At 40.6% G+C, this 559,658-nt stretch overlaps 5 protein-coding genes and 5 long non-coding RNA genes across 57 annotated transcripts; 7 read left to right on the forward strand and 3 right to left on the reverse strand.

Annotated features, from left to right (window-relative positions):
- The first annotated feature begins 18,992 nt into the window (after window positions 1-18,992).
- Window positions 18,993-52,828, forward strand: KIF5B (kinesin family member 5B). 3 transcript variants are annotated; one of them, XM_021542972.3, is made up of 26 exons: window positions 18,993-19,348; window positions 26,582-26,669; window positions 28,232-28,305; window positions 28,746-28,850; window positions 29,258-29,306; window positions 29,588-29,643; window positions 29,755-29,842; window positions 31,240-31,364; window positions 32,832-32,936; window positions 33,331-33,476; window positions 35,233-35,381; window positions 36,703-36,896; window positions 37,830-37,898; window positions 39,006-39,212; window positions 40,971-41,114; window positions 41,766-41,954; window positions 42,755-42,872; window positions 43,262-43,323; window positions 43,437-43,546; window positions 43,723-43,824; window positions 45,808-45,868; window positions 45,979-46,050; window positions 46,224-46,328; window positions 46,828-47,044; window positions 48,739-48,868; window positions 50,269-52,828. In XM_021542972.3, the coding sequence occupies exons 1-26, from the start codon at window positions 19,223-19,225 to the stop codon at window positions 50,273-50,275; spliced, it is 2,898 nt and encodes a 965-aa protein (XP_021398647.1). In that variant the 5' UTR covers window positions 18,993-19,222; the 3' UTR covers window positions 50,276-52,828. The 3 variants fall into 3 exon arrangements, 2 of the variants coding, with proteins under 2 accessions (XP_021398647.1, XP_031359666.1); XM_031503806.3 differs by having other exon boundaries at window positions 41,769-41,954; XR_014950640.1 differs by lacking the exon at window positions 45,808-45,868 and having other exon boundaries at window positions 50,269-51,318.
- Window positions 52,829-71,837: 19,009 nt separating this feature from the next.
- On the reverse strand, window positions 71,838-79,515 carry LOC146768121 (uncharacterized). The gene is made up of 3 exons (XR_014950659.1): window positions 79,159-79,515; window positions 72,716-72,901; window positions 71,838-72,362 (listed from the first exon to the last, which is right to left on the reverse strand). It is a non-coding gene; the product is annotated as an uncharacterized LOC146768121 (long non-coding RNA).
- A 97-nt stretch (window positions 79,516-79,612) lies between these two features.
- ARHGAP12 (Rho GTPase activating protein 12) lies at window positions 79,613-155,036 on the forward strand. 33 transcript variants are annotated; one of them, XM_085572979.1, is made up of 20 exons: window positions 79,614-79,727; window positions 80,664-80,764; window positions 85,747-86,498; window positions 112,135-112,398; window positions 117,503-117,643; window positions 119,221-119,301; window positions 127,538-127,663; window positions 130,886-130,960; window positions 133,731-133,792; window positions 135,401-135,482; window positions 137,483-137,605; window positions 141,663-141,767; window positions 142,100-142,198; window positions 144,702-144,810; window positions 145,552-145,671; window positions 148,519-148,617; window positions 150,676-150,753; window positions 151,537-151,671; window positions 151,919-152,021; window positions 152,442-155,036. In XM_085572979.1, exons 3-20 carry the CDS (start codon window positions 85,830-85,832, stop codon window positions 152,614-152,616), a joined length of 2,646 nt encoding a protein of 881 aa, XP_085429105.1. In that variant the 5' UTR covers window positions 79,614-79,727; window positions 80,664-80,764; window positions 85,747-85,829; the 3' UTR covers window positions 152,617-155,036. The 33 variants fall into 33 exon arrangements, 32 of the variants coding, with proteins under 32 accessions (XP_085429104.1, XP_085429108.1, XP_085429111.1 ...); XM_085572980.1 differs by lacking the exon at window positions 79,614-79,727 and adding an exon at window positions 80,198-80,217; XM_085572978.1 differs by lacking the exon at window positions 80,664-80,764 and having other exon boundaries at window positions 79,613-79,727.
- Window positions 155,037-162,602: 7,566 nt separating this feature from the next.
- Window positions 162,603-211,260, forward strand: LOC144247590 (uncharacterized). The gene is made up of 3 exons (XR_013341221.2): window positions 162,603-163,504; window positions 205,546-205,708; window positions 210,732-211,260. It is a non-coding gene; the product is annotated as an uncharacterized LOC144247590 (long non-coding RNA).
- LOC146768122 (uncharacterized) lies at window positions 171,056-190,433 on the forward strand. 2 transcript variants are annotated; one of them, XR_014953214.1, is made up of 3 exons: window positions 171,056-178,629; window positions 180,447-180,539; window positions 181,515-190,433. It is a non-coding gene; the product is annotated as an uncharacterized LOC146768122 (long non-coding RNA). The 2 variants fall into 2 exon arrangements; XR_014953213.1 differs by lacking the exon at window positions 181,515-190,433 and adding an exon at window positions 181,224-181,359 and having other exon boundaries at window positions 178,424-178,629.
- Window positions 211,261-222,572: 11,312 nt separating the features above from the next.
- Window positions 222,573-344,758, reverse strand: ZEB1 (zinc finger E-box binding homeobox 1). 6 transcript variants are annotated; one of them, XM_021542983.4, is made up of 9 exons: window positions 344,682-344,758; window positions 247,772-247,972; window positions 242,672-242,734; window positions 240,879-241,040; window positions 237,768-237,970; window positions 232,692-232,797; window positions 230,093-231,900; window positions 228,486-228,666; window positions 222,573-226,430 (listed from the first exon to the last, which is right to left on the reverse strand). In XM_021542983.4, exons 1-9 carry the CDS (start codon window positions 344,737-344,739, stop codon window positions 225,865-225,867), a joined length of 3,348 nt encoding a protein of 1,115 aa, XP_021398658.2. In that variant the 5' UTR covers window positions 344,740-344,758; the 3' UTR covers window positions 222,573-225,864. The 6 variants fall into 6 exon arrangements, with proteins under 6 accessions (XP_021398658.2, XP_085429102.1, XP_085429101.1 ...); XM_085572976.1 differs by lacking the exon at window positions 344,682-344,758 and adding an exon at window positions 343,279-343,783; XM_085572975.1 differs by lacking the exon at window positions 344,682-344,758 and adding an exon at window positions 343,642-343,769.
- On the forward strand, window positions 344,353-345,530 carry LOC146768123 (uncharacterized). The gene is made up of 2 exons (XR_014953215.1): window positions 344,353-344,507; window positions 344,872-345,530. It is a non-coding gene; the product is annotated as an uncharacterized LOC146768123 (long non-coding RNA).
- A 99,796-nt stretch (window positions 345,531-445,326) lies between these two features.
- LOC146768124 (uncharacterized) lies at window positions 445,327-451,273 on the reverse strand. Its single transcript, XR_014950681.1, has 2 exons — window positions 449,389-451,273; window positions 445,327-449,303 (listed from the first exon to the last, which is right to left on the reverse strand). It is a non-coding gene; the product is annotated as an uncharacterized LOC146768124 (long non-coding RNA).
- On the forward strand, window positions 451,201-503,356 carry ZNF438 (zinc finger protein 438). Of its 8 annotated transcripts, XM_085564215.1 has the most exons (8): window positions 451,201-451,257; window positions 453,539-453,620; window positions 454,107-454,156; window positions 474,341-474,465; window positions 483,360-483,416; window positions 493,793-493,897; window positions 498,194-500,036; window positions 501,558-503,356. In XM_085564215.1, exons 5-8 carry the CDS (start codon window positions 483,389-483,391, stop codon window positions 502,168-502,170), a joined length of 2,589 nt encoding a protein of 862 aa, XP_085420341.1. In that variant the 5' UTR covers window positions 451,201-451,257; window positions 453,539-453,620; window positions 454,107-454,156; window positions 474,341-474,465; window positions 483,360-483,388; the 3' UTR covers window positions 502,171-503,356. The 8 variants fall into 8 exon arrangements, with proteins under 8 accessions (XP_085420341.1, XP_085420374.1, XP_021398662.2 ...); XM_085564248.1 differs by lacking the exon at window positions 493,793-493,897; XM_021542987.3 differs by lacking the exon at window positions 474,341-474,465.
- Window positions 503,357-537,361: 34,005 nt separating this feature from the next.
- On the forward strand, window positions 537,362-547,852 carry LOC144245892 (uncharacterized). The gene is made up of 3 exons (XM_085564269.1): window positions 537,362-537,615; window positions 539,124-539,290; window positions 546,986-547,852. Exons 1-3 carry the CDS (start codon window positions 537,484-537,486, stop codon window positions 547,041-547,043), a joined length of 357 nt encoding a protein of 118 aa, XP_085420395.1. The 5' UTR covers window positions 537,362-537,483; the 3' UTR covers window positions 547,044-547,852.
- The last annotated feature ends 11,806 nt before the right edge of the window (window positions 547,853-559,658 follow it).

Here is a 559,658-nt window from a genome sequence, read left to right on the forward strand (position 1 = left end):
ATTGCATTTAGATGAATCAGACTGTGAGCACTTGCTTAGGGAGTCTTGAATTAGAATACTAAACAATTTTCTATCTTCAAATCCTGTATCTTGAATGATGTTGGATTCATTATTTTCACTTATAACTCAGCAGTGAAAACATCCTCTTACTGGGAAAAAGGAACTTGAAAAGACTGCAGAAATTTAAAAAATATTTATATTGCCCCTCTATTTAAATTTAATTTTGATTGCATATGCTAAGAACTTTATTATTTTGTTCTAAATTATTGAAATACTTTTAATTATAGTAAGGACCATTTTATAAGCCCAATTTTATTAAAATGAACTGTGTATTTAAAGACCGAAAACAGCAAAAATACCCTCTAACATAAGATGTGGTAGCTTACTTTTCATGCAATTATCTTTATTATCCCTTCCAAAAAAGCTATTCACTTTGATAATAACAGTACATAAACTAAAAGGAAAAGTGCATGCTGTGCTCTGCCAATTGAATGTCTGATTTTGATCATTGCAAAGTATCAATTAAATACTTATAATACACTGGCAGATCCATTTTTTTAAATGCTGTGTGGGTAGATAACTTCACCACACTATTCTGTCCTTAGGGTTTGTTTCACTCAATCTGACATGCATTCATTGATATTGATGTTTCTGTTCCCACCTGGTGGGGAAAGCACAGAGAAGCCCATTACTGGCAGGCTGCTTAGTCAATCTTTAAAGGATTCCATTATGAATCTGATTGCTCCTTACTTTCCTTTCAAATATACCACAGGCACCTGGCAAATTTGTCTCTTTGACATAAAAGTAGAAGGTCTCTTTAAAATATTTTAAAATCTAGTTTCAGTTGGACTTTTTTTTTTTTTTTTTTTTTTTTTTGGTAGAGAAAATGCAATAATAGGGTGGGCAAAGCAATTGAGAACTCAGGCATGGGCAAGAGGGGATGTACATGAACGCCAGAAATGCAGTTATCCCAGAATCATGGAATAGCTGAGGCTGGAAGTGAGCTCTGGAGAGGATCTAGTCCTGCCCCCTGCTAATGCCCAGTGCCTTTCACTATGCACACTAATATCATTTGGTAGCTTCTGTCTGCTCATAACTCATGTCAGAGTCTAATCAGCCCTTTCAAAGGGCTAATGGCAGAGCTCTCACAGACAGCACTTCAGCACAAAGTTTGAATCAATAATGTTTTAATGGATTCTATTTGATCTTTGCAAGATACAGAGAACCAATCTGGTTCTACGTCATTTGAATGCTTTCCTTCAGTGAGTACAAAATACAGCCTCTGCTTTGGAAAAAACTGATCTGAGGAGTGTACTAAATGTGTGCAGCACATCTGAGACTCTCATGTGATTAGAAATGTGTTGCTGTTATCAATATATTGCACATTGCTGCACATATATTAACTGCAGTTTTTTGGAAGTCTACTTAAGGTGGGTCCAAATTTACATTTAAGGGTTCTTTGGGTAAACTTAAGCACCTGACTAAAATTACCCCACTTAGGAGTCCAGCTCAGTTTTCATCCTATCTAAGCTTTAGGCCTCTAGTACTTGGATATCCAAAGCCAAGTTGGATTACTTGGATTCTTATACAGTAAATAGAAAGTACATGGGTGTTGTGGCGCGGCATGCGCTCCTCTCGCCACGGCACTCCGAGCCGTGCCGGGCTGGGCGGTGAGGGAAGAGAACGGGCAGCCGCTTCCCCCTGCAAGCTCTGCAGTTCAGTTCATGGCGCGCGGGGTCAGACGAAGGCGACACGGGACTTGGGGGTGAACGGGATGGTTTTATTCAGTGAGCCCCAAGACCCCCTCGGGGGCGGGAGCAGAGGTTTTATACAGAACTCAGGAGGACGGGTGTAGGAACAGTAACCAATAAGGGAATAGCAGGGGAGGAGTTTAGGGCAGAACTAACATGACAGGGAAGGTTCCAGGGAAAGGGGCAGGGAAAGGGAGGATTGACCACTTGGAGATGAGGCGGGGGGGAAACAGATATTAAACAAATATTAAATGAAAGAAAAACACACCACCGCATCTCCCTCTTTTCTTTTACAAAAGGAAGGAGAATTCTGTGGTTTAAGCAAATTAATACAACATAAAATTATATGATAACTTTGTAAATTACTTAAAGGACATGAAAGACACATTATTGCATTTATAGGGCAGGAAGAGTAGTAACATCCTAAATCAGACATAAGACTGTACAAAACTTGCTGTTTTGCTGCTCTGAGTAACAATCTAGAATAATGCAAATAATTGAAATAATTGAAATAGAATTGAAATCAGATAAAGACTAGGTGATTGAAATAGAATGAAATAATTGACAGAAATTAAACTAAAAAATTTAATTAGAATGATTAAAATTACAACTATCTAATTTAAATAAAATAATTGAATGGAATTATTGGAATTAAATATAATAAAAGATCAACTAAATATAACTAATAAATTTTTAAACTTCGCAGCAATGCAGCAAGCCTGAAGTGATACACTAGCTACGTGATTCCTGTAGCAATAATGGTTAAAAACACAGCCTTTAAGTCAAAAAATATTAGAAAAGACTGAATTAATTATAATTATAATAAAACAGCTTAATATAAAATCAAATTGTAACATTACATATTATTAAAAAAAAACATAAGTTGAAAGACATCAAAAAATGATAAACTAATTGTGATTACAACACATGAAACATATAAAAACTTCATCTGGAATATATAAAATTGTCCTAAACGAAAGTCCAAATTAAGGGTACAAAGCACAGCAGGATTTGTGACTTCATCTGATTTAGAATTTGCTTCGTTACGGCGCTTGCGATGTTCAGCTTCTTAAATTCTTAAAGCAGAGTCAGCGGATAACGGCGCTTGTCTTAAAGCAGAGTCAGCGGATAGCAGCGCTTGTAATGTTCAGCTTCTTAAAATTTCTAGAGCAGAGTCAGGTCAGCGAAGTGGTTTGTCCAATTTGAATGTTTGTTTGCGAGGTGGGCCTAATATCTTGAGTATTAATTAAATGGGATGATATTTCTTTCTATAAAATATAACTCAACAAATAGATTATTCAAAAAATAATTAAAAGCAAAAAGAGGAATTTGTAGTTAAATAAAAAGGAGTATTGGGTAGGGTACATTAAGGAATAGGATAGGGGAATCAGACAATCACTTAATTAGTGATTGCCATGATTAACAAGGGGTATTGGTAAGGGGTGGACCGGGGCGCCGCCATTTTAGGGGGAAGACAAAATGACGGATCCTCAGTCCCGGGTTTCGGCTCCATTTCCTCGGAAGAAGATCCCTCCCGACCTTCCCCCCGGAGGACGAGCCCGAAGAAGGATGGGGGAATATCCAACCCCGCCTCCCCCAACAGGGACTAGCCTCGTGCAGGGACGGTGCAGGGCTATTGGGGGAGAAATGGGACTGGCGGGAAACCAGGGGCGGAAAAGAAGGGTCAAGGCGGGAAATGGGTCCCGAGCGGCGTGGCCAGCGCCATCTTGGGAGGGGTGCCAGATACACTGCACTTGGCCTGAGCAGTGTCCGGCAGGGCACTTGGGGCGGCTCGGCCACAGCCATCCCCAAGGGAGGATAGGAAAGGGTTTTAGGAAAGTCCGAGGGGATGGGAACATAGGGAGCTTCACAGAAGCAAAAAGGGGAAATTTATAGGGGCGGGGGGGGGGGGCCGCCCGACGCAGCTGGATGTTGGCGCAATGCGTGGGTGTAAAGGGCCCCTTTCAACAACTCTCCTATAGCTAACGTGTCGCCCTCTTAGCTGTTCCCTACTGGTGTCTTTTCTACCCCCTCCGTCCAGCCCAGAATGGGGAGGGGAGGATAGAGAAGACAACATTTTCGAGGAGAAGAAAAAGCGATCCAATCTAGGTCCCCACAGAAGACTAGGCGAAGAATAGCACTCAGTGCTAGCTTCCCCCAGAAAAGGAAAACCCACTCGCCTGCCAGGGACATGCAAGGCTACAGCCCCAGTCTGGGCGCAGACGGGGGTTAAAACGCAAAAAAAGAAAGTGGCAGACCCAGCCGCCCTTCGGGGCGATCCCCACCCCGTGTAGCCTACCTTACCTTGCAGGCTCGGATGGAGATGGCTTGGATCTTCTCCTCGACTCGATGGAAAAGTCGCGCTGAAAACTGGGGATGTTCCTTCCCGGTTTTGGCCCTTCCGGAAGCCTGGGTGTTCCCGTTAAACCAAGACTCGTCCCCGAAGCCTTGGTTTCGGCCACTATCAGCCTCCGTTGGTCTCACTGCAGATGCTGACCGAGGAACGAACCTCTTCTCGGTAGCCTTTCTTCAGGCTCCCCCGAGCCGCTGCCAAAACCGCCCTCTGTGTCCTCGGGTAAGTCTGCCCGCCAAAAAGCTCTGCAGCCCGGCTGCCCGTGCAGCGCGGCTGCTCCAGGGCGGGTAGATGGCAAGAACAAAGAGGGTCCCGGAGCCTCAATCTTTTTCGCTCAGCGCTCAGATCCTCATAGCATGCGGCAGAGCTTTTATGGCCGTAGATTTTCCTCTTCCCTCCTTCTTCTTCTGTGAGGCGGGCGCCCCCACGAATTTGCCCGTTTTTTCTACAAGACGAAGGAGGGAACCATCCTCTTGCTACCATATGTTGTGGCGCGGCATGCGCTCCTCGCCGCGGCACTCCGAGCCGTGCCGGGCTGGGCGGTGAGGGAAGAGAAACGGGCGGCCGCTTTCCCCTGCAAGCTCTGCAGTTCAGTTCATGGCGCGCGGGGACAGACAAAGGCGACACGGGACTTGGGGGTGAACGGGATGGTTTTATTCAGTGAGCCCCAAGACCCCCTCGGGGGCGGGAGCAGAGGTTTTATACAGAACTCAGGAGGACGGGTGTAGGAACAACAACCAATGAGGGAATAGCAGGGGAGGAGTTTAGGGCAGAACTAACATGACAGGGAAGGTTCCAGGGAAAGGGGCAGGGAAAGGGAAGATTGACCACTTGGAGATGGGGGGGGGGGGGAAACAGGTATTAAACAAATATTAAATGAAAGAAAAACACACCACCGCACATGGGCCTCTCCAGAAGATAATTGATTTGACCTACCTTGCAGTGACATAAACCACCTTCTGGGATATTTAATTTTGTTCATAGACTACAAGAGGAGACTAAGAACACTAGACTATGTGCTAGCTTATAGATGCTTAAACAGGTTAGGTGAACTCTGCTCTACGTTTTAGCTGTTCTGTTAAACACTCTAGAAATCATCCTGCCCAATGCAAGGTCAAAAAAAAAAAAAAAAAAAGAACTTAACACCTCTCTGGCAGACAGAACTTCAGCTTTACTTGGTCAGAATGCTGAAGAGACTTTCCTGGACACAACCAGACTACAGAACATGAATACCAAGATTCCTATATACTGTGGTATATAATGTTTCCTTAGACAATCTGCTTTCCCTTGCTATTTCTTCAAGACAAATTTATTGTCAGAAGAACAGTGTTTCCACAGATAAAAGGTTATTATTTTGGCTGTTTTATCTTTGCAGGAGCACAGTAATCTCAAAAAATTACTAATCAATTAACCAGTTGACAGCAACTTTAAAGTCTTGTTTATATGATTGCCTCTTTTAATGTTGAAACTCGAGGAAAGATCAAAGCAATAAATATTGGTAATCTCATGGGAACCCTGTCTGAATCATACCAAAACTTTGCTCCTTTTTCTGTGTTCTCATTAAGTTACATAAATATCCTTGCTAGCAATGCAGTAAATTCTGTTGGCCATGTATAATAAGGAACAGAATTCAGCTTATTACCTAAGACATAATTACCCTGTCTAGCAGGAATAAAAAACAAAGAAGAATTTATTTTGTTGCTTGTGTGTGCAGATAAAATCCTTACAGAACAAAGAAATGGATTTGCTAAGTGAAAATCTGTCAGGTTCATATAACTTTTTCTCAGAGCAGAAATGCTCTTTAAAGTAAAAATCTTCTACACATCAGAATGCACTGGTGTGAGCACTCTGCTGCGCTACACTGTGGCATGAAATAACTCACAGAAGCAGGTTAGATGTAAAAGGAAAGAAAAATAACTCAAAAAAGGCAAACTTTATTTTCTGACTCCATGATATATACAATAGCAAAAATGACAGTGGATTGGAGGGTGAAACTGCCACCTCTCCAACTACACTGGTCAAACTAACAGTCCATCAATTCTCTCTAGCCACAAAGAAGAATGCAAAACAATCATTATTTATATGAACATGTGTGAGAAAACTCAGTTGAAATATGTAAATATCAGAAGGCATAGGAACTTTTAGAAGAACTTTAAAACTCTCAAAAGAACAGGGTGACACTGCTGTACTTTCATTAACACACTTGAGATTTTCTGAAAGGGTTTCCTCTACAATCCTGTATATCTCATAAAACCTTCTGTGATCTTAATGAAGATTTATACCATATTGGACTTTTTAGTTAATTCTAATGTGATGTGACCAACATGCCAGTACTTGTCTTTTTTAATGTCAAGTCATACTGTTGAGCTGGGAAGTACAAAAAAGGAAATGCCTGTCTCTCTGGGAAAGAGCTGCACCTACATCTAGATACAAAGAGAAAGGAAAAATGTACTTTGCACTCAAAGCCAAAACCAGTTCTTGTGACATACTCAGCATCCACAAAATGCTCAGTAGGGATTTCTATAGAAATCTTTAATTTAGCCAAGAAAAAGAGCCCTAAGCAGGTCAGAGGCACAACTAAGATCTTCCAAGATTACAAGCATTCCTTGCTTTTCTCTGGGTTCTAGCACAATCTAGAACATAGTAATAGAGGATTAAAAAAGACTACTTGGGTCACTGAACAATGTCCCAGGCAATCCAAGAACAACTGCAACAGATATTTGGTCTTGAAAGATCCACAGAACTCCATGAACAGCCCCATACTTCAGTTTGCATGCTATTCCTGATTCCCTGTGGGCCTGAGACACAAAGAAAAAGGAGTAAAGCTGTTCATCTGGGGAACCATGAGAAGAGAGCAGGAGTGGTCATTTCCAAACACCCTTACAGCAGAAAGAATCAGAAGCAAATTGACCAAAAGATCCTAAGATGCTCCAAGAGCTCCTCACACCAGAAACAGCAGCAGTGCCTCTCACTGAGCACTCAGCCCAGGACCCACTTGACTGCCAGAGCTAAGAAGAGAAGTGCTGTAATAGGAGGCTAAAGCATTGCAAACACACAGAATCTCCTCTCTAACAAGCATTTGGCTACCAGCCCTACCAATAAATTGATACAAAAGAACAGTGAACTCAAGCTTTAATTCTAACTCCACAGTCATTCTTACCTTGTTTTGGGATCCACATCCATAAACTTATCAACCTCCATCTTAAAACACTTTGAGTTTCTTATAACAATGTACCATTGTTGTCTACCTTTTCCCAGGGAAAGCTAGCCTTGGGGAATACAGCAGGAATGTGATGCATTTTTTTTTATTTAAACATCATGAACTTCTGTGTTAACCCTTACATCAATCTGCTAAATATTGTATATCTAAAATAATAGTGACCACTGCTGTTTTCTGTAGACCAGGCTGCACCTTTGTGCAATGGAAGTAGGGCTGATGTATTTGTAATCAGTGTGATCTGTAATCCTTACACAGAAAGGACAGCTGCTCCAGATAATCAATTCATGTATAAAACACTGCTACAATTCATAAGTTCTAGATTAAATGCAGAACACATACAAGCATATTTTTTTTCAAGACATGCTAGGTATCCATGTAAGCCACTGTGACCATGGGATTATGATAATGTTCAAGAGGGAGGATTTTCAGAAATAGTAATACGATTAAAGAGGTATCCCTTCCTCTTCCATTTTTAAATGAATTATATCTGCTCTGGATACTTGATCATCAATTATATTAACAGTAAGAAATTTATATATGATTTTAATATCACACCAAAAATAATGATAGTATATTTACAATGTAAATAAATACAAATTATTTTCTTTTCAATAATCACAAAAAACCATAACAATAGAAGTGGAAATATTCTGCATTAAAATTACTTCAGCATATTGTTAATGTGGTCAGTGATACCTCCAAAAACAGGAGGAGTTAAACTGTTGAAAATGGAAAACACCAATATTATTGACTTGTAAGTAGAAAGGGAGATTATGTTGATGAGGTTTAGAATTACCAGGTAAACAAAAATAGAATTGTATAACAGAAACATAGGCCTATTCCAAGGAAGACACTTGAAAAAGGACTCTGATATCCATGAAGGCAGTTGTTCCAAGGCTGCTGACTCTGACAAGTACAATGTGAACTGGGCCACAGCATACAAGGACCATTGATGCTTCACACCACAAGTTTGACATTACTAAATTACTTTCAAATGCATTTTCACTTTAGAAAATATTCTGGACAATGTCCAAGTCTATGTATAAACTTATTTTCCAAGTTATTCTAAAAGCCCTTCAGTGATTATGAGGTCCATGAGCAGTAACCATTCTGTAGAGCTGTGACTGGGTAGAGGGCTGGTGGATCAGGGAAGGGGAACTAAAGGGCACTCAAGGCTTCAAATCTACAGCTATTTTACAACCTTCTACAAGCTGATTGACCAATGAACTACATGCTAAAGCTTCAGCTGCGTCACTCTAAACTCCCAGCCCTCTTCTGACATCCTAACCCTCACACACTGCAAGGTAAACCTTTAATGCCACATCATTGAACTGGATTCAGAGGAATGCAATAATCTATCACCCTTGTGTGCTGCCTGTAAAATGCTTGACCGGAGCAAAGGGCACAAAGAAAATTTTCATTTTAATCACACTGTGCTATGTAAGTTTCAGCTATTGCGAGGGGTGCTGTCTTCCATTTTAATGGACATAAACCTTACTGAAAAGTGCATTATGAATTCTTCATTTTTAGCAGGTGACAAGTCTAAGGCTTTTGGGGGGCTCCAAAAATGAAGACTACACCAACTGAGGAATCCATTTCCTTATTTTTCTATCCAAGTACAAGACCTCTCTTCAGAGCTGTAGCCAAGGAAGGAAATATTCTTTGCCAGGAATGATGAGACTATTGTTTCTGAAAGAGATGCATATGGACAAATCAGAATACAATTATTCAAGAGGCGTGGGAATCACAAAGGCAATTTCAGTTTCACTATTCAATTTTTTCTCTGTATTTCTGGCAATGCCTTAAAATTTTCTACAAACAATTAAGAAAACAACAAGGTCGTTGATGTCTATGGAAAAAGAAGAAATCAGAGTACCACAGTCAAAAGGCTTTTGAGATAAATCCATGTTTTCTTAATATCAGAAATAAAGGGGTTTCATAAATTTTTCTCACAGTTCTTTTGTCTTTTTTCTGCCCATATTATTCACCATTATGGTAGGCATCATGACATAAGTAATTCTTCCAGGTTATTTAATAGCTAGGGTGATGCAGTAGAAAGCATTGCTGCAACTCTGGAAGAGAAACTGTACTCTATGCTCAATATCAAAGAAAAGAGAACAGGAAATCATGAGTAGACACAAGGACAGATTAAAAAAGAGCAGCAAAGTCAGACAAATCATGAAACACAAAACCAATGTTCTTTAATGTCATGAAGGTACTTGAGAAAGAAAGAATTAAATACGTGGGGGCAAGAAAGGTTTCATTAGTAGCTATACTTCTTTAAAATAGTTTGAGATGCCTGATGGACATTGGGAAAGGAACAAATATATCACAGAAAACCATTACAGGGCTGGATAGACAGGGTAGAGCTGTATTAAAGCTGAAAAGTGACCACCTTCATGAATGAAATAGGGATGAGACAGAAGTTTGCTTAGGATGACAAAAGCTCTTTAGATGTTGCCAAAAAAAGTGATTAGTACCTGTCTCATCCCTTACCTGATTTTCTTTTCTTTACTCAGCCACTCCTTAGTGTGCTAAATCAGCACTTTAGCACCAAAGCTCCAGAACAACCACTCAGAACTGCTGTTTTCCCACATACTAAATCCATGTTGTAAGAGCTGGCTAACATCCAGAGTAGAAAGAAAAAAAAAAAGGAGGAGATTTTTACTAAACAGCTTGAAAATCTGGTGTAATCTCTCTACTGTTTCCTGTGGATAGCATGGTAAATGAGCTTGATAAAAATGTGACTGAGATGGAGAAAACAGTATGAATTGCACTCTGACACATACATGTGCATGCAAGCACACAGTCCCCCACACCCCCTCACTCCCTCCACCTAGGGCAGCACACATCCATTTATGGGAGCAGGGGAAATCAGGATGGTGAGTCTGTGTAAGGTCAGCAGGAACTTCACAAGAATGGTTGATTTTTGAGGTGTAGCTGTCCCACCCTCTCACCCTTCATGAATGGTGTGTTTACCATTGCCAGAGAAGCTTCTTCAGCATGCAACTTGAAAAAGAACTTTCACCCTCACAGTTTTACACTGAATTCTGAAAGTCAGCTCTGTTCTGCCTATCAGATGTACCGTCACTAATGATAAATGTCAGAATTGAGAATTTTCTGTTGATAAAAGAACTAGAAAAAAGGTTAGATTCTTCTCTTCCAACATCATTTCTGCAAAGCTTTAGAGATTCACAAAACATAATTTTGCCAAGAGATTTTAAACATGAATTTGAGTATAAGCATATTTCAGACTTTCTGAGTAAAAAGCAGTTATCTTTTAAACAGAATTAGCCCTACAAAATACATTTGTATTTTACAGTCACTTTGTGTGTGTGTGTGTGGTGTGTGTGTGTGTGTGTGTGTGTGTGTGTGTGTGTGTGTGTTTGCATGTATAATGACTGTGAAAAACACACTTTACTTCAACAGTCACAGCCTCTGTTTGGTGTTTTTTGATGCATGAATTGGACAAAAAGATCTAGCCAGGTATAATTTTTCAGAACAATATCAGTGGGAGGCAAACCTCACTTATCTTAAACTGATTTTGACTTTAATTTTCACTGGCTAATAGAAGCATGACAAGCTTGGCTGGGTAGTGCAAGAATTAAGAAACAAGAAGAAGGGCAAGATGGGATGTCTTCTCAAGCAGGCTTTTTAGGTCCTTCCCTAAGAAATCAAAAAGTATTTCCCAAATATTACTGTCTTTTGAGCTTTAGATTTTAAAGAAACTTATAAAGAGATGGGGCTTTAATTGCTACATTTAGGAGCCTTTTATTCCTTTGATACTTCTAAATTCAAATTCAAAAACCATATGATTGAATATATGAAAATTTAGATGTTTTTTCTTGCAAGTGCCCAATGAAATACCCTTAATAACAGTGAAGGAAAAAGTGTCAGAGAAAACTCCTTAAAGTCCATCAAAAGCCTTTTTTCAATCACTGAAAATAAGGTCTCACTGAATTACATGCACAATCTCAAGACAAAAGCTTAAATAAAAAAAAAATGCAAAAAAAAACCGACCTAGGGGCCTTGGGGGATTTTTTTTCTACACTCAGTATGGGACATTACATATTATTTCTGACACCCTTATAGCCAGCTATATAAGACCACTGGACAGATTCTGATGTGCTTGGAACTACCCAGGATATATGACTAATGTATTTTGATAGATAATACATGTCATATATATTTATGGTCATAAAAATACATAGCTTGACATCTCCTTCTCATTCAGCCTACTTTTTGTACTCTTCTTTCTCCAAGTTTGGGGTCTAGAGGACTACAAATTAGCTATGACCCAACACAAATTATATTAGAGTGGCAGGGTTTTTTTGGCACATAAAAGCACTTACATTAATAAAGCAATAAAGCAATAAAGCATTTGTATGGTCTATAGACCATACCGATGAGGAGCTGTGGTTGGCACTTTACAATCAAGAATAGATCCAAAGATTGTGCATCCTTTAAAGTTCACAGTGTAACTTGTGATCCCTATATTTTTGTGTGCCATTTAAAAGTTGAGGAAAAAAAACCAAGACTACATTTTGAGGAAATAAGCAAAGCTTCAGTTTCAAATGTAGACCTTTTATTCATATTTTTGTTGCTTCCAGGCAAGATTATCAAGATATGCTACTTCAGAAGAAAAGTGCTGCCATGAAGAGAAGGAGAAAGTAAAATTGAGAACAAATAGTGGGAAATAAAGAAGACCAATTCCAAAACTGAGTCAAAGAAAAGTGTTGCATTCAGATTACACTGGTGTTACACAGTTAAGGCTGACTTACATTTCACATTTCAGGCTGCTTCCTGTGAAATGATAGTTTCCCCACCAGCTAAGTATGTAACAGAATGATCATCTCAGTGGGATTTCTTGCCATTTCTGCATGCAACCTGAGGTGCAAAGCAATGATGTTCATAGCCACCAGTGATTTGAAATCAGGTTATAGTGAGACCACCTTTCCTGTCAATACCAGATCTTTACAGGTGGATCAGCCAAGAGCAATTTTATACTCTTTTGAACCCTTCAGATGTTAATTTTACAAAGCTTGTTCAATGCATAATTTCTTTGTCTTCAAGAACTTGGAAATTTCTCTCTATTTCTATATATTGCTATATTATAGTACTGGCATGAATTTTGTTCTGCAGCACCCCAGCCAGCTCTTTTCTGGAGTACCTCAATAAACCACACAGACACTCTCATGATCACACTTTGCCCCTGCCCCTCCCACTAACAAAGCCCGTGGCAGCTATAGGATGGTGTCACTCTGAGCGTGCCAAGCTTCATGTGCTCGTTCCATGTGTCTTTGCTCACGGTAGAAAATGAGGGATCATAAATCCCATTCCTGATGCTGAAAGAGCTCTTGCAGAAATCACAGGTTTTTGCATGGTTCTTCTGTGTTCCCAAACTTCTGGTTTCTGCTTTGCCTCTTGTACCCCAACTACTTTTCTTGTTTCCTTCTGTAAATTCAAAACAGTCCCGCTCCTTGCCTTCAGCTCTGGCTCTCAGATCAAACAGACTGAAAAAGCAAAGGCTGCTAAACCCCCTTGCCAAAACACGGAGCAAGATCATTTGTTCACTGATTCACACACAAGAACAGACAGCAGTGGGCATGAGCTGGGACATTTTAATTTCAATAAAAGATTCTGAAGGACTCTAAAAAATATGTTCATATTATGTTTTTCCTAAGTGTCAGCTTTGGTGTTTTGACAATCAAAATCGGAGCCCTACAAAAGTCTCCCCACCAGATTTCAGTCTTTAGGTTCTCTTTTATAATTCCCACATTAAAGGATTCTACATTTTCCTTTTGCAACAATGTAAAACAATTTCTAAATTAATTTAAAAAAAAATAAATTATCAATTTTTGCACAACTATAAAAAACTATAGCTTCAGGCAGGCACCCAGAAAGCTAAGATTCAGTGGTCCGTTTAGTAAGGGTTATAAACAATGAAAGCAACTAAGAATAGAGATTTATGATAGGATGTTCTACACAACATATGCTGAATGCTTTTAATGGTTAAGAATATAAACAAGGTCCACAAGTGTGTTTCTTCTTCAAAGAGAATTGGAGTTAATGCTTTAGGTAGTGAGCAGACAGAAATTTTTGCATTAATTTGCACAAATTAGCTGAAATAAACATCTAAAATGTGACATTATTCCCAGAGTTTTCTTTTACTTTTAATTAGTCTATCGCTATCAGAATATTAAATATGATCTTGCTGATTAGGAACAAATTAGAGGGTTTTCGGGTTTTATGCATTTCCAGCTAAAAAGTGGAATAAAACTGATTTTTTAAATTAATTACATTTTTCCCAAGAAGAAGTTACCACATATCAGCAGGAACACTCTCAACATATTTCACACTAGCTCACCTAAAATCCATAACTTGATTTAGACAGGAGATCCATTCCATATCGTATTATTTGCTGGAATGAAAAAAAGCTTTTTTGCAACCAGATAAGAGCTTAAAATGATCTAGTTGGACTCCAACAGTTTCTAAGGCCATTGAACTTCATTCACCAACCTTCTAATCTCAATAAACCAGTTAGTGAATTTCTCAAGCTGAGCTGACCAGACACATTCTCTTGGTAAAGAGACTTAAAATATATTTATATTATTTAAGATATATTTGCACAAGCTGCTTGAGCCATAACACTTTGTTCATTTTAATTACACAGTTTCAGTGTCAGGTGATGTTGCTAGACTTCATAAGTCATCTTAATAACCTTTATTTACAGAGTGTGCTGCAAACAACCAAGAATTTTGTTTGAGGTACACTGTATCTGGCAGATTAATCTCTCTTTTGTCCTGCAAATCCACTTGCAAATTTGGAAGAAATTTGACCCAAAATGCACCTCAAATTCTCAGAAGTAATGTAATATATTTTCCCAGCACACTGCAAATTAAAATGAGAAGAGTACTTGTGTTTGCATAAAGCACTCTGAATGTCAGCAAGTGCTGTCAACCGATGAATCTCAGAATTTAATCCTTTAAAGGGGCATGAGGAAGCAGCTTTAATTTGCTTCTCCACAAACACCCGGTTTAAAGATTTATTCAAATATGTAATGTTCTTTTAAAACCAAATCAAGATCACTTTTGCTCTGCTAGAACAATTTCGATGGTTAATTACATAATTATCCCGATATAGCTTCCCTGTAAGGCTTAGGTTTGCCAATTTGCTTTGCTTTGCAGGTTTTTATTGCTGGGAAAGACTGAAGATCTGAAAGAGCCATAAGTCATAAAAGAATTTGCAGAGGTTTATTGCACAGTTCATAAATGGAAAGAAACATGGTTAGTGAACTAACAACACAAATTCCTCACATAAATTGCTTTAATAAAACATGTTAGTCTTTACTAAGAAATTTTACTAAACTTATTGTCAGCTACAACTGAGATATAGATTTTTTTTCTCATTATATTACTTTTAAAGATAGTCTCTTATCCTAAGTGTCAAAAAATGTATGCTATAGACATTACATAACAACATAGAAGACAGCAAATATATTCTTAATTGGCAAAGAAAGTGCATTCTGTTATTACCACAAAATGGGAAACTTTCCAGGATGCTTGGTCTCTGCCATGTTCTCAGGAGACCACATCTTTAAACACAAGTCCTCAAGGCTGCTCTTCTGACACATCTTGGCGCCAGTAGAGATAACACAGTGCCCTCTTTGAGCACACGGCTTTGTTGTGTCAGCCTTTAAGTAGGTCATGCCAAGGAGCAGTTGCTATTTTGAACAGATCAGAGAAGAGAAACTTCATGGCAGTCCCTGACAGGGATCTGAGAGCACACGAGTGGTTCAGCAGAGCACCTTCACCAAGAGCTCCCACAGCTGGGATGGGACACCATCAGCCTCTTCTCCTATGGGCTCACACAGGACAGCTTCAGAGTGGCCAGTTCCTACTACAGAGTTCACACATGCTGACATCTTTTGTTTCAACATAGTTAAAACGAATCATTATCTACTCATGTGTCTGTGTTGTCCTTGTGGAATGTCTGCTCTGTCAAACATTCAACAGGTAGGTAAGCAAGGCCAAGCACCTATTTTCTTGACAATCATGTAATCACGAGGTTTCTTTTTTGACTGAGATGTTCTAACATCGGGCACTACATGTCAGTAAATGCAGATAAAGGTACATTCCTTCTGCTTACGGATAACAAGAACTAGAAGTTTCTTCAATACATTAGGGGAAATGATATTCAGCAGGTGAAATGTACTTCTGTGAGTAATAATCACAAAGTTGTTTATTATGCAGCTAATATTGCTTTTTCCTGATGTACAGAAGTAAATTAATTTAAAAAGTAGTAAATATTCAGGTTCCTTTCATAAAAATAATAACCTTCTGTCACAGGAAATCTTTGATGATTCAAATCCTACAGCTGCATAAGAATATTGCTAGCCATAAGCTTGTGAATAATCCCAGAAATAGATGAGATAGAAGCATTAATACATCTTGCTGCTTGAGATACAATGTAATAATATCTAACATAGCAACCAACTAAAACAGGTTTTCTGACATGTAAAACCTAGTAACAATTATGTTTAAAGCATTTTATTGAAATCTGTAGACAGATGTCTGTGTATATCTCATATGCTAGATGTTGTGGACTAGCACTGCACCTTCTACAGACTGAGCTTATATCTTGCTTTTTCCAGACAACTATTTCCACATGTGCTCATAGGTGTGGACACATCATTGTTGCTGCCCTGAATAAGACAGCACAGTCCCGCTGCATTTTTAATCACAGTGGAAAAATAAACTTGTTACAACATGAACTCAGTTTAGAAGACATAGCTTACCTCATAAGATAAACTAAGCACAGAAATATTTTTTGCATTACTCTGTGAAAAGAACCTATAAGTGCAACTAGATTATTAGGTTATTTTTCTGTCATGTGGAGCAGTTTTGAAGTGTTTGCCTTGCACACCTATCCTAAGTAAAAACACATCACTAAAATCCCTAAACTGAACATCACTAAAATCCCTAAACTGAGAAGTCTTAAAAATGGGGGATGGCTGATTACAGATGGTCCCTGTTAAAATTTACAGTAGTTTCTCCTTTTTTATAATGAAAAATGAGTATTTTTAAGTACACTTAAAACTGCTCTTCTGAGTAATTCTGGCTTACTAAAATACACTAACTTAAGAGAAAGGCTCCCTATTCTTTTTCCATTTTTAAAAATTAACTTCAAGGCTATTTGAAAAATTACCAGTACAAATTATGATTTCTGTCAAGAAACTGGCTGAACTCAGCCAAGCTGTGAGTTTGTACTCTGTTCCAATCTGAAAGTTCATGCTTGGATGAAAGAGGCACAGTTGTAAAAGTGTGAGATTTTTGGGGCTCTCTGTTAGAATTGTTTACCTGATGCTTTTGTCTAGATACAGTCCCTAAGTTTTGGTCAACTACATTTAGAGCCCCTATAATAAATATGTAAACAAAACTTGCAATAAATTAAGCTTAAAAAAATTCCTGTCCAGATTTTCTTTTTTTTTTTCATTTGGGGTGAAAAAGTGGTGAGAGTCTCCATCCTGGGGGCGACATAATGAGCTGTGAGCTGTGTGTGTTCTGATCCCACTCGCTGGGTTCCTGCTCCAGGATGCACACAGGCAACGAAGCTCATGGGCACACTGGCATCTGTGAACACCTCATGGGTGGGAATTTTCTCTCTTTTAGCTAAAAGAGGAAAAGAAATGTAAACAAACAAACTAAAAAACCCCAAATATCATAGGTTCCTATCTCAACCACCTGCTTTAAGCCTTTACCTCACACTCAGCCCCTAAGGTTTATCACACATACACTGCTGTCCCCAGCAGTGCCATGCCCTGCTGGGGTATGTCTGACCTGTCCAACACCAGCTGCCAGCGGAGCTGAGGTGGCAATGCAGATCGGTGTCTGACATGGCCATGTCACCTGTCCAACACCAGCCACCAGCGGAGCTGACGGAGCTGAGGTGGCAATGCAGATCGGTGTCCGACATGGCCATGTCACCTGTCTGACACCAGCTGCCAGCAGAGCTGAGGTGGCAATGCAGATCAGTGTCCGACATGGCCATGTCACCTGTCCGACACCAGCTGCCAGCGGAGCTGAGGTGGCAATGCAGATCAGTGTCCGACATGGCCATGTCACCTGTCCGACACCAGCTGCCAGCAGAGCTGAGGTGGCAGCACAGATTGGTGTCCAGCATGGCCATGTCACCTGTCCGACACCAGCCGCCAGCGGAGCTGAGGTGGCAATGCAGATCAGTGTCCGACATGGCCATGTCACCTGTCCGACACCAGCTGCCAGCAGAGCTGAGGTGGCAATGCAGATCAGTGTCCGACATGGCCATGTCACCTGTCCGACACCAGCTGCCAGCAGAGCTGAGGTGGCAATGCGGATCTGTGCCCCACATGGCCATGTCACCTGTCCGACACCAGCCACCAGCGGAGCTGAGGTGGCAATGCGGATCTGTGCCCCACATGGCCATGTCACCTGTCCGACACCAGCTGCCAGCGGAGCTGAGGTGGCAATGCGGATCTGTGCCCCACATGGCCATGTCACCTGTCCAACACCAGCCACCAGCGAAGCTGAGGTGGCAATGCAGATCAGTGTCCGACATGGCCATGTCACCTGTCCGACACCAGCTGCCAGCGGAGCTGAGGTGGCAATGCGGATCTGTGCCCCACATGGCCATGTCACCTGTCCGACACCAGCCACCAGCGGAGCTGAGGTGGCAATGCGGATCTGTGCCCCACATGGCCATGTCACCTGTCTGACACCAGCTGCCAGCGGAGCTGAGGTGGCAGTGCAGATCGGTGCCCGACATGGCCATGTCACCTGTCTGACACCAGCTGCCAGCGGAGCTGAGGTGGCAGTGCAGATCGGTGCCCGACACTCCTCACTAGGGCGGCAGCGGCCTCATCCCTGCAGCCCTCTGCCCATCACCTGCCTGAGGGAGCTGGGGGTGATTAGCCTTCAGAAAAGGAGGCTCAGGCGTGATGTTTTTGCTCTCTAAAACTGCCTGAAAGGAGGCTGCAGCCAGGTGGGGGTCAGCCTCTTTTCCCAGGCAACCAGCAACAGGGCCACAGGACTTAGCCTTAAGATGGCCCAAGGGAGGTTCAGGTTACACAAAAATAATTGTTAGACATTTGAATGGGCTGCTCAAGGAGGCTGTGGTGGCTGTCCCTGGATGTATTTAAGACTGGATGTGGCATTTAGTTGATATACATTGTACTGGATGACCTCAGGGCTTTTCCAGCCTGATTCTGTGTGGATGATGCCAGGCTGTGCAGGAACGTGGAGGAGTCACCATTCCTGGAGGAGTTTAAGAGGCATCTGGACTGGCGCTGGGTGATATGGTTTGGTGCTTTAGGGGCCACAGGTAGTGCTGTGTTGACAGTTGGACTTGATGACCTTAAGTGTCTCTTCCAACCTTGATGGTTCCATGATTCCATGATTCTATAATTCTATGATCCGATGAGTTTACGGCCCCATGACCCCAGCGGCACCGCGACTCCAGGCGCTGCCATGGCGCCCCGCCCGCCTGAGGCAACCCCGCCCCTGCCCGCGCCCTCGGCGGCCCCGCGGGCACCGCCCCGCCCGGGGGCGGAGCCGCGCCTGCGCACAGGGCGGGGCTGGGGCGGGGCTGGTGCTGCGGTGGGTGACGTCACCGCCCGCCCCTCCGGCGGGGCGGGGCGGGAGCCGCGGCCGCAGCCGCCATGGCCGGTGCCATGTTGGGGAGGAAGTGAGAGCGGGAGGCGGCGGCGGCGGCCAGGAAGGAGCCCTTCCCTTTTCCCTCCTGCCGGGGCGGGCGCGGCTTTCCCGGCCACGGCGGCTTGCGAGACCCCCCCGGTGCGGGCGGTGCGGCGGCGGCAGCTGGCGGCGGCGGAGCTGAGCGCCCCGGAGGCGGCGGCGGCCTAAGATGGCGGACCCGGCGGAGTGTAACATCAAAGTGATGTGTCGCTTCAGGCCCCTCAACGAGTCCGAAGTGGCCCGAGGCGACAAGTACATCGCTAAGTTCCAGGGCGAGGACACCGTCGTCATCGCGGTGAGGGCCCGCCCGGGCGGGAGAGGCGGGAAGCGCCGGGGGAGGGAGGGAGGGAGGGAGGGGGCGGCCGGGGTCGGCGGGGTCACGCCGCGGGGATGGGCGCGCTGTGGGGCGGGAGGGCTCGGAGCGCCCGCGGGCGGGGACCCTCGGGGCGGGGAGCGGCCTCCTTGGAGACCGAGGCGAAGGGGAAAGGGGGCAGGGACGGCTGCGGGCGGGGTGAGCCGGTCCGGGTATGGGGGGCGGTGGGGCAGGTCGGGAGACCTTTGACAAAGGCGCAAGTGCCGAGGTGCGGAGTGAGGGCGAGTCCCGCAGTGTCCGCCGGCCGGGCGCTGCCCGGGCCGGCCGGCCGTGCTGTGAGATGCTAAATGCACGCGTGGGGGCTGCCGCCCGATCGCTGTCTGCGGAGAGTTTGGGCAAGAAATGCGGAACGGCAGTGCAGGCTCCAGAGCTGTACATCGGTCTTCAGCTGATAGCTTCTTTTTTGTTGTTGTTAAATCAGAATAAACAGACCATTTGCCTTACTGCATGTTCCTAAGTGTATTTTAAGTGGAGTCTCCTTGCAAGGTCTCCTGTTAAAAACATTATGGATGTTGTAGGGGAAAAGATAATCCTTTCCTTTTTCTCCAGTGAATCATAGCTAGCTACAAAGTGGAGCTAGAATATAAAAATAAAGTGCAGTTGTTTGTTGCCTGGTTTGGTTGATGTTGTACAAACACACTTTAGCCCCAATGTTTGTTTTGTTTTTGTTAACTTTTAATTTGTGTTTTCGTGTAAATATATTTCATGAGAAACTGCTGATTCTTGCTGAAAGTAACTTAGAGACCAGTTATCTGTCTAAAAATTTTAGGGGTTTATGTTTTGTTTTTTGAGGCTACCAATAATAGCTTTTTTTGCACAGTATCTGAAGCTGCAGGAAGCAATAGAGGCAATTTAATAAAATACTTTTTTTGTAATAGGATTTACTAAATACTAGTGCTTTAGTCTGATAATATTCAGCTGAATTTGCCAATAAAATATGGAATTCCATGAGTCTGGAGTGACAAGAACAATAGCATTCTTGTGAAATGAGGTAATTTGGGTTTATTTCAGCTGGCAACTTACTATCTTGGAGTACATCACTTCTTCCTGAGGTTGTACAGGTAAACTCAGAGGAAGGAAGCAATCCTGGAAAATGGAAAATATAACTTGAGTGAATAATCTCACTTTCATCAGTAAATACCCATTCATTGTGACACTGCATAGTCTGTTTATAATCCACAGTTCATTGTAGAAACCCTAATGTGTTCTAACTTAAAAATAAATTTTCTTCAGTAGCCCTCGTATAAATGAAAGCTTATATTTCTAAAATATTCTTTAGGTGCATTTTTAAAATATCTAAAATGTAGAGGTAAATAAATATCTGAATATCTAAAATGTGCAGAGGTAGTTCTGTATCTGAGTAGAACAATTTGACATTATGTTCCTGAGGGATCAGGTGGGCTTTCTGTTCAGAATTGATGTTTAGTGTTGCCAGCTGTACCTTGGTGATTTCACCTTGGAAAAAATCACAACAGATTTCCTAGTTGTCCTGGATCCAGGACTTGCCATGTCTAACTTGGGGGAAGATGCCCCCAAAATTATTAAATGGGGTAGCAGTGACAGTATTTGTGTCTTGTTTCACAAAATTTGAATAAAGGTTTGATAATCTCTGATTTTGTATTTGTATAATGATGGCTATAGGACAAGATTGATATACTCAAAATTTTGACTTGAATCTCTAAAACTGTTGACAATAACTTGTGTTTGGTGCTTTTGTTTTCAATAGCTTGAGTGAGTTTTTACAAATTTAGAGAGCCTCTAACCTGGGCCTGTAGTCAGGCACCACTTCTTTCTGTGTGTTGCAGAATTGCCCAAGGGAGGATAACAGAAGCAGTGCTCCTGAAACAGTGTCTGAAAGGCTTCCTCCATAAGCTGTGTGTGTGGTTACCTCAGCTCTTTGGTTTCTGCCCTTGTTGCTGCCTGTTGAGCAGTAATTGAGCCACTTTTGGTTTTTTATAGCTGCTTCCCTCAGCTGCCTGAAGGACTTGCACCTCCCGTGGGTGCCTGGCTCGGGGCTGGAGCAGTGGAGGCTGCCTTAATAATCCTGGGAGTTGCCTGTGATGGTCGATGGGAGGGGAAGACTGGGAGGCAGCAGAGCTGATCCCAGGCTGCAGGTTTGACTCCTCTGGAGGAGGGTGGGGAGGAAAATCAGTGACTATAGCCAAACCCTCCTCCTTCCTTGATTCCCCTGTCATCTCTGAGCTAGCTGTCTTCCCTTCTTTTCCTAGCTCCTGCAAAATTAATGTCATCTTTGTCTTTCTGGACAAGTGAGTCATTTTGATCTGTGTTAGATAAAATAAAAGTTTTAACTGTAGCTAGTGTGTAACAGCAGTTTTAGGGGACATAATGGTGTTGGTCTGCTTTAAAGAGCAGATTCTGAAACACAGTATTTTCTTTCCACAGGATGAAACTTTTTAACTAGTAAAGGGCTTTTAATTTTTTAATTGCAGGTGACTTCTTTCTATCTCAATAGTATATTAATTATTTTTTCCTAATGGCTTCTTCTGTTAATTAAATACAAGGATTTTGTTAAAACAGATTACTCATTATATGACTTTTATGTTAAACATTAGAAATGTACCTGTATGTGAAAATTGATAGCAATTTGCTAGTGGATTTCAGGCTTTTGAGTAAGATACAACAAGGAGGAAGAGCAGTTTAATATGGGATTATGTCCTTTGTTTTATCAAACATAAAGCTGCTTGCAACTGAGTAGCTTTAGAATTCTGCATAATGTATCTGAACATCTTTAAATAACTTTCTATATCTAGTCTTGTTAATCTTAAAACTACCCAAAAGATACATTACTGAATACAGTGACACTCTGGGGTTTGGAACTGAAGCCTGAACCAAAAGCAGCACTCCCCAGTGGCTGCAGTGATGAGGCCTTGTGGATGTGCACAGAAATGGGTAGTGTGCCATTGTTGTCCAAAAGGATTTTGGTAATGATAATTGTCCGTTCCTCATTTGTATGGCTTTCAGGAAAGAATCATGCCTACTTATCTATTTTCATATTTAAGATGTACCTCTGTAATCCTGGGAAGAGCTTGAGACATTTGGCTTTCTTTTTTCATTGTCTTTTAAACTAGTGTTGGATTGTAAATGACACAAGGCTAGGTTAGAAAGTTGTTAGAATCAGGTAATGAAAGTCACTTGGTACGACTGCAGCTTTTAGTAGTATGTTTTCCAAAAGAAAAATGCTGAAGACTGTACTGGACTGTATAAATTCAAGAAATTAATTACCTTATTTAAAGAAAGCAGTGTTTAATTAGAGGAAAAAAAGGCATCAGGTCTATAGTGGAACTTTAAATATGAATCAGGAATTGCAATCTGTAGCTGAAACAATACTATTCTTCCAATGTTTCTCTCTATTTCTTTTTCTTAATTTATTCCATTAAATGTTGAGTAACAAAGGTGCTTTTCAGGTGACAGTGGTGTGATGATTTAACAGGAATATTCCGATGTCCAGGAATCTGTAAAGGCAGAGCTTTTCTCCCTGGCTGCAGAGCCACTTGCGTAGAAACACCTTGCTCATATTTGCCTAAGTTTTCTGTCCTGAATTTCACTGAAATTCAGTGACTGTTTTTATAAACAGCAGTACTTGCTTTTCTCTTCAGAAGACACTTTCTACTAAAGAAAAATTTTGGCTGAAACTTTTATTCAAAAAATATTCTGTTTCTGTTCTGGAAATTGAGTTTCTAGTCACAGTGTTAAATCACATGTTTTAGTCATTCTAGAGCAATAAATAACTGCTGAAAGAGTTAATACTTGAGTTGCAGTATTTCCACAGAAATAAGAAAAAGAGGATAAAAAGCTGAGATTCACTGACTGTTCTGTATCAGCTGCACTTTTGTATGCATGAGGCTAATGCAAGAAGAAAATCCTCTTTCTTTATCCTAAAATTAAAATACTCATTAGTAATTGTGCCTTTTCACCCCTTGACAGTGTTAGACTTGATTAGGTGTGTCAAAGCATCAATACCTTAGCTTAGTAATAGGAAGAAGTGAGTCAGGTATCTGACATAATACTTTCCAGAAATTATTCCATTTTCAATAAATCTTGTAACACATTTTGTGCTGATGGGAAGAACATTCTTTAATATAGATGGAGATCTTAAAGGCAAAGTAAGCCCATTATGTACTACTTTAACCTTTCACCAAGAATAGGCTAAGCGTGGGTAGGTATTGTAGCACTATTTTATCTGTCCATTCTAGTAAAAAACATTAAAGAGCTTCTGCCTGTGTTCTGGTAGAAAAATATGCTACTGATTTTTCAAGTGAGTTTTTTACTAATGATTTAGCTTCAGATATCAGTGCATAAGAAGTAAGGTAAACTCAGGTGATCTTATGAAAAACCAAGTCTGTACTTTATGGAAAGTTGCAATAATAATAAGGGATTTTTAAAATTACATTTATGGAGATAACTTTTAGTATTTCTCAGACTTTTGATGTAAGTTTTCAGTGTAGTTGTGACTGCAGATTTTTCTGTAGTCTTCATTGGATATGTTGACAAAAACCTTTTCCACATAAGTTCACGTGTACTCTAAATTTTGTATAATTTAGATTGGCTGAGCATCCTATTATATAGTGGGTAACTAGTCTTTAAGTTAGCTATGGAACTGTACTTCAGCATCATCCCTTTATTAAGACTCAGTTTAACTACTGCTAAATCATGTTGGCAGCTGCACCTTTCTGAAGGCTGTGAGGGCACTTGGAAAGTTTTGCTGTGAGACCACGTCCCTTCAAGTGCAAGGCAACTGCAGGAGCTGCAGTTGTCTTGTGGTTGACTACAGACAAAAGAAATGCTGGGCAAGGAACTAAAAGAGCCTGAGAGAGGAAGTTAAAAGTGCTGCTTGTTTGCTTGCTATTTTATGTCTCACTTATAAGGCCATGTGTATTAAATTTCTAACAGAATTTGAGCACCGGTTTCTGAAAATTTCAGGAGTGTGTCAAAGCAGCCTCATACTGTGTTGGTGACACTGCTACTACCCTGTTAGGGACACCACACAGTAGTGCTTGGGCCCTTTGTGTCTTCGGCTCATTGTTAGATCTGATTGTTTACTGCTTGGGGAAGAAAAGGCATCTGGTGCAGAAAAAATATCTGACACTTTAATCTTTCTTGATTAATCTCTTAAAGGTAATGAGGAGACTTTCTGGGCATGGTAATCCGTATAATACTGTTTTAGCTTTGTTTACTGCAGAAAGTAGACTGTGAAGAGAAGTGATAAGACATAGTATAGTGTATGTCAAAGATGTGAAACCATACTGAGTGGGAGTAATTTGCATTCTTAAAACATAATTATCTTGCAACCTGCTTGTCTAAACTTACTTGATTAGATACTGACTCAGTGATGATGAAGCAGGGACATGCCACTAATAGGGATTTTCACAGGTGTGATAAAAAATGAGGATGTGTGAGGAAATACTCCACTTTCCACATGCAAAGGATGAAGAATTGACAAGTGACAACAGGACCCCTTGTGAGGATTCTCTTGGCCAAAATTATTAAGTTTTGTATATTGGCAGCAATTGTTAACTTGAGGGAAATTGAAATTGGTCATGTGCTTCACAGCTTTCACCATATAAATAATCAAGATCAATTAAAGGCAAAACTGCCCAAGTGAAGGCCTTGCAGCTTAATTTTCTATTCCACAATGGAATTATTTCAGTGCATATAAATATGCACTAGAGTACGAAACAGAGCTGATTAATGTTTTGTGGTGTAACTGACTTGCAGTGTGTAGTGTAGTTGATTGATATCTGTGAAATTGGAGACTTTTTGAAACTACAACTGCTACTGAGAAAGATGGTGTCATCTTTTCTACAGGATCTTCCTTTTTTGTGTAATGTGTTCTCAGTCTTCATTTTCTTACCTCAAGGGGTACTTGTTAGTTGGCTCCCTCCTGGTGTATCTAATGGCCTCAATTCTACCTGTAGAGCATAGGGATTTGAGGTGTCTTTGGAGCTGAAGTGAGTAATGGAGAAGGGTGGTGTTTTCCCTGCTGTGAAACAAGTGTTCTGACAAACTTCAGCCCCTTAGGGACAGCTTCTGCCTACCGAGTCTTGTGGTTTCTTAAACATATTTATTCAGTGAACACTGTAATTACTTTTCCAAGAGACTGCTCATCCACCTGATTTCAAGGCCTCAGATAAATGTGTTTAGTCTGAAAAAACTTTGTTTCATACGGTGCCAGATATTATTAAAAGACAAATGGAAGGCCAGGCTAGGGAAGGCAGATGGGTGTGGGTAAAAGATGGAAGCCATACTTGTTCCTTTGCTGGAAGGGCAATTCCAGAATATCCTTGTGAGAGGATGATAATAAATTAAATTTAGGCAGAATGGAACACTTAACAGTTGCAGGGAGTTTAACAGTGTTAACTGACCTAGGTTTTTGTAAACTTTGTCCATCTGCTTGGCTACCTACAAAATCAAGCTCTGAAAGTGCTACAAAAATTGAGCTTTGTAAGATGAGTGTAATGATTTATAGCCTAATGGATTGTCAGCTGCTTAGAACTGTTGGGTTAGAGCTTCTTAGAACTCTGAAACAAAGCAATATCCAGCATTCCTCTCAAAATTTTGTCAGATCTTCCTCATGTAGTCTTTTCCAAAATGAGTCTTGTGAAAGGTTTGCTTCCCCAGTATCGCCTTTTCCTCTGCTTGGGGAACTTTATTTTAAGTATATCTTATATGGCGCAATAGTTTATGTTGAATGTTTCTTTTTGGTTTGATTGTTTTCAAGAAATACTACCAAGACAGATACTTTGTCATGGAGTATGTTTTTAATAATTTGAGTTTGCCAGAGTAAACCTACTACCAAGGAAGGTGAGAAATAAGGGGTTCTCAGATGTACAGACCAGGCAGTGGCTTACTTTGTAAATCAAGTGACTTGAGGTCATGTGGCAGAGTAGTTTTGCAGAACTATGTAGATAATACTTTGAAACCAAATATATTTAATTCAAGGCCTTCCTTGTAAGTAAGCGTGTGAAGATTTAGGCAGCACTATTTAAGCTGATTTCCGCACTACAGTCTTCAAGTGCTTAAAATAGAAGATTGGGCTGAGACAGTGTAGAGTACTTCTAAATTATTAACAAACACCTTCCAGTTCCACTTCCAGCATTTTTTGATAAGTATTTTGTTTTGTTTTTGTTTTTACAGTCCAAGCCGTATATATTTGACCGTGTATTCCAGTCGAACACATCACAAGAACAAGTATACAATGACTGTGCTAAGAAGATTGTCAAAGGTAAGGTGGAAGAGCAAATTTACCATAAGAAAATCTCATATTCGTATGGATTTCAGTGTTGGAAACGAATACTTCTATTCCTGCCTTTTATCTTTGGAATGTGTGATAAGTGCCAACATGATTGTAGCACCATACAGTCATCCTGTAGTTGAGCTAATAAATTATGTCAGTGCTTAACCTGCTGTTTCATTTGATTGCAACATTTGATAACATTTACCTGTTATGTTTTAGGGTTTTTTTACAGTTCTCTGCAATGATAATTTAAAACAATTTGTCAGAAATTAAACATAATGACTATTACTAATAAGTTTGAGATGTCATCTACTATCCACATGTCCCCCCAAATTTACTGGTGAGAAGCATGATACAGAAATTCATTTGGAGGAATGCAAGAGGAAATTAAAATTGTGAAATATAAGTTATTGCTGTGGATGCTAGGGTGTCCAATTTCTCCAAAACTGAATTCTCAGATTTGGCCTAGTACCTTCAGAAAATCAAGTCTTGTCACAAAGAAGGATATGCACAGTAAGTTTTTGTAGTAAACAACTAGCTAGTTCCCTGAAAATAAAATTGATTAATTTCTTGAGGACATCAGTAAGTTCTAATTGATGCGCTTTCAAAACAGCTATACAAAGCCTTGTCAGAAATCCCTGAAATACCAACTATTAATTAATACCAACAGAATATTGCGTAAGCATACTGTGTTTTTCATCATTAGAAAAGTAAATTGCTGTGGGAAGTTCATGCTGCTGCAAGTATTTAACCCTTTAATGAGTTAAACAATAATCAGGCTCAGATCAGAAAATTGAAAACTGAATTTAGCTAAGAATTGTAATACTGCCCCTCTTCTCCATGTAAGACTCTAAGCTCTGTGTGACATTTCTCAACTGTGCTGCATCAAGTGGCAAATGAGCTCTAGTGGCAAGACAAATGGATTTAAGAGTATGGTGGAGTGGCAAATACCTCCCCATTTGGAGTATCTCCTTGTGCTTGTTTTTGGAAAATAAAAGTTTGCTTGCAGGATGTAGTTCTAGAGTAACTTACACTTAAACAACCCAACCCACAAGCCCCTCCCCCCTTAATGTAAAACTTTGCTTGGTTCATTCATAATTTGAAATAAAAGCTTATGGCCTAAGAGTAAGATACTTGACACTTAGGGCATTACTCATTGTCATCACAACTGGACAATTAAACTTCCCTGAAGGCAGAAAATATGATGGAGTTCTCCTTTTTGGTTTCTTCTGAGATATCAAAGACCACCTCTTCAGCGTGGCAATTGTATCAATTTCCTTTTTTTCCTAAATGTGAAGTCTTGATTTCTCTGGTTGAAGAAACAGGTGCTTTAATCAGCCAACTTCTAAGACACTGTCAGTGATGGCAAAATGCATTAAAAGATATAGGGATGAACACCCTCCCTTCCCTTAACTCTAGCACAAGGTTCCCAAACATTGAGTGATTTAATTTGCTGGGCATTTTAGGACCTGCTTGCTTGCATTCTATTTAATTCAACTTATTTTTAGAAGAAGGAAATCAACACTAATGAAAATACTCTTTCCCTTTAGATGTGCTTGAGGGATACAATGGTACAATATTTGCTTATGGGCAAACATCATCTGGAAAGACACACACTATGGAAGTAAGAAATGTTAAAATATTTTTCTGTTTCTGTCACTGTCATGTCTTTTCATCATAATAGTCTTTGCTTTGTAGAAATAAAATGTCAGCTTGTTTTCTTCTTGCAACATTTTGATATCCCATTATTTTTTTTAGGACTGAGAACGGCAATTAGAGTGGGGTTTTTTCATGCTCAGTAACAGGATGAGAAACAGAGGAGTAATATCACTAGCATAGTTTCACTTGTAGTTTGGGAGAGTTCTGAGGCTGTTCTTTTAACTTTTGGGGAACTGTGGAACTTTTCACTTTGGGGGAACAGTGGGGCTCACTTCATGGAGTAAAAGCATCATACTCGTCAGCATTTTGTCTGTTAAACTGAACCAGATGTTTTGTGTTTGAATACTGTTTGTAGTGCTGGATTGAGTATGAATTTTTTGTTACATTCTATCTTTTTCTGTTAAGGGGAAGCTTCATGACCCAGATGGAATGGGCATTATTCCAAGAATAGTGCAAGATATTTTTAATTATATTTACTCCATGGATGAGAATCTTGAGTTTCATATTAAGGTAAACTTTTCTTCATTTTTACTTTAATTTGTATTCAAACTCAAAGGTATTCGGTGTTTCAATGGATATTCTATATCTGTTTAAAATATCTGTAACTTGGAAACCTGATAACTCGAGTTATTACTTAAGTAACTGATTTTTCCTAAAGAAGAATTATGTTAAAACTTTCATTTTGTTCTGGTAAACATTGATGGAAGCTATGCTGATAACCTGTGGCAGTGCTGATAGTGATTGAAACTTCTGATCAAAACAGTTTCTTCTTAAAGATGTGTTTTAATTCAGCCTTAAGAACTTGAGCTGGATGTAGTGTTGTGTGGGAGGTCATAGTAATCATACTGAATTCTCGTGATCAAGAAGCAAAGCATTTTTGCCTTCTGATGTATCTCTTTTCCTCTTCTTACTTCTAGGTATCATATTTTGAAATATACTTGGATAAAATAAGGGACCTTTTGGACGGTAAGACTTTTATTTGTATGAACTATAAAATAAGTTATTCTGGAGGGACATGAAAAACCCTTTATGTTACTTAGATATTCATTGTGCTAATAACTTTGCATGATAAAGGTACGTCATAATGGGAAAGCATGGAGGTCCTCTGTAAGATATTACTAAAGCTGCAGTGGTGGTGCTTTCTCACACATTAAGTTTTTGTCAGGTGCTGCTGAGAGGTACCATTTATGACTCGGGCATGCATTGTATTCAGTTTTGCCTTAACTTTGGAATGCTTTCTCTTCCAGTTTCAAAGACCAATCTTTCTGTTCATGAGGACAAAAATAGAGTTCCCTATGTAAAGGTGAGCATCAGTCTGATGTATTTTCATCTTTCACTCCTCTAGTGTGCACCACTTACTTGTGTCTTGTTTACGTGGTGTTATTTTTCACAATCCTTCCTTTTTCTTTCAAAGGGTTGCACAGAGCGTTTTGTATGTAGTCCAGAAGAAGTAATGGATACTATAGATGAAGGAAAATCAAACCGACACGTAGCAGTTACAAGTAAGTGTCATCTTCTGTTTCCTTTTAGCAATTTATTAATTTGCTTCTGGTATTGCCTTTAAAAAGTAGGTGAGGCACAGATAGCAAGCTAAACAATTCAGGTGTTTGAAAGGGTCTGGCATAAGCAGTTTCACTTCAGAAACAAGTATTTGAGTTCATTTCTGATTAGATCAGGTTGCTCTTAGACTGGGATTGAAAAGAGAAAGTAAGTAGTCAGTGAGGAACTATGCATCACTGGAGAAAAAGGTGTAGTTCTGCTTTAGGAATAGTGCAAAATCCCAGTTTGTGGAATTTATTTCAATTAACCTAGAAATCTGTAAGTGTGGCTTGTCTACAATTTGATCATTCTGTGGCATATTCTAAGAGCAGCTGATCAGAATTCAGACCTGCTGCAGATTTAAGCAGCATCCCAAGATTTTTTGCTGTAGCATGCAACTGAGTTGCAAGGAGCCATGCTGTAGGTGTGCAAATTCCCACAGTCGGCAGGATGTGGAAATGACAGAGGGGGTTAGAGAAGACAAGGGAAGATGTAGGTGCGTGCAAAGTAAGATTTGAGCTCTTAGCAACTGAGGTGACTGTCAGAAGTTTCAGAGCGAATTTGAGGATGTTTCACAATCTTTCTGTGTTTATTTAGTTCTTCAGGAAGAAGGATTATACAGTCATTAAGAAAATACAAACATTTTCTTCTCATTTCTTAGGTTAAGGATAAAAATAAAGAAATATGTTCCTTTTAAGGAATTTCGGTCTTGTGGTTTTGCTTCATTGCTCCTAAGTAAAAAGGTTCAAGTGGAGACTGCACAAAGAAAATTTGGATAGAATATTATTTTGTGTTCTGTGCTTCTTTAACATCAGTAAGCTGGTACTTTTAGAATTGTGAGAGATGTATACTTAAAAGGAAGAAGAAATGGCCAGATGTTCTCATTCAGATTAAATTTTTTACTGGATTAAAATAAAACTTTAAATTCAACAAGCCTTGTTTTCTCTTAGTGTTTCACAGCAGAGGAGGCAGTACAAGACCAGAATGAAAGGCTGTGGCCAGTTAAAATTTTCAGAGAAGGATTAAATAGGTTACCCTGGAAGTCTACAAAAGACTCTCCTATGAAGACCTAAATATACTTTCTCTTCTAATAAAGTAAATTAATGTGTGAAATCCATGGTTGAGAAGCTAGCAAACCTGATGAGTGAATTTATGTGATATTAAAAGGAGCCCAAGGGAAAACTGGATCTTTCTTACCCAGTTAGATTATACCATTGGTTTTGCTGCCTCTAGGTCTGCTGCTATTGAGAGATTTATACAGCTTTGTTAGCTTTGGATCTCTTGCTGCACTGTGGGGAGGTATTGTTTTAAAGGAGACTGGTTGTACAAATCTTTTTGACGTGTTTATTTTGAATTACAGATATGAATGAACACAGCTCCCGAAGTCATAGTATTTTTCTTATTAATGTAAAACAAGAGAATACTCAAACAGAACAGAAACTAAGTGGAAAACTTTACCTTGTGGACTTGGCAGGTAGTGAGAAGGTAATTATAAGTTTCTCTTTCTGCTCTGAAACAGTGTTTTTCTTTACAGTCAAGTATTTTACATTACTATAATACTGATGGTTCAGTTGTCATCTCTGAGGTATGTTAATTTTGATGTTTAAACATGGTTTCTGAATCCTAGGCTGACTTGGCTGTTAGACACTTTAACCTGATCCACATTTCTACAGGTGAGAGTTTGTAAACCTGGACTAGGGTGGGGAAAGAGGACAAAGTTCAGTTTCAGTATCTGAGAGTGCAAAAAAAAAAAAGTGTTACAGATGTATGAGTTAACCAGGTACAGGAATAAAGTTTTATGGCTGTGGAATATCTGGATTTTCCTATGTAGTGATGCCAAGTTTCTTAATTTGAAAATCTGATTAACACTGGTTGACAGCTTGCTTTCCTATATCAGTAGCTTAAAGCAGGGAAGGAAATACATACTGTAATTAGTCTTGTAAGAAGAGCTGGATTTCTGACATTCTTTTCATCTTAGATTCTGGGTTTATCCCTATCTTTGCCTCCAGTTTTTTCAGACATTTCTGCTTGCTGTTGTTTTTCCTTACATCATTGTTCTATGACCTGCTTGTTGTGTCTGATGCTATATTTATTCTGAAATGTGTTTCTTTAGTCAGTGTCTTCTTTTCTTTTAAAGAAGAGGACTGGGTTGCAGGTCTCCTTTTTCTGTAGTTCCTTTGTGTTTCAAACTTAACTTTTGTGCATTTCCCCAGTCCCTTTGAAATACTTGGGGTTTTCTAACGCCTTGTATCAGTTTATAGACAGGAAAGAAGAATTATTTAATTGTAGTCATGGTCACAGCTTGGTGGAAACAGTAAAGGAGATTTATAGAACTGTAAGTCAAATTCAGCCCTTGAGGCAAAAGAGGCAAGGTAAATATAATGGTATCAGGTCAGATTTTTTCATGTCTGTGCTACTTACTTAAGTTCCTAGAGCACTCATGTAGGTCAGATTCTGCCTCTAAAATGTGTTCTCACAGATTTATGCATGTGAGGATTTTCTGGTGTATTTTCCAGGGGTAGTAGTGGTATGTGGTTTGGGTTTTAGGGTTTGTTTTGTTAGGGTTTTTAAAGGGGAGAGGTAGTTTGGTTTTAAGGATGATTTATGGACAAACTATTTTTAATGCTTATTTACTTTTAAGGAAAAAATCTTTTTTACAGACTCTAAAAAACTTGAAGTTGTTAATTTGACAGAAATTATTAACTATGCATTTTTCTGCTACTAAAAGGTGCACTTTGCAGGGAGAATATTCACTTTAGTTAAAAACATGAGAAATATCTTCAGACACTGAGTTTTTAATGAGAAATTGATAATGAATTGGGAAAATAGTATTAAGAGTTTGCTTATGTGTACCTCATAAAGTTAGGAAGACTGAAATTACATAAGTTTTCTCTTAAATGTTGAAGGTATTTTTTGATGATGCATTTAGTAATGTCCTGAAATGTTGTATAGGTTAGTAAAACTGGAGCAGAAGGTGCTGTGCTGGATGAGGCCAAGAACATCAACAAGTCTTTGTCTGCTCTTGGAAATGTCATCTCAGCCCTGGCTGAAAGCAGTGTAAGTGTTCTCTTTTGTCTTTTTTTACTTAAAGGTTAAAAGTTTGCATCTCTGAACATACTGTGCAGAAATTCTTACCAGTCTCAGTGATATGAGCCAGTGCATTGCAGGTGGCCATTACTTTTGTACTGTATTGACAGTAAAGATTAATGAGTTGCATTTAATGCTGAGGGATCTGAGCATCATACTGAAAATTTCTTTGTGCTCTAAAGGTTACCAAACATAGGAATACAATTTTGTCATCTAATGGAACTTCAGTCTTATGATTAATTAATTAAAGTAGAATTTAATGTATTTCTAATGAGGTCATACCTAGCAAAAGTGTAGTTCATATTTCAGCAAATTAAATGTGTCTGAAAATACATGACTGATCATTTAACTTCTTCCTTGGTAGACATATGTTCCATATCGTGATAGCAAAATGACCAGAATCCTTCAAGATTCACTAGGGGGTAATTGCAGAACCACTATTGTTATTTGCTGTTCTCCATCTTCTTACAATGAATCTGAAACTAAATCTACTCTTCTGTTTGGCCAAAGGTGAGTACATGACTTAAGAGGAATAAATGCACACTGAGAAATAAATAAGTTGCTCTAAGATTCCTGAACCAAATTAATGAGAATGTTTACTTTCTTTGTGTAATTCTTCAGTGTATACATGGCTAAGTGTTGTGATCGATCTTGTCCCGTAATACATAAAAATCCTTAAACCAGCCAGGATCCTGAAGACTGTATTTTCAGGAGAAGCATATAATTTTGTTCAAATTGTGGTTTAACGTAAAATCTTGGAGGGCTACAAATACTTTCCTATCCTCTGCCCTCCCTGAAGTGAAAGAAGGTAGGAAGGGGCTCTTCCCTGGTAAGTTGAATCCTTTATTTGCCAGGAGAGCCTGTTCTCTGGTCTGTATGTAACAGTCCAGTAAACTTTGAAGTTATACTTGTGAATTCCTGTGTCGTTTTTAACTGAATTTATACATAGTTATTTCCAGTTAGGTACTTTGTTGGTAGTTTTTCTTTACCATTGTATTATTGTTGCTGCTCTGTTATACTCCAGTTCCTGACCCCTAGATTGAATCACACCATTTAGCAGAGCACATTAGAAAACCAGTCAATGTTTTGCTAGTCCATCTGGTCTTTGATGTTAGTGTACCTCTTCCACCTCAGTCCAACAAGATAGTTTCCTTCTGGTGTTCTCTGAGAAGTTCTGTATTATGGAAAATAGACCAGATTAGAAATCTGACAGAATATAAATATTGAGTGTGGAGTAATGACTGCATTCTGCACTAGTGGAGATTTTTGGTTTCCTTTTAGAAGGTAGGAGGTCTTTTCCTTTTATTATTTAGTGAATGAGCTACTGGAAAATGTCTTCCAGCTGCAGCTATGTAGTTTCACTGCCTTGTGCTCTTGATGTCTTCAGGAGTTAACAGAGTGCATTCCTGTCTCAGCCACTACAGTTAGTCCAGCATAATAATTCAACTTCCTAGGGATATCAAATTTATGCTGAAGCTCTCAGCTGTAGGAACTGAAGGCTATGTAATATTCATATAATACAAGAGAAAATCATATCTCTTTTCGTAGGAATGTCTCTCTAAGATTTTGCAGAAGGGTACTTACAGGAGTCAGTGCAGGGCAAGGGAGATGTTTAACTGCCATTAAGCTTTTTTTGGAGTGGGATATTCAGTAGTAGAAGATCAAACAGGGAAACTACTGAAATAAGTGAAGTATGGCACTATAGTGTAAACCATATGTTACTTTATGAATATGTTATCAGTGTCTGTTGTTTTGTCTCCAAACCTAATTTAATGGAATTCACCTGAAGATAGAGACTCACACTTGCCATTACCTAAGTAACTTGTAACACCTTTTTGGTTAGTGGAGATCCAGTAATGGGACTTCTGGTTGAAATGAGCTTGTTTCTTAGATAAGACAGATGGTTTGCATGCTAGAAGTGTCCTCTCCATTGAACAGTGTTTGCTAGATGTGGAATACTATGCTTTTGTTCAAAACTGTGTACAGCTGTCCTGACCTCAGTTCTTTCAGATGAAGGTATGCAGCTTAATTTTTCCAACTCAATCAGCTTGAGATTTCTCAGCTTTTTAAAAGTTGTGTTGCTCTGTCCTTTGACAGTTTTATCAATCCAATTGAAAGAATAGTAACTTGACAGGGAATAGAAATAAGGTTTTGGAAGAGATGGGAATGTTTGTTTTCACTTGTGAAATGTGAACATGTTATTTAGTAGCCTTTAATTCCTTTATTTGAAAATGAAGTTTCAGAGCTTTTTGCTTTCTCTGTGTAGAGCAAAGACCATTAAAAATACGGTCTGCGTCAATGTGGAGCTCACTGCAGAACAGTGGAAGAAAAAGTATGAGAAGGAAAAAGAGAAAAACAAGACTCTGCGTAACACCATACAGTGGCTGGAAAATGAGCTCAACAGATGGAGGAATGGTGAGAAGCAGTTATATTATTATTCTGCAAACTTTAGACAAGCCAACACACACTGAAATAGGCTTCAGGCTACCAGATATAGCTAAGAGCACTATGCAAGGCAGTAATAAGGATGTTAAAGCTACAGTAGTAAGTCAGCTTTGGAACATGATATTTTTTTGCTTTATTGCAGCTGAAATAACTTCTGATAATCAGGTTATGACCAAAATGTCTGAAGGTGTATTCCTTTTACATTGTTCAACACTTGGTTTTCTAGCAGGACTAGAGTTACTTACATTCAAAAAAATTTATTTTGGGGGATAAACTGATATTATTTGTAAGTGCAGAAACTAAGTAAAATGTTTCCTCTCTTTTGGTTTTCTGATTCAAAACAATATCACAAGATCTTGCCCTCATTTAAAACTCAAACATGTGAATAGACAAAAAACTCACTCGAACCCCAAAGTTGCTGACAGTGCCAAATACGTGCTTGTTAATTCTTCCTGAATTATTAACTTCTTATCAGTTCAAGTTGCTGGCAAAATGCAAGTTAATAGTGAAGCCATAAATTCAGGATAAGAGAACATAGGTCATACAGATATACTCTGGAGTTTCACAACTGTAAAAGATGATTTTGCAATCTGACAACTGCACCACATCCTGATACAAATCTAATAAAAAATGGGTTTGCTGAAATATGTTTGGTAGGATGTGGGGTTATTTTGATTTTTGTTGGGGTTTTTTTATTGTTTCATAGAGCTGATATGAGGCCACACCTGAAATGTCAACTTTCTGAATGAACTATACCTAACATGAGATACTGGAGTGTTGAAAAGAGCCTATACTTTGCAAGGACTGCATAAAATGTTTTGAATAAAGCACTAAGGAATTTAGTTTAATTTACCAGAGAAGTGCCTTGGCATGTTCTGTCCTCTGTGAAGTTAGTGTTCTCATCAGAATAATCTTCATGAAAATAAAAGGATAAAAGTGTAACTGAAAATATTTTAGATTAGAAGCAGAGCAATGTAAAAGTAAATGTGGCTACCTTGTAAAACAGTGCCAAGGGAGAGAGAGAGTGTTATGTCTCCTGGGAAAGTTAGGTGACTTTCTAGAAGACAATATTTGATGAGTAATTTGGAGCTCATAGCAGAGTAACTGGGTGAAATACAATGTTTTGTGGTAAGCAGGAAATAGTTTGAATGATCTAATGGTCTTTTTTTTTTTGCCAAGTAATCAGTTGAACTCATTAATTACTGTTAGTAGGAAATATGCAATAACTTTTAAGGGTAATTTTGTGGGAAGTATGTCATGGCTAACTACTAAAATTAAACTTACTTTTAAGGGGAGACTGTACCAGTTGATGAACAGTTTGACAAGGAGAAGGCAAACTTAGAAGCTTTTGCAGTGGACAAGGATATTACTGTTATTAATGATAAACCAGCTACCACAATTGGAGTAACTGGCAATTTCACTGATGCTGAGAGAAGGAAATGTGAGGAAGAAATTGCCAAACTTTACAAACAACTGGATGACAAGGTATGCCATTCTTACTTAATGTAAGATCTCTTGAAAATGTCTTGAATTATATTATTGTATAATATATCTTCAGCATTCTCAAGAGGAGAAGCGAAGGGGCAGGTACAGATTTCTTCTCTCTTGTGACCTGAGGGGGAGTGGCCGGAAGTTGTGTCAGGGGATGTTTAGTTTGGATATTAGAAAAGGTCCTTCATGCAGAGGGAGGTTGAGCACTGAAACAGGCTCCCCAGGGAAGTGTTCACAGCACCAAACCTGACAGAGTTCCAGAAGCTTTTGGGTAATGCTCTTGGGCACAGGGTGTGACTCTCAGGGTGTCCTGCACAGGGCTGAGAGTTGGACTTGATGAGCCTGATGGGTCCCTTCCAACTCATCTTATTCTGTGATTCTGTGTTTAATTTGTCAATATTGTTTTGTTAGCTTAGCTTAAGTATTTGCTGAGAGTGCTTCCTCTTAATTCTGATTAAGAGAAATCAAAGTTGCCTTATCTGGTGCTAAGGGATTGTTGTTTGTTAGCTGGAAAACAATAAATGTGGGAAAATTACTCATTTGAAGACAAAATTTTTCTCTCCATGTTTTGGATATTTTAATTGAAATAAATAATCTCAAATTTAAGCAGTAGTCCTGTATTTGAATAGAAAAATATTTTAATTAAATATTAATTATTCCTAGGAAGTTAGAACATCTTAGAAAAGACTTGCACAGGTATAAGACTTTTATCTCTGAGGCATGGGGTATTACACATACATGCCAGTTAGGAGCCTAATGAATCAACCACTGAAAAGAACTGGTTTTTACTTTTATTGCTTTGTTGTGTGATTACCTTGTAATAGGGAAAGGTTAGATACCTAATGTCTGCTGTCTGCAGTCTCATAGATTACTTTTTTCTGACTGGTATTTGTCAGTTTAATGAACACAGTCTTATCTCAACTACAGGATGAAGAAATTAATCAGCAGAGTCAACTAGTAGAAAAACTGAAGACCCAGATGTTGGATCAGGAAGAGGTGGGTTTTGCTCTTGCATCTCTATTTTATTTTCATTTGTCTTTCTTTTAATGAAATTGGTGGTGTTTGGAATAGGTCTCAGTTTATGACCAGGGAGGAGAATGACAGCTTACTACTGCACAATAGTTCTCTTCTGTGCCTTATCTAAATGCTCTGCCTGTTCATTCCTCCCACCTACACTGTGCTGATGGCCAAACTTAAACCAGCTTTACTTGGATCTTAAGTACCCATTAAGATTGAAAGAATTGAAGTATTTTATGCAAAGACAGCCACAGTCTTCCCTATGCAAAGTTAGCAGGTTGTCAGAGCTGAAGGTAACTTGATTTAATGTAAGAAATCTGTTCTAAGGTTTGCTTCTGGTCAGTTGCTGTACAGAGAGAGAAGGAAGAGGAGGAAAATGTATTGGCTCATAATGAAAGAGGAAATATCTATGTGTTAATTCAGACCATACTTGCTGGCATATTCAAATTATTTGTATGCATATGTTGCCAAGGATGTAAATTAATGAGGGTAAATTTCTATTAACAATGAAAATTTAATTTAGTAAAAATATAGGAAATTATTTCTCTATAACACAAAAGTTTTAAAAAATGGTAATCCTTGTGTACATACTCAGAGGGAAATGGGCCAAGGAGTAGGGAAGTTGGAGCTACTGTTGAATCTAATTTAAATAAATAAATCTGTTTTTCTAGCAATTGTACCCTTTGTCTAGTTACTCTTCAGCAGCTAACAGTGTTAAAATGCTGGAAGTTTAGTCCCTAGACTGTTGATAATTTCAGACTCATGAGTAGTGTTCAGTGGCTTGAGAATTTGCAATGTTCTGTGTGCATTTCTAGTTGCTACTCCTATACGTCTTCATTTGTAATCAATTCCATTTTTAAGATGTTTAAAAACTTAAAGAACTGTGAATATAGATTGTGAATTTAGTTGTTCATTATATTATGTTATTATGTTCTTGGAATCCTTACTGCATGAAGCTAGTCACTTGGAATATAGATACAAGCTATTGTAGCAGCTAAAAACACTAATAAAGTTCAATATATATGTGGAATTTTCTTAATGATTATTTATTGTTGTATTTTTATTAAACCTCTGTCAATATTGCAGCTTTTGGCATCAACCAGACGGGACCAAGACAACCTGCAAGCGGAGTTGAATCGCCTTCAGGCTGAAAATGATGCTTCTAAAGAGGAAGTGAAAGAGGTGTTACAAGCCCTTGAAGAATTAGCTGTCAACTATGATCAGAAGTCTCAGGAAGTAGAAGATAAAGCAAAGGAATATGAACTGCTTAGTGATGAACTCAATCAAAAATCGGTATGAAATTGGGATAAGAAATTACTGACAATCTTCAGTGTGACTTTCTTGCCTTACCTGTACTTTTAAAGTCATTTGAAAGTATATCACAAGGGAAAATGAGATCCTAAGTCTAAAACTTACTTGGTTTTTGCAGCAATCTGTAAGCTTAAGAAAAAATGTATGGTGATTATTGACCTTGATAGTGCTTGTCTTTTTAATGCCTGTGGCATTTTACTACCTGAAGAGTGTTCAGAAATGTCCTAGGTGTCAAAACTTAACACTTTCCTTTCATGCTGGTTTTGTTTTTCTTTCTGGTGCAGTTGGAGAAATCCCAGCTTAAGAATCTGCTTCTTCCAATCTTGAAGTTGCAGTGATCATGCTGCAGTTTTTCTTGAAAGGAATATGTATTTGCCTGCTGTGTGTTTGGAGTGTGAGATGACTTACCTTGATGCCTTGAAAAATAAGCAGTTTGGTTTACTTTCTGAAAGGAATAGTTGGGGAGATATCCCACAAGATAACCCTTGTTAAAATACAGATGCAGTATCAGTCTCACAGGCTACTGTGCACCTCCTTACATACATGCAAAGTTTCTGAATGGACAGTTTTGGTAGCCAGTTATTTGGCATCCTCAATCAGTTTTAAGCAGTCAGTACTCTACCTGTGGTCCTAAAATTCTAAGTAGTGGAAAGGATCAGATATTTGCTGGCATTGCAGACAATATTAATGTCACAAGTCTCATTCTTCTCTGTTCTTGAAGATGATAATAAGAGGGTCTGGGTCTTCTAGTGGCTGTGGCTTTCAACTTTCAGTTAGTAAGTTTTGACTTGGTAGAACACTAGTGATGTAATTGAAGTTCACAAGATCATGAAACTTCTCTTTAAACTTCTGAATATTCTAAGCTGAATAATCTTTACTGATAACTTACATTGCTTGAAGATTGGCCGAAAGTCAGAGAATTATGAAAGTCAGAGTCTTAGGAGCAGCATTTAAAATCTGTTGGAGTAGGCTTGCTTTGTGTGTGTGTATGATTCTGAAGTGTATGGGGTTTTTTTGCTGGTTTTTCTTATTTGCTTTATTGATGTAATTTTGCTTATAGGTACTAAAAGGTGTAGGTACTAAAAGTTATTAATGACATCCATTGAATGTCATTAATAACTCAATCTGCAAGAAAGCATCTGCTCAGAGGTGTCATAAAATTAAGACATCCCAATCTGGCACTGCTAACCCATGCAGTAACCATCCTTTGACATCTCTGCCTGAAACTTTTCTGCTGTAAAACTTCTAGTGTTTTTTAAAACTCGACAGCAAACAGCAGACTCTTGAGCATACAAGCTGCTGAGCTGCAGATACTGTAACCACAGCAGCTCAGACCAGCTGAAAAAGTGCTCAAGAATAAGAGTTATGATTATGAAATATCAGTACTGGAAGAGTATTCTCATTTTTTGATTTGCAAGTAGGGTTAAGAGCTCTGCAGATAGAGCTGAAATTGTTTTCATTTATCAAAATAGGGTGTAAAGTGTTTGACTTGCTGTCCATTTACCTTTTTTCTATATATGTGATTCCCTGCAATATTTAATTGTATGTAACTCTAAATGCTGTTTTACAGTGTTAGCACTAATTTTGCTGCAGAATTTTAAGATCTTGAGTTGAAGATCTCTGTCCCCAGTACTTTTTAGCTCTTTCAGAAAAAATACTGGTTCTTTGTAAATAGTATGAAGCTAGTTCCAAGAAAAAGAGTGTGTTTTGTTTAATCAAGGGTAACTTGTTTTACTGTAGGTCACTTTAGCCAGTATAGATGCAGAACTTCAGAAACTGAAAGAAATGACCAACCATCAGAAGAAACGAGCAACAGAAATGATGGCCTCCTTACTAAAAGATCTTGCAGAGATTGGAATTGCAGTAGGAAATAATGATGTCAAGGTAAGAGTTAATCACTGCTGTCTTCAGTGCCATGTATTAAATGCATTGTGGATAGGTGGGGGAATTTTCTTAGTATGGTAAAAATTGCCACTATAGGAAGTTTCATCTATATTAATAATTTGGACATAAGCTTCTCCATTGCTTATATTGTGACTTAATCAGGTCCCAGACAAAATTAGATTATGCATAGATGAGGAAGAGCATGCATGATTTTTTTCTGAAGCAATGTTCTCATTCATGTTATCAAACTGCTGTATGAAGTGGTCTTAATCAACAGTATTATCTTGGAAATCTAATATTGACCTGCAGTCATGATCAGGGTGATATTTGTATTAAAAATAGCATGAGGACATGAAATAAAAGACAAGTCTAGAAGATGGCTATAGGGCAAGAATATAAGCAGTATTAGAAATCAATAGTGAATTGTATTTCCTTGTTCAAGCAACTCATTGTCCTTGTACAAACTTCTAAATCATCCATCAGAAAACTTAAATACCAAAATGTAAGGTTTTTTTTGGTTTTTTTTTTTTTCCCCTTCTGTAGTTATCAGTTGTGGCTGGGGATGTGTCTTGGGCATTAAGACGCTCCAGTGTGCTGTTAGTTCACTTTTGTTATGTGAGCTTGCTAAATGTGCTATTTCACCCTTTCCAGCAGCCTGAGGGAACTGGCATGATAGATGAAGAATTCACAGTCGCAAGACTGTACATTAGCAAAATGAAATCAGAAGTGAAAACAATGGTAAAACGTTGCAAACAGTTAGAAGGCACACAAGCTGAAAGCAATAAGAAGATGGAAGAAAATGAAAAGGAGTTGGCTGCCTGCCAGCTCCGGATCTCACAGGTAAATATTTCTCTTCAGTGCACAGTGTTCTTTATAAATTAAATTCATTAACCTGTTGGGGAAAAAAAAATTGCAGAGTTTTTTTGGCACCTAACATAAGACTCAGCTGTTTCCTTAGTACTCTCATCAGATTGGATGCTTCTAAGTAATTCAGCATGGCAGGATGTCAGAATTCCTGCCATTTATCTGTAGCCTGCTAATGCATTTGTAGCACTTGTATTAAATACTGGAGCCTGTGTGTTCTCCATCACAGGTGGCTAGTGGTCACTCTGCCTGCTAATGCCCCAAGCTGGAAGTGGGAGAGGTAATAGCAGAGTAAAATTCCAGGAGGTTTGCATAGCAGATTCAATTTATTTCTAATGTGGGAAAGGCTGTTTTAATGTGATTGTTAGAAAAGATAAGTAATGTGACTTCTAACATTAGATCTAGATACACAGTTTAATATTTCTATATGTTGTTTTTTATACAGATAATCATTTCTTTTAAAATCAAGAGATGCACATTTCAGAGCCATCTTCTAAATACAGTGGGCCTCTCTTGCCTCTGTTAGTATTTAGCATGCAAAACGTCTCTTCTCCCAGCCAAAAATGTATTTCATTCCAACCCAGAATAAAGACACTGTGTTAAAAGCTGCATTACAGATCTACTTGAGTAGTCATATTCTTCTAAGAGTCTAGCTGGGACAATTTTTGTTTTGAGACAAGGTTACTTGTTGTGTGAAAAATAAGTATGAACCGTTTATGCAGATGTAATTCCATGGTACCTAGTTCCAAAGCAAATGAATCTTTTCATTCCACAAGCATGAAGCCAAGATCAAGTCACTGACTGAATATCTTCAGAATGTGGAACAGAAAAAGAGGCAGCTGGAAGAATCTGTGGATTCTCTTAATGAAGAATTAGTTCAACTCCGAGCACAGGGTAGGACTTGCCTCCCTACACCCCACTCACCACCACCATTTGAACACTACAGTGATAAATATAAAGTGGAAAATAAATAAATTATAAATAAATATATAATAAATTATAAATATATAAATTGGTCAGTTCTGTTTAGGTTGAAAGGTAGAGCTATAGAAAGGCTTTTTGCTACTGAACGTGTAGAATTAATCCATGGTAAAACATGTTTGCTGCTTCAAAGAACTGTTATTGATAGGAGTAAAGATGTTATTAATTCAGTTAATTTTTGTGGTGGGAGGGAACTTTTTCCAAATTGTAAGGTGTTGGCAAGGGAAGGGAAACAAATATCATCATCCATGTGATTATGTAGGTACCTGGCTGAATTGTGGTTTTTGTTCTGTCCCTTCTAGAAAAGGTTCATGAGATGGAGAAAGAGCACTTAAATAAGGTTCAAACTGCAAATGAAGTCAAAGTAAGTTAATTTCATTGCTTGAAAAAGAAGAAAACCTTAACAACCCGAATTCCCACAGAGTGAAGCCTGGTGGTAACTCAGAATATTTAATACGTTCTGGTTTTTTCTAATAGCAAGCTGTGGAGCAGCAAATTCAGAGCCATCGTGAGACACATCAGAAACAAATCAGTAGCCTGAGAGATGAAGTTGATGCAAAGGAAAAGCTCATCACTGAGCTTCAAGAGTAAGTACTTGACTTTGTTTTAGTGGTGCCAAATGTCTCTGGGCTGGGCAAGTACAGAAGCACAGTACAGGGGAAGGAAGTGGTGAGAGTTTCCTGCAGAACTGTCCTTCTGTCTTCCATTATGTTACTGAATGGGCTGAGAGTTTCAGCTGATTAAATATTTACTTTGTGTTCAGCCAAAACCAGAAGATGATGCTTGAACAGGAACGGCTGAGAGTTGAGCATGAGAAGCTGAAAGCAACTGATCAGGAGAAAAGCAGAAAACTTCATGAGCTTACGTAAGTTATAATGATTCATAAAACAAATGTGTGTGTAGGGATGCTTACTCTATAAGCTAATGATCTAATATTCACTTTATAATATGCTTGTTAAAGAGGCCTTCCTGAACCTTTTTTGAAACCCTTGCATTGCATGAATACTGAAAATAAGAAGTAAAATTATGGAAGATAATAAGGCTATGACTGTGTTATGGATTGGAGTAAATAACTTTTCAATTTGCAGCTAAGTATTTATTGCATTCTTTAAGATTGCAAGAATTTTCTAACAATTCCCCTTACTCTTTTTCTAGTTCTTGTGTTCCCTTAATTTTTTTATGGTTCTTATGTGATTTAACTTCTTAGGTGGCTCTAATTGGTTTATTCTTAAAATTAAACAGTTGCATGTTTCAATGATTAACTAAATACAATGTGTTAGTGAATTAGAGACTCGAAAGTTGGTGGAAAAAATGGAATTATATTCCGCTTGCAGGTAAGTATCCAAGTTCAAGCTCAACAAGAGTTCTCAGCTTCTAGAAATCTGACCTTAACCTCCTGGAAATCTTTCTAAGTGTATCAGTTATAACCCCTTCCTGGTGCATACAAATTATCTTTACAGAAGCTAAAAATACATTCTACTTAAAAGTACTTTTTGAAAAGTTCTTTTTGGTTATGTTTAAAACACACAGTGATTTTCAGGGATTTTTATCATGAGATTTGAAGTAATCAGAGGGACCTGACTGATCTGTGCTGGTAACCAAGAAGCAATGCTTGCTATTTTTTTTTTACCTTTTTGTTTGTTTGTCCTGTTTAACTGACTGAAATTTTAACAGTGCTCTGGTATTGTGATTCCATTTTATTTTGATTTATTTATCTGCCACAATTATTACAAAACCTACAGTAACTACAGGAGGTTTTCTTGTCTTGTAAGACTTGCTATACATACCACATTATTGCTTTCTATTTCAGATTGTAGGCTCAACTACATCTAACACTGACCACTTTAAAGCACCTGCTGTATAGGAACATTTCTCTTCAAAAGATTTGCAAAGACTTCTAAAAATTGTGTTGTGTCCTCCCCCAGACTTTTTAAATCCAGTTATTTTCCATTGAATATCATAAATGTGTATGGCAAATGACAGACCAGGAACAATGCATATTATTCACTTTAATTTTTTCAATTTGAAGTTGCAGAAGATGCTGGGAACTATTTATCCAGAGACACCGGGAAAATGGATAGGATAGTGACATTTAAAATATTTTAATAGGTCAAATATTTACTCATTTAACTGTGAACAAGTAGTGAAACTGACTGAGTAAGGAGAAATTCCAAGAGGAAAAGAAGCTTTTTAAACTACTTAACAGGAGCACTACACATTTTTGGCCTTTCTATTCTAATCTCAGGTCATAAAAAGGAAAGTCCACATATGTTTCCTGTATTCTATTATCTTGGTAACTGCAGTGACGTACAGTTCTGAGTTTCCTGTGCAGAAAATGCTTTCACATTAACTGGCAAGACAGCAGCTCTGTACACTGATAATCATCAGGTTCTATTCCGGTACACTGACATTGTTGTTTACAATGCTGGTTTTGCCAATGTGTTGAGGGTGAGGTGTTAAAAAGAAGAGAAAATTTTTAATCTGGCACATGATATTTATCATCTCAGCTAGTCACAGCTAAGAACATTTGTAGGATAAGATCTCTCCAAATGTTCACTCCAAAGCTAACTCTGAGAGTCTTGTCTTTTACTATTCTAGAAGCTTATATAATTTATGCATCTGAATGTACTTGTTTGTATTCTGTATTAAAAGTACATCCCTCTTTTTCTTTTGCAACTCCCCAAGTCCCATCACCCCCATGCCATACAGATTTCTGTTGCTTACGTCTTTAAGACTTCAACCATAAGATTTTTTTCATTTGTACCATAGAGTGCTAATTACTCTAGTCCTCTAAAAAAAATTTTCTGATTTTTCTAGGATATTTCAGGAACAATTTATTCTCTTTTAGGGTTATGCAGGACAGACGGGAACAAGCGAGGCAAGATTTAAAGGGTTTGGAAGAGACTGTGGTAAGATAGTCAGAATATATTCCAAAGGAAATGTCAATATTTGTCTTTTTTTTTTTTCTTTCAGCGTTTGTTTGGGTTGGTTTTTTTTAATTTCTTGTCTTTAATTGTAGGCAAAAGAACTTCAGACTCTTCACAATCTTCGGAAGCTGTTTGTTCAAGATCTGGCTACTAGAGTGAAAAAGGTAATGTGGTGCTGTAGTTAAACCTGTTTCTGAAGATGCTGCATGAATTTCAGTTTTGAACTAAATTAGGAACTGAAGTTTATTTGGTTTAATTTTTAAGACTTGATCTTAAGTATAGAAGTTCAGGTGTGTACTCAGACTCCTGTCTCACTCCCCTGCCTTTGTTACTGCAGAGTGCTGAGATCGATTCAGATGACACAGGAGGCAGTGCTGCACAGAAACAGAAGATTTCCTTCCTTGAGAATAATCTTGAACAGCTTACAAAGGTTCACAAGCAGGTACAGTGTGACTTCATTTCAAATTTTAATGAAACTACTCCAGATCCATTATTACAGAAACAACTGTCTATTGGTCATAAAGTAACTTTTATAAGTTAATACCCATACATCTTAAGTGTGTCTCTTGATACAGGAAAACTTTAGTCTATTATTTTGTAACATAAATTAATTAGCTGTTTTAAGTGCATGTGAGCGTATAACAAAATAGCTGCACTTAGACAGGGATCCAAGCTGGTGTTAAGACTACATATATGAGTCTAAAAGCTGCTGGCCTGTCTCAGATGGAAGAGGTCTCTCTGTTGGATAGCAGATTCTTCCACAGTGACTGATTTTTCAAATTACATTCTCAATGTCACTGACCTCTGTAGATTTAGTAAAAGCTTAAGCAAAGTTAATATGGTAACCCTACTGCTTTACCTCTTTAGGGGTGAGGGGGGGTTTTCGTTAGCTCCCCCTATGAAGAGGGATACTAAGAAAATAATCGCTTCTGGTTTTGTAGCTGGTACGTGATAATGCTGATCTTCGCTGCGAACTTCCTAAACTGGAGAAGCGACTTAGAGCTACAGCTGAAAGAGTTAAAGCTTTGGAGTCTGCACTGAAGGAAGCCAAAGAGAACGCTTCTCGTGATCGCAAGCGGTACCAGCAAGAAGTAGATCGTATAAAGGAAGCTGTAAGATCCAAGAATATGGCCAGAAGAGGACATTCAGCACAAATTGGTGAGTAAAGAATCCCCTGCCTCCTAAAGCTTCATCTGTGTCCTGCTTTTTTTGTTTTGTTTTTGTGTATATGTGCATCTTTCAGTCCTCATTGAAACTGCACATATCAATATGATCTATTTTCTACTGTGAGTTATATTTTGGTTAACAGACTGTGTGTGGAGGTGGTATTTATTGTTGTTTGGTTTATTATTTTTTAAAATGGCTTTCGAAAAGGCTTACCAACCTAGAATTCTAGCCTGAATATGTTACATTTCCTAGAAGAAACAATACACCGCATGTGAGTCTTAATCGCTTAGGTGATTCCAATTCCATTCCAATTTCTAAGACTAAATAGGTATTTCAAGGAAACAAGAAAAATTAAGCCATCACCTTCAACAACAACGACGAAATTGACCTGATCTTATGAGGCAGAGGAGCAGACAGAAACCCACAATATCCGAAGATCTTTAATTACCTTTTTGGTTCTTTGTTCCAAAACATACAGTATCCACAGCCCTCTCTAGGGGAAAATAACACAGGTAGGAAGGTGGAGGCAAAATAGTCATATTCCTTTGCTCCTCCCCCTGCTATTACTCTGTCGAGTGCTGAGGACCAAGAAGGTGTGTGACCTGTGGAGAGCTTAACTGTGCACATTACACTAAAGCTGAAGAACTGAAGGACTTAAGTCATCAATACACTTCTCTTAAATGTTAATGTGACTAAAATGAGCATTGCAGTTAAATTTTGCTCATATTCCGCAGATCTGCAAAGAGCTGTTGCAAAATAGTTTTTTGGTCACACGAAGTGGCAGCTTGCAGACAGGTGCTTTTTTGTCTTAATTTTCTCTCAAGTGGTCTCCAAGAAGACAAACAATTCTGTGGTGGCCTCACCTGAGGTGTACAGCCTCTTGTGATTAAATGTCTAGATGAACTAGTCATGTCTTCCTGAAGGTCAATTTCCTATAAGGCAGTAATTGAGAAGTGTTTCTCTGCTGCAACTGCTACCTGTAGGTTCTTTTTTGCCTGCTGAAATTTTAAGTGCTTCCATTTAATATTACAGAATTTTGTGAAGTCCTATGCATACATTATGTGTGTTCTGTTAAGAGCTAAGTGCAAAACTGATTGAAAATACAATTTACTAAGTGTATGCAGCTTATGAATGACCTGTCAAAACTACTGGATTTTTACTTTGGCTATTGAGCAAGTTTTATTTTTATGTGGTGGTAAGTTGATGAAGTAGTGTTATCTATGGAGTATTGGTACACAGAACCACCTACAGAGTGACTAGTAACTAGTGACTTTATCAATAAAGTAGATGTGGGAAGGACAGCAATTGTAATGATTCCTTACTGATACATAACTCTCAGGAATCTGTCTAGTGTTGTGTCTTATTTGAGTTCTTATTGCCCAAAAAAAAAGGATTCATAGAAGGTAATACATTAGGTGGAACAGATAATTCTTGTGAAGGTAATCTTTGTCAGAAGCTTTGCAAGCCTTAACAGGGATCAGTAATGCAAATTTTGTCTATTTTCCATAGTTTGTTGTAGTTGACACTAATCTGTTACGTTCTCAGAATGCCATCCTCTAAATTTGTTTTCTTATTCAAAGTGCATTCAATTGTGACTATTACATTTGGCTAATGATATCAGTAAATTTGAATAATCCAAGGTCTTCCTGTATATTTATTTGTAAGTCACATTTCTTGTCGTGCAGCTAAGCCTATCCGCCCTGGCCAGCATCCAGCAGCTTCTCCAACTCATCCAAGTGCAATTCGTGGTGGAGGTGCGTTCACTCAGAACAGCCAGCCAGTCGTGCTGCGCGGAGGGGGACGGCAAGACAAAGTGTAAGTTTGTCTTGTGGCATTCTGTAAAATGTGGGATCAAACTACTTTGTATTAAGTTTATTGTGGTTCATTTTGTGGCATAAAGTCACTTGAATAGTCAGATAAACTTCTTTTTACAGAGTTTTATAGCCAGTGGAATGGTATAATGTTCCCTGACTAAAGATGCTGCTGCTTTTCTTCTGAAACATGTTTGCTGTAAAATGGTAATTCTGGTGGTGTTCTGCAGGAGTAGAACAAAATGTGGAAACAATCAGCTGGGAGATGGTTACCAGTCAAAAGCGGTAGTTACTGTTTGGGAAAGGAGAGGATATTTTAAATTCTTTTGGCTTGCTAGTATCTTTTTAAATATGGTTTTCTTCAGGAAAACATTCAGCGATGAAATAAAATTTACCATATTTTCACATGTTATTTATTTGCTTTTCTTACTGTGTTTGCACACTGCTTCATGTGTCAGTGATTTGGAATTATTTAACAGAAGAATTCATGTCCTCATCCAGTAAACTTAAAATGTTAGCCTAGCTAAAATACCGTTACAGTAATTGATATTAAATGTGCACTTACTTTAAAACATCTCTAATCTCCAAAGTAATTACATGTTGCATGGTATTTAATATGTTTAAGTTGCTTTATAGAATCATGTCTCTTTTTAATTAATATCTGCTTTATGGTTGATTGATCTGTTGTTCACCTAACAGTAATGCTGTACTTAATATTCTCTGTTGTCATCTTCACTTTTGAATGTGTCTATAAATGTCTTGTAGACATTCCCTTAGTTAATTATCTGCATCTTCAGTTTGAAATAGTTGTAAAATGGGGTGGGGTGCTTGAAATCTGAGTGCTCTTCTTCTGAAGGGCTCCAGAACAGCTTATGTGAATCTTATTTCTATTTATTTCTTTTCATTAGCTGACTGACTTTTCCAACCTTTCTCTCCAATTCAGAGAAAACTGGGCGGTAGTACTAGTCAAGGTGCCTGGTTCTGTTCAGTAATGTTTCTTAGTAAATAAGAGATTGAACTGATAGGTACATTAACCTTGAATAATATTTGCCTTGAATGAGCAAAGAGTTGCCACTAGCCAGGAATAGCAGCAAAAGTCATGGGAAATGGAACTGGACTCTTAAGTGGTTTCTGTCTGTAATGTTGGCTCCATTATTGCAGTCAAGATTGCATACCCAGTCAGTTTGTGGTTCTGTGAAATCATTGGTAGCACACAGCATTGCTTAAATTCTTTGTATGTTCTGTAATTTCTTATTTTAAAGTGGGTTTTTTATTAGCACTTATCTGAGTGGTTTAAGAACCAGGCTCTTAAGGGCCATGTAAATAGTGATATGGTCTACTGTAAATGTGAATAACTTTGCTTTTTTGTCTTAACTATGATTTTTTTTTTTTTTTCATTTGCAGTTGCTGAAAAGTAAATGCAGCATGAGGAAGATCAGATATTGTGTAGAGGGAGTCATTCCATGACAATAATCTCTCCTTTTGGGGACTGTAGGATTATTTTTTGAAAATTGTATAAATTATACCTGGCCTGTACAGCTCTTTCCCCTTCTACAAATTCTGCTAACTGATTCCCAAAAAAAAACCAACTAGAGTGCAATTTTGGCGTCTTGAAAAATGACATGTTACTTAAAGTGTAGCTCTGCTTATTACACAGTTTGTCTTTCATGTCTTAAATTTAGTCCGCACTGTGCCAAGCTGAATGTACGTTGAGAAAAATCTTAGTTCAAATTTTCTAGCTTAATTTGTGTACATCTTATTGTCTTAGGGAACGTGCAACAGTGTTTAAATATACTTTCATTTTTATCACTTCACATAACACTACATGTCCCACTGAGTTAGGGCGGCACTGTACCTTACAGTTTTCTTTTGGAATGCTGCATAGAGCATTGGAAGTAACTGTGTGTGTATGGTGTGAGGATCCTGAAGTGCTGCCACAGCTGCCTGAGGCACCGCGACACCGCCGGCCTAAAGAGTTGGGAATGAACAAGGCTCTGTAACTGTTATCTCCTCCCGTGCCCGGCCACCGGGTGACTTAGAATTAAATACTGTACAGTAATAAGAGTAAACCCGAGTTTACAGAAAAGACTTTGGCAATGGATTATCCCATCTGTCCTGTTCCTGGTTCTGCACACAGTACAGTCTGGTGGAGTGAAAACATTCTGCTTCATTCTGATGAGCCTTTCTGTCCATTTGTCTATATCCGTGATAGTTCACTTTCACTATTTTGTAATAGTGAAATGAGGGCAATCTGAACTGTAAAGTTATATTCCACTACATAGAGTACTGGAATTTTTGACTAAAATTTTAATTTTAGGTTTAAAAAGCCTTTTTCAGCAACAGGCCAGTGAATTCAGACACATAAATAAAGGACACAACTTTTTAAAACTGATGTATCCTGAAATGCCAGAGGCATGTGTTTAAAATAACAATAAAATAAAGTGCTACCCTGAATTGTATTTGTAATTCATTTGTAAGTAGGTATATGAAATGTCCAAAGTAGTAGTTGTTGAATATTTTTCTTCTCTTTGCAATAAAGTCCTGTAAAGTGGCTAACAAAGTGAAACGTGGGGGTTTGACTTTTTTTTTTTTATTTGTTTGTTTAGAGCCCCAGTACTCTCACTGAGCTGAATATGGGGTTTAAAGTTTTATAGTATAATTTACTTAACTTATTCATAGGGTTTAGCCACTATAATTTTTAGGACGGCCTTCTCCTGTATAGAAACTAGTTAGTTACCAGGTCTTTAAGAAAGAAGAAATTTACTATTGCTGGAAGAATGCAATGAGTTTTTCAGACCTGGTTGATACAACTTTTTGTTCTGGCTTGAGTTGTTTGCTGGGTATTCAGTTATTGTGGAAACCGTAGAAACTCTGTTCAGACAGCAAATCACTTTGAATTTTTTTATTTTAAAATAGGCAAAATATTTATATTATGATGGATTATAGTCAAATTTTAGACCTTGAACCACTTTTTTTCTATATCTACAGTAGTCTGAATTTTAGTAGTTTGATTTTTAAAGGTTGAGTGTATCAGTTGGAAATCCCACTATTTTGGAGTTTTCAGCTTTTAAGACAGTTTTTTTCACTAAGGCCGCCAAGCACTCCAAACTTGCAGTTGTTTTAGAGCACAGTTGAAGGCAGGATGCTGAGGGAAAAAAATAAAGAAACAACAAAATATTTTGAGTTAAATCTCTCATCATGGAATAAGCACTGTCCATTATCTTTCTCTGTGTGAACTACAGGTTTTCAGGCCTTCATTTGTCAATGTGCAATCATAAAAACAAAGCAACACACTCAAATGAAGCAGGATTTTTTTTCTCATGCCTGTGAATGGGGGTTTCATTCCTGTAGGTAATTGTCATGGGTTTTGGTGCTGAAAATTGCTGTGTTTAAAAAATTAGATTAAATAGTAACTAGTGTGTAGCTCCGTGTACATCACCTTTTTATATTTAAACTTTTTTTTTATTTTAAACCTTTTATGAAGTTTACCAAGAACTGCCTCTTAAAATGTAAAAAAAAGAAAAACACACAACTTTCTTTGCTTTCTGGTTTGGCTGTCATAGGTCAGCCAGACAGGACAATTACTGTATTTTGTAAATGAAAGTATTCAGTCTATACAGGGAATGTTCAACACTGCTATTTCAACTTGCAGTCTTTGAGTGGTTCTTATTCTTATGTTCCTCTAGATCATATTTTTAAAAGATGGTTTAGGATAGGAACTTGGTGAAATAATATTTATTTCTGGTGAACAACTAAATTATTTACATAACTTAAATGCTGACTCACTACTGTGTGTAACTCTAAATTTGACATGAGGACAAGTCTACCTGTGGAATCTGATTTAACTTCAGTACACTTAAGATGCATTAAAACAATTGGTTTGGGGAAGACGCCATATAGTTTTAACTTACCTGCATGCTGTAAATGTATTTGTGTTTAAATAAAGAGGAGAAAAATCTTTGAACTTCTTTGTGCATTTATTCCATTTATTATCTCTACATGTGGTCAAATGTGGTGATGCAACAATCTTGTCCAGGTGTGTTGTGTTGTGCTTGGGGCTCTCCTGAGTGTGCTGTCAGTTGTCTGTATGGTGGTGCTCAAAGCTTCGTTACCCACATTCTTGGACAGTTGTTTCCAGAATCCATGTAAACGTGGTTGGAAAGGAGTTACCATGAGTTATCACTGGCTGTGTGAACCTCTCTTTTCTTAAACTTGGGTGTCTGCTGATTTGGTGACCCTTCATTCTGGTTGAGACAGATTAATCCATTTCCAGTGTTTCTGTGCCATCTAGACTTCTGTAGGCTTCTCCTTTCAAGGGACTCATTTTCCTTTACCAATTATCTGTAATAGTTGATTCTATTTTTCTTAGTGCTATTGAACTGATGTTTATTATGGAGCAGTGTAGTTATGCAAGGCTGCAATCAACTTCTGGATAATTTCCACAGAAAAAGATTTAGCCAGATATATAGCTTTGATACATATATATATACATATATATATATAAAGCATAAAAGAGGTCATTATTTAAGTCTGCCAATACAGTTACTGTAAAAGCAAAGATCTCAGGAGGGAGAAATTGCATCTGTAAAGCTGTTCAGCAGTGAGCTGGTCTATACTGTAAAATATTTCATAGTGTACCCTGTTAACAGAAGATGGTCAACTCAGACCTCTTTAATTGCAGACAACCACTAAGGGATGCTCAGAAACGAAAGGAAATCTTTCACTCTGAAGTTTCCTATGGGCAATGGAATGGTCCAAAATCACTTTCGAAAGTAAGCAAAACATATTACTGCATCTCTGCCAGGGAAAAGCTGTGGTTACCTGCACTGTCAGACTGGTAAGGAATTCATTGGCTGGCCTAGGTGCCTTCCCCCTTGAATGCACCGAGGAGTTGTAACACCCGCTTAGGAAGTGTCAAAATGAATCACTATTTAACACGTGCTATGTGCAAAACTGCCACTGAAGTACTCATTAAAGACATAATAAAACCTCACTAAATTACGGAGGAAACACATCTGGAAGATGATCACTGAAGTCTGATGGGTACGTCAGAATTTTCGCCTGGGGAGTTTTGAGCTCACGAGTCTCGATGAAGTCCGCACGGGGCTGTTCATTGTTTGATCTTGAGCCAGCCCTTGCTGGGGGCAGTGCGGGGAGAGCACTTGGAGCCGCGGACTCCTCCGAGTGTTTCACTGCCACAGCTGGAGGGGCAGAGGGTATCAGCCAGTCAGCTGCGCTGTCCAGGGCAATGGGCAGAGGAAATGAGGTGAAGAAGGAAAATGCTGTACAAAATAAAAGAGCCTGTTTAGCCTGTTTGCATTTGAAAAGAAAAGTAAGAGGCTAATGATTATAAAGGGAAAGCTGAGGCATTGCATAGCATGGTGTGGTATATCTGCACCCTGGGATGTCCTGCAGGCTCTGCTCTGCCTGGTGTGGGCAGGGCGGTAGAACAGAGCTAAATCCATCGACAGTCTCACCTCCAGTACCGAGGGAAGTGTTGATATGTACCTGCAGCAAGGAGGGCAGCATAACCCACATTCTCCGCGTTCCTGAATCCACAAAACTGGGTGTGGAAATAACTCGGAGGTGCCCCCGGGTGTGTGTTAAAGAGATTTATTTCCACAGCTCCTGTTGTGAGGAACAGATGCCTGGAAGCCCCTGTCCTGTAAGTCAGCTAAATTGTCTCCTACACTTGGACAAATGGACACTTCACAGTTTATAGTATTGAAGATACCTGTGAAGCCTCTTGCTGTTTCAGTGGGTTCTTGATTTTGCTTTTGTCAGGAGCAGCATTAAAAAGTAAAGGTAAATTAGCTCAGCAAAGTGTAAACGTCGGGCGTTATCCTGTTTGCTTATCACCTTCATCAACAGGCCCAGTTCCATCAGTCAGGGCGTGTTGTGCTGCCGGGACAGGTGTTTTAAGTGATCACTCATCATCCGATAAGCGAGTATTCGGAGGATATTTTGTAATGATCTTCCCTGGGAGGGTGTAAATGATTCTTTAAATGCTTTTACTGCAGGAAATACGCTTCAGCAGAAGCCAGGACAGAGTTTAGTTTGCTGCCCAGGAAAGCTCGTTTCAGGCACAGCTCACTGCGAGCCTTCCTGTGCGTGCACTAGCCTGGTTTGCAGGGGCGGCAGCAGGGTGAGCCTCTGCTGCTGCGGAGGGAATTAGGAAGCTGCTGTAGGAGAGGATATCCTCTCACACCTGGTAGGGGGTTGTCTAGCAGAGGCAGCGCAGCCCCTGCTGCTCACACACATCAAGAGAGAGTCCTGGTCCTGTCACCACCAGGCTCAGCCCCTGCCACCCTTCCCCTTCAGACTGCAGAGCTCCCCTTTGGCCACCTCGGGTGTGAGTGACTTGTCCCTGTGCTGGGGGAAGGGACGAGCTGCCTGCTTTTCCTGAAAGATACTGGTATTGCTGCTCCTACAGGTCTGCTTCCCACTCAGGCACGAGGCCAGGTGCTCAGGGTTGCACAACAGAGAGGAGCTGAGCCAGGCTGTGGTGGAGTAATAGAGGTTTTGAATTTGGTCTGTGACACTTTCTAGGTCTGAGGTTCAGCTTGACTTCAGGCCAAATGATGAGCTCCTTCACTGCCAGGGCTGTCATCCTCCCTGCCCAGCAAAGGACTGTTTGTTGATGAGCCTGCAAGGTCGTGATGAAGTGTAAGCCGCTCTTGTTATCTCACTGCTGGGAGCACTAAACCCAGAACTGTCCACCCGGGGCTGCAGTTCCAGCGGTGCCGAGCTAGGGAGGGACAGCAGCACTAACCCGGCCGTGCAGGAATCTGCCCGGGACCGCCCGGCCGCGAGAGAGCCCGGGGGCAATGGGGGCTCGTCCGCCGGGCCAGCGATCCAAGGATCCGCTGCTCCCTCCCTGGGCCCGGGCCTCTGCCCTGCCCCGTCCGTTCTCCCGGCGCCGGCCGGGCCCCGGACCGCTCGGGACCGCGGCGCGGCGCCCGTCCGGCGCCAGGGGGCGCGCGGGGCTCCCGGAGAATCCCGGACCGCCGCCGCTCGGCCCGGGGCTCCCGGAGAATCCCGGATCGCCGCCGCTCGGCCCGGAGAATCCCGGAGAATCTCGGACCGCCGCCGCTCCCGGCCCGGCCCCGCTCGGCCCGGGGCTCCCGGAGATTCCCGGCCCGGCCCCGCTCGGCCCGGGGCTCCCGGAGATTCCCGGCCCGGCCCCGCTCGGCCCGGGGCTCCCGGAGATTCCCGGATCGCCGCCGCTCCCGGCCCGGGGCTCCCGGAGATTCCCGGATCGCCGCCGCTCGGCCCGGGGCTCCCGGAGAATCCCGGATCGCCGCCGCTCCCGGCGCGGCCCCGCTCGGCCCGGGGCTCCCGGAGATTCCCGGCGCGGTTCCGCTCGGCCCGGGGCTCCCGGAGATTCCCGGCGCGGCCCCGCTCGGCCCGGGGCTCCCGGAGATTCCCGGCCCGGTTCCGCTCGGCCCGGGGCTCCCGGAGATTCCCGGCGCGGCCCCGCTCGGCCCGGGGCTCCCGGCGCCGCCGCGCACCCGCCGGGTCCCTCTTGTCCTGCCGGGGGCCGCGGCCGTGCTGCTCCTTCCCCCCGAGCCGCACAGGAGTGAATCCTGGCAGCTCTTTTCCCAGTTAAAACACACAATATGTTTCTGAATAAGTACCAGAGTACCGTGCTAGGCATTTTCCACTCTTTGTTTAAATCACAGTTTTTTACAGGAAGATACTTGGAAATGTCGCAAAAATTTGGTTTCTTTATTTGAATTGCAAAATAAATTGTATGAATTAATGACAGGAAGTCAGACCTGTGCAGTGGGTGAATCAAGTCCACTCATAGGTGAAGCTTGAGACATTTTTGTATTTTTCTCTCATTTCCAGCTGACTTGTCTCCATTCATCCACACACTTGAGCAGCACAAAAGAGGTGGGAAGAGTCATTCCTGATGAGAAATGGATTTTTTCCTCCTGCGCTCATTATTGTAGAGGACTGTCAGTTTCCCTTGGCAGCTTGTACAATGGGCTTGCTCTCTAATAAATGCAGATAGCATTAAATTAACATTTCATTCCCACAGCGACAAACAGTGGCATCCAATTCCAGCACAGGATAATTCAATGACAGTATGGCAGCAGACATGTACCTTGCCTGTTATGGGCTAATCAGCGATGCAGTGTTCAAACTGGACTCAAAGCATCCACAAAGCTTGGAGTGAGTTTATCAACCTTTATTAGCTGGTGAAAATGAGCTGGGAAGTGCAAATTGAGAGAATATGAATAATATTTTTTTTTAAGAGCCAAAATGCATAAAAATAAGCATAAAAGCATGAGTCAAATTGAATAAAATTTTTATTTCTACTCTTCATCTAATTCTAACTGGAACCTATGCAGGAGCTGTCAGGGGAGGAGAACTGTTTCCACAACTGACTGCAGGGCCGTAAGCATATGTGGACATGAAAAAAAGGATCCTTGGTTCATATGCTGGGCTGATAAAGCTGGTAGAAATTGCACTGCTAGCCTAGGAAAGGATGGAGTTTGGTTTTGTTGTGTTCTTGGTCGGAGTTTGGCAACCTAGGACAAAGCAAGGCTGTGGAGAAGGAGGCCCAGAGGTGTCTGGAAGCTGTTACACCAAAGATCTCCAGTAGAGAAGAGCAGATATCCACTGCAGGAGACTCCAGGGGCCAGTGAAGGGTGAGCAGAGCCCGCACACCCTGCCGTGGTGCTGGGAAGGGAGCTGCTGGCCCTCAGGCAAGAGCTGACTCAGAGGTTCCTCTCTGCTCCTGCTCTGCTGCCTTTGTTCCTTCCTGCTGCAGCTTCCTTGGGCCCGACCCTGAGTTCTTCTTTATTTTCTTTTGGAGTTACAGCACACGTGGGAAAACACTCCAGAGGGAAATGGATACTGAGCTTTTTCAGACAACTTGCAAAGAAGAAGAAGAGGTTTTGCAAGGACAGGAAATTCAGCCTTCACTTTTACAACATGCCCCGGGGTTTTGTTCTGCACATCAGCAGATCTGCAGGAGGGAAAGGACCAATGTCAGCCTTGGAAAACACAGGGTTCCCCTTTCGCTTGTGCTCAGCTTTCTGGGCTGTGTGGTTCTGAAAGGCTATTTTGGTGCATGCTTCTCAGTGAGAGCAATGCTTCAGTTAGTGCTTGGCATAAAATCTTACCGGTGCTAGTTGCTTTTTACTTTTCATCAGCTGAGATATTTAAAAGCATCTCATTCGTGTCCCCTAGAATTAGTCTGAAGATTCTCATCACACTTGGTATTTTATTAATGGAAGCTCTTGGAGACACATCTGGCATATTTTATTGATCATAATCTCATGGCTGGAAGATCATCTTGGTAGCTATAGCAACAGAACTTGTGGTTTTTGGTTTGTTTTTTTTTCAATCGTCAACAGAGCTCCACAAAAAGTGAAGTAAGGAGGAGTAGATAATTTAAATTACTAGACAGCTAATAACTCCTTCTTCTGTAATAACACCTTCTTCTGTAACCAGTTCTGAGATTTCTGGTTTGATACAATAAATAATGATAGGAACTAAATCTTTCAATGACTACCTCTGATATGGAGGCTTGTGAAATGGATGGATGTGCTGTCTCAGGAGTCTTTTTTTGCTGATTGCCCATAGCTCCCATCCTCTGCTGGGCTGCAGGGATCATGAGCGGGCTGTGGGCACAGACCATGGAGGATCAAGAGTACAAAGTATGCATTTGCAGCCCTCCCCCTACTACCCAGTCAGGCAGGGGTCCCAAACACTGCCCACAGCAGCAGGGCTTGCTCCTGCTCTTGGAGGCAAGAAGCACTCCCAAAACGTACCAGGGAGTTAAGATGAAATTATAACCTGTAAGTGTGCTCTGATGCCTAAAGACCCCTATGAGGTTGGCACCACTAAGTTTTCTTATCAGAGATTTTCTCAGGTGTGTCTACTCAGGCACAAGTGGGACCTGCAGATAACTTGGCCTGCACTGTGGGATGGCTTTCCTCTGCTTCCAGCTCAGTGTTTGGCTCTGAGAGCACTCCCAGCAGTGTTTCTTCATCCTGCCTTACAGCAGCATCCTGCTAGCACTTGAAAATGGTGATGCTGGGACAGCCAAATAGAGCAGTGGGTGGGTGCTGTTGCCTCCCTTGCTTTCCTTCAGGGCTTTCCAGCAAGGCAAGTGGAGAACCACCCTCAGCCTCCAGCCAGAGCAGAAAGTCACATCCAGGTCTGCAAGAAGATGCATATGGGTATAACCAGTACTCCCAAAAGATTCCTAGACATTCAAGCCTTCACAACAGCTTCTCAGCAATTTAAAAAAAAAAAAATAGTCATTTGGAAGTGCTGGAGAGCACAACCCTGAGAAAATTGCAGAGGGTGAAGGGCAGACTCCTTCCCTGGGGGCTGCAAACTCTGCCGGGTCGGGGCTGGAAAATGTTCTCACCAGCTCCATGGCTGGTGAACATGGCAAAACACTTTGGTGTCCTTAACTTGTTCCCCCAATTGGTGATTACATTCCCCAGATCCGCTCGGGTGGGGGGAGTTTCCCTGGGCCACACAGCCTCAGGCAGGGCTGAGGTTCTTAGCAGCACCCTACAGAGGGCCTAGGTGATGATGGCAATGATGATGATGATGGAAGCCAAAGTCACAGCAGTCAGGCAAGTCATTCAGGGGCTCTGCTGCTCTAAATGTCACCTCTTTGACCCCCACTTCTGTGCAGTCCTGTCCTCAGCCCCACAAACAACACAGCATGAGGCTGTCCCTGCAGATGCCTTTCCACCCAAGGAACCGCATAGATCAGCCTCTCAAAACCCACGGTGGGTTGAGTTTGGTTGGGTTGCTTGGTTTGTTGGTTTTTTCTTTTCCCCATCGTCTCTCCCGGGCTGCGTTAGCTCCATCTCCTCGCCGCGGAGCTGCGGCCGATCCTGCCCGGTCACCGGGCGGGAACAAGCGGGGATTGTTCCCGGGGCTGGGGAGTGCAGCATCGCTGGCGCGGAGAGGGCAGCGAAAGCCACGCCGCCCCATCCTGCCTTCCCTTCCGTGAGTGCCGAGGGCTGGGTGCTGAAGGGATGCTGGAATCGGTGCCGAGACCTCGCTCCTAACGAACACCACGGTGGCTTGGCTCGGGTTGGCACTGGCTTGGTGAAACACGTTTCCCCTGAGCTGCACCCTGGGAGAGGAGATAAGCATCGGGAAAATATGCAGCGATAGCGCTGCCAGGGGTTTGACACAGCAGAATGAGTGCTTGTGCCATTATGGGTTCCTGCTGGCTGGAGTGCACCTCCCTGCCAGGACAGGTCCCTCACTCCTTTAACACTTCGAAACTGGGGGAGGTGAGGCCGGAGGAAAGAACCAATCTGCCACATGGGTAAGTGTGGGCCCCGTGGGCTTTGCTTGCTGTTAGTCCAGTGCATCACTGTGAGGAGTCTGCGCTTTCATATGGTGAGAGCGAACATGGAAGTATTCTTTATTAAGTAGGTCCGTAAGAGCAGACAAAACCAATGTGCCTGAAGAGATCTTCAAAGACAAAATGGCTCATGTGACTGGGGAAAGTCGAGGGGACTTCTTCAGAAAATGAGTGTGGTGTTGTACTTGAAAGGAATAAAGAGGTACAGAGTATTTCTTTGCTCAATTTAATTTCTTCCCCTGCCTTTACAATTCCTGAATGCTATCCCAGGAAAAGTCTTTCGCCTTAAGCAGAGCTTTTGCTTCATTAGCATAGCTGAGGGCAGATCAGTGCTGGAGGAGTTTGCCTTGTGCTGCTGCTAGCAGTGGGCAGCATCACTGACAGGATCATCAACAGAGAACTGAGCAACCACTGGGAAGTGTTGAACTCATATAGACCTCAGATATTTTAGAAAAAATTAATGAAGCCACCTTTTGTTTTAATTCCCATTGTGTCTTTATAGCCATGCAGATTGCATACCACCCGCATCTAAGAGGAGCTTCAGACAAAATCATAACCCAAAATTTAGGTGCACCACAGTAACCTGCTCTGACCCAGGACGGTTCCAGTTCTGTTACCTCCTCCTGTTCCACACTCACAGACATCAAAGTCCCTGGATGTATGTCACCTTCTGGGACACCACAGCTGGGGAGAGGGGAGGTGCTGACCCCTCACACTCAGATTAGGGCTCAGTGTCCCAGATTGTCCTGCAGGCAACATTACAGGTTACATTATTTGGTATTCAGCATTTTCAGGTGTGAGGATGGGAACCTCTGCTGATGAGTGGTGACCTCTAGGCCAGGGACTCACACTGACTTGACCCAAGAAATATTTATGGACTCCATGAAGAAGTGGAGAACTTCCACCAGTGGAGCTGAGAGGTCAATAAGAGCTTGCCACTGCCCTTGGGCAGAGGAAGGGCTAGACCGGGAGTTCCCATGTCTTGGCTGTTTTAACCACAAAAAACTCCTAAACCAGAGGGTGAATGTAGCAGCAATGAACACCAAACCCAGGAGCTAAATGAACTGAAACAGAAAGTCATGACTCATGTATGGTGTATGGGTCTGCACAGAATTTCTTACTCCTACTTCCCATATACCTTCAAAGAGCTGCAAAAACCCTCCCCTCTCCCCCACTCTTTTTTTTAAAGCTGAGTTTAGAAAGAATATTTGCAAAAAACTATTGCTTAAGCTGTCATAAGGAGCAGGGATGGGCTCTACCCTCCTCAGCAGCTATTTCAGCTCCTGCCTGGGGCATACTGCACTCCCTGCACTGCTTTTTGCCTTGTGGGTACTTACCTACCTCTTCTGCATACCCTGAGTAGTTGTGATATTATGAATGCTACTCAAAAATGAAATATCACAGGGTGCTATTCCAGCCTAAATCATCCCTGTGACTCTGGTCTGTGCTCGTAGCTAGTTTTGTGTGATTATTGTAGCAGAATTGTTTTCTAGGCTTGGAGCTTGTAAATGCCAGCTAGAGAAGGAGAGCAGGGAAATGAATTTGGCTGAGGAGTTAGGTTTATCTTCTGTACAAGTTACTGATATGATCATTTGTATTTGACTCAGTCAGCAGTCATTTGTTACACGCATTAACAAACACTTATTAAAGTCATGTAGAAGCTGACTGCTACTTAGTACACTAAATACCTCAGGCTTCTCCCAGCACTACAAAATTATTGTACTATTTATTCATGTATATATATATATATATATATATATATATATACACACCATGTGTATATACAGAAAGATGTGTGTAGATGCATGCATGTGCATGCATGTTTGGAGACTGTTATGTTCTGCTGATCCTTCAATACAGAGCCATCCCTGTGGATGCTCTCCAGTTGAAATTACCTCACTCAGTTTACACCACGAGAGTGGGTGAGGCAGGGCTGCTCTCACTGTCAGTGCAGCCCCAGCCCACACAGCCTGAAGTCAGCAGCAGCCCCACCAGTGCCTGGGTGGCCGTGGCCAGAGTTCCTCCCACTCCAGGGAGCAGAGCAGCTGTGGATGAGCATCCCTCTGGAAGGTGGGAAAGGAGCAGCTACTCTGTCCCAGCAGGGCATTGGCTGCATAAACCAGCTTGGTGCAGACTGGGCCTGGTCCCAAGTGTCAGAAGAGGTCACATTTTATTTAGTGTGTCTGTTTTCAAGGCAAGAGCCCGAGGTGGCTTCAGTCCTGCACTGAGAGCTCTTTGCTGCCCACTCCATGGGGCACAGTGAGCGTTCACCAAGGAGCAAAACTGCCCTGGAATTGCAGTGTGTCTCTTAAAACTGGTCACACCATGGTGCTGGTGGCAGCAGCCCACCAGCTGCTCCTGCCAGGGCAGACCAAGGGGGCACCTTGTTGTCAGGGACCAGGGGTGGCTGCTGCACTTGGGCACCAGGGCATGGGGGTAGGCAGCTGTTTTGTGCCACCTCTCTTCTGCACAAGCACCCCCAGAGCATCAGTAAAGTGGAAGATCTTGTCCTGCACTCTGATTTACTTGGAAAAAGATATGTCACTAAATATTGCCTCATTCTGCAATGAGACTAATACTTTCCAAACAGCTGCAGGTCTCTCCTACCCTCTGAAGTATTCTTGTGGGGGAGTGACGTGGAATATGTTCCTCTCTGAAATATTATTTTCATTTGATGTGTGTTCTAATGTGTGCGCAATACTGTCAGTGAGATTACCCCAAACTGTCACGTGTTGAAGACTCTGTGCAATTTGTTCCTATAATGGCACTTCTTACTGCTGAACATTTTAAACTTTTTTATAAGCAGACAAATAAGTATTGGGAAAGTCTCACTTGAAATAGGGAAAACAGCTCCTGGGGGAAAACAATTTTTATTGTTCTTGGTTTATGAAACACTTAACAGAGGTCAGACTTCTTTTCTGTGTAAAGATTGCACATGTGGGTACAGAATGATTTTTTGAGTCTCACAGTATGTCAGTAGCAGCAGTAGAATGCCATTATTAAGCATTAAATAATTAATGTTAATAACTAAGATGCTGATGGAAGGGCTGAGGTGGTAGGGCTGCATTCAGACGAAAGCTCCTTGCTCCTGGTCTGCCTCTCACACTGCTCCAAAGCAGGTGCACACAGCGTCTTTGCTCTGCCTGTGCACTTCAGCTGCCTGACTGAGCTCTGCCCTGACCTTCCCTTGCAAAGAAGGGCAGGCTTTTGCCCACAGGGAAAGGCAGATTAAATGAAAACCAAACCAAAAGCAGCCTGCAGAGCTCAGGCCAGGGCAGTGTGTTTGAAGGGAAGCAGCTCCCAGTGCCCGGTGAATCAGCCTGTGAGCAGCAGCCAGGGCACGGCCGGAGCAGGATGTTGCTGGATGCCAGGGCAGCCCTGGGCACGTTCAGAGGAATGGGAGGTTCAGGAGCAGGGGGTGGCACACGTGGCCCTTCCTGTCACACACAGGCACAGCCCAGGCTCAGCACAGGCACGGGCAGTGTCACCTGTGCTGGAGCCATGCCCTCAGTGACTCCAAGGTCCGCAGGTGCAGGAGGGGCTCAGCAGGGAGGACCCAGGTGCCCCATGGCACAGTGACTCCATGCTGGGTCCTGCTGGCTCCCCGCTGCCCTGGAGCTGCCCCAGGCAGGTGTGGGCACCCCAGCTGCTGTGGTCCTCCCCTCTGCTGCTGCTCCTCCTTAAAAATTAGGAGATTAGTTGGTGTGAAGAAGTATTATTTATAGTCATATTTCACTACATACACCTCCAAGCTGGCTGTGATGCCAGGAAAGATATGAGGTTAACAAATCAGGGAGTCAAAATCTGCTCTTCCCACTTGATGAAAGAATGTATGAATTTCACCCTCAGACTGTGACTTGGGGATGTACCTCCAGCTAGCCCCCAGCTTTTGCTGCCACTATTTACCTAAGATTCCTTGCAATTTTATAGCTGTCGAATGTCTGGCTTAGGTAGAGCAAAACCCTGAAGTATTCCTACCAACCCTGTGTGTGTGAACAAGATGAAGTATAGAAGCACTCACCAGGACAACAGTAATTAGCTGCAACTTGTAAATCAAAATGCATAATTAATGCTGTGTCACATACTGAGTATAAGTCATGCAATGAGAGGGTTGTGATGGCAATTAGAAATTCCTGAGCTTTAAGACCATTGCTGTGTCAAAAATCCTGCTCCACTTATACAAGTTGTCTGGGTAGTATCAGGCCTTTGTGCAGCATCAGGCTGAGGGACTGCTTGCACCTCCCAGGGACCCTCTTGCAGCTCCCTCTCTGAAGAAACAACAATTCCTCTGTCCTGGAGCACACCTCTGAGTGATAGAGTAATCCTGAGCCCAGGTGAGAGCCAGCTCTCCCCCTGCAAAAGGGGAGTATTGAAGGTCCTCCTACTCACTTTTCTTTCCTTTTCTTTCCTCGTCCTACACAAACACCAAGTGCTCCCTCCCTCTCATATGAGTTTCTCCCATTCCATGGAGCGTGGGGAATGGTCATGCCATGGCCCAGGGCTTCAATCTGATCAGTGAAGAAAGCTGATCTGTGCCTGTCCCATGCCCATGGCACAGCAGTGCTGGGCTCTGAACCAGGGGGTGATGCAGCTTGTCCTACCTCCAGTGCTCCACATCCAAAATACCTGTCCAGGAGCTGAGACACCTTTGCAATGACTCAGAGCACGTGTTGCCTGTCAATAACATTTGCTGTTTCAAAGGACATCCAAACAGGGTGCCACCCTGTTTGTCCTCTGGTCCTGTCAAATGCTTCCAGCATCACAGAATGATCACATCAGACGTGTTTGGTTTGGGGGCCCAACCTAGTATTTCCCAGTATTTCCCTAGTATTTGCCACTGAGACTGAAATTTAAAATCATGCTGCTTGTAATATGCTAAGGCTCTTATTAAAAGAGGGAGGTGCAGACAGCGCAGTGTCCCGTGCCTGGCAGAGGGAGGAGGGGAAGGGTGATCTCCCCAGCTTCCCCCTTAGCACCACTCCCACTCTTTCTCACTGATTTTTAGGAAGAAAATTTCATTCTGCATCAAACACCTCCCACCTCTATACCCCACACTCTTCATGGCCTGTAAGTGTATTTCTACAAGCATTTTGAACTAAATGCTGCTTTCGAACATGTCCCCAAACCCTCCTGGTACTCCTGGATCATCTTTTTGAGCCTTCCACCATTTAATGGCCCTCTTACAATATTAATGGTTTAATGTTCTTACAATATGAGATTAATCTAACTCTGCATTTTTTTACATAATAATTGTTATTAAATCTCTGTGTCCTGACGAAATATTATGAAGAGGTTTCTACCAGCTGCTACAGTGGTAAGGCTGGATGCACAGACCACTGATTTCTTTTGTTTTGTAGAAGCTGTACAGGACTGAAGAAGGACCACATATTATTTTTACTGCAGACTTTCCACAGGTCACTAAACTGACACCTACAGTAAGCAGATCACCATTATTATTCTGAACAGGGAGGCAGCCCCATCCCAGCATTATGAACTAGTTTGAGAAAATTACTGATTTTTTTTCAGTTCAGCAGCTGAACCAAAATGTTAATAAAAGAAACAAAGAAGCAATTACCAAAATGAGCAGTATTTAAAATTTGCAGGTGTTTCTTTTAGCTAAAAAAAGCCTTGCCCACAAAACCCATTCCATCTAACCCACGTTAAAACGTTTTATTTCTTTGCATTTGTAAAAAAAAAAAAAAAAAAAAAAGAAAAAAGAAGAAAAGGAGAAAAGGAGAAAAGGAGAAAAGGAGAAAAGGAGAGGCTCCATGCACATATCTGCTCCTACACATTCATGATGCCAGCCAGCATCAGCTGAGAAATCCTCCCTCAGAGAGCAGCTGTGCCCCCCTGCACTGGGTGAATGACAAGGATCTCACACTGCCCCAAAACGCTGCTGCTGTGACCAATTGACCAATAAATAATGTCTTGTTCAAGGATGATCTCCTGAAGAGCCAGGCAATCGCTGTTCCTTGCCTAAATGCTCCTTGATGGGTGGGGATCCATTAGGAGGGATGCTTTATGGGTGAGGGTTTTTTTGTGCAAACTGAAAGTCTGCAAGGGCATGGGGCCAGGAGCATCCTGCAGTGTCCTCTCTCTTTAGTGGGGTAAATTGTCACCAACAATTAATCACATCTTTGTTTGCTTGTTAGTTATTTTTCCCCACAAATTTGGGTCAAATTGATGAGCAGTTTTGGGATAACTGAATTACTTTTTAAGGATAATTTGTATTTTCCTTCTAAGAAACTGCTGAGATCTACCTCAGCAGATTATTACTATTAGCAGCTCTGAGAATCCTCTGGGCAGCTGGAGACCATGTAGAAGAGACAGAAGTGAGGCAAAACATTTTCCAAGCAAAGATATAATTAGGGATTAGAGAGACTGATCCCACTGCATAGTGTAATTAGGAGATTATGGCGGGGCATTGACTGGGATTAGATTTGACAGAAAAATCTGTGCCCTACTATATAAAACCTTCCAGGTTTTGAAATGGAAACCTATTAACAAAAAAATCTTCACTGTCTTAAATCCATGTTCTGCAGCAGCCTGGCTGCATGTTGAGGAGTGAAGGGAAGCCTGTGTGAAGTAAAGAAACCCCTGACAGGAGCTGACCACAGCTCTGCCTGCTGCTGCCCCTTCCCTGCACAGAAACTGGTCCCAGCTGAGCTCCTCTGGTGCCCCCACCAACCCCTGAGCCAAGCCTTTCCTTGAGCATCTCCTGGGTGGCAGCACCATGGGGCAGTGACTCGAGGACCCCCTGCTTCTCCTCTGGCTTCTGGGCTGCTGGGATCTCCCCTTGGGTTTGGGAAGAGGCTTGAAGTGCTCCTGCCACCTCCCTGGCCCTGGGCATTGCATGGGAGGACAGAACCACTCTTTTACTCAGTGAGTGGGGCCAGTGCAGGCACCCTGTGGGCTGGAGGGCAGGGAGAGAGGGAGAAACTCAGCTGAGCACAGGCCTGGTGTCACAGTGCTGTGCATCAGCCAAGCCAGCCCCTAAATCCAACTACCACCAAGAAAATTGTGAGATCCACCTACATGGATCACATTTCCTTATCTCCCACCCTAAAGCAGTTCTAAAATCAATAACTCAAAAAAATCCCTAAATTATACCTCTAGATGAACCTCCAGCAGGACAGGCTTGGTGTGCTCTCAGTAAATTAATTATTTTAAAAGTCAATAAAATACCCCAGTGAAGCACCTCCCAAAACAAGCAGTAAGACCAATTCTGCCATTCTGCTGCAGTATTTTTTGTGTTGCCCAGAAACATAGATTCCCTGGGGAGAAGAGGAAAATTGGGAACTGTGGTGCTCCCCTGCAACTCCCAGAACTTTGCCATGGGTTTCTTTGTCACACACTACAGTTGCACCAAGCCTGTCCAGTTTCCACAGCATTTTCTTCTCTCTTTTTTTGCAGTATTAATTCTTCATCACAGAGCCACCTTTTTACTGTGTTATATCTATTACTGGCTATTCCTGGCAGAGTCGATTGTAAATGTGAACAACTGTGACTACTTCACTTGTCTCATTGTATTCCCCAGCGCAGGAGTTGGATAATAAAATAACAACTCCATCCTATGGTCAATTAAGAGGAATAAATCTGGGGATGAAATACATGTGACAAACCCCCAGCGTGAGAAGGAACTGCAGCCTCTGCAGATATATTTTTTAGTTTACCAAAAATCAGTGTATTGCAAAGTTTCAACAACCTTCACAAGAAGATCTTGACCAAATCAAAGGCTTCTTTTACTTTGGGGAACATTGATTTTAGCAAGGTCAGTTACCTTTCTCTTGCTGTGCAATCACATAATGAAAAAATTGCAGAATTTACAGAAAATGGAGAGTCATCAGCACATCATTTGTCAGAGCCTGATTTGTCTGGAGACAAGTGACTGTCAGATTTCCTCAGCCTAGGAAGTTAATCTGGGTACTATCTGTCATCTAGTAATTGTGCTAAACTTCCCAGCACTCACATCAAGCCAAACATTCGGGATACTAAAATGCGGATTAAACATGTGATTTTAAATAAAAATTATTCCAGAGCAAGTGCTTGGATTTTCAAATCTTAAATTACTGTTTTGAATTGTTTTGCAATTTTATCTCTCATATGAACTAGATCTTCCTATACACTGTAGGCTTGTGTAGCAAATATCGTTGTTTCTCCTCTACATTCTATTTTCCTTGGTTGGAATTATTACCCACTGGAGTACCTTACTTCGCCTTTTTTCTATCTGACAAACTAATTAAAAAGTTACTTGAAGTTGCACATACAGAAGTAAAAGATTTAGAACTATAAAAAGTAATCTGTATGCTTCTATAAAAGCATGTCTCTGGGGGATATAAAATGACTGCGACATACAGTCAGGAATAAATGGTAACCCAGCAAATCAGAGCTGCAATTTCATCTCCCATTAAGAGATTAAATAATTTTCCTTTGACAGTGATTGCAGTTGAGCTTCACCATAGCTGAAGTTGAGCTTCACACCTGAAGGATGGGATGCCACACAGAGGGACCCGGACAGGCTCAAGCAGTGGGGCCATGGGAACACCATGAGGTTTAGTGAGACCAAGCACCAGGTGCTGCCCTGGGCTGGGGCAAGCCCAGGTATCAGCATGGGCTGGAGAGATTGAGAGCAGCCCTGCTGAGGAGAGCTTGGGGTGAACAAGAGGCTGGACATGCCCCAGCCATGGCACTCACAGCCCAGAGAGCCCAACGTGTCCTGGGCTGCATCCAAAGCAGGGTGGGCAGCAGGGCAGGGATTCTGTCCCTCTGCCCTGCTCTGCCCTGCTCTGCCCTGCTCTGCCCTGCTCTGCCCTGCTCTGGTGGGACCCACCTCGAGCCCTGCATCAGCTCTGGGTTTCCAGCACAGGAAGGACATTCTTGGAGCAAGTCCAGAGGAGGCCACCAAGATGATTAGAGGGATGGAGCACCTCTCCTGTGAGCAAAGGCTGGGAGAATTTGATTTGTTCAGTCTGGAAAAGTGAAGGCTTTGGGGTGACCTAATTTCAGCTTTTCAGTATCTGAAGAGAACCCACAAGAAAGATGGAGAGAGACTTTTTACAAGAGTATGTAGTGACAGAACAAGGGGAAATTGATTCAAACTGAAAGAGAATAGGTTTAGATTACATACTAGGAAGAAATTATTTACTATGAGAGTGGCCAGGCACTGGCACAGGTTGCCCAGAGAAGCTGTGGATGCCCCATCCCTGGAAGAGTTCCAGGCAAGGCTGGAGGGAGCTCTGAGCAACCTGGTTTAGTGGAAAGTATCTCTGCCCATGGCAGAGGGTTGGAACTAGATGATCTTTAAGGTCCCTTATAAGGACATATAATATAAAAGCATGAGAACTTGTTTTAAAAGTGTGTGTTGACAAAGTACAGTAGATTTTCCTCCCACATTTGGCCCAGCAGGACCATTAGGTCATTTGTCAGAAGCTGCAGAAATGGTCAGGATCTTCTGAAATGGGAATTTCATTCCTTTTTTTCCAGAGAAGGATATTTTGTCTTTAGTAAGATCTTGGAGATCTTACTGTTCTTAAAATACCTGCTTGCTTAGGGAAATTTAAAATGTGAGTCTTCTCACTTGTGTTTATTTATTGAACCCTTGGGAGAAAGAAGTCTTCTTGTATATCCAGCAAAGTACCCTGAAAAGATCTCTATTTAAAGCAAGCCTACTCACCTGCCTGACAGCCCAGTTCTGTGGAATAATCCCATTGCTTGGGGCTGATCCAGAGCCCTGGGAGAAACTCAACACCCCCAAAGTGCCACTTGCACTGCAGTGAGCCCCGGGTCACCCCCCAGCCAGGGCCCTGGCCTCACCTGTGGAGCAGGGCTGGGTTCCCTGGCAGTGCCCGCTGGTTTTCCAGCAGTTGGCAATAAATAACCCACAGTGGGTGAGGCAGGATCTGAGCAGGGGGGCAGGAGTCCCCAGCAGCCCTGCACATCCCTGCGGTGTGGGGAGAGGCAAAAGCAGGCAAGAGAGAGCAAGGCAATGAATAATAGATTACTAAAATCTATCCAGCGAGAAAGTGCATACACAGGAGAGGGATAGAGTGCATAATTCATCTGTGCTTGGGTGGGGGGGTTAAACAAAGAAGAGAGCTGGGTTTTGTTTCCCTTTGTTTCTCTTTCGAGTTTTCCAGCAGTGTAAATGTGTTTTTATTCACCTGTCTTGGCCTTAGGGCTCAAAGATGACCCAGCTAGCATCCTGCCATCTGTCAGGTGATGGGGCTGGTCACACATGAGATGCCAAGGTGTGACTGATGACCTAAAAATTACTGTAGCCTATAATACTGCAGGCCCAAAGTGGTGAGCGTTGAGGATACACCTTTAAAAAGACCGGGACAAAATGCCGATACCATCTTGTCAATGGCTATTTCACAGCTCCTGAAAATACCCTGAAGGAATTTCTATCCTGTGATTCATGGTTAATCATCCTGCTCACTTTGCAAGCCATAAAATGTAGTGAGGTTGACTTTTGTCACAGCAAATGAAAACCTGTTTAACTTTCTTCTGTTCCTGTAGAATGAACAAGGGAGCAGAGGTTGGCTAACTTGGAGTCTGTAAAGGATGTTTCCTTGGGAATTGAGTATGTTTGTGTCTAAAAGTGACGATTCTACGTGATAACTTACACCCTGCAGTTGTAAAGATTAAACACCACTAATTCTTTTTTCATTACAGAAAGTCACATAAATATAGGCCCATAGTCTCAACTCAAGCGTTCTGCTTGTGCCAATATCCTGTCTCTGAAAGTCAAAAAAATTAAGCTCTTCTGGAGGAATAGCAAGTGAGACAACATGCCCTGGTTTCCTAATCACCGGGGGGGAGGGATAAAAAGCTGGTCTCTGCTGTAAAACCTGAGCATTTGTGACTGCCGCTGTTCCAGGGCTACCTGTGTGAAGTGCCTTTTGTTTTCTCATCTTGCTACACTCTTGGCCTTGGTGAAATATTTTATTTCAGGGTTTCCTGGTACTGATCTCTTCCAAAGATTAATGGTTTTAACATCTTAAAAAAAAAAAAGAAAAAAAGAAAAGGCACAATAAAATGGGAAGAATGGATAATGCCCACTCAGAAATCATGCAGAAAACTAGAGCTGCTCACATAAGATAAAGCAATACTTCAGTTTCTGTGTCTCCCCTGTCCTATTCTGAGAAGCAAATGCAAAAGTAATTGTTTTGTGGGGGTACCTGATTGCAGGAGCAATAGCTGAAGACCTATGACTTAGAAATTAGTATCTGCTTATTATTTCCTCATTGCTGTATCAGCAGATGTGTTTTAACTTCTGCTGTCATGGCAGCTTCTCAGCCTCCACAACAATAACTTGTCTCATGCTTATTGCTGAATTATGGTGTGTCCAGCACCTAACAAAACACTCAATTTGTGGCATGCACAGACCACCAGCTCTGCGCTTCTGTTGCTATTCTGTTAAGATGGAGCTGATGCAGTGAGTGCCAGAGATCATTTAGTGTCACACAGACTGACACAGAAAACTGCACTTTGAAACACTTGCTCAGAAGTAACTGTCCTGCCCTTCATTTTCTGACCAAGAGATGATTGTCGATACTGTGGTTCTTTTGAAGATAACTTGTGGTTATCAATGCACAAAACAATTTCCAGTAAACAGGACTAGAAATGGGTAATATATTTCCCAATGAATAGTAAATTAACAAGAAATTTACAGTAATTCAAAAAATTCAGATTTGATCTGAATTCATTTGAACGATGCTGCCTAGGGAGAGCAAAGGAAAAGCGATGTCATTGTATTCCTATCACAGAGCTGGGGGAGGGGGATGCCTCTTTTGAACACTCAGGCTTGGCATGAAAAATGCAGGTTCAGTATCTGCTTGAGGAGATTTAATCCCCCTCTACCACCTATTTCTCAGTCCTTCATCACTAGCAGCCACGCCATTTAGTATTCTGGGATGCCTGCAATCCTGTTGCTGCTGTTCCACTTAGCATTAATAATTAAATCTTCCCTGCAGAGGAACTGGGCTTGAGATATCTTCCATCCTCGAGAAGTGCTCCAGGCTGAGAAGCATTCACACCCTTTGTTTAAATGACTGCTCATATATTTTCCATGCGCCAAAACTGTGGCAGTCAGAGGGACCAAAGGTGGCCCATTTAGTGTGACTCTTGTGGTTAGCAGGCTAATCTGGAAGAGATTATAGACATTATTTTAAAGCCAGTTTCTGCTTCATTTGAACTAAACTACAAGGTCATTGTTTGGTATAAAAACTCTAACATTTAAATTTGTTTTGACCCCGGTCAGGACCTGTTTTTAATTTTGTTCCCTCCCCCGCCCTCCTTGCTTTTATTTTTTGTGTCGGCAGGAAGCCGAGAACTCTCCCTCCCTTTTCATTAATTGCAAACATAATGCTAACAAAACTCTGAGCCAGTGAACACCTCTCACTTGGCTTTGGAGTTCATTCATCCCTAAGGTAGAGCTATTATTTCATAATTGGAAGCACCTTCAAGGGACTCTTTTATCAGTAGTTTAATAGACACAGCTCTGCCACCGCTTCCTTGTGGATCTGCCTTGGTGTTAACAGCTTTTATCTTGGCTCAGCTGTTTGCAACTGCTCTGGGGCTCCCCCCTTCCAGGACATAGTTTCATCCTGACCGAAACCAGCATCCCACACAGCTTCACTCTGTCATTGCTGCAGACAGGTGCTCACCATATTTCTTCCCATGCTGCAGGAAGAGATCATGACCTCAGTTAGGTAAAACAGTGGATGGAGAGAACATATTATGTACTGGTAAAGTCATGACCTGGTATGCACAAGGCCTCTAGACTTTCTAATTAGGAACTGGTCTAATTAGAACTGTCTAAAATGCCCATGTAGTGCACACATTTTTATTTCATGGAATTCAAAAGAGATATAAGCCTCTAAAAAGGTTTAGCATTTATTAAATTGAAACATGACTTTTCAAAGGAAGTCTGTGATTACATGAATCAAGAATTTTAATGAGAGTTTGGGAATTGCTTTAATGACTTTGATAAGGGTAAGGCATTTTCACAAACATTTTAGGGAGTGCCAGCTCAGTGAATGGCTGAGGCTGGGGAAAAAGACATTAGACCACAGCTATGGCAAAGAGTTGCAGTGCAGTGTCACAGCCAACACAACTTCTGATTTCTCCTTTTCTTTATTGCAGAGCAATTGTAATAGTCAAACCATGTACATGAAACATTCCAGGAGATCCTTCACATCAGCTTGGGATGTAAAACTGCGATGGTTGAGCCAAAATACAAAAAATTTCCATTCTTTATAATGAAGCTTCTATTTTACTATTTAAAAACCACATGAAAATAACAAAGACACAGCCAATTCCCTTTTATCACTTTGTCCCATGGTTTCCTCTCTAGTGAAAAGCTGGAATGACTCATTTCTGGCTAGAAGTAGGTGAGACAGCAGCAGCATTGACTGTGTCACCTATGGCGTTATTCCTAGGCCAGCCCTCGAGCAATGAAATTCTTTATAAGGGTTTCTGTTCACTTTTTGGTGGAAAGAGGAAGGAAAACCAGCAGAGAAACTTTCAAGAAAGCAAACAAAATACAAAATGTGGACTTGGATTCCTTAAGATATCTCTGTTTGAAGGAGTGATGGATTAGAAAGGGTTTTGGCCCTGAACTCCAGTGACTCCTTGGGAATGGCTATGATATACTGAAATTACTAAGAACTCTGAGCCAGCACATAGTTTCCTTCATACCAGCCCACTCAGGGACTTGAAATAACTTTTTTTTTTTTTTTTTTTTCAGAAGCAAAACTCAGAAATGAAAGATAGAAACACAGCTTGCCATGGAAAAGACACAACCTTCTACCTGACTTTTTCTGCAATAGCTATTGGCACAGGAGGATTGTTTTTTTCTTTTATGAAGCAGGATAAAATTCAGAAGAGTTGGTGCAGGGGCTATGATGGAACAGAGGAACTGGAGAAGGAAGACTAAAAGATGGCATCTGTACTAGTCAATTAAACACAGTCACAGGTGCTGGAACTTGATCATACATACTGTGAAATTGTGAAAGCAGTCCTCCCCATGGCTTTGGTGAGAGGCTAGCTTGCCATCTCCCACACATGTTCTGCAATAGGACCATTCCCAGCCAAGCTTTAGGCTGTGATTTGCAAGAATGTTGACTCAGCTGAATATTGCAGTTAGCAGATTAAGTATTTTTCTGAGTCACTGGGATGCATAGAGTAAAACCTCTTCCACCAGGATTGCTCTCTAATTCAATTTTCTTCAAGAACAGCCCCATGGTGACCAGGCAATACCTTTAAGAAAGAAAATTCATGCTTATATACCAAAAGAATTTGGAGAACATCTGAAATAAAATATGTGTGTCCATTTTTCATATGATTTGAGGCAGCTGAAAATTAAAACTTATGTCACTCATTTTTCTCTCATGAATTTGTCTAATTCTTTATGACAGTGATTTCCAGTAAGTACATGAACAGACTCTAGAGTGCAATTGATCTGAACACATATGGGTGTCTACCCTAAGAAGAGATTAATTAATCCCCAGACTCCTTTGGTTGTGATAAATAGAAGTCCACTGAGTGTGAAGGGAGTTTTGTCATCCATCTTTGATGTAGGTATACAATAATATATACCCAAAAAAACTTGGGCAGTATGAACCTCTCCTCTGACTTTTAACTATGTTTGTTAAGCTGAGGGGAAACCAATCCAGATTGTTAGTTTCTGCTGTTCCTCAGAAAAACCACCCAGCATTGACCAGACAACCTCACATAACTTCACTTTGACTCCACTGGGAGCTTTGCTGGACCTTGAGAAGCCTCTGTGGTTGCATGGGACCAGCAATGGGCAGTATGAGTTGGAGCTTCCAGTTTCAGAGCACCCACCAGTGACTGGGTTGTTTACCAAGCCACACCAGAACCTTGCACTGAAGGAAATACTGAACTTCTGTGATTTGAGGAACCAGAAACTCCTCTGTGAATCCTCTCTAAGACTGAACTTGGTGCAGGATAATAAAATTAACTTCAACATGAGTAAAACATTTATCACACTAGGGTTTATTTAATTCTTTTTGTAAAGCTATGTATTATTTAGATTCTGCTTATCAGTTGTTGCTAAACAACCCTTCTTTTTCATTAGAAAATATACAAAATATATAAAACTTAAAGTCACTTATGCAGGGCTATCCTTAGTTCTCAAAGGTATAAATGGACATTTATGTTGTGCCTTTGAATATGAGCACTTTTTATTATAGGTTTATCGAAATAGATATTACTATTTAAAGGATAAATTGCCTGTTAGCTCAAACTGTGGTGAGATGAAGACATGACTAGCTGTGCAAAGACTACTAAGATTTAGCTTAGGAAAAGGTCTTAGGTCAAGGTAGCACAAAGAAGTGTCCGCCTTCATCTACTGTAGGCTTTAGCTATTCAGTCAGAAAATTATTCATTACTTTTCTCAATTTTTAATTCTGTGCTGTGACTCAGAGGTATATTTTAGTGCTCCACACAGAAGTGATACAGTTTGGAATTGATAAGAGAAAACAATAAACAGTTTAACTATACAGGTGAGTAGGGAACCAGCTCTTGGCAAGAGCAGAATCAAAAGATCAGTTCGACCAAAACAAATCTCACTTTGTTCTTTAGTAAGGCTAACAGTCAGATAGCTGCAAAAAAATGTCCTTCAGTTGCAAACTGAGACTGCAAATACAAACAATAGGTATGTTTGAATTTTTGTTAACAGCTTCCACTGGACACTCTGAGAGAGATGTGAATCCTGAAGATCACAATGGTGATGTGGCTAACAAACAGCAAAGTGAAAAACCATTTGTTGGCCACTGTCCATTCTGCCTAATACAATTTGCAAAAATAATCTTCTGGCAAAATGTAAAAAATTTACAAATTCCTTGCTGATTTTTCACAGTACAACAAATCATCTTCTCTGAACTGTGGATAAAAGTTCCTCCTTAAGGCAGAAAATTCCTTTGTAGTGTCATGGTGAAGGAAGTTCTTTACTGAACTCATGAGAAATCTGGGTTCCTTTTTCTGTAGTCTTTACTTTAGTTGTTCCCTCGTCAATTGATTTTCCTTATAATGCACAGTTATATAAATAAAAATGGCTCATCTATTAGTTGAGTCAGGAGATAGGGAGTAAATTGACAAGTTCATGCAAAAAGCCCACAGCATCTGCACTTTGTGAAAAAGTGTTTTTGTAGTACAGAGAAAGAACAGAAAGAAGGAATTGATTGTATGTCTACGTGTAGGTGGTAAGAGTATTTTTAGATAGAGGTGAGAGGCTGGAAGCTGTCAAAAAACTGAGAGTAGGAGCAAAGTACACAGGAGATGTCCCAGGTAATGTGTTTTATATCAGGCAAGCTTAGCCATTATATAAAATACATTTGTAAGTAGGATTAAAAGTAAAATAAAAATATATTCTAGTTATATAAAAAATATTTGCTGAAATAAGTGCATTTGTCTAAATTCAGAATGGTTTCTCTACAGCATATCACTGCTAAGATTATAAGACCAAAAAGAGAAAAGGTCACTAAAAAGGAGTGAAAACTTGAGGAAACAGCACAATGAGCAAGGTGGATATTTGCAGTATATGCCTGTTAGATGTGACAAAGCTTTTTGTATTTGCCTTCTTGGTCATTTCCGAAAGAAAGAATCAACACAGTTCATAATGAGATTATGTTTGGTAAGGAGGGGTGGCAAACAATGAATAAACAACCCAGATTTAATACCAATCACGTTTTCAGCAGCACATTTCTGCTGGTTACCTAACACCAGTTCTGGCACTATGAGTAACAGGATGGCAGCAGCCACTCTCAGATACGCATTTCTAATTAATTAAAACATGACACACATCTAGAATTACTGTGACTGAGGCATAAAATAATGGACAGCTGAACTTGCAGAGATTTGATATAGACTCAGAACTAAAAAAAAAAAAAAAAAAGGCAATTTCACCTTCAAAATTAATAGGCTCAGCTTTTTATACATCTAACACTAGTACTTGAGAACTTTTGAATCTGAGAAGTGAAAGCAACATTTCTATGCCTAATTCAAACACCAGAAATTGATTTTTTCAAGACTGGATTTTCAGAATTGTGAAGCTTGTTTTCTATGGACTTGTGTTTCATCATAGATAGTAACTGTCCTCTTTTCCTCCACAATTGCAGCATTTATAATGTCACTTTCTTATGTGGATTCTTCTCCACCTCTATATGGCTGACTGCTTCCACAGACCTTGTGGGAGCTTAACTACCTTTAAGGGAACTCCCTTTTGGCAAACACAGTTAAATTTGGACAAAGGCTTTGAAGGCTTGGTGTAATAGAACAGCTAGACACTTCAAACATTGATGTTTCATAGGGAATCAGTTTACAAAGAGAGAGACTGATGTTGCTGTGTGCAAGGTATGATACAGAACAGTCAGAACATAATAGATACATGAATTGAGTCCTGTACTCTCTATCATAGCTCGCATGTACTACATAAAGCAATTATTGTTGGCAGTTCTTTCAGTCTGGGATTTGTGAGGTCAGTACATGTACTGGATGTTTCCAACTAATATATATATGTAGTCCCATCTGAGGTATGAGTATGGCAGCATTCCTACATCTCCAGGAAAAACAAGTCATGGTGAGTAAAGGTGATGAACTTTAGCTCTTTCTAAATGGCAGAGAAATCCTTCATAGGCAGAATACGCAACAGCTACTAAAATTGGAACTTGGGCTGGACAGTTTATTTGTAATGTGGAATCTTTCATGACTGCACTTGGGCAGGGACTCAAAATTACATATCTTCTGGCACCTTCAGCTCTATTATGCTTGTTGATCTTATGTGGGACCATTGGTTCAACCCTGACTCAGAGGGAAGAGTGCCTCAGACTGAATCACCAATGCTGTATCCTGCAGCACTCTAGTGAAGCCTTGGCAGTAAGGAAGGATAATTACTATGTGGTTACCACAACTGATTTTTGGGATGCTTTTATATACACCTCAGGCATGTCAGCAAGTAAAATGCAGTCAGCTTGTTCAGAAGTACCCAAGTGTTCCAAGTACATTATTTTTTACCACAAAACTGGGCATACAGATAGAATCCTACTAGACAGAAACATCCAAGAATTACTCTATATCTTTTTCATGTATGTGTAATTCACAAAAGAGTGAACATGGATAAGCAACTACTGTCCTTTTACATGTTTCTTTTGCCTTTTAAGGATAAATAATGGACATCTATATACAAGATGTTCTTTCTTTCCCTTACAAGAGAAATGCTGGTGTCTAGTCTGTTTTTTCCAGACCCTGTGAATAACTGCTGAATGAATGGGTGTGACAGTGTTATCAGTCTTACAACACCAACAGAATTTTAGTAATTATGTTTTGTGAACAGACAGCCCGAAGTCAAATGGTCCTTGGTGTCAAGGGGACATTCTCACAAGTACTCAGGCTTGAGAAGAAGAAGCTTTAAGGTATATGCAGTGTTTTCTACTTATCTTGCATGTTTGTTGCATTATACACGTGAGATTTCAAGGAACTATCAATATTGAAATTTCAAGATGGATTGCAATTCCATATGAAAATATGTGCACGTGTTCAATTAAACCTATAGATGCTGTTTTCATCTTTTCTTCAGTTAAAGTCTGTTTTTCTCTGCTACTGGCACTTCTCAGGCATTTTTCCATTGCTTGTCCTTCCCTCAGCAAACCTGTTCTTTCCACCTTTTGATGGATTTACTGTCTCCTTCCTCCTTCCGTGCATTAAAATAGTCAAAGCAGAAGTTAGACCAGCATTATCCTTCATTAGATTAATAGAGTGCAGAGAGTTTACACATCTCCATGCCATTGTTTCAGGCTGTTTGCAGATGCATTCAGATACCACAGTATCAGTTACAGTCAGTTCATGCTTTCAAGGTTATCTTTGCAACCAAGAGAACTAGATACTGCCATTTCAAAGAGAAAGATAAGATTACTTACAATTTGAAAACGCGATGAAGGCCACCTAAATATTTTCAAACAATGTTTGAAAACTTTCTTTAGTATAGTACGAGATACCAAGCGAGTTAACTGGAAATAAATGTCAAGGACTATTTCTTATTATTTCTCTTCGGGCAACTATTTAAAAAATGTGGTTTCTTCGGGTATCGTCTGTTAGACAGTCAGACCGACCCCTGTTTGCAGCGAGGAAGGTGCGTGGTTTTTGTTTTCCCTCTGCTCGTTTCGGCAGGGACGGAAGGGCCTGGGTGTTCCACGCCCGTTCAGTTGTGAGCTGCTGGCGCGGCTCCGGCAGCCGCACCGGAGCGCTCCGGCGGCCCGCGGCGGGGCGGGCGGGGGACGGACGGCCGGACGGACGGACGGACGGGCGGCCCCGCCGCCGCTCGCCGGGGGCCGGGCGGTCCCGGGCACCGCCCCCGCCGCGCCCCCGCCCGGGCCCGCCCCGGCACGTGACCCGCGGTGACGCCGCCGTGCCCCGGAGCCGCCGCTCGCCGGGGCCGCGGCGGGAGCGCAGCGGGAGCCGCGGAGCCGGAGCGGGGCCCGGGCGGCAGGTGGGTGGCCGCGCCGCGCCCCTCGGCCCGCCGGGGAGGGCGCGGACGGCGCGGGGACGAGCGCGGCGCGGCCGCCGCCGGGACGGCCGGGCAGGGCAGGCTGGCCCCGCGGGGGCACGTCCGCGCCCGGGCCGGCTCGCGGGGCCGAGCCCCGGCGCCGCCCGCCCCTCCCGGGGCGCCGCGCGGAGCGCCCCCCGCGCCCGCCGGCGCTCCGGGCGGCGCCGCCCCGCGCTGCCCCCGGCGGCGGCGGCTCCGCTCCGCGGGCGGCGCCGGGAGCGCCGAGCTGGCGGCGCCGGGAGGCAGCTCCGCACCTGGGCGCCGCCGCGGGCCGCGCTGCCGGGCGGCGGGGCCGGGCCGGCCGCGCTGCCGTGTGCGAGCGGCGCCCGCTCACCTGCGGGAGACAAAGGGAGGCAGCGGCCGCCCCGCCGCCCTTCCCGGGCGCCCCCGCCGGGCCGGGGGGATCCGCCGCCCTTGTGCCAACTTGAGCGCGGTAACTTGGGGTGCCTGGGCCGGGCTGGTCGGGCCGGCCGTGCCCGCTATTTAGCCAGTCCTCGCCGTCAGCAACTTAACAAAAGCCGCACCGGGAGCGAGCGGGACTGGCGGGGAGGGAGCGGGGGGAGGGGGGCGCGGGCTGCAGCGGCGCTGAAAAGTTGTCCTGACACTTGTTTAAAATGCATCGCTTATTCAGTGGTCTGAGTCACGGGCAGTTATTAAATGGTTGCTTATTATGCCTCTAGCGTTTAAAGACGTGTGAGCTCCGGGTAGGTAGTTTGCTTGCAAGCAGTGCTCCATTTCGAACTGTGTTTGAGGAAAGAGCGAAGGGCTAAGCTTGTTTTCGTACAGCTTGTAAATTGTCCGTGTTTTGTTTGTATCTCTCGTTTCCATTTGCCTCTATTTGTATGCAACTTTTGCATGCTGTCCATGCATGCTTTGCAGAGGGTGGCTCTTGCAGGCGTTGGTGAGGACTGGTCTGCAGGAAGATACTGGCTGAGGAGTCACGTGTGCTGGACAAGCAGTGGTGTCCCTTGGGAAGAAAGGTATGAATGGGGCTGAAGTCTGACAAGGGTCCAGTCTCCCAGGCAGTGGTCCTGCAGATACAGCCTGAACCCCTAAGAGAACTGCCCAGGGAGAAGCAGAATCATGGAATCTATTGAGGTGTAGCCAGAGTATCTCATCTGGCCTGAACTGTTAAGAATTTGTCTTAATTTAGCCTTCATAATTGAGTTTATTTCTGTATCAGCACTGCGGAAGGGTCCATTTCAGTAGTGGGTGAAGTTTGATGCTGAAAATGGAAAAAGATTGCACAAGTCAACTGCTGCTACTTTGTAGGACACTGCGAACAAGGTCACGCAAATAAATTTAAGGCGATCCGTTTGTACTCAGTAGCATTTTTTACAATTTATCAACTGCTTGTATTGGAAAGTAAGTAACAATTCCCTGTCCCCAGTAAGGCTTTTTTTTTTTTTTTTTTTCCCTAGAGGAAAATTAAAGAAATAGCAAATAGTATTTTAGGTTATTTCCCAAGACTCAGTTACCTGGTTCTGGAAGATGAGAAGTAAATGCTCTGTCCCTGATAATTTCAAAAGAGAGGGTGGGGATGAGATTTGAATTCTAGGATAATGCTGAAGGTAGGGGTGATCATCTCTCATATGATACATGAGCTTTTATATATGGATCATACATGGTCATATTTATGATTCTGTGTCTTAGAACCGTGCTTCTTTCAAGCATTTGCATGGACTTCAGGATCAACCCAGAGAGCATCATTCTGTAGTTGGGACTGGGTGCTCTGAGGAGATGAGGGTGCAGCTGCAGGGTTTAGGTTGCTCCAGGAGAGGCTGAGCTCTGAGCAGACCTACAGCTCTCCGAACCCTTTCTGAGGGTGATGGGAGCTGTCACATCGGGTCTAGACAAAAACGGTCTCGTTTTGTGGGGACGCATATAAAGATGTAGCTAGAGGCGAGTGTTGGCATGCCGAACCCCTGCTGCTGCGTGTGCACCCGCTTGTGGGGAGAGTTCCCCGGAGCCCCGAGTGCGGAGCGGGCGGTGCGGGGAGGCTGCGATGGGGCAGGACCGGCCCGGTACCGGGAGCCTCCGATGGGGCAGGACCGGCCCGGTACCGGGAGGCTGCGATGGGGCAGGACCGGCCCGGTGCGGGGAGGCTCCGATGGGGCAGGACCGGCCCGGTACCGGGAGGCTGCGATGGGGCAGGACTGGCCCGGTGCCGGGAGAGTCCGATGGGGCAGGACCGGCCCGGTGCCGGGAGAGTCCGATGGGGCAGGACCGGCCCGGTGCCGGGAGGCTGCGATGGGGCAGGACCGGCCCGGTACCGGGAGGCTCCGATGGGGCAGGACCGGCCCGGTGCCGGGAGAGTCCGATGGGGCAGGACCGGCCCGGTACCGGGAGAGTCCGATGGGGCAGGACCGGCCCGGTGCCGGGAGAGTCCGATGGGGCAGGACCGGCCCGGTACCGGGAGGCTGCGATGGGGCAGGACCGGCCCGGTGCCGGGAGGCTCCGATGGGGCAGGACCGGCCCGGTACCGGGAGAGTCCGATGGGGCAGGACCGGCCCGGTGCAGGGAGGCTCCGATGGGGCAAGACCGGCCCGGTACCGGGAGGCTGCGATGGGGCAGGACCGGCCCGGTGCCGGGAGAGTCCGATGGGGCAGGACCGGCCCGGTGCAGGGAGGCTCCGATGGGGCAGGACCGGCCCGGTGCCGGGAGGCTGCGATGGGGCAGGACCGGCCCGGTGCCGGGAGCAGCGGGGCCGGCCCGGGCAGGGGCGCGCCCGCGGGCGGAGGGATGGGGGAAGGGAGGAGCTGACCTCTGCGAACACCCAGGGTTGCCAGCCTTACTCAGCCTTAGCTGAGTAAGAGATGGGAACGGTTCCACGGGCAGCCGGAGTCCGAAGGGATCTCTGCCCCGGTGCCGAGTGAAAGCCCTGCCTGCCCCTCTCTGCCGCACCCGTGCCGTGCCTGCCATCGCCAGGCTCCGCTCCCGTGGGACAGCGGGAATGCTCCGTGAAATGGTGCTTTGTGTTTCCACGTGGGGATGCACCCACCTTAGATCATTTGCCAGTAGCGATTGGGGTTTTCTTTTCCAGGAGAAAAGCGAGGTCCGAGTCTCTTTTTTGGTGTTCATGATCATAGGTTTTCTTAGTGAGACCATTTGTTATTAATCTCTCAGTCAGATACAGAGACTTTATTTAACGTATGAAAGCTTACAGATGTTCTCTGTGGAAGTAAATGATTTTCCATACTTATCATTCTCTAATTAGAGGAGCTTAATGTTCTTTAGCAATGTGGATGCCATCGAGCATGACAGGTAAATGGTAAGGAATAAAAAATACTGTGAGGTTACAAGGGCTGACCAGCCGTGTCACTTCAGCTGTTGACTAGTAGCACAGTGAAGTCAGAAGTCCAAGTGTCCATATTGTCCATTCACACCTGCATTGTTGTGAGCTCCTTACAGCAGGGGTTTGTCCAAGGCTCCTGTGGCTCTTTAGGCTGTGTTCTATGAGACAGCTTCATGAAAGGGCATTACAATTAGCTGTCCCCTGGGCTGTACAGAGAGTGTGGGCGGTCTATCTTTTGTGACACAAGAGCTGCATTAAAAGAATTAAAGCAAAACAAAAATTAATGCGTTTGAATCTGTGAAATCAAGGCCTTGATAGTTGTTTGCTGATCTACAGGGTTAATTTCCCACCTATACCATACATATTTCTTGCTTTTTTGGGTTGAGGAGGAGAATTAGAGCTTTGCTTGATCCTGTTGATATGATGTGTTCGTAAAACTGTTTTAGTATTCTGGCTGAACACAGCCTGTCTCTCTTTAATCATATGTTCAACATTACCAAATGTTTGCTTTCGACTTGATTATTTTACAGCTTGGATGAAGGACCAAAACCTGTGCTGCTTATTTTTGTTATTTCTTCTTTGTTGTTATTTTTTTGGAAGGGGATTAGGCTGCAAAACTGACTTCAAAAGTGGATAGAGCTATTTTTGTAGTGGTTCTTGTATTTAACTTGTATTATTCAAAATTTAGGTTTTTTTTAAACATAACATGCAACTTATTGAACCTTTCTGTCTTAAGAAAATGTTAAGCATGCATTCTCAATAAATAGTCATACAGAACCAGCAAAAAGGGAGTGAAAAATCCAAGCTTTTAAACACTCAGTAGTCCTGTGGGAAACTAGAGGCTTATGTCCTCTCTTTGGTTTCTGTGTGGGAGAAAGAGATTTTGAATGGATCCTTATCCTATGGTTCAGCTTTTTGAGGTAACAGAGCTTTGAAGTAGACTGCAGCTTGGTAAGACTTGCATTTTTCTGATGTCTGACCTGGAAGCCATTAAAGGGGTTGGTAGCAGCTTTGAGGAAGTGTTGGAAGGGGTCAGGTTTGCTAAGAAGAAAAAAATAGCATTTTCATGGCAGAGCTTCCAAAACCAGGAAGAGAGTGGGAATGACTGCAATTTATTCATGTTTACCTTCTGCTACTGTTGCTAAACAACTGCAGAGCTGCACTTAAAAACACCTATTTATGTAGAATAGCAGGTAAGCAAGTTGTTTTGTACTGAGGCTGTAAATAGACTTTGAATGTCAACACACCATTTTATGGTAGAGAGTAAACACCAGAATACTGGTATTCTTTTCTACTGCTTTGTGTTCCTATTGTCAGCTTTGTTGAATTTGGTACCATCATTCCTTCTGTTAAGTCTTTGATAAAATTGTAAATCTGACTTAGTGATTCTGTTTCGAGCCTGGAAAATGGCGGTGGCTTCCTAGTTACCTGTAGGAAATGCTTCTTGGAAGTAAAAGAAGATGGTCTGTGGAAGAGTGTCACAGATTAAGGATGGGCACTTCTGTCTTGGTGTAATAGTTTAGCTTTTTACCTTCTACTTTGAGTTATGAGGCAAAAGTATTTTATCAAGGCTCAGATCAAATAACAAAAATGGCAAAAGAAAATAGAATGATCCTTAGTGGTTTCTACTTTAGATCTCCCCAGAAGTCCTTTTCTGTTGTTATTTCTGTCCTTAGTCCCATTTAGCAGCTGAGTTTGCTCTGCGTGTGTGTGCCTGCATGGAATTGCATTAGTTCCGCTCTGTGGCAGGGTGAAGACTGCAAATCTCTTCTCAAAGTCTTAACTTGCAGAGCTGCAAGTTTCTACATAACTTTTCTCATTCGTGAAACGTGCATTTAAAAATAAAAAGCTGTGTTTGTTAATCTTCGTGAGATTAAATATGGCAGCATTTTACTTGAATTCTCCTGTTTTCTCTGTGAATGATGGAGATCTTACATGCTTTGATTTTCAAAGTTAAAACCCCTACCTTTCATATTAATTTACTATATTGTGTTCAGAGCAAGTTGGCAAGACTAATGCTTACCCATCCATGAATTTGGACATTGATGCTACATGATTAAATGGAGAGAATTTGTTTGTGGGTGTGGACACAGTGGCAGTTGTCTGAATTATAAAGATGCTGAAGAGTACTTTTCAGAATTTTTGTGTATTATTAATTATTTCATTACCCATTTTGATTCTGTTTTGTCACTGTTTTGTCACTGTGGAGGTTTTTGTTTGCATTTTAAGATCTAGCCCTTAAACATTTGGTTAGATCAGGTTTTCTGTGAGGTAAATAAGCCTTCTCTGAAATATTTTGATTAAAACTAGTATATTAATAATTTGTTTAAGAAATTAAGCCTATATGCAAGCAAAAGATTGATCAGTCATTGGGGGTTTGGTGAGGGGGTTGATCTGAGTCAATGTTAATCAGTAATAGAAATAATAACTAATTAATTAATGAAACTAATGAGCCACTTGATAGCAGGAAGCTTGTGTGAATAGGACAGTTCAATCAGTGAGCCAAGTTGTTCTACTGATTTTCTATTTCAACATGCAGAAGGATATCTGAAAATACTGCATTTTTCCATCAATTAATCTAAGTAGGCAGGATTTTTTAAAAATAATTTTTATCCAAAGTGCTCTTTAACAGCCACTTGATTACATAAACTCTTTTTTCCCTTACAGCTCTGAACATTAACAGGAAAATAACACTGAAACAGAATGTCGCTTACCTTTTGTCTGAAAAGGTGAAATCTTTTCAAATAGAAATGGCTGATAAGGGTGGGAAGATGCTTCCAGGACAATTTTACATTCAAGTGGAGTATGACTATGAGTATGAGGCCAAGGATAAGAAAATTGTGATCAAGCAAGGGGAGAAGTACATCTTAGTGAAAAAGACTAATGATGATTGGTGGCAAGTCAAAAGAGATGAAAATTCCAAACCCTTTTATGTGCCAGCTCAATATGTGAAGGAAATACCCCGGAAAGCACTGATGCCACCTGTGAAGCAGGCAAGCATGTTGCCAAATAACACCTTGAAGTTGACACATGGATTACAGAGATCAACAGAAAATGTGAATAAGTCACCAGAGCTTTCTAGTTTTGGAAAATCTTCTCCAGTTCAAGTGTCTTGCTTAGTTCGAGATGCCAATCAAAATCTGGGACCGAACAATAGCCCCTGTCAAACTTTTGGTTTGAGTCTGGACCTTACCCAGAACAATGGAAAACTTAACAATGAGTTGCAATCTCCCAAGGTTTCCAATCAGTTTAGAACCATTTCCATGGGTCATTTCCCATGCCCGGAGTTCTTGGAAATAGAGAAGACCAGCTTTTTGCATGAACAATCTTGTGATTCAGCAGGAGAAGGCTCAGAAAAAATTCACCAAGATTCGGAGTCTGGAGATGAACTCAGTAGTAGTTCCACAGAACAAGTGCAGGTAAGCTAAAAAAAAATGGCCCTCACATCTGGTTTGTTTTCTTTTGTTATCACCAAAATTGTCTGCTACTGTTTTGAGACTTATTCACAAAAATTTCCAATTGTTCAAATAAAAATGTCTTCTCTCAGCATGAAATTGTTACTAAAATTGAAACATTTTTTGTTTATTTCTTGCAGAATTTCTGTGCTACAGGAATTGATTCCATTTACACTATTCTGTGATTTAAAGTTAAAGAAAGAACAATAGTGTTTCCATATTAAGATTGTTTTAAGATGACACAGAATTTGGGTTATATTTTCTTTCAGAGGAAGGCAGCCTACTGCTTTAACTTCTCATGACTTGGCCTGTTGAAATAATAGTGCAAGTTACTGTCAGTTTTCCCTAAGTGTGTATAGATAACATAAGAACTGTAAATTAATTTCTTAGTGGGTTTAATTACACTTAAGACTTACATGGAGTTGAATTTCTGGCTTGATCATATTATTTGTAGACTATTTTAATGAGTCAGCCTTGCCAATTCTGCTTCTCACAACTTTACTCTGGATTAAAACTCAAAACATGTGAGTTTGTTAATTAGTATGGAAGAATCTCAGGAATGATGTACTCCTACTTCAGGCTAAAACTGAGCATTGACGGCCTTTGTCCTTGGTAAAGCAGTTTCTCTCTTTTTTTTTTTTTTTTTTTTTTAAACAGACATCCCCCTCCCCCATCAAAAGATTAGAACTGTGACTTAATCGGGTCACTTCTGGTACGGGTAACCATGTTAATTAGTCTTTTGTAATCCAGGTTTGCTCTTAAACCAGTGATGTATGTGTGCATACACATAGTTATATATTTATATATGTGTGTATATACATAATTCCTCCACCTCACACTTGCCTTCCATGTCGTTCTGTAGGGACATATTCAATTATTTTAAATTCTGTTCAAAGCTCCCTACTCTTGAACTTAATCTGTAGTGTAAAACTGTTTTTGCTTGGATAAAAACTGATTGTTACAGTAAATCCCACTTGGCAGTATGTGTTCAGAGTACCAGAGTATCTCAAATCGAACTTGATGCTAACTTTAAACATGAAAAGTTTTATCATGGAGGGCTGTGAATCAGTACTTTGCTAACAAGAGACCATGAAGACAAAGCTGCTTCTATCTTTTAAGATGTTCCCATACTGAACAAGTCAGTACATCTTTAAGATAGAAGATTGCTTAGGTGAATTATAGAGTCTTGATCTGTGTGTATATGTATTTATTGAAATACTCGGTATCTATAGTTTTTCAATATCCTACTATATTCTTGGCCTCATTCTTGATATTCAGAGTTTCTATAGTTATGGGACATCATGTCTCTTATATGTGTATATTTTATGCTAGTTTTAACTTCACTGCCCCTCCCACAAATGTTATGGAATGAATAGGATTACTGGATTTATTTTGTTCAGTGATGTGTTTCTTATGCAGTGTGAGAATCCATGAGCTTTCTTGCACTTTCTTCATAGCACTGCCCTAGCTTAGTGTAGTTGATATGAACCACTTAGAACTTGGCACGATAAAGTGATTACTAGATATTTATTTTAGAAGTGTGTGTTGGCGTGTTACTGCCATATTAATCAATTGCCAAACAAATTATGAAAATACCAAGTAATGATTAGAAAGTATATCCTACTTTAAATAGTTTACCACATTAAAATTTATATTACATGGTAGGACAGTTCCTTCTTCTGTGTTGACTATAATTTGATGCATTTCCTTCTTTAAAGCAGATGGAATTAATATTACATGGGTGTCTTTTGTCAATAATAAATATATGGCCTGCAGCTCAGTTTCCACTGGAATTTGTGCCTCTTGATGCAGTGACACTTAATCTTTTCACCATTCTCTCCCTTCCCCACTATACTTTATTCAATGATACAACTGATTCATAAATTTATATTTGAGCGGGGCAGCAATGCATGTATTGTAGACACTGTTATGGGAGGTCTGAAAGGGGGAGTTTTCACAGTGTTTAAGAATAACAAATGCTAAAAATGCCACATTTTGGCTGTGGAAAATGCTTGGCAGTTTCATTTGCCATTATGAGAATCTTGGGCAGCAAGAGTGCGGATGCTTGCTATGCCTTGCAGTTTGCTTTATTTTGTAACTTAATCTCATGGTGTGTAATTGTGAGCTCTTTAAATGCAGTGAAAATGCTTGACATTTAGTAGCCGTGGGGATTAAAGCAGTGGTAGAACTGATGTCACCGTTAGCTCAGTCTAGATGTTCAGAGTGCCAGCCTTCTCACTGGAACAGCTTGGCAGTTTTTTTAGAAGTCTTTCAATAATGAGCATTGTTTAGTAGAAATCAGCTGTGTAGAAATTAATGGCTCAGAAAGCTGTTTTTATTACTCTTAGTCTGTAGTGAGAACATCAAGTTCCTGGCTTTCATGCACAAACAGGATTTCACTTCACAAGACTGACTGCTTCTCCCTCCCCTGCCTGCTGTGGAGGTCAGTTTTATGTGGTCTGCATTATAATAAACTCTAAGCTACAGGTGTTTTCTCTTAAATTTGTAAGATTAGAAGCTAGAATTGCCTTAATAATGTGTTCATGTAAGTAATTTTTTGGTGGTGTTGGGGGGATAGCATTCAGCTTTAGCCTGACCTTCAGTGTGTTTTCGCTGCCCTTGAGTGCAAATATGTGAGACACAGAGGAATGCTTCTCTTGTGAGATCTTTCTAAGAAGTGGTTACATTATTTGCTGAAGATTATCCTCCTCCTTCTTTCCAGTAATGAAGTTCAGGTTCTGCAACTGTACAGTCCTGAAGTCATTGGCTTGCTGGCTGTAGAAATACTGGAAGATCCAGAGCCTCCAAAGTAATGCATAAAGGAAGGATTTTTTAGCAGATAAAATATGTGAAGTGAAGGACAGGGAGGTGGCAGTCTGAGCAGAAGTATTTGCTAATGAAGATGTAGCAAGGTGTTGGGTCAGAGAAACATCAGGACTGGATAATGAACATTCTTGACATTTTACACAAAGAAATGACAACTGTTTGTTGCCACTCTGGTGGATAAGGCGTTGTGAGAACCCTGTGTTAGTTTGTGGACTTGAACTGTAGGAAGCTGGAGGTAATTAGAGGAAATAGGGCTTGAGAGGAAACAAGCTTCAGTTTAACCAGATTTAATTCTCTGGTGTTGACAGTAACTGCAGGTCGAATTGGAGATGAATGAAATGGTTTGAGTGAATGCACAACTGGGTGCGAGAATCACTGAGACAATGGCGGCACTCAAAGCTGTGACAATCAATGAAGTTAATAAAATTTTAGGAGAATGGTGTCAGGTGTCATGTCCTGATCCCAAGGAAAGGGCAAAAATATTCCTCAGGGAGGCCAAGGATGGGGGGAAGAAGGAAAGTTCTGAAAGAGTGATTCTTTAGCAGATATGGACAGTACTTGAAAGAAGCAGATGGGATGTCTGAGCAGTATGCAGTAGAAGCAGAGACCTGGGTAATTGTTCTGAAATAAAAAAAAAAAAAAAAGGACTTACACGTTCAGGCATGCCTAAACAGGCAGGAAAAGCTGAGGCAAAAGAAGAAGACATTAAAAGTGGTCTTTAGAAAGCACCCTGGGCAATGCTTGCTTTCCTATCAAGTTTTGAGAGGGAAGGTGTGCAGACAGGGAAAGAACTGCCTAAGTTCAGAGATCATGTCAAGAATGTTTAGGTGATACCTTTGAGGATGATACTTTGGAATTACAGACAGAAATTAAAATCTGCTTTTGGCAATGCTAATGAGTAACCTATGGGAAATAACTATGTTTCTGATGCATGTTACCTCCTCTTTTGTCACAGGAGACATAGAACATACTTAAGAATAAATACATGGCTCTGTGTAAATGTTACTATTTATGCTTATTAAAAGTTACTTTTAGCAGCAGGTTGGTTTTAATCATTATAAATATAGACAGTGACCTATTTGCAAAGATTGTTCTGTCTTTCATCCTCTTTAGTAATTGACTATTGCATAAACTGTGAAGCACTAAAGGGGATTATCACTAGGATGGCTGTTTAGCTTTGATTAATTCTGAGTAGTAAAGATCTTAAAGAGTTCTTTCTGTCTTGAAAGAGACAAGATGCAATTTCTGCAAATTCTGTGGTATTACAGTAACTTTTTAGTCAGGAGAACAAAACATTTTCTGTGGGTGTCACAGCATATCTTCTGGAGGTCTTGGCATTCTTGACTTCATCACTTAGTTGAAAGACTGGTGGCAAATCATTAGTGCTGGTGAAACATTAAACATCTGAAATAAATGGCTAGCACTGCTTTGCAGGGCACAGAATCAGTTTGCTTCTATGATAAGAAATTTCTTGCTGCTTTTTTTATTTCATTCATTTGTCCAAGAGAGGAGTAATTTGACAGTATGAAGGAAGCATGCAATAATTTTTTTTCTTAATAAAACTGAACATGTTTGCAGATTCATGGTGATATGTATAATGTAATAGTTTGAATTATGTTTTAAATGCCATCCTTTAGTCTCTTACCTTCTTAAAAACAGCATTTGTTATTCTAATTATGTTAAATGCTGAAATATGCACATTATAATGAGGTGAGGAATAATTTTCAATGACAAGGAACTAAAAGCTTTATAATTTAAGGACTTTTATAAAACATTAATATATATTTTTTTCTGTGATTTTGGTAGCTGCTGCTAGACTTTGTAAGCAGCTTGAAAAATTTGCTAAATTAGATTAATAACTCAGAGGTTCTGGACAGATAATATTAGGAAATAATTTTCCTCTCTGTTTTTTTGTATATTTTTTTTCTACACAGTGTCAACATGTTTGGATAGTTTCACTTTACAGTGCTGCTGTTTGTGATCAGCTTGGCCTCAGTAGTTTTAATATGTAATTCAGGTTGCTGATAGCTCTCCCTCTCGTTCCAGGTGAGTAAATCTGGGTTTAGGTGCCCTAAAATGAGCAGCCCTTGTGTGCCACTAACACTGCATGCAGTCCATATCCCATATGCTCCTCTACACATCCCTGCTGCAAATCAGATTGACCTTCCTTAAAAAAATAAACAGCAAGCACCAGTGTTATCAGTGTGAGGCAGTTGTCAGAAAATCATGACCTGTGAGACAAGTTGGATTTAGTTGACTGGTTTGTTCTAATACTGGTGTTGGAATGCTCAGCTGAGTAAGCTACAGATCTACTTGGTACATGCAGCTTTGTGTTGTGCTTTCAGACTTGAAACAAACATCCAGTGCACTGTCAAAATTCTGCAAGTGCCAACACAGTCTTTTGATTCTTGCACCCCTGTTTACCCTATTTTCATGTAGAAAATGATGAAGTGGAGCTTGGAAGGCACTGATTTAGATGAATAAACCTGTGGCTTTTTATCATGGTAGAATTATTTCCTAGCTCAAATGAAGCTCAAGCTGTGCTGCGTAAGGAATAATAGTCATCACATGGAATTGATTTTTCTGTTTTTATCTAGTAAAGTGTAATTTCTAGTGTGCAAAGTGTGAGTTTTGGTGCATGGTGTCTCACCTGCCTTTTCTTTTGAATTTGTGACAAGTGCCAGCCTCAGCAGGGTGATGACAGAGACTTTAAGGGATGGTGGAGTAAATGCTTAAACAGCAAAGCAGCCCTAGGTAAAGGAATGGGTGTTTTGTCTCAGTGCTGCCTAAGTTGAAAGCAGCTGGAGATACTGGGGACCTGCTTTTTCTCGTTGGCAGTGCTTCTGTCATTTGAAGTAGGGAAGGCACAGAAAGGACTGTAGTAGGTAAAACTGCTTGTGACTGTTTTGAGAATATTTGATCATATCTTGTTCTCTCCCATAACTCTGGGTACAAACAATGGCTTTTGCTGTGTCTTCACCTGGTTATGATCTAGGCAGTTGTTGAATATTGCAGTGCTTGCCTATAGAACAAAGGTGCTGTTATTCTGTGGAATCCTAAAGAAAGTATCATTTGTTTCACAGCAGTGTGACAAAACATCAGGGAACATATGACTCTGTAGAATAAAACGCAAAACACTTTTTTCCTTTTTTTAGGCAGCTCTCTGGAATAGTAGACATTTGTGCTTAAAAAAAACCACAAAGCAAAATCTGTGCATATCTAGTACCCAAAGAGCTGATATGTCTCTGATGTGCCTTGCCAGGTATGTTTGATTTAAAAATGGTAGGGACAAATGACAAATAGTTTTGCTTTTATGTGGAATTTGTTGTAAAACTAAGGACAATACATTTGGGCAAAGCTGTCTTTCAGGATATTAAGAACTAAGGATTTTCAAATTACTTCCATGATCATGAGTAACTGGACAACATACTGCTAGAATATTTGTATCCATTTTTAATTTAGCTTATCTTAAAAGGACTTCTGACCTAGTTCTTGGGAAATACAGTAGATTTCTAGTAGATTATAGTTCTATTCTGGTAGATATGAAACTGCTTGGTTAGTGCAGAGAGGCATTCAAACAAACAGAGAATGCCAGTAGTAGGAAATGGTGCAGAACAAAAATACAGAATGCAAATTTCATGGTGTTCCTGTGTTCTAAATAACATGCAGTTGCTGGCCTCTCTCATCTTGAAAAGGAGGTAATTGTGGTATATTTTTCCCCCATCTTTTGATAGTTTGTCCTATCTTCGTAAACTCTTTTTACAGAGGTTTGGAGCTTGTGTCAGTGATGCTATGAAGACTGGCATAAGGTGTTTGGAGTCTGTATTTTAATTCATTCTAGTTTTCCATCTGATAAGTTTTGTAAATGAAAGCTAGAAGTTGAGGAGCTGTCTGAATGAATTTAGGTTATTGCTTATGTTGAGTTTTGATGTTAAATTATCTGGCTTCACCTTCTGCTTATAATCAAAATCATGATTAGAAACTTGGACTCTTATTTTAAATCTGAAATTATGTATTATATTTTGAATTTAAATAGTATAGTTTTAATTATTCCCTTTTAAAATAGTTTACCTAAGGCTTCTGGATGATCTTCAGATCATCTAGTTAAATTAAGTAACTTCCCTGTATTTTGTTTAAATGCAGTGCTGAAGAGCAGAGTTCTGTCTGTTTTCTGCTGGTGTGTAGTGAACACAGTTCCTGTCTTTTGCTTTTGTGGATTGCTCAGCTGAGTCACTTTGCTGCTCTAGTCCCCACCTGGCTCTACAAATATTTATTTCCAGTGCTGCAGGGAGGTGGTAATGCTGGCCTGGGCAGTGTTGTGACGAGTGTGTCACTAGCCTGTAAGGAACTCCTTTATGGCAGCCTGGATAGTCTCAGTCTAGTGCAGAGCCAGCAGATCTGAAGGACTCGAGGGCACACTTGCCTTTTTACTGTCACTGATGTGATGGGACTCAGGCAACAAGTGTGCTTACGCAATACTGTAATAAAATGTTATGTCTGATAAAAACAAAAATATAGTTAGCAAACTTTCTGGACTCTCAGCTGGGTGTTCAACATGTCTAGTAATATTGCATGCTCAGTTATTTTCTAGAGAGCTTGAAGGATCACTGGGATATTTGGAAAGGATTCATGGTACAACAGAAATGTTGCCCTGTTGCACATAACTATTGGATTTTTTTTTAAAGTATTTAGAAGAAGTTTTATCCTGCACTAAAGTGTTGCAACACTAAACGAGGTTATTGAGTGACTTTAATTTGACTGCTTTTCCTACTGAAATTGAATACAGGGTCTTCCCTCCTCCCCCCAGACCCCACCACTGAAGATTTATCAACATGCTTGGCACTATCCATATCGATTTTTGGGTATCTATCTTCATCCAGCTGGAAAAACTAATAGGTATCTGTTATGCATAACTGCATTGTGCTTTAGGCACAGGGGACTCTGTATGTGTGTGGGTATATATATCTGTATACCTATGTTCTCTGTATGTATGAGGTATAAAAAAAACAGGGGCAGCTGTTCTGTTTGATAGCACTTTGATCTTGATTTGCACCTCATATAGTGTTACTACCAACTTTAAACTTTCTCACAACAACTTTATGAGATGTACTCATCAGTACTGTCCTTTTTCTGTCATCCGGATAAGTCTGTTTGTCCTGGCTGTGCCTTTGTTCTGTTCACCCTCCCGGGTGCTGCACTCTAACTTGTAATGGCATTTTCATGCTTCCCTGAGGCTGTGTGCTTTTCCTGCTGCACTGTGTGTTACCCCATGGTGCTGGTGCCCACCAGCTGTGCCAGGGCACTGCAATGCTTCCTCCTGGGAGAGCTTTCACAGCCAGGCTCTGCGGCTGCCTTGCCTTAGGCAGGGAGCAGGAGCGTGGGAAGAGGCAGTGTGGCCCTGCCAGGAGCCCAGTGGTCACACACACATGGCTGTCCCTCTGTCCCTCTGTCCCTCTGTCCCTCTGTCCCTCTGTCCCTCTGTCCCTCTGTCCCTCTGTCCCTCTCTCACTGAGCTCATCTGCTCGCCTGTGCCCATGGAAGTTCCTCATCAGTCTCCCACTGCAGCCTCCTCAGTAAAAGCTGGAGCCTCCATCTTCCCTTGCTTTCATTCTTCTTGCCTTTGTCAGCCTGAAGTGTTGTTCTTATGTTGACTGCCTGACACACAGGGTGAGGGATGCTCAACTTGAGATAGGTTTTCTTTTTATTCTTCCATGATTCAGTCTCAAAGAGCGACCTGTCTTGGTGTTTCACAAGGTTGTGGGTTGTGCTCCACCAAGGTGTAAATTTTACTTTTAAGTTTTGTTTACTTTTCAGTTAACTATATATAAAAACTGTATTGTGTCCATTTTTGCATTTTGCTAGTTCATAAGTTGCTACTGTAACTATCAGTTGAACAAAACTTACATATGTACTTGGGCTTGTGTTTTGTTTTTTTTTTCCTATGGAAAAATAGAAAAATCCAACTCCTGAGTGTTATGCTAAAAATCTAGCTCTAAACTCTTCTTATTTTCTTCTTTTGTAAATAAAGGCTCAGCAGATTATGTCCAAACTTAAGGTGTGATGATTCCCTGTACAGAATTTGAGAGGGCTGTAAAGCAGCTCTTTCCAGCTGCTGCAGGTCTTTGGTGTGCTGTTGATTAAAACAATTGAAGTGAACATTGTGCTGAGATGGTAATACATTGACAAATTCTTTCTTTGCAATTAATTTTCTGAGGAAAGTAGCTTGAAGGGCTGTATTTAAATTCTGTGCCCATAGATGGTCTCAGGAATTGTGTGTGCTTGTCCTGCTCTCATGTCATTACTGTCTATCCATAAACTGCTGTTTTGCTTCTCAAAGTATTATGTTAAATGGTGATTTGAGCCCTGAGCCAGCATTCTGTGTTGTCCTTGGTATGGTTGGGTCTGCTTGAGTGCAGCCTCAGAATTATAAACTAAATAAAATTCCACAAATACTGAATCTTTTTATATCTTCTTAACTGCCATCTGAAATAAAAATTGCTGGCTTAATATTCATTGAAGTAAAGTCGAAGTAGCAGGGTTACTTTAATATTTTCATGTTGAAACACAAAATTCAGTGAAAAAGGTATACTTCTTTTTCTAGAAACTGATTTGCAGAAATAGCCGTTATTGGAAATGAAAGACATTCTTGCTAATGTAAGGAAAATAAAGGGGAAGAAAAACTGCAGAAATGCATGGCTGAGAGTTTCATGCTTTTTGTCCTTACACTGGGTGCCAACAAACTGTCTGCAAGTAGAGAGAAACAGACTAAGAAATACAGTCAAAGAACAAATACTTCTATTTTCAGTAGTTGTAGAGAGAAAAAAAGATGCAACCTCGTTGAGATTCCCATGAGAATTTCATTGTTTTGCTTAGTTCCGCTATAAGCAGTACATATAATCTATTGCTGAGTATTTCTAGGATTTTGAGAAGAGTCTGTACAATTGTGTATTTGGCTTTAGCATTTTCAAAAGCCCTCAAAAGTGATCTTAAAAAATGTCTAACTTGTGTAAGTTAGGCACCATGGGTTGGATATATTTCTAAAATTGTTCCTCCTGCTATTCAGTATACTTTTGGAAAACAGAATCTCAGTGTTAAAACTGGAGTGATCATAGCCTGTTGTAGCTCAGTTAAATTTGAAAATTAAAAATATCTTAGAAGCACCACGGTATAATTATGTACAAGCTTCCTTTTGTGTGGTCTTAAATAGCTGCGGAGGGAAATATTCCTGCTCTGCTCAAAATTTGAAACAGCTCATATAAATATGTTAACTGATATTATTTTGCTCATCCTGTTATGTCTTTTAAGGCAAAATTTTAAACTAAGTCTTGACCTAATGGCCTCTGTATGTCTTCTCTGGCATGAGACGTGGCTTTCTACTTTATCCTTCATTACCAGAAAGAAATGTTATAGGTGATGTAATAGGAGGCATTCTTTGTCCTAAGTCATTAAAATACATGAGATTGAGGGGGTTCAAGCAGCCCCAACAAAACCTCAGAGTTTTGCTTGTGTGCTGTAGCACATACATTGTCTTGAGAATAGAAGCAGTGTCTTGGCAATTTAGAAGGCCTTGTGATATTTTGTCTTAATTCTTTTTATCTCTCTCCCCTCCAGTATAAATGCCAATATATGTGGAAATTTTATGGTTTACTTAGAAACTTCACCATGCTGAGTATTTATGTATACTGGAGGTGACAATATATAAAGAGCCTGTTAAGAGCCCAAATTATAATGGGAATTTAATTTAAAAATTCTTCTCTAGTGGAGCTGTGAACTTCATTTCCATAATGCCAAAATCAGAGGTATTTTTCCTAGTCAGAGGAATTTTAAACACAAAACACATGTAAAGTATTGGAAAAACCAGAAATATATTCATTTTAATGTAAAGTATTTTTCCCATCTATTGCTTTTTGCCTTAAGGTTTGTTTGTTTCAGGCAGGCTGGTGAATGTCCCATTCTGATATATTGGGTGATGGGGAGGATTCCAAAGAAATGTAGTGTCCTAAAACACCAGGGTCTCCTTTAAAAATGGAATTGTAATCTCCTCTCTCAGTCCTTATACAGTGACTTTGTCTTGCACCTTGTATAAAAAAGTCTTGCTGTCTGTCATAGAACCCACTAATCATATTCAGTGTTGCACAGTAAACATGTGAGAGAATACTGGATCTGAATACAGATTTAATAAGGGATAATCTAATACAGGGACTAGTGTGTTTTAAAGACAGGGAAGTCTAATATGGTGACTATTCTTTGAAATCTGCTAGGTGAAAACGAATTTTGATTTTTAAAATAATGAAATTTAATTTATCTATTTTAATAATAAGATAAATGAGAAAGGACATGATGTCTTAATTTTAATATCACCATTTAAAGGATTACTTGTTAGCTGAAATTGTTTAAATATGTTAAAAATTTTGAATAGTGTGGGGCAAATGGCTTTTTGTGTAATTTCTAAGCTTCAGTCTTTATTGAGGGCAGGTTTAGGTGGAGAAAGAAGCCCATGAAAAGCCATCAAAACCATATCAAACAGCTTCTTGGTCTGAATCTTCTTCACGCTGCAGGATCTTCTCATATTAATGCATAATGCTAAGCATATCAATAAAGGCATGACTTGCGACAAGTGACTTTTAAAAAAATTGGTAATTGTAACGTCTTGATGCTACCAGATGGATTTTGGTATGCCAGCCAGCATCGCCCAAAGCGCGGCAAAAGGGGGTATAAAACTTCAGTTTCTGCTCAAAATAGATGAATCTACATGCTAAAATGGAAAGTATGTGTTCTTAGCAATTTAACATCTCCCTGTGTTCCTCTGAGGGGATTTATGGCTGCAGGGCTCATCTTGAAGCTGGAGGCTTCACTGGAGGTTTTGTTCTGATTGCTGTACTGTTGCTGTGCCAGGTAGTTTGCCTGTCCTCTAATCCCCAATTCAGTGGCAATCTGAAATGTACAGCTAATGCTTCCAGTAAGTGTTATTTAGGAGATAGAGCTAATCACCCTCCATACTCAATTACTGCTCTTGTGAAGACAAAAGCATTTGGAGCAATGTTAGCCTAAAGCCTATTCAGGCACTTAAATTTTCCCAATAAGCTTTTTATCTTTAATATAGCTGTTGTACTAAATCTGGTTGAACAGTGAAATCTTAACAGTCATGCAGCAGAATAAGCTCTGCCACTGCCAGCAGTGTTGCAGAAAGCTCTCTGGGCAGGGGACTGACCAGCTTCAGTCCTGTTACTCTACAGACCCTCGTGGGACCTGGCATCCAGAGCTCCTACAATGCTGCAGTTGCATAATTCACCTTTATATGTGAGTTCAATGGAAATCTCGCTGTAAAACAACATAGAAATAAACAGCAAAATATTAGTGTGTCCAGTAATTCAAAATACATTAATGTTTCTCTTGAGACTCCCAGGAAGTTCAACTTCCATTCCACCTGTGCTTTCTGCTGATGAGCACCAGCTTTCTGTCAGCGTGCAAGAACAGCTTCATAGGAGCATGACTGTATACTCAAGCAAACATACATGTCCTTTAAAGCATTTTTTTCCCCCAACAGCTTGGCAGACAGTGCTGCCATACTTTATTATACTTGCAGTTTCAATGAGAACCTTCTCTAAAGGATGGTGGCTCCAGCTGATCCGCTGAATGCTGAGCACGGAATTGTAATTCAGCAGCACGGGGGAGGGCTGTGCTCGCTGTGCTGGGCACAGGGCACTGCTCACTGCCTGTTGCTTAATCAGCATGAAACCATTAGCAAATTCTTGCCATCTCAGCTATAATGTACTGCTAATAGGTTTGCTTTATTGCACAGGACAGTCAAAAAAGCCTGGAATGTTTTAGTAATTTTGAATAAGCATAACATTCCTCTTAATGAAGTTTGACAGCATTTTCAGAACTCCCTCACATTGTATAACAAGAGTACCATTACACATTCCTGTGTACTATGTGCTGGTAATTTATTTGTGTCTTTTGCAACACATCTCTTCTTACATGAAAGCTTTTACATTAGAATTTAAAATTATGTTATTTTACAAAGTAGATTCCTTGCAACAAAAGCATCTGTGTGTTTTTAGTCCATTTAAACATACCCTCTAAATTTAGTCATGGTTTTACTTGTCAGAAGACTTTGTAAATCCTACTTCAGTGAAAAGCAAAATCACAGAAATTATTTGGGGTTTTAAAAATTAATTTAGATTATGTCTCACCCCCCAGTATTTTGCAACATGCTTTGCAATCTGGAGCACACAGTGTGCTAGTGTGGCCTCTTTCACTTGGATCACCAGAAGTAAGTTTCAGAGAGAGTTAGTGCCACATATCTGAATCTGTTTCTTTTCCCTCTCCATCTTTTGTTTAGGGGCAGGGTTTTTTTTTTGGTTTTTTTTTTTTGTTTTGTTTGGGTTTTTTTTTAGGGCCATTTAATAAATCCTTCATTTTACTGATAAATTGGAATGAATCTCTGATACCTAGGGCTTGGATGATTTTCAGTTTTTCTTGTCAGCAGTGAAAAATGGTGTTGCACGGCAGAAAGAATTCAATTATGTCAGTTCATTTTACTTTTAGTAAGTTGTGAATTTGTCTTACAATCATGGGAGAGGTGAGAAGGGTCACTGTGTTTCCCCACTCCCCAGTGTGGTACCAGACAGACAGCCCATGCAGTCTGCATGTTAGGCAGGGATGTACAAAGAACTCTGCTTCCTATTTTTATTGCAGGGTCTGGTTCTCTTACTTCTGAGAGTCTTATCTCATTCCTGGAGCCCAGAATTCAAAAAAAGATTTTTATGGTCTTAATCCAGCAGTGCTGCTAATGGTCAGAATGGCTCTACTTTGAATGCAGTGCATCCCTGGGAGGACCAGGTGCAGTTTTTGTGATCAGTACATCTTTAGCAGACCCTCTCTGGATTGGTATAACCGTAACAGCAGGCTTTGGGAGAAGGAGTCTACTTCAAATATCAAAATACTTGACCCCCTTCCCACACACACCTCCTTCTCCTTTCTGGCAGACCATACCTCTTTGTTTCAGCTTTTCATAGGAGGTCTTTCAACCTCAAACTTTGTTTGAGAAGGACCTGCAAACAAGCAGGGGGATTTCTGTTAAACATTTATTACAGTAGATGTTCATACTTGTCTGAGTGAATGAAATCCATACAGAAAACTAGAGTAAGACTTTTTGTGTTTTTGACAGTTGGCATGTACAGCAAACACTGCATTTTATCTTGCATACATAGTACCAAGCCTTTTAATTGCTCAGCAGTCCATGTAGAACATAAGGGACCATTAAAACATGTTCTGACACCTGTTTTGCAACACATATCAATGGACATAATGCGGTAATTTTCTGTGTGAAGCATGTAACTGGGTTATGTTTAAGGGGTATTGTTGGAAGAGGACAGATACTCAGATTTAGTTTTGGCTTTGGAGGGTGGATAACTGCTGAGCTTCTGGGGCAATTGTTGATGTGCCCATTCATTATTCTTTTTTGGGTCTTGTGACATATGGTCTTTCTCTCCCCCCCTATTTTTAAAAAAAAACAAGTTTCTAGACCATGTTACACACTGCTTTAGTCCCTTCACCAATTGTTTTATGTAAGATAGAATAAACATGCTATAGGCACTATGCATTGATGCTATTTTGTGGTTCTTTCTTGGTTACTGTAGCATACAATCAACGGAATTTCTTTTATCCTCATGGCCATGTAGAAGTTATGTTTGTACTGTGAAAATCATAATTAACTGCTTCTGAATGGATGAATACTGGATTTTAGACTGTACTGCATTTACTCAGAAGCATAAAGAAGTTAAGCAAAAGCCCCAAAGCCCAGTTCATTTCATTTGCAGGACCTCTATTTTGTGTTGCAAAATGCAGCATGTTTCATCACTTGTGTATTTGCAACTTCTCAGGGAAGAAAAATGACTTTAAGTTTCCTGTCAGTGTTGCAGCTGTGAAAGTGAACCAGGGGGACATGGCCACAGGTCCAATAAAACTACTTTTAATTAAACATGTGTGGTTTGCCAGGTCATAACATTTTAGGGTTGTTTTTGCAAATTGTACCTGGGAATCGACTTAACAGCTGCAGTTCTGAGGATGGTGATGTTGATAATTCACAGTCAGGAGAGAAGTACAGTTGAAGCACAAGTATTGCCACTTGTTGGCACATTTCGGGGTGTTGCCTTGGGTGACTTAAATTCTGTGCCGTACAACTTTTCCGTGTCGAGATGATTTTACTGCCTTTTTGATCATCTCTGGACATGGAAGTAGGTTTGTCCATTCTTGAACTTGCTTGCTCTGAAAAAAATACTTATTAATCCCACAAAGTACAGCACTGTGTATATTTTCTTGTCTGGTTTGTTTTGCATCTTATTAATTTTTAGGAGTTAACCACCTCAGTGAACTGAAAGTGGGGGCATGTCATTTTTTTTTCTGAAATCTGGAAAGCTTGTTTGTCCATAACTCATTCCTCACATTTGTGGGAATGTCTGAAATTGGAAGGATGACTAGACCCAGTGGTAGTCTCTTGTTTTATCCCTGCTAGTTTTGCTACAGGTTGAAGAAAATTGTCCTTAAATGTTTCTTTTTTGGGAAGGTGTGCAGAGGGAGGTGAGAGAAAATGTCCTCTTTCCATACTGGTATGATTTTATAACACTTCTGGATTTTAACTTATTTTGAGTATTGAGATACCCTAGTGGTTTGCAGAGGAGAGGAGAATATAACATCTTCCCTGGCATAAATTGATTAAAGATATTCCCAACATTCCTGACCCAGGTTTTCCTACTAAAAATTAATATTAGTAATATTTTTAATTTTCAAGATGGTGTGAGGGAAATGTTTTATTTTTTACTTCATATGTAAAGTATGAAATGTGTTAGATTTAATGTCAAAACAGTTTTTCCACAAAATTCTGACGAAAACCATGTTCTTCAGAATTCATTTTTTTTCATTCTAAGTGTGGGACTTCAGGTAGTAAGCAAAATATCTTTCTCTATTCACTCTTAGCTTTCATCCTACTGCTGCATTCTGTACTCTGAGGTGACAGGAAGAGCTGTCATTAGTCAGCTTAAAAATATTTTTTTATTTTCTGCCTGAGCTACTTGGGGTACTTAATTCCTTCTTTGATGGCATGACGTCTCTTCAGCTTCAGTTTTTGAATGTTCTGATCACCATGGTCCTGTATTGCTCTTTCTAACAGGCTGCTGATTTTTCTTAAGAAAAAACAAGGACTTAAACCCAGCATTGCAGTTGTGCATACTTGTACAATAAATCAGCTTCTTACTATACGCTTTTATTAGCTTCTTCATTTGTTTCAAACTTCAGATATAAATGTGCTGTTTTTCAGGATGAGGGTTAGAGATGTGTAGTGTAACCTTGTTTACAAAGCCTTGTGGGAGTAAGGAAAATACAGAACAACCCCATTGTGGTTCTTTCTCACTGCATAGGGACAGAAGCAAGAATACCAAAAGTGCTATTGAAGGTTGTGGACTAAACTGCACTTAAGCTTTCAAGGAAAGTTCCTTATTTTGCTGATCAGGCTGTTGCAAAATTTGGTTCCTTGTTTGCTCCATATGTAAGTAACTTTTCCACCCCTTCAACCTAGCAAGTTTTTTTTTACCTGTCTCTGGGAGAAATAGTTCTTTACTTATTATTGTTTCTGTAACTGATTCTGTTTTAGATACTTGAAGATAATTCCTTCTCTCAGCCACCTTTGGCATTTAATTAGGCAGCTAAACCTCCTTAAGAACTAACACAGAGGTTTTGAAAGAGAAGGTCCTGCTCTCCTGTCACCTTAGGCAGACACTTCAGAGGTGTCTCTGCCTGACCTTGCAGTGACCTGCAAACACCTAATGAGTCCAAATATAGGAGGGCTTTTTGTTTGTTTGTGGGGGTTTTGTTTGTTTTGTTTTCGAAGTCTCAATGGGGTTAATTTATTGCCATTCTGGTTTTTTCCATTCCTTTGCTGCAGGCTCACATCAGCATCAGGGTTGCAGAGGGCAAGGGAGATGGGGTTGCTCCTTCTGGTAGCTGGTGGCGTAGACCAGCATAGCTAGGTCTTAAAAATGTATCATGAATCTTTGATTTTCTGAAACAAATAAATTTGTGGTTTTTCTTGTTTTCTAAACTTTGAGTTGTTGCCCGAGTCTGTTGAACTATGTGCTTTATTGATTTGGTTACCTGAACTGAATTAGCAAAAGCATTTGCTGAACTTCTGATTTTGCAGAAGTGTAAGTGTAGCTTCTGCCTTTCTGCACAAAGGAATTTCTTTGTGTGCATGGGTAGTTAGGGTAACTAACTCATTTAAAGTTACTTTATACATACAAGTATAAAAATACAAAAGTAACATACAAGTTACTTTTTTCTTGGCTTCCCTTTCTTCTAAGGTTAGCAAATAATTTTTTTCAAAAGGAAAAATATAAAAAATGTTTGTTTTTTTTTAATAGTAGACATTCTGATGTGTTAGAAAGGATAGCTCTTGTGTGTAGAGACTTAAGAACATTCTGAGATTCTTACTTCCCTAATCCAAGTTTGTTTTATATTAGAGTATGAATACATTATTTGATTAATAGATTTTATGGTAATTTCTCTAGACTTTGAGTGTATAATTTATGTTTTGGTTGGTAACGGTATAGAGTTAATATGTAAAATGTGGTTCTTCAAATTGTATATTTTGAAATTGTTTAGTCAGTCGTGATACCTAGAACATGCTTTTTCAGGTATTCCTGTGTATAAGTTGAGCACTCTTGAAACTTGTTTCTCAAGAACTTAATACAATGTTTATGGAAGCCAATGTGAATAGCTACAGCTACATCAGCTGTTTCTGAGGTTTATTCCCAAGTGGGCAGTGTAATCAAGGAAATTATTCTCTGGAGTTTTGGGGCACATGAGAGGTGTAGTTGCTTGTGAGTGGTAATTGCAGGTAATAAACTCAGGGAATGCTTGGAGAGGCAGATGTGGAGGATAACAGGGTAAAAATTGACTAGAGCCTACCAGTTACTGAACAGAATGTATTACTGTTAATATATTAGTAAGGCAAACTGGCAGATGCCATTATAATATCTGATTTGATACTTTGCTTCCTAGGCCAGTTAACTGTGTTCTTCACTGGGGTTTGCCACCTTAATTAATTCCATAAGATAGTTCCAGTATCCCAGTAAGTGTGCTCATACATCAGCTTTGCTCATATGTTTGAATACTGGTGATGTTCTGCAGCTGTATGTGTTATTAAAAACTTTTAAGTGTTGCAGTTCATAAGCTCAAGAAAATATTTTGAAATTATTCTAACACCTAACAAAGAAATAGTACCATAATAAATTCTTGCTGGATTTGCTGCCATGAGCAACATTTGCTGGAGCAGAGTTTCACACAAGTGAAATGTGCTTTTGCAGCAGAGTAAAAGGACAGCAGCTGTAAACTGAGTGGGAGTTCTGCATTTTCTTGTCAAGTGTTTGGAATGAAATACCCTTTCTAACAGAACATCTTTTTGATGACTGCTCTGTTTTAGAACTATTGCTTGCAAATTGTTATTTTCCCTATTTTTTTAAAGAATTCCCAAATGTCTATTGTGAATGTGAACCATTATATTACACATATAGAATTTCTTAATTCTTCTGGGTTTTTCCTTCTCCTTCTAATAGGAGAATATTACAGTTTTTGTTCTACTGAATGATGGGGTTTTGGTAACTTGTGTGGTAGTATTTAGATTTCATTCTGTTCATTCAAGTGGTTCTCAAGCTATTTTTTAGTTTTTGAGCTTGCTCTGTATAACTTCAGTAACTTGGGAATTTTATCAGAGGTGGTGTTTACTTTCCCATCTGCAGTTTCATGGGCTCCTGGCTTTACACTACTTTGTGTAAGCACTGGACCCTCAAAAGTACACTTAAAGGCTGTGGGATTTGTACTTTTGAAAACGTAAAGTGTAGAAAAAATTGCTATTCAGTTTGAAGTGACTGTAATGGAAACTTTTCCATGACCTTTAGGCTATTATGAGTTCAAATAATACTATTCTACACTATTCCCATGATAATATTTCATAGGAGCTAACTTCTTAGATGTGCTGTGTTTCTGTAATGGATACAGCATACAAGTGTTCCATTAAGGTCTTAATAATCTGCCTTTATTAAGTATTTTTCACCTCTCTGAGGCAAATGAGATGCATAGCTATACATTAAACTAGTTAAAACAGTAAATGCTTTCATAAGTGAGGAGTCTCCTACTTCTGAAACTTCAAGAGATTTTTCTGCTATAACAGTTCTAGAACTATTGAACTGCTTGTTGTGCTCTTGTGATACTTGCCATCTGAAAAGCAGTACCTATTGGCCTATTACAGGATAATTTTCCACTGGACAAAGCAAGCTAGGCTTTTCTTGTGTTTTCTTAGTGTACTATTTTAGTTTTTATTGAATATATCCTTGAGAGAGAGATCACAAATTATTCGCAACAACTTTATTATTCACAAATCTGCATTCAGACATGTCCTGTGAGTTTCACAGATCTCAAGAACTGACAGTAGTTGAGCTAAAATGGAGAAACAACTTGAAACTAACTTCCCTAAAAGTGTAGGAAAAATAAATGTGTACATCTCCTTCTGTATGGCATATCCAGGTTGTTCAAGATGTGGGCTAAATTTCTGAATTAAGTTGCAGATAACTTTATTATGTGTGTTGAAAGTATCAGCATTTGATTTGGTGAACAGGGGGAAAAGGAGTGAAGGACATTTTACTGTCTGACTTTTGAACATTGTCAAATTTGTCTCCTTTCTAACTGGGATAAGCTTGCTGTGTAAGCATGTATGATGTAAAGTGTTTCATATGGTATTGAAATTTTCTGCTATAGGAAAAGCAGCTTTGTCTATATCCTTGGACAAAAGCTTTTTTATGGAAGGCAGAAGCTAGATTGTGCAAGTGGCAAAGTACAAGTACGGTAAACACTGTCATCTTTGTGCATGTTTGACAAAGGATCCCATTGTAAGATCTTATTTCCGTTTTTTAAAATATTTGACATCACTGTTGCTGTCCTTCAGTATACTTTCTTTTACTGCTGTAAACTTCCTATGTTCATATATAATAGTTTGCTCATGCAGTGAGCAACTGCAGGAATGTGAATGGGAAGTTTGCAGAGCATGCAGGAAAAAAATGGTTTTCCATCCATTTTCTTTGATGGGTCACTTATGATGGATGATCTGGGAGTGGTCTCTGGTACTCCAAGAGCCAGCCAAGTGCTCCCTGCTGTCACAGGCTGTGTCCTGCTGCTGCAGCCAGTTTCCATTCCTGTTCCTGGGTGCTTGTCAGTGCAGCAGGAGCAGCCACCTTTAGCTTTCTGTGCTGCAGGATTTTGCAATACAATTAAATGAATTATTTATTTTTTTTTTATTATGAGAGAGCTAAAACAGAAGGGAACTTATATGGCTGAAATAACAAGTATATTCAGGCAACCCTGATGTCCTAAGACTTTCATAATCTGGTTTCATTAAGCAAAATATTAATAAAAGTAGACATAATAAAATTAATTGTATGCAACTATAGGAAGAAGTAATATCTCAGCCTGGGGTTTGGTGTAAGTAAAATACAGAATTTCCTGGAAGATAAAATTAGCAAAGGTGAACCATGCTTAATTTAACTGTTTCCAGTCTAATAGGAAGTTACTGACTAGCCATTAAAAATTACTTTGAATCTATCTGCTTAATTTTTACATGGGACACTTTTAACTGCTGAATGGCCTTTATTAGGCAGATATATTTGAATGATTTATATGGGATGATTTTATTTCTGTATTGCTTTGTCATTTTTTTTTCTTACCAATTTACAATGGCAAGTCAACTGAACAGAAGAACTTCAATGCACTTAAATAATATTTGCATTACTATAGCTTGTCTGAAATTTATAATCAGCTGTTAACAGGCTTATAATATTTACTCTCATTGTTTTATATGTTCCTTAGACTTACAGTGTGAATTATCAAGCCTATGTTGGAGAAGCTTGTAGTATAAAAAATTATTTCAGTTCCTGTTTAGATTTGGCTTGTTAAATTAGCTTGCTCTGTTAATCTCTGAGGTAGTAGAAGACTCACTGAGAAATCTCCCCCATGGGTTTTTGGATATAAATTGTAAATAGGCCTGTATCTGTTAGAAAGAAAACAGAGTCCAGAACACGTTTGTAAAAAGATAAACCAATAGCAGAAAGAGGAAGGAAAAAATGAGTTAATTATTCCAGTTGAAGCTGTCACTTTATGGACATGAAACTGTAGAGTTTTTGAGATTTCTTTTGTATCATTCCTGTTGAATAAAGCTGGTATTGAAGTCCCAGGCCTTCCTAAAAGGACAGTGGGAATTTCTTGGCAAGAAGCTCAGTTGTAGAGGGAACTGGGATGCTTCATTCCCGGTCTCAGGATGTTGTGGGATTTGCTTGTTCTTTCTTCAGCTTGCTGCTGCAGTGACTGTATTCCCTTGCTGCTACTGAAATGAAAGCTTTTACATTCAGGTTCCTAGCATTAAAAGAAGATGCAGAGGCAGCACAGTCAAAGCAATTTGATGTGTGGTAGGTCATGTTTTGCAGGCTAGCATTGCAGTCATTCTTTAAGCAATTGTTATGTTTTACAAGTTTTTGTCTTGAATTTAAGTTCTGCAAAAGGAAAAAGGTAATTACCAGTTTCAAGCGAACTTTGTTTTCTGGCTTCTGCCACTTCACAAGGTACTTTTCATGACTGAAATGTGTAGGTTTGCTTTCCATTGCACTGAGTTCAGATTTCCAGAGTCCTGATAGCATATCTGTAGCCTTTGTTAAAAATGTTGACTGTTCATTCATGAATGATTAACAGGTTGTTTTTTTAAAGGTCCATATCTGCTTTCTACTGTGCCAGTATAAAAACTGTGCTCTGAAAATGCTGTGTGTGCAGTCTCTGAAGAATGTTGTGTGTTGATCTGGAAACTTGGTCTTGCTTGCATGAAACTCTCTTCTTTATCAATTAGTGAGGACCAATTAGCAAGGATCTTCTGAGAGTCTGAGGTTAAATGTGGCAGATTTTTACAGTATTATACAGAGTAGTACTGAGCTCTGGGAGAGGTCCTTTTGTTCTTGAAGTTACCAGAGTGTTTAATGGGCTGTACAATTTTCATTCATGTTGTAGTGTCATAGAAGTATTTCTGCTTTCTAATTTTCCTACATCACTTTTCCAGCAAGAGTCCTTCACTGTTCTTAGCAGGAGAAAGCAACATGAAAAAGTCTGAAATGCCTATAAAATAGCAAATGAATGTTGAAATGTTTGGAGTATAAGGCATTTAGTGTGTGCATGCATGGGCATGTTGAAGGACATGTTGTTGCAATTCTGATAGTGAGAAGACAAGGAGTCTCTTTGGGAAGATTTAATTCCATGCTTATGAGCAGTCAGAGTTTGATAGTAAAAAAAAAAAAAGGCCTCAGGGAGGGAAGTTCTTGCTGGAAATCCTGTTTAGTGTTTAGCTTATATTTAAGTCTCCCTTAACTGTGTATGGTTTTGGGTATACACCCATGGAAGTGATCAGGAACTGTTTAGGTCTAGGTAATATGTTTGTCTATTTGTATTAATATATTGTCAGCGAATAATGATTTTGATAAATGAAAGTTAAATTAATCTGCCTTTTGTCTTGAAATTATTCAAGTTGTTTTGCAGAACTCAGTTGGGAATTCACAAAAAGATGATTTGAAAAGAAAGGGGGAGGTGGTGCAGTGCCCAGGAGCTCTACAGGGATCCACTGTGACCTGCCTGTGTGGGACTCCCCAGCCCAAGGGGGGATTGACCTTCCTGCCAACACTGGCATAAAATGCACACTGATGTTAACTTCAGGAAACTCTGAGCTTTCTAAAAGCTGGTTTTCTTATCAATAAATAAGATATTAACAAAATTAGCCTTGGTAAGGTTGAGTGCTCTTGAACTGAGCAAAATCCTAGACAAAACAACCTACCTCATCTTGTGGCTCAGGGTATGAGGAAGTTAAGTTGTGTGCTACAAGGTTATTAAAAATAGATCCTGATAACAAAGTCATATCCCTCAAAGACGTACTTATGAGCTAAGCTGTGTGTTATGGTCAGATTGGTGGCTTTGCATTTTTTTAATGCTTCACTAAAACCAGTAATTTCCAGATGCCTTTCAAAAATCTTGCAGTTCTCTGTGAAAAATCTGTCAGAAGGGAAAACAACAGGGAATGAAATTAGCTGGATGGATAATTGTTGTGGCAGGATGTCTAGTTGTCTTGTTTGTTGCTCAGGAGAAAAGTTCTGTCTTCTTGAAAACCAGAAATTGGTATCTTGAGTTTGGAAGCACTAAACATTCAGAAAAAAATCCTTCATTGACACTTTCATATCATGTAACTGTTTTAAACTTATCTTGTATGCTGCCTGAGTTAGGGGCAGTACTTTGGCTGTGAGCTCCCAGTATTGGCTGAGCACATCCATGTCCTGCAGTTTCACCTGGTGTTGTGCTGGTTGTAATGCTGGAATGGCTGAAAACCTCTGTGTGAAGCCTCTGAGCCATATTCCTTTGTGTTGCTTAAGAAAATATTCCAATGAGAAAATATACCAAGCATCCTGTTTTGCAGGCTATTTAGAAAACACTTTTATTAATACACAGAACTGTTCTTTTACTGATAGCACTTAACTGTCTTAATTAAAACAAAATAGTAGCTGTTACATGTGGGCCAGACAGAGAAGCTGCCCTATTGTTCTGTGTGGAAGAGGAATTTCAGGAGGAGGTGAGGGTTGTGCCAGCCACCAGCCCCTCGTGGTAGCAGCCAGGGCACTTCGTGGTGCTGCTTTTGCCACTTCCTTAAAAGAGAGGAAGGAGCAGGAGGTTTGTGTGTTCTGTGCTGTCATTTCAGTGACAAATCCTGTGGTTTAATGACAGGCTGGTTTACGTGGGAGATGCAGCTCTGCATCAAGGCAGAAATGGTGCTCTTGAATGAGGAGGCATCAAGACTACTGCCCCAGCATCCCAGAGAATTGGTTCGTCCCCAAAGACAGTAGGGTGGTCTTCATTCACAGTAGTGATGTTTATGCTCTTAGGGCTCTCAAGATAAACTCTAACAAAGGCAGCTGTTCTACCCTCCTCACAAAAAAAAAAAAAAACCAAACAAAAAAACAACAAAACAAAACAAAAAAAAAAAAAAAAAAAACAAAAAAACCAAAAAAACCCCACCCAAAAATAAACAGAACAAAACAAAAGTCAACATGTGTGACTTGGATAGTAGAAAATGCCCTTTTACTGTTCATCAAGTTTTGTAAAAGATTTTATCTTTGAATCAGGTATAGGAGGATACTGGTTGATTTTGGCTTTCAGATTTTGCCAGGGCTTCATGTTTTTGTTTTCAGCACTTGTGGTTTGCCTTAGCTGTACTGTACTTGCTATATCTGGCAAGCTGTGTTCTCTCTTTTAAAGGCACGCAAAACAAGTCCATGCCCGTTACAATCTCATTAAGTTCCTCTCTAGCTGTTTCCCCCTTTGGTTGTGGATATTGCCCATATTTGGTTCTACCTATGGTGCAATCAGTTTATATCTGATTGTGTGGTATGATACGCTGTCTTGCCTGAGCAAACCCTGATAATTTATGGTTAGATGTGGCCTAGATTAGCATCTTATGATTTTAATGTTTAAAAGTACATTATAAAAGATCTTTTATGTAATGCAGTAGCAACAGGAGGCACAAGGACTTGCCTACAGCAAAGCTGCTCAATTAAAACCAAGGGGATGATATAAATGGTATAGTTTTTTTTCCTTTGGAGTACCTAAATATTGTGCCCTAAAATACAGAAATGGCAGTCTATAACCAGGAAACTCCTTAATTTGGTTTAATAACTACCTGTATTCACAATCTCATAATCACAGTTCTCGTGAAAACACGTGCTTTTACACTCTACATGGTGTGTTTGTATTAGACTTTAAAAATTGAGAATTCTCCTAAACACTGTAGGGGCTCATTTGGAAGTACTTGTGGTTTCATTAAGTTCTTTGGTCTTCTAACCGTAATTTCTGCTGTCTGTCACATTAGCAAACTATTTATTAATAAGCAATTGTCATTAGTGTTTTGTTTTCTTGTAGGTATTAGTTGTTCTACTTTTGTGCATGTATCTGAACAAAATCAGGTGGATAAGAATATCCACTTAATTTCTACAAGAAGAAGGGGATAATTGAAACACTTAGTGATGTTGCCTAAAATATTTTCAAATAAGCATGTTTGAAAAGGCATACAGGTGAACTCTCCAGGTGTTTTTCAGAATTTCTTAGTCACAACATTGTGCTCATCTTTCTGACTGAGATGCTTGTTTAGACCTTGCTGAGAATGCAAAAGTGCTGCTTTACATTCACCATCTCTGTATCAACAGTGAAGTGGAAAGGTTGGGGAACAATCTTTGCCTAACAAAAGGCATCTCAGAAATGCTACGTATTGTCTTCAACAAGATCACATTACTTACAGTTTCTGAGCAATATTTGAACTGTAAAGTGAAGTCTTCCAGCAAGGCATGGCAAGCATATAATTTTTTGATGACGATTCCAGTGTATTTCAAATCCACTGTAAGACATAATTATCAGCTGTCATCTGGAGAAATGCTGGAAATTTGGTTCAGTATTAAATAAATATAGCTTGTGATATCTACCTTAGAATTAAGAATCTAGTCTTCTTACACCCCAGCATTTTATGGCTGTCCTTTGTGCTTTTGTACTTAACAACAGAAGGAGTTTGTTGGTTTGTTTTACCACTGTATTCTGATTTGTAAAGAGCATTCAAAAATCCATTTGCTCGTTAACAGTGCATTTCTTCTCTCAATAGCCAACTACTCCACCAAGCCAAGGGAGGCCTGATTCACCAGTTTATGCTAATTTGCAAGAACTGAAAATATCTCAGTCTGCACTTCCACCTCTACCTACAAGTGCTCCAGTCCAAATAAATGGGGAATGGGAAACCCATAAAGACACGACAGGACGCTGTTATTACTACAACAGAGGATCACAGGAGCGAACCTGGAAACCTCCACGATGGGCCCGAGATGCAAGCAGTAATAAAGGGGATTCCCAGAGCCATGCAGATCATGAGGTAGTTCCTTCTGAGATCAAAAACAATGAGATTGTAATGCATATGAATGGTCTTTTGCTGTGGAATTTGGTATCTCTTGGTTTCAAGGTGTCAAGGAGTGTCTTTCTTTGTCTTTTTTGTTATGTGTCTTGGTATGAAGTAGTCAACACTTTCATTCTTGAGTTGCTTTTGTGTACAGGAATGTGTACATGATCTTTGTAGAAGAGTAACATCATGTAAAAATGCCTGTAAAAACAGCCCCATAGCAGATACTGTTACTTTTGATTAGGTTACATTCAGGCCATAAACATATTCATGGGTATATCAATGGATTTTTTCATTATGTAAAAGTTCTGCTTTTGCCAAGCCTTTTGGAAAAGCTTTGCTGTTGACCTTGCTTGAGATAGTTGAAGCTTACTGTGAAGTTATTTATGTTAAAAGATGATTTGGACTAATATTTGAGGTGCCAATTTATTCTGTGCAGCCAGTTGCTAGGGAAAGTCTGATTGTGAAGTGTGTTTATCTGAGCTGCACTGCTTCAGATAAAGTCAAGGAATAGTTGGGAGATGGATATTACTATTTAGATATGCTTAAAATACTGTTCTTGTGTCCAAACAGTACTGAGGTTAACTGGTTTCTTGATGGAAAGAGAAAGCAAATATTTATCAAAATATCTTCTACATATTTCACTTCTATATTCCCTTTTCAGAAATATATATATATATATAGTTTTGGTGGATTTTCTCCTGCGCCAACTATATAAAGTGTCTCTATGTATCATATATATATATATATATATATATATATATATATATCTAAGCTATAAAACCAGAGTTTAGTTTTAAAATTGAATTATGGATGACTGAAAAATTTTGATTGCTCGAAGCCTGTCACAGAAGTCTAAGAAGTCTACCTCTGGAAAGTTATTAACAGGAACAGGAGAGAAAGGGAAATGGAAGCCAGTCATCTCCTTTGGCACTGGCCTTCACAGCAACTGTGACATTCACAAGCATTTAAATAGACAAATTTTGTTGCCTCAGGCGAATGGCAGCAACAGGCAAACAAATGGAATGTTTATGCCTGTCCCTTTGGTATCTCTGGTGATGGTCTCTTAATTTACCACTGACTGTCCTTTTCCTGGAGAAGACTGGTTTTAGTCTGGGTAAGCCGATTGCTTTTTTGAGTAGTGGTTCTCCTTGTCCTAGTAATGGTTCTTCATTGTAGTTCCATCTCCTAGTAATGGTTTTCTCATTGTTGTAGTTCCATCTCCTGATAATAATTTTCTCATTGTTGTATAGTTCTTCCTTCTTTTCATGGAAGGATTGCAAGAGTTCTTTCTCCCTCTCTATCTGCAACCAATCCCTCTGACTCCTACTCATACATCTGTACCATCACTTCAACCACATGGTTGCATCTTTGGAATGCTTGATTTTTTATTTACTTTTTTTAAATTGCCCACAACTTCTTTCGTCTCAGTTCTTCTGTTTATTTGTGATGCTTCAGGTATCACAAGTTGGCCATCAGGCAGTTAGTTATGTCTATCAAGTTTGCAGACTTTGTGAGACCAATGGGCAGTACATGTTTTGATTTTTAACTAGACGCTAAGTCTGTATTTCCAGTAGCATAAGCTCCTTAGGTAACTTGTGTCTTGACTGGGTAATCAAAATATGGATCTAGGGGGAGATGCACCTTGCATGGTCATGTCAATCCACTTACCAGCAGTCATGTTTTGATTTTGAAGCTGCCTTTCCCCCCACCCCTCTTTCCTTTTGTTTCTTTTCTGTTCTGCATTTGGGAACATGCTTCACACTCCACTGTTTGCGTTCCTTTTTGGAACCTCTGGGCATTTAATCCAATATAAAGTAAAGATTGATATCCAAGCCTGAGCTGCAGGAAGTTGTAGGGCATCTCAAATTTTGTCTGATTAGGAAAGGTTAGTGCTAACACATAATAATTATAAGGTGACTTTTATGCTAGTCTGAGTTATGCTCTTTTAAGAATAAAAGAGTACATGCAGAAGGATAAAAAGCTAGTTTCTACTGATTTGTCCTCAGAGGAACTTGTGTTGTATTAGGTAGCAAAATGGAAGGTGATGTAAAAATGAGAACTGAGATATCAGATATTGTAATATATGAAACATGACATAGTTTATAGTTGGTCTTTGAACTTTGTGATTAGCAAATCAAATTTTATTGGATAATTAAAAAGGAACAGAATTGTACCTTATTTGCCAAAGTAGCTGGTCACAGACACGGTACAAAGAAAGAAGTTGTAGATCATGACATTTAAATGGATGTTATGTTACATGGATGGGATATGGGGAAGCAGTGAAGTCCTATGGACAGGGCCTGTGAGAAAGTGTATAAGCTTTTGGAATTGCAGATAAAATGTATTAGAGGCAGTGATTTGTTGATGTATCTGAGGAAGGTGTGCTTAACAGTAACTAGGATGAATTTGTCAAGTGAAGTGATTTAATTAAGTTGAACAGTAAAAGGAATGAGTTGTCACAATATCAGAGAGGACAAACCCTTAATACCTGGATAGGAGGTCATAATGTGAAGTAGATATCCACAAATTATCCAACAGCTGTAGAAAAGCAATGGGTTTTAATTGAATTTCAAAACTAGATTTAAATTGTGTCCAGAATGTGATTTCATTCTGTGTTTTTTGTTTTAATATAAACAAATGGGAATGAAGGGATGATAGCTTCCTTAATTAGTATTCTTCCTGATTATTTTCACTTTCACAAGTAGTAGTAACATTAAAAGCTAGAAAGGTTAAGTGATAGAAGGGAAATAGATAGCTGTTCCTAGTAAATGCATGGTGATGAACTGGTCTCTGCCCCCAGGAACTTCCTATGTAAATAGAAAAAAAGCCAAGAATGACAACAGAAGCAATGCTGTGGGGTGCCTTTTCTGTAATTCTCTTTAATGTCACAGCAAAGATCTTATGAGGTGTAAGGTTGGACACCTGTCTGGTTAAGATGGCTTTATTTAAGTGTGGGATAGTGTAAGTGGGGATGAGACTTGAGATAAAGCATGGACAATATGAAAAAAATGTATAGGCAGGCAATACTGAAAAAGTGTTGAAAGTGAAATTGAAAGCTGTGGAACGTGGTTTAGCCAGTGCTCTCTAAACCATGTTGATGCAGCTTTAGCAGCTGTTCCTGACAGCTAGGGGACAAGGAGTGCCTTGACTTGGTAAAATTTGTAATAACTCAGGAATTTTGTTGAAGTTTAGGTCTGCAAATGTACAGGATATGAGTTAAGCCTTGCAGCATCTAAACTATTATTATATGGATGCCATGCAGACAGACACATTAACAGTCATCCTACTATACAACAGTGGTTTTTCTAGGGGAATTTTTGTTTTTAGGTCCTCTGTTTAGTTTTATCTGTATAGGGTGTTTCTTCAGTATCAGGAGTTGCTTGGAAGAGGCAAATACCAATGTATTTTATTATTAGGTAATAATCTCTGCAGATAGTAATAATAAAAATGTCCAAAGTCTTCTATATTGATTTGCCATATGTCAATGCAATTAATATGTAACTATTAAAACCATGTAAACATAACTACATGTATACAATATAGCTATGCTATGAAACAGTAGTTCAAATAGGGTCAATAGCACCCTTGGCAGCCCTTCAGTCTTCATTCTTCAAGTGTAAAAATGGGCTGAAGGCTCCCTGCTCCCTTTGCTCTGCTCTCCTCCCCTCCCCACAGTAGTTAGGAATTGGCACATGAGAATTTCACATTGCCCCATGTGCAAGAGAGGTAGCACTGGTTAATCCATAGCTTACATGCTCACATTCTGTAAGCTGTAGAGGACATTTGCATTTTGTCATGTTCCTTAATTAATGGTCTAAAAATTTCCTGTGGGTTTTCCTGTGCTTGGTAAACTGGGTCATGTCAATTAAAGGAACGTGTGTCACACAAGTGGCACACAAGGTACTCAGAAAAGTAACACCAAAAACTATGTAGAAATCATTTGGATATGTCACTAAACATATATAGTCTTTAAACCCACGTACTTTTAAAAACTGGGGAGCTTCTGATAACTGAATATTTTTTTGTAAGGCTTGATTTTTTTGGGAGAGGTTTTTTTCCTATTTAGAGTTGAAATTGTCTCTCTCCTGCCTTCCAGTTTTTCCTGAAAGACCTTATACCAATGTTATTGAACCGTAATGTTTTATTCCTGTTGTTTCTGCGTAGCAGGGTGTCTTAAATGTTTTGCCTCCTGCTAGCTGAGGATCCAAGACACTGTAAAAGGAAATCTGCATAGAATTCCTCAGGAGACCACAGTGTAAAGATGTTGTGGGAGATGAAAGAGGGAGATTTTTTTTTGATGCATGGAGTGGATGCTTAGAATAAGACTACAGTGTGTTAGCAAGGAGATCAACAAGGTTTATGGGGGAAAAGAAATTGTTTGATGTGTTTGTTAAATCTTTTTTCTGCACTACACATTAAACTTGTTCCTAGGATAATAACTGATTTCTACCTTCAGGAAACAAATTTTCACCTCAGCTAGCTGTGTCTTGTGGAAAGCGTTGCTTTTGCAATGCTCTTTTTCATGTGCATCAGAGTTGGAAGGAGGAGAGTGGAAATTCATAATATTTTAAGTTGCAGTGGACAAATGCTGTAAAATGCTGCCATCTGAGAAGGTGAAACTGGAGTTCCAAGTTGTCCTTAATCACTCCTTTGTTTCCAGATGTATTTGAGAAAAGGAGAAGGATTTAGGTATGAAATTAGGGATGGTGGTAGAAAACCGAGGTAGCAGGGCTCTCAGTTTTTTTTAAAGCAATGCAGATTACTAAAGCTAACTCTCTTCATCAGTAATGTAAATTTGTAGGAATGAAATTTGGATAGACAAAACCCCTGGAGTTTAAATTTGCATAGTGGAAATTAACTGAGTGGTGGAAATGAAAAAAAAAATTATCAGTAAAAGCTAGTTCTGAAAATACTTTGTCTGCACTGTAAAAATGCATTTCATTCTCTCATAAGATATAAAAATGTGAACTCCCTGTTTTCATTACTATTCTCTTTCTAGTCAAATAATCTTTGATCTTTCAGATTTTAAAGCGCTTTCATTCTCAAAACTGCCTTGTATGTTTCTGACTACTTGTAGCATCTTTCATCAGAAGAAAACGACCACAGTTCTTGTTACAGCCAGTCAGATAGTCAGTATGGTTCTCCTCCAAAGGGTTGGTCAGAAGAGTTGGATGAACATGGTCAAACCTTATATACCAATGACTATACTAATGAAAAGGTACTTTTTCCTTCTTCTCATCATGTGTTCTAAATCTTTTCCACTAATTCACTTCTAGAAATGAAACCTTCATTTCCAAAAGTGAGGAGTGTACCTCAGCAGTAGCTCTCTTTGTCTTTTTTAAATATGCATGAAGCTTTAGCAAGTGAACAGACCCTTTTCTTATGTATGTTTTTGTTATCTAGAAGAAGTTTTATTTCCATTTATGTATCAGATTATATTAAATGAACATACCATGTATAATTTTTTTAGTTCCTGCCCTCCCCCTTCCTCTTGGTTATACTTCAGGAACGAACTTCATAAGTTTTTCTTACTGTCTTTTAAGAGCTGCTGTCTTTTAAGACCTTCTAGTTAAGATGTTTTTAAACTGAATGTAATGCTGCTTTATCACTTTTGTAATTTCCTTTGTTAAGAGATTTTTCACTACTGCTTTCAGATGTAGACAAACTTCTTAATTAAACTACAGCCATATCAGCAGATTTATGCCCTGTTCTTACAATCTGATTGCTACTGACAACTTACTGGGATTCTGGGCATGCCATAAAAAATTCTCCCACTTAGGATAAATTACAGTATTTGTTTATATTTGTAAAGCAGTCCATTTTTCTAATTGTTCACTGAAGTTGCATTTTGAGTTTTTTAAACTTCTAAAGTTCACTGAATCAGTATTTTATCATATTGTAGCACCACCTGGTCTTGAGTTGAATTAGGCAAGTTTTATTTGCAAGAATTTTCTAAGTAGTTAGATTTTTTGTCAGTTTTAGAGTTTTATCCTCTTCAATCTGTTTCTGACAAACATCTGTAAAGCACATTCCTATGTTTTAGCAAATATACAGCCTTCTTTTTTAATTGCACTGGGATTGATAAAAAATGGCTTTTCCTACCACAAAAAGTTATAGAAAGGCAATCTTGTGAAACCTGCTTGAGCCAAAGCCTTGCTGTGAGTGTTTCTGTGTTTTTCTGTAATCATCTTGTTGAATTTTGCTCATTACAATTCTTTTCTTTCTCCATGAACAGTCCCAGTTGTCATGGGTTTACTTCTTTGATTGTGGAAGGTGCTTGTAGAGGTTATAGAAATTATATTGTCTTCTTCATGATTTGTCTAGGGACTGCATCTCATGTTTACATTGATATTTTAAAAAAGTTGTTCAAGTTGTTCAACAAGTGCATAAATCTCTCATATTATGAGCACTTGCTGTTTGATCTGCTTTTTTTGTAATTTTGTGTATAAGATCCTGATGCAGATCTGATGGAAAAATTGTGCCTCCCTAAACTGACAACATAATGTTGATAAGAATGAGATATGGCACCTTTAAAAAAAAATCTATTTATCACAATCTCTTGTATGATATTGTGGGACTTTTTTCTGAGGTGTTACAGACGGAAAAAATCAGGATGCTGAAAGCTGTTACTCTTATTGCAATCTAAGCCTGGTTAGTTAATGGAGGTTGTGCATTAGACACGGCTGAAGTGGATGGCACTTAATTAAAAATTAACTTTAAATCTCAGGTCTCAGAGATTTACTGTTGTGACTGTCACTCTGATTATATTTTCTATCATCACATTTCTTTCTGCAGTGGATAAAACATGCAGATGAACAAGGTAGACCATACTACTACAGTGCTGATGGTTCCAGATCAGAGTGGGAGTTACCTAAGGTGAGTGACCTAAAAAAGAAACTTCAAAAACTTGGGGCTTTCCCCTCTTCCTGAATGCATGTTCTATCAGGCCTTTAACGTGAGGTACTAACAGCCAGAGGACTCAGATATTGCTGTTTGTTATTTATTGCATTTTTGTGGAATTTCTGATGATGAAAAGGAAAAAAATGCACTCAAGGACATGAAAAATAGATGTATGTAGCTTATTCAGATGTCAAAGGAGATCTGGTGTCTTTGCTGAATAGAGCAAAGGTTTTATGCAGGGCTGCAGAATAGTATCTGTGATTTTCGTGTGATAAAGAAGGACTGTATAGAAAAAAGGAGAAATTTTCACTGAGAAATTGTAGTCTATTTTTAGAACCCTTCTAAGTGCTAATACAAATAAGTGTTGAAAAACAAAAGTTTCAGCACAATTTTGTGGTATCTTTGAGGATGGCACAGTTTCACCAGAATTGTGTTCTGGTATTTTTTAATTTAATAGTCAAAATAGAAATTTGTAGGGAAGTGACATATCTGGGGACACTTGGTAGTCTGAGGATGTATCTACTACTATTTAATTCTCATATTCACTTCAAAAAACTAGGGCATTTGTGATATGGATGTATGTCTTCCCTGCTATTTATTCAATACTACATAATAAGCTATGGCCGTGAAAAAATTGCTTCACACAAAACTGTGTGCATAAAGCACAGCAAAAAGCACATTTCTCCATTATTGTTTTATCAGTACAAAAATCAATGTCTTGAGTCACTTCCACTTAGAAAGGAGCAACTTTAATAAGTAGTGCTTTTTACTTGTGAGAAAATATTTACATGAAAATTATGAATGAAGTTATATACTAAGCTGTTTTGTTATGTCAGTAGAAGAATGTGCATCTGAAGCACTGAAGAGTTGAGTTAGCTTTGAGAATTCTCCTATGTCAGTCTGATGTGTTGGATAACTTAAGTTTTGTAGCATCTGAATGTAACAATATAATCTGTACCTATTGGTTTTAAAAGCTGTTTAGCATTTGATTAGTTATTGAATTTTTTAGAAGTCTTAAAATCTGATAGACCAGGTTTTACCAGAAGTAATTATTACTTCAATCTGTATAATTGAAATAATTTTGGGGAATAATGTCATGAGTACTTCATTCTGTGACTTCTGCTATGCAGAAAGTTTTGACTTGGAAGACATTGTATTTCACAAAAATAGATTGAATTGGGATTTGAATTAAATAGCAAATTGCCTTTAATCCAATTAGAATAAATCGCAAAGGTAATCCAGAACCATTACCTGAGGTATGTTAGGAGGCATAAGGGAGGGGGTTCTAGTATTTGTTTAATAATACATGTTATTCTAGTTATTGTAAACAAAGTCTGAGTTCTGTTATATTAGCAGCCACTTTGAAAATTAAACATAGCCTTTGGTTTGTAATTTGTGATCTGAAAGTGATCATATATTGATGTTAGAAATTTTTCTTGAAAATTACTTCTCATGATCCATTTGGGTGGAATGTACTTTTTAATTCCTTCTTGAAACTAGTAAATCTTGACTGGTAGCAAATAAAAGGTTAACAGAAGAAAAAGAGCAATTGACTCTTAGATTCAGAATCCTTGGCTTTTAACTCTAAATTCTGTGGAATAGATTAAATATTTCAGTGAAAGATGTAGATGGTTTTTGTAACTATATATTTGAAGATGTTATGCTTGTGAGTAATTAAACATGTTTGAAGATTAGTCTCTCAAAGATCTTGCTGAAGCTGGTTGTAAAGTACTCACAACAAATGAATTTGAAAGAGCACACAGACCACAAAACTGCTTTGACGAAAAATAATCTATGCTAAAAGTTCTCCTGAGTAATGAGAGAAAACCATAGAAAGATATCAGCATTGTAACACTTGCTTAAATGAAAAGTAAGTTACTAGGAAAAATCCTACTCTTGTTCAGTTTTTTTGGTTGTTTTTATTTGTGGTTTTTTTTTTTTTTTCACCAGTGTATTTAACACCAATATTGCCTTCCAAATCTTGTGAAATAACGTGATGTAATAGCATGGTCATGTACTGTTATAGACCAAAAAAAGAATAGAATCTTTTTGTTAGATGGTTCTTAATAATCTGGATTTCATTAGACTAAGAATGGTTCAGAGATTTCTGGAAATAGCACACTAGCTGAGCTAATACTGTGACATTAAAAATCTTCAGAGTAATCGAATTAACTATAAATGTGCACATGCTTGGGAATAACACACTGTTCTTGTACATGTGTTTAAAATTGTGAGGGTATATGTTGGGAAGGGAGGACAGTTACAAAACAAATCACTTTAGACAGTCTCACAGAAAGCCCTCCAGTCATGTGGATTTAAATAACATCTAGGAATAGCTGGATGCCTCTGGCTAAAAATGATGTTTCAGATGCAGTAGCTTTGACAACTGCTGAAAAGTCTATTAAGGCTCATGATGAGTGTGACCCAGCTTTCTGCAGTGGAACAGAAGAACATATTGAATTAATCTTTAAAATGGTTAATAATATTTTAATCATAGTTTCTACTAGATCCTGCAGAAAACTTAGATTTCTCATCTGCAGCATTCTCCTGTATTCAGTTTTTGGTTCTTGCAATTATTAAAAAAAAAACAAACAACAAACAAAACAAAAAAACCCAACCAAAACAATCAAGCAACAAAAGACCCCAACAAACAATCAACTAAAAGTTACAAAATAAAATATGTTTATTTCCTGTTCAGTGAAAGAATATTGTCTCAATTCAGTTTAAGGGCTACAACCCTATTCCAGAAATGTAGTTTTCTAATAAGAGTTTTATGACTTAAATGAGAAATCTCTAGTAAGGGTGAGGGGAATTAAACTCATCTCAGGAGTGCGACCTCCCTAATTTCTGAAGTTTCAAAAATAAGTTAACCTATCAAAATGACCACAAAAAAAAAAAAAGGTGAGAAATCTAATAAATATACAAATAAATAGCTCAAATAAGAGTTAGAGGGGACAACCTAATAGAAAGTAGATATTAAAAATCTCTCAGACTTTTAAAAGGCATTCCTAGGCCAACACCTGACATAAGAGCATGATGCTTGGCCTTCCTCTGAGCAAGCTCACTGATCCAAGAGTAGCCTTTGGAAGAAAATGTGTCTCTGTAAGCTTCTGGAATGAACTCAGTTTTAGTGTTAACATTTACAGACTGTGATATTGAAATTGCCCGTGTTCTTCTCACAAGTTCCTGCAGCATAAGCTCTCCTTGCTGTAGCCACAGAGGAAGCAGTAGCTGGAGGAGTTTCATTTTTGGCAGCGTTCATGGACCAGCAGTCTGGTAATTCACCCTGTGCACTGCCAGCCTGGGGGTGAGCTCAGGGGCCTCACTTCTGGTACTTGGTCTGACTGATGGGGACCTGGAAGCTGTCAGAGTGTGATAGCTGAAGAAATTACAGTAAAGCAGGGGGCAGGTAATGTCAGGAGCATACTGTGCAATCAAATGGTGAAGAAAAATAAATATGAGAACATGCAAACAAAACTTGGTTGTCTTGTGGTAAATTTGTCTTGTTCTGAGCTGTGCTGCTGGATTTGAGGTTTACCCTCTGTGCTGGCATTTGAGTCTACTGCAAGTCAATGCACTAGGTAGTTTCATTAGCAGTAGTGACATTCTTGTGCTTAAATTTGGGATTGGCTGGTGAAAGTTGAGACAGCCTCAGTTGGTGTGAGGATCCAGGTGGTTTTCAGCAGCACAAGTTGTTAAAAAAACAAACCTGAGTTAAGTATGAGAAGGTAGTCGGCTTTTTTTCCTTTTTCTTTAGTATTTGTATTTCTACTCACAAAACTGGTCCATCTTCCTCATTCATCCTGGGGTTTAGTGCTCTTACCTCCCCCCCAGCCTTTGCTTGGGCACACAGCAGGACCTGTGGCAATCAGCAAGGACTTGGGGCTGCTCATCAAAGATGAGCAGCCTTGGTGACCCTGAGGATTAAAAGGGAAAGCAATGGGTGTCCCAGAGAGCAAAGTGAACAAAGTAAGTTATCCAGAGGTGTCTTTCAGTCACTGGTACATTTGAGCTCGAGCTGCTTGTCCCAGTGGTCTCATTCTGCCTGGGTTCTGTTCCTTCTGTGTGGCTGAGGCCCCCAGCTGCTGCCACCCTGACATTCTCTGGCAGAGAAACCTTCATTCCCTAGAGAAAGGAAGGGAATGAAATCCCTTAAAAGGGCAAAAATAATCCTTATTTATTTAGGAAAGTTTAAGAAAAATTGATACAGCTTTTGCGTTTCTTATCAACTAAATCAGTAACACTAGGTGTTACGTCTATCACAACAACAAAAAAGTTTATTCAAAGCCAAGGACAGTAGGAGTGCTAGAAAGTAGTTTTGTTCTGAGGCAGCTTTAATTTAAGGAAGGTTCTTCTATTTCAGGCAGTCCTTTGGGACAGCTGCAAATAACGTATATGAGGTGCTAAAGGGTACTAGGATAGCGCAATGTTTTTAAATGCTGCTGTTTTGATCTTTGATTGCAGTAAGGTTGTCTAAAATGCTTCACTTCAGGTCCTTACCAGCTTTCAGTATTGGTTGCTTCCCAGTCTTTTCTCACTTAGCCCACTCAGTTCCTTTGGCTGAAGATGTTGCTAACACAAACCAAGAAGAATCTTTTTTCTGTTTCTTAAAACTGGCAGATCTGTGCAGTCTCTGTAAGAATGGGGACAACTGCTAAAATAACTTGGAGGTGTTACATTTGTTTCAGCCACAATTAGGTTAGGGCAGAGCCTTGAGCCATGCCATGTATCAGCTTAAAATTAAATTGAAATCACTCAGCCGGTTGAGAAGATAGAGGCAAAGATATTGAGGCAAAGAAAGCCTTTAAGTAGCTGGAGAAGGTTTTGAACAAATTCAGCAATGAAAAGAATACTCTCTGACCTAAATTTACACTACTGGTGTCCTTGAACTACAGCAAGAGCTGTTACAAAAAAAAAATAAAAATCCCTGTTTTGCGTGGTGTGTGCAGTCAGAGAATGAGCTATTTGCTCATGTGCCCCCTGTGTGATAAGAGATGCTCCCAATGAAATGAGGAACAAGCTGGGCTGATGTACCAGAGGGGTTAGTGTAATGGGACAAATTTGAGTTTGTGGAGGATTTCCACAAGGAGGATTTCTCAGGTAGGCTTTCCAAGGACAAATTTGGAGTTGTGTTCTGCGTTTGTAAAAGCTTTAGCTCTAGGAAAATAACATTGCATGCTAAGAGAATGCTGTTAAGGCATGTGGTGTAGCAGGGGTTGACCCACCAGGCAGTGTGTAGTCTTGAAGGGTCAGTTTTATTGCAGAGGACAGCCTTGCCTGATCTCTGTCTTCAGGATCACACCAAGTCTTAGGCATAGAAATCCTGCTTATGATTATGTAAAAACAAGATTTTGTTTGAGGGGAAGGCAAGCCCAGCCTAGTTTCTGGTAAACAATGGTAAATACTCCAAATGCAGGAGGAGAGAGAGCAGCTCCTGTGCAGGTAGGAGTCCTGCAGAGTGCCAGGGAACCAGACCTGAAGCTGTTCTGCAAGGCTTTTTGACCTGAGGTTGGGTGGGGCAGAGCAAAGGGTCGCAGGGTGCTGTCATCCATCCAGGTGAGCCTTCCAGTCTGGCCACCTCTCCCTGGCCAGTGGACACTGCCTGGTCTAGAGGATGATGAGTTCTGCTGGACATTGAGGAGTAGGGAGTGGTGCCTCCATCTCCTTCTGATTCTCTTTGGACATCACAGACCAATTAATGTATTTTAAAAGTGGAGACTTGTCTTGAGCCCAGAAACATAAAACTTTATTTCCACATCACCCTTCCCCACAGTGTGTTTTATGGTTTATAATGAATAAAACAAACAAAAAAACCTCATAGACATCTGAGAAAAAAAAAATTACTTTAAGTTTCTATTGTGAGAAAATGGGGCAAAAATGTCAAATGTTCCCTTTAAAGACTTGTCAGTTTACTAACACTGTTTGTATCACCAATGCAAATTATTTAATCTGCTAACATGCATAGAGCTCAGTGTTCCTGAGTTGTTAGCAGTGCTTTTTTGATGAGCTCCCTATACTGTTGCATTGTTTTCTTGTTAAATATGTTTAGTAAAACTTGAATTTCATGTTACAGTTCCTTTCTCCTTCAAGGTGGGGTTGTCTGTTAGAGAAGTTAACTCCTGTGGCTTGTGATAGTATCAAAAGAACCACTAAATATAAACCACCTGTGCCTGTATCCTAACTTTTAAAATGTACTTAAATTCAAGATAAATTACTTCAAAAGATATATTTGTTTGTTAAATTCCTTGAGTTACTCAAATGGAAAGTGCATGGAAATCTCCATAAATAATGTATACTAGTGTCAGTAATGTGTAAATCTCTTTCTGAAAGAAGCAGTTATGTTTCATAGCAAGAAATGTGTTGGAATTGCCCACTTAAATGGGTTAGAGCTGCTGCAAGGAATGCTGTTTGCTGCATCCTTTGTGATTTAGACACAGTTTGCTGGAAAATGTTTAGATTTTAGTTTTGCTGGCAGGCAGTTTTGCTGCACATTGCTCAGTGTGCTGCTGTGGTTTGGGTTGCAGGAGCTCTGGCAGAGTGGATATTTCCTTATAACAAGAAAGCAAGTGGAGCACTAGGGTCCTTTCAGCATGTATCACAGCTCAGCTTTTGATTTAACAAGGAGACAAGCTGGGAGCTGGTTAAACCTCACCAGTTGTCCTGTGAGGGGGAATGTGCTGAAGCCAGTAGAAAGGCAGACTCAGAAGTGACTTTCTACAGTGACAGCTGATATGTTTCTGTCTATACATGAACTACCAAATTTTATTCTCAGTACTGCAACATCCATTCACTTGGAAGTGTTTTACTAGTCTTGTGCATATTGAAATAATGTAACAAAATGCTAAAGTTATTTAGCTTTTAAGCATCTGTTAGCTTATTGGAACATTAACTCTGTTCATAGTAAACTACAAAGCTAACTCAAGCATTGTGAGTGCTATAACAGTAGTAATGCTGGTTCTTTATTTGGGCAATAAATATAATTGTATTACACAATTTTGGTTAGATTTAGTGTTTATGTTGTTTAGATTAAACCTTGCAATGCTTTGTTTTGTTGGTATGTGCAGGTATAGGTTATTCTGCCTTTGAACACCTGAGGCTCTGAGCTTATAGCAGGAATCAGAACTAAACTATGGAACTCAGTGTCCTTGCAGAGGTTATTGCTTTAGGTAGAAGCACTTCACTTTTCTTTGTTGTTTCCTACCTAGTGGATTCTAGTGCTTTATGTGACTCCACAAATGCTGCCTTAAGTTTCTTTCTATGTGTGGATTTTAGTCTTTTGATACTGACTAAAAAGAATGAGATTTTAATAAATTGCTTAAAATCCCCATACACTGATGTTGTCTCTTCTGGTTTCTGTTTTCAGTATAACACTTTGTCTAAAATATTTTTAGAACTTTTTATAATATATTGTTATGATGTAAAATGGCAACGCTATTAATGAAAAATATGCTGCAATTGTGAGATCTAGTTAAATGCTCTGTCCTTCTCATGACCCTCATATTTTCTCTGTGAGTTTGCATACTCTTGAGTTACTAGAAAACCTGTGTTAGATAAATATAGTCTCTTCTTGGTCGTTACAGCTCAGCTAGGCCTTAAAATTATTTCCTGCTAAATATTTATCTTCCATGTTTATGGAATGTGTACATTTGTATGTGGTAAGTACATTCCACACCAGCAAATTATTTTATAAGCAATTTGATCTGTTTGTTCTGAAAAAGCAAGTCCTCACCCTCGTGTCTCCTCTCCTTAGGCATTCCAAATCTTTGGGTCAAAGAGAGTCATACCAGGCAATAATAAAAATCTAAGTATCTTACTGCAGGATAATAGATTTTCTTTTCCTTACACAAGAGCTGGTCAGTTGCTGTAGAACTGTCAATGCAATATGAAGACTGGCTGTAATTCCTTGGTGGTTCTCAGTACCTGTTGAGTTGCAAAATCGGCAGCATCTGCTGCAGAAGAAATCAAATATCTCTCTGTCAATTGTGTGTATTATCCCAACACACCAGTCTTAGTTACTGTTTCAGAGAGGACTACAGGAGAAAGGACAATTCTTGAAGACTAAATGCAGAATAAAACCAAGGCTGTTTTCATGCCCTTGGGTGGTGATATCAGGAGTCTGAAAATTTGCATTATTTAGGCATATGAGTGGTATGTCCAGGTCTTGTTTGCATGAATTAGATCCTACTTACAATTTTATTTTTCTTTTCTTTAGTATAATGCTTCACCACAGCAGCAGAGAGATATAATAAAGAGTAGGAGTCTGGACAGGAGGCTACAGGAACCAATAGTTTTAACAAAATGGAGGCACAGCACAATTGTGCTGGATACCAACGACAAGGTAGGAGCAAGTTATCAGCATGCTGAAAGGTCACTGATTTCTGATATTTGACATATTTAATGTACCAGAAGTTACTATGCCTGAATTTCTGAAATTTCGTTTTTCTTTTGGTCTCTTGTATCATTGTGGCAAAAACAAGGGCTGTTCAATAACGTCACTACTGTTACTTTGTGAATAGTACCTCTTTTATTGTCCTAGAAGTATTTTAATTAGTGGCAGTTCAGGGGAAAACCTGTGCATGGTTACAACAGGGTTGTGATAGTGTTATTGAAGGGCAGAGGACAGTACTGAAAGTGCTGAAACACTTGGCTTTGAGCCTCTCCACAGCTGAGCTGGTGCTTAGTCTGGAAAATGCTGTGGGTGAGTAACAACAAAAGCTGGTTTCTGCCCATTCTTAGGGCATGTTCTTTCTGTGAGAAAGTGAGAGGTGCTGTTTAGGCCAGCAAGGAGGCAGGACCTTTCCCTTGCTCTCCCTCTGCTTTGACCTTTTTCTTTGCCATTTCTGCTTGTGCTGGGCCGTTCTGCCTATGGGTCAGGAGAGGTGATGTGAGCTGAGCAGGGAGCAACTGAAATGGGAGCTGTACAGTGGTGACATGGTGGTTTCTGTAACTTCCATCCTAAGATAGCTGGAAAATGAAATAACTTGGTAGTGCTGAAATCTTAGCACAAACTTCCCAAAATTAAATACCAAGAAATGGCATTGTAAGCTCCCTTTTCCTAAAATTCTGGAAAAAGAATTAAATTACTGCAGATTTGAAAATGTAAGGAAAAGCTTGTGAGTGGTCTTGTTTAATCACATGTCAAAGCCAAACTTGAATGGACAAAACACAATAGTTGTAATGACAATGGATTTGCTGCCCAGTTACTTGCTCGACCTGTTGTATCCATTTTAATGGACTTGCTTTCCATGAGTTGACTTAGCTTTTCAGAACAGGATTTATTGGATTTGATCTTGAGCTTTTGAGTTGTCACTTTGGGATAGATCATGTGTGGGGTTGAGGAGGCAGTGGGCCGTGCTTGGCTGGAGACTTTGCACCTCTCGGCGTGAATTCAGCTCCATTCTGAGATCCTGCTGCTGCTCCTTTCTCCTTTCCCCTCCCTCCTCCTCCTCCTCCTCCTCCTCCTCCTCTGCCTCATGCATCCTTCTGCACTCAGTGTGTTGTGGCACTCCCTGAGCCAAGCCTAGATGGATCCCTGATAAATCAAAGCTGAGTGGACACTTCTAGCCTCATGTACAGTTTATGCTTCACAGGTATGAACGATTTTTGTTGGAGATAGCTTAAAGCTGTGGCTTCGCTTTTAAAGAAGACTAAACTTTTTATTTTTTGGCATAAGATGTACTGAATGTTTTGGAAAGAACTGCTGCACTGAATAAAGAAGCTTTTGTAAAACATTGAATTAGTGGAGCTGTTTACATTTCTTTAAGGGTCAGTGTTCACATATCAATAACTTAAACCTAGTGAAGCAAACATGTAAATGCACAAATGTTATGGGTAATAACCAAAATAAACTCTATTTGAGCTGCATTTGTGAAGTCTTAAGTCAGCAGCCTAAAGCTCCTTTAACAGTTTCCAAACATGTAGGCAGCATGTGTTTTTTATTGGTAAGAAGAAAATAGTTTATATGAAGCATAACATTAAGGCTTTGAGAAAATTTAAAACAGGTAGTGGAGCAATAAACTAATGTTTTATGGAAAGACAAATAATTTTTAGTTCATTAATGCAGCTGTTTTATTACCGCTAGCAGGCACACTGTTAATATATTCTGTTTTAAATTAGTATGTGGAAAGGGAATGTTTCATTACCACAAATACTGGATTTCTTGTTCCAGAGTTGCTTTTGCTGTATGAAAGCTACCTCAAATTCAAATGAAATAGAAAGGAAAGCAAGTGGTATTTTTCTGGATGGGCACATGAACCCCAAACTTTTTTTTTAGCTGTCTCCTAGGGAAACTGTTTTCTGTTTATTTTCCTTATTTGTTTTTTTCCTAGAAAAACAATGGAACTCGATGGTATGAAAATAGGGCAAAAGAGTACTTGAAATGTGTCAGAGTGAAAGTGTGGGTTGCTGGGACTCATGGGAATTTGATGATACCAAACATTCTGGTTAACAATTTATTGGCTCTGTCACATATTTGGGTAGAACCATCAGCTAAAAAATTTGGTAAGCATAGGAAAAAAAAAAACCTTACTGGAAGGGACAATTGATTTTTTAAACTTGAACTTTTTTTCTTTGCAGACATGTGAAAATATGGAACATTTAGGCTGTTCTACTTAGGAGTGCTAAAGTTCTCTGTTATTATGCTACTAAAAGAACTAGTGGGCCACTTTTAGGTGGATTTAGGTGCAGAGTGCTATGTAATGCTGCAAAAGCAAACTGGGTTTAGGAGAGCTATCAAGGGATTTAAAAAGAGAGAGGGGGAGAAATGTGCTAACAGTAACAGAGAACAAGTGATGTTTTTCTTCCATTTGAAATTCTTTACCAGATTTTCAAGCAGGGTGTTTGTGCAAGGCACTCATTACTTTCATTACTTCAGAGAAAACACATGCCTTTTTTTTTTTTTTTTTTTTTGTTGCTCCAGATGGGCAATTTTTCTAGTTTTCAGAGATTAAGTATTTTATTTTGGTCTGTAGTTAAAACAGTTCAAAACAAAACCCCAAATCTCTAGTGATTTTCAGTGTTTGATTATATCAAAGGAGATTAATGATCATGAGTCGCAAAAATTAATAAAGTTGGTATGTGTTTTTCTACATATATAATTTTTTAATACTAATCTTGTATTTATTGTGCATAACCACATAGAAACATATTGTATTCTTTAAAATCATAGTATTTGTATATGCTATGTTGTAATCATTTTAAATATACATTTTAATTTGATAGCAATGTCATACAAAAATCTACCCTTTATAAGGATGAAGGCTTTGCTTGAAGCTGATGCAGCATGTACTAACATCTTTTTTTCAAATGGTTATGTACTTATTAACCCAGTTTGAGTGTTGTCTGCAATCCTAAACACTGTTTAAGTAAGTTTAGAATGTAACTGAGAATATTATGAATTCCTAAAAGAAGTACTTTTCTAATCTATGAGTGTGTAAAAAGAAAGAGAGAGAGAAAGCATCTTTAGGTTAAAAAAATAAAATAATTGTGTGGAAGATAATAGTATTAGTACTAATAGTAATAATATCAGTACCTGTTGACATTGTCTATTTGAATTTTATAGGAATCATCAACTGCTTCTAAGGCCAGTTTTCCAGAAAATGAATCATCTCCTTCTTCACCAAAACATCAAGCCACAGTCAGTATGCAAAATGTTTAAATAAATAAATAGATGTTGTAGAAACTGAGCTATTAATGATTAGAGAATTGAGGGCAAGCCTTCTTTTTCTTGGGAAAAATAATGGGGTAAAACTTTTTGAAGGCTTTGCATTTTAAAAGGAATGCATTACATCTAGCTCTGCTTTCAGGAAAAAAATGTGAATGTCCTTGGTTTCAATGCAACTTAATGATAGTAGATTAAGTAAACAAAAAATCACTGTGGCCAGATTGTGCCTAATTATGTAGAACTCAGTTTGCTTCTTTCAACAGTCACATCTTAAGGAGCATCTAGAAAGGTAAAAACAGAAAATTCTCCCTCTTCAGAGAATCCCTTACTGTTAGTCAGTAATAGTTGATATCTAATTTTGGCTTGTGTTTCAATCTTCTTAAAGAGACATAAGGGACCTGGCATGAATAAACTGTGTCCTTTTAATTTAGTAGAATAACTTCTGGGAGAAAAACCTTAGCCTGCTAAATAGCTTTTTAAATTTCAGTTTATTTTTAAAATGTGAATCATTCCTTTTTAAACAGCAGGAAATTATTAAAAAAACTTCATTTTTATATATATATATATATATATATATATATATATATATATATATATATATATATATATATATATATAAATTTTGGAACTGTACTACAGTAGCATTGAAATAAGTAACTTGGTCAGTTTTACCAGCCCCTTGATAGGTAGCTCAGGGCATTAAAGGCACAGCTTCTCCCGTTTCTTCCTTACTCTCTGTGCAGGGGAATAGTTCTCTGGCTTAGTCCTGATAATCCATTCTCACAACACTTCAAACAGTTTTTCAATAAAATAAACATTTATTAAGCAAGCACAGCTGATAGCCTTACACAAAAGCAATTATTGCTGCATGTAATCTAATTTCATTAAATATGACTCAAAACTTGAAATTTTGAAACTATATTTTGTGGAAGAGCTCACTCCTGATTTAGGTAATAGAAAAAACATCTGGGATTCAAATATTCCAAAGAAAGCTGATACATTTTTGAGAATTTTGATCCTTAGCCTGCTTTCCTCTTCTTTTTCTTGATTCCATTAATTTTCCCATTAGTACCCCCTAGTGTTGCTGCTAAGTAACAGTATGATACTTTCTCTGAATAATACTCTGGAACATCCCCACTGGTTCCACTGTGGGTAATTGACTAAAACCATGATTTATTTTGGGAAGTGAGCACAAGTTTTTCAATCACTGTGAAAGTTGGTAACAGGCTGTTCTGCTTGTTAAAAGCCTGTTAAAGTTGGTTAAAAGGGTGTAATACCTGGCACTGCTGGTCCCTGGTCCACATGGATCACAAATAGAGTAGTCTAAAGAATGGGATGATTCATTTGTTTGGCCTTTTGGAGAGTGGATGAGGAGAGGAGCTCACTTCTTATGTTATAAAAAATACCAGTTTTGGAAAAATAATGCTTATGTTATTGGCTTGGAGAAGCATTTCAGCCTGGTGAAGATATTAAACTGAGTAAGAGCAGCAGTTACCACTGCACTAAAGTAACATCTGATCCACCAGCTAAAAGACTTAATAATGTGTCTTTTCTGTATTTTATGTGCTGGGCTTGAATCATGCAGGTAGAATTTTTAAAGTCCATGAAAAACAGATCTATGTCTCTGATAAGAGTGTTGTCCATGGTATCCCAGCAAAAAAAAAATTTCTTCAAAATTGTATTGTGAAGTTATGGTCCATTTAAATTTGAGATTTAGAGGAAAATTCTGAAGAGGATCTATCTTCTGGTTTCATTTGATCTAGAATTGAGGTCATTATTTTAATGATAAAGCTAATTTGGATCCATTCCCTAGTTGATTGTTTCAACTAATAGCTTATTACACACATTAGGAACTTTAGAAGCTGTTACTGAAAAGGAATTGATGATGTAAAATAATTTAGCATTCTTCTAACACCACTAGCTGGTCAGACAAGGCTGGGGTGTCAGACAAAAATGGTAGATTTTGATACCTCATCTTAAGGTGATAGTTTAGGTTAATCTTTTTCTGCTAGAATGCTTTTTGAACATTCCTTCATTTTATTATGAGAGACTAGAAATACTCACTTCAAATATTTCAAACTTGCAAATAGCCTTCTTGTTCAGCAGTGTTCTTCTCCCACCAATCACTGACTGGTCTTCAAATTCTTTTGTAGACATGCTAATATAGATGGTTTTCATCAACAAGACATAACTAAGTAGTTTAAAATTCTGCTATTTTCCATGGGGATAAGAAAAAAGAGGACATCAAAGAAATGCTTCACTCTTCTGTTTTTAACATGAATATGTTAATTTTTTATGCACATTGACCATGTTTTATTTAAAATAAGAAATTATATTAAAATTAATAGGGAGAATTTATATTGGAATCCGGGCTGGTTTTTGGTCAGCCACCTCCTTTTTTAGTAAAGGACTACTGTGCTATTATTATATTATTATTTTGCAAATCATTGTAAATTTTACATTCATAATTTTCACTACTTTCACAAATTATTTAATTTGGATTGTCCAAAGAACCTTGGTCTTGAAGGAAAGCTTTTTACCCTCTGAATGGTAATAAGTACTTTCCCAGAGGAATTTTGATTTTGCTGATCTCTGAATATTTAAATCTGCTTAAAGACAGTTTCTTGAAGTTATGACATGAGTAAAGATGGCTCACTGCCAGAAATTGATTATTTGGACTTCTGTGATGTTAATAGAAGCAGACTTCCTTTTATATTTATTATGTTTTACTTTTATCTTACAGGGTCAAGAAAAGTATGGGTTATTAAATGTGACAAAAATCACAGAAAATGGGAAGAAAGTTCGGTAAGTCTTGGACTTTAAAAGTACATGTGCTTACAGTTTATCAAAGGTCTTTTTATGATGACAGCATACTGGGGTTTGCAACTTCTTGCTTTTTGTCTGAATTTCCCTTAGAGGTGTTCCTGTGTAACACAGCTTAACCTTACCCCATGTGTTTGTCCCAGTGAGCCAAAGCTAATGGACTGCAGAGAGCCAGAGGCTCATGGATCAAGGCTTCACACAGGCCAGCAATTTCCTGAAGGTGTATTGATGAGAGACAGCTCTTTAAAATGGGATTGACTGATTGATTTACTGAAAAACAAATCTGTATAGGTTATAGTGTGTCTTATTCCTTGGATAAAATCAGTATAAGAGGAGCTTTCAGACTTTCACTTGTTGTCCTTTAACTTCCAAGGAGTGTACATCCATGTGCACCCTAATTCTTCTTTCTCCGTGCTTGTGAAGGGTTTGGAGCAGTGCATTGCCAAACATCAGTCTCCTGTAGCTGATGAGTGACCTCATTTCTAACTTTGCTCTGTGTCCCAGGCAGCAATTTGCACTATAAATCATAATGTGTAATCAGGTGATGCTGTCTGACTACTTTTCTGGTGTTTTGAATCAATAGCAAATACTGCAGAGGTGTGGCACATCCTCAGAGTTAATTTAGATTTGTTTCTTGCCTTTTTTCCCCTTTTTATTGTTTTTTGGTTAATACAATCTTTTAGATCTAATAGTGTGTTATATCTAGTTCAGTGTTTCCCAGACTTGTGATACACGAAGCATGCTCGTTTTGAGGATTAACTAGCCAACACCACCCAGCTGTTATTGTAGAGCCACCCTGACCTAGTCCAGTGTAGCTGAGCAGCACATCTGACCTTCAGTTTGGTTCCTCAGAGCTGCTTCTAAGAGTTTTGTAGGGCTGGGTAGACAGCAGCGTGTGTGAGCTGCTGCTGCTACAATGTTCTGTCATCATTCATGTTGCATCTGCTGGAATCATTGATCTGGATTGTTGCACTGCTGAACAGAAAGATGCATTGTGGCTATGCTGTCACTTTGAGAGCTGTTAAGTAATAATTCATGTTGGGTAATGGGAATAGATATTCAAGACTTGTCAAGGTTTTTTTTTTAATAACCAAAGAGGATGGGCCTGCTGGCATAAAATCAAATAGTCAGACAACTGGAACAACTCGTCTTTCTCTTAATTTTTCTGATGTGTAGGAAATACTTTTTTGCCAATATAAATGAACTTATTGCATGAATATGGGACAGTTGCATGTCAGATCAATGGATTTCAGAATTATGCAGTAGTTTGGCATGATCTGTTAAGTACACAGGGAGCTGAGCGTTCCAGATTAGCCCCTTTGAAATTATAATTGCATGGTGTTTCTCTTGGTGTACTGCTTCTACTACTAATTAGCTTTGTTTGATTTAGACTTTGATGGTCAGGCTGGGATTGTGAGCATATGTTTCCTTCTACAAATATGATAGCAATTAAGACTTACTGATGCCACTAATGACTATATATGTGCTTAACTATATTAACATACAGGTCAGCTGAGCAACAATGATCGACAGTTTAAATATCTGCTTTCAGAGTAAATTTATTTTATGTTTGTTTATAATTATTTACAGAAAGAATTGGATGTCATCATGGGCAGTATTACAAGGGTCATCACTGCTGTTCACTAAAACCCAAGGAAGTGGAACTGGCTGGGTAAGCCCAGGAACAGCCCTCACCCTCCCTGAAGTGTTAGTCATGTAAAGCACAATAAACTAAAGCACTCTTATTTGCAGGGCCTAAACACCTATATATATATATACCTAACACAGAAAAAAACCTGTGTAGAAGTTGGCAAGAAAATAGTTTAATATAACCGTAATGTAATTATGATGTAGAGCAAGAAGAAAACCATATGTATGTATTTTTGACAGGAAAGAGACTGATAACATTGAGGTGCTCCTTAGGCTGGACATTATTTCTCCAGGCCAAATACTTTTGTGTTCTTTACTAGTGTGTTTGTCAGTTTGTATGTTTTACCATTCTTGGATTTTTTTTTTTTTTTTGAAAACTTCAGGTAATTTTGAATGTGATGCATATAATAAAGAAAATAGTATGGCTTCTTGCATTACCCCATTTGAGCAATGCAGTGTTGTTGTCTTATGATTTAGTCTTTGTCTTGCTGGATTCCATATTTTGTTCTAGGTCTTCATAGTGCATGACAAGCACTTGTGCTTATTTTGTTGTCTGATGAAGACCAAAAGTGAAACATCACACTGGAGAGGATGATTATTCAATTTTTTATCACCTCTAGTGTAATAGCACTGTCATTAAATTTGCTGTATTCATCCAGCTGCATTCCTGCATTAATAGGTATAGAAATGGCTCTTTATCTGTGGCTTTCATAGCCTCCTTTAGAGGTCTGACATTAAACTCTGTGGATCTCCTGTAATAAGTGAAGACAGGCCAGAGCCAGTGTTCATTACTTCCATGCATTGTCTTGTGAATTCCAGCAAAATTGTCTCTTACAGATCTGTGCTATCGTACTGTGCTTTACTGCTCTTTCTTCTTGGCTCACTTTCTCCTGCTGGGCTTCATTATGGATAATGAATTGAAATTGACAATTCCTTTCTTTAGTATTGAGTTTTTTTCAGACCTGTAAATTTATTTTTCCCTCCTTCTGTAGAAGGGGTGGTTGGAAAAAAATAGATGAGGATGGATAAATAAAGTTGGGCAAGATGATCAAGCAGACAGAGGAAAGGAAAACCACAAAGATGAAAGGCGTGAAAGAAGGCAAATTCCACTGTATGGCAGGAAGTGGATTTTGGTGGCTTCTGTGATTGACTTTTGCAGCCAAAGATCCAAAAAGTGTTTTAGTTTTACAGATATTAATAGGCATATTACAAAGTAAAAGTTCTGCCTACGTAACTAGTCAAGTTCCAAAATCTCAGTTACAGCTACTAATACTCTTAATTCAGGTGTGGCTGTAAATCAAAAGAACTGTCCTTTTCAAATGTATATTGATATCATTAAAACAATGCTAAACAGTTCATGAATAAATAATAATGTTATAAATGATGTGTGCCCAAATTAATTATCCATAAAATAACGGACAATAAATCATTGCATGATTTATGGACACTAGTGTAAGTCATGTTGTACCAGATATAATAATTAAAAATAAATAAATATCTTAACAAGTAAATTTAAAAATAAAAATGTGTAAATTCTTTTGATAATTTAAGTGGAACGGAAGTCCCATAGTCAGAGTATTTCTGTGAGACAGTGTTAATTGTGTGTATTGTAAAGCACTAGAGTAGGGTCAGCAAAATAAATAGTAACAGTACAAACAATAAAATGAAGCTGAAAATATTAAGCAAAAATATCTTTCAGGCTCCTAATGTTTTACACCTGCGTAATCATAGCTGACTTTGTAGATATGTCAGAGTGTTCAGCACACACTCTTATTGGTCTCTGTAGGCAATTTTTTTATTTTTTAGGTATTCAAAATTCCACTTCACCTCTCAAACTTTGTTCTGTGTCCATATTTTAATAAGGTGAAGCAAAGTCTAACAGTTTGACATATGATAAGAATTATATTTCTTCTTCACCTTACGAGAATACTTAGCATTCGCCTAGTGATTGATATAACCATATCTTCTTTTTTTGTGCATTGTTTTTTGACTTCATCACTTTTCTTCCTTTTTCTCATCAAGTCATTTTGCCAAGGGGGCTCAATTCCTGAGCTCTTGCTCTCGCTGCTTTCTTCTTGGAAAAATGCTCTCAGTCATCGACCTGCTGTCACCTATGTAAACTCTGCCCAAGTTTCAGCTGTCACTGTATGTGTTCTTGTTGCATGTCTCTTGTCCCTGTAAGGCTATTTGCCACTAATCCTGAAAGTAAATTTGATTTTTTTCAAGATTTAGTTTTGACACTTCATATAACAGCACATGTATCTTGTTTGCTGTTTTTGAAAGTCATCCAAGGGGCAAATTAACACAAGTTTATTACAATAATCCTGTAATTGTTCCACTGGAACAAAGTAGAAAGTATATGTAGTTCATTGGTGCTAGAATTATAATCCCAAATTTGCCTACTGTTTGAACCACTAGTGCCTTAACTAATAAGCAGCATGATATTCTGAGTTTTTGAACAGATATTTTGTCTAATTCATTCTAACACAACTAATGTGGAGTCTTTGTATGGTGCCTATGATACCTTTGATACAATGGTGTACATGGTGTTTGATAATTATAGCTGTAATGGGAATACCCAAAAATGTAAATGTTATGCATAAGGGGGTGAAAGGAAAAGAGCACAAGGATGTTCTGGCTATATTCCACATTCAGAAAGCTGATGTAAATTTATAAATTTATATGTAATAATTTGATTTTTATATGTAATTTAAGCATCTGTAATTATGTTTTGAAAATGCCAAGCACAGAAGAGCTGCCTATCAAAAATTCAGTAATTAACTTCATGTTTAAAATTATGCAACTGTCTTTTTCTTGTTTGTGAAATTAATTGCTCTGTATGTGGAAGCCTGGAACAGACAACTTGTGAACAGTTTGGTAGCCTTGTAAAAGGCTACTTATTATAAGGAGATCTGGATGTTTTTAAAAAGTATTTTTCATTCAGTTTTTGGTGTGAATGAGATGTATTATTGTCAAAATGACAGGGCTTCATAAAGCAAAGAAAATTGTAACTGCTTAGAAGGATTCATTTGTCACCTTTCTGTAATAGGGACATGTCCTCAGTGACAAGTGCAGTGGTGGCAAACCAGGCTTGTAAACTTCCCAAGCATCAAGGAAATAGATGCTCTTCAAGATTCATCTGAGCAAACTCTTGTGGATGTTACACAACTGTGATTTTAGCCAAGGATGTTGTGTACATTGCTGCAGTTCATCAGTATTGCATTGCTGATTATGCAGGAGCTCAGATGCTCTTGTGAGAACTTCTTGAAATCTAAATGGTCCTATCAGTCTGCTTTAAGAACAATCCATCATTTTGCTGTGATGATAAAGAATTTTTTTTTTTTTTTGCTTAAGCTGTTGTTTTGAAACTCCCCTGCCAGCCAAAAAGATGCATCTGTCTCCACAGCTTTCTTTCCACAGTCCTTCCATGGATGAGGAGAACTTGCAATGAAAACATCCTACCCAACTCTAATTAGAAGCAGAATTACAAGAATGTCAGATGTCATTTGTACATCCAAAGTCTTAAATAACTTCCAGTTCTGTTTCCAAAGAATGCTAGAATGTGTCACAGTACAAACTGTGTGCTGTCTCCCTGTGCAGGCTTTCAGGACTTAAAGAAAATCCTGAAAAGATTGAAAAGGCCTTCTATTTATTGATGTCAGTACACATCTTCAAGGCTGTCCTTAAGCTGCACAGCATCTATTCTATATAAAGCAAACACCCTATTCTTTCCAAAGTTACCTCTCCCATACAACCAGCATAAGTTCATCCCATGACTATGTTTTTTGTCTAAAAAAAGGCATCAGAAGTGACTGTGGGACAGTTTGTATCTAGGACAGCTGGCAGCACCACTTATAGACCTCTCCCTCTTTCTATCTTACACTGCTGCCCTTACCAAAATTCCCAGGCACTCAAAAAAGAAATCCAGTAAGAGTAAGGTGTCTGCTCAGTAAGAGCTGGATTTCTCATGACTGGTGCTGGCTAGGTAGCACTCTGTTTTGAGAAAGCAAACTTAATATCTGTGTGGCAACAGATGCAAAAGGAAAGGCTTTTTTTGACCTCTGTCTTCAGAAGGGTTCAATTGCCTTCAGCAAGCTTTGTGTGCAGGTTGTGTGAGCAGCCCTGTGCAGCATTTGCTACTGAAAGCTTTAAGGAGGGAAATGACTGCTGGCATCTCATTTTTATAGATCCAGGAGCAGAAAAGAACCTTGACAGGAAAGCTCAAAGGAGAGCCTGCATGCTGAACTTAAAATGTCCTTGAATAAAAAGGTTGTGACAAATATGTAATGTGTTGGTGTTTAAGAAGAGCTTTGCAGGGTAGCTGGATTATTTGCCTGAGTTTCCCCACCCTTGGATTTCACACAGCACTTTGGCCAACATTTGAGTGAAAGAGTGGTAAAAGTATTTTTTTTTCCCCTTTGGTTTTAGTTTTTACTTTCTTCTGTGCTTCTCTGAAATGCTGAGGGGAGTCAGGCCAAAAAGATGTGTACAGTGTAGGTATCTGTAGGAGGTAGTGCTGTGATCTGTCAGGTGTGGGTTCAGCAAGCTAATGTAGTGGAGGGCTTTTCTGTTGGTCAAAACAGCACTGACAGGTAACATTTTTTTCTTGTTATGTGCTGATGTCACCTGTAGCAAGTCCTGTCCTGTGATTCTCAGCATCATGTGGGCCATAGTTTTAACTAATCACCCCCCTGCCCCCAATCCTGTAGAGGACTTTGACACTAGTTTCCTGTTCTCTCCAGTGCCAAACTCTATAAAATGATTTAATTTTTTTTCCAACATGCAGCAAGATTGATCTAGACTGCCAGGAAGTGTGTCTGGGACACTTTGCATGTGTGTGCAGCAGTTCTGTGACTTTCTCTCTGACTGGGCAGCTGCTGCAAGAGCCAAAATGGCCCAGAGATTGTTCCTGTGGACTCTGCTGCTGAACTGGGCTTCTCTCAAAAGCTCTACTATAATTAATAAGAAATGTTCTTGGATGAGGTATCTGAGAATTAAGTTAGAAAGTGAAAGGCGATGGGAAATTTTTTCCCAAGTGCTAATTGGCATTGGGTAAAATAGAAGTACAGCCCTGTTCTGATATTTCATGGGTAAAATAAAGAAGTTAAGATGCTGCTTTCTATTCAACACTTCATTGCATTTAGGACTCCAGACGTAGAGATTTTCTAGTGGTAAACAGCCATTCTGAAACACAATTAGCATTAATTAACATCCATGCTGGGAGTTTAATCAGAAGCAGCAGATTAGTCCTGTTTTCTGAACCATCTTTTCTCCCCGTGGGTATGGCTGTTCTCGTGCAGGCTGGAAACTTGTGTTTGCAGCAAGGAGCTTGTCCTGGGGCTTAGGAGGGCCCCCAGAGCTGTCACAGCAACAGCATCACACATCAAAGTCTTTGTGAAGAAATAAGAACATTCCTGGGGGAGCAGATGCTACAAGCTTTCCCTGGAACTACAGCATGAGATTTCTGTCCTATAACTGAGTGACTTCCAGCTTTCCCTGTTCCATATTTTACTCATGTCTCTTGCAAATAGAGCTTTTTGTTTGTGTGGGCCACTGAACTGGTTTCCTTGAGGAATTACATTTCAAAGCTATGTGGTGTATGTTGAAATCATAGTAAAAGTACTTTATTCTAAAAAATTCGGATACCTAATATAAATGTGAAGGTAGGAAGTAAGAATAGCTCCCTAAGGTTTTCCTCCAAATTGTTTGAAGGGTTGCTTATTTGCTCTTCAGTAGACCGACAGTGAGTTCTGTTTACTTGGTAGGACTGCTCCAGTATAGCAATAGAAGCACTACAGAAAAGTATAAAAGTGTTGTGGGGGTAAATGTTTTTAGAAAAATTGTAAATAGATAAATATACAAACTATATCTTGGCTAAAATCAAGCTACAATCAAATGTTGTATGGACTTCTGCTGTTTGTGATAGAAAAAAAAAATCTCTGCTGGAATCTGATTGGCATTTCAATTTGTGGAATTTGAGGGCTTTAAGCTGAGCAGCTTGTAGCAGATGTGCTTAAGAGTTGTTCTGTGGAAGGTTTTTTGAATTCCTGGTGTCATACCTGTTGATTGGTGGCAAAGTACTGTATCTGGTCTAAGTTCTATGGACTCTTAAGTATTACATGTTGTATTTAAAAGATTGCAAGACTGTAAAGAATTTCCTGAGGTTTACTTTTATCATCACTGTTCATAATTTTTTTTCCAGAAGTTTGGTGTTAATCAGTCTAAGCCAGAATTTACAGTGGATCTCAAAGGGGCTTTGATTGACTGGGCCTCAAAGGACAAATCCAGCAAAAAGAATGTTATTGAGGTATTATATGCACTTCAATTACTGATGCATGAAATTTTCTTTAAGCTTAAAATCAAAACTCATAAAACTGAGTTTTATCCACTTCTACCTGCTTAAATGTAGCTGTTACCTTAGTACCTGCAAGAAATGTCTATTTTTAATGTCTGTATGGGATATGCTTTGCAATATTAAGCAGAGTGTTGATGGCTATTCTCACTGGTAAATGTTTTTGAGTATCTGTGTATTAGCTAACAGTTTTGCCAGTGAGAAGTTTAATTTGATTTAAATTATTTTACTTTTGAACTCTAGTGTGTTTATCTGTTCTGATGATATCTGTTTTTATTTCTTTAAAGCTAAAAACCCGCCAAGGTACTGAGCTCTTAATTCAATCAGATAATGACAGCTTTATTAATGAATGGTACAAAGTTCTTAATTACACCATCAATAATCAGGTATGTATTTATATAATGAATGTTCTATTATCACAGTAATATTATTTAGTAAACTAATTGATATAACAACTTCTAAAGTTTCATGTGCATCTTCATTTACTAATTTTCTTGAGAGCAGGCAGGAGTTTTAGGATATGGCAGTACCTGGTGGTGGTGAGTGAAATATAATTAATAGTGGCAAAGGGAGAAAGATGGTCCACTGGCTTAAGATGCAGTCAGTGTGGGCTGACATCTATCTCAGAAATTAAATTCTCTGGCCAAATACTTGTTCTGTCTCAGTGATCTGAAAGGTTCTGATAGAGAGGGAATGAAAGGGAGAGAATGGCTAGGGGACAACTTAATGACATACATTCTGTTAGCATTTCATGCTGCTCTTCACTTACTATGGCTGCACTGAAGTACAAATTAAAAGTCCTGGCAAAATATTCTATTATCTCTTCTTATCTGACAGCATAATGCCAAGTATTTAATTATCAGAGAAGTGCTCAAGCAGTTCCTTTTGATATTGCCAAACAGGATTAACAGTTTTTTAATTCAGAAGTTGCAGGAGATCTTGCAGAAAATATTGCTCTCTATCAAGTGTACTTCATATGTATTCTTACTTTTTAGTAGTTCCAGGCTTGGCTGCTGTCCATAAGCTCCAGTTTTGCTGCTTTCAGTGCCAGTCAGTGGCTTTCATTTCTCTTAGCTCTGTTAGTGTTTTTCACATATGGATGTTTTCCACCAAAACACAGCAGGCTAATATGAATGGTTGAGTTTCTTTCTGAGCAGTCCTAGTTTAGGTTCCTAATCTGGTCTCTCATGACCTTAATGGCCAGGCAAGTCAGTGTCACCCAGTCACTCAGTGACCCCTTCTCCTGTCTGCCCTGTATAACACAACTGAGGCCACTTCTTCCCTTTCTTCCCTCCTTATAAATGAGTGAAGATGGAAAGGCTGAGATATGCTGAGATGTGAGGTATTATGTGATAGGTTGAGGAATGGGGGAATAAGGAGAGTTTATCAGCATTCTGGAGGAAATGGTGGTGTATACTGCTGGGAGCTGGTAGCCAAGACTACAAGGCATAAGTCAAAAAAATTATTAACTGATAATTTGAAGCACTGAAGTTTTGGGTACAAAAATCCATTAGATCTAAAGCCAACTTTTAATTTTGGAAAGTTTATGGTAATAGTAGCTGTGGTCTCTTTCCCATGGCCAAAGCACTATTGCTAGCATGACAAGACCTTCCCAAAAAGAAAGGGGAGATCAGATTCTGTTCTCTTTGCTCCCTCAGGCTGCTGTTGTGGCAATATCCTGTACGAGAGGAACAGCAAAGGATGTGGCTGCTCTTTTTTAAATACAGAAATTTCCACATTATTACTTTAGACTTGTTGCATAGTACATACAAACTAGATCCCAGGTGACTTTTTTCCAAAGCATTTAATAGTTTTAAGATATGCCAATCCTAAAAAGCTTTGAGGCCTCTTGAAAAGTAGCAGAGGATCCTTAATGGGGACATTATTTGGGCAATTGAACATATTGATTTATGATGTGTAAAAAGGCTATCCAAAGCTTTTGAAAAGGAACAGGAATGAAGGTGTTTAAAGGGAACACTGCTCTACAGGTTAAAGTACAGCTTAGTCCAGGAAGTGATGCTGCTGCTTGGTGCCCTGGAGTACACAACCCTGCCTCATTTTTACAGTTTCCTTCCTTGTAAAAGAAGGCACTCTGCAGTCAGATTTTGGCAACTGCATAGCAGTCCAGCTCACTTCAGTTGAAGTGAAGTAAAACATGCACAGTTTGGGAAGGGAATATGTTGTACTGAAACTGAGGAAGTTTCTTTCCCCATTTCCTGGTATGTCTGCAGTTATGCACGTAGCCTGGGCTGCAGGTAAGGTCAGCAGACTGGCATCTGCCTCCACACTTCAACATGGTCTATGTTTTCACTTGACAATGTTTAATGAGAATATGCTGAGATAGCAGGAACACTGGGAAAGAATTTTAGACACTGGTACACTTATTTTTCAGAGGGTATTCAGTGTGTTTTGACAGTAGTGAGATTTTCCAACTGATAGTTCTATTTTCTATTAAGAAAATTTTACTTATAGATAAAACAAATTGGGAAAATGCTCTAGAAATTTTTTTCTACTCTTATCAGTCAGGCATTTCTGTGGCAGACCATTAAATAGCTGATGTTTGTCTATTGGATTTGGAAAATAAGCCCAACCAAAAATAATTTCTGTTGTTTATTGGTTGATGTAATGAAGTGTTATCATGATAGGCTGCTTGTACTTTGTTCAGTGTCCAGTTTTATGATTAAATAGTATTTCTCAAAATTACTCTGCAAATTAGAGTGGTGTTGTCTCTGAAGATGTTTTACATCTAGTGTTCAAGAAAGAACAAACTGAATGTCATGATAGGGGGAAAATTGTGGATTGTAGAACTGTCTGCAGGAAATGTGTGTGTTAATGCTGTACTTTCTGAACTGGCAAACTGAGCACTGCATATCTTCTTAAATCCAACAGGTAATAGAGTCTGATGAAGCATTAGATGATGAGGTACCAGATTCCCCTGGAGTGGAAAAACAAGACAAAGAGAAAGAGAAAGAAAATAAAGACTCTAAGAAACTTCGTTGTGAGTTGAAAAATTTCCATTAATTTTTTCTAGCAATGCCAGTTTTTATTTTCTACATCTCCAGTGTTATGCGTAAATAGGGAAGAATTCAAAAGGACAGCTAAAAATGAAACTACTGAAGTTTGGAAACAATCTTAATATAGTTTATTCTACATCTTGAGGCCACTTGGTAAATTTTATTCCATGTTTTCTTAATTATACTTTAAAAAAGGAGGAAGAAGGAAAGAAGTTTGAAATATCTTTAGCTCCTGTTGTATGACACATTTAAAATGGGGGGAAAAAAGCAGTGGTGAAATTAATTATTTTCAAGGTGTCGGATGCAGAGAAATAGTAGCTGACTTACCAGGCAAACTTTCTTCTCTGCTTTCTCTACAGGCTCTATATGTAATTTTCAAAAAAGTATTTATTTCTTTCAAGATATAATTCTTTCAAGAGAGGCAGGACTGGCTTTGAAACATAGCTGCATTTTTAAATTTCCACATCAATTCCATACATAAGCTATCATTTAGTTAGTTTTGCAAGTTTTTAGTGACAGGGTTGTCTCTTGGTAGTTTGAGAAATGGATATTATTTACAAGGAGTTTCAGAAAGTTAAGGAAGAAATTAGGGCTGCGTTGCAAATTTGAAGAGGTTTTTTGTGTATTTTGGATCATAATGGTTTTTTATTTAATGTTGGTTCCTTGGCTAATAAATGCAGTGTTGGTTCTGTGGGTGGTAATGGTAAACGTGTTTCTCTTTTCAGCAGTGAAAGCACCCAGCAATATAGACTCCACAGATCAGAAAAAGACCAAAACAAAGCTCAAGAAGTTTCTTACACGGCGCCCTACATTACAAGCTGTCCGTGAAAAAGGCTACATTAAGGGTAAATGAACCTTTTTAACAAAGGACATAATTTGAAAAGCTGGGTTTAGTAGTTCATGTGTAAAATGGGGTTAAAATGGTCTAGTTTCAGAGTAAAATATGTGTGTATAGTTGGTTGAACAAAAGTCTTGGATGTATAGTGGAACTGGTGATTGCTGTACTTCTGGGTGCTGTTACTAGCCATTAAACTGCTCGGAGGATGCCCTCTCCTTCGGCTCACTGCTGGCCAAACTGCAGTGAAAACTGGGGGCCCAGGAGCCCGTTTGGACTTGGACTCTAGCTAAGAAGCACTGCATTCCACCCTTCTGAGCTGGAAATCCAGATATCTGACCCTCATTTGTGCAAACAGGGGAAAGAACAGCCCTTTGGGTACAAAGCTGAGTGCGTGTGCTCACCCTTCAGAGGGGTGTTTTGGTCCATGTGGAACCAGACAATCATGTGCCGTATCATAAGAAATGAAATATTTAGGAAAACCAGGATGAGGTTACAGGAGTCTTAACTTAAACATCTTTTTCCCATAACCATTTTTGAATGTATACATTGCTTTAATTATTTCATGAAGAGTGTTACTGATACTCTTGCATCAAAGTTATGAGAGATTTCTTTTTGTCACACTTGTAGAAATTTGAGACAACAGTATTTGCACAGGTTTAAGTTACTGTGTTTGTGTAAATTATTGACTTGGTACTCATTGTAAAACTTCATTTATTTATTTATTTGTATGCTTTAGCAGGACTTGTAGGTGGTGCTCTACTAGGGTCAAAATAGCATATGGGTAGGCAAATACCAGACAAAATCCTACTGTGATTTGCCTCACCACATACTTTTAACAGGTGTGCTTCTGTTGCATGTAGCATTTGATATATTTGTGTATCTGCAAATATAATTTACTTGTAAATGATGGAAATTTTGTTTGGAATAATGGAGCATTATTCCCAGACTTTGACTTTTTGCTCTGCTTTACAACTTAGTATTCATGTCATGGCTCAGTGACGTAACTTCTGACATTGGCAACAGTGAACACAAAGCCAAGTTTAACTTGTACATGTGCGTGCTAATGATTGGATTTTTAATAAAGGCATTAAGGAATGAGGAGTTTGGTTTTTATTTAAAAGTATGGTGTAAACTTTAAAAGTTGGATGTGCACTGTACAGCTTTACATTTATTGTATGAATGAAGAATACAGAAGTCTTCATTTAAAAGCCCAGTGTACTTTTGTGGCTGCTGCAGAACAAGCTTAATAAATGGAAAGCTTGGCAAACCCAGTATGAGCAGAAAAACTAGTGAAAAGTTCTGGAAGAAAAAATCCACTTGAAACAGCATGCACTAAGTGGAGAAGGAACTGTGTTAAAGTTTAGTTACATGGAAAATCAAAAGTACAGATATTACTTTTAAGATGTGAAGAAAAAATACTACTCCTGTATATGTTTAAATTATTAAAGTCAAAGGCAATTGTAGCAAATTACTTTGTTACATGCTACTATTTTCTTCTGCTACCTAATCTGCATTGCTTTACCTGCCACAGCTGCATGCTAGCCTGGCTTTCTGCTGCGTGGGCTTTTTCAATCCTTTGCTACTGGTTCTGCTTATAAAGCTTGCTGCGTGAGTAGCTGCCACAGCACTGAGGTGGTGTGGACCACTGGCCTTATCATATCCAGCTAATAATGCCATTAAATGCCCATTTTCATACTGTAAAATTGGTTTGGTGTTCTGTTTGGGTTTCCCAAAGCACTAGTCAAGATGCAAGAGTTGTTAATCTACTGACACTATTGAACATGAAAAATGGGCTAGATGCTGTGCATGATGCGAATGCAAGAGCAGTCTCTCTTTTGCAGAAGCTCTGAAGTAAGATACACCAGATTCCAGGAAGATGGCCACTTATGTACCTACTTTAACATAGTAAACAAACCAACAAACAACCCTTCCCTTTAAGAGTGGAATCTTTGCTTCTCTGTCTCATAACCCCATGTCACCCTCATGCAGCTGAACAGAAGAGGCCATCTATTATTTGGGCATCTTTGATGAAAGACATAGAAATGGATCTATCAAAGGTTTTGGTGATAGCAATCTGAGCAAGAAGAATTAACATGCTGCTGAAATTCACTGAGACATTGCAAGACTCTCCTCTCTGTCCAAGCTAATTTTCATTTTTGCTCCACTTTATGATGGAAAATACTCCTGAATTGTGCAGTTCTGAAAATAAGATTCAGATTTACCATTGCCCATAAATATCTGTATTTAGATTCTGACCTTGCAGCCAGGTTGCCTATGTATAGTCAGACTTGCATCCATTCAGAGCTCTGAGGTAGAAGTCTATCATTTACAAATTTGTGTCAGAACTTAAAAATGTCAGAAGACTCTATGTTAAAGTAAATTAATATATAATTTACTGTGTTAAACAGTGGGTGCAGTGAAAGATGACATTTTGCAAGGTTTTTTTTCCCAAGCAATGCCAAAAGCTTTCACTCCAGTTAAAGTTCATTGTCTCTTAGAATTTTTAACAAAGGTTGCAATAAATGCGTGTTGAGCTTGGGACAGGAATGGAGTGTAACAGGACACATTTGTATCCATTAAATTTCTTATAACATTATTGACGACATGACTCTTTAAAAGTATCACCTGATGGATTAAAATTATTTCAGTAACAAAACTTCTTCTCTTCATACTGAGAGCTTTTTCTCGCTGGGAGCTGCTGAGAACTCTTTTCAAAACTTTCCTATTTCCTCTCCAATGCTGCGACAATTGTATCCAGTAGACTTTGCCCTTTGTAGAGGTTTGTTTTAACCTGAACTAGTTCTGTCACTTGTGTCCTGTTCCACTGTAAATCAGTCTCTTTACTTGGTTCCAGATCAAGTTTTTGGTTCAAATCTCACCAGCTTGTGTCAAAGAGAAAACAGCACGGTGCCAAAGTTCGTGAAGCTGTGCATTGAGCATGTTGAGGAACATGGTATGGTTGAATTTTTTGTTTACAAATCTCTCTAGCTCACCAGTCTTAATGTTGAATGTTTTAATCTTAAAATTCTGTTGGTTTATTTGGGGAAGATAATCTGAAATTTGTATCTGGAGTTAGCACTGGGTTTTCAAGAGTGAAGACATAGGTGGGATCCAAAGTGGGGAGAGGGGAGGAAATCCTTATATCTGAGAAACTGATCTACTTCAGTATATTTCAAACTAAAGAAAAGGCAGGATGGCCTTCTGGCAGCAAGGCTCCAAGGGAAGAGGGATTCCAAGAAGTGTAGTAGAAGAGCTCAGCTCATGAAGTTGGTTTTTTTTTTTCAGATTAAAAGTGAGACTATTGAAATGCAACTATTCATTTTTGGAAGGTTTAAGCATGCTAACAATCACTTCTATGAAAACTTCCTTGAAATGAACTTTTAGGAAAAGTTGTGTTCCTGCTCTCTGTATGCACTGACTGCCAGAAGACCAGCCTGTTGGTTTGATGCCCTTCAGCCAGTTACACTAATAGCTCTTATTTTATGCAGTTCTGGAGATTATCAGTGTCTACATATTGACTCCGTTTTTGTTTGCTTTGATTGAAAATATGTATTTCCTACCTAATAACTGAGAACACTTTCTTTGAAAGCTATATGTGGCATTCTGGGTTTTCTGCTGTAAAGCACATCTTCACATTTTTGTTGAAAGTGTGTTGGTTGTGACTTGGCTGTAGTCTCTGCGGGTTTTCTTGCCTGTTTCTTGCTGTTGTATTTGCCTTATCTCTTGGAAAAGATGACTGAGAGGGGATTATGGAATCTCCATAATCATCATTCAGATATTTACCAGTCCGTTAATCTGAGAACATTCTCTTGAGTATCGGGGTAAGTGTTACAGGGGAGTACATGTGAATTCTAAGGCATCTTCCATGGGAACTTCATTAAGCCTGTAGTCCTCTTTGTCAATGCTTCTATCTTATGGCCTGGGAGGGGAGAAAAACTGCTTCCATTGCATAATTCCAGCTTGACAAACTGCCACCTTGCTTGTGGCAGCAGGCTTTATTCCGCTTGTGTTCTGAAGATTGTGAGAAAGGGGTTATTTTGCTTTGTTCCTTTTCTTTTTCTTTTCTTTTTTTTTTTTTCTTTTTTTTTTTTTTCTTTTTAATTTTAAAGGCAGGACTACAGTGAAAATAGTGAAGTTTTCCTTTTTTAAATACCTGAAGGGAAGCTGACAGAAACGAACAGTTTTTTTTTCTACCTCTCCAACTCTTCTTCCTTCTACCAATACACTTCAAATCAGTCCATTCTGTAAAGGAATGACTAGTGGATTATGGGGAAAAGGGATATGTCAGATGGTGCTGGTAACTGTGCTGTGTTGCATCAGACAACTCCTTGAGGAGCTACAGGGACTTGCAGGTATTCTGGCAACACTCGCCCTCTCAGTGGCACTGACTCACCTGCTGCATCCAAGTGGCTTTTCAGATAAATTCTTTACCTCCTAATCACTGCTGAGTAACTGCAGTAGCAACCACAGAGACAGTTTTCTTCTTTCTGAGTGTGCAATCCTGTGAGGCAAGGGCTGCCCATTTTAGTTCTGTAGGCTGTTGGGTAGCTCTGAGTGTGCATGTGCATCATTCCTTCTCCATGTAAACCTGGTCACTTGACACCTTTGAGATGCTCTCTATGCATGACTTGATTGGGCTTTTCTTAACCATACATTAAAAATTGAACATTGTATCCACAAAATACCTGGTTATTGCATGTTGGACTCCCATGTATTCCCTGCCCACCCACCAAGAGCATCTTAAACAAGACATCTGATCTCATTTGGGAAACTTGGAGCTGTTGTCTCATTACTACTTGAATAGGAAGTTTTAGAGATTACTTTGAGCTCTATGCTGCCAAACTTGTGTCAGCAAATTAAACCCCCTCTGTTTTATATGCCCTGCCCATCAAAACAAGCTAGTTTAACTTTTTATTTATGTGTTACAAGGTGGGTTTCCTTTGCTTTTAATTTTGCTGAGTAGACCTATACATATGTAAGTTATTAAAATGGATTTATCCCTTTATTTCAGGATTAGATATCGATGGCTTATACAGAGTTAGTGGCAATCTTGCAGTGATACAGAAGCTGAGATTTGCAGTCAATCATGGTAAGCTTCCTCCAGTTATTACAGTGGCATATATTTTCAGATTGTTGAACTCCATAGAAAGCTAAGGAAAAATATTTCTCTCTAACTGTAGTGTATCAAGAGAAATGACTGTCATCCGCAAAGTAAAATTACTTCAGAATTACAGAACTGACTGTGTAGCATACATTACTTGAAAAACCTGATATTCTGGAGGTTTAGTTTCATGCAGACCATAGAGGCATTGCCAGAACAGAATTCTAAAAAAAGAGGGTAATAGAATTTGAGGAAGGGGGATTATTTCTAACAAAATAACTCAACACCTTATGGAAAAACAGGAAGCATGTTAAGCTTTCACTAGCATTGAAATTGTAAGTTAATGTTTTTTTTTAGTGAGATTTGCTACTGCCTTTTAGTGGGGGGAGGACTTAGCCCCTCTTCACTGTACTCTGTGTTTAAAACCTTTTCTTCTGGCAGTATCTTAGTGTAGCCCATCCAGAATCTGACCTTTCATTTCCTGGTTGACAGGATTAACAGTAAATTTTGTGTTATATCAGCAGCTCCTGTTCCCTTCTGGAAAATGCTCTAGGAGCAGGGGAACTGTATGTAGTGCAGTAGGCAGAGTTTAGCCATCTCCATCTGCTGCTGCAGCTCTGTATCCCAGAATGGGATGTGGAATGTGCTGAAGTAGAGCAAGTCTTCACTGCTTTGAAAGCAATAAGTACAGAAGAATGTTGAGTTAATTTTTTAAAAAAAGAGCTTTTATAGTTGAAGTATTATCATTAATTATTTATTTTTCTCTCTCAGATGAGAAGCTGGACTTGAATGACAGTAAATGGGAAGATATACATGTCATTACAGGAGCTCTAAAAATGTTCTTCAGAGAATTGCCAGAGCCGCTGTTCACTTACAACCACTTCAATGACTTCGTCAATGCAATTAGTAAGTCTGGAGAACTTGCATATGGTGTTTGGATAAGTCCTGTACAAGTTAAAAAATTATTTTGGATGTAAGAATGTTTGTGAAGGGGGTGACTTGTCCGTGTTGCCGGAGCCGGCCGGGAGGTGGCAGTGTCCCATCTTGGATAAGCGCTGCAAACCGTGCCTTTCATTCCCAGCCTCTTAAATTTTATGCTCAAGTTTTAAACAAAAATACTGAACTTTTGTTTCTCAACCTCATCCTTTTACAGAGCAAGAACCAAGGCAGCGTGTCCCTGCTGTTAAAGATTTAATCAAACAGTTGCCAAAACCAAATCAGGACACAATGCAGGTACTCTTTAGACACCTGAAAAGGTAAGTAACAGATAGCAGGAAAGGCTTATGTGTTGCTGATCTTTTCTTAAAGATAAAGAATCTAATTTAAAGTACCAAGTGACTGTTCTTACTGCATTTTTTTTATACTGGACTTGATAAAAGCATGTATGAACTGTTTGGATATGAGCTTTCAGAACACCAGACTTGAGACAGTATGTTGCATAATTGTGATGTTTGCTGCCAAATCCTTTAGAAGGACTATGAGAGGACCAAGAATGACATTTCAAAACAAAACTTTTTTCATAGAGAGGAGAATTACAGCTGCTGTATGTCCTAATAGCAAGACTACTCATTAAATAAATACTCTGAATAGCCATTTGCTTTGGGATGTGTCTTTTTCCGTCATCTCGTTGCCCTAACACTGATAAATCTCTTCTTGTGTATTGTTTTCTCTTTCAGAGTTGTAGAAAATGGAGAAAAGAACCGAATGACCTATCAAAGTATAGCAATAGTTTTTGGTCCAACCTTATTAAAGCCAGAGAAAGAGACTGGTAACATAGCAGTCCACACAGTGTACCAGAATCAGATTGTAGAGTTAATTCTACTGGAATTGAATTCCATCTTTGGACGCTGACATTTTTCTTGGAGCAGAAACTGGAAGTGATGGGCTGGCAGCACTACTCCATCAGAAGGAAAACCTCTTGCTGTATATGATGTTTTATGTTTGTGGACCAAGCAGCAACTTGTTTTTTGCACTTTTGGGGAGGGGAGAAACAGGAGAAATGTTTGACCACTATAAAGCGAATTAAAGACAACAATTCAGATTTCTTTGAAAAGTTCAATATAAAAAGTGAATTGAAAAGTTTATAGTTTACCTTTTTAAAGTATCATTGGAAAAATTTAATATAGGTTCATACACTGGATTTCATGGAGAATAAAACTAATAATCTCAGACTGGATAATCTGGAATTTAATCTCAAAATTCTTCCATATGATGGGGAAAAGTCTTACCATTTTTCCCAGTATGGAAAAATTCAGTGAAGTTACGTCTTAAGCTTGTTTATTACAACCTACTTAGATCTGTATGACACTTTTCCAAGGGGTTTCTGCATGCTGTGACTGTCATAGACTTGCACTAACAGTTTGGTTTAGTTACTCAAATCTAATTCTTCCCTTGATGTCTGCTGTCCTCTGTCATTCTTTTTCTCCTGTTTTTCTGTTGTTGGTTTTTTTTTTTTTGGTTTGTTTTTTTTTTTTTTTGGTGGGGCTTTTTTGTTTTCTTTTTTTGTTTGTTTTTGATTTTTTTTTTACTTCTTTCTTTCTTTCTTTCTTTTTTTTTTTTTTTCCCTAGTAACCTCTCTGGAAGTTCTTTGCTGCTTCACAGAGCAGCACACTATTACACTATTTCAAACACTGAACTTGTAAGAATATCCAGCAATGGTTATTTGTCATGGGGCATAATTGAAGTAATATTTAATAAACATGTTCATTTTTTCAGGGTATGTGCTGAACTAAGTTTGTGTTATACTGATCTAAAGCTAAAGTCCTGTGTGAATGCCGACTGTAACACTGTATTGAGTTCTTGGTATAATGCTGTGGTAGTGGAAGTTCATTCTGGATGTAAATACAGGCTGTCCTTTTGATTCCTGTATATAAGTCAGCTCCTGTATAGTTTAAGAACACTTTAGTCACACATTTCTAATAATGGGTAGATTAGCTACAGTAGCATAATGTTTCCAGTGGATGTCTGGGTTTCAGCAGGGAAACAGGTTATGGGGAGGGAGGGAGATCTAACTGTGTGCACTTTTAGACGTTAATTACATTTGCGGGCAAATAACTGTAATGCAAATGGTACTGGAGAAATACTGAGTGTGCTTGCTAAATTGTTAATGCACTACAAGAAGAGCCTTTTAGGTTATTTAATATGTACAGAATTCATTAGAAAAAATGTATTATGAATTCTAACATCTGCAGATAGTGAAAGTCATGTTTTGATAGATGTTTGATGGAATCCACTATGCTAAATTTAAGATTTTCTTTTTACATTAATGTAGAATAATTTGTAAAATTGGTTTTGAAAGATTTTGTTACAGGGAGCATGGTCAGCTGAAGATTTTTTTAAATGTATTTTTCTAGACTAACTGCTGTATCTGACATAATTGTTATGTCTAACCTGAATAAAGAAAACCAGTAGTTCTTTTAGAGTTTACCATCCCCACTTCAGACAACACAAGCCTCCTTTAAACAAGACCAATGTATCTTACCCCTTAGCATGGATGGATACCACTTGTGACAAAGAGCTGTCACGCTGGACTGAAATATGAATGCCTGCTTTATAACCTGACAAATTTAGAAACTTCCCAGTCCCTTTCTTTAACAACTTGAATTCTAACATAAGGTTCAGAGAGGGCAGAAGTAATTAATGGATACAAATTTGCAGTCTTTAAAACACATCCCAGCTTGGAGCCCTCTGTACAGGAAACAGGTTGAGGAAGGGATTGTGTCAGGAGCCTTGGATCTGCTGTGTCCCTCTCACACACAGCCCTGGCTGCCAGCAGAGGGGATGTGTGGTGACACTCCGAGCTGTAACCAGACTGATGGTACGAGAATTTCACGAGCATAGGGCTTGCATGAAAAGTTTTTGGAGATGAGCAAGAAGATTAGTAACCTTGTGGCTTTCTCAGTGTCTTCTTGTGGTAATGGTGAAGTCTTGTGGTTTGTTGCAAAGCGACTGGGTGAGGACTGTGAAAGCCCTGTCTCAGAGCGTGTTGTCAGCCTCCCTCTGGGCTGTCACACTGAGCAGTGCTGAGCCTGTGCCCTAACCTACTAGAAAATATCGACTGATTGGAATCTGTGGCTGTACATTATTCATACCCTGCCTTTGGCTGTAAAGAAAGAATTCCTGCTGCTACATGAGAGGGCTTGTTCACCGGTCACCTTTTGTTGCGAGTGTTACCTTTTTCAAAGGAAGAATGCCTTTTTAAAGCAATTTGATTATGATGATGTCACACTTTTCCTTGTATTCCCCAAAAATAAAGCATTTTGTTATTACAATATCTAGTGTGGTTTTGTCCAATGAAGTTGTCTTAATATTCAAATTTTTAGTTTGGGGAGGGGAGAGGATCCTTAATTGAAGAAGGTATAGGCAAACATTTGAGACATTTAGGAAGAGGAGGAAGTCCAAGCTGATGGTACATTTGTTGTGACCAACATAAAACTGTGTACGTCACCACACTGAGTTTCTTCACTGCTTGAGATATCTTGTCCCTGCAGTTAGCTTTCTTTTAAGTATGCAAAATGACGGATCTGCACAAACACACCAGGGGATAGCTATGTGCATTAGAGGAAACATAGTTAATTTTTTATATTACTCAGTTCAGACTCTATATTGGATTTGGTTCTGGTTTAAAATCAATTTAAAGCCTGAATATAAATTTTTGGGGCCATAACCCCTCAAAGGATTCTGGAGGTCCAACATTATGTATTGGTGCCAGCTGAGATTTTTGTTCCAGCACTAGAGCTGTGTTCAGCTACAGAGCAGTAGTACCAACCAACTTTCAGCCATGCTTGATCTGTACTGGTTACAGGTTTCTTCACTTTGAAGCTGGAGAGAAGTGGACACAAAAAAGACAAGGCAAATATGCACAGTCACTTCAAGTAAACTAATTTTTTAAGTCGGAGTTGCATGCAGGAAGCTTTATTTACTTGCAAGTGGATAGGTCATGCTTACTGTCCAGGCTCAGGAAAACCTCCCTCTATTCACAGAAATCCACCATAAATTCCTTTTGTACTCAACTCACTGTACCCTGGCAAGCAAATGCCTTGCAGCATGAGAGAGAAGGGAGTTTATAGGTAACACAGTGTCAGTTTATTCCTAGGCAGAGCCCTGACTTTTTTCCCCTTAAAGGGAACAGCTTTATTTAGCCCTAAAGTAGTGATATTTTCAGAATCAATTGGTTAATTCATAAGCCATAACATAACCCAGGCAAGAAGGGCATTCTGCCGGGCCCAGGGGGAGGGACAGCATGTCTGATGAGGCTGCCTGCAGCCGCTGGGGAGAGGAGAGCTCCTCTGAAGAATCTTAATTAGCCTCCACAATTGTGAAGTTTTGTGGGCAAGCAGCTGGTAGGACTCTATCAGGCCTTTACAAAAGTAGCCCTATGTGAATGTGGGGCTTAAATGAACATTCCCCCCCTCTCCTGCTCCCCCAACATTCTTGTAAACAGAGCACTTGTAAAACAAGCTCACACTGTGTAACAAACCAACATGAAAGACATTCAGAGGCGACTTGGCCCCTCAGTCCATTTTATTGCCTTGAGAATTAAATGGCAGCTCTAATATTAGCTTCCTACAACTTCCCCAAACAGATTCTGGTTTCTTAAGGTAGTCAGCTGCTACTTTAAAAAAATAAAAGAAATCTGTGTTGTGTTCGGCAAACTCAGAACTCAAAGTGGAACAGGCCAGTAGAGTGTTGGTTTTATTTCTCATAGAATCTCATCTTACAGCTTATTACACTAAAATACAGTGGGCTGGGGAAGGGGAGAGAGATCTGAGTGTGGGAATAAGTAAATGCAGAACACTGAAGGCAACAGACAAAGCAGGTGTGATGGATAGCAAGATAGTAAAGAAGCATTCACTCAGAACTGCAGGAATCCAGGCCAGAGACCTGGGAGAGAGCCAGGCTGCCAAGACTGTGGGCTGGAGTTGCTTTTTATTTTCTGTTTTCTTCCTTTGCACGTCTTTCTTACAATACAGATGAGAGCTCAGCTATGTTTTTTAAGGGTAATTTGCTCTGCAAACAGGTGGAGTTAAGTAACATTGCAAAGCAGCAGTACCTGCCTTTCTCCATCTTTTCTGGAGTGGCTTCTATGTGTCAGCTCCTCAGGGATTCACTTGTGTCTAACTTCCCTGGACACAAGCACCTGAGTGCTAACATGGGTCAAGAGCTATGTCCCTTCAACCAGCATCTGTGCAATACAAAAATAAACTTGTTCTCAATTTGGCAGTGTTGTTCTGGTGACACTGAGGGCCCCATCCCAGCCCTTGTTGCACCAGATCCTGAGAAATGCAGGTGGTCCTGTCTGTTATAACCTCAACACGCCAGAAGAAACAAATACATGAAACTCAGAAGTGGGAATATGCCAAAAAAATAAAGTTCCAAACTAAACTATCTTCACAACTAGTTTAGATCTGTATGCACAGTACAAATCTGCTCAGAATAGCTTGTTAATTCAGTGTGAAAGAAACAGCTGTCCTCTAAAACATTAAGCACTGTAATTAAAAGCTGTCATTTCTTATATCAGGAGTTGGAAAATACATCTTAAACATTGGTCAGCCTATCTAATTCATCAAGTGCTGCAGCCAAATTACTGGAATCAAAGCACTGGCAGTGTTTCCTGGCCACTGATGTGCCAGAGCTCTGCTCTTATGAAGAGGATGATGCTGAGCTGATGGTGGCTTGGTGGCTTCCTGTGTACAAGTGTTCAGCTAGTTATTTGTTCCAGTAAAGGAGGTGACTAACCTAGAAACAGAAATGAAAAATCACCTCTTTACAAGAAAACCCATCCTATCAGCCTGGCCTGGGCGGTGCTTGGGCTGCAGGGGCTTGACCTGCACAGAGCTGTGCCCAAGCTCACCTGCCTGCTGCAGGGATGTTCTCCCCCTGCACTGAGGGACTGAGTGCATCTTCTGTGGGTCTTGGTCTTGCCAAAGCCTCCCAACACACATATGTGAGCTGCTCAACTTCACAGCTTTCTTGTGTGAGGAAAAACTGAGACATGGTTGTGCAAAAGGTAATGCCTCTCCTGTGGCAGGTTGAAGGATGCCGCTGCATTTCCTACTGTGACAAAGCTGTTTCAGAGCTGAAATGTGGTTCACACTGGTCCTGCTCTAATCCAGCTCAGACCTTTTTCTTCCTTATTTGTACAACAGTCTGGAGCCCTGGAATGTGCTGTGCTCTGCCCAGAGTGCTGCTTCCCTGGCACAGGCTGAGGCACGGGCCACTCAGCCATAGACCCTTCATCACAAAGCAGACATCAGTGTAAAACCATGGACTAGAGAATTAGAAAAATGTTCCTTTCCAGGTAATAGTTACAGCAGGCTGTGTGCTGCCATGTCACAGAGTGCCTCTTCTCCTCCATACCGCAGAAATGTACACAAGCTGAGCCATCAGGTATTACACTTGGCACAGGACTGAAGGAAAGCAATGTGTTTCCATGCAACCTTTGAATCCCTGTCTGCATCGCTTGTGCAGGCTGAGCTGTGAGCCAGCTGCCAAGAGGACAGCACAATCTTCAGGTTTGCATTAAAACACTGCAGCTGTAAGCCAGGATCATGCTTGTTACTTTCTTTTGCCTGAGCTTCCCAGCCTGTGCCGTTCAAATGCATGAAAATTAATAACTTTCTGTCCCCCTTTACTATTTATGCAGGTCTGTATAGACAACAGCTCAGGGCCCTCGGGTACTGCTTCTTACTTTGTATATACACAATTTAGTTAAGAGGGGGAGAAGACAGTTTATTATAAACATTGAACAGTGGGCAGCATCATTAGCTTTTAAAAATCATAACTAACTCCCCAGGTGGTTGTTCTGATGTGTTCCGGTCTTTCTTTGCATCCCTGAGATTAAAAGAAAGTCTGAGAAGAAAGCACGTGAGGGCATGATGCAGCACAACGAAATGTTGAATGCTGCTGGTGGTGGCACAGCAAATTCCTCTCTGCCAGCATCAGTCTCAGATGGCAGAAATGCTGCCCATATCATACAAGGCAGAGGCTGGGGACTAGAGCTTTTCCTTCCTTCCTGCTGCTTTTCTCATTTGCTAGGTTGTGATCTGAGGTTCATGGCATATTGCAGGCCAGACATCATCATTGTAGCTGTCCTCTCTCTTGGGTTTTGGAGAATCTATGATTGAAATTGGCAGTAGCCTCCCATTTAGCCCTCCTTGTTCCTACTTGGCCATTCATGGTCTCTAGCAAAAGAAAGCACTTCTTCTGGCCAAAGGCTTCCTTCCCATTTTTGTCATAAAGGAGCACTGCTCCGTTGAGCAAACCTGTCTCATCACCCATGGCAGCACTCACATCCCTGCTGGTGTGCAAATCACTCTGCTTGACATCTGTAGGGACATATCCTTGGGAGGAGCAAAAGCTCACATCAACATCTGATATTTCAAAGTGCTCCAAAATGTACAAATCTACTCGGAAATGCTGGCAAGGAGAACTGGCATTGATTATCAGGGAGGAAAGTGAAAACCATCATGGGCAGCTGCACTGGGTCTGGGCAGAGGAGCTGTTTACTCTGACTCCTTTCCAAAACAACAAGTTTAGGTGATGTCAACACTCAGGTAGGTAACTGCAACTCTTGCTATCCTTGTGAACAAGAATTTTCCTGAAGTGCCAGGGACCAGAACACTGGCAGTAAATGCTGCTCCATGGGCTTGGCCATGTGAAAGGGTGAGGGAGCCTGAAGCAGCACTGGCAAACTGCCTCCCTGGCTGTCACCAGGGCATTGCAAAGGGACTACACTGACTCTCAAAACCAGACTTTGGACAGGGAAGAAGAAGAATGACTTTCAGGAGCTGTCACCAAAGCAGCAGCTCTGGCACACCCTGCTGTTGTCTCCCTAAAACACCTCATAAACATCCTGGACAGGGCCAGGGCCACAGAATGGGGAAGACCCTGGGGTTCCCCTTCCCTCTCTTGTCAGTACCCTCCCCTCTGTGTCCCCCACAGTGGTATCCATGACAGCTGCCACACTGTCCTGCCCTGCCCTGTAGCTTCCATGAGTCAGGTCATCTGGGCAAGAGCTGCCCCACCAGCTGTGCACTGGACAGACAAGGAAAAGTTGGAATTACCTTTCTGCATGGCATGAAAGTCAACATTGAAGGACTATGCTGTTAGCAACTTTGTGGCAGCTAGAAGAGGTTTTGGACACAGAAACACCAAATACATCTAGCTTGATTATTATTTTGAAGACAAAGCTTGTTGTGACAATGAACTATTTAACTTTGTAACACATCTCAGCGTCTTGTAATTATGTACAAAAAATTAAGGCTCTGAACATTCAAAACCAAGATTAAAATAAAATTAAGGTACTAGCACATTTGGCTTAGTCTAGCAGATTTGGTTGACAAATTAAAAGAATAGAGGTGCTATTAATTACTATCTTACGTGAGCTGGTGATCAACACTACACCTGCAACACCAGGAAGAGCAGGAAAAAGCTGAACTTCCTGTCATTTACTGGAACCCATGAAAAACCTTTAATTCAAGCCCTGTAAAGCTGTTCAGTGGAAGTTTGGGGTCTACTAATGATTTCCCCACAGTGCACTGCTGTGTAGAAAATATGGCAAATCCCCTTCCTGACAGAAATTCAAGGTCTGCAAAGCAGAACCTCCATTTCCCTTTTTATTCACACAAAGTGGTCCCCAAACAAGTCACCAAATCCTGGGTGAAGCTGAAAGAGCTGGAAATTATAACCCAGGGCAGAGCAGATGGTGCAGTTAAAGTGAGTGAGTTACTGCTCCTTTGATCCCACCATCTGGGCCCCCTCCCACCTGCCCTGCAAACAAACACTGGGCAAAGTTGTTGCCCACCCCAAAAGCTCTGCTCACCACCAAGCTGCCCAGCATCTCACAGTCTTGCGCAAACACATTTTATAATTAAAGTACTGAAAAGAGAGGGAAGACACAATTAGGAGGACTCTGGTCCTCTTTTTGCAACCTTAACCCTGCTCCTGCTCAATCTGGTAGAACAGCACTGTCACCTTCCCCCAGTATAGTGAACTTGACTCTGTCAGACTAGGGAGGTGAAATATCTAACAAATTCTGGCCCCTGTTACCCGTTAAGCACAAATTGCTTCAGAATTTCCTTTTCCTGATCACATTGGCTATCTTTGGTCCTGGTCATCATCCTCATTACGCCTCCTTTGCAGATCACACTTAGGAATGCTACCACGCTGCAGAAAATTCCCTCTTCTCATCCTGCTTCTGGAGTCAGACACTGCATGCAGCTCCCTGCACAACAAGCAGGGCAAAGTTCTGGGTTGGCCATTACCATGATGGGCACGAGCAGGAGGCTCAGCCTGGGCCAGGGTGGGCTGGATCCTCTGGCTGAAGAGTGCCCTGGAGACGACAGGCCATGCTAACAAGCACAGGGGCAAGTGGTTATTCCAGGAAAATTTCCAGGCCAAGTTCTCTCCTTGACTGAGACCTCACACTCCTTTCCTGTTTGTTTTACTGTCCAGTGGTTGGCTACCAGTAGAATGAAGGACAGAGCTCAGTTTGTTAAAAACACCCACCCAAGTATCTCTTGGAACATATTTATCCTTTATTTTCCTGGTTGTAAGTAGTCCTGGAAGGCACAGGACCACTCACCTCAATGAAGGAGCCAGTCTGGGAACATGGTGTTTTATGGTCGCCTGCTTTCTCCCAAAAAATGCCATGTGAGGGCTCTGATGTCCCTTTCAAAGTGGTCTCATAATCTTCCCTTTGAGAGTTCTGCGAGGTCTCTGGCACAGAGCAATCTGTTCACAGCATAATTATTCTCTGCTAAGGCCTCCGAGACCATGAGGCTCCTGACATTTTTCACTGCCTGGAGAGGGGTAATTTTTCATTGCTTTCCTGAGGACTCTCGTACTTTGCAACAGTAATGGAGCATCCAGCTAAACTGAGCTGCAGCCTACAGTTTATTTTTATCTCTTGATGGGCATAAGCTGAAGGACTTCCAGCTAAGATCAGGAAAATGGGGAGGTATAAGCAAAGCTAGTAAGTATGGAGAAGAAGCCCCTAGCAAACCACAGATTCTATCAGGGTTCATGAAACATGTTTTTGAAATTGTATGATAACAAGATATGCTTTACTGAATACTAAGTAAAAAGTAACAGGAGCAATTGGATCTTGAGTTACATTAAAAGAAATAAACTCTGAAATACAATCAGCAGTATCATACGTGCTTCTAACTTCATCTGCCCCCAGCTACAGATCCAGAGGCCAGATCCAGCTGCAGCTGGTATGGGACTGTATCAGCTAAGCTGCTGGCTGAGAAAAACATCACTTCATTTCTGGGATGCATACTAAGGAAAAAAAAAGCCCCGAAACTGTACTTTGGCAGGATCTGCACATCTCCAGCTACTTATTGCACTTTTTTTACCTAGTCTGTTTAAAAGATAGTAAGTAACAGGAACCACTCTGGCAAGCAGCTGGTAAAACAACAACAACCACAACAACAAAACAACAACAAACAAAACATAGGACTGAAATTATAGCTCCTATTTGAAGGACCATTGCATGAAAGAAGTGTTTTCAAATACTTCTGAAATCTAACATCTAATTTAACTTAACAAAACAGATAGCCAGTAATCTGCAAGCCTGAAACATAAAAACATCTGAGTTTTGCCAAACCTTTTCAGTGATTTGCAGAAGAGTATTTTAATTTCAAGCTCTAAAAAGGGAATTATTTTTGAAAATGTAAAGCAAAAATCAAACTCTCTTTTAATTTATTTTTCTGGTAGCATTCCCAGTGCTGCTGCTGAGGGGCAGCAGGCTGGGCTGCCTGCTCAGCCTTACAAAGAGTATGGGGAGAGGGAGGAGGTACAAACAGGGCTGAGGACACTGCCCTGGGCAGGGCAAATCCCTGCTCCCAAGACAACTGAAAGCTTTTGTGCCCTGCAATTACTTGTCTCTTGTATTAGACAATCTGCACTTAGGTGACAGAGTAAAAGTCAGTCGAATTTTTTTGGCACAGTATAGGGTAAAAATTAGGTTGATGCTGTTTTCTCCAGACAGGGTGGGTTTTTTTCTTTTATTTTCTATTCTTTTTAAACCCAACCCTAAAATTCAAATTAGGCTCCAGCTCAAAGCCTTTGCCACTAGGGCATGAATGCTAAATAGCCTGTTCCCAGTCCAATCTGTTCACTGCTTGGCTAATGATTATTCTCCATAGAAACCTCACCAGAGTCAGTTATTATTCTCTCCTCATGCACTTGTATCTCTCTTGTATTTATATAAGATTAAGTAGCCCTGTTAAGTTTTTACCTCTCTGATTGGAGCTTATTTTAACCTCAATTAAGCCATCAGCCTGGGTTTCTGAAGGCAGAGCAATAGCAGAGCCATTATCATTCTCCCCACCTTTTGTATGAAAATGATGTTGAGGATAGGTTGCTTTGGGGATTGCTCTGTGGCAGGTAACCAACGCCGAGAATCGGGGAGGATAAATGGTGCCAGACTCCCAGAGGTGCCGTGGCACTGTGTAATTATTGTTCCAGACAGCTGAAAGCAGCAGGGTTTCTGGTTCCCCTGCTTAGTTTCAGTCTGCCATGATTGCTGGCACAGAAAGATGCTGATTGTAAGTAAACATCAATTATGCCCTGCTACCCCACTGCTAACATCTCTGGGCTTGCAAGAAACAGAAGCACAGTGCTGTGCTTGGCTCCTGCTACCAAAACCCACACCTATATGGATTTCAGCTTCCAGGTTTTTGTCTTGCTTGGTCAAGGGACATTGCTCCTAAATTCCATCCTCATGAATAACGTGAGTTATGATGCTCTTTGTATCACTACTTATGTGCTGTACTTCAATGCTGTTGCTAATATAATGACTAAAGTACTTATTCTTTGAAGAAGGCATACTCAGGTGATGCAGCAAGCAATTCTGTTATCTCCTCTGGAGCAGAGGAAGCATTTTAGAGTCTTTAAAAGAAAAGGGAAAAAAAGCAACTAACCAACAAGGCAAATACAACTTATCAATCATCCTGTATGTCAAGGTAATTTTTTTTCAGATGATGTGTTTTTTTAAATGTCAGCCTATTCCTTACCCTTTTTTTTTGTGGCTTTGGGATTTCTTTTTTTCTTTGCTAAAGGAGGCTTAAAAATGCAGAGCCCACACTGTGGCAGATGACGAGCCCTGCTCCTCGGGTTGTGTGGACAGTTACAAAGCGATTTCCGTGGCGCTCGAAATGCAGCCTCGGACGCTGATGGAATTTCGCTGTGCTGTGATTGCACCGCACTGCAGTGAAATGGGTTCAATTTGATTATCTGGCTATTCCATTTCACCTATATTTACAACCTGCCTGACCTCTGGGGGAAGGGGAGGACAGGCAGCCAGTCATGCTGGAGACATTTCAAAAGGTCAAAGCAATACAGTGTTTGCCACTATAATTCACAGGCTCTACGATTCGGAGATAGTGCTCTCACGACAAAAACTGGCAGAGGAACATAGTTAATGTGAAATATTTATCTATTTCCAGAGCAAACACAGAAAGTAGAGACTGTGTTAAAAATTCTTCCCTTTCTCCTTTTGGCACATGATGATGTTTAAGTGCTTAAAAGCAGTGTGCAGACAATATCTTATTTCTTAGTAGTTGCCCTTAGCTGGCTACCTTGTTCACAGCCTCAGTGCTGATGTTAACACATCTACAGCCCCACAGGAATGATTTTGAGTGTGTTGTTGCTGTTGCTGCTGCTCCCAGATGGGTGCTACCCTCTGCACCTCCACCATCTGTGCTCAGCAGTGAGGCCTCAGCCTCCCTCCAGTGTTGTACCAGCAGCTTGGGGGTGGGTGAGTGCAGAAAGTCCTCTGCAAATCTTAATTAAACTTCACATGCAGTCCTCCTGTGTTGAGGTACAGATTCATTAAAGTTGCAAACAGCCACCACTCATCCCAACTGGTTAACTAATAAAATGGTGTGTTGACTCCAAAGCACTATTTAAAAATTCTTGTATATCTTATTGGCCCCAAAAGTCAGAAAGTAAGAAAAGAATCTTCCTGCTCATGAAGTGTGTGCAGCTGCCTGTTTCTGAGATTTCCATCCCTCCCAAGCCATGACCCCAGGTCCAGGTGGCCATGCAGTCTGGATCTACATTTTTCACCTCTAATCTCTGTGGTTTTAAACACTGTTTGGTCCTAAATCTTCCTCAAAGTTAGGCCTTCTGATACTGGGGACAGAGGTGCTGTGAGTTCTATTAGTTTTATTTTGAAAACTGGATTGGTTTTGGTTTTCTTTTTTTTAAATGAACACTTTGTATGACATTTCCTGAGCGGTGCTGTCTATCATTTTACATCTTATTGGATTAATATATGAGAGAATAGGGTCTGAGAGGCAGCTATAGGACCCACTTCTTAGCATCTTTCATCTTTGCAGGAAAGATATTTAAAAGGTTGCCTAAGAGTGCAGAGCAGCTTGCAATAAGGCACAGCCTCAGCTCTGTGAGTCAGCACAGATCAGCACTGTGAAGTAGTTCACACAGGGAAGCAGCTCAGTTAGATGCTGCATCACATCCCAAAAGGATCCCTTGAGGCTCAGCTGCCCCTCCCTGCAGCTGCCATGAGCTCTTGGTCCTCTTCTTTATCCCAAACAGAGGTCTCTGGTGACACCCAGACCCTGAACAGAACCAAGCAGAGGAATTTTCTGTGTGGGACAGGGACAAGCACTGGCTTCACTAGTGCTGATCAGACCCTTTCAGGCAGAAAATATTTAATTAGTGTGTCTCCCTCTGCTCCAGTCAGCACCACATCACCATCTTCCACCAGTTTCCACATGGGAGGGGAAGAAGAGGAAATGAGACCTGTGTGCTGTTGGATATGAAAAGCCAAGTGGGCAAGGAAGAAACAGGAGTGTGCCAGAGGCACAGACCATGCTTATGAAGTATGTTCAGTTCTTACCCACAGAGCACATCCTCTGCAACCCAGCTCACCCTCACAGAGGAGGAATCCAGCTTGGACCAAAGAGCAGCTCTGGTTAGAAGGTGGTTAAAAGCAGCTTCTGCTTACACACAGGACTTTAAAAAAAGCCTTGCACCAGAAGAAGTAAATGCTGCTTTAAGGCCACAGTACCTGGCACTAGCTGTGACTTTCCATGACCTGGGAGCAGGACATGATTAGGCAAGGTACCTTGGGATGTCTCATCCCAGCTCCACCACTGGCACACTTTTGGGGTTTTCTCCTACATTGTAAAGGCTGAAATTTGACTTTACCTCTAGATCCTTTTAATAATTCTCTATTTTCTCTATCTCATTCCATTTCTTTTTCCCCACCTTGCATTTTATGTTTCCCATCATTCAGCAAGAATCACTCACCTCTCTCCACCCCCTTCCCGAGGCATTTCAGCATTTATAAATTATGAATACTGTAGGCAGTCCAAAATTCTTTAATACAAGACTATTTTCTGATGGATTATCCCATCAAGATAAACCCATCAAGAGCAGAAAAGTTTGACATTTGCTGTGTGGGATTTCTACTTTGGTTTGTAATGTTTGAGAGGCACTGTCGCAAAACCTGCTCAGAGAAACCTCAGAAGGAGCTCAGGGGAAGAGCCTGAGGTGACAGACCTTCACTGGGGAGCATTAGTACATCTATTGTTCTAGGCAGAAATTCAGAAACTTGCTGAGAGATCTCATGTTAGTGATGGGATTTTGTCATTTCCATGCAGCTTGACCAAATTTGGCCAATTTTTGAGTCTGAAAACTTTCAGACACACATGGGCAATAAATTCCAGCTGGAGTTTGCCAGCTAAAATATCTTTGCACTGAACATGTGCCCACTGAGGGGCCATGAGATGCCAGATGAGCTTTCCACACCTCCCTTTGTGGGGCACAAACACTGGGGGGCAAAGGACCAAATTAAGTTACTTCAGAAACCTTAATTTTAGAGATCACTTTAATTAATTTCTTGGCTCAATGACCCTACTTGAAGCTGTGCAGACAAAGATGAAGATTCCCACTGTAACAGAGCCATTGGAGAAATTAATATTTTCTGTATTTAAAGTATGCAAAACAAAGCTTTTACAAGAAACATGTTCATATAACCAAAAATGTCAAAGGTATGTCTTTATTGTTTGTCAAAACAATTGTTTAATTATTTATTACTCTGCCCTGCATTGCCAAGATTTACACACTAGTTCAAATAACAGAGTTGCTTAAAAGAGCAAGATGATGTCTTTACAGAAAAAGCTTGTGCAATTGGCATAAGCCCATCTTGGCTGGGCTCTGTCATGCATTGTCTGTAAGATTACATTGCCAGGACACAGGGTAGGAAGGAGAAAAACCCATCAGGCTAAAGCTCAGCATGGGGAATGCTGAGAAGGGTGAGAGGCAGCATCTGCAGGAGTTTCTCCCCTTGAGCCACCTGGAAACCAGGCTCAGCAAAAGCCTTCATAAAAGTGAAGCAAGTAGTAAAAATAACAAGGCAATAAAAAAAAAATGAAAACAAGACAAAACTATCCACACCAACAACAAATAAATGCATCTCCAAGGCAGGATGAGAGAGCAACTCAGGGAAATTTTCTGCAGATAAGAGAACTTGGTAAAAAATCCCCAGCCTCTCCACCCTCATGCGCTGGTGATGGGAAGATGGAGGATTGCATGGACTGTGAGTGCAGCCACATCTCACCCATGTGGGGAGGACACTGTGGTGCTCTTAGAGCCCACTGAGACCATGGCTGCTGCAGAAACTGGCATGCAACAAGGGGTCAGAAGGTCCAAAACTCTGCCCAAGCCAGTGCCTGAACTGGCAGGCACATGCACATAGAGTGGGGCCAGTGGAAGGAGGATGGTGGAGCCACAGTCCCCAGGTACAAGGTGGCCAGAGGGAGCCATCCAGACCATGTGAAGGAATGCCCATGAGCCACAGGAAGAAATGTCATTCAACTGACAAAAAATTGCTTATAGAAAGTCTACAAAGGAAAAAAAAAATACCCTGGTGCTTCTTGTTAATAAAGCTCCTTTCTTGTTTTTCTTTATTTAATTCCATCTGTAAGCAGAGGCAAGGAAACCTCTAACCCTGCATAGATTCCTCCAGGCTGTTAGCAGCTCTCCAAACAACTACAGCTACAGAGCCTTGACATTCCTGATCTTTTACAACAAACTGGGCTTTGAAACAAAATTTTCCATGTTTGCTTCTTCATGTTACAAAAATTAGAAAGGAACAAAAAATTACAGGCTGCACCAAAACACACAGACCCAGAGGGACATTCCTGAGCGTCCGCCCTGTGTCTGACCCTGGTCTGGCACATGCAACTCCAGCTGCTCTGGAAATGCCCGCCGTGTCAGTGGCCATGCTGAGTTTTCCTGCCAGGGCTGGAGCTCCAGCAGCAGGTTGCTGAAGAGCCACGGAAGAGCTACAGGAACTACAGAACTACATTTGTGGTACAAATGGGCAGTCAGTGTTATCCATGGCTATAGGCTCTCTGGAACGTTGCTCTGATGGGAGCAGTCAGAACCACGGTATCACTGTAGAGATAAGGTTGGAGGGGACTTCTGGAGGTCAGCCAGGGACACCTAGAGGAGGCTGCCTAGGACCATGTCCAGATGGCTTTTAAATATCTCCAATGATGGAGACTCCACCACACCCTTGGGCACCCTGTGCCAGTGTTTGGTCACCTTCACAGAGAAAAAGTGTTTCCTCTCTTTCAGAGGAAGCCTTGCACTACCTAAATGTTTTGAGCACTTAGGCTTTAGGTTCTTGTGAAGAAGCAGGAGCAGAAGGGAATAAAACCCACTCTGCCACTGCTGCTTTGGCAGCTGGCAGGTGATGAGTCTGCAGCCTCCTCCCTTCCTATCACAATTTTACTGACTACTGGAATAGTGGTTGTACCCATTGACAAAGCAAAAATGAACAGTCATGCCCAAATTGTTAACAGATGTTGGGAAAATCTCAGAAAACACATGAAGCCCTGAACTGGTCTTTCACTGAGATTAATATTAAGATGTCATCCCGGCATGATGCAGTTCACAGCAATCTGCCAAGACAAAGAAAGCCATTAAAAAAGTTAAGAGTGTGCTGTAAGTCCAAATAAGGGAAGAGAAAAATGGAAGTTTACCCTAAACTATCTTTAGCTCACCTTACAATGTCTAGATGTGGCAGGTTGTCAGAGAACTCTCCAAGAGCCTTGGGAGCAGGTATGCAGCAGATCAAGTTTTTCAGCTCTCAGCTGGGCAAGAAGTCACTGATGCTTGCAGACTGGAGCTCACTGAGAACCTCAGCAAAGCCTGGTTGGATTTTAAGCCTGTGTTTTTCAGTCTCCTGATGTATTTAGGCATGGGGTGAATTTGCAAAAGCCCCAGCACCACAAGTTTTATACAGAGAGCATGGGACTTTTGTTACTCTCTTGCTGTCCCTGACAGGTCTTTTGGAAGAGTCTGAAAAATGCCTCACTAAAGAGACCCCCACCACTTGTTAGCTGATTTACAAAAGAAAGTCAGTTAAGTATCAGCTTAAGGGCAATACAAAAACCATGAAAATTTGCACTGACTATGATTTGACACCACAAACTGCGTAGTGCACATACACAAAACCCACACTTGGGAAAGAATATTTCATTGGGCAAGAGCAAGAATGTGTGTAATAGGGTTGTGGATTCAATGACTTCAAAAGAAAATGAACATGTCCAAAGAAAAGGGGTGTTCAAAGAACAATTTAGTCTTCTCTTATATTTTGGTGCTTTTTGAAACTAACTTGGTGCAAAAGAATTCTTCTCAGCCACAGGTTTTTAAAGAAAGGCTTTGAGAGGTTTTGCCTTAGAAATTAGTACTTATGATGCAGCAATAGAAGGAGATCATGATGGGCAAGAGCTGGTTACAAAGAAGGAAAAAGATAGAAGCCAAAGGGAGCTGGGAAAGGTCAATAAGCACAAGTGGAGCACAAAGCAGACTACAGCAATTACAGCATTATTCTGCTCTTATGCTAGTACCATAGTTTGTTGAAAATATGGTGCTTTTCTGTTCCCTGCAGCATAAGCCACAAACTCGTAGGATTGCTGTGCCAAAAACCTTCAAGTCAACATGCTGTATATTTATATCATTAAAGAAATGAGAGGCCACTTCATTCATGGCATTTAAGCCAATATATTCAAGACCTAAATGTGTGCTGAGTGACAAAGCCTAGAAGAGTTATTCCATAGTCTCCTGCTATGAAATTTCTCCAAAGCTTCTGGCTGACTTGCTACAGGTGCACACAGGCACGGCCAGAATACTCACTACAGCAAACCAAAGATCAAAGATACCACCATGTCCTGGTTCACAGTACTGCAGGAGTTGAAACTGGAAGTGACACCTTTAGAGAGCAGTCCTTTAGCACTAGCACAGGCACTGTGAGTTGATATTAAACAGGTGTTAAACAGTAGGCAATTTTATAAGTTTCTTTTAACTGGAAAGTGTCTGGAAAGCAATGAAAACCTCACAGAGAAGTTTTTGTGAAATGTCAGAGGGAAACATCTGTTATTTGAAAACCTAATAGGAGGGAAGCACTGCAGTAAGAACTTTCTCTCTGGCATGTTTTTCCCATGCTGGGAAGTGCTCCGCTGGGACTCTCACTCCTGCCTGCTGCAACACTGCTGGTTGAAGGTTTTGCCTGCAAGAGCTGTAGAAACTAAAACTGCCAGAGGTTCAGGCAGGACCTGAGCCACCAGAGAGCACACGGGGTGAGGCAGCTCAGCATTGCACAGCCTTCCTGGGAGCACAAGGCCACACAGCTTAGCAACATTCTGCCTTTAATTTGTTGTATTTCCAGCAAAATTTGACCTGTAAACATCACTGCAGTTCATTAAATTATGTCACTTGGCAGGAAAAAAAAGGTTATTTCAGGGTCTGTCCCTTAACTGAAGTTTACTGAGGGCATCAAGGAAGATTCCAAACAGAGAATAACAGGTAGAAATTAATCAGGAGAACTTACAGTAAAGACAGATCCAAGATATTCCTCCTCTCAGCATGTGCTACTGACCACCACCCATAGGCCTCTGGGCACCTCAGACACAGCTTATCCTAAGGGATGAACTTGAGATGGATCCTGAAAACCTGTTGCTTCTGTTGCAAGTGCAGCCCTGGCTGCTTTGCTGGGGCTCAGGGAGGGAAAATGACACTTTTAGAACATCATGCAGCTGGTGTTTCAGCCTCCCCCAACCCCAGGCACAAAGATGCTGTTTGTCAAAAGATCCCCAGTTTGTCACAACCTCAGAAACTCTTGACAAGAGCAGTTTGACTGGTGATGCAATGAGTCCTAGGAGAGAGAAAAGGGTTTGCTTTGCTATTTAGACCTAAGGCTTGAGCTATATACTGAGTCTGGTGTATACCTCAGTATTATTTATATACAAACTCAGAAGATCTGAATTAGATCAAGACAAGCAAGACAAGTCACACTCAGTGAGATTCTCATTTCTCCAAGTCATTTCTTTATTTTTCAACTCAGTTTGAGGGTAGCAAGAGCTGGTATCCTCTCACATCAGGGGAGAGAGGTTAGCAGGAAGAACTGCAAATTTTTTCTCTCTATCCTGTGAACAGGTGATGACCAAAGCAATAAGCAAATCCAGTCTTGGAAGACATCTGTTAACTCTGTTCAGCTTAGGGCAAACTCTCAGAGCCAAAGAAAATGGTTGTTTACTGCTGTGCTGTCAGCTTTTAACTGTCTGGTGTGACTGCTTTGGATAGAAAAAACAGCTTTTGTTCCATTCCTCTGCTGTACTTGGCTCCTACATGCACTGGTTTATTGGATTAAAACATACAGGTAAGGGGGCAAACTAGCCAACAAACAGGCATGGAGCTCCCCTAGGCTGGGGCAGAGGGTGGTGCAGCGCAGGCTGCCAGCACAGCACCCACGCCTGGGAGCTTCACTCCTCCCTGGACACCTCTGTTGGGGCACCGCACCTGGGCATCACCAGGGCACACACCTGGGTGAGAAGCCACATCCAAGTTTCTCTTGTCCTGGACTCTTCTTCTGGGTCTGTGTGGGTCCAATTGTTCTGTGTCTGCACCTGCCTAGAGATCTCCTGGCTTAATTTTAGACCCTGACCAAGTGCTTGCAATGTCTGTCCTGGAAAAAGCCTCAGGGGACCTCAGTCCAGGGCCCATGACACAAAGCCCTGTATACAGAACATGCAGGCATTCATTAGTCACATGTTTTCATGGTCCTATTTAGCCAAAACAATTGGCACAGGATGGAGTTAACGTAGGAGGCAAACCTTTACCAGGCACCCCTGCACTGATTTCCATGGGCACGAAGGCCATGTGCTGGGGTGCAGGCTGCTGGCAGCATTGACCCACTAGCTGACACTGGTTTTTGCAACCCTCCAACCTTTAAACAACAAAAAAAGCAAAATATCCCAACCAAAAGCCCCCCTTGATTTTGGGGGACAGAGGAAAAAGTGACCTGTGCCACATATAGGCACTTTCTTGCTCAGGCAGGGGCTCAGCCAGGTATGCTGCTTCTCCTCTGAGTAATCTCCAGAGGCACCACGCTCGAGTTGTGCCAGCTCTTGCACAGGCTGTTTGCTGTGTGTTATATCCCCATGGTATTTGCCATAAGCCCGGTTCCTAAAAGGCTTAGTGTGAAGTCCCTTACAGGAAAGCTATTCGGCATTCATCTGCTGCTCAGTTCCAAGGGAGGTTACCTCAGATAGGCTGCAAAATTATGATGGAAATACCTACAGCTTTACATTACAGAGCTAACTCAGCTCCTCCCACCTCAGAGCCTGCAGGAAAAAGGCAGCAAGTGCCTCCACAGTCCTCCTGCAAAGGGCTCTGCCCTCCCTGGCAGCAGAAAGGTTGCTGTGTTCACAGAATCACAGAATCTTCTGAGTTGGAGGGGACAACCAGGTCCAACCCTCAAGCAATAAACCCTGCTGGGACTGAACTTGTGGTACACAAGCTCACAAGGCAGGCAGCATCCTTGAGCACAGAGGATTAACTTAATGAGTGACAAATTAAGAATAACCATCCCATCTTCATTAATATTCTAAAAAAATCAGAATGTAGCAGGAAATCTGACCTCTGCCTTTTTCTCCAAGGCAGAAATCACATGAAATAAAAAGGCTCCAGCTTCTCACCCAAAGTCGTGCTTTTAACCTCCTGCAAATACACAAAGATGATGAAAAATGCCCATATTTTATCTGCAAATGTTATATTGGGCTAACAGCCCAGGCTGAAACAGATGGGCATAGGTTCTAAAAGCAAATAATGTGTCTTGAAATACTATTTCAGCATGTGGTCCTTTTAGAAGTATGGCCTAAAGAGAAATTCTAGGTGCACTGATGGACAACAGCTTCGCCTCTGAGCAAAGTCAAGGCTGTGCTTCCCAGAGCCACAGCCTCTGCTGCACAGAGTAGAAAGCCCAGCCCATTCCTACCTGTGCTGTGCAAGCCATTTTCTCCTGCCTGCCCCTTTTGCCTCCTTTCAGTTGCCTTGATTCTGTGGACTGAAGCATTTGGACACTTACTGTAGGAGCCTTTTCCCTTAGAGAAGCCCCAAGCCTTGAGTGAGGTCATGAGTTTTGCACGAATGGCTCAGCCTTCACTAATTAGGAGCCCTTTTTTAAAGTATATATTTTTTAGGCTATACTGACATCTGCAGGTGCACCATAATGGATTTTGTAAATTAGACATGCTACCGTTGAAGAATCAGCCTCCAGGTTTGCCATGGAAAGGATGAATGGGGTGGAGGAGCAGGGCCAGCTCCTTGTTCATGGAAGTGTTCCCAGGCCAGTCCATCACAGCAGGCCAACATTCCAAAGAACCTGCAAGGTGCAGCTGCTCAGAATTAGCAGAGAGCTGTATTTAGTGATATTTTGGAGGTATTCAAACCTGTGTTGACCAATGTTGGCCTTAGTTTCAACAGCAGCCATAAAAACCTACATTTGGAAAAATGCAGAATATTGTAGATGAGAATGAGGATCAAATGAACTTAAGTCATTGTTACTTGAATTTATAAATAAGCATTGAAATTGTATTCAGTCAGAGCATAATGTGCTTTGCAAATATTCTCAGTTTTCTACAGTTCTGATCATAAAGTGAACAAGTGAATATCTCTGATGCTGGAGATGTCATTGCAGCAAAATGTCACACGATCTTCAAAATCAAGTGGGGTTCAGAGTGCCTTGCCTTTAATGAAGCTGTAAACAAAAAATCCATGAAAGATGCCACTTGAAATAGTTGAACAACAGGTGCTGAGACAGGTGGGAATTTCTGCCACCTAATGCATGCCTGCAAGTTGCAGAACTGAAAGAAATTGGCTGAAGCTTAACTACCCACGACATTGGTATATCATAACAGTTTTGTAAAGATGAGTTTTTCTCAGATAGATTCTTTCTGAAGTAAATAAACACATAGAATTATCCTCATTTACCTTCCAAAGATTTTTCTGCCTTCTAAAAATATTCTATTATCAATACAAGACTTTCTGTATTGAAAAGTATTTCAAGGCATGAGGATTTGGACAGTAATTGTGTTGCTTCTAGGTATTATTGCACTATGAAAAAAGAATAAATAAATTAACAAGACAGACTCCTTTTTGTTTAAAGAGAGAAACTTCCAGTATCTAAGTTGTAATTTGTTTGTCTCATATCAAATTAAAACTTAGGCTCTTTGCAGACAGAAACAGACACCCAGGCCTGCCTGACCACAGGGAGGCCTGAAGCAGGGGCCTTCAGGGACACAATTCTCACTTTATCCCTGCAAATTGTGCTTGTGCAGTCTCAGGATCTGTGCCTGTGAGCCCTCCAGACACCTTGTCACTCATGAGAGGGGCAGCAGGGGCTGATCCTGGAAAATGGTACTTTTTAAAATGATATGCCATGGTTTGGTACCAGGAATTAAGTGACATACAAATGAACACAGTAAAGCAGAAGAAAGCCTGGGATGAAGAAACTACACTCTCTTATGTCAAAATCCAGGCTCTGCTCACTTTGGCTTTCCAGTTAATCCTACTGAGGGTAAAGCAGATCCTGGAGCAGCTAAAGAGAAGGAAGTTGGTCTCTGAGTGTGCTAATGTTAGAAAGCCTTTCCCCCTCCCAATCAAGACACTATATCTGTGCTGCTTTGGTGCTCCTGCAGGTGCAGAGCTGCATTTGTACCATTTCCAGGAGCTGATTGAGCTGCGGGTGCCTGGAGAAGGAGGTGAGGTGCCATTTCCCCTGTGAGCTGGACAGGAAGGGGCTCAGGTACCTCCTCTTCTGCTGAGGTCTAAGTGCCCCAACCACAGCATACAAGAGGAGACAAGTCAGCCAACACAGCTGCACTGCACCGTGCCTGAGAGTCACATCCCAGAGTTAGACTGAAGCCTTAGAGCACCTCTCAAAAAATTGCTGCAGAGTTTAAAATTGAGCCCAGCACATGCTGGTGCAGAGTACCAGCCATGGGTGAGGGACCTGTGAGCATGAGGAGTGACCCTCTGCTAAAACCACACTCTCAGTACACATCTCTCAGGGCAAGATGCACAAAAAAGTTTTTTAAGACCTTATCTGCCAACTAGAAGTCATGGCCCTGAGTTATGTCCCAAAGCTCTCTGCACACTGTATGACTGCAGGGAGCCAAGAACCTCTGAGTTCTCATCACACAAGGAGTGATGAAAAACAAGCTGCAGGGTAAGAAATAACCCTGCACAGCAATTAGGAAACAGATCTGTCTTGTGCACTGGCCCATGTACCCAGAAAACATGGAGGTCCTACAGCAAGAGCAGTGGCTTCTCTCTGAGATTGACACCCTTGGAACTACAGAGCCTATATCCCTCAGGCAGAGCTGTCTGCAGCCTGTTTATAAATCCTGCAATGGCACAGTGAGGTAGGAGGCAGAGGTGCAGTTCTCCCTGGCTGTGGTGACTTCAGGCATGAAGTCCCTGCCAGCCCTAGGTGCTCTTGCAGGAAGGGTCTCAGCTGAGAGCAAGGTGGCTCTTCCAGTCCCTTTAGCAGAAGCTACTTCTTTTGCCTACAATACAAGACAAGGCTGGAGAGTTGGAGCCTGAGTGGATCAAAGAGACAGAAAACTCACTCAGCAAGTCAGGTTACAGCAGCTCTGAGGCAGATTGCACTGAGTGTGAGCTTCTCTCTTCCATCCATTTAACCACCACAATGAAGTGCCTCAAATGGGGAAAAGCTGATCCTTCTGACTTGGCTGCATTGGGAAGAGAGGCTTTCAAACATTCTATGGAGACAAAGGCTAAAACTGCTTGCACATCACCAAATCTTTACTGCCTTTGCTCAGTTTATACTGGGCATCTGGACAGAGATCTTGCCTTATATGTGAGCTGTGGAGCAGCTCAACATCCCACCAGGTACATCCCAGAATTCTTGGCAGCATGGAATCTGCCAGGAGTTCATCACTTAGCCACACTTTTGCCATGTGGTTGTTTGCATCCTTGTTCTCAAATTCAACAGTGCAACAAGCACAAACCTCAAACCAAGCAGTGTCCACAGACCCACCATTTCCATGACAGCTTCATACCTGTGGAGAGAAAACAATCCTCCTGTCCCTTGGGTTCCACGAGAAAAGCTCTAGGGCAGGTAAACTCTGCAGTAGTCATACATTGTGTGCAGCATGGCTGACAGCCACAAACATGAGGCAACCAGGAAACAGAGGAGAAGAGGAGGTGCTGGGGATGCTCCACATCCCAGTGCTGGTGGAGACCTTGGTTAGTGGTGCCCAGGAGGATACAAGTGCCAACTTCTTGCTTCTTAGTGCCAACAGGGTTGTAGTACAAATCATCTAACAGACAGAAATATAAAAGCCACGACACTAAAGGCCATGGCAAGCCTTTCTCTTCTTCTGTTATGAAGATTAGACATTTAATAAAACCAGGAAAATTGATTACATGCAAGACCTGTTGAAGGCCCTGGACTGAGGACCTGGCTGTCTTGCTGACATGACACAGATTTAGTTCAGCGAAGAGGAACTTGAGGGCAGGAAAAATCCTCATTCAAACTCTACTTGGTGAAAGTGATGGGGAGAAAAGAAAGGAAAGAAATTGAGTCAGGAGCCAGAATGTACATTTTGGTTGTGTTTTGTGATGGTCTAAACCTGAAGTCTGATCTGAAATATCTGAAATGCAAGGAATTCAAATTCAGGTCCGAGTTCATAATTGAATCCATTCCAAGCAAAACATAAAAGCACTGTCTACTGCTGTCTGAAGATTAAACACCTTTTTTCTGCCAAAATATCTATTACCTAGCACAATTAAAAAGAAAAATTAAAAGGGTGTGTGTGGGGGGGGGAGTGGAATACATTTACTTGAGTTTTAAACAGATATTAAATAGTCTAGATATGAAGGTGCCACCTGTGGAGACAAGACACTATCCCAGCTCTGCAACTGAGAGTTTTCCAATCTTTTAAAAAAACATTTTACACATTGTCAAAACAAACTACAGATAAACAAGCATACCACAGGTGAAAAATGTGACTGCAAGGGCTGTGATGACAGTTCTGTTTGCACAATACAGTCATTCCAAAGTACTTGAGCATCTGTTACATATTTAGTTCTTTCCTAAAGACAATAAAGCGAGTGAGCATCACTTACACCTAAGAGACCATATGTTTGTGAGATGCTGGGAGGTTCACTCAGCAGAGAAAGAAATGCATTCCCTTCAGGGGAGAGCAAAGCAGATCAAATGTCTTCTTTGCACTTTATTATAATGACATTATTAATGCAAGTCATATAAAATAATGTACACAGAATACAGCATCTGGGCTAAACGCTTCCTCTTCCCTGCTGCCAAGACATTAAAAAAGAGTCTTGCTTTGGGTTTTGTGGACAGATAAAGCATAGAAATGAAAGTTAAGAGCAGATGATTTCCTCTACCCTTTGTAATGAATCCACTTCTGGACTGTTAGAAGGAGACATTGGGCATGAAAAGGTGGCTTCCATGCAGGTTTCTCCTAGTGAGCAGAACTTCTCAGATGCTCATCTTAAAGCCTCAGCTGAAGACAGGAAGAGAAGAGGTTGTTTTGATTTGAAAATTCTTATTTATGATGTTCCCATTCCCAGAAACACAGCAATGGCTGCTTTTGCTCGCACAGTTTGAGGCAATTTTTCATGTTTTGAGGACAGCCATGATTAACCTTTATTCAGAATTATGTACTGGGAGTACCATGTCCACTTTTTGAACTGCCCAGAACAAGATAGACCTTGATATACTGAATTATGTCCAGTGGTGGCCACCAAGATTGTTGGAGGCTGGTGCATGTGGATGAGGAGAGGCTGAGAGGGGCCTGCCCAGCCTAGACAGGGATGGCTGTCAGGGGTCTTGCTGCTGTCTACAGATACTGGGGGACAGGGAGGAAGGAAGAGGGAGCCAGATTCTTTTAAGAGGTGTACAGCAAAAGGCAATGACCACAATGTGGGACCTGGAAAATTCCACCTAGCTACTAAATTGGACATTGTCTGCTGTGAACAGAGTGAGATCTCCCAAGGTTACTTCTAAAATACATCATTCTGCAATGCTAAAACTGGAGGAACAATCCACCCTCTTCACACCTCAGTTGTGATGGGGAATGCAAAAGCAAAGGAGACAAATCATATGAAAACAAAGATGCATTTTTTATTTGACTATATGGTGTCCAGGACAATTCAGCCAGGAGGGCCCAAGCAAAGAAAGTCTCAAATTTCTAACTTCTAACAGAGTTCATCCAACTCAAAAAACTTACCAGGTGAATGTGTCTCCTCTTCACTGAGACAGCTCTGCTGAGACAGATAGGGGTCTCAGCCTGGAGAGAGGTTGTAAATTTAGAAATTAAATTCAGGTGTGTGCACTAATTGGCCAAATGAGTTCATACCAGTGTAGGCACAAAAACAGAACTTCAGGGGAGTCTCACTGTAGCTGAAGATGCTGGTCAAGTCATAACAGGAAAATATTGTTGGCTGTGAAGACACCCAGGTTGTTTGCTGAAGAGGTTTTGAAGTGTTTAGGTAACAAATAAGATGATATGCTTCTTTTCCAGCTCTAAGAAATTCAGGTCTGGACTGCAAATTACAGTTATACTAAGAAGACAGGAAAATTACCTCTGAAGGACAATTAGAGAGGACTGTGTTTCTTTGTGCATACAGAAGTACAGAAGTGCAAGAGCTGTGATGTGTAGTGGTAACAAAGGGGAAGTTTTGTATGAGAAAAGCCAATGGATTTATTCCTTGAATGGGCTTTGTTTAAAACTAAAGCACTGGTATTCTAAGTAGTACTTACTGTGGGTTTTTTAACAATGTATTATATGTTTTTTTTAGCAAGGAACTGAATGGTATTTCCTCATTGATGCTAACAGGAACTCCTGACACCCTCAGTCAATAACTGAGATCTGTGTATTGCTCTCTGCAAGGACAGAAGTGATGCTGATATTTCAGGAAAGGATTAAATGGAGATCCTCAGTAAAGGAGAAGCTGGAGGGTTACAGTAGGACTGGCAGTGAAAATGGGATTACACAGGCATGCAAATAGGGAGGACAACTCCTACAGCTGAGCACTCTCTCACTGCTTCCCTCTTACCAAATCAGGACAATGTTATCCAAGATACCCCAGCTCCTTGCTGGACAGGGGATCTCCAGCCCACCAGATAAGGGGCCTTAAAGGAGTCAGGCAGGACAGAAATGCTCCTGTGAGGAGCCAGCTGGCACAGGAGGAGAAGTGGGAAGCACCACCCACCCTCATGTCTCATTCCATGAGAAGCAATAGTGTAAAAGGATCTGCCCCACAAACTCTCCTCTTTCTGCATGGCCATTATCAGCTGGGGGGGTTCCCACTGACAGAAAGGGCAGAGGAAAAGCCTCTGGGAGCCATGCAAGCCTGCCAGCATTGTAGAGCTGGCAGTTTAGGGATGGCCTTCCCAGGCTCCAGGGGACAGGAGGCAGGCAGGGCTGGAAGGCTTTTCCTGGGCCAGAGGCTGCTGCCTGGGGCTCCTGCTTTCCTCCATGCCAGTGCTCCCAGCAAGGCCGTGGTGGCAGAGGGGAAGCAGCCCTGGGGGAAGCAGCCCATGGCTGCTGGGCTGCTCTCCTCAGGAACACTCTGGACTAGAGCAGCCCATGGCTGCTGGGCTGCTCTCCTCAGGAACACTCTGGACGAGAGCATTGGTCACCCTGGAGCATTTAGTGGGGAACAACTGAGCTGTACAAACTCCCCAGAGGAAAGCCAGAGCTGACCTTCACTGTGCCCTCTCGCTCACCTGCCACTCCTCCTCCAGGCCTCCAGCAGCCCAGAGCCGCTGAGCCCTCTGCCTGCTGCTTATTTATTTATCTTGCAAAGATGAGCCTGGGGTGTTTCATGTTTCAGCCTTTTGTGCCCTTGAGGGAGGAGATAATGGAAGACCTGGCAGGAGGTGCACACACTAATCAGCCCAGGGGTCCTCCACACCACCTTTGCAGGGATCCCCGGGAGGGGACCACACTGGCATCAATAAATATTTATCAGCACTGCACCATTAATCCATATGCTTTTTAAAATAAAGAATGTGAACGTAAATAAAGCTGGGCTAAAGCACATATATAAAATTTGCAGGAAACACTTGAGACTTGGAGAAGCATCTTTCCTGTACTAGTGGGTTTCCTTCTGCATAAATACAACAATAAATAAGAAGTACTTCAACTAACAGCTATAAATAGCATCTTGTGTTCACACTCAGATGATTTACATGCTTGTCCTGGAGTGATTGGGCTGGAATGAGTTGCAGCCTGTTCCTCTTCCTACATGGCAGGAGTTCTCCCATTACCTAAGCTTCATTGTTTTTGCACTTTTTATTCCAGGGCTTCACGCATGGCTTGTTTGCTGCTCAGTTCCTTCCCGTGTCCAGCTTCCCTCCTTGCCAGCATTTCCAGCCATGGAGATGACACCTGATGGTGAGCTGATCAATGGCTGGTTTCCTTCCTCTGAACTCACCCAGTCCCACACACACCACAGTCTGTCGGCCTTGCAGATGTTCCCATTTGTTTTCATGGGATATTTGAAATAATTTCAAATCCACCAGTGACTGAATGAAAATAATTCATGCCTGAAGTAAATGTGCTGATTTTAATCATATGAATCCTGTTGTAGAGAGGGACACACATGCATATGTATATACTTTCCACACTCTTTTCAGACATGTGCATGTTTTCTCATGCCGATAATATAGATAATATGTTTCTTCTATTGGTTTCTCTTAGCATGAAGCAGTATCTTTAGAGACAGGAAAAATTGCATAGCACCGATAAGAAGTTTCTACTGTTTGAATTTTTATGACAAAGGCACTAGTGGAAATTTCCCTTGGGAAAATACATGGGATCTGAGATTTCTCCCTACATTAAGGAACATATATAAATGAGTGTTGATTGTATGAATTGATAATTGAGAAGATACAATATAATTTTCCTTGCTATCATAGCTGTAGAATTACATTTGCCTTCTTTAAAACTTTGCTGCTGCCTCAAGTAAATAAAGGCCAGAGAGAGTGATATACCTCATTAAAACACACCATTGTCCCAGAACAGGAGTTCACAGGCTTTTTAATCTGGTGTGCCAACTCTCAGCCTTTTGAACTGCAGCTTCACAGACGAGTGCCATCTCCTCTGCAACCCACATGCTGCTGGAGGTGGTTCAAAGACATATGGGGAGTGAGAGTCTGCTACAAGCAGCAGACAGCACAGCTTCTGCTGAAGGGCAGCCACAATCCAACTGAGAGCCTGCGATGTACAGATGAAGTCAAGGCTGTGTCTGCTTAACCCAGTGCTCTGTCAGCCTTGGCAACTCCCACAGGCAAGCACAGGGACACTGCAATCAACTGGGAGCTGTAGGAGACTGAGGAAAGTCACCCATTGCTTTATTATTTCTTGTAGGAACACATGGAGACAGACCTCCCAGTTTATCCCTGTGGAGCCCTGTGAAGATTCCTGCTCCTCAAGCAGCAGGATGTGCTTGTGCTGAGGCTCCACACAGCTGCAGGCTGCTGCAGAAGGGCTGGAGGCACTACTGCTCACAATGGTTGTTTGCCTGCAGCTGGATTATGCACTTGGTTGCTTCCAATGTCCACAAAAGGTTGAAGAATGTGGAGAAAACATTTCAGACAATTGTTTATTTGTTTGCCAAAAAGGAAAGGAAGGAGGCTTTCTCAGTGGAGAACATAAATTCATTGCCAAGTACCCATCTTTGGGACTAGAATAAATGGTGTATCCACCAAAGGAGATGAATACTGGCATCTCCTGCCAGGCTGGGCCAAGGCACCACCTCTTGTTTTTGCCTCACCATTAATGGCAGGATAGCCTCTCCCTGAGTGGAGTGGAATTAGGGTCTCAACCTCTTTGGGCATCTGTCAGTAGAGGGCAATGTAGTTACAAACAACCGACCTGCTCCGGGTCCCCACCCAGCAGAAGGCGTAGACCTTACCTAGGATTTTATATTGCCATGTGTGACCTAATAGTGTATCCTGCTGTTATGTGCCGTGTTTTACATACCAGCAACACTATGTCATGCAGCTGATACCAGAATTAAGGTCTAGGGTATTTGTTTATGAAGGCAGGTTCCCTTGTGATCACTGCTATTTGTGGCAGGGGATAGGAGGGGACACAGCCCTGGAATGGGTTTCCAGTGGGCGTTTGTTTACTGTACTTTCGATGCACTGGTTTATCAGCTCAGGGAATAAGTTATAGCCTCCCAGCCTGCTTGTCTGGTTACAAATTCCAGTCTGTTCCTCCAGGCTGAATATAGAGAGCAGCTGGCTGAAGCTAAATGAATAATACTGCCTCACAAAACAATAGTGCTGGGCTCAACATGTTGCACAGACATCTATTTTGAGTTTGGATGTTTGGATATTTAAAGACTAAGGAGGCATGACAGGCACATTTATGGGGCAGCAATTACCAGCAGCCTGCAGACTGTGCCTTGGATGTGAACAGATTAACACCTTCTTCTCTGCGTGTGTCAAATACTCTGGTAAAGAGTTCACCTTTACAAAGAAAGTGTCTCTGAAGAGTTGACAAGTCCTTCCACTTCCTGTACTTCCAGCATTTTCCTGTTGGATAACCTTAAACAGAAACATTCCGTGCTACAATCAATCCTATCTAAAACAAAGAGGTGAAATGTGGTGCTGTTATTTTATTTTATTCCATTCTGTAACTTTTATTGGTGGGAAACGGTAGAAAGATCTAACAGATCTTTCTGGTCATTAATTTTCTAATTTCATTCTGGTCTAATGAAAGCACTAAAAACCTCCTTAGCACATAAGATGCCTCAATACTCAAAAGCAATCGTTGTTTGAAAGCCAATGGAAAAAGGAGGTAATTTTCTGCTTTTCAAGACAATCAGAGCTAGGACATAGGCAGATACATAGGTTGCTTTTGGAGATACTTCGCTTCTTTCAGTTTCATCATCTCACTACAGCTATGAGTGTCTGTATATACCAATAATCCAGAAGGAGGCTGGATTCCCATTTTTTAGTACAGCCTGATAACCTCTATTCATTTCAGACCAAGCTGAATGTGTGCAGAAAAGGCTTTGTGGCCTGAGTTTGCAAGTATGTACAGAAAAGCACAACTTCAGGACACTGTCGTGACAGATTGAAACACTCTCATGCAGGGCAGTGCAAGGATGAGGCTTTAAAATGTATTTGTTTTACAGTTCATACCATAAAATCATAAACAAGCAGTCATAGGAACTTGCCTGAGGTTTTATAATCTCATAGTAGCTTCAGGTACTAGGAAGTTCTAAATTTTGGCTATTCAGCAGGAAGGAAAACTACTCTCAATTAAATGGTGCTTAAGGGAAAAATTGAGTCTTTCTTAAGAAGTTCACTGGCCAGTGACTCTGGGGTTAGAGAAAGCTCCAGATCACAGTGGGAGGTCACTCAATAACCCAGGTTTAGGGGCTCAAATATAAATTAACACAGGATAAGAAAGCTCCTGGCCTATTCTCCAGCTAAATTAGCAGTGTGGTCTGGCCTGCAGATAACTTATGCACTGATGTATTAGTAGGTTCATGGCCATTAACTAAAAATATCTAGGAGAAGATATTGAGATGGTTGATAAAAGCATTCTTTTATCAATCATCTCAATATCTTCTCCTAGGTATTTCTAGGAAATCCTAAACTGCTATTCATGCCAGATTTTTTTTCTGCAGTTTTAAAACCAACACTGTTCTCTCATCTCATCATGTAGTTCTGCATACTGCAAACTACTGGGACAGTGAAAATAAGCAGTAAATAGAAAATCCTAGTGAAAAATACAATATATCACACTTCTGACTTTTGTCTGAAGATGGGATGTGATAAAAGTGCTTTGGTCTAACCAATAAGGTCTGTAATCATTAAGCTGAGCATGTGTTTAAATGCTTTGCAATACTAACAGAATTTATCTGAGGTTTCTGGAAAGCTGAAAAAATAAGTATATAATACTTTTTTTAAGGAAAAAAAAAAGATTCAGAAATCAGGTTGTGATTTCCAGAAAAAGGAGGACCTAGCAATTTCAGTAGAATTAAGCATTCACACCTGTATTTGTGCCATTAGGCTTACAGAAAATTAAGGAACATATTTCCACAACCAATATTGCACACTTATTTACCCATTCACTAAGGTCTCAATAAAGAGCAAAAGACTTCTTAATGGTCAGTTCAAAGAACCTAACCTGGAACTGTGCTCTGGAGCACATGCTTGAAGTGACCAGCTCAGCAGTCAGCCTGGATATTGCCTTAGATCCACAGGGTAATTTAGGTTGGAAGGGATCTCTGAAGAGCAATGTGTCACCTTGCTGCTCAGAAGGGGGTCAGCTGCAGCACGTTGCTCAGGGTTTTGATGAGCTGGGTTTTGCACCTCTGCAAGGATGGAGACTCTACAACCTCCCTTGGAAAGTTGTTGCAGGATCAGTGCCTTCCTCTGCCCTGCTGATTAGTCAGGTTTGCCTAATTTGAATTTCCCATGCTCCAGTTGGTCTGCTGCCCATCACTGTGTACCACTGAGGGGTCTGAGTCCATCTGCCCTTTTGTGGACCCCCTTCCTGAAGCTTTCCCTTCTCCATGCTGAACAAACCCACTTAACCTCTCCCCATACATCACCTGCTCAAACCTCCTTACCATCTCTGTGGCCTCCTCTGGACTCAATCCTGATTGTTGATGCACTGTGGAGCCCAAAAGTGGACAGAGTGCTCCAGATGCACTCTCACATCTCCCAGCCTGCTGCCTCTGCTTTGTGCTCCCACTGCTCACTGTGGAGTTGGCTGCCTCTGCTGCAAGGTCTCAGGGCTTCCTCATGTCCCACATCTGGTCCACAAGGACCCCCAGATTCTTTTCTGCCAAACCACTGTTTGCTTCACCCCCACCCTGTCCTGCTGTGTGGGGCTGTTTCATCCTAGGCACAGCACTCCATGTTTGTCTTTTTTGAGTTTCATGAGATTCTTCTCAGTTGATTTTCCAGGTTGTTCAGTTAAACCATGAAGCACAGCAGCTCTGCCCTCCAGCACATGAATTATCCACCTCACTCCATTTCAGTACTGCCTGCAAACTGCAGGGAAGAGAAGAAAGAAGCAGTTAATGGGACAATGTGCCAGAAGAAGTTAATGGGACAAACCCCAGACAAGCAGTGTTTGAGGTCTTCTCTGCACGACATAGCAGCAGCCATGCACAGACCTGCTGTGAGTCAGCAGTGGGTAGAGTCACAGCACCTGGCAGCGCTGGGACAGCCAGGACAAACTTCCTGCCACTAGCAGCCAGCCTTTTTGGGTGCCTGTCATGTTCCAGACAGACGGAAGTGTAGGGCTGCTGTGACTGAATGTCTAGGGAATGTGCCTGCTCCATCTGAAGGATTTATTTTTGCAATAATGTAATATTAGTACAGTAAGCACAAGACAAATGACATTATATATTTTCTATCAATTTTTTTGCTATCAGACTGCACTATGAAATTTTTTCCATGCCCCAACAAAGGGGCATGGGAAATAAGAATCACTAACTGAGCTGACAGTTTCCCCTAATTTCAGCCATTCCCTATAGCACTTTTTATCCAGATTTTGAGGCTTTTTTTCTGGGATCAAGTGTGTGCCCCATTGAAGAAGTTTCAGCTGGTCCAGATCTGATGGATTAAATGCCTTGTTCCTATCTCTGACAATGTTTTACTGCTCTGGAAACTCTTTTAGGGCTGTGTGTCCAATAAAATTCAATATCTAGATAGCAAAGCAAACTGTGTGCACAGCACGCTGAGCCTGGCCCCTGCTCACCAGCACTGCTGGTGCTGCACAGCTCCTGGCCTCAGCCTTCTGCCAGGATGGCTGGGAATGGCTCTTTGTGTCCAGAGGAAGATACCAAACCACTCGTGTGCCAGGGAGAGCCCTAAAGCAAGAACAAACCACTCGTCCTCACCTCATGCAAATGTTCCTCGGCACAAAAGGTTGCGCGGTTTCTCAGGGATGCGATTACAAAGCCGAGGGGATGCACATGCTCTGCCTGTTAATCACCACTCGGGTGGTTAGAAAATGTAAATCTCCTCTCTGTGAGCTGGGTTTTGGCAGTGCCAGCCACAGAGAGCTCCAGCTTCACCCTGCAGCGTGCACAGCGCTCCCTGACTCCACATTAAATAGGCTCCCACCTGCTGCAAGGCCTGAGGAACCACTTGGCATTGCTTGCTTATAAATAGCACACACCTAATCCCAGAGCCAAATTAAATTAGACTTAAAATATTCACACAGTCTACACCTGGTTTCCTGCTAATGGCAGCTAACAGCTACATTAGTAAATGTTCTTTTTCTCTACCAAAGCTGTCCCCTCCAGGGCAGATCTCGCAGAGCTCTTTTCTCTGAGCAAGCATGGCCATGATAAGGGATGTGCTCTGCTTCTGCCCCTCATTCGAGCCCAGTCTGCCACCCAAGCAGGCCACCCCTGAAGCCTGCTGGTTATTTATTTTTTCCCCAAAGAGGCATCTTCAGTTTGGTATTTTTGCATCATGCACAAACTACTGTCCAATTTTCATTTTAAATACATATATGAAAAAAAAGACAAAGACACCATTTGCATTTTCAAAGGTGATGGCAGAGTGTGTACTGGGCACTTCTGAAAACAGAAAATTGTATTTATTCAAGGTGTCTAATAGGTCTGTAGAGAAGTCTTCCATTTTCTCAGTGTCACGCTGAATACAGAGATTGATGACATACATGACTTTATTTTTTAAGGATTGCTGTATAATTGTTTCCATATAATAACATGATAAAAAGTGTTGTTTTTTTAAGCACCTACCTAAAAGGCAACTTGTCCTGATAGACTTCCAAGGAACTGCTGCAGGAGAAAACAGCTACTGCCATCCAAGTGGTTCAATAAGTAGAGCCTTTATCTGAGCAGTGTTGTTCAGCCCAGGCTGCAGCAGCTGCCTTTGCCAAGCTGGATGGTCCAGAAATTTGCAGGACAATCAAATCTGTCAGGAAGTGTGAACTGTGAGCCCCCTGGGCTGCGCCCTAACAGGCTGCCCCAAAACAGTGAGAAAACTTTAAAACTTCTAGATTATTCATTTATGTATTTTAAAAAGTCACCATTTCTTAGTTTTATTTAACCTTGATTTATGCTAATCATGATGGTAAGGACAGGAATTCAGAAAAAAACCCAAAAAACTCCCACCTTTATCTCTGGCCTGAGGAAAGTTTTTGGGAGTTCACTCTTTTGTAACAGTTTTGGCCACCAGATATTAAAAAAATTCTTTATTTATAGACCTCTTTTCAGAATCTATCAGTCTACATGTCCCATATGGCAAGGCTTTTTTAGGCTTTGAGATATAGTAAATATCAAATATTTATGCAATTTTGGGGTGGGGGGAAGATGGAAATACTAAGCAAATGTTTATAATTCAGGTTCTGTTTAATCCAGGCTAAAAAAATAGACTTTGAAAACCACTGTGGAGGCAGCATTTAATAATGTAAGTGTTTAAGTCAGAACTATATCTCCTGGCAAGTTGGAACTGAGTAAGAGGCACTAAAACCAGCCTTCACAAGCTCTTTAAAGCCCTTGTGCAGTTCCTTTCTGCTAGTAGTTATGAGCCTTGCTCTTAAGGATGTGGAAGATGTGCCAAAAAGCTGTATCCATGTAAACACAACTTTTGATTTCATCACTTTGGAAAAGATAAAATAGTAGTTACACTCAGGGCACCTGAGGAAATGACAGGTGAAGTTTGGAAAAACTGGTGTAAAATATTAATTGTTTGCAAATTGCCTATTATTTGCTGAACACTGTGTAAAAATAGAGAGGTTGCCTGTTCCGGCAAGCCTATGGACTTTGTTTTTTTTGCCAGTAGCATGAGGCCAGACTGCTGTGGCTGAAGGGGAACCACTGCTTTAATCTGCACTTCTCACCAGCAGACCTACACATTAAAAGCTGCTGCCTAAACAGCCAAGCCACCCAGTAGGGAAGATGAAAGGGTGGAAACAGTCTTTCTATTCCTTGCTTTACCTCAGAGACTGTGGGCAAGGCAAAGGCTCATGTTCCCCATCTTTTAAAGGCTGGTGACAGCACTGTGCTGCCCTGAAAGGATGATGAAGATATGTACGTTTAATATTCTGAGACTCTCTGGCACTAAAAAGAGAGAAGCATCCTGAACGGATACAGAGTAGACAGGCTGCCCTGGAAAGGAATGACTGAGGAATGTGGCTTAGTATTTGCAAATTATAGTTGACACTTTTCTTAGGACTTAGTATTTTCTGGCAATGATAATGTTTTCAAAGGAACAGACCTACAGTCTCTTGCAAATCATGCACTAGAGCAGATGTCATATTTCTGATATTTCATTCCATTACATTTATTTTTGGAACTCTAAAAATTCCTAAATCCTTCAAATCTAGACTTGAACACCCTATCTGTGTTGTAGCATAAATATGCATATCTGAAGCCCTGGTTATGACTGTCAGTACTAACTAGAGAGCTCTAATGTGCTTAAATGTAAGCCCACTTAATTTGCAGAAAGCTATTCAGATGCTGTCAGTCAAGCTGGGAATTTGAAGAATATTTAAGTTGTTGATTAAGTACTTAACATTACAGGTTAATCCAAAATTGTCTGTCCTACTTTTCTTGTGGTTATATGGTGACCTGTATAAATATTGGAGTTCTGTCTCACTCCTTCCAGTGCAATCAGATCTCATCACCCCAAGTTATCCAGGACTAGAGGAGGTACAAATGTGCATTCCTATGTCAGGCTGCTCACTAACAACTCCCTTGTGCTGCCCATTTGCTCTCACTGATGAGATGCAGATATTCGCTATTTGAGTGTGTGAGGCCCAAATAAGGCAGGAGGAGGAGGAGGAAAAAGAAGAAGGTCCTCAGAGCTGCTCCTCTTTCCATACCTGTGGTGAAGCCTTGCATGGGCAGGGAGAAGGTCAGTGCCAGGAAAGGCATGTGTGGGAACAGGCACGCTCTTCCAAGAGCCTGGGTTTTATTAGCGCTCCAAAGCGCCGTGACTCAAGGTGAAACTGGCAACACTAGATCCCTCTCTGACCAAAACAGCTTCCACCTGAGAAAATCCTGACCCTGTCATCATTTCGCACATGAAAGTGGGAAGGTGAAACCCTCTCCCCTCTAGAGATTGGGGATTTGTGTGCAGGACACCAGGTCAACATCACAGAGCAGAACAGAGAATTTGTGCTGCCAGAACCAGAGCTTTCATGGGGAGGCTTTGATTTCTTTTTTCTTGAAGCCATAGGCTCTGCAACAAGGGTTTACAGGATGTTTTTAGCATAAAACAAACTAAAATATATATTAAAATCCCCACCAAATTTCTAGTCCTTCTTCTTACAGAGAAATGCCAGAAAAGATTAGCAAGTGCCACGCAACAGACTTATAACTCAAAAGTCTTCCATTTTTGTAAAATCTTGTAATTTTAAGGAGATGGACAGGCTGAATATTAAGGCTGCCAGCACTACTTTGTTGAACACCATGCAAGCCAGGGCAGCTCTGTATTTCTGGAGTTCTCTCCAGCCGCTGTGTTAGCAGAGCTGTGCTACAAAGCTCCTCTGCAGGTGTGTTTCTTGTGAACTTCATGTAGGGAAGAAGACCTTAGATGCTCTCTGTTCTCACAGGCTTCATTTGATGTGTTTGGGGCCAGGAAGAATTCACATTTACCTACCTTTGATGCTGTTTCAAGAGATGGAAAAAATGCAGTGTGGTGGTTGAAACTCATCAACTGCTTGGAGCAGAGATCACCCAGTGACAACATCCTCCACCACTTCATAATGTCACAGAACCCACCTCATCTTCTTCAACTACCATTCCCATAGCTGCTGCAATTTCCTGCTCTTCCATGTGACACCAGGGAAGAGTATCATTGATTTCTTGCCTATTTTAATGGAGCTTAGCAATTGGAATAGAGGTAGAACAAACATTGCATCATCAACCAGTTCTCACCAGCTGATCCTCAAACCACAACTGGACAGCAGCTGGTAAAGATGAGAGGTACAGACATATCCATGGATTCAACATGATGGAGGAGTTCCTGGTACTAATCAGGGATTTGAATTTTAGGGGTTATTTGCACAAAATCTATGTCTTTAACAGGTTACTTTCTCTGCAGTTAAGGAAATCAGATTACCACCTGCCTATTTGTCTCCTAGACTGTAAGGATGAATAGGTTGTTAAAATAATATATTCTTTAAACATGATCCACATGCTTATAAATGGCCTAAAAATCCAGGTCTAGTAACAATGATACATGGAGTATGTGCCTTTGTGTTAATTTAGTTTTAAATGTATATGGGAATTGAACCAAATGTTGTTCCCTTCAGTGTTAAAGAAAAAAGCTCATGGCTTATCTGTGTTTATTCTAGTATGTGTTCACTTCTCTGGGAGTTAATTTTTTAACTGTACTCCCAGGGTAGTCAGGATGTTGGTAAATATTCATTGGCAAAAACATCCCCTCATGATTGGAATTCACTCCCAGCAGGCATTAAATTGGAACAGCAGAACAAAGGATATGCCAGACTTGATCAGACCACTGGTCTGTCAAGCCTGGTACCCTGCCTCTGGCAGTAGCCCATTCTTTATGTTTCAGACAAAAGAAAAAAAACAATTTAAAAAACAATGCACCTCTCTGGAAATGCATCCCAAATACCTAACACAGACTTACTACCTCATCTCAATGTAACTGGGACTAGAGTAACAGAGAACAAAATAACTTAATACGGTACTTCAGGGAATGATTTTATTAATTTTATTTTTGCTTCACTTTATTGATCATTTCTTTAGGAGAGACTTACTTTAATATTTATGCAGTTCTGAGTACCCCTGACACTGTTGAAAATGAGCTGTGGCTTCTCAGGGATAATTTTGTGGGTGAGTGTCTCAGAAATCAAATTTCACTCTGGCAGTCTGACACACAAAAACTGCCTTTCACTTATGGCTCAAAAGCCCCTGAAATCACCAACTTGGGTGGCCTCAGCAAGAATTGTTTGATTCCAACAGTTAGGTTCTACTTTTATTATTGCAGTTTATCCTGTGTTAAGGCTTTATCAGGTCACCCTGCCCAGGACCCTCTGTGGTAGCCCATGCACAAACCCATCTCAGTTTTGACATCCCCTACTTTCAAAGACTTTCCTGACCCAAACAGAATCTGTGGTGAGGGAATGGAATAGGTAAGCCAGCAGGGAAGGTAAAGGGCAAACTTCTACGTTCATCAGGAAAAAAATGAATAAGATTCTTCCACACCGGTACAACAACAGATCTGATCTGCTCATTGAGTATGTGGTTTTATTGGCAGTGTCAGGAGAGAAACTGAAGTTTCAGTGACATGGAAGCTGAGTGATGATCTCAGCCCAGGTATAATTGCCTTCTGGAGAAGATCCGAGGCCTGTTGATGAAGAGGGGCTCAGTACCCAGCCTTGGGTACTAAATAGAGGCTCTTAGGAAACCCTAGACTGTGTTCTTAATGGGTGACACGCACATAATACAAATATGCCGTATCTTTGTGCAGGTCAAGTCTTTTCAGGTCTGTGAGTATGCAGAGCATCTCTGTTTCCAGGTGAGTGAGAAGGGCATTTAGACAAACTTTCTGCACACTTTGAATCCCCCTGCCTCAGGCCACTCTTGAGCACAGTAGCTGAGAAATGTTTGATCCCCAGTGCAATGTATCACACAGAGTGCATGTGTCATGAAGTCCTTGCTTTTGTCCCTAATAAACTGTAGCCACGTATGTCGTAAGGCAGTGCTTTGTCAAACCAAGGTGCGTGAAAAGCGATGCTCACAAAGACAGCACGGGGAACGCCACTGGCAATGGGTGCCTGAGTGCTGAGGAGCCAGCCTGGTGAAAGGGACCAATGCTTTGACCTTAAAAGCTGCTCTGAGCACATCCAGTCTTCATGGGAAACTCAGTCAAGAATAGACATCTGTGTTTTCGGTCTGTTAACTTGTATTTGACAGCTTGGGCTTTGGCAGCTTGAAAAGGTTTTAAAAAATGCAGCCCAGCCAAGGTTAGCCTTGCACTGAAGCCGAGAGCGGCGAGGGATTAGAGGTGGAAGGGAGGCCGAGGTGCCAGGCACAGCGGTAGTGGTGGGCCCAAAGCTATGACAACAGCCACGCTGCTCACTTTTCCTCAGCTGGTAGCTGTTTGTTTGAGGATTTCTGCTGCCTGCCCCTGGCCCCTGGGTGAGGGTTTGCAAAGTGCCTGCTTGGGAAATGTTTCCATCTGTGTTTCTGCACACAGCTGCCGGAGGAGAGGAGCATGGCTGGGCAGTCTGACACTGCTCCGCACACTGCGTCTCCCTGGGACATGCCTTGGGCTGGGTGACTTCCTGGCCACATCCAAGCTCTTCCCAGTGCCTTTACAGCTGGTAGAGCTCTCCCCCTGCCTCTCCAGAGTGTTCACCCACTGAAGGTCATTCAAAAAAGGAGCTCACATATCTGACTGCCATGGGGTATAAAACTGGCTGAGAAGGAAAATGTAGTGCCTCCAGTGGGAAGTGAATTTCTGAGTCTGTATCTGTGGTCTTATTTGCTGGTAAAGATTTTTGTTTCATTGCCACAAAAAAGGAATCAAGGCTTTTTCCTGATTGAACATGCAACAGGGTAGCATATTTAGAGAAATGTACTTGTCCACTTTTTGCTACAAGAAGCTAAATGCTGAGAGAGCTGCATGCAATACTCACACAAGACTTTTATTAACTCCTGCCACTGTTAGGATTATGTCAGGCCAAAACACCCTCCATCACACAGAAGTATCTAATGTCCATGAGCTGATGACAATTGTATGCTAGTGACAAAGACTTTGTAGGCATTCTCCTCCCAGAAGCAAGAACCAAGAAGTTAAGACTGCTGTGTTGCTTATGCATATCCTGATGAAGAGGTAGTTCAGTGCAATGACATAGGAGCTCAGAATACTGTTGAATGTCATTCTGAAAAATGTTCATTTTTTGGAGCAGGCAACTGTTGTAACACCCAGCAGTGTTGTCTTCTGCTGGTGCAATGGAAGGCGAGGCTGTGCTGCTCCAGAAACCCAGGTGAGCAGCAGGACTAGCTGAACCTTCCTGAGAGCCTGTGACCATTTTAGCTCAAGGTCATTTAGCAGTAGCACCTGACAGAGAGGACATTTCTTACAGGCTAACTTGTGCTTAAATATATTTTGTGACTGAAAAACCATCCAGTCAGTAAAGAGCAATAGGAAATACTAACCTAGTTGGTAATTTTATTCAGTAATTTGTTAAAAAATGTGACTGCTAAGAGGGCAGGGTCACATTCCCAACATCTGTAATGCTTATAAAAAACTACAGAATAGAATGGCGCCATAACAACCTAGTTCTAGTTTCTGGCAAGGAAGGCCAGAAACACTGAACATTTGGAATTATTTTTGATTACTTCTCTAGAACAGCATGCACAGCCCTTATGGAGTGTCCAAGCTGCCATGTGTCTTGTTTGGGGGAGTCGTGTCTGAGCAGACATATGGTGAGGCGAGGAACCAGCCGGTGCGGGTTGATGCAGACACTGCCAATGCACTTGCTGCTGCTGCTGGGCAATTAGGCACATCAGGAACTCAGTGAGCTTCTTCCCCTCTCTACTTGTTTGTAAGTGAAAAGACAAAGTGTCTGCAGGGCTCATACACACTTTCCCTGCCATTGTCTCCATCTGAGTCTCCCCGGCAGTGACCAAAAGTAAGACAAAAATAACACTGTTCGAGCTGAATGTATCTCTGTGCAGAGAGACCGTGTAATGCCTTCCACAGCATTCAGGCCTTGCCTTGGGACTGCATATGGCTCATGGGTGAAGCCGCCATACAAAGGGGGCTGTTGTACTGAACAAGTTCCTTTGGCACAATAAAAGTCTCTGCTGTAAGAATAAAGCTCCTTTGTGCCAGGAGCAGAGCATTTCCAGTGCGTGGCAGTGGAAGGAACACCCTAGAGACTGGGCAGCATCAGGCATCCTTTCCCAGCACGAGGCATCTTCCTCTGATGCTGCAGAGCACACAGCAGCATTGATTGCAAATATGCAGGCTACCAAAAGGGGCTTTCTCCAGCTTCTTCCTCTGCCTCCAGGCCATGGGCCAGCTGTGCCAGGGTGGTCATCTCACTGCTCCCTGAGGGAGCTCAGGGCTGCAAAGATGAGGACTTGCTGCTGCAGTGTTGTCTCTGAAAGCAAGGTGGCTGGTATCTGCTGCTCTAGTGCAACCAGGCCATCCTGGGACCTTTGGCAAGGATGCCAGACATGGCCAGAACATCAGGAATTGGTAACCTCTTCTCCTGCACCCTACGAGGCCAGGATTGTGGGTCACGTGCAGGCTGTCAAGCTGCAAAGCTCCAAAAAGGTGTTCATACCCCAGGCAGAGATGCCATTTCTTAAATGTTCTCCTGCTGCTGGTCCAAACCCAGCTTGTGAGCTGAGTGTGTCCCTGTTGCCACTCAAATGAAAAATACTCTGTACAGGCGGGAGCACTTGTGAGGTTGGTGCTTAAAACCACAACTGAAAGCAAACCATGTCAACAGAATATCAAACCAGACATTGACTACTTCTGAAACCACATGCAAGTCTAACTTCAGCTGAGTCTGCCAAATGTGCAGGGCAAAGTGGCTGGTGTGGTCACATTTCCTGCTGTCCCCAGGCCCGGGCGCTGCGGTGCCGTGAAGCAGAGCATTCATCCCAGGGAGCAGCCAGGGGATGGATCAGCCTCTGGAGCTTTGGCACGAATGCTCCCAGTGCTGCCAGTGCTCCCCAGCCCCATGGCTGCTCCCTGGCAGGTTGTCCAAATGCTCAAACACTGAGCTGGGAAGTGCAGTGAGATTCCATCTGCTAGTATCAGTACAGGGCATTTGTGGGTGGGCAGGGTGGTCCCAAACCATTGTGGTATGCTGAGCTGTTGGGTGGCTGAGGGCACCAGGCTGTGTGGGCACTTTGGCATTTTGTTGAGCAGCCCAGAGAAGGTTTTTTATCTGGCTTTAGTTACAGCCAGAGCTGTGGTAGTTAGGAGGACCTTTCACAGGGACTTAGGGAATTCAGGCAGAGCCTGCAGGTAGAAAGAAATATTTCTGTATTTCATACTTCCCTTTGGTTTGGGAAAGGGATGTTGATGGTGGGAAAGCTGGGCTGAAGAGAGGTTATGACCTGCCATGATTGTTCCTGTTGACACTGTAGGAGACACAGTCTAGTCTCCTCTCCTTGGCTGAGGGAAAGGCTGCCAGCTCCCAGATCCTGTGATGGCAACTGCCAGGGCTTTGTCTGTGAGCAGCTACTGCTGTGCACCACTGGAATGCCTGGGGAATTTCTGCCTTAAAACCCACCCTGTCTCCACAGCAATCAAGTGTCAGGATGAGAGGGACCAATTAGAGGGACCAGTGGAGAGTGGGAGAGGCTGCAATGCTATTCACTCTCTGTCACTTCAAAAGGGTTTTATTTTCTGTATGTTTAATATGCAAATATTTAATGGGGTGTATTAGAGCATTACAGCCATAACTTGAGACCTTTCAGTCAAGAGTAAACAGGTGCTGAGTCTCTCTTTTCAAGGCCAGGCACAGCTGCAAGCCTGCCCTCCCCAGTACATGATTATGGGATGCTGCTGGGACTTTTCCACATCCCTCCCCCACGATGCTGCACGCTCCTGCAAAGATCCTTTTTTTTTGTCTTTCTGTAAAAGACTATCCTCACTCTTCAAAAAGAACAGGAAAAAAGAAATGTGATTTATTAGCTCTGGCATAAAGGGCAAGGTTTTGACCTCAGGTGTGAATCTGAGAAAAATACTATTTTCCTGACAGCCAGCCCTCTTGGAGTGAATTAAAACTGCTATTGTGAGGAAATGGATTAAAGCCGTTTCAGCTTTTATGACAATACAAGCTGGTTACTTTATAGACCATCTAGGATGTAGACTCACCCCAAGGTGTTTTATAATCATTGGTTTAAAGGGAGAGAATTTGCCTGCAGAGATGAATCAATGGGTGTATTTTATGAAACATTAATGACTGCTTTTGTAGATGTAAATTCAGGGGTATGTGCCTGCATCTCTCTGTGCTGTCCTGCAGCTGCAACTTAAGCTCTTTTGCTGTTAGTGAAGATCATAATCCAGCAGTGGAGTTTTGCTGGAGGAGCTTTACATCATCTTGTAATGTAAACAATATTGTAAGAGAGCCCGACAGCCCCACAGGATTTTCATTGAGCTATGATTGATGTGGAAAAGGATGGAGCTGCAGTGATTCTGCATCAGTCACAGCTCTCGCCTGGCTCTAAAACTGACCCTGTTAGCACAGTCTGACTTGGATCATTTGTCTCAGAAGTACCAAGGGATTTTAAAACAGCTGTGGATTCAACCATTTCAAATGGGAACATATTTTTGGTTTGTGGTAAGAACAACATAAACCGTATGTGTTTCAGAATTCGGGCCTCAGCATTCCTGGCTTGTTTTGTCAGCGTCTTTGCTCTCCTCAGCAGCATTCACACGTACGGGTCCATGGAGGCTTTTTTTGTTTGGTTTTGTTTTTCCACTTCAAGTCTTCCTCCCTTCTTTTTTCCTTCCATCCGAAAAGAAAGACAGACAGAAGGAAAATGTGTCACCTTTGCTTTTTGGGGCTAGACAAGGTTTAAGCTGAGACAACACTTAAGCAAAGGGACCATTTGTTTTTCAGCCTTTGATGTATCCCTCATCTGATGTGTTTTCTCCTAAATTCTGTAGAATGTGCAAGTGCCCCATGGTAAAAGCAAGTACCAGGCACCATGGCAGAGCCCTGAGCACTGCCTGCCCTGTCTCTGTGTCCAGATGGATAACCTATTTCAGTCACGCAAATTATTCTGCTTTTCTACTTCTCAGCCCTTTCGATCACTCCTCCCCTTCTTCTTCAGCAGGTTCCTTCCCCACTGACATCTGTTCCCAGGAATGATGAACTGAGCCTTGGAGCAATTACCACAGTTTTTATTTTCCAAACCAGCTTGCAGCATGTGTATTAAAAACACCAGCATTAAAAGTCAACAGGGTGTAAAAGGTAACAGAGTCTCCCACCTCAAAGCTAATGATGTTTTGCCATGTGAACAAGAGCTGTATATCCTAATTTGCAGGCTCCTTTCTCATTTGTACGATTTTGAGCCGTTGTTTAATGAAGCCCGTCTGGTTCCCATGATGGGAAATTATATTATCACAATGCTCATGTTAAAGGCCTTATATTTCACCCCAAGCACCTGTGGCTGCACAGCAAGGAGGAAAGCTCTATTGTGCCAACTTGGATTCAGATTTTGAAGCAGGAAAAGGCTGATCTAGGAAATGCTCCTCTGCCTTCTTTGCAGCCAAGCACAGCAGGGGCTGGGGAGCTGGTGGGCTGTTGGGGTGCCTGCAGTCCAAGGCAGCTCTGTGCTGCAGCCAGCAGCTGGGGATTAATATCACAGAGAGAGTAAGAGCTGAGTTATTTCCGCAATCCGTTCACATAATGGATGTGAATGTCAAGATGTCGCCATCTGAAGTATGAGCACCTTGGAACAAGACAAAAAATTACTGGCAGTGTCAGCTTTCAGGAATGCTTTTCATAGGTGGTGGAAAGCTGCACACACAGCACTGACTTTCTTCAGCATCTTCCTTTCTGAATAAAGGGTGACCTCGGGCCCTCTTCTCTTTACAGGCAGTCATGCACAGGTCTCTCATAAACCAAACCCTATGCACAGGTACTACCATGTGAGGAGCTATTTGGCAGGCAGTTTCACCAGCAGGCACCCTGCTCTGAGTGGATTTGTGGCTCTAGTGTGTGTTCAGATTCTGCCAAAGGGCTGTGAACAGACCTGAGCATCTAGAAATCCTTCCTGAGGTTTTATTCCCCACTTTGCTGCAGACTGCCTGGAGTTTGTGTCAAACATGTGACATGGGCTGACTTGGTAGTGTCCCCGAATCTGTAGGTCCAGGACCAAAGCAAAGCTGGAGCAAGGTTTACTGCTAGCCAGGAGATGGCTGTAATCACACTGGTACTGAACTGAAGCATTCTATGTTCAGGAGCTTCCTGGCTGGAAGTACTGTCCACATTGTCACTGTCAGTGCAGTTGGTCAGAAATACCTACTCTGTGAGCTCTGATTATACTGGAGAGCCTTTTAAAATGCTTCTTTCTCAATCTGGGAACACATGCAGGGGAAGCTGCATTGATACGCCTTGTCTTTGGGTGCTCAGCAAGCCTCTGCCCAGGGCCCTAGTACTGCTATATGACATTAGTAGGAAATTTTGCTTTGCGTGTCCCATAGGAAAATGCTCCTGACTTTGCTGTGGGTCAGCGTGTGGGACAGTGCTCCTTCACACTTGTAAGGATCCTGGTCCAGGCCCTGTAAGAGCTTTGTAACAGGGCCATGGAAAAGAGAGAGGGAGTTCTTGCAGGAGCTCCTGTATTTGGTGCCTATGCTGAACAGTTACTGATGTCATAGAAATAAAATGCCAGTTGTATCAAAAGAGCTGTGAAAATAAAACATTTCTCTCAAATAGATACTGCTGTCCAAAAGTGCTCCCCAAAATTGTCAGTAGGGAAATATCAAAGCTGAGGTATCACTCCTTCACTATCCCAAGTCAGCTGCAAGGACATAACTGGTATTGAAAATATTGGATGCAAAATAGGTATCTGACAACTGGATCCATCCCTGTCCATGGTCTGTCAGGATCCTTCAAGGGCTGAACAGTATTTCCCATCTCCCACCACATGTCACCAACTTTCCCATCATGCAAGAAGTTTCATTTCCAGGAGAACAGAAATGCCCTGGCATTCAGACCTGGCTGCCTGATTTGAATTTAGATTATTTCATCAAGGCAATAACAAGATCTGGGATCAAAATCTGCTGGAATAATTTAGAAAGCCATATGAGGTCACTGTTGCTTCTTACAAATAGAGCTTGGACATAATTTACCTGGCAGTAACTTGACCTGGAAGAGAGAGGTTTATCTTCTTGGCATGCTGAGTCTGAGTAGCTTGACAATCTCTACATAAATTTGAGATCTTTCATTCTCCAGCTGGTTGTTATTACTTATAATCTCTTAATGTAAAAAGTATTTCTTCCAGGGGCCCCTTTCTTTGCCTTTCTTACCTTTTTTTTTTTTTTTTTTTTTTTAAGATATATTGCATATTGGTTGGCCTTAGGATCTCAGGCCCGTGTCCTTGTAATCATAATTTGGTCACTACACTTAAAACCTTTGTTATGCCTTATGTTTTAGGGGCCTCTTCACTTCTAAATGTTTCACTGTATTGTAACATACAATTTTCAGGAAAAATTAAGAGACTTATATTGAAAACTTTGCATTGTGGACACACTCCATAGCTTTGCTTAGAATCCCTTTTGTGAGGAGATAACACGCAGAACATCAGAATTGCAGGATTACAGTACAAATGGGGAAAAACTGTTGCAGAGGTTCCTGAGAGAAGCCTGGTCCTGACCTGTCTTAGGGTAGTTATGGTGCAGTTCTTACACACCACACTCCACTTTTCTGGGTGCTGGAGACTGGCAGTAGGTTGCTGTCTTCCCTCACTGCGGCCTTCCCCATGTCTTGGGACACACTCCCTGTCTCTTATCCCCTTCCTTGGTGGCTGCAGGTTCTAAGCAGCTTCTCCTCACTGCCTCAGCTGCCTGCCAGCTGCTTCCTTCTGATGTCTGCAGTGATGCCCCTTCTCCCTCACCTACTGCTGACACATCAGGGGATTTCTGCTGCCCTTCAAGCCTCTGGCTGCTGGAGCATGAAGCACCTCCTCAGCATTTCCATGTTCTAGAAAGGGTGGTTTCACTTCCTTTTGGGGTTTTTGACTTTTCTTAACTGCAGGAGAGCAGCCCACTCTGGGTTCTGCTTGCTGCTCCCTTAACCAGAAAGAGCCAGTGCAAAAGAACTGCCTTGTCCTCATGAGCAAACACCATGGGGAGCCCTGTGCCACCTTCACCATTGTACAGGGAAGGAGGGAGAGACCAGATCAGCTGGAAGTCAGTTTTGCCTCTGCTCTCTGCCCAGGGCTGGCAAGACTCACTGTGAACTGACTTATGTGTCCCGTCCTGGTCACTCATGGTCCCACAAGCACGGGATGGCTGCCCCTGTCTGTGCACCATGATTCCCTCTGGGATTCATGGCCAGGGCATGTGCAGGGTGACTCCCAAAGGACTGGGATGCTGGGAAGCCTGCTGGGGCCAGCCTGCCATGGTGCTGTGTAAGACCCAGCCCGAGAACTGGAAGGCAGCAGATCCCTGGTGTCCGGCCTTCACTGTCAGAATAGAGTCAGTGCCCTGATGTGTCTGGCACCAGCCCTGGGTTAGAGCATGCTGACCAAAATGCAGCCACCCCAGAGGGAAAGAAGCAAGAAATGGTGCTGCAGAACGTTTGCATCAATAAAATATACTGTAATACAAACCTTATATTTGTTGCCTGTGCCTCTGCTGTTTCTGACAACAATATTTTTTCTTTTCTTCTCTGATTATGTGGACCCCGATCATTACCAGTATCACTGAACTCATTTTAGCAATGTGACGAACACCAGCAGCCTCAGAGATGCCGGTTTTAACATGACTAAACCCTCACCCACACTTTCAAACTGGGACAGCTGAGAAAGAGCTTTTATGTAAGATGATGCAGAGCACTACAGCCATCCCCATGAGGTGTTGGCTTTTTTTTTTTTCCTTTTTCTTCATCTTTGCCTCAAGATGTAGCAGCTTTCTCTTGTGTTTGCTTTTTATTCCAGCTCATGGCTCCACTTGTGACTGGAGGGCAGAGCGCTGGAGCCCCGCTGCTGTCTGTAACCTTAGCGCGGGCTGCCAGGGAGCAGGCGGCGTGTGACCGGGAGAGGCTAAACTGGGACGCTGGGATTCAGATACGCCTTCCCTATTTCTGGCTCCGCTTCCAGGCCCAGCTTCTGCCGCTCCCTCTCTCGGAGGTGGCAGTGCAGGGCCAGCACAGCCACCAGGGCCAGCAGCCGGGGCCCTGTCCATGAGGAGGAGCATCGGCCATGAAAGAGGAACCACAAAGGGACTGGGCTGGAAATGCTCCAAGGAGCCCCGGCCCCACTGCAGAGGCTGAGGCATTTCCTGCTTCCCAGCAAAAGGAACAGCTCAGCCCTGCGCAAGGGAGCTGCTCTGTCCCCTCTGGCTCCTCTCCCGTGGCTTTTGGTTTTGCTGTGAGTCTCTCAGCAGCTCTCCCCACAGCCTGTCGTCCCCTGCTCTTCCTCCCACAGCTCAGTCAAGCGGCCCTGATGGGTGGAAGGTGGAGGGATGCTCCGGGGGAATTTATCCAGCAACCTTTGAACTATGCAGGAGTGTACAACTTCAGCGAAGTTTTAATCTGTCCCTGAAAGTAGCAGGTTAGTTTTTATAGGAAAAGAGATTTAACTGAAAATTCAGGGCTATGTCTCCTTTTGGGTTTTTACCTATGATGAGTTAAAACATGTTACATGGAATTTTACTTTTAAATTATGGGGCAGTGTCACACAAAAAGGGCAAAATTTCATTCTCGTAAGTGCTGCCCACAGACATTTGAGAGCAGTGCTCTTCCTACACATCCTGCCAGAGTCCTGAGTCTAAAATGCATAAATTTACAAGAGATAGAAAGCAGAAATGAAACTTGCTCACCAATCCCCACTGCACAAACTGCTAAAAGAAAAGGTTGTTCTATACAAAACACCTATTTAAGTCTCATCTGCCATTTCAAATATTACCAAAACACCTATTTAAGGCTGTTTCGATAATGCAGATATTATGGTTGATGATAAGAAGGGGTGGAATTGAAGCCACTCTCTTTTAGTGTTCAGTAAGTGGCTCTGGAAGGAGCTCCATGCCTACAGGTGCCTTGTAAAAGCTTTAACAGGGCAACAAAGAGTAAGAGCCTGTGGCACAATGCTGGCTGCAGGCAGCCTTTTCCTGCCCAGCCAGTGAACCCAGTAGAACAGGCAGAATATTAGGGCACATCTGCCAGGATTTCACAGCTCCTTCAGCCCAAACCTTCAGCCTAAAGCTCTTGATCAAAGGCCTCCCCAGCCCTGTCCCTCTTCCCAGTCCCTCTCCCTGCTGGCCTCAGTCTGCTCCTGGCACCAGCATAGTTCCTTTTTTTTCCTCAGTTTTCCTTCATGGTCTCTTTATTCTTTTCTATCCCCTATAAATCTCTCTTGCTGTCTGTGGCCTACCACAGAGAAAGAGATGTCTTTCCCACAGTCCTTTTCCTCATGTCCTGCCCGAATTTTTGTGCCCCCAGGGAAATGGCACTTTCTGCATCTGAGCTGCTTTCCTCCTCTGTGCCCTGCTTCTGCTGGGTCTTCCCTTTTGTGTCTCCTGGTGACCTCCCACAACTGAGTCCAGTTCCACCACTGCCTCCCTGTACTTGCATTTGCTTCAGAGAAACTCCTGCTGCCTGGAAGCAGCACTAGACTCAAGAGGATCCAAATCAAAGAGGAGATTTGGATATTCCTCCTCTATGAGCAGATGAAAAGAAGCTGCTTAGCCTGACCTGTGAAGAACCCCTCTACCGCCCTCCCCATGGATGATTGCCCTAGCAGAAAAGGCTTTCCCTCCTGAGAGCCTCTCTCCCCCTCTCTCCAGCTATGCTCTTTGCCTCTGGCTTCTCATTCCTCACCAGCCAGCAACCATCCCTTCCCCTCCAACATCCTCCCTGGGCTGTGTGCTTTGGCAGTAGCAGCATCACCTGCACCATCACCTCTTGGTGATGCTGTGCTCTGACTGCCCTCTGCACCTGCCCAGCATCACCCCCTCCCTGACACACACACTTTGAATCCTGCTGTTGCTCTTTGACTCAGACCCAACACCCACCAAGGTGGCAGGATACAGCCAAGGGAAAGGAGCTTATCCTCAGTCCCCACCTGTTCTTCCTGGTGCCAGGTTTTCTTTTCCTTTCCCCACACTTTCCCTCACTCCATCACAGATTTAGCATGTTAACATGCCCTGGTTTGATTTTTCAAATCACCCTGAGAGGCAGTAGTTCAGCTCTCTTCTTGGTCCTAATTGATTTTATTTTCTCAGGAATTTTTGTCACCTTTTTAGAGACCTTTCCTGCTCCCTCTAGCTCAGGCTTTTCCATCTGCCTGTGCACCTGCCACTCAAAGGACTCCTCCCATTTTCCCCCCTCCCTCTTGCATCTTATGCTCAAAGGCATATTCGATTAGAAGAATTGGGGAAGCTTGTGACTTTTAAGTTCCAACAATGCTCTGGTCTTGGCAGATTTCAGTGATGTTGTCACAGATGAATCTATTGCCTGGGAAACTGGAGCACCCCACCTGCGTCCTGCCCTGCCCTGCCCTCAGCAGTGACACACACTTGGACTCGGCTGGCTTTGATGTAATTATTCTTCCAATGTGTCTCTCTGGGCTTATTATTTATCCTATGTAGCATTGCCTCTTACCTTTTTATTTCTGACACTGACCACATGCTATCCCCCTTACCCCCACATTAGCAGATCATTTCAGTTCATTTCTTAGCAAAAATTATGTCTTCATAAGTTTCTGTTATAGTGCTTCTCTCTCCTGTAAAACAAAACAAAACAAAACCAAAACAGAGGTGACATGAAATTGAATAACTTTTTGTGTTTTCCTCTGCATATTTGTAATCTCATCTGGAAGACCACTTTAAAAATATTGAAGAGGATCTTGTTAAGACTAATACAATTCTGCCATGCAATTAGCACCAGACTTATTTAATAATCTAGTCTTCAGAGAAAAATTGCCATATCAATAAAATTTATCAACCCCCCCATAACACTAACGAGCAAGATATCAATCCATCTTTTCCCTTCAGCCACTTGATACTATATAACCTCCATTAAATGCAGCACACCTGCTTATGTGAGCCCTTTTCTTCTTCAGAAATAATGGTTTGCCACACCATTCATGAAAAACAACCCAGCCCAGGGGCTCTTCCCTAGCAATATTTGGTGTTCAGTATTTCAGAGCAATGTCTAAGCTTCACTTACATGAAATAAGGTAATTTTTTTTCTTGCCTCTACCCAGCAATGAGGTTATGTACTTAGGGAGAAAGCTTGCCTCTCATGTAGTGTTACAGTCCCTGGCATAAAGACAGGTACAAATCTCACTGTTACTGTACAAGGACTTAATGTTTTTGGTTTGACTGTTGCAAAAAGCCACCAAAGCTTAATCTGAGTAGAAAGCTTTCCCTTGCCCCTGCAGTTTCTGGTGCTGTCTTTCATCTCACTCCCTTTGCCTGCCCAGAGTGGGCTGGGGGTGAGCTGGATGCACTGGGCCGTGCCTGCAGCATGGATAAACCATTTCTAATTCATCTTTCAGCAGCATGGTGTGAGGAGCCAGCTGAAGCTGTATCAGGAATCAAAGCAGGTTTTTATGCCATGGCTCTGGAGGAGAAGCACATGCTGCAGCAAGTACAGGGTCTAAAATAACAGACACTGAGGGGAAATAAAAAGCCTGTCAGAGGGTGGATTGTTAAGCCCCCACAGTCAAATCCTGAGAGGTCTTTAGCCCTTGCAAGCAACTCCTGTTGGCTTTGAGAGGCCTCCAGGTGCTCATCTCCCTTCAGGATCTGTACACAGGGCTTTTACTTATTGAAAAATAAGTAAAAGCTTAGTGACTGGTAGGAGAGTGAAAGGGTTTTAAGCACAAAAGAACATTTTTCCTGGATTTATGGAGCAGGCAACACAGACTGAGGTTGTAAGAACAGTTCCTGTTCCCCTGGAAATTGGGGACACAATTCCTGGCTCTGAGAATGTAGAGCTGCAGTGAAACAGCATGTAAAATGGGGAACAAAAAGAGCTGCTGTCAGAAGGACTGGTAGGTAGCAGATGCCTGTGTGGCTCTCTGGAGAGAGGAAAACTTCTTAATTCTGATGTCTTTGAGCTCCTGACTCTTCAACAGGTTGCATATTGTAAACCCCAAAATTGAAACAAAATATATTTCCTTGCTTCCATGTGGAATGGAGGGGGTCCCATATGACTCTTCCCAGGGAGGCAGAGTGATTGCTAATAAAACACTATTTCAGTGCTCATGCATCCCACTAAGGGCAAGTATAATAATAATAATAATAATAATAATAATAATAATAATTATTATTATTATTATTATCATTATTATTAACATTATTATTAACATTATTATTATAATTACTATTGTTATTATTAGACATTGAACAGAAGTGCTGTAACTCAGAGTATTATTTTCAGTAGTTCCAACACTGTCTGTATTATTTCCATGTTTCAACGTGTAGAGCAGGACACCTGCTCTCCATGGTCATTTCAAGACAGTTCCTGCTCTGTTATTATTGGCTCCATACCAAGAGCCAGCAAAGCAAAAAAAAAATTTACTTAAGCCCAAACTTACTGTTCTTCTGTCAGCTTCACCATAATGTATTACTTCACCATGTCCTTTGACCTACTGCAGTTCTTTATAGAGAAATATAATTAATTTTGAGACACAGCTTAGCTCTGGGGTTCAAAACTGTTTCACGTGTTTACTCAAAACATTAATTTTTTTTTCCTTCTTTTTAATTTTCAGGCAGAAAAGGTTATGAGAGTTAAACAAAGCACCAGTCCTTCCAAGAGCTCCAAATGCCAGCATGGCTGGAAGAAGCTGATGGAGGGAGGAGGATGGAAGGGGCAGAGGAGGGGGAAGTTCTCAGCCAGAACCCAGGAGCCAGAGTTGTTCCTCAGGAGCTCAGGTACAGGAAGGAATGAGACACACCTCTGCTGCACAAATAACCAGTGGTGAATGTGAAGGTGGATCTCTGCAGATCACTCTGAGCTTTGAGGGAAGGATTGTAGACATGCTGAAGCTGCTGCCCACAGCTACATCATCACCTGCTCTTCCCGGGCAGGCTCCCCTGTGGGGACAGCTCAGCCTGTCCATCAACATCCCAGGGGTCCAGGCAAAGGCAGCACCTTTTTCTCACAGAAACCAGGACAAAAATGGGGTGTTAAAGTGACATGCCATCTTCCTTATTCATACATTCATTCATGAGGATTTGTCGTATGAATGATGACAAATCTTGTCACCGGCGGAAGGTCTTACTTGTCTTACCAATTGCGCCTGCTTCATTTGGGGATTATTCTCCAAAGACTCAGGTGTTTCTAGAAGCCATGAAGGACCCAGTTAAACCCCTTTTCTCATCTTTTCTTTCTGCAGCAGAATTGCTTATGTTGTGGAACACACTCACAGTCCATCTGAGAGCAGGTGCTGCAAATCCAACACGTAGGTGCTGTTAATCCCACAGGAATTATTTCAGGAAATGGAGGGGAAAGGGAAGTTGCATATAGGTATAGGAATTAACAGAAAGTCTTCATAAAAATGTAGCACATTTCTGAGGCATCCAGAGCCCCCCAGCAATCAGTAACTGGAAAGAGATCTATTTAGTAATAATGAGAGATGCACTCGGCATCATATGTTCAAAGGGGTGTGAGGTTTCTAGTCCTTACAAATTCAGCAATAGTCCCATATTTGATGCTCCACAGAAAGCCTTGATAACCCTTTGCAAGTCCAGTCAGCACCTTCGAAGCCAATGTTGCCACAGTAATAGCTCTGAAGATCTGTGCTTGCTCTTGCCTTGCTGGAAGACCATCTCAGGTTCTTTGAACTAATAGCACTCCCTGGGCTTACAGCATCTGACACGTCTGCTGCCAAGCTTCTTTGCCTCTTTCTTACTGCTTTTCCAAAGCAAAGTCTCCTATAACTTCATTTTTTTAATGGCTTTCAATAGAAAAGAAAACCAAAAAATCCTGGTTCCATAATAAACTCAATGTCTAATTTTGCAGGAATGTTACACAAATAGCCCTGCTGGGATTGAAGCAGTAACCTTTTGCTGGATACTCGTGTTTGTACATCCTCTCAGTTTAATTCATTTTCCTCAATGAGAATGAAAACACTTCCTGAAAACACACTTGCATGAAAACTAGTGGGAAAAAGTCTAGATTTAACATCAAGAAAGAGGTAAAAGTAGTCAGAAAACAGACTGTGGGCTACTTTTTTTTTTTTTAAGTCAATATTTCATTGTAATATTGTGAGGATTAAATAATGTTCAAACAAGAACAAGATTTGTTTGTCACAAATCTGGCACAGACTAGGCAAAGGCAGTGGTCCAAAGCTATTATGAAAGCCATGGCTGGCATTTAACATTATGTATCCCTATGAAAACAAGAAACCTCACAGCACACTCTGATATAATCATGATACATTTGACATTGGAATGCCAGAAAGTTCTTTGCCAGTTGCTTAGTGGCACGATGGAGTACCCAAATGGCAGAGTGACCCCTGCCCAGGCCTGGCCTGGGACTCAGCCTTGAGGCTGGGGGGTGAACCAGGCTCTGCTCACCTGGCTGTGCCAGGATCTGCCAAGCTGTATGAGATTGCACATCAGGCCAAGCTTAGCCTTCGTTGTTTTGAGCATTTTGGGCACATTGCAAAGTGACCTGCTCCATGCTGGGTGCTCCAAAAGATCCCACTGTGCCTTGGCAGTGCTCACCCCTCCCATACTGCCCCAGTAGCCTGAATGGAAAACCTAGCACAGAACTGAGCTTCCAGGCCACATCATAGCCAGTCCTTAGTGGGGCAGAATAAAAGCAGTTCTAGAGAAAGTGGCTGTAGCCAGGGACAGGGGAGCAGCTCACAATGCAATGAGCAATCTCTACACTTTTTAATCTGAATATCCATATCATTATGACATCTAATAAAGATGGGAAACCAATAGTAATTTATCAAAGTGTTAAAGCCTTTTGAGTTAACTAATTCTCCAGCCTGTCAAGCATAAGTCCATGTAGCCAAGATTCACTACTCTTTTAGTGCCCAAACTAAGATAAATGATCATCTTGTCCACAAGTCATCTTGTACCATTTCCCACGGGAAGACAAGGTTTGAATCCAAATTGATTCTGAAAACCCCTGAGGTATGGTCAGAAATCAAATAGATGCCAGTAAAAAACACTTAAGAGGGAAATGTCAAATGCAAAAGTTACCAACAAACAAGCCCAACCTGTGGCCCTCATGTAGAGTGATCTGCCAGGCAGTGCAGAATGTGCAGAAAGGGACCCACAGTCTTCAGAGATCCAGCAACTGATTGAATGCTTGGTATTGTCTGCCCACAACAAAAGAGAAGGCAAATGCCATTCTGGGACACACACACCTGTGAGTGTGTTTCATGTAAAATACAGAAGAATTTATTGTGGTCTAATTGGCACTGGTGCATTCTCTGCATAGTCTAGTGTCCAGTTCACAGCATCATGTGTTAAGGAAAATGAACGGTCAAGGCTCAAAGATTTTCATATGAAAGCCCAAATGTTTAGGAGATGCAATCCTAGCCAAAAGGCTGATGGATTGGGCATTTTCTGTGTGGAAATGGGAAGATGAGGAAAACTTAAAACTAGCAGAAGCCTGACCTCCTTCTACCCATTATAAACTGGTGATGTGAAATGTGATGTCTTCCACTCTCTGTTTTTGTTTGGTAAGGCTTGGTACAGCAGGACTGTGCAAATTTAGACCACCTGTTAGAGCATTGTCAGACCTTTTATCTGTCTGAGCCAGAGCTTCCTCAGACCAAAATCCTGCAAGACTCCTGTCAGGATCCAGTTGTTTGGCTAGCATTCATCACAACCAACTGCTTTTGAACATACCCAATTGTCTGGGATATTGCATGGTTCAGCCCTGAAGTGCTGCAATGAAGCTGAGATGAGCTGTGGGACACATCACCAGTCTGAGGAGTGACTGCTGACCCTTGGAGACACAGCCTGGACACCCAGTGTTGGAGGCATTTCTAACATGGGCATCTTCATTGTGCACCTGCCAGGGCTGCCAGGTATGGCACAGGACCTGCACAAGATCTGCATCTTCCTGGACCAGCAGCTGGACTCGGGTGACACTTCCTAGGAGAAAATGGCCAAAATCCATTTTGTGGCCAAACATCTGAACTGTGTGTGCTGTGAAGCAGAGGAAGAAGAGTTGGAGCAGCAGAGTGTTTATTAAAGAACATATAACAGGGGCACCCAGTGCATGGGCAAAGAATTACATCATGCTGCAGTGACAGTGCTGTGCAGGTCTGGGGTTTCTGTCTGTCCTGCAACAGAGACTCCCAGACTGAAGCCTGGGGCATCCACAAGCCCACCTTGCTGAAGGACCAAGAGCAATGCAGTGCTCAGCAGGGCTGGCAGCAGGGCACACAAAGGAAAGCCAAGGAAGGCAGCAGAACAAGGGGAATGGCTGGGATAAGGGCTATTTCCCCCACAGGGTACTGCAGCCACTTGTCCCTACAGGCACTCCCCCCCATCCCCTGGTGGAGCTGTCATCACCAAACCCACAGCTCACCCAGGGTGTGGAGCTGGCACGGACCCCATTGACCCCAGATCCTGTTTCTGGGCTGCGCTGACCAAGAGGGCAATCATGCACACTTCCTTCCACATTTATGCAAAAAGCATCCACCCCACATGTATTTCCACTGTATTTGAGGCCTTGTGAAATCTTGGCAAAAGTGGATGGATTTTGCCCAGAATACACAATTTAGTGCTAATTATCTCTTCCTGCTGGGCTTTAGAGCACAGAGCTTTCAGTTCAAGAACAACAGCTACAAGAGCTAATGGATTGCTCTGTTACCAGGAAGCAAACCCTTTGCAGAGCATGGAGGATCCTGCCCTGCTGCAGGTCCCGGGGAAACTCTGCAACAATAGGAGGATGGAATTCATTAACTCTTCAGGGAAGGAGAGCACATCACCAGCATCGTAATTGCCTTCCGCTGCTATGCTGGGGAGAACATCCCAGCACAAAAGAGCATCTCACGCCTCCCAAGGCATAGCAAATTATGTTGTAAATATAGAAAAAGAAAATCCCTCTTGTTGGTTCAGTGAGAAGCTGCAGAAGAGAAAAGGATGAACTGTGGCTGTGATTCATTCCCTTCCATGTCACATACAGTAGAAGTCCATATTTTCTGTGAGTGTACAGGATATGGATTAAATTGTTGCTTTCCAAGCCCCATTTCCCACTTATGTCCCATCTAGGATGGCCTGTGGGCCTCTCTGATTGGGCCCCACTGAAAAACCTCTTCTGGTGACACTCCCTGAGACAAGGAAGAAACTTGCTCCACTCTGCTGGCAATTAAGAGGCGGGTAATGAATTAATAGCATATAGGAGTCACACTGGGAGCCAATAATAATTTAATTCCCTGCACTGGCAGTTAACCACCCAGCAGTAACCATCCAGAGCTGCTCTCCACACAGCTGATTTCAGAGCTTTACAGACCTACATATGGTGATCATTTTGGTGATTCCAATGCTGACATGTAGCCTGAAGGAGAGTCCAAAGTACCTCCTAGTATAGTGAGCATTTTGGCTTGTGGTGAACACATCTTAACTTTTCTTTCAAATGAAGTCTTTTTGGTGTGGATACTCACCTTCTCAAATATCCTTACAAGTGTAAGAAATAAAATACTGAAATATAGAGCAGATGCTTCAGTACCTTGGACTAGATCCACTATTGACACAGGACCAACATTACACCCTTCTCAAAGACACTTTCTCACTTGCTCATATGGTGCACAGATGTTGGCTGCTGGCAGTGATCTCTAAAGAAATGTGGGCAACTTCCAGATTTTCAGGTACCCTTTGTCTCCATTCTTGTGCAAGATTCTGGACAGTTTATTCTCATTTGGGTCTTTGTATTTATAAGGCTAAAATATCATTATCATTGCTGCATTTTTGTTTCCTCTAGGAAACAGGGTGATGGAAACACTGCTTGATGAATGGAACAGCACCCAGGAGGTGAGGGGTGGTGGCATTGCCACAGATTACCAAGATAATCCTGTGACCTGCCTGCCCAACACACAGAGGTTTTAGTGGCAGCTCTTCAGAGAGCATGCCACTACCAGTGGAATAGGTTTTCACAGCTTGGAATCATGATTACCACCACCAAAAAGTAAAAGGCTGTGAGACTAAAAGGAGTGAGAAAATTCTTCCTGAGTGAGTTGAGGAAACAGCCGTACCAAGCCTGACACCCCTTTGCTGGGACAGTTGGAAGAAGCATCCTCCATCATGTCCAGACAGAGTTTCCTGTCTCGAGAACAAGTTGTCCAGCACTAGTTCTCTGGGAAACACCAGGGAAAAAAAGTGAAACACCAAATTGATTCCAAGGATGATTTTCTTCCATGAAATGAAGATAAATAATTCCGCTGCTTTACGACTGGTGGTTTTACTGTGAGGTATTGCACAACAGGATTAAATAATGTTCAAGTATGACTACATCCAATTTTATCTGCCTGTGTTTTCCTTAGCTCATTGTGTCTCAGAGAAGGCTGGTTATCAAGAACAAAAGCCTTTTAGCTCTGCAGATGACATGCACATGAACCATTCTCACCTGCCTGCTGTAACAAGCATGTGGAATACATATTGAACTCATTCTTCATAGTGTTTTGTCTCATAACATTTGGAATTTAAGTAAGCTTTGTACCTTAATAAATAAATATTGAGCTAATTGCATTAATAAACACAAAACGAAAGGCAGAAAATACCCTTCCTATCCTGCATGTGGACAGCCTCAGGTCCCAGCATGATCTGGAGGATGACCATGGGCAGGGACCATGGGGTTAATCAGAGCAGCTGGACACCCTGTCCACCAGGCCCAGGAGCCCCAGCCTGGGCTGCAGAGGCCCATGTCTCCCATCTCTCTGCCTGGCTGACCTGCCCCTTCTCCCATGTTTTTAGCAGGGTTTGCCATGCACCTTTTCTATCCAGGTGCTCTCTGCCTTAGTACCATCCCAAGAGACAGGAGGGACTTGACCTCCACAAACCTGCTGCCTGCCTAATCTAGTAGAAAAAAGAACCATGGCAGCCACACTTTGGAAAGAAAAGCATTATTTGCCTCTTCTCACATAATACATATAATAATGAGAATGCTCCACCAGCACTTTCATTATCCATCTTCTCAAAGGACAAGGTACTTATCCTCTCTTCTGTACTTAAAAAAAAACAAAAAAAACCCCAAACAAATAAAAAACAGTTGACAAACTGTTGACAAACAGTTAACAAATCTGAGATGCAAGTCTCCACATGAAAAATAGAACTTTTGCAGAAAATGATAAGCAGATTGAAGCAGACCTTACTGGGGCAGAGTCAAGCAGGGCTGTCAGACTTTAAACACCAAGCAGGCCCAGAGATGTCCTTCTGCCTTCTTTTGTGCAATGTCTTCAAGCCAATGCCCTGGGGGGGCTACAGCCATGGGAGAGCCCCATCACAGAGGTAGGATTTAATATGTTGCAGCAAATGTGCAAGAAAGCCATGGTCTGCCTTCCCTCCTGGCCAGGCTTGGGATCTGAGCAGTAAGTACAGGACAGCCCCTATTGCATGGGGCATCTGGAACTGAGCACCAGGATACCTCCATACCACGGGCAATGCTCCAGCCCCATCCAGGGCAGCAGCTTCACTTTCCTAGAGCCTCTGTGCTTCACCAGATAAGCATTACTGAAATTGGATCCCACAGCCTGCCTGTGGGTAATAACTTAGACTTACCTTTCCCCTAAAGATAGGGAAACCAGACCAAAGACAAAGATTTTTTTTTTTTTCCCTGCTGTAGAAATGGTTCAATTGTTTCCATCCTGAATGTGATGTTTGTGATCCAGGACTTTTGCCTTCCACCCCGTGTGTTCCTGCACAGGGGAGAAAAGCAGGCACCTGGCTGTTTCCTCTGGCAGCTCTGCCTGTTGGCTTTGACAGAAAGGGACCAAGACCCACTCAGATGCCCACAAAAATTGTTGGGTTGTTTTTTTTTTTTTTTTTTTTCAGTAGGGCAGCACACTGCTCACCTAGGGGGAGGGGGAAACAAGGTTGATCTTTGGGTATTTTTTGGAAGCTTTGCTGACCATCTGCTGGATAGCTATATAAAAACTTTTGTGAGGCCATGTCTGAAAACACTGTAGAGCCATACTCTCAGCTGGAAAGATTTCATATGGAAACTGGATGAAAACCTGCAAGGCAATGGACACGGATGCAGTTCTTTTTTGTCATCACAGCTGATGGAAATATCCAGTCTATGTGTTTGTTGATTGATGTAGACATCTACAGATCTAATGAGATGCCTCAGCCCCTCCAGCAGGCAGCCAGAGGTCCCTGTGCCCAGGTGATCAGGGTCACCTGAGCGCCAGTGGGTCGGGGCATCCTTTCTGCCCAGGTGAGGGACACTTTGTTTTAGAGAGATCCCAAAACCTCCTAATGAGCCTGATCTGCAGGCTGTGCTCTGAGGTCATCTCTGAGGTCTTCCAAAGATTGTGTGGAAGAGGCACCTGCTCCTTGTGCAGCAGCTTGGAGCGAGGGCACTTGGCAAGGACATTGTGCTGTGCTAGGGCTGGTGCTTCTCATCTCCACCACCATGGTGGCTGAACATGCAGGGACTGGTCCTTGGGACACAGCAACAACACAGGGGCATCTCCTCTGCCAAGGGACTGCTCTTCCCACAGGATCAGAGACAGGTTCCCTCTGGTGCCTATGCTTGTTTGTATGACTCGTGCCCTCTCTCCACCTTCTCCTTTTTCACAGGCCCTGAAACACTGTCTAAAGAGGAAAACATCCTCAATAAAAGGAAGGCTGTGCACCAGTGCTGCTCTGAAATACTTTGTGTCTACTAGGTTATGTTGATCAACTACTGAGGTGACAGTGGGTGGATTAAATAGGATGTTGGGTTCCTTCTCCTCAGATGAATAATTTAACTTCTTGCACATGGGCAGGAGAAGGGCTTGAAGGAGTGCAGTGAGCCCTGTCCAGCACAGATATGGAAAAACAGATTCTCAGGGAGAAATCCATATTTTGGAGCATGCATGGACAGAAAGACCTGAGTGCATCCCTGATACAAGGCAATGCCAGGCACCTATTTTCCCTTTACATTCTGTAGCTGCCCAACAGAGATGCTTGGACTTTATTCCAGGGCCAGGCCCTCAAGTCTTTTCTTATGTCTGGCTTCCAGTCTCAGTGTGATGATGTCCTGCTGCCAGCCCCTCATTTATAGGGAAAATCCAACCCATTCAGACTTTGAATCTGCTAAATGACTAATGGAGTTAATTGTGCCCTCTGCTCTTGTGGCAGATTGAAAGCAAAAAATAGGGGTTGACACAACAGGGCAAAGGACATTTTCTATCTCTGACAATAACTCAGCAGCCACTTTTGCATTTGCAGAGACATGCTGCCAGCAGCCTGCTCTTACTGGGGTCCTGCTCACTTTTGTAATTTACTTCAGTTTTTGGCCTTCAGTCCAACCTTCACCAACATTGTTCTTGGCTTCACTCTGGTACCTATCAGAGCATACAGAAACCCTGCGATGAATAAAGCAAACCCAGAAAAGTAGAATACCTGTAATCCAGAGCCTACTTTGTAGTTTGAGCAAAAGCAGCAGCAGGCAAAGCACAGACATTGCAGTGGGAGAGTGAGGAAGGACTATTTTAAGTCAAACAGCACAGGAAGAGGTCCTTAGCTCATAACAAAAACGGTCTGCTTGCATCACAAAATAAGTTTTTAGCAGTAGCTGGAAGTCACACTTACACAGAACAAAGGAGATCATTTACACAACACTGCTCACTTACATTTCAGAGTAACCAATGTCAATGCAGGACTAAGAGCAGAGCAAAACCAGTAGTCTGGGTTTAACTATGAGCTGTTACTGCTGCTGTCTACAAACGAGAGGTTATTTCCTAAATTGTTTCTCAACCCTGATACTGGGCTATGTGTCTTGGACTAATAAACTGTACAGGTTGTTTCTTTTTGGGAAACCAGCTTTAAATTAAAGTGAAGAACATTTCAGAACATGTTCAGTGCCTGCTTTGCACCAGTCTAAAAGAAGAAAATCCACCCCCCAACATTCCTTTCTCTTGCTTTGGTGTTACTTGGGGAACTGATTCAGCTGAAAAATAATTAATGAAAAATGGGTGGTTACTTGTTAACTTATTATGAATCAGTCCTGATGGGGCTGTTCTGGGAAAGGGCAGAGGATGAGAGGGTTTACTAATACTGACTGCAATGGTTGCTGAATTGCAGACTTGTAGTTTGGAAACACAGTTCTCAGGAGGTTTAAACGTCTGCTTCTGGCATTCCCAGAAGTGCACCAGCATCAGCACCAGCTGATTAATCCATTAGAGCCCATGGACCATCTCTTCCTTCACCTGTAATGCTTGGGGAGAATGGCAAGAGGGCAAGAAAGGCTTAAACCCACCTAAAACATTTGGACTGAATGCACACTGATGTGGGAATAACAAGATAATTCATGATTACTTCCATGTTACAGCACTCATGAAGGACATAAACTTGCACTCACTTTTTCCACTGAAAGGATGAGGTTTCAAGGCAGCACACTCCATTCTGGCCCTCCTGAGAGACAAAGACTCCATTGTTGGGTTAGTTCTACTTTGCATGGCAGAATCCCCTATTTGTTTGGCTGCAGAATGAGCAAATAAACATGATTCTTAGCCTGTGATGGAGATGAAGGTATCAGTTCTTTTGGCAGTGTCCCATATGGATAATGGCCAGACACTGTAGTTAGCGCCATGATTCAAGTCTCCTGTTTAAAGGCAGTGCAATAGTAAATAACTAATTAGACATTAATACTTGCACTTCTGTGGTTTTTTTTTTCTTTTATCTTTTGTCCTTTCAAATAACAGCATAAACAAGAGGGTGACTGAAATTAGGAACCCACTCTCACTTTTCCTACTGCTCTTGGCTGGACAAGCAGTGGCACATGCTGGGTGCAGCTCAGAACTGCGCTGTAAGGGATGCAGTAATAGCTGCCTTTGCCTAGCAAAGGACATTAGTTTGGTCCTCTGCCCTAGGAAGCCAAGTTTCAGAAGTCATGCCAGGATTTCACATTTTTGACACATCACTTTCCCTGTCAAAACTGGCTAGGTGTAATCATCAGGTCAAAATGTAAGGTGGAGAGAAGGGGACATACAGCACAAGCTCACAAATACCACTGCTTAGGAGATCAAGGCCAAAAACAGGGTAGGTGGCTACAAGATATTTAGAGCAAGGGAACGGTATGTCACAAGGTTATTTAATTTATTTCTGCTTTTTTTTTTTAATTATCCTAAATTTAGAGCACCTCAGATAGATTATACAGCAGCATTCTCTTACTCCTTGTCACTGCTGGTTATTCAGCAGAGCATGTCCATAAACTGTATGACACTGATGGCAGCATGCACCTTTTGTGGGAGCAAAGACTGCATTCCACAAGGGGAATTGGATATCAACATGTACTCAGAAAACTCCATGTCAGGAAACAATGTGTCTACATACCTAAGTAAAAGGATGGGCAAAATGCATTTCAGAAGCTACAGGAGAGAGCTCATGTGGTGGATTACAGGAAAGGTTAATTTGTGAAATACAAGAGTATTAACCATGAGACATCCTAGAAGAATTTAAAATTTGTGCTTAGAAGGAAGTCTATGACTAGACCATGTGCAATGGTCTGTTTGAGGCAGTTCTACTGCATCAAGGAAGCCAGGCTGCCTCCTGTTCTAGTGTTCTCAAGTGCTGGCTCTTGTGGCAGTAGAGTCACTGGAACATGGCCACAGCATGAAACCTTATTTACCCACAGCAGCAACGAGGCATGCACAAGTGTTTGGGTGGGTTTGGTCTATGGGGCAAAGCTGACAGAACTGGGTGCCAGGAGGAGCAGGGGATGGACTTGAAAAGCAGCTTTGAAAATACAGCTTAAAAAACAAGGAACACAAATGGTCTTTGACCTATAGATGGTTCTTGTGACAACATATGTGCATAATTTTTTTACATCAGAATTTCCAGCTTTTTTCAATTAGTTTTATATGCAGTAAGCGGAACAGATTCAGATTTCAGAGACCTAAATATATTTCCACTATCAGAAAGTAAGCAATGCAGTACTGTAAATGGTGAAGCAATAAGAACTAGATTAAATATGAAACTACAGTAAAGTAGATATTAAGTTTCTCCTTAATGTTGAAAAATCAGAACACTGTAATAGCAAAGGTGAAAAAACAGATCCTACAATGGTTTTACTGACCTAAGTAATCATGAGATGAGCAATTTCTGTAAAGCAGGATGGAACAATTTGTATTTTTAAAGATATATGCAATTTTCTGCACTGAGGTGTCTTTTCCTCTCCACTCCTCTCCCCTGAGGATTGCAGGTGGAGCCTCTAGTGGGGAGCCAAAATACTTGTCCCTAACAGGTGACCTTCACCAAAAACCTGCAAGGCACAAGATGATGTATTGAGCCAGCAGGAGCTATAGAGAATCAGCAGGAACTATAGAGAATCAGGAATAATCAAATTATTTCTTCCCCTTTGTAAGCACCACTGGCAGAACCTGAGCCCCTTCCAGTCTGACAGATCCTCACCTCTTCATGTACAGCAGCAACCCCAGCATCAGCCTGTGCAGGGAGCAACAAGGCACAAAACACCACTGGCTTCTGGGAACATTCTGGAAGTAAATTGCTGGTGGCAACCAACCACCCAGCCAAAAGTCCCACCAGAGCCCTTTTTTTTGGCATCTGCTGACCCCACATACAACACTTTAATTGTGTACAAAATCTGAGACTGTTGGCTGAAGAATTGGCCTCTGACCACAGAGCAAGAGGCTAAGTTTGTCAAGTGGTGCAGCTGCTAATGGCTGCACTGCCCTGGGCTGCTGAAAATCACAGAAACTTTCTATTAGCCACTGTCCTTCAGAACAAACTGCATGCCAATGTAAGGCACAAGGCTTTCCCATGTTAGAATCCTCAGTTCTGTTCCCAACTTCGTCTGAGTAACCCTGTTCAAGTTATGTTACCATTCATTGCTGTGTCTCCCCCTCGAATCCACAGGGACAGATCCACTGTGGAGCCCAGCCAGCTGGGCAGTGAGGCAAGGTGGGCAGAGGGAAGGAACTTCTCCTTGGATCCTGGGGGGCTTGGAGAAGCTCCCACGTGAGTCCAAAGACGAGCTGATCCCGCAAGCAAAGGAAAGAGGTGCTCTCCCTCAGGATTAGTTCTGAAGTTTAATGAGGGCCTGGAGAGATCCCAGGCCACATCTGGCTTTGAAGGACATCTGGAGCAAGAGGGAGGGTCTCCTGGCCCAGAGCAGCCAGGTATAGGGGGGCAGAGAAACCCAAGCAGGCAATGGGGGAAGGACATGGGAGTGGCTCTCGGGGGCCAAGGCCTCAGAGTGACCCCTGAGGAGGGTCGGGGAGGAGCCCCAGCCAGGGTCCAGCTACCTGGTGACCCTGGGGGAAGGATCTGGACAAAGGGGAAGGGTCACCAGGTGATGGACACATCACCTGGGAGGAGACAGGGGGATGGGTTGGGGTTTGATGGACATACAGGTACTGATGGGAAAGCTGGGATGGACCAAACAGGTACAAAGAGGGGATATGGAGGGACAAAGCATTTTGAGGGGACATACAGTGCAAACACAACTCTACAATTCATCAATTTTTTTCCTTTTTTTTTTTTTTTTTTTTCTCTTAAGACAGGAAAGTTCACCTTATAATTACAATTGGAATAGATACAGAAATGGTGATAACACTCATCACAAATGTAAATGGTAGAATTCCTTGTTTCTCGGTTTATAGAGTGCCTCTCCCTAAGCTTCAGGACACAACAGATTGTCTGGGAGACCAGAATGCCAGTAAGAAGCCTGATTAAAAAGATAAAAGGAGGATTTTAAAGACAATTCCATGTTCTGGAGAACATGAATCACTACTCTCAAGAATTTGTAATTTACAGACTGAGGGGCAGCTTTTCTCTGGGCTTGAGCAATGTAAGCCAGCAACTCCTCCAAAGCATGACTGCTGGCTTGTGCCTGAGGCATTCCTTGGAGCTGTCTAAACCAGAGAAGAAAAGCTGACTTGAGGTCAGCTTAGCCAGCTTGCCTTGATGGAAGCCCCTCTTATCTCTTCAGCCACAGCTGAGATCATTTGCCCTGGTCACTGTTTAACAGTGGCCACTGCAAACACTGCCTAGCCAGCGGGGCAGCAGCTCACAAGAAAGTGCTGCTGGCAGGACAACCCACTCCAACTTCCAGAAGGGTCAAACCTTCCTCCCCCTCCCTCCAACAACGGAGCTGTGCCTTTTCTGATCACAAGGGCTCAAACAGTCTGTGCCAGTCTTAGCTCAGCTCCTGGTTTGGAGAGGACCAGTGAGAGCATTATGCTCAGCCAGGGCAAAAGAAGTTGGGACCTACTGTCCAGAGAGACATTGTCCCATTATAGGATTCATTTGATTTGAGAAGGGAGTGGGAATCCAAGTACCTTTTTTGAGTACAGGAACTTGCAAACCTGTTGGGAGCCCTTTTTTTTTTTTTTTTTTTTCAGGATTTCACATGATTTTCCAATTAACTTATTTATTGAACAGTTTGGTTCAGCAGGTCTTATTTCTACACACTGAAAGAACAAAATGCTCCCTCTATATATTTGCAATAGCTTACCTGTCATTAAAAATGTAGAAAGTTTCACAGAATTCAAGAGATCTGATGATACCCATGCAGAATTTGGCCTAAAGAGAGAGCTTTTTTCTTTTAGAAGGGTAAGAGACAGGAATAGGACCCAGTAAGTGCTGTAAGGCTGGTCTTTCTTCGGGCCCAAAACTAAAAGTGAGCAAGATTTCCAGGCAGAAGAACAGAAGATCAGCAGGAACAATGCAAAGTTAGTGTAGGCATGTTTCAGGGTTTTTTTGCATTTAATAATTTATCCTCTTCATTCCTGAATTAACACAGAATGTAAATCTTGTGTTCATTACACAAACCCTAGTTTACCCAATGATGAGTAAAACCCAAGGACAGGCCCCAATACAGAAATGTCAAAATCTAAAAGCAGAATCAGAGGACGTGAGGCTCACCGGAAAACCAAAGGAAACACCAAAATGGCATTCTCAAATATGTATTATAAAGATTACTTGCCACAGTTCTCATAATTTCTAAAGATCTTTTTTAGGTCCTGCCAGTGTAGAGGTAAGGCCTTAGAGCACTTTACCTAATTGTAGGTTAATACTACAAAACTCCCATATTCGGTGAGCTACTAGGAAAAACTCTGCCACAAAAGTGCTCCTTTCATGAGCACATTTCATGTTTAGTCCCAACTATCAGTTTAATTATTTTTTTATTTACAGCTTTCAAAAAAGCAGATTACTTTTTGTGAAGCAGTGAATATATAACAATATGTTGTTTCCCATAGAGAAAACATATATGCAATGTGTATGATAGGCATGATACACACAAATAACATGATTATGTGACAGATTAGTAACCAGAGGCCATGAAAGAGCAGAGGGATAAAACAAAAGTAGTGAATTTTTGGTCAGTTTTGAGAGTTAATTTGGTCATCACATTCTTTTGTGGTTTTTTTTTTTTTTGTTGGTTTTTTTTGGGTTTTTTTTTTGTTTTTTTGTGATAATTAGATTGTGCAAATATCATTATAACAACTGTTCAAGAAAAATATGAACAATAAATGACAAAGTACAGATTTGATAGATATTATAATATTGAATTTCCCTGATGAAATTTAGAGATTATTGTAGCAACAATTAAACAAGCTATTCTGCCAAGGAAAGAATAATAAAAAAAACACTTTTAAAAGCATCAGATTGTGAACTGCAAAACACATATCAAAACCTCTATCAAGCAGAGAATTGTGTACAGACTGACACCTTGGTAGTAAATAAATGAGAAAGAACCCACTTTGAAGAAATGCTCAGCACAGTGCAGATTAAGCTCTTTTCTCTCTCTTCCTCCATCACCTATCTTCACTACAGCCTCCAGGACCAAAATGGACTTTTCTCATCCTCACACCATTACCTTCACCTCTAATGGTCTTCTGTACCCCAAGAAGTATTTTCATTTCTCGATTATAGACTTCTGTGTTGGTTTGGAGTGTCATGTCCTGATCTTTCATTACTTTGATGATAAAAGTCCCAGTGTAGCATTTTGCTATGGCAAAACCCGAGCTTTTAGTAGTGCCATATCTTCTATCTTGGAAATAGCTTTGCTTTCAAATTGCCACTCAGTCTGGAGGCCATCACCATCCCAGGTACACTTTGCCAGCACAAACGGGTAAAGTGCTGCTTGTACAGACTTGGGGTTTACCAGCAATAATTGCATTAGAATAATTTCACTCAAGAGTGTGAGTACAACACTTGTTGGCAGTTGAAGCAATTTTTACTGAGTCTGAACAATAGTGCCTTTTAGGGTAAATACCTTATGTTCTGCATAGATATGCCATAGTGCCTTATTCTACTAAAATTTAAGGTATTTACTGAAACACATTGCAACTCTTGAGATTAGCCAAAGTGACAAAACTTTCTAGCCAAAGTGACAAAAATTTCTTTTTTCACTTTTTTTTTTTTTTTTGGTTACTTCTTTTTTTTTTTTTTTTTTTTGGTCATTTTTTTTGTCACTTCTTTCAGCATCCATTCATCTATTTGGAATTCAGTATGTTAAAAAAACTTTCAAGCTCATCATACAGCATTGCTGAATATTGCTGTGTTATTGATTACATATATGGATAGGTTGTGCAGAAAAACAGTAACTGGACAGCATTGTGGCTATAGAGAATTTGGGAATGCCACCAAAATCACCACTGGGATGCCATATAAGTATTACTGAAAGAGAACAGCAGTTACTCCTCAATGTATCTTCAATGTATTCTCTGCTTTCTCTTCTCTAAGTTTTCTCTGTAGCCTTAAGTCCCTCTTTCTTGTCCTATTAGCTCAGGACCTCAGAAGGATGTTTCCCATCCCGGAGCTGAAACCTAGTATTTATTTCTGTAACAATTTTCCTATAGTTATTCTGTAACATTTTTCCCATTCTCATTTTTTTTTTATAAAAAAGGACATACAACTGCTACAATTTTGCAACTACATCCAATTTTGAGGTGGTGATTTGTTACATTTTGGAAACCGGTCAGCAGCAGAAACAAATCCAGTGCCCCAGGCACGGCAGGGCTCTGTCCCCTGCTGAATTCCAAGGACACATTTCTTTCCGTCAGACTGCTCCCTGACTGCTGTGCAAGGTGAGCCTGAGGAAGAAGCAGCACAGGCATCAGCTTGGGCACACAGGGCAGCTGATGGACTTTTCATCTTGTGACTGAAGAACAGCTCATAGCACACTGGAGTTTCATTAAAACTAAACATTTCATGTTCACTGCTCATGAAATTTCCCGACTTTCATTTATCTCTAAAAGATAGAACCAAAGGCTTAATACTTTTGCTTTTCCCTTTTTTTTTTTTTTTTTTTTCCCCCCCTTCAGGTAGGAAACTTACTGTCCTTGAAACTGCTTTGCCATTAATTTAGAGAGGTCACAAAATCACAAAACCCACGTGGCTGATGCTGCTCCCCTGGGGCTTGGCCTCCATCACAGCTGCCCAGGCATCTCCACACACACAGAGCATCCTCACTGCTGGAATCTCACTGCCGGGCTGGGAATGGCACCTGCATCCTCTAAGCACCTTTGGCTTCCACATCAGTTTGGCTAAATAATGAAGACACGCCACAGTTTCTGTGTTTTTCAAACAGATAACATGTCGTTGTCAAGGCAGGATGGGAATGAAGGAACTCCAGTCAGAAGGCTAAATGAAGTGAACTCCAACTCAACTGATTTATTTCAAAAATAATAGATGACATTACAAAGTCACAAAGACATCGCTGAGTTTAACAGATGCAAAACTCAAAGCACTGATCCATTTTGAAGATAAAAATGTTAATAGTGTAGTGTATGTGATAAATATAAATTTTCTCTCCCAAAGCAATGACATTTCCTGAATAAAAGTTGCTTGGACTTTACTTTCTATCCAAATTACTGGCCTTCTACATTCAGCTGTCACTTACATGAGTAACCTTGGGTTTATCAAAATTCTCTGTTCTAATGCTAAAGATGACAAAATTTTCCCATTTCAACAAATGTCTCACTGGGTTTATTACCACAGATATCTTGGAATATGAAAAATATGAAAATCTTAAAATAGTTTCAAGAAAGTGTGTTTCATTTACCTAAAAGAGAGCAAAGAGTTTTACCTGTGAGAAATTCTGAACCACCTGATTAATTCTGTTATGATAATAATTACAAAACAGTATTATTAATGCAACATAAATGGTTGTTTTTTTCAAACCAGCTTAATCAGCTTTCACATATTTAGCTCAATGATACTTTCAAGGTAGAAGTTTACTTAGAAGTGCAGTATTTGTATACTGTACAGCAAAATGCACAGTAAGTAAAATGATTGTTATATGGGAGAAATCCTCTGTATGTATTAATGCTGAGATAATAAGATTGAGAAATACCCAAAACTTAGGTATGTGAAATTAAAGTAACATAAATTATGTTCATGAACCTCCCCCTGCCCCCGCATATCAACAACTGAAATCCTATTTTAGGGATAATTAAAGAACAGAACTTTGCTTAAAGAACAGTCTGTAAACTTTGCTTGAATGGCAAAACATTGTAAACATGCATATATATTAAAAATTTCAAGCCTTTATACTTACATTACTGAAATGTTATATCTGCAATATTGGCATTGTATCTTTGTGAAGTTCAACAGCAATCAATACAACAGCCTTTCCATGGACAAATAACTTATTGCTAAGTCAAGAAAACAGTTGTGGACTTACTTCATTTAAAAGCAGTCTTATTGAAAAATAGCATTGAACAGTGTATTAGATAGGTACAGAAAAATAAAATGACCCAAAAGAACTTCCCACATGGTTCATTTTGAAAACTCAGTTGTTCTCCTGACACTGGTAAATCAATGAACTAATGCAGAAAATCCCTGTGCCTGCACACAGTTCAAACCCTTCTTTCACTTCCATGCTCCTTATGCTCCTCAGGCACTGAAACCCAGGATTGACACCAAAGCTGCAGCTGTGTCTCAGTAACTTCTCCTAGAAGTAATTTAAATGCATTTTATACATTACCAGAATAATGACAGGAAGTCAGACTTGTTGACGCATTTTATTGTGAGATGGGGAGTCTGGTAAAAAACTAGAAAATGACCATGATGTAACAAGGAACTTAAAAATGAAGTTTCAGATTTGTAACATACATACATGAATACAGGAACAAATTGGCACAAAAATGTTAAACATTGTTCCCAACACTGTTTTATAAGATTATTCTAATTTGGCTTACTAAGGAAATGAGAGTTTTATGGTTAGACTAATCTCTTAACAAAACTGCAGAGCATCATGCTATTAGTCACACAGTGAATTTCAAAATTTAAGAGCTTTATATTAAAAACCGGGTAAAGGTAAAATGAATTGATTGCAATTGTAAAATTAATACATTCCCATTTTAATTCTTCTGTTCTACAGTCCAAGGCAAGTATAAATGTTAACATAACACTGTTAAATCAAATCTCAATGCAAGAGAACCGATTGCATCTCTACTTTAAATCTTATCAACTTTCCAAATTTTCATACTAAAATATATTATTGTATTAATACAAACTACAGTATTATACACTACACTGTGTAATAAATAAAGAAATATAAAAATAAGACACATAAATATAAAAGTTTTCTAAAACTAAAAAGGTACATATGTCAGTAAGAAGGGTATTAATACTGCCAGGTTTGAAGACATACAGTACAAAATGTTGCACAGATCTATAAACTAAAAGAAATAAAATAATACTGATAGGTAAAAATCAGCTAACATTGTTAATAAATGGGGTCCATAATAACTAACATTTGAAAATACTTATGAGCCAGATAACATGTCATGTATGTGTCTGAAATTAAAGTAAACCAATAAAGCAATAAAGCAGATTAGAAAATTTCCCTTGTAATTATTGTAGAGAAATTCTGCAAGTCAGGTTATAACCCAAAATACCACCAAATAATTAAATAATGAAATATACCAGTGTTCTTACTTCTCTGATGGCTGAGTGTTTTTTCCCCATGAATAGTTTAGAAGTTTGATACAAATCAACAAATGCTAGTTATTGTAGGCCACACATTGGATAAAGGCTGCTTAGAGCCTTTGTAATACTGATAAATGGCACTTACAGCACATAGGTCTTGCATAAGGCCAAAGGAGATACAAAGCTTCATATCATATCCTTCATATTGTTACTACATATTCAAAACACAATTACAAACACTGTTTTTGACAACTTTCCTGTCCTTACCAGTATTAACACTGTTAGTCCCTGCAATCAGAACTCAACGACAATCTTCTCAACTACATTTTTTAACCACATGAGTAAGAAACTTCAGTTCTTCTATCATCTTCTTTCTTAAGGCTAACAATACACTTTAAATGATAATATGCTCTACTACAACATCTAATGTCATAAACTGCTACCTTCTAGGTTGAATTTACAAAGGTAGCCAAGCACTGTTTGCAACTGCATTACACGTCTCTGCAAAAGGGAATTTTGTAGTGCAGAAGTTCTCACATTGTAAAACATAAGAAAATACTGAAGTGGATTTAGGAAATGTTTTGACATTAAAAAAAAAAAAAATCATATAAATCTCTCCCAATTGTACAGTTTAAAAATTAATCAACTTAAGAATGAAAATTAATACTGATAAAACAAACAATGCCAGATGCTTGTCTAATAATCAGGTTTCCTACAACCCGTTAAATCTTTGCTTCCAGAGTCACTGTATTTTTCTAATCTGCTTCATGTTATAAACTTGTTCCTAACTTTGAAAACTGTGAAAAATTACTAAGTTTGAGGTTCAGGCACACCTGGATTTCAATTTTTTTTTTCTTTTCATTTTTTTTATATATATATTTTTTTACACAGTAGTGAACAGAAATCACAGTATGCAGGCTACTGCGTTTCCATGAAAAGCATGTATAATATAGAAGGAATTTCATTACCAATTTTTTTTTTCCTTATAGAAAAAACCTAGCATGTAAGCTTTATTCATTATTTTCTTCTGACATCTGCCCATTATTTTGTATAACTTCTGTTTCTTCACTGCTTGCTTGATTTACAGCTTCATCATTCTTGTCACCTTCATTTTTCCCTTCTTCCTCTTCTACTGCCGCTTCTTCTTCTGCATCCCCTACTTCTTGTAGTTCCCTACATTCTTTTTCTTCCTGAAGTCCCTCTATGTCTTTTTCTTCATCCTCCTCTTCCTCTTTTTCACTGTATTCCTCCTCTTCCCTGGTGAGGCTCTCCCTCTCGTCCGAGTCGATCTGCGAGTCGATGTGCGAGGGGGACGCGCTGGCGGCCGCGCGCTCGCCGCCCGCCACCTCGGGGCCCAGCTCCTCGGGCTCGGCGCTGTCGCGCTCCTCCGTCTCCCTTTTGCAGTAGGAGTAGCGGTGGTTCATGTGCTGAGAGTAAGACCCCGAGTGTGAAAACCTCTTTCCACACTTGTCACATTGGTAGGGCTTTTCCCCAGAGTGCAGTCGCATGTGTTCAATCAAATGGTGTTTGTGTTTGAATGCTTTTGTACAGATCCCGCACTCGTGAGGTCTTTTACCTGTAAGATAAAGCACACACTGATATATTGTAGATGAAGTTTTTAAAAAATACACAGCTGTTTTCATTGTAAAATGCTGTTGGTGAACATATTAGCATCGATTAAATTTTATATAACAAGATGTTCTACTCTGTGCATTATCAGCCTGAGTTTCTCTCCTGAGCCCAAAGGATGAAGGTGGAAGGGTACATTGTCACAGTCACTACAGAATTTGTAAGTTTTTTAGGAAAAGTCATCATAGGAGGATAAAGAGCTTCTCACATATAACTTCTAGCACAAAAAACCATGCGACTATAAATTACAAAATGCATAAACTTTTTTCAATTGAAACAATTTTAACTTTTCTATATTGTTGGCAATTTAAAATCAGCTAAGCTTTTACATTGGTTTTGGTGTACCAAGTCCTTCTATGATACAGGTAAAAGGAAAATAATTCTAAAATCTAGGCTGAATGCTTTACGTACAAAACTTGCTGAGTACAGATGCATTGACATGAAAAAAATCTGTTTCACTCTGTGTGTTTCTCCTCTTTTCCAGTTACTGTCTTTGTTTTAGAGTTTCTTATAAACATATCAGGAGCTTAGAGTGTTACTTTGATTTTAACTTTTAAAGTTGTTACACAAACAACTTTGCAGTCTTAGCTCAGACATAAAAGACAAAGATAGTAAGACATCAAGTTTTTGGCCACACTACACAGATGACCAGCAGAGCCATGTCATCTCACGATGAAGAAGCAATGAGGCAGGTGTTCATCTCCCTTCCCAAGAAACAATAATAGGACAAGAGGAAATGACCTCAAGTTGTGCCAGGGGAGGTTTAGATTGGAAATTAGGAAAAGTTTCTTCACCAAAGGGTTGTGAAGCACTGGCTGCCCAGGGAAGTGGTTGAGTCACCATTTCTGGAGGTATTTAAAAGACAAGCAGATGTGGCACTTTTGGGATGTGGTTTACCAGTGGATTTGGTACTGCTGGGTTAATGGCTGGAGTCAATGATCTTAAAGGTCTTTTCCAACATAAATGATTCTATGATTTTGAATGTTAAATTGAAGCTAAAACTGGTAGGAGAAGAACAATTCTGCTAGGAAAAGGAGGTGTTAAAAGACTCTCAGGACAGCATAGGTATGAAATTAGATACCCTTAATGAATACAACTTGAGAAAATTGATAAAGACAAATTAGAATTTGTTATGCTTTTAATTTTATATGTGACATGACACTAAAATGTTAATATATAAAATATAACTAATATAATAATTCACCTACTCTGTGAACCAAGAAAGTAGAGCAGCATGAAAGGAGTAGCCAAAAGTTCTGAAGAGTTTACTTTATGGATGTGGGGAAAGAGAAGATAACAGAGCCAGCAAGAAAGGAATATATAATACAAAACCCTATATATATTTGGCACCTAGCCAATAAAAAAAAAGAATTCTTACTTTAAGACATCACAGAGGAAATAAGAGAGTAAGAGGTATTAAAATAATCCTAAAGACACCAGGACTGGAGCCAAAAGGAACAACTACGAGAAATTAAAAATAAAAATCAAAGCCAAAAGGGTGTTCATTAGCAGTTAGGTTCTATGTCTAATGAATAGCTGAAGCTGTTAACTTCAGGGCATTATAAATGTGACTCAATCAGAAAATCCTTCATGCCAGATAGGCACCTGTTTTTCATGCACAGTATCAAATACATATAAAATCCATTGTTTGTTTTTTTTTCAGTTTTTATTTTTAAGTTTTTCAAAATTTATAACCAGACAAGGTACATTAGAAGTAATATATCCTCATTTATAGGCTGCAGTTCTCAAATGACTATCTACAAGCCAGAAGAAAAAATCCCCTTTTTCTATTATGGTTTAGGTCTAACAAATTTAAAGAAAGACAGAATTGCTGTTCTGTCAAACAAATATACAAAACCAGGGGTTTCTAAAGAAAGCTTAGCACAGGCAGTAAGGACTGCTACACTTCCCTACACTGTCTGAGAATTTCATTCCAAATGAAATTATCAGTTACATGTTACCAGAGAAATAACAATCAGAAAACACTTTTCCTAGTACATACCTGTGTGTTCATACTTATGTCTCAATAATGAGCTGCTCTTCTGGAATATTTTGTCACATAAATCACATGCATACATCCCATTTTCTGTCTTTCTCATTTTTTTCTTTGGGGGTGTTGAATCAGAATCATTTTGATCTTCTAAATTGGGTATTCCTTCTGAGCTAGTGTCTTGCCTTTCATCCTTCAGAAAAATTACAAAAATAAGTTAACTCCAATAAAAGAAGTCACACACATAAACTGAAACTGCTATTCCCATTCAATTCCATAAATAGCCAAACAAAATTGTTTAGACTTCCACAGTTTAAAAAAATCCTTTACTGCATTGTTCTGCTTTGTAGTCCTTGCCACCATCCAGATGCAGATTTCCTCATTGGGACAGGTTTTAATCACATCCAAATATGACTGTTGGCCAGGTCTAAGCTATGCTGGCATGCCATATTTTAAGGCCCATAAAATAAATGTAATATTACAGACCTGTAAAGCACTTCAGCAAGTGAGAAGAGCAAATTTGCCACCTAACTGCATTTTTCAGCTAATGCTGGTCACCTACCTTTTGCTGCCTCACAGATTTTATGAAGTTAAAAGACTGTTTTTGCTGAATTTTTCACAAAAAAAGCTATTTAAATTACCATTCAAATTTGCATATTTTACTACCCTCTTCCTCATGAAACTACCACAAGTACTATTTAGGGAACTTCAAATACTGTCATTAGTAAATAGTTAACAAAATAGTAAAAAAAGTAAACAAAAATATAATTGTTGTGTATTTCTAAGCATTTTAAGCTTCCCTGTAAAAGGACAGTATTTTCTACTCACATCAGCAGCATGTACATGTTAGCCTCAAACTTTTAATATAAGCAGCCTTGTAACTCTTCAAGGCACTTCAGTCTCTGGAAATACAGAAGCCTGAATAAAATGCTAGATTGCCAATTTCTAAGATTTAAGTAGAAACACTCAGCCACTTTTGTGTTCTGCCCTGTCCCTACCTTAATGTTCACAGATGATTCTCAGGAGGACTGACCCCAATTAGATCACATCTGGATGTACCCAGGGAGGAACAAGCCAGGATACAGGAATGGCTGGCAGATGAAGATAAATATCTCCCTGACTTTCAATTGAGAATATATCTGCATTTTGTTTAAAGTGATATTACAGTGTAGGATAAATTCAGCTACTCTGCAAACCAAGGAAGCAGAACAGCACGAAAGGAGTAACCAAAAGTTCCGAAGAGTTTATTTTCTGAATATGGGGAAAGAGGAGATGCAGAGCCAGCAAAAGACAAAAGCCATGTTTTTATTTTGCTTTTTGATCAGGAGCATCAAATAGTCTTTAAAATAGTGAGCACTGATGTCCTAGAAGATTAAATATGGAAAATAACTGAGTTGTCCACACACAACAGTTTCTGTTAGTCTGGATTCAAGCTGCTTGAGCTAACTAGCTTTGCAGAGGGCAAATATCTATTACCTATTTACAATCAAGTCAAATAAGCCTGATGGCTGTATTTATATTTTTATTTAGTTCACCTTGATAGTTTTCTGTTAGTTCAGCACAGATACAGATTGAATACATCATACGTACATCATGTAGGAATATGGGGACCGAAGTACCTGATTTCCATTGGCTTGGGTCTGTTTTGGTGGTGTCTCATGAACTGCAGGACTAACTGTAGTAGAGTATGTATAAGCCACCTGTGGAATCAAAATGGTTTGCTTATTGGCAGCGAGAGCTCTCAAGCAGGGAACACTGTTCTGGTCAGCAATGGCAACAATTGTAGGTAACTGGGCAGTGACTGTAGGTATAGCAATATTTATGGGATTGGCACTTGGTGGGATTACATTTACAATAGGATCAGAGTCTGTAACACTGTTGTCCTTTTGTGGTTCTTTTTTTGCACAAGTTAAGTTCAAAGGTTCTTCTTGGACAGAATAAACACTGTTCTGGTAAACACTAGTAATGGTAGATCTTTCCAACAGTTCTCCATGTTGCTTTGGTAGCGAAAGGTCAAGAGGTTCTATTTGTGGCTCTTCTTGTACACCCTCTGCCGTGTACGTGTAACCCTGTGAATTTCTTGATGAAGAAAGGTTTAGTGGTGATGCAGATGGCGTGCTACTGTGGGAACCATTGAGAGTTGAAGCCCCTGGTAAAGTCTGAGATTTCGTTGTACTGACAGGATTTTGTGAGTTATTTGTGCTGTTCTGGGGTTCACTCACAGTTGAAGTTGCTGCTTGATCATCGTTGTCTGTGGGACTGCTTAATTTAACTTGTTCAGGAGAAGATGGTCCAGAAGACTGCACAGAAATTTGTCCAGCTTGCATTTTTTCAAACCACTTTCTTACCACGTCCAGTGGTAGGTTTACAGAATCTGCTATTTTTGAAAGCTCTTCTGCGCTTGGTTGTGTATTTAATGCATAATATGCTTTTAGGAGCGACAGAAGGTTCTTTAAAGGTGGCTGACCAGGAGACAAGTTGTTCTCCCCAGTTTCTGACGGGACAGGGGACTTGGGTTTCTCAGCTTCTGCTCCACTGGGCTGGGGAAGCTGAGGAGGGCTTTTTGTTTCATAGTGCTTTAATTCTTGAAGTGCATTAAGATCTCCTGGACAGTCATCACAAAGAAGACAAGTGCTATCGTTGGTCTCTCCTTCAAAGTTCTTATCTTTCTCAGACTTCACCGTGAGATCTTGTGGTAATTTCTCATTTTTGCAACTATTTGCAGGAACAGAGTTTTCTTTTTTTAGATTTTGTGGAACAACCTGAAGTTGACTTGGTTGCTCCAAGCTGTAGTTGATAATAATTTTGGTTGTCCCATCTTGGTCAACCAAAGGAAGACTGATAGCTGAAATGAGGGAATGGCCAGCTTGTTGTATAGATGCATTATTGATTGTTTCTTGTTCTTTGGACGCAAGATTAGCATGATTGTTTTCCAGTACTTGCCTTATTACATTACCATCCACTGCCACTTTTAGTACATTTTGAATGTCACTTAAATTGATGCTTATGGGAGACACCAGACCTACTGTTGGTAGAACAACAGCTTGCACCACACCCTGAGGAGAACTGGTTGCCTGCAACGGGCTACCACCACTAAAAACCCCATTTTGCAAAGGGGTTGAACAATTAATTCCTGAAGCAACCACTATGGGCTTGAATTCGTAATCCACAGGTTCAGTTTTAATTTGGTTAAGAGGAAGCTGCTCTTGCAAGGGTTTTTCTATTTTTTGTCGTATCTGTGGTCTTGCTGGGCTACCTGGTGATGCAGAAAGGGAAGGGGAGGAGCACTGAGACATCTTGAGCCCTGACCGGGCTCGACCGTTCACGGGCATCAAACCAATACACTTCTTACTGCTTATGTGTGAACTGTATGAACCAGAATGGGAAAAACGTTTCTTGCAGTTTGGGCACTCATATGGCTTCTCTCCTAAACATAAGGAAAAATAAAAAAGAAAAAAGGCATATGCAACAGTTAACCAGGTTACAGAGTAACTTCACCAAACAATAATTATCAGAACAAATATATCATAATGACCTCTCAAAGAGTCCTAGGGGGAAAAAAATTCTTATCTAGTGAATTGAACAGGAAGAGTATAGCTTTGAGCCAAGGCTCCTTTAATAACTTTGTGATGCACTAGATATAGGATGGAGCCCACATGATCATGTGTTACAGTATTTCTCTATTTGACAATTAAAGATTTTATTGAACTTCATTAAAGTAGTACCACCACTAACTTATAACTTCTTACATAACATTTCTTGTAACTTAGCTAATAAATTGTGTCCTGAGTCTACTTTAATATGACTAATTGTGAATGTGTCAATTACAGCCGCAGGAGTAACACACTGTTCTTATGTCCTGATTATTATCAATTAAAATTCTCTAGCAAGGCTTGTAACAGACTGAATTATCTGCAAACATTGAAGAAAAAACAGAGAAGTACAAAGGACCAGAAAGATGTCCACATTTCTTCTGCAAGAAGTCAAGTTTTCCTTCATTGTAAGAGATTAAGTTGAAACTGTAAATCCTCTTGAGTTTTTCTACATATTTCCCACACAGAGCTGATGGCTGCAGACAGTGCTTGCAGTATTCCAGAGGGAAAAATATAAGGAAAACACTAGTATTTTAAACTTAGACTTACAAGACTCTATTACATCAAAGTTATAAAAAGCAGAAATGGCAACATTTGTACTCAATTCAGTGCTTGATTTATTTACCACTGTGGATTCGTAGGTGCTCCTTTAGGTGATGTTTATATTTAAAAGCTTTTCCACATTCAGTGCACTTGAATTTTCGATTCCCACTAGACTGCGTCACATGTCTCTGTAAGAAAGAAGTCTTAATTATTGTACAGGACAGCATCTTACAGAAACACTTTGTATTTTCACATTGCAACAGAGAAAATGCCATACAACAGAGAAAATGCCATACAAACCCAAAGAGAATCAACCATAATTGTAAGAGATTGAAGGTGGTATGGAAAAAGGAAACAAATCACAAATCAGGTAAAAAATGAGGCACACATTTCTTCTGAATAAATCTGATACAGTAGAAAGAAAGAAACAAAACAAACTCAAAATATAGTTGCCCCTTCTCCTAAATTCAGGTGAAGTTTACACTGACATGTTAGTAGGAAGTTCCAGGATGAATGCTAGTTCTACTTGTGAAAGCAAAACCATCAGGGAAAAACCCCAAGCCCAGTACCCAGAGAATATTTCATGCAGGATAGAAAAACATTAAAGTCTATAGAAACCTGTTTAAACTTTAATCGGTTGACTTGATTTTTCCATTTACATGCTTCCAGGGCTTACTGTTGGCCTTGGATCCCTCTATATAATGATGACACAGGACTGCTCAAGAGAAGGTAGCTTAGTGACAATAAAGGTACTCTTGGTCACAATTAATTTGCAAAATAAATGTGAGAAACCAAACCAAACCAAATAAAAATATGGAGGGGTTTCCCAAGTACACAACACCAAACCTCTTCACCATTTGCACTGAAGCTCTGTGATTATTTTTGTTAGATTTTGCTTTGTGAGAGCATTTATTGTTAAGTTCTAAATTGTGTTTGTCTTTATTGCTATACTAATTTAAAAAAAAAAGCAAAAGCAAAGACAGATATATATATATATATATGTAGTATATACGTGACACGTATGTGCAAGATCTGTAATTTTACCACAAACTCTATAAATCTACAAATGTGTATTTTTAAGGACAAAAATTACATGCACTTTTAAAGTTGAAATAGCTAAATTACCAACAAAAACCAGAGGAACTAGGAATTTTTCTGTTCAAACAACTTGCTTATTAGAAAAACCCAGCAGCTCCTTTTAAGTAGAGCTCTACTACGATTGGGATGCACTGCAGATTTTTGGTAACTGGAGCAAGTGTTTTCATAAACTCATGAACAGAGCTGTTCATGGACTCTAGGGACTAACAGGCTGCTCAGCACCAACAGCAGGTGTGGATCAGCTGCCTCTGGTGTGAAAGCATGGGGGGAACTCCTACCCCTGGCTGTGGCCTGCTGTGCTTGGCAGCACTGGGAGCAGATGCTCACCAGGTGCTAGGGCTCTTCCTGAGCACAGACACGACAACTGGGGGCTGAGAACTGTGCTGGAGAAGCAGGGATGGATAAAACACAGGATGATGACCCTGCTGTGAGACATGCCTGCAGATCTGAAGAACCTGCAGCTGAGCAGGTTGCTGGATGAAACTCTGAACTCTCTGCTATGAGATATGCTGTCCAAATTATCAATCCTTCCTGTTCTACTCCCTGTCATCCTTTAACAGAAGACAAATTGAAATAAGATCATCTAAATTACTTCCATATACTCTAATTCAACAGTTCCCTTGGGAGAAGCATTTGGTTAAGCTGCAGATTTTACCTCTCAGCAGATACTGCTCCCACCCTGCTCAGGGTGAGCAGCTCCCTGCCTCCCCTGGGCTCTGCAGTGAGAGCTCCACTCGAATTTAACCTGACCCTCATTCCTGGGTTTGTCAGCTGTCTTTTGCTAGTTCACATGGCTTTTCAGCTCTGCTTAGTTAAGTCCCTTGAAGATGATGTTCTAGAAGACTGTGGCTGACTCACTGCATTTCACTTTAATGATCCAATGAGTCTAGAGGACCGTGTCAGGATTTACTTAAGCCTGCTGAGAATCAGTTATTACCATTTGTCTTGAATTATACAAGCTAACAGATATCAGAATATATACAGTTACTGCAGGTCCTGGACTACATAAATATTCACACTAAGTATCAGTGCATGTATTCAATGTCAGAAATGTTTCTGCTCCAGTCTTTAATCTAATGTTCTATTTCTAAGGCATGGAAGTCCACACTCCACATATCAAATTTTTAATGAGTTTTCCTGGTCATAGCTGTAAGGTGCTTTAAGATTTCTGCTAGGTAGTGTTTCCAAATATATTTTGCCTTAGCTTCTTATATTTGTAACTCTCTGTTCAGATTTCTTGCTGTCTCTTGTAATACTGTTCAGAATTACTTTGAAGGATCTTCTTTAAGTGTAATTGAGAAATCATAATGCTTCTCCAAAGTACCACGTGAAATATTTTCACCTTCATTTTCTCAGATTCAAATGGTTTTCCCCATCTCAGCACTGTTAAAGCCACATCAGTTTCTGCCTGTGACATGTGATATATTTCAAATACACTGTACATAACTGCTGATTTCTCCTCATAAAAGAATTGACTGCAACATTCAAACAATATTCTTCTGCACTCCTCCAAGGACTGAAAGAAGAGACACCAGCATTAAGGTCCGTAACTAGCCACTAATACCTCCCTGCACCAAATGTTTACTGGGCTTAGGACTGAAGCCCACTCACACCAGAGAACAAAACTAGTTAATGAGAATCCTCAAAAGTTATTTGGAAGAAAGAAATTACAGGTATATAAGGGTTTTTTTCACAGATTATTTGACTGTGGTTTGCAAGAATTGCCATTTCTCAGCAGTGTACATGACACTGAAATTCTGAAAGACTACTTATGAGTGCTTAATAAATTGATGTGAAAACAATTAAAACAAATATAAGAAGCACTTTTTCACACTTCAACATATCTTTTGGTGCTTCACATGTGAAGGCAGATGATACATACAGCATCACTTCCTGCCAACTGTTAGTGGTGTAGGAGCAGCCAAGGGTGCTGTGAGGAGCAGGGGGAGGAGGGAGGAAAGAAGAAGGAGAAGGTGCAGGATGGCTCTCAGCTCTCTGATGGAGCAGAAGTTTTGCATATCTTCCCCTGGCTCTGAAGGAGGCCCAGTGTGCAGGTACCCCTTCCACTGCCTTCTCTAAGCTAGATTTTATCTTTGTATGTTGCTTCTTTGTACAGAACAATCACAAAACTGTCACATGATGGACACTACCAGCTAATGAAGTTATCTAAATAATCTATGATCAGGTGAAGTTCTTTAGGAATAAGACATGAAGTTTTAAACATGCAGCTGTTTAAGATCCATAGCCAGGAGGTCTATATTTTACTAACAACAAAATTTTCCATTACACAAATGATGTAATCATGTATATGCAGCCAATTTTAAAGACATGACAACTTTGCAATAATGCCATAAACAAACAATTATTTCACATTTACCAATTATCTAAACTATTGTAGTTTTAATTCTGAATATGACTTGAGAGAAGAGAACGGGTGTAATACTGAGTTCCAGATACTCCACAGAAACAACATTAATCAAATAAAATTGTGCCTTCAAATGTATAAATCCATTAAAATATTTTTGTGGGAATACAGTTTAAGCTCCCTTTTTTAGCAATTCTTCTGAGTGTTTACTCACTTGGTATTTTTTATTTTTTTATTCAAACTGCATGCAAGTATGGGAAAGGCTTCTATCTTCCCCAACTACTTTATTCTTATGTTTTAGGCTTGTAATTGAAAAGACTGAAAACAATGTGGTAGCCCACAAGAAAAGCATTATATAAATAGCATTCATAGATTTTATAGTTAAAAATGTAAGATGTATGTAAGATGAAAGTAACTTTTAAAGTGCAAGCCAAGCCAAAAAGGAAGTGAAACAGAAATTAATTGCTCATGGGGAGCATATTTGAGTAAAAAAGAACTGCCACACCAGAATATGCTGGTGAGGTTATTCCAAAGCTTGTGAGACAATAAAATCCTTGCAGCAGGATGGCCAATACTTCTTGTACCAATTTAATTGATCAGCGAGTGGGAACACTCATGTATAAAAATGTGTAATAATTTTTTAAGCCTGTTAAATTGTTGGACTTGATGATACTTTGTAGGATGGAGGTTAACTGCCAATGTGTAAAAAAGCATCTCCTTTACTCTGGACCACAGCTTGTTGCTTTGGTGCTACCAAAAATGTTGGAAGTACCTTTACTTTAACATTCAATTTTGCATTTTTCTGTTATATTTTCCTACTGTTTCATTTCTGGAGAGTAGGAATCATTCTAGTCTGTCCTCTGAAGGAAACATCTCCAAGCCTCTTGAACTTGGTGGTGGAAAATCTGTTTTTTTCTCTGGATAATTCCTGACTCTTTCAGTTAGTTCCTGAGCCTCAGAGCATCTCTGATAAGATATGGAAGCATGTGCTGGGCATGGATGATGGGACATTGTGGGGATAAAAAAGAAAATACAAAGAAGGACAGGAGAAAAGACTCAAGATTTTCTGTAATGATCAGATGGTTAACTCATGGCAGATATTCCAGGAACCCATGTCCTCAGGTCAGCCCATGAACCAGAGAAAACAAACTCGTTACATCTTTATTTTTCTGTTGCTTCATTTAATACTGAAACACCATATTTTAAATGCTAATTATTTGTATATTATCTTACAGCATGAATTGCATTTAAAAACTGTACCTCACAGTTCAAGCAACAGAATGGTTTGTTTCTTAAGGGCAAAAATACTACAGTAAATTGTGAATTATTCAAACAGGACTTATAGAAAAAAAAGGAAATGTTTCATTAAAGGCTTGAAATCAGATTTAAGTCATCATTTTTATGCAATGGTAGCCAGTGAATAGAAAAAAAACCCAACAAATTACCTCTAAATGTAATAAAGAACTTCTGAAAACAACCTTACTGCCTAGATGAATGCAAACTGGCAGGAAGTGAGATCTCAACCTTTGACAACTACAAAAAAAGCTTGACTTGAGCAGCAAGCTTGAGTGAGTGCTCTAGGACTGGACCATCAGCACACAGGTGATCTGCTGTGAGCAATTTACCTGCTCTGCCCACACGACAAACCACAGCGCTGTGCAGAGGACAATAACCCCTAATTCAAACGCCACTTACTGGGTCTCTTCCTGATTTGTGAGATGTCATGTGGCGGTCGAGCTGCGTTCTGTACGCGAACGTGTAACTGCACAAGGAGCAGCTGAAGTTATCTTCGTTCTTCTCATGGCGGTATTTAATGTGTTCCTTCAGAGAGGTGAAACGCTTGTAGCCCCGGTCACAGTACGGGCAGGTGAGCAGTTGGGAAAACGCATCAGGTGTTCCTACACAGGAGAGACAGTGCACCAGACTTAAATAAACAGGTTCCAAACTTACTACCAGCAACAAACAGACTTTACATTTACACCTATTACTGTAAGAAAACATGCAGCTGCTGGAAGCTCCATTTGTTTTAGAGAAGGACTAGTGATACTTCAGATCTTTTCCACAGGTATTATGCAAGCTCCCACACCATGGTATGGTTGCCCCAATGTGCGTTGGAGAGAGTCAGCACAATATGGTGACAGGACAAGGAGGAAGGGTTTTACACCAAAAAAGAGTAGATGGAGACTAGATATAAAGAAGAAATTTTTCATTGTAAGAGCAGTAAAATACTTCAACAGGTTGCCTAGAGGGGTGGCAAATGTCCCATTCCTGGAAATATTCAAGACCAGCTTGGACAGGGTTCTGAGCAATATGATAAAGCTGAAGATGTCCCAACTCATTTCAGGGGGGTTGGACCTAGATGACCTTTAAAATCCCTGTCCAACCCAAACCATTCTTTGATTCACAGATATGTATGTGTACTGTCTGCAGGACAGAAAGTAGAGAGATCAAATGTGTGGTCATAAATACGAGTCTAACGTGATCTGTGGAATCTATTTTGCTGGCTTTCATAAAGCTGGTTTTCTGTATTAGTACAGGGAAAAGTGAAACCAGATTGAAGCTAAATATTCATTTCACACGTCTATTTCAAGAAGTCACCTTTTATGAAGTTTTAGCTCCACCCCTTCTTGCTAGCATTTTTAGCCCTTCAAATAGTAACTCATTCTATCATTGAAAAATTAATTTTTTTAGAGGACTGAAAAAATACTTCTTTATAAATTTATTGATAAAGGTATGTTCAAATAAATGTAGGGTTTGCTGTATTTGATAAAAACATCAATTTATAGGTGTGATATCCTCCAATGACCATGCTACTCTTCCTTGCTTCAAGTTAAACAGGAAGCAAATGTTGCAAGGATGTACCTATGCACTGTGCTGAGCATGAGAAAAGTGGAAGGTCTTTACTGATTAACATTTTATGCTCTGACGCACAAGGGGAACATTTGTACATGCTGTCATTTTAAGTCTCAGAACTGTAAGAATTATTAATGCTCATTAAATGAACCAGTACTTTAGAAAGTACTTCTGAATTATTTACCTTCATGACCTCTTCCAGCAGTTATCACCACAGATGGGTAATATGTTCTATGAAGTACCAATTTATTCTGTTTGTGTGGAATTTACTAACTTGATTTTTACTGAATGTGCTCCTGCAACAGTGAAAAGCAATCAGACCACTTTATTACTAAAAATCACCACTTTTTCTATCATATAGGTTCTTTTACACTTGTAATAGTAACAATCAAAATAACCCCTACTCACAGGGATTTTTTTGTCGTACTATCCATTTCTGCTTTTCCTGGTTTAGCTGAGTTGTCCAAAACCAAAACCATCCCCACGTGTGTAGACTAAGTATGCTTCCTTTCAATTCTCTTTTTACCATCTATAATTCAACTCATCTGACATAAAGAATACTCCATTTCAGCACAAATACAACTCAGTGGAAATGTCAGAAGCACATTAACTTTATTTTCATTGGAGGAAATGGAGAAATGAAAACAGTTTCCTGAAATTACAAAAAAAAATCTGATTCTGTCACTTCTCTTGTCTACCTTCCCAGTTTGGAAGCATGCATCTTTACCAAATGTCACTATATTTTTGACATTTTCTGTTCCAAAATGATTAAAACACTAAACAGTATTATTCAGCATTGTGATTTTCACAATACTTCTCAGTGAAGTTACTGGGATAGGTCCAATTTAAATGATTTATACAAATGTGTATTTTTAATTATTACATGGAAATCATAGGACAAGTCAGTAAAACTAACTTGACAATATGTGCCACTGCAGCCACATATTGAAATATTAAATTAATGAATGCACTTTTTAAAGTAAAATCTGTAATAGCATAAAATCTCTCGAAGAGCAGAACAAAAAAATTATCTTTACTTCTTTCATTGCTCTCCCTCAGACTCCATTATAGTACTACAGATACAATGACATCTATCTGTTCAGTTATATTAATTTCTTAAAACAAGTAGAATACAACTCCTGATGTAGGCTGTTCCTTTTTCTTGAAATATCATAAATACTCCAACTGACACAAACTATCTAAGCTGAAAACTTGAGAAAACACACAGAATGCAAAACCAATCTCAACAGCATTCATCTTCAAATATTTCATGATGAAGAAATGAACAAAGTGTAACCTCTCATCTCACTCACAACATCTTAAGCATGAAATTTCTTCAGAGAGAAAAAAATGATATCTACTTAAAAATAACCACAGGTCATTATTTTTTTCACATAAACATTCTTGTTGAAGAATGCTTCTTTTTTCTCTGCTGCTGCCCTTTCAGGCAAAAAACCTCAAAGGCCTGGCTATCTCAATAAAGTAATTAAACCTTAATAGACTGGCTACCCAATAAAAGAAATTCTATCTAATAGGTCATTTTGGGAGCTTTGTTTAAAAATATAAAATATGAAAGAAACATGTTATAACTCTCCTTAAGTTATTCTTATACAAAATGGTACTATTTTACTTTGCTTCTATTATATTTAATAAATGCTTATTCCATTCTTTCATATAAGGATGTTGAATGGATTTATGAAAGCATGAACTTTTCAATGACTAGGTTATCATTTAGGTACTCATATAAGTGAATCCCAGTGCATGTCTTGTTTACAAAGACAAGTGGCAATGTTTTTTTCATGATGATCCTATCCTCTTATAATTATTTTACTAAGATTTTTTCCTCTGTAGTTGCGTGTATATGCCCTGCTGTCTTCTTAAGCACAGCAGAAGTTTTGGGTCAAGTAGTGAGTACAAATGATTTCATAAGAAGTGAACTGATGACATATTTACCATTTTCATCCTGACCACTAGCTTCTGGCGTGCCTTGTCTCTGGTCCTCTTCAGGTGCTTCAGGGTAGATAACAGCTGTATCTTCTTGTTTAAGGAATTCTTCAACATTAGGGTCATGGTTTTGCTCATTTTCTGCATCAGAATCACATTCATCTTCTTTTACTAAGTGTAAAAAAAAAGACACAAGATACAAAACTAAGTTTAAAAAGAACACAAATGAGATTCAGTAATTCACATTACCAAATCTCCCTCTAGCCAAGTATTTAAAAACTCTTGACAGATACTAGCATAGGTCAAGTCCTTTAAGATGCCAGATTATGCCATGTTTTTGAAGACCTCGTAGCATAATGATAATTACAAACTTGACAAAACACAGTTTGCTTAACTCAGTGCATTTTTATCATTTCAGATTTAGCTGTTCTTCTCAATTTCCCTAAAAATATTAAATGTAACATTAATTATGATTTAAGCCTTGTAGCTGGAGGGCCTGTTTACCATCTTGGTTCCTGTGTTTGCAAAAGTACATTTTTTACCTTCAAGACACATTTTTTAATCTTATTTATAGCTGTTCATTAGTACAAACTCAGAAGATATTTAAATTCAGTATAAACCTGGACAGATAAATGCAGCACACTTGAACTCTGACTGGCTTGTTCTGTGGTGCTGGAAATGGCTACCAAAAAGGCTGCAAATCTAGTTAACAACCTCCAACACTTTCCAGTTAAAAACCGAAGAGAAAAACCACAATGAACAATTGCATTGCAAAATTAGCAAATAATAAATTAAATATTTTATGTAATGCTTGTATGATAAATATTTGATCCCAACTATTCGCCTAAATACATTGTTCATAGAGTTTATTTTTACCATGGTGGAACATTCTGTGAAAACTCTGCCTGCAGCACCCTAAATCATTACAGATGTTCTCCACTATTAATGTGAGGTATATTTTTAATAGGAAAGAGAAGTTTTATGATTCAACTCTCAGTGTGAAGTCACATACTCAATTTACAATTTGACACAATCTTTTTATGACACGAGGCAGTCTCTTACATGTAGACTGTAATGCAATGAATAATGCAACTTTCCATACTTATGTGGCAAGAACTGACTTCAGAGGAACTGAAAAGAATGTGTGAAACTAGAGTTTAAAACATATCAATGTGTTTAGATGTGGGTTTGCTTTTAAATAATACTTCCTCTCATACTATCTACCTATTGAGTAAGGGCATCAAATAAATGCTCCATGAACTTTTAAGAAGTTGGATGGGATATATAGTAATCTTCTGTCAAGCAGAGAAATGGAAAAAATATCAAACCATATGTTTTTGTTTGAGTGTGAAACTGAAGTATACACATTTTATTTTGCCTTCTGTGTAATCAGTCCAAACAGAGGAGTGGATAATAAAATACACTATTAGCTTAAGTCTATTTTTGTATATTTCTTCATAGTTTAAAACACCACCCGTTGACACCTACATGTAAGATCATTGCTATTCCTTGTTCTGCCCCTTGGAGATGTGGTGCTGCTGGAGCTGTTTGGTCATTCCGTGGGAGGGAGGGCTGCTCTGTGTCACTGGTCACCTACACCTCCAGACCACAAGACAACAAAAGATACCCAGACTTTTTTCCTCAGCTAAAACAGTGTTTACAGTTTAAGACCTTTAGCGTGGAAAATCAAAGCACTTTTATAAACAGAGGTGGGAGAATTCCGAAGCTTTCAGAATGGTATTCACCTAACCAAAATTCTATAGCACTTTATGAATAAGGGACTCAGATTAACAAAGAAATACCTGTACATCCAATTTCATCTGTCTGAGCTTCAGGCCCCAGGATTTCCTTTCTTTCTTTTCCAGCTGAAATAGCATATTTCACAAAAATAATGAATATTTAAAGAAAACCCCACAAAACAACAACAAAAGCCACATGCACACCAACAACTAAATATACTTGAGTTATATCTTCACCAGTGCCTTCCATTTCTGTTTTGTTTAGAAGTGCATTTAAACACAATGTTCTTTCAAAAATATGGATGGCACATTATTTCAGCAGTGTGTGATCAGTTGAACTACAAAGATATTTCATACTTAAGGAAACCAAACCTAAAAAGGAAGCAATACTAAACACTGACCATTATGTGAAGAGAGGTAAAGGCATGGACAATGTGTTTCACCAGCAAAGAGAGAGTCAGCTACTTAAGTGATCCCATCTACAAATACAACCATCTGATGCACTGGAATATTATTTCCAGAAATCAGAGCATCATAAAACAAATGCAGTTATGTTATTTTCTCCAATTAGCGGTTTTCAGAAATGATTGATAATTTGCTGGTAATGTCTGCAAACAGAAACCTAATGTGTTCTCTTTCTTGCAAATCATCTTGAAACCACTTAAGGCTGTGATTGCCTTAAAAAATTAAACAAAAAAAAAAAAAAGTATTTTAAACACGTGCTCCCCCTTCAGAACAACTGCGCACTGCAGATACGCTTCACATATCGATTCCAATACTCGCTATAAGTCTGCAGAACCAACGCTGCAGAGCCAACTGCTGCCCCAGCTCTGCTGAGCTGCAGCCCTCAAGGATGCAGCATGCAGGTTTTAACTCACTCCAGGTTGCTGGTGCAAATCAATAAATGGCCAAGCTGCTCATTGGTTAGCCTGGGCTGGGAAGCTCCCACAGGAAAAGTCAGTGTTGACATTTCTGTCGGCACCTGGCTCATGGCAGGAGTACATAGGAGAGCTACATTGCTTGGTTTGCTCTTTATCAGCACTATGCTATGCCAACAGATGTGAAACTGAAGTGTTATTTCATAGTTTCATTATGGAAACTTTGGATGCTTCAGACCTACACTCTAGAAAAAGCCTTCCAGGTGATGCAGAAGGTTAGAGCACACAGCTGCTCTGACCTGAAATGACAACTGTTACACTCCTACTTCTATTTACCTTACTTCACTTTACTTCAATGCAGGAAAAAAAACCTTTAGGTTGGCAAGTCAAAAGACCAGAACATCCCAGCTTTTTAATTTCTCCTTTATGGAAGGAAAATGATAAATCCTAGGAGAACTTTTAAGTTCCAGCTTCCTCAAAGGAGAAGCTTCTTAATTCTGCCTACTTTGACCAAAGCCCACAGACTCAAGGTATCTGCAAAACAGTTGCAATTCAATCACATTTTTTATTTTAAACAAGAAATGTGTATAAAAGGAAACTGCAACTCTTAAATCTTACCTTAATTTCAACTGACATCTAAAAAAACCACTCACATTTTGGCTCATGGTACCAGACTTGGTTCAGAGTTTGTAAGAGGACGACTGGACGCAAAGCAAATTTAAACCCAAAATTTAATTTCTTAAAAATCAAACACAATACACAAATACAAACCCACTGTTTTCCTTTAAGGAGAGTTTTTGACAGTTGTGATTTTTCTCCATTATAAAATAGGATCTACATGACAGGGGGAATATCAATCAGTAAGTTATTATTCTGGAAATTTAAATTACAGGGTCTCCAGTAAATTCCACTGGCTTCAGTATAAATAAAAGTTGTGCTTCCCAAGAGAATGTCAAGGATTTATGGAATTATAGATTAATCTAGTGAAGTTAAACTCCCTCTCAATTCTTGTAATCCTAACCTCTGTTTGGTACTGTCTCTTCCCAATAGCTAAAAGTAGGGTATAAGACAGAGAGAAACCCTTTTCCACAGGGAAATGCTGTAGGAATAATTAATAATTTGAAAAATATTAAGTAGATATACATCTTTATAGCTATGTATGGTACACAAATAAACAACATTGCAGTTGTGCCCTCAGAAGCCCAGTTATCACACAGCTGGGAAACAACAGAATGGGATGGGAAGTGGGATGTGATGATGGGGGAACAGACCTTTAGACATTGTTCCACCAAGCAGAAGTCACAGCTCTGAGTTCCAGAGGAAATTCAAACTACCTGCTAAATGGCAGCTTAAATAGAGGTCTCCACAAATAGCATCTAGGTCATGAATATCCATCCTGGTATTGCAGCTGGACATACCAGATAGCTGTAAAACAAGTTCTTGGGCTTCTCCATCTCATCACTGCTTATGAGCTACTGCTAAGAGACACAGTGGCACTTCCCAGGGTTAAATACTGATGATTTTCAGATGACAGGGAACAGTGCTAACTAGCAGCAAACATGCCTGACAACTACTGACATTGGCTGACAGTAAAGATCTCTGCATGGCTAAGATAACTGATCAAATTGAAACCACTAGCAAAGTGGAAATTTTGGCTGTAGGCAGAAAGACAAATTTCACTGAAATTTCCACTGCAGTCTTTATCTGCAGAGAAGGAAATAAATTCCAAATCCTATCAAGAGAGTTTCTAATTCAAATTCTTCAGAGCTAATTTTCTGCTATTCATGTAGCAAGCACTATTTACAGCTCACAGTATGACTGGTTGTTTGCTTTTTGATCAAAAACATGCCACACACAACCCACCAAATGCTAGCACACACTTTTGAGCATACAGGCTCAACCTAAAATTTGATGACTTAAAGGAATTTTTGAATTCCAGAAAGCACATAAACATAAAACATATTTATATTTTTTTCAAAGATATCTTAGTTCCAGTCCTGAGACCTCCAGGTTTGCCAAATTCTTAGAGTACATAATAATGCTCCTTTAAGAGCATTAATACAGTAAGTTTAACTCCTACTTTTTTTTCTATTCTTTTAACTGTAGCATAGGTTTTACTTCTACTAAAGCAAAGAAAAATAATATTAGAGAATCATTGCACACATGAATGCTGGCACACTGTCAACAACATGTACAGGATACACGTGGTTCACTTTTTTAAACCCATAGGACTGTTTCAGTTAAACCTCTTGAGAAACACACCTTATATTTAAAACACCTGTTCCTAGGGTCTTTTAGAAATTCAGTTAGAATGACTGGAAACGGAAGGAAACTAATCTGATACAGAAATGTTATGTGTGTTGTTTCTATTCTTGGCAATTCGTGAACAGAATAAATATGCAAAAAAATCATTCTGTCAAGTTCAGCTAAACCCAGAACTACTACTACTTTACTGATGAAACACAACTTACTGAAACTGCTGTAGAGTATATTTTCCTAAAGATAATCACCAGTCTTGAAGACAATTGCACACCATCTACCCCAGTACATTTCCCTGTATGCAAGAGATCATGTATTCAGTATCTCTCTTCATATTTCTAACATGCAACCAAGACTGACTATGTGATTTTCCTTCTAGGTAAGTTATCAAAAGAGTAAACAGTATTCTACCCTAGCAAATCAAAGCTCCATAAAACCTAATAATGTAGCCTCACTTTTCTCATACAGCCATTGCCAGAAATTTCAACTCTTTATTTAAAAAAACCCTATTATCAAATTAAAAAACCCTTCCAGACTGCTACAAAAGAGGCTTCAGAATACATAATTTTTACAGAGCAAATCTGTGTTTGTTGAGCAAGCTTGTATGGCAATTGATTAATCTTTTGTCTTGTGCCAATGAAATCCTGTCTTCATTAGCAAACTCCAATGCAAAGAAACATTGCTTACATCACAAATCTTCAAACACAGAAGAATTTAAAATTAAAGAGAATTTAAAATTTTAGCAAAAATTTTTTTAAGGTTAAAAATGGTTAAAATTTTGACATAAGTAGTCAAAAAAGATGCCATCATACGTCTAGAACCCTGAAACCCCCAGAAAGTTGCCCGAGATGCTGTGTGATGGGTACATCTCCAGAAAACATCCAGTTCAAGAGGTGTTGATCCTAAATGTCTGGGAGCCAGTGATCTTCTTCCTTCCCCTTTTCAGATTTCCTACACCTGTGCTTGAAGGATTCAAACCTACCAAGAACCCACTTTAATGTAACCATAATTTCTGAAGCCTGCAGGAGAGCAAAGATATTACAGGAGAACTAAGAAAATTACCTACCTAATAATTTAGCTCCAAAATACTCATTTCCCAGCACAGCATACCTTGGCAGTAGCAGCTATGTAAAAACAGGCTGAGCTGATGCTATTCTTTGGACTGTCAGCTGCTCTTTCTCAGCTGGACTGCAGTTAGGGGCCATATGACTGCTTTCCTTTTATTCAGATGTGAGATCATGCACCATGTATTAAACCACCAGTGTTAAAAGGTGGATGCTAGGAATTGTGGCTTGAGTTCAGATATGCTGAAAAACATTCTGTATCTTTCAGGGCATTAAGGCCAAATTCCACAGTAAATTCCACTAATTTATGCATTTATCCCAATTTGGCTCAAAAGTAAGCATGCTGTGTGATATTATGAAACTCAGTATCTGATTCCACAGTTAAAAAAGACCCATTTCCTGTCTGCTTAAAATTTTCAGCCTCTAAACCTGCTGCATAATATGTGTAACACTTACCTCCTTCCAGTGTTTTCAAAATAACTATTCATTATCACTTACATAGCCAATTCTAAAACTAATAATCTAAAAATTACTTTTTCTGCCTGTATTTTACAAAGAAAAAGAGAGAAATTAACATCTGATTGGTTTTTTCCATGTTTTTTGTTTACTGCTTACTCCCCAAGCTGACCCAATCCTTACAAGGAGCTCTGGCAGAGACCTGCCAGGAAAAAACTTGAAAAAGCCAAGATCAAGTAACTAGTCTTTAATCAGCCTTTGGAAAGCTGCATCTTCCATGAGTCTGGAAGCTCCTGTTAAACAATGCCAACAGAATTAATGCACCTCTGAATCTGCTTGAAATAGTAAATGAAGAACATGAAGTATGGTATAATAAGTATAAAACCTCTTTTTTGATTGTTAATCTCACATGTTACTTCAGTAATAAAGGTACCAAAAAAAGTTCTATTGAATCTTCATTTTAGAAAACTTTCTTCACATAGGATCGTCAGTAGAAATGAACATACCTTCATCTTCCCAACAACTGTTTGTACTCCCTTCTCTTTCACTGTTTTCTGGTAATACTATATGGTCCGTTGGCAAGTCATCTTCTGGCACGCTAGCATCACAGTCTGCTGCATCCGTTACACTTTCCTCTTCCACTATATGCAATTTATCTTCATCATCTGAGTCCGAGTTTGCTTCTACCACATTGTTATAATTGGTGACTGTGGAGAGACAAAAACAAAATATTGATCAAAATACTCTTGACTGACAGCATGGGGTCTCATCATTATTGCTTCCTGCCCCATGGGGATGGCACTGCCTTGTGCAGCTTGGCCATAATGCTGGCACACGAGGAGCACCTGACAGCTCCTGGGCTCCCACCACCTCTCACTGTGCACACCCAATGTAAGGCTGCACAAGAGAAGGCAGCAGGCAACTCCACAGCTGGAGCCACGGCGGAGCAACAGAATTCCAACTGGATCACTCCAGTGTGGATGCCAGCATTGCTGTATGTCTCATTTGTGATTATTATGGCACTGAAAACCCCAGGTACCCTTCAGAGAAGGCAGCTCAGCTGCTCTCGGGGTCCCATGGAGCCAGCCCTTTCCTGCAGGCACACGCTGCAGCCAGCTTCCCACTGCCTCCTCCTGTAACCAATGGCACCCAAAGCTCTGGCTCTGGGAATCATGGGGAAACAAGCAGGAACAATAATGAGATTGAATTCAGAATGGCTTAAATGCTCCTGATCTAAGCTAAAATGCTCTTGTAGTTACACTCATTAAAGACTCAGTAGGATGAGCATGAAAGGAAAAATCACAGAGATCACTTAGATAGGGAATCTCATGTAACATTTGCCCAGTTGCCATGAAAAGGTAAAGCAACTACTTTCTTAAAAAGTCTAAGAAAGTCTAGAAAAGTCTAAGAAAGTCTATTTTCTTAACCTGGAGAATATATTGCAAGAGTCTTTGGACAAAGGATTACATGACAATATATACGCTTCTGTCATATGGGAGCAGATTATTATTAAAATAGTCTTCATTTGTAGGCATCAAAGATCAGTTACAGTCACTTCAAGTTAAAATGTAAGGAACTGTACATAAACTGTATTAAGGAAAAATTACTTTCACCATCTGTTTAAATGTCTTGTTACTCACTGAAGTTAAACTATGAAACAGATCTACATTAGTATTATTTCTTCAATGCCAGGTTTGAACTTCTCACTAAAATGCTTCAAAATACAATCTAAAAAGGGAATAAATTTATAGATGGATAAACCAACAAGATTTGGCTGCAGCACTCCTTCAATGGTTATCAGAATTATACCTGGGAGGCACAAAATCATGGTATGTTATGATATCTGCATCCTATCACTGTTAGTTCACAAGAAGCCAGACTGATTCTTTAATGTGAAATACTGCCTATTAAAGTAGATAAATAGCAAACCAGACTCTTGCTCTTCTGAAGTTAGCTTTTTTTTTTATGTAGATATTTTAGTCATTCAAAAATGCATGTGACCAGGAAAAGGGAGTAACAACATGAACAGGTAGGCTACTCTCTCATTTCCTTCCAGTTCAGGAGAAAAATGTCTCATCTAAAACATGCATGAAAATGACAAAAGAGCCTTTTCAACTTAAAACAATCATTCAATGTTTCCATATTTTACATAGTGCTATTTGAAAAATGTAGTGACTCCCCACTACTCATGGTATTGACATCTTCTAAAACAGCAAATTTAGGCAAATTGCCTAAAAACTAGTATCTGGTCCATTTCAATTGATAAATTGATATTCACTTAATATCCTGTAACTGATTTTATGAAGTAAAATAGCACTACTGTAAGTGATGCCATAATACTGCGTACTATAGAAGACATATAAATATAGGAGATCAATTCCCTCACCAAAGCAGACAAGATTTATGAATTTATTCTCCTGAGAAAAGGCAAATGCAACTTTAAAAAAGTGTGAGAACAAACATTAAACAAGAGGATGTGGAAAATAATTTTAGCATTTTATTTTGATTGGGTTTTACTCTTAGGCTTAGATGCAGAGTATTATTAATATAAAATAGCAACATATTTACATTTGCCACACATAAAAGAGATCACTAAGACTGGGGATCAAAATTTATAGAGATAAGATCAGATGTAGATAATGCATACTTTATTTTTTAAAAATAAACTTCCAGTTTAGTTTGGGAAATTATGTGGCATTCCTTATATTAGACTTAGAGTAGTTTTATGGAAAACAAAACCATGATCAAACAGTTTGTCTACAAGAATTAGACTCATGGAGAAAAAAATGTTTCTTCTTTCTTCATCGAGTACATTACAGATATAATATATTCATTATGGTTCTCTTCGCCTTGAAACATTTCCATATATCCTCACTATACTCAAGTGCCAGCTCCGCAGAAGTTAAACCTCCTCCTTATAAAAAGCAAGGAATAACTGGTCTTCAGGATTTTAGTTTCTTCTATTAAAAATCAGTTGTCAAAAAGACAAGACAATAAAACAAGAAATTTGGCTCTAACATTTTTTTCTTTCCTCTCCACAAAATGCTTTGGGGAAAATATATCTACCAAAGCTGCATCTAAAAGGTCTCAGCACATTTGGGGTGGCCAGGCAACCCACAACCAAACACAGCAGAAAGTCAAGCACTTAAAATGACAGAATCACTCATATACCTTGCACATAATTTTAACTAAATTATTACATGCTGCTTTTCTTCTGCAAGATCCTTGCCTAGTGCAGTGACAGCAAATACAAAGGGAATGCTCAGTTTTATGGAGTGAACTGAGTATTTGCAGCCTTCTGCCACATTTGTTTAGATTGCAAAGTGATTGCTCATACTTCTTATTTGCTTTGGCCAGCAGTGTTCCCAAAGCTTCCCTTATAGGATGTTAGCCAGAATGGGATTCCATATTATATATTATAATGTATGGCATATGCTTATATGCAATATATTGTAACTATTTATTGTACAATTATATTATTATATATTTTATATTCTATATAATTTTCTTACATGGTATTCAGCAGGAATGCTTCAAAACATACAATTAACTGAACTGCAGAAGGGTGATGCTATCTCCATTTTGCAGATCAGAACCTGGCTGCTTAAAACCCAGAAAAGTCTTCTGGCAATCCTGGCATTGCCACGTCAGTGCAGGGCACTTCAGGCTGCACTTTTCAGAGGACTTTGCATTCATACAGTGTTTCACACATTCAAAGCACACTTGTGTTCATTCCAAATGCAGCTGTGCCCAAAGCCCAGGTACCCCTGTGTGCCACAGCAACCAGAAACATAGAGACCACTTCCAAATAAGTGACCTTCCAGAATCACATAAAACCTATTTCAAAATGAGAAAGGAAAATCTAGTCTTTCTGTGGAGCTTTTAAATGCCCTGGAGAGAATGTTTTTGATTCCTACAGCCTTCTACTTAAATTACTATGCTTTCCAGCAATTAAGGCAAGGATTCTGAAGGCAACAGCTTCCTTTAATAAACACCCCTCATTTACTCTCTGGGCAGCATTCCTCCTGTGAAAAAATTATGTGATCACATAATTAAAGATCTTATCGTTATGCATACATGCAAGAGACAAAATAGTTTCAACAATCTTCATTTCAACATTTTCCAATTTTTTTTGAATGCACAGCTTTTAAAGTCAAGTGTTTGATTTCAAAGAATGCATTACCATTCTTTAATGGAAACGGTGGTTAAACGATGGTTAAAAAAACAATCAGACCCTGTAATTTACTGTATTTTTAGCTAATTAAAATTAAAATCAATATCCCATTACATGATATCATACTGATACCTACATGGCTGCAAATCTTAGCTTTAGCAATGCAGATTTGCTCCTGGTGCCCTACGAAATGAATGGGTAGTAGCAGGAAGCTGCTGCCTCCATTTGCTCAGACAAGTTTTGGCTCCATGTTTCATAGAAACTATGGCATCTGGCATTCAATTCCAGGGGTAATCATCCTCCCCCTCGCCTTTCTTCAGTTCAGTCCTAGAGCCAAATTTAGGCCTTCCCTATCTGTACAAAATTTTGTGTGTTTTCTCCTCTTGTCCTTGATGTTTCTTCAGAACAGTTACCACTGAAAGAAGAGGACAACAAGCTCACAAGCTTTGTTTAATGCCTGGCGCCACAGTAGCTGATGAAGTTGGGAGGAATAAATTTCATTAAACCTTTTTGGATAAAGATTGAAGTATATTCAATACAAAAGCAATACATAGAGACAACTGTTTACAATCTCTGAAAGAAATTAAATTGACTATACATAAATGATGACTTCAAGGGGCTTCTAATTTGGCAAAATATTCCATGCAGAAAATAAAACACACACAAAATCTTGCCTGGAACAGTTATGGCTTCCCAGTGAAGGAGCTACAAGTATTTCAGACTTCAGTACTATTTACTTTCAGCTAACGTCATTTAAAAGTAGTGACTAGCTAAATAAAATAATTCAGCCTGGATCACAGAAATCTGGCACCAACAGCAGTCAGTGTCTCCAGGATGAGACATTGCTCTGTGAAAAGCAAGGACAATTAGAGAGGTTACATCACCCTCGGCCACCACAGCTCCAGGGACAGCCATCAGCCACAGGGGACAAGCAGCAGACCACTGAGGGGTGTCTTATCAAGATAACTGTAAAAGCTACAGATCATGAACCATGGCTATAATCAACTGAAGACAGGTCACCAGACAAGCAGGTATGATGCATGACACACACATGAGTCTATTCTGTTCCATGTACAGTATGACACCTTAGCAAAATCTTACATTAATAAAGTTTAATTATTAATTTCAGCTTTACTTCCACAGATCAATAGAAAGCCTCAACAAATAAATTAAAAACTACACTAAAGACTAAATATTTAGTCAATAAAATGAATTTTTATATCATTACTATATATAAGATCTCAAATAATTATGAAATAGTAATTAAAAATACATTTTATGAACCATAATTACTTTTTCTCCTCTTGATCACCTTCTTGATACAGTATCTTGGTTCTTAAAGAACAAATGACTAGCTGTAGTTGAAACTTTCCTTGCTCTAAGAAGATGTGACTGCAAAATGAACTACAGAAAGTGAGCTTCACTTTCTAGATTTTTACAGTCCTAAATGCAAAACAGATATATGACATTGCACAATTCTAATTAAGAAAGAAACGTGCTCAGATGGAAGTAGTGATTAAAGAGCTAAAATGGAGATATATATTATTTTGCTAGTTGAATACAGTGGGAAACTCTGATGCATATGTCCAATCAAATCAAACATGATATTTAAAAGGAAAAAATTGCTAATTGCTGATTCAAAACCAGTAAACCCAGGAAATTCAAGGTGAGCACCAAGATTGTGGTGATGAAAGACTACAGGATTCATTGTTTCCATAACATAACGGGTGAATCCCCAGAAATACAATTATTATTATTGCCACCTGGGTGGCAATAGAAAGAAAGCTTCTTAAAAAGCTGTCACAAGTTACCTGCTCACCACTCCCCCATCCAGACCTGCCCTCAGAATCATTAGATGACATGAAAGATGACATTCCCAACACAAGGAATACCACAATCAAGTTGATGTTATTCAACAAAACATATGTGGTGGAATATGCATCAGAATGATTTGAGATCAGGTGGCAAGAGGAGAGAATTGCATTTAAAAGGGGTCAGAATTCCACAGAACTAAGGCAAAATGCCTGACATGTAATACTGGGATCTGGAAGGCTGCTTTGAACCTGCTAGAACCTTTTGTTAATTACTTGACAATGGTCACTGTCTTTTATGTAGCATCTGGTGTAGCATTCTTACTAGCTGTCTTCTCTACACCTCTCCATACTTAACCCAAAAATCCTACCTACTTCCACTGAACAAACCCCCCCCCCCTCCCAACTTTTAGGAATTTGTGAGTTAACAAAAAAAAACCGTTGAATTTTTTAAGATGTTGAACACGTAACTAACATATTAGTTATGTGAGCTCAGCATCTCAACACTGAACTGGCAGGGGATGTAGAACAGGTGTGAGAGATTCTGATCTTTTAGAAATCCTGCTTCTAAAAGCTCTTCCAAAAAAAAAAAAAACCAAAAAGCAAACAACAAAAAACCAAAACAAAACTGTGAATACTCATGCATGAATACTCCTAGAGAGAAAGGTTTGATTCTACAAACTGGAACAACTCCTGTGCTCTCTGAAGTTCACTCCTGGTTCATGGATTTCTGCTCTGACAGCCTACAATCATCTCTTGGAAACCATTCGCTCTTTGTCAGCCCACCTGAAAATCTGCTCCTATATATTATTTAGATCTAGAAATATTTAAACAAAATATATAGTGAAGTCTGAAACCTAGTCATTTAGCATTCAGTATTTTATACTTACATTTTAGGGTATACTATTAATTTTGTTACTACTCCTGAATGAAATGCCATACTTTCAACTCTCTGCTGATAAGCTGCGTAGACCATTATGTTATTTTCATATTTTCCCTCTCAGTTTAATACATACACTTGACATACAATAATATATACAGAACCATGCTACCATCTAAAAACAGAAACATGAGAAATACCTCAAGAAAAAAGAAGGCATATGCTCATGCTTCTACTAAAATTCTCTGCTTGGAGTTTTCTGGCTTCTGGAATTCCTAAATGACTTGTGTTGTCTTCATACCCAAGAGCCTAATTTTCTGTGAATTTGTCTGCTTACTTTCTGAATTCATGAAAATTTTGGCATCCACATTAGTCTGAGGCAAGAAGTTTCACAGCTCTATGTTGTGGGCAGAATAAGTTTCTTCTATTGATTTTGAGCCTGCTTTGCACTACATCCAGTGGGTGTCCACTGAATTGCCCTCCCTGTGTGCTCTGTGCTGTCCATGATTTTATACACACCCAAGCACTGCCCTCCCCTACAACACCAGGAGTCTTTGTTTGCTTGTTACTCAGGCCAAAGTTTCTCCACTGATCATTTCTGTTGCACCTCTCTGGACCTTCTGTTCTGCATCACTCTGTTAGCAGGGGGAGAGGTGACAACCTAGAGCTGCACTCAGCATTCATCTTGGATTTGAATGGCAGCACTAGAATGCACTGTTTTCTTCTCTGTCCCTTTTCTAGCAACACAACCATATTTCTAAGACTTTCTTGATTTGCAGAAGTAATTAAGCTGGCATTACTAAAGGTTTATTACCTGTAAACCCAGAAGTGCTACTCCTGAATGGTAACAATCAGCTCAGAACCCATCACAGGACCCTTCCTCAACATACACTCCTTAACTTTTATCCATCTAGAATTTTACCTGCCGTACATCTGCCCTGACTATGTGGAAACACTGTCATTATTTCCCAAACAAGTACAAGCAGCCCTTAGTGAAAATATTTGCTGCTTCACACTCATGTCATTGCCTCCATCAGGTAGCAGGGTGATTTCCTGTAGCACTGGGATGGCCAGCAGGATTACACAGGAGAGTGGAGGCAGCAAAAACCATTCCATTATGTAGCCAGTTGAATTCAGTAAAAATAAACAGTGAGATCTCATTATGTGCAAAGAATGAAGAAACTGTATTATATTCTCAATTAAATTGTTCAGGAACAAAAACCATGCCAGAGATTAGTTTCTGAAACAATCCATTTAAAATTTAATTTAAGAACATACTTGCAATTTTCAGAAAAGTCATTCTGCTTTTAAGAACAGTATATGTGCTATGACTGAGGAGAAGAGAACTAGCTTTTATATATAAAAGTTTGACTCGTGTTGATTTATATTTATGTAGATATACACACACATGAATGTGCCCACACAAGAGCAGGGAAACTGGATTCAGTCCTTCCTCTGCCTGAAGAGATCAAACTTATATCTCCCACACATGTTTATATAAATACATGAGTAGTTGGAAAAATATAAGTCTAAATATTTATATGTAGCAAGCACATTTCTGATAATTTTGTTTAACTAATAAAAACCTCTTTCAAAATAACTTTACACCTCTTAACTGGATTCTAGTCAAATGCAGCTTGACACACTTTGATTGAATATTCCAACACATTATAACCCATAAAATTCAAGAATCTTAATAAGCACTAAGGTATATAAACCACCTCAATACACATGCACTGGATTCTTTTCTCTTCAGGTCAACTCAAAGAAAATTTGAGTTTAAAATAAATGCTTTGCAAGCAGACTGCAGACTAAAATGTGCTCTAAATACTTTACCAAGAGGGACACTGGATGTTTGGCTTGGCTTACCCAACACACATTAAAATCAATGATGTAAACAGAATTTTTCTGCTTGTCAATTTTAAATTATGGTTTTAAAATCGATCAGCATTTGACACTAGAAAAACCCCCAACCCTCAATGTTGATGGCAAAGTCTGGAGTGAAGTCTGATGATCTAAGTCAGGATCAATTCCCCAGAGCAAGGATAATGGCTGCAGCTCTGGCACTACACTCTGAGATGACATAAGCTATACTTGGTGCAAATCTGGCAAATATTCCAGTCTCAGTGAGAAAATTTTCTGCTGGTTGCCTTTGTTCTTATCATCATATCAGTTTCGGGTAACTTAGTCCTACGTGCAAAATGACATTGGAACAGGACAGTTTGGTTGTGTACTGTTTGGAAATGCAGGGCAAGCTCAAGGCTTCCCAGTGGGGCAGACATGGGGGAAGTTTTGCCACCACTGGTGCCTGAGTATAACTTGTCACAAATGTAGAGATCTTCCAAGGGCAGCACTCAAATGAGAATTTTGCTGTATATAGAACTGACACGAGTGCAGAGATGAGAAGCAAAGAGTACACACAGACAAGCATTTCAGGTGTTTAGCCTTGGTACAAAAATAATCCTTAATACAGGAAACATTTGGTTACATACACTTACATATGTATACATACAGAAACATACTTACACACATATTTACAAGTTCGATAGCCTAAAGTTAGATTTGTAAATGAATACCTATATCATAATACAAAAATAATCTGCTTTTGAAATATTTCTCTTATTAGTGCTTCTACAGTGAAGTAACTTAAATATAATTTCCACCATGCTGCTTTGAGACGCTTCATTACTCTGCAGCTTTTCTGTGCTAAAAATGCAATCTTTATAGCTTTGCAAAATTAATTCTTTCACTGACACAAAGGGACTTGCGATACTAAATTCTCTATTGAATTTGCAATGATGGTCATTTTTCTAATGAAAAAGCTAACTATTGTCCAAATTTTCTCTCTTTATAGTCTGTGGATTGATGTAAACTCTATGTGTAAATAGAAAAATTCTTAGTGGCAGCATAATTTGAAAAAGGGTATTTACTACAAGGTGCTTACAGGATTGAAAATACTGTAAATGGTCCCATAAGAAAGAAATTAACCTTCAAAACAAGACAGCCAAAGGTGTATGAGAAAATTAACTGTACCCTTTGCCTGTTATCACCACTGTACAAGCCAAGGTTTCTACAAATGAGAACTTAACTCTCGGTAATTTCATGTCACCTGCTGCTGTCAGGAAGCTTTACAAAAACTTATAGGAAATGTAATACTTTAAGGAAGTATTTATAAAAACAGTGAAGTATTTATGAAGGAATGAAAAAAGAACCTTATGCTTTTTATTAAAAAAATCTATAATTTCACTGCAGCTTTAAACACTCAGAAGGGAAGCAGCTGTGTACCATTGTACATTTTTCTCTCTCAGGGCTCCCCCATTTCACATGCTGTCCCTCAGGGAGCTGCAGAAAATGCAGAGTAGTGTTCACTGAGTATAGGTGACAAAACTTCTCCTACGCAACATTTAAGTTTTTACAACTATTTATATTTGTGACTGCATTTGGACAAAATAAATATCAAGAAGAAAGTGGGAGTATGAACTTCAGGCATGAACTTTTGATAAATCTGCACTCTGTCCATTTTTTACTTTCTAAAGAACACACAATTTTTCCATTAAGTTGCACAGGCCTAAACAGAAAATCTTGATGTTAATGATTTAAAAAAAACCCCTGGACTCTCAAAAACATACTGCAGAGACCAGTTCTGGGTAGGTGGTAATGTTTTAGTCACAGACTGATTAAATCAAAGAGTAAAAAAGTAGAAATCTTTCCTTCATGTCCTATGTGATTGCTGGCAAATTTGGATTTCCATCACCAGTATTAGTTATATAGTTTATCATTTTACTCAGAAGACTGGAAAAGTTAATCTCCAACCCAAATCTGCTCCTCATAGCTGAGTACAGTAGTGCCGTAATCATAAAAATCAAGTGCAAGGTGTATAAAAATCTGAGAAACCTTCATCTTTTAGTACCTCCACTTACTGAACAAATGGCAACAGTGATTTAAACTGATGAAAAGCTGAGAGGAAGAAGTCTGTCCATGTAAAACATAGTCTGTTTAATGCTTCAAAAATTACCTTTCCACTGGTGACTGTACCACTCTGCTCTATGTTCAAAATACTCTTAACTCCAAACAGTTGACATGTTTTTCTTTATAAAATTTCTCAGATATTGAAAAAAATTATCTAAGAGATGCATTCAGGAGATAAGACAATTAACTGCTTTCTCAGAGCAGGTTTTTAAAAAGGTGATTTATTATTACAGTAGAAATTAGCCCTTGCACACAGAAAAATGCCACCAACCAAAGATGAGCCACAGAAAATTGTCTCATCATTAACTGGCACTAGGTACCAATGGGTTCCAACCATTTGGGAAAATGTGGTGAGAGAAGCCTATTGGATTGCAGCAAGATGGAGGCACTAATTGTATGATACATACAGGCATAAACCAAACACACCAAAATTACACACAAGTTCCCTCATACTGACCAACTTGCTGAACAAGTGTAATATCCTATTTCTGGTCACAACTGCAGCATAAATGTAACACAACTCTAACATGATTATCTTAGATTTATCCTTATTAAAGACTTAATCTGAATTACAGTTTGATAATTACCTTAATCCATGATGAAAAACTTGACAGCCACATTTGCTACAGCCACAGCATTCTACATAAGAAGTTGGATTGGTAGAAGATATCACTTGTGACCAAACCCACACATGATGCTGCTCAATCCCTCATCAATTCAGATACCATTAGGCCAGGTTAATCCTTCAGGAAGATACAACTGACATGTTTATATATATGTATACATTTCATAATACTGCCTACTTTATATAACATCATTAACTAGGTTTATAGACAGTAAATATTTATTTCAGGGATAATAAAAATAGAGGATTACCAGTTTGGCTTTAAAGTTTTGAGATACTCTTAAATACAAGCAGAAGAATGATATTCCAACAGCACATTTTCTACACAAGAATAGCCTATGACAGAAATTTTTCTTGTCCCACAAATTTTATGACTATCATAAGATGCCACTAGAAAAATCTTCAGCATTACAAACATTTTATATTTGGCACACATATCACTGAAATTAATCATATGCCTCGTGAAGCTCTGACATTATTCTTCACTCATGCCTAAATTAACAGAGGAATAAACAATGCAATTTTGAAGACATGTTGCAAAAATATAATAAACATTAATAAATTATCAAAAGACATTTATTTAGAGAGTACAAATTTATTTTAATATTTCACAACATTTTTTCCTAATCTCCAAGTAATTTCTTAACTATACCTCTTGAGAGAGAGGTAGTTTGTCAAATGCACAATGGTCACCTCCTTATTCTGACTATAAATTCAAACACTGCAGTATTTGAGTAACTCCCCTGGCTGTTTCCTACTTATGACACAGGCAAAGGGACTTTCATTTTATTTGTCTATTAGGTTGACAAGTTACATTTTGCCTTCACTTCCATTCTGCATATAGAACTTTTAATGGTGTTTTATGTTTAAGTTTTCAAAATATGTGTCCTGACTTTTGGATTCAGGTTAACTAATTTGTAGTGATTATATGTTATTATCATGACAGATTGCTATAGCAATCATTCCTAATTTTCTTTTATTTGAAAATAAAGATTACAAAGAGATGCTACAATATCAAAATGTAGATGAACATAGTCTTAGCATGTAATTTGGATGATCTGGTTTGCTACACATACCTTTGTACCTTGATTAACATGAGTTTATTATGCATATTCATGCATGATTTGCACATAATTTTTTGCATTTATATTCACAGCTAATCAACCAAAATATTGGCAGCAGAAAATTGCTGTCTGGGAGAGGTATGACAAGTTCCAAGTCCCTCCAATTTTTAACTGTCTACTATATTTCTGCAATACTCATTTTTACATTACAGATTTTTCACATTACTGATTTTCACTTCTTTTAAAATATGAAATCACTGACCATTTGTATAATTTATTTGTGTGAAGTGGGAAATAAGGAACCATCTAAATTCTAAGTGTAGCTTGTTCCCTTTGCAAGATAATGAACAGCTATCATTCTCAGTGAATCTATTGCAGTGTAGGAGCACTGAAAAAAGAGACGGTCAAAAACCACGCAACGGATTTACAGCATTTTACTGGATTTCAAAGATAGACAGTCCCTGGTGTTCTCTTGAAACAGGTGGCTACAAGAGATTATGAAAGGCTTCATTTATCCTGTTTAAATGGAAGCCTAAAGCTTAAGGAATAATTTAATTTTCAAAAGATGCATTCCTTGAGGACTATATACATTGCTAAAATAGTAATGGGAAGTTTTATGTCAGTGGATTTTATTATACATTTAAATAGGAATTTTTATATTTACACCAATCAGAATGAAACTTAATTAGTATTTATAATATTATATCAAGGAAATAAACATATTTTTCCATACTAACCTTTCGAAAATACTCCAGAAGACTATGAATGTATTCTACAGCACACATTAGCAAGATGTTTTTTTTCTCTGAAGTTCTTCTTTAAAACTGTTATCTGGATTTACACTGTTCCATTCCTGTACACAAGCTATTCACATATAGCTACTGAATCTCCCTGCAAAGGCATTTCAACCCAGATGTTTTGACCAAAAACTGGACAAACCAGTTCTTTGGCTCCTATGTTGCAGAATAACTACTATCTATCTATTGCAATATTGCATCAGTCACTGTTAGCACATGCTTCAACAGAAGTCTGGTTCCCAAAGAAAGTATGAGAAGAGAACACAATAAACTTTCAGGATTTACACAGCTATGCTGATACTGACACTACAGCTGCTCCCCATCAGAGATATGAAGATTCAAATCAGCCTCAAGAAAGCGCTGCAAGAATGAAGAGAAACATGTAAAAGTCTCTTTCTGAAATACATTAATATATGCACTTTTACACAAAGAAATAGTAAATTAGGCACTAGCCTAAATGAAAAAAAAATTCTTATTCAGTTCTCAATATAAGTTATTTAGATGAACTGGCAAACTATTAAATGTTCTAGCAAACTGTTTCAGATTGTTTCCCTTAAAATGTGAAATAACATCCTGAGAAAACAGTACTGCTAGCCTTGAAGAATGATACTCTATCAAAACAGTCTTAAGGAATAAGAAAATACTCTGAAAGCCAGGATCTTCAGAGCAGACATAACATGATGACATGATGTTATCTCTGTCTGAACTTAGGTGGCAGAGTAAGCTGGGCAATGAGAGGCTGGAGAGCTGTGCCATGGAAAGGGACCTGGGGGTCCTGGTCCATGGCAAGTTGAACCTGAGCCAGCAGTGCCCTGGCAGCCAGGAGGGACAACCCTGTCCTGGGGGGCATCAGGCACAGCATGGCCAGCTGGGCAAGGGAGGGATCGTCCTGCTCTGCTCTGCTCTGGGGCAGCCTCAGATCCAGTGCTGGGGACAGTTCTGGCTGCCACAATATAAAAGGACATTGAGCTGTTAGAGGGTGTGCAAAGGAGGGCCATGAAGATGGTGAAGGGTCTGGAGTGGAATCCGTATGAGGAGTGGCTGAGGTCACTTTGTCTGTCCAGCCTGGTGAAGAGACAGAGGGGAGACCTCAGTGTGGTCTTCAACAACCTCATCAGGGGAAGCCAAGGGGCTGGCACTGATCTCTCCACTCTTGTGACCAGTAACAGAGCACAAGGAAACAGCACGGAACTGTGTTGGGGAAGGTCTGGGCTGGATACCAGGAGAAGGTCTTTCACCAGAGGATAGCTGAGCACTGGAACAGTCTCTCTGACTGGCACAGCCGTGGAGCAGGGGAAGAAGGCCACTGTCTGCCCTTCCTGCAAACCTGGAGGCTGCTGGCACCCCCAGGGAGGGCTCCTACTCTTCCCCTCCTGACCATAAGGGTTCTTTCCAAAAGGCAACCCTTGCCTTTAAGCCTTATATTCCTCTGATTATAGTTCATTCTTGGATTTCTGAATCCTACCAGCAACAGAAATTCCTATCAACTGCTGAAATTGTGTATATTGCTCAATGATTTCAGAAAATAATCTGCCTCTCTCAAGAGAAATGTCAAATTCACAAGCAAACCCAGTACAGGGAGAAACAGCTGTAACAAGTGCCAGGATTTCTAACATTCTTATTTATTTTTTACCTAATTTAAAGCATTTATCTACCTTAAAGAAGCAATGGCCAAGAAAGCATTTTTAGACTCAAGAAAGAAATAGCCTTCCTTACTGAAGAGAACTGAAGTAATTGGGCCTGTAATGTGACTGAGATCCAGAAAAAGCCATTGTGATGTCCTCTGCTGCACCTCTGGAGAAACTCCTTCAGCTGCTTTGCTTCATTCAGCCTCACATTTGTTTCTTTATAAACCCTAAAGTGAATTACTTCATACACTATTTTGTATTTTCCAGTCACGAAAAAAAAACCCAATCCCACAGGCAAAAATACTCCTAATCTTTCACTTATTTGTTGCTATAATTAAAAAAAAATAAAAGAGAGGCTGCAGATAATTATTATTTACATTTATATAATATTATCTCTAATTATTATTTGGAGGGGCAAATTAAGAGTTGGCACAAAACAGTGGAAGGAAGGAGTTTTTTTGACATTCTTCAGTTAGTGTTAACACAAGTGTAAAGTAAGCTGAATGAAAAGTAGCTAATAAGCTAATGCTAAAACTTTTCTTAACCATTCATAATTACTTTTCACAGTATGCAACTACATGATACACTGAATTTCTATGAAAGCATGCATGCATGTTTGCACAGGATGAACACACGGCACAGTAAAGCTTGCAAAAGGTTCCTAATCAAAAAATACTTCAAAAAATAAAGCAAATAAAGAGGATTCAAAATACCAAAATAAAAAAAACTAAGGTTTTAGATATGATATTGGAATTTACTGTATGGCAGGCGTGTTCCAAGACCTGTTAATGATGATGAATAAGTGTTTTCAATTTAGTCCAACACCTACAAATTTCCACTGTCTACAACAAGGATGAAGTCAAACATTTTGAGACTTTCATTTAAAAGAGCTTATCAGTTTCATGCAACATTGAAATTCAAATGTAAGGTAAACAAACAGCAATAAAGAACAATCCAACAAAGGATCAGTTACAGGCTAGCTTAAACATGGAGAATAGTTTTCAAAAAAAAAAAAGACTCTATTCACCCCCATTTTTATTCATGTAAATGACTTGACACACAATTATTGCATGTCAAAAACAATAATTTTGCCACCTTTTTGTAAACAAATTGAAAAGACAATTGGAAAGCAACTTAGGCATGTCTGATTTCAGAGGAGTACTGAGGAAGACAGCAAAAAACATCTGGCAGTCACTGCAAGTCAGACTTTTCTTTGTAAAGGCTACTACAGAAACAGCTGAAACCTAACAAAACTCAATGTGTGGTTTTTACAAAATTCGTTTGTTTAGAAGGCAAATGACTTTCAAGCTTACTGTATCAGGTCTCCTATGAAGAGACAGAAATTCTAAAAAGGGAGAAAAACTTCCCAATATATTGTGAACTTTCTTTATTGCTTTACAGATGGCATCTGAGAGATTTTTAAAGAACTATCTGGTTAAAATTACAAGCCAGAGAGCTACTGTAGACAGTAAAGACATAGTGTTACCTATAGCTACTTTATTGTATATTATAGTTTAATTTTATAGACAGTATTTCTAGAGCAGATTTTAGTTTTTAAGAATCTTATTTGCTCTATCAGAACAGTGCAACTGCAATTCACTAATACGCAATGAAAAGGAATAGCAGCAATAAAAATAGTGCTAAAGAAATTTAAAACATTTTAACCTACTTACTCCATTTTTGAATCTTAATAATGAAGAGTTGGCTGTTAATAGCTCAGACATTAAACATCTCTAGTCTTACAACCTCTTATTTCCTAAGGGAAATAGAACAAGAAAACATAGAATTTAAAGAATTCAAATGTGATCAGACCTGACTTTAGGATCTTCTAAAAGGAGAAGTATATTTTCCAACCTCTGATGATTTTTCCAAGAACATACCCACACTCTTTATGAATATCTATCTAATCTTCTGTTCCTCCTAAAAGCAGTTGAGACATTTTTATGGCTACAAGTGTAACTAAAATAAGCGATATCTCCTAGAGCAATTGGAACTGCAGAAGGGCCTATATCAATACTGGACTACTTTTCCAGGAGAATTTAGTTTTTTTGAAGCTATGATGCCATCAGAGAAAGGAAGCTGAAGGGAAATGGACTGAGGATAAGAACATAAGCACAATCAGTGAGCAGAAGGCTACTGAGAAGCCATCACTGAATAAGAAATCAATTTACTCATGAAAAACAAACAGCCACAATGAAGGTGGAAAGATGAGACTAGATGTTTAAAAAGAAAAAAACCCACAGCTCTGCAAGGCTGCCTGACAGAAACAGCACATCTGGGAAAGGCAGCAGAGGGGAAAAGGCACATTTCCATTGTGTTGAGGATTGTATGGATAGACTGTGCCCTAATTTTCCTTTACTACAGAAAGTACAATTCTTGGAGGTGTTATGGCCAGTATGAAAATCTGCCTGGCAAAAAGTCTAATGAAATAGCTGAAAACAATAATACTGTATATACCAGTAATAATCAAATACATCCATACTGCTCTATGGATCCCAGATTAAATCTATAACTTTTCTGAACTCCATGAATGCTTAAGAAAGAGAATTATTAGGATGAACCTTTGTGGTTAAAGACACTGTGTAGAAACTTGAGACATCTGTTGTGGACTGGTAAAAACTGAGAGACACCTATGAAATCTCATCCTACAATTTTATTTTTTAAGCCAAACATGAGACATGAGGTGAAATAAATATTTCTTCCTGAAAATATGAGTCAGTAAGTTTACCCTTGTCTTCAGAACACCCATCTTTTTGCCAGTTGACATAAATGACACATTGGGTTTTTTTGGAGGACAAGGAAACCAAAGAGAGATAAATAACAAAGAATTTAGAACAGACCCACAACGCTTCACATTACAACTTAAATACAACACGACTTTAGCGTAGGAGTGAAAATCAACTTTGTTTTACCAGCTAAATTTACATCAATTAGTAAACAGTGCAGTCTAATAGGAAGCCACAGGCTTTGGCCAGTGCAGGTAATCGCTGTGTTCTGGAAAGCAGCAGCTGGGAAGGTGCAGTAACAATGCATCATCTGCTCACTTATGAGGTCTGTGGATTAACAAATTCAAGGCCACACAAGGAAAGAGAAAAAACTGAGGGAGTAGAGTGAGTGGGTAATTAAACTTTTCATTTACTACACAGGGCACAGAAACACGTGAACATTCCCCACACTGGCTTCATTCCAGCTCCTTCCCCAACATTACAATGTTGTAACACCACTCATATCTTCTTAAAGGCATTAAAAACCACAAAAGGAAGCAAACTTTCTTAACACAAGAATGATTTAAACTCCCTGTGACTAGAAATTTTGAACAATGACAGTGACTTCTGAGACACAAGACTATCAGGGTAGCCAGGATGATGTAGAATTCAAATCAAAAATTTCAAATAAATTAAAAAATTTCAGAGAAATAGTCATATTGCAATATGCCCACTATAATGAAAGGACATCAGCATTGCATTTTTAAGTGACACAAAAGTGATGTTAAACATACAAGAGGAGATCAAAAAAGTTAGGAATACTGAGGAAATAAAAAAATAAGGCACTCTCTATAGTATATATTAAAGTACAAAGCCAATCCTGTGATGCTTAGCTCAACAGCAAATTCAAGTAATATGTTTTTGGATGAAAAAGTATAATCTTAGGGTCATTGCTTTGAGAATAAGGCATACATAAACAACACAAACACAAGACAAATATTTCAGTCACTTAGAAAACCATACAGAGTTCTAGAACTTTGATATCCCAAATAATTTTTTTTCTATGAAGTTCTGCTTGTTTTGCAAAGCTACATACTCTTGACACATACTCAATCAAGATACTTGAGGAAAACTCAAGCCATATGACATTCAAATTCCTTTCTCCAGAAGAATTCCCAAGCATTTTGACTGACTACCCACAATGGAAGCACTCAAGACTACAAACCAGCCAACTCCTAAGTGGAACTTCACATTAATTTTTGACCACCTGAAGCAGAGTTTTGAGGAAGCTGAGTGAACCCGAAGAGCTGAAAACAATATATTGTCATAATCTGAACACACCTAAGTAACAACACCCTTCTCTGTAAAAAGCCCGACCTAGTTCTTAAGAACAGAAGTAATGAAGCTTAATTTCACTCTGAATACTAATTATGCACTATCTCATTTTAGTGCCTTATGGAATAAAACCTGTGAAATTATGAACTAATGTTTATGGAGAGATAACCTGTATGGCAGCATTTTGCTAGTACCAATTATCCTATTAAGAATTTTTAAGGGATCTAGCAAAATTATACATTCTTTCTGTAATTCTGATGTGACTTGTACCATTAGAATGATAGTGAAGTAGGATCAGTAACATGTTTTTAGTAGTAAGCCAATATGAAATGGAAATCACTTCACCATTTATTAAACACTTTGAATAAGCAGTTCTGATGTTATGGTCAGGTCACTGCTAAAAGGCAGTGCTGTAATGGAGAAAATTTAGTATAAATTTTTGGTTGCAAGAAACTCAAAATGCACATGGAAGTCCCTGCAGCATTCTGACACACCCTCTCTGAAATAAGCAAAAAAGTTTTATGTTTTATACTGTCACCATGGGGTGTGCAGAACTACAAGAAACTACTTACTCCCATAAGCTAAGACACAAAAGTGAAAAGGGCTGTAATTTCTGTTCACCATTAAAATGGTTCCACTAGGTTGAATGAGATACTAGTGATGGCAGAGCAAAAGCCAGAAAGTTATTTGTGTTATCAGCTCTATGGATAAACACTTAGTATTATCTGATTATCAGTCTTATCTACAAACTCATTGGTATCTATGTATGCTGTTACAAAAAACTGAATTACTTCAACGTGATCTGCAAATAAATAAGTCGTGGTCCTTTCCCCCTTTGTTCTTATTTTTGAATAGCAATGAAAAAAATTACCTGGTTGCCTTCCTGAAGTTAGAGATATTTAAAATCCTAATCACAAATCATAAACATCAGAGACCAGTCTTACTCTCATCAGAAAGACAGATGCCTGGCTGCTTGATCAAACACATTTGGAGCTACACTTTCTATTAAGGAAGAACAACATCTGATATTTGCAAGTAAATATACATTTGTTCACTCTTATTTTACTAACACACTATAGACAGATCATTAGGCACAGAGTAGGCAATTAATTAACTTTGTGCAGTTAAAGAAATAAACCCAAAACGTTTTCTTTAAATAATAAAAATGTCAGCCACATATACCTGTTCTATGCACTTGTCAAAATGCAGCTTCCCCTCAGAAAAATGAGGTACAACTGAGCAGCATAAACGTTCCAACAGCAGTTTAGCAAACAAGGAGCTGTCAACTTCCAATAAGCTATTATTCACACCTCTTTAATCACTGCCACAGAGTCGATTATAAATAGCCTCATACATTTTTAAATAAGGTCATTCTGAAATGAAACAACAAAGAGGGTAGTAAATATTCCAGTACATAAGCAATTTAAATTCTACAGCATAACAGGACTGTGTGTTCTCAAATACTCAGTTTAAAGAAAGCCAACAAAACCTTTTATTAACTGGTGCAGTGTCAGACACGTAATCTCCGTGAGATCAATAAACCAGGCCAATTATGTGGTAGTTTGCAAACAGATCTGAAAGAAATGAAACTATTAAGACTTGCTCACAAAATCTAGCTTCAACAGCATTATTTACAAATATAAAGTAATACAAATTAACTTAATACAATACACAGAGCTGCATGGGTAAGTGTATTATGTAAACATTTCATACGAATATGAAACAGCTTCTCTCTGTTTTCCCAGAAGAACAGCACAAAGAAACAACTTATGCAGAACCCTGATTCATGTGAGACCATTCTATATTTTCCCTGAGATTTTAAATAATTAGAAATTAATGCACAAAGAAAAGCAAGAAAATATCTGCACAAGTAGAAGTCCTAATTTTTCCCCGTTCCCCATATTTTCTGAGATTCAAGATTACTTGGTAAAATGACAAATATAACAACACTAAAATCAATTCTTTATCAATTAGCACAGACAAAAAATGGTAAAAATTACACATTCAGAATCACTATAATAGTTAAGTGGACAACAATTTAAAGACATTAATTTAGTACTAACAAAAAAGAAAATTTAGCAGGAAAAAATACCCCAAATAGTTCTCATTTTACTAACCCCACACTTCATTGTTACTGTGAGACATATTGGAGCACTTCTTCCAATTACAAGTTTTGTTTTCCTAACTAGACACTCACAGAATCATAGAATATCCTGAGTTGGAAGGCATGCAAAAGGACCACAAAAGTCTAACTCCTGCTCCTGCACAGGACAACCCCAGGAATGCCACCATGAGACCAAGAGTATTGACCAAACACTTCAGGAACTCTGGCAGGCAGTGGTCACAGCACCAGATGTGGAGAGCCTGTTCCAGTGCCCAGTTACCCTCTGGGTTAAGAATCTTTTCCTAATATCAAAACTAAAAAATCTCACACAGCTTCAGGCCATTCCCTCATGTCCTGTCACCGGTCACCAGGGAGACAAAATCCGTGTCTGTCCCTCCTCTTCCCCTCAGGAAGAAGTTGCAGACTGAAGTGAGGTGTCCTCTCAGTCTCCTCTTCTCCAGGCTGAACAGCCTAAGAGATCTCAGCTGCTTCTCTCAGCTTCCCCTCCAGGCCCTGCTCCATCTTTGCTGCCCTCTTTCCACAGAGACTCACCTGTGATTTCCAAGGCCTGCTGATACATAGTTCTGTACCCACCATACAGCCTAGTCCTTACCTGCCCCACTGTGCTTCATTTTGGAAAATGAGCTCCATGAGTAAGGGACCCCAATACCCCCCAAATCTTTCTGGGGCTTTAACCCAGTTAGAATTTAAGCCTCACTTATTTATCTCATTTAGCTCAGAGATATTTTCTATAGTTCACAGGCTGCTTTGTACCTGCTTCTAAACAAGCTAGTATTTCCCATGAGCAGCAAAAATACTAAAATCTTTCTCCAACTTAGAAGCATACATTAATATTAAAATGTAATATTTAAGTATTCATGGATCTGGACAGATACAGAAGGCATTGTCTGTACCTGCACTTGGAGCTGGCTATGCCCAGCAGCTGTATCCTCACAGCACCATGCCTAACTTACTACCCTGCTGCATCTTCTTCATGTTTCATGGTCTCACCATAAAGCAAGAGTGACCTCCCACATAAAGGATATTCAGAAGTTCAATTCAATTAGGAACTGAATTAACTTCAGAATTCAATTAAGAACTTCACAGCTATCAAAACATTTACCTATACCCATAAACACCCTAGAAAACAGTGTAAAGTATCCGCTCTTCTCCGTCTTTTTCCACAGTAAGGCAGTACTGGTATTCTACATAGCAATACCTTCTAACTGGATTTCCATGTTTTAAATAAAGCATATTATAGTAGCTTACACAGTGAAGTGATAAAATTGCACTTGACTACAGCAAAATCTACATGAAAGCAAGAAGCAAGCTGTGCTATTTCAGTTCCCAGACAATAAAGAAGTAGAAAAGGTTCCGATCATGTTCATTTCCACATTAGGTATGTTGCTTTTTCATCTGGTTCACTGTCATCTCCCTCACAACAGCCCTTAATGAATATTTAGGAAACAGCTTACACAAAGTAACACACCCTCGCAGCCTTAATGTCACCAAAGTTTGGTTATTCCCCAAAGCTTGCAAACTTCTGTTTTCTTAGGTGTACGCCCATCTACCTTAAAATCCATAATTTGTTTATAAGAGCTAGGTCAGTGCTCCAGATAGCTGTAAGATTTTTTAACCTGTGTCAAGGAAATGAAGCTATGCCTGAATAGAAACAAAATACTTTCCTCCAAATATATGCACTATCTTATATGTACTATACATATATTGATAAGCCACCTGTCATTTTTCTATTTGTTCTGTATAAGACAGTTCATCTGTACTTTCATGCTAAAAACTTTTGGTAATAACAAAGCCTCTTACTTGCTGTTTACAGTAGGTTCACAAGCAGAATTTTCTGGAAGAAATGAAGAGTCAATTATACATGATTTCTTACTTGTATGAGCATTTTGAGAGGGAGGATTTAAAGCTTTTCCTAATATTAGAGAGCATAACTTCATTGGACTATTGTTAATAAAACAGAAACCTTTCTTCTCATCCAATATGCAGCTAAGCTTATAACCTGGTAACTGGGAGAAGTCTAGTCCTAAGAATAATTTCAGTGGTTGCTGTGATCCTCATGATAATTTGCTTTCAGCTACGTCACAACCTTGCAGAAGCCATGGAAGAATACTGACTTCTGATAAACAAAAGAAAGAATTGTGATACATTTCCCACCACAGTGAGAAGGGCAGAGTTTGGATTCACAAAGCACAATGAACTGGAGAGGTGACGGGTATGAACCCTTAAGATGTTTTAGGATATTCATAGATGCCATTCATTTAAATGTTTTAAGGTATTCAGCACTATCATCAGAGATCAAGAAAGTTGCAATCCCACAGTGGCATTCCACAAGCAAGTAGGAAAGGATCATGGAAGTGAAACTGGAAAAATCCCATGACCTTTGGGTACCAGTTCTGATGCTACATATGCTCAACATCAAAAAAATAAAGTTCAGCATAAAGTACAAAAGGGTCTAGAGCAATCTGAGCCCCAAAACCAATGAAAAGCAATAAAAACTTTTAACTGTTATTTATATTAATTAGTATCAGATGTGACTTCTATAAAGAGCAAAACAGAAAAAATACAGTTTGAGTTTTATAAAATATGTCTCTATTAAGACAATAGGTATACAGATGTGTTTTTACACATACATACATATAAATAATTACAATTATTTATGAAGTGCCTAACATCCTTAAAAATCACTGCAACCTACTTGACAGTCAACAACTATAGGAAAAACAATTTTACTGTAATCCAGCAAGGGGAACCCCAGTCCTTGCTGTGTTTGTACTCTGGGCTAAGAACAGAAGCAGGAATGGAAAAGGGAACACAACAGAAAAGCTACAACTCAACTATGAACCAAATGATTTAAAAATAAACCCAACTCTCACATGATAGCACAATATTACTATGTTAGGACCACAACACAGTAAATAGAAAAGAATACAATACATATACACAGATGAAGGCAGCACAACAGCTACACTTATATGAGCTGTAAATGAGAATGAAAACCAACACCTACATAATAAAAACTTTAAAAACTAGCAGGTGGGCAGCCCACATGGGATGAAATATCAGCTAGTGAAATTCAAGTTTAGAGATAACATTCCAAAGAAGGTCTTGGGGCACACACAAACAAGAATCTGCACATGAACATAAATTCACTTCATTAGGAACATGACCAAAAGCACAGCCCTACTTTCATCATACTACAGTAAAATTATTTTTAATGTTATGAATTAATTTATATCCTGAATTAACTTATACTGAATTACCCTAAGGAATTAAAAACTTAAAAAACAGTCTTGTCTTCTAACCTGCCTGTGAATAGCCCTGCGTAAATTCTCATGTCTGACCCTACTTGCTTACTCATTTGTTACAGAGTTTAATAGATAATTCAGATTACATTGAATGAAATAGTTTAAGGAAATGTATATGAATCCCAGTCATGATGCAATATCTGGATTGAGATACAGTATGTTACCAATTATACCTTAATAATACTCATGCTCCACTGGATATGGCATGAGGAGAAATGAGTAGTAAACAACATCTGAAATTATGTTTTGTTGTTTTATTTTCTTCTTTGGTGACTACACAAATGAAGAATTTCACACTTTTATAAAAATAGAATATATTTAGTGCTTCCAATGGATGCTTAGTGTACCCTGACAGCCACCTGCGCCACCTGCTTCAGAAGAGATGGGTTACCCTGCAGGAGTGCTTACTTCTCTCCAAGATTAAGTGGAATAAATATAACAGGACTAACCCAGATCTCAGCATCTAAAATGCTGACAACTCATAAGCACAGGTGACTATGACAAGGTACCTAAGGAAGAAAATATCTACGAAAATATACCTGAAAGAAACCAGATACTTCCAGGGTTAAGGAGTACTTGAACATTCTGCCAGGAGGTAGTAGGAAGACAACATGTATGAGAAAACTGAGATAACTTCCCTTTTACAAAATCCATTTGACTTTCAGTTTTACCCCTGGTCTCCTCCAACATTCTAATTTATATACTTGGGAAGAGATGTCTGAACTTCCTTAAATGTACACAAACAGTGAGTGACACATGCAGAAAGTATGAGAGATGAGAGCAAACATGGTCAGGTTTAACACATTGGGAGCTACTCCACAAGGCTGACAGTATTGCCATCACTGAAAACTAAGGCCTGCTGCATACTGCAGAGAAGGGCCTACCTTGTATACAGGCTCTTCACCAAGTAGAAGTGAGCTCCATCAGGTTCCAGCTTGACTTGGCAGAAGGCAACAACAAACCAAACCCCTCTCTGGTGTGCCAGCTTGTGCCAGGCCCAGGCAAACCCATCCTGCTACTTAGACTGGCTCTTTAGTGCAGGCATGCTGCTGTAGACATACAGATTACCTGTTTCAAACTCATGCAGAGCAGTAGTACAAACAAATTGGAATAAAAAAAGAATATGTAAAAAAGTAAGCTTATGGAATAAAAAGAAAAAAAGGCAGAAATTTCAGCGAAGAGCTCCTAAAGCTACCAAATGGCTTCACCCTTCTGCTATGGGCACCACACTTGGCAGAGAACTCTCTCATAAGTCAAGCTCTGCCACTCCAAACCCTCTTCAGACCAATTTACAGCCTAAAAGAGATGAAACCAGTGTCGAGGGACTGTTCAGTCCCATTTCTTTCAAAAAAAGATTGTCAGTGTAGGGAGCTTAGTTTTGTCCTGTATTTCTACCCTTACATTTTAGTGCTTGGGTCCCTAATGCAGTCAAGAACTGCTAGAAACTAACAGTGGGAGAAGCAAAAGGTCTAAAACATATTGGAAAGCTAAAGAAGATTTGAGCATCCTAATATGAATGTAATACAGGACATCACTTTTCTTATGCTTCTTTGCTGCTGTTGTAACACTGAAAAATTATTTTAAAATAACATTTTTATTTAGAAATTATTACATTGTTCAGAAATAACAGTTTATAAAGTAATTTTCCTCAATTTCAGAAGGTCATGCAAATATGAGTTTTAGAAACTCATTACCCCTAATCAAAGCTGTAAAACGTTTTTTCATAAACACAGGCTACAGTAAGAGCAGAAGATAGATGTCTGGAAATTTTAATGTAGGCGAGGCTTTGGTCCAGGTAAGATCTACAAGATCTCAGACTTGCACAGACCCATGATCACAGTTTAGTTTTTTCCACTCATGTAAAGTGTTTTCTTTATCACTGGCCACTGCTGTGCAATGCTTCTCCTCAGGAAGCTCTGGTGCTTTTCCACTGCATTTTTCACCAGTGATTTCAGGAACACCTGCATACTGCAAAAGCTGCCAATGTGCTCTAAGAGAAATACATACTGCAAAGGAAAGGGATCCCTCTCAAGCTCCAAATATTGCCTTAATGGCAATTTTTGTTTCCTGAAGTTTACTATGCTTGCTTCCAGTGTTCCCTACTCTGCATGTAACTAAGAGGTGCTCAAATTCCTTTTGGATTTGGAATATGTTGCTTCCTTTTTTTTGGGTCTGTGTCTGCACTGCTTCTGTTAGATGATGTACCAGGTACAATGAACGTTTTACCAAATCCCTAGAGAAATGAATCAGGGTAACTAAATTATCTATTTATTTAACTTACCCCTAGGTACAACAAAATGAAAAGGGACACCTACTCTTCAGTTCTGAATTCTGCTTTCCAATCCACAGGCTAACCTGGGCTACTAAAAAGCCATAGTACACAACTGGCTGCATTGTGGACACAGCTCAGCTGTCCTGCACAGGGAGTACATCTTCTCTCAGCTTACCAACAGGGAATTTCCAAGACAATGTGTGTGTATTTTACCCTGCTGAGCAAAGGAAATAGAACAATGAAAAAAGGATCAGTGACAGAATATCTTAGCATTGGTTCTTGCCAATAATATGAAAAGATGAGCCAGTTGTCAGAAAATATCCATGGGAAAGGTACATTTTGCTTTCTGAAGTCATTCTGAGTTAGCTACACACTGGTGCAGGTGGTAGGTCTGCTGAGAAGGAATTTGACAGGGCTGGTTTTTTCCTACTCTATATCTTAGAAATTCTGTATTAAGAATCACAAAAACACAGAATGGTTTGGATTGGAAGAGGCCTTACAGATCATTTAGCTCCAACCCAGGTGCTGGACCTTGCACTTGGCCTTGTTGGACTTCAAGTCTTAGGCCTGTCAAGGTGCCCCTGGACAGCATCCCTTCCCTGCAGTGGAAGGAACTCCACACCACAGAGCTCGGTGTCTTGCTGAGGGTGCAGCTCCTCTCACTGTCCAGGCTGCTGCCAAAGATGTCAAACAGCATCAGTCCCAGTGGTGACCCCTGGACTGTCACTCACCACTGCTCTCCGTTTGGACATCGAGCCCTTGACCACAGCTCTTTGAGTGGGACTAATCAGCCAATTGCTTACCCACTGACTGTTGCATCCATCAGACCCAGCTTGTCTCCACTTTTGAGACAAGCATGTCTCGTGGGACAGCGTTAAATTCTTCCCACAAGTCCAGGCAGATGACAGAGCTGCTCTTCCTTTATCCACCACTGCCATAACCCTGTCAAACAAGCCCACCAAATCTGTTGGACATGATTTGCCCTTAGTGAAGCCATACTGGCTGTCACTAATAATTTCCTTATTTTCCATATGCCTTAGCATAGTCTCCAGGAGGATCTCCTCCATGGACTTGCTAGGCAGTGAGGTCTTTCTTTTTTCCATTTTTAAAAATCAGGTTATATTTTCCCTTTTCCAGGCCCATATTTAAATCATCATCAAAAAGAAATTAGCCCAAGATGAAAATACATCAAAGGATGATTTCTATACCTATTTCAATTTTTAAAAATCATTATTAACCTCACACACTGAAGACAGACTACAAAAATCTTATTATTTGTCGGAAATGTCATTCAATTAACATGGTACTCTTGAATTTAATGTACTGCTTCCTGGAGAAAAACTGAACAACGTTGCCAAGTATTTTAGGATCCATATAATCTGATTTCATGAGGAACATAAGACATTTCATTGTATGAAGAAAAAAGCACTACAGTATTAGAACTAGTCCATTAGATGAAGTCTCACCTTTGCACCTATGCCAGAGCTTCAACTAACCTATCAAAAAATATTCCTGTTTATTAAACCTAGTAAAACATTTCAGACAGTAAACACAATTACAACTTTTAAATAGCACCTACATTTCAAGTTACTTCATCCAAATAGAATTTCACAGGTTCCCTCCATGTTAGGTTTGCAAGGCATAGTGATAAACTACTTTTATTTTCAGAACTTAGAAATGCGTTTCAGAGAAAGACAACTTTTTTCATCTTTGTTTTTTAATAACTATTCTGAAACATAAAGGTGCTCATATTTGACCAAAGACAAATAAAAGCATACATTTATAAGGTAAGTGGTAACGAATCTCAAATTTCTCTTCCCAACTGGTAAAAGAGACTCTCACACATCACAAGGTGAGGGGTGCTGAGACAGAACACAAAGTTTCCCAGATCTCTGCCAGCTTTATAAAAGGTCAGAGCCTGGGGCTCCAGCTTCCCGGAGCTCATGGGCTTCTGCTGACACATGAGAAGTGAGAGTGGGAAGGAGGGAATTCTCCCCCTTAAGTGAATGGCTCAAGAAATCCCAAGACAGGTGGAGATAGCAATGTCAAGACAGGCTTAGATGAAAAAAGTCTGGAATCCACATCTGCAAGAGTGTATTTGTGTTTACTTTATTAGTTAGCAGCCTAGAATTTGTTCTGTACATATATGGTAGCCTTGTCTACTTAGACTAAAAATTGTTCTGAAGAATATCCTTTTATTTCCTGTACAGGATTTTTTTTCAGGAAGTACTTACATGGCAAGTCCTCACCCACTACATTAGTTAACTAAAATCTGTGTACAGAGAAAGCTTATTCAAATTGTTCTCTAAAAACAAGTTGAAAGAGTCATATTTAAACAAATGACAAAGAGACAGGTTTAAAGGTGAGAAAAAAATTTTCATAACACAAAGTCAACTTTAAACTTGAAACTATGAATTGATCTTAGAGATCAAAAAAGAAGAAGTGAAAAGTTACTTCTGTATGGTTCCATGTGAAATCAAAATTTTTATTTAAAATTGCTTACACATTAGCTTCAGCCCTTAAAACAATAATTTTCTAACTTAACTTCATAAAAATTCTAATAACAGACTGATAAAAATACCACAAAATAAATTCTTCCTCCAGAATCACTGACTGGCAGCTAACAGATCAACAGCTCTCTTCAAGCTGTGCCAATTAGATTATTTCCAGCAATGTAACATCCTTGATACCCAAATCATAGATCATCTAGTTCCAACCCCTTGCCATGGGCAGAGGAACCTTTTACTAGACCAGATTCTTCAAAGCCTCATCCAGCCTAACCTTGAACACTTCCAGGGAGGAGGCATCCACAGCTTCTCTGGGCAACCTGTGCCAGAGTCTCACGAGTAAAGAATTCCTTCCCAGTACCTAATCTAGACCTACTGTCTCTCAGGTTGAAGCCATTCCCCCTGTCCTGTCATTACACATCCTTGCAAAAAGCCTCCAGTTTTATCAAAGGCTCCCTACAGGTAATGGAAAGCTACTATAAGGTCACCCCAAAGCCTTCTCTTTTCCAGGCTGAAAAATCTCAGTTCTCCCAGCCTCTTCTTGTAGGACACCTGCTCCATCCCTCCCATCATCTTGGTTGGACTCACTCCAACAGGTCAGTTTTCTTCCTGTGCTGGGAACCCCAGAGCTGGACACAGCACTGCAGGTGGGGTCTCATCAGAGCGAAGCCGAGGGGCAGAATCACCTCCCTCGACCTCATTAGATCTTTCTTACTTAATCTAACTTTGGAGAGTATCTCAATAACATTATCATCACAAATCAGCACCAAGTCCATGATTCAGAGCATCTCTGGAGGCGTGGCTGGACATGGTGCCCTGCACACCCTCTTCTTGCTCTGTAGCCCAGCTACTGAACACACAAAACATGTGCATGCATATGCCCATAAATTTAGACAAAAAATCATGATAGCACATGATGATTCCAATTTTGGAATCACAGGTAAGAGACCAGAAGAAACATTTTAATTTTCAGTAGTTAGGAAAACAAATCTCTCCAACAAATCTCTCCACAATACTGTCTTTAGGTGTGATGGCAATTTCAAACTGAAAAGTAAACTCTGTCTCTCACTTAAACAGATAAAAATACAGTTTTTATAGTACTTTTTAGGCACAGCTGTGCATTCACCAACAGAGAATTCATTCCAACACTGACAAAATTTTCTGCAATGAGCAAAGGAGAAACAGAAGTGGCAAATATTAGCAGATGCATAACTAAAATAAGGAAATTCAACATTTTGTCAGAAGCCTCTATGCTTTAAGCAGAACAGAACAGTGACTAGGTGTTTTGAGCTGTGCATAACTTCAAAACAGCAGTATATGTCATCTGATTTTCACCATTTGTAGCTATAATAAAAAATACATTAATGAGCTTTATGGATCTTAATTACAGAATCACAGAATCAGGGTCGGAAAAACCCTCTGGGGTCATGGACTCCAAGCTTTGACTGGACACCACCATGTCAAGTGCCATGTCCAGTCTTTTCTTATGCACCTCCAGGGACAGTGACTCCACCATCTCCCTGGCCAGCCTGTTCCAATGTCTAATCCCCCTTCTGTGAAGAATTTTTTCGTACTGTTACAGAAACCTTACAACTTCTATTCCAATGTTGTGAGAGGCATTTTGTTATTGTATAGACTAATAGCAGTTGTCCCACTGATGCCAAATTGACTTCTGCCTTTTTTTCTTTTATATATTCTCTGTATTCTTTACACATACATTTGTAGCCTATTATTGTATTCATAGTCCCAGTACTTTTCTCTACTTTTTCCATAGGCAGAAAGACAAAATATATTCCAGAGCTCCAAGCCCTGGTGGGTTGAAGGCCCTTATCCCAGCTTGGTTCTCCCTGGCAATCAAGGTTGAAACCAGCTCTTCAAGACACATTTTTATAAACAAAGTTTGGTTCCCATCTGAAGGGGGAAGATTCAGAGAGGGTTGAACTAGGGGGAATTACCTTACCACTAATGTCTCTAATTGGTGATTATTGTCAATTATGCTAATTTGCTAAACTTACAAAACTGTATTCACCCTGTGGTGGAGGGGGGTGGGTGTTTTGTGGACATTTTTCATATCTGCCTCTGGAGACCTCCAATAAAGACCAGCCTTTACATTATCTCCTACACTAATATTATCTAGAAAGTGTGTTGTTTCATTTCTAGGTTCTCTAAGGCATCACCACCACATCTGAATGTAACATCCTTAAAACAATAATCTGAAATCAAGTGGGAGGAGGATATAAAAAATACACTTCAATATTGAAACTCTGATACTTAGCTTGTTGACTGCCTTCCTCTGAAATATTCTTTAAGAGTAGACTGAAAGAGTCTGTGGCTCTTGATGTGACAGCATTTTTGGGAAAAATTAATGTTTTGACTGTATTATTAGATTCCAACAAAAAAGATCCAAGTGCCAGACTTAACATCTAGAATTGCTGCCAGTTGAGGATTTCACTGATAAGAGAATTAAATTAGACCTAATGAAGTAAACAGTAAAGAAAAAAAAGACAAAAAAAAGTGGTCCTACCCTCTCTCAGCACACCACAACTATGACAGCAAACCCTAACAGATGCAGCAATAAAAGCAATCGTTTCTGCTAATGCTCGTGTTGTCTTACAGCTAAACTATAAAGCATCACAAAACATACTTGAAAAACAATGTTATATTCAATTATTAAGAGGAAAAACTGTCTGATTGTCCAACTGATCACACTGCAAAGCACCAAATTTTGGGGTTTGTTGCAGTGACAGGTGGATATTCACTGGAGGGCAAGAACAGAAGGGGTTTGCTGTGGCACTACTTTGCCAGTTCCCTTGCCCTCTTCCATAGGTGTCAGCATCCCATCCATGACAGCAAAGAACTTTTCCTGTCAAAACTTTGCAGTTATTTGTTCTTAGATTTTGCTATGAGAATGAGAAATCCTTAAGCCTGAGACATGCTACTCTCTTTCAAAGCAGAAGAAAATAAAGGCTATGGGTGAACAAGTAACTGGAAAAACTCCCCTGATAACAGGCAGTATGCTAGGATGAAGAAAGTAAAATGTTCTTTACTTCTCCTTCTTTCAGGCCTCTGGCTAACTGAATATCTTCTCCAAGACACTAAATGGCAGCAAGATGGGTATCAACTCGCAAGCAGCTTTTCAAGTATTCCACTATTCATCCAACAAAATCCATGTTGTATTGCTCACTGGTATTCTGTCCAATTTTTAAGCTTTTAATTGCATTAAAAATTACCTTCAGACTCTAATACATTATTAAAAAGTGTTCAACAGCCTTTGAGGAGTCAACAGAAGTGACATAAATACATTGGTCCTCATTTTTGGAATGAAGAGAGAGCTCCACATAAGCACAAAGAAGAAATGCATGCCAGCTCCAGTGGGTCTGGACAGAAGTGCTCCTGGATTCTCAACATTATTAATATTCTCTTTTTCAAAATGGCAAAACATAATTTTTCTGTTTTCCTGCTCATGTAGAAAGATACTTGAACATTTTCTGGTTTATTTTAACAATGCCAAACATCCTGGATACTCAGTGTAACCAGTTGCTATGCTGTAGCTATTAGCTGAGCAAGCCATAGCTCAGGAAGAATATAAAGAAATTGAAAATTTTAGAAGCTAAAAATAGTTGGCAGTTTCAAGAAAACCCCAAAATTATTTGTATTAAAGAGTTTTTACTGTGTGAAGAAAAGACTGTCAAATCTAGAAACATGTATTCAAATTTTGATACTGTGTTAAAGTCCCCAATTTTAAATGACATGTGACCAGGCATGACTGCTAGCTTTGACATGTAAAGCAGAAATCATGGACATAAAAGGAAAAAAAGCTGAAGCAGGTCTAAAGTTCAAGTTTGGTCTTTTATTGAAGACTTTGAATCTATCTTGAATAATTTTTCTTTTGGTCAGTGCTTCATTTCCCTGCCGTAGTCATCTTTAGAAGTTGATTTTTTAAATTTTTCTGCAGGACAAATTAAAATACTGTTTCCAATAAAACTGTATTGCTACAAGTGTACAATTTCTGGGTTAGGTAGAACAGAAATAGGAAAATCTGAAGGAGTAAACCCATTAGTTTTTTTTTTTACATATCACTAAGTTATTTTCAAGAATTCTGCTAACAGTATCTAGGAAAAAGTATTAATAAACTTGAATTCATAATACAGTCATCTGTATCATCCTCAAGAAAGTCTTAGGATGTACAAATTGAATGCTGAAAGCCAGTGGCAGATACCCTCTGCATGGTATGTGATACAACATTTGGACTAATAATACCCAGCTGGGAAAATTAATCTGAAAAGCATTGAATATTGTAGAAGAGATAAGAGCAGACTCAGCACATCAAAATCACTCAGCATAGATCACAGGAAAGACATAATCAGAAGTTAAGCAAGGAAGATGACTGCACAGCTGAGGGGAAAATAACAGCTCCTACAAATTCAAGTTGAGGCCCTATGACACTATACTACATTTTTCACTCACATAACCACTTGCTATTTTTTCATGGGACTTTTGTCTCATTCCATGTACAAGACAGGCAATGCTCTTTCACTAAGCAGGTAGGCAGATTTAATTTGCAAAGACATCACTGTGAGAATGTTCAACTCCCAGCTGACCCTGAAATTGTGTGGGATCTTCTGCTCCAGCTGGATCACTACAAACCTAGAGGGCCTGATGGGATTCATCTGAGAATCCTGAAAGAGCTGGCTGATGTTTGCAAAACCTCTCTGGATGATTTCCCAGCAGTCTCAAGAATCCAGAGAGGTCCCAGCTGGATGGAAGCTGGAATATTGTCTCAGTTTTGATGAAGGGCAAGAAGGAGGACCCCAGAAACTACAGATCTATTAGTCTCACTTCAGTGCCTGGTAAAATCATGGAAAGGAAGTATTGAAAAGCACCTGAAGGACAATACAGTCACTGGCCACAGCCAGCATGGCCTCATGAGGGGAAAGTCCTGATTGTTGAACCTGATTTCCTTCTACAACAGGGTAACCACTGAGCTGATCTAGGAAAGCCTACTGGCTTTCAGATGTAACCCTTTTGGATTTCAGCAAAGCTTTTGATACTCACAATATCCTCATGGAGAAAGTGTCCAGCTCACAGCAGGACAGCCCTGTTACACGACGGGTGAGCAAGTGGATGAAGAGTTACAGTGACACCAGGCTGGTGTCATTAGTGGGGTTCCACAGGGAACCATCCTCAGACCGGTTCATTAATGACTCAGAGGAATACTAAGCTTGCCAATGACACTAAATTGGGAGGAGCTGTCACCTCCCTCAAAGGAGAGAGGCCCTGCAGAGAAGCCATGGCAAATGAGAGGTCTGGGCAATCACCAACTATCTGAAGCTCAACAAGGAAAAGTGCCACATTCTGCACTTGGGATGGAGCAAACATGGATGTATGGACAGACTGGGCAATGAGAGGCTGGAGAGCTGTGCCATGGAAAGGGACCTGGGGGTCCTGGTCCATGGCAGGTTGAACCTGAGCCAGCAGTGCCCTGGCAGCCAGGAGGGCCAACCCTGTCCTGGGGGGCATCAGGCACAGCATGGCCAGCTGGGCAAGGGAGGGATCGTCCTGCTCTGCACTGGGGCAGCCTCCCCTTGGATACTACGTGCAGCTCTGGGTGCCACAATATAAAAAAGACATTGAGCTGCTATGAGCGTCCAAAGAAGGCCCCCAAGGATGGTGAAGGGTCTGAAGGGAAAGCCAGAGGAGAGAATGAGATCACTTGGTTTGTTCAGCCTGGAGAAGAGGACACTGAGGGGAAACTTCACTTGATTTTCAACATCTTCATGAGGGGAAATGGAGGGGCCAGCACCAATCTCTTACCTCTTGGGACCAGTGACAGGATTTGAGGGGCAGCAGGAAGCTGTGGTGGGAAACATTTAGGCTGGATATCAGGAAAAGGTTCTTCACCCAGAAGGTGGCTGGGCACTGGAATAGACTCCCCAGGGAAGTGGGCACAGCACAAGCCTGACAGAACTCAAGAAAAGTTTGGTTGATGCTCTCAGGGACACAGTGAGATTCCTGGGGTGTCCTGTGTAGAGCTGGGAGTTGGACTCAATGATCCTAATAAGTCTCTTCCAGAACAATATATTTCATGATTCCATGATTCTTTGTATCAATGTACTTAAATATCTCCACAACATCACTCTGACAATAGGAAGATAAAGTAAGACTAGATTTAAAAATTAAATAAAAAAGGCCCCAACACAAAACAATAATTTGTGCTCAATAATTAGGTAGTTCAACTTTTTAAAAGTATTTATCATTTTGACAGCCACATACATGTGCAGATGAGAATTTTAAGAGAATGCACCTGCTTCTGTGAACACCAAGTGTTCTACAAAAGTGACCCGAGTGGCAGCTACACAGCCTGAGCAAGACCACTGTTCATTGACCACTGAATGAGAAAACAGATGTGATAGAAAGCTGGACATTACAGACCATTGTAACCACTACTCTTCCAGGTATGCAGTGGCCATGCTTCACGTTTTACATATACTCTTTCCTGCAGCTGGTGACCTGGCTCATCTTTTGGATCTTGGCTGGTCTGCACAACAGCTGCAATAACTCAGTGTCAAACAGGATCTCAGTCTTGTACCTCTCCTTCTCAACATTGCAAGTAACGTTGGCAAATTTATTTTGTCTCTCAAGACTTTCCAGTCAGAGACCTGAAATAACCTTGCATCAATATCTTTCAAAGATACTATACATTAAGTCCTGGAGACAGATGAGAATGAAAGCAAAAGCTTGAAGACAAAGCCTTACCTGTACAGTAGTCTCTGGTGCCTTAAAAGCCTCTGCAAACATTTACACTCCTCTTTTCCCAGTAACCTCAGTTGATATCAGCCCTGGCAAGGAGCTATAACCTGCTCCTTGATCCTTTCCTCAGAGCCTTCTTTTCCCTATCATCTAGTTTCCAGGTCATGTCTTTACATTTCCTTTACTTTAACCCACAGAATTCAGAGGTTAACAAAACATCAAAGTAATGTGACAGGCACACAGAATTTAATATTCAATTAAAAACCACTACACTAAGCCTTTTCTCAAGTGCACACATGATTGGGCTAATTCAGGTCTTGCAGGCAGTTTCTCCACAGTTTTTAAAAGTTTTGTTGTTTTATTATTTTTCTTTTTAGATGATATTCCAAGATTATAAGCAGTTAATGAAATCATGCTAAAGAGACCCACACTCATGTCTGAGGTTCAGTAGCAAAAATCCTGTTGAACAGAGTGGTTTTTCAGCTATGGATTCAGTTTGACAGAAATTAAGGACACCTAAAAATGATCATTTTGAGGACTCATGGAATTTTAAGAGCTATTATGATTAGTAAAAAAAATGTATCATTTAAATATTTAAGATGGAAGACATGTTACTTACCAGATCTCTGATGAGAACTAAATTATAACAACAGTAGACATTTATAACCTGCAGTTGAGAACCCTGAACTCCAAGCAGAGTATCCTTAAGGTTACATTACTAGCTATATCAAAACCTTCTTTCCTGATCTTAAATTCACATCCTTTTGAAACATATAGATACCTTTTCTCAGTTAAAAGACAAATAAAAAGTCTTAACAAAACCTTACAGAACACTGTGTTCAGAACTTAAAACAAGTCATGGGCTCAAATTTCACTTCATAAACTTTGCAAAGTCATTCCACAGCAAAATGGAATTTCTAATAAGAGACATGAATCCTAAGGAAGAAATAGCACAAACTCCAGCATGAAGACTTAAGTTTTCACAAAGCAATAAGCAACAACAAAAATCCCAAAAAACTAAAAATCTTGTTTTTACAAGGTAACATGTTACCCAGATGCAGCGGACATTTAATACATATTTTAAATAATTAGTCAGATATTAGTTCTAAATAGTTAATTCTCTCTAAATCTGAGAGTCTGGAATTGATGTTATAAGGAAAATCTGGTAAAGCAGATGTTCAAGAATTGAAAGGAAAAGAACAGATGAGGGCAGTATAGATTTTTGTCAATTAATACTTTAGAAGATAAGGAAATACTTACAGCTATTTTTAACCACAGCTTCCTGCTGTTTTCCAGACTTACATTTAAATCAAAGTGCCACTTGGCAAAGTAAAACTGCAACTGTGACAACTTTCACAAGCTGAAGCTGTTCCAAGAAAAGAAAAAAAAAAACCCAACAAAACACAAACCCAAACAGGATCCTTCTAACTCTTCTTCCCTAAGCAATCTGTGCCATATCAGCTTATGCTAGGCAGGAAGGATCTCAAGGGGTCATGTTTTCAGTGCCATAATGTAAAAGTAAACACTGAAAGACTGGGGAAAGGGAGTATTGATTCTTACAGGTCAAAGCAGCACAAACAGAAAGGAAGAAATAAGTGGTGTCAACAAAAGCAAAAATTAGCAAAATTTCCAAGCAGAACAGAACAGTTTAAGATGACTAGTCATCACACTAATTAATAATGCTCTGTATTTTCTCTAGGAAGTGCACTAAAATACATTCCTTTTCCGTTTTACAGGTGTACCTAATTTAAAACAGCATGAAACTTATAAATAGGAAAAATCAAATAATCTACTTCCTCAAGATTGTTTGTTGCTCCACTTGTAACATCCAATTCCAGCTCATACACCATGCCAAAAATCCTCTTACTACCATCAGGAGAAGTTGGGTTTTTTCTCCCAGATACATTGAAATTGCAACCAGAAAGAGAAAAAAAAATATATATATATATATATGTTGTACAACCTTAATAAAGAGGCAGAGAAACTCAGAAATTGAACAATTCTAACATATCAAAGGCAGAAGTTACAAAGTATTTTTTATTTAATGGCATCTTAATGGGTTGGGGTTTTTCCCCCTATGTGTCAAAGGATGACAATTTTACTTTTAGAAATTAGATACTTAAAAAGATATAATCATAAAGACTACACATGTAAAAAAAGACAAATACATATACAAACACCCTGAATTTAAGGGGATGAACCTAAAAATCAGAGCAGGGAAATGCTAAGTGAGTTTTACACATAGTGAAACTTGAGTAAAACAAGTGTAATTCCAATAAAGGTATATAGAAACAACCACATCAAATCCTTTTGACTACTGCTATGGGCTTTTGGTAAAACCCAAAACTATGCTAATGAAGCTTCTAAAATAAAAAGTTAAACATGAAATCAACTTTCATACAGTATCATTAATACAGAAAATGAAAATCTTTGCAACCGTCCACATGTTCAGTGCTTAAGTCATTGAGAATGTTTTCAGTTCATAATAGGTGTTTCATGCTGACACAGCTCAAACTCCAACCATATAAAAATCACTGGCTATTTTAACATGCTGAACAATATAATTATGAAGTATGTGACAGTTCAGGTAGAAATATCGGTTGTTAGCCATTAAAAACGAAGTATGCAACATTTCAGATCATTTACTACTATACAAAATAGATGTTATTATTATTGGTTTGTCACTGTAAAATTTCTCCTGATAAGCAAAAACCAACACATTTTTAAAAAGCTGAGTGAAATAAAAAGGAAGAAAACCCCAAAAGATCTAAATAGAAAGGAAATGCATTTACAGAGGGATGATGTGAAAACTTTGTAGAGTAACGCAATGGGGCATACTAGATCATATAGAAGACATTCCACAAAGCATATATATAAAATCTTGTTTGACTTTTATTGTAGGTAGACATTTTGATTTGGGAAGTTACTGGAGCCACTGAGCCACACTGCTCAATGTGGACAGTTTGCTGCTCTCCTTTTTTCACAATATTCCCTTAGCATCTGCAGTTAGTATCTTTTACATTTTTATCCATTTATGCTGCAAAACCAAAGAGCTCATCTGTCAGAGATGATCAGCAAATCAAATAATTGCCAAAGTTTGGAGGCTGGAAGATGAATTATGAGAAGATGCCAAGCAAAGCAGCACTGACAACACCCACTGATCCTTGAAGGTGTCCAAGGAGATGGTGGATGATAGCCAGGGAGAAATGTGAGTCTAGGAAGACTTGTGTAAGATGGAAAATTGCAGTACTCAACTTCTGCAGCAAGTGGAATACACAAGGAGCATGGGATCCACCAAGGCTACTTAAATCTAGTTCATGGGCTCTATTGCATATGGCATGTTAAGGAGGTCTTCAGGCCTGTGTGCAGGATGGCGACAGTGCTGCAGCTTCTCAGCAAGGTTTCTCCTCACTTTCTGAATGACCCAGAGGGATCCAATTGTGTTGCAAAGCTTTCAGGTTCTAAGGTGGTTTTGGTGAAAGACTGGCAGCTCAGAATAATTTTGGAGAAGACCTTTTGATATGGAGGTAAAGAGCTATTGGTCACCTTGGAGCCCTCAAACATGAAAAAGGAAAGCCCACACCAGAATGCTTCATGCAGAAAAGCCTCCATCTCATGGGAATCTCTGTGGAGCCTTCTGGAAATAGAAGGTATGAACACACCGTCCCTCCCAGAGGGACCTCAAAAACTACACAGAGAACAAGTGAAGGACATTCCAGAGCCAAATCCTAAGTCTGATTCAGGGCACACAGTCCTTATAATCAGATTTGATGACTAAGTTGCAGGAAACAAGGCAACAGTTTTGATGCATAATTTCTATCTTAAAAGACACTAAAAATTTGTGCCCTTGACCAGACCTCACTAGTTTGGCTCTGGTGGAACTTCAGACTCTCATCAGTAAGGGTGGGTGGGCAGAGAGACAGCTGTGATCAAGAGGCAGAAGAGAGGCTTTAATTACCTTGTCATCATGGTTAAGGGATAGCTCCTTCTTCTAACAGTGCAGCAAGGAATCAAGATATTTAATGTTATTCCACAAGAGCTGTTTAAAATTATGCAGGTTAGAATGAAATTTAAAGACTGCTCAACGTTCAATTTACTATTAGAACACTTTGTTTTCACTTTCTTATAAAAAGCAACATCAGCCAACTTTGTTAGAGTTTTGACATATTGTCTAATTTGAGGCACATACTCAACATGGAGCTCATCTGTCATAAAATAGCTAAAATCATTTCAAGAAACCTGGATACAGAAAACATTTAAAAACCTGAGCAAAATACATGTGCACACACTAAAACCTCATCTTTGAGCATTGTGGCAACTGTACATTTAGTAGAAGGAGCCTGATATGTTTAACAATTTACAGGATAGGAATTTGCACTTTACTGTTCTCAACCTCTAGAATTAGCCTAAAATACATCTTCAAGGTACTGTGGGAATAAGAAATTTGTACATACTAATAGCAATTTAAAAAGTTGAGATCCACAACACCCCATAGCAAGTCTTAATAGGTCTTTTCAACTTTATCAGCTAAGCTGTCTAAAAACTGTGGACACCCTCAGTCTTTTCAGAGGTCTCTATGCTCCATTTTGCCCAGAGTAAAAGTTTCCAAGTTACAGCACCCAACTGTTTTATACAGGATATAGACACAGCCCCAAGAACTGAGTATCTTTTGTGCACTGACATTATCTGGAAGAACACTGCCACAGCAGCACTGGAAAAAGTTTAGGAATTTCACCAAGAAAGTTTTACAGTCTTTCTTTGACAACCATGAGTTCAAGGATAAAGCTGGTCTTTTCAAAAATGAATTTTCCCCACAGTTTTAGCTCTTTGATTAGGTAAGCACTGAAAATACAATCCAGAAGCCTGAAAGTTTCTCCTAAGCTTTCAACTACTCTGTGCTGACACCTAGGCAACATAGAAAGGAAAATGTGATTAGAATGCAAAGGGCATGAACGAAGTGAGGAAAAGGAAAAAAGTAGATTGTAGCAGATGCGGTGAGTGGGAAGCTGCAGGAAACTGGCAAGGGAGAACTTGAGCTTACTTGGCAGGAACAGTGGGAACTGGAGGGAGGGTCAATGGAAAACCAAATCATGGTACACAGGCAATTAACTAAGAGATGGTAAGAAAAATGGCAGGTGAAGGACTAACAAGCAGTTGGGTGAAGGGGGAGAATGAGGATGCTGAGAAAGTGGGAAAACTGGGAACAAAGAGAAAGGAAGAAGCAGGGACTATCACAGAGCTCAGAAACTGGGAATGCAAAGGAGGGGGACACAGAGACAGCATCACAGGTGCTGAAAGGCAGTGGGAATAAGACACATTCATGCAGCTCTTTTCCATTTCTTCTGATAGACAGTGGTGACATGGGGGCACAAGAAGACGAAACAGAGCAAAAATGAGAAAAATTAGAAAGAGGTTCAAGGAAGGAAATAAAGAATGGTAGTCAGTAAAAAGGGAGACGGGAACCAGGTAAGCTTCCATGAATATATAGGTACAGACTGAACGAAGAGAGTGTGACTGACACAGGAACTCTGAATAATGCAGTTAGGTATCAGAAGACTGAGACAAACATCCGAAGATGGAGCAGGGAGGGGTAGGGGGTATGAAAGCAAGTTGGGGAAAAAAAAAAATCATGCTCAGAGTTGCAGAAAAAGAAGCTTCTATGCTTTTCAGAACTTTTTCAAGTGGAATGCCTAACTCCTAACTGTTATCTGTCTTCTCCCTTGGCAAAGGTTGTACAGCTTGCTAGCAAAACATGCTTCCTTCTGTTCCACAGTAGTCAGTGGAACCAGCAGCAACAGCCAGGGCCACATGACTTCATGGGGAATTCAAGAGTTCACAACTTGCTGATCAAGTGCATACAGGCTAACAGAATGAAAGTGCAAAGGTATCAGTTCAGGCTGTTAAATTCCACTTTGCCCACCTCACATGAAAATAAAGTAATTGGAAACCATTATTTATGTAGCCCTTCTCAACAAAACTGTTACCCTTCAGTGTAGAAGATGCATCTCCACTGGGAAAGAATGAGCAACTGTTAGTGACTGCTGCATCTTTGGTTCATAAACTGCAGAACTTGCAAAGTTGTGAATGACACCAGAATTACAGCAAGACAATCTGTTGCTGATAAGACCATATGCTATTCCTGTCTTTGCTACAGATTCTCTATTGTCACCAAGCAGGTAATTCAGACCAAGTTTATTTAAACCTCACTAATTATGCTACTTTCTTCATTTTTTTCACATACCCACCTGAATTTTCTTCTAAAGCAAAGAGCTACTAAATAACCAGCTGAAGGTATGCAAGCAGGAGCTATTCTTGGTATTGCACAAGTTAAGGAGGTTTAAGCATTGAAATATTTAAGAATGTAAAAAAGTCACCCAAAACTGATGGAAAACCTTCCCTTTACAATTGCAACTCAAAGCAACATTGTGAAAAGAGAGAGGTATGAAGTATTATAAATACTGATTTAGAAATAATTTTTATTTCTGAATAGTGTTGAACATTACACTGCAAGATTCAAAGCAATATATGGAACAATAAGGTGGAACATTGCTGTGACTAATTTTCCATTAAATATATACCACATATCTGCACTAAAACTGGAGTTACATGGAAAAAAATGCAAGTTATCAGGAACCTAAAAGCAATTACCCATTCACATAAATGCACATGCATTCAGTGAAGAATCTGCATTTGAAGACAAGACAGAACATAGTAGTGAGATCCAAATTAACTATATAGCTTGCCATTTTTTAACCTCTCAGTATTCACTTAGAGCAATAAAAGTTAAAACCATTTAAGATATAAGAGTACATAAATCAAGGACAGTAATTTAAAGGGTCTTGCTTCAAGGGTTGTTTTTTTTTTTTCCCCTTTTTAATAGGACAAGGCTTTCAAATCCTAGACACTACAGTCTGCAGGTTCTCCATTTGCTGTCATGCTTCTTTCAAAGCAAATTACATTTGACAAGATTCGGATATCAACAATTAATTAAACTCAAAGTGGTAAATTATGTTCACAGCCCACTTAAAGCATTAAAACCTTCTTTATCTGCTGAAGTTTAACAGGAAAAATTACCAGGAAAAAAACAGCAGTTTTTAAAAACAATCCTTTTCTGGTCAGATATAAGCACTTGTTTCTGAGTCAGAATATCCACATATCTGCCAAAAGCCAAGAAAAAATGAATGTTGCACAGGGAACTCTTCTACACTGGGAATAAAGAATAGGTGATCGTGACTCACTTTATATGCATATCAATGGCATGACTAAGGATGAATTGCTCTGCAAAACATAGTAGCCCTTTGTTCAAAATAAACTTCAAAACCTGTCAATCACTTCTAGATAATAAATATATATTAACAGAATTGCTGACATATTTTCTCCTTTTTTACATGCACATGCATCCTCTTGAGCTCAATGGTAAAGTTTGGTCTTAAAGTGTTGAATTAAGATAAAAAAGAAACCCAGAGAAAGGCTGGAATCCAACAAATATTGCATATTTAGAGTGGGTGTGTTTCATTTGAAAGAAAAAATTCCATTCCTGCAGTTGAAGACCAAACAGAGAATAAAATTTAAAAGAAGTCTTCTCATGAAGAGGGAACGTTGAAGAATGGTATGTCTTGTCTTGAAAAAGAAAGAATTTACAGCAACTAGATGGACTCTCTGGAGTCTGCTACACTCTGGTTCAGATGGAGAGTTGCTAAAAATCCACTGTTCCCATTTTTAATGTTATGTGTAGTCTCAGGGGGAAAATTTGACTTGACAGTGAATTAATCTGCTCTTTTGGTTCTTCTTACAAGAGAAGTAATTCTGTGGTAGCAGCAACCATGTAAAGCAACTATATTGCAGGATTTTCCTTCCTCTTTGCATTACACTTGTCCCTTAGATTGTAATTTTTCCTTTTATTGTTCTTTCCTGTTCTGCACTGATTTTTGTATCATATTCATTTTAAATTAGATTATGCTGGCTACAGACTAGATGAAATGCTGTTGATATTTTCTCTTTATGTAATTTTGTAAATATGATAATCTGATATATAATGAACTATAAAAACCTTTTCAGTGTGCCCATATTGCCGTTTTAGTTTAGTTTAATGGTGTGTTATGGCATTGATTTCCTTGGAGATACAAACTAATCACAACTGCAGTATCCAGGATCATTTGCCTCAAATAAATGCTTTAAATAATAATCAAAACTCTAAGAGAAGTCAGAAGCATTGCTACAAGAATATCTGCTATGTTTCACTCTGGTTTCCTCTCTCAAATTCTTTCTATGCTTATGAAGTCTTCCTTAACATGGGGAACAGCTAAACAATTTACATCAGTTGATTTTGTACTTTTAAAAAATGGATGTTACATATTTGATCTCACAATCAGTTGTTAAAACACATTAATAGTTGGTTCCAAATTATGGAATAAAAACCAGCTTAACTGAAATGGCAATTTTGTCTAAGCCCAACTGTTTCACAATTCTTTCTACTTTTACCTGTATCTATACTCTATTAGCCATTTCCAATGTTCATATTGTCATTCCACCTCTTTTGAACAGTGATTATATTTCTCACAAACTTCTTGCTTAAAAACCAGCCTAATTTGTAAGAAGAAAGATTCCCATAGTTTAAATACAAGCTTTAATATATATTTTAATATCAATTATTCAGTTTAATATCTCTTTTCTTGTCCTAGCTGCTGCAGCAAAACTTCTTTTATTGCATGAATTTCTGTTGAAAAAGTTTATGTATCATGTTAAGATTTTAGTCTCTCTGAAAGATGAGACAACCATCTGTTCTTTTGATGCATATATTAAGAACCACAGAGCAGCTACTTGTCCTTTATCACAGGACAAGTACTCTGCTTCAGTATTAAGAGTTTTTAACACACATAAATGAAATTAATTTCATTTCTCCCTTTTGCTATTCTAGCATGAAATCTCTCTGCAATTCCATGTCAAACCTGTTTCTATTACCCTGAATAACTTCACATCATTTGCGAAGTTACTTTTTTTGCTCCCCACACCCTTTTTCGATAATTTACTGAACAGCAAGTTTTTTGCCTTTTTGCGAGTATCGTATTTTATCACCACTCCCTTTTTCTATTTCCCTCAATTTTAAATTAATTTCTCTGCATAAAGGATTTAAGAACTTTTCACAAAGGTTTTGGCTACCATATTAACTGCATAGCCTTCCTGTCCACCTGCCCTGTAACGCTTTTAGAGAAATCAGGAGTGTGAAACCTTCACCTCTGGAACCCTGGAATCATCCCCAAGCTGCACCCTCCTTCCCAATTGCCCTGATACTGACACAGTCCTGAGCAAGAAATATATTGAATGCCAAAGATTGCTCAGTGACTTCATTCTTATGTCATTCATAAGGAAGACTACATGTTACCCAGGGGGTTGCTCACTGCCCCCACCTCCAAACTCTTAAGCACCAGTTTCAAGGCAGTTTCCTTTTGCAAGAGAGCAGAGCTGGACTGAAGTGAACTTGTCTGACCTCCTGTGCTGTGAACACGCTTACCTAAAGGCAGTGCTTTTTTGTTCCATGGCCTTATTTTCTTCAAGTGCCACTTCCATACATTAATCAGTTTCTAGTATTACAGAAAGCTTCTTGTTTCAGATGCTTGAAAAAGCAGGCTTTAATAGTTTTCAGGCACTTTGTAAATTGTTCCCCAGACTCTTGGTTCGGCCCTCTCTAGTGTTTCTGGATTAAGCCTGCTAGAACCTAATATACTTCCTTTTCCCAATGCTGGGCACCATTTGAACTTTTTGAGGAAAGGTTATCTTCCTCTTTCTGTACTTCCATTTACTGCACTATCTAATCACACAAATTCTCTTGATTTTTCACACAAGTCAATTACTTGCAAGTAATGTGGTAATTTCAAGGCTTCAAGAAAAATCACACCACTGTGGGCTGTCCCTTTCCATTTCTTTATAGTTTAAGGAACATTCTTACAGACATCCAAGTTGTGGGTGAGGAGGGGCCTTCAACACAACCACAAAGGACTTGTTTTGGACAGCTGAAACATTCCTGGAGGAATGAAGTATAGCCCGATTGCTGGTAGAGTAATTCCTCAATAACACTATTTCCAGTATCTTAATTTGAGTTCAGTATGTCATTTAGGACAAGTCCCTTGCAAGCCCTCCAAAAATCCATGCATGATATTTCTGCTGTCTAATGGAAGTGTCATACTGTGTACTGGGATACTGGCAACTTCTTGCACAAACTTATCACCTTCTCTAAAAGGAGGACCAAGAAATCCTTTGGTCTTTCTGGAATCTGCCAGTCTTGCAGTGTAATTTAAAAGGCACCTCCAGATCCTTCACATCATATTATCTGGGAATACAATCACTGTGGGCAATGATTTTCTTGTGACCTTGAGGAGGCAATGAAGTTCAGCTAGGGACGATGTGATTGTGTATATATGCATTTATTTGCATATTAATGCCAGAGCACAACAGCAGTCTGAAGTGAGAGCTGTATCACCCCCCCTTCAGCAATCACAGCTTTTATTTTTGCACTTCTGCAGCTCACTTAGGTGCTGCATTCTCCACTATAAGTACCTAATTAAATACACTATAATTTTTCCCCACTGCATACTGTGCTATAAGACACTCTGGTTTGTGAGAAGTCAACAATGTTTACAACCAAATGAAACACTCCTGAAAACAAATTCATTTGGGTTAAGTTTGGGCATTTAATAGAAGATTAAGATAAGTTTGTTCTTTAATAGAAGCACAGAAGATGTATTAATGATGCATTTTCTTTATTTTATTTTAAAACCGTATCTCCTACTGACATATGCAACTAGAATTTCTTATTAGAAATATCTATGGGAATGTCCATCTCCATTCAATGCTATCCAGGTCAGAATTGACTGATGGGAAATAACAATGACTGAAATCGAATTTCTGGTTCCTTATACTATCAACACTTGTATCATCAGATACATAACTAAGATATTTCAAGATCGATACATTGCAAATATATTTAACCTGAATCTTGAAAGTGTCAGGCTGTAGTGTCAAAGAGTATAAGGTCATGTCACCTCACAGAGATGATACACAAGTCTCTATGTATATATTAAGCTCTCTAGGGACAGCTTTACAGAACAAAAAATCTTAGCAAGAGCCCCAAGCAATAAAACAAGCATCACTTTTATACATCTTGGTAGTGTTCACTGAGATTAAACTGTAACTAAATAGCACCCTAGCCCTTCTTACAAAGGAGTTGAAAGAGTAATTTCAAACATTTATTATCTACTGCAATTTTTACAGAATTCTATTTCAGCCTTTCTTATTTACATGCATTTAATAATTTCCTTTGGTTTCCTCATGCCATGAGGCAAAATGTGAAAGCAGTACTCACATCCTAGAAGTGAAACCAAAACAACCCTACTAAAATGAAAGCTATCTTAAGTAAAATTGACAATAAAATTAAAGACATTCACAGCCAAGTCTTGACATTCATTATACATCAAAGGTAATAAATATACAAATATTTTGACAGGATATCTTGAAGCTGAAGAAACTGTGAATATTTTCAAATATTTTGAATCAAAGCTTGAATGCTGAAGTCCCAGGTAAAGATTTTCAGTAGCTGTTTGAATGTAGAAATATGAAGAACTATAATGTATTCATTAAACCCCATAATCCTTATCAGAACTACTATTCATCAATCCATTTTAGCAGCAAGAAATGTTTGCCATGCAGAAAACTCCAATATAATTTCCAGATTAAGGAAAATACTCTCTCGATTGCCTGGTAAACAAGTTAAGAAAACATTATTTGATGAGATTTTCCAAGCTGTCTTGGTAGCACCAAGGTGCATTGTTATTTTCCCTCTCACTTCTGAAATGCATATTTTCATTTAGAGTATTTCTAAATTTCTTACTTATTAAAAGAAAATTCCATTAGATTTCAAGCTGAGTCACTGAATAAGCAAGCCAATTCACTTGATGATAAACGCTGGTAATTATGTCAGCATATCAGTTTCAATAGAAGTTATAGATGGTCTCCAGTCAAGAAAATTAGAGAGCAGCTTTAGAGACCAAAAATAGTGTTGAAAAAAGATGTTGAAAGTCGACCTATTCTATGCTTTTAATTGCATTGCTGTAGAAGAAACTCACCACGAATGGATCTTTTTCTTTTCCTACAAGGATACAGATTTTTTTTTCCCCATTTTTGACAAATGCTTTAACCTAAGTTTAGCATGCATTTTCCAAGCACAACAGGCAAAGGTTCATCAGCTACTGCAAGAAACAGAGGCTGCCCAAGCTGGTTCAGTAGAAATAACCAGGCATTGGCAGGGATAAAGCAGTTGTAGAGCACAGAGCAGTGGGTGCCCTGTTCTGACACACCAAAGCAGTGCCACACCAAGAAGACAGCAGACAGCCTCTGGCCACATCCAAGGTCTTGACACAAGTCCCACACAAAATCATCTTGTGGTCTTCCTGCACAAGTAATAGCAAGATCCCAGCTCTGAAGTTTTGAATGTAGGCCATGGGACATTTGATATAGAACTAAGAATAGGTGAAACTATTTATTACACACACCCTCAAAAACCAAACCTCAAAAAATCCAGACCCAAAAAAACTACAAGATTGTACCTACTTATGAACACAAGAGGGTTAGTTAGAGCATCTAGGTCAGGACAGAAGACTGAAAGTATGTTGTTAATTTATGATGGTCTCAAATCTAGAATTTAGTATTATAAAATTGACAAGAATACAAACTGAATTTTAACATACAAGAGCAAACGCTACAGGCAGCTTATGATAACTTCACTCTCTTTCAGGGGCCAAGTAACCAGGACACAATGGAGATGTAGGACAAAAGTTAAAATTTTTCTATTGACAAGAAGCCAGAAGAACTCCTCTTACTCACAGATAGCCAATAATTAAGAATTTTGAATAATTCCTTCTCAGTAAGATAGGATGATCATTCCCTAGTACCTTTCTTTTTTAATATAAAATATCCTAACTAGTTTGGCACTAAACCTTTGCTCATGCAGAGGTTCTTATCCAAAGATGTTTTAAACATCTCCATGAAGTTTGTGTCTCCAAGTTCAGACTAACAAAATTAAACTTTTTTAAAACTTAAATATAACTTTTCTATCTATTCTTCTTCCCCATTTACTAGTTATAATAATTGCATACAGTCATGTAATCAAAAAATTAATGTAATGTATGCCTCAGCTGTATTTATTATTCCTTACTATTCATTATAGTGCATGTTTTGATGCCCCCATTTAACTATTTAAATAGAGATAGATATTTAGTAATGCTTCTTTACCTACTGCCATGGACACCTATTATATTTGATAGTGGTTTCTTGAGTGATGTTGGTTCCTATCAAAAAAGCTGGAAGTCTTCAATTGGACATAGCTTTGCAAAATTACTTTCCATCTCTAATATGAAAGCATGAAGGAAATAAAAACAGTGGGGTTGGAATCTAAATTTTTAGTTCCCAGGTTTCCATTAAATTAATTCAAAAGAGGAAGAGGAAGCATGACCCTTTTTTCAGAGGCTGGGGGTTTTCCATTTCAACTTGCAGGAATACAGATATCTCAGAGTATCAAAAGCAGTAACTGGATATTTTATAAAACCATTTTATAAAGATTTAAAAATGAGTTAATAATAGAACTGCATTTTGCAATCAGAGGTTAGGAATGCTTTCAGAAAGGGCACGGGAGGGAGGGGAAAGTAGGAAAGGTATCTGCATCTTCTTAAGTGTATAACAGGACTTTATAGGTAAAGAATGCTAGCTTTTCCAAAGGATGTTAAGTCCCTTCTTCTATCTGACCTTTCTGATTTCTATTGAAATGCCTTATTTAACTTGCTATAACCCCTGCACAAATGTCCATGTTGGGGAAGTATGTAGGTCATAGAACACACTGATAAGTTTATGGTTAAATGTGTGTGATCAACCAATTACATAACAAAACTTACACAGTGCAGCCTGCAGCAGTACAAATAGCAATTCACAAATTCTGTATCTCCTCACACATCTCACCAGAGACATGCTTTCACAGCAGTCTGCCTCAAAGCCTAATGGCAGGGAGAATGAATTCTGCCTGTATGAGTTTAGTTAAATATAGATTTTTCAGTTTATTTTGCTTCTTACATGCACAGACAGAGGACAGCTGTAGGGAAACTACAAATATCTTGTTTTCAATTTATGCAAACAAGATGCTCACAAGACTCAGAGATCTGGTAACTCATATATTAAAACCCCACACAGTATACACAAACTTCCTCACAAGGAAATTGTTTCCTGAAAGACAGGGCAGAAAAAGAATACTGTACTGCTCCTTTTCAGCTTGTGCATTACTAAGTAGTGTCTACTGAAAACCAGTATTCCCTTACAAGACATTACAGATTAAGCAACCAAAAGAAAAAAACAAGAAGTAATTAAGAAAAAATTACATTGACAGTTGGGAGCAAAAAGATCTCCTCTGACTGACAAATTTATGATCTCCAAGAAGCCGATTCAAGCAAAATCAGAGCACCCTCAATCAGAAAAGAGGGAAGAAAGGTATTTACACTGCTTGCTCATAGTCCTGTCCCATGCTGTCCCCCCACATCTTCTAGCTAAGTGACACAAACAGCCTTCTGGCAATTCTGCTTATTACATTTGAACATAAGCTTCATAAATTTCAAAGCTTCTTGTGTTCAGTAACATCACTCTATGCACCAAAACTGAATGCTCATCTGGGCTTTTTTATCTCTTCAGTGTAGCAGTAGAAAACTAGGGGACAAAAGAGAAAGCATGAGCCCATAATTTAGAAGTTACACACATGCTCCAAAACAGAACCTGTGCTAAAACAGCTCTATCACTCCTTTTCAGATATTTATGAAATAACTGTTTCTGTCTATACAGTCAGAGCCCACTGAATGCTAAACGTTTTTAAAGAAAACTTCATGGCTTAATGTAACATATGAGAAGGTCCATGGACCTCACAGACCAGTGACTGCTGCCACTGACATGCTGTCCCTAGAACAGAAACATTGATTTGGAGTGAGAAGATGAAGCATGAAAACCACAAATGGAAAGAGAATGAAGAAAGTTCAGAACTTCATCTAACAAAAATCCTGGTCTTCTTTTGGATTATTTTCCCTAGCTAATCATCCCAAATTTTCATCTGAAATTACCCTGGTTCCAAGCCTTTTAGGAACACACGAAGTTACTAATTTACAATGTCAGAGGTGGGAAGAAAGGAAAGTCCTCAACAGCAATGTGAACCTCATGGAATTATGGCTTTAAATATAACCTGTTCAATTTACTTTTTGGTTTCAAGTGTTTAATATGAAGGATGGAGAGCCATTAGGACCATGGAACATGGAAGTTATCTTTCTGACCCACTCCTGTGTAACTTTGCATTACATAACAGCACAAGGACAACAAAAGGAGTCAAGCCCTCTCTTTGACAAGGACTCTGGCTCATTTTGTATTTGTTAACAAGCTCAATAAATATTTGAAATGGGACTAGAAAACTATGCTAACAGTCTGACATTCTTCCCCACCCTTTTGTCCCTCCCATACAGGGAAGACTGGCAGGGGTTATTGTTGCTCTGCACAGTAGAGTAGTAGGAATTAATGCCATCATCATGCTGAACATGGAACAACTTTATTTTCACACTTTTCAACATCAGTGTAACACCAGCATTGCAGAGTCTCTTTCCTTAGCATACAAAACTTACGCCAAATATTCTCATTTATTACCACTATTTATTTTCAACTATGAACCATTGACACAGATACACAATGTAAGCTTTTACCTGTCTCCTAATAATGAATTTAGAATATACTTAACCTTCTGACAGATTAGACATGTTAAATATTTCCACATACCAAACATGAATACAATAACTGCATCCAAGCCTGTTCCATAGAAGAATGAGTGGTTTGCTATAAGTGTTCACTTGTAGCTCAACTGGAAATGTATAAAAACCCACTGTGCTGGTGACAGTCTAAGATCATCTAGAGAAACAGGTGTTCAACCTGTACATTCAATCCATTCCCAACCAGTGACAACCAACTATAAACAAAATTCCGCAAGCAGAAATGCATCCACCTTCTACAGAAGTCCCACAGCAACAGGCAGATTACAAAGCAAAACCCATGAGCTGCTATGCCAGGTTGTGCAGGGCAGGAATGGATGCAGCGACTTCCGTTAGCACCAACACTTGCACACATCTTGCAAGAGCAGGGCCCCTCTCAATAGCTTGCAAGGATATTCTATAACTTCTTCAGCAGTTGAAATTTGTCCAGTTTCTATTCTTTCTTCCTGCTGCTGTTCTACACACTGCCAAGGAAGGTGAAAGCAAAAAAAAAACCAGGGAGATAGTACAAGGGATGGGAGTTTACAATGAGAAATGCAATGCATACTGAAAGGATGTTTTAAAAACCTTCATAGTACCAAACTGACAGTGACATAGTGCAGATTTACATCACTAATCCAGAGCACTCTTCAGCCATAGTGCTCAACTGTGTTTCATAAGGAGGGAGATGTTTATGGAAGTCAGAACACAATGCTTTAATCTGGCCCAGTAGCTTTACATTTTCCACACTTACGGGTACTAGCAGTAGACTGAAGAGAAAAACATTCAACACTTAAACCTACATTGGACTACTACAATATATTAGCTGCTTGCAGCCTTAAAATGAAGCATGGGATTTTACCTACAAGGAAAACTAGTTTTCTCTAAATTTCTTTAAAGCTATTTAATTGCAAGCACCTTTTTTTCTTCTTTAAATGTCACCTTTTACATGTTCTTCTAAATCTGTTTTGTTTTGTGCAGCTGCTAAGTTGTAAGTAGACAGTATCTGGAAATATTGCAAGTGAGAAATAATTAAGTTGAAAGAAGCACAAACATAAGGATGGGTAATTACTATAGAGACAGCTGAAGAGTAAAGAGGGAAAAATACTTAAAGTTTGTAAGAACAAAAACTCCCACCAAACCCAGCACTCCTCAATCTTACCAGAGAAGTACCTTCACAAGGTATGGGACTGCAAACTATCATATTAATATGAAACATTTGCAAAGTTCCGGTATCTAATCCATGCTGTGTTTTATCACCCATCCATCTTCTCCATTGAGAACAAAATATGTAGACTTTAAGGTTTGGTCAAACTGTGACTGTTTATGTTTCCTTATTACAGTGGGAGCTAGTCATGCTTTTTTACAAATAGTTTTTAATAATTTCAACCTGTTCTCTATTCAAGTAAGGGAAGTGCAACAGCACTTATTTGTGCACAGTAAGTACAAGTGCTCGGGAAGGATATTGAAGTACCTGTTCTGCATTTCTTTTTAAGTTTTCCCTTGAAACAGAAGCAGTTAAGTTGTAGCTCATGATACTTTCTTCAGGAAGTGTTTGCAACTGTTATGAGATTCGTGAATGCTTCCACACTTCTCGCTGCATGGACAACTGCCTTTTTAAGAGATAAAGTTCCTACAGCAGGCTACAGGAGACACTGTTCTCATCATGATGCTCTAAACTTTAAATGACTGCAAGAAGACACTTAAGAGTAAAACTCTTCAGGAGGATAAATGAAAAGACCCAAATAATTAGAGATTACAAGTGTAGGTTACCTAAACCAAGAAGATGCCCAGGTAGATGATGAAAGACAACAAGCAATACATTTATAAGCCTGTACTAAAATATATCCTCCTGCCTTCCAAACATGAACAGCTTTCCAAATAATCGTGGAACATCCCGCATTGAAAGGGAGCTGCAAAGATCACCGAAACCAACACCTATAAAATGTACATTTAGCAATTCAACAAATTCAGAAGTTTAGTCACCAACTGCCAATAAATACCACCACTTGAAGTTCAAAATCACATCCTGAATTGATTAGATATTGGAATAAACACATTTTGTTCTGTTAATCTCCAACTTCCCCATGAACAATGCAACCCAGTTAAATACAGAGGTGGGCACAGCAGGTTAATCACTAATACCAATACATACTAACCAAAGTCTCACAGATTTGACAACTATTGACTGATAGTAAGATATTTTTATACAAATGTTCTCCTCTTCCAATCTCCAAAAGCACCAAAACATCATCACAAAGCTAACATAAAAATTGAGATAAATACATTTCAACTTTGAGGAGAGACAGACTGCTGCAGATAAAGAAGGGGGAAAAATAGAAAGCTCAAATATCAGACTGAATTTCAGTATCTAAATTTAAGTATTAACCTTCATTCTGCCCTCTCATTCTTGCATCTCATCTAAATTAGGAGTCACCAATCATCACTATTTAAAATGGAGCTATCAAGTCCAAAACCAGTTAATTATTTCAGCCTGCAAAACACATGCTCTTCTGTGCTAATTTAACTTCTGTAAGGACCCTTACTGTCATTTACACACAATCATATTAGTTACCACACCTCTCAGTTGAGAGCCCAAGACAACAAAGTTAACAGATCAAGGCTGTCTCTACACAATCCTATCAGTGTCTCAGCACCATTAACTACTACACCTCACATTTGAAACTTCTCTCACTTTCAATGTGGTGTAAATACACAGCACTTTGTCAACAAGTTTGTAGGCTCACTACAAACAAAACAACTTTAACAAATAATGCTGTTGGACCAGGAAGGACAAGCCAAACTAAATGGAGGCAGCATTAATTTTGCTGGGAAGCTTTTTCCCCAACAGAATGATGGTCTTGTCAATATTGCTTAAAGTCAGGTTTGTCCTCTCTTCAAACTTTCTTTAAGGAATGTCACAAGATACACATCTGTATTAGGTTTGCATTGCAAGGTGTTGGTAGTGAGGGGCTACAGGGGTGGCTTCTACAAAAAGATGCCAGAAGCTTCCACTATGTCCAAGAGAGCCAATGCCAGCCAGCTCCAGGCTGAGTCCTTGCAGCAGCACCTCTGGAATAAAACTTTTAAGAAAGGGGAAACTGCTTGGAATCATAACAGCGGAGAGAAGAGTGAATATGTGAGAGAAACGACTCTGTAGACCCCAAGATTAGTGGAGAAGGAGGAGGCTCCATGTGCCAGCATTGAGGTTCCCCTGCAGCCCATGGTGAAGACCATGGTAAGGTGGCTGTGCCCCTGCAGGTCCACAGTGGAGCAAATACCCACCTGCAGCCCATGGAAGACCCCACACCAGAGCAGGTGGATGCCCAAGGAAGACAGAGCCAGTGAAAGCCCATGCTGGAGCAGACTCCTAGTAGGACCTGTGGAGAGAGAAGCCCATGCCAGAGCAGGTGTGCTGGCAGGACCTGAGACCCCACAGGAGACCCACCATAAGGGAAATTATTTTAACTTCAGTAGGAGACCTATCTTCCCAGAACACACAGACCCTCTAAAGCATTAGGACTTGGACTAATGTAATTATCAGGCTAGTGTAATTAGTTCAGCAGTCTCCTTACCCTCTCAAAATAGGGAACATATCTAATTAATCCTGCTTCCTAGCCTCACTCCCATCCTAGGTGGATAATCACTTATTCTTTCTGCTTCTTGAGTCTATAAGACAATCCCTTATACTGTAGAAACTACTGATTTGGCTGCTTTACATGCCAGATGCAAAAGCAAATTCCCAATCACAACTGTGAGTTCAGTGAACAGAAGACCAGCTGGAAGGAAAAAAAAACATGAATTACAGTTTCAAACCATCCTTGAGAATTGTTAGCATTCATTTAATTCATGAGCTGAAGCCTTAAGGACAAGCAGAAACTGGGGAGTCTCTGCAGGCATGGGTGGTAGCAGTACATCAAGGGGACACAGTTCTGCTGAGACTACACAGTCTCCTGCAGAAGCATTTTTCTTCCATGTACTGAAGTGCCTTAAGATGGTACTTGAACGCTTGACAAACACAAACTATTACAGCTTGAAGAACTTGGATAATCTGAGTATTTCTTTTCAGTTTCTGAACAACTTCACTGCCTAACTTTCCACGACCTTTACACATACTAAAAGCTTTATAGCTAACAGATTTCACAGAGCAAGTATCTAAGGCTATTCATCATTATTATTCCAATATTTTTTCTGTTTCGGTATGCTATCACTATTTGTCATCCTGAACAGTGTAAGAAGAGGTTATTACACAAACAGACACAGAAGGAGGTTCACACATTTCTGCATGTGCCTATTTTCATGCTACTATAGCCAGAGCATTTCTGGTGAGATTTCAGTAACAAGGTCTAGTTTTAAAATCTTGACAGGTATTAATTATATATAGTAATGGCACAAAAGCCTTAATTATACTGACAAAATCTGCCTTTCAAATTTACTTTGTTCAGGAAATACTGTAACGTGTACCTTTGTAAATAATTTACCTTTGTAAATTATTATTTTCCTAATGTGAAATTAAGTTAGAAGCATCCTCAGTTATAACACTACTTCTGGTTGAGTCCCCAGTCCACAGCTGCTCACCATGAAGAGCATTACTGAGTTATACAGTACACCACAAAACATCTGTAAAACCCAGAGGAACTTGCTCCAACTCAGGATTTACTCAAATGATGACTTGTTTTGACTTCTCTTCTGAAACTGCTCTCATGGAGTTAGCCAATACGTCCTGATAATTTGTGTTCCTGTTATATCAGGCATCTCCAGTATCACAGTTGGATTTAATACTAATGAAACGATCATTCAAATTCTAATTGGTTAATTTGGTAAATAACCTGGTTCAAGTACTTTAGAGGGCTTTTAAGTAGACAAAATAAATAAAGAATAGCCTTGGCAAAAGCCTAAAATAATTATAATCAATTTTCATAAGAGCTCTGCTTGTGAGATTTTTCTCAACAGCTCCAGTCCATCACAATCCTTAAAAAAACAAAAAAAAGTTTCATTTCCCCATCACTTTATAGCATGTTGAGTTGAACTTAACAGTACAATTACAGTATGGAGTTAGCATTTTCTCTATAGTCTGGAAACATCCTTTGTATGTTTCCTTGAGTAGATTTAAGTTCTTACATATCCTACAGCTTTTCTCTAAACTTTCAATTATATCCATGCACTGCGAAGCAATCAGGATAGCCTACAAAACACAGTTCACCAAAGTTCTAATTTCTGGTCCTGTTATTTGCCTAAAGGAAACCTGAAGTCAGAAATTTAAAAGGACATCAGGTGCTAAATTCTGTTAAGAAGTTTCTGACAATTTCAAAGTTTGAAATAACATCATTTAGTCCATACTACTTAAAAAAGACCATCCTAACTTTTGTTAACCCATTGACCAATCAGTATATCCAAAATAGTGAGTTATTTATGATGACAATAACTTCAATATGAAGAGACTCTAAAAACAGATGAAACCCCCTTGGATCAAGCCTTTGAAGAGCTCTCCATCTAATTCTAGGGAAAGTCTTTAAAGCTGGCCTTAAATAGACACATGGAACTTCCTCAGTCTTGTACCCCACAGCAAGGAGCTGGTGACTGTCCTTGATTACTAACGAAACAAACAAATGATTCCACGTTAACCTACAAAGTTCTTTTAAAGACTATATAAAAATCACAAAAAATGCATGAAAAGCAGCAGATAATATCCTAAACATCAGATGGGTATGTTCTTGATAAATACAGACAGCAGCTTATCATTACTGTACAGAATTTTCCATAGTAACCTAAAGCCTCGCAGCCATCTGCTGTAAGGGGTTGCATGCTGCTGACAACATTAAGGACCTAAACTGGCTCTAAGTGAGAGTTATAATCAAAGGCACAGTGAGTGGGAGATGGTCTACATAAAAAAACAAACAAACAAACAACCCACAAACAAACAAATACCCATAAAAATGAAACCCCAAAGCAAACAAACCAAAAACAACCACATGCTCTTCATTCATCATCAAGCAGTTTTAAAGCCAGTGCTTATTATTGATTCAGAAGAATGAAGCTGATTACCAGAGCTAGACAGCACCAAGAACTGAACACAACTACTCCATCCAAAGCTGATTACAGAACAGGAGTCAAAGACTCCTGGAAAAAAATGAGGATTAGATCTACTTTTCCTCCATAAGGTGGATGTATTCTTCCTCATTACTAATCTTTCAGGGTAGCAAGGAAGAGCAAGCACGTAATTCGTGGGAAAACAATCAGTATTTATTACAAGGACACACGCCAAACCTCCAAAGAAGACAGTTCCAGCAAGTTTAAAAGCAGTCACCTGTTTCACTTTATCAGCAAGTTCCTTAGCCATATTTGCACATCAGTGAAGAAAGTAAAAGAAAGGTAGAAAAATGACTAGCAAAACAGTAGAGAGATTCAGTGTAGAAATACTGGTGATAAGGTAGAAAAAGCCAGGTTTTCTCACTACTAGCTTTGTTGAGATCAACTTCTACATCTGGTGAAGCTTCTTGAAGAGGAGTGCAATATCACAGAATCACAAGGTTAGAAGAGACCTTCAAGATCATTGAGTCAAACCTGTTCCCTGACACCTCAACTAAACCATATGAGACAGGCATTCATTTCTTCAACTATATCCAGGCAATTAACTGGTTGGTTATGCTCGCTTTAAAAAAAAAGCTTATTTTTCAATTCCACATATCCTTCCATACTCTGAGACGGGATTATACAAGAAAAGAAACCCCCTTATCCTCATGTTTTTACCATGCTTTCATGAAACTAGTATGTTTCATCCTTCAGCATATCAGTTTTGATTGTTCAACATTAGTTACACCATGATTATCATTTTTCAACACCAAAACCATAACTTCTACTTCACTCAATGTAATAATAACGTAACTTAATTGAGGATTTTCTGAGACGTGGTGACTACTTTCATATATTCCACACAATGTAAACCCCCCTCAGCCTACAATTATTCAGTGCTCAAAGCACCTGATAGACACAGTAGTATGTGAGGAGTACCACTAAGAACTCTGGGAAAAAAATATAAAGTCTCATTTTATACTGCCATTGATGATGAAGCTCTTTAGTACCTCTGGAACCAACTCATCCAGAAAGGCTCAAAGCTGCTTTAACAAGTATTGAATCATTGTACATGCTACAGATTTTACATCTTGTGCAATGAAAGACATAAATAGAAAGTGTATTACAATTATTTATTGAAAACATCTCTCTAATCCAAAGACTCAGTTAGACCATACTGCATGAGCAGCTTGTCTCCTAATTACTTAAAAGGTTTTACACCTTCCACAGCCATGCAGTAGTTCTGACAGAAGCAATGCACCTGCATGCCTTTAATTCCCCAGCAAAGCCCATTCAACACATACACATATAGAAAATTCCCATTCTTAATCTACATTAGTGTTACCTGTTCAACATATGTGCACATGCTACTTCACCTCAGAAAACAGGTGAAAGAAAAACCTCTGTTCTTGTTTTCTAACTTGTCCTAGAAAGTACAGATCCAGAATCCCAAATGCAATATATAAGTGAAGAACAAAAAAATCAGATTAAATTCTGCAAAGAAACAGAAAAGTAGATATAAATACACAAAACCTCAACCAACAGCAAAAAAAAACCCAACTAAAAACCACCAAAAAACTTCAAATGTCCAAAGATGCAGTTCTCTATCTACCAGACAGAAGTTCCTAAGCTTCAATGAGATTTTAGATATATTCAGCGAGATGAAGATGCAGTTAGCATGAAAAAAACAAAAGGTTAGTTGTTCCTAGATTGCTATCCATGACCAGCTGTGAAACTTTAAAGGACATTTCTTTAACAAATGGTTTAACAAGTCAGCATATGTGAAAGAGGTTCTGAGCACATCCCATATCCTTCAGGGGCATCACTATTCTAAAGTAAAAAGGCTTTCAGCAAGGAGTGAGTAGTCATTGATCCCACTAAAAGTTTCTAACAAAAAATGGAGAGAACAGTGGTAGCCAAAAAAGTGGCTGCCAAACACCCTCACAAATCTAATTTTTCTATAAAAGTCAGAAATACTCTGGGATTTTTTTTCTTAATTATAGTCAGAAAACATTCTAGTTCTCGTAAATCTGTGTCAGTTTCTAGGTCTTAAGTGATAAAAACATATGCTGAAGACCATTAATTAAAAGCCTCACCTTCCTCAAGATATGATACTATCTTAATTTTACCTTTTTAATGTGAGGATATCACTCTTCAGAGTTTCAAGCACACTAAAAGCAAGGGAAAAAAACCCCACACTTTGTAAATTTCCTTCTATTCTTTTGGGGTAATCAAAATTACTTGCTAATTAGCAGAAATTACCACCCTCTAATGATATTAAAACAGTCTCACAAACAGTTTTCTCCAGCACCCCTCACTGTTTGGTTCACAGTGATATAAAAAGGACATTACTCCCCAGGACACATGAAGAAGCCACAGTCTGGATTTCCAGACTTCTAGATCCTGTGGAGTTTACTCTTAGACACAAGCTGAGGTCTTGCACTATTTCCTAGGAGAAAACAAAGGCTTCAACGTGAAGTTTATCACAAGCTGAACACAGAAGGATTACAATAGTGAAGAGTCACAAGGGGTACAATTATCCCATATACTTAATTTTCCCATCATGATTTGTTTTGCTATACAAGGATTCTCAGTGTAACAGAAAATACAAAAGTCCTTTGTGCAGAGGGCAAGTGTAGCTGAAATAGTGCCAAAAAGACTGACATGCTTTTTGCTCCATCTGCCTGCTAATAACCACAGGAGCAATCAGCCAGCTGTCTCTGCTGTTGATCTCCAGTACCCAGAAGTTCCTGAAAGAAGTACCCAAACCCACACTCACAAGCAAAATCACAGCAAAGAAAATGTTAAGCCACTTTCCAGAATATACTGGAAGACAGAAAATTGCAAGAAAACCCAAGTAAATTTTTGTTTGCTTAGGGAGGATGAGAGGGAAATTCACCTTGCTACAGCAAGTCACTATCCCAGCAGTAACTCAGTGTTTGGCTAGCAGTGGCAGTACTGACTGTCAGCATGACTGTCACAACATTAAGAAAACAATACATGCAAATTACTGTTTTAAGAAGCAATTATCTAATGGGCTTTTGGTAAGTGCTGCACTTCATCAGCAAACCCTAAACCAACAAAAACAAATACAAAGGGTTTGGGGAGGAGGGAGATGCTCACAAAAAAACCTCTACTGCCACCTTTCTCTTTTGCAATACAACAGTGCATTAAATAGGAAGAAGCCTAAACAGACATAAATGTAAAGGAGATCATATAAATGTATTTAGTACCACCTCTATAAAACAATATCAGTCTTCACTGTCTTTGTCTGCATAAATGAAAGATATACTTAGCCACTGGAGGACTCTTAAATCTGAAGATGCACATATCGGTGTCCTACTCCAAGAATTTTTTACTTACCTTTTCAGGACAATGAAGCACAAACCGTGACCCTTCAGCATTTACTTAATAGTATAATTACACTTTGATCTTGAATCTATATTCACACTTTGCTTTTAAATCCCATAATCCCCACAAAATTTCACACAGTTATATAATGGCATAATGATAGGTGGAGCTTTTTTGTAATAAAGCAATAGAAGAGTGATCCCAGGTGCCTGATGTTAATGAAGCTGGAATTACATCTCAAGACTTGGGAGAGAAAAAAACCAAATTAATTTTTTTCCAAACTCACACTTCTTGTCAGAAGAATATTTAAAAGCAAACACCAAGACAAAACCCAGTGTTTTCTCCATCCCCTCAGGTTCTTTGTTTTTTTAACTGTAATGGCTTCAGACTTTTTGCCATCCAGTTACTGGAAATGGAACTCCATCTTGGCAGTGTGTGCCACAATCGCATGTTCTAACACAGGGCAGCTCAGGCTCACACACTGCTAGTGATTAGAACTGACTCTCCAATGTTTAATAAACACAGATAGCTTGGGAAAGTCTCAGAAGCAGATCTACTTTAAATTATATGTTCTAAATAGCCACCAAGACAGGGAAAAGAAGATACAAGACATCCCTGCCATTGATACTGAAAGTAATTTGCAGGCATTCTTTAGGCTAAGGATTGCCTAAAATAAAAGAACAACATTTTTAGATAAAGAAACTGAAGGCATGTATTTTGATACTGCTCCTGAAATGTTATGCATGACTTGTAAAACTGATCAGTATAAGAAACAAAAAGACAACATACAAGTTTAAAAAAATCTAAACAAAAACATCAAAGCAAACAAAACTAAATGCTACTAACTGTGATTTCAAGTTTGGTAGTAATAATTTGTTTACTTCTTGCTACAAATTACATTTCTTTATACCACCATATGTGATGAAAATCTCTAAGTTAAAGAACTGCCTACCTCAGCCAACAGCATTATTGAAAGTACTTTATACCACTGCTCTTGCTCGAAGTTCTGTTTAACTATAGGGTTGGTTTGGGTTTCTTTTGGTGTGTGTTCTTGGAGGCTTTTTTTGGTTCAAGTTGTTGTGTTTGGGATTTTTTTGGCAGAGATGGTGTGTCAGGCATTTTATATGCTTCTGACCTGAAACTCAGAATCATGGAACAGTTTGGATTGGAAAGGACCTTTAAAGGTCAAACTTGCACATGTGCTGCTATTGCCATCCCCCCCATGGTAGAATATAATGAAGTATTTTACTGCAACTGGTTGTAGCTGAAAGAAAAAGCATGCATACAATAAGAGAAAAGTAAAGTTTGTTAGTTTTATACTTCTGATTCGGGGGAAATTTTTTCAAATGGACTGAGGTCTAACTGAAGGAGTTTCGCAGTTGCTCAAGCTTGTTTTTTTGTTGTTCAAAGTCAAAACTCACAAGTTGCTTCAAGTAAGCATGGTGTGTTAATTAGTTTTAAACAGGTCATAAAAGAGTCATAGTTCACATGCAAAGTAATTTAACCATTCACTAAACTCCTATTCAATAGGCAATGAAGCCTAACAAACTGCTTCTTCCAGAGGTCTAGCAAACACAAGTTCCAAGCACTTCTAAAGTGAAAATGTAAGTATTGACCTTTGTTAGCAAAACACATCCAACATGGAACTCATAGCCAAATTGATTTACCCCCTTTGGCTGCCCCCCCAGCAAATGGAGCATTAAAATCACTGCTAGAAAACTTAAGTGAATTTTTCCACAACTTGCCCAACCATAAAATGTATTTTCAGTAGGAGGAGAAAGCCATCATCAACAGTTAAGAATTACAAAAATTACTACCAAGCTGTGTGCATTAAACCAGGCTCAAATCCATAAAAGTCATCTGACATTTCTCTCCCCCAACAAAGGGGAAGTAAATGCATGGAAGATGAAGCAATGGGAATACAGAAGGCACACAGGGAGGGACTCCCTTGATTGTAACAGACAGTTCTTAGATTTCTGAATCATACAAATCCAGTGGCTTTAATATAGCTGCCTATGACAAGTGTTGAGACTTAAATTTGTCTCCTTGCTAAAAATCTGATATTAATATTTTATTTTGTTACATAATGCTTCCTTCACGCAAAGCTAAGTTCCAGAATCTTATACCTTTATGTAATACAGAGCTTACAATCCCCATCCTCAGCCTTCCCCCACATTTCACATTAAATTAAAATGAAACTAGTGTACTTCATCCCTTATCCCACAGGACAGAGTCTGCCATAGCTTCTTTCATGCCCCTTTCCCTGCGCATTCCTTTCACTGCAGCACATCTCCCTGATCTGGAAGACAACCCAAGGCCATTCCTGGCTGATTCTACTTTAAACACTGGAAAATTTTTCTACTTTTCTTGTTCACTCACAGTATGAGACAGAAGCAAATAAGCAGTTGAAGAGAAGGCCCAGTGGGAACAGTAAGGGATAAACTTATAAAAAAACAGTTATTACACAGAAACATCTTCAGCCCATGTAAAAGCAGGGGAAATGGCTGTTAAATGCACACAATAAATATTTTTGAGAACGTTGTTCCTTCTTCCATTGCTTTTCTGGCCACCCCCTGATAACATCACCTCCTTTGCTGCTCTTTGACCAGGCATGATGGCAAATGAGGCTGTCATAGGAACACTGAGACTTCAATAAAGCCTACAGCCTATCAAGACAGTGTTTACTGACAGTTATACTAACAACTTTTGAGTTTTGACATAGTCATAATGCTTAGTATTATTTCTTCAATGCATCACAGAAACAGGAGGTCCTTACAAGAGACTTAAGAACATGGATCTGCTTGTCTTGAGACTGGTTTACTATCAGCTGCAAACAAATGACAGTACTCAAATCTAAACTGTGAGGTTTACAAGAGAGAGATACAAACCAAGGTGGGCCAAGAAGTAGAAAATACCTTATTCAAAAACTTTTAAATCTTGCTCAGGGTTGCTCTTTCACACTGGGGTTTTATATTGTATCTTCAAATATGTTATGTGTCTCTACATTTGTATAGGTGTTTTTTCATGCTACTTTTGTCAGCTACTATTTCCACAAAAAAAAAAACAAAAAACACTGCACCAACCACCTTGTACTTGAAGTACAATTTCTGCTACTTTTTCCTGATTGTCTTATGCTCTTTATATAAAAAATCCCAAAATTTAGAACTTATTTTTTCCCCCTGAATTAATACACGGCCTTACGACATGTCATCTCTCCTGCAACCAGGCTGGTTCCCAGAGGCCTGAAGCTTCAGGCCTGGGACATCTCAACTCCATGAAGTCCCCTACATTAGCTATGTCTGCCAGCTGCTCTTCTCTTTTCATATATAAAATAATCTTTAAGCAGCATATGGCCTTGACTATGTGTGTATGTTCTGGCAGGTTTAGGCTAAAAGGGTTACAGGCCATTTGTCAAGCTGTATCACATTTCCTCCACGCCCTTCCTCTCGTGAGTAACCCAACGCCGCTCGCAGCCAGAGCCCGACGCCGAAGCACGGCCATGACCGAGGGAAGGCTTTACTTGATCTCAGCATAACACACTGGTGCCCATATAGTGAGTCATGGCTGTTAAAATAAAGGGCGTGACACAGCAGAAGTGAGATTGATAAGGAATTAACAGTTAATCAGTCTTGAGGAGAAAAGCCTGGTTCTCCAAAATCACAAAAGGTTAAGCCTTCAGTTCTTCTGTTAGACAACCACTGGAGCCACCATGCACCAGCACAGAAGTGAGGTCATGCTACACCATCCTTCAGATTCATGGGTGAGGAAGTCCACATTCCATGGGCCTCAAGAACCCCTTTCCACTCTGCAGCAAGAAATCTGTAATTGAAGGGCTTTGCCAGTTCAATACAATCAGCCAAGTGATGATCTGCACTAATAAAAGAACAGATCTATCAACATTTACTGGCTTATCTGAGTATCTCCAAGAGTGTTACAGGAAAATCAGAGCTTGTCAATATAAACTCCTAAGTGACTCAGGGAAGTTTTACTGGCATAGCTATATCAGTCAAGGCACCTGGCTATGCCTCTTGCCAACACCTCTGAAACCAGTGCAGTCAGGATGAATTTCCAATACACTACTGTCTCACCTTTGGTTTCTACTTCCTCTGAAGTGTTTTGGGATGAGGTATCAATGGTTGGCTGGAACATCAACTTCATATCCCTCATCCACAGCTTCACAGATAAGTTTTCTGTACTTCACAGTTAAATCTTTTCACCGGGCCAAACTCTTTCCCTTCTAAATATTGCCTTTAAAGTGAGTCAATTGCATATAGCAGCAGATAGCCCTTTTCTTATTCAAAACAAAGAAAATTAAAGATTTATATTAACAGAGTAGGTATGACAATCATAAGAGATCATGCTAAAAGCTTTTCCATGGGAATCATCTTGTTTCACACAGGTCAATGAACAGGTAATTTGCAAGACATGCTTCAGTATCAGGATAAGAACTTTTCCCACATCTTGGCCAGACACCTTTGAAGAAAAACAATAAATTACTTCCCAGTACATTTAATGATGGTAGAGAAAAGTCTAAAAAAAGTGGATGTTTTCATACCAGGGAACAGGCCATTAAGTTTCAGAACTTGAAATGCACAGGAATTGTACACTATGAGAATTATCAAATTCAGATGCATTAACAAAATGGATTTCCTCATTCATAGATGACTTATAGAAACAGTGACTAAACTCATAACAATATGTAGTTCATAGCATAAGAATATGCTGTAGATATCTGCTTCAATATCTACTTGGGAAAATATGAAATAACTGGTTTCACAAAGCAGCTTTAAACAGGTGGCTGCATTTCAAAGGTTTCTGTCCAAATACAATGGCAGCCTAATGCTTGAGAAACAGCATAAACCCTTCTGTTTCACAAACCTTCAGAACACCCCTATTTGAAGCACAGAGCACAAGGAAAGAGAACTGCTGTACAATGAGATGTATCAGCATGCAGCAACAGATTCAGGATGTTCAACTTACTCTGCCACCTCTGTCCTGATCCCAAGTGACTACATAGCACTACTTGGGTAATAACAATAGACCACAGTGCCTACCTTCCTGACCTTGCTGCAAGTTAGCACTGAGATGCCCCAAAACAGATGTTCCTCCCTTGACACAAGACCAAGCATTTATCTGTAGAAAATATTCTTGCCCTGGGATATGCTACTTGTGGAATTGCATACCCTTTGTCTAATGGGAAGCTATGAGCTTCAATAATTGTAGTAAATTACAAAATTTGGCTTCTGAAGACATTTCTGTGCAGAAAGGTTGTCTGAATTGTTAAGTATACCACTAAAAGCATTTAGAGCACAATAGAAGAACCAACCACAGGAATGCCCACTCGAGATAAGCCTAAGTATCATTCCTACAGATCAAAAAGTTAAGAGCTCACCAGCTGAAACACAGATACCTTCACTTACCTGCGGTCTGATCTCTCCCTGTTCCCACTAGCATTCATTAAAGTGGGGCAAGTTGCAGGAAGAGCTGAAAATATCAAGGAGGCCACCCATGTCTACGTTTGTATTGTCTGAAAAACAGTCCTTTGGTGCTTCTTGTGATGCCGAACAAGAATCCATACAAAAACCACAGAAGTGACAAAACATAACCAGATCAACTTCTCAGGATTGCAATTGGAACTCTGGTAGACTTTTCTACTGAGATTTTTCATGACACAACAGCATAGAAGGCAATTACTGATAATGCCTGTCTCACTCCATGGTTAGGCTGGAAGGAAGGGATGAAGGTACAACAGATTTATGCAGTTCTTATTGCAACATTTCAAGACTTCTTGAAATGTTGCAATACTCCTATGCTATATATAACATAGGATTATTGCAACATTTCAAGAAGTCTGGTCCTTTTAAAGAGAATTCAACAGCAAGCTGCTTGACAATCCCCACATAGGCACTAACTCAACAATATAACTACTTTCAGGTTTGGATAGGTAAAAGTACAGCAGCAAAGTTGTATTCTCATCTTCAAAACACAAGTTGAGCTCTTCATTCTCAATTTGCCTCCATAGGAACAGTGGAAACTAAGCTGTTAATAATCCCTCTAGCCATACCTAATATATTTTATTGGTTGTGCTATTTATTAATGTAACAATAGCATGTGGGACCTGTAATCAGAAACAGTTAAATTAATACCAGTGTAATTTATTTCTAAATGTGAATACCTAGATCCTGAAACCTCAAAATAATGGACTTACAACAGCTTCTTACAACCAGCTAAATGCCATACATCTTATTTTGAAATAAGCTGCAAAGCAGACTGTCAGACATATTTGCATTAGTTTGCTTTGTGGTTTGTTTCATCTATTCCAACCACATTTAAACCTGGGGGGGAGGGAGGAGGGGATTGGGTTTTGTTTGGTTTTGGGGCTCAAAGCTTCAAATAGAAAGACTCTTCTTGGGACTTGTCCCAAGCTCAAACATTGGGACAAAGACTGCATTTCTTCCATGCTTCTCATGCTGATGACACAGAGAGCTGGATCCATCATAGTGTTAACTGTTTTAGGAAAGGAAAGTCTCATGCAAATAAAACTTTAGTCTCTTTTTCTTTTCTCTTAACAAACTTTAACTTTCCAAACCATGCCTGACAGCTGCTTGCTTTCTAAACTGGAAATCTGTTACAGTTCAAGGTATCAAAAACATTGCTAAGCATTTAAAAGAAATTCCTTATGGGTCACTTTCAGAAGTTAAACCTTAGGGAACTTCTTGAACCTACCTAAAAAACTGCAGGACTCATTTGCAGCTGCTTCACTTGACTTAACCAAAGTAAGTGAAAGCTATACAGGTTTGAAATGGTCCATTATCCTGTAAGTGCTGCTTTGGTGGTTCAAAACAAACACTGGAAAATGCTGATCAGTTTTCCAGATTCCAGCAGACATTATAGCAGGAGTCTTTCTTTACCAAAAGGTGGTTGATATATCTCAAAGGAAATCACTGGCAGGTATGATAATGTTGTTAGCACTTAATTCAGTCACAGGACAAGAGAGCTTTTCAGCTACCAGGACTCATAGTTGAACTTTTATCTTGATGGCACAGCAGGAGAAACTTGCTGCTGTTACTTGGCAGCAAAAAAAACCTGCTGTTGAAATGCTGAAGTTGTAAGCAACAGGTTTGATTATTACATTAAAAGAAACATTTTTATAACCTGTTCAAAATAATTAGATGGTACTCAATTAGTTGAAATAAATTCCCATTCAAAAAAATTAAAAAAAAATTAAAAAAAAATTACTTAATACAGCTAGATGTCCCTGTCACTAGGCCTTCACACGCAAATACTACACAACTTTACATAATCATTACAGAGCTGTTCTAGGTCATTACTGACCTTACCAAAAACATAAGTTTAACTTCAGAGCACCATCCTAAAAGAAAACCAAGGCTGAATTTCATGTTTGTGTAATTGTTTTGTTCATCACATTTAGTAATTTACACTGATCTTCTACACTTGCACCGTTAGCAGAAGCTTTATTCCTATTTCACCAGAAATTGGGTACAGAACACTGCTAGAGATAAACTTGAACACTCTAGTTAGGGGACTGGAGCAAAGGGGAGGAGGAGGGGGTTTAAGTGGGCAGGGAGAAGGAGAAAGAAAGGGAAAAAAGCTCACACAAGTCCACAAGCAGAAAGGTCCCCTTGGACCCCCAAACCCAAAAAGCATCCATCTTTTTATTATCTTTGCAACATAAACAAACAACTGTGAAAAAGCATAGCAGGAAAGCAAAAACTAGGAGAAAAAAATACAAAGACACAAAGACCTGGTAAGTTAACTCAGAAGAATGATTGGGATGAAACAGATGCAGCCTGCTCTAAACTTGAGTTTTTCTAGCATAGATTATGGGCTTTTGCCCCTGTACATGGTCAACATCTCAGTGCTGTAATTATACCAACAGAGACTGTTGGCCTTGCTTCAGCTCAGCTATACAGGCTACTGCATCAAGAGTGCACCAGAACAATCCCATCCTTCAAAAGAAGAAATAACACTAACCAACTTATATGTCCTTACACTTGGAACAGAACAAATACATTGAAGTCTCTACAATACCCAGAATCTGAAGTTGTTTTTGGGTTATACTTTTGAAAGAATAATTTTTTAGCTGAGATTACTACTTTTCCAAAACAAAACAAAAAAATTAAAACATTAAAGCAGCATACAGGTTCTGTAGAGATTCTAACTTGAGTAAGATGCAGTTGTAGAAAGTCTATGATGCATGTTGCTTGTGCTAGACTAGAGTAAGAAAATCTGCTCCATTCAATACTTCATGAAAGAAACACATTTTCTGAACCATAGTAACGATGTTGCTCACAGCAAAGTAATTTGTAGAGGTTGATTGACATTGTAACTTTTCACTGATTTCTGCAAAGAACTACAGTTAACATTGAACAGAATTGCACTGCATATGGATATTCCTCCCCGGGTAATTCTTCTGCCCAAAATCCCCTTGTTGTTTCATTTACAGGAGGGGAGGATGCTATTAAGTAAAGTTATGAAATATTTCTTGTTCCTATCCTGTAAAGCTGGTTCATCCATGGGGTGCAATCTCCTGGAGTTTACTAAGCAGAGTCCTCCAGACAACTCCTGCCCAACAGAGAAAGCAGACAGGCTCCTGGGGCTGCCAGCATTTCAAATTTGATCCTGGCCAATACCACTGCCCTTTGCCAGCTGTGCAATTAAGGGTCATGTTGGGTCATGTTGGGCTGTGCTTCCAGGAGGCCAAGCACCCTAGATATGCTGAATCACAGGGCATACACATTGAGAAGAAAACCACCTCAGAGAAAAAGCAAACATTGGAACTGCAGCACTGTAGGTTACAACCATTATTTACTGGCTTACAATGCACTAACAAGAGCCTACAGAGGAGTGCATCCAAGAGAAGAATGGGGAAAAGATTACTATTTCACATCATCATCATTGCTTTGCAAAACAGCTGGCAATTAGAGTTGCAGTTATGCTGATGACCAGCAAAGTTCCTGTCTCCTTACTGATCCACTGGAAACACCAACTACTTTTCTTCCCTTCTGGAAGATAAATCAAAGTTACTAGACATACACAGTGCTATAAAAAATGCAATCAAAGCCTTTCCAATGGTAATGTCAGAGATTTAAAGTGCATCAGCACAAGAGCAAGGATCAAAACAGTCATTTTTGTCAGTTACTCCATTCAATAAACAGCAGAAAGGATCACTGACAGTATCAGCAATGTGTGTTTTCCCTTTCCACCCCAGTCAACAACATCCCATGTTTAAAACTGACTTTAAGCAATGCTCAAACATCTTGAGGGGTAAACAATAAAATACATCTTGTAACAGAAGGATGTTAACAGTACACTCACTGCTTGCTGAGCTTTTAGAAGCCAACAGCAACCAATACATCGTAGAGTGTTTCTTCCCAACACAACAATCTAGTTGAAAGAAATCTGGGATATCAGGTGTAGACCAAGAGCATCTCCTGATTATTGTGAGCAGCTGCTGCACATGTGATCAATAAAGAGAACCTAGCATCACCCAGCCCCCAGACAAAGTATGGCCAGGTGCATCATTCAAAAACTCAAAAGTCTGATATTTGAACATATAAGTAATGCAAATAACTACAGGTCTGAGAGTAAGCTTTACCTGTTGTTCTTGTGTTATAACCCCATGAACATCCTTCTTCAGCTGTTTAGATTACACACAAAACTAAGTAGTGGAGGTGGTGTAAGAATTAGCTATTGATTAACTTCACAATTTGGGGCAAATAACCCCTAAGAGCTCCCCTATCTGCAGAAATCTCTCAGAGACACCAATGATGCCCACCAGCCCTTTCACTGCAATGTAGTTTTGCCATGAGAGAGAGATGCAGGCATGTTCATTTTAAACCAAGTGTAGAACACATACAGTCAATTTATCACATAAAAGAATACTTGTGGAAAAAGGCTGCATGTATTCTGCAAACTTAGAGATGTGTTGCATGCATGTAATCTTAACCAAACTGCATCTGAGGAAGTTTTTCCCAATTTTTCTTAAGCAATCAGTATTTGGGAGCATTTCTCAGAACACAAATACGGAAACCTTATATCTAACCAGCAATCAATTTCCTAATGTACAAAGAACTGTGTGCCCCACCCCCATCCGGGGGTTAAGAACAGATACCAGCATGATAATTTAGTCTGCCACCTTGAGCAGCACAGAACACAAGTTTCAGCCACCAGCACAAGAAGTCTGCGATTTCTGGTTAACAAGGAAACTACTATTTTAAAAGGCTTATTAAGCTCATTTTAAAAATTCATTTATGGTCATCACAAACTGACATTTGGTAAATTCCCCAAATTTAACTGTCTTTAAGATCTGACATGTAGAAGAAGCTATGCTAGAAGTAACTGCTGAGAAGAAACAGACATCTACATTTACCTACTAAACTACCCAGCTTCAGCTTTCACATCTTCCTCTGAGCTGTGAGACTTACCAAAACATTTCCTACTCTTCCTCCAGGTAAACTCAAAGTAGGCTTCTTCAGTCTTAGAACTAACCTTTTAACTAAAATTTTAATGTAAGTTTTTTGGGGGGATTTTTGGGGGGATTTTTAGGGGGATTTTTGTTTGTGGTGGTGATAGTTTGGGTTGGATTTTTTTGTATTTGTTTGACTTTGGTTTGTTTCTTAATATGAACACAATCTTTCCTGTATACTGACAACAGTTCTGAAGAGCTGGTACCAGAAGCAGGCATGATACTCTAGCTTTGGGCTTCCTAGTGACATCTACAATTGCAACACCACCTCCTTAGCATTTTCCTGTCAACAAGGACACATTTCAGAGTTCTGGAAGCTCACAATCAGCTGGTGATCATGAATTTCAGTGTCTTCCAGGACCATCCTTTCAAAGGTACACACATTGGGAGCAGTGAGCAACTACAGCCTGAAAGACTTTCTAGTGTTTGCTGTAATTACATTCTACCTGAAGCTATTCAAGACTGAAACCCCCAAAATGTCAATATGAAAAGTTAGCAAGTGAACATTCCTTCTGAGTAGATAATCTCACTTACTGCTATATATAGGACAAATTTTCAGATCACCAGTTTCTTTCATATTACTTTTCATAAGTTTAACTATCAAACACATGGATTTGAATTCTTCAAAAGAGTATTTGGAACAGCTAGAAATATTTTGTTTAAATATGTTGTTGGGTTTTTTTTAAGTATTTCCTAAAGCCTTCTTAAAATTCACATTAACATGAAGAGATCAGAAGAAAACATTGCATAGATAATTTTCACTCAAATATCACATTTCCAGATCGTTGAAGGAATGTGGTGACTTCTAACAGAGGTTCTTGTACAACATCAAGAGATTTCAATTTCTACATAAATATATAAATATATTGCTTAGTCCATTAAATTAAATTAGTTCTTTTCAATGGAAATTTGGAAAAATCAATGCAAAACTATTAATATAGTTATTCATATAAGCTTATGTCCTCTGTAATTTTTAATAGGAATTTTTAACTCTCAAGTAAAAGCTATGACACAAAACCAGCCACATACAAATTGATGTTTCAAAGCAGATGGATACTACACTGATGCAGTTATGGGAGAGAAGAAAAGGAAGAAAAGATACTTGTCAGGCTGCCTATTTATATTAGCAAAACAAGACACTGAAGAAAAAAAGCAGCATGAAGTTTGAGATACCAACCCTCTTAATCTCCTCTTAAGAAATCTACACCTGTAGGGATGGTTCAAACAGTCCTATCACTTCATCTCAGAATCTGAGATTTTAAAAGACCCAGTTACAGGCTCAATTCCTACAGGATGCGTACTCTGCCTTCCACCAGTCCCCTGGTTTATCAGAACAATGCAAACCTACTCCTGTCCCAACATAAATCTATTCACTTCCATAAGTGAAGTCAAAAAGACTAAAGCAACACTGTACAGCAAGAATGCTAAAACATGGAACAATTTCAGCTATAATTTTGTTATGAGCAAAAGAAATAAAATTTAAACTTTTGGAGAAGAGTAGTTGGCAATGTGTATTATAGGGTTGCATGTTGTTGGTACAAGTAACAAATTGTGATTAGTAATGTAATTAACAATGTATGTACAAGGTTGGATGTTGTTAGTACAAGTAACAGGTTGTGATTGGAAAAGTAGTTAACAATGTATGTACAAGGTTGGATATTGTTAGTACAAGTAGCAAATTGTGATTAGAAATGTAGTTAACAATGAATGTACAAGGTTGGATGTTGTTAGTACAAGTAACAGGTTGTGATTGGAAAAGTAGTTAACAATGTATGTACGAGGTTGGATGTTGTGGGTACAAGTAACAAATGGTGATTAGTTCTATTAAAACTCAGTACTGTTGTGCATGTATAAAAGGGGAGTGGAACCAGGGAGGAGATGGGGTACCAATCTTGTAGAGGGGGCAGAGAAGCTTCCAGAACTATCGCATCGTGGAGCACAGCCACAGCTTGAACCAAGACTGGGAGGGAGACCAACCAAAAGGAGGCGAGAATTCCAAAAGGATTGGCCAAGACTGCACCAACTTATGGGGCACTCAGCAATGGAGAAACAAACCTATCACAGCACGGATCCTGAGCCCCAGTCAGGAGACAAGAGAGGCTTTAAAAGGCCTGGGGTGTCTGACACCCGGGTCTTTCCTCGGAGCCGCTTTCCTTGGGAACACCCCCAGGTTACACGTATGGAGTTGTTGAAGCAGTCTCTAGACTAGCCAGAGGCTTTTGCTTCCAGTTGTTCAGTTTGTAATAAACAGGCTTACTTGTTTTTAGTCAACTGGCCTCCTTTTTGTTACTTTACAGTTTCCTTGGAAAGCCTGTCCATAACAACTTTGTACAGTGTGGGAGATTTAACTAAAAGTATCTATTTGTTTAAGCGCCATTCTTCAGTTCTTGTCTGTGCTGCCCCGTCCCCACCAGCCACTTCACTCTTAAGTACTGAATGCATCCTGTGGTTAGTGAGCTCTCTGAATATTGTAGATATGGCAAAATCCAAGATGTACATTCTGGCTATGAAGAAACCTTCAAGAAGGCAGCTACTATACAGGAACAAGAAGAAAGGAGTAAGAAAAGAAATTTTTCTGTCTAAGCTGCTCAGCTACGTAATAGATTCTTCATTGATCTGAAAGAACTAGCAATTATTTTAATCACATTGAACTCAAGGCCCTGAAAACTTCACTGCTATTAAAAAAAAAATAAACAGATAACATCTCAATTCAAAGCTTCAAAGCAGCTTTTCCCATTATTAAACTTCCCCACTCTAATTCCTCAGTCTCATTTATGATCACCATTTCAGTACAAAAGCACTATTTAAGTAACCAACAGAAATTAACCTTTTGAGTTAAAAGCTAGTTGTGACCATCTATGACAGCACATGCAATTGAACAAGAGAAAACAGCAGAGCCTCATTGCTGCTTCGTTATAACACTTTGAGATAGCATACAGATTGCAAGAAGCTCATTCCTTTCCCAGCAGGAGACACAAGAAACCTGACTTGAGTCAGATGGGCTGATACCAAGATGTTCTGAAGGGAGGTACATGAGGCAGGGGGATGGCCAATAGCCTGCTTCCCAGCTGAACTAAGATACCAGTCTGAGTCCCAGAGAACTGAAGATTAGATTGTTAGAGAAAGCTCTAGACAGATAACATCTTCAAGATGTAGCTTTTAGCACTCAAAATTTTCAACCATTATTTTCAAAGAAAAGTAATAAAGGAGAGAAGTCACTAAGGGAGTTTTAACAGTAACGAGCATGAAACTGTTTTTTGACTGGGAGAGGTAAAAGCAGCATTAAGGTGAGACACAGCTCACAGACAGTAAAACCTAGATTCAAGCATTTTCCCATCAACTAGCTGCTTAAGTTCCCACTAAAATCAATGGTATATTCTGCTCATCCTAAAGCAGATACCTATGTTCAGTCAGCTGAGCAGTTCTTCAAGTCCACTGGCTAGGTCTCTGCAGACTATAATGGGAACACAGGCAATGAGCTCACACCCTGACATCTAAATTTAGGTGCCCAAGACTGTGAGCCAGCCCTAAAATTTATACAGCCACAGTAAATAAGGAATGCTGATAGGCCAAACATACACATGCTGTAAGCAACCCCTGGGACAAGAGTCCTTTAAAAAAACCTTCTCTGAAGAAGGATGTAGGGGTAAAGAGAAGTCAATAAGAAATCCTGCTAACAGAATGAGTTGAAGTCCTGACTACATTCCATACAAGTTTCAGTCTGCATGAAAAGAAAATAGTTTTGTAGGGCAGAATCTCTGCCTCCGTATGTAGATCTACAAAGTTGTTTTTAAAAATAGCAACACATCTGAATGACTTCCAGCATACAACTGCTCAAGGAAGACATCCCTCATTCATGAACTGTGTGAGTAGGGAAGGGCTGACATGGATCTATCTTTTTATTAGAGCTGTGTAACATTTTTCCCAGTTGCCACATGTATGTACATAGCACTGGACTTACAAACTAGAAAATTAAATAAATAAAGGTCGAGTGGAAGAAAATAATGTATTTCAATTGAAACAAAACCCCAAACAAAAAATCCCACAGCAGAAAACTCCTAGGACACAGAAGCTAGACTTTGAGTTAGGGCATGCTCAGACACTGCAATAAGGCAACAAAGCACCACTTCCCTGAATTGCCCTAAATTGACCACTTGTTCTTAATCTCTCCCAATTGTGAGATAACAGATCCACTTGTTGACAGAGACACAGATTACATCAATTGGTTGCCCATAGAATAACACTGGGACCACTTGTTCGACAATTATGCAGGCTAACATCCCTCTCTCTCTCAGTTCCTTAGTATCACAGTCAGAGGAAAGGACAGAAGAGTGAAAGCAGCTAAAGCACAGGCTACGCTTTTAACCCTTGAGATGCCAACAGTTGGCCTACTGAGGTGTTCATCTACACCCAGCTTTCTTGGCGAACAGGGTAGAGTGTGAGTGAAAACTCCATCTACAATTCATTATTTCTTTTTCTCCTTTAGGCTTGCCTGCCTCCTTGACCAGGAATGATTTTCAGTCAAGAAATCAAGATATTGAAGCACAGATTCAAACAGCAGTCACAAGAAGACTGGAGCAAAATATTGCTATAAATAACATGACAGTGATTCTGCATTATTCTGCTGTCTTGAAGTCTGACAAAAGCTATTGCTTCCTCACTTTTTCAACATGACCAGCAGACCTAACACTTTCCCTAAAACTTTCCTTGACAGGATATTATTGCCTTCATCTAATACTTTGTCAAGTAATCCCAAGTAGCAGCCTCTCTGTTATTTGGCCCAAGGACCTAAATTGGTACTAGCTTCAAGAAATAAATCACACCAACCAACAAATAAAAATTCTGGATAACAATTCCACAGTACTAGCAGTGTGGAGTTGTTGGTTTGTTTCAATCTTTAGTAGTTGCTACTTAAATAGGACCAGAGCCATTTTTAAATTAACAGGTGAGGAAGCACTTCTTATTTTCCTTTTGGAATTAATCACTCCAAAACACAACCAAATGACAGTAGTTAGCTAAAGCCCAAAGCAAAACCAAAACCCTAGGGGCTGTCAGTAGCCAGACATTCAAGGGGACTCAACTCAACTCTTCCTTTACAGAGAGAAACCTGGGGACAAACCCACCAGTTTCCATTCTGAGATAAGGCCATTCACATGTTCAACACATTACATCGTTTAAGAGCTCAAGACTAGAGCAGGAAGGTATAATATAGATTTCAGTCCAGTTTGAAGGAATGCTTTATGCCAGTGGGCTCCAGGCCTCAGAAGGAAGACTTCCCAAATTAGCACGAAGACTCTGAAGCAGCACAGCAAGTTGCAGGGGCAGATGAGCTGAAGGACCCTCACATGGCAAGCTTCTGGTCAGCTTTTCTGCCAGGAACTATGGCTTTGAATGCACATCTGTTTGTGCCTTTAGGGTCTCAACTATTCAAACTAGCCTTTAAGGTACAATAGAGTTCATTTATTTCCCCAGGCACTTGCACTTGGGACAGTAAGCGAAATTTAAAATCCAACAAGTTTACATTCCTGAATAGTCATCTGTTGGTATTACTGAAGTCTATAGCTGTCTCCTTGAACTAGACTGCATTTGAGATCAATTATGAAATCAGATCAGCTTCTCAACTAGGTACAAAACAGTGGGTTTGTTTCCTCCAGCACTGCTTCTCCACTTCAGCCTTTTTACTTCACAGCTGGTAGAGATGCTTCTCCAAATCCCAGCCTCACACCACGAGACCAAAAAGAACCCCAAGAGAACATACCAGGCTTGGAAACCAATGGAGAAGCTGTAGGAGCATCAGTTACTAGAAAACCTCCCTTAACATTTCAAGTTTAAAACAGTCTGGAAACAGAACATAAAGAAAATAGAAACTCTTACACAGCATGTAGTTTCATAACCTGACAGAAGAGGAGAGAGGCAGAAATAAAAGAAAAGCTTTTAGTACATAACATATAAGTAGCATTTTAAGAACAGAAGGTTTGATTTACCAATAAAAAAATGTGAAACTGCAAAAGTGAACATTTGACTCTTGCCTTTTCATTCTGATTATACAAGCAAAAGATTTTCTGGTATTATTTACAAGTATCTAAGACTAGTAGATGAGAGCTCATAACAGCTCTGAAAAAACACATATCAGTTCCACTCAACTATGGTGGAACTGCTGAGAGTTTTCATATACTGAGAAACAATTAACATTGTGGCATATTTTGTAACTTAATAGTTTACAGCCTGAAAACAGTAAGGGGTTTTAAAATGCAAGTTTTTCTGTCATTAATATTATATAATTGAACTAAGCATGCCCCATAGAACACTACAGGCAGATTTGTAGGCTCCTAAATACAGGCTAGTGGCACTCAGGTATGTCAGTGCAACATCTAAACCAAGGCAGGTTGTGATAGGGAGAGGGTACAAAGGTCAGGATCCAAGCAAAAAAGCACACCATGCAGCTCAGCCTGAGATTCTGAGCAAAATTACGTTGGTAGTGTCAAACAAAGGCACTAAACATATTCCTTAAAGCACCAAGAGCTGATTAAATATCTCTTCTGCCCACCTGCCAGTGGCTACTGCCTCCATAACCCACACAGCTAACACAGGTACAGGTCCAGGCCTTGACTACTTTTAAAAAATATTTTACTGGATGAAGTGTTTTAGTTCCAACTCACTTGCAGAGCTGTGACCTGTGGGGCTGAGTACACCTTCCAGTGCTTCTGGGAGGAAAGCAGGGCCAACTCTGGGTGTTCATGTCCAGAGAGAGTGCGAGGCAGCTGCTTGTTTTCAGCCATCCCCTGCTTGCCTGTGTCAGGCAAGAGAAGCAGCACCCTGCTCTCCCCAGAGTATCTTCTCTCTTTAAAGATGGATTGAAATAACACAATTCTCCTTTTAAAAAAATTCCAAACCCCCAAAACATCCAGCTCAAAAGCAATTATTTGTGCAAAAGTGTTTTAAATCTGAAAATTGGGTGCTGAGTGAAGTATATTTGTTTTCAATCAGAAAGAATGGGTTTTTAAGTATTCATCCTCTAAGCTATGAAAAGAGAGAGTAAGCAATTAAAAAACACAGAAGGGAACTGCTGAGGACGTGAGCTTCAAAGTTTAGTTTAAAAACTAAAGTAGTATACTCAGGATTTCACAATTACTCTCAACAAGTTTAGTTATATATATAAAAAAAGACAGATCTCCTTGATGATTAATGTGCTTTAAATCTCTGAAGGTAATGAGGGTGAATTATTTCCTACTTTGAAAGCCTTTAAAAAAACAAGGGAACACACTCTTTCCTTAAAAATAAATGTTTCCAAATTTAATTAAAAATCCAACAGAAAAAAATCCCAAACAAGAGCACGTGTTAAGGTGGGAAACACTGGCCAAAGCATCAGACTTGGAAGTGCTCACTCCATGAGGTGCACAGGGTCCAGAGACACATTAAGTTGTTTCAGGGAAAGCCTCAGAAGGTGAAGGGTACACAGGCTGAAAACCCCCAAGTCAAAGAGAAATTTCCCATAAGCCTCGTGTGAAAGGCTGCCTCCTTATGCTCCAGTTGCTGAATAGTGCTTTTCTTCTGAAACAAAGTGTATGAGGTACAGCGAACAAACTGTAAAGGTAACTAGGCCTTTTGTCATGTAGTTCCTCCACCCACTTGTACTTTACCGCACAATAGCTCGTTTACAGATTCAGACCACTCCAGCTCCACACAGAAACAATCCTGTATTGTGAAGTGAATCTTCCAGAGGAGTAAAATCTAAAAATACTGCAAGAAGTCTATAGCAATCATTTAATAGAACTCCCCGGTTCTTCCCTTAGAGACAAAGGCTTTCCCAATTTGAATGGCTAATAACAGACTTAGTCACTCCTTACTTGAGTGTGAATAATAGCCTACGAAAGCAAAAAATACATATGTACCATATGAAGCTGTTTATCTCTTAAAAAAAAAAAAATTGTACTGAAGCAAAAGTAGTTGCAATGTGAAAACCCATGTTACTTCCTCTCCCATGTCCACTGAGGAGAACAAAGCACTTCTTAGCACTGAGCCATTGCTGCATGTGCTACCCAGGACAAGCCATAGGTGCTTGTTTACACCAGTGGGTAGGCGCAGCAGCTACAGAATAGTGATGGGTAGAAAAAACTAGCAAAGCACATGGTTCAACCAGCAATCTGCCTAGTCAGCCATACATTAACACAAGTAAATCATGGGAGACCAGTCAGGCTGCTGGGAAAGTCTGGAAGAAAAGACAGATAGCCTACCTACACTCTACTTGCACTTTCACCTCACAGAAAATAGTAACTCCATCCCCCACAAGCTGCTATAATAGAATAAAGATAAATGCAGGGATTATGCCAAGTTGACCCCAGGCTTTGTTCTTTCCCTCCAAGCATATTCAGTGAAAAGGTCTAAACACACATCTGATTTGACAAGCATTCAGATTCACAAAGAACGTGGTGAAAGTGAAATCATACTTGGGGCATTCATGGGTCCTTATGTCAAAGGTCATTCAGCAGTATTTCAGCTGCTGCTTGCTAGGATTTTAAATGAACCAGTTTAAACCCCCACCACAACAAACACTGACATACAGTTTGTGCCAGCCAAATATGTCATAGCATGTTCAGCAACATTTAGCTCAGAGATAATATAATTTTTGCGTGAACATTCAATCCTCACAATTGGCACTACCTCATCTGGAAAAATAGATAGTTTTCCTTTTTAGTCAGATTCATGTCAACTCACATAACTCATCTGCAGAATATTGAATTATTATTAGAAAGAAGGTCTGACCAAACCCTTTATATCCTCCCCTCTTTACATAAAAAAACCCAAACCCACAGGTTTTTCTACCTAACTAGAAATTAATTAGTTGATTCAAACCAGAATAAAAGTCACATTTAAATCACTTAGCTACACCAGGAAGCTCAAAAAGGTTTATCAAATAACTTATCATTGATTTTCTTAGTTTCTCAAATATTATTTGAGTCTTCCAGCTGCCATTCAGGATATTTAAAGAAGGCACACAAGAAACTAACTTGAAACAGTAGTGGGCTGGGAAGCTTCAGGGCTACTAAAAGTGGGGGAGACTGCAACTGAAAACCTGCTGAGAAATAACAACAGGGAATGAAAACAAATGTATTCTTCCAAAGCCTTTGTGAAGCTAGCTCTCAGCTCCGGGCAGCACAGTGGCAAGCCCAGCTGTCGATTCAGCAAACTGCAAGACTGTCACTCCAAAACAGGTCACAGTTCAGCAAGCAAGTTGTTATTTGTTTTTACTGCCAACAAAGAGGTCTACACCTTAAAAAGTGGCATTTCTGAGGGAGTGCTTTCCTAGGAACAACTCTATTTATTTATGTCTTACAAATAATACAGCATTTTGCCACCAGTAGACATCAGCAGATGTCTTAACTAGAGAGAATCTCAAACCTCACTTTATTACAGAAGGTGGTTTTCCGTAAGGATGCTGGCTCACCATAGCTGGCAATCAGACACATTTCTGTCACTTTGTCAGCAACCCAGACTCCCCTAAGCTGAAGAGTAAGGTACCAACATCTCCTACTACTACCACCTCTAGCTCCTAAGCCAAAGTACTGTCAGTGCATTTGCCAAAAAGCAGCCTCTATCCCTGACGGTTTCCAAAGGCATACAACCAGGTAACAGCAGACACAGGACCGCCCCACTGGCTGCTTCTCACCGCAGCAGCAAGAGGGCTGTGTTTAGTGGGACACACACCATTAACTGACAGGAATTAATTGCATTACTTGCTCTCATCTCAAACACCAGGGCATCAATTAAAAAAAATCTTTGAGCAGGAGACAGTCTTTATTCTTTTCACAAATGGGGGGAAAAAAATACCTCTCAAGAAACCACAAAATATGCTTGTTCTTTTTGGCTAAGGAAGTAGGTCCTCTGAATCCTGCAGAGATACTCAGTACAACTTCTTCATCTGCACCTTTCCCATATGATTAACTAAGATTCTATTAAAAGTAGAAGATTGACATAATCTCAAAGACTGAATATTTTATTCCAGAGCCCCCAAGCCTAAATGGAAATGTACACGTAGGCTTTCCATGAGTGTCCTGCTTGCAGAAATGGAGAAAAACAACAAAAATAACACTTCTAAAGGGTTTGAGACAGTAGAGATGACTAAAAAACCCTTACTCTTTCTCACGTGAGGATGACAACACAAGCATCACATGGAAATGCAAGCCTCACTTCTCTCCAAATCCCTTCTGTCCCCTGCTGTGAACAAAGCACATTGCTTCCCTAATGCCTGGCAGGTTGTGTTCAAGATGGTACAGAAATCCCTCCTATTCTATCATGCTGTGTAAGCAAACAGATTTGTCATGTTGGTGCAGTTGCTTACTAGTTTCAGAATATTCTGAGTTTTGTAGATGGCTGTGATGGCTACGAGATGCTTTGGGAATCCGAGAGGTACAGAGAAATAAGATTCAGTTAAAAAAACCTTAAAAAACAACAACAACAAAATGAAATAGAATCAGAGGTATTGCTTAGTCTCATCAACAACACCCAATATCAACATGCTTTTGGCTGCATGGTTTTCCAGAACTTCATTATGAGTCAACATCAAAAGAAAATCTAAGGACAAGCACATGTGAATGAACCTGAATGATTTTGAATACGTTCCCTCCAAAACAGAACTTGACACTCCTTGTTCTCATACGCTACAGGCTGATCAGCTGAGGATTGCATTTCAGTCTCTGCAAGTTACCCAAATTAAAGAGTTTCCAACTGTATCAGAGACTGTCCACTGAAGTACTCTGTAATATTCACAAAGGTTTTCCAGAACTGCATGATTTGCTCCAAGAAACCTAAACCACCTATTATTACAGCAGAGATAATCATAAGCCTTATTTAAGCTGAAAAACATAGATTTGGCTTTTTTTGGTAACATTTTTTTCCCCATGTCTAAAACAGTCTTGCTTGGAAGAGGGGGAAGAATAGAGGTGAAAATACACTGTAGCTCTGCACATCTTAAAATCTTGATGCTCTTGGACAACTAGATAAACATGACAGGATTCACTACTTCATCCAGAAGTGAGAACATTGCACTGACTCATTTAACTTTTTTAAAGAATTACTCAATTCCACAATAAAGAGAAAAACATGAAGCTTTGAATCATCTGTCTATACAGCACTTCTAAAACACTCTTCTTCATATTTGCTGGAGTCATCAGGATCCAGACAGGGCCTACAACACATAGAAAGGTGGCAACAAACAATATTTCACATACCCTAACTTGTCTACTGCAGAAACAAATCCATTCTACCTAAGAAAAACAACAGAAAAAAGACAGGTAAACTGCACAGTTCTGGGCTGAAGTAGGGAGCAAATCACTGTAAATCTGTGAGCTTCCACGTTTTCATAGCACTGTGCTTGTCAAAGTTTAGGTCAAAGGCTGACAACCAGGACTCACAATAGGAAAACTGGGGGGAGGACACAACGCGAAGGATACAAAAATGAACCTTCCAGGCCTGTATTTTCTAATAATCTCATTTTGTGACAAGCATTGAACTTTTGTTTGCACAAGGCCTTCTGTAAATTCATAGTTTGTATACTAGATACTTTACAGAGGAGACACTAAGCTCTTTCTGCATCCTCCTTACTCTAATCAGCAAAAGACAACCTGTTTGCGTAGTTTTAGAATATGTTGCAGTTTGAGTTGAATCTAGCAACAAATATTCTGAACTGGTTACCTTTTAAACCTGAAAAACATGGATTTACAAGTTTCTGCCACATGCCACTTCATAACTCTGCACCGGGTGCTCTTAATTATCACATCCTAAACTCAGGATTCCAATCCTGCTGTTCTAGTATTTGCCAACAGAAAATTACCAAGAGCTTTTAAGCATCAACCTAATGGAGGGATAATTCTGTTTATTAGTACTAGGACTATATTTTACTAGTGTATTTTTAAATAGAGAATTTTAACCATACTAGTTAAGCAAATGTTGACTTCCAAACTAACAGGTATTAGCAGGACTCAGAAAGGCCTCAAAAAGTCCTGATTTTAGTGAACTTGTCTGAAAGGGACATTTAGAAACAGTGTACTGCTTGGTCAGACAGACTGACATACCGTATCACCTGCGAATAATGAAGAGCAATCATTCAACTCTAGGAAGCAAGAGCACTGGGTTCCATACACCCCATCCCTCAATGGTATATACTGCATCACAAGACTTCTTTTATGGATGTTTGGAATATATTAACACAGATCCTGTCATAGCTGCAAACTTTCCTCCTAATACAGTGTTTGAGTCAGCTGTGCCACCACTATACTTTAAACAACACAAGTAAAACTGTCCACCAAAAGAATATTTTTTCTGTATCCAAATACTTTTAAGATAACAAAACCCCCATTTTCCACATTTTCTTCTCTTTAAGTGAAGATGATCTTTTAGCTGTTCTGCTGCTCTGGTCTTCTAAAATTTCCCATATCTGTCCTGAAATCCAGCCACGGCACAACACTGTAGCCATGCCAGCCTGATCAGTTGAAGGCAGTACCCTTCTCAGTCCAATATGTAACTATGAAAAAACCCTACAAAAGACAAGAACAAGTATAGATCTTTTTATTCATATTCATAAATGCAACTCTCCTAAGCTGCATTAATGTGCAACATACTGCATTCAGGAGTGCCAATTAAGGCACAGATGTTGAAAGATTTGTAAAATATGTTGAAAGATTTGTAAAATATGTAGCTAACTCCTTCCCCCCTAAGAGAGTTCACTTTCTTATTCTTACTCAGATATCTTTACATCACTTACCAGTGAATACACCTTCCTTTCCATCTGTGACTGCAGAAACTAGTGGCTTCCTACTGTAAACCACAGCAATCACATGGGGCAAGGAGAGAGGAGACAAGAAAAACCCCACAGAGCTCTCAATCTAGTCTGGAATGTATTGTATTTGACACTAGTTACAGACTACCCTCTGTGAGAGAGAGTTAACTAAGCTTTAGTTTTATCACCAGCTTCCTTGCTAAGTAGCTACAGTCTTCAGCACCACAAAAAGATCATATTATTATAGAATAAATTCTGAATGCAAAATAAAAATGTATTTAAAGAGAATTAGTACTGCTGTCAAGGGAGCAGCATTTGTGGAGCTCTATGGTATTATCAGTTTTGGTTGTTTCCTTTTTCCTTGGGAGAGGGGGGAAGAGGTGATGGGCAGCAGATTTTATTGGAGGAGAGTAAGGGAGCAGAAATTTTTAGGAAGGGTTTTTAATTAAGGCAAATCAATCCAAGAGACCGAGGAAAGTTGGTGTGTAACACGTAGCTAAAGGGAGATTTTTGAAGGACACAATCCTTACAACAAACAGCATCCACCTCCAGAACAGCCACAAGGAGACCTGGCAGCAGCTAACAGAATGAGAAAAATAAAGCTTGTTCAAACAGTATTCTCATTTTATTTATTAAAAGTTGCAATTCATACATTTTGCTGCTAAAGCATAGATTTCCAGAGTCCATTTCAGTTGTAACCACAGCAACATATCAAACAGACCACAACAAGCAAGACAAACTACACCAAATGTCAGTTAAGAGGTTTGTTTAATTAAGTATTTTAAGACAAGTTTTCCAGGATTTAACAATACATCCATATTCTATATACCAAATTGTTTCTATCCTGACTTGCCAGTTAATTTGAAAGCTCATATATATCAGAAGCTGTCTTAATTTCCTGAGCAGATGCAAACCAGAAAGATCTTCAATTTAGCATAAATTAATATACTGCACCTGTTTTTTTTTTGTTTTTTTTTTTTTTTATGGGGGACAGCACCTTTTAGAGCTTGAATGCCATAAAAACAAACAATCTTCTTGAAAGCTATAACTGGAAGTTACAAGTGCAGAAGCAGCCACTAGTGCTTACTGACACAGTAAACTGTTGAAAAGCCCTCTTGATTATCTAACACCGTAGTCTTACAATGGGTAAGTATAGCTGTCAAAAAAAAACTTGGTAAGATTCCTCATTAGTTGCCCTGCTACTACACTTCTGTACATAGCCTAATTTGTCTACTTGAGCCAACTCTCTACAGTTTTATATTTCATGTCTTCCTCCAGCATCTGGATTCCCTGTGTCTCAGCCATGCTCCTGGCCCAATTTCCTTCAAATCTGTATTAGCACATATTCCAAAAGACTTAATAAACCTAACACAATTCTGCAAGGCAGATTATGTAATCCTGTAACTAAGCAAAACATTAGAGATAAAAAAATTAAAAGAAAGGAAAAAAACACACACACCTGCACGATGAAAATGAAACAGAGCCATCATGCTGTTACTCCCTGCCCTCCCCCACACATATACAGCAATCAGGAATAGCAAGCAGTACAACACCGATTTAGCTCCTAAGTATTTTCCTGCTAGAAGAACTGTCAGCACCGCTCTGTAAAGCACCTAGGAATACTTTTGACAGTTGAAAAAAATTAAGTTTATTTTATACCAAATAACATGATCATAAACCAAAGGCTACTCTCTCCATCTCCAATACAGACATCCTCCATGGCAGGCTTGTCATTTTTTGCTTTATAATGGAGTCATTTTATTGTATGCAAGAAGCCTCAGGCATTCTGTACAGCCCATTACTCTTTGCTGCCCACATTCAGATGGCTAATCTGCTATCAGCCAGAAGCTTGACAGACAAAAGGAAAAGGCAGGACAACAGCTCATGCAGCTGCACATGCGCACGCACACTTCAGCTACAACGTGTTCCAACAGTAGACCCAAGAATTAACAAGACACACATTGGATTGACAGTCCTACTTAAAACTGTGGTTGAAGGAAGACACACAAATTCTTTAAAGGTAGACAGGTAGGGGAAATATTTAAGGGATAAAAAGCTTCATTAGAATGCCTATTAAGATACTTTAAGGTACAAACCTGGAAGACTTTACTCAGTAAGCAAGCACCCTGGAACCTCTGAAAAGTCATTTTTATTCTGAAAATTTGCTATACAAGACCTTCAAAATGCTTGAAAATATTGTCAAAAGTTAGCAAGATGAAATAAGAGTTAAATATAGGCAACTGTAAACTATTAGAACAAGACATTTGACAAGCTTTAGATTTCAGCACTTCTGCTTTATTTCTGTCTCAAAAAAGAACTCACTCTTTTCTAAGGAGTTGTCTATATTTTCTATATGCCAAATTATTGTGACACAATACATATGAAAAAGCAAATGCAATGAAATTATTTGCATATAGTGCTGCATAACAAGGAGCTTTTTAAATACTTTTTTCCAGGCACATTACATAAATGGAGAAACTTCATACTAAAACAAAGAAAATGCCTATATTTGCTGGAGTTCTTAACCACCTTATTTTATTTCACTTCTGAAGGAAGCATCTTGGCACTGCCACAAGCAGTACTGCCAAAAACATTTTTTGAAGCATCTGATTCACGGACAACAGTTTGCATCAAACATCTTGTAAGAATTTCTGTCAGGATCATAAACCTCTGCTGTGTGTCATGATTTTTATTCAACTTAGTCTATTTGTATCCTTTACATTTACAGTTGGAAGGCTAAAATTCTCCTTGTGTGAACCAGTTTAGTTCACAGAAACAAAGTCTGCCAGTAGTTTTATTCACTCATATGCTGAGGTAAAAGCCAGGCTCATCTTTTTAAGGTGTCTGTCTCCATGATGTAACTACCACATGAACTATGCAGGCGTGATTAATCACATGGTGAAACAGCGAGAACTACAGAACGTTATACTGTGTGATGTGTCGCTGGAACTATTTCCCTTTTCCTGTGCCACAACTACCAATTGAATTCTGCTTCTCATTTCTAAGGTATTATTTCACTATTGTGCAGAAAGTCTCCCAACATTTTGATTATACTACAGAACCTATTCTATCTTCCAATATTTGCTCAAAATCATATTTAATGTTCCAGGAATACACTACATATGTCAATTCCAAATCTGGAAAATGTACAAGGTAAGCTTTACCATGAAGGGCAGAAGCTGTCAGAATAGTTTATTACATAGAATTAGTCTCTGTGGTTTTACTATCATTACAACACCTATGAACAGAAATCTATCTTGTGTTACTACTGGGAGCATTTAGGTCAGTCTAATATATTAAATTAATGGATATAACAACAGATACACACACACACACATAAATATAGATGTAGATATATATATGTCTACAAAACAAATCTGTACTGGAAATGCAAATTTACTTTCAGCACTCAGTAGCTAGAATGTATCAAAATAGGTTGTTATAACAAGTCATTCTACAATCTGCTCCTATCTAAAATTTAAAGTTGGCAAGAATACTGTTTTCTTGTTGCCTTTCAGACATGGAAGTTCTGAAATCCCCTGCTGAGTCTCATCCTGCAGGTCAAGTACTTGTCTCCTTCTGCAGCCATCTGCAGCATCTCCTCAACAGCAGCACACCCCCGACGGTACTCTGCAACCTTATCTTCCTCTCCCACATGTACAAGGTAAGAAGGGGGAAAAAAATACTACATTTGCATATGTAATTATGGTGCAGCTCAGCAGTAAGCAAAAAATTACTGGAAGTTGAGAACAGATATGCCCGATGACCACACCTTAGTATTTCAAATGAAAATGCTTAGCAAGGAAGGGGAAGGGACAGCAGCAGGGAAGGAAGCAAGTCATTACAGCTCCAAATCTGCTTCAAAGCCCTTATTCACCATCTCATGCTCTTTACCAGGCAAACTGTACCTAGGTGCTTCCTGTGAACAGCAGCATAAGAATGAATCCACCAGTGTGTGACCAGTTCTATTTTGCCTGACTTAATGAAATAGTTTGCCAGGAATACTACAAAGAAAAGGAAAGGCTATAGAAAGATATAAACAAAACAGGAAGATTAAACAGGTTACAGATTCTGAACAGTATCTCCTTTTCCAGTCTAAGACTTAACATGACTTACAGTAGATAGCTTATAGGAACTTAGGAGGAATGATAAAATGGACTAGGTGGTGTGAAGAAGGAAAATCTGATACATACATAGAAGCACACAAGGCAAAAATACTTCAAGGCATTAAGAAAAACTGTTTGAAGAAAAGTGCATCTTAGAAAAAGGGACAACTCATCTCCTGATGCTTCTGGGTATTAATAAAATAATATGTTACCTTATGTAAGGATGAAGGTGTTAGGAAAACAAACAAATAAAAAGCCCAACCTGCTTCTTTAGGGACCTACCAGTTCAACAAAAATCAACTTATGTCTTGTAGTTAAGGCCTGATTTTTCTATTCTTTACGTTGTCCTTTTTCAGATGGAATAGATTTCCCCAGGCCTTTTTCAAATCATGCCACATCTGTGATATTTTGTAATATCATTTTGCTTTCTTCCATATACACATGGGTGGATGGATGCCTACAAACTAGAACAGAAAATTGCCTTCACTGTCTGTCAGCTGCCTATCAAACAGAATTGGGAAAGGGATATTTGCTGAAATAATGAAAACATATCAGAGTAACTGAAGGTGTTCTCTAGCATCACTGGCCCAACTAGCATTTGATCCTAACAAGGACAGGCACAGTAGTTCATAGGTAAAAATACTCTCTGCCACATGAGACTCTTAACCTCTTTACTTCTAGTGCTGTCCATGAAAATCACTCTCAGAATCACGGTGAACGGCAAGGTTTATAACTAATTTATCTCCAATGATCTTGCCAGCTCCTCCAGTGTTCCTGATCTATCACTTGACCTGTGAGAAGCTAAAGAGCAGAGGAGCTACAGAAAGAGAGGATATTGCATCAGAAGTGCAGACTACTATGCAGTTAGTTAAGGAACAGTTGTTTCTTTTCCTTCTGATACACTCCCATATTACTGAGAGTTCTTGGTGTTTAAAGAACTAATTTTACATGTCCTTTCACTGAAGAACAACTGCTACTCATAGTCACAGATCCTAACTGAACAGGATGCAATGTCATCACAGCAAATAATTTTTTCACTCTCTTTTTCAGTTATAATTAAGAATACATTCATCATTAGACATGTTCATTTGCTTTACACAGTTCTCCAAAAATAGGCTCAATGGAATACATTGAAGGGAGAGCAACAAGAAAGATGCTACCAAACAGAAAGCAAATATTTGTAAGGAAACCAATAAAGGATGTCCATTTTCAGGTTTTAACCTTTGGGTGAGAGCAGCTGTTAACCAAACTGCTTTGAAACAACAGGGGTAAAGTCCTCACATCAAGGAGATTGTGACAGCTGGGAATGACAGCTGAAAAGGAGAGAACTGAAACAGGCTGCTTTCAAACAGTACTGACTTCTCAAAAATGAGAAAGCATATTTTTAGTTAACTTCTGTTGCTCTAAAAAGGCATGTTAAAATAAAATATATAGTTACATTACAGTAATGGCATCTGAGACAATCAGAGTGAGGCAAAGTAAAAAAGGCTCCTTTATTCTCTATTGTCCTTTCTGGGAACAAATGTACAAGTCTAAAGAAACATGGTTCATATGTTCAGCACTACCCAACTGAAACATCTGAATCCTGCCTTGCTACTCCACAGATAAAAATTTAATAAGTTTCTTCTTTCTACTCTACCATCACCTATCCTGCTAACACATGACTGTAAGCTTCCAGGTACCCACACAAGGAATTGGATGTATAGGCCAAGATACAGGAAAACTCAATACATATATTTTTATTGCCTGAAAGGTGCTTGGATGTGTGTGATGGAAGTAGTATTCTTTCTCAAGAGTACTGAAATAGATTTTTAAAGCTTTGCTGCATTTAACTGGAATCAGTATTTTATCCATCAAGTCTCACTGCTCTTGATCGGGCTTCCCATTCTCCTTGACTGTCACTCAGGAATACTACTGATCTATGCAAAAAAGAGATAAATAGATTATTAAATAAACAAACTGTAGCTCAATATGAAAAATGAAAGCAACTCTGGTCTTTCCTTGAAAGAAATAGTCACAAAGATTAGAAAGTTGCAACTGTGAACAGTTTTTTTAAATATCAAACTTTTGTTACTCTTTCCAACTGCAATAAAATAAGATGTAAGGAACTGGAGAACCAGAAAAGCAAATCAAGACTGAGAAATACATGAGCACATAATAATTAGCTAAAGAATCAATCCAGAGTATTAGAGGCAATGGCTTATAAAAGGTTGTAAAAACTTGCCAACATAACATGGAAATAGAAAACATTACAAAACAATACACTCATGAAACTACATACAACTCAACAACAATTCCAGTATTTCAACCCAGCCTACTGAGTTTAAAGCTATTTACCACTGTGATCTTCTCATGCAGCAGCCAAATACATTCCTCCCTGGAAGGCCAGTAAAGTGCATCAAATCAGGTACCAGACCTTCAGTGAGAAGCAGACTACACCCCTGCCTACTCCACTCTCCCTCCTCCTTCATACACACTTTGCCTCACCCATGCAGCACGCATGCACACAACCCTCTGCTCTCCAACCTTTGCTTGGGGGTTTGTCTTTTTTTTTTTTTAAACTACTAGAGACTACAAACAGCATTTCCCTCAGCAGGAAAGAATCCCTACCCTAACTGATGTATTGAAGTGTCTCATGATTGGAGCTAACCACACATCTTCACAAATGAAGATATGAGAACACTCTTCATACCCACCTTTGCCTCACACTGCCAGGCAGGAGCAGCACCCACCTGCACCCACAGGCACTTCCCACACAGCTCCACCTGAGACAAGCAGCTGTGGTGGTAAAACCTACACTTGCAAGTGTTTGTCCCAGTCTAGCCACCTTACCAGGCCTGGCACTTATTTATACATTCCTGGCCAAGTTTTGTTTTGAGGAGGACTGATGCTTTTTTATTTACTCACCCTTTTCAAATATTAGAAATACGGGTAATATGCCCAGACTCTAGTCATTACTGTCACAACAAAACCAACATCTGATGAAATAATTTCTGCCCAGATGTTAAACTCCAAGAAAACCCTCCACATCCCAGCAGGGGTGTTGATGTTAACAGTGTAGTCTTTAACTAATTCCTTCCTGATACAATTTATTTTTGTATACTCTTGCATCACTGAACTTAAGATTTGGGAATACAAAACACCAGAAGAAAACATTCTACTTCTCTGGCACATCACTACATAGACTAAGAAGACAGTATTTTCACTGGTGGTGTTTCCTATCTAAATACCATCTAAAAATTACTAAAGACAAAATTGAGTTTTGCATCTCACCACTTGTTTGCCAAAAGCAAAAATACTCCAATAAATATAACAGAACATAAACAACTAAGCCGAAATGAGCAGTAACTACAAAATGACAAAACTATTCTTTCCCTTTAAGGCTCTAGATCAAGCCAAATGCAAGGATAGTCCTGAGGATTAAAAATGGATTGGGACTCAGTCTTGCTATGGACTTCCTGTGTGACCTTGGTAAGTCACTTGAGAATTTAGTTCTCAAAAATAACAGGACTATTATAGCTGCCAGAATGAAGCACAAATGTTTCTGAGACTACAAATGAAAGACAGGGTTCTGCTTACTTACCCAAAACAGAAAAGATCCTATGTGTGAGTCCTCTTGAAAAATGTAGGTAACTACCACCAAAAATTCAGGAATATTCATGTTAACCAGCTGAAAGTTAATCTGGAATTATACTTTGAGGTATGGTGTGAAAGCCTACATAAAAACAGGAGTAATTTTTGGGTTTCATCCTCTAGTTTTGGGTATTTGAAACCTATCATGAGTAGAACACTTACTATTTCCAGAGATGGAGTATGTACTGGTAAAGATTGGACTTACAGTTGACAAAGCACATCAACTGCAATCAGCTTGCAATATCAATTAGTTAAATGGTTTTGAAGTGACTACAAACAGCTAATGACTTGAGAGCAATAAGCTTATATTTTTGGTAAATAATAATGACTGAATTTAGAAGCAGGGATGCTTAAGAGGCATTTGGCCAGATAACGTAGTTTCAGCAGTTTCTTTGCAATAGAGAGCAGTTGATCAAAAATCAGTTAAAATCTCCAAGCAAAAAAAAAAAACTACAACCCAAGATTCACAGAAGTTAAATTTTATTTTTTTACCATAGTAATACAGTCCCATGCATGTTAAAAGTGTCTGCCATCCCTCACTGGCATTTTAAACTCTATTAAAACAGATGTTTCCACATGAGGAAAGGCATTACAGTGATATTTTGATTTCAGAGTACTTCAGCCTCTCCCCCAGCACTGGAAAACTTCTATAAGAAGAAACTACAGCTTAATACCACAACTGGAGTCACAGTGGGGAAGGAAGCAGGGAACAGCTGTAGAACCCCTTCCTCCTGCTCTGTCCACGGAGGAGCTGCTTACAAAGAGCAAGGGCCCAACCAAAGCCCTTGGTAACACCAATAAACAGGATCTGTCAAAGCCCAAATGCCACAGAAACCCCTCCCCATTGAGTCTATCTGATGCAACTAAAAATATTCAACAGAAAATTTGGACTGAATTCAAAGAAGTCAGATCCTTAGACTTCTAACTAAAAAATATTGAGTGATTTCTATGAGTAGGAAGCCTATGTCAGAAGGAAAGTTTCATCTTATTGCTACTTTTCATTAACCCTTTCAGCAGCACATGTACAGAGCCCTACAAGCAAGGCAAATTGTTTCAGGAAACAAATTACCTTAAAAAAAACCAAAAACAATTGCCTCAGGTAATTAATTACCTTAAGACAACCTGCTTCACAACTGTTAAAATAACAAGCACTGATTGCTGACAGAAAAATGAAGAAATTGAGACTTTTTTAAGAGAACTCACATTATATTTCAGTGGCTAATGCTAAAACAGAAGTACTACTTGTTTATAAGAGAGAAGGTTTCCTTGGTCTCAAACAGTTAATTCAGTTGTCCACGTAGACCTGTTCACTGTGCCTGGAATTTTAACTCGGGCTACATTCCACAAATCCTGAATTGCAAATTTAAATTAACAATAGAGTGAAAACATGATGCCTAGCAAAAAAGAAAGGCAAGGGGGCAAGAGAAGACAGGCACAACAGGAATGCTGCATCCCAAGTGTCACTAGCACCTGACATCATGCCGGTAGTTAACACCTTGGAGCTAAAAGAAATATGCTTTTGCCTTATTCAAAGGGACTTACAGTCTTCTTATAGTTCTTAGCTGGTAGCAAAACTTTATATGAAATTGTTACCTAACAGAAAAAAAGAGCAAAGAACCAACTGTAAAACAACTGAAATAACACTCTAATGAGTCAGTCCACATAACCTTTTAGTAATGAACTCACTGTGACCATCTTCTTGCATCTTCTCCTCACATGCACCTGACAGCATGCAGAATTTACCCAGATTCATATAGTCCTCTTTTCACTATTAAATATGCATCTGAAAACCTGAAGGCATACTTGCATTATTTTCAGAACTTCTATACTTTAGGTTGATATCTTTTTATACTCTAGGAAGGAAACTTTTAAATATTTTGTTTTACTTATTTCACAGCATTGCTGAAGAACAAGGTGTGTCACTTTTAGTTTTGCTGTTTAATACGAACTAAGACAATCCCGTAACATACATGAGAGAAGCTAAGAAAGCAGCTAATCCTGACTGCAAACCAACTCAGAATAAGAATACCTTTGTTGATACTGAATGTATTTGAAGTCTACACAGGAGTCTCACAAGAGCATGGCTATGTAGATGACCGGCAAAAAATACCCAAAGCGTGTCTCTCTTTCCTCCTCTTCATGTTTCTATCGAAAGAGGGGGAGAAAAGTAGCTAGGATGAGAAACGCCCAACCAGCGCGCTTGTGTTTCTGCTCTATCACATTAACTCAACACTTTGTTAACTCTTTTGCTGTAGAAGTTGTTTGTGCATTGGCCAGAACTAAGGACAATGACACAGGGTAGTTTTCTTCAGGTAGGAAGTGCCAGATTTCCTTGTAAGTGGAGGCTTTAATGGCAGCACCAATCGGCTCTTTGCTGACCTCCTGTAGGGACCAATAAACAAGGCAGAAAAGGAACCAGCTCCAGAGTTAAGATGATAAGACTGTCTTTCCAGCTAGAGTTAATGTGCCAGGATGACTCCCAAACACAGAGAGAAAGCAGAGGAAAGAAGGAAAAAACAAAAGTCTACAGTGTATGAATAGCTGTGTTAAGTTTAACAAGAGATAAAAAGAAGTTTACAGTATAATAACTCAGTGCCATAGCCCAGTATTATTAACAGGCATACTGGATGTCTAGTGCAATCTCTCTGCAATAATCTCATACTCTGTGGGAAGGTGGAGAGGAAACAGCATAAAAAACAGCTTTTATTTTTTATACTACAAACTAGCCAGTTGCTTATGCATCTCCCCTATGCCCATTCTTCATTAACAGAAGATACCTATAAGAACGAAATGCATTCTGCGACTTTGGGAAAAAAAAGCCTCATACTTACTCATTTTAAAGGTTAAAGGGTTAACATTTTTTCTATGCATTTTCTTCAGTTAATATTTGCAAGTCAAACATAAACCCACTGCTGAGAAATGTCTATTATCCAGATTCTATTATCTAACAGATCCTGATGTTCCAGTGCACAACGACTTAAGTTGGTTTGAATTCCTCAGTAAAAGGAACCAAAAGCAGCCTAAACCAAGACATACTACATTTTACATTACAGAACTAGTTGATAAAGACTCTGAGGCTCTTTATAATAAAGTGGGCGCAGCAATAAGGTCCAAAAGTGATGAAGATGAAAGATACCTGGAATGATACCACATCTTATACACCTTTTGTTTTCTGCAAGTGATGCACGCTGCAGACAAAACGGTTTGTGCTAAACAGCCTTAAATCTGGTTTTCTAATATTAAGCACAAAGGAAAAACACTGACAGCAAGCATGGTAAATAAATCCCTCCCTTGAGAATAAAAGCAGCAGACAGGAGGGGGCTGACATGCATGCAGGAGAAAACTAAACACCATCTTTTTTTTCTACCTGCACAAGTTGTCATTTGCTGCAGCAATCAAGGATCTATTTTTCCCCGTCGATTTCAAAAGCCAGGTTTTCAGAAAATTTCTCTGTCAAGTCATCTGTTGATCTGCTTTAGGAGTATGGTATTCATATCACTGGATCTTTAAGAGAAAAATCCATTTTCTTTCCTGTTCAGGTAAACATGTTTACAGCTCCTGCACAGACGCTGGGTGGTTCAGACTCACATGTCACACATGTTGTCGTCAGCAACAAGAAAAGCCCCTTTCTCTGATCATCCACATTTTTAATAAGGTAAAGAGAAAAGCACTTTCCAAACTTACCTTTAGCACAGCCAAATCACGAGCCAAATATAAATATTTACACCAAGACAAGGAATTAATAACATGAGCGTGCAAACAAGAATACTTGCTAGAAAACGCAGACAGCAGAAATAACCCTTTTAAGTTCAACGCAATCAAACCAACCCGTTAGCCCCTGGAAAGGCTGTCATTTATCACCGCGTTATGCCCCGAACACTGAGAATTGGAGAGGTGAAGCACCGATCGTGACTCCGATCTATTTCGGAGACCGTTCACTGCATATGAAAACATCTCAGATCGCAGGCAAAGCCTTCCTATCTGTAACCCTGCACAGGAAATGCCACATAAAACCTAAAATTGCCAAGGAGGGTTACAAAATCGCCTACTCTACATCCTATTCCGAAGAGTCGTGCTACGAGGACCGAACTACTTCTCCATTTTCCAGAAAATAAGTAGAGAGTGGGTGTTACGAGCCTTTATTCCCCCCGCCGTGTACCTTCCCATCGCATCTTAAAGTAACACACGTACCAAAGGGGAAAAAACACCACCCAACAGCAGCCCTTAAGCCTGAAATGTACATGTAATTCCTTATATAGACTGCAGCAGCTGGTCACACACGCACGGAGAGCGGAGCGGGGGCCCCCGGCCAAACCGTTACCACCCATTATTATACAAACAGGTACCTCCGAAGCCAGAGGGAAGGGAAGAAACTTCGCCGCCCGCCCCCGCCGCCCGGGCGCAGCCCTCCCTTCCCCAGCGGCCCGGCGGGGCGGCAGCGCGGCCGCGGGGCGCCGCCGGGCACCAACTCTCGGCGGGGCGGGGAGGCGCGGAGCGGGCGGGCGGGCGCGGAGCGGGGGCGCCGGCCCGGGGCGGCCGCGCTGCCCCCGCGCGAATCGCCGCCCGCTGCGGCGGCGGTGCCTCCCCCGCGTGTGCTCCCGGGTGTGTCCCCCTCGGGGACGGCCGGCGTCCCCCACCGCCGCCCCGAGAAAGGCGAGCGCCGGCCGGGGGCGAGGAGCCGGCCCGCCGCCGGGCGAGCGGGCAGGGAACTCCGCCGGGCGGGCAGAGGCGCTCCCGGGCGGGCGGCGGGGCGATCCCGCCCGCGGGGCCGGGGGGAGGCCCCGCTCCGCCCGGGGCAGCGCGCAGGTAACAAGTTTCGGAGTTGGGGCTGCCGCGGCCGGGCGGGCGGCGGCCGCTCCCCCGCCGCTCCCCGCGGGGCTCGGCGTCCCCGCCCGGGCCGGAGGGCGGCGGCGCGGCCGGGGGCCCCCGAGCCCGCTGCCGGCGGCGGGGCGGTCGCGGGGCTCGAGGGGGAAGCAGCGTGTAACGGTCCCGGACAGCGGCGGAGAGCGGAGGCACCGCTAGGCGGAGGAGGGAGGCGGCGGCGAGGAAGGCTGCAGGTAGCGGATATAACGGTGCGGAGGGAGCCGCGCTCCCGGCGAGCCGCGGCGGGGGAATTACTTTGGCGCTCGCCCGACCTCCCCGCTGCGCGCTCGGGACGGCTGTGCCCGGCCCCCGCCCCGGCCCCGCCGCCGCCCCAGCGCGGCCGCGGCGCTGCCCCGCGGGTGACTGACCGTTGTTGCGGCGCGGGTTCGGCTGCTTCCTGCGCTTACACCTGGGGCCATCCGCCATGATCCGCTCGCTGGTGTCTAAATGCTCCAGTCACCTCCTCCCCCGCCCGCCCCCCTCACTCCCTCCCCTCCCCCCCGGACCTGGTTTACGACACTGGGTGGTTTTACTTTTACATCACCTTCCTACACCTAGTGCTCGCCCGGAACCTTGTTGCCACGGGAGACGGGCGCTTTACGGCAGCGCGTTTGAACGGCGGCGAGGGAAAAGTTGCCCCCGCAGGTACCGGGAGCGGCGGCGCCGCCCGGCGGGGCCCGGGCCCCCGACCCCCGCACCGCCGGCAGCGCGGGCGGACCCGCGGAGCGGGACGGGGTCGGCGGTGGGGTGTCAGTGGTCGCCGGCCCCCCGGGGCGGCGCAGGAGGATCCCCGCGGGGCAGTCCGCGCTGAGGGGCCGCCGCCAGGTGCTCCCCCGGCCCGCGGGGCTGTCCCGGCGCGGGGCCGCTCCCGGCCCGCCGCGCTCGCACCTGGCCGGCGCACCGCGGCTCCGCGGCGCTCCTGCCGCGCCGAGCGGGAACCCACCGCCGCACCGCCGCACCGCCGCGCCTCGAGTCTGCCGCGCTCGGGCTGCCCTCAGTCGTGCTGGCCGGCTCTGCAAAGAGGAGGAGAGGTATAAAGTTCTGCGCCGTAACGAACAAAAAGAAGAGAGCAATTTTTCACGGATAATTAATAAGCAACCTCGGTTGTACTTAATAAACTTATTTAATGTATATAAGAATTAAAACCATCAAACATTTGTGCTATTTTTTTACTCTTGTTTTTCACTTCAGGCAATAAAATAATTTAGTAAGTTTGCTTCTATGCTTCCTTATTTCTATCTCTCTCTCTCTCTCTCTTTTTTTTTTTTTTTCCTTTATCTTGGCATGATTTTGTAGAATTTATAGTTCTGTGCTTCTGGGGAACTCTTTTATCTAAAGAAATTCAATGTAATTAAATTAAATTTCAGTGAAAGCATTTCTCTTAATGGGATACTTTCAATAAGACATTGATGCACTAGAAAACTTGAGTCCTTCAGCTGTTCTACATTGCCCTATTCCACAAACAATATATTCACATTCTGTGAACAAGAATTCACATTCTCATTTCATGGAAGAAGCATAGAACATCTATAGGAAATGAACTACTGAACACTGCCCGTTTATCGGCGTACCTTGCATCTGAAGCTCCCACAAAAGTCTGGACAATCAGAAGTCCTTAAAAAAGAAGTATTGGGCTATAATGGGTGCAGATTTAGGTAAAGATCCAAAGGGGTATTTTCTTAATCAATTGTATCCTCAAAAACCCCTAAGCCTTGGCTTTGAATACTTATATGAAAACAGTGGTTGCAAGTACAAATCACTTGTCTGTTAGTTCTCAAAAATCCTTTAAGTTTACATGGGGTTTTTTTTCGCATATGTGTCTTTACTCAGTGATGGTTGGCTGCTGACTTCAACATTTTAATAAGGATCTACCTAAGAGTGATGAAAGAAGCTAATCAAACAGTACCAAGTGCTTGATGGACTAACAGAGTCATTCAAAAGCATCAGATTTGGCATCAGTTGGGAGTACTGAACCCCAAATATGAGGATGGCTAAGTACTGCAATATGAAACTAACTATAAGATAAAAATGAAACTTGTCAGCTCAAATTTTGAGTGAGCAAATTACACATTTTAAGGGAGAGTTTTGTTTTTAGTTCAACATCTTTGCTTGTAAAGTTTCTGCACAGAAGATAACCTGTGGCTGTGAAACTGTTTGCAAATGAGTGCTTAAGGTGTTTTGGAATTGTTAGATGCTTTTTATCATTCTGTGGATGAATTTGAGGATGAACCAAAATACGATATACAGGTTTTCATACAAAGTTTTTACTTCCTTAAATTTAGTCATGTTCTTAGAAGGTAGTTGCAAATAATAAATAATATCTGTAAACTTATTTGTAAATTTGTAAGAATATTCTCCTGCATGCCCACACAAAGTTCTAGGCCCTCTTTAAGCAACTTTGAAGAGCTTATTTTCATTGAGTCTTGTCACTTTTCACCTCTGTATAAGAACTCTTGTCTCTTCCTTTTGAGCAATTCATATTTCCTAACAGAATAAGAAGAGAAACAGTCTCCTGGTATTTGTTGTGCTCATTTTCCAAGAGCCACAGTGTCTGTTTGAACTTGAATCTCCTGAGGTTTCCAAGCAGCTGGGAGAAACTGGTGACAACTCCTGCTGCCCATTAGTTTCTGAAGAGCAGAACTGAAACTGGCAGGAACATTGCTAGCTGTACACTGCTATTATTTGGATAAGTGAGAAGAGAAAACCAAAGCAACCTTGGTATACATTATCTTTGGGACCATGGAGGTCTAGAAAATAAAAAAAAAAATAAATCAGAGATTAATATTTTGCATCAAGTTATTGATGATTGCAATTGTGAAAACTAAATGGATATGTAAATAGATATGTGGACAGGTTGGGTTTTTGGGGGTTGATTTTTAAACTTTGTTGTATTTAATCCAAGCAACTGGGCACTTCACATCTTTGTATAGAAAATTTACTGTGCTAAATTAAGGGAGCAGCCACTGTAAATGAATTTTTACCTAATACATTCTTCTAATACTGAATGCAAAGCAACTAGTTAAAATTCCTATTATCTTTGTTATGTTCTGCAGTACGTGAACATGTTGTATGTGTAATTTAAACTGGTTTGTGCCTCAAGAATGGAAAATCTGGTTTTCCATTATGGTGCACAGCTTTCAGTCTGATTTGTCAGTCAAAGATGCAGGAATTAATTAAGATATTCATTTGTAAAATCTTAGAGAAGAGGTATATATCTGCATCCTCCTAAATGAGGCAGTCTTGAGAACATATCTCTTTAAAGGAGGAATTCTAAGACAGTGGTCATCCATAACAATTTCTAGTAACAATTTATATGGGAATTTATGCAAGCTAAATAAGCATATTGTAGTTAAAACACGAGATTGCACAGCTGCTGTACTTCACCTTTTTTGAAATTTATTTCCATTGTTTGAAGACAAGAATTAAAATATTTCCATAGTCACACTGTTGTATGGATGTTCAAAAACCAGGTTTTTCTTACAGACAGTTTTTCCCGTGTTAAAAATGTTCCTGTGTGTTATGTTACGATTTATGATCTCTTAAATATGTACCATTAAATAAAAGCAATCAGTCCTGTGTTTGTATCTACTCCTTATTGATGCTTACGGAGTTTCACACTGTATCTTGAGTATTCTGGATTTAAGGGTGTTCATTTAGTTTAATGATTTGAGAATTACAATGGAAAACAACTCAGTATTGTTTCATGTGTATTGTTTCTTGTTTAATTTCTGATTTGTGGAGGTTCTTTTTTTTTTTTTTTCTGATTTCCATTAGTGAAACTTTGTTTTCAATTCCATGTATTTCTTGGAATCTCAGTTTCTAAAATTGATTTTTCAGTTGATGATTTTTTCTTTTAGATTTTTGTTAAATGCACTTTTACTCCTCTATAGGAATTGTAGTTGAAAGATTTGTTAGGAGAACAGTGACACAGAAATACACAGTTTGCTGCAGATGAGGAACTAATCTTGAATAACATGTTAATTGTTGAGGTAACAACATAGAAGTGTAGTGCCCTTTCAGATGGTCTTCCAATTTCTATTTATGCTTCCAAATGAATCTAATAAGTTTTGAAGGTGTACCCTCAGATGCTGTACAGTCTCAAAAAATGGTATATCTGCTTGAAATTTTCCCATTCATTTAGAGCAGGCTGTAAATATTTATCATGGGAAATTACCTTTTTTCACTTCCCTCATCTCATAATTTTATTTTCTGTTTTCATACTTTACTATGAATTTACTTGTTCATTTAAAGATTGAAGCCTATAAGATCTAATAAATTGTCATATCTTTACACAACTTGAAGAGATTGTACCTGCTGAAAAGATGTGAGGGTGTAACTCTGACATAAATCATCAATAAGTACATAGCTATAGATAGGTATAATGACTTGCACATATGCAACTGACTTTTTCTAACATCTTCCTTATTAAGGAAAAGTGTTTGTGAAGGTCACAAAGGCCTTCAAACCCATTTTGTTTCTCTTGCTCTCCCTTTGCCCTACTTGTTGCATATTGTTTTTCTCTTGAAAGCAATTAACCTGTGCTGATACCTATGTCAGGTTAGTATGCTGTAAAAAATGAATGTACTAGAACATAACAAGGACCATTCTCCTTCCATTCTTATACTAGCTTTCATTGTGATCTCAGTTTCAGAGCCTTCACACAAGCAAAAAACTATTTGAGAAAAAACTTGAAAAGATAATTTCATGTTCTTCATCCAAAAGGCAAATTTCATGTATTCAAAATGGAATTGAAATGAAAATTTGGGTAGAAGTGGTGGAGGGTGAAGAGCTGTGGGTTTTTTTTGTTTGTTTTCAAAATACCTGGAACTTCAGATAAGAATGTCTACTTCAGCACTTTTTTTTCTACCAGTAGATGCAGTAGCAAAATACTATTTTTTAAAAATTGCATCTGAAGTTGTGACTGATCAACTTACACTTGTAGTGAAGTTAGATTGCCTGCTTTTAATAACAGCATGTTTTCCATTCATCTTTGTGTATGATGACTCTGCTAAGTGTTCTTATCCTTTATACTAATTAAACACTAATGTGTTTTGAATATTTTTACATATGGGTCATGTTTGTTGCTTCTGTAACTTCCACTCTGATTTAGTTCTGCTCCCCAGCCCTCTCGCTGTTTGGTGTCTCACTGTTTGGTGCAGTTGCTCATTTGGCTCTTGTTTGGGGTTATTCCCTTTGTTATGGTGTCTGTACAGCTCTTTAAATCCCAACTTAACACTGATTTCTTAAGTATTTAATTGCATAGTCATCTCATTTATATCTGAGGGTTTTAGTAGTTGAAACACATTCTAATGTTAGGCATTACTCATTTGTTATCTCTCATTTCTTGTTTTTCCTCACTTTAAGTGCATAATGTTTCTCCAGGGAATGTTTGTTAATACATAAAAGGAAAGCTGTTGTTCTGGAGCTTGTAGTGTGTCTTCTGAATATACAGAATTAATATAAATAAAACCAGGAAAAAAGTACTAGAGTCTAGCAAAACAAACAAATGCAGTTGAAAATCTCATTTTGCTTAAGAGACCTCAACAAGTTATCAGCCAGCACCATAAGGAGAAACAGATATTGCAATGGTTAATTTCTGGAATGTGAAGTGAAGCTTTGGTGCACTCAGCAAAGTTGGTCTGATTCTCAGGGTTGGCAAGGTTTGTCTGATAGTTACAAACATATGGTGTTAAAACGCAATATGTTTGAAACTCAGATGTATAGACCAAACTTATTGGAATTACAGAGCCATGTAAAATTCTAGTGTAATTATATCTGAGCTGAGTATTGGAGCAGGGAACAGCAGTTCAGTGCAAGAATAATCATGTGTTGATACAGAATTGGAAAGGGATTGTGATTCTCAAGTAAGGCTATGCATATCAGGAATTTTGGGTTGCACTATCAAAAAGGAAAGCCTAGTATGGATGCTTCAAAATAATAAGGTTTTCTGTTTTCCCTTGTGGAAAAAAAAATTCGAAAAATATTTTATGTGGGATCATCTAGAAAATGTCTTTTTAAAATCCAAGTATTAAAAGCCTGTATTAGAGCAATCTTTAAAGGAGAGCAGGTGGTTCACAGGTTTCTATGAACTAAATTATTTGAAAATTCACTTTATTAGGTTCCCTGTTCTTCCTGGGAAGACTGGAACAGAGATGTCCATGGTGGGCAGTATCTTAAATCCCTGGGCTTTAGATACTATGAAGAGCTTTCATTTTCTCTTGTTGATGTCTAAGTAATGTAGAAAGGACAAGAGCTCCTGTGTCATCTTAAGTGAAGAACTTTAAAACATTCTCCACACTATTTAGATAAATGCTATGGCCATTAGATTATAATATTTCTCTAGTTCCATTATTGTTTTAAGTATTTTATAACCAAAACTATCCATCAGTACATGTGAAGACCTCTGAATTTTCTTTAGGAAGGTGAATTTCCATCATTGCTGAGTGACAATGGTTCAGATTTTTATAAGAAGAGAATATAATTGAACCTTGGTTTTTAATATCCTGCAGGAACTCAGTGAGTACTGGGATTTCATATTAAAGATTGATCATACCCAATGTTTCGTGCATGCTGGGGTTGTTCTGAAAAGCCCAAATTGGTTGCTGAAGAGAAAATTGGCTAGGTAGAGAAAAACCAAGTTTAAAGATCTGCAGGTGGTTAGGTTCAGTGAAGAATTAGGCAGATTAGGGAATACCAGAAGCAGATCTTCACATGCCCAGAGAATTTACCTGAAAAATCCTGAGTAAGAATAGAATTCTACCTAGAATTAGGTAGAAGCTGAAAATAGTAATTCAGAGCTTTGTAGGTGTCTCCAGTATCTTGACTGACCATGGTTTTGCAAATACAAAAAGGCTATTGATGCCTCAGGTTTTAGCTTTTATATTTTTCAGATTCTGTGCTGCTTTAGTGTGTAGTTCTGAGCTTTATGTTAAGGGATAGTAAGATCTCTTCACAGAGTAGGTAGACAAAACAATTCCTTCTCTAGCTGGGGACCAAGGACAGAAGATCCTAATCTCAGACCCAAGAGCATAAACAACAGTGGAATGAAGAGAGAAGAACAGGAAGGATGGGACTTCATAAGCAAAAGCTGTAATTGGACAATTAACTCCAATATGCTAATGGACCAGAACTTATAAAAGTGAGAGACTTTGTGACCATCCTCCACTTTTTGTGGCCATTTTGGGTTCATCTTGGGTGTAGCTCTGGTTGGGGACTTCTGCTGCCCACAGTGTATCCATTGAGGCTTTTTAATAAGCACCTACTTTATTCTTTAACTCTGTCTAGCCTCTGTTCTAGGTCAGCCCTCACAAGGCATCACTATCTGATGCAAAAAAATTAAAATTTTATTTATTTTAGGTAATTTTCTTTTATTTGAAAGATTTACTACCTATTTCAGTAGCTGTTGGTAGGCCTGCAGTTGAGCAGTTGAGTTCTTGCAGGTGATGACTAATTCCTGTTTAGTGACCATGGTAGGTGACCATGTGTGGGACTCAGCTACCTCACATAGTATTTACCTGTGGGCTATTCCTTCCAACTGCTTTGTAATTAGTGGGGATCTAGTCAGTAGAGCCTGGCACATCTCACATGCACCTAAGTACAGTGAGATGAATTCCAACCCATCTCTTAGTCCTGACATCAGTCCAATCAACGAGGTAAATTTTCCTGTCATGTGGTATTTGGGACTTTGGAAATTACTTCTTTCTTCTGTTCTAATTTTCACTTTCAGTTTTGTGGGGTGAGAAGTCCTAGAACTTGTTGTCTCACCTGCAACAGATGTCTGTTTTGTCAAATACATTTAGATACTGTTTCATGACAAGGCCATAATTTGTGGATTTTCATATAACGTATCTTGTCTCACACAACACCAAAGGAAACAAAAGTATTTTTTATGACATGAAAAAAATTGCTTTTTTACCCCCATAATTATTTGATATCCACACAAATGTTTATAAAACTTCTGGGCAGTCTTAATATAGTCAGGATAACTGTGGAGGCCTTATTCTGCAGAGATGTGCAATTCTAAAGTTAAAAGTTTGTTCCTGCAGCCAGATGTATTTGGATTCTTCATTGCAGCATCTTTCAGAGAAGGACAGAAGAAATTAGCTTAATTGTATTAATAACAACAGTTCTTTGGTGCCATGCCATTTATTCTAAATAATGTCAAAAACTTCATTGCTAATTTTTGGTGTTAGATTAATTTGCAAAATGGATAAACTCCTCACTTCAATAGTGTTCTTCATCATGAATCCAGGACTGTACCTACCTTGGATTATTCACCTTAGGCTGCTTTGTCTTTAGTTGCTGATTGCTTCATAAATAATGCTCTGCTCCTAAATAGTGGTTACATGCTCTGTAATGTTTTTATATTGACATTGTTTCTTGCTTAAATGTTTATTCCAGAAGGTCTGAAAAATTATGTTTGCAACTCCTGCTAATTTCCCTTTTGCCAGGTAGCTTATGGGCAGCTATTTTTCAGACTCTATTTCAAGACATTCTGGCTACAGCCTAGTCTTAATCTGAGTCAAATCACAGTCACATTTTCTGTTGAACAGTAATGCACTACATTTGTTTTACAGATTCTGTAACTGCATTTTAAGGGCATATTCATTGCTTGGGTCTCCATTCTCCTTAAACTGAAGCATGCTGGTATGGATCCTAAGCAAACTGTTTTGGTGCCTTTTTCCCAGCCCATTTTTCCTCAGGAATAGTGATGGATAACGCTTTCTGTTGACTTGGGCAAGATCAGAGAAAAAAAAAGCAAATAGACAGACCTGTCCATTGCTGTGACTACCTAGTCTGAAATGCCAAACTTAGCAAACAGGCCGTTCTTCTTACATAAAAGAAAACATAGACACTGTACCCAGCCAGCCAGGAATCACCAAATGTACCAGAGCAAAGCCATGGCTAAAATGAAATGGAAATATTTCATGTAAATTCATCTGTGTGTTCTTTTATTTGCTTGCTACACAGTGCTATCTGTCATGTCCTACTACACCAGAGCTCAGGGTGCCTTTCTTCATTAGCTTTTCTTACCTTTCAGAATGTTAAAAAAAAAGATGGAAAAACAATTTTAGATAACATTTACGGTGTATATCTGTTACTACAATTTATCTCTTTGTATATATAAACACATGCATAAAGCTATTTTTAAAGATTAGGAAGGTCACAAAGGCATGGGCTTGGCCTAGATTCATGATCCCTTGGTTATACCCACATCTGGCTGCCCCATCCTTCCCAGGAGATTACTCCCACTGCAGCCAAGGCTGCTGTTCAAATCCCCATGTATTAGCAAACTGAAAACAGCAGTAGTCCAAATTAAAAATGCTCCACTGGACCAGCAGCTGCAGACCCAGCCTTTCTCCCATTTATTTGAAGTGCCTGAAGAGGCTACTGTTTCCAGTTGTAGCATCAATGTTCTTTTCAGCCGCTCCAGCTATACCAGCATGGATGGCAACATTGCAGAATGGAAATATTAACTCTTTTCAATCACAGAGTTTAATTTAATCCCATAATATGTTAGCTACATTACCCCATCTCTTCCTGCACTTGAGAAGGTGTCGCTTGGCAATGTGTTAGTGTATCTTCCCTCCATGTTCAAAATAGTTTCCAAATCCTAATGATCCGGGTTATGCAAGCCCTACTCTGAAGTTGATCTTGGAATTTCCATACAAGGCCGTCTTGGGCAGATGCTTGTGTGTGATTTTGACATATACAATATATGGAAGGTCATACATCATGTCAGATGCATTTCATTCATCAGAGTAGTCTTCCCAAATACTTTGAGAAACTAGCCAAAATGGAAAATTCCTTAACCAAGAAGTGTTTGAGGATTCATTTGGTCTTTTCTTGTTCCAACAACTTCTACTATACTGTTAACTACCAGCTAAGGGGATATATCTCTGCTGGGGAGTAGCATGGAAGAATTGGTAGCAGAATAGCTCCAGATACTTTTTATTCCACTTTCCTGATGGAAAAAAATATAGGTTTCTCCAAACCTTTTGCTCTTCCCCCTCAGAATCTTAACAAATTCATCAGAAAGCTCTTTTCTTCATCAATTAAAAGAATGTAGAAACACTTCCCTTTTGCAGTCCTACTTGGATCTAAATCTGCATTTGACATTTCATGCTACACCCAGTTCCAACAGATGTAGGCTCTGTGGCCTTGAAATTAGGTACTATGTTAAGTTATATCTAATTTTAGGCCATGCCATATGGCTCTCCCTGTATTCTCCAGGATTGTGTATGGAAGGTGAGCATGCTGTTTCGTTACAGAGATCCCTTAATTCTGAAGGCATGGGAAGACTTCTGCTCCTTGGACCACAATCCATCAGCAGGCTTTGTGGAGCCCTTCTACATTCTAGTTAAAGATATTATCTCAAAAAGGAAATACAGTCATCAATTAATATCAGGACACTGATCCCTAGCCTAAGAATGTACATTCCCACTACAAATTCCGTAATAAAAAACACAGCACAACAGGTTATATTTAACAAGGAAAATAATTACCAAGTTTCAGGATGAGTATGTAGCAGTAATTTTCCTATTTTTCCCTTTAGAAGATGCTATTTGATATTAAGGACTAGTAATCTCCAATTCTTAAACTACTATTAATTTCAGTGAACAGACCTGTCTTCTGTTATCTGATCATCTGGGATCCTTTTAAAAAAAAAACAACATAATTCCACTATTAGAAAGAATATTTTAGCTTGCCATATTTAATCAAAACCTATTGAAGCAAGATGCAAAGCAGTATCAGATAAAAGCTAAATTCCTCTGTTAGATGCTAAGTGAGTATAACCTTCCTATCTAAAAAGAATCAAAGAATTTAACAAATTACTGGCTTAGGGTTATGCAGAAAATAAGAGGGACTGGTGATTTAATAATGACTCAGTTAAATATAATAATAAAATACAAAAATTAATGTATGTTGACTATATGTTAGGACATTTTAGGGGTTAAGATATACATTGAACAGAGTGTCAGGTTTTTCTCTTTGCCTCTCCCATTAGGAATTAGATCACATTCCTCGAGGCTAAAGGTAATCACCTTGTTTTCATTTTCCGTTATGAATTTTTCAGTGCTGCTCTGTCAGGCTCTAACCATGTGTTTTCTAAACAGAGTCCATCTGACCATTGCTGAGTGCTCTGCTTGCTGGCAGTGCATCCATCACTGGGAGCGTGCTCCCTCCTCACCTGACAGCACTGCTTATCCAACTGCTCCCAGAGTGGGAATCTACAGAAGGCACTTAGAGAGGCTGGGGAAGCTCCTCCCTGAAAATCAGGGCTCTTTGAGATGAGCAGAGGGAGGTTTGAGATGATGCTTCACCACATTCTGCTGAGTCAAGTCAGCATTAAGTCAATACATATTCTCCTTTGGGAGTCCTAATTACAGCTGAAGATCTTAGGAAGTTAGAGAAGGAAAGAAAGAGGAGGTCTGAAGTGCTTTCATAGCCTTTTTTTTTGAATATCCAAGGAAAATACAAGGAGGGCCCATGGAACACAAAACTGCAACTGCAGAATTCTACCCAGCATCAATCCCAGTGATGTAATCCACAGGATTTTTGGGGTGATAAATTAGTCAGTACTAAGTACCTACAGAACTGTCTGTGGTGGGCGTTACTGTAAGATTTGCCAGCATCAGTGTTCTACCTCTTCTACACACTACTGCTGGTGCTTGGTCTCCATTTCTTCTCACTTGAATTGATGTACATGGCATCCAAATCTTTGTTTTCAGTGTATTTAGTATTTTGTAACAATTTATATCATTACAAGCTTGGTTCAATGCTGAAGCTGACCTTCAAGGAAGGAAAAATGAAAAAGCAGTTGTGGTCCCTCTTTGGAGTGACACAGTTGAAATAAATACATTGCCAAAAAATGAAGGGTAGGCAAATTTGCCATGAGACAGCTGTGCAGAGGGATGGCTGGAAGTGCATGTCACTGGCATGACACCCTGAGAGAAAAAGCTGAGAGAAGTGGCAGGAGGAGAAGCAAAACCATGCTTTGGGGAGAAAGTCCAGCACAGGAACTTTGTTGTCAAAGTGCTGCTTAAAGCAAGACATGAAGTGGCAAGCAACACAACTGCCTTCTATAGTATTTAATTCCTGCCTGCTTAGCTGAGCCATAAGCCAGAGCTCTCTGGAAACTCTCCTGGTGTGCACTTGGCAGCCAAGAGCCCCGGGAGCGGCTCAGGCAGCCGGGTGGGTGCCCCTGCCCAGCGCTGCTCCCCCGAGCCCGGGACCCCCTGGGCATCCCCTGGGAAAGCACCAGTGGTGCCCTGTTAGCAGAACCAGGCAGCCAGATCGGCTTGGAAGGCATCCTGCAGCATGAGCTGGTAATTAAGGATCCTCAATTAGGCAGAGCCTTGAGGCAAGAGGATAACCTATGTCTGGGAAGAACAGGTGGGGTTGTAAATCAGTGTAAGTCACTTGAGAACACTTAGGGGTTTTTGGATTTTTTTTTTTTTTTTGAGGGGATTTTCTTGTGGCTTTTTGTTTGCTTTCTCATTTTAATTAGTTATATATATATGTATATATATGTATATATATATGTGTATATATATATATATATATATATATATATACTTTATATTCCTGAGTTTAGAATTAACTGCTCCAAAATAGTGAAGCCTAAAGAACAAGACAATTACCAAACACCAAACACTTGAATTAGTAATCATTCCCAGAATTTTGAGTACAAATTTTTGATACAGAGTGTTTAAAAAAAAATAACCAAGCTACTGGTTGGTGGGACATCAGGGAGACACCCCAGATAATTATTGAAAAATGAGCAGCGTCTTGAATCTCTCAAAGTGAAAGTCCTATGGAGTATGAGCTCCATTTTCTGGCACACAGTGGCTTACTTTCAGACATTTTTTACTCTTCATTTTTGCCCATCCACTTTCAGACGTAACTAATCTCCCTGGGTGGAGATTCCAGCATTACTGAAGAAACTGTCCCACTGCACATTCCGTAATAAAAAATACGTGAAACAGGTTATATTTAACAAGGAAAAGCAGAATAGAAAGTGGTACATCTGCACAATGAATATAATATAGCATTGACTTGGAATTTCCTGACTTCAGCAGTGCTTCCAAAATAATAATGCATTCATAGAATTACACTTAGCTTTCTGCTTTTAAAAGGAAAATATTTGAAAGCAAAAGTATTTTCATCTTCCAAGTTCTTCTGGCTCTGTGTGTGAGATAGTGGAAATAACACAGGGCTGTGTAACCACAGCAAACAAGTGGGGTGGGAATTCTGTTGCTGCTTGGCTGGACCAAACCAGAGCAATAGTGAAGCCTGTATTTTGAATTTAATAGGTAAAAGTTTTTTTCCCTAAACTCCATTCATTTCCATGGATGAAAAGAAAATTACTCATTTGTAGACAGAACTGGTAGTGACCTGCAATTACTGATGTCTGGGATTTCTATTATAAGAGGCAGGTTTTAGTTGGCTACAATTTCAGCTGTTGATTGGTTGAAAATTTACCTGCTTAGACAGGAGTTTCTTTTGCTGGCTACATTCTGAAGCCTGACTTTTTCAAGTCAGAAGTTCAGCAAAATTTTTCATCAGTATCTATCAAGCAATTAAGCAAAAATGCATTATTTTGACCATATAGAGAAGCTCTGTATTTTAAGCTTGTTTAAAATTTGGTAAAGTACTCACCATCTTATTGGGATGTCTCTTCTGCTTTCTGTGCAGACTTTCAGAAGTTGTAGCTATTTGTACAAATTTAGCACATGGATGTCCAAAAGAATTTTAAAAAGATCCATCTACTCTAGCACGTACTAAAGCAGGAATGGAATTAGATCACTGAGAAACACTTGATTGATCCACCAATAAAAATGCTGAAAATCAGCAGAAATATGTACATATGTAACCTCCCAGCAAGTTTAACTTTAGTGGGGCTTAGCTGGTGAAATGTATAGTTATTTTTCTTCCCTGTTTTACCAGTAAAATTCCCTGATATTTACAACACTTTGAAGTGTAGATTTTATTCTCCCTTTTATAAATGAATTTTGCCTTTAGCATCACTGTAAAACCAAAAACGTGACCACCTGATTCACTGAATTCTTCCTAGGTGTTTCTCTGGAAGGCATTATCAGATACTCTTTGGATACTGACATATTTAACTATAATAATAATAATAATAATAATAATAATAATAATAATAATAATAATAATGTTGAAGATGTGTAAAGATGGCATAATTTTGGGATATTATTCAGTGAAGATTACTTGGCATACAGCACTGTGTCAGCTTCATTCTCTGTTAAGTCTGTTTTTAGCATCCAGCTCACTGCTTACAAATAGGGAGATTATTGATGTAATATACACAGAGGCTCTGGTACTTCCTCAGTGCTCTACCAAAGTGAAAATCTTTTGTTCTTCATTGTCCTTTTATCCTCCCCCTATTATTTTTTTTTTCTGTCACCAATAGGACCTAAAAAATAAAAAGTTATAAAACTTGCATTACTACTGGTATATAAATGGCCTTATTAATCTTCACAGAAGCAATACCAATTGTTTGTTGCTGTGATTAGAGAGATGTGTTTGTTTTCCTTTACAGGTTACTCAGTATGTCAATAATTTTAGATGTTGAGTTTTGATACTTCACTGTTTTCCCATGGGAGTATTTGGAGGTAAGTTCACAAAGCAACAGGTTTTAAATAAGACACTTTGCTCCTGGTTTTGAAGCAGCTCTTAGGGCTGGGTGTGCTGGACACCGAACGCCAAGGGGCCCGACGGACAGGCGAGCGCTGCCTTTGCCAAGTCTCCATGAGAAACTGGTGGATATTGGGTCAGGCCCTGGAAGTTGTCTGTCTTCTTCCATTTAACTGCAGACTTGGAGGAAGTCTGAGCAGCTTTTCCTGTGGTGAGCTTAAGCGTGGGATCAGTGCAAACACATATGTTCATGTGGCTTCCTTGGATCCAGAAAATCTGGTGGGAGTATGTCTGCAACCTAGTCGTGATTGCTGCAAGCTGTGAGCGTGACCAGGGACACTGCAGAGTTTCAAACCTTGGGAGACTGTGTTAAGGTTAATGATATTGGATATGCAACTGATTTACAGTGTGCTGAAAACATCCTTCCTATATAAGACATGGAAGAAAAAGCAATGTGAACTGGGACTCTTTTGATGAGTAAGTTTGACACATTGCAGTACCCTAAAATTATCTGGGAAATGTTTTGTTTGTTTAATTTTTTTCAGACTAAAGATATAATACTGATTTCCAGTAACTTAAAATTGCAATGTGTAGGGTGTTTACAAGATCTAGAATCTAAATCAAGGTTTTGTCTACCACTTATGTGATATCTACCTACTCCATGCCCTAATTTTTAGCTTATGAGAAAAAACTGTGCTGGTGTTACTTTTTTCCATATGTTCCACTCTGATATTGAACTCCTAAAAAGCTCAAAGCAGACTGAATAGGTCATAGTCAAAACAGTAAGGCTGCTTTTCATGCATTCTTTAAGTCAGATGTTTTAATTATAGCTTTCAGTTTGTTTGCTAATTAGAAAACAGATCCACAGTGTGGTATCTATCTACTTCCATTTGAATCAATAAACAGAAAAGTCATGAGAAATGGACCTCTTCCCTTCAGGGAGTCTTTTCTTGGTAATGTTGACTCAGGTTGTTAGTGCTTATTCTTGTCTTCTTTCTTCTTCTGCTTACTTCCCAGTATTTCTCTTTCAGTTCCTCCTTGTTTCCCAATGTGAGTGTTGCCTTTCACATTATCTATACATTTGTCCTTCATATTTACTTGCTCTGTCATGAGTGTGCTGTGTTTTTCAGTCTGCATTGTGAAAGTAAGTTCTTTAACCAGGTTGAATAATGTTTTTTAAGCCAATAAAGATTTCAAATGTGAGTTTTATTGTAAGTGAAACAAGAGAAATACTTTAGCTATAAATAATAAAGATGTACTTTTAAATAACTTGTGAGAACTGTTTGGAATAATCCTGAAGGTTTGCCTCCCATCTGAAAATCACAGTGCTGGCTGAGAAATGAGTACTTCATGTGCTTGCAACTTGATTAAATTGAGATAAGTTACTAAATGGTCTGACTTTTTCTGTTTGCTCTGTGCTTTGGATGACACAGTTGGATTTTATAACTTCTCTTTTATGGTTATCTGAACCCAGTTCTTGCAAAGACTTAACAGGTATATATTACTTTATTTTGGCTAACTGTGTGTGTAGAGATTTTTTAGATTTGGGTCCATGATTAGTTTCTTCCTGGGTGAACAGACCACTGTAAATTTCAATAGGGAAGCAGAAAAGGCCCTTAACAAATTTTAAGGAAGCTTCTAAAACAATGACTTGAGGATGTACTATTTAAAGTGAGTTGCATTAGGTACTGGGTTATTTTGAAATAAAGGGTATCTGAATAACAGTGACCTGATTTTTGTGTGTTCAGACTTGCTACTGCACACCATAAAATTAGAAACTATTTGTAAGGGAGTGAATAATAGGGAATTCAAATGTAGCCAAAATGCTGTAATGTTCGAGGGATGCAAATTCCCACTTGTTTAACAGTCAGTGAGGGGTACATTGGGTCCCTGCAGACTCTCGACACACCTTGCTTGTATTCCATATTTCTCCTGTGTGTCAAGTCTGAAGGGCTTTTCCCACAGTTTGGAAATAAAGAAAGGTCAGTTAAAACAAACACCATAAAAAGGACAAGATAAAATTTTTCAGATTTTATAGACATTATCTGTCTTCAAATCCCCTCACTAGACTTACATTAAAATAATGATTACAACCCAAATATAGAATATTTGAACTGTCCTTTTCCAGGCCAGATGTGCTCTGTTACATAATGCCATTTTCGCCATTTTCACCATTTTAGGGTGATTGCTGGAGTTTGGAGTAAAAGGAAAATGAACATACTGTAGGTATTGCTCCAAAGAGCAAACATCATAAAAAATGTTGTAAAACTCAAGGCCTTGAGCGAAACATTTTAGCAAATGTAAGTTCTACTCAGAGCCTTGCCTACATTCAGGCTGAATTTTTCAGCAAGGTACAATCCAGCCACAGGCCCCAGAGCTCACAAAAAGACACAAATGCACATCCCTGCAGCCACTTCACCTGGACATGTTGTAACTCCTCAGAACTCACTCCATCAGCCTGGCTCGCTAAGGCAAACACACTAAAACAGAAATTTTCTCCATATGCTTCTCAAAACCTTATTAAATCAAAACCATCCAAGCAAATAGTTGTTGATATGTGTGTGCAACAGGCTTTCCAGCAATTCTTTGTAAATAAAGCATCAATGTTTCCCACTGCTTTCAGGGAGAAAAATCTGCTGAGTTCAGAGCACTCTGATCAATCCACATTGCAAAGTCACAAAAGAGAAACAAAGGACAATCACTGTCCATTTTTTGCACTTCAGATGCATTAATCAGACCCCATTTTCTTCACTGCTGCAAACTGCTTTCTCAGGATGATGTGCCAGCGTCCTGCCTCCATGGCTTACGTAGCTGTCCCCCCTCCTGTCACTGCAGCCAGAGCTGGGACAGCACACTCACCACTTGAAGCATTTCACAGCTGTGACCTCAAGCAGGAGAGAAGTGACTACGCAGAGCATTTGAGAGGAAACTATTCCAGGGGAAAGCCTTGGAGCATCTACAGCAAGAGTCTGAACATGTGTAGGAAACACACCACAAGAGCCACTGAGCTCAGGCAGCTCAGGCAGCATTTCTTCTCTTTGAAACATCTTTTCACGGTGAAGAAAATTTTCTTCCTTTTCAGGCGTTCTGTAGCAAGAGCAAAAATAGGAACCCAATTAGGCCTGGCCTCAGCAGGGAGGAGAGAGCGGGCGAGGACAGAGGGGGCTGTGCTGGCTATGCCTGGGGCACAACCTGCACAGAACTCGCTGTCCCTCAGGAGAAATGTGACCTTCAGCGGCTCACTTGCTCTCAGAGGGGCTGGCAGAGCAGCCATCCTCGGCAAGAGCAGCAGGAGCCCTGTTCCCTGAGGGGCTAAGCCTTGGGGTGTTTATATTTTAGGCCACATTGACTTCCACCTTGTAGACTCAGAATGAAAGACAGGATAAATAGTCTTTTCCCAAGCTATTGAAGAGAATCCTGCTTCCCTCTGGGAGAGGGACTCGGTAGTAAATGGGCAGCATTTGCAGGCTATTGAAGTGTCCCCATGGCTCCAGACTCTGCAAAGCTGACCAAGGGTAGGAACAGGCAGGGATAGGGAGGCAGTTTGAGCACAGCAGACACCAGTAATCTGCCAGCTCTTCTTACTTCCTCTCCATCTCTGTGTTAACTGGGCCAGGCAGATCTCTGACTTGGCCTTGGGAAGGCTGGTGTGCCTGCATAGCTCTTGAGTGTTCAGAGAAGTCAGTGTGAGTTTTCAAACCTATTTAGTTCTGCACGTGCGTTTCATTGCTATGGTATTTCTAGATCTGTGGGTTTTTTTTTTCTTTTTTTTCTTTTCTTTCTTTTTTTTTTTTCTTAGCATCAATAACATCAATAGGAGAGATTTAAAGATAGCAATTATATCTCCTCCCTGGCTTTATTTGGCCATGGGTTTTTATAATCTCATAAGGTAGTTTACTTATAAAATAAACTGCTTAACCTCATAGCCTGACTCTACACCTATCCCAATTTGACTTTGATTTTTCTGTGTGAGCATCCCAGTTACTCAAAAGATGTCAGCATAAGTGTCCAATGCCTTGGACAAGGGCCTGAATTCTTGCTATGTGCTGCCAATGCTTTTCTGTATCTTATGATCATGTTTTGCATTCTATAATCATGTTTGTAATTTATTAGGACAATCCTGTCTCGGCTGCACTAATCCTGTGATCAGCCAGCAAGTTCATGCTTATCTTGCTCCTCTGTTGTTTCCATTTTTTTCTTGTTGTTAGTTGAAATTCTTGACCTCACACTTTCTACTTTCAAGTTTCTGCTCATGTCTAGTACCTCAGTCCCTCTTCCTGACATTTTCTGGGAAAAAAAAAAAAAAAGCCAAAAAAAAAAGCTATGTTAATGGTGCCACCTTATCTATTGCTTTTCTTCAAGGCACTTGTATTTTATGCAAAATAATAATATAGAACTCTAAGCAGAAGAACCAGGATGCCTTGAACTTTTTAAAATTGCATGAAAACAGAAAGTCTTAGGCAGTGTGTGCCTGCTGACTGCACCAGGGCAGACAGCCTATGGAAAGCAAGTGTTATAGTGGCTGGCAACACACAGAGTCTGAAGCTCACAGGGAATCACTGTAGGGACTTTATGCAATTGATTACATTATATTGTGCACAGTCATCAAAAATAGATCTTCACAATAATTGTAATGATGTGCTTTGTTCTAATCTTTGCTTGCATAATATCAGAGGAACATCAACTTCTAGACAAAATAAATGTAAATGGGCATAACTGAGCCTGACATAGTTATCACTCTCCAGTTGCTGAAGGTAAGATGAGACAGAAAATAAGTTCACTGTCCTATTACCAAAAATTTTTTAAAACTCATAGGTGGAGAATTTGCTGCTTTTGAGGCTGGTACAGCAGGTCTCTGAGTGGCCATGCAGTAGAAACAGCAGTGATCAGTGTGTTCCGCAAAGGTGGGTTTGAAGAAGCATTAGAGATTTTATAGCAGCTGAAATATAAATAAAGGGGAAAGGCAAATGTCTGAGGATGAGTCAGCCAAGAGGTGAATGCATTTACTCGTATAAGTGGGCTGTTTTGTAGATCACATTGAGACTCCTTAGCCAAGATAAGGCTGCAGACTCTGGGCTTGAACTTTTTAAAAATCTTTGATTAATTGCTAGTGGATGATCCATCTAAAATGTTCCTGTTTCTTTCTCTCTTTTATTTAGCTTCTATTTCTTTAGCCTTCTGTTCTCTTGCATTTTCCTTTTTCCCTGTAATTTTTTTCTCTAATTAAATATAAATGAAAAAGACTGCATGTTCTGTGCTGTCACTTATGATACATAACTTCTCAATAGAAATCCCACATTCAGTAGTGATTTTAACTGACAGATTGCAATTAAATAAAGATAGAAGGTTTATAGGTTTCAACTGTGTATCTGCATTTCTTGTCTTCTGTGTGGTTTTGTTTTCCAGGTTAACTGGCTTTTCAACATGTGTACATGTATAAATATTTCTGCTTTTATATCTGATCAGATTAGTATTATTTAGGTCACCTCTAGTCAAGCAAGCCATGCTGGTATGGCAATGTCAGCTCGGGAAGGGATGGGTTTGCGGTTTTTTTGGTTGACCGGTGGGTTGTTTGTTCTTTTTTTCTTGTCTAACTGGGGGGAAATCTGAGATTAATGTGCAGTGAAGCTAGAAGAATCCTCGAAAAGACACAACAAAAAATCATGATTTTTCCCCTCCTTTTTTTTTTTTTTTTCGGAGAGAGCTCATTTGTGAGAGAGCTTTGGGTAAAGCTCCACAGGTGAGACTGGTCTTTTCCCCCCTTTTCGCCCTTTTGCAGGCGCTCCGTGCGCTGCTCTCGGCGGAGGCGCTGCCGGCGAGCTCCGTGCGGCGGCTCCGGCCGCGCTCGGGGATGCGCTCCGGTCCTGCCCCGCCTCGGGGCGCCCGGCCCTTGGGGGGCCAGGGGAGCGAGGGGAGCCGGCCCGGGGGGAGCCGGCCCGGGGGAGCCGGCCCGGGGGGAGCCGGCCCGGGGCAGCCGGCCCGGGGGGAGCCGGCCCGGGGGAGCCGGCCGGGGGGGAGCCGGCCCGGGGGAGCCGGCTCGGGGGAGCCGGCTCGGGGGGAGCCGGCTCGGGGGGAGCCGGCCCGGGGGAGCCGGCTCGGGGGAGCCGGCCCGGGGGGAGCCGGCTCGGGGGGAGCCGGCCCGGGGGAGCCGGCCCGGGGGAGCCGGCCCGGGGGAGCCGGCTCGGGGGAGCCGGCCCGGGGGAGCCGGCTCGGGGGAGCCGGCCCGGGGGCAGCCGGCCCGGGGGAGCCGGCTCGGGGGGAGCCTCGGCCACCGCCGGCGGTCCCCGCGCCCTGGCAGCGGCCGGCCCTTGGCTGCCGCACAGCCGATGTGTTTCCCCGTGTCCTGCCAATTCCAGGCAGACAGAGCGGCCGCGGGAACAGCTGCAGAGCAGGAAGCAGAAAGAGCCGAAAGCTGATGTCGAGCAGCAGCAGCAGCAGCAGCAGCAGCAGGCGGGACAGAGGATGCGTGATGCAGCTCTGCTCCCTCGACCGTGCAGGACATTCCCAGCGGGACTGTGGATGCGCCACCGCGCTCCCGCAGGGAGCACTTCTGTGCTAAACGTCAGGCAGGAGGCCAACCCGAGCGCAATCAAGCGAAAAACTTCATGTCATTTCAAAAAAACTAACCACGAGTTAGTTAGAGTTACTAGCTATTGCATTATCTCTAGTTTTCACAATATAAAATCCAATAATCTCGGAAAGCGGAATTATTTTCTTTTTTAACCTTGCTGGCTTTTTGAGGAAAGCCCTCTTCTTTCATGGTCATTCCTCATTTCTTATGGAGATGATCTGCACCCCAAGAAGATCTGAAACAGTCCCCCCAGTTCTGCACGGGGCAAGGTGACCCCAGCTCCTGGAACTCTTTCCATGGAAGAGGATGCTGTGAAACAGGAAAATTTGATTTAATCCTGAGTCCTATTCACATCTACCTTGGTAATCCCACTTCTTGTTAGCAGAAATACTAAAGACTGAAAAAACCTAGTTTATGCTATCCTGCTCCAGACCTCTGGAGCAGCCTGTATCACTGCGCCCTTTTTACTTTGTCTGTATTCAGTCCCTTGCAGTGTCAGTCCTTCTCACTGGGAATTTGTTATGAAGAAAAACCTTAAATGCAAACTATTTCCCAGGCCAGTAAGAAATATTTAAACACTTCAGGCATTCAGTCTGTGATTCAGAGATTTATTTATAAAACTGTTGATTTTGGGACACTAAACCATTGCATTTAAACTGCAGAAGTGAGTCATATTTGTGGGAGGTAATTACTACCAGAAAGCACAACTAGCTTTTGTAGGTTTCTCTGTAAAATGTCCACTTATGATCCGCAACTACTAAAAATACCATACTTTGTTGAATTTCAGCACAAGTTATCTTTACAGAATTATGTGGCTTTATACATGTATTCTGTTTTCCTGACATATGAAGAAATAAACGTCTCACGTACCTGAGAATTTATTTGACTGTTTTATATGGACTGTCCTGACCAGGTGACTCATTCTGATTATATGATTTTCATTAAATTCAAAGGATTTTGTGGTAACTTCTACAGATAAGCAATTTAGCATGGGAAAAGAGATTGTAGCAAGCACTTACAAGCAGTGTTTGTTCACCAGAAATGTCAATTTCTTATTTCATCCAAACCCACAATAATCTACTCAGCCTGTTCTCTTCTCCATGGTTAATAGATTTTGGGAGCTGAGGGAGTTCCAGATGTCCAACACCTGCAGAAGCTACTTGCAGAACTGAAGGGAACTTTCCTCATTATCCCTCAGTCATGACTGAGGAATTCAAGTTTATTTAACTTGTGGTCACTTAGCAGCACACCCTACTAGCAGATGAGTCAGATGGTATGCCACCTATCCCAAGAGAATATCCTGCAACTGAGTTCAGAAAAATAATGCCATCCATCCTGGCATACTAGGCTTCGAACAGTTTTCCCATGTCAGTCAGGGAGTGCTTAATGTTATGGACAGGCTTACAAAGAAAACTTTAAAGTAACAAAAAAAGTAGGCCAGTTGGCTAAAAACAAGTAAGCCTGTTTATTACAAACTGAACAACTGGAAGCAAAAGCCTCTGGCTAGTCTAGAGACTGCTTCAACAACTCTGTACGTGTAACCCGGGAGTGTTCCCAAAGAAAGCGGCTCCGAGGAAAGACCCGGGTGTCAGACACCCCAGGCCTTTTAAAGCCTCTCTTGTCTCCTGACTGGGGCTCAGGATCCGTGCTGTGATAGGTTTGTTTCTCCATTGCTGAGTGCTCCATAAGTTGGTGCAGTCTTGGCCAATCCTTTTGGAATTCTTGCCTACTTTTGGTTGGTCTCCCTCCCAGTCTTGGTTCAAGCTGTGGCTGTGCTCCACGATGCGATAGTTCTGGAAGCTTCTCTGCTCCCTCTACAAGATTGGTACCCCATCTCTTCCCCAGTTCCACTCCCTTTTTATACATGCACAACAGTACTGAGTTTTAATAGAACTAACCACCATTTGTTACTTGTACCCACAATGCCTAACCTTGTACATACATTGTTAACTACTTTTCCAATCACAACCTGTTACTTGTACCAATAACATTCAACATTGCACATACATTGTACGAGGTTGTGATTATTACATTTCTAATCACAACTTGTTACTTGTACCAACAACATTCAACCCTACATATACATTGCCGACTACACTTCCCCAAAAGTTTAAATTTTATTTTTTTTGTTCATAACACATGTTCATAACATAAGGTGCACCATGAACCCAAGCAGCCTTTCATTGCTAGCAGACCAAAAATGCAGCTGCTACCCAGCGGTTAAACCACAGTGCTCTGACTACCTCCTTCCCCTTCAAAATGGGCAATTATAGAAAAGGCCTTTCTTTAAAAACTCTGTTACCTGTTTGTGCAATTTGCCAGGAATCAAGTAGTGTCTGCTACATTTCTCAGAAATCTTGTGTCAAGATCATGGTCAGGAAGCTTTTCCTCTGTTCTCCCTCCTCTTCCAAAGTGAGTCCAGCTCCCACCAACTCCATAGCCTTGGTGAGGTGATGGTGTCAGAGATGGAGCATGTGGGACCTGCACTTGCCTTTCCATGGCTTTCTGAGGAAGAAATCTAAACATTATCATGCTAAGCTATACACATTTGAGCAGGTCCACCTTATTCTACCCATGATTTTTTGACAAATAAACACTTATTTTTCTTGGCTTTATACATATATTTTCCCCTCTGGGATCAGTTTTTAACTACCAGCTGGCTCTAAACAAATGTGCTGCACTTGACCCTGGCAGCAGAGCTGGCTACAAGAAGGGTTGCCCATATAAACTGAGCTCCCCACACCACTGGGATACCTCTCTGATTTACCCATGCAGGAAGAGGGCTGAGTGACTGTCACCCCACACTTGGAGACATCACACATTGAGGGATGTCAGCTGGTGGTCAGGGAAGGTCAGGACTGTCTCTCATCACTAAGATTACCTCAGCTGGTAAGAGCAGGGTGCTGATAATGCCAAGGTCATAGGTTTGATCCCTGAACAGGCTGTTCACGTAAGAGTTGGACTTGATCTTTGTGGGTACATTCCAACTCAGAATATTCAGAAGGATTCTGTGAAAGCTGCTCCTCCCTGTGCTCACAGGGAGCTTTCAGAGCTACCTTTCTTCACTCCTGACTATCAGCATGGAAGTTCACTTGAGTACAGTTTACACTTTCACCTTTACAGGCAGTAGTAAAAGGGCTTTTCCCACTTCCTAACTCACCTGGCCCTACAACACAGGCTCTTTGTCTTATTCCTTCCTCTGGCTGCAAGCTGCTGCTCCGGGTTAGGGTGAGCTTTGCTTCTATGGTGCTTCATCTGGGCTTCTCTACACCCTGACCCCACCATTTTAATTAGTTGGTACAGTCTCCTGTGTATTACTGGAAGTAGAAACTCCTTTATGCTGTGGTTCCTTTTCTAACAGGAAACACCTTGCCAGAGCACGGAGGTGACACAGCCCAGCTCTTGCACCAGGGGAGATTTGCTCTGTGCCTTCTTGCTTCTCTGCCTTTCTGGCTTCAATAAGGACTGTCTGCCTTCCCTACCAAGAGACTTTGGCCTGGTATGGAGAATCATTAAGAAAGGATACCTGCAGACAGACAGACAGACAGACAGAATAACTCAACTTTGGTACAGAATTTGGCCTCTGCAGTCTCTGTTTTATGTGTTTGTGAGGGGAGTCAGCAGCACTTTTAAGCCAGTTGCTTCCAGTGATTCAGGAGACCTAGAAGTTTTGTGAGGATTGCACAGATAAAGACTGGTCATAGATTACTCATAAAAAGCAAGATTTTTAGAAGAATAAATTAAATGTTAGCTGACAATCTGCTTGCCAAGTTTTAGTTCAGTGGAGTTGAAATGGCCAAGTTTTTAATGCCAACAATTGAGGTTTGCAAAGGAAATACCAAACCAGCCTAGTGGAAAAAGAGGTGGACATTAAATTACAGAGCAAAGATTGGCTTTGCTTTGTAGGTGGAGAAATAAACAAATTACAAAAAAAGGAAATCAGTCTGAGTTTTCAATATGATCCCTGTACCTAAGCAGAAAAATGTAGGATGTATCACTAATCTCAGAGCTCAAGGGGATGCTCAGCAAACTGTGCAGAGCTACTGGCAGGGCGACAGGGAAGAGAACCAATACAGGGAAAATGTTCAGAAACTGGTGCTTGGTCTCATTATGTAAAGACTTAAAAGACGCCAGACTACAAATTTTTGACTGCTCTTGTTTCAGCTAGAGCCAAACAGACATATTCTTTCATGTATACAATAGTTTTTCTTGGATACAATGTCAACAATATATACTTGTTGTTGGATATTTGTGTAATTTTTCCTGTATAATGTGTAAGAGCATGTTCTTGAATTCCTGCAGCAGCAGCAGGCCAGCTTAATTCACTGCAAGCCCTATTTTCATCCAAGAGGCATTCCTCTGAAGCTGGAGAAACTATTCACTGCATGGGGACTGCCAAAGCACACTGAAGCAAAGAGAGCAAAATCTTCTCCTGAAATATTATTTCATTAATTTCAGTTTTACAAAATACAGGAGAAAACATTGTACATTGCATGGTTAGACTTATTTGTCTGCTCCAGAAGGCTGAATGCATTTCATCCAAAAATGACAGAAGTGCCTGAAAAACCAGTTCTCAGAATTAGAAGGTTTATTCTGCAGTGCAGCTTGCCAAACCACACCCAGTAATGGACATCAGAGAGGTCACAGTACAGAATGCCAAGGCACAGACACTGGCTCTTAGGACCAACCTAGACACAACTTGGTCAAGCAAATTTTGCAGCATGTACATCCCCAACAGATGTGCTGCATTTTTGGGTTGTGGCAGAGACTGGCAGCCAGTGGCCAAAATTTCCAGACTGCTCTTGTCAGATTACCTATGAATGACTGTCCTCCCATTTTTAACTTGCTAGCTCAATGCAAGTCTTTCCTGCTCAGTTAAGCAGATGTCATGCTACAGCAGAGCATTTCTAGGGTTTCTGCTGTAAATTATTAATATCTGGAAGAATGGCAACACCAGGTACTATTTGGGTACCTCAGTCATGTGCAGCAGTCACCTGTATGTGCCGTTTGTGATGGCTGCAGTCATAAATTGCTGCAGTTTTACTTATTTTTTTGTTATGCCTTTCTGTTCTTTCTAAATTTTCCTGTTATGTAAAACAGTTTTTATCAAATTTAAAATAAATATGTGTTTTATCACGTGCACATATGTAAATCTTGTGGTGCAGAGGAATATACAGACTGTTGTTACTCTTGCTTAAATGGTGCACAACCTTTGTAATTTTAACCTTCCAAATAAAATCAGAGAAAAGTTTTACTGATTAAATGATCTGTAGCAGCAGGAATACATTATTTAGTTTTTGTTATATGCTCCTTGCTAGAGGTAAATGAGATATCATTGCAATACTGTTCACTCTGTTACAGCTCTGGCTGTGTCAGCATTTACGTTGCAAACCTTCTTCCAGGGGTTTATAACTCAGCCATAAAATGCACTCCAGTCTGAAACTTGGCATACAATGTCTCAGTCTGGCAGTGAATTTATTTCACAAAAAGTGAGAACAATCCAATATCTGTTTGGCTGTATCTAAGTTATAATTGTTTAGGTTTTTAGCAACAGAGTGGGCTGCACAGCAGATCTTGAGAAGTATCCACCTGCCTGACACATCACTCCAGCCTCACCCTTTTAAGGTCACCCTAAAATACTATGTCAAACTATGCCAAAGCCTGAAATGTTTAATAATAATAATGCTGCAGTGAGTTTAATTCCAAAGGTGGAGTTCCAGAAGTGCTGTGCCTTGCACTTCTCTAGGTAGCACTGCCACTGCTCCCAGAGCCAGCAGAGCTCAGCTGAGCTCCCAGACAGCTCTTCATGGTACACAACCAAGCCCCAGATGTGCTGTGATGGTGAGTAGCAATGTCTGTTCCACTTCTACGTGTGACTTCATTCTCAGGACTTGACTCTTCTCTCCCCTTCATGTCTTGTGCAGAGCATGAGCCCAAGCATCCCATCCCACACCCCCGCTGCAGTCCAGGGCTGCGCAGGGAGCAGGCTGCCTTCCCCCGGGCCAGCCTTTGATCTCCAAGCAGTCACATAGGAAACAGCCCCATAAATAGTGGAGCTGTTAAAGTCAGGATCTCATGTTCAGATGCTGAGTTTGCCCTGCCCTCCCTGTGGCTTTGCTGGGAATGTCTGTTGTTGCAGCCCCCAAGGCCAGGTTGGTGGGCAGCGGGGAAGCAGCGCCTTCGCCACAGAGCCACAGACCTCCTCCTTCTCCTCAGCAGCAGTTACGTCCTCAAAGTCCTCATCCAAAGTTTCCAAGAGTTTCCTGGCACTATGACAAGGATTTTTTCTGCTGTTAGTGCTGGAATATAACTTGGGTGTTTACATCCTTGGATTTGCCATGAAATTACCACTTCCAAAGACATCAGTGCGTTAAAAAGTGAATACTACTAGAAGAGCAGGCAAAGGACCTTTTTATGGAGCACATCTACTCTCTGCTCTTGCTCTGTGCCACACCTCAGGTTTTCTCCTTCAGTTTCAAGAACGTGTTTTGGCTCTCTTTCCATCCAAACTGAGCTGAGTGAGCACTAGTCTAGTTTGCCAGGTTTGATATATGCTCACCAACCAGCAATTATAAAAACCATTTGAAACACACAGCATACACTAATACATAGATTTGGAGTGATGCTGTTATTAACCATTAAGGAACATGCTTTATTTAAATAGCAATAGAAAGGCTGATGAGATTTTATCTAGAATCCATCTTTAAGACAAATATATGAGATGTAGATTCCAAATATTAATTCACTTTCCTCTCATGATATTTCCTTTTGGAAAGCCTCAACCCTCCAGGTTCTTCTCTCTGTTTCTGCATTGCAGATGTTGGAAGATTGTGATATTGATTGCATCTGTTTAAAAATGAGCAGTTTGCAACATTATCTATAATCTAAGCAATATAAAACTACACTCAGGGAAAAAAATCGTAAGTGTGGCTTTGAGCATACACACAAAAAGTATAATTTTAATAATGCCATAATCTTAAAATATAACTCAAGTAGACCCTAGTATTCTGTAAAAATGAATTTAAAGAAAAACAGACATGATGTTCCAACTTGCTTAAGCCAAAGTTTGCATTGGATGTACATTCAGGGCATATTTTGCCTGAATTGTTCAACTATTTATGTCATTTGGAAAGAGATTATTTCCAGTCTCCAGCAATAAAATTGATCTTCCAAACTCACTGACAATTTCTATCACAGAAATAAAACCTCAGCAATTAGGTGATTAAGTCACTGAAACAACCAATTCAATCAAATATTTGGGCTCCAATGTAAAATACATGGTTAATGGTAGTCAAGCTGTTTTGCTGTCTCTGGGGAATATTAAGAAATGGGAAGGAAATAAATCATAATATTAAAATATGCAAGCTGTCATAACAAGGGTTATGGGAGAAAAATAGGCAAAATTAAAATATTATTCAAATTTTTAAAATTGAGCCAAAATTGTACATTGCACATTTACAGAACTCAACAGAGTTGCAGTAATATACCTCCTTCCTTTCTGAAGAGCTTCTTCCATCATGTTTTTTTCTGGCCAGGGAAGGCATATACATTTTATGAGTACAGTAGAAACACATATTAAGCAAGTATGTTCATGGTTACACTGGAAAAAAAGGGCATTTCTTTCTGTACAAGCACCTTTTTTTGAAAAAGCACAAATAGCCAAAGTTTCTATTGCCACTAATTTCCATGCATGAAGGTAAAAGGTAGAAAGGTAGTAGAAGCATCTACCATGCAGATAGTGTCTGAAATGCAACATTAGCAGAAATCTTGAACCTGTAAATAAGAAAATATTTTTATGACAGGAAAAAGAAATAATTCAGAAATCTTGTGAAAGATTTGCTCTGATAAATTGTTAGACTGAGTCTGAAATTGGAAGAGGTAACTCCTTTGTTGTGATGTTATGGAGATAAGAGTTTTTCTCAGTGCTGAAACTCTTGAAATGACTGGCAAGATTCAAGACTGAAAATATAGGTCTCAAGGGACAAATTGTATGAAAAAAGCCTGCAGAATTTTTTTTATGAAAGTATGAGATCACAAAACAGATTGATATTTTGAAGAAAATTTACTGAACGGTGTTTAATTTTCTGCCCAAGGCTTTTCCCCTGCTGGACTTAGGGGCCATATACAACTGAGCTGAAATGAGCTTGCTCAAGAATAGGTTTTTCTGCCCATCCACCAAGAAACTGCAGTAGGGGTCCTGCTTTTTCCTCCCTGCCCCACAATCAGGACATCAGCCCTGGACAAAGAGCTAATGTAATCAAGATAAAGCTTTGTGGCTTTTGTGACATCATAAGTCCTTGGTTTTGCCCAGATACCCACGGCAAAGCTATCTGGGCTGTGCTGGTCCAGTTTATGTATGACATGAAATTAGCACAAGCATCAGCTAAGAACAGATCTTGACTGCTACTAGTCCTCAACAAGTCAAATGTTTTCTCTTTACTTAAAAGTTCTCTGAGTCACTCCACTCTTCTGCTTTGTCTTTGGCCCTAGTTAGCAAGCAGTGGTGTTTGTAAATTAAATTAACTTACCTTGCAGAGGCTGGCCCTCTCTGTAACATCTGCAGGCCCAGACTAGCATGAAATCACATTGGCTGTCCATGGGGTGCCACTACCAGGATTGAAAGTTATCACAATTTGGCGACACGCTTTCATCCATTGCCTATTTATGATCTCCCATTTGCTTTCTTGTCCATGATTCCCGAGAGGCTTATTTGTCACAGAACTGCTGCTATCTGAGCTGTGGTCCAACCTGACAGAAAGACAGCACTGTTTCAGTTACTTTATGCAACTAAACATGGGTCAGAGAAGGGAAAAGAGTTTCTAATTATTATTCCCAAGGTTGACAAAGACCTTTTAAATCTAAGTGGTCAGGTTTTTACTTTAAGGGCAATCTCAGATCAATATTGCCTTGTGGGAATTTTTGTTGGAACAAACCTAAACATTTTGTGCTGTGATTCATGCAAATCATTGTCATAGCCTTTGAAAATGTTTGTGTCATTAGCTAGGTGAAGGTCATAAGTATCTCCCAAAAGGATACCATCATCACTGTTCCTTCATCTTCAGAGTAGTGAATTAAGCTGAGTTTGAATGCAAATGTCCAATGGAGGATAGTGTCCAAGTCCTCAGGAATCAGATCTGCTGGTGTGAACTTCCTCTACGCTCCTTCCTCGCAGCTCCAAGTTACCAAAGACTGTCGTTCGTATATTCACATTTCCATCATGAAGATGTTCACACTGCCTGGCCAACTGCCCATAACTCCCTTAAAAACACAGGAACTAGGAAGTTGGATCAGACCCAGCCCCTTCAGCCCCTAGTCCTATCCCAAATGTGTTTTATGACATGTTAGAGCTCCATGGAGAAAGGGGCAACTACTGAATAAGATTCGTAGTACCCTCCCATTTTATAACAGGGTTTTAAAGAATTTTGCAATAGTAGCTCAGTTTGAAGCATTGGTCTCAGCAGGCATAGATATACATATCAGTTATGATAGTGTTCAATTTCAAATGACAAATATGTGTTTTTTTTCACTGATCTATTATTTCAGCCATATCAATGTGACAACAGATTTCAGAGAGTAATTAAGGACTGTAAGAAAAAGGACTGACATTTGATTGTTTTAAACTTACTGTTGGCTAAGCCCTTTGGCAGTCTCTAATTCTGTTGTGACAAATAGCATTTAGTTTTCTCTTCCCCCCCCATCACAAATCATTCATAACTTCACAGATTTGCATTATAGCTATATAAAAGAGGAATAATTTCACTTCTGAAATTGAAAATCCTAGCCAGTTTCCCCCTACAAATGCTTTTCCAGACCTCTGATTTGCATCATACATCCTTTATTCTCTGCAGTTCTGCCGTGTACTCTCTGAAATGAGATAACCAGCCCCGTGCAGCACAGGAGCTGCCAGGGCTGGGGCAGTGGCACTCTGATTTCTGCCCTCTTGCTGTTTCTCTCCTAAGAGCTCTGCAGGCTCCTCATCCCTTCGGCTGCTGCAGAGCATTGCACTGGTGTGCTCAGACCCAGCTGTCTCAGAAATGCCAGTGGATTTGAGGGACAGGGGCTTTGGGTTTTGAGACAACAAAGAACTTGGTGCTTGTAAAGCTGCCCTTAATCTTCCTGTGATTGCTAATTTTCAACCAAAAAGTGTGAGGCCAACACATGGCTGCAGAAAGAGCTCTCCATTTTCGTGTTGAGATCAGAGTAGATTTGCTAATAGAGTCATAGGTGGAACATAGCTGTCACAATTAATCCCAGTGTACTGCTAGGTAGCTCTGACCTCCTGGCCAGGACAAAAAGGGGCATGGGAGAGAAGGATGCCAAAGATTTGAAGGAACAGTCTATTTAATTTTTTATTTCAGTTTTGACCATAAAGCAAGGGTGTTCTTACTTACTTTAGCAAGTAAATATGTTTACTGGAAGAATTGGCTTCAGATTACAATAATAATTTGTTTCTATGAAAACATTTTATTAGTTGTAATTGTTCAGAGAACTTTGGAAAGGTGATGGAGCCCATATCCTTGACCACAACAGCTATTGTCAAGCAAATTTAACCCTTCACCCTATTTAAAAAAAAAAAAAAAGGTAATGTAAATATTGCTCAGTCTCATTTTCTGTATTCCCAGTTGTCTTGGTTCGACAAGACAGGAGTCTGTGAAAGAGGGCAAAGCCTCCTGTGCAATGGAGAACGGCAAACCCCCCTCCCTCTGAATTACGAGGATCTTTAAATTAAAAGGCTCTCAGGCAAAGATATGGGAGTGGGAGTAACAATTCTTTACTAGGAGAAAACTAGACAACAATTTAAAAAGGCAAATGCAATCGGTACAAACAAAACCAGTGAAAGAAAAAAAAAAAGTCCAGAACCTGCGGGGTGCCAGTATCAGTTCTACTGGGACAATTTGCTTCCCTTGCAGTGGCTGGTGAATTGTAGCTGCAGTGGTGATCTCTAGAAGGGTATAGTTTCCCTCTGAAGATCTGGTGGCAGTGGGGGCCGGTCTTCCTCTGCGCCGGGGTTGCCTCTGAGCTCCGCCGCCGTCGGCTCAACGCGCCGGCTGCTTCGCTGCGAGTGCCGCCGAAGAGAGAGCGAGAGAGAGCTGCTTCCCCAGGAATCCCGCGAAGAGAGAGAGAGAGAGCTGCTTTCCCCGGGAATCCCGCGCAGAGAGAGAGAGAGAGCTGCTTCTCTCGGAGTCCCGCGAAGAAGAGGGAGAGAGCTGCTTCTCCCGGAGTCCCGCGAAGAAGAGGGAGAGAGCTGCTTCCCCCCTCTGGGTGGGACCCCCTTCATTGAATCAGTCGAAGGTGTATACACAAACCATTGTCTCTGAGAGAGATAACAAAAAACCTGTCCAACCGGTTCGCCTTCGACAGATGGCAAATGGAATACAAGCTTATCTTACAACCCAGGACATTATCCACCCCTTATTCTATTTCCATCTGCACACCATGAAATCTTACACCCAGTTCTCTCTTAAGACCAAGTTTCCCTGTGGTACACAGCGGGTCTCCCCATCTTCCTGCATTACCCACCAAGTGTAACCAGGTCCTTGAGCAAAGACAATCCCACGAATGGGTTGGTCTTTGCCTGAGGTGGGATTAATCCAAACAGTTTTCCCTAAAATACCTTTCATATGTACTACAGGGACCTTATCTCCATCTACTGCGTGTAAGGGTTCTGACTGAGCAGGGCCAGCTCGATTGACAGACCCCCGGGTGTTGACCATCCAGGTTGCTTTTGCCAGGTTAATTTCCCAGTTTCTAAATGTTCCCCCACCAAGTGCCTTCAGGGTAGTCTTAAGGAGTCCGTTGCACCGTTCAACTTTGCCGGCAGCTGGAGCATGATAGGGAATATGATATATCCATTCGATACCATGTTCTCTGGCCCAGGTGTTGATAAGGCTGTTCTTGAAATGGGTGCCGTTGTCAGACTCAATTCTCTCAGGGGTGCCATGTCTCCACAGGACTTGTTTTTCCAAGCCTAAGATGGTGTTCCGGGCAGTGGCATGAGGTACAGGGAAAGTCTCCAGCCATCCAGTGGTGGCTTCTACCATGGTCAGCACGTAGCGCTTGCCTTGGCGTGTCTGGGGCAGTGTGATGTAGTCAATCTGCCAGGCCTCCCCATACTTGTACTTGGACCACCGCCCACCATACCATAGGGGCTTCACTCTCTTGGCCTGTTTGATGGCAGCACACGTCTCACAGTCATGGATAACCTGGGAAACACTGTCCATGGTTAGATCCACCCCTCGGTCTCGTGCCCACTTGTAGGTGGCATCTCTGCCCTGATGACCTGAGGCATCATGAGCCCATCGAGCCAGGAACAACTCCCCCTTATGGTGCCAATCTAAGTCTATCTTTGACACCTCTATTTTTGCTGCCTGATCTACCTGCTCGTTGTTCCGGTGCTCCTCATTAGCCCGACTTTTGGGGACATGGGCATCTACATGACGGACTTTCACCGTCAGTTTTTCCACCCGAGAGGCAATGTCTTTCCATATATCAGCAGCCCAGATTGGCTTTCCTCTACGTTGCCAGTTGGCCTTTCTCCACCTTCCCAGCCAGCCCCACAGAGCATTGGCTACCATCCATGAATCAGTATAAAGGTAGAGCTTTGGCCACTTTTCCCTTTCAGCAATGTCCAGAGCCAGCTGAACGGCCTTGAGTTCAGCGAGTTGGCTCGATCCACCTTCTCCTTCGGTAGCTTGTGCAACTTGGCGTGTGGGGCTCCATACGGCTGCTTTCCACTTCCGGTTCATCCCTACGATGCGACAGGAACCGTCAGTGAAAAGAGCGTAGCAGGTCTCCTCTGCTGGTAGTTGGTTGTATGGTGGAGCTTCTTCAGCCCTTGCCACTTGTACCTGCTCCTCATCATCAGTGAGACCAAAGTTTTCACCTTCTGGCCAGTTCGTAATTATCTCCAAAATCCCAGGGCGATTCAGGTTTCCAATACGGGCGCGTTGAGTGATGAGGGCAATCCATTTGCTCCATGTGGCGTCAGTGGCATGGTGGGTAGTAGGAACCTTTCCTTTAAACATCCACCCCAGCACCGGTAGTCGGGGTGCCAGGAGGAGTTGTGTTTCTGTGCCAATTACTTCCGAGGCTGCTTGAACTCCTTCAAAGGCAGCCAAGATTTCCTTCTCTGTGGGAGTGTAGTTGGCTTCAGACCCTCTGTAACTTCGGCTCCAGAATCCCAGTGGTCGGCCTCGAGTCTCCCCAGGCACTTTCTGCCAAAGGCTCCAAGACAACCCATGGTTCCCGGCTGCAGAGTAGAGCACATTCTTGACCTCTGGTCCCGTTCTGACTGGGCCAAGGGCTACAGCATGAGCGATCTCCTGCTTGATCTGGGTGAAGGCTTGTTGCTGCTCAGGGCCCCAGTGGAAATCATTCTTCTTTCGGGTAACCAGATAAAGAGGGCTCACAATCTGGCTATACTCAGGAATGTGCATTCTCCAGAAACCTATGGCACCCAGGAAAGCTTGTGTTTCCTTTTTGCTGGTTGGTGGGGACATAGCTGTGATCTTGTTGATGACCTCAGTGGGAATCTGGCGCCGTCCATCTTGCCATTTCACTCCCAGGAACTGGATCTCTCGGGCAGGTCCCTTGACCTTGCTCTTCTTGATGGCAAAGCCAGCTTCTAGTAGTATCTGGATGATCCTCTCACCTTTCTCAAACACTTCTGCCGCTGTGCTCCCCCACACAATGATGTCATCAATGTATTGCAGGTGTTCTGGAGCCTCACCCTTTTCTAGTGCAGCCTGGATCAGTCCATGGCAGATGGTGGGGCTGTGTTTCCACCCCTGGGGCAGTCGGTTCCAGGTGTACTGCACGCCCCTCCAGGTGAAAGCAAACTGAGGCCTGCATTCTGCTGCCAGAGGAATGGAGAAAAACGCATTAGCAATATCAATGGTGGCATACCACTTTGCTGCCTTGGACTCCAGCTCGTACTGGAGTTCCAGCATGTCCGGCACAGCAGCGCTCAGCGGTGGAGTCACTTCATTTAAGCCACGATAGTCCACAGTCAATCTCCATTCTTTGTCAGATTTGCGCACAGGCCAGATGGGGCTGTTGAAGGGTGAGTGGGTTTTGCTGACCACCCCTTGGCTCTCCAGCTCCCGAATCATTTTGTGGATGGGGATCACGGCATCTCGATCCGTCCGATACTGCCGGCGGTGCACTGTCGAGGTCGCAATTGGCACGCGTTGTTCTTCCACCCTTAGGAGTCCTACTGCAGAGGGGTTTTCTGACAGTCCAGGCAAGGTGTTCAATTGCTTAATGCCTTCTGCCTCTACAGCGGCTATTCCAAAAGCCCACCTGAGTCCCTTTGGGTCTTTATAATATCCGTTCCGGAGGAAGTCTATGCCTAGGATACACGGAGCATCTGGGCCAGTCACTATAGGGTGTTTCTTCCACTCCTTCCCAGTCAGGCTCACCTCAGCTTCCACCAGAGTCAATTGTTGTGATCCCCCTGTCACACCAGCAATGGAAACAGGCTCTGCCCCCACATGTCCCGATGGTATCAGAGTACACTGTGCACCAGTATCAACTAAAGCATCATATTTTTGTGGCTCTGATGTGCCAGGCCATCGGATCCACACTGTCCAGAAGATCCGGTTTTCCCGTGCCTCTCCCTGGCTAGAGACAGGGCCCCTCTAACACTGGTTATCATTCCTTCCCTGGGCATACATACTAGAGGTCCCTTCAAGGGGGTCTGACAGATCGTACCCACAAGCTTGGTCACGGGAGGTTGAGGCTACCTTCACTTTGGTGGAACTCCCCCGGTTAGAGTTTCCCTCCTTGAGTTGACGGACCCGTGCTGCCAGGACAGAGGTGGGTTTCCCATCCCACCTCCCCATGTCTTCCCCATGGTCACGCAGGAAGAACCACAGATTAGCCCTTGGGGTGTACCCTCTCTCTCTAGCTGGGGATTGTTGGGTGCTGATTCTGGGGCCTGTGACTCTCACGGGTGCTGTATTAACCTTCCTTATCTCCTCCCTCATCTCCTCTTTAAACTCCTTAATCACAGCTGAGATATGAGCCTGCATTGGGCCATTAATCATACTCTCATAATTCCTAAGTTTGTTGGCAACAGAACCTATTGTCTCCCGGTGGGTGTCAGCATTGATCGTTGCAATGAAGGTGGCGTATTGAGATGGCCCAAGATTTGCCAGACTCCACAGCATTTGTCCCGTACACCTGACCTTGTCAGGGTCATTATTGTGTCGTCCATCCCTCCCAAAGAGTACCTCCAATACTGCCACTTCCCTCAGCTGTTGGATCCCTTCCTCGAGGGTCTTCCAGCGCATTCTATGATGGTGCTCTTGCATTCTCTCTCTGTGGATAAACCTCTCCCTGACACTCATTAAGAGCCGCTCCCAGAGAGAAAGGGACCCTGGTTCCCTTACAAAAACCTGATTTATACCCGAGTCCTGGGTCAAGGGTCCCAAGTTCCTTGCCTCACCACCGTCCAGCTGCACGCCTGTACCCATAAGATCCCAAACCCGGAGTAGCCAGGTAGCATAAGCCTCACGCCCTCGTCGCACAATGTCTTTATGCAGATTGCGAAGACTTTCGTACGTCAGGGACTCGGTGATGATAGCAATCTCTGGCTCCCCTGTGGGTTGTGAGGTTCCTCCATTCCTGTCCCTATCTGCAGGGTGCTCTGCTTTCACCTTAGACTTCCTTGTTTCTACCGGGGCCACTGCTGCTGACCGTGACTGCCTTTGTGGTTCAGCTGGAACCTGGACAGTTGTAACATCTGTGGGTTCCACAGCTGTACTATTAGACTGTCCCTCCTCAAGGCAAAGGGCCGGTTTCTCACCAGCTGGGGAAATGCACTCCTTCAGCATCTCTCGTATCTCCTTAACCAGAACCCTCACCCAATCTGGGCGGTTCATTTCTGAGGTGGGCTGTGGGGCAGGGTCAGGCTCTGGAGCAGCAGCATCTCGAGTCTGTGGTGTAGGTGTGAGGGTAGTTATCCAGGTTAATCTTCCCTTATCTCTGAATGCTAAATATAATAGGACTATCAGCAACACCACCCATTGTATGGTATCATTAGCACTTATAAAGGATCTTAACCCTTTGAGAACTGGTGGAACAGACCCAAAAAGATGGTTAAAAGGTTGAGAGAAAGTTTGCCCAGGTGCTATTTCCTCGCAGTAGGTACCGTTATTAAAGTAACCCCAAAAACATACAGTTAACGTGTGATAGCTATGAATCCATGTACCTGCCTTCCAGAGGAAATTAAAGATCCATGAATTCCTCACCCAATTAACCCAGAAGCCAAACTTGATAACAGACACCGTAGCCTTAGTCATAGGACCCATTTTTAGATAAGGGTCTGCAAATGGGAAAAGTATAGCTACGATCACATGCCACCCAAACCAAGGTAAACTAGACCACATGGTGATGCTGAAGATGTTTTTACACACAACAAAACCAAATTACTTAAGAACTGTTAATCCTTTTTCCCTCTCAATGCCCTCGGGCCTCACGTTGATGCGCCAAATTCTGTCTTGGTTCGACAAGACAGGAGTCTGTGAAAGAGGGCAAAGCCTCCTGTGCAATGGAGAACGGCAAACCCCCCTCCCTCTGAATTACGAGGATCTTTAAATTAAAAGGCTCTCAGGCAAAGATATGGGAGTGGGAGTAACAATTCTTTACTAGGAGAAAACTAGACAACAATTTAAAAAGGCAAATGCAATCGGTACAAACAAAACCAGTGAAAGAAAAAAAAAAGTCCAGAACCTGCGGGGTGCCAGTATCAGTTCTACTGGGACAATTTGCTTCCCTTGCAGTGGCTGGTGAATTGTAGCTGCAGTGGTGATCTCTAGAAGGGTATAGTTTCCCTCTGAAGATCTGGTGGCAGTGGGGGCCGGTCTTCCTCTGCGCCGGGGTTGCCTCTGAGCTCCGCCGCCGTCGGCTCAACGCGCCGGCTGCTTCGCTGCGAGTGCCGCCGAAGAGAGAGCGAGAGAGAGCTGCTTCCCCAGGAATCCCGCGAAGAGAGAGAGAGAGAGCTGCTTTCCCCGGGAATCCCGCGCAGAGAGAGAGAGAGAGCTGCTTCTCTCGGAGTCCCGCGAAGAAGAGGGAGAGAGCTGCTTCTCCCGGAGTCCCGCGAAGAAGAGGGAGAGAGCTGCTTCCCCCCTCTGGGTGGGACCCCCTTCATTGAATCAGTCGAAGGTGTATACACAAACCATTGTCTCTGAGAGAGATAACAAAAAACCTGTCCAACCGGTTCGCCTTCGACAGATGGCAAATGGAATACAAGCTTATCTTACAACCCAGGACACCAGTGTTGCTATTTCTGTGTCACATAGGCCTTCCAGATATATTTAAAGTGCATTTGCTGAGAGGAACCCTTTGGCTCTGCCCTTTTAGTTATTTCAATGTTCAGGAATGAAATACACTGTTTATGTGACTCCAGCTTTTGCACTTGTTCATAGGCTGTGTGTACTGTTCATAAGCTAGGTTTATAAAGTGGAATGACCTCAGCCACCTAGTCCAGATGCTGACACAAATACTTCAGTTTCAAGCACATGTCTTTATTTTTGTTATTGATAGTTTTTATTTTAAATTTGTAATTTTTTTTTTTTTTGCTACTTAGAAAAATGCATAATAAAAATTAAAGAAACTTGGTATCCAGTCTTCTTGCCCACTGAGACTTTAGAACTCCCTTAGAGGTCACAATTTCTTTCTTCCTTGTTTATTTACTTCTCCTAAATATGCTTCTAAGAAGTTGTGGTTTCTCCTCATTACAGAAGACAGACAGAACTCTGTTAATTCAAAATAACAGCCAGGTTCTGCCCTAATACAAGACATGCAATACATCTGGAGTGGGATCTGCAAACACCTGTGTTGCCTAGATGAAGCAAACAGAAGAACCTAATTGAAGTAGCTTTTACTCTATGAAATATTTACAAAGTCCAAGTTTATCGATGTCCCAGCATTCCCTTCCTACCACCCCTTCCACCCTCTAACATCCCCTGCCCTCTGCCCAAGGAAATGTTTTTATCCTTATTTCATACTAGAAACCAGAAATGTCTGACTTTTGAATCTGCTGTTTTGTCTGAACATCAAAAGCTTTCTCTTCTTCTATCATATAGGAATAAAAAGTTATTCCCCTCCTTCTTATCACTTGCTTTCATCCAAATAAAGATATTTTAATTTTTTATTTCCCCCCCTGAGTAAAGAGTTGAAACTCTGGAATTTGCAGTTCCCTGTTTGAGAAACAGACCCAGACTACCTTGGAGGAATGTTTTAATAAAATGAGTGATTTCAAGGTAGGAGGTCATGCTGGTAGGAGGTCTTGAGCTAGACATTGGATATATGAACCTACTTGGAAGCTGGGGGAGGAAAACAGCCTGCAAGGGAGAATATTTTGGAGAAGGCAGCAAAAGGTCAATCTCTGTGCACATGGCTCAGTGTTTGCCACAGGTGCAACAACTTTGTGTATCACTGCCTTCATTTTCCCAGCTTTGGCCCCAGCACTTGAGACGTGCTCTTAGTAGGTTGTAGGATTAACAAACAGACTCCAGGAGTAGATAAAGAAGGTAGGGAGTCAGGAGAGATACTCTGAGTAGGGGGAAAGTGGGGGCAACACCTGTGTGCTTGTACAGAGCCAGAGCCATAGCCACGAAAAGGCAAAAATTGAGGTAAAGATTTTTTATTTACTTTCTTGCTCTTGGAAGGCATTCGAGCAACATCTTGCTCTTGCTCTCAACAGACACAGGAAATAACAAGGAGTGAATGAGACTTCAGCAAGGAATAATACCCAAACTACAGAACAAGGGGATAATAGTGTCACACAAATGGCCTGTTCCAGGCAGATGAGACTGCCCAAGAGGAAAATTGAGATTTATGCTATGCAGATGAGAAATCTGGCATCACCTATGAATTTGGTGCCTAAATATTCTCTGGTTAATGACAGGGTCATTTGTGAAATATATGCTTCCAGCTTGCTGGAATGATCAATGAAAGGAACAGTTCTAAACCATAGTTAAATGCCTCAAAATAACAACCCCAGGGTAAAAATGGACACAAGGACAGAGCAGATATGGGACACCAGAGAAATCCTCTTCTGAGCTGTCTGGAAAAACCCCTATTCTGGTTGTGGGTGCAGCCAGGTGAATGGAGCACTGCAGAACAGCTGGATCAGGTGGAGAAAAGCCACCAAGAGCTGGATCACAAATGCATTCTGTGACCAGTAAGGTGATGAAAGTGGCTTTTGAGACAGCTAAAGACAAGAGCTGTTGTCACTAGGATTAGCCACAACTTCTGCTGGAGAAGAGAGAATGGGTGGAACTCTGGGCATTATCTAAACAATCCTTCTGGAATCACAGCCTCTGAGAGCCCAAAATGTGGTTGAAGGTGGAAATGGTCTCCCTGCCCTGCTCCACAGAGTGCACCCTTGAGTGCCAAGGTGCAGATCATCTGTTTTGCAGGACAGTGATAAAGGACAGGCAGGACTGCAGAAACAGGCATTGTTCATCTTCCAGTGCCAGCACAGTCTGGGGCTGCCTGTGGCAGGGATAAAACTCCCGGGTAACCACAGCATCCATCTGCCACTGAAAGCAGGTGAACTGAATCTTGAAAATGATAGCTAAATAACAGGATTATACCTATAGTGTAGGAAGAGCGTGCACCTCCTGTGGTGCAGTAATGGGCTCACTGAGATGGGCGAGACATGCAGCTGCCTATCAGTGCCGACACAGCTCCTGGCAAATAAAGCTTGGCAGAAATGCCCCTGGGCATCTGGCCAGCCAGAGAGGTGCTGTAGCACGAGCATCTTGGGGGTATTGCAGACAGAGCTGTGTGACAGAAGAAGTCTGTAGGAACATGTGGCACAACGGTCAGGAGGAGAACATTAGAGCAAAACTAGCCCGATGCTAATCCTCTGCATCTGATGTCTGTTGGTTTCTGAAGGACACTGATCAACAAGCCCTAAACAAAAGAAGGAATATGACCTTTTGGACATACTGGCAGCTGTCTTCCCTCTGGAAAGCCCAGGGAGAGGAATGAGGAGACCTTGGGGGCCTCAGCCTCTGTGGAACAACCAGAGTTCCAGCCTGCTGCCATAGAAGGACAGCTGTGAACAAAGCAGAGCAAATTTCAGAAGCTTTGGGTATTTGGTGACAGAGTCCCAGCATACTGTTGGGTAGAGCAAAACCAAGAAAATAGTTTCTTTCCTCTATTTCCTTTAGGTCCTTTAACTCAACTTAGAGGTTTGGATCAGTTCTAGTATCCCAGAGAGGTCCTGATGATATATGTAATTACACTAAGCAACTAAATTACTTTTTTTTGTTTTAGTTTTCTTTAGTACTACAGTGGAAAATAAGGTACTGTCTTTAAAACAACTCCCAAGCTACATTTCTCTGAGGAAAAGAAACAGTATTTAACACATGTGGTATTCACAAACATATTATGAAACCATGTTAGAAATGTCCAGGCATCTAACAAAGTACTGAAGAGCTCCAGGTACTGTAGAGAGTAGAGCAGCTCATGGTCACTTGTAGAAGGAATAGTGCCAAGGAAACTCTCTGTTGCTGCTTGGTAAGAGACTGTCTGTGACCATAGCAATAGGCAGAGCAGGAGTCCCAACAGACTGGCACCAGGAGATGAACACTTGCAAGCCACTGAGTATCTCTGGCTGGCAAAATAGGGTGCTCAGCAGATGTACATCAAATAGTGTGGCCATTGAGTGATTAGGTCAGGAAAATACCAGGCCCAGAACAGAATCAGACCCGATTTGTTCCATTTTAAAGGTTCTAGCTACATGGCCATGCTTAAATTGTTACTTCTCTTTCTAAAAAATAGGCTGTGTGGAAGGCATTCAAGCAAGAGCAGAGATCATTAAATGCAAGGTACATTTCTCAGACAGCAGGCTGTAATGCACTGCAGCAAAATTCAAATAATTCAGTACCACGGGAATCTGAGCACAAGACCTCTTCCCCTGGGTACCTACAAAATAAGTGAAAGGCAGGAATGACAGTAAAGAGCCAGGAGCAAAACCTGCACAGACAAGAAGAGATGTCTGCTTGGAAATACCACGCTCTTGCAGCAATCCTCCCAGGGACAGAACACCAGCTCAGCAAGAGACCAGTGAGTAGCAAAATGTAGACCCCAGGGTAAGCTGACAAACAGGCTGTCAGCATCACAATGCTGGGATAGATCAGTGGCTTGCAGCAATAAAGAAGGCTGAGGGTGAAGCCACTATAGGAAGTGGACAGAGCCTGAGTGGCAGACCAGCCCCGAGGCACTGGGCAATCTGCTGAGACACAAGGGTGCCCATGGATGCCAGCTGGTACTCAGGGCAGCAGCAGAGGTAAAACTGAAGACAGATCCCCAGAAACAAGTGGAGAGGAAGGCAGACATAGCAAAATTTCAGGAATTCACTGATTTGACGCAGGAGTGCTGGGGAAATGGATGTCCCAGGAAATCAGAGGAGCCTGCACGACTGAAGCAGCCAAAGAGGCTTGAAAAGCCTCATCAGTAGCAATAACACAAACAAGATGGGGAAGGCTGGGCTGAAGGGGGGCACACTTGAAAGCCAACAAGGCTCCAGGTGCTGTTGGACAGCAGCAGCAGCAGTCAGAGCCCAGCTCAGGCTGTGCAGGGGTCACTCCTGGCTCAGTAATAGCTGCCAACATGGCAACAATAAACAGCTAAGAGGGGAGATTAACGACCTTCAAAGGTCTTGGAGGAGCAAGAGTGGCCGTGGACAGGGGCTTGGAGGGGGCAGCAGGAACTGCATCTGCATTTTCTTGGCCTGAATGGCTGCGGCCTCTCAGGTTTTACAAGTGTGGAGTCCTTTCATGTTGTTGTCCAGTGCCCAGAACATGAAACACTTGAGGTGAAATCCTGCCCCCACTGAAGTTAATGGGAATTTTGCCTTGAGTCTGGTTTCTCTCTGCTCACACTCTCTGGTGTAAGGAAAGACAGATCTTGCCTCAAGAGAGAGGGAGGGGAGAGAAAGGAGGCGAAGGAAAACATTAGAGCTGTTGAGTGTGTGCCGAGGGGACAGGGCTGGTGTCCCTTCCTGCTGGGGATGGAGGCAGGCTCAGGGCTTGCTGAGCTGAACAAAAGTGGGGAGCAGGGCTGAGAGGGCAGGAAAACCCTCAGCACAGAGGGAAGTAGATGGAGGGGGGAGCTGGCATGAGAAAAAAAAAAAAAATAAAAGCACAAACTGAATGAAAATGCAGCAAGGAACAATCAAATAGCAAGGGGAGATGACCCCCACAGGGCAGGAGGGCAGGCAGGACAGGTCATCAAAAACACACCTTGGCAGCACCAGAAAACTCACAGCAGAGTTGGAAAAAGCACAGAGACAGATTTTTCCCTATGATGCTTCATTGCTGCCTTGTTTTTACTGCATTGGCAAGGCAAAACACACACTGCTGTACTGCCGGAGTGAGCAACTTCAGGGCTCAGAAAAGTGGGAAATGTACAGGTTTATGTCTTCATGGGCATCACAGGAAAAGGGCAACAACATTACAATATGATACCTCAGTAGGATACCTGAATCCTATGGGTTGGTTAAAAAACAAGTGGCATCAGCAAAGAGATAGGAAAATCACACACAAAGGGTAGTTTAGTATCTGGAAGTTGTATAAGAACCCACTAGGGGAAAAGTAGCAGCTGCATGTGTCTGAGCAGTGCCAATTTTTTGACTCGAGGAGGAAGATTTCATTACATCTTTGGAAGAGCCACTGTGGAAGACACAAAGAAAGACCTTGCAGAAGAGGTCCTTTCCTTTAGCTGAAAGTTAGAATTGTGATACATACAACTCCTGATTGTCTCCGTGCTGAAAGTGCTACAAAATAGAGAGAAATTAAATTCCCACAGGAAAGCTGCCAGTGACAGATGACACCAATGCTGAGAAAGGTAAAAAAAAGAGCCAGAGCAAGAGAAGTCTTTGGGCAGACCTGTTTAGAGCTTTTCCTTTTCCCTTTGGCTGGAATGTTTTCTGATGGAAAACGCTTCTTTGGCTATATGAACATTTCTCTCTGTTGTTTCCTTCAAGAGCATGTCTGAAGCCAATTGATTCTGGCCAAAAACTTCTTGTCACTCTCTGGCCAAAATGGTTTTGAATTTCCCAGGAGCCTGTGATGACCAAGCTTGGTGTCTTTGCCCTGCAGGACCTGGCAGCAGTGCCAGGTCCCTGCCCCATCACCAACAGCATCAACACTGGGGCAAGGGGCTGGGCTGGGTCCCCACAGGCTCTGGACAAAGGTAGTGGGCAGGCACTGAGGAAGCAGAAACAATTCAGTTTTCCCTATCCTCATTCATATGGAAAGTAATTTCTGGGGAAAAGTCTGGTTTCTGTGCTCTTTCCTCGTGGACACAGGGGCAACTGCTCTTGGTGCAGACACAGCTCCCAGCACCCCAGCTGGGAGCTGAGCTGACAGCCTGAACCTTGCCTGTCTCCTCACAGCCTCAGCTCATCCCTGTGCACCACCACAAAGAGTTGTTCCCGGCTCCTTGGGCTGTTGGGAGACCTAATTACCAAGTGTTTATGAAGAACCTCATTCATTAGAGGAGCTTAAGCTATATAAGTGCACATTATCATTTAGGATACTTCAAGATGAAAGGCACTTAAGTGCTTGACAAGCTGAGAAAGCAAATGTATACAGGAATCACCATTTGCCTTTGAAATGAAGCATCTGGGCTGAGATGTAACAACTGTTTTGGGCAGTGGTGTGAGGTGAGAACAGCCAAGGCAGTGCTGCTGCTCAGGGCCCCGGCTGGGGGCTGCCAGCGGGATCCAGCACTGGGGCTGGTGTCCCTGCACGGGAAGCCTGAGCCAAGGGGGGGACAGGGACCAACCAGGCACTGCTGGGCCACTGGGCCCCTGCCAGGGCACCACACGTCTCAAAGGACACTGACAGCAGGTTTGCTGAAAGCTTCCCGTTGTCGTTCTTCCTCCCCTGAGAAGAGGAGGAAGGAGGAGGACAGGGATGGGAGAGCTCACGTGCCGTGTGTCTGAGCCAGAGCAGGTCAGCTGGAAGGTGCAGTGCAAGTTCAGGGCAGGAAAGATTCATTGAGCCACCTTTTTTATGACTATGTTGCATGCATAACTTTGAGCTGAAATAAATACCAGGAGATGATTTAAGTCCCTTCCAACAGGCCCTGTAGCCTTTCAGAGGTATTAGCAGTGTGCCTCCAATAAGGAGTGCTCTGTTTGGCGTGATAAATCCGTGCTACACCACACCTCCCACGTACACAAGTACTCGATTTCTGCAGCAAGTGGAGATAGCAATGAAGAGGCTTGGAAGGAAACCAGAAAATAGATTACTGGGGACTAGAGACCATTTAAAACACATGCTGCAGTGACAGTGAAGCTTTTTTAGAGAGCTTTCACGAACATGCATGTGCTTCTTTGCCCAAGCCAGGAGCCTTGAAAAGCAAGCATTCCATGGTATTTTTGCCAAGGTCCTAAACACTACAAATTAGTATGTGTTACTAAATTTCTTTCTTTCTTTGGTTCAGTTCCTTAAACTGTGTATGATATCATGATACCAAAGCTCTGAGTGAAAAATACACTGACTATATTTTGAAGTCTTATTAGGGAAAAAAAATCTGAGGGAATACTTCTTAGGTACTTTATAAGTTGCTGAGCCCAAAGTATGTGCAGCAGTTCACAAAAGACTCCACTCATCAGACTTGTAAATTTTTTCTTAAGATATGGGACAAGCTGTTCCATATTTGCCACCTCATATTTATGTGGACTTTTATTTCCCAGATGTCAGTGCTTCAATTCATGCTTTAATTCTGAGATCATCTATTTTTCTCTCATTACTTGCAGTCTCTGAGATCTTGTCTTTTGCATTGTCCATCTGTGCATCATTGCTCATTTTATGCTCTGAAATCCTCTCCCCTCCCATCAACCTCTTGGCCTGAGGTTGGCACATTATTACTCAAACTTCTATGAACATGTGTGGTCACATACAAAACCTTTCACTGGCCATTTTAACCTGGCTATAATATATTTTGGGCTGTGTACCTATTTCATTTTTTTTTCATTTTCTCTTTGATGTCACAATAAGAACAGATGTTCTATGGCATAACCCCTGCTGAGCTGAGTCCAGGGCTGAGGACAGGGATAGGGATCACACCCCACCACACAGGACAGCCAGGAGTGTCCTCAAAGGCTTTGGTGTCTGGCTGTCATGACCCCCACTTTTATCATCCCTGTGGCATCCTCTGCTGCCTCTGACATCTCTCACCAGCCGTGGCTGTTATCTTCCTCTGTAGAGGAGGCACAGAGGGGCTCTGGTTCTGCTCTGTGCATGCAGGGGCCAGGGCTGTTGGTTATCTACAGGACCATGCATGAGCAAGGCAGTGCAGACCCTGCAGCTGCCCAGCCTAAGACAGCAGTTAGCATCTCATGGCATTTGTAATCTATTACATCCACCTGTCTTGAAATTCCCTCAGCTGTGAGTCTGGACAGTCTTAAAACTTCCTTAGTTCTTGTTCTGCTGGACATCTCCACTCCAGGTGAATACCAGAAGAGGCATTTTACACTCTGCACCTCTAAAATGCAAACTGGTTTTACTCATATTGCTGCATTTAGGACGGACAATGTGGCCCATACTGATAAAGACACACTGAGATGATAATGGCCCTCTGACGTGACAGTATATTTAACAGTAAGAAATCAATATTACTGAATGCCACCTTTATGTGAGAAAAATTCTGCATTACGTGAAGAAAAGGTAAATTGACTTTTTGTTGGATAAATCAAACTATGATTTTACATTGAAAGAGTGTAGCACAATACAAGGAAACAAAGTATTTCTATTTTGTGCTAGCATATTGATGTATCTTTTGTATCTTATTAGTATTTTCTTATGAAAAATCAGTGATTTAGAGGATTTATAATAGAAAGGATCCTGTAATGTAAGCAGTACCTCCTGCTCCCTCGAGCAGAACTGTAGCACCTTTCCAGGAGGGCCCTACACAGACAGGGGCTTGTTTTGAAGAAGACTGAGTTCCCTCCAACACTATTGATATTGAGCTTAATTCAGCTTAATTCAGCAGGATTCTCAGATACAGTTAAATTTCACCAATGTAGTATTTCTTCTAGCCCAAGTCTGAGGCTTTTGAGAACGTCAGCATCATGTAGAACAGTTTCTGAATACATTCAAGGTGGAATGGAAAAAATAAGATGTTCCCCTCTAATATGTAGACATTAGCAAGCAGGTGTCTGTGAGCAAAGTATAAAGTGAAGAAAGAAAGGATATGAGGAAAAATCAAAGAAAATGCAAAATCCAGGCAATTATCTTGCCTGGGTGAAGGCAAATTCACAAATGGTTTATGATCGAGTATTGAACCCCTAAAGCTCTGTAGAGTCCTGGAAGTCTGAAAGTACACAAGTGAAGGCACAGGCTGACTCTACTCTCATCAGCACTGCTGAAGCTGGAAGATATCTAGCTGAGCTTTTAAATGTTGACTATTCTGAATGGAGATATGAGAAACACTCTTTATCTAACACAGAACTTGGTCTGGTGGGCCAGCTTCAAAAGAACAGCTGCTGCAAGTGTCTTTCCCAGGGGCTGATTAAACATCGGAAGGAAATTTCCAGAGTAAGGATATGCGTTGTGAAGAAGCAACTTTAAAAATAAAACAGCCTAAAGTTTAACAGATTGTTTCTATATCAGCTGCTCTTGGAAACTGTTGCTTAAATGCAGTAAATATTTCTTAATAATATGCTGTGCTGTTGCATAAAAGAAGAGTTATATTGAGTAGGCAGAAAGTCAAAATGAATAGGTCTCTTTTTTTAACCAGCTTCACTGATACACAGGAGGGAAACAAGCACCAAAAATTGCTAATGAGTGATTTAAATGTTGCAAGTTTTTCTTTGGAGGTGAGAAAAGGAATGTTGTTTCATGCTTGCCTTAGGGGTAAGAGTACAGAGGATGATGAAGGGAGGTAGAATACATAAAACCCATTCCACATCCTTCAGAGAAACCCAGAAGTGGCAATAGGGTTAGGTCTGCAGCAAAGGGCAGGGGTGGAGAATCCTGCTGTAGCCATTAAGGTTTCCCTCCTAGCCAAGACTGAGACTGGTGGGACAAATTCCCACACAAATCAACAAATCTTGAATAGTTCTGTGTTTCCTTCAATACACCTTAATTTACTTTATTTTACATGGATTTTAAAGTGTGCATCTTACATGCCGAGCAGCTGAAAGATGGTACAAGCCAAAGCAGCATGTAAATTATAGCAATTCATTTTCTTTGTGTCAGGCGAGCCCAAGAAGTAAAGGGAAGACTGATTTAATTTAATGGGAAGTCTAATTTAATTTAATGGGGTCTAAGATACACTGCTATCATGCCGACACAGTCTAATCATGCCCAGTGTTTCTCCAGTCAGTGCTGGTACAAGTGCTCCATGGGCGCCTCTCGTCAGTATGACCAAGGCTTCCGATAAGCCTTAAAAGTAACAAAAAGGGACACTTTTCCTAAAAAATATATTTTTAACCTTTACCTCAAAAATCTGTTCCAGTGTTTTGCATTAGAAAACCTGTGGCAATATTCAGTAGAAAGAGAAGCTAGAAACTAGTCCCCCTTTAACCTGAATGAGACTCTTTTCTAACAAATTAATAGAGAAGTTTGCCTTTCTACCCCAGGGCCAAAGCTGATCAACTAATTTATAAAGTGACTCCAGGAAAGCAGATCTTTGTGTCTCACACAGAGATTTGGGGAAAAAACCCAACCAAAACTAAACAAAAAAAAAACCAAAAATGAAAAAGCAAGAGAAGACTTTTATCAGTCTGTGGCTTAAGGACAGGCCATTTTCTGTGCTATGAGCATGTGGAGCATTCAGTCATGTCAGAGTCAGAGGTCCTGATGGCACAGCCTGGCAGGGTTTGTTCTTCCCTTCCCAGGAAAGAGGAGAGACTTTTCTAGGGATGGCAAACCATGGCCACTTGATGGAAAGCAGAGGATGCTGTGTTTCCATTTGAGGCAGCTCCACTTCCCACCTGCCACAAACCCTGAGAGCACCAGGACCTGATCCCGTCGTGATGAGTCTTTGGGCAGGAACCCTCCTGCAGGCACCTGGGGGAGGTGGAAAGTGCTGCAGCAGCTGCTCCCGAGGCAAGCAGCAAATTTTAATTGTCTGGAGTCCATCAGCAAAGTCCTTTCTGTGCTATGCAGGAAAGAGACAAAAGTAAAGTTTTGCAGGAAACAAACAAAAGGAAAGGGTCTGCAAAGTCCAGTTTGCAGTTTAGTGGGTTCATCCTTATTTGTGCAGGAGAGAAAACGCATGAGGTTTTATGTGCAGATGGAAAAAGCTCTGTCTTATCATTTGGAAAGCCACACTGGGGCATTTCCCAGTATTTTTCAAAATTTACCCAGCAAATAAAGCTATTATGGAGATGTAAAGGGTCATAATCACAGTATAAAACACTCCTTCAGGAAAATTTTGGAAATTTTCTGTTGTATTTGTGGAAAGAACTTTACAGCATGTCTAAAGGCCCTCAAGTCTGTTCCTTTGGTTTTATGACAAAATAAAATCTACATCTGCAGTTGAAGGGTACTAGGAATATTTACCACACAGAAGATGACCTTGCAACACAGATGATGAGGTTCAAATACTGCAAACCTTCCAAAGATTAATCAAGAGCTTTGCACTATATTTTTCTCAGCTTATTTTGGGTGTGAATAAAAAGTAACTTCATTGAAGTCAGTGAATTACAGCAATTACCACTATGGGAGAAGAATGGACTCTCTGGATATACTCCAAGGTTTCATCATACCAGTTCATGCCTGTTTTCTCACTATGACCCCCTTTTTTTGTTATTTTGTCAAGTCAGGCTGAAAGAGATTAAATTTCCTCTCCAATAACTGTTCAATAGTTTAAGATCTATAAAATATTTATGCACTCAGCAGCTTGCTTCTGCATAATAACTTTCAAAGATTGATAATGTCCCATCTCTGAGGCTTTAGACTGATGCTGTTAACTTTTAACGTGCACTGATTTACTGCCCCTGATGCTTTCCTTCTCTCTGGCTGTGTCCAGCCCGGCAGAGCCCACGCCCTTTTGCACTCCAAGGAGTCCTGCAAAGCAGGATGAGGCATGAATCAAGAGGGATGTGCACCCCAAGGGAGCCTTTTCTGCTGCTGGCACTGGGGTCACTGACAAGCTGGGATCCTAGGACTGGCCTAACCCAGGACACTGTGGGTGTGGGGTGTGCCCCCAGGAGGATGGTGATCCACCTGCTACTGGAGACAACTGCCAGCACCATCAGGGCTGGGAAAGGAAGCACGAGATTCCCCTTTCACCAGACAAACCTCTGGCCCCTGCAGGTTCACAGCCCACCCAGGTCTCCTTTCACATTCGGGAACAAGTCAGCATCACATAGGGGTAAAATACACGGCCAGGAAAAGAAGAGAGCCCCTATTTTAAGGGAAGTGAAGCAACAATGGGCTCAGCGAGTCGTTTGTGGTGTGCTTGGCAGGACCCAGATCGCTTTCCTTCCCTGGCTCTGCACAGCGATAGAAGCAGGGCTGCAGCACTTAAGGCCTTGGCACCGTCCTCTCAGTCAGGATTTGGAGTTATTCCAGGAGGCCCAAGAAACCTACACCTCGGGCCAAAAACTGGGAATACACAGGGCTGTTCTGGATGATTTAAGGTAGATAGCAACAATTTGAAAACGCCTATTGCCTGGCTGCTCCTTCAGCCTGTGAAAATGTTTGTGGAGAGTTCCAAGGTTTCAGCTGTTGCAACAATGTGGTTACTTCTCCTTAGGAACCTGTTTTTTTTCCCAGGAAAATTTCCACCTGCAAAAAGCTCAAAGGAAAAAATCAGTAAATTCAAAGGAAACTCTGCAGAGGTGTTTGAACTGCTCAGCTAAGGAAAAGCATGAAAGCTCCTCACTTTTTTCTCCTTTCTTCTGGAAAATACATTGTATTGACTATTTCCCTATTTAATGTTGGGATAATAACAAGATCAATAAAGGACAGAAATATTTTTGACCCAGGAACAAAGCATATACAACTCAGCTATGTCCTTGAACTCACACATTATCATCTACCGTTAGCCATGGTGACCTCACATCCATGACAGGATGTCTGGATGATGTTCAAGCAAGTTATTTAACCTCAGGTGGCTGCTAGCAAAACTGCTGTGCTTATGGTATTTTCCCATTCTGATGACACAGTCTTGGGTTGCTTATTCCCAGAAAATTATGAATCATCATGGGTCACTTTACTCTCTGCAGATTCACTATTAGTTTTTTAACATTTGGGGTTTAAGCAGCATCCTCCTTGTGAGTTCTATGGGAAAGCAACCACATTAGCATATATATTCCTCAAAAAGTAAGTAAATCCTGAACAAAATTTTCCCATAAAAATTTGATGATGCTGCTCTAATTTCCAAATAATTATCAACGTTTGTAATCCTACGGGCAAATATTCAGGATTAAGGGAGTAATTGCTTTACATGTGAAACAGAAGCTCTGAAAGCTGCTTGTAAATTAGAGTCACAGTGTCTTGAATCCACTCCTTTCCTGCAGGTATGGGGAAAGGAATACAGTATGCAAAGTATTCACTGCCTTGTTCTGACACATTCTGCTAATGCTAATTCTGAAAAACCTGGATCTGTTATCTGCAGCATAAATATGTCGGTCTTAGATAAAACTTTTGAGAAAATACATTATGGAGAAATGTGTTGGTATTCCCTGCAAGAAATGAAGGACATATGAGGGCAGTTTAAAACCACACCACGCCCATGCAATGTTGATGTTTGAAGATGGAAAGAGAGATGTAATGGAAGCAAGACATAGTGCAAAGAGGAGACACAGGATGTGGTGAGAACCAGTGCATAAAGGCTGCAATGCCTCATGCTCACAGTGAGGGCCTCCACGTCTGGATCTTCCTGCCTACACACAGCATTTACCATTGGCTCTTCTGCCTGCAGTCACACATTCCACGTAAATCCTGGATTGTCTGCAAACTCTACACTGCAGGCTTTAACTCTGAGATAAAACTGATCTTCAGATAGAAAATATGGCATTATACCAAAGGAATTGTCTGGAAGAGGAAGGGTTAAGCGTGATGGCTGGTAGCACTAACACTGCTGCTCTCAATGTACAGAAATCCACAAGTCTGGTACTAGGAGGAGGAGATCTATGTTTCAGCTTCGGGAATATGTGTTATCTGGGATGGTTTCAGTCACAGAGTGAGAGTTCTCTAGAGAGAGTGCCAGTCTCTTACTGCAAGCTCTATGTCCGTCTTCTTCCACTGTATTGCTCATGGTCAGTTCTCAAGAGTCAGAGGCTCTTTCTGACTGTTTCCAGTCCAACATTTTTATAGTTCTGGGCAATTTCTAAACTCTCAGTTATGGTAATTTATGCTGTAATTTTCTTGACATTCAATATAAATATGTGTGTACAAGAGAGAAATGGAAAGAGAGCAGGGAATATTTCTTTTCTGGCAACACTGTTATGCCACTCCCCTTAAAAAGGGGAAAATACATGATGTTTATAAGTTCTGGCTGTTGGAAAAGTCCTATTTTATGTACCATGTTTAAAAAAAAATCTGGATTTATATTATTTCAGTAATAACATTCCTGCTAAATTCAAAGGTGCAGACTCACACCCTAAATACGAAAATCTCTTGCAGGTTTTGTGGATAGATGAAAAGAAAAAGTGTTCAGAATAACACTCTAATATGTATTGGAAAAATAATAGTCTTTAGAGAATTGTTTCAATAGATTCAGGATTAGCATTTGGACAAGCTGCTGATGTTCAGAAAATCCGTCTTCAGAACAACGAGACTGTGTGTTAGTGGGGAATGTGCTCCACTCCTACAGGGACAAGGCAAACATATGTTCATCCAGAGCAATGACTGCACCACTTCAGAGAGCTTTCTTTAAGAGACTCTCATGGCTCTCACTGAATTGGGCTTTTCAAATCCTACCAGACTCTTCTCTCAGCTTTAATTTCAGCTGCACCTTCTATAAGGATTTCATTAAATATTTGAAGACACAGCAAACTTCAGCAGACAGCTGTTTCCAGGAGATCTGCACAGTAGCAATGCTTCACTTCAGACGGTCTCCTGGAATGATGGCAGTGGAGAAGAGTGTCACCATCTCTGCTGGTGACCCTCACAGTGGAGAGAGACTATTACCTGAAGCCAAGAGGAGATACATGCTCATGCACTGGGGCTGATGGTCTCTGCCACCAACCAGGCACTTACTGCATTAACAGGGACAGGTAACTGCAACTAAAGAGCACAGCTCTGGTTTAAATAATCTGTGAAAGTAGGTAGAGGAGCTGAGTTCAGTTCTTACAACATAGATGAGACACTGGTGGATGTGAAAGGCTGTAGGGCTCAGTGATACACTATGGTGCCATCCAAAAAAAAGCCATTTTAGTTGATTCAAATTAGACAATGCTTTAAAATATGATGATTGGGACTAGGACAGGATGCAGGAGTTAAATTCAGCCTGCTTGCAAGCTAGAGAGAGCATGCAAGAGTTAGTTCTTGGCTTCTGAGGGAGACACCTAAACCAAGGCAAAAGGAAAGAGCAGAGGTGCCATTAGAGCTGGCTCAGAACTCCATGTGACCATTCCCTGCCTAGGCATGACCTAGAGGTGGGAGCCTTCTCCAGAGGCTCAGCACCCACCCATGCAGGTGACCATGTTGTCTCTTGACACCTGGTTTTACCAGGTTTTAGTGGTGGGGAGACCTTCCAGGAATGAGAAATCTGATTTCAGGTGCTGTCATTGCCTGAAGAGGTTCTGACCTTCATCTCCTGTTTTGAAGTGTTCCCAGTTCACAAACTTAGTGAAACAGGGAGTATCAGCAAGGCTGTGGAGTAGAAGAGCATTACAGTGTCCAAACTCCTTCATGGATTTACCACTCACTCACAAGAGATCAGACCCTTGATTTGTGGAAGGCTGATGAAAATATTTTTCTCTCAAACCTGTCAGAAGTTATCAGAATTATTCTTTTAACTGTATGGGTTTAAACAACATGGGAATCTGGCATCGTGGCAGTGAGAGATTGTTCTCTGCAGGATACATTCTGGAACTAATGCAATTTTCTTGCATGTTTGAACGAGATGCTATTAATATGTATCAAATGTTCACTTTGCAATAATTGTATCTACTTCATTACTAATGACAGTAGTGTTGTCATTTAGAAATTTTATTAAAAATTTGCAGCAAAGAGGGTAATCCCAGTTTAAATACTGCATTCCTACATAACAAATCTCAGATCAGAGACAGCCTCTTTAATGGTTCTTGAATGCAGTGGAGAAAGTTGGATACTCACAAATCATTTGAAACCATTTGAAAAGTCATGAAAGCTTCTTTAATGATTGATCCACTCAAGAATTAGAAGAGCTAGAGTAAAGGTGAAATCTTTTTGTATTCCTCTGCACTGCCTTTGCTATCTACAAAGCTCCATCTGAGTTACAGGACCAAGGGCTCTTCCCACCTCTCATATTTAGCTACAGAGCCTGTTGAAAGTGTGCAGGGGTGAGGCCTGGGTGCATTCTTTGTCTGCTGTGATTTCCAAAGAACAGAAAAGGTGAAAGAAAACTGGATCCCAGTGTTCTGGATGACAGATCATGAGTGCACTAAGTTGCAGACCTGCCTTGTCCAGAGGCAGCTGCCCAAGCCTCCAGCTGCTGAGCTCTTCAGGTGTGGGTGCAACCCCAGAAGTGAGACCAAACTTTTAGTCTACTAACCCTCATACTTCTACAGAGCTACAAGGCTGAGTGTGTCTTGCAGGTGTCATAAGAACTAAAATACCTCAAATCCTGACAGAATAATCTTTGGGAGTTAGGACACCATCTCTTATCTGGTTCTTTTTTGATTATTTGCTGCTGGGATCATTGGCCAGAGCAGTGAGAAGGCACTGCCCTGTGTCTGCACAGCCCTTCTCAACTAAGGTGACCAGTCCCACCTCACATTTTGTGACCCTCCACCCTTCAGATAGTATCTACCCTCCTGCTAGTAATAGCCTTCCTCTATCTGATAGAGCCTCACAAGGTGCTCTGAAATTTTAACTAACATCTCACATGCCTATTAATCTCTTGACAAATCAGATAAATTAATGGTGAAATGAAATCTTGTGCCATAAGTGGATGGGCCTTGTAAGGCTTAACTCAGCAAAAATACATTGAGATGTCACTCAGGCAGGCACTGCCAGGATAATAGGGGACTTTTTAATAGGATTTTTCTCCCTCTTCAGAGTTTTCTCCAACACTGGAGTAAGCATTTCATTGGTCTTGCTGACTCACACCTTTAATTAGGAAAGAGCAATGTTTTCTGTTCTCTGAATAATATGCTTAAATAAAATGTTACAAGTACTCAAATGTATTAAAATATTTAAGAAAATATTCCATAATTTAATGTCATATATATTTCTTGGCAGCAGTGAACTCCAAGAGCCTGAAGCTGTAATTGAACAATAAATTTAAAACATGACTTCAGCCCATGTATTATAGATGTGTTTGGGATCTTTACCAAGCTCCTTGCTGATACCATGTCATCAGAATTCCTGTTTTTCAGACAAACTCTTTCTGTGCATTTTTTATAGACAAGTCCTTATATTGCAGCAGTATTGATTCCAAAGTCGTATTTGACTGTAATTTTGAGGTCTTAACATGTGGAAATTGGATAGACCTATGATGGTCTTTCCTTCAAGGCTGAAAAATAGCCACTAAATTTATTTCTCTGATCTGAGAGATTTTGGGGGTAGGTTATTTTCTGGGTTTTTAGATAAATATCTTAATAGCTTATTCACATGCAGAACTGGCCATCTGCACACCTAGAAATTGATATTTAGAATATTTACCATTTCAAACCTTCAGAGGTCTTTATCCACTGCTTACAGAGTCAGATTTAATAATTATAGGCGCTTTGTAAAGATTATGGAAAATACTATTCAGTAGTTATTCAGCAAGCTAAAAGAAGGCTCCTTTTCCTCTATTGTGTGAGAACACCCTAACTCTGTGTCTGTGCTGGATCTATAGCCAAGTTAATCCAAACTGCCTCCATTCAGTTTATGCAAAGTGCCTCTAGCTCAGGGAAATGCGTTTGTGAATTTGCAAGCATCTATGCTCAGATCTGAATTCAAGCGCTCGCGTCTGTGGTGGCAGAGCAATATGGCAAGGGAACAAATTTAGAGTTGGCTTCTGCTTTTTTTCTTTGGCTAGCGTTTCTTCTTGAGGCTTCACAGGGACTCAAGAGAAACTGCTCTGCAAAAAGTCACCTGTGCCCATGCCCTCCATGGTATATGAAAACTGACCAAAAAAAGGTGCCAAGCAATGGAGGTTGCCATGTCCACATTAGGGAAAAAAGAAATAGCTCCTGCTATTTCTTACTGAGGGATTTGGGAGTGCTTTCCTCCAAAACCAGTCCCTTGAGGTTGACCATCTGTTGTTTCTGAACCTGCTCCAAGCCCCCTGTTCCTGATCAGGACTGTTGAGAAACTTGTGTCAAGACAGACCTTGCAGCCGGGACACCCTCGGGTCTCCTGTGCCCGAGGCTGCCTGGTGCCCAGCCAGAGAATGCGACAGGCTGCCCTGCCCCAGGGGTCAGGAGCCAGTGGCCAGCACAGGGAGCTCCAGTCCACACCTACCTGTGTGTGAGGCTGTCGTTCACAGGAGGATTTTATGAAGATGATGTTGATGGGGCAGCCATTCATCCTGGAGCAGAGTGTAAAATGTCACCTCCTCATGCTTTGCCCATACATTTTGTTCCATAATTTAAAGCTGTTTTGGAGACTCCTTATCACTCCAATCAATGAGAGATAACACTTTTTTTATGCTGGCATGACTGAGGAAATTCCATAGCTGGAAGCTAGCACTGGTTCTGCATGAAGGTCTTTTGTTCCCAAGAACATGACCTCACTTTTGGTACTGTAGGATTTCATCCCTTCCCTTTACTCTAGCCTCTAGGGTCATATAATTCTTCTTTTGTATGGTATTCTGCTATTCCTCTGTATTCATTATGTTCCTTAACATTAGGTCACCAGCTAATTCATCTGCACAGTTCTAATGGCTTTGACAAGGTCATTATCAAAATATTAGGACTTTGGAGTCTCTCCTAGTAACCTCCCTCCAGCCCCATATTTCTTGCAGGATTACTCATTGTCTCCTTTTCCTCCACACTCCTATCTCTAAGCCAGCTTTTTACTCACCTTTCACTTTCCCAACTGACCCCAGCTTTTCCAGTTTAAAGAAAGAATTTCCATGTGACCTATAGTAAAATATCCTACCAAAGCCCATAGACATTGTATGGAATATTTTCTTTGTTAGATAAATTAAATGTTTTATCTAAGGCAGTCTGGCAGAAGCTACCTTAAAATCACTCCTGTTGCGTTTTATCACTTTTCTTTAATTATGATTTTCTTCAGAATCTGTTTTAAACCATGAACACTGCTGTGACAGACTAATGAGTCTAGAATTAATCGGAGTACTTTGTTTTCCTTCTGAAGCACCCGTCTTGCCATTTTTTGTGCCAGTATTTTTCAGAATGCAGGGATGAGATCATACCCTTTCTCTCAACCAAGTGCATTCAACTCCTTGAGTTTTGTTTCCAGCCTGATTTCCAGCTCTTTTCACCATCATCTGTCTTTTCCTGACATGATTAAACGCATCACCCCTGTGGGAAACTGAGGCATAGTCTGGATCCATAGTGATGCTCTTCTATTTCCTCTTCTGCTGAAGAGCTCTTGCTCTTTTGCCTTAAGCTTTGCAAGATCAATTTCAGTTTTCTTTTGGCAGTACTAAGAATACCTCTGCTCGTCTCTTTTTTCATATTGGTCCTATTTCCAATTTTTGTACAGATTTATTCTCTTTCTTACGTCTCTCTGTCTAGCCTAGTCTGGAGTAGAAATCTGTCTTTTTGCATTTTATCCTGTTTGGGATATAGATTTCTGATCCAACTTTTGACATATTTGTCCTGAATGTATTTTCTTCACCTGCATGTTCAGGATTCGGCCTTAAACCCTGGTTCACTGGACTTCTGGAGGACATGGGATGCAGCTGTAGCAGACAGTGGGGTGTGTTTCAGCTCTGCTGAGTACCCAAATTTCTCTGCTGAGGTTTCAAGCTGCAGCTGGAGGTTTGTGGGCTATGGCTGGAGAAGGAGGCAATTGCTGCAGGTGGCTGCTGGAGGAAACAGCCCATACTGTGATCCTGTCATGTTCCCAGGTGCACACACACTATCCCAGTCAGTCCTCTGCTTTGAAATTAAGGTCCTAACCAAAGGCTATCTCAGCTATCAGTGCTCTGTGTTTGCACATGACAGAAAGGAGAACTGGGAACAAGGTTCACCTTGCTATGGGATGGGCATGAGGCACAAAATACTCATGAAACAGGTTTTTAACCTACACTGTCTGTGAGGACTATTGCAGATGATCATCTGAAGCTTCCCAACAGGGGAAACAGCAGGAGTTCATGCTGAACCAGCACTCCAGAGGCTGCAGCCAAAGCTCATATGTGGCCAAGGTGCAACCTGTGTAGCACAGGATGAAGAGGAAAATAATGGACCGGTTCCATTCATAATGATGTAAAAATAATCTGAGACTTTCTTACTGCTGTTCTGAATGTCCCAAGACCTGTGGCAGAGTCAGAACACTGAAGAGATTATAAATACATTCTGAAGTGATCATTGCTCCTGTTTTGGGATAGGAAGTGAAGGTGGTAAAGAAGCTGTTTTTGGTACTAAATAACTCCTCTATTGACAGGAGTCCAAGGGAACATGGAAGAAATGCTTCCCCCAGTAAAACAGCATGAAGCATCCCAGTAGAGTGGTGCATCCTATCCTTTCCTGGATTTCTATTCCAGCATTTGAGTATTTTATGCCACAGCTGAGTGCTGGGATGCCTACAGCTCAGGAGTTTTGGCCTGCCTGGGTGACAGGAGGCAGGAGGAGACTGAGCTGCTGCAATGGGACTGGGCTGGGACCCTCTGGCAGTGGGCACTCTGCTGCCAGCATCTGCCATTCCCTCAGGGCAGCCTGGCCACCCCAGAAATTAAAAGTTTCCCATTGAAGAAGTGACACAGGAGCAGTCAGGAGCTTCTGAAGAAAGGCTGGCTGTGTCAGTGTGTGTAAGCACAGCTCTGTGTGTGTTCTCGGGTGTTGGTGTGTACAGGGAGGGCTGACCCTGAGCCCCAGTCCCCTGCTGCTGGTCCCAGCTCCTGTGCCCTGGTCCTGCACACCCACACAAGGGTTTTCCCTGTGTGAGCTCAGGGAAGATGCATGTGCTGGAAGCAGGGCAGGCTATGCCCAGGCCCTGAGCATGAGGCAAGTGAGACTTTTAAAAGATAAAGTTGTTTGTTTTTTTTATTTCCCATGCAGTGGTTACTGCAGTATTTAAACATGGAGAAACATCTGTTCTGTAGAGAAACACACTTTGTTTCAACATCAGGGTTCTTAGGAACCATTTGTGTAATCAAAAAAACTATAAGCATTCAAATCTGTAACCCAGTGTACAAATCTGTAACCCAGAGACTTCGTGGAAATCGTGAAAGCTGAAGCCCCACCAGATTTGAGCTGCCACTGCTGTCAGCAGGGCCATCCTGACCTAAGCCAGGTGAGTGTCTGACCCTAAAGCCTTTAAAACATGTGATAGTGTCTGTATCTGGGAGTTGTGCAGCACTGGGAACTACTTTCTTGTGATTTAAAAGGCATCTTTCTACAGAAACAGTATTGCAAAAAGGAATTTAAAAGTACAGCATGGTATACTTAAGCAGGAAAACCTTACACTGAGCCCATAAAATACTTCTGTATCTTCTGTCATCTTTGGATGCATATCTACTTGTCGGGCAATTTCCAGACCACTGCTGTTCTGATGGAAAGTGGATTTTTTCTATAAATCCATCTGTGGTTTTATTTCAGCAAATGAAACTTCATGCGTCTCATTGGTGTTTTGATCACCAGATAATTTTTGTAACACAGTGGAAAGTCTGCGACTTAAAAAAAAATAAAACAACATTACAAAGATGAACAGATGATAAAATTATTGAAAAAAAAAGAACTTTACATAAGAAAGAAAATATAAACCCCATAGTAGTATCTCATATAAAATAGCAGCAAGAAATTCTAAGATAGTATCCCTGGGAGGGAGAAATGAAAAAATCCAGTTGTATAAAACTGTTTAGCTGTTTATTAGGTTATTATTTCTCTGTCTAGAGCAATATCAGACCATGTTTGATAACTAACACAGACTGAGAGCTGTGAGGATGAGAGAGTTTAAATTTGTGAAATAAAAATTGAACAAAATTCCTTATTCAGTTATTCAGAGCCATTGAACTAGAACACCATAGTACAGAATATTACATTCTATCACAATTTATCTATATTTTAGGCAAATATATTGTTCTGCTTATAAAAAAACCTCAACAGTCCTCCACTTGTCATATTTGATCATACCCTGTATTTTTGATGCCACGTGTGTTGCTGTGAGTGCCTGTAATTTGCCATCATCCCTGAAGATGTTCTTGAAAATGAGATGTTTCATCTCAGTGGTCATACCCTGCTGACATTTGTAAAATAAATAAATTATCGGTTCCGTAGTACTGTTGTTGAGGTTTAAGAGGAATTTGCATCGAGTGCTGTGCTTCTGGGAGAATTGTGAAATCTTATTCTTCCAGTAAGTGACAAAACTATTATTAACATATCTCTAGGTAATGTTGTTTGGTGTTGATAGTCAGTGGGATATGCTTTTCATTAAAGTATGAAAGCAGTCCAAATATGCTTTACTCTCAGACACAGTATTAGCTGTGTAGAAATCAATCTAGTCTTACTAAAATGACTTTTGTGTCTCTGTACAAACTCTGGACTCTTTTATGGGTGGCAAGAAGAATGGAGATGGGAGGGAAAAAACCTTGGGGGACAAAGCCAATAAAAATGTCTATTAAAGCAGAGGTTAAAGAGATGAGATGACACCAGTGATGTGCAGTGCAGCTCCTCAGCTCCATGCACATCTCATCTGATCTCATGTTGGTGAATCCTCATCTCTGCTTTGTCACAGAAGTGAGCTCTGGGAGTGTAATTATGAGGCTGAAGTTGGCCCAGGGACATGGCAGGGTGGTTCCCACCGTGAGAAGAGCCCCCTGTTTGTCACACAGGCTGGGGCTGGGTCCCTGCAGCTCCCTCTGCCAGATGGCCAAGCAGAAACACTGAACAGGTGGTTGGAGCCATCCAGGTATCTCCCAGAAAATTAAAATCCCTCCTCCATGCATCCACAAAAAGAAATATAAACAACCTCACATTAAAAAATACAAGAAATATTAAATTATTGTAAATACGGAATGTTTGCAGCAAAAGTAGCTGTAAAAATAATGATAATTTTTTAAAAATTGAAAAAAAAAAGTTTGTTTTTGCATTGTTTTGCCAACAGTCTGCCTTCAAGAGATTCAGTGAATTTATGAGGAAATACACAGGAATTTTTATTACCATGTGGATAGGGAAAGCAGAAATTACATATGCCCCTAAAATTTGGAAAATTTTTTTCCTAGCTGATCAGCACAAAACTAGCATGTGTGAATTCAGCCTAGTGAAAAATAACAAATGACAGCAAATTTTCACCTGGGAAAAATTTAACAGTTATGTGAAATCAAAATACTATGCTAGAAAAACAGGTAATTAAAAAGTGTATTAATAACATGAATGGAGATATGTCAAAAAAGTAAAGGCAGGCAGGGTGCAAAACATCTTAAGAAAGCTCATGGGCAGCCCTACAGAGGAAGAAAGTTGTTTCCAGTAAACAGAAGACTGAGCAGTGTTGACAATGGACTTATTGCTGGCCTCTCAACACACCATAACCAGACAGAAAATAAAACCAGGAGTGAGGGACAAGCTGGTGAAATTCTTGGAGGAAGAGTAAATTTACACGGAAATGTGGTTTTGAAAGCCCTGAAACTTTTTCTGAGTTCAGCTCGAGGCACTCAAATAGTTTCACTCCATTTCTTTTTTTTTTTTTCTTTTTTTTTTTTTTGGCAAGAAGGTAGGGAGAAGGAAGCAAGGAAGGAGCCAGAAGGGGAGGTGTCATTTCATCCTCCTTCATCTTCTACTCACCTTGTCCTTTGTCTGGGCCATGGAAGACCCAACTGTAAATTCTTTTCTCTTCTAAAAGGGTCAGACCTTGCAGAAATGTCCAGAGAGATGGCCACAAAGGGGAATCTCAGCTTCATGCATGGAAGCACCAATGCCTGAGGCCTCAGAGAGGTGACCAGAGAACAGTGGTCCCTCCTCACACTGGCTCTGTAATAACTCTGTGTCCTCTGTGCCATTCTCTGGGGCCAGCTGGGATGCTGTGGCACCTTTCTGGGTGCAGGAGCTCAAGCCTGCTGGGGTCAGAACTGCCCAGCAAGTGCCTTGGCACTGCCCAGCTGTGGTGTTCCTGGCAGCTTGATAAAAATTGCCTTGAGCTGTGTGGGATTAAGTGAGGGAAAGGGAAGAGGATCTACTTCTGCAGGGAAGAAAATATAAGGAGTTTCATATCTGAGGGCTAATTAATCTTCCACCCTCTCAAAGGTGCAATTTCACATATGGACTTGTATTCATCTTAGTCTTTGAGAAGATCACTATCCTCAGATGTCTATCAATACCTTTCCAAAACTAACCTGAAAGAAAAATTTTACAAATTTTTTGACAATATTTGACAAAATTCTTCCTTTTTCCTTGTTTGTCCTCCAGTGTTCTGTGTGAACACTTTCAGCTTTTCTTTTTCACAGCCTACAGCATGCAGTAATAGCTCATTCATTATTCAAGTAAATTGTTTCTGTAACTGGGTTAATAATAGTCCTCATAGCTAAGTACAGTAGTCTAGCTGGTAGAGTTTAAGTTCCCACAGAGCTTTTTTTTTCCCCCATTTGCAGTAATATTCCCAATAAAGTCATTAATGGAAACGACTGTGTCACAGCAGCTTATGCGTAACACCCAGTGAATTATTATAATAGGATTTGTTAAAACTCTGGAGGAGATTTGTAGTAAGATAGTTATCTGAAAAAAATCTTTAAAAAAAAAAAGTTGAAAGTTCTCATTTCGAGATATGCTGTTTTCTCAGCATTTCTTGGAATTTCTCAGCCAATTCCAAGAGCTGCTGAGGTTACTGCAGTATCTGAAGGTAGTTTGTGATTAAGAACTTAGATAATTTTACCACATAAAGCAGAAACTGAGGCATCAACACAGGCAGAAATGCTCAATATGGAGCCCACATTTAAAAATGGGGCTAAGGATAATTTTTGGATCGAATACTTCAGTGTGTAGAAAATTGAGAAAATAATTAGATTAATAAAGGACAAGAATCTTTATAATTTGGTAAGAACATACTAGCATGACATACATAGAAGTGAATTATGCTTCTCCTAAACTCATAGAATTCTCTGAGTTAAAAAAAAAAAGTACATTAAAGCAAGATGATGGATATAATTTATTTAGAGTGTTGAAAATCTTCTGATAGGATTCTGCCTGTGAGAATATGAAAGAAGTCTGGTAACAAGAAGGTGAGGCAAAATCTTGTCCTGGATTAACAACTGCTGAAGAGACAAGCTGGCAGAGGAAATAAGTGTCTGAAGCCTGGGGCTGAAAAATATTCAGAGTGAAGCGCCCTAAGGATGTCTATAAGGACTATTTATCTATCCATGTGCAGGTGACTGTATTGTACATACATGACACTGATTTCCTTCATTTCTATGAGGATCTGTGTACAACAGACAGCAGACAAATATGGACTTTGAGATAAGAAATGTACCCATTAGTTTTTTATAGATTTTTTTATGTCTGAAGACAGATGTCTTAAGACTATGATCATAGTTTCAGTGGATTTCCTAAGTACTGCATTTCCTAATAACACTTAGAATTTGACGAACAATGAAATGTCAAAATATGCAGTGGATAAAAGCTTGATCAGAAAGAAAAATCTGCAAAGGATTGTTTGAAACAGCAGACAACTCTTATACCAGCACTGGTTGTCCTAACATGATGGCAGATGAACTTGAACTAAAAGGTAATGCATTTGAAAGAAATAATTTAAACTACTCTGACACACTGATGGCTTCTGAATTAACTGTAATCTCTGGAGAGAAGACCTGAGCATTATTGTGAACAGCTCAGTGAAGATACTAAGCAGCAGAAGCAAAAAAAAAAAAAAAAAGCCTGAGATGCTGCAGCGAGGGGATGCATTAAGAAGAGAATAAGAATGTACCTACCCTGGTGTGCAGACGTGGCTGCAGGTGTAGCCCTTGTGCACTCACAGGGGTGGCTCATCAGCCTCGTTACTGTGTGTGACTTCAGATGCCACATGTACAATGTGAACCTGCTAAAAGAACCTGTGAATAATTCATGGTCCCCAAGTGAGAAGAAGGGCTGAGGATGATGAAGTTGGTCATTTGTGTCTAGGAGCCAGCCAGTCCTCTGGCAATGTACCGAAAGCTGGGAGAATGGGAAGGTTTGGGTTGACATAAGGGGTGTCTGAGCACACAGACTCCTCATCAGCATTGATCCTCCTGCTCCTTTTCAGGATATTTCCAAGTACTTCTGCCAAAATTTGCTGCTGTGTCATTTTCCGCCAAGGATCATGGCCCATCTTGTTGGCCTCTCATATTGTTAATTATTGTCATACTCGTGGCCTGGGTGCATAAACCCATATGGAAAACTGAAACAGTGCTAGTCAGGACTCATGAAGAAACCATGAAAAAATAGGGCTAGGGGAAGAAACTTCAGGAGAGGAGTGACAGTGAGCAATGAGGAGGCAGGAGATGGCAGAGTCCCATGGGAGCCCCCATCCAGATTGGATCAACCCCTCAAACAACCTCTCTTCAGCAAAGTTTTTCTCTGTCTCCAGGTGCACCAACATCCCTGACACATTGCTTTACACCTAGTTCCCATTTAAGATAAAGAGAGGAAGCTCGTAACTCTGATTCAGCTGCAGTTTCTCTGGCTTTGACACAAGACAACCCCTGCTAATGCAAACTGAGGCATGGTTATCTTTGCTACCAGAAGGGCTAAACACTTCATTAGGTTTTTAAATGAAAGCTTAGTTTCTGGAGAATGCAGTCAAATCTGCAGGAAGGACCTAATTCCTCCCACATTTTCATGAGCATAGGGGATCAACATCTTTGCCAGGCAGATGTTCTTGTTCTGCCTCTCCCTGAAAAAAAGGAAAAGGGAAAGCTTGCATTTACAAGATGACATTTTTAAAGCTGACAAAGAGAACCATGAATAAGTAGGGTAGAGTAAACCTGTAGAATTCACTGAAGAAAGTTTTTAATGTATTCTGCGGGATTCGAAAAGCACCAGCCTTTTATAAAAGCAATATTTGCTCTTCACTAGTTACACTGGCTGCAAATGATGTTAACAGCCAAAATGTTTTCTGTGGCCTGGCATAGTGGATTGAAGCCAGAGGGGCAGTAGCAGATATTCTCTGCTCTATGACCCTCCTTATTTATCATGAACCTCATCCCAGAGTTGTTTGCTGTGTTCTTTCTCATTGGCAGTAATACTGTGTGAAAATCAAAGTTTTCACTGAAAGAAGGAAGTGAATGTTTTTCATACTGTATAAACAAAACTGAAACTCTGACTCTCAAAGTTTCAAAAAAGAAAAAAAGAAAAAAAACAACTAAATTTGCACTTTTTTGATAGGTCATGGTATGTGAGTGACTGGTGTCAGCAATATTGATAATGGCTTCTGGAGCTGATGAGACCTGCCCGGAGTGTTCCAATAGGCATGAGGAGGCACGAGCAGCCACTGACACCAAAGAGGGACTGAGGAAACAGAGGGAAGGGCTAGGAAAGAGAGAGCAGCTTTACATTTCCCTCTTCTAAGGTACTCTGAAAAAGGCAGTGAAAAGCCTCTGAAAGAAGCTCAAATAACCCTGGAAACCAGGAGGGAAGCTGGATTTCAAAGGACTGCTGAGAATGAAGATCAATAGCACCAAGGAGGATAGCTCAGTCCTGTAGTAGATCAGGCAAAGGCTTCACCACAATGAATTTTTTCATGTTTTACATGTGTGTTTTCTTGGAGAGCATGGAGTCCTGATTTAGTGGGACAGCTAAAATACCCAAACAACAAGAAAAAGTAGTCATTGGCCAAGTAATCATGATAAAAAGCTCTTTTGTAAAGGTTATGAGCTCTTCTTTTCCACAGTTGCCACACAGGAACTAGCAATATGTGTTTTCTCGTTACTGATGAAAGTGACAAGAATGGTGGAGACAGTGCAGAGGCCAAAGGGGGAAACACTTGCTTTCTCCTTTAAGTTCTTCAGGAAAAAAAGCTAATGAAGAATTGACATAGGACCCCACTTTGAAGCAAAACTCAAATAAAACCTTGTAATTGAAGCTGAGTTAGTGGGAAATGTCATGCTGGCTTGCATAAGACAAACCATGCACCTGTCTCAGTAATGCCATACCCCTTCAGAAGATCCAGTGGTGGAGTCTGAGAATGAGCCAACATCACACAGCCACTCTGCTGCTGGATGTACTGCACAAGGTGTCAGCATCCTGCCAGCTTATTCCCTGAATAGGCATGGCTGATGCTTCCAGGAGCTGTAAGACATCTAGGAGAGTCGCCAAAAGGGAGCAAAACCAATGCTGCCAGTAGCAGGATGGGATAGTGCCAAATTAGTACAGAAGTTCCTGTATGTGCCAAATAGCTTTCTAATTATGTTGTGATCAGCAAGACAAAACTGTGTCTCTTTAAAAACATATGTCTGTATTCACAGTGGGTCTTCAATGCAGAGGGGGAGTTTAGATGCAAAATGGTAGAGAGGAAAGGCTTGTTTGTTTTCAGATGTTTCTGTGCTTCCAGGACCCCAGTCCATAGGACTGACCCCTTCACTTCAAATAAATCAAAGAGGACAAAGAGGAGGTGGGATCTGGCAGATTAGGAAAAGATGGGGCCATTTAATGTATGGACACACATTGAAACAGATGAGTCTGGCAGATACCTTCCCACTAAACACCAAACTAGGCCTGTTAAGGTTCTGTTTGGCTGCTTTTGGTTGAATAGCACATGTTCCAAACACAGCACTAGACCACTGGGCCCAGTTCCCCTGGTGGTTTTGACTTCAGTGTAATATTCATATGAATGTAGGACATATTTCTAAGAGTTGGGTTGCAGAAGCCTGAACTTGATAAGCTGGTCCAAATTACAAGGATGCATCTGATACTCATTAAAAAGAGGATGCAATGGCTTTTGGAACAGATAGTAGATAGGAGTATATCATGGGGGATTTTACAAAGAATGAAAAGTGAATCATGTTGCTATAGAAATAATCATTTAAATATGTGGTAAGTAAAATTTCATCTGGATCCTTTGTACTCATCCAGACTTTCTTTGAGCTCCCCTAATGGCTAATGAGGCCACCAAGCAGCAGAGTGATGAGCAGATTTACATGTACATGGGCTTAAGCCTCTGCCTCCTCCCCAAGCCATTGCCCCTGGGGGCCAAGTACATTTTGTATCCTGCAAAAAAAATTAAAAGAGGAGAACATGTGAATACATTGACTGCTCTGTAGATTTGATGGGTGGTTATATTGCTTTTAATGCACAATGAGCTGTGGTGTAGATCTGTGCTACAGTAGCTACACTAGCTCCCTTTCAGACTCCCAAAAGTCACATTACAGCAGAATAGCTTTCTCCACTTTCTATGCCTTTCTTGTGTAGGTTTTATGTGTAGCTGCTCCTGCTCCACACACCATCATGGGTTTTGGGGAGTATTCAACAGCTGGGTTACGGCACACGGGCACCCCTTGAGATGATCATGGAGGTTCTGCCTGTGAATATGAGTGTTTTGAGAATCAGCAGTACCTAACCAGGATCTTTGGTCTCTTCCCATTTCTCCACATAGCCTTGGTTGAAGTGGCCTGATCCCTGTTAGCATGTGAAATAACTACATGGTTGGGATAAAACAGTAGCAGTACATGCAGAAATGAAACTAATAAATGTATTCAGTATGGCATTTTCTATTTCTGGGTACACAGGGTTTGTGCAGGACTGCTTGGACATAGCTGTCATTTACCATACCCAAAAGAAAATTTCTACAGTTACAAGTGTGCACATCATTCTGCGAAACATCTGTGCAGATCCAGCACCTTGCAGCAGGTCCATGTATACAAAATAGCAGATGCTTTGTTTTGGTTTATTTTTCTTTTCTTTTCTTTTCTTTTCTTTTCTTTTCTTTTCTTTTCTTTTCTTTTCTTTTCTTTTCTTTTCTTTTCTTTTCTTTTCTTTTCTTTTCTTTTCTTTTCTTTTCTTTTCTTTTCTTTTCTTTTCTTTTTTTCTTTTCTTTTCTTTTCTTTTCTTTTCTTCTTTTTTTTTTTCCTTTTGTGGGTTCTGGCAGATTTTGTTGCTATCAGTTAGTATGAATCTACCTGCAGTGCAAATCTCTGGGTCCTGCATAACTAGAGAAGGCTAATTCAGCCGACCACCACTCCCCAGACTCTATGTGTAGTGCTCTGACATGTTTTCTTTGAGATTTCGGGCATTCCAAAATTGTGGGCCATTAACTGTAGAAATCTCCTGGCTTCTGTTTGAGGAATTAAAACAATTTACTTCAACAGGAGGTAGTCCCTTATGAGGTACATCCAGCTGGCCACAGCGGGGATCAGCCGCGTCGTCTTTACGAGCAGGATATGTTCACATGCCAAAGTCAGCAGAAACAAAATAGATGACACATCCACACTCTGAAGGTTTGTATTCCCAATAAACCCAAGCAGAAATAAGACAGGATGAGGAGCCAGGTCCAAATCAAGCATTTAATTCAAACATTTACATGCCTGAGATCAAACTCTTGGATTACGGATTAAATCCCTAAAATTCACAGCTGCACGTGAATTGTCTCTTAGATACGTCTGGGGACGTTTTGTGACATCTGTTGTACAAGCTTTGGTTTGTAAAACCCACATGCAAAACAGTGGGTTTAGACCAAACTGCTGACGTCTGAAATTTTCACTCTGCTTGATATGAGACCTTGCCAAATCTCCAGCAGTATCTGTGTCTGAGACTCTTTTACCTCTCATCCCACACACCTTGAGTTGATTTTTACTTGGCCAACTTCTTGTTCTTTATACCTTGGGAGCCATATATCAAGGAGAAATCTGCTCAGGAGGAGAGGACAGGGATTCTGTCTGCTCTCTGATCCTTAATGCTGTTTTCATCTTGAGGTGATTTAAGTCTTCCCATTCAAAAAATCTGACATCAGCCCTGCACTCTCAGCCAAGTGAGGTTACTCAGAATTTATTGCATTCTGTTGTGTGACCACTGAATTTGAAGAACTCTTGTGAGAATGAAGTTTGCTGTTGTGATTTGGGGACACTTCTGTCTCACCCTTTTTCTTAGAATTTGGTGTCCCTGCATCCCTGCACAGAAAGCAGCAGAGCAGAGAAGCTCCATACTGCTTTTCACCAGGCCCTGCTGGTGAAACCACCACAGGCCCCAAGCCACTGTCTCTGTATTCTCTTGGGTATTCTTGGGCAGCAATATGCTCCTCATAGGTAATTTCAGAATTTCTACTGGGGTTTCTTGTAGCCTTGCAGAATGAAACCTGAAGTCCTGACTGAAGAAAGCCCCGTAAGGCTCAAGCCTACCTGTGTGCCTGAGTGTTGGGCATGTCCCAACCTTCCCTCTGGCCACACAGATGTGGAGTGACAGCTCTGAGGGTACTGCAAAGTGCTGGGAGAGAGCTCCTTTCAGTGTCCTCCAGGTGACACAAAGACAACTCCAGATCACTGCTAGGGGCACTTTCTCCTGTTTTGAACTAACTGGAATGGACTTCCTCTCTTACCACACTGCTGCATTTGAGGAGAAGCCAGTGTCAGCAGCTGTCCATTGCTGAGTGACAGAAACAGCCAGAACCTGTCCTAAAATGGACCTCTGTGCAGATCTGGCATTTCAGCTCTGAATTCAGTGGACAACAATTGAAAGCTTCTGCAAGCTCAGTGGATACAGCATGAGAAAAGGTGTCTTAGCACAGGGAACTTTGTGCATTCACATAATTTCCAAACTGGCTACAAGGGGTTGATATCTTTCACAGCAGTTTTCCACCTTTGGGAAATCTTGTGTGATATAAAATTCCAGAGAGAAGAAGATATTCCACTGTTATTGTTGGGGGACTGTTATTTTTGGGTAAGGCTCTTTGTGCCAGTCATGAAAGATGTGTCCATGCTGCTCCCTTGCCACACAAAATCTCTGGAAACAAGGGGACTTGAGGCTAGGAGTGGGGACTTCCATGAAAACTAATTTTGTTGCTTGAAAATAAAGACTGATGATTAAATGGACTATTTAATATGTTTTTCATGGGTTGAGTGCCTCTCTTTTCTGTGCTTACTGTCTTTTAACCTTCCCCGCTCACAGTATCCTAAGTATATGTTAGCACTCTTTCCTTTGGATGAGCTAACAAAACATCTCTGAACTCCCCTCAATCTGTGTAGCTACATTCCTCCTCAACTTGGTAGAGCTCCAAGACACCATTCCACAGATAACTTGCCATGCAACCTGTGGCTGTGTGTAAATAAATGAGTATATATAGTGTATGTGGTGTTCTCTATAAAGGCAGAACTGTACATATTAGAGCTGTTTAGAATCAACAAGGACTTGGTAAATAGATGGGGTTTGCACTTCATTTTCTTTCTCCTCTCTCCATCAGAAAGAGACTAAGTAGAAATTGCTCATTTAAGCAAGGTTCATCCCTGTTGGACCAATTCTTCACTCTGAGGGTTCTGCCTGAACTGCCAGTGAAAGCTCAGACCTGAAGTTGGTACATTTGTGTAAATTAGGCAACCATGCAGGAGCAGAGTCTGGCCTGCCAATACCCAGCAATGGGGGGAGGAGGGGGCAGTGCCTGCCTGTGGGCATGAGAGCAGGCAGCATTGTCCCCCGGGCAGGATGAGGCTGGCTGGTGCCCACAGGGAGGAACAACTCTGCAATACCTTCCCTGTTCCTTGGAGGAAGACAGATCTTTTCCTTCCACTTAGAAAATCTCAGTCAATAGTGAAGAATGAATTCTAAATAGATCCATTCCACATTAACAGTTTTTCAAAGGACTTTGAAAAAGTCCTGCTTTCTGTCACCATCCTTCCCCTTTCTCAACCCTTTGAAATTTTCCCTGCCTTCAGAGCAGATCAAACCAGCCAGCCCCAGTGTCTGCTCCGTGGTCACCCAGAGGTGTGCAGGGCCAGAGCTGAGCTCAGAGCTCCATCTCAGCCGAGCTGCACAGAGTTGGCTCAGCTGGCTCAGGCCCAGGATGCAGCTTATCTGCCAACAGAGAAGCCACCCATGGATAATGGAAAGTGACTGCAGCAATGGAACGTGTTACAAAACTCCTACTGACTTCAAGGGAGCCGACCGGCAGAAATCACTGTGTACTTACACTAGGGAAGTAATCTGGGACAGTAAATTAATCTCAACAGTCCTAGCTTCAGGGGCTCTCAAAGCTATTTTGTGAAGTTTTCTTTTGCATGGATTTTTTTTCTATTAAATTTATAAGAATACAGCCAAACTTTTCTCGAACTGCTAAGCTGTGCTTTGTTTTGGGATTTCCAAAAAATAGATGAAGCTAGAGTTTAGTCTGACTCCTACCTGGAAGCAGAAATTGGTCCATGTCTGCTGAAAACCTTGTGACTCTCTGCAAATTTGAATCCAGCTTGGCCTGTGATCTATATCTGTGTCCACGTGGCTTCAAGTCTCATTACAGAAGATCCACCCATCTGTAGTTCAAGGGTACAACAAGTCAAGCTTTGTGTATGAGCTGGACCACCCATAATATCAGTTGAGTCAAAATGCAAATATAATAGCCATATTCACAGCAAACAGTGGAAATTCTGGTTTCCTCTTTAATCAGAGATATGTGAAATTCAGGGAGGAAGGAATAGCATGTCTACATGAGGCAGGGAGCATGTATTTAGCAATTTTACTTTTTGCAGTTTAAATTTGGCCCAGCCCAAGCATTTCCAGGGAAGATAAGATTTGTGTCCAAACCCATCCATTCCATTTTTGAGTGTTACTGGTACAGAAAACACTTGTCTTTTAAAGTTGAGATTCCAGCTGGGGTGCTGTGAAGACCAGCTCTGTGATGAGCCAGAGAAGAGAGAGGAAACTTTTTGAATTTATGTGGATTTCATGCAGCACCAGAAGGAAGTGGGGGAATGCTCTCTTTATAAAGATGCCTGGCCATGGGGGAATGGCTTTCCCTCCATGGCTGCAAGGGTTGTCTTGGCTGCAGCATGAGCTGGGTTGCTCCTTAGGAGTTGCCCCTCACCTCTTTCCTCCTTCCCACAGAAACCTCTCTTGGATGACCTCTATCCTGGCAGGGAATATGGGCCAGAGAGAAGATGCTGCCTTCCCTCTCCCCTGCCTGCTTGGGTCAGCACAACCCCTCGCAGTGCAGTGACTCCTTCTGGAAATGCAGGTGGCACAGGAGGGGAGTCCGGCCACAGCAGGGACACCATCCCCAGGTGGGACACTGGCAGGGCAGCTGAAAGTCACCTGGGACAACTCAGCTCTGGAGCTGCGGCTTGGCAGACACAGCCCTGCCTGCAAGAGCCACCACAGGCAGCTGCATCACCATGAGGAATAGAGTCCCCATCTGGACCGAGCACTCGAGAAGGAAACCCACTCATTCCTTCCTCCTCTGCCCCAGCTCCACCCCCTGCACTTCCACCTTGGAGACTGCCTGGCTCCCTCAGGACTGCTGAAAGCTCTCTGGCTTTCAGGAACACAGCTGTTAGTGACCTCACAAAGGAGCAACAGATTTGTTATGCCTATTTTATATTTGTATTGGCACTAGAACTTCTGTGACAGGAGAAAGGGAATGCCGTGCTTCCTAAGAGACTGAGCAGTGAATTACACACTTGCACATTGTCACTGGTATGGGTGAAAAACCTCCAAAAGAAGGTCCTCACTTGCTACAGAGACCTTGTAACCTGTAGTGGAAACAAAATATTCTCTGCTGGAAACTCCTGCTTGCTTTCACCTGAGAACTAGCAGCAAGGCAAAGATCACATTCTGCCAGCTCTGGTTTTGTCTCAGCACTGGTAAAAGCTTTATTGCTTGTATAATTAAATACAGGTTTGAGATTGCTTTTCTTAAAACAGTATTTTCTCTTCATGCTTCCTTGGCTGCTCTTAGAAGGATGCTGTTGGTGGGATGCATACATTGCAGTAAGCATGAAGATTTGTAGCCTTCTGCCAGCAGAGACACTTTCTTTTCCCTTCAAAGGTTCCCACAGACGATGCTCTGGCTTCCTCTCTTGTGTTCCTGCACCAATGAGTCATCTCCCTGTCTACCTTCTGCCTACACACACTCCAGGTGCTGATGCCTCTCTGGGATGTTGAGCATGAAACCAAAGTGATTTGCAGAATCAACACTACATTAAACTACTTCCTTTGTGTTGACTTCTTCAAAGATTTCCCATCTCTTTTTGGTTTCCCCTGTGTGTCTCCTATCATAATGGTTTATCATATCTACAAATTAGCTTGGTTTGCAAGGGAGGTGCTTTCAAATATTCGAATTTCCCCCCCTCTCTGCAGTGGGAGAGAGTGATGTCAGCTGGGGACTGGGAGAAGAGTATGTAAACTTCCAGGGAAGGCAGGGAAGGGGCTCATTTGAGCAGGGCTGAAAAGAGGTTGTCAGAAGATGAGATTTGGGAACTCACTGCTCTGAAGTCTGCATACTTAAATAGAAGATCTGAAGGAACCATGACAGTAAGATCCAAACCTGAACACTGGTGCATCTGCACCAATGTCTTGGTTTGGACCAGGAGCCAACTTTCAAGGCCAGTCTCCTAGCAGCCCCTTCTTCCTTTCTTTTTGTTTGTGGAGTGTATCTGGAAGAAATTAACCCAATGTCTTTCAGGTGAAACACACACTTAGAACATGCTCTGGAAGGCCACTGTGGACAAACACATGTTCAGTCTGTGCCATGCTCCAGGTAGCACACTGTTCCCATGGCATGGCTGCTGAAGAGCCTGAAAGTTATCCTAAAAATAGTAAAAAATCAAACCTTCAGCACAGACAAAGGAACAGTGGCCAGTGCTCCACTGTTCATCATACAGAGAAAATGTAAGGATATTTGGAAATACGACCATCTGTATTCTCAAAAGAGTGTTTAAAAAATCTTGTGAAGTGACATACCACTCATGAGACAGTTGTCAGTACAGAGCTGTTGAAATGATGTTACATATATTACATATGAAACCTTTGTACACTTGTTAGACCCTTTTTAGTCTCACTAAGCAAAACCCAAAAAAACCTATGCAATAGATACATCACAAGAATTTATATGTATTATATATGCACATAAAATCATCTCTGTGTATGTTGTGATTTTAAAGACAGTGGATCTACTATTCACTCGTGCTAATTTCTGTAAGGGAACACATAGATTCTGTTACATTTTTTTTCATTCCAGTCCTTGCTTTGTATACAAAAACTGTGACATTACTGATGTATAACCTGAAAGCAAATCAATCTTAGTATCTGAAACATAAACTTTGCTATTCCTGCTCTCTCTTGCTCTAGAAGACAAAGGATCATGAAAAGCAGTTAGAGTAGTAAAAAATTAATTATTCTTTACTAATTACTGGATGGAATACCTTAAATGTCAAGGGTGTCTGTAGTTAAAAATGACATAATGTATGATATAATTAAATACACAAAGCTATGTTTAAATAGCTGTAACCAAATCAACCAAAAAAATCAAAGCTCATATTGACAAAGGCCCTTAAATCACGCTATTGTGTATAAAAGTTTTTCACAGAAATCATGTTAGTTTTAATTACCAATTTTATGGTGGGTTAAGGTCTATTTTGTATTTTTATAATTATTCATTTTTATTTCAATGGTAATAAAAGCCAATGATAATGTTATTTTGAAAGGATGGCATATTTGAGAGACTGATAAAAAGGAATTGATCACTGTATAATATTACCTTGTGATATAGATATAGCGATGAATATAAAGTTACCAAAAGGCTCTGGGAAGACCTACCTAAATCTATGGTGTGACCGCTACCATATTTTGTGTCTTCAGAAATTATGACCTCATGTGGTCACAACAAAGTGTCTTAAATTGGATGTTCCTGACGTCAGCATAACTTTAAAATGTTTGTGCAGTCTGACCAAGGTGTAGGAAAGCTTGTGCAGGGCAGGAATTCGCAGTGGCTCCAGGGGTAGGTTTGATGGTCAGCTGGAGCTTCTCTCTTCCTGCAGCCCCAGGGAATCTCAGCGTGGCTCTTTGCTGACAACTTTTCTCCCAGGTTTCAGGATGAAGCAGACGTTACTTACATTAAAGGAGGAACTTACATGATGTAAATGCTGCCAGACCAAACGGGAGCAGCGTGAACGCAACGCTACTGTGATGAAAATACTCAAAAGAAGTGTCATCAATTAAACAACTCTACGTTATTCAAAAACGCAGACCTTGAATGGCTTTTACCCATTGGCCCACCTACGTTTAATGTCAGGTGCTTTCAGCCGACTGGAGGTGAGGGAGCTCAGCCAGCGCAGCTCCCGGCTGGGTCGCGGCGGAGGAGCGGCGGCAGCGCGGGCGCGCTGGGGCAGCAGCAGCCCGGCTACCGCGGGGCTTTGTTCCTTTGTTCCCAGCCCCGCTTCCCTGGCCAGAGCAGCCTCCGCGCAGCCTGCCCATGGCTTTGCTTTTCCCCCCGCTGCTTGCTCACCTGCAGTCTCTGTTCATATTGTTTTATGGTACTTTAGACAACGGGTTTTAACAGCTAAACATAAAAGCCACTGAGAGCATAAACAGGAAACTTGTGTTTAGGTGGGAGTGCCTAGGAATTTTATACTGCTGACCACAGAGGCCATGGGAGAAAGGAAATAGGAAAAACACTGTAAATACCTGGGTGACTAATGACTTGTGCTGTTCATCTGGCTTTTCAGAACATGAAAAGTTCAGCCTTTTCCAGGCAAAATGGAGCAAGACAGGCACAGATTCTCTGGTCAATACTCTCTACGCCCCTTCGCTGCCTGTTTCCCTGCTCGCTCCCATCACGGAAAGCACCCCGCTCTTACAAAGTCAAACCCACAATAAATTGTCGCCCGGCACTCGAGGCTGCGTGCACTGACGGCCGAGGGAGGGAGTGTGACACGCGAGGGTGTTCCCCTGCTCTCCGCGTTCGCACCGCCTAAGAGGATTTGGATGAAAGAAACCAAATTTGCAGCCCCGTGTTTTGTGTGGAGGCAGCAGCTGGAGTTTGGGGGCAGCGTGAGCCTGTTGCCATTGTTCCCGAGGGGCCTCCGCGGGGCTGCTCCTGTGCCCGCTCCCTTTTATCGCCAGCCGCACGGCTTGGGAGAGGTTTTGTCTTTTGCTGACAGCGGCAGATTTGGCCGATCGGCGTCTCCCACGCGGCAGCGCTGGGGTGGGATTTCCAGGTTGGCCATCTGCGCGGGGGGGTGGCAGAGCGGGGCGCTTTGGCGACCGGGCCATTCCCCTCCGGGGGCCGCTGCTGCTGCTGAAACCACGACATCTGGTCACCTTCACCGGGCGGGCGGGTCCGGTTTCACCGCAAAGCTGGGGCGGCTTCTCACGCTGGGAGCGTGACCCGGCAGAGGAGGGATGGAGGCAGATGAGGATGCTTCCCCAGGTCACGTTTCAGGGGGGAGCAGCAGCCGTGCAGAGAGGCCGGGCCCTTCAGCACACGCGTCCTGGGAAGCCCAGGAGCCCACCCGCAGCTCTGGCCAGCGCTTGCCTCAGTTTCCCGGGGAGCTCAGCCCAAAGGGTTAGTGCTGCAGGAAGGGCAGGGCAATGTGGGCTCCAGCAGCAGGAAGGAGGGAGCCCCTCTGGTGTCCTTTATTCAGGCCTTGCTGCTTCTCTCTCCCACAGCACAAAAACTGATAAACAACTAGTATTTTTAAATCAAGTTCCTATAAAAACCCAATAACCTGCACGTAATTCTGATGTGCCCAGGCCGCTTCAGAGAAGGACCAGCACAGCCAGGGATGTCAGCCCTGGAGCAGCAGATTTTCCTGCTGAAATCAAGTGTGTTACTAAATAGGGGTGGAATTTCACTAATGGAAAGTTAAGCACATCTGTAAATATTCCTCTGAATCCAGGCTAGGGTTTCATCCACAGTGAACTTGTCGTTTGATGCTGAAGTGATACGATAAGCCATGGCAATGTTTGGCAGGGCGCTGGGGAGGACAGCTTTGTTGATAGCCGGGCATGATCACTTCCAGACTGTGCAAGCACTGAATTTTATTGACAGAGATGTATGTATACGCTCCTATATGTTACCTGATGTATACACGTACCTATAGTTACAAACGGGTGTGGATACAAATCGACTCCAGTTCATAATAACATAGTTGCTTGTTCCTTTGCAGTTATAAAAATATATAGTGAAGGGAGCTGTGATCGTAAAACAGACTACCATTTTTTCCCCTCATGAATATTGTAGCAGCAAAAGGCTCTCTAAAATCTCTTCTTTTCCCAAGGGCAGCCACGGGCCAAGAACATAGCAGTAGAAGCTGTCTAACAGCACAACTCCAGCCCCATCAGGGAGGAGCTGCTCAGAGGCTGTCCTCAGCAGGCAGCCCCTCACCTGCAGCAAGCACACAACCTCACCGCCGTCCTGGGAAATCGCTGAACGGCTCAGGAAGGTGAAACGCCGCTGCTGAGCGACAGCCCCAGTGCAAAAAGCCACCGAGGCGCTCAGGGTAGCCGTACGGCCACGGCGAAGTTCAGCCCCCCGTGCAGGGCGGTGGCTCGGCTCTCGCACGCTGCCGGGAGGGATGGCAGCGCTCGGAGCCCGGCAGGGCATCCACGGCTGGCTGGGGTGGGAGGGACAGCATTCCCTCCCCTGACTGCTATTCCAGCTCTCACACAGCCACCCTGAAGCTGCGTCCTGAAGACCATAGCGGCCAAAGCATTTCTCAGGGTTTTACTTCTAAATCCCTTCTCCCGCACAATACTGAAAAGGGGCTCTGACCCAAGACTCTTCTCGGTTAAATACCCGAGCTGCCAAGCTACAGATTTTCAGGGATTCCTTTTGAAACTCTTCCACTTTGTACAAAGCGATTAAATATTCATTGGCACGGGGACTGGGAGCCGGCCTCCTGGATGAGCACCCCCACCCCAAGCCGCAGAGCCCTTTTCATTCCCATCCTCTGAATATTTAATCAGCCCATACAAAGCAGCGCGGCTCCGGCGGGGGAGCTGGGAGAGGCCGGCAGCGAGACCCGCTGATCAGAGCGCGCAGCGCAGACACCCGATCCCGGCGCCTGCTCCAAAGCTGCCAGATGAAGGATTTGAGCATTCGGCTCAGCATAGCTGCGAGCGTGTTAGCTATTCACAGCGGAGGATGCGACACTTCCTTTCTCTTCTCTCCCCGACTCCGTCTTTTATTTCAGTTAGATGTGGTTTAACCACCTCGGAGTCCAGCAGGAATGAGGAATGCTTCATTTGGGTCCTGAAAACTGTACAAAATGAATGGATAAAAATTTGATGAGAAGTTTTTCAGCCATTCAAGCACCTCTCTTAATAATTCAGATGTTTGATTTTCTTCTTCAGTATACAGTAAGGATTAATGTGCTTTGAAGATGGCATAGAAACTTTAGTTTCCAGAAAAGGAGAAATGCCTCAGATTTAAAAAGAAAATCCCACCTAGGAATATGACATTATTAAGTGAGCTTCTATCCTCCTGATTCTCCTAACTGATGACTGGGACAGGCTTTGCACTGAAATTTCAGCAGAGAGAGATCTTTTGCAGCCTACCTCTAATAAACAAAGTTCACAGCGGAAATGCTGACAGGCTGTGATCAAAGCAGCACCCTCAGGTGTTGCTGTGATATACTGCTTGCTTACTAAAACACAGCAGTTCAAACAGCCCGGCTGTATTTAATTGGTATATATAGTATTTCCAACTCGGGGAGCTCAACACCAAAGAAGGTTTTTCTTAGATCTTTCACTCTGCCATTGTTCTGCTATTTGCTCAGAAGAAAGACATTTAGGGATCAAGTTTTGGGTTACATCTGGAACAAGAACCCTAGGACTATTCACAGAATTGCCTTGAACTTTATAGGAGGCTGCCCAGTGAGCACTCCTCTGCTGTTCCCACTCAGAAGTCCATGCTGTCCTCTCCCCAGCTGTGGAGAGCTGCTCTTCCCCAGGGGTGACTGAACACCTTTACTTCAAACACATCAACTGCATATGTAAAAACATGACACTGATACTATAACACAATGTAGTTTTAGTGTCTTTAAACTATTAGAAAAAGAGAAAAACATCCAGATGATGAATTCTTGGATTTACCAGTCACCATTCAGGACTTGCTCTGTCTGGAGCAGAGCTTGGATCCATACTCAAAGTTCATAATTAATCCTCTGAAATTCAGATGTGTGTCTAAAACTTTGGCCTAGCCTGAACACTGGAGACACAAGCTCATATATTCTCAAGGAAGAATATTTTTTTCTTGCCCAGTTCTCTCTCAACATCTGCCACAGTCCCAGATCCTGCCTCTCAGCCTCAGTCTTCATACCTGAGGAGTCCAGACCCCCACCACTGTCACACCACTCCCTCTTTGGTCAGTGAATTCCCACTCCTAACCAGTTCCTGCTTCTTGGTTCCACCATCTGTTTGTTGTTTTCCTTTAGTCACGTTTTTCCTTCTTTCCAGCTGCTCCAAAGAATTCCTTGTTTACACTGCCTCAGTGCTGGCAGGTATTTTTCAGCCCATCCCTGACTTTTACTTTGAGCAACCAAAATTAGAGAAATCCACTTTCTTTGATTCTGCATGGAGTGTATTCAGCCCAGGGTGAAGATGATGAAAATGATGCACATACCAGCTTTGTGCCAGGCAGGAGCTGTGAGGAGACAGAACATGTGCAGTCACTCTCCAAGGACAAACAGCATCTTCTTTCATCCACTCCAGCAGCCCTGAGAAACTTGTATCTGTGCCATAAAGATGGGAGGTATGGACATACTAATTCCTAAATTAAAATGTTTCTACTTAGCGTGGGCAAAGTAGGTTTTATTCCAAAAGTTTCTAACTGGACCTAAATGAGAGACTTCTATAACAAGAGCAATAGGCATTTCCCAATAGAAAAGGCCACTTTGCTCCACTCCTGCCTTTTGAGTCACTGCTACAAACTTCTGAAAAAAAAGGGCCTTTTTGAAAAAAAAATTCAAAAAATCTGCCTTAGGGATACACCTGAAATTCAAAATATCATCCCAAATGGTTAAAACTTGACAATGTGTCAAAATGTGATTTTATAATAGGAAATATTGTGCAAGCATCATATTATGTACTATTAGCCCCACCTATTAAAAATATTTCCTTATGTGTAGCAAAGAGGCTTATACAAACCAACACTTGCAGATGTAGTCACTATTTCCTAGTGTGCAATACCTTAGTAATTTTGACTTTTTCAATATTACTGAGTGCAACAAGATAACATTAATGAAATAATCCCTTGGTGAATTTATTATTTTAAATAAAAGCTTGCTTTGAATTATGTTGTAAAAATGCATCTTTAAATAAACTAATTTCCATTTAATTACATGGATATTAGTTAAAACCAACTGAGTGGACTTTTCAATTTTTAATTCTGAAAATTCTCTCCCAGGCTGAACTCCTCTATGCCAAGTTTCTGCATTGAGCACATTTTTACGGTCTAGTTATAAACCCTAGAAAAACAACGTTTATAGGAAATGTTGACACAACCTTAAATAAAGTGGTGCTAGCTGACACCTCTATATTTTCAATTTGGGGATTTCTACTGGGAAAATATAAACGCTAATGCAGTAAAGGAAGCCAACTATAATAAAACCCTCATAGTCTTCCTGTTCACCACAAGAAGACCTACTTCAAAAAGCACCAACTCAGACTGGAGATGAGTTGAAGTTAACAGCATTCCTCTAAGGATGCTAAAAATTACCTACAGATAGTTCAGCCTTACAGTTACTTGCAAGACTTCAGTTTAGCCAAAGTCCTGTGAATATCCATTCAAAAGAAAAAAAAAAGAGAGAATGTGCATAAGGTCAAAAAAAAGGGTGCTAGTCCATTTATATCCTTCCTAGCACAACATAAAAGAGGAAAATAGACTTTATAGATTCTAGTGAAACAAATGTAAGTACACACAGGGGAAAAATATAGAGATGGAAAGTGAAAATGAAGTTAGCTTTCCTATCTGTATCTTTTAATTCTGGATCACCTAAAATGAATGAGTAAAAGAAGGGCAGGGGCCTCTGCTTAGCCTTATTTTTAAAGATGTTGGAAAAGATTAATAAGCAAAGATCTGGATGATTTTCAGGACAGCTTCTGAGTCTTGGTGACAGAGATTTGAAAGTGTCAGGTTGCTGATCCTGCTTCAAGAATAAAACCCAATCATATTAGTGATATTCTGGATGTGAGATACAGTTTTGAAGGGAGGATGTTGGCAAAGGTGGCCATTTCAGAACTTAAATATGAGATTCAGAATAAAAATCAAATTATATTATTTAAGGGCAAATTGTGCTAGCCTGGTTGCCTCCTGAGATAAGATGTCTGACTTTGTACATGAGTGGAATAAAATGGATAGCATTTCTTTTGATTTAAGCAATACTTCAGAGATTATTTCCTGTACCATCCTTGTAGCCAAACTGGGGAGGTATGGACTAGATAGCTAGGCTGGAAGATCTGTGATAAACTGACTGAATCTTCAGGCTCAAAGAAAATTAACCAATGGTTCAGTCTAACTGATAACCAGCTGAGTAGTTTACTGGACTTAGCAGTGGGGCTGATGCTGTTTAATGTACTCCTTAGTGTCTTGGACAATAATCTACAATGCACTCCCAGGAGATTTGCAGATAATATCGAAGTGGGCAGAGGGATCAGTATTTTGGAGGGCAGAGCTGCCATTCAGGAGGACATTGGCAGGCTGGAGAAATGGGCCATAAAAAACTCTTGCAGTTCAGCAAAGGAAAGCACAAAAACTGCACCTGGGCTGAATAAACCCAACACAGAACAGCCAGACTCATGCTGGCTCACCAGAAAAGGAGCTAGCAGTCCTGATAAACAACAGGTTAAACATGTCAGTAGTGTGCCCTCTGGGAATAAATGTCCCTCTGCATACCGGGCTGTAACAGGAAGGGTAAAACCAAGGGATCAAAGGAAGGGACTTTTCTTTCCTTGACAATCATGACTCCTTGTATGAAATAATGTGTCCAGTTTGGGGCCCCTGGTACGAGAGAAATACTGATCCATGCTGGAGTCCAGAAGAAGGCCAGCAAGATGCTCAAGAGGCTGAAGCAAGAGGCAATAAAGTTGAGAGAACTGGCTTTGCTGAGCCTGGGGAATGAAAATGATCAGCAGAAATCTTTCTGTTGTTTTCAGTTACCTAAGGAATGGTTGTAGACAAGGATGGGACTGACTGGTCCTGAAACTTCAGGAAGATAACAGGTAAGACAAATGTAAGAACAGGAAATTCCAGTTGGACATATGAGAGAAAAAATCCCATTAAGAATAGTTGAACGATGGCCAGGTTGCCCAGACAGATTGTGATAGCTGTTCTTAAAGATACTCCAACCTCAGCTGGGCAGGTTAACCATGGTTTGAAGAGCAGGTTGGGCAAGATGATATCCAGAAGACCCTTTCAACCTGAATTGTTCTGTTTCCACTTGCTATTTAGAAATCATCCTGACTTGCCAGTTCAAGGGATGTCTGGGAAAAGCAAAACTTTCCAATGTCACTTCTGGCATTGACTTGCTCAGTGGAAAAGCAGGAAGAGGGCATGGTGACACTCTGGGCAGCAGCCTGCTGGCTCTCAGATGCCATTCAGGTTTCTCCTTTGGACAAACTGATAGAGCTGGATGCTTGCCTGCCTTTGAGTGCCCAGCCTTATCTGTTTTTAAGGAAAGGCATGCTGAACTCTCTAGCAACATTAGAAAGTACTGGCCTGAGTTTTTCTTTAGTTGCTATCATACCTAACCTTCACCTCTTCAGAGGCAAACACAAAAAAGTTATGTAAAAAGCCAAACTGCATCATCCTGGTAAACAACACTGACCTTGTCTTAGACCTGAAAGGACCTACCCTCATATAGCTGTAACCCATTCCACTTAATGCAGTTAACAAAGTGTAGTCCTGTGATTCAGTGAGACACTTGCTGCTTTTGCCATTACTTTTGTCTTGTCTAATTGTCTATTAAGAAAGTAATTTGGGTTACACCCCAGTGAAAATCAGACCTATCTAACCTTCTGCAGTTCCCTAGAGACTTTTCACAGAGGTTTGTCCCTGAGCAGAAGAGCTTTGGATGATAGGGGTTCTTTTTTTAAACCTTGCTAACATTTCAGCCATTCTGGCAGCAATTTATATCATTTCTGCCTGCTGCCTCCTTCTTCTTCTGTTTTCCCCCATAGGTTTCACAAGATATCACAGTAACCTTGGCAAAAATGTGAAATCTGCTTTAAGGTTAATGCTAAACTTCTGTAGTACAATATTTTAAGGTTTAAAAGAAAGATAGTAAGTTCCAGTATGTACCTGTCAGTACTAAGTGATTGTTCATTTCCTGTGAATTGGGAATAAAGTAATAACATACATCTGGTGAGCTAAAACATGTTGCTTATTTCTTTTTATTCTCTGAGCCATATCCTTTACCAGCTGTGAGACATCACCATGCAGAATCTCCAAATACCTTTGAGAAAAATTAAAACAAGGAACAGAGGGCTGGAAGGGACCCCCTGTGTCTTGGAGCCCAGTCCCCTGCTAGCCCCAGGCCACATCACACAATGCCTTTCCTCAGCTGTTCTCACTCCATCTTACAAACCCTCCTGTGCCCCCAAACTTGCATTGGAAGTCTGCTCTCCCCAGCATTGCTCAAGTGGCTACACAATGTCTTTCAGCTTCCAGTTAAAATACATTCACGGGCAGTTTATGCCCATTTGTTCTTGTGCCAACACTGTACTTTATCTTCAAAAGATCTTTTCCTTCCTTGATGTTTAACCTCCTGGTGTATTTATAGAAAGCAATGACATTCTGTATCAGCTTTTGTTTTGCTACACTAAATATGTCAAGTTCTTCTGGCCTTCTTATGCAAAGTAGAATTTCCATTCCCTCTCATTGCTGTCCTTGTTCCCGAACCATTTTTGGCCCAGGAGGGGCTGTTGCTGGACACAATGATCCTGTAAAGATTTCATCAACTTATTTTATTAGTTGCAAACCATTTTCTTGTATGAATCAAGCCAGAAGATGACATGGTAAAAGGATATACATCACTAAATGCACTAAATACATTGAGAAAAGTCCAATTCAGAATCCTTTTGTTAATGTAATATTTCTGTATTTCAGGTGTTTGCAGGCTTTGCAAGACAGTGGAACTCTGATGATGGATCCTGAAGCACAAGTTGGAGCCTAGAAAAGGAGGCTGAGATATGAAAACAACAGCCATGGAAATTCAGTGATCAGAATAAGAAGAGTCCAAGGGAGAGGTGAAGTAGGATTTATTACAGCCCTGCAATGGATGATAAAGGAGGTGATTAGAAATTAACTGTCAAATTCAATTTTTTACACTCTTCTGGCCTGACAAACACTTGAAACATAAAAATACATATTTGCATGAATAAAAATCTCAGCCTGTGGCATTTTCACATCTTCCATTCAAAAGCATAAAGGATGGCAATTGAATTTTTTTTTTTATGCTATAAATACTATTTCCTTTTTTTTGTATCTCCAAGTCAGAACTATAGAAAGATGTAACCAGCATGATTAAGTGGAGAATAGAAGATCCTTTGCATTTTTCTCCACATGCACTCAGTCTTCTCAGGTCTCGAGCAACTTAATGTAAAAGTTTAAATTTTACATGCTCATTGTTCATTTCTGAGGCATGACCTGAATAAAATCCCTGGGGGAAAAAAACCCACAAAACAAAAGGTCTTATTGATTGAATGTTAGTATACAGTCTTTTATGGAATAGAATTTCAATGCACATATTGTTTATCATGATACTGAAATAACAAATTTCTTCAGTCTTCCACAGCAGTTCCAGAAATTTAACATCTCTTTCACAGTTTCTGCCAGCACTGAGCTATGCCCAGTAGAGTAATTTTCTTTAGTGTAATACACCACATAAATATCATCGTTTTATCTGATGGCAATGAATCTTCGAGGCAGTTCTTTTTCCAGTCCTTTCATATTGTATTCATAAAGGCATGAGGGCAGCTTGAATGATTAAACATTAGGCTGAAAGGCAGCATTTGGAAGAGACCTGAGTGGGGACCTCCCTGCTGGATTAAATGAAATGTTCCCCTTGCAGAAAATGGAGAAAAAACTCAGCTGCAGGCAGGAGGTGAGCTCCACTCTCTCGGCGCTCCCAGGGAGGAGAAACTGTGGTTTGTGCAGTTTCACTTGATGTAAGAAGCAGATTCCCAGTCACTGTTCAGCTGCATTAGGCAAAGTCTTTGTACCTCTTCTGCCCTTTGTGGTTCTCTAGACACACGAGCATCGAGCATCGTCCTTCTTCATGCAAATCTCTGTGTGTTTTGGAGGTATTTTTCCTCTGCGACCTGCCTGGCTGGGGCTCAGATTACAGAGGTATTCAATGGATATTAAGCACACACCGGTACTTTTTCAGGCAGGAAAGACCTCTTGAATTTGGAGCTGTAAAATGTAGCTACTGAGTTTGCTCAGTTAGGGGACAAATTTTGCTCCCCAGGTCTCATATTCTCAGGTTGGTTGTAAACCTTTTTGTTTTGCTTGTACAATGTTCTGGGACTCAAAGGGCACACCCTCCTGGGGTCTCTGCCTGTATGAGGCTCTCTTGAAAAATATGACTTGACTGGGTCCTAGTTCTGTATCACTCGCCCCTCTGAGTCTCTGCATCAGCTCAAGCACAATGTCTGATAATGGAGAACACTCAGCTACAGTGAAACAGAGTTGCTATATGAGATTGTCCTTTTTTTATTCTAATATCTTCAAATGAGTCCATTTCAGGAATGGAGAATAATTCTCTTGGAGCAATGAAGTTTATATAGCCAACATAAACAAACCTACGCCTGCTTCATGCCAGGAGAGGAGAGAGGGGGAGATATTTTTTTTGCTACCAACATAGGCTCTTTTGCTTTAGTAGTATTTTTGGCAGATGCTACCATATTTAACTTCCCACAATGGCACTGTTTATTTAAGGCCAATATAAAACATCCCTGGCCCTTCTCTTAGATTTTTCAGTCCCTTGGTTGACTTTCACGTATCCTTTTAAGCACATTTTTTATGGTGCCTTTGGAATCACTGCTCAGTACCTTTAAACAAAATACTTCCAAACAACAAGAACCCCATCTTAGCAGGGTGAGAAAATAAGCTGTACATGGGTCACTGCTCATGGATTTCACCACTTTCTGTTCTCACCAGTAGTTCAGAGGAACAACTGCCAGACCAAAGGTCTACCTAACCAAGTATCTTGTCACCAACAAAGATCAGTTGTGATTATTTAGAGTGTACAAAAAAGCATAGTGGTGCTTTGCTTAATATGCACTGAAGCTCCTGACAAACATTTTGCCCAAGGCTGCATTGTTTTGTTTTATCTGACTGACTTAGGGGAAATTTAATTCCAGTTTTTGCATTCTGACTATTTGTGGTATAGAAAATATATGCAGCTGTAAATCTTTCCCAGATTTGCATTTGATTTTAAATCAAAAGTAAAAATATAGCTGCAAAAATGAGTTTCAAATCCTTATAGGAAGTTTACTAGGTCTTTAGGGACAATGGCTTAGGGTCAGCCTCTGCTTTTTACAGACCACGGTTACTTTCCACTCCTTCTCTACATGACTGCAGTGGCACCATTTCTGTTTGCACCCATTACACCTAAGTCACTGGTCCCTGGCTTCACATGTGCCAAAGCCACTGGCCAAACCCATCCATCTGCTAGCCAAGCTGCCACAGGTCCTGGTGGGCCACCATGGGCTGCCTGCCACGAGGCACTGTGGCCACAGCCACAGGACACCTCTAGCCATAGGAGCACACTGATGCTTTTGGAGCTGGAGAACTTGAGCAGTCAGCACTTCCCAGCCTGGCAGGGACAGCTGGGGAATGCACTTCTCAGCATTCTTGCCTCTTCAAGCAAATGTGTCAGAAATGGCTTTATAGAGGCCTACTCACATCCTATTTTTTCTCCCAGATGTGTTATTTCTGCTTAACAGTATTTACTGCTGGTATTTTGGTAAACCTCTGGCTACTCAGAGTTTTCTGGTCATGCTTTTCTACTGCCTTCCCCAGGTAAGAATATCACCTAATACTTTAATACCCTTTAACACCCTTTAACACCACAATTTCTTTTTCCTGTGTTGTCCTGTGAAATACTGAGGGTGCCAAACACAACCCAAACAGCCATCTGCAGAAACAGTGTCTCCCAGAGGAGGTGCAGAATGTGCATAAACATGTGCTCTGTTTTCCTAAGGACACCTGCCAGAGTCCTGCTGATGCACCAAGCAGGGGAAGATATTTGGCACAAGTCATGTCTCCAAAGATTTCTCTCCTTGTAGGTAGTGGAAAATATTCCTTTCTTAACATACTTACTTCATTTTCTTTGGGTTGCCTCTATATAAGTGAATGCTTCTGTTGTTCCCTGTTGTGGTGTCCAATAAGCACAGCCACTCGTGGTTTCTCAGGTCTCTCAGAGCACTTATCCAGGCTCATTTTAGCTCCTGCCTCAAGGTGAGTGATGTGAACTGTTGTTATGCTGCACTCTCTGTGCTCTGTCCTATTCTTCTCAGGTTCCTTTTTTCCTCAGAAGACTTCTCCTAATTCTTTTTCAGGTTTTTAAGTCCTTGGGGTTTCCAGCAAATGCATCCTCTTAAAGGCTCTAAGACTTTTTTATCTTATTAATGGGTACTGCCTTCACCAATACACTCTTGAAATGTGCTGAGGTGGTGGCATGATTGGAATATTAATAAAGGAAGTATTAACCTGCTTGGAAGGACAAGAGAGATTAGATAAACTGCCCTGCATTCAAGGGTACACAGGTGTGCTAGGAGATCCAGAATGTGGAGGAATTTACTATCTCTGAGAAGGCAAAAAGGGAAAAGAATATGAAAGCTTTGATTGCAAGGACTACAAAATATTAAACAAAGAAGACTTGAGGCTTTTTGTGTCCAAAAAGCAGAATCAGCCAAAGGATAGGATATAATACCAATGAAGGATTTTAACAATCCAGGTATTCTTTAGTGAAAGAATGCAACAGAACACCAATGTCCAGTGAGTTCCTGGAATTACTGGCAATTCTTGTTTTAAATAGTGCAGGATTTTCCAGATTTGAAACTAAGCAGCAAAGAATGATGTGAGAATGTGAAGGTGAAAGATTGCATATGTAAGAGTAACCTTCGAGTCACAGGGCATATGATTCTTGAAAAGGCAAGAAAGAGGATAATGGACTAGAAGTGTGGAGGCTTCAATAAACTAATAGATAGCACACAGCTAAGTGAGCATAGGCATCAAAGACAGCTTTAAATTCCTCAAAAAAATGTTGGTAAGGATTCCACATGAGAGAAACTGTAGACAGTGTAAAAAGAGAACAAACTGCTATTTGCAAAATATGGTCAAAGAAATTAAAATTAAGTGCTTGCACAGCATAAACAACATAGAAACAGAGGGGAAAGGAGCTGTAATGGAAAATGAAAATTATTCTCAAATAGATAAAAAGTCTCGTAAAATGAGAGGTTGTTTGTTTTTTTAACCATAGGATTAGATTATAGCAAAAAATTTAATTTCAATATTAAGAAATACTTTCAGTGGTAAAGTAGTAGAAAGCTAGTATATATTGTTTGTGAGTAGGGTCATCACAGATTTTACATCAATGGAGGTTTTTAGGAAAGAGAGGAAACTGTCAGAAGTCATCTAGAAATAGTTCCTACTAGTGGGTAAAGCAGTGGGCTACACGACCTCTTGACTATCTTTCTAGGAATTTATTCAATTTTAATGGAACTGCGCTTCACTTATTAATCAATGTTGCAATTTATTCACATGCTTCCTTTATGTGTGTGTTCATCACACAAAGGCCTAAATCTTGCTTCTTTACCACCTTCTTTCTGTGAATTTTTAATGCTAAAATTCATAGTGATCCTGTTTTGGTTAGTATACCTCTAACCTCCCTAAAAATTAGAACTTTTCTACTTGCTTTCCTTGATTTTTGATTGCAACATTTTCCAGTGATCCTACAAAAAAGTCTTCTTAACTGGAAGTTCCTTTATTGTGCTTTTTATTCTTGCTGGGCACAATTTCCTGACACTTGGAATGTGAGACAGTGATGCTGTCCTTTAGGTCTTGCACCTTATTCCATGGACCAGCCTTAATATAAGATATTAGGTGTTCACTTTTCAAATCATAATAATGAGAATTATTAGAAGAGTGAAAGAGTGGCAGCAGGAGCACACAGATTGAATGCATTTTCTTGTTACAGAAGCAGATAATTGTCCATCTTTAAGATTTTTACTGGAGTAGGTTGCAAGGTAAGAGAAAGAATCAGGAGGACCTGATGACTGAAATCAGCTCCCCTTCTTTCCTTAACTCTGCTGTTCTTAGCAATTCATTCTTAGAGATTTTGACTTGTGCTCAATTTCCCTAGCAGCAAAGTTCATATGTACTTGATTATTTACACAGGAGACAATTTAACCATGAAAAACTCATATGTGAGGGATTAGCTGAGGGCAAAGTAGGGCTCTTAAACTCTTAATGTAAGTATGGTCATGACAGCAGAGTTTGATTAAATTGAAACATTTCACTTAGCAAAGTATAGATTTAATTCTAATAATTTTAAAGGTGTCAAAAAGGAAGGGGTACTCATTTCACTCAGCACATACAGTCTGCACATCTGTCTCCCTGAGGGGAGCAATGAACAAACCTTGCATGGAAAAAATAAACAATTACTGTTTCTGTACATCATTCATCTTCTGGTTCTTGCAGGTTTTGTGGACACATCTGCATGATTTCTACAAATCCTATTACACCTTACATGGAGAAATGAGGTTAGTGATACAAAGTTTTATTTGAGAAACAAGACATGCTGTTGCTTTGTTTTAAAATAAAATATAAGTGTTAGAAGTTCTTGTTTTTACTTCCTGCAGATAAATGCTGCTGAGGATGCTACTGCCATCTTTTTCCCATTGCAATGGTTTTGTCTCTAACCATGGTTTTCATGCTTAATTTTTATGTTTACCATCAGTCATGCAATTCCAATTGACATATGATTTGATTTTTCTGCTGCATAAACCAATTTTGCATCAGTGTAGTTCCAGTAACTGGGGCTACTCACGCCACAAGAAAAAGATGAAGCCCTTCTTTGTTTTCTTTAGTTTCTTTTTCCTTTATCACTTGAGCCAGATTCATAGCTAATTTAATTCTCCTCCATTATCTTCAGTTCAGCTCTGTTGACATATTGCATTGGCAAAATTTTTGCTTCATTGTTACAGGTAAATTTCTAAATGAGTCAGTTAAAATTTCTGTGTTTCCATTCTGCTGAACTCTTTCTTCTGTGTTGAATATTTTGAGCTCTCTTCCTGCCCTCACAGGCACCCACGTGATTTGCTGAAATTGCAGGCCAAACTTCAATATAGCTGCCTTAAAAAAATCATCTTGAAATCAATGGCTCGACTTAAGAAACCTAATTTATACATTTTATGCAATGTGACAAATTGCTGTTGCACTGTATTAAAAGTTTATACTGAGAGTCACTCAAGTGGATGGTATGAACAGCTTTATCCACCAGCTAAAATTCTGGGTTTTTTCTTCTCACTCTCTTCTGCCTCATAGAGAAGGGGAAAAGCAAGCTGGAGCCCTGACTGGTTCTGACTTTAGCAACAGAGTGAACAGCCCCCTGTGTGTGTGAAGAGACAAAAAAGTGTGCAACCATCACCCTCCTACAATTGCTCACAATTTAAAAGCCAGCCAGCAGCAGGAACAGGAAGAGAAAAGGTCACAAGAGGACAGTGTCCATGGCCAGCATCAGGTTTCACAGAAGGGACCATAAGGGAGAAAATGAAAAACATTTGGACTTAATTAAGGCACTAATCTGGAAAAATGAGGAACAGTTGAAAGCTGCAGAGTTGGGGCATTGTATAAACTTCTTTTCTTGATTGCAAAGTAACCCTGAAGTAGCTTCTGCTACTGAGAAAAAGGAAGGAAGAGGTTGGTAGGAGCTGGGGCTCTGAGGTCTACCCTAGAGCACTGTTTTTTATGGTGAAGTAACATCAATAAGGGCAAAGGAGGGAGTACAAAAGGAAAGGGGTCTGTGAGAAAATGACATACATTGCTTAGAGCTTTGCTCCCTGACATAATGCTTTCACATTTGAAAATAACTGTTTCTCCTAAAAGTAGCTTTTCAGTTGTCATCTTAAATTTTCTGCTAGAAAATTCTCTGTGTGTTTATATACAGTATATAAGCAACAGGTAAATACTGAGTTATATAAAATAACATTGTAGATAATATGCACATATAATTGCTTGCATTTATCTCAAAAGGAAAAGAAGCTGACATGAACATCTGCAAAAAATGAAACAAAGGAAGACAAGATGCTGGAGTTCCAACCTTTTCAAGGCATATCTGCAATACAGCTTTGATTAACTAAATGCAGAGGTATCTGATTTGGTTTCAGTCCTCTGTGTTTTGTCACTTTTTTGGACACAAATGTGTTAAAGAACAAAATCAGAGGACTTGCAGTCAGTGGCCTGCCCATACTTCACCATAAAAGCACACAAAAACCCTGTAGTTCTGGGCACCCCAGGCAGACAGACAGTGAGTATGCTTAACCTCAAAGTGTGCCCTTGCAACAGCTGAAAGCTGGCGTAGCTATTCAGCAGGGAAATGCAGTGCTGCTCAATATGGCACTGGCATAAATTCACACATCTGAAGGTACTGAATAATCAGGGATTACAGTTAGATCAGGGTTAAAATGGATGTCAAGTGTCTAAATGCATAACTTCCATTTTTCTTTATGGTCATAACGAAGACTAAGAAGAATGTATTCTGTTCATGTGCAGAGAACAAGGCAGATTTGCTATCAGACTGGGTCTCATGCAAAACTTTCTATGGAAAGATATTTCTAGCCCAGGATTCAGGACAGAGAGATGCTTGTGAGTAGGAAAAAAAGGACATAGCAATTTTTTTTAATCAGCTGGTTTTTACCTTTTAGATTCATATTTCATGATTATACTAATATTCAGTATAATCAAAAAGAAGATGGATATCAGATTATTTTTCCCATTCTAGTTTCCATATAAAATTTCTCAGCTATAGCAGTTTGAGGACCCCTATGGCCACACCCTTATCTACAGAAAACAGGCTCCACTAAAAACAGAATGATGCATAAAGATGTCATAAAGATGGTAGGGCCCTCAGTCCAGGTATGTCTTTATTTGAGTTTTGGGCCCTGATTTTCCCACACATTGTTTCATATGCAGCTGTCTGGGCAAACCAGATTCAAAATGTGCACAGAAAGCTGCTCAAGTACCTGACAGTAGCCTGCATCTATTTTGCATGATAAGTATAACAGAAAAAGACAAGATAGTCTAGAATCAAAGCAACCTCTTGTTCCCTTCCCATTAACATACAGGAAAAAACCAGAACATTGATGTCTACTGAAGTAAAAAATTATATAATAATACCGTTATTTTAGAAAAATGGAATAGAGCTTTTTGATAGAAATATGTACTATTTGGTAAGGATACTTAGAAGTTTGTGGGTCTTACATGAAAGTTCTTTTTAAATTATGTTTTGTGGCAATTCTTTCTAAAAACAGCTGTGGCATGCAGTAAATAGTACAGCTGTTGCTTTGAGAAAAAAAATATCTCTGCAGTGGTCTGAAAATAAAATCCCACATCAAGGAGTTCACTACAAGTTAGCCCTGCTCACAGACAAAGGATACTTTTGCAAGCAAGGATGTGTGTGGAGTTATTTCTAACCAATGCTTTTCCATGTAGTTATGTTGGAATTGCAAGTATGCTTTTCTTCTCTTGTTTTCCCATCACTGGTAAAATGTGCTCCCTTTCAGCCTCAGCAGAGTACTAGACAGGTGCACTGAAAACCCCAAACTTGCAGTTGAAAGATGCTTGCATGGTTCACTCAGCTGGTAGAGCTTATTCTGGTATCATTCAGGCCAGATTTATGCTGATGGAACACCTCTGGGTGAAATCCAGGTCTTTTTGAACTCAGGGCTAAGATTAACTCCAGGAATAGCCAAATGAAACCAGGTTGCAGAGAAAGCACTAGAAATACCTTTGTTATTTATGCATTTGACTTAAGCCAAGTGATCTAATTGTTGATGGGTTTCCATAAAATATGCCCCAACTTATGCCATTACAGTGAACCAAGTTATCTTGTTTTACATATGTGGAATTTGGATCAGAATTTGTATATTTTTTTCATTTATTTAAGTGGAGGAAGCGGAACGAAAGGTTTTTATAGCTGAATTAGAATTTTAAAACAAGAGTAGATGTAGGGAGAAGGGAATATTACAGTGAGCTTCTCTGAAGTGTCCAGCCTACTAAGGAGCAGCTTCTGTTGCCACTGTCTCTGCCAGCCTGTGTAGTTACATGCCATGCTTAGGCTTTATTTCCAAAAGCCTCATCAAGGTACTTTCTGCCTTTTTGTATGTTACTTTTCTCACTGAGAATATCAGTAAGGAAGTTTTCTACTCCCTTTTTAGCCCTTGAAGTGGGTGGCAGCATTTCATGTTTTTAAGTAATGTCTGTGCCAGCTACATGAGAAGTCTTTTTTTCAAACTCTCCTGTTGTCTGAGGTAAATCTAGGCATAAATGCTACGTAGTAATCGTTAATCCCTGCCATGCCCGTGCATGGACTACTGCAGAGGTCAGTCCTGCCCTTCCCAGGTGCTACATTTAGTTCCAGCTACGAGTCACTAACTCAAGCATTGAGAAGGCACTGTCAGAGCAAATGAAGCAGAAAAGTTGCTCCCAAAAATCAGTGGACACAAATCTCTCTCCTCTGCTTTCTGAAGAGATGCCAGTTCCTCCTGTGTATACACCTGGTAGAGCAGCACTGCTCTAAGAAACATCTCAATCTTCCATGGCAACAAGCCCAGAAGCTGATCTGCCAGCCCCAACCTGGTTAACTACCAACAGACAGTAAGTGGGGGCAGCCAGCACCCCAAAGAGCAAGGGCAAGCTATTTCTTCTGCACTGGGGACAACTTTCATGCTGCTGCTCTGGTGCTGCAATGCTTAGGTAACTTCTAGGATCCAGATTTCTGAGGAGTTTCCTTTTCCTTTCTGATAATCTGCTAGGAGGCTCAGAGATCTGAGTTTTGCTTCACCACTGTTGCTTTGCTCTTTTAAAAGTTTTAAAATTATTTTTAAAGTTTTCTATGCCTTCTGATGTTTACATATTTCTACTAGTTTCTCACACACTTTCATGTAAATAATAATTGTTTTACATTCTTCTTTATAAGAAGATAAAATTAATAGACTGTTAGTTTGACCAGTGTGGTTGGAGAAGTAGCAATTTCATCCTCCAATCCACTGTCACTTTTAGAATTCTATATATTGCAAATTCAGATATAAAACTTAATTCCTTTTGCTCTTTTGATCTTAACGTGTGTGCGTGAGTTATTTCATGTTGTAGTGTGACAACCACCTAACCCAGGTGCTCTGCTAGCTGGCTCAGTCTACAGGCACATCTCATATCATGTACAGTGGGTCCAGAAAAGCTGCTTTTCAGTTCTTTCTTTCTTCTTTTCTGTTAACAATATTGCCATGTCCTCAGAAACCTGATGAAATGACACTGCCAAACCAGTCTGCTGCCCTCCTGCCAACGTGTGTGCCACTCTGATGGACACGCTCGGCAGCATCCCCTACCCTGCCTGTCAGCAGGTCAAAGGTGTCACTGACAAAACCAGCAGATGCCAGCACAGGAATCACAGGAGTTGTTACTTTTTAGTCCAGTTTTCAAATTTCTGTAGTTTCGGGTAGGCATCCTGCGATTCACCATTAGAAAAACAACAATGGAATAGCCTCATGGAGTATTGGAGGATTTATTAATGTATAGACGTAGAGGTATAGACTATATGATTAATAAGAAAAGCACCTTGACTTGGAAAAAAAAAAGGTGGTATTGTGTGCACTTCTGTTAAACCTCTTTAATTACTGTAATTTCAGTGAATGACTAAAATAATCCAATGGAATAATACCAAGTAGACATACCCAGTAATTTCCCACTTATGTCCCCCAAGGACATCAAAATTATCCAATCCCAAAAGTATTCCTGGATACTTTTTGAATTATTTTTGAATTTTTTCTCTCTATTGCTTTGTAAAAAGGACTTCTAATTCTGTACACTTAATTATTCGGCCTGCTTCGATTAGGAGTGCCCCTAAAAAGCTTTGTTTCTTTCTCTCTTCTGTAGACAGAAGTTTTTACATTAAAAAGCAAAACAGTCCTTCTTCCATATTCTGCTTTTTATACTCTATATATTCTGTCATCCTAGATTTTACCAGTGCAAATTGTGAGACATGCTCTCTCTGCATGGGGGAAAGGTGTAGTTATTTATACATAACTTAGAACATGCTTTGGTATGTGTTCCTAGCTAAATATATAAAAAAAGACAACTACCAACTCAACATATCCTGAAAAATTAATGTTCTCAATTCAGTGACATTTTTTATTATGCACCTTCATTTGGCTTAGTAGGCATCACATGAAAGCATCCAATCTGGAATCATTAGTGACAGTTACTAAATTTCAGCTTTTGCCTTCTGTTTCCAGGATTTTTTTTTTAAATTTCAATATAATTTTGACTATGTTTTCAAGCCTAAAGGATATAAATAATAAAAATATTAAACAGATATACATATACATTAGAACCTTTGGTTTCTTCCCAGATCCACCAATTTCACCTGTACAGGACTGCAATTGTGTCTAAAAGACTTAGATACTGAGTCTCAATATCAATTAATTAGTGATGATTTAAAAAAACATTTTATGTGACATTTGGGAAAAACCCGGTGACAGAAAAACATATACATTTTCCTACCAAGAGGAAATCAAACTATGACTCCTTCACACTCAGCCTGTATTTCAGATATGCAACTATAAACCCATTATAGTTCATCTCTAGATATGGTGCTCTAACTCTCCATTTCATCTAACTTAAATTATGTAAAATGCATGCTCACAAACTAAAATATAGTTATTGCTTTTTATGAAGAAAATAGTATGAACAAACAGACTGATAAAAGGCCTTCCTGACCAAAGATTTACCTATTACAGTATCCTACCTCCTAGCAGTTATGCAGGGAAGAGTACAAGTAAAGCATATTTCAGTACTTCTTTGGCATACTCTCCCACTTTCCACAATTTGTGGCCCTAGGAATACCTGTTTTTAAAAAAAAACCCTTTCTTTCAAATATCAAGATGACATTTGATATAATGATATAGGTACTAATTTTTATGTTTTATACTTGCCATTATTAAACTAATACTTTTCTTTAGTTTTATTTCAGAAGCTGGAAAAGTCTAGCTAGATTTCCTTGTGCCAAACAAAAATGCCCTCCTCACGTTTCATACGGACACATCTTGCTGCTCCTTTTCTGTCCTCTGTACCAGACACCACAAGGTTCCTGACATCAGACTTCTCCTTTCTTCTCTCTTACATCTGCTAAGTGATTCAATGAATATACCAAATCCACCTTCATTTGTGTTGCCATTACTGTGTGGACTATAATTGGTACGAACTCCCTAGGATATCCTGCATCCTTCTTGTGACATATTTTACCCTAAACCCAGGAGACAAATTACCAAAATGGTTCCATTTCTTTCTGTTCAGGACACAGATGTCTTGACACAGGATTTGCACTGAAGAATCACAGCTCAGTATTATTGGTCTTTTCCTTCCTCTCACTGCTGGGCTGCTCATGGCCAAGAGCCGGATGGTCACAGGCCTTATAAGCTTCTTTTCTTAACCTGGCTGCCCACGGAAATGAGGTATTTGCAACACTGCTTTTCATCTGGTGGTGAGGTTTGTTTTGGTTTTTTTCCCTGCCTGCCAGTGCTCTAGTAGTAACAGAGAAACCCACAAAGGAACTTTGTTGGCATCTGAAAGAGGAGTCTCAAAGAAAATGACATTCTTACTGGTTTTGCAGCAATATGTGGGTAGGGGACAACAGCAAGATAAAATTGTGCCACTTTGGGGGATTAGTTGGACATAAATTGTGCCATATTTTGGGTGGCAGCAGCCGGTTGCTGACCCAGCAAGCTCCAAGCATTGCTGGCCACAATACTGGTGTCTCTTGCAAGACTGGGAACATCAGGATGGTCCTGAATGAGATGAAGGTAGACAAATGTATAGGGAATCAAGGTGCAGCAATTTTAAGACTACAAGAACAACTTATTTTCTTACCTTATGCTACCCTTTTAAGAACGTACTATTTATGGTTTTAAAGCTAAAGTCAGGTTTTGCCTTTGTATAATTTTTCTATTTGAGGATCACAAGGCACTAAGATAATTTTCTTCCACACAGCTTCTGAAATTATGCACTCACTGTAATCATAAAGAAAACATATAAACTGGATCCTCTATTTTAAAGCAGCTATAGCTTTTCTTTATGGACCTTATTCACAAACACATTTTAAATATGCCTATATACAAATAATACATATGAAAAATAAAATAAAAGTAAATGTATCATCTATATAAAATACTCTGATAAGAAACTGAAAATTATTAGGCTTCTTCACTGCCGACTGAAAACTATAACAGTTGGTTTCATATTTATGTGTGATATGGATCCTGAACAAAGAATAATAATAAATTTTTAATGCTTTTAAACATACTGATTTCTAAGGGTTTCAGAGGACAGACTTTTGTTTAATCATATTTCTGGGCTGTTGCCAGGCTGACACTATTCCCTAGGGCTGAATCTCTGGACATCAGAGGTACTCCCCTGGAGCTGCATCTATATACATTAAAGATTCAGAGTCGTTACATACCTTAAGGTAGGAGAGACAGGGGACTTGGTCCTAATTACAGCTTATGCCCATTTAAGGTTCTTTAAGCTTAATGCAGAAGCCTTGATGCAAATGAAAATCAGGTCCTCACTCACTTCAAAAGTACTCACAAAAAAGGTTAAAATTCTGTTTAACTTCCTCTTCTTATCAAAGTCTTGGAAAAAGAGAGCCTTTTCATAAGGACTGAGCACTGCATGTTTTATCTGAAGTCTGACGTTTAAAGAGGGTGATTGATTTTTCCACATTAGGGGCAAAATAGCAGGAAATCTGTGCCTCACTAACTCTTACACACATACCTGCTAGCAACTGAGAAGCTCACTATTCAAATCAAAGTGGGATTTCTGGGTTTTAACTGTAGCACTTGAAGGGCTCAATTCCTTTGGCTTTGTCTTAAATTAAGAGCCAGAAATTATTTCCCCATGAGACTTCAAGTGAGATCTTTGCCAAGGCCATGGGTCACTTGATTGCATCCAGAAGTTTACTCTATACTTAGCTGGTGATGTGTCGATGTGATGAGGTTTCAACACATGATACTTCATAGTGACTGAAGCTGGTTCCCATGATTTTTTAAATTCAGTTGGGGAATAGGTGTACATAAAATCTGAGTACACTTTTCAGGATATTTTTTTCCCCCATGTTATAGTTTTCCAGAAATGTAAGCATTTAAACGAACCTTTGATTTCTCACTTTTATCTGTACACCACAGAGCTATTAATGGAAATGAAAAATAAAACTGCCATGCAGAGGCACTGCTGTGAAAAAAAATATTACTAATTAAATGTGGATTAAGTGACTATGATAAAACCTCTTGGTAATATGCCTGGCCACTGTGGGACAAGAGGTCATGCTTCACGTGCCAAGAATGACAGTGAGATGCTACAAGGGTTTGAGAACCAGTTGGAGAGTCAGTTCTCTAGTTCAGTGACCTTACTGCAATGGGAACTGTATAAACACAGAAGTTGACCAAATAAATTTAGACGTATTTATAACTCTCTTGTGTAGTGGAGTACACTGAAGACAAGGGATGTAGAAATTACAGACTGCCAGTAATGGCAAAAGAAAACAACAACAAACACAACTTTAAATCTATATTATAAAGAGCAGACAAGGAAAATAAAAAAAATTCCAGAAAAGACTGCAAGTAGCTCAGTGACACTCAGCTTTTCCACACCAGGATCCTTTTCCTATATGGGTTGCCTCTAACAGAAGCCTCCATGTTAAATGTCAGTCTGCGCAGAACAGGCTGGCTGGGGTTCTCTGAGAAACCCTGCAAAAAACATTAAGGCTTCCTTTCCTCACTGCCTAGCTGGAAAAAGAGAATATAGTTTTCTTGCTTACTGAGTGGCATACAGATAAGGTATTCAAATTAATTATTTGAAATGAAAGAGAGAAAATAGCGAGAACTGCCTCAGGAGGTACTAAAGGACTATGTTAAATTTCTTGAGATTAAAATGACAAAAAATTCTTTGTAGTCCAATCTCCCATGCACGCCATCCCCATACACTCTGCAGATACCTATAGGATGGTTTAAAACAAATCCAGATTGCAATTTTCATTAAAACCAATGGTCTGTCCTCTGATTCAAGAGCAATTTGCTCAATCTCAGTGCTGCAGCTCTGCTAGACACAGCTGCACGTGTGCCACTCCCAGAAGGTCCTGTGCAGACTGTACCCTGGCACAATCATCTGCAAGAAGCAAAGTCCCAATGTGCAAGTCTTCTGCATTATGAAACTGAAACTCTTGTATTACATAAGAGACATATTACAAAACAAACACACAAATAAAGACTTTTATGAGAACATGTGCTAAACCATCTAGAAAGCCAACAGTGTATCTGTGGCAAAGATCATCAGGTGTTAAGAGCATGTTTGTCTGTGCAGGGCTCCTGCTCTACTCACTGCCTTGAATGGTCTCTCTGTGAGCTGCAGTCTTCATTCAGAAGTTTATTTTTACAAAGCATCTATTCATTGTCAGCATAACACCTTCATGAACTAACTCAAAATTCTAAGCAAAAGCGATTTAATCCTTGTCTCTGGAACACAGCATACTCTTGCTATACAACATTGCCAGAATAAAATACATAGAGGTCAAGTATGGATTGCAGTTACAAAGGGCATTCTATGCTTTCATTGAAAAAAAAAGAGGTCATATTTGATTTTTTTTCAGTCTTCCAGTATTTGTCCCTCTTTTCAGCTTCATTGACAGCGCTACAGGAAGTTTCACAGCAAATACCTTTTATCCCCTAGGATGCATAGCAGCTGGGCTGGCTGAGGGACTTCCAACTCTGCACATTTTTCAAATGTTTCTTTGACTGCTTTTTAGGAACAGCTATTTCTATAAACCTTTTGTTACTCCTAAGTTGTCCAACCTTTATGGAAATTCTTTTCTAAATGAATACGAACCAGTATCTTTACTACTACTGAATCACTAATTTCTGTCATGTCCATTTAATCTTGTGCTTATTTTCAGTTTCTAGTCACCTTCTTTATTCTATTTGCAAAAGCTTATTTCCCCCTTATTTTAAGTATAATTTCATTTTTTCTGCCATCTCATTAAAAAATATATATTTTTGTATATATTTATCTTATTTTTTCACTTTCAGCAGTTCTGCATTTTTCTTAATCCTTCATAAAGTTATAGTTCTTTCTAGAGGCTTTGTAGAGGCTTTTTAGTCCACAGTCATTGTAAAAAACATTTTGTGATACTGAAAGAAGGGAGTTTGCTTCTTCCTGCTTGCAAGCCTGCAGGTTTCCTCTCAGTCATGTGTGTTTCCTTGGCTTCTCATTAAGAAAAACAAAAAAAGAGACAAGAACTATGTGTTCTTGGCTTGTCACAGAATTTTACTACCTTGAAGGACAGAGATCAACTTGTTGGGCACAAAATGAAAACTTTAGAACAAGCAGCTTGTGGGTTTTAAAAATAATTTTTATTTGGCATCACCAGTCAAGCTTTTCATGTTGCTGAAATCTATTGCCGCCTCTGAAAAATCAGTCAACCTAAGCTGGTACAAATCAGTTAAAGGAGAGATTTTTCTTATTTAACAATTTCTTAGAAGCTTTTGAAAGTGTCACCTCAAAAGAAGGATAATAAATACTTAACATTTGTTCCAACTGTCTTCCATAAAGCAATAATAAAGGACATAAATTCTGGCCTTCACAACACAAAAATTACATTGAAAGAATTTTAGGAGGTTGAGAAATCACATCCTGATTTTGGCTTTCATGCTCTTGATGATACAGTCCTTAGTTATGTGTCCAACTTTTTTTAAAAAACAGAGCAAATTGTGGACTAAATGAGTGATTGCAGTGTGTTTACTTTCTCCTTCTGGCCAGATGGGTGATTAACCATACAGAGTGCTGTTGTTTTAACTACTGTGCTGACTACCAGTAGTGATGGAGTCCCATCTTCTGTGCTTTTGGCCTTTAATCTGCAGATATATATTACTGTAAGGGGAAATATTAAAATGAAGCATCCCTAATCCATTCCAGGATTTGGAACAGGGCAAGTTCATGTGTGCAAGAATATTCTGCTTGCTGTCCATGACTTTGTCCTTCCTCCTTCTACCTACTCCTGCAAGTTTATCTTGTCCCAGTTCAGCAGACCAAAGTCTTTTTACTTCATTTATGGGACTCTGCCCAGTCTCAGTCTTGTCCAGTCTGTTTCATGGTAAGACTCACTATCTGAAAATTTCCATTTGGCCATCCCCCTATATGAGCTCATATATCTGAGGTAGGCTCCTCTTAGAGGAGGAGAAACAAGAACTTGGCAGCATTGATCTGTTTGAGACTGTGGGAGTTAAACTGCTGCCCAGACTTCTCTGACACATTGTCTTAATATGCATTCACTGTCACTTTTATGCAAAGGTGTTTCTTAGTAGCATATTAACCACCCTTCCGATTTCCAGCAGCATTTGTTTCAGATAATTTCTTCTCATTTTTTCTAAGCTATAAATTTTGATCTTCTCTACCCCTGGATTTTTTCCCCTGTATTTATTTTAGTTGCTTGTTCTGCTTATTTGATCTGGATCTTGGGTTCTTTATTATCTAAGTTGGCATTTCTCCTTTTTTTTTTTTTTTTTTATTCCAAAAGCAGTGTTTCAGTACTTAAATGTCTGACAGGTTAATCACAACAAAAAGGAATTTACTTAAATCTCATTATATTTTTCAACTTCAAAGAGTTTTGCTCATATTTATTAATGTATCATCACAATATTTAAGTCAGAATTACCACTGCTGTTTCAAAGGTAGGTGAACTGAGGTGCAGACATTAAAGCTTAAATCTCTTACACATTTAAAAAGTACAAATAGTCAGCAGGAGGCCTAATCTGTGGGAAGCAGAAGTCTGGTACTAAGAGGTTTTTCAAAGCTTGTGTTTGATATTGTCCAAGTTTCCCAACTTCTTTGAGTCTGTGCACCAGTGCAGTGGATTTAAGTACCTTCATCATCTTTAAAAAACAGTGTTCTGAAGTACTACAAACTTAAATACTGAAACAAACATCAACCTAAATGATTCTTTTTGGTCTAAAGCAAACTTGTACTATGCAGTAATAACTTACTGCATGTGGGAGGATTTTCTTTACTAGTGATGTAAAATTCCTCCATGCAGACTGAAGTGCAAGAGAGAACAGTAAGGTAATGATCAATGTTCTGAAACTTCACAGATTATGGGAGGGTGGGAAGTATTACAGTTGTTTGTTGCTGCTACTGTCTCCAAAAAGGCTCCAATTCAAAGTATCACAGAACATAATGGTTCCTTTCTTTATGACCATGTTTTGGCATTTCCACTTGCACTGATACATGGCAAAAGCACTGCTGTGCAAACACCTCTATTGATTTAATTCTGAAAATATGACACATTGTTAAATATAAAAAAAATTAATATGAGCATTGCAACTTTGTATTTTTTATTACCCTGAATTCTAAGTAGTGCACATTAATACTGTACATCATAAAACTCTTAATCATGTAGGTATACTCTTCAGTTTATTCTGTCTGATAATACACTCCCACTCTTCTAAATCAATACCAGTGTAATCTTTAAAACAGGAGCTCTTTGTCCACTGTAGGCTGTAAAAAGAGAAAGTATTATCTTCATCAGATGTCACAGCTTTCATTTTTTCCTATGGTATTATTTATTGGTGACTAAGGTCTGCTTACTTTCAGTTCTAAGCAGGAACTCATTCTATTACTGCATTTCTAAGAAAAACTCCTTCCCAAAGGCCTGTAAAATAAAATTGAGATCACTAACACACTTTTCTGAAAAATATTCAGGAAACAGTACTACTGATTATAAGCTCAGATGTTGAGGTACCACATCACCAAAAATATTTTCTTCAACTAGTCACAATGAATTATCTTCCCAGTATTGTTTTAAAACTTGATATTCCAGATTGACATTAATTATCACTGCTACTAAGTTTCTACAGTATATCATGAAGTAAGGCTTGAGGAAAATTAATACACTCTCTGATAGAAATTACTGATATTTTCTGTGAATACTAAAAATAGTCTATACATTAAGCTTATATTGTCATCAGATCTCTTTGCTTTTTCACCAGCAACAGATAAATCTACTGTAGCATTTAATTTTATTTTTAAATGAAAACTAATAGTTGGGAAAGACACAAACACAACATGTGCATATTGGAAAGTATATTTTGTGTTGCTCCAAGCGGCACGGAACATATCAAGAACCATCGTATGCTCATTATGCCACATCTGTGGTTCAGAAAGGCAGTACATACAATGGATATAGTAATACTTTGCCTAAGCAACAGTTAGGACTTGTATAAATCCAAAAGGAAATATAATTATTTAACACCATTTGGAAGACTCACCTTCAAATTCACTGTATTTGATAAGCTCTGTAACTGCAAACCACTTCAGCTTTAGTGGTACATAAAGGTGAAGAATAAGTATGTTTATTTTTAAACTTCACTTCCTGTTGAAATTGCCAATGACTTTTAAAGGAAATATTCTGAAGCACCAGAACAGTTATTATAGATACAGATACAGAACTTCCAAGTGGAACACATGAGTGAAGGAAAGTATCATACCATAAATGTTCTGAAATTACTTTGAGCCAGTCCACCTGTTTTATCACCATAAATTTCATTTGCCAAGATGCAGTTACTGTATTCAAAAAACTGTGCTTATGTTCAGAATCACTAATTCTAATTCACATTTAATTTCAGGAAATCTGAGTTCAAAAAGAGCCTAATTTTTAAACTTCTTTTTATTGTTTGGCTACACTAGAAAAAAGTGTCAGGTACTCAGGATATCTGCTTCCTTAGCTCTCACTTTGCAGCAAGCTGCAGAAATGGGTTTTCAGGAAACTGCACAAACATTTTAAATATATTTCTAATTGTTAGCATACTGTCTATACCTATACAGTTCAAATTTCAGCCTTAGATACATGAAAAGAAGTGTGAATATTTGGAGGACTTTCCAATTCCTGCTATCTTCTCCCACACTGATTTATTTTTCCACTTTTGGTGCTTTTGGACTTACCATGACAGCATTGTGATGCTAAGTACATGATTGCAAAAACCATCAGAATTAAGTTCTTAGCTTAACACCACTTCCTTCTTTACTCCCACTTCCCAGAAGCTGTGTCAATGCTTTTCCACAGATTCTTTGTTCCAGCTGTGGCTAAGGGATCCCTGTCACCCCTTCTTCCAGCAAAGGGCTATGGTAGAAAGTTGTGCTGAGTGCAGGCTCTTGGGAGATAGAGGTGTCTTGGCAGAACACATGCAAGAGGAGCTCGTGAAGATGGAGACAGTCCTACATCACAGGATGAGACTGGAAAAGGATGTAGCCTCCATGTCCAATAAACTTCAAAGTGGTGCAGACAGAAGTCCTTTTCTTCCCCACATGTAACATCTACATGGTAGAAGAGATGGTTAGAAGGATGTCAAGAAAAGAGGTTGGTTTTTTTTAATTCTGAATGTTGTTTCTCTTTTCATACCTACACATTATACACTCCCCTTCTTTCTTTTGTGCCTTCCCACCTCTCTCCTGCACAAATAGCTTCTCCTTTCAGCCTTTTCTTAAATTCCATATTATCCTATTTCTGTCACACCTTCATTTTTCCTTTCAGAGAACCATAGAATTATAGAACAATTTAGATTGCAAAAGACTTTAAGATCATTGAGTCCAACTGTTAACACAGCACTATGAAGTCCACCACTATACCATGTTCCTAAGTCAAATGTCTTTTAATCACCTTTTTAAACATCTTTTAAATACCTCCAGGGATGGTGACTCCATCACTGCCCCTGGCAGCTTGTTCCAGTGTTTAATAACCCTTCTGGAGAAGAAATTCTTACCAATATCCAATCTAACCCTCCCCTGAAGGGGCCAGAAGGGACTGATGCCCATCTGGGCACTCACTGGCTCATGTTCAACTGCTGTCCACCAATACTCCCAGGTCCTTTTCCACCAGGCAGTTTTCCAGACACTCTCCCCCCAGCCTGTAGCACTGCAGGGGTTGTTGTGACCCAAGTGCAGGGTCCAGCATTTGGCTTTCTTGAACCTTGTACCACTAGCCTCACCCCATGGTGAGGTCAGATCCCTCTGCAGATCCATGGCCACACCCCTCTGCAGAGCCTTCCAACTTCCACTTAAGCTCAATCCATGTAAGCAGATTGAGGGTGTTCTTGGTCTCCTCAATCAGATCATGAATAAAGGTATTAAATGTGCCTGACTGCAACACTGAGCCCTGAGGAACACCACTGACTAGTGGTAACCAGTGACCAGCTGGATGTAGCTCCATTCACCAACTCTCTGTAGGCCCGGCCATCTGGACAGTTGTTTTACACAATGAAGGACACACTTGTCCAAGCCATGAGCAGTAGTTTCTCCAGAATGCTGTGAGAAACTGTGTCAAAGCCTTTACTGATGTCCAGGTAGGCACATCCACAACCTTTGCTTCGTCCTCTAAGTGGGTCACCCTGTCACAGAGGAACAGGTCAGTCAATCAGGACCTGCCTTTAATAAACCCATGCTAGCTGGGCCTGATTACTTGTACATGCTATGTGAGGCTGTGAGGATACTCAATATAATTTGCTTCATATCCAAACTAAACCTTCCCTGTCACAACTTTGAGGCCATTTCCATCACTTTTTACTTGCAACATGGGCTCCCACCTCACTCTAACCACCTTTTAGGTAGCTCTGAAGAGCAATTAGGTTCTCCTTGTTCCTCCTTTTTTCCAGACCAAACACCCCCAGTTCCCTCAGCTGCTCCTCCAGTAGACTTGTCCTTCAGATGCTTCACCAGCTTTACTGCCTTTACCTGGACACACTCCAGCACCTCAATGTTTGCTTTAAAATGAGGGCTCCAAACCCAAAGCCAGTACTTGAGAACGGCCTCACCACTGCCAAGTACAGAAGCACACTCACTGTCCTCATCCGCTGGCCACACTATTGCTGATATAGGCCCGGAGGCTACTGGCCTTCAGGTTGGCTCATATTCAGCCATCTGCACCCTCTCTGACCCACTGCTTTCAAGTCCCTTACGATTATTTTCCAGCACAGTACTTTGTAGAGATTCCTTTTTCTGACTTGCCCCTCGAAGGCCCTATTCCACTGCCTGACACCCAGCAGTTTCGGGGATCGGCTGGGAGCGCAGGTTGGGACGGGGAGGGAAGGCGTCACTCAGCACAGCGCTGCCCGAGCCCGGAGCCCCGCGTACCCCGGCAGCGCCGCCCGAGCCCGGGCACAGACGGAGCCCCGGCGCCGCCGCCCCGCTCCCTCGCAGCCCCGCCCCTGCGCCTTCCCGCGGGTGACGCGGCCGCCCCGCGCCGCGGAGGCGGGACCGGGCACGGCGGGTGTTCGTAAGTTCCTTCCCCCCGCGGCGGTGGGGCCGCGGCCCGGGCTGGGGGCGGGCGGCGCCGGGGCGCGGCCGTCCCGCTCTCTCCCCGCCTGCGGAGCCGGCTGGCGGCGCGGGGCCGGGAGCGAGAGGCGGAGGGGTGGTGGCTCCCGGCGGGGCGGGCGCCTCCTCCGGCCCTCACTCGGTGAGCCCGAGGGGGTTTCACGCTGGGCGCTGCCGCCGGAGCCCCGCGCCCGCGGGGCCTTTGGCTCCGCCGGTACGGCACCGCCGGCCCCGCGGCTCGGCCGAGGCGCCGGGCGGCGCGGAGGGCTCGGCGGCGTCCCCCGGGCCGCCGGGCTGTGTGCGGGGCCCGGGAGCGGCGGTGCGGGGCCTGCGGCGCTCGGCCGGGGGCTCCGTGTGAGCTCGGAGCCAGCGCGGCCAACCGAGCGCCGGCCCGGGGGGTGCCAGCCCGGCCCGGGGGTGCCAGCCCGGCCCGGGGGTGCCGCTGCCCGGCCCGGGGGTGCCAGCCCGGCCCGGGGGTGCCTCCACCCGGCCCGGGAGGTGCCAGCCTGGCCCGGGGGTGCCGCAGCCCGGCCCGGGAGGTGCCAGCCCGGCCCGGGGGTGCCAGCCCGGCCCGGGGGTGCCAGCCCGACTCGGGGGTGCCAGCCCGGCCCGGGGGGTGCCAGCCCGGCCCGGGGGTGCCAGCCCGGCCCGGGGGTGCCAGCCCGGCCCGGGGGGTGCCAGCCCGGCCCGGGGGTGCCAGCCCGGCCCGGGGCATCGGCCACGCCAGTGCGGAGCCTGCGAGAGGGCGCGCCTGCCGCTGCCGGGTCTGATGTTATAATAAAGACGTGCAGAAAGGGCCGCCTATGGCCGGTTCCTACAAGCCACGGTGGTTGCTTGTAGAGCCCACGCTGCTTTCTGTGGTGGCCGTGGATTGTGAGCCCTGTGAGGGTGGCAGCGGCGCTCCAGGTCCCGCGGCAGCGCCGGTCAGAGCTGTGCGCCGAGCTCCTGACCCCGAGGCCTCCGCGATGTTTCGTAACCTTGCTGCTGCTTCCATAAAAGTACAAATACGATGCGCAGTCCTCTCGGGCTCCTTACGATTTGGAAGGAGCTGACAGCCAAAGGCGTTCTGTCCTGTGGTGCAGAAATGGATGCAGTGAATGGGTGTAGTGTTTCTGTGTAACTTACTGAGGCCTGTCGGCTTATGAAGCCATTGCAACTTTTAATAAGGACATGGGGAGCATATCCCAGGTTCCAAGTGATCAGATGTGTCTGGCATAGGTAATACAAGACGGGAAGTCCTTTAAAGCCGCATAAAAGAGTTTTCAAAAGATGGTGCAAATGTCTACAGCGTGGCAGATTTGAAACAATATGAAAGCTTTGCTTGTTTCAATTTATTTTGCCCAAAAGTCACGCTCTATTAAAAGATTTACCTAGTTCTATACCTAAACTAAAATCAATGTGGTTTGTCTTGTGCTTAATTCCTTTCTTCTCCAACATAACTGTTGTTGAAGCTTTTTAATGTGTATTAGTCTCAGTCAACAGCCTAGCCCTTAAATGCTCCATAGTTAAGCTAATTATAGTCATGAATTTTCGTGTACTAATTTATTTGAACCTGTAAAATGCCATTAAAAGTGGTCTTTCATGTTACTCCTTAATAAAAAGGAAAGAGGAGGATAACATGAGGTAAATGCACAGTTCCCTTGGATCACAGTAGTTTATGTGCAGTTTTTTTCTGCACAGAACTATTCAGCAATCAAAATACTGAGCTGTTGTTTTGTTTGTTTTTTCAGTAACTTGATTGTAGCTACTTTTTTTAGTAATAGTATAAGTTAATCTTTTTCAAAGTTATTTTTATGTAAAGCAAAGTACATCAAAGATGAGTGCATATTTTTTCTGCTTAAGTAGCTAGAATTGGATTTTTTCCAACATAGTGTTTGTCAAAAGACAGAAAGAAAAAGGAAGAAATGACAAGTCATATATTTAAAATATTTTTTGTAATGATCGAATGTTCTTAGTATTTAATTCTAAAGATATTCTTGGGTGATGATAACTGGAGGATCAGAAGAAAACCAGCGCTATGCAAATGTTTTTAGCTTTTAAGCAGGCTGTTAAAGAATTAGATTGTGGGGTAGCTGAAGTTGTAGTTGAAGTGGTTTTCAAAGCATTTAGTGAAGAAAATACTGCATCTCATTTGTGAGTGAGACTGTCAGAACAGGGAGAGCATATATGTGATATTTCTGACTGTCTCATGTGAAGCCTTAGACATTTGTAGTGATTGTCACACATATGTTTTTGATGTACAGGTTCAAGGATTATGTTGTGCTAGGTGGGAGGAGTGTTCTTCATCAGTGACTTGGACTGTTTCAAGCATTTTTATATGCACAGGTAAAACATTTATAGAAGTGGTTTAATGTTTTAAATGTCTGTATAAAACTGGTGATAGTTTTATGTATTTCTTTGCACCTAAGCAGGTAGATGGTGTCAGGTCAAAGTGAAATAGCCTAATGTTGAATGTAGAACTTGGATTGGAAGCTGACTGGAAATATTACTGCAGTTGCAATTAAAGAAACTTCGGAGTTTTAAAAGTTCATGGAAAAATCAGAAATGTATGAACTTTCATCAGTTATTTTAACAATATTTATTCAGATATTTATTGTAATCTCTAGTCTAAAGTCCTGTTAATGTATGGTATGCCTCAGGAGATGCTGTTGTATTGTGGGTGAATATGTTAGAATTCTTGTTTATTTACTGCTTCCAAAAATGTTTATCTCTTCTATTAAATACAATTTTCTGTCATTTGCTAAATGTATTTCCTGAGCTATTGGAACTTTATGTTGTTTTTGTTTGTTTGTTTTTTTTTCCTTGAAATAGGAATTAAGATGGATGAAATGTTTCATTGGTCATAGCAGCAGCAGAATAAGGTGGGTATGTTGAAAGATTACACCTAACGTCTTTGCAGACTGTTTTAGATTTTTGATTTTGTGTCCATCTGAACACAAAGACAGTTTTTGCCTCTGTGTTTGAATTGCTGTTGATTTGCACATTTAAAATTCTTTATGGTCACTGAGGGTGTACTCCATTGGGCTTGTACTCCAGTGAAACTAATTGTTTTCATAATATCCATAAAAGATATTAGTGCTTAAGAAGCAGGAAAGTATGTTTTGATGCTCATCCTTATTTGCAGTCAAGACAAGACTTGGGCTTTATTTACTAAAACTTAATACTTCATGTTGGCATTTTAATTCACTTACAGAGATCCAGAACATGTTTTAGTTAAAAAGATTTTTAAAAACAAATTTTAAATGCGACAATATATATATATTTTTTTTTTTTTTTAAAGACTAACATTGGCAAATATGTGAAACAGTGCTGCTTGAGTAATGATTGAGCCCTTTCTCATGGAGTATATTTGCATATTGTTTTCAAAGTTAAATGAATTACAGACTTCTTCACAATGTAACCACCATTAAATTATATGACACAGATCTTTAATTTTTAGATTTTTTGTTTTAAAATTTTAAAGTTTATTTTTATTTTTTATTTCAAAAATAAAAAGTTGTGGGTTGTTTTTTTTAATTTCATTCTTTCTTGTGCTGATGTAATAAAGAGATGCTTACTGCCAGCTTAAAATGGCATTTTGAGAATGCTGTTGTCTTTGTATTGTAGTTGCTCTATGACTATTGGTCTTGTCACCTCAGGAAACCACAGAACAACTGGGTCAAAACCATCCTATTCAATTATCATGAAGTGCAATGTTTGCTAATTAAGTGTGTCTTTGACTTACTGTATTATAGTACTATATTTGCTGGTATTGGTTTGTCCCTAATTAGCTGATTAAACCTACTGTCAGTAGCATTAAAGCACTACCTTTTTTAAAGGACTGATTTCATGGGTATTTACAGTGTAATTGAATGTTGTAGGAAAGTTAGCATGGTTTGTGTAGCAATATGTTGTAATCTGTTAACTCTTCCACTTAATATCAAGAATGTAATTAAAGCACCATAAACCTCACTGTGGTAGAACTGTACTGTGTATTGAACAAGGGTATGAAAGGGCATGAATTAAGGAGAGACTGTCTTTGCTTTGTCACTTCAGTCTTTTACTATTTTTGGAAATAATGTTTTCCTCACCTAAACTGTGAACTGTTCTTTTTCTCTTTGGTTCTTTTCTTGCATCTTTTTAAAGGCTATACAGTACTGAAAGCCTTGCTTGAAGGGAGACTGGCTGGTGTCCTCATGCCAGAAGAAGTTTAGTGCTTAGCTGTTAGTACAGCTTGAATTGTTGCACAGATGGAAAGGATAGAATGTAATCAATAGCTCAGTCCATCTTTCAGAGTTGTAGCACATTGTGGTCACTTCATTTGTGGTTAGAGTTTTTATTTTTTGCAGAATAATGACTTTTTTTATATAGAATCATATAAAGAGTAAAATTATGGAGTATTGAATCATGAGCATTTTTTTTTGAAGTGTGGCTTTTACTTTTAGAGGCTGCTATAAGATGTTAATTTCTGTGTATGCATCATGTTTCATTCTTTGGCTTAGCAGTTTATTGTTTTTCAGAAAGTCTAAACCTGGGATTGTTGTTTAGAAAAAGTGTCATGGTTAATGTCAAGAAGATGTCATGTGTTGAGCTTCAGAGCTGTGCTATCTTCAGCCCTGCTGAAGAGCCTCTGTCATAGCAAGTCACTGGGGAGACAGGAGTACTCATGTGGCTCACTTGAATATTTGCCGAGAGGAGCAGGTGCTAAAGAGATGGAAAAGCAGCTTGGAAAATTTGTTTGATAGGTAAAGGAATTGTGGGGAAAGAAACAACTTCTGGGAGACTTACTAGGATCTATCACTGAAATTGGTATGGGATATTAGCTTAGTTGTAAGTTACAGTTCCAGGGAAAACTTTTGTTATTCAAGTGTGGGTGGCAGTCAGAGCTATGTTCCCATACTCAGACTTTTTCACGAAGCCCTTTGTTACCAGAATGCTGAAATGTCTGTAGGAATTATTTAATGGTTTTACATGACCCAAAAGCTGAAATCAAATAAAAAAAAAAACCTCAAAGGTGCATTGTCTTAATTTGTGATGCATTATTCGCTGTTACGGACAATTGCAAGGGACTGTGCCTCTCCAAAGGATCTCTTGGGCCAACACTATGAAAAAGGTGACAAATTACAGCTTAGACTGATGTCATTGCTGTTATACCTGTGCTCTTTGCCATTTCAGTTTTCTTTTATGTATGTTTGTGGTTATTTGGGATGAACTGTAGAAAATAGGGATTTTACAAAAATGTTACTGATTTTTATAGTTATGAGTGCACTTCAGTGCTGAATGACATAGAACTTAATTCTGGTGGATTTTTTTGGCCATAACTGATTGGCCTCCCTAAGGGAGACTGCAGTCTGCTGATTGTGAGGGTGTGTGATCTCAGATCTATATCAGGCTGTCCTGCCAAAGAGTGCTACATACACCAAGACATGAAGTTCTGACAGTTTTTGCTCTTCCTCAGCTCAATCAAAACAGAACTGTTGTGAAGAAATAAGGTAGATCCATGTTTCTATGAAGCAGGGCAGTAAAGCTGAATTACTCAATGTTGGTCTCTGCTAATTATGCGCAGTGTCCTAAAGATAAAACTATACGACCCCTCAAAATACTGTTAGGGAATTAAAAAGGATCAGTCTATAGAAACCTGCCTAGTTCTGTTGTGTATGTAAGTGTAGTACTCTGTGTGTGATGAATCAAGCACTTAGAAGTTAGCAGCTTGCCAGTAAAATAATATGGATGTTCAGTGGGTTGTGTTGCTTTTGTCATCTACAGATTTTGAGGCTTTACTGAAGCAGGAAAACAAATCAGTATTGGATTTAGAAAAAAGGAACTGTTCTATATTACAGGACTCAAATGGAGACCACCCAAATGCCTTCAGCTGGTTTTTGTTATTTTCACAAATAGTTTGTTCTTTTAGCAGAGTGTTTAAGAACAGAGAGTCAGGTCAATTGCTCTATTATGTTTTTCCCTAAACAATAATATTAAGCAAACTTTACCATATTGCTCATCATTGAGGAAAAAAAGTCTTCTAGATTATCTTTAGGCTATCTTTTTTTTAGCTTCCAGAGAAAAATAGTGATAGGCTGTTGTGATTTCAAATCTTCAAATTGTAAAAGTAATGCACTGTGTTTTTGGAAACTTCCTGTAGTTTTGGCTGGATTGTACCTTGTAAGGGCCAATATAGTATCTATTATATTTTATGATATTTAGTAAGTTAATTCAGGGATGTTATATATTTTCCATAGTTCTGGTAGAATAAGAAGGATACAGAATATTTATATCCTCCTTATAGTATGAGTTATCATTTTTATTACAGTCTTTATTTTTCAACAGGCAGGTCTGCTGTATTTTTTACTGACTTGTTTTTGTGCCAAAGTATGCTTGGGTCCTCACAGAAGACATAAAAGCAAAAAGTCCTGGGCAGTTACCTTTGCTTAGTGTGTGTTTGTGTTCTCCTGTAAACCAGTGATTTTCTTTCTGGCAAGGTATCCTGATAGGCAAATGAGAAAGATTTACAGACTGTAATGGGTATGATAAAAAGAATAAACTATGCCAAATGACAAAAAAGCAAACCCTGCCTGCACACTGATGATGTCTTGGCATGTTAGTAATGCCACATACTCAAAGTAGGGGACTCTGTGTTTTCTTCTCTTTACTTCTGATACCTGTGTTCATACTTGCAATCAGATTAAACAAAGTGTGATGGGGTATAAAATGCTATGGTAAAAATCACTATCTTATTGTTGTACTGCATGCCATCACAGTGAATGTGGTGCTGGATGCCTCTAAGAAGGATGTAGAGAAAAAGGGAATCAGGGAACAGTCTAAAAAAGGAATCTGGGAATGGAAATTTGCTTTTATAAAGAGAATTTCGAAAAAATAAGAAGAGATTGTTTAGCCTTTGAAAGGCAGTGAATATGGAGAGTATAACACAAGTACACAGAAAGACAAATTGTTTGAGAGACGTAACTCAAAAGCTTTTGTTTTTGTTGATTCATGCTATAAGAGTAAGGGGATGTTCTGTGAAATTAGGGTGACAAAGTGAGAAAGGAAACTTGAGAGGATCTGTTTCTTAATAAACTGGTAAGACTGAGCTCTGCAGTCTAGGTATAATTTTAATTTAGAAAAATTCTAATAGAAATTGGCTGAATTAGAGTGCAAGAATATTTATACGGGCTCAGGTTACCTTTTCTCCTGAAAGAATATAATCCCTGATCTTTTTGTCACTTGCAAAATTATTTTTTCCTTCATGATTTTTAACAAAGCTCACCTAAAAACCATGTGTTGATGGTGTGAATAAAGGAATTAAGCCTATCCCTAGTTTGTTTATGGGAGAAGGAGTTGCAGCATCTCAGTAATTTGTTCTCTTTCTCTGTATTGGATGATATCTAGGTGAGATACTGACTAGGTAATATGTCTAGTTCCCTTGGTAGGATGCACTGATTTACTTTTTTTCTCTTGTAGATGTGGATATTGTAGAAGAGGTTTTGGGGATTAACATCAGGGTCCTCATGAAACTTGTGACTTACTGCTCCTGAAACACTGTTCTCTTCAGCTTTGATTTTTCAATTGCCTGGACTCATGCATTAAGTTGTTGTTCCTGCAGTAATTTAAATTTGAGTCAGTACACAAGTTTGTTCTGTACCTAGAGTGATGGAATATTTTGGGAGGATGAAGTGAGTTGAGGCTGGCCTTCTGTGTCAGCCTGCCAACTCCCAGCAAGTATGTAAAAAGTCATAAAAATAGCAGTGGGGGTATCTTAATTAAATGAGCATGCTTGTCGCTTTGCCAGTCTTTTCTCTTGGCATGGTTCAAGTCCTAGAAACTGTTTGCTTTCAGTCTCTATCAAACTCAAATATAAAACTGTGTGATAAAAGCATCAGAAGCTGTGTTCTACAGGAAAAGACTGCAGAATTGGCTTTTTCTCATTCCCACATAAATGCCTTTTTCTCTCCTTTTACTGCAGGCTGTAGTTTTTACTTTTGGTATGTTTAGTAACAGCATGAGTTAAATTTGTTGTATTTGGCTCTAGAGCAGCAAAGAGCAGATGTCATGGAGGTGCCATGACAGGAATAAAAAAATTCAGAAGGCTTGTGGGAATTTGAGGGTGAGAGGGAAGTCTTCATCCTATTTTTTCCATGCTAGAATCCGTATTATAACATGTAGAGCTGGCATTGAGTTCAAAACTTGCCGTGCTGCAAGGCTTGATGCATTGACGCAGACATTCTTTCCCATAGCTCAAATTGTGGAAACAGAGTTTATTTATAAAATAAAGCATGCCTGTGAAATTATAATTGATACCTTAATTACAGGGAACTTGCCTGAATGATGGTAACTTAGCAATCCATGGGACATTTTCCTGGCTTAGAATAGCCACGATTTACACTGAAACATTTTCTCTGCGTGAATCCTAGAAATGGAATTCCCTTGTCAAGGCAGAAAAACTTCAGTAACTGAGAGGTACTCTGCCAGGGATGATAAATCTTAGGTAACAGTCAACTTTTAAGCATTATTTAGGGTTGGAACATTGGAAAAGTAAACTTTGCTATTTGGGATTGTCATTATTTGAAAAATATGCATTTAAAAGCCACCACTACATGTTGCCATTCTTTACATAATCAGTTGGCTCCCAGATGTATGTGGGATCCTGGAGAAGTTTCTTGCTTTGGATTATTTCTTTTCACTTTTGTAGATTAACACAATGCTCTGAAAATCAGTGGTGACTTCTTATTTCTTTAAATCTTACCTTATTAAGGGCCATTTCTGAAAAAATCCTGGCGTAGTTTGTTAGTTGGCAGCCTGATTGCTTGTTTGTCTTTCTTTCTCACATCTTTGTTTTTCATTCATCATCTACAAGAGTGTATATTGCTACAGTATAGTTTATAGGAACATAAATACAATGTAATTTACATAATATTTACATATACATAATTTTGATTGCAGGTTGCTGTATTTGAAAATTGTGCCAATTCTCTGTTGTTGTATGTGTAGAATGATGTACTTGATAATTTCTGGAGGAATTTTTTTTTTTTTCTGTGATGAAAAGGTTTTATTTACACAGTGATCTGGAGGGAGGGCAGTAAAAAAATCTATCCTCGAGGTGGTACTCACTGATGTTGTATTAGTGTTTTAGTAAACCACATTGAGTCCTGCTTTGGGTCTTCTATTCTGGCGGTGAAGCTGAACTCTTGTCTAGCTCTTACAATTTGCTGGGGAGATGGGATTTGAAAGAAAAAGCATGTATGTTATAGTGCATTTAGTAAGAGTATGAAATCTGACTTCCTTTTAAAAAGCAATTAATATAGTGGGGTCACATGACAGAAGTGTTGTATGTGTAAGGTATATAATGTACATGCTCTGTTCTCCTCTACAAAGTCCTTAGTGGAGTGTATGGCTGTTCAGGTTTGAGAACAAATCTTCCCATGTCTTTTGCTGAAGAAAAATATCAGTGCACTGCTAAAAGAACACAGGACTAACTTGCCTGTTGGCCGTAACGTGTTGAGTTTCTTGGTTAGACAGCTAATTTCAGTGACTTGAAAGTGACAGGCCTGGAGATATTTGTGGTCAGAACTGCTCCAAGAGGATTGAATGAAGCCTTTTGGATTTCCTAAATGATAAGGAAGCCAGGTTTGATCAACAGCTGCTGGGAGGGTTATTCAGACACTGAGTTAGTCTAGTCCAGTGCAGGATTTTTCACCTCTGACCGGTTTAGATCATGTACTACCCAAGGTGAGCTGGTGAAGCTAACAGTTTTGGTATGTTTGATTAGCATCATTTATGTTTGCCCTGAGCTTTATTTCTTACAACAATTTTTCATCTGGTTGTCAAACTTCTCTGTGTCAGAAGGACTTTGTGACCACATAAAAAAAGTTAGAAAAATGGTTATGTTGTGGATTCTGTATTTAAAGACTGTTCTAGCTCATTTAAGTAATTAAGTATTTGTAAGGTTTCTTTTAAATGATAAGATTTTGCTTCAAAAGAAGCCTGAAACTGCTGAGTGTTTAGGCTAGATCAAGGTTGTACCTGTTTTATTTCTCTTTTAATGATTTCATGCAAGTGCCAAACCTACATTTATGTACTAGCATGGTTTGAAGATAGCTGGGGATTTTGAGGAGAGCTGGTCTAGGGTGTTATTAAGGTATAATTGATCTAATTCACTACAAAAGTTCTGAAACCTTTTTGAAGATGTTTTTTGCATCTAAAAATCTTCAAATATTTGGCATAAAATATTGCTGTTTATTGGAAAGTGAAATTTCTGTTCAGTTTTGAAAGAAAGCTTTGTTCATGTTCAATATTAAAGTGGACCAAACTTGCTTTTGTTTTTCAATTTTAAAATTATTCTACACTTATTAGAAATGTAGATATCTTTGAAAGATTTAGAAGATCAGCTTTTGAGAAGCATAAAAATTCCTTAGATTAATAATAATACTATCAAAATTGATGGAAACTCCTGAATATACAACTGTTTTTTCTGGGTAAGTCTCTTCCTGTTCCAGGAAGCTGTTAATTTTGGAAAAGCAAAAAAAAAAAAAAAAAACAACAACAACTAGAACTCTGAAATCTTAGTTATATGGTTAGTTAAAACCCATAACTACTGTTATTCCCATAGTTGTGGAACAATGGGTTTTAATTTGACAATCATCAAAAATGCAAGTCAAGGAAAAGAAATAATGTATTGACGGTAATATCTAAGAATTTGTAAAGCATCTTTCCCCTAGAAAACAAAAAGTTAAAAAATAATTCGTAAAGTGGACTGTACTGTAGACTATTGCAAGTGTCCTATCATGGGAATAGACAGGATAAATATCCTGAGCCTTATTTAACCCTGAGGGATTTCAGTGATGAGAGATGCAAATAACTTGGGCATATGAACCCTTTTTTGTCAAAGTGGAATTATGTTTTAAAGTGTTCAATAATGAAAATGATTTGTTTGAATTATCTTCATATTATTTCAAACATGAAACACTAGAAAGACCATTTCCAAAATATTTATTAATAATTGCAAAATTAATAGATAAACCTAAAGAATTCATAGATGTTAGTAATGGTTGAGAGAGAACAGCCATGCTTGCCTAATGGAGGATATTTACAGAAACTAGTTTCATGTTTTCTTTACTGGCTTCTCTCTCCAAGACTTGTATGTCTATGGTGTAGTTACCTGGTAATTCAGTTTTTGGTAATTATCTTGAGAAAGCTGCTCTGCATTGGGAAGGGTAAAATATTTAATGTGTATACTTGCAGTAAGCAAGGCACTGGGTGAGAATATTAACTCGTGTCAGGTTGGCTGATTGTAGATGTCCCCAAAAGAGGAAGTTTTAAATTTTGTTTGAAATCTAATCATATTACAAATTACTGTATTTAGAAGCATAGTAATTTTCAAAACTAGTATCTTTGGAATTCACTTTTTCATTACAAAGTGGTTTCACAGGCCTAAAATATGACATTTTTTACTTTAAGGATTTTAAATTTGATTACATTTCTTTCTAGAAATAAGGTGAATGGCAGTAACTTCCCAATTAAAGAGCATTACTTGTAGTGGTACACTAGAATCGTGGAATATCCTGGGTTGGAAGGGGTTTACAAGGATTCAGCTCCTACAAATTTTCAGATACAAATTCTGCAGAGGTTTCACAAAGAGAGATGTGGCCAGGTGGAAAATGTCCATTTGCAAAGGAGTCCTATGCAGTGCCCAGTGTCGTGAGCCACAGCAGCGCTGCTTCAGGGTGATGAGCGAGTTGCAAATTCATGTGTTGGGAGGAATGCTCAGTTTCTGACGTGCTGCCTACGCTTGGGAGCCCTTCCCATGGCTGTTGCCACCAACGCATTTGCACAGTAATAGCCCTTGTAGGCAGCTCCTGGCTTCTGACAGACTTCAGTCAGCTCTCCTGGCTGAAAATAGGCTGTGGTTTTAAACACATTGAACTGAAAGAATCATACAGTATCACTGGGAGTATTTTTGCTTTATACATACAGGTTCTTTGCAAATAGACTATCTTGCAACAATATTGAAATGTTTTTTTCTGACTGATGAACAAACTGTTATATTCTGTGGATAGATTTGTGTTGCATTTATAGCTATTGAAAAACTAGTGGCTCATCCACTACTTCACTTTTTTTAGTTAACATCTTGTATGAATATTGTACTGCTAAATCTTTAATCTGCTGTGGAGACAGACAAATTTAGGAGAAGTGACTTTAATCTTTGAAGAACGTGTATTGACTGGGAAACCTAGTTCAGTTTGTCTTTGCAAATCACCAACCCTTAGAAGTGGGATTAAGTTTAGTGCAGGAGAAAATGGAACTTTCCCTTTGTCTCCAGAGTGAGGTCAAGGTGCTTGTCTCTTTTCAGCCTCCATCTAAGTAAAAGGATAGAAAATATAATTGTTTCATGTTTCAGTTTCATCTCTTGAAGAATGGGAGTTCCGGTTACTTGTGCAGGCTGTAATGTCAGCAATTACTTCTTGTCCTTGCTGCTTCTTTACTGTGTTGTCTCTGCCCTATATGCATGTCCATATTTGAAATTCTCATGTGCTGCTTTTGTATTTCCTCTCTTTTTTTGCCCCTTAATTTTATTTATTTAGACATTCCACTGAGCAGATAGCTGAGTAGACTATGGCCGTGCAGGAATTGGTTATGTGTGTGGCTTTAGTGATGGCAAAATCCCACCCACCTTAGATGTGAAGCCAAGGAAAAGGAAACAAAGCAGAATCCAACAGAAGAGATGAGAAAAGAAAGGCTTTGGTAGTAAAGAAAGGTAGAGAGAATCACTTGAGTCACAAGTTGGAAGAAAAGCTGAAGTGATTTTGGCAGTGCAATGTGTCATGATGCTGTTATGATTTGTAATTTTAAGAACAGCTAAAGAAGTGTGTTGCTTAAGTTAATTCACTGATTCTTTTTTAATTGTAAAAGTATCTTTTAATTTCATTTTTCAGTAGAGCAGATATACACTAGTACTCATTATAGGAGAGTTTATTTTTGTTTAATAAAGATATATTTATGGTAATTTAAATAAATTAATAAAAACACTAGTGCTTGGTTACTTTATTGCTCATCTCTTATCTGACTGGGGTTATGTACAACATTAGGTCTTGGTAGATTTGAAGGAATGCTATTTTCCTTAATGAGTAGTTTAGGGAAAAATTTCATCTCACTAAAATGGATCCTGTTTCTGTGTGAAGGACAGGTGTGTGATCGCAGTTCACTTTCCAGTATCACGCTTAAAGACTTTCTAACTAGGCTGAACTACCGTCAGGTCAGTCAAATACCCCCATATCCTTAGAGAATAGAAATTGTTTCACCAGTTCATTTTCTATTCAACTACTTTACAGCTCACTCTGCTGCTTTGAGTTACGGGGTTTATTTCAGAATTTGAGAGATTAAAAATTAATCTCTCAAATTAGGAATAGGTGACTGAGAGAGCTAGTATTCTTGCTTGAATAATGCCCTACATATCTTGGACAGAGATTTTCTTGACTAAATAAAAACAAGATATTTGACAGCCTTTTAGAGTGAACACTGGTCAGCATAAATTGAAAAGAAAATTCCAGAAGAGACAACTGACTATTCTTGTGTGATATTTGCAACTTTTTCATGTTTCTTCTGGGCTTTAATTATACTGCATATACATGGCAGGAAGAAGGACCAGGGGTTTTGTTCTTCTCATGGAGGTGTAGCTTTATCATATCGTTGGGAATTTATAGCCTAGTAATATATAGTGTTTTTTCCATTCCTGCTTTTTGCAGTTGGTTTGTACAGCCTTATAGTCTGGCAGCTGAGAGCTCACTTTTCCATGATATTTTTTTTTTTGGCAGGAAAGGGTTACTGTTCACATTTCCTGTGTAATTCCTTCTGATCTTGCTGGGCTGTAATTACTTTCTTGATGTTAAACATTCCCAGGCTCCTATAACCTTCTAGCCTGCTTGCACTGGCCAAGTTTGTCCCAGGTGATCATGTGGGCGAACCTCCTGTTTTTAAGGATAAAAATCTCTTCTTCCTGTGTAAGATAGGCTACGTAGTCATTCCTTTGCTGTGCAATCCCAAGAGAAATCTTTTAAAAAATAATAATAAGGTAGCACATCACTCTTTTTAGTCAGACTTAGCAGCCAAAACACATGACAAATCAAGTGTGTGGGTTTAGAATTTGCTGAATCTTGGTTGAATGACTGTGAGTTCACATTGAAGATTATTTTTTCTTAATACATTTGGAAAATAGGTTATGATATAAAAAAGACAGATTTTGACTGTAGCTTCTTACTTTTGACCATATAATTGGCAAATCTTTTTAAGCTTGTTTGAATGTAGAACTACTTAGCTGAGCCTTCAGGAATCTTTTTTCTTTTGAATTCTTTGCAGTAGCTGCATATTTAAAAAAAAAAAAAAAAAAGAAGAAGAAAATAAACCCCAGAATCTTACTCAGTTCTTTCTTACATAATTCAGTCATCCTGTGTTTCTTCTGATTTTCAATTTTAGTATATAAACAGTAAACCCAATGTATTATTTTGTTTTTAAATAGAAGTGACTGTATACTACTGAAAAATGTTGACTTCAGAGGTGTGGGAACTGAAGTGTTCTGTTCTGTAAAGGCACCAAAAGATTTTCTGTGCTGCTCTTCAGCTTTAAGAGACACCTGTAAGAATGTGAGTGAACCTTGTTTTCCATGACCTTTATGCTGTTTTGTCACAGTGCCAGGAAAGATGAAAGGTTGTGATGGCAGAGTTTTTAGGGTGTGAGGAGTTGTAATGTGCTGATACACTGACACTGGTGAATGTTGGGTTGGTTTGGTTTTTTTTTTTTTTTTTTTTGTTACTGACAATGTCGGAGAAAGTAGTTGGCAGTTCTGTTCTCTACAGGTTCAAGAAGTAGCCTGAATTTTGATACTTCAATTAAGAGCAATCTCATTATCTTATTATTCTGTTACAGGTAACTTTTTCTGTCATAATCCTAGTTTTACTAACTTCTGCATTTAATTGGCTGCTTTGTGAAATTCTCAGGCTACAAGTAATTCTGTTTTGTTTAGCTGTATTATTGTACTTGTAACACAGATGCTCAGAAGTCTTCCCAGTAAGTGACTGAAGTCTTGTGAATGTGTAACTGTGAGCTCAATGGGATTGTATTATTATATCTGGAAGAAAATGGTTTGTAGGTGATAAATTGTATCAGTTTGAGCTCTTTTCTTATTTTAATTCTCATGCACTCCAATGGCTGTGCTTTACTATATAAATAGAAATTAAAACAGTTGGCATGTGTGTTGTTGACTGTGCTGCTATGCTAGTGAACAATAGGAAGAGTATATTTTAATGAAAATGTCTTTTATCTTTTCAGGAAGTCTTGAATTTGATGCCTTAGTTATAATTGGAATGCAGTCAGTATGTTGCCCAGTTCTTAATTGCATACTCCATCATGTAACTGGAACATGGCTGTCAGATCTGTCTATTTTTGTTGTTGAACCCAATGTTCTTACGGGGTATTATTCAACACAGATAAGTCCAGTCCTGGCATAAAGTATTTATACAGCAGCTATGTGAAAAAAAAAATCCATGAAGCCCTATGTGAGTATAACTGGTCAGAAAAGGATGCTGCTTGTAATTTCCAGTTACACAGTCATTTTATTGTGGCCTGCTTGTCACCCTCAGATACTTGAGATTTGTTAGGAAGCTTTGTATGAACTGGGTTTTCCTTTGCATATCCACTTGGGTATGTGTTAAACATACTGCAAGCATGATAGGCTTGTGTGCAGCAGGGCAATACTTGGGTTAAAACTTTTTTTTTCCTAAAACAGCTCGCTTTTAACTATATATTATGAAAACACTGATGAATTTAGAGTTAGTTGAGAGGCAAACTCTCATGAAGCCTGTTTCCCGTCTAATAGGATGTATAGTTTATCTTGCCATTCACTTTACTTGTTTAATTTTGCTTCTGCTTAGATGAAGGCAGAGAAGAATTACTCGCTATTTTGTAATTAAAAGTAACCTGTTTTGAATTTATTTTGTAAAATACATAGATTGCAACGAACCAGACTCTCTATTATGAATTTCACCTTGGAGGTGGAAAGTATCCTGAGTGGTAATGAATTTTCTTCCATGAAAAATACGTGGTTTCAGAGTCTATGTGAATTGCATCTTGCTTTTTGTATAGAAGTCATGTTTCAGGATGTAAGCTGGTTTTGTTTATCCTCTGTGTGTGTGTGTGCATGTTGATCTAGTGATTTAACATAAAACTCTTGTGGACTTTGATGTCTGTAATGTACTGAGTCAAGGTGAGGCATATAGCTGTGATGCAGGGAAGAATTAGACTTCACCTTAAGTGTATTTAGTGCAGAGAAGAAAACTGTTTTTAATAGGCTGCTATAGAAATAAGAAATTATTTGAATTAGGGGAGCTTTTAACATTTCAGACAATGTAGTCAACTGTATTTTTATCTTCAGGGTTGTTCTCTTTTAGGGAGGACGTGTAAATTATTGTTGTGACAAAATGCATAAATGTGTCTAGGATTTGATAGTAATTAATTTTACTTATCTAAGCATAGATTAAGTGCCTCAGGTTGAAACTGGCTATAAAAAGTAACATGTAAACAAATTTAACACACATCCGGTGTAATAGCACATTTGGTAGAACTGAAGGTGCTTTGTTTTCAAATGCAGTGGTTTCTCACTTTCAGTGTTCACAAGTTGTTTAGTCACAGAGTGCCTCTTGACTGGATTTTTAAGGGCAATTTTTATCTCCATGGCTTTCTTGACTTGAACTCTATGTGACAGATTCTTAAGTGCTGCAAAAATGTTGATGTTGTTTGCCATTGGTTTGCAGAAGGAATCATAGAATATCCTGAGTTGCAAGGGACCCACAAGGGATCATCAAAGCCCATCTCCTGGGCTGTCACAGGGCAGCCCCATGAGTCACATCCCTGTGCTTGAGAGCATTGGCCAAACACTTCTTCAACTCTGTCAGGCTCAGTGTTGTGACCACTGCCCTGGAGAGCCTGTTCAAGTGCCCAACCACCCTCTGGGTAAAGAACCTTTTCCTAACACTCAGCCTAAACCTTCCCTGACACAACTTCAGGCCATTCCCTAAGGTCATGTCACTGGTCACAGGAAAGAAGAGGTCAGTATCTGCCCTTTGTCTTATCCTCGTGAGGAAGCTGTAGACTGCAATTAAATATTCCTTCAGTCTCCTCCAAACCAAGTGACCTCAGTCACTCTTGACACAGCTTCCCCCTCAAGGCCCTTCACTATTTTGGTGATTCTCCTTTTTATACTTTATAACAGCTTTATGTCTTTCTTACACTGTGGTGCCCAAAACTCACACAGGCCTTACAGACAGGCAGTGCCTCTGCAGAGTGGAGCAGGACAATCCCCTCCCTTGCCCAGCTGGCCATGCTGTGCCTGATGACCCCCAGAGAGGCCCTGCAGAGAGGTCTGGGCAATCAGCAGCCACAATCAAGTGCAACAGGCAAAGTGCTGGATTCTGTTCCTGGGATGGGGCAACCCTGAATGTAGGGACGGGGGAAAGAGAGGCTGGAGAGCTGTGCCATGGAAAGGGACCTGGGGTCCTGGTCCATGGCAAGTTGAACCTGAGCCAGCAGTGCCCTGGCAGCCAGGAGGGACAACCCTGTCCTGGGGGTCATCAGGCACAGCATGGCCAGCTGGGCAAGGGAGGGATCGTCCTGCTCTGCTCTGCACTGGGGCAGCCTCAGCTCCAGTGCTGGGGGCAGTTCTGGCTGCCACAATATAAAAATGATACAAAACTGTCAGAAAGCATAAAAAGGAGAGGCACAAAGATGGTGAAGGGCCTGGAGGGGCCTGCTGTGAGGAGCAGCTGAGATCACTTGGTCTGTTCAGCCTGGGGGAGAGGAGACTCAGGGGAGACCTCACTGCAGTCTTGTGAGGGCAACAGGAGGGACAGGCACTGATCTCTTCTCTGGTGACCAGTGACAGGACATGAGGGAATGGCCTGAAGTTGTGTCAGGGGAGGTTTAGGTTGGCTATCCAGAAAAGGCTCTTCACCCAGACGATGGTTGGGCGCTGGGACAGGCTCCCCATGGCAGTGGTCACAATACCAAGGCCAATGGAATTCAAGAAATGTTTGAACAATGCTCTCATGTACATGGTGTGACTCTTGGGGGTGGTGCTGTGCAGGGCCAGGAGTTGGAGTCTATGATCCTTGTGGGTCCCTTCCAACTCAGGATGTTCTGTGATTCTGGTTTTTTAAGTCTTTTTAATTTCCTACTGTTAGATGAACAGTCATAAAAACAGAGAGCCTTGCAAGATATTTAGCAATTTTAAAGATATTTGGAAACAGAATACACTGTATCCTTATTATACATGTGTTTCTCCTGTATAGAAAGAGTTCCATTCTTGTCATCTCTCATGCTTAAAGTAATTTTATGTTTTGTCGTCTGGTAAATTTATATGTATTGTCTAAATTTGTTACTTACTGAAGGCTTCTCCTAAAATTCCCATGCTAAACTTCACATTTCAGAAACTTAAGCTCCGTTCTTCCATCTATATAAAATGAATTTGGCTTCCAGTCTGTGAATTTTCATGATACTTAAGTACTGTAGGTGATACAGTTATTGCAGTCAACAGTTTTAAAAACACTTGCAAATTAAGTATGTATATAGCCAGAAATACTGAAAAAATATTTACTTATTTATCTTTGATGATAACTGTCATCAATGAAAATACTTATTTTTTTAGATTAATCACAGGACTGTGGGTTTGAAGGGGACTCTTTGTCACTTCAATTTTGTTTCATTTTTAAGGTTAATTCAGTTCTAACTTGTGACATGATCATTGACATTTACATGGTATGGGCCATGAGGCCTGCATGCAGCAAGTGAATTCACACAGATCAGAAATAGCTTAGAAAAAAAGTGCAAAATGTCTTTGGCAGTTGTCACCATTATTTTTAATCTCCCCTCCTCCCTTCCAGTGCCCTAAAAAGTAGTTGAGCTGGATGAATCAATGTTTGATACAGGGGATAATGCAGATTGTTGCCATGCACCCAGTGCATATCTCAAAACTACAAAGTCTGTAACACAGATCTTACATTATTTCACTACTAGTGAAAGGTGAATGACTTTGAAGAACAGAAGTGAATGTGGTAGAAATAATATGCCGGAGTTTCTGCTTTGCTGCAAGGGAAACATTGATTTTTGTTTTTACAGAAATATGTTTTGTAATGTTCTTTCCATATTAAAACCCTTATCTAAATTTTAAAAGATACCATGTTATTTGTCCAGGTTTGTATATTTTGATATTTAGTGCAAGTTTTTGAGATAAAGCAAAATGATAGATTAAAAAACCAAATCACAGCTGTCTAAAGAAAACTATAGCAGACTGAAATAATTTGTGTGTTAAAACGTGCTTAATGAGTGTTCACTAGAGAACCTCTAAAAAATAAAATGTCACAGCAAAACCTTACATACTTTTCTGTGGTCTTGTATGTTAAATATTCTGTTGCCTGCTTGAACAGTTCTCACCATTCAGAAGACAAGTAGAGTAGTACTGTGCCAGTGGTTTTTATCTTAAAAAAATACATTGGTGACTTTTTATCAATGTAATTCAGATTCTAGAAAGATGAGCAATTTCTCAAAAGTCATTCTGTATTCAGTAGAGAAAAATTATGAGAATTCGGCCTGTTTCAGGTATTGGGAGATTGTGCTGATAAATCACTTGGCCGCTAATCAATATTTGAAGCTTTGAAAATAATTCTTTATATCTATCTGACAGCTTTCAAACAAATGAAAGCAACTCTGTTGTGTCCTGTACAGGTTTTTCTTTCTGTGGCGTGTAGAATAAATAGAGCAGGTGTGTTAGGATCTGTAGTCTAATTTTGCAGGTTTGGAGCCAAGAACAAGTTCTGCATGCACATACCTCTGACTTTAAAAGAAGAGCAGACTTAAAAAACAAGGAGTACTTGAGCATAAAAATGTGACTTGCTTGACACCTACTTGTTCATTTAGTTACTCCCAGAACAATTCTTCTCTTAAGAAACATGATTTGTTTGGTTGAAACAAGGTAAGGAAGGGAGTGAAGCAATACAGTTTTAAAGAATGGGGAGCTGATGATGGCAAGCACTGTATGGCTTGGAGACAGGAGATTAAGGAGGTAAAGTTATTAATATAAATCTGTGGGCAGTAGAGTACAATGGAGTTCTTTAAATATAGAGGATGTTCTTGAAGGGTACAAAAGCTTAGTAATGATAGAAGTCCAATTCTGGGCAAGGATGATAAATTTCTGCTTTGCAGGGAAAGTCATAAATATTTTGTTCTGTATTCAGAAAGAGACTGGATGATGCTTTTACATCTCACCACCTCCATCATTAGTGATGGGAAGAATGTATTATCACTGTATCAGCAACTATTAATGTTAAATGTTTTTAAATCTGCTGCACTGACACCTACAGATACTAAAAAAGAAAAAAAGCTTAGAAGCGGTATGAATTATTCATTTTGAGTTTTAACAAATCATGGAACAGTGGAGAAATTTTAGAAGGCTGGAGGTGAAGGGGAACTAATGTGCCCAAATTTAGAAAGTATAATAAGTGCACCTTGAAAAGGCTGATAGTAGTATGCTGTCAGTGAAGATTTAAAGGAGAATTGCATAATTAATGCTGATGAGAATGGGCAAGTCAGGCCTACATTGTACTGTTGCATGGGGTTACTCCTTTCTGTAAACTGATATTGGACTGACTGGCCTGTAGTTCCCCAGATCTGCTCTTGCATTTCTTGAAGATGGCTATGTGCCTTTTCCAAATTTCCCTTGATGCCATGACTTGTAAAAGATGGTAGAGTGCATCGTTGTGGTGACACTGATCAGCTCTCTCAGCACTACTGAATGCATTCTTCTGATCCTGTGGTTTTGTACGACTGAATCTTCATCTACTCTTGTTAATGTTATATCAGTGCCTCAGCCTCTTCCATGGCTTCGTTCACCTTCTCTGCTAAGCATTAGGCCCACTTGTTCCTTAGACTTTCTTTTGTGGTCTTTGCCTTTCTTCACTCTCCATGTGCATGCTTGAGTAGTGTCTTAAATAATTAGAACTCTGCTGTAATCCATAGACACTGAGCATGACTAGCAATGTTTGGATTTGGACATAAAGTAGGAATTAGTGCTGCTATTCAAAAAATAGATGTTTGGTTATTTAATTGCCCTAAGTGAGCAGAACTTCAGTGTTAGAATGTGAAGGTTTGACATGGCTCAGGCAGTGTAGGTGACCCCAGCATGGCTTTTATGGTAAATTAATGAAAAGGTACTGTGTGTGTAACCAAAAAAACCTAGTTGCTTTAAAAGCTTGGTCATGCTTAATTGTTTTCCTCTTGATGTACTAATTCAGTTTGGTCTTGCTTAGTTTGAGATTTAACTGAATGCATTTGGAATACAAATATCCGTAGGAACAGAAGACAAAGCTGGAGGCCCATAGAGAGAGAAGAATGTTCCCAGGGTTAGCATAGACTGCACACCACAGCTGGTTGCTGGACAGCATCCAGGAATAATTTTGACATGTTTATTTCACATTTTTTCTCCGTGAACATGTTTTAAGGACACTTCATTAAAAATGTCCGATAGTCTTTGAAGCTCTGTGCCTTTAACGTTTTTCAGACAACAAACAGAGTGGTGGATACAAAAACGAAAATTATTTTGGCAAGGACTGTTTGCACAATGAGAGCAACACAAACTGATTGAGTGAAGGCAGTAAACTAGGACAGGCTGGATTTTGATTTATTCTTTTTTGTATTTTTAACTGTTTTTTAGTAAGTATGGTTTGTCAGTAACACAGTGCTGATAGTCTATGTTTTATTTAAATTATTCTCTTTCAAGCAGTCTGTTATTGTCTATGTTGTCCTGTATATTTTCTAGGAATGGTGTACCAGTCTGAACAACAGCTGATATTTTATGTGCCTCTTGATACTAGTCAATAAAGCATGTCACTAAAACCAGCTATGTCTGGAATATTTGTGTCTATTTAAATTCTACTATTTGTATAAAAAAATGTATGTATACCAGATTGACTAGAAAATACACTTTATTTTGTTCCGATTGTTCTTAAAGTACATGACACACTAGTCACTTCAGCCCAGCAGTTGCTTTTTCAGTTGGGTCAGAGCTCTGAGAGAGCTCCCAAGCAGGGAACTGGGACATTCCATGCAGGAGAATCTATCAAAGTGGTGACAGTCCTTTCCCAGAGAACAAGAGGGATGTGACCGAGCAAAGAATGCAGGCGAACAGCTGAACCTCTCTGCTGGGGTCTGTATGAATTAGTCTGGGCACAGCAGCAACAGGGAGGGCAGATGCTGCCTCTGCTGCCTGTGCTCAGCTCTCAGCTGGGCTGTCACTTCCTTGGCTGCAGCTCTCATCAGGGTTCCAGAGCTGTAGTTCACATCTTCAGCTGTGGATGTTGAACTGCCCTTAATTATGCAAGATAATTTTGAGTACATTGGTTGCAAGTTGGGAATTCTTTTTATCTACAAGTATAAAATTTACGCAATATTTTTTAACACTTAAGGCACCTACTGTGACAGAACTTATCTAAAATGTGACCTTTTAATATTTGCACTAAGTTTGGAACTCTGGGTTTTATGAAGGTGATTCAGTGAGATTATGCTCTAATTTGTCAGCTTACTCTTTGATGATTCTTTCATTGTAGAACAGTTTATTGTATGCTTGGGAGGCAGTAAAGATGGAAGCGGCTTAAGGTGGAAGTTGCTTATGCTAGTCATTAGATTTTTACAGGATTTTTAGGTATGACCTGTTAAACATATTCCTTTTTGGTGAGTAGGATCATGTTTGGGAAACATAAGATACAACTCATGGTTGAACAGTGTATTTAATGTTGGGTGTTGTTAAAAAAAAAAATCCAACAATTGCATTTGCATATCTAGTTTTAAAAGCGTATGTGTTCTCGAAGCGTACTGAACATTCAGCTATCCAGAAAAACCCATCCTTAGCCCTGGAACAGTCTGGGCTAGCAGTGTTAGAGGCAGAGTTTGGGGGCAGAATCAGTGTAGCACCAACACAGTTGAACCACTTCTTAGTACAACATCTGATTCCTTACCTGGAATATTTTTTACTACAGGGCTGTCTACAAGGACCAGTTGTGCCTCACAACAGTTACACATGCTGAAATGAATTCTGCTTCTTCAGGAGAACTTAGAAGTTGCTTTTGAGTTCAGCTGAAGAAAACAGGCTTCATCCTTCAACGTAAATCACTAAATAATTCAGTGTATAATTCAAATTAACAGCTTTTTTTGTTTGTTAGGCCTTAGACTATTAAAGCAAACTAAATTCTTAAGCATGTGGCAGCATTAGGTATTTTGGCCCTAATACCATTTTCCTGTTCTTTGTTTCTTATGTCTTAGGAGTTTGAATGCATGTTGGAGGTGAGCCCTTTTGAGAGGTAATTTAAACAGAAAGTCATCAATTGGTAGGCAGTTCTAATTTTAACTTCTTGGAAGTACATCCCATCTTGGCCTAAGTCATTTTTTGCTTGATTGGTCACAGTCATAGTAAATGGATTTTTAATTTTTGTTAGTTCTTAGATGCTTGTTTTACTTGGGTCTATGAATACAATATATTGAACGTGAAAAACATACACTGCATTTTATGAAGTGTATAGGATATTGCTGCACAAACTTTATAAATGCCACAATGTAGCTTTCCTGACCTTTTAAGAAACTTGTAATGGAAATTCTTATAGAAACAGCTGTAGATGATGCTCTTATTTGGTACCATGGCAAAATTGAATACTGTGTTCAAGTATGCAGCTGTAAAATCAGAAATAATTCCATTATTTTAATCAGAATTGCAAAAGCAATTCACCTTGCAAAGCCTGGAGTGTTGTTTTGCTCTTTGTCTACTGTTGATTTTTCTTCTAAGTAGAACATTAACAATATACCCAGACTGTATGAAAATAATGAAACCCTGTAGAAAATCCTTTTTGAATTATACAGGAAGTTTTATCAGTGAGATGCAGATTAGTGTTGAAGTAACCCAAAACACTTCAGTCAAAATAGAAGAAGTGATTGACTATTTCTTATTTAGTCTCTACAAAGCTTCAGGGCCATCTGTGATTCTGTGAAGAATTCAGCATCACATTTCAAACTCAAATCAGTCAAAATTGTGCAGGTGAATGTAGCTGTTAATACTCTGATTATTAGTGGAATTTTTAGGGCTTTGTTATCTCACACGTTCAGATAATTTTTTTTGAACGTTTGGTTGTGTTTTAAGGTATCAAGTAGCTCCAAAATATGTTAAGGGTATAAAATTAAACAGAACTTGCTCTCCTTTCAGCATAGTAGACCTTGTTCTTTCTGTAGTCTAAAATGAACAGAATCCTAAAGCTTGTACTGTATGGTGTAGCACTACTAAAGAAAATTAAAAATTAAAATTAAACAGAACTTGCTCTCCTTTCAGCATAGTAGACCTTGTTCTTTCTGTAGTCTAAAATGAACAGAATCCTAAAGCTTGTACTGGATGGTGTAGCACTACTAGAAATAGCTTATTCTTCAAATGTTGAAGTGGAGGAAGATTAAAAAAAACAAGTAAAATACAACTAATGGTTTTGGTCTTTCCTGTAGTCTTCTTTAATTATTTTGGTTGGTACCTTTGTATGTTAACCTTGTTCTGCTCTCTGAAATAATCTGGACTTCTGTAGTGTAAAAACAGGTTATTCATTAGGTAAATAAAAATTATATGTGGCATTTTATTACAAAATGTCTCAAAATGTCTTTATTCTCTGCCAATTACTGAAGTTCTCTTTAATCCATCAGCATAACTGACGGATTAAATATTAAATATCGGAGGCTTAGGTAATTCTGAAATATGGGAAGAGCATTGCCGTAGGAATTGATTAAATAATCTGTCCTATGTACATAGACCAAATTTTGCTGTCATTTTCAGGCTACCCTTTGCTGTCAGTTAGTAAATTGAATTTGATTTCTGAAAGATAGTTGTTGATATTTTCAAGACTCATCCAGACAAAGCTGTAAGGCCAGCGTTGACCCTGTTTTAAGCAGGGAAGTTGGATGGGATGACCTTGTGCAGTTTCTGCCAACCTGAATGATTTTGTGAGTGGCTGTGTACACAACCATAGATATTTGTCTGGTTCTGTGAAGTTTTAGTGTAACTCCAATGAAATCGCTGTTTTAGTGTTTGTGATATTGTCTATCTGAAAAGAAAGCTAATGTACAGCAGCAGATACACAGTGAGATAAAATATGTAGTCTGGTCTTATCAGAGCAAAACAGTAATTAATTATGAACAAAAGTCAAAAAGTCTGAGTTTAATTAGGTATTACAAAGTGAAAACCATAATGGTGTGCTGCAATTCCACTATGAATGATATAACATATTGCTAACAGAAGCGAGATACACAGATTGTGCCTTATGAAACTGCATTGTTGAGAATCTCAGCAAAGTTTCTAAGCAGTTTGGAGCCAAGCAATGAATGAGTGCTTAGTTAAGAGCCAGGATAATGTGGTAGTGGGGAGGAACAGGAGTAGAAGGAGCTGTGCTATTTGAATTTTAAAGTGAATTCTAGATTAGTCATTACCTGCTAAGAATGGTACATATTTATGTTTCCTGTTTTGTTTTAAATATTAAGTTAATTTGAATTTAAATATCAAGAACAATGGACTGCATAGATTGCATGTAGTATGTTACAAAAATGAAAATTGTATTTTCCAGAACAATTTTTTAGCTGTCCTAAGACTCAAGAAAAAAAAATTTATAAATTTGTATTGATTTGTCATTTCACAGTTACTTTCACACCAGTAATAACCAAGACTATATTTTAAATCAGAAACTTTGGCCTTTGTATTAAAAGTAATTACAAGTAATGGCAAAGATGTCTAACTCAGACGAGGGACTTATATGGGTCTCCAGTTTGTGGCATTCAGAGCACTCCTACCAAGAAGCGATTTACTAAGGAAAACATAATTTGACAATCTGGCTTTTTAAAATGGAAATTTGGAAAAAAATGTTATTTTTTGACATTCAATGAATTGGCTAATATTAGGCATAATAGTGACCATGCCCTTCTGAATTTTTCTTTTTTGAACGGAGTTGTTTACTTAAATGGAAAATAGTTGAGGTTATTTATAGTAATAAAAAGTGTTCCAGTACACTTCATTTTAATACATATACATTTCATAAAATGAAGACTCAATTTTGCACCTTCTTTAGCCTTCTCTTCTCCCAGTGTCTTTTTGAGAAATTCCACTTTTATACATTTTTTTCGCAGGTCCTTGAATTTGCTTTTCTGGAGATAGTTATAGTTGTGAAATAATAATTAGTGAGACTGTATGCTAGTTTGTCCACAGTAGTAGAAAACATGTGGAACAGCCTCATTTCTTACAGTGTATATGCTAGTCTTTATTCATACAAGTGAAAAACCTTCAAGCTGATTTCAAAACACTTATCTCCTCAAGAAAAGCAATAATTTTTCACTTGCCTGCTATTTTAAGCCGAACGTTGATGTTGCCCTATGTTGTTTCATAAATAAGCTTTTATTCTCAGCAACATGTTACTGAAAGTGGCATAGAACCTGTCGTGTAGGCACAGTTCCACTCTGACAGATGGGCAGAGTGCAGGCTTGCCAGCCAACCATTCCCCACATCACCAGCAGAGTATGAAGGGAAGTGTTTTTGTCCAGGATTGCCACTGTGGCATTCAGTGCGTGTAAGGCTGGAAGTTCAGGAAATGCGCTCGGACTGGTCCATCTCACAGGATGACCAAAAGTTTAAAAATAGCCTGGGTTTTAGGTTCTGCTGGGTTTGTGCTGTTCTCTTTCTTTTTGTGGTTCTGCTGAAGTCATCTAATGGGCTCAGCCAAAAGATTTCTGCCATGGACACGCAATTCTCCGTGATGAATTATCTAAGTATGGAAACACAAGCAGTGAGCAATTTCAGACACTGTTGTTTGTGACTACATGCATATCTCTGGATATAGAATAGGAAGACTAGGATTTGATACAGGATTAACTTCTGATGTAAAAATACAAAAAATAGAAAACCTCAGCAAATCAGACATTTGAGACTAAAGATGTGAATAGTGAAATACAGAATATTTTTGCAGGTTTTCAGAAATGCAAATCAGCTGTTGCTTGGTTATTAGGGGTTTTATTTTTTAAACAAATTGGCTTAATGCCTTGTGCTTGATTTTTATAAAGTAGCCAAGCACTGCAGGCTTTTGGCAAATACACTTGCTCGAACAAATGCTTTTGTGTGTTAACAGTAGTCAGTCATTGTGTCTGTCATTTTTATCTTCCTCTCTATTTTTAATTAGTTCAATGTTTTAATCTTTTATTTCAAGTCTGACTTGGTCTTTACATAACAATGGATTTTGCCAACTTTACTGAAAGCTGTGCTGATTCAATACATTCAGACTTTTTGGGGAACTTGGTTTCAGTTGAAAAGTTTCTAAATTATGGGAAATACTGTTTGCAAGGCACTCATTTACAAGATGGCATAGTATGTGAAAGAGCAGGTGTGAAAACTGAAGTGAATAAAATTGCTTTTGAAATATAAATGGGCATGTCATGAGCTTTTGTCAGGAGAATGTCTTTTCTAAGCTGTACTAAGTGTTTAATTTTTCTTTTTATCTGGGTGTTTTCCTTCTGAAATTAAATTGCATAATATTTCTTTACATGCTTAGTTTTAAATTAAAATTCATAATTAGGCTTAATGTGAAGTTACAAGATTTGATTTAATGCTTTCTTCCAGTGCCTGAACTAATGTACACTGTATTAGAAGATGCAGTCGTCATTGAGAAGCTTTGTTCTTTTAACAAAAGATACCAAAAATAAATTTGGTTAGGGTCATAGTGGTCTAGTTTAATACTGTTATGATAATAAGTCCTATAATTACTTTCAGGTAGTTCTTCCTTCCCAGAGGATGAGGTTTTTAGTTTTGATGTCTGCTTAAAGCATGAGGATGACAGTAAAATTAATGTCATAACCTTTACAGCCTATTTATCGCTTTCTCTGTAATATCCTAAAGGATTTTGTGTAACATCTAAGATAAATGTCTTAGTATGGACTAGCATCGAATTAGGTTAATTGGGTTCAACTGATATTCATATTCAGTGTGTCTATCAGAACACCTGTTTCATATAAAAGACCTGTGGGTATCTTCCTGTGAAAATTGCTTTGAAATTATTACATGTATATGCTCTGCTTCCTATGGTTGTTAAAGACTGAGTTACAGGATGGGATTTTTTTTTTTTTCCAGTCTGCTTGCTATTTTTGCCTCTTAGGAATAATGAAATTTATACTTTCATTCTCTGGTAACATAAGGAATAGTACAGGCATGATGGAGCTTATTTTATGGCATTAAGAGAGACTTTACTTTCTAATTCTGTCCAGCTTCAGTGCCACTTCACTTGAAATTCTTGTAATAGATTTCTTTTCATCTCTGAATGGTCAGCAGCAGATTTCTAGAAAACTAATTTGAGTTCTGGAATACTGTGACTTGAGTGATTTATTTAGTGTCTTATGGTAGGTTATAAACTGAGCAAAACAAATTCTAAGATTATATAAAATTTAAAAATCTTTATCGTTTTGATATGATATTGGCAGATAGAAATAATCTGTATCATCTCCTGTATTTGGAAAGAGCCAGTATTGGACTCAAATATAACCAGGGAAGAGTGAAAGAACATTTGCCTCTTCAGTATTCAATAAGAACATCAAGACATAGTGAATTATTAGTTGCTGAGCAGCCTAAATTTTTTTCTGGGTGGAAGAATGTGAAAGAGGTAAAAAATTAAATTAGTAATTTTAGTTCTAAGCGTAGGTTTTTTTGAACATTGGCATTTTTTTTTTAATGGGAAGTAGTCATACCAGGCCAGATTTATAGCGAAATGGGGAAGAAAAAACAAACCCTCAAACATGCTCAGGGCAGGCATAAGTAGTTTTGTGGATGTTATGATCTTGAAGTTCTAAAAGTTTGAATCAATGTACTGTACAGAACTTTTTAATGAGACTGTATTTTATATTTAGGACATGCATGAAATGTGTGTCGATAATACATATCTGTTAAAGATGTTACAACCTAGCAGAAAAGTGTCAGAAACTGTCAGAGAAAGGATCAAAAAGACAGGATCATGATGTATTTGAAAACAGTGTAAAACACAGACAGGACAAATGCACAATATTTATGGCTTGCTTTGTAAACTCTGTATGTCAAACAAAGCATGCTTTTACACATTGATGTTAGGGGTGAGTAAGTAACTAAAATTTGAAGGGATTATAAGAATTCATCCTGATTCCAGAATCTTGAGCTCTTCATTTTTTCCAAAAAGGGAAATTATTTGATTAAATATCTCCAAATATAAAGTGAGGTGAAAGGTTCTTTCATATAACAACAATAATAAAAATACTATTCATGAATTGTTAAAAGAAATTATCAATGTTAATTGGAGAAATTGCCCTCTTTTAAAATTATTATGATTAAGAGCAGGTGATGTCTTTGTCAAATAAGCACAGTCAAATTAAGCACTGGATTTTCTAGGTTAATACCATTAACGTAGAAACCATTTACAGTTAGAGTTGAACCATTCTAACCATTTACAGTTAGAGTTGAATTCAAATCAAAGATGCCTCTAGAAAATGTTTGGATTTATATGATCCAATTTTGTGTTGTAGTGTTAGGGTTTGTGAATGTGTCTGGGAAGAACATTGGAAAAATGTCTGGAGCTTGTATTTCTGCATCGTATTCTAAGAATTGTTGATCTGTATCCTGAAGTCTGGTTTGTTGTAATTCTAGAGGTGGATAGTAACTATAGATGGGGCACCATCTTAACATGCTTTAATGCTCCCATACACAGGGAAAGGCCATGAAAACCTAAAAAAAATATGTCACTTTGAAATAATAATTTTGAGAAGCTTTCTTTGAGTATAATTTCTTAAATTGTTTTTACAAGACTATGTGTTGCTTTAAATGTTTCAGTATGTTTTGAAGTGCTGTAAATACTAAAGGGGGAAGAAAAACTTCAGACTTTGATTCTCTGAAAAGCAGTTATTGATCAATATGGCCTCAAAGAAGGATGTCTTAGAGTGTGGGTGACAGGGATTTCTAGATTTCATGTTGATTTTTAGAAGTGTCTCGCCATCCCGAAATTACATTGATGTGGCCTGTTCCATTCTTGGATGTGCAGAGGGAGTTGTCTGTATGTTCCCACGACATCAAACTGCATTTAGATGAGCCAGTGTGTGTTTGAGTGCTGGGCCTGACCGCTCATGGCTTGGCTGCTTAAGCACCACGGACAGAGGCTCTTTGAGGCAGTTGGGGCTCTGCTGATGGGCGTCAGCCAGCTGCTGCCAGGAGGTGCTGATGTACCAGAGCTGCATGTTAGGTATGGCTCAGAACAGAAGATACAGTTACCAGAGAGCTTCACCTCTTAATGTTCATGCTTTGATGTTGATCTTCCTGAAAATGGAATCGGTTTTCTTTTTGCTTTACTGCTAGCTACGTAACCATCTTCTTCCAGAACCTCACCATTGCTTTTTGAGAGTCAATTGTGTGATAGTAAAGAAATATGTTTAAGGCTCATTTTGTTTGGTATTCGCATCACTATTTGTCCTATGTATTCTGTATTTAACCAAAACTAATCTTTGGAACATCATGTGCTCAGAAGATGTGTCTCGAGTGCATGTCTGGGATTTTCTTTATGTAAGACTGTCTTGACTGTTAAATTGGTCAGGAAAGTCAGCAATCTCCACATCTGTGCAGCTGGCTTTGTTCATGGGCATGTTGTAGATGTGCACTGGTGTAAAAGCCTAGATCTGAGTAAACCCCAAAGAGGTTTTAGTTTTATCCATGTCAGTCAATGGACTTTTCTATTACCTTCCCAAAACTTCTGGCTGCATCAGGAGAACAAGACCTTCATACCCTTTGTGATGTCTAACATATTAATTGTGTTCAGTTGAACCAAACTATTATGCAGCCATTCCAAAAGCTAGGCCATTTTGTGAAAAATAAATCTAAGTGGATAACAACAGCTTCATATTGCCATTATATTATTCTGTGTCTTTCTTCCCTGACTGTTGAATTCCACTTCACCAGAGCTTGAACAGCACAATCAACTGCACTGGAAAGAAGTAGCCAACTCTTAATTTACTGGGTGGCCATTTGATGTAAAGCTGTTATGTCAAATACAGTGCATCACATCTTGTTGTAAATACCAACAGCACATTTGGGACAAGTGGCAGTGTAATGTTTGGTTCATAAGAGCAAGGTTGTATCTTCATTGTAGCATCCAGGGAAGATTCTGCTGGTTAGACAGTTATGTGGGACTCATGCAGTCACATAGAATCACAGTGGTTAGGGTTGGGAGGGATCTTAAAGGCCCTACCTAGTCCCAACAGCCCTGTCTGGGCAGGTAACCTTCTGCTAGATCTGCTAGATTGCTCAAAGCTGCATCCAGCTTGGCTTTGGTGAAGCATTCATGACTTCTCTAGGAAAACTATTCCAGTGCCTCACCACTCTTACAGTAAAGAATTTCTTCCTAGTATCTAATCTAAACCTATCCTCTTTCAGTTTAATGCAAATACCCCTTGTCCTATCTGCAGATGCACCTGTAGAAAGTCCACTCTGGCTTTTCTGTTGGCTGTCTTTAGGTATGGAAGGTGCTGTCAGGTCTCCTAGGAGCCTTCTTTTCTTCAGGCTCATCAACCCCAGCTCTGTCTTCATAGAGAGGTGCTTTAGCCCTGTGATCAACATTGGGGCTCTCCTCTGGATCCTCCCCAGAAGCTCCACATGTTTGAAGGGAAATGATTGCTTAACCCTGTATTGTCTGTGATTCTTCAGAATGTATTGCCATATTGGGATTTATGACTTTCCACTGTCCTGGCTTTAAGAAGATTGTTTAATCACAAGAAGCCTAATTTAGCAGTACACAGTGTTAAAATATGGAAAGCACATGTAGGGGTCCAAAGAAACCCGTGGTTTAAATCTCTGGTGGTGTTTTCTTGAGAGGTATGGACATATGGGATCCATTCTGAAATACAAGTCTGGAAACTATTGCCATTGTCCTGTTCATTTTTTTGTTAGTTTATAAGAAATTATCAGAGCTTCTAAGTATCTGTATTTCTTTCTAGGAACATTGTCGTAACTGTTAAAGGGCATAATGCAGAATCCGTTAACAGTTTCTGCAGGTATAGTATGCTTTCTATACTTTATTTAGAAATTAGATGCTTGTGATTCAAAATGTGGAAGAAATATCATCATTATTAATCACTGTATTACTTGTGTCTGGTATTCTGCTGTGGTATGATTTGAAAAAAAAAAAGCCATTACTGCGGCATTTATCACTTTAAACAATTACAGTAGCTAAAATTGCATTCTTCTTTAGGGCATTGCTAATTACTGTTAACACCTGTAGTTGAAACTTGAAGTGCATAAATCTGCTTCTTCTTTGATTCAGCATTATTAAGCATTCAGGTTTTAATAATTTTTTTAAATCTTCATATATTTGAAAATCCCTGCTATATTTTATCCCCATATTAAATGGGGTCAAATCTGTCTGCAAATTATGTTAGTTAGCAGAAACAGGAATAAACATTAACTTAGATTTTTTTAAAATGCCTTTCCAGCATTCCCATCCTGACTATTTTTTTTTTTAGTTCTTTTATGTGCTTTCTTCAAAAGTTGTCTTTAATTTGATTTAGTTTTCACTAGGGTTGATGTCTTGATTTTTTTCCCTCTGTTATTAGTAAGGATATTTGTATGTCAAACCTCTAAATGTATAGCTGTAACTTCAGTTTCCTTTCCCTTTTGATCTGTGTCTCAATGCTAATGTTTAAGAATGATTTTTAACATAAATGTCCTTTTTAATGATACTTAAATGTGAGTGAACGTTTGATGGATATGACATCAGCTCTAATGGACCTTTCAGAGCCATTGCTGGTTGTCAGTTAAGTTTCCATTGTTAGTACTTATGTTAATTAGGAAGAGCACTATCCATTACTTTATTTAAAGCCTTGAGCTTTTACTGTCATGTAAGTTTATACTTTACCTGTTTTGTGAAGACTGAGTATTTTTATGATGCTGTAATAATTCTGAGGAAGCTGTTACAGAAGCATGTCATTCTGATTGATCTTAGTTGATGAGTTCTGTGTCTCTTGGGACTATCCTTTCAAGGAAGACAGTACTTCTATTGGGTAAAGCTGCCCACCCCAGAGTATGTTCTACATTCCCATGCTTGTGGCTGAAATACTCAATTCTGATACTTGAAAGCATTAATTTAATTTTTCCTTTAAGTAACAGGAGGTTTACCCCGATGATAGTCTTATGTTAAAGCCATTTCTGAATAGTAGTAGGAGAATATAGACTGTGAAGCTGTATGCAAGCTTCAAAGTGATTAAGCATTTGCTTTGGAATTTTTTTTTAAGGCTTTTTCTTTTTTCCCCTAAATCAAAATCCATTCCAGTCAGTATCCTGTTACTGACTTGTACCCGGAGGGAATGATAAACTTGGAAGTGAGCTTCCATGTTAGATATCACTGAATAACAAAATAAGCTGAGTTGGAAGGGACCCACAAGGATCATAGACTCCAACTCCTGGCCCTGCACAGCACCACCCCCAAGAGTCACACCATGTACATGAGAGCATTGTTCAAACACTTCTTGAATTCCATTGGCCTTGGTATTGTGACCACTGCCATGGGGAGCCTGTCCCAGCGCCCAACCATCGTCTGGGTGAAGAGCCTTTTCTGGATAGCCAACCTAAACCTCCCCTGACACAACTTCAGGCCATTCCCTCATGTCCTGTCACTGGTCACCAGAGAAGAGATCAGTGCCTGTCCCTCCTGTTGCCCTCACAAGACTGCAGTGAGGTCTCCCCTGAGTCTCCTCTCCCCCAGGCTGAACAGACCAAGTGATCTCAGCTGCTCCTCACACGGCTTCCCCTCCAGGCCCTTCACCATCTTTGTGCCTCTCCTTTTTATGCTTTCTGACAGTTTTGTATCATTTTTATATTGTGGCAGCCAGAACTGCCCCCAGCACTGGATCTGAGGCTGCCCCAGAGCAGAGCAGAGCAGGACGATCCCTCCCTTGCCCAGCTGGCCATGCTGTGCCTGATGCCCCCCAGGACAGGGTTGTCCCTCCTGGCTGCCAGGGCACTGCTGGCTCAGGTTCAACTTGCCATGGACCAGGACCCCCAGGTCCCTTTCCATGGCACAGCTCTCCAGCCTCTCTTTCCCCAGTCCCTACATGCAGGGTTGCCCCATCCCAGGAACAGAATCCAGCACTTTGTCTTCATGTGGTTGCTGATTGCCCAGACCTCTAAATTTGTCAAGATCTCTCTGCAGGGCCTCCCTAAATCATGACCAGGAGCTATATCAGTGTGAAATGATGATACTCTTCAAATACATTAGTCTCCATATATTTTTTTACTAAGATAGTTTTTTGTCTTTATATGAAGTACCACTTGTTTCTTAAATGTAGCACTTTGAAATCATGCAGGGTATTAGTAATTTGTGATGATTTATGTACAACTCTTACGTAGGTACATTTCTTACATGTAAGACTTTTGGAAATAGATTATATTGGAAATAGAACCTATCCATCAGTTACATTCAATGTGGCGTATTTGTCAGTGTTTCTGTACTTTGACTGTGCTTGTTATTTTTCAGTTAAGTATGGAAGCATGGAAGTAATGATTAGTGCAGGTTCTTTGAGTGACAACTAAACACTTCACTGCTGCAATTTGTCATGTAATAGCAGGCATGCTGTAATTTAAACCGTACTCCTTCAAGACATTAGTATTTTTCTCAGTTTTAAAATATTTTATAAGGAGAGTGGCTATCTTTTAAGTAGCAAGCAATTGTAACACCATATTCAATTAGATACACTTTTCTCAATAACTAGTATCTAACTTGTCAAATTTTATTTCTTCCTCAGGATTATGAAATTATAATTTCATTCATACGACAACAACCATGGAAGCATTATGTTTGACTATTTACACTCATGTTAAATATTTACTGTTGAGCAAGTGTTGGTATTTTTTATAATGCTCCATTACGGCATACAATACCACTGTACCTTAGTGAACTGAAATACCATTGACATTGTCAGATTTATAAAATATTTTTGTTAAATGACTCTTAACGTGAAAGAATTATGTATCTTAGACAAATACTTCGCAAAATCTAAGGCTGTCCTGGTTTATTTATCTAATAGGTTTTGTCTTTTTAAAATATACATTGGAAAAGGGTATCACACGCTAAAGTAATAGTTTTGTTCTTTGAGTATGTTCTAACTTTTTTAGAATTTTAAGTCAAGTGTGGTTCTGTACATTTTGTATCCATGTTAGTATGGTTGTTTGGTGCTGGGAGATCTCAAACTTCCATTAGCCTTGTAAATGTGTTTCTTAGCATCAGCTCTCACTTTGCTGGAACCCCTGCTGCCTTTGTATCATTAACATAAATGCAGGTGCAAATAGCATTTATGTACTTTGATAGAAAGCAGTTGGAGACGTTTCACTGTGGGACACGACACTTTCAGATTGTGTACATCTGTTCAAATAATGTATCCAAGCCAGTGACATGAATGCAAGGATAAAAACATCTGCCCCTGAGACCATTTGCCATACAGCAGATGCTTGCATCTTTATGCAGATGGTTTGTGTGATGAGCGGAGCAATGATAAAAATGAGAAGGTTTGACAAAGATTTCAGGATATTTATTGGGATGGGAAAATATGTTTGTAACAGTGTTTTGTTTTCATATGTCTACTGAAAGAAGAACATCTAGTGTCAATACTGGTGGTTCTAGTAACATGGACGTGCCATTTTGGGCACTGACTAGGTTAACACAAGATCAGTAAAGGATTTTGTTTTTTAATCTCAGGCACAATAATTGTACTGCAGTTACAGAAGATGTTAGTAGAAGTAATTACTTTCAGACGGGAAGGCTTAACTGCTGAGCTTGAGGATGCTCTCAAGTTATACAAAACAATGAATTGACTGAAAAGTTTGCAGAGGTAGAATGTTTTGAAATACCAAGCTAACGCCTCACAAAGTTGTTCGGAGATTGGGTGCGGTTCTGTACCTGATTTGGCGGCTTGGGGGATTTTTCCGGACAAGCCGTGTTTAGCACTACAGGATTCTCGGGAGCTGATGAGGCCGGTGTGTGTTCGGAGCTGTGTGGGCAGTGCCGCGGGCCGGGCCGGCGAGCGGAGCGGGCCGGGCCGGCGAGCGGAGCGGGCCGGGCCGGCGAGCGGAGCGGGCCGGGCCGGCGAGCGGAGCGGGCCGGGATGGGGAGCGGAGCGGGCCGGGATGGGGAGCGGAGCGGGCCGGGATGGCGAGCGGAGCGGGCCGGGCCGGGCCGGGGAGCGGAGCGGGCCGGGATGGGGAGCGGAGCGGGCCGGGATGGCGAGCGGAGCGGGCCGGGCCGGGCCGGGGAGCGGAGCGGGCCGGGATGGGGAGCGGAGCGGGCCGGGATGGGGAGCGGAGCGGGCCGGGCCGGGGAGCGGAGCGGGCCGGGATGGGGAGCGGAGCGGGCCGGGATGGGGAGCGGAGCGGGCCGGGATGGGGAGCGGAGCGGGCCGGGCCGGGCCGGGGAGCGGAGCGGGCCGGGATGGGGAGCGCAGCGGGCCGGGCCGGGATGGGGAGCGCAGCGGGCCGGGATGGGGAGCGCAGCGGGCCGGGATGGGGAGCGGAGCGGGCCGGGATGGGGAGCGCAGCGGGCCGGGATGGGGAGCGGAGCGGGCCGGGCCGGGATGGGGAGCGCAGCGGGCCGGGCTGGCGAGCGGAGCGGTCCGGCCGCTGTGCGGCTCCGCCCTGCTTTGTCCGCGCTGCCGGCGCTGCGCTCCCGCTCCCATCCCCTCTGCTGGCTCCACGTCCCGGCTTCCCTGATCCATTATCACCCGGCAGCGCTGTGCCCCACAGTTCCTTCACGGCACGTCCAGCCCCTTCTCTGGAGAACCGGCGCTGCCGTTAAACTGCGTGCTGACTGGCATGGGCACGTTAGCAATGCCAATATGCATTGCAAATAATTGTAATTATGCACTGGGGAAGGAAAACCAGTCACATACTGTAATTTAAATTGTTTTCTGCTGCATCCTACTGCCAGTAAGGTCTTAGCTGTGTTCAAGTTCAGCAGCAAGCGATAATTTTATATGTTATGAAAACTAATATTTACCTAGCCAGGACCACAGTATTTCAGAAGATGTTTTAGTTTTCCTATGCTATGCAGATCCATGTCTATCTTTGGAAAAATATACATACCTATTTGAAGCACTGTGGAGATCCTTTAATCTTTATTTTTGTTTTCATCTTCAGCAGAATTAGCTACAGGTAGCAATGCTGTGTGTATCTCAGCCAGAGCTGGAGAATTTTTCTGAAGAAATCTGGCTCACGAAGAAAGAAAAGGGGGCACAATTAAAGTGGACAAAAACCTTAGATAGGGGATTTCCCATTCAAAACTTAGACCACTTAGGTAATGTCCAGTGAAATTACAAATTTAAAAAATCCCCCAGAAGATACTCTTCAGCTATCCTTGGAGTTTAGCAATTTTTCTGGACCTTTCTTTGGAGAGTGATACATTTCAGTATAATTTATAACAGAAGACTCAAAATAGTCCAGGCCAAGACTGGCAGTCTGTTGATCCTCTGTTCATGAGGGAACATTTTTGAGGTTTGTACTGCAGAAGTCACTGTGCAGATGTTTTTAATGCCTCAAGTATAATATGGTTGCTGTACTGAGCCAAAGTGGCAAATTAATTGTTTTCTCTTGCATACAGTGTACTGATTCTCACCAAAAAGGTACTTTTTAGCAGGAATAAAACTTTTGCTTTATTGTTGTGTTCCCTTTTGTCTGCACATCAGAATTTTAAAAAAATTAATTTTGGGACTAGGAGGCCTAATTCCCTTACTGAAGTGAGACATACATGTTTTCTGTCCTAAAGAGGGTTGAACTCTCAGTAAAATGTAGGGATGTTCTCTTTTTTTAAAAAAGAGCAAAAATCTAATCAGAAACTATTTTATTCATTAAATGGTTCTACTTGACCTTTTCATGCTGCTTAGTTTTCAAAGAATTTTGCCTTCATTTTTTAGCAGTCTTGGTAGTTAATGTTTCCTGTACTGAGGAGAAAATAAGTCCATTAATTACTACTTATATTAGGCATATTGAAATTTTGTCCACGTTGATTTGATCTTGATAGACCCTTTAAAAATAACTTTACATTGACTTTACAGTGGATGAGTTACTGTTTAGGTCCGTATCTTTCCTGAAGCTCACTAAAAGAAATTTCCACTGGCAATTCTCTAAAGAATTTTGAGAAATCCAATTACAAGTGTTTATCCCCGCATTCTAAAGTACTTAATTTGTATTTACAATGCTGTTTGGGGGCTATGAATTACTAGTTTTTGATCAATGCTTCAATCAAGTCCTTTAACTATTATCTGAACAATTAGTTCCCCCAAGTGGCTGCATCACTGCAGCCTTTCTTTGCAAATCTTCAGGGATGTTGTCCTCTATAGAAAAGAATGACTGGGCAAAACCAACGAAGATAACCAGTGGACTTGCAGTGATAGCAAAATAATTTCCATTCTACTCAATTGCATCCTGTCAGATCACCAAGGTTTCTAGATAATGCCCACTCTGAGGCTGATATGGTTGGTTGCTGAAACTAGCAGAGGCATAAAGAAGCTGAAGTACAGTCTTTGATGATGTATCTAACAGTGTCTCTCAAGAAGAAGTTCTGCGCTTAAATAGAAATGAAATTCAATCACATTTGGGTGGTTGCAGAGGCCAGGCACCATTTTGAGCCCTCAGTACTTATACTGCCATGGGAAGAAAAGTTTCTTCACCGTGTAAGTGTAGTTTCTTCAGCTATAAGGTGGAAAAGGTTATTAGTAATTACAAATGCTTTATGTCTAGCTTTCTGTATGCCAGTTTTCATTTCTTGATATGAAAATATTTTGATCTGCTTAAGACCTATTAATTTTGTTGACCTTAATATGAAATGAGTAGCTTATAACTTGAAAGGCTGTGCCATCAAAAAAATTGAAAGCTTTTAAAATTCACAAACACTGCATGAGAGGTGCTAAAAAAGTATTTAGATCTGCTAATAAGTGTATTTTAAATTCACTGCAAAAATGTCTAAGAATCTCTTATGTATATGTATTCTGACTCTTAGGAAGAACTTTGAAGACTTTATTCCTTTATACAGTAGCACAAAAAAGACTTTTTATAATAGGAGGTTGTGTTAAGCCATGCATTGGCCACATTATATATAGGAAGCTGCTTTTGAATAATGATTTACCTGTAGTGATTACCTATTTTTGACCAGTGTGGCTAATATGTTTCAGGTTGCAACTCAAAAAGGTTGCCTCAAAGCTGTTGGCCGGTTGTTGTTCCCTGCAGAAATAGTGTTTCATGTATATTTTAAAAGTTATTTGTGATGCAACAATACAAAGCTGTATGAAATCTAAATAGATGAGAAATCAAAAAATTATGTCTTAATTATTACTGTTGCTAATGCTGCTAATATAGTGACTAAATTTCTCTCAGTGTGTTAACTTCTGTTTAACAAGGCTGCTTTAGTATGGTCATTTTTTATGTTATACTTTTCTCTGAGGACAGAGATACCAATGCCATGATACTGGTGAGAGTGATGGGCAGGTAAAAAAATTCTTCCTTGTATGTAGTCTGAATCTACTTTATTTTAGTTTACAACCATTATGTTTTGTCCTGTTTCTGCAAGTACTGTAAAAAAGTGTCATTGTCTTTCTTTTCAGCCCCTTTCAGGTATAGTAAGGCCTCAATTAGGTCTTCCTGGAGCCTTGCCCAGACTAAATAACCCCATCTCTCTCTCAGCCTTTCCTCATACAAGAGGCGTTCAGTCCTTCTTATCACTTTTGTGGTCCTACTCTGGACTTGCTCCAACAGATCCATGTCTTTCCTGTGCCGAGGGCTGCAGAGCTGATGTAGTGTTCCAGTGGGTCTCACCAGATCAGAGCAGAGGGGCAGAATCCCCTCCCTCCCCTGTGGCCCACGGTGCTCTGGATGCAGCCCAGTTCACTTTGATTTCTGGGCTGTGAGTGCACATTTGCAGCTCACAGTCAGTTTTTCATCCACCAGTACCCCCAGGTTCTTAGCAGAGCTGCTCTGAATCACTTTAGCCCTGCCTGTATTGATACCAGGACTGTCCTGACTCATGTGCAGGAACTTATGAGCTTCCCATGGGGCCACTTCTTGTTCAGGTGCCTCAGGCATCCCATCTTCCAGGCGTGTCAGCTGCACCTTTCAGCTTGGTTTGCAGACTTGCTGAGGGTGCACTTAATGCCATTGTCAGTGATAGGTAACAGCCTATCCCAGGATGGACCCAAGGGACACCACGTGTCACCCATCTCCATATGGGCATTGAGCTATTCACCATGAGCATCCAGCCAGTTCCTTATCCATCCAATATCCTTATCTATCAACAGAGTCTATACCTCTCCAGTTTAGAGAAAAAGGTGTTGATGAGGACCGTGCGAAAGGCCTCTCCTATGTACACTTTCAAACAACAGAGGAAAGCAATTCTGGAAGTTGAGAAAGTGGTGTAATCTAATTTTTTTTCTTAAGTTATGTTAGATCTGTATAAACTTTGGCATATATCAGTATATGGTTAATAATGTAGAAAGGATGTTTCAGGCTAAAACAAAAGACTGAATTAGAGAGGAAACTGGAGGACTTCTTAAATGCAAACTATATTGCCATGATCTTGGATTACTGTATGACTTACCTCTGCAAGGTGACAATTCATACTAAAAGTAGTTTTAGCTTATTCCCACGCTGAAAAACGCCACTAGAAATTGTAATGTTGAACATCCTCTTTAATGGAGTCCAATTAATGTAAAAAAAAGTGTACCTTTGTTATTTCAGTGTGCTCTTCTGCTAAGAAGAGTCTTTTGGAGACCATGTAAGGAATCCAGAAGGCACCCCACTGCTCACAGAATTTCTTGAAATGCCCTATAATCCTAATCCCTTAAAATAATAAATTTGCACAGTCTGTAAAGAGGACCTTTCTAAATTATAAAATGCTTATTGCACAACTAGCAAATCACATTTATGCTCAACTCAGACTTAATTATACATAGTTTTAAAGATACAGCTTAAAGCTTCTAGAGTTTTAAATTACTTTGTTCTTTGTGTGGAATAAGTTTTCTAAATGTATTTGCACATTCTCTATCTTAGTGTTTGTGTGAATGGTCCACGGAGATTTTCCCATCTTGCATTAAAATACTTCGTTACGTTATATTGTTTATTTTTCTAAGCCAATTTAAATTGCACAAAAGCACTCCTACGTAAACATAGTTATAATACTCTTTAAAAAATCAAGTACTTAAAAGGTAAGAAATGTGAGATTCCTCTTTTGGCTTAAAAGCTTCTCCTTTCTACCTTATGTGTTGTGTTGGTTACCTGTTTGAAGCCTGCATTTAATTCCCATATCCCACCCTGACTCTTTGGCCTGGACAGTTTTCAAGTCTCATTTCTAATCTTGTCCTTTTTCTGCTTCCCCTGTATATTCTCCAGTTTCTCTTCCACACTGTCAGCTCTGCAGTTCAGAGATAAGGAGAGGCCATTTCCTTTTTCCAGTTTGGGTGCTTGGACCTAAAGCCATAGTTCAGGGAAAATCCGGCCCAGCCTGAAGCAGGAGCACATTCAATAGAATGTAATCATTGGAAAAGTTAGCTGCTTGAGGTATCTACTGAGCACATGCTCAGAGTCTACAGCTTTGCCTAATTTGGGTAGCTTTTCACAGATCAAAGAGACATTGCTGTGCCATGTATGAAGGTCTTCCCCTGATGCACAGCTGTTGCTAGATATATTTATTTATTTATAATTTTTTTTATGCAGACATACTGAGAATGGCTGGTATTTTCTGTTGAAATTAATTTTAGAAGATTTTCTGATGCAAATACCCAGAACAGAACATTCCACCTAGGTAGCTATTATTAGCGAAGGTAGAAACAACTGCAAATTAATTGCTGTACAGAGCTGGAAACTCATGCTTTGTAGGCTTTATTACTAATCTTACTTTGTACAGGTGTGTGGCAAAACTGGTTTTGAATAAAGAAGTCCAAATTCCATTTTCTATAATATCTGCAGTTTATTTACATGGAATTATGGAAAGTGTAAATGAGTCTAGAATGTAGCCCCTGTGTTAAAACTCCTCAATAATGATACTGACTCTTCATTTTTTTGAAGCATTTTGTTTTGCTGCTGTTGAGTGTCTGCCATGACACTGAAGCTAAATCATCCCATCTGTTTGCCACATTAACCAGCTTTACTCAATTATTAAGCTATCACCTTGCATTTGGCATGGAATGTATTAGATTTTAAAGTGTATTTTGAGGAGAGAAAAATGGCAAGGAGCAAAAAGCCATAATTTTCTTAATGCATTAGCTGGAAGTTCATGTTTTATTTGCCATTTTATATTTTCTTTTTCTGGGTTTTGTTGGTTTTGGGAGTTTGGTTGTTCTGTTTTTTTTTTTTATTTTTTTTGTTCTGAGATCTATTTATAACTGAAGCACTTTTGCAGGTGGTGTTTTTTTGCATGCTAATCCTGCAGAGAAACATTGTGTCCAACAAAGTATGCTGGGTCAGCAAAAGCAAGAAACTTGTGCTGGAAAGACAGTATCCACAGGTATTTAGTGTGTATGGAGATTTGGCAAAATGAATGATTAATTATCATTGGCAGAAAAAGATATAATGTTGTGTTAGACCGTTGTGCATTTTTTTCTCTTTCCCACAGAAAAGATACTCTTCCTTTTAAAGTCAGCAAAAGACTCAACAGTATTAATATTCATTGAATACTCATTAATCTTCATCTCTATTCTATCTTTTTCTTCAAAACAAGATTATTCTTTTTTGGTGTTATTTTCTCTCATGTGTCATTTCAGATGAAATACATATGAAATACATACTTGCACTACTGAGGTGGACCTACGAGGATTATTTTTAAAATGAACACTATTACTCAGTGGTTTCTGTGGTGGCTATTTGGTGGTTGTTTTCAAAATAGACAAGATAGTACTGAAAACTAAATTTCTTCTGATACTTTCTGTGGCATCTGAATTCAGAAATGTTATGTGCTTTACATATGGAACAGACTAAAGGAAGTACAAAAATAAGGAAGACTAGGCTGAGGTAGATCAGATTTGGATGACTTGGGAAGGCAGGGGAGCCATGAAAAAACAGTAACCCACGGAAACTCCATTTCTTCCAGAGGACTCTTCCCAGCAAGGATCTATTTAATTTAGTTTAATTTAATGCATTAATTCATTTTCGTGTTGGTGTGTCACTGTCCACTTCTACACAATTTTAAGGTTACTTAGAAGGGATGAAAGCTTATAACATCCTGCAAGTATCTGAGGGATTTGATACTTGCAGGTCCTAGGATGGTAACCATTTATCTTTAACAGAGACTGTTAAAGTAAGTAGGTTGAATTGCATTTGGTTTAGCCTTTTGTGTAATTATTTTAAAGTGTCTACCTGTTGCCCCAAATCCACACTTATCTGAAAGACTGAGGACACAGCAGTTAAAAATGAACTTTACATCCTTCAGATATTAAATCTAATGTTTTCATTTATTTCCTTTGTTATTAATGAAAATTCTAAAGAAACTATAAAAATTGTTGCCTTCCAGTGAAGGATTTGTAGATTTACTTGTAGAACAAACGTTGTCTAAAACGAAGGGCCATCCTTATAAGTGCCATTGCAGAGCCTCCCTTAATTGAAACTTCCCTGTCTTAGGTGAGAGACTTCATGGCATCACATAGGCACAAAGGCTTTTTCTGAGGTCAGAGATGACAAGTCAAAATGAGTCCTTTGAATCAGAGACAGAAATAATTTGGAAGAAGTGGAATGCTCCTGAGAGATGCATATGGGGTTTCCAAGCTGCTTTTGCACAAACTAGCCAGCCAGAGTATATGTCCTTCAGTGTGGTGAAGACATGAATTACTATAGCTCTTGGCTGTATGCAAAGGAAGTTGTGGAAACTTTTCACCAACTGTAAATGGAAAACAGAATTTTGGTCACTGATGATACTTGCATGCTCTGGGTGGGGTCAGTAAAACCTCCAGCCTGTGAATTGACTGGCTGCTTTCTCCTGAACCAAGATGATAAGTAGTCTTCCACCCGTTCTTCCAATTAGCTTTCCCAGTCTGCAGGCAATATGTTAACAGAACCTGGAGCATCATCAGGCAGCTGGTCTGCATCTAGCCCTTCTCTATATTTAGGCACTGGCTAAGCAGCTTAACTATAGTAGCTGTGTTGGAGGGAAATGCAGAGACGAGTATTCCTTTGCTTACCAGAAGCTCTGCAATGAATATTTGTGCACTGAAATGTCTAATGTAAACTTGTGAAAAAGGAGGGGGACAAAAAAAATTGGTACTGAAGGTTGGCATCAAACATAGCTTGTATGGAAAATTCAGGATAAAATTACACTAGTTGGAAAAAGTGTTTGTATAAAAATCCCTTCTCAAACAGTTATATCAATTCTTAGTATTGTGTTACCTGTTTAAGAAGGGTATTGATCTAAACAGACCCTGTTTCAAAGTGCATCTTGTGTTTGATATTGATGAAGCTCTTGGCTTTTAGAGCAACACTCTCCTGTGGAATGCTGAGAAAATATGTGGTGATTCTTTATAGAAAAGTGATTTTACTGCTTAATTTTGCATTAGGCAAGTCAGTGCATTTGAGAAACATATGGTTCTTTATAAAGCTAAGGACATACATTATTTCTACAAATATTTCCTCCTAACTTCAAGTTAACCTTGTTTTTATGGCTGCCATTTGTAGAGGTGACATGGCCACCACGCTAAGTTGAAGCAAATTTCCACTTTTTCCTGTTACGACTGGTTGAAGAGTGGATGCCTTGTAACTTGAAATATCAGGAGTAGTAGTCTGCTTAAATGTTGGCATTCCTAAAAGTTTTATGCAAATCAGTGAATGAAATTTACATAATTTTATTCTTCTTCTCAGAAGTACTTTAATTGTTTACTCAAAAACAACAGGAATATACCTTGTGGGAAACAAATCATCACCTAACAGAAATCTTAGTAGCTGAAAATATAAAGATTTCTATCTATTTAGTGACTAGATTAAAAAAATAATAATTGAGAATTAAAAGTGCTGTAGGGAAACAGTTTTATACATATCATGTTTCTGCTTTTTCCAGGTTGTATAAGCCTGGGTTTATCCCTATGTGCAGGGATCTCTATTTATGAAGGACTTCCAGGTGTACAGTACCCCCAGTCTGCACAGAATGTCAAGAAATTCAGAACATCTCTACGGACATTGAGCAGAAAGAAAGTTATGGTGGTGCCCAGTAGTTTTACTTAACTGGAATATAAAGAAAGTGCATAATGGACTTGGGGTTTGATGCAATAGATAGCAATAAAAGGATCAAAGGCTTATGCCCTGCATAGTTATTGCTCTATGAATCTGCTGATCAAAGAGTTTTGAAAAGCATCAGATCTAGGAAATATGGACTGCATGGTTTATATGTGATTGCTCAGTGAATCCAGCATGTCCTGAAGGCAGTGGCTTTACTGCACATGTGCACACCATGAATATGCATATGTATCAGTCCAGGAGCTTTGGTCATGAAACATGATGGGTCTGTAGCTTGCAGTGCTTGTTGCAAAGTGTGTGATATCTGAGAAGAACAACCAGGATTAAGATAAATTTACTGGAGTTTCCAGTATTGGTATTAATTCACAGGTACCTTTTTAAGTCCAGAATTGCCTATAAATGCATTTGTAATACAAGTCTTTAAAATGGCAAGGAATGGAAACTTCCCTATGGAATTCTCGTACTACAATATTTCAAGGTTGCAGCATTTATTTTCACATATTCAATTTAAATGTGATTCCACTCTGAAATGATTTTTGCTTATGTCCAAATTGCCTTTCTGCCTGGAATTTTTGTAGCTTAATTTTCAGTGGTTGCAATTCCATTTTTCCAGGAAACCTATTCCCAGATTTTGAGAACTGGAAGCATCAATAATTGAATTTGAGAGTGGGTAATGAGACTGATAGATGAAATGGTAGTGGTACAATTGCTCATTTTCTGTAGAGTCTGAAAGATCAGCAGATGTCTTTGCTGCCTAATGCATATTATATCATATTAATTTCATAATTTTCCTTTTGTTTGTGTGAATTATCCTCACATTCTTTACTAAAAACAGTTTTAACTTTTATGAACACCAATAGAAACAGGAAGACATTGTTATATAACCTTGATAAATTGCATCTTTCAAGAAAGTTTTTAATTTACTGCAGCAGTTCTGTTGTGCATTAGTGGCACCTGAGAAATTTTTTTGATTGGGTATTTAACAGTAGTTAATATTTCACAAATTTTTTCAACTCCTCTATGATTTTATTATACATTATTTCCATGTTTTGTAGCAGTAATTTTTCTAAGACTTCATCAGGCAAACTTTGGTCTGTATCTAATAAAACCCACAAATTCTAAATAGTAGAGAATGTCTAAAAGATATTCTGCATCATTCTGTTTGAGATATATGATCAGAGCTGGTGCTCAGAAAAGTTCTGTGTCGTGGAGCTTAAATCCTGTCCCTGTTTTTCCAGCAGAATATTGCCAGCATGCTCTCGCAGCTTTTCCAGAGCTGAAGAGGCTTATGGGTGTATTTGTTCTGAAATGTCATGTAGTTTCTAATCTAGAATGAAACATCCAATTAAGATTTGATTAAGAGAAGTTTTTTTTGCAAATCTGGTTTCAGGCATGTTGCTTCAGACAATGCTTTTAGCTATGAAACTTCTGCAATTCTAGATTTAATTTGGTGGTCATTTAAATGCATAAATATTTTTAATAAACTTGTGTGTAATAGTATCCTTTTTAAGCAGTTTTATTTTTGAGAAAGTAATTTAAAAAATACTATGTGTCATATTACATCTGTGTTATGTTATTCTTACAGATAAACAGAAATCCCCTTCGGATATAATACAGAGTTTTCAGAAGAAAAGTCAGTTTAGGACCATTGCTCCAAAAATGGTACCAAAATTTTTAACATCTGGAGTGGTTTCTTGCCTTCAGTCATCTTTGCCTGAGCCAATGGCACCAATTTCAGCTTCAGGTTCTAAGCCCCTGGTGGTGCCAGCTCAGAACTATGCTGTCATGCAGGTGGCTGCTCACAAGGGCACGTTTTCCCTGTTGGCTGTACCTTGTGTTGCGCCTGCCCTAACACAGCAAGTTCAGCAGTCAACTGTGGCTCCCTCTGAAAACCTAAAGCTGCCCATCCCCAGGTACCAATCTGTAAGAAATAAGTTGCTGAGTGACAAAAAACCAGCACAAATCTCTGGTTTGAGTGCACGTGAGACGATTCCTACCAAAGCACTGATCTCATCACAGACTTCCCCCATGACTACTCTATCTGAAGACTGTCCTGAAGCTCATTCTAGTTCAGATTCAGCTGGGCAAGGGATGATAGCAGACTGTGAATCAGCTGAAATTGGGGTTGCCCCATTAGTAAATAAAAGCAATTGTGTGGAATCTAGATCTCTTTTAATGAAGAAAACTGAAATTGCTAGCAATAATATTTCTGGACCATCTGTAGTTGAAGACTCTCTATCCAAGCCAGCAAGTACAACTAATCCCATGAAACTAAGTCTACACTCTGTGAAGACAGCATCAGAAACTACAAGAGAGTTACTCCTGACATCTGAGAAAGTAAAGGAAAAACCCACAAATTCTGCAAATCCTGTTGCTGTCTTGTCACCAACTGTTTTTGGCAGTACAGTTCAGATGACTCCATCAGCACCAAAAGGAAAACTCCCTATTTTGCCTTACTCCAGAACAAAAAATGCAGTGTTCTGTAAATCTAAGCAGAATATTAATGTTATGGACATACCTGGTCATTCACTAAAATCTGAATGTGAAAAGATACCATCTTTGATGAAACCCAAAGCCTTTGATAAGCAATTTGGTGTATCATTTACACAAGTCCCCAGACAAACCATTCAAGAAAATACCTTCTCTCCATCCAGCAAAGTGGATGATGTAGACAGTCTTAAAAAATTGAGCAGCACAACCTCTAAAAGAAGAGGCAGGAAAAAAAGAGCCCCGGAAGATTTATTGGCTTTTCAGGCCAAGAGAAGGAGATGCATCATTAATAAGTTTAGAGAAGGAAGAGAGAGGGCAAAGGCTGATATTGAGACACCTGAAGACAATAAAGCAGAAGCAGTAAAAAAATACCGCAGTATCAGACCAAAGCCAGTGGTAGTTGTGCAGGCGTTTGCACCGCTGACTCCTGCAGCAATTGTAGAGACGCCGTCTCGTGAGCAAGACTTATTTTTAAATGGTTCACTCACCAATAAATGTGTAGGTTCCAAGCACAGTGATGCTACATCAGCTGAGTCAAGTGATCTAAGCAGAAATACGTGTTCAGCCGCCCCTAAGCCGCTGCACAGATGTCATGTTTGTAACCACGCGTTCCAGTTCAAGCACCATCTCCAGGACCACATGAACACGCACACGAGCAGGCGGCCCTACAGCTGCAGGATCTGCAGGAAGGCATATATCCATTCTGGGAGCCTGAGCACCCATATGAAGCTTCATCACAATGAAGGCAAATCCAAAAAGCTGGTGTGCTGTGAATTCTGTGCTAAAGTTTTTGGCCATGCAAAAGTGTACTTTGGCCACCTCAGAGAAGTCCACAGGGTTGTAATCAGCACAGAGCCCTACACTAGTGAGCAACAAGTCCAAGATACTTTAAAGAAAAGAGACAGGAATATAAAAGAGGCAGAAGAAGCTACAGAGAGGTGAGAGTTTTCACTAATTAAATGCTTATGAAAACTGGATTTCAAGTTGTCAGTGGAAATTAATAAACGTTACCACTATGAAAATTGTTGTGTTTTTTCATCTAGTGGGATTCCTAATAGTTTAGATATTCCATTTGAATCTAGTCAATCCGTTAGACGAACCAGTATATTTTAGCTGATTTATTGACTATAAATCATTATTGACACTTGAATATCCAAAATAATTTTGCATATATTCTAGTAACACCCAATATACTGCCATATTTGAGTCAGTTGGTTTCTGGTAGCTAGTACTCTTTCTTCTGTCCCACCCACATTTTTCTCTAGGGAGTTTTCCCTAGAAGATAAGGGAACCAATTGCAGTAAGCAAAAAACAATGCATATTTCAGTATTAGCTTGTCATTTGTTTTCCTTGTTAAATATCATTATCCCACTTCCTTTTAGGGAGTGCTGGGAGCTAATCTGTCTTGAGTTTACTGCTGCTTTTGCAATCGCTCAGCCAAGTAGAAAAGTTAACATGCTCTGTATTAAGATGGATAGAACATACTTTCACCTCTGTATTGTGATTTTGAGGTGAAATCTCTTGATACAGTATAAATGTTGCCTTTTTTGTTTGTTCTAGTGCATTTGTTTTCACTGAAGAACACTCGGGCTTCAGTGTAGCTCCTCGCTGCAGTTCCATTCACCTTGTTTTACTTTTCCTAGTTCCACTCTCTGGAGCATCAGTCAGAAACTTTTACCACTACTTTTAATAGCTGTCATACAGTGAATCATTCAGTTTATCTGTTTTATTGGGTAATCTGTCTAATATGTATAAATACATAGTGTTATGATGTCCTTCTTGTACATATTATGAGAAGATGTCTGAGATGTCGTTTTGATTGTGTTAACCAGCCTGTGTATCCTTTATACTACAGAGCTGTCCTAAGTCAGGGAGATTGCCAATTAGGTATTTAATCCAATTGCCAATTAGGTTTTTAAACTTTTCTAAACCATGTTACCAACTTGCAGAAAAAAAAGGCAAGAAACTGTGAAATATCATTGTTTCCATCTTGGAAAGGGAGGTGGTTTTGTCTTAGGTTGACTTAGATTACTCACTGTAAACAAGTGGGTTTCTCTTACTTGTACATTACAGGTTATTTTCACTTTTCTAGCACAGCACTAGAAGTGTTTGGATTGACCTCCCTGAATCAGGAACAAAAGTTATCAGCCTTTTATTAATGACTGGTGTTGTTAAAAGGTTATTTCTACCAAAGCTAATTTTGGAGGCAATTCTTAAACTCAGAAGTGTCATTTGGTTTCAGTTTTTTCCTTAATCAGCCTTACTATTATTTATTTTGTTTCTTTTTTTTTTTTTTCTCTTCCAAATGAATTAGAAAACAATGTAGAAACAATGCCTGTTTTAAATTAAATGTGTTTCATGACTGTCATCTCTTCTTGGAACTTGTAAGAACAGAAACTGCCATCCCTCTTCACTGCCTGGCTAATACTTAAATAGTTTGTATCTTCTTTTTTTAACAGGGGAAATAAGTGCAGTTTTGAGGACCTGTTCCATAACCCAGGAGGAGTGAAATTACAGGTCAAATGTGGTCGGTGCCAGTTTATTGCAGAGTCTTTTGGTGAAATGAAGTTTCACTTACTGTGCTGTCATGGAGAAGAGATTCAGGGAAGAGTGAAGGAAGGGGTTTTGCAAGGAAGCAGAGGAACAAAGGGGAAGCTGGTCGAGCATTCAACCCACATGTGGAAACAGCACAATGAGAGAAGACATTTAGCAAAGTGCAGTGCCCATCAGGAGGAGCTGTATAATGTTCCAAAACCAAAGAGACAGATGTACTTCCACCATCAAAATAATGTCAATATTGTACCTAAAAGTGAACCAACCCAGACAGGAAGTAGTGAAGCCTCTAAGGAGATGCAAAATGTGGGGTTTAGCACACCAAGGAAAAAAGTAGAATTTTGGTCTAAGGCAGGCTATAACTGCATTTTATGCAAACAGTTATTTGGAAGAAAAGAGGATCTTTGTAATCATTGGCAGAGTCATCATAATTGTGAAGACCCTTCCACTTTATGGACAATTTTTACTTTGGTATCAAAACAAGGAATTACTGAACTTTCTGATAATGGTGAATATTGAAGCTTAACTCTACAATGCTATGAAAAACCTTAACTACCTTACCAAATTGTTCTTTCAGTGTCTTGCTAAACTAACTCAACAGATGTATCACTTAAAAGGTTTATTAGTTGGGCTTGTTGGGGATTATTTTAAAGCCATATTAACCTTTACTTTGGTGACTAGAAAATCTGTTTATTCTGTATCATTCCAGATGGGTGCATGGAAGCTGATTATGAGTCCTTGTACTTAAAATTCATGCTTAAGGAACTTTATAACAGCAAATACTCAATACTAATGATTAACCTCAGTGAAATATGTTTGTGAGTTAAATTATATTGTACACACAGAAATAAATAAATTTATATGAAGTAATATCAGTCTTAAATGAAATTACAGACCTGACTGGAAGTCAGGTCTGACTATGCTCCCAGATTTTGTGGTAAATGCATATTTCCATGCAGTTCTCTGGATCATGTAAATGTGCAGACATGCAGCCAGCACTCAGGAGCTTTGTAGTCTATAATTTAAGAACTTCTAATTCTTGTTTTCCTGATTTCAGTGTCTTCAAACATGCTCATTGCTTGCAGGTATTTTTGGTGTTCAGTTCTGTCCTGGTAACAGCAAAGATATTTGTATTTTAGAAGTCAAAACTTCACATATATTTATATGCCTGTAGCTTTTTGGGTTAAAGACGAGTTGCTACCCATTAAGATGGAGCCCAGCACATCTCCAAGGGGGCAGGTCCTGGCAGGCTGTAAGAGGGTGGAGTTCTGGAGGTTGGTTTTGATGAAAAGGTCATTGAAACCATTGAATCCAATTTGAAATTGATGTTTAAACTGCTTAAAGCCTTGTGTTCATCTGAATTATTTTGGGAGCAATAATGGAGGCAAGTCTAAGAAATCACCACATCACTTTCCAACAGAAGTCAGAGCATGCCAGAGGGCAAGCTGAAAAATACACCAGTACTGTCCCTACAGTACTACTCTATTCATTCCTTCTTGTGGTCAGCTGCAATTGAGGGATTGCAGTGATAAAAGAGTCATTCCTAAAATGGCCTGGGTTGCCTCTCACTGTTTTGCAAAAATTATGGTAATGGAAACATGAACAGAAGTCTAAAAGTGTTGATCTTTCTAAGTGGTTTTTCACAAGCTGTTGCAATATTTTGTGTACGTGTTTTGTTTTTAAACAGTAAAGGCAATTTTGATGACCTAGTAGTTTTGAATGCAGTTTCTTGTTGTATGAAGCTTTGCCCTGAAGTGGAACTGTAAGGTAGGAATCAAGACTAACAAAAGACAAAAAGAAAATGCCCACAGAACTGTATTTTCCCGTGGATTTTCAAAACTTTCTTCCTCCTATCTGTTGCTATAAATTCAGATTTGTGGCTGTTTCTTTGGGGGTTTTATGCTGAATGACCTTAAAAGTAGTATATTGTTCTTATTCTTGACACACTCATCTTGTAATGTTACTTAATGATATACATAATGGTATATTATACATTATTTATAATGTTACAATATATTCATATTTATTTTCACTGGCATATTTGGTCAGGAACAGCTATTTTTAGTCAGTGTTTCATATCAGACTGAGGCTGTATTTAACTTAGTAGAATGTGTTACATTTAGCAGTATTTTTTTGCCCCTGCAACTTAGTCCTTTAAAAATCAAACAGCAGGGTGTTTTCCATGAAACAGAAATGTGAGAACAATCCCTCCTTCCCATAGTTACAGTATGTCAAAGGGAAGTTCATTCCCAGCAAATTCATGAGTTGGGAAAAACCATTTAAAAGTTTTGATCATGATCTTTTTTTACAATGAACATTAAATCACCCATCCCAAGGTATAGTTTAAAATGAGCTGACATAAATTCAGTACTGAGACAGAGTCCCTTCTGTTCAGGAACAGCAGCAGCCATGGCAGAGTGGCCCTTTAAAATTATTTTCAAAAGATATTTGTTAAAAACAGTGGTGCATCAGAGCCATAGATATGATTTGTTTGTGGGTGGTCATCAGGCAAGAGGTGCATTTTCCCTGAAGGGGGGAGCTGCAGTGGTGATGGGAGGAAGGGGCTGGAATGAGGGAGTCACTTGCATTTTCTTTAGTAGAAATTTTCATGTGCAGTCTTCTCATCATAATTTTGTACTTCTCTCCCTTTCTCCAGGCCAAATGGGTAAAGGGGTCTCAGCTTTCAGTGGTTTAAAACCTGAAAACATGCTTTAAAGCATGGTTCTAAGGCACTTCTCAGTGTCCTCATAAATGTTTAAAATTAGAAGCCTTCTTTTTATGAGCCTGAAAGCATTCTTATGTTTCAGGCTATTACAATTATGGTAGATTATGAAAGGTTGGGATTTTTTGAAAATAGCTTTCCATTAAATACAGATGTGTCCTTTGTTTAAAATGTGTTTTTTTTGGAATTTGTCTTCATTTTGATAAGATTTGGAGGTCTGAAGTGAGCCTTACATACTGCAACATTTAGTAGTGTGTGTTTGCTGTCCAGCAGAAGGGTTGTTATAAATACAATTTGCTGTTTACCTTGATGCTAGACAAGTTAACATCTGGTTTTGCACACAAATTATGTTTTTAAATTGTTAAACCAAATGTCATTGTTTTTGTAGCTGTAGTTTTGTTCCCCTCTGATTTTTCATTAGGTCTCTCTTTCAGCTTCACTATTCAACTTTAAAGCTGTTCCTCGCATGGAAAGCTGTTCCTTCATCATCACACCATAAATAACCAAAGCTGGAGAAGTTCCATCACTTTTCTGGCTTGCAGAGTATTGCCCTTCTCCAGCTGCAGAGCTGCAGTTTCCTATGTCTAACTTGACATAGTTGCTGGCAGTAGATGTTTTGCTTCATTTATTTATTAGAATTCAGCTTGCTGCTTTTTAGCTCAATTGGAGTTTCTGTCATACCTCATTAGATACTTATTTTATCTACTATTCACTGAGCTCTTCAAAGAATGTGTCATAAGAAGGATGAACAGGTATTTAAAGGAGCAGATTTCTGCCCATTTCGTGCAGATGATGTTGATGTTTGAGGATCACCAGCTTTTCTAGGCTTAGCTGTGTAGTACATTGTATTTCTACAACACATCCACCTACATGTGCACCTATTTTGGAATGAAATGTATACTTCAAATTCAGCTGTCAGTTACTATTATCAAACATGTGCAATGTAGGTTTGGAGTTGTTATGCATAAAGATTAAAATGCTATTAACTGTAGTAGGTTTACTTGTCAAATTCCGTATAGCTCTGAAAAATGAAAATCTCTGCGTGCCGAGTATGACACAGAAAAAATCTGGTCTCATGAAGAAAAGTCTAATGGCTTCAAGGTTGTCTTCATTTCAGTGTACACTTTATAGCTGATCTGTCACATTGCAGGATTTTCTCCACTTTTTATTAAATTACCATAATTTTTATTGCTGAGGAATACTGAAGAAGACCTGAGTCTGCAAGAAAGTTTCAGTGAAAAATGTGTCTCCTTTTTTCTAAAGAAGTAGACATGTTCCATGGACTCAAAAGTCTTGGTGACATTAAATATATATATATATATATATATATATATATATATATATATATATATATATATACATCTATATGCACAATGTGGTAAAACATGCAAGGTTTGGGGTTCAGTATATGAATCCATGAGGCTGACCATTCTTCAGTTCTCAAGTTCTCAGAAACGAGAAATTTCAGTGTAAAAATAACTTAGTTTTCACACTTGGGTGAATTTCTAATACCTTATTGACAAACCTTCAAGAAAATTGAAAAATGGCAATAGCATACTTCTGTATTTGTGCTTTGTTAGGCAATTTTTTGAATGTGGTAGTACCAGAGTTGGTGTAAAATATGATACTGCTGATGCTGTTGAGTAGAAAGGAAGCTTTCTCTCTTTTTTTTTTTTTTAATTTTATTGACTGTTCTGTGTGAGCATTAGAAATGATGGGATGAATTATGATTTTTGCTGCTGACAAACCCAGAAACATCATTCTGAAGTTACTTTGCAGAAACCTCCCTTTTTAATCTAGAATAACAGATGAAACCAGAAAAAGCAAGTTCTATAGGAAAGAGATATGTGAGCAAAGTGTTCCATATGAGAATTGCTCTGCACACTTAGACTGCTGTAGATGATATTTATAGATGAGAGATCTTCTACTGATGGGTACAGTTTCTTCTTATCTAGAGTAACTTAGCTTGGCCAAGGGAAATAAGAATTAAAAAATGTTCATGCATTCTCTTTGACTAGAATTTTTCTGCTAAATATTTCTGCTCTTATGCCAGTCCAGACTGTAGTCCAAGCCATGAAGATACTCAAGCACTTTCTAGGGGCTTTAGAGTCGATTTCAGTGGAGGAAAGGGAAGGAAATGTGGGAGGGAAGGAATCATGATGGAGGTTGGCACAATGTTTTGAATGTAAGTTCAAGTTCCGTATGACTGGCTTAGGTGGAAGTGTCCTGGAGCCTTCAACTTCTCCATTCCACCCCCTTTGTTACGTCATTCCAGACCCTGATTCCATGGAGGTGCCTCAGTCTGGAGCACCCTCAGCTTCCTTAGGCACGAGCTTTTCCAAATGGCACAGATTCCTTTGCCCATGTCCTCTTCTTTTGGTGTCTGAGTTGCATGCTGGCAGTTAGTGAGCCACGTGCTGGCTGCTGAGGCCAGCTGCTGCCAGATGTGCAATGTGGTTGTTCAGCTTTCTGAGGAACACATCTTTTAGCTTTGGTCCAGAAAAATGAAATCAAAAGCTGCATCTCTGCTTAAAAAAGTAGGAAAATGGTTCACTGAGTTTTCTGTGGATGCAACACTGATAAGAAGTAGGGTAAAAAAGTACAGTGTTGCTATAAGAAAAAGCAGCTGCTGAATGTGATATGGGGTATTTATGTGTCATTGTAAAAGACTAGAATGTCATGTTAGAATTGAACAATGAATTTGGAGAAGTTCCATGAAGGTGTCTCACACAGATGTGATGGCATAAAGCAGCAGTTCAGAGACACTGGCTGAAATCTTGCCTCACCTCGCTCTGCCCCTCTTTTTCGTCATCCAAAGGTCTAGGCCTGAGTAGCTCTGAACACTCCTTCGCAGAATGTTTCAGGAAAATGGGTTCCAGTGGATGCCGGGCCAGCCTCCTGCCCAAATCAGGGCTTAGCACCAGCCCAGGAGCACAGCACTGGTTTTTGCTTTTTAGAAGCCACTTCTGTTGCAGTTCCCACTGGTCCATTGCCAGTGTGAGGGTCATGAGTGTAAACAAGTCTTCAGTGTGTCAGCTGACACTTCAAGCACTGGCACAAGCAAATTTTTTAATTTTTTTTAAGAAAACATGACATTTGAGACAAAAAAACGTCCCCACAACCCCAAATAAAGTTCTAGTTTCAGCTGGCAGTTTTTCAGTAGTGTGCACTTCTCTCAGCACAACCCCCTGGCTTTGTTGCTTCAGACTGTGGCCAAGCCTCTTGTCTGTCCATGTGAGGCAGCTCACGCTCCTTTGATTTTGCTTTTTCTGGGACTACAGGCTCCCTATTTTTCACATGCAGTGAATAGACTACTTTTTTTTTTGCTACAGTTGATCTAAGATAAAAATAAAGCATTTTATTTCCTGAATGCTCAGTAATTTTGTGCAGATTCAGGTTTAATCTGGCTTTTGAACATCACCTGATCAAGGAGATCCATATACCTTCCTATTGCTAGGAGCAGTAAATGACACAGTGAGGGAGGAAAGAAATAAATGACAATACCTTTGAAGTAGTGCAGTTGCTTGCCTTTCACAGGAAGTTTAATTTCTTCATGTTTTAGTTAAAAGCTTCTTTAATAATTTTAACTGCAGCAAATACACTCCTATACTTTGCTATTCAAATAAATCCTTCTTCAGCTCCAAGTCCTTGGAGTTTGAATCCTGTCCAGCCATATTCTGCTATCTGCCAATTCCTTGCTAAGTGCAGACCTGACACACTTGCCAATAAATCCACCTCTGTGTCATTTAAAGTCATCTGCTCTCTTTTCTCTGGAGCTAATCAAAGTTTGCAAGAAGACATTTTTAAGGGGAACCGGCTCTAGGATTCAACTGATTTAAATTGCAAGGTAATTAAAAGAAATTGCAGTGAACTATAAAATAGAGAAATGGTACAGACTGTTTGAAAGCTCACTTATTTTTAATCTCTTTTATGAATATTTGGAGACAAAGTTTCTAGGGTAGAATTTAGGGGGTTCATGCTGTTTTATGTGCTACTCTGCTAATTCACCTTTTAGACTCCCAAGCCCAGTATAGCAGAGCCCAGCCCTGCTCCTTAAGTTGATTGCAGCCTGTTAAACTGAAAGCACCATTTTATTTTTACCTTGTGAGACAGCTGGGCTGATAAATGGATGGGATACCAGCACTCCAGGACACAACTGCACTGTCTGTGCAGGTTAATAGCCTCATGTCTTTCAAGAGCAGCGTTTCCAGTGTCATTATACAGATATGCACACACAATCACACACAAGATTATAAAAGGATTAAGTCTCTGTAACACTTCTAAATTTGTGTGTTAATGTCATGTTGGACAGTACATTCTAATTAATTTTATTAAAATGCAGTGGCTGTTATTATTGTATTGCTAATATATGTATGGCTGATCTGAACCCTGAAATACGCAGAGGTCACACAAGTGCTTCCAGGAAATTAGATTAATTGTAGCATTGTTGGAATCTCTTTTTTAAAAAAATGTGCCACTCCTGCTGGTTAACACCACTTGTAAGGTTGAAATTATATTTCTGAGAATGATTTACTGGTCCAACAGAAAAGTCTGGTGGTAAACCTTTCCACAGGGATTTGCTTACATTAGGAAGCAATGCAGGTGGCAGTCAATTTCAACACAGAATGGATTTTCTCCCCTTTCTTTCTGATAAATGAAGTGCTTATGTAAGGTGAGAGATTGAAAAAAATGAGAAACCTGCAGGCCTTAGAGGATCTGAAAGCTGCACATGCAGGCAGAGGGTGCAGGGGAAGTGCTGCAGTTCCTCCCGTGGGATGGGAGCCCTGGGTGAGGTTTGGCCACTCTGGAACGCTGCTCAACAAAAGCTCCTCCTTGCAGCCAAGGGTTTGGATTTGGAAACACTGAGCATCCTGGGCAGCACGAGGGGGTTTGCTGACACCAAACTCATTTCAGCCATCACTTGGTAATTAACTGTTCCCACACCTCTATGGTAGGAACTCTTCATCTTTTGAGCTTTTGTCTTGTGTTCATTTTGTGGTAATAAATAGGATCTGGGTTTGAGTTGGTGCTCAGCAAACTCTATCCTGAAGCCACATTTGATGCCACACTGCTCCCTTTGGCTCCTGCTGATAGCAACCAAATTACTCATTTGGTGTCACTGACAGACATTTGATGGTTTTTACTGTCAAGTATCATATGCAGATCTCCTAACAGTGTCATATTCTTAAATTATTGTAGCATTTGATCAAACTAGCCCTTTTAAAAGGGATCTGGGTACACTAATAGTGGTTGCTCTAGTACACCTCTCTAGAGAAAACTTGAGAACTGACTTTAATAGTCAGAACCAATTAAGCTTATCCTTTTTTCTGCCTTCTCTCTGCATTGTTCAGATGAATTGCGTTTTTTCAGGTGTTTTTCAGACAGTTCAAGAAGACTGTCAGGTCTCTGGGGCTCTCTGACTCCTGGGCTCTGCATTCCCACTGTCAGCTGTGAAAAATAATTTCACTTTTGCAGTTGTGTCCAAGAAAAGTAAGATGATAAATAAACAGGTTAGATTTAAGAGGGGAAGTACATTATTGTTTACTCAGCACTGAATAAGGTTTTGTTCTAGGAGATATGGTTGATATGAGGCATAGGGGAGCATTCTCTGTTTTAAAGCTTTCCAGCTCATGAAGTTTTTTAGGATTCATTCTCATTAGAAAGAAAATTTAGGGGTTTGTTACTCGATATCTTTTCAGAGTCTCTGAAATGTGGCAGTGATTTTCAAAAACAATAGGCTGAAAAAATTAAGACAGGAAAAAAAAAAAAGTGTAAGCAGAGAGAGACAAAGCTTTGAGAAAAACTCAACAAAAATCCCCAATGCATGCAGGATCTCTGAATGTGAGTAACTCCTTTCAGAAAGATTCATAGTAGAGAATAGGGAACTGAGAAGTTCTCCCTGAGGCAAGGGAGAGGTGCACGTATGAAGTTAACTTGGAACCATTGTTCAGTTCTCTGTGCAGTATCTGATTGCAGCATCCTTTCTTTGCCATAATGCCACAGTAGTACTTTTCCATGGAGAATAGATGGTAGAACTTTAATCATGCTAAGTCTGGAAATCGATTGAACCTTCAGTGTTTGGCAACAGGAGTCTTCAGTAAAAGAAAAGGCATTATAATGAAATATATCATTTCAAGTCTCCAAGTCTCTCATCATTCACCGTTTCACCTTTCAAGTTTTCTGCCCTTTACATCACTGTTAGATTTGATACATGAGAATCAGCTCAGCATCCTGCTCTGAACAGGCAAACAGGTCACCCAGCATCCTGCTCTGAACAGGCAAACCCTATTCTAATAAACATCTAAATGTATCCAAATGCTTCTGAAGACTCAGACAACAGAGCAGGTAGTGTTTTGCTTGCTGTCAAGTGGAAGTGATTAGTTTATTTCTAAACACCAAGCTTCTGAGAAATAAAGCAGTGTGGCAAATGCAGCTCCCTCCCTCCTCTTTAATAACCTGCTGCATTAATGGCCAGAACTGTAACTGGGTGGGAGAACTTTGAGCTGCTCCATAACTCAACTGGTGGAATATTAATAAAGTATATTGGAAACAGTTTCACAGCCTCAAAGGGAGATGTGTCTCAAGAGCAAGATTGATTCAGGAGGGGCCCAGGTCCCCGTGCCTCTGGGGTTGCCAGCTGCCAGGTGAGCCCAGCCCAGCCCAGCCCGTGCCTTTCCCTGGCTGTGGCTGCCCAGGCTGGGCTCGCTCTGCTCTTCAGCTGGCACGGGGCAGCTGGGCAGAGACTGGTGCTGCCTCCAGCCAGAGCTGCCTGCAGAGGGGAGCCCTGCAGCGGGGGCCCAGGAGGCTGTTCCAGCAAATCCTGAAAACAATTAAAATTAGATCTTGTGGGAATTTCTGTGGCAGCTAATAGTATTCTAATTTCAAGCCTCTGCAGGACAGACACTCGTGATGTGACATGTGACAACCAGCCCCTTCTGGCACCTGGTTGTTGCCTGCTGGCCAACAGCCAGAGCACGGGGCAAGTTTAAGGGAGGATATGATGAGAAGGGAAAATTAAGTGAATTATGAAGCAATGTGTCTCATCTCTTCTAACTCACAAGAAAATTTTGTGTGTACCATTAAAAGTCCTGTTCCTCGTGCTGATTACAGCAATCAAACAAGAAGTCAAGAAATCTCATTACAAGAACCTTACCTGGATTCCAGTAGATTCCACTGATAGATTATAAATAATTATGGGATGAAGAGTGAGTCTGACAGAAAATCTAAAATGAGAGAGAGGAAATACAAAGAATAGTTTTATTTACTTACTTATAGAGAAAGATCTTAAGTACTGTATACAATTACAATATAAGTTGGAATAGACTGGTCTGAACTCATCCACCAAATTGCATTTTGCATAAGGTCCCAAACCAAGGCAATAAAAGCATGAGAAGACTTGAAGAAATTGAAAAAATATTTCTAGAGCTGAATATTTATTAAGAGTGCAGGCAAGATAACTAGAACGGTATTATATATATATACATATATATATACAATTTGTAAAATGTATTTTAAATATATATATTTTATACATATTTTATATATATACAATTTTTAGCATGTATTTTTAAAATACTTGCAAGGGATTAAAAGGAAAATAATATTTTAGAAGGAAATTAAAAGGAAAGTGTATTTGGTTCCCCATTTCAGGTTAAAGTCAGTGAGGAGCTTTTCCACCTTTCCTGTGTGGCATAAGACATGGCACCATCCCCTCACCAAGACCCTCACCAAGTGCAGGCTCACTGTGCTCCCTGGGCTTCTGTTGACTGCAGTGGGGGTTGGCTGCTCAGGCAGAAAGCAGAAAAATTTCCTCATTGTCATTTGTAAAAAATCTCAGTCTCTGCAAAGAACAGCAGCATCTAATGCCAAATAGAAATTAATAGGTGTAAACTGACTAGCCACAGGTGGCCACAATGATTGCTTTCTTTGAAACACAAAGATCACATGGTTTGCTTTAGTTTTTTCCTCCCTCACAGAGTTTCTTATCTGTAGCATTGGTTATTGATTGATGTTTTATAGACATTGTAAGAAAATTAATGAAGATAAGCAGGTCTGGACGTGTTTTCAGGGATTTCAAACAGAGCAAGATTGTCATGTACTTTCAGAAATAGCCATGACAATGTAACAGTGGTTTGGTACTCTCAGGTGTGCTGTGCTAAGCAGTATTTTTTGTTGTCTTTCTATCTGTACCCTCCTCTTCTCTGCATCTAGAAGTCCTTTCCAGAAAAATCCCTTTTAGTCATTCATTGTATAAGAAACTTTCAAAAGGTGTTAGAAATTAAGAGAAACCTAATTTTTTTTTTTCTTTTTACCCAGTGGTGAGCATCAGAGTTTACTGAAGTGCACCCATGGAGACAGAGTGGAATCCTCTTCCTCTGGGGGGATGTGTGTCCAGGGAAGGGGAGAGGTACAAGTGCACCGAGCCTCTCACTCTGACTCAGCACTTCCATCTCAGGCTCCATCAGTGCCCAAATAAGAAAAACATGACTCACTGCTGGAAACAGAATATTTTTGTGCCACATGAATTGCTTTGCTAGTGAAATCTGGTACAGGTTTCATGTTCAAATAATTGATGTGAAGTTCAGCTTGTTGCATTATGATACTTCAACCCTCAAGGAGCAGGAGCAAGGAGCACACAGATCTCTCCTTTCACTGAGCTCTGGGCCAGCTGCAGCAGAGGGGGAAGGATTCTGGAGATGGTGGCAAGCTAGGAAGAGCAGAACATCTCTTTCACTGCCCAACTAGCTGCAAGGATGGCTTGCAGTCTTGGCCAAGTTTGGAGACAGTACAAGGGTTCACATGATTTTATTTTTTTGTCTCTTGTTCACCACGTTAGGTGTGAGTGCCCTGAGCTGGTGCTCAAGGAGAGGCTGGCTGCCCCTGCAAAAATCCCTGGGAGCTCTGCTGAGTCTCCAGGTGTGTGATGAACAGTTGGTGCAGTCAAGTTTAATCTGTTTCTAATGTTTGAACCCACAGTCATCTAGGTCTCAGCATGGTATTCCAATCTCCCTTATTAAACCAATTAATTTGGTCAGATCCACAGATTTCATTAGGATTCTCCTACTTTGTTAATAAAAGGTATTAAATAAAATAACTAAATGCTGATCCTTCAAAAATGTCTTTCCTGATGGCTCCTCTCTCAGCACAGCCCAAGGTTGTTTTCTTCTGAGCCTGTTCCTGCCCACGACAGAAGTGCCTGGGTCAGTGCCCAGTTCCTGTGTGGCACCTCCTCCCTGAGGTGCAGGCTGTTTACACCCAGGGCACTCACAGGAGATTGCTCATCTCACTGAGGAATGGTGGGAGATGAGCTTGAGGTTGACAGCTTTGGGGTGTATACACCAACCTTCATGTCTTTCTTTTTCTTTGAGTTCATAAATGCTTCTAAATATAGTTCAATATTGAGAAGGGACCAAACCAGCTAAAATCATTGAGAGTGCTTGGGTTTATGTCTGTATGATGTAGCTCTGGCTCAAATATCAATGTTCTTCATTTGATAGATGTTTGGCAGCAGAAACAAGTGGGTCATTCCCAGTTTCTGTGCAACAAAATCTTTTTCAGGTGGTCTTTCAGGCACTTTCAGTTTTGCATTGCCATTCTGTTTTTCAGTTTTCTTTTCATGGCCCAGCTGGGTTTGTTCACATTCCTACACTTTCTTTCCTCCACAAGTGAACTTTTCATTTTCAATCAGTTTTGTTTTCAGTAACTCATTCAGTATTTACTCTGGATGAAGCATTTTCATTACAAGCTGGTTCACTTTGTTTGGGGTGCTGGTATTTAAACAACATTTTTATGTTTATGGAGAGAAATAATGTACTTGTCCCACACTCAAGTTCTGCAGTTCAGAGCCATTAAACTGTTCCACCAATATCTTAAAGCCTGGCATTAGAAACTGAAAATCTGATTCAAATGCTTACTTCAATTGCTTTTTTTTTTCCCTGTCTAATTTAAAATAAATCATATTATAAGGAAGTGGGTTCAATGTCTTATCTAGACAGGCATCAGCAAAGACAATTTAGCTCCATTCCACAGCAAGTTTTGGCATATGGAGCAAAACTCTTCCAGGCTCAATATCAGGTGGGTGCAGAGATCCCACTGTGGGCAGTGAAACCACAGAGCAGAAGGAAAACATTAAATGTTTTGAAACAGTTGTGAGAGACCCTGCACAATTTATGGCCTTCGGGGGCCTGTGAGAGGTTTATGAGGCTGGAAGGTTTCTGGGGAGCATTTTTGTGTGGGCTTTTGCAGGTGGCTCCCCGAGATCACACAGCTCTGTTGGCTGGAACTAACGTGCTGCTGGAACAGGTGCTGCTTTGGGTCTCTGAATGGCAGCTCACATCCTCCTGGGGAATTGAGTAATTCTGCTGCAGAGCAGCAACTGTTCTGTGATCCTCTGCATCACCAGAGGACAGGCAGGCCCCTGGCACACAGTACCAGTATTGCTGAAGATCGATACACTGTTTTGGAAAACAACTGTCTGTGCAAAGCCAGAAGGCAAAAAAACCCTTTTATTCTGGTCAGCTTTAACAGAGCAAATTTATTCCTACAGGTGGTTTTATTTTTCAGTAGAGCTACTTGCAGCACTACAGAAGGCAGTGAGTGATGTGCTGCAAAAATCAAGTTTCATGTGTGATCTCTTTGGCTCTTCATCAGAGGCCTATTGGATGTTTTCTGATGATCAATTGTTACAAATGTTTAAACACCAAAAACATATTTTTAAGTGGTTTATTTAGCATAAGGCACAAAGACTGTGATAAGCCAGAAACATCTGCAGGAATGGTGGCCATGTCAGAGCCTCCTTTCCTGAGACGATCTTTGCAGTCCTTGGGAGCTTGCTAAAGCTATTGAGCACAGCTGCAAACAAGTGACCTTGCCAATATTTTGTGTGCTTTTCATCAATTGCCCACAAAGGCTACATTTGTCTATCTGCCCTGACTCTCCCTGTGATTCCATGGGAAACCAGCACATGAGCCTGCAGCTCCACATTTGCTGTCCACAGGTGACTGCAGAGTTTCCCCCTGTGTGTGACCTGTGCCACACAGGAGAAAATGCAGCCACACAGGTACCTGGCTACTGGAAGAAATTAATGACAAGTCAGTTCTTTTCACAGACTGCTGGGTCTCCCTCTTGCAGGATTGGAGGCAACTTCCAGGGAGAATGAAGCTCCTGGCATCTCCCTCAGCCTGCCTTGGCAGTGCCAGGTCCCAGTGCTTTCTCCCAGCTCGGGCTGGGGAAGTTGGGAAATTCCACTCTGGCCCTGGAGGATGGAGGCCTCTCAGACACATTGGTCTTCTGTCTTTCTTGTCTATATTTAACATGTGTTAGCTTAAAACACATTTTTAATAGCTTTGGCTGTAAAGGAAAATGATGGAGAGGGAAGCCTGAGTTGATATCCTACAGGCCGTGGAGGGCTCCCCAATGCTTCTCAGACAAGAGCATTTCCTAATGCATGTCCCACCTGAAAGATGCCTGCTGGTGAGGTGAGCCCAAACATTTTCTGTGCTTCCCGCTGAAGCTGAGAGTCATGAGGTTCTGTAGTATTTCTCTGAGTCCTTTATGTAAAATTGGTGCAAGTATAAGGGAAAGATTACTGCAGAGAGGTGGATGAGGATTTGCTGCAGTGGATTTCAGAAAGAATATAGAATTGATAATTCAGCTTTCTGAATCACAAAAACCTGGCAGCTAAAACTTAAGGAGTTATTGGTCACTTGTAGCATAACCTGCCCTCCCTATAAAGGTATCCATCCTTGGAGAGGTTGTGCTACTGTGTTTTAAGGCATGTACCTGATCGTGGTTATTTCCTGGGTTTTGTTCCCCATATAGTGTTAGCAGCTGGCGACCATGATTTATGATCATATTTTGGTCTTATTTTTAATTCATTTCCTCTACCTTAAAGTATTTATCAGCTGCCGTAACCTGTTGTTTCAGACAGCTGCTAGATCCTAGCTGATGGAGTTTATTGATTTCTGACTCTGATCCTGCAAATCTTATTTCACATTCATCACCTGGCAGAGCCGTGCTGGGAGCCGGAGCGGATCCGGGATTTTTCCAGTGCCAGCTGCTGCCGCCCCGCTGGTGCCCCGCTGCCTGCAGCCCTGCCCTGTGCCCGGAGAGGTCCCGGAGCAGCCCGGGGGCAAACCCGGCCCTTCCCCTCCCGCGGCTGTGCCGGGTGCCGTGCCGTGCCGTGCCGTGCCGGGCCGTGCCGTGCCGTGCCGTGCCGTGCCGTGCCGTGCCGGGCCGTGCCGTGCCGTGCCGTGCCGGGCCGTGCCGTGCCGTGCCGTGCCGGGCCGTGCCGTGCCGTGCCGGGCCGTGCCGTGCCGTGCCGTGCCGGGCCGTGCCGGGCCGTGCCGTGCCGGGCCGTGCCGTGCCGGGCGCCCGGGGCAGGGCAGCCGGCGGGGCTGGCGCGGACCCGCCGGGCAGCGCTGCTGGCCCAGCGCGATGGGTGGCGAGACCCCCGGTCCCAGCCCTCCTCCAGCCTTTCTCTCCTCACACACAAATTATGATCCCGTCCTCCCCACTGCAACGGCAAGGCTGAAAACCTGAACCAGCTGCACGGCTTCACCTGAGTCTGCAGACAGCCTGGAAGTAATAACTCTGGGAGGTAGAAACTGCGCCTTTCATCGTAATAAGATGTTAATGGGGGGAAAGCCCTGCTGCTCCAGGCAGTCGTCTATTAACGCTGCCGCAGCAGCTGGGGAAATCTGGATCTTCTGGATCCGTTTCAGCAATGCCCACGGCCGTGCATCCCCCATGCCCGTTGCTCAGGGCCTTTCAAATGTCCCCACCGTATGGTCCCCACCCCAGAGGCAGAGGGTGCCCACTCGCGTCCTCCCACCCAGCTCAGGTGGGTCCCCGGTGTTTGGTGAGGGCTGTGGGCAGCACGCAGGGCTCCTCCTCAGAGGGCTCAGCTAAACATCTGTTTGCCATTGCTTTGGGTTGTTTATAGCATTTTGATGCTCTATTCTGCAACATTTTATTTTAAAGTTGTGATACTCCCATGCAGAGTGCGTTGGAAGTGCAGTTTGCTCCTGGTTTATGCATTTAATTTTAGGTCATCTATAATTTGGGATATTCCCTGGGCATGTGCCCCTCTGATGCAAGGCCACATATAAGAGCATCACTCACAGCTTGTCACAAACTGGGATGCTCTGCTTTCCCCCTTGTTTTCCATGGGAAATGGAAATGTTTGGTTTGCCAAATCAAACTTCCCCTTCTTTGATTTAAAGTAACAAATGACTTTGGAAGTCAGGCTGCAATTTCCCAACATGCAGCATGGGATTAAAGAAGCAAATCCATCCAGTGCCTGCCTCTGTGGTGCTCTGTAGCTGTTTTTCAATCATGGGAAGTCCACAAACACAGGACAGGGCTCAGGTAGTGTTGAGGTGAGGAGGAACAGAGGGGTGATGTGTTTTCTGCTGGGCAACCTCATCTGCTCTGACTGTGCTGGATTTTCAGCTGAGGGGAACTGTGAAGGATAATTACCATCATGGGTTACCTGAGATTACAGGGTTGCTTTCCAGCTAATGACACTAGGAGAACCAAGCTGTTGTTAATATTTAATCAGACTCCTGGCTTAACAATTGGATAAATGAGCTGTGTAATTACACAATTACAGAAGACATTTCAGGTAGGAACTGTGCTGTTATTAATAGCGAAGGTGAAAGCTGGTGAACATGCACTGTTCAGTCCCGTCAAGCATGTCATTAAGAAAGATCTTTAGCACGAGACTGTAACAACATGTCCTGTGAGATGGTAAACAAAGGTTTCAGCTGCTTTTGAGATAAAAATTCCAACTGGCCAAGGGGTTTCAATGTAAGAAAAATACCAGACCAGGTGTTTTGTTGATGTGGCAAGCTGTAATCAGGGGTAATGAGGGAACATTTAAATACAAACACAGAGCATATAATGCCTTCATGACTTTGCTTTCTGTATCATTTCTCAGCAGTCAGGCAATTATTTTCCCAAGGTTATTAATTTTAAATCTTATAGGAAATGAGAGGTACCTTTTAATTCAATGTAGTGCTTACCTGCCCAGTGGAACTTTTCTTTAAAATTAAGTGTTGTCATATACCACACACAAGGTGTTGTGTTTGACTGCAAAGTGCTGGTCAGAATGAAAATGCAGATCATATCTGTAATAATTTTATTAGCTTGTTCCTTTAATCCTGTGCTTTACCTCAGCTCCTTAAAGCTTTTTTTTTTTTTAAAGATTGAAACATTTGTGGTTATTCAGTGTTCCACTACACTGACCAGTAAATCTAATTCTCTCTATTGAGTCAATTAGTGGGACACTGGAAGTTAGCATCAGAATCAAAGAACTCATTGACCAGCATGACTGCAGCAGTGATATGAATCAGAATAATGAAAATGAATCTTAGAAATGCTTTCCACAAAGAGATATTGTGATGTGTTAATGTTTTGAGTTTTTTTTCCCAAATGTGAGATGGTAAAAATAAGAAGCAAGTTTGTTGGCAGATGCTATGGGCAGCAATCTTTTGATTCCCTCCTCTTCCCATCTAACATTCCTGAAAAGCTTGCAGTGATTCAGATCTGGAAAGACAGACATTGCTGAATTTCTCAGTGTCCAGTTCTAACTGTGACTAGATTCCACCACCTCTGGAGAGTGTTTTGAGACCAGGGGAGGAAATGTCCTGTTGAAGGCACATTTTTTTTCCTCCAGAGATATTGACATTAAGAAGTCATGTAATTAGAAGTGGCATGCATGCTCCCTGCTCCCTGAGAGCTGGTTCTGTGCCAGTGGCTGAGCTGCCCCACGAGCTGTCAGGTCCTCCCAGCATGTGCTCACACATCAGTTCCTCTGTAAAAGCAATTTGTTCTCAGTGAGCTCATGCTGAGAAAAGAGCAGAACTCTTAAATTATAGTGGTGCAGAGCCAAGAGGAATAATTGGGAAAATAAGATTTACCTATATGATACTCTGGCATAGGATTATAAAGGAGACATAAAGAAATGCACAAGCAGAACAATTTTTTGTAGAATGATACCTTGTGATACAGTTTAGTACAACCTGTTTCTCCATCTTCTTTCTTCTCTGCCTCACCTTGAGTCTGCCAATCCTCTTACCAAAACTGGTCCCACTGAAATAATTTTCCTCTACTCTGACTTTGTCATGCACCTTCCTATGGATGCACCTCTGCAGCTCCCAGCCTCACTCTTGAGTTTTGTACAGCCAAGGACTCTGCCCTCCCTCGTTCTTGGCAGGCCTCTCTTGTTTGTATGTGATGCCCATGTCCTTGTGCTCCCCACATCATGCAGTGGGTGAGCAACTGGCTCGTGGGTGGGGCACAAGGGATCTGATGAATGGGGTGACATCAGACCAGTGACCTGTCACTCGTGGGGCTCCACAGGGCTCCATCCTTGTAGTGCTCTTCAACATCTTCATAAATGACTTGGACAGCACTGGAAGTTTGCAGTTGACACAAAGCTGGGAGGAGCTGTGGACTCCCTTTCAGGCAGGGAGGCCCTGCACACAGAGCTCCACAGATTAGAGGTCTGGGCACTCATAACCACATGAAGCTCCACAAGGCAAAGTGCTGGATTCTGTTCCTGAGATGGGGCAACCCTGGATATAGAGACTGGGCAATGAGAGGATGGAAAGCAGCTCCTTGGAAAGGAACCTGGGGGTCCTAGTTGAGAGAAAGGTGAGCCAGCAATGCCCTGGCAGCCAGGAGGGCCAACCTGGGGGACATCAGGCACAGCCAGGCAAGGGAGGGATTGTCCTGCTCTGCTCTGCACTGGGGCAGCCTCACCTCCAGTCCTGGGGACTGTTCTGGGTGCCACAGTGTAAGAAGGATATAAAGCTGTGGGAAAGCATCCGAAGGAGGGCAACGAAGATGGTGAAGGGCCTGGAGGGGAAGCTGTGTGAGGAGCAGTTGAGATCACTGTTCAGCCTTGGGGAGAGGAGACTCAGGGGGCAGTTACAACTTCCTCACTGCAGTTACAACTTCCTCATGAGGGGAAGAGAAGGAACACACTGTTTTCTTCTCTCCTCTCTGGTGACCGGTGACAGGATCCAAGGGAATGGCCTGAAGTTTTCACAGGAGGTTTAGGTTGGCTATTATAAAAATGTCTTTTACCCAGATGGTGGCTGTGCATTGGAACAGCTCCCCAGGGAAGTTATCACAGCACCAAGCCTCTGAGAGCTCAAGAAGTTCTCAAGAAGCTTTTGGAGAGTGCTCTCAGGCACAGGGTGTCATTCTTGGGGCTGTTGTGCAAGGCCTGTTGTGCAAGGCCAGGAGTTGGACTTTGATGAGCCTCTGGGTTTCTTCCAGCTCAGCTTATTCTGTGATTTTGATTCCTTCTAGTCTTTCATTACATTGTCATCAAGAATATCTTTGATAAATAAAGGGATTTGAGGCTCTTGATTCCTGTACTTTGCTGTCCCCAGAGGATACCTCAGAATTACTAATGAAACATAGTTTAGAAACTGGGAACTGTTGCATTCAAACATTGCACAGACAAGCTAAAATACATGTTTGTTTGAGAACCCATCTTTACAGCAGCTCCATCCCATGGATTTTCCAGGCTGTGTATTCCCCAAGGAAAGACCACCTATGGCACTTGGCTGTGAAGCACTTCAAGCCTCTATATCCCTGGGTAAGCAGATTCAGGGTATGGAAATCAGCAGCGTGCAAGGCTTTCCACTGCCACCCTGCAGGTCCGTGCTAGGGACCCTCTGAGGGGCAGGTGCCCACGTGGTGATATCCCTTTGGGATTTTTTCAGTGAGCAGCATGGAAGCTGCTTGGGTTTGTGCTGGGGTGGGCAGAGAGCCTCCTGTGAGGTCCTGCCTGCTGGAAGCATGGGCTGGGTAATGCACAACTTCCTGTAACAGTGTCCAGTCTCCTCTCGATGTACTGCTTTAGGGAGACAGTTTCATTATCTATAAAGCTTTTATTGCATCATATCCCCTTAGTCAAGACATGATCTGTGCCCAGTGCTGCTGCAGCAGTTATGATAAAGGCCTTTGCTATTGGCTTTGGGGGAAAGTCCAAGACTGACAGGGGACATTTCTAGCTAAGGCAAGCAAAATTCATTTGTTAATTAACATCTGTGACACCTTGAAAACAGAAAATGCTGCATGTGTACCTAAGTATTTTCTAATGCCAAAGTGGCTCACATTTAAACTTTTTGAAGTCATAGTGACTTGGTCTGTCAATGCCTGATCAATTCTATCTATAAAATTAAACCAGAAAAATATTGAGTCTTGTCATCTGAAGAAGACTCTTCTTCTCCTGTATGTGGGGTGTTCTCTTTTCTACCTCTTTGAGGTTTGAAGTCCAGAAGACTGCAGAGTTCAGTGATCATAAAGTACTTCCAGCATGAATACATAAAACATCTACTTAATTAAAATGTTAAAATATGAGCAACGTTTCAAGCACGCTGCTTTGAAGGTTTCTGCAGATTTGGCTCATCAGTAATTGTAATTTATGCACTGTCTGGCTTTGCATGTTGCATTGGGCTACCTCCACTTGTCCTCAGCTGAAGCATGGACCATGGCAGCTTTTCCTACCCTCCAGGATGCTCTGCAAAGGGAACATGCAGTGGCAAGTGCTGCACACAGAGATACACACAGGCAAGCAATTCCCAAAGAAGGATGAGTTGCTGTTATCGTGGAGCTTGGGAGTAAATTTGTTAGAGGTTTTTGCCAAACTGGTCCCTCAGCCTCTCCAGTCATCATTTGCAAAGGCAGCTTTCATGGAATTTGTACAATCATTTTGTTTCTGTCTTTTCCTTTGAAGAAAGTCAGTGTCACCCAGACCTCCAAGAGCTCGCGGCTGGATGCACATGTTTGCTGCCCTGTTGGATCCCCACTGAGTTAAATGTGTTTGTTTGCATTTAACCTACTTTGAAGGGAGAGAGTCTCACAGTGTACAATCTCACTGTGGAGCCAGGGTAACCCTTCATCCCACAGTCCCCAGAAGTGTTATTCAGGGTACTTAATAAAAAGTTAGAGAACACCAGCTATTCCTCTTTGGAACAATTCCTAAAAGAAAGAAATAAAAAGAGGCTTCACAGAATATGGATAGAATTCAGGGCACATCCTAGCTTTTAATGAAACTCTAAATACCAAAAGTAAATCTGCTGATATGGGTGACATAGTCAGTGGAGAATAACCAAAAGGCTTACTGAACTTGCTTTGAAGGTTTGAATAAAGAAGGATTTCTTTCGATGCTTCTGGTCAATAGGCATGTTAAGTCAAATGCAGTCACTATAGTGCAGAGAAGCAGGATGGCTGGGGAAGCCCAGGCAGAGGGAAGATGAGCTACGAGCTTGTATTTTGGCAGGAAGGTGACTGCAAGCCTGAACTCATTTCAGCATAAAGAGACAAGTGAAATAAGGCAGTGTTGGGTTCTGCGTGATCCACTTACCTTTATCTGCAGATTTTAATTTCTATTTGTAAAATAATAGATGGATGTTTGTGGTTAAGCAACATTTTTCTAATTCTCCAACAGTGGAAAACAAACCACATCTGGCACATAAAATAACAATGAAGTTATCTGAAAGCTGTACTGTTCTTAAAAACAGCTACAAGTATGTGTTCAAATAACTTGCTGGAAAAGAACAGATCCAATTTGTCAGATGATAATTCATAAGCTTAGAAGGAGGGAAAAATTAAGCCAAGAGAAATATTGCACTTCAGAGAGTTCAAATAAAGAAGTTCCTTTCCACCAAACTTCTGTGGGCTTGCAAGGCATAAATTACACAAACAGCATTTAAAAACAGGAATGCAAAAATCAAAGAGCAAAATTAAAAGCTCTGTTCATGTTCCAGCCGTGTAACAAGTGTGCAGCAGATGTCAGAGGCCTATGGTTAAGAAATCCTCTGGTCTGGATGCACAATTTCCAGTATGTCCTGCTGGCACATATCTGAAGGTAGGCTGTAACAAATGCACTGTCAGCTGTGTAAAATACACAGTCTGTAAGAAGGGGAAATAGTGCAAATCTTGCAATGATACCTTCCCTTGTATTTCTCTAACAAAGCTGTTATTTCATAGAATGAGGAGGCAGCAGTGGCCTGAGGGCTCTCACAATCCATCTCGGTGAAGAACCACCTCCTTTCCCAGCTCCTCTCTCACATTGTGCTGAGGTTTCCAGTGAAGTACAAGGTAACTCGCTGCACCTTAGAATGAAGCAGTTCACCTTAACTGCTGCTGACATTTGGGTTCTGAGGATGTATCCTGCTTTCATGGTCCATTATACCCTATCTGGTTGAAAAGACCTGTGCTGCCAAAGGCAGAAAGAAATAATAAAAGTAAAAAATAGCGTATTGGAATCATTTAGCTGAGGGAAATTGTCAAAATACTATGGATTTATTTCTTTAGTTTTTTTATGTTTAAAGTGATTTCTAAAGCTGCAGTTTGATCATGTACTTAAAATATGTCAGACTTCACATCTTAAGTGGTAGAAAACTTCCCTGCCTCCTACACTCACAGCAGCAGCAGAAGCACGTTGTGATGACTATATAAAGCCCTTCCCGCAAATGAGTTATTCTTAAGTTAAATATTTTTATCTACCAAACAGTAATAAAACATCAATCAATACCATACACAGATCCCAGATGAATGCAAGACTGAATGCACATTAAAGGCTTTGCTGACAGCCCAGATGAGGGTTTTTTCATGCAGGTTTAGAGATTAAAAGTGAAGTGTCATCCAGGGGGTGGAGGGGATGGGCTGGCTGGGGAGAGGGAGGTGGCACGGGGAGATGCTGCATATGAGCCCAACATGGAATCAAATTAACAAATTGTGCTCTGTGTACATTTTATTCCTCAGAATAGCTGTGAGTCTGAGCTGAATCCTGTGATGGGAAATGCTGTTTGTCAGCACCTTCCCTCCTACTACTACTAAAAAGATTAGGAAAAAGTATGTTCACATTCAAGTTTCCAATATGTTTATTATAAGAAAAGTACATAGGTTTTGGAGTTGTGCACCAAAAGAAAAAAGCATAGGAAGGTGGATATAAAATGTACTGTTTCATGTTGGCAGCCACAGTTTAATTTTTGTAGCAGAATGATAAATGACAGAAATTCACAACGTTCTCCCAGCTCCCTTGAAGATGTCTTCTATAGAATGAAAATAGAAGCACTGAATTATTAAGAATGATCCCATTTACATATGAAAATGGTATGGTGTCATGTTAAATACACCATATTAAGAGGTCAATTAGAGACCTATTTTGAGTTAATGGAATTAGTTCTTTTTTTTAATTTTACATTTTAAATGCAATATTTCAAGGTGTAGTGGAGATCAAAGGTGTAGCGGGATAGAAAGTAGAGTAATCCAGTAAAAGGCTGTTAATGCTTGTGGAAAGGCTGAGAGCAATGCCAGCAGGTGAAATGGTGCAATGGGGCAAGGGCTGAGCAGGCAGTGACCTTTTCTTCCCACTTACGTTGGCTCCCCTGTGCATGGGAGTGAGAAATTCTATTTTTTAAAGTGTGTTCCTTATATCTTACTAGACCATAAAAGAAGGGAAAATGCTTGAGCCCTGGCTCTGAACACAACCCTCATTTCACTAAATCTTACAGCATTTCTTTAAATCCTATTTGGTCCAGTGGAAACAGAATATAAAAAAAATCCTGAGTGCAATATTGCAACTGGTCAAGGTACAATTCTTACATTAGTCACTGAACAGTTGTTCAGATGCAGATTTGCGTTGGAATTGGCTCCAAGGGGAAATAACTAGAAAGAACTTCTCTACCCTTCAAAGGATTTGCTGCTCCTGTGATGCCCCTGGAATGTTAATGCATATGGAAATTGGCCCTCTCTATGTTAGAAGAGTGAAGATGGCTGCAAAAGGGGAAGCCTCTGTACTGAACAAGTCAATAAATGAGGTACTCAGAGCCTTTGGACATCCAAGGACAGTTCTTGCCCACAACACCCCAGGACCCTTGCTAACACTCTCCTTCCACATTGCCCAAGCATACATCTATTGGCAGTTGCACTGGTGACCTGGATTCAGCTGGAGTGGAAAGTGGAAAAAACCAATAGGATGGCTTTCCTACAACTGGCATATTCTTGCCCATGTGGCATAAATTGCTGCCAAAATATACTATACTTTTCTTTTTGCCTGTTCTCTAGATAAGGTAGAGACTAAATATTCAGCATGCTGTTTACAGTACATGGGTACAGGAAAGCAGTTTTGTCCCCAGAGATGCTGCTTAGCTAAGGAAATGACACATCCAGTGCCCAAAAGAGGACACATCAAGCTGTCCAGAAGAGCCTGGTGGAAGTTTATCTCACACACATCCCTGTGCACAGCCACTGCTGCTGCAGTGTCCCCACTGAAGGGACCAGACCCCTCTCCCAACAGCACTGCTCTACCAGTGGTGTGTCATGGCTTAATTTCTGTAGCAGACCAGGCACAAATTCCTCTTGATTCATCTTGTCTGGTCACAGCTCCAAAAAGTTTCCGAAAGTCTCCAAAATAGTTTGGGTCAAGAGTTTATTTTATTTTGGTGATTTGCTCCCTGCAGAGTTGATTATTGATACCAAACAGAGAAAACCACCATATCTTAAGGACTCCAATGCTTTTATAATGATAATTTGGAAACTGTATTGGGTGTAAATTAAGAAGGTTGCATTTCCAGTTGGTTGAACCATGCAACTGGGTAGAACTCTTCTCTCTGCATCAATGGGTGGATGTCAATTTTAACATTAGGAGGAAACTTTTCATCCAGTGCTTTGCCACAGCGCCCACATCGCTACCTCCTCCTCCTGCAGCAGCCAGATCCTGCACTAGAAAGATGTCAGCAACCAAGGCAGCTATCCCAGCTTGGGAATATGAGCCACTCGCTTTCCTGTAAGTTGGGCCACAAGACCACTCATTTCCTGGCACTTTCTGACTCTTGATCTTGTTCCACAGATTTTTCCTTTACAAACAACAGGGGGAAAGCTTTGGAAAACAGAAAGGAGAAATAGGTCACACTAGAAATTCTGAAACCTCAGCAAATCTCTTGTTTAAAGTGATTAATTCAGTGACCTCTGACCACAAGGCAGACCTTCAATTTGCCAGCAGAGGATAAAAGAGTCAAGATCTGAATGAGTAAAGAGGGAATGAAGGGTGAGTTAATCCAGCAACTGTGAAGGAACACTGGAAATAAAAATAGTCAACATATATGCTTCCTCACTTTAGTCCTTCTATTGCATGCAGTTTATTTCTGGATATGATGGAACATCAAGTACATTTATGTTCTTTTTGATCTCTACTGTTTGATCCAGATCCAACTAGTGGAGCAGACTGGTGCTCTTAATGCTATTAAGTAGCACAGTCTGAATTTCTTTATATTTTGGAATAGAAACTAGGAAAGTGCTTGCAAAACAGTACAGGGTTAAAAGAAAATTAGGTACTCCAGTAGATGTTAGAATTTCCATCTTTCTTTGCTGAGGTCTTGTGTCTTAAAGTATTTTTTTTTTTTTTTTTGGTAGTGGAAAGAGACAAACTTGTTAGTGACATTGAACACTTTTGCTTGAGTTCCCTGCAGAACTCCCACACAGAATATAATCTTTCATCTATAGTTATAAGCTGGTAAGCTGCTTATACTATTTTTAGTCTAAATTCACCTTTCATTTGGTTCGTCTCCAGAAATCCAGACCGAATTTGCACTTGGAAATTTCCTAGTCATTTCCAATTAACAACATTAAAAAGTGAGACAGGAGTCTTGAAGTAAATTGTCTCAGCAATGCACATATTTTTGCAGCTGGACACCTCAGCATCTCCTTTGTATGATAGCTTTAATTGTACTGTTTTCTCCCAAGTAGAAAGGAAGACTTGTGGGAAGCTCATTTTGAAAATGCTACTGTCCAGCATTGCCAGTGGCATGAAGTCTTCCCCATAATTGTTTATGCCAGTAGTTTATACTTTAAAATGAGAGAAGGAGTCCTTGGTGTAAGATAAAAAGCCCAAGCGGCACCTCCTGTAGTTCATTACTTAGTTAAGGTTCAATCACTAAAGGTTCACATATTGCTTGAATGATTTTCCATTTTTGAGTGTGGTTTAAGTTCCATTTGACACCAAAATATCAGCCTGTTACTGATAATTTGATTTTATTGTAAGAATAAATGAAGAAGTGAAGATGAAATGTATAATAAAGCCCTGTCTTCCCACCATCATAAATGTTTTAAGATTCAGCCAATAATGTATTAGACTTCAGTCTTTTCCTCAACTAGAAAAACACTTCTTAAATTGTGTATTAACTCTTATTTCTTAAGTGTTGGGGTTTTATGGCTCTCAAAAAGGAGTCCTGAGAGAACCATTAACTCTGTTTATGTCTGCACAGCAAAACTGCCATTTGAGTTTTCTTTGATTAAATAATTATCTTCTTTTTTTTTATGCTTTGTTCTTTCTGGAGACATAAGAAGCCATTAGTAGCAGAGATAAAGCTGTTGAGAGTCCAAGAGACAAAAATGGGACATTATTTATATCCAGCTGTCTGGTAAAAGATTGGAAATATGAATCATTATTTTATAATATTATAATAAAGGATGAAGTTTTGGCTTTTGACAGGTACAGTGTGATAAAACCAGAACTGCCTATAATTAATATTTATTATTATTTACTGACCATGCTAAAGTGCATACTGATTTACAGGAAAATACACAGAATAGAACTCTCCAGACAGGAAATTTATGTAACAAAATTGATTGTGACAAAGCTGATGATGACAAGGAGGGTTCACATGCCTACCTCACTTCCCAAACATGAGCCTTGCAACTTCACAGAGGGCAAAATTTTCTTACCTTGTGCTAATTAAGCCTATTGGTAATTTAGTGTTTGCTCTGCTAGGTATGGATCATCAGCTACATTTTAATGTTACTGCATTACAGCTGCAAAAAATAATCTCCTTAAAGTGAGAAAAAGTTGCCAATATTAGGTGTAATATACAACATTCTCCAGATACAGTAGCAGGAATGACACTGACAATAGCTGCAAATTTGAGTAACAGAAAAACATTGATGCTATCAATCACAACAAAGCCTCAGTGGCAGTAAAAATTTATTATGTCAACCTTCTAATACAGACCTGTTACTGAAAATCAAAGATTAAAACAATAATGATTTATTGGGGAAGGCTCATGAAGGCGTTAATGAGAACATCTTTCTCGTTGAATAGCTACGTGGAACAATACTGTTCCAGTATTGCAGGGCCTTCAGTAGTTACAGCCCTTGCACATTGCCACTGCTAGAATTTTAAATGGAATTTTGAAAAGTTTAGTTTTCCTCCAAAAATGATATGAGACTTCTGATTTTCTAATATTAGTTTTGTGGTCTAAAAATTATTAGTAAAAATTGCAGATAAGAGGCATAGAAGGTCCATTCATATCTAAAATATGTGGTGTTTAGGACCAAATTTAGTGTGAAAAAACTGGGAGAAAAATTAATCTAACAATGCAGAAGTCTTTACTTGTTTTTGCCAGTGATAGTATCACTAATGTCTGTCATTGCATGGAGCTCTATCCCCCCTCATACCTTTAATGAAGGAACAAAAGTCATCAGAGGCCAAGGTACGCAAATGTCCTTTTCTTTCCTTAAAAACTGTCCACCTCCAGGAAGCTCATGAGGCACGAAGACCACTGCCAGCCATGCAGGTCAGTTTTCCCTGGCCATCTCCCAGACTGGCTGTTTGATCCCACAGGTGGCTTCTGGCCAGCTCACACCTTGGCATCTCAGGTACCCTCAGCCACTGCCAAGGACCAAGGAACAGCCTACAGAAAGGGTGGGCAACAGTAGGAGGACACTAGGACACAAACCCCCAAGCCTTGTGCTTCAAAGATTGTTTTTAAAGGAAAGTCTATCTGGATCAAGGAATGAAATCTTTCACCATTCCTCCCATTCATTATGGGCACAGCAATCCTGTGCCAGTAGACTGGACCCCCTTATGCTTGGCACATAAAAAGAGATATGTTACCAGTTCCTGGTTCCCATCTCAAATTTGAAGTATTTCTTCAAGATTCCTCTCCTACTTTAAAAGGGTTGTGGCCAATCCTGCAGCATTTTCTGGATGTTGGCTGTAGCTCTGTGTGAAATGTGATGCTACCTTTGTAAGCAGATGTGCCATAGTTTATGACTCCTTGCAAAACTGGTACAACATGCAGGTGTCAGTGCTATAGTCTGCATTTAACAGCTGCAGGGGTCAAAGCTGCAAGGGAAGCTGGAAGGGCATGTATGAAGGACATGGAGAAACTGTAGCTGTTATTAAACTTCAGGAATTCCTTCTTTACCAGTCTTAACATTACTTGTTGGATCAAGCACTACTTTCCAACAGGGCTTTCACACATTCTTCATAAATACACAAATTTTCCAACTGATAAGCCAATAATTTGTCCTCTAAGATGTGAGCCTAAGTTTAGGCAGTGTGACTTGGGGATTGAGGTAGATTGATTCCTCCTTGTCAGCAGTATTTACAAAACTGACTTTGGTTTCAAGGCACACACCTAGTAACAGCAAAGCCAAAGGGTGGTCATAACTAGGAAAAAAGCGTTTCACATTTCAGTGCTGTAAGTTCTTCTATTTTAGTTATATTATACCTTAGTTTGTTTTTTCAAATTCTCTTTATGTTAATATAAAAAGGAATTCAAGCTCAAATAGTTACCATCTGTCTGAAAGAGGGCAGGAAAACATGGTTACTAAAGAATGTTTAAAGTGTGGAGCAAAATACAGTCCTGCTAATGGTAAAATTTCTGTCATTAACATTAAAGATTAAAGGCTGTAATTTACAGGAAAATATATTGCATGGCTTATCACATTTTTAATGAAGGGTTCACCGTTATAGCAGGCAAGTGCTGAGAAGAAAAATGTACCTCTTGGATTTTATTTGCTCTCTTGGGACACTATCCTATCATGACTGTAGCCTGTAGGATCAGTCAAATGAACACTAGGCAGTAAGTCAGCAGCCCCCAAAAGGTTACCAGAGCTTCTTCCTAACGTTACAGCAATGATTTGAAAAATTAGCTCGCATTAACATTTCACCTTTCGGTGGATGGTTCAAATCTAGTATGGGTTGGTAGTAATTGAGAATGGTTCCTATGAGTTTAATGTGTTTTGGTGGTTTATGCAATGCGAGTGGGTGGTCTCATGCTGTGCCCCAGGAGAGGTGTGTCTGCTCAAAGAAAACCCCCCAATAACTTGCCTCAATTGGTGCTAATTGGAACCCCCCTGGCAATCAGCATGGACTTCCCTTCCTGTGGGCTTAGGCACTGAACAAGCTGCTACAGACCATGGCTGCAGCAGAGGCTACTCATAGACACTCTGGCTTCATCAGCAAGACTGTGAATACCTGAATTTTTAATTAAAGTAGCTTTGCCCATCTTTTGTGCTGAGTCTTCCCAGGACCTGCTCTAGCTTTAGCCCTTTCACCCCTTTCCTTCCTAACATTCCCCAGGTCCTCCCCAGGTTCTCCCAGTTAGGGTACTTCCTAACTCCTCATTCCCACACCATAGGAAAGACTAGACTTACATATGTGTGTCTTATTGGACTGAGGACAGGGCCTGGCCCTGTTAAATTAGGGTCTGCTCTCTTCAGCTAATGTAATAAGAACAGCAATTTACTGAAAACAGCAATGAGATAAGAAAACCAACAGTGGTGGACAATGCTGCCATGTTTTTATGACCAGAAGCCACCTTCTTTTTGGAAGTCAGAGCTCCTTTCCCCTGGTCCTGGCAAGGATGTGAGGTGGTATTGAATAACATTAAGGTTATGGTCCAAACTAAAACACACGGAATGGCCCAAGAGCATAGAGGTCTGGCCAAGTGGTGTAGGCTCAGAAACACAAGGTGCAGTGCACTCCCTAATGTTAACTAGATGATTAAGACAACATTAGCACAACCCCAGAATGTCCTGATTCCCTGTGTGCCTTCAAACCTTGTACCAGTGGTAAACATTTGTCACATGCACAAACACAGCTCTCTGTTTTCTGTGAAAAAATTCTTTACCTGGTCTAACAAACTATTCCCCTCCCCACTCTGTGGTATTTTGCAGCTAGAAAAAATTATCAGGTCTGGCTGTGTGCATTTCTTGGGTGAGAGAGAAAGCAATCAGCACTCATGATTTTTTTTCTTTCTTGGGTAAATAGTTCTGGTTAAATCAACCTAAGTAAGGTGATTTGCAGTATGGATTTTTTTCCCATCTAAGTTATTAGAATAAGTTCAGTCAGCACATTCAACCCTCGTCTCTAGTGGTCCATAAATTTAGTGCAACACTCAACTCTCCTTCAGTGTTTTTGGTGTATACTTGAGTTTTTCTTGGCACAGAAAGAAGTGGCAGGTGGAGTGATCAGAGACTTTTTTCCCGTCAAAGTGAGATTAGGGTTTTTTTTAGGTTCCTTTGTTCTGTAAAAGCCCTGGTCTAATTCACTACAAGCTACCTACAACTGACAGTGCTATTTCTTTACTAATTTATGTTTGGTTTAAAGCTGTTCACCAGTCTCAGTGGATTTTCTGTATTTATAGTATCCTTCTAAGAATTTTTTACCGAAGAGTTTTACGAACAAGAAGTGAAGGTTTTACTGGGATTTCTTTATTTTTGCATTACACTATCAAAGGCAAACAGTTTCTTCTTTCTTTGCCCTAATAACTTACCTCAGCAAGAGAAAGTGGGACACCCAGGCTAGCTTGAGGCAATGGAAACCCACTGGCATCTGCTCAGGACAACGCTGATTGACTTGAGCCAGGGCTAAGCTGGGTATGTAAAAGTTAAAATCCCCAGAGTGAGTGAGCAAGTGTGCTTGGGAAGGAGAAACAGGAGAAAGAGGATTTGCAATGAGCTGTCTTCTCCAGGAATATACTAAATAGAATTCACCTGGCAAAGAAAATTGGAGAAGGCATGCAGCTTTCTTGGCAGGTGCAGAGGCGGCCTCTGACATGATTTAATGGCATTTTAAAAGGCAAGCACTAGAAACAAATGGGAGTGCACTGGGATGAATTAGATGGATTAAGACTCAATGTGATAACCTAATGACCTCAGGAATAACTAATGACCTATCCTAACAGAAATGTCTGCTGGGTAGGAAACAAGGCAAACCTGTTCACTTTAATGATTTTTCTGGCACCGAAACCCCTCATTTGGGACATTCAGCAGGAACAGCTTATGAAAAGTATTGGCTGAAGTCCTCAATTTGTGCAAATTGTCTTGGTGCTTTTGGCATTGGATATGTGACCCTCTGCCCTGCTGAAGAATCTTGCTCATTCTGGTAACAAGATAGAAATCAATGCAAGCCTAAATGTGAATGATATATTGATGGCTGCTGAGATAGTCTGGTTTATAGAAATGCTTCCATAGTACCAGGAACAGGACAGCTATAATTTACACCCAGAGGTACTAGGAACTACCCAAAATGTTTTATGTGTGAAGAAGTGACAGCAATGACTGTGGTGTACAGGCATGAGTCTGGCACACAGCAAGACTCCCTTCCCCACTAAAAGTGAAGCTTTGCTCCTGTGACATTTGACATAAGACATGAATGATAGTGTACACAAAACTCTCTTTAAAATTAGTATTTTGCCCCAACTTCTTTTCAGTCTGAAAATTATTTTTACTGCATCAGTTCAATAGGAAAATTATCATGATCTTGGCTGAACAAGCTAAAAAAATCTCCTGGTGAATCAATTAAGAGATTGTGTAGAACATTGCAATTAATTTGTTTAATTGAAGTCCCTATTTCTTAGCAGTGGCAGGCTGATTTAGTGCCTTGAAGGACACAGACACTCCTCAGAAATGAGGAGAATGCGCTGGTCACTGGAATGGAAATCCCCTTTCTGCAGTCATTTATGAGATGAGAACACTGAGACAAGTGTCCATAAATCTCAGCTTGGCCACTTGACTTGTCAGCAAGTGAGAACTACAGAGAGCCACCTGAAGGCCCCGGTCTGTTAACTCTGCCGTGCATTCATTGCAGCTCTGAGGGGCTGTGGGTGCCCTGTCTGGGGAAAACATGCACATCTGCACATTCACACTGCATGGTGCATGTCACAATGGATGACATGGACTAACTCTCAGCTTTCCATGGGATTAGAGCAGCTCTGTGAAAGCTTTGAGAAGTAGTAGACAGCAGCACTCCCAAAGGACCATATGCACATATTCCAAATTCAGGTGGGATGGGGCAAGATCAGTTCCGCTCTTTTCTTATGTTCTTGCCATGTATATGCTCTGTATCAGCACTGGCTCATATTCCCTTGCACAACTCATTCTTTCTCATTGCAAAAAGTGTTACTGAGCAATGAAGAGCTGCACAGCCATGAAGCCCTTGAGGGTGAAACAGCACCTACAGTGTGTGTGGGTGTGCGGCCAGCTGACTGCAAAGTGTTACTGTGTGCAGCACATGCAATTTAACATAATTGGAAGTTCAGAGCCTGACCTTCAAAATAGCTACATAAAAATGCTTCCTTTGATCAAACTCAGCTCATGATTTCATCTGTGGCACCTCTGGGGCACTGCCCTGGGTGTGGAAGATGTCTCTGTCCCACCACAAGGCCTTGGAGGATGTTGCACTCCAACAGCTGTTATCAGCTCCTTTAATTACTAACAGGTTACTAACAGGTATGTTAGAAAGCATCCAAATTGTAATCAGACTGAAATAGAGTTACAACGATATCTGATATGGGAATTTAGTCCAAAGCTTTCCTTTTCCATGATGGTTTTAATTTCCTGTAATTTAGAGCTGGAAGCATTTATGGAATATCACATGGTTTTAGTTTACACAGGAAATCAGCTGCAGTTGTGGGAAGATACTGACTTAGGGGTTTTAGGGTTTGTTTTGTTGGTTTTTTAAGAAATGAAGATTGCTTCAGAAGAAAACACTGCGGACTTCTACCTCTGCTGTTTGAAGCCTGTGTTCTGCAAAGTGATCTATGATTATATAGGAACAAGCAGTTTATTTCTGTTACATGATGATCACTTAATATGAATGGAGCAATAAATGCCTTTCCTTTTTAGAGTGAAGAGATAAACCAAATGCAGGACAAGATATGGAGGATGGTGAGGGATAAAGATGCTAGGCAGCTTCAGTGAGAAAAACCACTGAGGCAGGAAGTATCAAATAGAATGTGCTTGAAAAGCCCAAGATGACCCAAACAGATTAAAATGGGAAAAGGTGGCTATGTTTTGTGAGTCGCAGCGTGCCTATTCAATTACTGTGTGTGTGACACCTGAGGAAGGGATGTGGAATAATCTGCATGATGCTGCACCACCCAGACCATGCCACAAAAGCCTTCTCCTCTCCTGAGTGTAAAAAAGTGGTTCTCCCAATGGTGCTGGACATGCTTCTCTTTTGGACTGAGGTGCAAGTGATGAATTTTCAGTGTAGGAAGGGAAAAATTCCTTTTGAACTGCATTTCCACTAATACTTCTTCTCAACAAACTACTCTTCTGAAAGTGCCAGCAGAGCAGCTTGGTGTGCTCTGGCTGGAAGGCCAGGACAGGGTGGGCTGACATCCCCCAGGAGGCAGGCAGCGAAATGCCAGTTGGGAGATAACAAAGCATAGGAAAGGTGTCAGGAAGGGGGGTAGAAGCCAGCAAACTGCAATAAAAAAGAAGTTCATCTCTTCCCATAGGCAGCCCTGTCTGCTCCATGGGTCCCTTTGGTGCCAGAGCAGAGGGAGAGGGCAGTCTGTGAGAAGAAAGAGATGGACCGTGTAAGTCAACAGTGACTAATGAACCATGTTGGAAACACCATCACAAGCAAAGGGCTGGATTTGCAGGACAGCGAGAGCAGAGCAGTGCTGGCTGCTTGCTTTTAGCACACAGAGGTACATTATGATTTTAAATGAATCCAGAACAGCTGAGACATTTGTGGACTAAAAGCCAATATAACCATGACCATCTTAATCATCCCCTTGTAAAATGAGCAGCCATAGGCATGAAATCAGCCCATACATTTTATGGAATATCTGTTGTATGCTGGACAAGTACTTGGACTGAAGTTTATTTTCTCAGGACTTCAACTCCTGAATTATACACTACGTAACCTTTCTCTTCATAAAACCAGAGTTTAGAGAGGGGAGGGGGAATTCCCCTAAGCTGTGCACTTCATGCACTCCCCTAAGCTGTGCACTGCCTCTCACATGTCGCTGCACTTGACAAAGTCTAGTGCTATTGTGGATGCTATAAACAAGGATTCCTTTACCATCTTGCATGAACAGCCCTTGTCATGACAAAGAAAGGCATTTAAATAAAGGTGACATAGCTTACAGTATTTGTTAGTGAGATATCAAAACATTCATGTGGACAGTATTTCTTTGCTACACTTCTCAAAAGGCTGAGGTTAATCAAAAAGAACCTGTTCCTTAAGCCATATTTTATCCCAAGATGTCTGCTCCTTAATCCCCAGAAAGGAATATTGTATTTCCTTACTGACGGCTTCTCAGCCAATTCAACATCAGAGGCATTGTTACGCTGCGTTAGGACTGCTCAGGGCAGGAAAGCTCCTCTTTGACCATACCTCTCCTGGGCTCTGGCTTTGCAAGGTTTTGTACATGTGCTCAGCCATCTGCACCAGAGTAATTCCTCAGGCCTCAGCAGGACCATCCACGTGCACAGTTTTGTATATGCATGGGTCTTTGTAGGACTGTGGTCTGATTGTGTTTTATGTTATGACATATCCTATAATGTATTACATTGTCACTGGCTTGCATGTCCCACTTTTCTTCAGCTCCTGGAACAAACAGGATGGTTTGTGATGGCCAGAAAGCATTACTTGTTCTCATGGTCTCATTTTGAACTTTTCTACTCATTCCTCTTTAATTGTGCTCTATTCTGATTCTTCAGTATTTCTGAAGGTTTCAGGCTCATTTTGTTCTCTTCTCCTCTCTGAGATCTGTATAAAAGCACCAGGGAGAACTCCCTAGCCTGTTGTACATTGTCCCAGTTGCTGTGTTTACAGCTGCCATCATCAAGACAGCCCTAGAGGTCTGCACAACATGGAGGCCAGGGTGGTGTGTGGGAGGTCATAGTGAGGTGGGTTCAGTCTCTTCTCCCAGGTAAGAAGTGACAGAATGAGAAGAAATGTCCTCAAGTTGTCCCAAAGAAGGTTTACATTAGATATTAGGAATTTTTTTTTTTTCACAGAAAGTGTTGTAACACATTGGAACAAACTGCTTAGAGAAGTGGTGGAACACACCTAAGGCAGTGTTCAAACAACATGAGGATATGGCACTTAAGGATGTGGTTCAATGGTGAGCCTGGTGGAGGTGGCAGGTTGATAGGTAAATGTGACGGTCTTATAGTTCTTTTCCAACCTTACTGATTCTATGATTCAGTGCTTCAGATGTGGGCAGAAGAGAGAAAGAAAGAAAAGAATATTTAGGCAGGAAAGTGAGCCTGTCTTCTTTATGGATGTTGGCTGAAAACCCAGAGGACTCCCCAGTGCTCCAGTTTTTCTAGTTGTCTTCTGTGCTTCCAGCTGTATGGAACCATAGGCTATTTTCCCATGACTACAAAGGATGAAGTGAAGCAGGTTGGAGTTTTCTGATCACTTTCCTGACCTGCCTGTGAAGTGGTCTAAAAGCATGCACAGCCTAGAGCTGGGACAAGCAGCATTCTCTCCCTGTGCAAAGGAAGGTCAGCCCAGCAAGTGTGGTCCTGAGGGAGGAATGAGGCAAAATGCAGTCTACACTATCCCATGAATTGTACTGGAAGGGAAATGTAGCCAGAGGGGAGCTCACACTGCCTATGTAGGAGAAGATGGGATTCAGCATCACTTATATGGAGAAAGGGTTGTTTTTGTTACAGAAACTATGAGCAGCTGTCTACATGGGAGCAGGACTTGGGGAACAGGCTGATTTAGGAGAACAGGTGCTGACTTTGATAATCAGAAGATGAACGATTTCAAACTTGTGGATTGTGAAGGAAGGAAGCCAGGAAGGCAAGGAAGCCACTGACAGACCCACCTGCCCCTTCCAGAGAAGAGATCTTTCCTCCTAGGGAGGTCAGCAAGAAAAATCCTGCTGCAAAAATAAAGATTTGCTTTTGGGCAACAAGCAGAAAATTATTTGATCAAGAGAGAGAAGAGCTGACACAGAAAATAAAATGTAACTTAACTATTAGGGGATTTTTGAGATGTTGGGGCCTCCAGAACATCCATCCCTCATGGAACTTTTCTGCTGGATATGTTCTTGCAGCAGCAGCTGCCTGTAGCACTGGGTATTCCTTGCCTGCAACAGCCCAGTGAAGAGCCTGGGGACAGAGGCTTCTGCATGAACAGTGCACGCTGCGGAACAGGATGTGGACCTAGGATGGAGGTCAGTATTACTTTATGGCTGATCTCAATTTCAGTTTTTCTTCATCTAAGGGAGATTTCCTGGATGCTGCAAATAAAGATAATCTCATGGGAAGTTAAATCACAACTGCTAAAACATGAACTAGCTCCCACTTTGGTCCTCTCTTCCTCTCCTCTTGGGATCAACCTGAAAGTTGGAGCCAGGAGTACAAGCAGGACTTCTGTGCTCTTGCCTCTTCAGGTCCTTTCAGAGCACCTTATCTTAAAATAGTCTGCATGCAAACAGTGTCTGTTGGAACATGAGGAATTTGTGCAGATGTATTTACCATCCTGAACTAGATTTTAAACAAATTGACATTTTAATATGCATTTATTCCTGTCACATTAGAAGAGCCTGCTGGTATTATGCCAGAATGTGATATATAATGATGCTGTTTAGCAGCAACTCTGTCATTTGCTGTTGTTGACAGTAAAATAAATTAACATAATAAACATAATTTGTTCAAAAACAGCAAAGTAAAAACAGATGGTTAAAATATTTTGGCAGGACCCGTTAGCCCAGGTTTGCATGTGTGTTTAGACATTAGTTCTGTTTGCAACATATGTTACATATTTTCTTGATCCCATTTAATATGCAAATACACACCCTCTTCCACAGTTATGTAAACAGGTCCTTTATAGTGTGAGTGATGGGGAGAGTGGGGGAAATGAGAGTTTCTTCTATTTTTTCTGTGTCAGGACCAGTTCTCAGCTGCATCAGTGGGAGAGGAAAGTAGCCATAGTACTGTAAGAAACAAACAGGACAGAAGGTGGAGCATAACAACATATTTGTGTACTGACACAATGGCTCTATTAGTGGCTCCTGAGACCTCCTTTTGTAAGATGCTGCTTTGTTGCTTGTGCTCCTAACCCCGCCAGAACGTGCTGTCCCCTCTGGGCTCCACAGCCTCCTGCTTACCTAATTCTCACTGCACTGGCCTGAACCCCAGCTGGATTAATGGTCACATCTAGTCCCATCCCTCCCTCCCTCCTGTTTGTGAGGCAAATGTGGAAAAAAAAAAAAATGAGGGAGAAAGCAAACTGCTCTTTTAAAAAGAACCTGGCATTGGAATGGAACAAGCTGGGATGAAGGTCATCTTTTTAACTATTTCTAAACTGTGGCTGGACTGATATTGGAATGTGAATACTAACAAATTCTTGTTAAGAATTGCTGTTTTTAGTGTTCATATTTAACATTTATGTGAATGTTAATGTTTACTCCTAAAGGTTACATGTCTGTGAGTAATTTTCAAGGTACAGAGACATGGTTTAGTGGTCTACTTGGCAGTGTTGAATTAATAGTTGGACTCAGTGATCATAGAGGTTTTTTTCAACCTAAATGATTCTATGATTCTATAGATGTAGACCTATTTGTGTTGCAAGAGAAACTAAGGGCATCACACCTGTAACTAGCTGTATATTTTATACAAATTGTATTTACATGTGCATGTGTACTTAATATACCTGTAAGATGCACCTTTTAAACCACAGTTCCAGAACAGAAGCAGCATGGACACACAGGAAAAACAGGGACCAACAGTGTCTCTCAGTGCACAGCTGCTTCTGGAGAGCCTTGAGACAGAAGGCAATGGTGACCTTCAGTGCCCTCCTGAGAGAGCCCAGCACGTGCTCACACCAGATTGCACCAGCCACACAAGGTGAGTTTTGTTACTACATGGTCTAGAGAGAGATGGCAGAGCAAGAAGTGCCAGTGGTGTGAGCTTTCTCCTTGAAGCTGTGCACGCTTCTGCATATGCACTCCTCAGTGCTAAGTGGCCTCAAGTTGTCCATCTCCCCAGTTTTGTAGCCCTCTTTCCCATGAACCTCACTCTTCCAGAGGGAGAATGGCTGTTCATATCCCCTTCTCTGCTCATTGTCCCCCAGACCTTCTGTACCCCTCTGGAGATCTTCCTTTACCCATCCCCTCCAAACTCTGGAAAATGTCAGTGTCTGTTTCCCTCTCCCCACACAGGCACCTATCCCCTCCTGCCCCACATCCCTGCCTGCTGCAGCACTTTCCAGCACCCTGGAGGGCAATGCTGGGGAGGGTCTGGGACAGCTTTCTGCCCCTGGAGCTGAAGGGCACGAGGGAGAGTGTGAATAATGTCATTACCTCACATACTGTTCATGCTGCACCTTAAAGCAGTGAATTACAGCATCCACAAGTGCCCAGGGCCTCATCAGGCATGTCCAGGAAGCATGGGATGCTCTCCAGGGAGGTATGCAGTCCATTATTGCAGAAATACGTGGCACAAGGGACCATTTCCAGAAGGTCCTCAAAATGTCACTGTCCCTTCCTTGCCTGGCTCTACAACATATCTAATATAAAATATTATTTGTGAAACTTCCTTTTAATTGCTGTTTAATGGCTCCTAATATATTTTGAATAGGTATCTGCAAGTTCATTTTGACATTTATTAGAAGCCATTAGATACCCATTTAATGGTGATTTTATGACAAATGTTAAAAATGTGACATAGTTAAAAATGTGATGGTTGATAAATTATAATGTGATGTGCTTTTGAGCATCAGGAAATTAGACTGTTTCCAAATGTGACTGTTTTTGATGTTGTAAATTAAATTTTATTTCTAACTGAATTATGTTTGTGGACTGTGAAAGTGAAGATAATCAGAAGTTGAAGAGGTAGTGGGGAAGCAGATTCTGATGACAGAAGGTGTGGTCAGTCAAACCAGTCAGTGCAAGACCTGATCACTTAATTTGGGTTAATGAAGATGATATTTGGAACAACATGCTTTTTAGAGGAATTATTTGATCTTTCTTACTAGTGTTCTAGCAAAGACTTACCCCTGCTTTAGTCTGTTTATTTGTTTATCTCTTTTAATATTGTCTCATAGAACATCAGTCATTCTGGACCATCATCTCCTTGTGCCAAAGAAAGAACAAGTGTTTGTCTTGCCCAGGCAGTTTACAGCACAGGCAGGCCCAGGTCTGAGGGAACTGATAGAGAATTAGCATTATAAACAGCCAACAGTAGTTTTTAGAAGGCTTTTCCTTGGCACCACGGCAGAAGAGATTTTTAGACACAACTGACAAATGTTTATGGGAGGACAAGATGGTGAGTGGTAGAGGAAAGATGTCTGCAAACTAACAATGAATGATACAGGCTGCCAGGAGATCACTGAGCTACAGGGTTAAGGCAGATCATGGCTGTGGTTACCAAAGGAAATCTCTGTCTCAAGTTGCATGGAATTCCCACATTCACATTAATATGTGCACAAAGAAGAGGAGCAGAACCATAGGTATATCTCAGATTTCAAAGTGAGTACAAAACATGCAGATGTGGAAGATATGTTTTCTCACACATAACCTCTGGCTTTAAGGAGAGAAAAAATTGCTAAGACCACTGTGTTTGGCCTGATGGAAAGCAGGACTTCTTGAAGATGAAGATACAAGTCAAAGGACATGGTGTCAAGCAAGGTCGCCTCAGTCTCCAGAGGCAATAAAGAATCTGGTTATGGTGGAGAAGAGGGTGTCTTTGGAATTTGTGTTGTTTGGGATCAAAAAGATGAAGCAGACCTGGGCTCTGATGCAACTCTGAGGTCTCCTGGCCTCCCCCACCTCCTAAAGCAAAGAAAAATGCTGACAATCCTGAGCTACTCTGCTGCTGGATGGCTGAACCATCTCTGTCTGCTGGCCTTGTGCTTAAGGCACTCATCCTGTCTGACTAGTGATTGTGCCCATTGCCAAATTCATTACACCCTCATGCAGTGGCACAGCTACAATGAAGAGCTGCCTAAAAAAAGTAACTGGGAGCTGAGAGATTACATTTCACAGTCTGTGTTTGGGAGGAATGAAGAATGAATGCCCTGAAAAGACACTCATTGGGGGGCCAAACTCATTGGAGAGCTTAATTTTTGTCCAGCGTGATCCAATAGCTTGAGAGCCTGGTAGGACTGTCAGGCATAAAAATGAGTAAAAATGCTGATGGTGTTACAGCATATGGTTTGTCACCTGTGCCTGCAGCCACCTGGGGATGCTGGGTATGGTCCTGGGGAGCTTTGCCTTGTTGAAGGCCATGGCAAATCTTCAGTGGTGCCTATCTGTGTCTGCCAGATGAAGGCAGATTTTCACAATGCCACCGTCACACCATGGTCTGTCTGACAGCTCTGCAAAGAGCATGCTATGTCTTCTTGGGGACATCAGGCCCATTCATTTAATTCCTCATGTGTGGCTGAAGGTGGTGGTCACAACCCTTTGCAAGGCAGGCAGGAAGAAGAGCAGGGTGTGACATCCACTGTTCCTGAATCAGGTATGCTGCCTGCTCCTGCACAAGCTCACTGCTCCTAGAGGATGCAGCCCTGCAGCCATCTGGGGTGAGGGGGCTCCTCAGGCCCTTCCCTGCACTGTGGAGGCAGTAATTTTCCAAGCCTGGGCTGTGAGATCTGCTCAGCTACCTTACAGCACAGTGCACGGTGTACTTGCATTTTAGTGCTTCTTACACAGGCCCGGTGTAAAAAAACAGTGTCCTCAGTAAAACTGCATCTTCCCAGCTCTAGTATTTGGCCATTGGTTGCAAGCATGAACTAGAAGAGCTCTGTGAAGTAATTATACAGGGCCAAAAACTCTCTTAACTTTTTTTCTAATCTTCCAGGTGGCTTTTCTCTAACACATTGAATGGGATCTATTTGTCAAGTTTTCAAAGTTTTAAAAATCTTTCCATGAGTAAATGTCATTTTGCCATTGCCATAAGGGCCAGAGTATTTAATATAGGTAATTCTGGAATTGCAAAGGCTTAAAAACAGAACACTTCACATTTCTACTATCAGGGTGTATGTGAGGGTCTTCAGGTTTGATAAAGCTGAACTTTGCTCTTCTTGCCTAAGGGCTTTTGTCTGTAAGGACCATTGTACGCAGTACTAAGGTGGGACTTCAGAGCATATTCATCATGACACACATGGATGGAAAGCTGGACATGAGACAACAGTGTGCACTTGCGGGCCAGAAAGCCAAACCTAAGTTGCATTAAAAGAAGTGTGGCCAGCAGGTCAAGGGAGGTGTTCTCCCCCTCTACTTTGCCCTTTTGTACCTGGATATACTGGAGCACATGGAGCACTGCACCCAGGTTTGGGGATCCAGGTCCTCCACAGAAGAAAGATGTAGGCCTATTGGAGCAGGTCAAGAGGAGTACCATAACGATGGTCAGAGGGCTGGAGCACTGTCCTGTTTACGGGTAGGGTACAATTAACTTCTTCTCAGTAGCTGTTACAGTGCTGTTTGCTATGTGTTTTGGATTTAGAATGAGAATGGTGTTGATCACACACTGATGTTTTGTTTTTTGCTAAGTCCTGTTTATCCTAAGTCAAAGTCTATTTTTTCCTCCTTGTGTCATGCTCTGCCAGTGATGAGGTATGCAAAAGAAACTGGGAAGGAGCATAGCTGAGACAGGTGACTTGAACTGACCTAAGGGGTATTCCACACCACAGAACATCATGCCCAATATAAAGACTCCTGGAAGTTACCTGGAATTTGGGTTAATCTGGGTTCAGAAAGGGGGTCTCTCATTGGTTAGCGACTGGTGAGCAGTTGCACTGAGCACCACTTGTTATTTCCTTTTTATTACCATTATTTGCCATTATTGTATTTTATTTAATTTCCAATTCTTGAACTGTTGTTATCTCAACATACCAGTTTTACTTCAGTCCTCTTTGTTCCACTGAGGAAGGATATAGAGAGAAGGGAGGGGTGAATGAGTGGCTGAGTGGTGCTTAAATTTCATCTGGGCTTAAACCATGACAAAGCATCTCTCCTACAAAGAGGAGGCTGAGAAGGTTGAAACTTTTCAGGCTGAAGAAGGGAAAGTTTCAGGAAGACCTTATGCAACTCCTAGTACCTAAAGAGGGTTTCTAAAAGGGAGGGAGAGGGGCTTTTTATATGGGCAGATAGTGCCAGGACAAGGGACAGACAAAATTCAGTTTTAAATTAAAGAGGGCATGTTTAGATTAGATGTAAGGAAGAAATTCCTTACTCAGAGAGGGTTGTGAAGCACTGGAACAGGATCCCAAAGAGGTCATGGATGCCGCATCCCTCCATCCCTGAAAGAGTTCCAGGCCAGGTAGGATGATGCTCTGAGCAACCTGATCTAGTGAGTAGCGTCCCTACCTATGACAGAGGGTTTGGAACTAGATGATTTTTAAAGTCCCTTACAACCCAAATAATTCTATATATCCATGATACTGTCACAAACTACCTGTAAGGAAGAGGTCTAAGAGCACCTTTGGAATAGCCACTCACAAGTGCTCTGCCTTGCATTTGGACTGACCTGGGGAGTAGCTCAAGGAAGCTGGCACATGTTAAACTTGCATTGTAAAACACCCTGCCAAAGATCCCCCCAGTCTGGTAGACAAGCCCTTAAGTGTTAAATGGGCTTACTGCAGAACAGAGAGAAAGTAGAAGCAAACCCAAGCTGACCCCAAATTCTATCACCAAGGCCTCCTATTTTGTGGCAGGGTGAAGCACAGGGCTGTGCTGCCAGCCTGCTGGTCTGCCTGCTGTTCCACCAGGCACAGAGCACCTCACAGTCCTCTACAGGCTCCTGTGCCTCTTCCTTGCCTTGTATGGAGATCCTCTGCACAAGGGAACCTGCCTTGGCTGTGCTTCTCTGGTCTTTTTCTCCTTCTCTCTATCTGACTTCTCAGAGAGAGAGGAGCTGGCCAAAGTTGAACACACCATTCCAAGAGAGGAAATACCATTATACTGGCATCATGAGTGAGAAGGATCCTAGTGCCGTATTAAAATGAAGCATGAGCCTGGGTACATCTGGGTTCTGTTCTCAGTCATGCTCCACGTTTTCTCTGAAGTTCGGCCTACTTACTCAGAGGCTCTATGCCACAGCCTCTCTCCCTGTGAAAATGGCTGTAATATTTTCCCTGCATCTTAAAACTATTGAGATTGTGAAAGACTTGGATATTTAAGTGCAGACATAATTAAAAATGCAAGATAGGGTGGATTAATTATACCCCAAGCTTCTGGTAAGAGAAGCCAAATATCTTGTTCTATGTTTTTATAAGGAAGAAATATGTGTCTGAACCATGCTGTGTATCAGGCTCTGCTTCCCAGTGCTGATGCAGGGGGGCTGAAGCAGGGCTGGAGCTGGGAAAGCCGTGCTGGAGAAAGCAGGAAAGGGAGCTCCCCCCAGACCTGTGCTGGGGTTGCTGGTGCTGTTGTTGTGATTTAGTAAAACATGAGGGTCTGATTTGTCAAGTTGCTGAATGCAGGAGCTGCTGAGAGAGCAGGGTGCTGATTCCTGGCTTTATAACCTCAGCTCAGCACCAAACACCCTGATCTGGTGAATAGGGCAGGTTTAATTTTTTTGTCATATAGCCATACACAGCAATCATGTTTTCTCCATGCATGGGTGAGTCTCCATGACTGCAACATGCATGCCCTTCTTGGCCTTGGGGGGAAGGATGAACCCAGCTGCAGATTTGATATTTTTGGGTTAACCTCTGACTCACTGGCAGCTGATGCAGCTCCAGCCTTGTTTCTTGTTTTGAGTAAAGAGAACAGAGAAAAATCAACCCTGTTTGATTTGTCTCTGTAATAGCAGCTGACCTGGATTGGATTTTATCCAAGTCTTCATGTTATTATATAGCCCAGTCCCCACAAAGCTATTAAAAAAAATTGTAAAAAAATATTGTAAAAACACTGTATAAAGGCTTGCTTAAAATGTAAGAAATATTGAACTTCTGCCATGGATTTTGGTATTTGAGCAAAAATTTAGATCCCATTACAAGATTTGTTACATAATTGAGCAATTAAAAGTATCCTTAGTTAAATAACCAAAAATCCTCCAGTTTTACTGTCTTGATAGTGAGTTGCCAAGCAAAAATAAAACAAAATATGTCAGTGTATGAGCAGTGGAGCAGAGTTCCTGCAGGAGGGAAAAGCCCACAAGCAGACTGATGGTGGTGGTGTATCTCTCTCTCAAAGTAACGTGACAATGTAGAGAAAAGAGAGGATAGGCGAGATCACTTTTGGTGTGTGTAAGAATTGGCTAAGCAGCAAAGCTCTTTTTTCTCTGGATAATTTTTTCCTAAGTGAGCAAATGCCTGCTATAGAAATGTCAAATATTTTCCAAACAAGGTTCCAGGTAGAGAGTGTTCACTTGCATATCTGAGAAATCACTTAAACTTCAAACTTCACAAACAGATGTCAGTGTTTTGAAGCTGCTTGACATTATTAAAGATGCAGGTGGCCCATTGGCACTACTGACCTAACTTTGGGCAGTGATGGGCATTGCCTGGAGGTGCAATATCTCATCACTCTTCCCAAAACTCTGGTCATGCTCAATGAGAAAAACCAGGCTAAGATGAACTATAAATCTCAAAATACATATTTTTAGTAAAAATTACATGTGAAGTCAGATAAAAAAATTATAATAATATTGATGTTACTGGAGTGTATGTCATTTTTCATGTGTAACAGGAAACACAGCAGATCTTTCACGTCAACTTAGGCCAAACCCAGCAGACTGTGAAACTCTAGAGAAGAAAGGGATTTAAAAATTGCAGCTTTGTCTCCAGCCTCCTGTTTTCCTGCTGCTCTCAGTTTTCCTCAGGTGTCTTCTCATATTCATCAGCTTCCAGCCACCAGGACCTTGACATCTAATATGTTTTTAGAGTGCATTGCATCCAAATGACCAGCACTCAATGACCAAAACATGCCTGATCAAGAGTGCCTTGTCGGGTCTGATCTCTATGCCTGCTCCAATCCTGCAATGTGTCCAGCGCCCTCAGCTCCCCTCTCACTGGCACTCTGCTACAGTGGCTGTAAGAATCACAGCACAGTTTGGGTTGGAAGGACCTCTGGAGATCAACTAGTCTAACCCTCCAGCCATGGGCAGGGATATCTTTCTCTAGATCAGGTTGCTCAAAGCCTCATCCAATCTGACCTTGTACACTCCCAGGGACAGGGCATCTACAACTTCTCTGGACAACCTGTTCCACCCTCATCATAAAAACTTTCATTCTGGTGCTCAGCCTAAACCCTCCTTCTTACTGTTCAAATCTGATGCCTCTTGTGCAGTCACTACAGATCCCTCTTCTTTGTTTTTGGCTGCCACTCTACAATAGGAGGAGCATGGCAGAACAAAATGCCCAAAGGAGCATTAATTCCCTTCCCTGGGACCTACCCACAAGGATGCACTCCTGCTCCCCCAATCAGTGACGCTCTGACAGAGTGCTGGGGACAAGGTCTTTACATTTCCTTCACCCATGGTTACACTTAACCCCTGGTGTCTCTAAAACCAGACTTGGTAGGGTGATGTATTAGTTTGGATTTTTTTGGTTTCCTTATGGTTTTCTTTTTAAAGTGTGAGTCCTTTATGTTCCAGGTACAAACGTCTGCAGGACAGCAGAAGCTGCAGTGGCACCATGCCTGTGTCTGGCTGATACCAGGTGAGGTAGATACCTGCTTGCCCTCTGCTGCCTGCACAGGACACTGCTGCTTGGCCTGCAAGTGAAGGTGGCCCAAAAGAGAGAAAGGAGTGGGTGTGTGCTGGGCCAGCTTCACACCAGGTGAAGGGGCTGGAACTTAGCTGACTAGGGAGGCACTTTCCTTAGAAGTTATTTTGTCAGGCTTTTGGGCCAATGGAACTGGAAGGGATTGTTACAGGAATAATGCCAGGAGAAGCTCTGGAAAGCACAATCATGTCCTATAGATTTAACATAAACTTCTCAAACTTGTGAATTTGGCAAGTTGAGTTTCCAAGTTCATCTGGCTGAGATGCTGACAAATCAAAGAGAAATCTCCGTTTCACTTGGGCACAGGTGGAGCAAGGTAACTTGTTCTGGCAGCCTTTCAGTGTCCCAGGAATCTGCAATGATGAAAGATCAAGTGTGTGCCCCTATCCTACTGGCAGAGTTCAGTATCTGCAATAAACTTGAATAGCCTAAATCACTCCCAGAACAAGACAGTGCTTTTCAAAAGAAAACTGGCAAGTTCTTACTGTAGCCTTCAGCAGTTGCAGTTCAGCCAGCTGATTTAATAAAGGACTTCAATGTATGTTCTGCTTCCAAAAAACCAGATTTCCCTTTACTGTCCAAAAAGCAACAGTCAACTTAGGGGGGAAAAAAACATTTGCAAATATGAGTGTTTCCTTCAAACTGTGTGTTAGATTGCTTTCCTGCTCAGCTGACGCTGCTTTGAAATGCACATGTGATTATTTAACATGCTCATTAAATGTCTTGTGTCACACATGCACTGCCCCCTTTTACCACTTATTTGAGAACTCTCAAAGGACCCTGTGTTCATGCCTGCACTGGAGCAGCACTGCTGCCCACACCAGCCTCAACCTCAGATATGCCTGGTGCAGCAGAAAATGAGAAACTAAGCAGAAACATTACCACTTTGCTTTTCTTCTGGGCAAACACAGCTCCTCGTTAGCATCCTGGAAAAGTAGTTCATGTTTGGGACACATGGAAATGCTGAGCAGCTCTTTCACACACAATAAAATATTATAATGATTTATTACATGAAAAACCTTTTGATTGTATTTCGTGAGCTTCTATTACATTGGTTTATTAGAAGAAAGCCAGTCCTCATTAAAATAATTTCTAAAATTAAACTAGAAACATTATTAGACATATTTGGGGCCATAAAATATGGGTAAGATATGTACTGTTCCAAATGTGAAAGTACAAAAATCCTTTTAAATGTGAGGAAGGTGACAGACCACAATAGTACAATTTTCCAAACTGTAATTTAGCTCTTATCAAACCTTATTTTCAGGCTGTGCATTATTTCTGTGAGCAGTCTTACATATAAGAAATACCTTAGATAAGGTTTGGAAGCAACTAGGTAAAAGACAACTGAGTTTGTAGTAGCTGCTTACTCAATTCTGCAGTCTCAAAATAAGGAAAGGAAGGATTTTATCCCAAAGAAGCTGAGTGACAGCTTTGTTGTGCTTGGCTTTCAGATCACCTCAGGCTTCTCTCAGAACGATTTATTTTCCACTTTACTGTGTATTTATTAAATGGTTTGTGTGATGCATTATAAAACCTGGAAACACAGCAGCAAAATCCATTTTCCTCATATTTTACCCATCACCAGCAACACAAAAGCTTTGGCACAGCTCATCAGCAGAGCACAGGTGAGCGTCAGACAAATTTTCTTCCCAAGTCACACAAGAAAACTTTCTGAAATGTTGTGTGCTTGTGTTAGACTGGACAGCCTGACAACTCTGCTTAATGACACTAGAAGAGTTTAACATAATTTAAAGCTACTTTGATCACTAATCTCACCATAAAGAAAGTTGTGAGCTTTTTCTACTTCGTCAACTCCCACCGATTTCATTGTTCATTGATGTCAATAGGAATGAGCATCCTGGGTGTGCAGTGGTAAATTGACATTTTAATGAGCCAAAATACAGGGTCTGAACAGCACTGAGTACCCTGGCCTCTCTAGATTACACAGATTTAGAGGGATGGGAGAGGAAGAGAGAGACAGAGTGGGGGGAAAAAAGGCCCTTTTCTGCCTATAGCTTTCTACTGCCTGGAATGGAGAGAGCATTGGCAGGTGATAGGATTGCATCCAAATCCTGATTTTTTTTTCTTTAAAATGCTTATACAAGAGAGAGACTTCAAAGGTTCTGAATAAACATGAGGTGAAAAATTATGCCTCACTTCTATTGTAAAGAAAAATTAACTGTAGAACAGGAGCAACCCTTCCCTGGTTTGATTTTCACTGCAATCCCAGGAAGTAATTACAGCTTGGTCACCTGCTACCTGGCCAACAAACACTCTCAGGATGTTGTATGTTAATTTCCACAAAGAATGCAGTGTGGGATGAAGTCACCTCAGCACTGCCAGCATGCTGCCAGTGACATAGGTGATAGCTGACTGCAGTTAACTACCCCTTTGTATGTCCTTAGGGCCATCATCCACAAAACCCACACAAAACAGGATGTCACACCTTCTTTGTTGTGCAAGCAAGGAAAGTTCCAGACTATGATGAGCAATGGTCTTCACCACTGCAGAGTCTTGACACCTATTTTTGTACTCAGCTTGGTTCTGGTAGGGATTTTAAGCAATGTGATGAATGTAAGTTTTCCTTTTCTACAGAACAACAAGCCTTCACTGCAAAAGACCTGATGGTAGAGGCTACCTTATCCACTTCATCTTTGCTGAACTGTCTTAACAGCACATGACCTTGTTTCCTTTTTCTGCCTGGAGCAGTTTTGTTTACACCAATCAGACTTCTATTCCTCCTTTGGGAAACCACCTTCCATTAATTTGTACCTCTGTCCTTGCATAAAACACATTTTACCCTGCTCATACATTTATCCCATTACATCTAATCTTATCCCACATGAGCCTCACTTGGTGTTTATAACCTTCAAACACTTGCAGAGGGTTATTAGATCCTCCTCCTTTAGTCACAATTTGGAAAAGTTGTTTATGCTGAATTCTTTCAGGCTTTCCTCATCCAGCTGTTCCCTCCCACCTTTCATCTGATGTGGTGCTCTCTGGAAGCCTTCAGCCTGTCTGCATCACCCCTGGTGTGGGGTGTACAGAAATGATGGCAGCAGCCCTGCTGCAGCCCCAGCACACCCCACTCTGCACTAAGAAACCTCAATGGGCAGCCCCAAATCACATGGACTTGTCCTGGGCCATAGTGCAGCAGTGTCTGCTTATTGATGTTCCCACTTTCCAGATTTCTCTGTCCTATTGAGCAGCAGTGTTTCAGACTATTTGCCCAAATATATCAACTTTGGTTTTCCCAGGCACAATCTAATTTGATTATTTCCTACACATATTTCCAACATCTCCAGCTTCCCCCATATTATTGTTACATCCTCCCTCATTTGCTTTTGACTGCTTGGGCCAAATTACAGTGAAAGCAGATATGAGCCAGGATGTGTATCCAGGCTCTCTGCCAGCTATTTTGCAAAGAAATCACCCAGGCCACAAGATCTCACCTCTCACAAGTCATAGTGACACACCATGAGTTAGCAAGTAGCAGCTTACCTGGTTACGTGGGCAGATCAGCAGCAGTCGGCAGCTGACCCATGTACTCACAGGTGCTCGAAGGTTTCCATCTCCTACAGGGACTTGCACAGTGCCCTTAGGTCCTCAGGGGAGATCATCAGGTATTATTTCCAAGGAATTATTTGAGGTTAGACACAAAAATGGATGTGTCCTGATTTTCAGATGCCAAGTGTCTATAGTTTCAATTAGGAGTTTTGGCCACTGTGCTAAGGAATGAAGTTCTGGGCATGATGTGACTAAGAATGGAAAGGTTTGCCACCTTTGAATTTCACCTTTGAAATTGCTTTTGTGTTGGTGAATGAATCTTAGCAATTTGGGAATTGTTTGCATGTGTGAGTGCACGTGTGTGTGTGTGTGTATTTTGGAAACAGAGATCCGGCAGAGGAGCATTAGTATTCCCAGAGAGCACAGGGCCTGGAGGAGCGATGACAAGTCACTCAAATCTGTGGCCTTACTTGGGAGTGGGGTGGCCTGTGCTTTAGCCAGGAAGTTGTTGCATATTTTCCCTCTTCAGAAATAGCCTGAATCATCTCACACCTACATAAGCTGCTTTCCAGGAGGTGACCTGCTTTCCTGAATCCAACCATTTAATCAAACTGGGCTTTATTTCTGTTTTAGTTCTTTATGTAAAGTTACTCCTGGTTCATGAACGCTTTCAGCAGCTGTTCATGGCCTTTTATCACTGCACTGCTCAAATTCCTTGGGACTTTTCCCCACTTAATGACTGAGGCGTTGTGTCTGCTAGGGCAAAGTGAGTGTTCTGAACTTCACCACCCCAGCTTTTAAAAAAGGGCTCTTTAGCAGGAAACTGCTTACATTTCACTAGATCACACATTACTCTGAAAACTAATATTTACTAAGTCAGACTCCATCCATGCAGCATTCCTGGTATCCAGCTGCCTGACACTGGGCAGGCAGGGTCAGCTCCATGGAGTGACTGATGGGATGTGGCCCACAGACCCTTAATACCCAGCACTGAAGTTCTTGGTAAGTGACAGAGGAGTCACCTGCCTAACTTCCCCTGCATGAGCCTGGTTCCCTCTACTCTCCCCCTACATCAGCAGACTGACATCAGATGGTCAGGAACATGACCTGGAAGGTAACAACTCTGTAGCCTGTCAGTTCAGACATCACCCCCAAATCTCTCCTTAGCTGCAATAAGTGTTAAGGGGCAAAGGCAAGACAGTGCTGCCTCTACCAGCCTAATCACAGCCAGGTCTGATGTTACTTGTGCAGAGGACATTAGTGGAGACCCCTATGCCTTGGGGTCCCTCAGGGAGGGCAGGAGGTCATCCTGCACAGCTCTAGGCAGGAATCTGAGGACTCATGCTGCAATGGCAAGGGCTTAGGGTAGACATCCAGTGCAGTGCCCTGAGTTATCTGAGAAAACCTAAAACACCTGTGGATTCCAGTGGTGGGGTTCCTCTCTCCTCACTCTCTAGTGGAGCCATGGGCTCCTTTATTTAGTGGTGTAAGGGAAAAACCTTTTGGATACAATTCACCTGATGATATGCCTGCTGCCTTTTGGATGAGGTGACTCCAGTCCTGGAATCCAGCAGCTGAAACAAACAGAGTTAGTTCTGCTGACTAGAGATCTGAGCAGAGGTGTTTGATTTCCCAGATCTTCCCTTAGCCACTGTGTGGAGCCATGAGATGGATTCAGGTGCAAGATGCTCTGCACATCTGATGACTGAAAATGGATAAAAGGAAGAGTGGGCATCAGGGCACTCCAGTGGGCACAGTGACAAAGCCATTTATAGCTGCTCCCATTCCCTCCCTTAGCTTGCTCATTCCTGTCCATCTCCTCTTGACATGGAGCAAAAGCTGAGGAACTACGGGGGCTTCAGCCATAGTAAGTATACAAAAAGTAAGGAAGGGGGACTTTGAATGATGTAAGTTTCTTGGCCCTTAAATTGTCTGTGCTTACCCAGCACCAGAATCAGGAAAAACAGTCCAGAGGCATCCCAGCTGGTGGGCTGGGAACCAGTGCAGGTCCCCTGATGTCAGTGCAGTGCTGTGCCCAAGCTAACAAACCCAAGGCTTATTAGCTCAGGTGCAATACCAGGCAAATCAGTCAGTACTGTCATCAGACCCACTGCTAAGCCTGTGTGACACCAGGCTGCACCTTGTGTTGTTACCAGCTCTCTGCACGTGGGCAGCCCTTGGCTGCTGCCTGGCTTGGGGTGTGCAGAGCTCATAACCACTACCTTGCTTCAGGCTAAATGTGCTGGACCCACCTCCCTCCCCATGAAAAAGTCATAAAAGTGAGAGGGAGAAAAGTCCAAGCTTGTTTTAATCACTCATTTGGATCTATGCTTTGGAGGTGAGCAAGGAAATTGCCGACAAACATCTGTCACAAATAGTTCACCCTTACTCCATTAGTTCCCATGCCATGGAAAAATGTCTTTTCCTTCCCACTTCATGTTAAAGACTGCCTGTTAAAGAGTCCTCCTAGGTATCCAAATGTGTCTTACAGGTTGAAATTCTGTGGTCCCAAAATGCTTTCAAGAGACATGATGTATGCAGGTAACTAACACATACTGTTACTGCACAGTGGGGCAAGAAGTCTCCTGTTGGTTAGCCTGTTTAGCCCATCCTAACAGTGTTCCCATTGTAAGGTAAAAAACACTTGAGCATTCAGCATGTAAACTGCTTAAAAATAACAGGGTTTTTCTGGGACAGTGGCGGTGTGGAAATGGGAGAGGTGTTCTCTGCAAACTGCTGCACTGTGATCTGGCTGAATATTTCAGCAGCTGAAGAAAAGCCCCCCTCCAACTCTCTGCATCTGGACACCCAAATAAGGGTATATGTATTCAGCACAGGCACAGCTCTAAACCCAAGACCCAAACATGAGCAGGTGCTTTTCCCTCTCTTTTCATCATCTGAGCATAGCTGATTTCTCCTGCCAGTTTCAAAGGCGAGTGAATACAATGGTGATGGGGGCGAAGCAGCTGGGGGGTGGCAGGAAGGGGGCATGGAGGGGGCCCTGCTTGGCAAGGTGAGTGGTGCCCGCTGGGGTGGTGGGCAGTCCTGCCAGCTCTCTTTGTGAGGCTCTGTGAGAAATGGGGGGAAGGAAGAGGCAACAACAAGTGAGCAAGTTCAAAGTGAAGCCACTGAGGCCAGCAAGTCATGGCTGATCTGTGCCAGCTGTAAGCAGCTGCTTCTCTAGTCAGTGTGCCAACTATTTTGCTGGAGTAGGGAAGAACCACAAGAAGTGTGTGGGTTTGTGGCTGGTGGAGCTGGAGGAGGAGCGATGTTGATCTTCCTTACTGACACATAGCAATCACAAATTCCCTAGCACCTGGCATTTGGGATGTGCCTCTGTGCACGGCCACAGCCTGGCTGGCCCAAACAACTGGGTCCTCAGGGAGAAGGAAAGAGCAGCTATGCTCTTCCCAATTACTCCAGAGCAAGGAATGCCACAAAACCCTGGGTGTGCCAGGAAGTCGTTCCTGGAGCTGCCACATGAAACAGGACCTCAGCACTGGCTTGCTTAATCAGCTGCCAGGAAAAATGCTCATCCCTAAAACTGTCCCCGCTGAAGTGCTGGTGACAGCCTGGATTCAGTCCTCTTCCCTCTCCTTTGTGCCCTGTGCCATGGTCCCCAAAGGGCCACTACAGTTCTCACGGCCAAAATACAGTTTTGCCTTTTTCATGTGCTTCTGGATGGAGGAATGTGGTTCATGCCAACCACAGCTCTCCTCCCCAGGCTGGGATATGCCTCCATGGGGAGAAGGTTTGGTCAGGGTATGTCAGACACCGGGTAGAATGTCAGCGGCAAATGCAGCTGCTAAAGGCTTTTGGTGAGGGGCTCGTGCAGCCATTTCGTCGTGCAGATGGCCGGGGACGGTCACACCGAGCTCTCCCGGGCCGGGTGGCGATGGCCGGGCACACCGAGCTCTCCCGGGCCGGGTGGCGATGGCCGGGCACACCGAGCTCTCCCGGGCCGGGGGGCGATGGCCGGGCACACCGAGCTCTCCCGGGCCGTGTGGCGATGGCCGGGCACACCGAGCTCTCCCGGGCCAGGTGGCGATGCCGGGCACACCGAGCTCTCCCGGGGCCGGGTGGCGATGGCCGGGGCCGTGTGGCGATGGCCGGGGCCGTGTGGCGATGGCCGGGCACACCGAGCTCTCCCGGGCCGTGTGGCGATGCCGGGCACACCGAGCTCTCCCGGGGCCGGGTGGCGATGGCCGGGCACACCGAGCTCTCCCGGGCCGTGTGGCGATGGCCGGGCACACCGAGCTCTCCCGGGGCCGGGTGGCGATGGCCGGGCACACCGAGCTCTCCCGGGCCGTGTGGCGATGGCCGGGCACACCGAGCTCTCCCGGGCCGGGGCTGCCGGGCCCCGGCGCGCACAGCGAGCGCAGCCCGGGCCCGCGGACGGCGGCGCGGCGCCCCCTGCCGCCCGCGGGGCCACACGGCGGCGGCGCCCGGAGGGAAGGAGGAGCGCGGAGAAGGGGAGGGAGAGCCGCGGCCGGGCCGAGGCGGCCCGCGGGGCTGAACGCCGGCGCAGAAGTTGCTTCCAGGGCCCGCGGGGAAAGGGCAGCGCACAGCGGCAGCGATCGGCTGCTCAGCCGTGCAACACGGACCCCTCGCTGCGGTCCGCCCGACGTGTTCCCGTCCCAGCCCTGCACAGCAGACGCGGGCACCCGGTGAAGTGCCCCGCGGCAGCACAAGAGCCCGCGTCCCGCGCAGGTGCGGCCCGAGGAGGGGCGAGCCTCGCCGGGGAGGATGCTCTCACGGCAGCCAGGCAGCCCGCAGTGAGCAGAGTAGGAGCGGGGCAGCAGCACAGCGCGCTGCCTGCCCACCTGCGTTACCTGTGCGCGCTGCAGCAGCCGCTCGTGCCCTGCCACGCACCCGCTCTCGCAGGATCCGAGGGCAGAGACTCGTGTGATGCAGCATGAACACGGGTCAATGACAAGCTCCCATTAAATTCAAACAAGGCTGGCAGCCTTCAGCCACTTGGTAATATAAAATGAAAGGACTTCTAATCACTCTGTTCTGGCACTTTTCCAATAGTTCTTCCTCATCTCTTACCTCCTAAGAAGGCTCAATCATTATCCCATCTACCAGGACAGTTTCCTCATTAGCATACATCCTCTACCAGCCTTTCCTGGGCTCTGGCTGCTTTCCCACACACGGCTCAGTCCCTTCTTTGGAAAATGGTGCTTTAAAGGTTTTCTAACTCTTCTGGAAGAGTTTGGCTAGAAAAGGGGAGGGCTTCAGAAAGAACCAACCAACCATCCCTCCATGACAGAGTTGGGAGGCCACATGCGAATGTGCTTCTACAAGCTCCACTTCCACACTTGGTGGTGTTTGATAAGGATCATCTCATTCTAGAGATGTAACATGGAAACAAATCTGCTGCTATGAGGCTTTCACAGACCTCTGCCTCTTCTGTGTCATCAGAAATGAGGCAGATGTGGTAACATTCTCAAAATACAAAACCACATATTCTTCTAGCACCTGAACATCAACAAGTGAGGTGTGTTGGGACAGGTGGTATCTTGTTTATCCAACCAATATGGACTCTTCATAAACCTCACCTTATGAAGTCTTTGCATATATTTTAAATACAAACTAGATATTCTACAGTGGCATCTGTCCAAACTGGTACCAAGACCAGCAGTGGTTCCAGAGTATCTCATCTTCACAGGTCATTCCTGAAGGGCTCCAGGTTATCCCTCTATTGCTCAGACGCAGGATTTTCAAAGTTCATTCCTGTTGCTGCCCTGTGTAATTTTGGTTGGACCTTCTACGCTTCATGTCACTTCCAGCCTTCAGTTCTGCATTTGTTACTGCAGAGACTGTCCTGGAAGTCTTTGCTCATCCAGCAGGCATGTCCTGGCAGAATGCATAGCTCTATCAAAAACAGAAAGCATTGCAAAAATTAAGTCTATTTTGCTGGAAGTTTTAGTAGTAAAGTAAATCAGAGGCTTCTGGATGAAGTCAAAACCTCAAATGCTTTGTGGTAGTTTTCCTTTGGTGAAATGTTCAGCCTTCCTTAGTATTTATTGCACTGGTGCAGTGCAGTATGGTTCTGCTTCTGGTTTGCAGCCAAATTTTGAAGATCTTTCTGAAATAGAGAATCATATTTCTGAGATCATTAATAAACCACTTGGAAAGAACTGAGGTGGTGGTGGTGGGGTGGGGTGTAGGGAGAAACACACCCCCTACAACTGTACAGCAAGGTACTAGCAATCATATTCCTCAAATATTAAAGTTAGAATTCTTTAAAAAAACACCCACATATTTAAATTGTGAAATGAGGGTAGCAGTCAGAGTTGGAAAAATAAAAGCAGGAGAACTAGCAGAGATTTTACTTGGAAATTACTTAAATAAATGACTTGAGTTCAAAAACAGCTTTCAAAGTGAAACGATGAAATATTGCCTGGGGCCCTGCAGATAAACCAAGCCAAATCAATTACTTTTCTGTCTATAAGTCATGATCACTTTATATAAAATATAGAGTGAGCAAACAGAGGCACTAATAATAAAGTGTTACCACTTCAACAACATTATTATATACAGCATCCAATTTTGGGAGTAGGAAGCAGGTGCCTCTCCTCACAGGCAGTTGCCATGACCAAGGGTACTACTACACTACTACAAGGGTAGTGATTGTATTGAGGTTATATGTTTACTGGCTGCTTAAAGACAATTAATAGCCACATGTGCAAACAGTTAACAGCATATTTCTAAATTAAAGGAGTTAAACAGCAGTGTTCTGCTACAAAGCACAAGTGGCTCAGCAATTGCCACTGTAAAATGAATGTGCTGGTTAGCACAGCCTAGAACACACAGGCTGCAGAGGGAGATAGGGGAGTGTAAAATTGAAGCTGAGCAGGTATCAGTTAGTAAAATAGCAAATGGGGTCACTACAGATTGTTTCCTCCTGACTTCCCTTGCTCTTTCAGTAGAGCATGCACTCTAAGACTTCTTTTGTTCAGTAACTTGGCAATTCCATGGGCAGGTACCTGCAGAGGAGAGACCAGAACTTTGGGATGGTTTAGGTAACATTTACAGCTGTGGTGCAGGCAGCCCCTCTTGGCCCCTTCCAGCTTGGCTGGCTTGGTAGAGCCAGAAGTGTAGAAATACATGACTGCAAGGGTTTGCCAGCATGGGGCCTGGCCTGTGTGTGCAGCATATGTAGCAGAGCCAAGACCTCAGGTACACAATCAGTAACTTTTGCCATGAATCTCTACCACTGACTGTCTTCTGTTTGAATAAAGGACAGTTTTATTCACATGCCCCAGTTCCTTGCTGCAATGAGAGAGCAGAAAATGAATGTTTCTTTTACATAAATATAATATCTTTTAGCAACAGAATGTAAGAAATTTGCCCAGAGTCTGGTCCTTGCCGTGAAAATATATTCTGTGCTAGTCCAAGAGGCTACACTGAGCAGGAGTGATTTACAAAGTTTTATAAAAGTGGCACTGTCAGTGGAACAGGACTGCATGTGAACATGTCATAGCTGCCCTTACGACAGAGTAGAAACTGGATTGGGATATTTTTGCCCCTTGGGTTGCATATCCTTGTGAAGAGCACAAGATTTGCCATGAAATGTGAAGATGCAATCCCTGCTGCTGATCTCATGGGCCTGCTGCCTGTCACTTGGGCACACTGCACCAATTCTCCAAAGAATAAAGGACAGGGAGCATCCAAAGGCAAAGTACCAGCTGCAGAAAACATGGTGGTGTGAGGGGTGTATGGTACTCCCTCTTTTTCACCATTCCTCTGAAATATGCTGCACTTTAGGAGGAACACAAACAGAAATGATGATTTACTTAGCTTCAGCTCTAGAGCATGCAGCATTATGGGCTGGTTGGGTTTGCTTCTTCAGTGGCTTCCCAGTTCTTGGAATAGTCCCCACATGACTGGCTCCCAGCCCACACTGCTCTCAGTGACCCCAGAGCACAGAGGAGGAAGAGGAGTATCCTACCCATGGGAAAGGGCTGCCAGCTGAATGGCTGATGAAATCCTGCCATATAGCTGTGCATTTCCCACATCTACTCCCGAGTCTCACAAACTGGAAAATCTCACATGAAACATAATGCAGAGCAGGGCTTGGGGTTACTAAACAGAGTAAGACAACCTGTGAATCACAAAACAAGTTGCTGCATCACTTTTCTGCTGGGATTGGTTGTACTTACCACTCAGTTATTTGGGCTGTGCCTTTGCCAATGGACAGGTTTTGCATTTGTTCACCTCCAAGATCAGAAATCAGTGCCCAGAAAAATATTGTTAGCAAGAAACCAGTACAACACACACAGACCTTAATGTGGAAGAAGAAATATGATTAAAAATATTTTATTATTATTATAAGACCAGGATTGTTGAATTAAGATAGAGGAAAACTAACACTGTGACAGCACTACCCCACAGCCACAGGTTTCAACAAAACTTATCCACAGAGCCAGTATGAATGAGGAAATTGCACTGACTCTCTAGCTGTTCTTTGGGAAGTTTCAGCTACTACCCCACCTCAATAGCAGCAGGAGTTACAATTAGCTGTTACTCTCAGATTAGCTGATCTTCCAGGTTCTCCTCTTACTCCACCAATGAAATGGCATAAAATCAGCATTAATCTTACACATGAGAGCAGAGGAGAGAAAACAAACTTGGCATTTCAAGCACTGCACCCCAAATCCCTTCATCCCCATCAATTCACCAATCCAATCTCAGGAGGAAAGCTAAAAGTGTTCATCTACCAGGGGCAGCATCTCAGGCTTGTGTGGTCACCCCCATGCTGCTGCCCCGTGAGAAGGAAGTGTCCTCAGAGCCAGTACTGACTGGCTGAGCACAGGCCTTACCTGTGCCCAAAAGAGAATTCCCTGCAGCACCAGCTGCTGGCGACCCTCATCACACTGGGAGCGAACTGGAGCCTCGGTGGAAAGCAGGCACTTTGGGGAATATTATTGAGCTATTTCTCCTCATCTACTACTTGATCCAAAAGGGAAACACTGACTGGGAGTTAGAAGCAGAGACTGGTCAAACTGTTCTTCCCCATAGTGCAGC

This window comes from Lonchura striata, chromosome 2, assembly GCF_050655825.1.
Source record: "Lonchura striata isolate lonStrDom1 chromosome 2, ASM5065582v1, whole genome shotgun sequence".
Taxonomy (NCBI): domain Eukaryota; kingdom Metazoa; phylum Chordata; class Aves; order Passeriformes; family Estrildidae; genus Lonchura; species Lonchura striata.

What these genes read in the sequence shown, in the direction of transcription:
- ARHGAP12 (XM_085572978.1), top strand. Translation starts at nt 85,830, where the DNA reads ATGGCTGATAAGGGTGGGAAGATGCTTCCAGGACAATTTTACATTCAA. An exon ending in AGAGCCATGCAGATCATGAG is followed by an intron (nt 112,399 to 117,502) that starts GTAGTTCCTTCT and finishes GACTACTTGTAG; the next exon opens with CATCTTTCATCAGAAGAAAA. An exon ending in CACCAAAACATCAAGCCACA is followed by an intron (nt 130,961 to 133,730) that starts GTCAGTATGCAA and finishes TTTATCTTACAG; the next exon opens with GGTCAAGAAAAGTATGGGTT.
- ZEB1 (XM_021542983.4), bottom strand. Translation starts at nt 344,739, where the DNA reads ATGGCGGATGGCCCCAGGTGTAAGCGCAGGAAGCAGCCGAACCCGCGC. An exon ending in TAGTGGTCAGGATGAAAATG is followed by an intron (nt 237,971 to 240,878) that starts GTAAATATGTCA and finishes TCTCCTGTGTAG; the next exon opens with GAACACCTGATGCGTTTTCC. An exon ending in CCCAAGCCAATGGAAATCAG is followed by an intron (nt 228,667 to 230,092) that starts GTACTTCGGTCC and finishes ATTTTTCTGAAG; the next exon opens with GATGAAAGGCAAGACACTAG.
- ZNF438 (XM_085564215.1), top strand. Translation starts at nt 483,389, where the DNA reads ATGCAGAATCCGTTAACAGTTTCTGCAG. An exon ending in TCCGTTAACAGTTTCTGCAG is followed by an intron (nt 483,417 to 493,792) that starts GTATAGTATGCT and finishes GCACTTTTGCAG; the next exon opens with GTGGTGTTTTTTTGCATGCT. An exon ending in TGGAAAGACAGTATCCACAG is followed by an intron (nt 493,898 to 498,193) that starts GTATTTAGTGTG and finishes TTATTCTTACAG; the next exon opens with ATAAACAGAAATCCCCTTCG.
- KIF5B (XM_021542972.3), top strand. Translation starts at nt 19,223, where the DNA reads ATGGCGGACCCGGCGGAGTGTAACATCAAAGTGATGTGTCGCTTCAGG. An exon ending in AGATGTTGGATCAGGAAGAG is followed by an intron (nt 37,899 to 39,005) that starts GTGGGTTTTGCT and finishes TCAATATTGCAG; the next exon opens with CTTTTGGCATCAACCAGACG. An exon ending in AGGACATTCAGCACAAATTG is followed by an intron (nt 47,045 to 48,738) that starts GTGAGTAAAGAA and finishes CTTGTCGTGCAG; the next exon opens with CTAAGCCTATCCGCCCTGGC.
- LOC144245892 (XM_085564269.1), top strand. Translation starts at nt 537,484, where the DNA reads ATGTTCTTGCAGCAGCAGCTGCCTGTAGCACTGGGTATTCCTTGCCTG. An exon ending in GATGTGGACCTAGGATGGAG is followed by an intron (nt 537,616 to 539,123) that starts GTCAGTATTACT and finishes TTTAAACCACAG; the next exon opens with TTCCAGAACAGAAGCAGCAT. An exon ending in GATTGCACCAGCCACACAAG is followed by an intron (nt 539,291 to 546,985) that starts GTGAGTTTTGTT and finishes TTTATGTTCCAG; the next exon opens with GTACAAACGTCTGCAGGACA.